Here is a 576,716-nt window from a genome sequence, read left to right on the forward strand (position 1 = left end):
AATGTGCCAGGAAGTTACAACGATGGCATATTCATTATTGCACAAAGCAAATTGCTACCTTCCCTTCCAACAGAAACACATCTCATCCCATAGCAGAGTCTTATGTTGCCTTCATACACCCAATTATTAGCGCATGATGTTTTGAATTGAATCTCAGTTTGACAGCTGTCACAAAACAAGTGCATATTACACACAATACCATCTCCATCACTGCTATCACATAAAGATTTATTGCCACTGTTACCACATGCACATACATTTCTAATAATAGAACACATAATTTCTAAATCTATGATCCTGAAATGACTATTCACATCATCTTTAGTGGACTGAAACTCTCCACCCGTTCTAAGTTCGTTCTCATCAGCTTAGCTTCACAATTATCTTCTACTGAATTATTCTTACTCACTTGAAGAAACTGTTTATCCACACATAAATCATGAGTTTTAGAAACTTTCTTAAACGCTTTACCACTACAGCTTGGCATTTCCAAGGCTAAATCAAAGAAAAAACCTTGAACACAGTCAACATTCTCACACTGACAAGGAACCGAAATTTTTATACTTCTGCTCCACAGATAATAACAGTTGACAAAGATAGCTAGCAGTAGGCAAAGATAACATGATGTAAATGGGTCCACAGCGTTCTTCACTCTTCCAATGCTTTTATGACTGTAGGAAGTAATAAAACAGCACAAACCAGAAGAGTGTCGCCTAGAAAAATGGGGTGATGCGGCGCTGTGATTGAAACAATAAAGCCTTTTTATTATTTGTATTTCGAATTAATCTGTGAAAGCTGGAGACAGTATTTCCTACGTTCTACAGATCTGTTGGGTGGCAGAAATGTTTGACCAATTTTGCCTACATCCCCTCTTAATATGACAAGAAAATTAACCTCATTAACCTAAGATAAAAATCTATCCTGATTAATTATCACACTAACAGGTGAACACAAGGGAAGAATTTATCTTTGTGATTGATATTTAAGTTATTTTCATTCACAATGCAAAATAGAGGATCATGAAAACTATATGGCTTTTATAGGGAAAAATATTGAATTTGAAAATTACAGTAATTCATTCAAGGCGCTTTCGGTAATGTTTGCAAATTTCCAATGTTTATTATAAGATATTAACATTTTCCAACCAAATCCTGAAAAAAATATAATGTTAATACCAAAAATATCTCCAATTTCATTCATTTATTATGTTAAATAGTCTGATGTTTGTCTAAACTACTGTTACAAATGCAGTTGAAGTTGAAAAAAAAATCGCTACAATGCTGAAACAAGAATTAAGAGAAACTGCTAGAATACATGAATGATATATTCCAATGATAATTATCTACGAAGATAAAGTAAATACTACAAATTCAAACTTGTCATATTTGTGAAAATGAAATTACATTTCGAGGGAAGAAAGTAAGTGATTAATCCAATGTAGCATGAAAATCAGGAAAATATCGATGAGTTGCATATCAAGATTGTTACTTTAACTATATACATCTTACTTCTATTCCACTTTATATTCATTATTTCACAAATATCAATGTCTGTTTGTGTATTGCAGAATTAGCGATAGATAATAAAGATATTGATGCAGTTCCAAATAATGAACAAACATATATTCCTTTTAATAAATATGTTGTGGTTGGACTAACAAAAGATTTTTAGATGAATTCATATTTATATTTTCACATATTAAGAAATTGCATCTAATCCTGCAAAGGAACATACAGTAAAACATGAAAATGTTTCAAGGGTGAACAATTAAAATTAGTCATTAAGAAAGGCGTTAATCCTTATGAAAATATAGACTCTGAAGAAACTTACAAGAAATTAAAGTAACCAACAACAATCTTTTTAGTCAAGACTTAATGAAGATAATTTTTCTGATTAAGATTAGAAAAGAACAAAAACAGTTAGGAAAAAAATCATTATTACAAATTTAGATAAATGTACAAAAATATATAATAAATCTTATACTTTAATTGTTGCAAATATTTTACAAAATTTTAGAGATAAATATTATAAATCTTATAAACTTAATATATCTTTGTATTTTACTGTATCAGAATTACCTTTGGATTCTGTCTTACAAATGACAAAAGTTCAATTATAATTATTACGTGATTGTGATATGATTCTATTTCTCGAGAGAGGATTACAAGGAGAATTTCTCAAAATATGAGAGGATATGCTTAATCAAATGAACCAATATATGAAAAATTCTGAGCCAACAAAACAGTCGAATTATATTGCATATTTAGATGGAAATTGTTTTTATTATTGAACACCACCTCAATTTTTAAGGCTGAAAATTTTCAAGTGGTGATGAACGATAAAGTTATAATTCCAAACAAATACTTATAATGTCAGATGATTATAAATATGGTTTCATTTCAGAAGTAGAATTAGAATAACCAGAGAAACTCCATCATTTACATAAAGATTTACGATTGGCACCAGAAGGAGGAAATAAATTATTAACAGCTTAAATCATCGAGAAAAACAAGTTTATCATTATAGAAATGTTAATCAATGCTTAGATCTGGGATTAAAAGTGAAGAAAACTCGTACAATCTTATGACTTCATCAATCATATTGGTTGAAGAAATATTTTGATATGAATATAGATATGAGATGGCAGGGAGCTAATGATTTTGAAAAAGGTTTTTACAAGTTGGTGAATAATTCAGGATTTGCATAAGATATGGAAAATATTAGAAATAGACGAAATATTGAAATCAAAACACACAATAAAGATACTAATTATGCTTCAAAACAACATCATGAGCACACTAGTGTATTTTCAGAAAATTTGTTTGCAGTGTATATGAAAGAAGTTAAAAAATTTTCAATAAATCAATTTATATTGAGTTTAGTATTTTAGATATTTTGAAAGGAATAAACTATAATTTTTAGTATAACACTTGAAATTAAAATAAATTGTAAATATAGATGTATCTTGTATGAATATTGAATATTTCATTTATGATGTAAAAAGTAAAGATATTTATAAAAATTTAAAATTTGGTAGAAGTTATAATACAAAAGTTAAGTAGATAATAACGTTTAATGAACAACGAAATATCAAAATGGTGGAAAAACGTTGTTATAACATGTTACTTCAAGATCAAAGTGTATATTTATTTTGTTGCTACTAAAAAAGAAAAAAATGTAAGGATTTATGTAACCTGTGTTGAAAAATGAAATACATTCGATGTTTACAAAAAATGTTAAATTTTGTAAATAAAGGAATGTAGAAAAGTGAATTTGATTACATTATTTACAAATGAACTGTATACAAGTGAATGTAAGAAAATTTTTGTAAGTTCAGATGATGATAACTGTGTTGTATTACAGAACGTAATTAATTTATTATGATATTGCCATTGTAAATTAAACCCAAAGATAATAAAAGATGATAAAATGAATTATTATGTGGCTTAAACAATGCACCAATAAGCAAATAAAAAAAATAACTATACTTTAGTTTTCTTTCATGATTGGGAGAAAAATTCATAAACATATTTCCCACAACGAAGTTTAACTTTTTTACTATCTCTTTCTTTTTTTATAAAGCGAAGCCATTTTCTCAACTTTTTGAATGATCACAGTTATGAATATTTTTAGAATTTTTTTATGTTTCCTTTCCAAATTTTTCACTAATATGTAATGAAAGTCTATAATATGTCCATGTATATGTATATGTCTGTAATAAATATTTTAGTATGCGATTATGAGGACTTTCTTTTTATTTCTTTCTATTAGATTCATTACAAACTCATTTTGAAGCAATATTCTGTCATATTATTCTTGTTTCCTTTCATCTTTCTGTGCCTTTTTTTTCTTGATTGCTCAAAGAGAAAACATTTTAATTTTTGCTTTCCATTCATAAGGAAAATAATTAATTGAAATTTAAGAATCAGATAAATAACCATAAAAAATTTATGTATGAATGTAGTCGTTTATGCTCCTGAAACAAACACATATTTTATAACAATTAAGTTTTAGAAAAGCATTTAACAAATAAATAACCTTCTGAGTCTAGTGATGCGTTCTAGCAATGCAGCCAGTGGCTACTGCCGTAAATCGATCCACATACTCTTTTCGCCGATACCAAGCACGAAAGGTAAGCAAGAAACAAACAAATTGCCACCAACAGTATGCTTATCGTACGTGAAAAATGTCACTGATGGAATAGGCAAAAAGCTTCACCAGGTTGGGGTGCAGCCTGTCTTCTATAGTGGTCGCAGGATCCAGGAAATTGTAGGCTCCACTATGGACAAGGAGGATGCATTACACACTGCTGCCATGTACAAGGTAGAATCCGAATGTAGAGAAGCATACATCTGTGATGGTGGCAGGCCAATGGCAAATCGCATTCGGGAACATCAGCGCTATATTCACCTCAGGCAACAACAAATCTGCTGGGGCAGAACGTTAGCAGGACTGCAGAAAAGAAATAAAATTCATCGAAACCTAAGCATTAGTCAAGCAACAGGTTATGATGAAACACAGAATCAGAGAGGCCGTTGAAATACTTTAACATCTTTATAACATGAATAGAGAGTATGGACTTATGTGTGCCCCATCTTGGCTGCCAGCAACCAGAGCCCAACAGACCACACTGTCAACATGAGCACGAGCACTTCTAGCAAGTAACTACCGCCATGTGGCCAACGTCCAGTGGGCCAACTTTTCATTTCTCAGTGACCACCAATCATGGCACATATCACAAGGACCAATACACAACAGAGGCTACGTTTTGCCTCCTCCACAACAACCTATTAAAATAAAGTTCCCTCTCTTTCTCCCCTAAGAGATCAATGAAACTGACTATCTGTTAAAATTATGATGTAATGGGATACACAGTGAACAGTAACAACAAAATATAAGGGGCGCTGCATGGCTAGAATGCATCAGTAGGACCAGAAGAAGGCCACTGCTACCATTGCTGAAATGTTGGTTTTTCTCCTCCAGCAGTAGTTTTGTATGTTATGACATGGTACCATACCCAGAAATCTTTCATGTCGACTGACTCTGGCTGTGGAAGCCTACGCAGTTATTCGGCTTACATTCTTTAACTATGATATCCAAAATGCCTTTTGCAAAAATTTTCAAGATTGCGTTTGTGAAGACGTTTTACCGTCTACTATAAAACATGATGAATATACGATGAAAGAGAAAATAAATGATAAAAAGTGTTGAAGGTTTCAGAGTAGGAATAAAAGCATTATAACCACATGTTATTCCCAAATTTAATGATCGAAAGCAAATACCAGCGTTTGTTAATTTATGGTTACCTGGTATTAATTATGAATATTATAACATTTGAACACAGTTGAACAATGTAAAAAATTGAGTAAATATTATCAGAAATTGACATCTAAGCAGTGAAACATTATCAATTATTAATTATGTACAAAAGACAGTAAATTTATAATAATAAATGAGAGCAAATGTAAGAGTTGTTAGCCACCAAAAGTGTCTTAATACTTTGAGTATTCACCAGAAGAAATGGATGAAGGTGTGCAGAACCTTGCAAACATTTCTAACAGTGTATAAGACTAAATTTCTAAGTACATTTTCGTAGTCAAATTTCAAATAACATTCATAATAATTTTTTGGTCATCAAATAAATGAAACTCACTAAATCCTACATTTAATACAATTCAACCAAACACAAAATCCTCAAGAGATTATATCATTATATCGGGTTTCTTAATCCTTATTTGAATATCAAAATGAACTTTATGTTCTTAGTGAAACAATAATCACAATTAAAATTATATTCAATCCCAAACATGCTTAAATTTACAATTGTTGTAGTTGTTGTGGTGTTCAGTCCTGCGACCGGTTTGATGCAGCTCTCCATGCTACTCTGTCCTGTGCAAGCTGCTTCATCTCCCAGTACCTACTGCAGTCTACATCCTTCTGAATCTGCATTGTGTATTCATCTCTTGGTTTCCCTTTACGATTTTTACCCTCCATGCTGCCCTCCAGTACTAAATTGGTGATCACTTGATGCCACAGAAAATGTCTTACCAACTGATCCCTTCTTCTAGTCAAGTTGTGCCACAAACTCATCTTCTCCAAAATTCTATTCAACACCTCCTCATTAGTTATGTGATCTACCCATCTAATCTTCAGCATTCTTCTGTACCACCACACTTCGAAAGCTTCTATTCTCTTCTTGTCCAAACTGTTAATCATCTGTGTTCCACTTACATACATGGCTACACTCCATACAAATACTTTCAGAAACGGCTTCCTGACACCTTAATCTATACTCGATGTAAACAAATTTCTCATCTTCAGAAACGCTTTCCTTGCCATTACCAGTCTATATGTTATATCGTCTCTACTTCGGCCATCATCAGTTATTTTGCTCCCCTAATGGCAAAAGTCCTTTATTAATTTAAGTCTCTCATTTCCTAGTCTAATTCCCTTAGCATCACCCGACTTAATTCGACAACATTACATTATTCACGTTTCGCTTTTGTTGATGTTCATCTTATACCCTCCTATCAAGACATTGTCGATACCGTTTAACTGCTTTTCGAAGTCCTTTGCTGTCTCTGACAGAATTACACTGTCATCGGCGAACCTCAAAGTTTTTATTTCTTCTCCATGGATTTTAATACCTACGCCGAATTTTTCCTTTGTTTCCTTTACTGCTTTCTCAAAATACAGATTGAATAACATTTGGGAGAAGCTACAACCCAGTCTGACTTCCTTCCCAACCACTGCTTCCCTTTCGTGTCCCTCTAACAACTGTCATCTGGTTTCTATACAAATTGTAAATACCCTTTCGCTCCCTGTATTTTACCCCTGCCACCTTCAGAATTTGAAAGAGGGTATTGCATTCGACATTGTCAAAAGCTTTCTCAAAATCTACAAATTCGATAAACATGGTTTCCCTTTTCTTAATTTAGCTTCTAAGATAAGTCGTAGGGTCACTATTGCCCCATGTGTTCCAATATTTCTACGAAATCCAAACTGATCTACCCCAAGTTTAGCTTCTACCAGTTTTCCCATTCGTCTGTAAAGAATTCGCGTCAGTATTTTGCAGCCATGACTTATTAAACTGATAGTTTGGTAATTTTCACATCTGTCAACACCTGGTTTCTTTGGGATTGGAAATATTATATCCTTCTAGAAGTCTGAGGGTATTTCTCCTGTCTCATACATTTTGACCACCAGATGGTAGAGTTTTGTCAGAACTGATTCTCCCAAGGATGTCAGTAGTTCTAATGGAATGTTGTCTACTCCTGGGGCTTTGTTTCGACTTAGGTCTTTCAGTGCTCTGTCAAACTCTTTGCGAAGTATCATATCTCCCATTTCATCTTCATCTGCATCCTCTTTCATTTCCATAACATTGCCCTGAAGTACATTGTCCATATATAGACACTCTATATACTACTTCCACCTTTCTGCTTTCCCTTCGTTGCTTAGAACTGGGTTTCCATCTGAGCTCTTGATATTCATGCAAGTGGTTCTCATTTCTGCAAAGGTCTCTTTAATTTTCCTGTCGGCTGTAACTGTCTTACCCCTAGTGAGAGAAGCCTCTACATCCCTCTAGCCACGCCTGCTGAATTATTTTGCACTTCCTGTCGAATTCATTTTTTGAGACATTTGTATTCGTTTTTGCCTGCTTCATTTCTACATCTACATGTACATCCATAGTTTGCAAGCCACCTGACGGTGTGTGGCGGAGGGTACTTTGAGTACCTCTATCTGTTCTACCTTCTATTCCAGTCTCGTATTGTTCATGTAAAGAAAGATTGTCAGTATGCCTCTATGTGGGTTCTAATCTCTCTGATTTGATCTTCATGGTCTCTTTGCGCGATATACATTGGAGGGAGCAGTATACTGCTTGACTCCTCGGTGAAGGTATGTTCTTATAATTCCAACAAAAGCCCGTACCAAGCTATTGAGCGTCTCTCCTGCAGAGTCTTCCACTGTAGTTTATCTATCATCTCTGTAACACTTTCACGATTACTAAATGATCCTGTAAAGAAGCGCACTGCTCTCTGTTGGATCTTCTCTGTCTCTTCTATCGACCCTGTGTGGTACAGATCCAACACTGGTGAGCAATATTCAAGCAGTGGGCTAACAAGTGTACGGCAACCTACTTCCTTTGTTTTTGGATTGCATTTCCTTATCAATTAAATTCAATATTTCTTCCATTACCCAAGGAATTCTACTAGCCCTCGTCTTTTTACCTACTTGGTCCTTTCCTGCCTTTACTACTTCAGCCCTCAAAGATACCCATTCTTCTTCTACTTTATTTCTTTCCCCCATTGCTGTCAAAATATCCCTTGTGCTCTTCCTGAAAGTCTGTAAGACCTCTGGTTCTGTCAGTTTATCCAGGTCCCATCTCCTTAAATTCCCACCTTTTTGCTTTCTTCAGTTTTAATCTACAGTTCATAACCAATAGATTGTGGTCAGAGTCCACATCTGGCCCTGGAAATGTCTTACAATTTAAAACCTGGTTCCTAAATCTCTGTCTTACCATTATATAATCTATCTGATACCTTCTAGTATCTCCAGCCCTTTACCATGTATACAACCTTCTTTCATGATTCTTGAACTGAGTGTTAGTTATGATTAAGTTATGCTCTGTGAAAAATTCTTCTAGGTGGCTTCCTCTTTCATTTCTTATCCCCAATCCATATTCACCTACTATGTTTCCTTCTCTCCCTTTTCCTACTAGCGAATTCCAGTCAACCATGACATTAAAATTTCGTCTCACTTCACTGTCTGAAAAATTTCACTTATCTTGTCATTCATTTCATCGATTTCTTTGTCATGTGCAGTGATAGTTGGCATATAAACTTGTACTACTGCAGTAAGTGTGTGCTTCATGCCTTCTTGGCCACAATGATGCATTCAATATGCTGTTTGCAATAACTCACCCACATTTTTTATTCATTATTAAACCTACTACTGAATTATCCCTATTTGATTTTGTATTTATAACCCTGTATTCATATAATTGACTCAATATATTACATATAAGTTTGTGTACTTTTTATGTAATTGAGAAACAACAGAAATTCCTGTTGCTCAATGTAGTTGGAAAAATTTAGAAAAAATTTATTAACTCTGAAAATCCAAATATTCATGTTAGGGAAGATAAATTATTAATTGAATTGTTGTAGAAAGTAAAAACTTTTTTCGACAAAGAAGATTGTGTTGAGAACATTTAAAGATTTAATAATCAAATTATTTAACCTAATAAAAAACTATTGGTAAGGGTGTTCCTAAATCATTTTTATTTGAATTAATTGATGTCAACTTGAATTTGGTTGATGGAATTTTAACTAAAAGATAATGATCATTTACATCAGGAAATTAATATTATTGCCTCATTTAACCCCAAATATTGAATTTCATTATTCAATAATTTATGAACCAAATCAGTCTATAAATATTCTAATATTTGATGCTATTTAAAATTTCGTTATAGATGTCATTGATGAAAATGATAATTTAACTGAATTTAATAGTGCTTATCTAGCAGCTGTTTTGGAATTGAATTAATAAATTTTTCTCTTAATATATCATGAACCAAACTGGAAGTTATCAATTTTACTCATTTTATGTTAAGGAGAAAACAAAAATAAGTAAAATCTTCCTAACCAGGGAAAAGAAATTATTAATAATATTGGTGACATTTGGATTCACCCTAATCTCTCACAACTTTGTATTTTCTCATGTTATTGACACAGATGGAACTGATTTTTTCTGCATATGATTGTAAATAAATATTAAACTAATTAATAATTTTGTCTTAAAATTGTTTACTGTTATTCCAATTGGAAAAGGAATTAATGTTTCATCACAAATGGAACGTCCTTTTATTTCTTCTTCAATTCATATTCCATTAACTTCTTCCCTATTGAATGAATGAAATATGGATGGGCATAATCCTAACAATGATAAATTTAAAACTAGACCATGTGAATTTTTTTATCCATTAGATTATTTGTTTGATTTTTTAAAGATTAGAAAGAAATTATTTGGGAAGGTGATTTAATTTTAATATTTTTTGGAGTTCGAGAAAAGATGAAGAAAATTGTATTCTTTTTTGGATTATTAAAAATGATAATCCTACACTTTCAAAAGCAGGTAAAATTGTTGTTAATGGTATGGAAATTCGTGTTACTGTTGTTAAATGTGAAGCAGAATATTTATTTGAATTACAAAACGAAAGACATAAAAATTCAAAAGCTCCAGTTTCTTTCTTTGAAGTCCAAACAATAATCTAATTTGTTGGTTTACAAGGAAAAAGAAATTTTAAAATCATTATTATTCTACTGCAATTGGTATTCCTTACTTTATACTCATTGTAGGCCAAACTAATCGAAAAAATAATCAATTACTCTGTCCTTTATTAAGTCATATTAAAGTACAAAATATTTATGTGAAAATGGAAGAATTGAAGTTTCTCTTCGAGAATAATGGAATGTTGATCGACCAAGTAACTTCTTAAAAGAATAATATGGTTAAATAATGATATAAACATGAGTCCATACAACTTTATCCAAAATTTATCCTATTTCTTTAATTAATATGCCCAGAAGAATAATTGTTGTTAATAGTCGAAAAACAACATTGAAATGATGTGCATACTGTAATGAAATTATTCCATTTGATACAATTTCATATGTTATTGTGTATAGTAAAATGAATCTCATTTATGATTCAGTTATATAAATGAATAAGAAAATCAGAAAAAATTTAATCATCACGTTTTCATTTCCTTTTGAAATATTATCAGAATAGCAAACAAGATAAAAACAAAAAACATTCGACTTTCAAAAATTAAAACTTCTCCAAATGTTTTCCAAACATTTCGAAGTTCAATCAATTTTTGATTTCTTAATTACTCTCTTTATAAATGAGAAGGAATATGAATGGTAGCATTGAAAATACCTTAACTGAACTCAACACCCATAGTAATGGTTGTTCACTAAAGTATCAGAACCTAGATAACATAAATCTTGTATCATTTCGAAAGCTACGATTTTACCAACTGAATTAGGTGAAAAAATTTCAGTTCTTTTATATGACTAGTATAAAATTACTCTTCTGTATAGTTATACTAAAATCTTTAGAAATGATGATGATAAATTATAGTTGCAGGATTACAAATTACTTATTGTGCTTAACATCAAATAAAGACTGACATATCCATGTTATTTGATTTGAATACACTTTAAAAAATTTTATGTTACACTCTTAATTTTGTTAATAATATGTTTTCTTTAATTGCTCAACTTCATTGTTCATTTTGTTTTGGTTGTATATTTACAGAATTCGTTTGGGAAATACTGCAAATTTAGATGCTTGGATTTTACTCCAAAACAGGCTTTGAGACAGAACTCTCATCAACACACTACTAGTGTTTCACAGAAGGTCTCTTATTGAGATGATGCTCCAAATGTTATATCGAAATGTACACACAAATAATAAATTATTTTGAAGATTGTCAAATGTTCGAATACTAAGACAGAGATGGCATTTAATGAGCTCTGGACTGTTGCATTACACAGCTGCACTTCCCATCTTCAGCTGTCACAAGAAGAGAGGAAAAGGTGTATGATGAACATCCTACATGTCACCAAATTCATAAATAGAAGTTTGTTTCCAGTGCCAGTTTTGTCCTTCATCTGAGTAATTATTGTGTACAAACTTTATAAAATGCACCTAAGATCTTTCTTAATTTATCTGCTAGTTCATTACTATAAAGACAAGTCACATTGTTTGTGTATCTTGTAATGAAGAAATCTTTCTAAAGCTCAGTTCACATCTCCAGAAAGCCACTACAGCTTATTTTTAACATCAGTAGGAATTTCTGGAAACAATGCTTCACAAAAGGCCTCTTATTCAGCTGATGCATTCGATATTGTAATGAGCTACCCGCATCATTAAAAAGTTAGTTTGAAACTTTTACATTTTCTATCGCTAAGAGAGATTTTAGTGTTAATGGGATACCTCATGTAATGATTGCAGTGGGGTTACATAGTGTGGTTTCAAGACACTTCAGTGCCAAACATAAAAGTGATATTAATATGAATCGCAGCCCCAGACTTTGCAGCACAGACTTAGTCTTCTAATATGTCTATCGGTCCTACAGTCATGACAGGTATGTCTTGAGGTGGTTTCTAGCAGATCCATTCCTTCAGTTCTGCGTAAATGGATGAACGAAGACTGAGTGCCTGGTTCCAATAGCAACCAGCAGATTCTGCAAGGTGTCACACATCGAGATGAAATTATTGATATTAACAATCATCAAATAAGTGGAGCCTACAGTAATGGAAAATGAAGTGAGAGATCGAGAACAATGGGCTACTGTCAGCAGTACAGATATATTCTGCTGTGACCTCTGACTTAGCTTTTTTTTGTTTTTTATAATGGATTCTTCTTTTACAGTTTCTTATAGTATGATGATATTTTCACCTTAGTGGTGTGGTTACATTGTTTGTTTTCTGCCATAGGCCTTAAACGCTTGATAATGAAATAAATATCGTCTAACAGGTATAAGAGCAGATATTTCTGTTGGTGACTTGGATGATGCACTGAAGAATATTACATAAGGATTTACTTCATTTGCAGAATAATAACCACAGCTATTAACTCCCCACATCTTTTTTTAAAGATGTTTAGCACTTCCTAGTACATGTGGCAAGAGCAATCCATTGACACTTATTTTCCCCTGGGCAATAGGTCAGGTACTGCATAGATCCTAAACAGTGTATATTGACAGGCTTAGTTCACTTGGTCGTGCACTTACGACTGTGCAGAAAATATCAGGTAGTAAATTAGGTGGCGTGTTTGTGGGAAGATTGTGGGACACAGAGAAGAAAGAACCCACACACTAAAACGGGTACATATTAAAGGACCAACGATCACAATATGTGCACCTATACCCTTAATAGCCTATATGAATAGGGTTTCCATGACTAATTTCAAAACGCTATAGAATGAGAATCACTCGTCACAATGACATCAAGTACAAACAGCATATTATTAATGCAGGTAGAAACGTCATGGAACAAAAAAAAATATACTTTAACGTAAATTTGATGGAGGCATCGCGCTATAAGTGCCAGGCTATGCACACCAACAGATGCACGACCCACGCCTGTTTCTCAGTTAGAGTCCGAAACGTTCAACATGACATGAAGGATATTGCACAGCTGGTAAAGTTCCTTTAAGGTATTGGTGTTTGGAGAAAATGATTACCAAACTCGAAAAGAGGTTCTTTTGGAGTGCGATGTGACAGAGGTATGAAAGCAGTCGATCCGATGTCTGTCGATGACGTGGCCATAGCATTTCGGGAGGTGTTGGAGGGTGGTGTGTAAGCATACAATTGATAGAGAATTGCCTGATACGTGGATATATGTGCGAGTGTAGTGCATAAAATCCTACGAAACATCCAGCATTGCTATCTACCAAATCACCCATGATCACGAGTTGCCTCCTGCCAACCTGTCAGCGAGGCAAACGTTTTTACTCGCATGAAAATGGACAACAAATGGCCATTAACCATTATGTGGACAGACAAATCAAATTTCTATCTCTAAGAACGTGTCAGTACACATGATTGCAGTATATGGGCAAAGAAATCTGCACACACATCAGCTGGTACCACTTCATTTGGCAAAGGTTACACTGTGATGCAGGTTGACAGCATCTTTTATTTGAGGAGATAAGTCCGATGGGTCCTGTTATCTCTACCGTCAGTAGAAAAAGTTGTGAGACTCCTTTGCTCACCGCAGCTATTCCAACACTTGCAACGGCGTGGATATGTGTGTAGGACCATTTTTAAGCAAGATGGCGCTCCTTCCAACATAGGACAACCACTGAACCGACTGCTGCAGAGGCATTTCGGAAACGGTAGGACTATCAGCTTTCATTCCCTTACAGCCTGATCTTAAAGTGTGTGACTTGTAGCTGTGCTGTGGGGTTATACAAAAAATGTACCCAGTGCTCCAATAACGAACGTAGATGAATTGAAAGCACACAATAGGCAATGCATTCTGATCGTGACCCCTGAGATCTGTTGTGGAGCACGCTGTTTCTCGATTTCAAATAGTGGCAGAAAACGGTGGACATAATACTGAATATGTCTTGCGCCAGTCTCACGTCAGTTAGGATACCGATTTCTTTTTGCTTTTATGCGGATTTTGGCCCCATCAATATTAAACATCGATGTCACTTTCATTTTTATGCGATTTTTGGCCCCAGGACAGTTAAAATTTGGTGTTGTCTTATTGTCTATGCGGTTTTTTGCGTCAGGATAATTAATAACAGTTTTTTTACCATCAGATGTGGTACAACCTTTCTGTGGATGGATGGGCTTACCCTAACCAACAGTGCCAGAACAGTTGACTGCCGAACTTGTGCAGTCATGGTGTAATGTGCAATGCAGAAAATCACAACTATCGGTTTGCGTTTCATCTGTCACCTGTAATCGACACTACTTACTTTAAGATTCTTATTGCTGCTTCTAGTGCCAAAATTTTCATTATTTCCTTACTTGTTGTTCCACGATGTTTCCCACTTCGTCAAAAATATACTGTTAAAATATGACGTCATCCAGAGCAATGTTTTCTTTCTACAGCGTTTTTAAAATGTAAATTCAATTATTTACAATCTATTGCTAATTTAAAAGAAAGAATCGGGTAGCTAGACACATCCTGAGGCATCTAAGAATTGTAAATTAGATAGTAGAAGGAAAAATAATAGAGTAGAAGTTATAGACACATACCAAGCTACAACTGAACGACAAAATGAAAGTGTCGCTGTCTTGAAACTGTCATTTTCTCCCATTGTGATGCAGAGGTTCAGCAACACTTTCAGTACCACTAGCTCTTATTTGTTTGGCACTTCAAAAATGTCTCTGTATAGAGAACCGACCGACCAAACCCCACCCACTGGATGGATTTGCAACCCTCTCGAAACAAATGCCTGCTGGCCGAGTGTGAAATCTAAGGGGCGTCGAAAGGGTTGCCTATCGTGATAGTGGGTTGGGGCTGGTGAATTTGGGTCTCAGTACAGGGACATTATTAAGTGCCAAACAAAGCTGTGTCAATGACATTCCGGCTATTGGTGTACGTGGGGGCTTAGAGGATACCTTTGCCGTTTTATTTAAGTACATGCCACTGTCACACCATCCAATTACACTTGAGAGGAAGGTATGAGAGGGAGAGACGAAAATTCACAAACACCTTCTTATGCTTAGGAATTCATTCAAGTTTTATCGAATGGCTTTTAACGGAGATTAGTGGTTACACCGAGTATCCACGTGTTAAAATCAGGATCACACAATACTTCAACAGGATGAGACAATATTCGATGGGTTTGCAGCCACATGATGTCCTTAGAGAAGGCCTGAATGATCCAGACGGTGTCAGCAGTGTAAAAAATTATAAAAAACATAGTGCTCTAGCACATTGCACTGAAAACTGACGATTTGAATCGCGGAACGTGACATAATTAACTCCCCAGGAGTAATGGTGGTTCAATTCTGGCCCCTTAGTGTGTCTTCTGAGGCGCTGCATGTCAGTTCCGAGCAGTGGTGTGTTCTAAAGGATTTCCTCGGCCAGCCACAAGAAAACTGCATGATTTCAACGGTGTTAATCGCAGTTTTGAGCTCCGTAACAGAGGCGTCAAAGGAAGGGTCAGATGAGAATAATGGATGTGTGACACTTCCACGTTGGCATTGAGCAGAATTGTTGCGAAATTTGGTGCCAATGTTACAGCATTAACCCAACTTGCATTCCACATGAACTTTTCTTTGCACGTGTCAACACCTTGTTGTTTCAATCGTCGCTGAACAAAATGATGATGTTGCAAGGTGTTACAAGTTTTGACCATTTGCACAGGAAGGTTGTAGGCACCTAGCAGACACATTTCGAATTTCTGAGTCGCTGTGGTAGAATGTGAGAGATTTAAAAAAACTGATCCTCAAATTTTGTTGCGCATTGTAGTAAACATGTTGGAATGGATGTGGGTTTCAAGAATGAGGAGATCGGACTGAAGATCATAGCTACCGGGACAACAGTTTCTGAGGGTCGTTTTGGAAGGAGAAGTATTTTTAATCTATCATCGTCACAGCGGGAGCTGTTATCGGCAGTATAATGTTGCTCAGCGACCCGACCCTGAGCGTTTTGAGGTGATGTCCCCATGTTGCTGCTCTTGCTAGTGTATGGTTCACCGCTTGTTATCCTTTTTTTTGTTTTTTTTTGTTTTTTGCTTCTTTTGCGGTTGGTCTTGTAACCTTTTTAAGACACTGTCCATTTCTGTCAATAAGTCTTCCAAGTTCTTTGCGTCGTTGAAATAATTACAATATCATTGTTTCTTCTACCTGAAAAGGAATTAGTTTTCCGCACTATCCACTCAGTGGTCGGACCTGTTTGCATACTTATTAAGGCGCAGTGTGCTAGGTTTAGAGAAATGTATGTTACTCTGATCCAGTAGTTTGAGTGCAGTTTTGGGTTGTTTCCGCTCATTTATAAAGAAATGCTTGTCCGGTCACCAATTTATGCGTCAAAAAAGTACGATACAAAAACAGTTAAAATACGATGGCACACAGAGGAAAATTTGGATATTTCTCAGACAAATTACTCACATGACCGTAATTAAGCTAACTGACGGCAACGGCGAGACGAGTGATATCCTTCTACAGAGTTAAAAGAAAATTACGAAACTATGAAAACAGCGAATCTCAGAGGACGTGATGAACCTTAGGAAAGAGCGACTGCCTTCTCAATGAACATATTGAAAAATATAACTTCACATATGTGGTGTTTCAAAGGAATTGCATCAGGCATCTAGGGGTGATAGATCATGTCGTGTTGAACAACTTTATTTAGAGACAAATCGTTTGCTAATGCTTTCCAGCAGCCTGTATGTACACTCAAGTTTACGAGTGATATTTTTTTATGATTGTCCGATCATTTGCTAAAGTAAAATCACAGAGAAAATTCGGTGTGGCTTTGTGCAAATGTGTGGCACAGAGTCTCTAGTAGGCCAGTCGATCGCATAACACTACGCTTTTCGTTTCTGAATGCACAGTGAGTACATAAAGATGCCTAACACAAAAGAGCCTCCCGTTAAAATGCGCGGTGTCTTTCAATTTGTTGATGCTGAGCGTTTCCATCAGTTTTCATGCATGCATAGGAGCCCCGTCCAATGAGTCCTGCAGCCATCACCAGAGATCTGGGGGATATGCATGGGGGAGGACGTAGTTACGCTCGATAGCATCAAGAAAACATCACTGACAATAACGCATGTATTAGGTTCAAATAAAGGCTGGTTCAAATGGCTCTGAGCACTATGGGACTTAAAATCTGTGGTCATCAGTCCCCTAGAACGTAGAACGACTTAAACCTAACTAACCTAAAGACATCACACACATCCATGCCCGAGGCAGGATTCGAACCTGCGACCATAGCAGTCGCGCGGTTCCGGACTGAGCGCCTAGAACCGCTAGACCACCGCGGCCGGCTATTAGGCAGTAGTACAGAATTGTCTTCCAAAGCACAGGAACTCAGCCAGGCCAGCTGAGTTGCGCCTCATCAGCAGTGGGATGCTGCTGTGCTCTTGACTCATGAGGCAGCCAGGACAGCAAGGTATTCGTTGGTGACTTCAGTGCCACATAGCGCCTGTCGAGCCAGCCTCCAGCAGCATCCATATCTATGTAGAATCTTCAAAGTGCTCTCGGTGACGTTAATGGTTTGAACTCAGGAGTTACATTCCAAGTTAACCTGAAATATTCACTACCTCAAAGGTGGTAGCTCTCATTCTCCACTTAGCAGACAGAAGCCGGAGAATACGTGTCTGCCACAGGAACGGGATGAGCAGTTGCTGTACCCCTCATCTAGAAGAGTGATGATGGACAACGTCCATGTCACCCTGGTCAAGCGTTCAGTTGGCCTGCAGCGTCATGGCAGCCTTCACATCCCATCATAGTTGCCTCGGAAGTTGACAGTACAGCTCGCAGCAGCAGTGTTCCCGCAGCTGGACTCATGGTTCCGTAGACGATCAAAGAAAGCTAGACTTTCGAGGGTCTATCTCCCTTCATCCGCCATTCACTGCTTAGCTACAGTTGACACGAAGACTGCACACTGAGCAGTTGGCAATCAAGTCTCAGCAATCACCAACGATTAATGAGCAATGAGAAAGAACTGTGGAGTATTTACGTTGGTACTTCCCGTGCGCTCTGTGGCGGTTGTGATGCTTATGATTATGTGTCCTGTTTTTTCTCTTTGTCAGCTCTCCTAGTGACTTCAGACTTCCGCTATTTCTCATTTCAGAGGCTCTTTTTGCTGCCTCAGCACCTGAATACTTCATGTTGTGTTGTACATACCTTTCGTTACGAAACTCTGCTTTGTCACTGGTATGACGGCGTCTCTCGGCCTCCATTATGTCATTACATTTTGCTTGCAGACTTGGGCACGCAGGCATTCACCCATGTTGCGTAGCTTACGTACTTGCCGCTACTCGCTCAGTAGTCAACACTAGCTGGCAATCTACAGATAACTGACACAGGCAGTTCGGTGCTGGGAGCCATCAAGGATGAACTTGGAAGAATTTTTAGTGTCAGGTGGGGATATTATCGTTGCATGTAACATCTTCCTCCGCTTCAGGAAATTCGTCTCTAATTTTTCTGCTTGGAGTACAAGTAAGCATCTCATCCTACATATCTTGCAGTAGCAGTTACTCATTATACAACTGAAGCTATTCTTGAGTTACCACACAGCCGATTTACATGATTTTCAGCGGTTAATACGTCGAAGCCATAAAGTATGCCACTGCAGATATCATTTCTTAAACAGTAATACTTTTATTCATATATATGCTCATCTATTAGTTTTCACGTAATTCCCTTGCAATGTCTAACCTTCATTTAACAATCAATCAAGGAGTATGTGATTCACAAAGCGATGTAATGGACTTAGATTAAAACAAATTACACAAATCCCAGTTAAACCACTATAGCGCTGTTGTATGTCACGCTTAAAGCGGCAATGCTATGATGCTTTCTATCGTGGCATTCATATATGTGCTGGATCATTTCTTCATCTGTAATTCTGGGTTTTTCCGTCGCTGCTAGTTCGTCTAGTGAGTGTAGTATGTCTGGATTCAGGATGATATGTGGAAAGGATAAGGTTTGAGGAGGCAGTACCACTAATGGCTTCCCAGGAAAATACAACACTGGTAGCTCCCACTGAAGTGTAATTGTACCAGTGATCACACATGGTATACGAAATGTGACACCTGCTAAGTCACAAGACGCTATCCTGCAATTCTACTCTACTAATAACTTCTGGTTTCCTGTGGGTGGACCCAGTGTGTGCCCACTCTCTGGAAATGTCGATATGGTGTTAAAATTTCCCTTTGACATTCACCTACTTGGATTTTTCCTAGGAATAACTGGAACTCGCATGCCTGTACTCCAGTCTGTGTCATCCTGCTTGGACAGATCGTAACACTTTCATTCTGGTATCTCTGTAATTCTTCCAACAACTGTAGAGTTTAGTCATCTCATTTCTCTGATATTGTTAATACTCTTTCGTCTGTACCTGTACCTATCTTGGTATATGACCTGAGAAACAGGAATCTTTATCCCTACCGCCCCCTCCCTTTAATGGCAAAATTATCCGAACAGAACTATATCCCTGTATACAAAAAGAAACACTTTATCGACCCCTCGATAATGAAAAATAAAAGAAGCACCTTAAAACATACTATAAACAAAATCAAATAAAATGGGATGACTTCCTAAGAGACTACATAACAAATGAAGTGTGATACAGGCAAACAGCAATCGCATATCTTGTCTATCAACGAGGCCTAAGGACATAAGGCATTTAGACAATCTCTGGTCATCAATCGTCAGTTTCTTCTTTGTTCCACAAGGCCTCACACTCTCCTCTGTGGATGCTACTGGTATCTGTGGCAATGCGTTGACAGCTCTCTTAATGTATTCCACAGAAGTAATCAAAGTCTTCATTGGCATTTGTATTTTAACTCTGTCAGGTGATGTCATTTCCGCTACTTGGTATGATCTATGGTATCAGGTCAGGAATTTCTGTATTTATGCCTTTTACTGTGCATGGGCCCTTTAATAATACCCATTGGACAATATGCGTTGTTGTATCTGATTTTGTCGTTCTAAGGTTGTTGTATTTGCGTGTTTTACTTGCTGCCGAATGCATCACAATTTCTTAACAAAGTTCTTTAGTGAGTCAACATTGCATCCAAGCTTCAGCTTCATCACTTCAAAACTTGAAGGCATTTCCCCCCATACATTACCTTGTATGGCGAAAGACCAGTAGCCTTATTGACTTTAGAATTGCACATGTCAGTTACAAAATTTAAATATTATGTCCCAATTTTCATGATTACTACTATTATAATAGCTTAACATCTTCTAAACCATGCAAAAAATTCTCTCTGTTCTCCCACTGGCTTGAGGGAGGAAGGGTCTTCTTCGCAGCTTCCAAATTGGCACCAATAAACACAATTGCTTCATAAAAATGGACATGAAATTGGTACCTTGGTTTGCAGTTGGCAAGAATACCAAATGTGAGCAATCAATTATTTACTGATGCTCGAACAGCTGTACTCGCATTTTAGCTAGGAATTGCAACCATTATTATATACCATAAGAAATTGTCAATTATAATCAGTATGAATTTATTTCAGGTTGGTGTTCTACTAAATGGGCCTAAAATGTCCATTCCAAGCATTACAGACAGTTGAATTCGTCTGTAGACATTGTAACCGAATCAGTGGCTAAGATCGGATTTTTTGCAGAAGCTACATAGTTCCTTGCGTATGTCTCGACATTTTGATATCTAGTTCTCCACCAAAATTTTTCAGCAATTCGTCTATCTGTTGCTCTTAACTCAGTGTCAAGAGCTTGAGCTTTTCGCCATTCCGCAACACTATTGCCCAGCTTTTATAGCTTCACGATTTTTCTTCTGAAACCATTAGCATGTGATGTGTCACTACCTGAAATTTCCCGCAATATAAATATCTGTTGAAGTACATAATGGCATAGATTACCACAAGCATCTTCTTCTCAGTCAGAAAATACTTTTTCTCTGCTTTGTTCAAATGTCAGGATGCTTATGCAGCAGGTTGCACTTTACCGCAGGCCGTGGTGGCCGAACGGTTCTATGAGCTTCAGTCCTGCTACGGTGGCAGGTTCGAATCCTGCTTCGGGCATGGATGTGTGTGATGTCCTTAGGTTAGTTAGGTTTAAGTAGTTCTAAGTTCTAGGGGACTGATGACCTCAGATGTTAAGTCCCATAGTGCTCAGAGCCATTTTTGCACTTTACTAACCAGAGCCGTATTACTTCCACCAAAAAAACATAATAAACTCTTTTTCAAAATAGGAGAATGTGAAAACTGGATGCGATGTTAGTGTTCGCTTTAGAGCATCCCAAGCAATCTGACGTGAGGTAGACCATTCAAATTTTGCTATTTTCTGTAACAACTTTCAGCGAAGTCTCTTACGAATTGAAGATAATATGTCGTCCTACATTGTTTTGGTTTCAATCCCCTAAGTACACCATCCAGTAATCTATGAAGGATAGACGGTGCATTCTAGATCCGAATAACATTCGACGAAATTGTAGATGGGTCCACAGGATAGAGAAATCTGTCTTTGGTCTAGCCTCTGGTGCAACTTCTATTTGGTGATATCCGCTCTTTAAATCCATTTTTGAGAAATAGTTAAATTGAAGAAAGTACACGAGAGTTTCTGTTATGTCTGGTATCGGATACGTGTCGGTTGTCGTTCATGCACTGAGTTATTGGTAGTCACAGCAAAATCTACATCTACATCTACATGGATACTCTGCAAATCACATTTAAGTGCCTCGCAGAGGGTTCATCGAACCACCTTCACAATTCCCTGCTATTCCAATCTCGTATATGGCGCGGAAATTATGAACACCTATATCTTTCCGTACGAGCTCTGATTTCCCTTATTTTATCGTGATGATCGTTCCTCCCTACGTAGGTCGGTGTCAACAAATTATTTTCGCGATCGAAGGAGAAAGTTGGTGACTGGAATTTCGTGAGAAGATTCCGTCGCAACGTAAAACGCCTTTCTTTTAATGATTTCCAGCCCAAATCGTGTATCATTTCGCGATAATACAAAACGTGCTGCCTTTCTTTGAACTTTTTCTATGTACTCCGTCAGTCCTATCTGGTAAGGATCCCACACCGCGCAGCAGTATTCTAAAAGAGGACGGACAAGCATAGTTTAGGCGGTCTCCTTAGTAGGTCTGTTACATTGTCTAAGTATCCTGCCAATAAAACGCAGTCTTTGGTTATCCGCCCCCACAACATTTTCTATGTGTTCCTTCCAATTTAAGTTGTTCGTAATTGTAATACCTAGGTATTTAGTTGAATTTACAGGTTTTAGAGTATACTGATTTATGGTGTAACCGAAGTTTAACGAGTTACTTTTAGCACTCATGTGGATGACCTCACACTTTTCGTTATCTGGGGCCCCCACTATTCAGATATTTTTTCTAAACCGTTTTGCAGTATTTTTTTTGTCTTCTGGTGACTTTATTAGTCGATAAAGAGTCATCTCCAAACAACCGAAGACGGCTGCTCAGATTGTCTCCCAAACCGCTTATATAAATAAGGAACAGCAAAGGGTCTGTAACACTACCTTGGGGAACGCGAGAAATCGCTTCTGTTCTTGTTGTAACTGCGACCAGGACGGTCGCGGGGTACTACTGGCGGAAGGAGGGGCGGGACCCGCGGAGAGGCCGTCAAACAACGCAACTGAAGAGGACGGACACGACCAACGTAGCAGAGAACGAATACGACAAGACCGAACAACAGAGTCACAAGGAAACAAACGCGTACATGAACCAGAAAGAAAGCAGTCTAGCGCAAGCGAGGTGTAAACCGACGTAAGCGAGATTAGAGTGATTGGATGAGAGAGTGGCCGGCGTTTAAGTACGCTATGGGGGCGCCGCTATTGGCCGCTGGAACCACGTGTTCCACTGGTGGCGCCCCCACACTAAAAGCAGGCCAGGAGGGGTGCGCCGCCACAGCTTACGGTGCAGAGACCTCTATAGGTCTTCGACGTCCATGATGTTTGGCACGGATTCAAATTCCGCGGCGCGCGGTACTAGAGTTTTACTCAATGACTTTCCGTCAGTTACTACGAACTGTGACCTCGCTCATAAGAAATCGCAAATCCAGTCACATAACTGAGACGATATTCCATAAGCACGCAATTTCACTACGAGCTGCTTAAGTGATACAGTGTCAGAAGCCTTCCTGAAATCCAGAAAAAAGGAATCGCCCTGAAATCCCTTGTCAATAGCACCAACACTTCATGCGAATAAAGAGCTAGTTGCGTTTCACATGAACGATGTTTTCTAAACCCATGTTGACTGTGTGTCAATAGACCGTTTTCTTCGAGGTAATTCATAATGTTCGAACACAATATATTTTCCAAAATCCTGCTGCATATCGACGTTAACGATAAGGGCCTGTTATTTAGTGGATTACTCCTCCTACCTTTGTTGATTATTCGTGTGACCTGTGCAACTTTCCAGTCTTTGGGTAGGGATCTTTGGTCGAGGGTAAGGTTGTATATGATTGTTAAGAATGGAGCTAATGCATCAGAATACTCCGAAAGGAACCTAATTGGTCTGAACCAGAAGACTTCCTTTTATTAAGTCATTTAAATTGCTTCCGAGGATATTGCTTCCACTTACTCATGTTGACACCTGTTCTCGATTCGTCTTCTTTGTGAAGGCATTTCGGAAGGCTGTGTTTAGTAACCCTGCTTTGGCAGCACTGTCTTCTATAGTATCAGCATTGCTATCGCGCAGGAAGGCATTGATTGTTTCTTGCCGCTAACATATTTCACATACGACCAGAATCTCTTTGGATGTTCTGCCAGGTTTCGAGACAAATTTTCGTTGTGGAAACTGTAAGCATCTCGCATTCAAGTCAGCGCTAAATTTCGAGCTTCTGTAAAAGATCGCCAATCTTGGGGATTTTGCGTCTGTTTAAATATGGCATGTTTGTTTTGTTGTTTCTGCAACGGTGTTCTAACCCGTTTTGTGTACCAAGGAGGATCAGCTCCTTCATATGTTAATTTATTTGGTATAAATCTGTCAATTGCTGCAGACATTATTTCGTTGAATTTAAGCCACATATGGTCTACACTTACGACGGCCTGTTTGTTGTTGTCAAAAGTAGTTTAAATTGTCGCGAAATTGAAGTAGATACTTCTTGTGAGTTAGTATGGGCAGAGGTCGTTGTTGGCCACCAGAATAAAGTAATCATTGGATCCTTTTACCGACCTTCCAATTCAGAAGATACCAGTTGCTGAAAAGTTCAAAGAAAACTTGAGTTTGATTTCCAACACATACCTGACTCATACGATAATAGTTGGTGGTGACTTTAATTTACCCTCAATATGTTGGCGAAAATACATGTTCAATTCCGGAGGTACGCATAAAATATCATCCGAAATTGTGCTAAACACATTCTCTGAAAATTGTTTCCAGCAGTTAGTTCATGTTCCCACGCGAATAGTAAACGGTTGTGAAAACACACTTGACGTCTTAGCAACAAATAGTAATAATGAACATCGAATAATAATAATGAGCATCGAAACCGATTCAGGGATTCGTGGACACTGGCTTGTCAGTCAGTAGTAGGCGACCGAGACAGACGCAGCAACAGGGAAGTACCGCTTTTGCGTCATTTACGAGCTCCTAACCAGGAGCGTATTTTATTATATCATCTGTGTGCTTTATTAGTTTAGTTTCTTGAGTTTCTACGCGTAAATTTAATATCTAATAGCCACAGTTCTCACGTTTTCGTTTGCGTCGGAAAGTAAATCGATATTGTGACATATTACAAGTTCCTAATCAGGGACTAATTATTTAGTTTCACCTTAGTGCTTCGGTAATTAGACTTTTGAATATCCGCGTATTATTAGAATAGTTCCTATGTTTTCATCTGGGTCTACAGTAGACTTGCGCAGCACGTGCCGATAGTCCATTTATCTGCATAGGTTAGTTTTCCAAGGTCTTAAGTATGGGCAAGGACAGCGATTTTTGTGTGCGAATGCGAGCCGAGCTGGTGACACTTCGCTCTCAGCTCCAGGCTGCGATGGCTTTGGTTATACAGCTTGAGGTGGCAGAGGATGGGCACCACTGTTGGGAGCCAGCCGTGGGTATCCAACGGACGTCCAGCACGTCCGAGTCCTCCGATCGGTCCTCACTGTAGGCCAACCCAGTTACTGCTCCGACTGAGGCTGACCCCTCACCTGTCATCGAGTGGGAGGTCGCCCCGGTACTAAGCAGGCTTCGAAGGACTTCCCAGGCGGCCGCACGCAAGGCCTCCCCGGTTTTTCTGACAAACAGGTTCCAGGTGCTGTCTGTGGCTGACATTGTCGCTGATCCAGACGCTAGCATCTGTCCTGTTTCAGAGGAAACGACTCAGCCTGCAAGATCCGGGAAATCACAGAGGGTGGGATTATTGGTGGGAACTCCAACGTTAGGCGAGTTATGGGGCCCCTTAGGAACTTGGCTGACAAGAAGAGTATGAAAACCAATGTGCACTCCGGGTGCATACCAGGTGGGGTCATTACAGATGTGGGAAAGGTCCCAGATGCCATGAAGAGCACAGGAAGCAGCCAACTGCAGGTGGTTGCTAACATCGGTACCAATGATGTGTGTCACTTTGACTCCGAAGAGATTCTCTCGTTTTGAGCGGCTAACAGAAGTGGTACAGGCTGCCAGTCTTGCTAAGATGAAAGCAGAGCTGACCATTTGCAGCATAATCGACAGGACTGATTACGGACGTCTGGTATAGAGCCGAGTGGAGGTCTGAATCAGAGGCGCAGACGGTTCTGCGACAGTGTGGGCTGCAGATTCCTCGACTTGTGCCAAATGGTGGCTGTTTAGTGCCATCTGGTGTCATTTTTTGGACCAAAATTACCTGTGCCCCCAGGGACTATTATTATATTCTATAATACCACCAGCCAGCGGCTGCTCGATAAATTTCTCCATTATCAGAAATGGACCACTCGGATTAAAGGGATACATTACTGCCGTAACAAAAGTTTCATTGTTTCTCTATCTTCCTAAATTAATGCATATGCATTGACGTTTTGCTTGCAACAGCGATCTTAACTTAACTCATCTATGTCATCTTCCTCCGAAACACACAAATTAGCAATTAGTAAACTCTGGTAGACTCACTTTGTCCCTGCAAAATTATTAAGACTGATCAGAACCACAAACTCTCCATCCCCATCACTGACACGTACTATACTTCTGCGTACAAAATAGTGTGACTTATCCATTCCTTCGTCAGTTTTTAACGGATCTTCAACATATAACAAATCCTGGGTCTCTACCTATGCTCATCCAGGTCAACGGCCCTGTACCCTGCAGTATCTTTAGTGCCTAGGTGCACAGTTTCTTGGATACCAACTTCATGATCAGTGAACTTTGCGATAGTGTAATACTTGTATCTGTTGCCCTTAGCGGAAACAATTTCTCACTAATCTCAACTGTACGCAGCAAAATGTCAATTTATGCATGATGTTTAGCTGGAAAGTCGAGTCCTAGTATCACACAATACCTTTCATTACCGCTAGGGAATATTTCTTCATGCTCTCGAAATCATTTATGTCCCACGTTAAAACTGAACAGCATTGTCCCCAGTGACAAATCCGTTTAACCTATACCATGGCGGCCACAGTTACTTTCCACCTAGGAGATCCAGACTAACGACTGAGAGGGAGCCCCTACGTCCACTAGCAATTTACGTTCCATAATATTTACTTTGACTAGTAAACAAACTCCGTCTGAGCGTACGTTTCTGCAGTCTCGTGTTGTATTGGGAATGCTGTCTGACGTATGAGGCACCCCTGGTCTCTTTTAACGGCCGATGACTAGGACGTTGCTTTTCCCGTGCTTTCTTCCTAAAGTCACATGTTTCATGACCAACCACATCGTTTCATGATGTGGACCGTTCGCCCACCTCTAATACACTTTACTTCAGAAGAAAAAACACATAATTCTTCCTCCGTGTAACGATGCCGATCTAATCAAACATGGTATCGAACTAATGGCCTCAGATGAGCCTCTTTGACATATTAGCAGAAACATCTCTTAGCCTCATACAGAATCTGTCTATCGACTTGCGCATTCTTAGTTCATACGTTTGTGAGTTCAACTTCCTAATCCTCTCAGAGAAGGATTCCACAGATCTCCTTTCTTCTGTAATAGTCCATTTCAATTTTTAACCAAAGAACTTCACACTGTTCTACTACCGCTAGGGGAGCGAAAAGCCTTGCAGCTTTTGTATCTCCAGTCCTCGTAGTCACTATCCCACTGGGCCAAGACTACAAAGCTGTGAGGGATCATGTGATTGTTGTTTTTACACGTTAAAAAATTCACGCACAGGCATCTTTTGGAGGACAATACCATCAGTCCATTAGAGGAATGTCCTGTGACGATCAACAGCTTGCGACGAGAGCAGGACTGTGTACTGTGGAAACTCTTACTGACAAACCGGCACGTATGCGGCAGGGGTGTGGTCGCCGTTCTAGTCGAGGAGGCCGTAGAGTAACTTGTGTGCTGAACTTGTGACTGAGCTGGCCTATTCAGGATCCAATCTGCTCACCCCACATTGGGAGGGGACCGCAAAAGGTGCCTTAAATAGTCATTCTAAGCAACCAACTACTTGATGAGATGGCTGCGTCCAGAGGGTACACCATATGCGGACGAAACAAGAAAAAGAAACAAAACTGAAATATTGCTACCTGGAGTGTTCCAAATCTCATTGACTCAGACAAAAGCAACTGACTTCAACGAAGAATAGCTATTGTGACACATAACATCGATGTTGCTGCTTCAGGGAAGCAAGACAATCGGGCGAGGGTCAAATAAAGGAACAAAGTGGACGCTACCCATTCTAGTGGATAGGGAAAGATGAAAATGAGCCTCATATCCATAGGGTAGGTTTTCCTGTGAGTAATCAACTTGTCGATGATCTAGAAGAACTACCCTCGGGAAGAAATGATAGACTTACGACCCTCCGTCAGCACTCAGAAATCAGAAATGAGCAATGAGTTATGAAGCTGCTGTTAAGAGGCATGGGGTATTTACGTTAGCATTTACTGTGTCCTTTGTGCCGGTGGGGACAGCTACGACGTCATGTGTCCTGGTATTTTTCTCTTTGTGAGCTCTCCTACAGACTTTAGCAACTTCACCTTCCAGAGTCTCTTTTCTCTTTTCTGCTGCCTCAGCACCTGAATACTAATGTTGTGTTGTACCTAGCCATCTTTACGAAAATCTGCTTTGTCACTAGTATGATGGTATCTCGGCTTCCATGATGTCATTCTACTTCGCCTGCAGACTTGGACGCTCGGGCTTTTTCCCATGCTGTGATAGCTTCCGTGTTTGCCTCAACTAGCTCAGCATTTCCACTAACTGCCTCATTGTCACAGGTGGTTCAGTTTCCAGGAGGCACCAAGGGAAAACTTAGATGAATTTGTAGTGTCCACCCAGGATGACTTTCACACGAGACACCAAAGTGCGGAATGAAGGAACTATGAAGCAGGGTGTACAGGCTCCTACAATATTTTCGATGCAAAGTGTTTGATCACCCACCACACAGCCCTGACTGGGCTACCTCTGATATTCACCTATCTCTCACTTGAATCGCTGACTATGAGGAAAACTCAAAATGGTTCAAATGGCTATGAGCACTATGGGACTTAACATCTGAGGTCATCTGTCCCCCCGACATAGAACTAATTAAACCTAGCTAACATATGGACATCACACACATCCATGCCTGAGGCCGGATTCAAACCTGCAACAGTAGCAGCAGCGCGGTTCCGGACTGAAGCGCCTAGGACCGCTCGGCCACATCGGCCGGCTATGAGGACAGCATTTCGCAAAGACAGTGAGCTGCACACTGGTATACAAAATTGACGATAAGTACAGGGGGCTATCTTGTATGACACTGTTATTGGAAAGTTGGTAACACGCTACGACACATGTCTAAGATGGAGCGACTTTTCTGCAGAGAATTAGTTGGAAAGTGTAGGTATAAGCAGTAAGTAAAACATTTTAGCTCTTCACTGTTCCTTTCACTTCGCATCCGACTGGATCTCGAAAAGCCGGCCGCGGTGGTCTAGCGGTTCTGGCGCTGCAGTCCGGAACCGCGGGACTGCTACGGTCGCAGGTTCGAATCCTGCCTCGGGCATGGGTGTGTGATGTCCTTAGGTTAGTTAGGTTTAAGTAGTTCTGGTTATTAATGGTGGCCGTCTGTGGTGAAAATGAGTACCGAGATGGAATCTGTTTCTTTCTAACGTGTTGTTTCTTATGTGAAGACTGAGTATGTCACAAAATCTTATGAGTGACAGTGTGTGCCGTGGAGCAACAGTTATGCACGAGCGTGACAGAATATGTGAGAAAAAGACGTAATGGGCATATAAGCATATGAGACAGAATATGCTGTAAACTTCCAGGATTCTAATGTTCTAGAGCAGGAAACTGTAGGTGCTACATTCCACAAGTTTCTATTGTCGATGGTATATAAGGGAAAGATCGGTGTGTGAGTCGGACAGGGAACTGAAAGGTTCATGAATTATATGGAAATGATCTGCTACTGTAAACTACAGGTACTGTGTTTCACAAGCTCCGTTACTCCATGTTACATAAGACAAAGTTCGGTGTAGAAGATTAACATTACTTTGCAGCAAAAACAAATGGGACGTTTTCACTAAAATAACTAAACGTAGGAGAGTTTTTACACAATCTCAAACAAAGACTCAAACAGATAAAGTAGCACGCAGAAAGGAAATAGAAGCGGGTACATAATGACGAATTATTTAGATAAACAGCGCAACGAATAAGAGAAGGTTGGAATTAAGAAGAACGTGAAGATATTAGAGAGGAATGGAGAATTAGAACACGTTTAACAGAAATAGAGAATCAGAGGATTAACAACAACTCCACCGGGAAAAACAGAGACTGAATGAACTCTCTTTGCGAAAACTGAGGCGTCGAAGAATGCAGGAAATGCAGTGGAAATCTTGCAGCGATCCATTACGATCGTGTGAAGGAATAAAGTCATCATCCAGGGCTCGCCACCGGAATAACGTCCGGGACATTTGGTTACAATCTCGAAAATAAATTCTAGGACCTGTCTCAAGGCGAATATAAGCGGTAAAAACTGGTTACTAACACTAAAATGCCACCCCCAGATCTGAAAGACACCACAGTTACAATGCTCTTTATAAAATTTATCACAACGAGTACTTCCAAACGACGCCATCTGGGGCTACATTTAACTCAAGGACGTCATTACCAGACTCGTTTCTAGGAGCCAACGACGAATATATTATCGCGTGGGTGGCCTACTACAACTACAAATAAAATATCGGAAAAGTGCAAGTGTCTGCCGGAAAACTCTTGCAGATTGCAGAAGGCACCGACCCAATAAAAAAAATTTTTTTTCATTGTATCGTGCTGAAGAGCACATTGTGTAGCATCGTTGAAACACCGCCGCAGTGGTAACATTGGTTCCTCTTAGATCACGGAAGGTAAGTGTTGTCATGCTTGGATAACACTTGGATGGCTGAGCGCCCATGTTGGCAAGAGGAATGCAGTCAGCCCTTGTGAGGCCAATTGAGGAGCTCCTTGACTGAGAAGTAGCGTCTCCTGTCACGAAAAATTAGAACGGCCGGCAGAGTGGTCTGATGACAACGTGCTCCTGCATATCTGGTGGCACTGACGCCTGTCATCTGAGGGTGACAGCGGCCTGCATCTACGAGGTGCATTCAAGTTCTAAGGCCTCCGATTTTTTTCTAATTAACTACTCACCCGAAATCGATGAAACTGGTGTTACTTCTCGCAGTGATCGCCCTGCAGACGTACACATTTTTCACAACGCTGACGCCATGATTCCATGGCAGCCGCGAAGGCTTCTTTAGGAGTCTGTTTTGACCACTGGAAAATCGCTGAGGCAATAGCAACACGGCTGGTGAATGTGCGGCCACGGAGAGTGTCTTTCATTGTTGGAAAAAGCCAAAAGACACTAGGAGCCAGGTCAGGTGAGCAGGGAGCATGACGAATCATTTCAAAGTTGTTATCACGAAGAAACTGTTGTTTAACATTAGCTCGATGTGCGGGTGCGTTGTCTTGGTGAAGCAGCACACGCGCAGCCCTTCCCGGACGTTTTTGTTGCAGTGCAGGAAGGAATTTGTTCTTCAAAACATTTTCGTAGGATGCACCTGTTAGCGTAGTGCCCTTTGGAACGCAATGGGTAAGGATTACGCCCTCGCTGTCCCAGAACATGGACACCATCATTTTTTCAGCACTGGCGGTTACCCGAAATTTTTTTGGTGGCGGTGAATCTGTGTGCTTCCATTGAGCTGACTGGCGCTTTGTTTCTGGATTGAAAAATGCCATCCACGTCTCAACCATTGTCACAACCGACGAAAAGAAAGTCCCATTCATGCTGTCGTTGCGCGTCAACATTGCTTGGCAACATGCTACACGGGCAGCCGTGTGGTCGTCTGTCAGCATTCGTGGCACCCACCTGGATGACACTTTTCGCATTTTCAGGGCGTCATGCAGGATTGTGTGCACAGAACCCACAGAAATGCCAACTGTGGAGGCGAGCGGTTCAACAGTCATTCGGCGATCCCCCAAAACAATTCTCTCCACTTTCTCGATCATGTCGTCAGACCGGCTTGTGTGAGCCCGAGGTTGTTTCGGTTTGTTGTCACACGATGTTCTGCCTTCATTAAACTGTCGCACCCACGAACGCACTTTCGACACATCCATAACTCCATCACCACATGTCTCCTTCAACTGTCGATGAATTTCAATTGGTTTCACACCACGCAAATTCAGAAAACGAATGATTGCACGCTGTTCAAGTAAGGAAAACGTCGCCATTTTTTAAATATTTAAAACAGTTCTCATTCTCGCCGCTGGCGGTAAAATTCCATCTGCCGTACGGTGCTGCCATCTCTGGGACGTATTGACAATGAACGCGGCCTCTTTTTAAAACAATGCGCATGTTTCTATCTCTTTCCAGTCTGGAGAAAAAAAATCGGAGGCCTTAGAACTTGAATGCAACTCGTACATCTGCGTCATTGTCAGCAAGCCAGGTAATGGTGTACAGCGGAGAGTACTTTTTATACCACTAACTGAGCTCTCCAACACTTTTCCCCTTGCGGATAACGGGTGGGAAGAATGATTAAAGGTAAGCCTCTGTATTGGCTCCAATTTCTCGAATTTTCTGTTCATGATCATTACTGCGAGACGTATGTAGAGGGAAGCAATACGTTATCCAACTCTTCCCGAAAAGTGCTGTCTCGAAATTTCTACAGTAAATCTCCCCCTGTTGCACAACGCCTCTCTTGTAACGTCTGCCAGTGGAGTTAATTGAATATCTCCGTAACGCTCTCGCGCCGACCAAACGATTCCGTGACGAAACGCGCCGCTCGTCATTGGATCTCTTCTATCTTCTCTATCAGTCCTATCTGGTAGGAATCCCAGACAGATGAACAAAAAAATTGGTCGAACAAGAGCCTTGTGAGTCACTTCCTTCGTGGGTGAGTTACATGTCCTTAAGATTATTCCTACGAATCTGAATCGGTCGATTGGTATCAATTTACCTTCAGAGGTCCTTTCGGACAGAGTTCAATTTTTAGTTTTAGTTGATACACTGAAAAACTCATTCACAATATTTGCCCAGAAGTCGACGATAATTACTCAGAATGGCAATGCTAAGGAGCCATTGTTGAGTCGAAATCATGAACAAGGGCGACCAAGACAGGGTTCCTGGGAAGGGGAAACTTACCTTTCGATCGACCTGAAAGACTAAAATGAAAGAATAAACTTCCCTACCGAACGTTTAGCAGTGCCTCAAACTGAGTAATGGCTCACCAGTCACTTGATGTGGGATGTGGGAGATTGAGGTTTTGCGCTCCTTTGACGATTGAGTCAGTAAGGGCAGAGCACAAGGCAGGGGTAAGGATGGATGGGGAAGGAAATCAGCCACGCTCTTTTAAAGAACCCACCCTGGAATTCGTCTCAAGGGGTTTAGAGGAATCACCCAACTTATGAATCTGGATGCAGTAAGTCATCCCGATAAAACAAAAAAGGGGAAGGGAGAGTTAAATTCGACTAAATATTTGACGTAGCGTTCTTCCGAACCGTAACTATTCAGAAGTCCGAATGGGTCGCAGGGGCCACAACAGGAATAAAATACGAAAATCGGACCTGAACTAAGTAATGACGATGAATTAAAATTTCTGCAGTGGGTGCTCTATTATGACTAATTGTGTTAACTATTGTGTTGATAATCAGGGACAGAATCATTTTCAAAATGATTCTGGCGACTGCAGACCTTGTTAGTATTAAACGTGATGCAACAAATAATTCTCCACAGCGATAGAATATCATAGATTAGACTTCATATGCTAATTTACTCTGCAAAGATTCTCATTTTCTGAGTGGTGCAAGTTTCCAGATAATGGTGTGTGTTTGGCGAGCAAATCGACGCGTAACCAAACTGATCTCTTTCCAGTGTCATTAACACTGATAAATGAAAGCATTTTATCATTATTGACAAGGGTTAATACTGGTGGCCTGAAAATGAGAATAATCATTACCATGTTGGGCTCATGTTATGCGTTGGTTTAAATCTTGGTTCCTATTCTGTGTTTCGGTTCCCACGGTTATTGCGATTATGCTGTTGTTCGCTCTCTCCATGAGAGGCATCAGCGGTATGTCCCCATATTAGCACCTTGTACTATGTTTGGTCTGGTGCTTATAGTTTCCGGCTGTGCTGTGTGAGAGGAGTCGGTCGGTTGGCGTGGAGCAGCGAGGAAATCTCCGTGGGGCGTAGTTTGGCCCGGGTCCACTGGTGGTCTCTACGCAGTGTTGGAGTCTGTGGGGCTGTTGCACAGTCCGGTGGAGTTTAACTGTATTTGGTTATTTGCAATTGAAGTGCACCAGCGAAATTACTGCCTTGTGGCCGTTAACATTCCGGTTATCTGCCTTGGCGGTTGACGTAAATTTAGGCAGTGTCCCTTCCTCTGCGTGTTGTCGCTGTCTAGCATGGTGTGTAGTTCGACAGCTTAATGTATGCTTGGTTGAGGGCGCCCATGTCCTTTACAATCGCATTGAACTCCCGGATATGTGCTGGTCGAGTGGAGTGCACGTTACCTTGTCGGTGAGTTCGTTGACTGTCTGTTGGTTGGGATGTCGTCGGATCGAGAATGGTTGAGCCGACTGCTTCTCTCACCTAAGTGAACGTTAGTATTTCAAGTGCTGGCCGACCCCCGAAACTTCGGAGCGTCATTAGCTGCACTGCCTTTTCTTATATTCTGTTGTGTGTATTTATATGGCTCACTGCCAATGATTTTGAATTAAAGCTGAATTGTTTTTAGTAGTGTTTTAGGTCATGGGCCTTAGTCGCTTTAAAATTAAAGTTCCTTGCTTTTCAAGTGTTAGATTGTTTGGGCCTTCAGCTTGATTAAAATATTGTGTAAAGATAAAGCCGTGGGCCTTCTGCCTACTAAATATTATTTTAGTTGTGTTTTAAGTCATGGTCTTTCAGCCGTTTTAAAATTAAAATTCCTAGTTTGTCAAGTGTTAGATTGTTTGGGCCTTCAGCCAAATTATAGAACTTACGTAACGTGAGGCCTTCTGCCTTCTAAATATTCTTTTCGGCGTCTGAATTTTGAGTTAATGGCTTTTAGCCGTTTTTTTAAAAAAAAATAAAGTGATTGTGCCCTTAAGGCATAAGATAGTGTGGCGTATTCAGCTGATAACTAAGTTCACGAATTTTTACTGTAATGTTTGTTCAAATATATAAAGTTATATGTGTTCGAGTGTAACTGACAGCCGCTCATTGTGGCCCCTGTGGCCCCTCCCCACAATTCCAGCTACCTGTTCTGTCCTGCGGGTTTAATTATAAATACAGATATTCTAAGCTGCTACGTTCACGAGGGCTTACGCAGAAGAAGTGGTGGCAAGAGGTATTAAGTGAATCCTGCCTGCCGGCCGGAGTGGCCGAGCGGTTCTTGGTGCTAGAGTCTGGAACCGCGCGACAGCTAAGGTCGCAGGTTCGAATCCTACCTCGGGCATGGATGTGTGTGATGTCCTTAGGTTAGTTAGCTTTAAGTAGTTCTAAGTTCTAGGGGACTGATGACCAAAGAAGTTAAGTCCCATAGTGCTCAGAGCCATTTGAACCATTTTTTGAATCCTGCCTCTATTAGTTACAAAAGAAAGTAGTAATTCACCTCAGCAATTGTTGTAGGAATATAATACCAATATCTGTGTTTCACATCGAAATATTTACTTACATTGGCCCCCTGAACAGCGATGAGACTATTGGCATCAATATCGAAGCACCAATTCAACAATACTGTTTCACATTTTATTTTTGCATAACATGGTACCTATGACTTTTAATAATTGTTACATAGTGACCTTTCATTCAGTGTGAAGGTAGGCTTTTATGTTTTTTGCGTTACTATGAAAAGTCATAGACAACTTGTGGAGAAAATACAATACTTTTGTTTGAATAATTATTTTCCAGACAGACATTATTACCTACAGTTTAGTGTTTCCACAAGTACCAGATGAATTGTCTAGTATTTGCTTCAACGACTAGAATTCAATACATTACGGATAGTTTAAACATGGAGTGTTCCAGAGCTATAGTTCTCGAAGTAAATTGTGATTTAAGTAAAGTTAATTGATTTTAATATTCCTCGTAAACGTTATTTGATAACTTCAGTGATTATAAAGGTTACATATACCTATGAGCCCAAACAGTATGTCCACCTGCTTAATAGCTTTTTCTTCGGTCCTTGGAATGAAATATACTACAGGAGGTATGTGACATTAGATGTCTATGCATAGAATTCGCGTGAATAGCGGGCTGCTGATTTGAGTACGCGGTGACAGCGCCCGACGCATATGGATTCCACAGGATTTATATCAGGCGAATTCGGTCGACGAGACATCAACGTGAGTTCACTATAATGCCCTCAAACCGCTGTAGCACGCTTCTGGCATCAAGACACGGACTGTTATACTGCTGAATGATGACATCGCCATCGGGGAAGATATGAAGCACGATGGGATGCAGGTAGTTCTCGGATGTCAGCTTGTCTTCTGCCACTATTTCAGGTCCCATAGCATAATACCGCTCTCACAACCATGCATCGGTGACGCATTGCGCATTTCGAGCTGCCGTTCATCACAAGCAATTTATGTACTGAACGACAACACTGAAAATGTACTCAGACTGAACAAAATATAAGCCACCGCCAAGAGACGTCGCTCTAATACCTTGTAACATCGAATTTAATCCTGATATCGGCCTTATTTCGGCGAAGAAGAGAGTCCACATGTTGCTTCACACATGCTGGACCCAGCTGAAGACCCATGGATCTCATTGCGCTACCAACTTGTGTTGATATTGACTACTCGATTTCACCCATGTTTCAAATTGTCCCAGCCGTTTCCTGTTGGATTAATACCGATGGTTTAGCAGGCTAGTCGATGTGCGTTAATGTGCCTGCGTTTCCCTTGAAAGCTATCTTAACACATAAAATAGATGTCAATGTCCGCCTGTTAGTTTTACTTCTGAAACGTCTCTTTTGTATATGCAGTCTCTTTGTGAATGTAAGCTGTTGCATATGAAAAACTTCTATCCAGAGGAAATCAATAAGTGCAGAAGGTGACTTCACCTTTACTGTTAAGAACTAATCTGTGTGAGTAAGAAGCAAATCTGGCTGCGTGAATGTAAACGAAATATGTCCTGTCTGAAACAATACTGCACGTCACAATAAAAATTAACTCTGAACTTTAATGAGAATAATTAATCCCAACAATATTAATCGACCCTGGGAAACTGAAAACTCGTCTCCTGTATTTGGGTTGAAACACGCCGTGCAACTGCTCTCTTAGAAGAAAAAGAAAGTGCGCGCGTCAGTTTCTGAGCTGCTACTTACTAACTGCACAAAATTGCGGTGGTGCAATGCGATCCCTTAAATACATGCAATGCAAACTTGGTTCTCATAAAATTTGTCTCTCACACAGAAAGGTTCATCAGGTAATCGAAGCTGGAGACTGATGCAGGATAAGGTGATATACTCTCTAGACAAAAGTTCTTCTCAAGAAACTGTTTTAAAGAAAATCATCTAAATAAATTGGTTGACATTTGAAAAATGTCACCATTGAAGGCTTTGCCAACAATAAGAAAATATGTCATTAGAAGTTACAGTTACATGAGCCGAACACTGGAGAAATATAAAAACGTAACTCAGCATGAAAGTTTATTCTAACAAAAAAGATATATTACTAATGATTAAATTCTTTCCATCTTTTGAAATTCATTAATATTGACTGTGACAACACTCTACAAAACTAAGAAGAAAGTCCTGATTTGGATGTCTGTGTTGAACCAAGAATGGCTAGCTAAATGCTGTCGCATTAAAATAGAAAACATTTGTTCGCTATGTTAAACCCCATCTTCTCAAAATAGTATCTGTCTCAGTAAATTCATCCCATTCAGGGCATAATGATAGTACTCCTTCTGCGATAATAATAATTCCCAGTAGAACCACATTCTGTATCTTTCTTGTACGAGCACACCGCCACGACACCACACTACAACTACCATTCATCTCTCCTCGCGATCAAAACTGAAGACCTACCTATTCTCCAGGCAGCGCATCGTCACCGACGAAGCTGCGCGCGAGTAACTAAACGATACAGATTTTACATGCGCGTCCTAAGACATCCAAAAATCAGAAAGTTATGTACGAGATTATATAGACACATCTTGGGGCACGGGAGAGTCGGTATGAATAAAGAGCTACAATTTGTTACCGAGTACGTTGAAGTAAACACTCTGCTTCATGTTCATTGTAATCGGAATGATTGAGCCTACGTCATGTTATGAAAAAAGAGGCAAAAATGCGACTCATCGGATGCCACTACGTCCACACAGCCAACTACTATCCCCCTTTTCTGCTCGAAATGATATTTGCATTTAGTTTTATTTGCAAAAGTTGATCGCAAATAGGCTTAGATGTATTGTACATGCAGTGACTGACAGCAGCATATCCTGTTGCGTTTGCGTTCGATTTTCACTGACAAGGCTTGACGCTCATCTCTGATTTCTGTCGACTAGAATCTCTGTACGATCACCATGGTTACACCGTGCTACATTTCTCCACTAGTATACTATTCATCAAAGACCGGCTGGGCAATTAGCTTTCATATACCAACTTCATTCGCGATGCACTCATTGCCGTACCCAAACACGATAGTAAGTTTCTGCCATTCTGTTACGTCTCAGCTGGACCTATGTTACTGCGCTGATGCTTTACAACGGACGGGCGCGTGGTGATCAGTCGACTTCACGACGCGCTTTAGTGGTAGAAAGCTACGTTACTGCCTGATACTGCTTCTGCATCATCTATGGCGTTGCAAATGGACCACTTGCTCTTTTACATGACTTACAAATATTTTTTCGGCCCCTTACATGTAGTACTAAATGGTATTTACAACCACGATGTCTTTTAACTCGACTTGGAGAAAAAAAGTAAACCTTACCTGCTGCACCAACTCAACAAGTTTTTGTCTGTAAGGCAATGAATACACATTTTGGTTTTCCATGTGACAAGAGCGACATATCAGAAGAAAAATGTTCTTTCTTTGTTCTTACATGGAAGTAGGGGGACAATAAGTGATTCTAGAAATGGAGCTTGCACTGAAACGCAGTCAGGTTCCCCCATTAAGAGAAGTTTCAGAATGTCATAACAAAATGGCACAGGAACTTCTTGGAAACAGGGAGTGTGGATTTGAAGCATCATATAGATAGGCCTAGGAGAAGTGAGGAGAACACGGAGAGAAACTAACAGGTTTTCCAGCGTTCAAAGTAGAACTCTGTTCGTAAGGCATCAAAAACCTTTGATTCCCGCATACTATAGCTGACCATATGCTGTAAAAGCATCTTCTTCTGTTTCTGTGTACACCACAACTGTTACAGGAAATCAAACGAGTTGGCATCTAAGCATGATTTCCCTGCTTTGAAGACAAGAATAACAGCAGCGATTGAGCTAGATGACACGTTAGAACGTGTCTGAAGCGACTTGGAACACCCACTAGGCACTTTTCAAGCCACGAGGGGATATCATGTAAAACTTGATTAAAGAATCAGAATTTTTTTTTTTTGGGTTGGTGCATGAGACAGAACATACGTTTTTCTCCAAGTTAATTATAATCAAGTTATATGACATTGGAGTGATGAAGTATCTTGCGGGACACTTGGCATACGCTGGTGTTGTAATGAAGAATGTAAAAAAGTTACTGTGATAAAATTAAAATTAAATTTTTTGTGCGAATTTGTACACAATTGTAAGGAGAGGAGGGCTACAAAGTGGTGCGTCGTGGGAAAGCTGGACAAGAGCAGAAATGCTTAGAGGACAAGTTAACACAGTAAACAGACCCTTTACATGAGTGTACAAAGACTCATTACAAATAATGCGGAAAGAAATGGATTCGAGCTCATAATGTTATAATTGTCGTCGTCAGTTGTTATGATGACATGTGGCCACTGCTAAACACAAACATATATTGCAGGTTTGCCAGTGAAGTTGGTAAGGAGCTGGCTGCATGGTCTGTATCTCCAACGATAGAAATAATTAGTAGTCATGGGTAAAAAATAATATATATTGTACTCAACTTGTGTTACAGGCTTCTTCATATGCTGCATATGTATAATTACAAATAGATATCTAGAGAGGCATTAGTTATGCCATACCTGACTAAGCGCCTTGTTAGAGGTTGCTTCCTATCGGCTGAAGGCTATCCTACATTGCTGACAAGAGTGGACGAGAGCTCGCTAGGTACTTGTCACAAGCCGTGGAGGGGCGCTGGCGGCGCTAGTCGCGACTCGCGGGTACAGCGATATCTATTACGGACCGCAGTCGATATCTGCTACCCCTAACGAGTGTGGTATCGAAGGTTGATACCACACATACAGAAGCAACAAGGACGAGGCTCTCTGAACTAAACCACCACTGATAGTGTGGCAGCAGCGCCTAGGCGGCGTCTGGGTAGCGTAACTTGGCTAAGAGTCTCCGAGTGCGGATGGCTGTGTGGCTGCCACCATCTGTCTTATACAACAGCGAAAGGGGGTACTCCTTGTACGGAGATGTTGGAGGAGTGGCACAGCAGGTGAGCTCTGCTGCGCTTGCCGGATCTCACATGACCGCTATTGGCATCTGATGGAAACTTGCAGTTCCGTTGCCAACTTCGCGACGCCATTGGGTTGGTATCGACGTGTGATACCACAAAAAATATACAAAAGTCTTTTATTTAATAATAATCAGACGACTCTTATTTTAAGAGTAGCCCTTAATTCCACCTAGGAGGAACCAGTTAATGTAGTTGCTTACGAATCTTTAATTTATACATAATGCGGATCGGATATTTCTTTGTACACGTATAACTGTTCAGCACATACTTACAATAAGCATCCCTGTTAACTTATGCTTGTTGTTGACATTATTCAAGATGGAACATCTCTTACGTCTATGAGATTGTCGATATGTTGAAAATGTAGACTGGAATATTTTAGTAAGCTCATTGAACAGTACTAGCATCTGCTGCTGATCTTTTTTGTTAGACAGAAGGTTGTACGATCAAACCATTAATCACATAAATTTTACTTTGTTTCATGTTGTTATTTGTGTTGAATTTATTGGTAGCCCACACATTACTTGAGATATAAATGGTGTCGTCAGTTTTGACCCAAAAGTTTTCATTTCATAGTGATTTCGCAAAGCTGTTTTTTAAAAAGCTCTGAAATTTTTCATCATGCATCCCAGAACATGCTCTTCTCATTAATGTCAGTACGGTTCTGTCTCTCTAGCAAAGAGAATGCCTACTGTTTCTCCCGTTTCTTGTCTTAAAATGTGCTGCCATCACTGTTTAATTAATTCTGTCATTTAAGAAACACGTTGTCCATAAGAAACGCGTTCAGCACAGTGATTCTGAAGACCATCATTTAGTTTAGAGCCTCAGTGGTATTCCTTTATGTAGTTCCTTCTACAGTTTACTTTTATTACTCCTCGAACGTCGGTGTTATAGAGAGAACTTCGTCGCTCCAGGCGCTCCTGGAAGTAGTAGATATCTTCTTCAGAAATAACTAAGTTACCTTTATTATTTCATTATGAAGTCAGCTCTGTGGAGCAAGCACTGCGAAATTGTCTTTTGTGTTGAAACTCGTCTCAGTGTCTTATATATTCAGATGAATGCGGTTCTTAGACCTGCAGGAGCAGATGATCGTAAAAACAAAGATTGCAATCGTATTCCGGTGGCATTGCTTCGTTATAGTGATAATTACGAGTGTTGTAGAAATTTCTTGTACGAAGTGGTATCAGCAACCACAGAAGTGTAAATATTCGTTTCTGTAGTTGGACAGCTGGCAACCTAGAAGTATGTGTAAAATAGTATCTACTACCTATGATGTGTATTAAGTACTACTAGAGGTGGGTAGAGCATCTAGCTCGAGTGTAGATTTCAGGCCATTTGTCATTTTCACTGAAGCAAAACGTTACTTTCTAGTAGGCTCAGGAGAACGCGACAGTAACCTTCGGTCTTCCCGTCGCAACTGCCACATCAATTATCTGCAGTCATTCGCTGTACGGTGGACAAGACTCCCTCCTCCTCCATCTCCCTCCTCTCTCCCACATCACATGAATGTATTTCAAACACACAGAAAATAAATTTGAGAAACTGTTGTTTTATTTTGGAATATTGTACACTTATATACTATTTGCTCTAGATACATACGAAATTCTTAAAAAATAATCTATTAATATCAGACAAGGTAAATTATCAATCGAACTTGAAACGATAAATTCTTGAGAATTTTTTCTGCACTTCTTCGACGTCGAGACGAGATCAGTATGATGGGTGCTTCATCCTCATTACTATCCTTTTTAGTTCTGGAAAATGTTATTATAACATGATGTAATGAATGTAATGCTATAGTTATTGGCAAACGTCTCAAAAACCCATACGAAGAACCTAACATTATTATTATAATGCAGTCCCTCCCAAGAACAGACAAGAAGCTACTAAATGAAATAATCTAAAGACACAGCATATGGAAGGAAAAAGATCAGGATATATCAACCTTTAACACAAGATCCTGAAAAATCTGCAAAGGCAAGAAGTTGAAATAATGTAGATGATATTATAGAACAGGCAGCAGTAAATCCCAAATTTACCACATATAAACTGCAAAATTAAAAAGAACACAAAATTCCACTTGGAACAAATAAAATGAAAACAATCCACCAGAAAACAGACTTACGACGTTACTAAATACTTGTTAATATTGTAGAATTTTTCACATTGGAAACTTTGATGTATGCTAATATAAAGTAAAAAATACTTTTAAAAACTGTCCAGCAAAATTCTAAAATCACATATCACAACGTAATTTGAATGAAGGTGAAATCATTGGAAATCATCAACTCGGAGAAAAAAATTACAGACACAATCAGGAAGTAGGTATTGCTATTTTTTGATTGTTTAAGTAACACCGACAATAAAAAGTCTATAAAAACATCTGATCGTAACTTTATCAAGGAAGAAGTGAAACAATAGTTTAAATGTAAATATCGGGTGACTAGGGCCTCCCGTCGAGTAGACCGTTCACCGGGTGCAAGTCTTTCGATTTAACGCCACTTCAGCGACTTGCGCATCGACGGGAATGAATTGATGGTGATTAGAACAACACAACACCCAGTCTCTGAACGGAGAAAATATCTGACCCAGCCGGGAATCGAACCCGGGCCCTTAGGATTTACATTCTGTCGCGCTGACCACTCAGCTACCGGGGGCGGACAACAATCGGTTAACAGAAGTCAGTAAAAACATAAATTAAAACCGACGATGAAATCTTTCACTCAAACAAAATTTCTAGTCTATATGGGCACTTACAGATTTACCTATTTACCACCTCTGGATGACTGCCGGATATCTGTAATTTACTGGTACGATATTTCGAGGCCAAGTCTTCTGGCCATCCTCAGATGAATAGTGACGAACAGTACACTGAACACCCCACTGTCATATATATTTATGACAGAATTGGAGGAGCTAGTAGTAACCTCAGCTATTTTAAAACCAACTGTATTCTGGCGTCGCATTGATGACACTTTCATAGTTTGGCCTCTGGATTTGGACAGTTTTTGAGAGTTTCTTCACTATCTGAACTACATATATCGAAAACATAAAATTCACTATGGAGTTGGAGAAATGTGGTTGCTTGAAAATCTTAGACGTCTACGTGTGACGTAAGAGCGATGGCAGAATTGGGTGGTGCGAAAGACCACTCATACTGACCTGTATTTACAATCTCTTAGTTACAATCATCTTGCACGAACGATTGGCGTTCTGAAGATCTTGACCCACCGATCCCATGCCATCTATGATGCCGATACCCTGCAAAAAAAACTGGTACACCTGAAGACTGTGTTCCTGAACAGTGGATATTCTTCTCAACAAGCACGGAGAGCGTTACAAGCGTAGAAACGACATAATAGGGAAGACGAGGCCTTCAGAACGACTGCTTCTCTACCACATATTGGAAGTGTTTCAGCTAAAGTAGACAGAATATTGAGAATAAAGTAATCTTTCGACCTCCTTCCGAAATATCTGCACATTTTGAATCTTTTATAAATACGACTTAGAGTTGCTTAAAGTCGGTGTTTACAGGATTCCGTGTCAATACGGCAGATCGTCTGCGCGGTGAACGTTAATAAAACCGACAACCTGCAGGGACGGATTCCTGACTAGAAAAGAGGGAAACATGTGTCTGTAAATGGACGATGTGCGTGCAGGAAAACAAATCGTCCCAGAACTGCATCGCATCCACGTCACAACAAATGCTCCAAGAGTCCTCCACAGGTTGCAATGCAAGCGTGCTCAAGTCGCATCACGGTTTGCCACACTCTTTCATACAGTCCGAGCTCTCTCCGAATGGTGCCACAGGCGTCATGAAGAAACAGTTGAAGTACAGGCACAACGGTAACTCGTTCAGCATACACAACGCATTCACCAGTAGCATGTCTGTGAAATCTACATTTGGAAATTTGTGGTAAGGTATTATGGGATCAAACTGCTGAGGTTACCGGTCCCTAAGCTTACACACTACTTAACCTAACTTAAAGTAACTTACGCTAAGGACGACACCCACACCCATGCCCGACGGAGGACTCTAAACTCCGACGGGGGGGGGGGGGGGAGCCACGCGGACCGTGACAAGACGGTCAAGACCACGCGGCTATCCCGCGCGGCTTGTATTCTACATGGATGAACGTATGCTGCATGTTGATACTCACAGGCGCAATGGACTTGCTCAGTTAAACAACACTCAAGCAAGACCTGTACACGGCCTCACGACTGCTAACTGATCCAACCCACGATTGCACACTGGGTACAATTGTAGCTGTTGCCTCGGTTTGAGGTCACACAGCTGCCATCTGTTGCAGGATGGATCAGTCATCTGTCCCAACATTATACTGTCAACCAGGTGCCTACACACCATTCCGGTAGATAATATTCACACTTCATATCTATTCATGGATCTGTGTAGTGGTCGGTCTGCTCCAGTTTCAAAACGATCGAAAATCTGACCCATGTTCATAAGACTTTTCCAGTATATTGTCACATGTAGGATCACCTCGCAAAGTTACATTCGTTCTGCATCACTATTTTTATGATTGACATCCTTGAGCTATGGGGGCGATCTAAATTAATATTACATTAGAAGTATAATATTCAAATACCAAGATCGTTATAGTACAGCATTTATTTTGATTATCAGTTTCACCAGACTGTTGCCGTCTTCAGATCTCACGCAGTACATTTCAATGAATTTCGACTATTTGCTGTTATACCATCTTACATCAAATAAAGACACTTCAAGAACATGAAAACCGTTGTACACTAAGGTCACAAAAGTCATGCGATAGTGATAAGTACATATTGGTATACGTAGTATCGCACACGCAAGGTATAAGAGCTGTCATCTGTACTCAGGTGATTCATGTGAAAAGATTTCCGACATGATTGTCACTGCACGACAGGAACTAACAGACTTTGAACGTGGGATAGTAGTTGGAGCTAGACGCTTGGGACATTCCATTTCGAAAATCGTTAAGGAATTCAATATTCCAAGATCCACAGTGTCGGGATTGTGCCGAGAATACCACAGTTCAGACATTACCTCTCACCTCAGACAACGTAGTGGTCGATGAACTTCACTTAACGACCCAGACGAGCGACGTTTGCAAAGAGTTCTCAGTGCAAAGAGGTAACCAACACTGTTTGAAATAATCACAGAAATCAATGTGGGACGAACGACGATGTATCCGTAAGGGCGGTGCGGCGAAATTTTGCGTTAGTGGGCTATGGTGGCAGACGACCGATACGATTGCCTTTGCTAACAGCACTACACCACTGGACTCGTGACCGTGTCAGTTGTGCCCAGACAACTGGAAAACCGTGGCTTGATCAGATGAGTCACGATCTCAGTTCGTAAGTGATAGCATAAAAGAAACGTTTGCAACAGTTGGTACCAGAAGTACCGCGGACGTCCGCTCGCAGCAGGAAGATCGCAGCAAGCAAACCAATCACTCTGCCCGCGAGAATCACGGCCCTGGAGCGGCGCTAAGTAACCGGCGCACGAGCAGAAGTTGTTAGTTGCAAGACGTAAGTCAGTCCGAGTCTTTGTTAGGGAATAACTGCAGAACGTTCGTCGTGTCTTCAAGTCTTCCAATCGTCGAGTGAGGTAGAAACTGCGCCCGATAGGAGGACAGTGGTTAGTCTTTAGTATAAACAGAACAGTGAAAAGAATTATAGTGTGTGGACAATGACCGTCTACCGAAAGGTTTAACTGAGTACTGTTAGCTTAGAATAGTATGTCAAGACAAAGATTTCTTTGGACTTCAATTCAAAGAACAATATTTAGTTGGTGATCATGGACTTGTAACCAACGCAGAACAGATAGGCTAAATCTACATCCTACAATTGTTGAAACCAGCATTACCTAAGCAATACATTTTACTATTCATGGTTCTGTGTTACTTTCATTGTGTGCGTGCTGTCCTAGAACCCACGCGTCTGTCCTACCAGGACACCTTTCTTAGTCTTTTTCAGTGGCAGCGAGATTTTTATCTCAGTGGATTCCTTCAGACCACATCAGTAAGAGCTGATGATGTGGTTCGTATGTGGCGCAGAGCCCACGAAGCTATGGACTCGAGTTTTCAACAAGGCGCTGCACTGTGCATTATGGTTGTGGCTCCGAAGTGGTATGGCCTGCGTTTATATGGAATGGATTGGCACCTGTGATCCAAATGAACCAGCTGAGACCTTTTGGAGCCATTCATGGACATCATGGTCCCAAGCAACGATGGAATTTTTATGGGTGGCAATGCGCCATTTCATCGGGCTACGATTGTTCGCGATTGGTTAGATGATCATTCTGGACAATCTGAGCGAATGATTTGGCCACTCAGATCACCCAACATGAATTCCATGGAACATTTGTGGGACGTAATCGAGGAGTTAGTTCGTGCACAAAATCCTGTCGCGTAAACGAACCAATTTTACTGTTGTTAAAGAATGTAAGAAATATCTTCGCTTCACACAACTGTAAATAATGCACTCATGTCGCATTTGCGTGGGACTATATTTTCTTAAGATTCCTCCAGTAATTCTTAACCTTGTCTCTGCTTTTCCAACAACTTTCCTACAACTAGTTTATTTGTATTCTCTTCATATTTAACAACTCTGATTAGTTACTGCTATTTATTTTACGTGTATAACTATTTACAGTGATTTATCGCATATAGTGTAACCGATCAGTACAGTGTCTCTTGTCTTTTTTAAGCACAGTAATTTACGTTTATTTATGTTCAGAAAGAGGTGCCATTCGCCGCACTAGTTAGCGATCCGCTGCAGGCTTTCCAGCATTTCGCTTCTGTCGTGTAACGTAACAACCTCCTGATACACAACAGCATTGTCCGTGAACAGCGTAATGGCACTATTCACGTAATCCACTATAGACGTAATCCACTATATCATTAATAATGGTCCTGTGTCCTTGGCAACAACAGCGCTGCAACACAACGTTTTTACAATTTTCGATTTCGGCCTGCTAGAGACGTCATGTTGAGTTCCAGGTGATAGGATGTTCTGAATATAGTCTTAGTGTGCTTTAAGCCACCTACACCGCTAATAATTTAAACAAATGAAGTCACATAAGAAATTTTACAAATGATTTAATGTGTTAAATGTATTTGTCGTTAAGAATTTGCCAACTGTAGGAATATGAAACCGTAATTTGGTGCAACAATTACACGTGTGTTGATTGACACTGATAAACAATATTTTATTCAAAATAATCTCCAATACTATTTATACATTTCTCCCACCTCTCCGGCAGGTTATGAATGCCACGTCAGAAAAACAGTTCTTCTTTAGAAGTGGACATGTTAGCGAGCCATTCTTGCACATTTTCATACAAATAGAAGCGTTGCTTAGCGCGAGCTTGTCCCAGTCTGGAGAATAAGCCACATGCGCTACTATTTCCCGACTGAACGCCTCGATCGTTTTCCTGACACGTTTTGCTGTATGTGACAGGGCGTTTCATGAAGCAATATGAGTCTGTGTCACCTTTTTCCATATTCCGGTCTTTTTCACGTAATGCTCGGTTTAAATCGATCATTTTCTGATGTCAGCGATCGGTGTTAACGGTTTCATCAGGTATTAGCAGCACATAATGGATGGCACACTTATGATCCCACCAAACACAAACCCCATTGTCTTCTTTCCAATGCAATTTGGTCTTGCAGTGGACGTCGATGGTTTGCCTATATACACTACTGGCCATTAAAATTGCTGCACCAAGAAGAAATGCAGATGATAAACGGGTATTCATTGGACAAATATATTATACTATAACTGACATGTGATTAATTTTCACGCAATTTGGGTGCATATATCCTGAGAAATCAGTACCCAGGACAATCACCTCTGGCCGTAATAACGGCCTTGATACGCCTGGGCACTGAGTCAAACAGAGTTTGGATGGCGTGTACAGGTACAGCTGCCCATGCAGTTTCAACACGATACCACAGTTCATCAAGAGTAGTGACTGCCGTATTGTGAGGAGCCAGTTGCTCGGCCAACATAGACCAGACGTTTTCAAATGGTGAGAGATCTGGAGAATGTGCTGGCCAGGGCAGCAGTCGACTATTTTCTGTATCCAGAAAGACCCGTACAGGACCTGCAACATGCGGTCGTGCATTATCCTGCTGAAATGTAGTGTTTCGCAGGGATTGAATGAAGGATATATCCACGGGTCGTAACACATCTGAAATGTAACGTCCACTGTTCAAAGTGCCGTCAATGTGAACAAGAGGTGACCGAGATGTGTAACCAATGGCACCCCATACCATCACGCCGCACGCCGGGTGATATGCCAGTATGGCGATGACGAATACACGCTTCCAATGTGCGTTCACCGCGATGTCACCAAACACGGATGCGACCATCATGATGCTGTAAACAGAACCTGGATTCATCCGAAAAAATGACGTTTTGCCATTCGTGCACCCAGGTTCGTCGTTGAGTACTCTATCGCAGGCACTCCTGTGTGTGATGCAGCGTCGGGGGTAGCCGCAGCCACGGCATCCGAGCTGATAGTCAATGCTGCAGCAAACGTCGTCCAACTGTTCGTGCAGATGGTTGTTGTCTTGCAAACGTCCCCATCTGTTGACTCAGAGATCTAGACGTGGCTGCACGATCAGTTATACAGCCATGCGTATAAGATGCCTGTCATCTCGGCTGCTAGTGATACGAGGCCGTTGGGATCCAGCACGGCGTTCCGTATTACCCTCCTGAACCCACCGATTCCATATTATGGTAACAGTCATTGGATCTGTACCAACGCGAGCAGCAATGGCGCGATACGATAAACTGTAATCGTGATAGGCTAAAATCCGACCTTTGTCAAAGTCGGAAACGTGATGGTATGCGTTTCTCTTCCTTACACGAGGCATGACAACATCGTTTCACCAGGCAACGCTGCTGAATTGCTGTTTGAGAAATCGGTTGGAAACAATCCTCATGTCAGCACGTTGTAGGTGTCGCCGCCGGCGCCAACCTTGTGTGAATGCTCTGAAAAGCTAATCATTTGCATATCACAGCATCTCCTTCCTGTCGGTTAAATTTAGCGTCTGTAGCACATCTTCGGGGTGTAGCAATTTTAATGGCCAGTAGTGTAATAACAGGACTTTTAGTAAGGTAAAAATGGTCCTATATTCCAGTGTACCGATACAAAGGACGCGGGTGGGGAAGACAAACATTCTACCAGCTTAAGTGCGGTGTACCGGAATGCAGAAGGATGGGAATGTGAAGGAGGATTATGTACTGTCATGTCGGGGACTGAGGGAAGAGACTGCGTCCCAAACTCTGTGGGAAGGGTAGCGCGAAGAGGCAACAGTCCCTAGGACGAAAGTAATAAATTTAATGTCCCAAAAATCATTATTTCAATGCTCCCAGAATTCCTCCAAAGAACTGGCGACCTGCGTTTTTACGACGGTCGTGTGTCCTGAGCTATGGATCAAGAGCAATTTAATTTTTGGGGTTTACTGAGAGGTAACCATCGATACTCGCTGCAAAATATGTTGCCATTAGAGTTAGCGCAAACAGACAATAAATTAAAACGACATGCCTGATACTGAAGTCTTACTTAATGAAAAGCGACAATGTAGCGAGCGATAAAATTTCTTCATTTCATTAATTTTTGTGTGGTGTCGGGGAGAAAAGCTTCGAAATTATATGTTAAGTTAGCTTGAAGTAGATAATTGATCTCATTCGCATATACTATATCAATATAATCTGCGTAATTCGTGTAGCGTGGACGAACATAACCTGTTGAGTTTCGCAAGATCGCTATTTACAGAAAATAATTTGATTTTTACTCAAGGAAGTTTATAACGTGTGATAGCAAAACGCAGTGCCAACCTACCGGTTTTATAACAGATTGACGCCTTTTGTTGGAAGTGGTAATGATCAACTATGATTTTCAGTTCTCCCACGTTGCTCCAGCGTCCCTATGACAACTTGCTGCAAGCCCCTCGGCAATGTTATAGATAAACCATCAGGTCAGACTTTCTGCACCTGCCACAAATTTAACAAGATTGTGGGTTTATCAAGTGTAAACATCAAGATAAGAAAATCGAGTCACTGAATGAGTGGCCCAGTCTTTCTGTATTCATACGCTACTCGGCAAAGTGGCGCCTCGAGGTGAAGCTTCTTGACACCTCTACGGATCGATTTATTCGCTTCACATGCTTGATTCGACTCAACGTGCCGTGAAAATCCTCCTGGCGGATGGCGCGGAGCGCTGTGTGGGGCGCAAGAGGCTGGATTTGCGTAGAGCGCTCTGCCACGATGTTGTCCGGTCTCATATTTACCTCAGCTGTATCAAACACCTCCCTGAAGACGGTTGTTCTCGTATGAACGAATCTGTCAATTAAGTGAGGGGTAGAGCGGCGACTGTGTTTGCACTCCTTCAACTAAGTGGGCATTCGAGTACGCATCGCGGTCATTTTCACGCTACACATCTAAGCATCATTCGTAAATATCTAGAAAATTAACGACACCCTACTTTATTAAATTTTTCAAATAATATTAATGGTGGCTCAAAGGCCCTGAGGTGAAGCCATTTCAAAACGAATGCTTTTCAATAAACTTTAATTTATCAGTAAGTATATTTTCTAGCAGACTGAAATTATGACTCTCAGGTTTTAAAAATTTTGGTATCGAATGATATACCTCAAACAGAAAGTAGATAAACTTATGGATTTCTACAAGCCTCAACTACTTGAGCAAAAGCCACTTTTAAGAAGTTAAGAAGTTCCGTATTATTTTCATCTTCCGCTGCTTACAACGAAAGGGAAAAAAGAGGGTGGTTGATTGTTAACTCCCGAATCCCTGAGTTTTCTTTTCTTATTATTTGTGTGTTTGACAGGCTAGCTATATTTTAACATTTCAACGTTCACCTGAGCATAGCTCGAATAACAGAATCACTACTGTGTAAAGTAAATGAACAATTAACAGTCAAATGCCGGAAATTTCTTTCAAAAAATTGTATATGACTGTCGCTCCCATGACGAAAAGGTCACTACTCTGTCCTATCTCTTTATTACACATTTGTGCATCGTTATTCGATTTCTAATATTAATATTCGACTAGTGTTAAATACAGATCTGCTTTAAGGTCACTCTCGGTCTGTAGCATGGTCATATTCACATCAAAAGATTTCTGCATCACCTCTGTTCCGACAGTTCCGGAACCTGTACAGAAAACTGGAATAGCTACGAACATAAACATCATTTCCGCCCTTTTTATTGCTCATGAAAACGACACATGTATGTTGTACCACGATAGAGTGAGACCTTAAGGGATGGTGGTCCAGATTGCTGTACACACCGGTACCTCTAATACCCAGTAGCACGTCCTTTTGCATTGATGCATGCTTGTATTCGTCATGGTATACTATCCACAAGTTCGTCAAGGCAATGGTGGTCCAGATTGTCCCATTACTCAACGGCAATTCGGCGTAGATCCCCCAGAGTGGTTGGTGCGTCACGTCGTCCATAAACAGCCCTTTTCAATCTGTCCCATGCATGTTCAATAGTGTTTATGTCTGGAGAACATGATGGCAACTCGATGTCAAGCTATGTCGTTATCCTGAAGGAAGTCATTCACAAGATGAGCACCATTGGGGCGTGAATTGTCGTCCATGAAGACGAATGCCTCGCCAATAGTCGTTTGCGGCCGATATGGTTGCACTATCGGTGGAAGGAACGCATTCATTTATCGTACAGCCGTTACAGCGCCTTCCGTGACCACCAGCGTCGTACGTCGGGAACACGTAATGCCACCCGAAAACAGCAGGGAACCTCCACCTTGCTGCACTCGTTGGACAGTATGTCAAAGTCGTTCAGTCTGACCGGGTAGCCCCCAAACACGTCTCTGACGATTGTCTGATTGGAGGCGTATGTGACACTTACCGGTGAAGACAGCGTGACGCCAATCCAGAGCGGTCCATTCGGCATGTTGTTGGGCCCATCTGTACCGCGCTGCATGGTGTCGTGGTTGCAAAGATGGACCTCGCCAAGGATGTCGGGAGTGACGTCGCGCATCATGCAACCAATTGGGCACAGTTTGAGTCGTATCACTACGTCCTGTGGCTGCACGAAAAGCATTATTGAACATGGTGGTGTTGCTGTCAGGGTTCCTTCAAGCCATAATCCGTAGATAGCGGTCATCCGCTGCAGTAGTAGCCCTTGGGCGTCTTGGGCGAGGTATGTCATCTAGAGTTTCTCTGTATCTCCTTCCTGTCCGAACAACATCGCTTTGGTTCACTCCGAGACTCCTGGACACTTCTCTTGTTGAGAGCCTTTCCTGGCACAAAGTAACAATGCGAACGCGATCGACCCGCGGTATTGACCGTCTAGGCATGGTTGAACTACAGACAACACTAGTCGTTTACCTCCTTCCTGATGCAATGGCTGGAACTGATGGGCTGTCGGCCTCCCTCCGTCTAATGGGCGCTGCTCATGCATGGTTGTTTACATCTCTGGGCGGGTTCAGTGACACCTCTGAACAGTCAAAGGGGCTGTGCTTCTGAAACAATATCCACTGTCTATGTCTATCTGCAGGATTTCTGGGAATGGGATTGATGCAAAACTTTTTTTGACGTTTGTACTATTTCACTGCCATATAATTTTGGAAGTTAATCTCCAGGAACACCGCATTTCTCCAACGTCGGCAATAACCGATATTAAGCACCTTGAATTTTGAAACTTTGTCTCAGTAGCAAGACACTAAAGCAATTCAGTCGTGTCAGCAGCATGGAAATATAATATCTAACTATTTAGAAATACGTTGCATGGCAAAAAGGGGAAGCGCGAAGAAGAGCATTCTCATTTGGTACGTTTAGAGTTCCCTTAATCATTATCAACCATGCGGATAAGTCATACCCGAAGGTTCCTCACACAAGCCGGCCGCGGTGGTCTGGCGGTTCTGGCGCTGCAGTCCGGAACCGCGGGACTGCTACAGTCGCAGGTTCGAATCCTGCCTCGGGCATGGGTGTGTGTGATGTCCTTAGGTTAGTTAGGTTTAAGTAGTTCTAAGTTCTAGGGGACTTATGACCTAAGATGTTGAGTCCCATAGTGCTCAGAGCCATTTGAACCATTTTTTTTTGTTCCTCACACAATCACGCCACGAGCAAGCCTGCTGTGCCTCAGCAAAGCATTGGAAGAGTGAGACTTCTAGCCGTATCGCCACCATACTGGCCGACAATAGTCATTGAGGGAAGTGCCAAAACTACTATTCTTCCCTCGACAAAGTGCAGCATCATTCATCAGCAATCAGTGCACCAGGTCACGCCTGCAATCCATATGCGGTAATTCAGCAGTCCCAATGTCGCTGGTCTCCGACGAATGATGGGAGATGCTACATGATTACGCAAGGACTCCATAACTTATTCTCGGATGGCAGGTACATACGTGAAGGTGTAACAATGCGCTTGCTACACAGTATTGCCCTCTTCCATTGTGCCGGACGGGGTGGCCGAGCGGTTCTAGGCGCTACAGTCTGGAACCACGCGACCGCTAGGGTCGCAGGTTCGAGTCCTGCCTCGGGCATGGATGTGTGTGATGTCCTTAGGTTGGTTAGGTTTAAGTAGTTCTATGTTCTGGGGACTGATGACCTCAGAAGTTAAGTCCCATGAGTGCTCAGAGCAATTTGAACCATTTTTCTCCCACTGTGGTCAGACGTGGTCGATCGGGATACTATCAACAAGAACGCATGTCCAACATCGGGCAACTATCAAAAGAGAACGACCTGCAATTCTTGATTCTACACGATTCGACAAGTGGCCAAATGTAACCTCTTCCAAACACCGTCATATTCTGATAACGTTTTCTCACACGCATAAGCGACATCTCTGTATCGTTCAAACTGGTCACTGAAGATCTGACGTTGTTCATGTTTATATAACTTACAAGTCCCGATAACAACAATAAACTCAGTTTGTAGAGATATGAAATGGGATGATAAGTTGCGACTAAACCAAATTGCAAACCGGTCCATTGGCAGAATACTGAGAAAACTGAAATTAGTTCAAAGTAGGTTGGTTACAGCAGCCTTGAGCAACTCGCATTGCTAAAATGTATGTTCCGATAAAAAATATATAGATTTTGTTTTATTGAACTTATACAGAGTAGGGTAGCACGAATGGTCACAGGTTTGTTCGACTCATGGGTAAACTGCAAGATACTGGAACACAGAGCTATGCCTTGAAAGCCTACTGCGAAAGTTTATTTAACAAACTAAGTGGTGACTTTAAGGACATGCTACAACTCCCGCCTTCGTATCGCTTCCGAAGGGCAAAACTCCTGGTTGTAGGGCCTTAGGGTAGACGACAGTCAGGTTAATACACTACTGGCCATTAAAATTGCTACACCAAGAAGAAATGCAGATGACGAACAGGTTTCATTGGACAAATACACTCCTGGAAATGGAAAAAAGAACACATTGACACCGGTGTGTCAGACCCACCATACTTGCTCCGGACACTGCGAGACGGCTGTACAAGCAATGATCACACGCACGGCACAGCGGACACACCAGGAACCGCGGTGTTGGCCGTCGAATGGCGCTAGCTGCGCAGCATTTGTGCACCGCTGCCGTCAGTGTCAGCCAGTTTGCCGTGGCATACGGAGCTCCATCGCAGTCTTTAACACTGGTAGCATGCCGCGACAGCGTGGACGTGAACCGTATGTGCAGTTGACGGACTTTGAGCGAGGGCGTATAGTGAGCATGCGGGAAGCCGGGTGGACGTACCGCCGAATTGCTCAACACGTGGGGCGTGAGGTCTCCACAGTACATCGATGTTGTCGCCAGTGGTCGGCGGAAGGTGCACGTGCCCGTCGACCTGGGACCGGACAGCAGCGACGCACGGATGCACGCCAAGATCGTAGGATCCTACGCAGTGCCGTAGGGGACCGCACCGCCACTTCCCAGCAAATTAGGGACACTGTTGCTCCTGGGGTATCGGCGAGGACCATTCGCAACCGTCTCCATGAAGCTGGGCTACGGTCCCGCACACCGTTAGGCCGTCTTCCGCTCACGCCCCAACATCGTGCAGCCCGCCTCCAGTGGTGTCGCGACAGGCGTGAATGGAGGGACGAATGGAGACGTGTCGTCTTCAGCGATGAGAGTCGCTTCTGCCTTGGTGCCAATGATGGTCGTATGCGTGTTTGGCGCCGTGCAGGTGAGGGCCACAATCAGGACTGCATACGACCGAGGCACACAGGGCCAACACCCGGCATCATGGTGTGGGGAGCGATCTCCTACACTGGGCGTACACCACTGGTGATCGTCGAGGGGACACTGAATAGTGCACGGTACATCCAAACCGTCATCGAACCCATCGTTCTACCATTCCTAGACCAGCAAGGGAACTTGCTGTTCCAACAGGACAATGCACGTCCGCATGTATCCCGTGCCACCCAACGTGCTCTAGAAGGTGTAAGTCAACTACCCTGGCCAGCAAGATCTCCGGATCTGTCCCCCATTGAGCATGTTTGGGACTGGATGAAGCGTCGTCTCACGCGGTCTGCACGTCCAGCACGAACGCTGGTCCAACTGAGGCGCCAGGTGGAAATGGCATGGCAAGCCGTTCCACAGGACTACATCCAGCATCTCTACAATCGTCTCCATGGGAGAATAGCAGCCTGCATTGTTGCGAAAGGTGGATATACACTGTACTAGTGCCGACATTGTGAATGCTCTGTTGCCTGTGTCTATGTGCCTGTGGTTCTGTCAGTGTGAACATGAGATGTATCTGACCCCAGGAATGTGTCAATAAAGTTTTCCCTTCCTGGGACAATGAATTCACGGTGTTCTTATTTCAATTTCCAGGAGTGTATATTATACATTTTCACGAAATTTGGGCGCATAGATCCTGAGAAATCAGTACCCAGAAAAACCACCTCTGGCCGTAATAACGGACTTTATAGGCTTGGGCATTGAGTCGAACAGAGCTTGGATGACATGTACAGGTACACCTGCCCGTGCAGCTTCGACACGATACCACAGTTCATCGAGAGTAGTTGTAAGTAGGCTGTTGAGGTTTTTATGTTGGTAACGCCATGTAGTTCTCTATATGAAAATCACTGACTGTGCTGTGTGCAGTCTGTGACTGGTTTGAATTGTTGGAATTTGCTATTGTAGTGTTGGGCAGTTGGCTGTTAACAGCGCGTAGCGCTGCGCAGTTGGAGGTGAACCGCCAGCAGTGGTGGCTGTGGGGAGACAAATAGCAGAATTTTGAGAGCGGACGATCTGGACGTGTGACCATCAGAAAGAGTAAATTTGTAATATTGGATATCATGAACTGATATATATATATATATATATGATGACTTTGGAACATGATTAAGGTAAATAGGTTGTTTGTTCTTTATAAAAAACTTTCATTTGCTGACTATGCCTATCAGTAGGTAGTTCCTTCAGTAGTTAGAATATTTTACTTAGCTTGCAGTATTGGGGCTCGCTGTATTGCAGTAGTTCGAGTAACGAAGATTTCTGTGTGGTGAGTGATTCATGAAAGGTATAGGTTATTGTTAGTCAGGGCCATTGTTTTTTAGGGATTTCTGAAAGATTGAGTTGCGCTAAAAATATTGTGTGTCAGTTTAGTGTTGATCAAAATAGGTAAAGAGCGAAATGTCTGAGTACGTTCAATTCTGCTCAGCTGTTTGAAAATCAAATAATGTAAGAGGTTTATCAGCACAGTCATTCATAATTTTTTCTAAGTAGACGTTTCATATCCGTAAGACTCTTCAGTGGTGATTGTGCACCCGCACAGTCACAACGGATGGCTGCAAGCCATCTATACAAGGACCAGAGTGGGTCTGCATCTTTGATGGCCTACCAATACCATTATTTCTACAAGGACTGCAGAGGGTCTGCACCTCTGGTGGCCCACCAATACCATAATCTCTACCAAGACTTCAGTGGGTCTGCTCTGTGATGACCTACCTACCAATATTCCTCAAAACGTCGACTGACTCTGCTGTGGGTTTGCTCTGTTGTGGTCCATAACCTGTCTGCTTGTCAAGAGTCAGCACTGTCTTTCCGTTGGAAGGACAACACTACTTCTTCAAGACTGCATGGAAATCCACTACTTCCGTGCGCATTTTCTTTTAGTAATGAGACTTTGTGAAAAAACTGTAGTTACTATTGTGATAAATGATCAGGACTGTCTTTATGAGAACAATTTTTGCTTTTGACCAACTGTGCATCAATAAGTATGTGCATTTTATATCTGTGTTATTGTAATTATGAAAATTTGTTTCCAATCTGTATTGGCCACTGCCCAAAACAATTTTTACAATTTTTTGTGGGGAGCACGGGGGCTATGTAAGTAGGCTGTTTAGGTTTTCATGTTAGTAACGCCATATAGTGCTCTATATGAAAATCACTGACTGTGTGCCTTCAGTAGTTAGAATCGTTTATTTAGCTTGTAGTATTGGCGCTCACTGTATTGCAGTAGTTCGAGTAACGAAGATTTCTGTGAGGTAAGTGATTCATGAAAGGTATAGGTTATTGTTAGTCAGGGCCATTCTTTTGTAGGGATTTCTGAAAGTCAGATTGCGTTGTGCTAAAAATATTGTGTGTCAGTTTAGTGTTGATCAGAATAGGTAAAGAGCGAAATGTCTGAGTACGTTCAGTTCTGCTCAGCTGTTTGAAAATCAAATAATGTAAGAGGTTTATCAGCACAGTCATTCATAAATATTTCTGTGGGGACGTTTCATAGTGACTGGCGTATTGTGACGAGCTGGTTGCTCGGCCATCATTGACCAGACGTTTTCAGTTGGTGAGAGATCTGGAGAATGTGCTGGCCAGGGCAGCAGTCGAACATTTTCCAGAAAGGCCCTGCAACATCCGGTCGTGCATTATCCTGCTGAAATGTAGGGTTCCGCAGGGATCGAATGAAGGGTAGAGCCACGAGTCACAACACATCTGAAATGTAACGTCCACTCTTCAAAGCGTCGTCAGTGCGAACAAGAGGTGACCGAGACGTGTAACCAGTGGCACCCTATACCATCACGCCGGGTGATACGCCAGTATGGCGATGACGGATACACGCTTCCAATGTGCGTTCACCGCGATGTCACCAAACGCGTATGCGACAATCATGATGCTGTAAACAGAAGCTGGATTCATTCGAAAAAAATGACGTATTGCCATTGGTGCACCCAGATTCGTCGTTGAGTACACCATCGCAGGCTCTCCTGTCTGTGATGCTGCGTCAATTGTAACCGCAGCCATGGTCTCCGAGCTGATAGTCCATACTGCTGTAAACGTCGTCGAACTGTTCGTGCAGATGGTTGTTGTCTTGCAAACGTCCCCATCTGTTGACGCAGGGATCGAGACGTGGCTACACGATCCGTTACAGCCATGCGTTCCGTATTACCCTCCTGAACCTACCGATTCCATATGTTGCTAACAGTCATTGGAGATCGATGTATATCAATGTCGCGATACGATAAACCGCAATCGCGATAGGCTACAATCCGACCTTTATCAAAGTCGGAAACGTGATGGTACGCATTTCTGCTCCCTACACGAGGCATCACAACAACGTTTCACCACGCAACGCCGGTCAACTGTGTATGAGAAATCGGTTGGAAACTCACGTCAGCACGTTTTAGGTGTCGCCACCGGCGCCAACCTTGTGTGAATGCTCTGGAAAGCTAATCGTTTGCATATCACAGCATCTGCTTCCCGTCGGTTTAATGTCGCGTCCGTTTGCATTTCACAGCATCTGCTTCCCGTCGGTTAAATGTCGCGTCTATAGCATGTCATTTTCGTGGTGCAGCAATTCTAATGGCCAGTAGTGTACTTCTCCGCCGTCCTGGGCGTCTCCAGACAGGTATTCGTTAGTGATCTGAGCTCAGTTCGAAGCAGGACTCATCACTATTCCAGTCAGTCACATTCCAGGCCGAATACGTGTCTGGAGACGACTCTGAAAGGGATGGGATACCAACCAGACTGCCGCCCAGAGTGGTGGTCCAGCGGGCCATTCCTTGTCACAGCTGAATCCCTTTGACTGTCATCCGCGGCTCTCTTACAGTGCAACGGTGCATCGGAGATATTCTACGCCCCGTTTTGTTGCCCTAATGGCGAGCCATTGTGGCTTACATTTCGGGAGCCAATGGCAGCTTGCGCCCGGCGAGAGTTTCTACTGCTTGGCTTCAAGCTTACCTAACCCTAGCTTAGACAGCAGTGTCACCGGACGTTCCCCCAGTTTCAGCAGTGTGGGCAGAGACCTTCAAACATCACCGGATGGTGACGATATAACGCTCAAACTAGACAGTATGAGGCACGATATCCCTCCGGAGGACATCTAACTACCCTATCAATCAATGCCAAGGCGAATAATCGCTTGCATAAGGATCAGAGATAGACCAACACGTGATCAGTTTGTGAAGGTCTTCCTCTCGAGTGAATCATCCAGTTTTTCTGAAACTGTAACCATTTATTTCTCTGTATCCTTACATTGCGTCTACAGATTTCAGTCCTGCTTGAATAATTCCTTCATGATGCATCGTTTTCTTTTTGCCTTAGACTCTAAATCTCTCAGACCTCTACATGTGTAGGTCGGTTCATCTACATCTACAATTGTACTCCGCAAGCCACGCAGCGGTCAGTGGCGGAGGGCGCTTTACGTGGCACTGTCATTACCTCCCGTTCATGTTCCAGTCGCGTATAGTTCGCGGGAAGGACGACTGCCGGAAAGCCTCCATGCGCGCTCGAATCTCTTTAATTTTACATTCGTGATCTCCTCTGGAGGTACAAGTAGGGGGAAGCAACATATTCGATACCTCATCCGGAAACGCACCCTCTCGAAACCTGGACAGCAAGCTACACCGCGATGCAGAGCGCCTCTCTTGCAGAGTCTGCCACTTGAGTTTGCTAAACATCTCCGTAACGATATCACGCTTACCAAATAACCCTGTGACGAAACGCGCCGCTCTTCTTTGGATCTTCTCTATCTCCTCTGTCAACCCGACCTGATACGGATCCCACACTGATGAGCAATACTCAAGTATAGGTCGAACGAGTGTTTTGTAAGCCACCGCCTTTGTTGATGGACTACATTTTCTAAGGACTCTCCCAATTAATCTCAACTTGGCACCCGTCTTACCAACAATTAATTTTATATGATCATTCCACTTCAGATGGTTCCGTACGTATACTCTCAGATATTTTGCAGAAGTAACTGCCACCAGTGTTTGTTCCGTTATCATATAATCATACAATAAAGGATCCTTCTTTCTATGTATTCGCAATACATTACATTTGTCTATGTTAAGGGTCAGTTGCCACTCCCTGCGCCAAGTGCCTATCCGCTGCAGATCTTCCTGCATTTCGCTGCAATTTTCTAATGCTGCAAATTCTCTGTATACTACAGCATCATCCGCGGAAAGCCGCATGGAACCTCCGGCACTATCTACTACGTCAGGTCTTCGGTAATGATCTGCGCTCATTTCGAAGCGGGACTTATCACTATTCCCGTCAGTTACATTCCAGGCCGAATAGGTGTCTGGAGACCCTCCGGACAGCGTTGGGATACATGCAGTGCACAACATATCATAGTGGCACAGACTACGTACATAAACTGACCACATTACCAGGTTGCTGTTATTCCTATTTTCGATAAGTGGTTAGATTGAGGCAGCCACTATTCCAGCTTTTTACAATCGCTCACGTTACCGGCAAGCAGAAATGACAGCTTTCCGCTGTTGCCGGCTCTGACTAGTGCAGATTACCAATTATTACTCCTCATTTTATAAAGTTTACTAATCTGAATAGAACAAAAGTTCACAGTACACTCTGTTTGCTTGTAGAAGATTGTTAGCTATACATGGATCAGAATAAAAAAATGATTGACAGCTAAAACCGGACGGCTACACCAGCAGCTTCTAATCATTGAATGAGCTTGGTGCAACGTTGACACACCGCTCCTCTACGTCAGGGGCCAGTCGTCACAGACAACTGCAGACGACGTTTGCCGCCTGTAACGTGACAACCGTAATTCGTAGTAGTTGTTTAAATTTGTTTCCTGTACTGCGTGTTTATGTGGAATGTCCTATATTCGAGACGGGGTAAGAGATCCCTGACAGCTCGTAGCGCTGTTGCAACTTTCAACCGCATAGCGCTAACGGCTGCAGGAGAAAACAGTAGCCGTCTACAGAGCTGTGACATCACTGAGGCTGTCACAACACTGAGGCGTTGCCATATAGCCCTTTAAATGTTCATTTTACCGTACTGGTAGAGATAGGCCCATGGGGGTGGCAGCCGCGCCTAGCGCACTGCGATTGTCAAGGATAAAACTGCACCGGGTTGTAGCTATGAACTGTTAGCCGAACAAAGAGGTAAGCCTATTACCACGCTGCTAAACAAATATAATACTGCAAAACGGGCCGCGTGTGAATTTATCCGGATGGGAAATACACAGATGTTACTCCCATAGCCCTATTGTGTGCGTGTATAGCTGTGAACCGACAACATCGCCCATCTCGTGCTTAACTGAAAATCACTTTGATCGTGGTACAAAGCTGCAGCAGTCCACGGCAGATACAGAGCGCTCAGGCATACCTAACTGGGATCATTATTAAAACAGATCACATATACGCATCGAAGCATGGTATATAACCATAAAGTACAGATACACTCTGACTGAGCTAAGAATTAGTGAAAAGAGCGTTAAACAGCATTGCTGAAACAGCAGTAACTGGACTAGGTTATCACCAACGTAGTTCAAACGATCATCCATCACATGTTTGGAGTATTCTGGCTGTCCTTCTGACTCATTAGGATATATACAATGTCTGGTGAAAGGGTATTTATAAAAAAATATATAGTCGGGGAAGCTTTGTTAACATTATTAAACAAGTAATGCAAGTTCATGACAATGCACAACATATCATAGCGGGACAGACTACGTACATAAAACTCTTTAGTCAACTCGTAGTACGTATATTGTGGTTTAAAAAACTCGAATTACACTGTATGCATTCTTCAGTAGATCGAAAATACGCAGAATTTTATATCGACTACTGTTATTTGCTGTGCTTAAAATTAGCGTTATCGTCAGTACGCAGTCATAAACATTGCGTTCAATTCAAAACGTTGAACTCTTCTCAGGAAAAAACAATATGATGCAAGTCCAGCTGAATACGTTACATGCGCTATATGTGTAAACAACATCAGGTTAAAGATACTTGGTTGTGTCTGGGACTGGGAATTCTGTTCTTGGAAACTGTAGAATACTGTACAATACCGCTAGAGCACTTAGCATCTTACATCAGCGATTCGAGTTCGAAACATGCGTCGTTATTTTCACTTGATATGAAGATCCTTGCTCCCTAATGACGTCTTCTTGATAAAGTGAATTACTTAAAACAGTTTTTACTGCCGTATTCGAGGTTCATTTTGACGATATTTGCATCGATTGCGCTGGATAGAACTTGTAAAACAATTATTTAGAAAAGTAATAGAAGGTGATGAAAAATCGGTACATCTCTTCAGCACTCGAGAATTTAACGTGATTAGCAGCCGTCTCTAGTGCGGAAACCACTATCCACGTGTCAATCATCATGACGCGTTTCATTTTTGCTACCAGTATCCTGATGGTTTAAATCAATAACTATAGTCAAAAAGTCTTACAGGTATTTATTAATTACAAGAATATCGTCACTAATAAAGAAAAGTAGAGAACAATTTTTTTTTATTCTCCTACGTTCTGCCATATTATAACTTACTGATGATTAATACAAACAAAGTTGTGTGTGGAGCAACAATAACTTTCTTTCTGAATGCACACAACTAATGTTCTTCTAATAATTTCCGGGTATGCAGCCGGATCCCGTCGACATTCTGCCACGATATTTCGGCCCAGAGACGTCCGGCCATCATCAGGTGAGTACACAACTACTGAAGAGCCCAGGTGCAGTCGCGGTATTTATGCCGAATACCGCGACTGCACCTGGGCTCTTCAGTAGTTGTGTACTCACCTGATGATGGCCGGACGTCTCTGGGCCGAAATATCGTGGCAGAATGTCGACGGGATCCGGCTGCATACCCGGAAATTATTAGAAGAAGAAATACGCCGGGAAAATTTCAGAAGTCACAACTAATGTTCTAACCGGGAACGATTTCCTCAGTAACAATCATAGCGCTGGTTACTTCCACTGTAATTTCCTTCGGTAAATCTGTTATTCTACGTAGTTTTTCTGACCAAAACAAGCGTATAACTCAAACGGCGTTGTGTATACTACACCCGAAAATTTTACAGTACTTTTAACCGTGTGTTTACAAATATCTGTAAGATGCGCCAAAGACAGGAAGCAGATAAAGTTGATGGTTACTCAAGGAAATGGCCAGCTAACATCAAATACTGACTTTAATATGCAGTACTGTTAGCAGGTTCTCAGACAAATGCGCCGGTTATCCTCCACATTTCAAGTGGAGAAGAACGGTGAGAGTATTAGGGGGAGGGGTAATTTACGTCCACCACAAAACGCTTGAAAAAAAAAAAAACTGCGTTCGTTAACCGTCCTTAACTTTTATCAACAACATACTTTTAAATAGTTACTGATGTGTAAGTGGGATTCAGAACCTGAAAACTTAATTTAGAACAATATTAGTAACATCTATGCATTTTCAATAACGAAAGGGCAATACTTCGTGATCACTACCAATAATTTAAAATAAATACAAATTTCGTTAATACTTGTTTACCTTTATTCACAAAATACTTTTTGAAGATATATTCATTTGTAAAAGTGTCCTGAGCGTGAAATTATGAATATTAAATTACTGAAGTTAAAATCATCTGGGATATTAGGGCGCGTCATGTTTCTTCTAAAATGTTCAATGTCTCGACCCCTCTACTGGTATCTTCCTCAGGATCTTTTGGTGTCCACTACTGCTAGAACACTGTCAGAGACGAGTGTCACGTCCACTTATAAAGGGGGTTCTTGGTGGAGAGACCGAGCGATGTGGCGCAGTGGTTAGCACACTGGACTCGCATTCGGGAGGACGACGGTTCAATCCCGTCTCCGGCCATCCTGATTTAGGTTTTCCGTGATTTCCCTAAATCGCTTCAGGAAAATGCCGGGATGGTTCCTTTGAAAGGGCACGGCCGATTTCCTACCCCATCCTTCCCTCACCCGAGCTTGCGCTCCGTCTCTAATGACCTCGTTGTCGATGGGACGTTAAACACTAATCTCCTCCTCCTCCTCTTGGTGGAGAAGTGATAGTATTCGTTAAAGTTCATATGGCTACTATTGGTGAGTCACAGTCATAGGCTAATATTCCTGCTCTGATGCGGAAGAAGGGGCGTTGGTAGCTCATCTCCTGTGGATACCATTGGCGGGCCATCGTCATTGGATAGAAAGGAATTATTTCACACTTATGCTGGAGAAGTGTTATTGGTTGAAATGCTTGCTACCGCTATTGGTTGATCATCATCAGTGGCTAGATTCGAAACGAACAGCGCAAGAGAGCGGGAAAGTTTGCCCAAAATATTATTGTCCGCCACTCACATACCGCGACCGCGTATTTACTTCTTTGATGGCGGGGAGCCACGATGCCGGAAGCGTATAGCCGTCATCTCTATTGAAATTTCAACCGCTTCTCGGACCTTTTTTCTAAAAATATTTGTTTCTTTAGCCAGTACACGTACGTTATTAAAATCGATGTCAGAGCCACAGTTCTTGCGATTTTCCACTACTGCCGATTTTGCACTTTGGTTTAGCCACATGTACCGTTCGTGTTCCTTAATGCGTTCTTTAACAATTCTTCCCGTTTCGTCTATATACACTTTGCGCAGCCACATGAACTTCATAGACGCCTGCATTGTGGAGGTAATCAGGTGCAACCCGTTTTCCGTCGGAGAAAGTTTTTTATTTTGTTTTGACTAAAGAAAGAAGTCTGAATACCATTTTTCTTTAAAATTCTGCTGATGCGGTCAGTGACCCCAGAATCGCAGGGAAACGGAGTGAGAAGGCGGTCCCTAGTCATTCTTATTATCGGTATAAATGTTCCGCCTAAAAGCCCTGTCGACTGAATAACAGTCATAGCCATTTTCCTTCAATGTCCTCTTTAAAAAATTCAACTCCGATTCCAAGTTGTCGTCATCGCTGATACGGACCGCACGTGAAGACAGAGTGCTGAGCGCTGCTTGCTTCTGGGCTGGGTGGTGGTGCGAAGTGGCATCTAAATACCTGTCTGTGTTAGTCGGCTTTCTGTACACTCTGTGACCTAGAGTGTTATCAGATTTTCTGTATACCAACACATATAGGAACGGGAGACCGACCTCACTCTCAGCCTCCAAGGTAAATTTGATTTTGGGTGCCGGCCGGAGTGGCCGTGTGGTTCTAGGCGCTACAGTCTGGAGCCGAGTGACCGCTACGGTCGCAGGTTCGAATCCCGCCTCGGGCATGGATGTGTGTGATGTCCTTAGGTTAGTTAGGTTAAATTAGTTCTAAGTTTCAGGCGACTGATGACCTCAGAAGTTAAGTCGCATAGTGCTCAGAGACATTTGAACCGTTTTGATTTTGGGTGAACTCCATTTAAGAAACTATGGAACGCATGAAGTTGTTCTTCGCCGTGTTGCCATATAACAAATGTATCGTCCACGTAGCGGAGCGAGCAAGAAGGCTTCAAAGGTGCACTACTTAATGCTTGTTGCTCAAAATGTTCCATCGAAACGTCAGGGGCAATTGCCGAAGTGGGTGAGCCCATAGCAAGGCCGTCAGCCTGTTCACAGAATTCACTATTGTATTTAAAATAGCCAGAACGAAGACATAATTCAACTAAGCCACAAATATCTGTAGCAAAATTCTCTCTTATGATCTCCATTGTATCTGATACTGGGACGTTAGTAAATAACGATGTCACATAGAGGCTAACAAGAATGTCACCTGCACATATCCTCAGTGTGCGTATAATTTCTAAAAAAATGTTATGTTGGCTCTGGCATTTTAATAACGTACGTGTACTGGCTAAAGAAACAAACATTTATAGAAGAAAGGTCCGAGCAGCGGTTGAAATTTCTAAGACTGCATCTAATTCGAATAGAGAGGACGGCTATAGGCTTCCGGCATCGTGGCTCCCGGCCATCAAGGAGGTAAATACGAGGCCGCATTGTGTGAGCGGCATAAACAACGCGCTGCAAGTCACCTCGGCGGACAATAATATTTTGGGCAAACATTCCCCCTCTCTTGCGCTGTTCGTTTCGAATCTAGCCACTGATGACGATCAACCAATAGCGGTAGCAGGCATTTCAACCAATAACCCTTCTCCAGCATAAGTGTGGAATAATTCCTTTCTATCCAATGACGATGACCCGCCAATGGTATCCACAGGAGATGAGCTACGAACGCCTCTTCTTCCGCATCAGAGCGGGAATATTAGCCTATGACTATGGCCCACCTATGGTAGCAAAATATGAACTTGAACCAATACTATCACTTCTCCACCAAGAACCCCCTTTGTAAGTGGACGTGACACTCGTCTCTGACAGTGATCTAGCAGTAGTGGACACCAAAAGATCCTGAGGGAGGTACCAGCAGACGGATCGAAACGTCGAACATTTTAGAAGAAACATGAGGCGGCCTGATAACCCAGAAGATTTTAACTTTAGTGACAACGGCCACTAAAACCTGAAGACTTACGTAATATAAATTAGTTCTGAAATGTCACTTCCATTCTTAAGACTTAAATTTTGGGTTAAGTTCTGCTGAAAAATTTAAAACTATCTTGAATGTGGTAGAAGATATCATTGAAACAATAATACTTCATTTCAGAATTTTAAATATCTGTCACATAACTAGATAACACTATTCTGAAACGATGGGAATAAGGACCCCCCTCCTCTGTAGTGTGAGGGTTAATATTGGTGTTAACGTCATTTTTTAGAAATATTTACTATGGTCTCATACACTTAATTGTTAATCGTATAGTCTTCGACGAATACCGGATGCTAGGAGACTATTTGTTTTATTCGTTTAACATTTACAGTAGCAGGCATTTCACAAAGGGCATGACGCAAGTCAATTTGCCATTTCTTGAATACAATTCACATTAAACACAAGAGCATGCTGAAGATTCGCAGATGAGTTTACACGAGTAATAAGGTATTTAGCATTATAGCGGAACTACGTACACAATTCTTTCACACCAAATAATGTGCGAGTAGTCAAATGCACTGTGTAACTAAAAAAGTGGAGCACCCAGAAGATATAGTCGTGTGTCAGTGCAACTTCGTACACTCACACGCCTTCATTGTGTGTGTATGTGTGTGTGTGTGTGTGTGTGTGTGTGTGTGTGTGTGTGTGTGTAGGTCATTATAATTCCAGTTCTCGATGACAGGTAGAGCAGCCACCAGAGTGCATTAGCGGTGTTCGTATTTAGTATTGTTACCAACCAAACGGGGTATGTAATGGGACTGAATAGCATTAGTCGCTGATTGATCACTATGAAGCGCGCGGAGATGATACGTAGTCGTGTGGGACAGCGTTACAGACACCCGACAGAGTTTGAAGTGGGCCTCATTGTGAGTCTCCTTTTGACCCTATGGTCGATTCATGCAGTATCCAGATTTGTGGAGCATTCACATTTCACAATGGACCAAGGCTGGACTGCATGGCAATGTGCATACAGGAATACTCGACGTTACGATTCTGATTGACCATGTGTGACCATCACAAAAGACGGTTTCCCTAACATAAGTAAGGCAAAAGTATGCAGCAACGTAAAGGACGACGGCGGAAATGGGAAGGTTAAACAGTGCACAAATTTGTATGACTATTCTTCAGTATTTATCTTCCGTCTAAATGCAACTGGTAACCAAGTTATTTCTTTGGTTTTCTTTTATTTGCAAGACACGATGTTGTGATTATTTACCAAAAGAAATAGGATAAAAACCAAGTCGGACGTGTGTGGACTGAAAGCTGTATAGAGTGAACACTCCACCAACTGGAGTTTCATGTGTTTATGCTAGAACATTCAAGTCAGTAAATTATGGATTTGAAAAATAAATCATACAGTTTAATTTAGAATATGGTGTATTTCCTCAGTTTCACTAGGAGACAAAACTTAATTTTACAGGGGATGGAAAAAATTGTCCAACCTAGAGCGATTTCAGTGGAGGATAATTTTAGCAGAAAATGTGATGGAGGGACGACCAGGTTCAAAAGAACAGTAGGGACAGGTCCAGTTTTTTCATCGTTTTGGAGAAACACAGCTCTTTTACGGTGCGGTAGTCACAGTCTGTGGCGATCAGAGACCACTGACGGCCCAAGACTGGTCTGCCCGTTTCCCCGACTGAAATCTCATAGAGCACGTGTGGGGCGCGTGTGGCGTGCAATTGCAAAATATATTCAGGCACTAGTGGCCATCCAGCAGCTTTGAACCTCGCTGTTTGAGGAATGGAACGCCCTACCAGAAGTACTCCTTACCAGCCTTTTTCCAGAGTCGGAGGACTTTTTCAGAGCATGAATAGCGGGCCGTTGCGATAACATAGCCTACTGAAAGCCATGTCCCAATTCATGTAAATTCCACGTGACCGTTATAAACTGCGATAACTTCACCATAATTATATTCTTCGGACAAAAATATCAGTTCTATTCATCTCGCCGCGTATTTCTTTCGGGTATCCTATGTAATATACTGTGGCAGTTCTTCCTACGCATAGTACAAGTCTTATCAATCAGCAAAAAAATGTTCAAATGTGTGTGAAATCTTATAGGACTTAACTGCTAAGGTCATCAGTCCCTAAGCTTACACACTACTTAACTTAAATTATCCTAAGGACAAACACGCACACCCATGCCCGAGGGAGGACTCGAACCTCCGCCGGGACCAGCCGCATCAATCAACAGTACTTGGCAGTGACATATGCAAAAGTTAAGTTTCGTCTTTATGTTCCGCAAGCCATTCTAATTCTTTTGCATGAAACAGTATGACCATTTCTTACCGAATCTGCATGTAGAATAACGCGGGACGATTAAAATTCTAAAACGTATCTGGAAACACCGTACATGAAACTAGTCCAACGCTGTATGCCTGAAAATATTATCATTGATCTTCTCAAGCTCAAGAAGCATGTTGAATGGCGCCTACTTCTTGTAAAGCCTATAAGCTTCATACAACGCAAACTTGGTAGAGCCAGATCTACTGTTTTTTTAAACATGGTTTTCCCTCCATCAAGTTTTCTGCTAAAAACATTCTCCGACTCCATTCCAATTGCTCTAAGCTGGACAATTTCTTCCATTCCCTGCAAAATTAATTTTTGTCTACTAGTGAAACTGAGAGAATACACCATATTCTGAATTAAACTATGATTTTTTTCGAATCCTTCATTTACTGACTTGAATGTTCTAGCATAAACACATAATACGCCTGTTCGTGGAGTGTTCACTCTATACAACTCTCAGACCACACATGTACGACTTGGTTTTTATCCTATTTCATTGGGTAAATGATCCCAACATCGAGTGTTGTAAATAAAAGAGAACCAAAGACATAACTTCGTTCTCAGTTGCATTTAGACGGAAGATAAATACTGAAGAATAGTCCCATAACATTGTGTTCTGTTTAGACCCTCCCATTTCAATCGTCTTCCATTCCGCTGCTGCATACTTTCGCCTTACTACGTGTATGTGAATGTTCCTTGTTGTCTCACCGCAGATAATTGACATGTACTTCTTTCAACTAATTTGGTCCTAACTCTTAGTTTCAAGTATTATCATTTATATAAGAAATTTTCTAGTTCACTAAATTGAGACATTCCCCTTTTTACGACAGTGTTTGAAATGTGAATAACGGTACGTCATTTATCTTATCTGCCTGTGGTAATACACTCATTTTTAGCAAAGTTGTCATGTTTATTGTAGTTTTCGCTTATATAACAGGATGCAGTCCATTTTTGATTCCTTAACATAAGATACACAATTCTCCATGATTGACACACTCGGGAACGTACGTTATAGAAGAATTTCTCTTCTGTAAAGCATTCATCATCTCTATATGTACAACTAGCCAGCTTGATAATGGTTCAAATGGCTCTGAGCACTATGCGACTTAACTGCTGAGGTCATCAGTCCCCTAGAACTTAGAACTACTTAAACCTAACTAACCTAAGGACACCACACACATCCATGACCGAGGCAGGATTCGAACCTGCGACCGTAGTGGGCACGCGGTTCCAGACTGTAGCGCCTAGAAACGCTCGGCCACTCACGCCGGCGCCTAATGCTTCGAAATTGCTAAATATGTACGTACCCCGAAATGGATATACATGCTAATCTCATCCCTCCTTTCTCTGCCGATCTCACCAACTCTATGTCCATTTCTCTCCCCACCCCGGCCCCTCCGTCCATATCCTCCTCCCCCTCTCTATGACCTGAACCCTTATTTTATTGCTATTGCTAATGAAACCTTGTTTGGGAAGTGAAGTCACTTAAAATGAAAGGGTAAATAGGTTTGGTTCATTGGTACAGGGGGTATGAGAATTCTTCCCTGCTGTTGGATGTGTGAGCCTAGTACCTTGAATGACACTATTATGTATAGTTTTAGTCCAAAAACGGGTATAAATACAAAGTTTTGGACGATTCAGATCCGGTAGTAGTTTTCTAATAGTAATTCGACAAGCCATAGGTACAACTTTTTTGTGGTATGTTAAAACTGACAGCGAGAAAGAAAAAGAAACAGCACATAGTCGTGTATAGCGTTAATGCTGAAAATTATGTGTAAGGAGGGAGGCACTATATGGAAGAAATCATTTGTCTAATGAATTTAGAGCCCTGCAATTGTAATTAAAATCTGCAGCTAGGAAGAAAACGAAATCGCCCATTTTCAGTTTTCATAACACAGCATAGTATCAAATTATCTTTCCCGCTGGCAGTTTTAACAGTAAACATGTACACTGTTGTTTTAAAAAATACACAGACTATGTGTTTTTGAATGTTCTTTAGAGTATCGTGACAAAAATAGTAGTACTTCGGTCAAGACTCACGAAATTTTCGAGATCTTTGCTAATACTTTTTCCGTATTGTGTGTTACATACATGTAATTCTATATTAAAAACTATGTAGCCTATAAGAATCCAACTGTTTATTAGAGTATCGTGTGAAAATTTGAAGTTTATCGATCAAGAACTTTGCGACATTTCTTCTGACACCGATTCCTTTTTATACAGTAATATATATTTTTATACTATATACATCTGAAAAATATGTAGTCCCGGTCTGCCCGAAAGTGTAAATTTTAAATAAATCGGTACAGAACTTTTCGAGATTTTTGTACCAACGTTAAACAACGATCTTCTTTATACAATAGCATACATTTCATATAAGTAAATTTATACATCATATATATTAAAAGTATGAAGTCTATATCCGTTCGAACTTCTATTAGAGTTCATGTTAAAATTTCTAGGTGATCAATCGGTCAAGAATTTTTGAGATTTTCGCTGTGTTTCCGTTTTATACAATAAAAACATACGCATATTAATTTCATGTATATTAAAAACATGTAGCCTTCAACCGTTAGACTGTTTATTAGAGTACCGTGTAAAAATCTGAAGTAAATCGATCCAGAATTTTTCAAGATATTTGGTAACAACGTTATAGAACGACCTGCCTTTATAACGCCGGACGACATGGATCGATGAAACACCTAAGACGTCTCTGGAAACACCGTACGTCAAATTCGCCAATGTAGTATGCCGCCCAGTAGTACCATAGATCCGTCTCTTCAGAAAATGTTATTTTATTCAGCTCTGTCATAGAGTGATGCCTATTGGCGCTTTTTCTGTATTCCAATTCAATAAGGGCTACTCGAAAACCGTTCCAGCAGCAGAACTTTTCACACACCCTGCGGGGGGCAATTTCCTCTCACTGCTCTCTCATACCAGAGTTCCCATCTTCCTCAGGTCGTCCATTCAGTGGCACTGCGGAGCTCCTGCGTTTCTTCGGCAAAAGTAAAATTTCGGTTCGTCAGTGACGGAGACTGCACTTTTACCAGAAATTTCAATTTGTCTACAAAGACAATTAAATGCACACAGTTCATGACCAAATGCTCAATTATCGTTGCAGGTAAAAAGTAATGACAACATTTTATCGGCCTCACAACAAACGCCTCAAGAGCGGAAGTTGTTTGTTGATGTATTTATAACACAGTGATTGGTCTTTTGCTGTCACCTACTGCATTACAGCTGTGAACATAGGCGTATTCAGAAATCATGTGGTAATCAAGGTGCTGCTATAATATGTCGAATACATCGTTCTTCAAATTTAGCCAACAGAGTTTCGTGATAACTACGTCGTCCTTAATTTCTTGTATTTTTCTGCTACCAGTCACTTTCATTTATTTTATGTTTAATTTAACACTTTGAAATGCGTTTTTCAATGTCCTTCCCTGGTAGCTGAATGGTCAGCGCGATAGAAAGTAAATCCTCGGGCCCTGGGTTCGATTCCCAGCTGGATCAGAGATTTGCTTCGCTCAGGGAATGGGTGTTGTGTTATCCTAATCATCATCATTTCATCCCCATCGACGCGCAAGTCGCCGAAGTGGCGTCAAGTCGAAAGACTTGCAACCGGTGAACGGTCTACTCGACGGGAGACCTACTCACACGACGTTTACGTTTCTTACAATGCGTTTCAAGCATGTTTTGCTCACCATCGGGCGTTTATACGTACAGACGTTCGTTAAGCAGAAAATATATCAGTCTAAATTAACCTACAACTGTTTTTTTTTTCATTGTTCTGCTGCATGAGCATTTTGTAGTCGAGAGGGGCAGTGGGTTCCCAGAAATCGATGTCCAATGTTGTCTCTGCTGGCGTGGGCGTGTGTGTCGTTGTGACGCATGCCTCTGGCAGTGCGTAATGCAGATGCTTTGCATCAGTAGTGTAATAATCGTGTGATACCCTTTCTATATGTCGGTTGTTCACTTACGATTCTGACGTCTCAAGGCGACATTTACATCGTTGGTCCACTGGCGGAGCTGATGTTCAACCTTACTGTTCTGCACAGCTGAATACAATACCGTTTTTGAAGTACTATAACGCTAAAGTAAAAATTTTGGTTTTAGATTTCTGTTATCTCATTAAGAACATTATCATAATTTTCTGTATTATAAACCAAGCTTCAGTTCCTACTATGATGTCTATTCTTGTACTTATTTCGATTTTTTGCAGAATCTCAAGGTTTCTTCTTTATTTGCAAAGAGGGGCGTGTGTCGTTAATGTGTATTGCCACAGCTGATATGTTACATTTCTCTAGTCCGTAGCTGTCTATATGTCCTTTCAGTTAAGTTCAGAAACTTTTGCATTTGCTGCAGGTAATTTTGTAAACGCCACATGCGTCAATATCTGTCTCTGGTGGCTCTACATTGTGAATAAGCCTCCTACTTAGGCTGTCGGTGGTGGAGAGGCTGAATTTTGCATCAGCGTTTTGGAATAAACTAATTAATTTATCTGAAGTTATAGCAAGATAAGACATTTCTACGTACCAATATTTCACTGCTTGGTTGCTGTTACAAGTGACTGTAGTTCCCTGCAGACTTATGTAATTTGTTGTTGTTTATTCAATCTGTTTTTATCTGCTGCGACATGCTATTAATCCGTGAGCCATCATATCCATTGTTTATTGCAGTACTTTTTATGGTTTTCCATCTTTTGCCTTGTGGTGACGCTGACTGTATCTTAAAAGTCGTTTTATCTGTTGACAACACTAGAGGACCTACTACACATCCTTGGAACACACCTGAAGCTAATTTTGTGTCTGTTGGTCACTTAGTGTCAGGCACAACGTACTTATGTTAATGTATCGGACTTAGCGATTTCCAGTGAAAACATTTTGTCAGTGCTTCATAACCTGATGCATCGGGGACCGCTGACGAAATTCTGCTAGGGGTATATAACGGTACAGTTGAGAGATTAATAACAGCACACAGAATTTACGGGAAAATATACTCTGCTTGACTAAACAGTGAATGAAAACCGCGTTAACTGGTGGTTTTGCAGTGAGAAGACTACTAATAACGACCTGATAATTGCGTCTTACGTCTGGAGAACAGTCGTTTCAATCTCAGCAAAATGCTTTCCGTCCATCATTACAGAGTCACCTTCTCTAAAAACCCTTTCGTAGCGGAAATCTGTTTTCGGAGTGATGGCCCTCACTAAATTAGAGAAATGAATAACATTTGCGGCATTGAAAGGCAGCTGATGACCTATTTACAGAAACAAGAATCCTGTTTGTCTTTGTTCCTGCACGCGCCCGCCACTAAACTACAGATATCGGCTTTTCCACTAGCCCTGTCTTATTTGTCGAAGATTCTAGATGGGGTGGTCAATCTGAACCTATATCTCTTAGATCACGCTATGTGATTACAACTTACCCTTGCGAATTAATAATTATATTTTGAATATTTATTCCCACGAAGAAAAAGAACTTCAGTCAAAAGTGATCATCTTCAGGTCATCTGCATTTGTATCGAAATATATAAGAAATATTGAATGAGATATCAGTATACAGGTGCAGATATTGTGCTCATTGGTACTTTAGTACTGTATGTGCTCAGTTCAATTGTCTTTGTTTTCTCTGCATCTAACAGTCTTCCCGCAAAAATGTCACATAATTTACTATCTGATGCTTTTTGCGCGTCCATAGTTGCACCACTAAGTGGACTGCCTGTCAGTATAGACTACCCGTGTTGCGTCAATGCGTCCTCACTTCAACACTTAATATGCTGCCCAGGCGAAAATAGGCAATAATTGCTTGCTCTTGCCACAAGTGCTTGGAGTTACTAACCAACCGCCGGCCGCGATGGCCGTGCTGTTCTAGGCGCTGCAGTCCGGAACCGCGGGACTGCTACGGTCACAGGTTCGAATCCTGCCTCGAGCATGGATGTGTGTGATGTCCTTTGGTTAGTTAGGTTTAAGTAGTTCTAAGTTCTAGGGGACTGCTGACTGAAGATGTTAAGTACCATAGCGCTCAGGGCCATTTGAACCAATTACTAACCAACCAAAAACATACTACTACTAACAGCTATCATTATTAGCCTGCACGTGAAGTAAATCCTCCCGTAATTTTGTTCTGTACACTGTCCTCAGCCACCAGTAAAACTACCTGCGATTTTACCTATAACACCCTGTATCTGACAGATATGTAGGAATTGGAGCCGAAACATATTTAAGCGACGTTCCTTGTCGTAAGATACACAATTATTTTGTGGTCACAGCACCTACAGGAAATAGTTGGACATAAAATATGTGTACAACCATTAATACGTATCGTTTGGAAATTTATACACGTTATGTACAGGTAGATTCAGCTAAGGCAAATCATCTGAAAGACATTCAAAACGAATAAATATTGGGTGTTGCAAAGTTTTTGCGACAAACATCTGGCGATGATAGATCATATCAAGGGGAATAACTTTTGTTGAAGACACAATAATCACTGACGCTTCTCTGCGACGCTAAGTGTCCTTTACTGTTCACTGGCCTTGCAATGGCGTGATTTCACCGAACTGTCAGGGTCTACTAACCACGTGTGCTGCATTCTATGTGCCCCCATAAACTGATGGAGTGAATTTCAAATTGATAACCATATGAATTGGTGTCTTAGGCGGAAGAAGCAAATCATAAACAATAATTTTGCCCGGCCTACCGCCTTTCACGTGTGGCAGATCACTGGATGATTGGCAATGCTTACACCATACCAACGCCGCGTAGTGCCTACGTCCTGCTGGCTCTCCGAAGGATAACCGTCATTAACGCCTGGCGTTGCCGGGGAACTTCAGCGACCATTTTTTCTCTAATGAAAGTTATTCCCCAGCACGTGATGAGACGTGTGTCACTGACACTTTGAAACGCTGTAAAGTGAGGCGCGGTTTCGCTGTATAAAAGAAGACAATGCGATGAATTTTCTGATGTATGTAAGCTGTTTTAAACGTTTACAGCGCCAAATTATAGCACCGACTTCGTTTGTTTCTGACTGGAATTACATGTATTTTACAATATGTATTTGTTTTGTTTGCTAGCTTGAGGAGACAGACGAATTTGATGATGGTCTAACTAATCGAAACCAGTCATCAAATAAAGACAAAAATTACGATCAAAAACTGTTTTGGATTTCACAAGTTCATAAAAAATGGATCGCTGTATTCTTCATTGTCAAAATGTCACGTTTCTTAAACGTCGAAATGACGGGAATAGTTGGCTCTGTTTACCTAAAAGGTATTATAGAAGGATACATGGTGTAACGTTTATATGCAAGTTACGCTCACGATGTAGTAGCGCTTCACATATTGTTACTGGGAACTAGGCCACAAATGATACGCTGGGCCATTTCAGAACAGCTAGCTCTTGTGGGAAAAGTAAACGTAACCAGAAAGAGATGAAAGTAGTACCAACATTCAGCAGGAATTCTGTGTCTTGCTTGTTAGTCGGCGTCATAATGCATGGGATTTGGTTTGGCAGAAATGATGAAAACGTTGTGATTCAAAAAACATACGAATGTCCTCGTGTAGCGCGTTAGGTGACGCAACTGATTTAAGAGCACTAAGGAAATAAGGAAACATGTTTCTCGAGTCGTGCATCAAATAATTAAAAACATCATTGTATAGGATATAACGAAACGTAAATAATATATAGATGGAATTCGATGAATCCATACTAACAAGTGACTGTTTTTAATACATCGAACGCCACGAATCCCTAATAACAGCTGTCGACGTCGTCCATTAATATTTTCTCTCGTTATAAAAGGCCACATGCTCTTGACTGTCTGACTCATCAACGCCCAGCCGAAACTACTAAGGATGGAAACTTGAAATTTGAAGAAGGTCTGGGTCTTATACTGTAGACTCTTACAGCAACTTTTGTCCGAAATTTCACCTCTAAGGGAGTGAAGCAGGCGATGTGAGGATTTCTCAAAATATATAGCTACAATGGCAGTATTGGAGATACGAGGACGAAAACTGGTATTTAATTTGTCGGTTAGAAACAAAAATATTCAACTTTCAGCATTTTGGAAATTTAACCATTATGGGGGTACAGCAGTGGGTCAAAGATATTTTTAAAAATAAATTGTTATTAAATTACTGATAAAGCACTAGTACAGCTACATCTATAAAATTAGTATTTGACCTCTCGGTTAGATATGGAATACATATTTCGGTGTTTTTGGAAATTCAACCACCCAAGCGGTGTGGTACGGAGGGGGGGGTGGGGTGGGGAGGGGGGAGAGCGATAATTTTTATGAAAATGTTTCGTTATCTTAAAACATTTTAAAGCTAAATCACTGCGTATTTCACTTCCAAAAATACATGTGTTAGGAGATGAAAAATTCTGTGAGTCTGTCATCATAAGAACTCAAAAGGCAGGGTGAACAAAGACCTCAGACTCTAGCTGCCAGAATGGTTTTTGTTCAGAGGTTCATTCGAAAAAGACCATGCTTCTGTGGCCTTAACTAGCATGCAAAGCTTAGAAGATGTTGCAGTTGGTGAAGAAGATAAAAACTTAATTACAGTAAAAGAAAGGAATCTGTGAAGACCACACACTCAACGCAAAGCAGGGAGGGCTAAGACAGAACGCTAAAAAAGATTTCCGATTGACATTACTGTGTGTTGAATTTATTTTGAATTTATTGCAGCTTAGTCACATGTTTCCTGCCCGCTTTCCCTACCTGCAGTACAATTGTTCTATACGGCGCCTCTTGAAACACCAAAAAATTCGTCTACCTTAGTCATGGAAGCATCCACCATATGAGCACCGACAACTTGAGCCTGTGTGAAGTGAATTACGTATGACATCACGCATTCGCAGCTACACAGAACAATGTTCCGACCACCACTGACAGTTACAACGGACTGAGGACACTGCACAGGTGCCTTTCGTGGTCAAATACAACAGCGCTACCTGCAGCCTTGGCTACCATCTACATTCCTCTTCGAACATGCATTTGTCGGTGTGTTTCCATATTTTTGTCCACCTGTGGATATTCAGTATTAAATTTCAAAAATATAGAGAGCTTCAAAGCAGCGAACCCACACGCATTTATATACAGGGTGTTTCAAAAATGACCGGTATATTTGAAACGGCAATAAGAACTAAACGAGCAGCGATAGAAATACACCGTTTGTTGCAATATGCTTGGGACAACAGTACATTTTCAGGCAGACAAACTTTCGAAATTACAGTAGTTACAATTTTCAACAACAGATGGCGCTGCAAGTGATGTGAAAGATATAGAAGACAACGCAGTCTGTGGGTGCGCCATTCTGTACGTCGTCTTTCTGCTGTAAGCGTGTGCTGTTCACAACGTGCAAGTGTGCTGTAGACAACATGGTTTATTCCTTAGAACAGAGGATTTTTCTGGTGTTGCAATTCCACCGCCTAGAACACAGTGTTGTTGCAACAAGACGAAGTTTTCAACGGAGGTTTAATGTAACCAAAGGACCGAAAAGCGATACAATAAAGGATCTGTTTGAAAAATTTCAACGGACTGGGAACGTGACGGATGAACGTGCTGGAAAGGTAGGGCGACTGCGTACGGCAACCACAGAGGGCAACGCGCAGCTAGTGCAGCAGGTGATCCGACAGCGGCATCGGGTTTCCGTTCGCCGTGTTGCAGCTGTGGTCCAAATGACGCCAACGTCCACGTACCGTCTCATGCGCCAGAGTTTACACCTCTGTCCATACAAAATTCAAACGCGGCAACCCCTCAGCGCCGCTACCATTGCTGCACGAGAGACATTCGCTAACGATATAGTGCACAGGATTGATGACGGCGATATGCATGTGGGCAGCATTTGGTTTACTAACGAAGCTTATTTTTACCTGGATGGCTTCGTCAATAAACAGAACTGGCGCATATGGGGAACCGAAAAGCCCCATGTTGCAGTCCCATCGTCCCTGCATCCTCAAAAAGTACTGGTCTGGGCCGCCATTTCTTCCAAAGGAATCATTGGCCCATTTTTCAGATCCGAAACGATTACTGCATCACGCTATCTGGACATTCTTCGTGAATTTGTGGCGGTACAAACTGCCTTAGACGACACTGCGAACACCTCGTGGTTTATGCATGATGGTGCCCGGCCACATTGCATGGCCGACGTCTTTAATTTCCTGAATGAATATTTCGATGATCGTGTGATTGCTTTGGGCTATCCGAAACATACAGGAGGCGGCGTGGATTGGCCTCCCTATTCGCCAGACATGAACCCCTGTGACTTCTTTCTGTGGGGACACGTGAAAGACCAGGTGTACCGCCAGAATCCAGAAACAATTGAACAGCTGAAGCAGTACATCTCATCTGCATGTGAAGCCATTCCGCCAGACACGTTGTCAAAGGTTTCGGGTAATTTCATTCAGAGACTACGCCATACTATTGCTACGCATGGTGGATATGTGGAAAATATCGTACTATAGAGTTTCCCAGACCGCAGCGCCATCTGTTGTTGAAAATTGTAACTACTGTAATTTCGAAAGTTTGTCTGCCTGAAAATGTACTGTTGTCCCAAGCATATTGCAACAAATGGTGTATTTCTATAGCTGCTCTTTTAGTTTTTATTGCCGTTTCAAATATACCGGTCATTTTTGAAACAGCCTGTGCTCATGGTATGCTATAGACAGAGTTCGCTGTGGAATATACAATGCCTGCAAGTCTGTGGAAATCGAGAATAGCATTTGTCCGAAGCGTCGGGTCGCTATCATGTACACTGACTTCTCGTCTGTCAGAAAGGTGACGTGCATGTCACTCACCCCTGTCGGCGCCAGGCCTGTCACCGCATCACCTGCCTCAGTAAAGTGTTCCAGCGTAAAGGCCACAGGGCGCTGTTTGTGCAGCTTGGGACCATGCTCTTCATTTACTCAACCCCTTTCTTTTATTATCTTAACTACCGTGAATGTAGCCATCACACAGGAACGGCTGCCGCACCATTCTGCGGTACGGTTCCCAGAGGAGACACACTGTTCACAAGTTGTCCACTTTCAGTCTGAGCTTTGTCATCTGCTACTGTGTCCGCTGCCGCGTTTTTGTGCCGTTATCTGCCTACTGAGGCAGCCCTCGGGTTCCTGGAATCTTAACAACTGCGCTGTCGCTGTACGAAGCCTACCATTCCAGGAACGTCCTTTGTCTCTGTTTCTCGTTTGGCGCTGCAGTGGATGAGAAAGGGAGGAGATGAGGACTTTTCACAGAGGCAGGGCATCACTGCTAGTGCTTCCCGCTCCTCGCAGCCCGCCACAAGAGTACCTTCACTGTCGTGAAAAACAAAATGCGCTTTGACGCTATGTCGACTCAGACCAGCTAAACGTTCTCCACTGTGCTATTAGAAGGTGTTTTCAACTTCTAGTGTGTTAATATTGTTGACATTAAGCAGAAATAAAATTTTACACACAGTTGCTAAGGTAATGCCGTATTTTATCATTAAAACAGATTGCAAAACAATGCGGATCGCTATTTATTAGTATTTTCAGAACGCATTCGTTTATATAACTATAGGCAACACAAAATTTAATAGTCATTGATGACTAGAATTCGAGTGTAGGAAAAGGGAGAGAAGGAAACGTAGTAGGTGAATATGGATTGGGGCTAAGAAATGAAAGAGGAAGCCACCTGGTAGAATTTTGCACAGAGCACAACTTAATCATAGCTAACACTTGCTTTAAGAATCATGATAGAAGGTTGTATACATGGTAGAACCCTGGAGACACTAAAAGGTATCAGATAGATTATATAATGGTAAGACAGAGATTTAGGAACCAGGTTTTAAATTGTAAGACATTTCCAGGGGCAGATGTGGACTCTGACCACAATCTATTGGTTATGACCTGTAGATTAGAACTGAAGAAACTGCAAAAAGGTGGGAACTTAAGGAGATGGGACCTGGATAAACTGAAAGAACCAGAGGTTGTACAGAGTTTCAGGGAGAGAATAAGGGAACAATTGGCAGGAATGGGGGAAAGAAATACAGTAGAAGAAGTATGGGTAGCTTTGAGGGATGAAGTAGTGAAGGCAGCAGAGGATCAAGTAGGTAAAAAGACGAGGGCTAGTATAAATCCTTGGGTAACAGAAGAAATATTGAATTTAATTGATGAAAGGAGAAAATATAAAAATGCAGTAAATGAAGCAGGCAAAAGGAATACAAACGTCTCAAAAATGAGATCGACAGGAAGTGCAAAATGGCTAAGCAGGGATGGCTAGTCGACAAATGTAAGGATGTAGAGGCGTATCTCACTAGGGGTAAGATAGATACTGCCTACAGGAAAATTAAAGAGACTTTTGGAGATAAGAGAACCACTTGTATGAACATCAAGAGCTCAGATGGAAACCCAGTTCTAAGCAAAGAAGGGAAAGCAGAAAGGTGGAAGGAGTATATAGAGGGTCTATACAAGGGCGACGCACTTGAGGACAATATTATGGAAATGGAAGAGGATGTAGATGAAGATGAAATGGGAGATACGATACTGCGTGAAGATTTTGACAGAGCACTGAAAGCATTGAGTCGAAACAAGGTCCCTGGAGTAGACAACATTCCATTGAAACTACTGACGGCCTTGGGAGAGCCAGTCCTGACAAAACTCTACCATCTGGTGAGCAAGATGTATGAAACAGGCGAAATACCCTCAGACTTCAAGAAGAATATAATAATTCCAATCCCAAAGAAAGCAGGTGTTGACAGATGTGAAAATTACCGAACAATCAGTTTAATAAGCCACAGCTGCAAAATACTAACGCGAATTCTTTACAGACGAATGGAAAAACTAGTAGAAACCGACCTCGAGGAAGATCAGTTTGGATTCCGTAGAAATACTGGAACACGTGAGGCAATACTGACCTTACGACTTATCTTAGAAGAAAGATTAAGGAAAGGCAAACCTACGTTTCTAGCAATTGTAGACTTACAGAAAGCTTTTGACAATGTTGACTGGAATACTCTCTTTCAAATTCTAAAGGTGGCAGGGGTAAAATACAGGGAGCGAAAGGCTATTTACAATTTGTACAGAAACCAGATGGCAGTTATAAGAGTCGAGGGACATGAAAGGGAAGCAGTGGTTGGGAAGGGAGTAAGACAGGGTTGTAGCCTCTCCCCGATGTTATTCAATCTGTATATTGAGCAAGCAGTAAAGGAAACAAAAGAAAAATTCGGGGTAGGTATTAAAGTCCATGGAGAAGAAATAAAAACTTTGAGGTTCGCCGATGACATTGTAATTCTGTCAGAGACAGCAAAGGACTTGGAAGAGCAGTTGAACGGAATGTATGGTGTCTTGAAGGGAGGATATAAGATGAACATCAACAAAAACAAAACGAGAATAATGGAATGTAGTCGAATTAAGTCGGGTGATGTTGAGGGTATTAGATTAGGAAATGAGACACTTAAAGTAGTAAAGGACTTTTGCTATTTGGGGAGCAAAATAACTGATGATGGTCGAAGTAGAAAGGATATAAAATGTAGACTGGCAATGGCAAGGAAAGCGTTTCTGAAGAAGAGAAATTTGTTAACATCGAGTATAGATTTAAGTGTCAGGAAGTCATTTCTGATAGTATTTGTATGGAGTGTAGCCATGTATGGAAGTGAAACATGGACGGTAAATAGTTTGGACAAGAAGAGAATAGAAGCTTTCGAAATGTGGTGCTACAGAAGAATGCTGAAGATTAGATGGGTAGATCACATAACTAATGAGGAATTATTGAATAGGATTGGGGAGAAGAGAAGTTTGTGGCACAACTTGACCAGAAGAAGGGATCGGTTGGTAGGACATGTTCTGAGGCATCAAGGGATCACCAATTTAGTATTGGAGGGCAGCGTGGAGGGTAAAAATCGTAGGGGGAGACCCAGAGATGAATACACAAAGCAGATTCAGAAGGATGTAGGTTGCAGTAGGTACTGGGAGATGAAGAAGCTTGCACAGGATTGAGTAGCATGGAGAGCTGCATCAAACCAGTCTTAGGACTGAAGACCACAACAATAACAAACACATTTTTTGTGAATAAACACAAAACGAAGCCATCAGCACAGGTTATTGCCCGTCCTATGCTTGCTGAGTCGCTCCTACTCCCATTGTCGGCGAAGTTAAGAGTTATACAGAGGTTATCTGTAATTCAAATTTACTCATGAACATTTACGAGTGTTTTTACAAGAAATTCTAAATTTTTCAAGAGCATGAAAACTACATTTTCTGTAATTAACTTGTTGTTTTGATTGTCTTGCTAATTGTTGAACGTAGTCGGTGCAACAACATTAAAAACGCTTTGTTCAGATTCACTTTGGGAACTGCATGTGGATCAGGTTTTCTAGAATGGAACAAATTTCACTCCTTACTTAACATTTATTGTGTTTATTCACTTTTCTATGTGTAAAACCTATTAGGCGACCTAACAATTTTTACAGTTGACACACCCATATCAGTGTACACGTCAGCCCCCATCGTTTAGCTGTCCTCCATGACTTTCAAATGAGTAATTACCGTGCTCGCTGCTTGTCAAACTCTGAATTTTTATTCTCCTAGCAATGTTTCAGCTAAATTCTACTTTAACACAACAACTTCCCCAAATTCGCTTGCCGTAATTTAATCGTTCGCATTCCTAGACAATCAGAAGCTACCATTTTACAACATCTCCAATCAAGAAATCTCGACTCCACGCCAAGGATTTAGTTAGAAATAAAATACGGTAAAAATTCTCATTTGAATTTGTGTTTGATAATACCTGTTACTTTTAAGATTTTAGCTTACTTGTTACAATAACTTGAAGGAACGAGAATTCACTATGTAATATAAAACAATTATTGTCAAACATTCTTAACCTGTGCTATAACTTGTAAAGTAAAAACAAATGTATAACTAGCCGTTTTTTTTTCATGCGACAGTATGATTTTATATGATTTTTACATCTGCAAATTATAAATTGAATTTATCGGTAGTGTTGTGGCTGTGCCTTCCTGTAATATTTTGTGGTACATAGCTGGATGAGGTGTGATGGGTGGGTGACCGTTTCCTCTGACTACAACACAAAATCGACACGTGGTTAAAATACACATTATTACAGGAACTAATTGAGTTCCTAACTTAATTGAAGTCCAATCTAAAGTCCTGAAATCAAATTTCATGTACTAATTCTTGAATATTGTCTATGTACATATCACAGTTACTGTATACAGGGTGGTACAAAAAGGTATGGCCAAACTTTCAGGAAACATTCTTCACACACAAAGAAAGAAAATATGTTGTGTGGACATGTGTCCGGAAACGCTTACTTTCCATGTTAGAGCTCATTTTATTAATTCTCTTCAAATCACATTAATTATGAAATGGAAACACACAGCAACAGAACGTACCAGCGTGACTTCAAATACTTTCTTACAGGAAATGTTCAAAATGTCCTCCGTTAGCGAGGATACATGCATCCACCCTCCGTCGCATGGAATCCCTGATGCGCTGATGCAGACCTGGAGAATGGCGTATTGTATCACACTCTTCCACAATACGAGCACGAAGGGTCTCTACATTTGGTACCGGGGTTGCGTAGATCGAGACCTTTCAAATGCCCCTGTAAATGAAAGTCAAGAGGGTTGAGGTCACGAGAGCGTGGGAGCCATGGAATTGGTCCGCCTCTAGCAATACATCGGTCACCGAATCTGTTGTTGAGAAGCGTACGAACACTTCGACTGAAATGTGCAGGAGCTCCATCGTGCATGAACCACATGTGTCGTACTTGTAACGGCACATGTTCTAGCAGCACAGGTAGAGTATCCCGTATGATATCATGATAACGTGCTCCATTGAGCGTAGGTGCACGAAACTAAAATGAGCTCTAACATGGTTAGCAGCTCGTGGTCGTGCGGTAGCGTTCTCGCTTCCCACGCCCGGGTTCCCGGGTCCGATTCCCGGCGGGGTCAGGGATTTTCTCTGCCTCGTGATGACTGGGTGTTGTGTGCTGTCCTTAGGTTAGTTAGGTTTAAGTAGTTCTAAGTTCTAGGGGACTGATGACCATAGATGTTAAGTCCCATAGTGCTCAGAACCATTTAGCTCTAACATGGAAATTAAGCGTTTCCGGACACACGTCCACCTAACATATTTTCTTTATTTGTGTGTAAGGAATGTTTCCTGAAAGTTTGGCCGTACCTCTTTGTAACACCCTGCATACAATGACTGACGTTCCCTCACAGCTAGATGAAGTTCGAGGCGACGACTATCACTGTTGAAGACTAGAGCATAGTGCGACGTATTGAGGTGCGATGCGATGTACTGAGGTACTGAGGCTGAGAGACTGACACAGCTCCGTCGGCAGCGGCGGCCTGTTTGTGCACTGCCCGGGGGGCGTTATCGGCGCGCGACGTGGGGACGTGCGTGGTCCTCTCGTGTCACAGGCGCGCCTAGTTCAGCGCCTGCTATACAATGTTTCCTTGTGCCGACCGGTGTGCTGGCGAAGGCGTACGCTAGCACAGATACAACGGCGCTAAATAAAATAAATAGACTGATATGCGTCGAAAGGAAATGCTGTACCTTACACACATCATACTGTGCAAGTATTTCTCTAGTTAGCTGCCGCATGACGGCCTGTTGCGTCTCCCTCTAGCTGAACAGAAACTAACAGGCAATTTGACTGAATTACCGGGCAGCCTGTCTTTTGTACAACAGGTGCTCAGCGTGACGTCTCTCTCCGACAAAAGCAGAACGACACTTTACGAAAACATCATCAAACATGTCCTTTCTTAGACCGTTGTCTAAGATGCATAAATTTCTTTACTAATCCATGTGAACACGTACACTGAAAACGGAAACTTTGCATGAAGGCAAGCCGACATTTCACTTACAACTCTGTTCATGCATAGTTCAGCACTTGCTGATCCTTTATGTATACCTTACTGAGGGGGAACTACACACAGACAGGTACCTGCCGAGTAAAACTGTGAGGGACGGGAAAAACCCACCGTGGTACAACAACAAAGTTAGGAAATTACTGCGAAAGCAAAGAGAGCTTCACTCCAAATTTAAACGCAGCCAAAACCTCTCAGACAAACAGAAGCTAAACGATGTCAAAGTTAGCGTAAGGAGGGCTATGCGTGAAGCGTTTAGTGAATTCGAAAGTAAAATACTAGGTACCGACTTGACAGAAAATCCTAGGAAGTTCTGGTCTTACGTTAAATCAGTAAGTGGCTCGAAACAGCATGTCCAGACACTCCGGGATGATGATGGCATTGAAACAGAGGATGACAAGCGTAAAGCAGAAATACTAAACACCTTTTTCCAAAGCTGTTTCACAGAGGAAGACCGCACTGCAGTTCCTTCTCTAAATCCTCGCACAAACGAAAAAATGGCTGACATCGAAATAAGTGTCCAAGGAATAGAAAAGCAACTGGAATCACTCAACAGAGGAAAGTCCACTGGACCTGACGGGATACCAATTCGATTCTACACAGAGTACGCGAAAGAACTTGCCCCCCTTCTAACAGCCGTGTACCGCAAGTCTCTAGAGGAACGGAAGGTTCCAAATGACTGGAAAAGAGCACAGGTAGTCCCAGTCTTCAAGAAGGGTCGTCGAGCAGATGCGCAAAACTATAGACCTATATCTCTGACGTCGATCTGATGTAGAATTTTAGAACATGTTTTTTGCTCGAGTATCATGTCGTTTTTGGAAACTCAGAATCTACTATGTAGGAATCAACATGGATTCCGGAAACAGCGATCGTGTGAGACCCAACTCGCTCTATTTGTTCTTGAGTTCCGGAAGGCGTTCGATACAGTTCCGCACTGTCGCCTGATAAACAAAGTAAGAGCCTACGGAATATCAGACCAGGTGTGTGGCTGGATTGAAGAGTTTTTAGCAAACAGAACACAGCATGTTGTTATCAACGGAGAGACGTCTACAGACGTTAAAGTAACCTCTGGCGTGCCACAGGGGAGTGTTATGGGACCATTGCTTTTCACAATATATATATATGACCTAGTAGATAGTGTCGGAAGTTCCATGCGGCTTTTCGCGGATGATGCTGTAGTATACAGAGAAGTTGCAGCATTAGAAAATTGTAGCGAAATGCAGGAAGACCTGCAGCGGATAGACACTTGGTGCAGGGAGTGGCAACTGACCCTTAACATAGACAAATGTAATGTATTGAGAATACATAGAAAGAAGGATCCTTTATTGTATGATTATATGATAGCGGAACAAACACTGGCAGCAGTTACTTCTGTAAAATATCTGGGAGTATGCGTGCGGAACGATTTGAAGTGGAATGATCATATAAAATTAATTGTTGGTAAGGCGGGTACCAGGTTGAGATTCATTGGGAGAGTCCTTAGAAAATGTAGTCCATCAACAAAGGAGGTGGCTTACAAAACACTCGTTCGACCTATACTTGAGTATTGCTCATCAGTGTGGGATCCGCACCAAATCGGGTTGACGGAGGAGATAGAGAAGATTCAAAGAAGAGCGGCGCGTTTCGTCACAGGGTTATTTGGTAACCGTGATAGCGTTACGGAGATGTTTAACAAACTCAAGTGGCAGACTCTGCAAGAGAGGCGCTCTGCATCTCGGTGTAGCTTGCTGTCCAGGTTTCGAGAGGGTGCGTTTCTGGATGAGGTATCGAATATATTGCTTCCCCCTACTTATACCTCCCGAGGAGATCACGAATGTAAAATTAGAGAGATTAGAGCGCGCACAGAGGCTTTCAGATAGTCGTTCTTCCCGCGAACCATACGCGACTGGAACAGGAAAGGGAGGAAATGACAGTGGCACGTAAAGTGACCTCCGCCACACACCGTTGGGTGGCTTGCGGAGTATAAATGTAAATGTAAATGTAAATAACAAAACGTCATGACACAAACACACACACACACACACACACACACACACACACACACACACACAGACCACAGACACACACACACACCAACCGATACCCCACATGCAACACAATCTGAACAGTGGGCGGAGGCTCAAGCAGTGACAGGAGCCTGCATATATTGGTACAAATTTATCATGCAATTAAGAATCAGTAGAAAAGCATTGCAGGCCTCACATAATTACTGTGAGGCAGCAACTATGACAAAACGATGTCTCCATCTTCTTCTTGGTGCTTTGTTACGCATCTATGTAGAATCAGCGTGCTTATGGACTGATTTGATATGCTTATTTTAAGGGATGGCAGGATGCAATTTGCATTACATGTAAATAGTGGAATGATGGGCTTCCTGGTGTTCTTTTAATGTCAAATTGATATCAAATTAATTATGGAAATGAAAGAAATTAATCAATTAATTACGCTCCAACCCCTGATGACGTCAGTCGTTACCCCAGCGGGCACATGGGTCTCTTTCCGCTGCCCTCCCCCTCTCCTCCAGTGATGTAATCCTAGATTGCGGAATGGGAAAAGAACGGTGGAAAATTCGCTCAGTCCGTGAGAAGCTGCTGCACTGGGCTACAATTGCCTTTCCGCTCCACCCTTCCCCTTGAAACAGGTGGAAACTGAAAGTTTGACGGGAAAGTCAAGAAAAAAGGCGAGAAATTAAAAAAAATGGAGGAAATTTGAAAAATGGCGAGAATTTCTTTGTCCCAAGGCTGTGCTGAACTTCTAGGCCCCCCACCCAGGGCTAAGGTATCGGTGGAAGATTCAAAACAGCGGGTGGCCTTTCAAAGACACGAAAGCTTGTCTTGGGCAGAAGGATGAAGTGCACCCCCTGTACGGGGAAACCGTCCAGCTGCAGGAGGGGAAGGTTAGGTTTATTTATTTTGAGTCGGAAACTGAGGTAAAATTCGGTCTTAATTACGTAATTAGTCACAGAGGTCGAACCTAATTACACATATACAACCACAGAGCGAACACAAGGAGCGCCTACAATCACAATGCAGCACAAAAATTGTCCATATCTACAACTGTTGTTATCATGCTGGGGAAAAAATTCACACCTTCACTCAAAGCTAGTGGCAGACGTACTGAAAATAAACTCGACGTAGAATGATCCCTTCACCTGCCAATCGAAATACGTCTCTCCGCTCAGTTGTGAACAGGCAGGAAAATGGTTGGAGTGGGAGGTACTAGCTTTATTTTTGGCGGGAAATGTGTCAAATTGACGAAATGTTGGTGTTAGGCGGAGAGAGATATAATAAGTGTATTACTTGTAAGCATACAGCTGAGGACTGTGTTTATCGCTGCTTAAAGTTAGAGTTCGCTACAGATGCCTCCGGATGCATTGGTCGACAAACACACTCCAACCATGGTGTTCAAAATTCCAATAAACGGTGCTATCGACAACTTCGTCCTATTCCATTGTCCTCCAAAGGTCACCTTGGTGTAGCTGGTGAGTAGCTTGTACACAGGTACATAGTAAGAGGGGACAGGGGAATCTACGATCACTGAAATGTAGGAAGTCCAATGCATGCCACCACAGCTGTTGGAAACTGCTTCACATTTCCAGTTACACATCCAAATTGTTCTGAAAAATAAACCAGCACTTGTAAGTAATAGGTCATAATACAGCCATGTACTAGAAATTGAGAAAAATCATTGTAATAACACAGCTACAGCAAAACCTGACGCTAAAAGATCGAACCAGGAGAGGGGGCGGCAGCTGCATATGTGTTCTCATCGATGTGCGGTCACATAATAACAAGCTTAGAACCAGTCTTACCTTACTTCCTACCACCTCTCATTCCTCCCTCTCCTCACTGTAGGTAGTTTTCAGTTTACCTCTTCATTTAGAGTGTCCAAAGATTCCCTGGTAGAGATTTCATACACTCCACAATCCCCAATAACAGATTTATATATGGGTCTGTATTCTTGTATACTATGGAAGAATAAGATATTCCGCTCGTTTCACAGAATGTCACCTCCATGAACCACCATTTAACTAAAATGAAAAGTTGACAATGCGCTAGGTACATCCGTTAGTGGTTCAAATCTGCTCCGGAAAGAATACATTCGCACAACAATTCACGGATGTTGATGTTGAATGAGCGGCATTCCTGCTATACCAGACATTGTATGCACAGAAGGTGGAGCAATTTTAGAAAACTCATCTCTCCTCGCGAAGTAACGTACTACGTGTCATCATCCTAAAGCATTGCCATTCCTTACCTGTCAACTACTGTAATGTCAGCTGATTCATTAAAAAAAAAAAACGGAAATGGATAGAACACGAGTTCTCATTTTCTGCATAAAGTATTACCATCGTGTATTCTCCAGGTGTCATTGTACTGACCGACCTCACCTGACGTTGTGTAGATGGTGTAGTCTTGCCTTTAAAAGGAATACTGGAAAGTCAGTAGTGCAAATAGCGGATATAGCACTAAAATCAATGAAATATCTGGCTAAATGTAAATTCACTCCCGTAGTATGAACTAATACTTGCTACAATGAATACTGAACCGAAAACATTGTATCTAGCATTAAATATACTACAAAATAAGCACATAGCATCATCTAACAGCATTTAAACTGACATTCAGCTAGCAAGTGCCACACACTATAGTTTGTAGAACACTTCTACTACAACGTAATGCTGGTCGGACCAAGCATAATATGATAACCAACATTTAGTGATCGTTCCGGGATGGATCGACATGTTTTTCTTGTGACTGGTGTTTCTCAGGAGAAGAGGGATGCAATCTTAAAAAAAAGACAATGAAACACGACCTCAACTTCTGTTTCTTGATGCGTCTGCACTCCAGCCTTGGTTCTACATGAAGATGGAAAAAAGCAAGAAAAAAAGTCAATTCGGGTATCGCTGTTTCGATTTTCATATTTAAACTACAAGTGGCTTTATAAATCATGGTTGCAAGCATAGTGTCGAGGAACAGCAGTGATTCTTATGATGCATTCCACTCTTCCACTACCAGGTATAAAAGCCAAAATGCACGTTGGTTATGATCACATTAATCATGTTACCAGAAAATTTGAAGTAATTTCTCACCTTTTGAATTCTTCATTTTAAATATCTATCACTTCCAACTTCCCTTGCTGTATGAAAACCATGTTTGCTTCAGACTATGCATGGAAGGAGAAACTAACGTGTTGGAGTGACAGACGCAGTTTCAAAGCAGGGAGAGAAATAGGTATGTGGAGACTCATAATCAAAATGTATCTGTTTTATTGGCCGATCATAGTATTAATACGCCTAAATCGAAAGTTTCTCTGTCTCTTACATTGCTAATATTAGTAACAACACTGATCAGGTGCTATTGCAAAAATGTAACGAAGTAACAACGGTTAATGTAATCACATCCTGGGGACATTGAGGTTTAAAAGTTGCATATAGTTCATTCGCAGCAACTCACACATACCAGGGAGCTACAGTTCCACAACTGCTACGTCGCTGATGCTGTCAGCAATGGAAAATGAAACACAGTCACGAAATCGCCAGGGCAGCAAACGCGCTGCTCATAAGCCTCATTTTTTCACTTACTTTCGTCTAAGGGCAAACAGAAGTAGTTTTGTGTTCGTTTGCCGCAGTCACCACAAAATTTGAAGTGTTCATAATTTTCAGTTATTTTGAATAGCTACGTCTTTCCTTGTTAAACCGAAACCATATTTTTTATGGCATTGCCTTGAAGGAGAACACTTAAGGTTCAGGCTTAGAGATGAAGAACTAAACATAAAGTAATAGGAATAATGTGAATGCTGATAGTAATAATTCTATTCTTGTATTGAAAGGTAAATTTTAACGAGCACCGCTCTTAATTCCAAATAATTTGACGGTTATTAATGCAGAATGATGAACTTATAGAGCATATTCTGTAATGCAGATAATTACGCATCTGAAGTTACTTTACACAATAAAATGACATTCACGCTGCTTGTTATAAGGGAAAGTTAATTTGTCGAGATCAGGTGCACTAAACCTGTCGGTCGAATTTCGACCACAGGCGATTCCAGTCGCTATTAATATGTGAAGCTCGGTGTTCTATCCACGAAATTTCTTTGGATCTTTCATCACGGTCTGCTGTAAATCGGATCAGTAGAGAGCTGACAGCAGCGGAGGGAACTGTGCATCCTGACAATGCCTTTCGACAGAGCATGGTAGGGAAATATTTTTTGCGTTTTCAACATTACTGCTTCGTTATGTTTTGATGAAGATCGTTCAACGCGTTAATCTACATTCATTCGCGCCAGGGTACTCGAGAATTAGAGCTGTCATAGAATATTCTGTAAGCAGTTTGCGAACTGGTCAAGAGCATTAGGACTGGAATCACTTCTCAGATGAGACAGAGTACTGATGGCGATAGTTGGAAGTATGCAGTGCATCATCAGTTGTCAGTTGCATTGGTGACGGAAAGGTGAGATTTTACACACGAATTTCGTACTAATTCTGTGGCTTGTCAGTGACGTGGACGATGATCAGTGTGTCTGAGTGTGTCTTGATAGGGATCGAAAGTACCCTGAGAACCACTGTTTACTTACTTTGACTGGAACTAGTACGCACATTTAATGTACCAATCTGACTATGCATTCAAGATGCATCTGTGACTCAAACGCCTCCCCTTATAAACACTGTAGAGCACTTACCATCCACTGACTCCACCTCCATGTCGTCCTCATCACTGTCAATCGCGTCCACTCAGAGCTTATCTGAGGATGACACCATTGGCGTTATTTATTTGTAATTATATATCAGCTGACTGAAGATGCCGCAAGTAGGTTACATACCTGCACTGAACCGCACAGTGTCAGCTGTGGAGATTGTTTTCCCTTCCTCTTCTCCAGCTAAGCCCATCCACGTATTGGTGTGGTGGATGAATGAACACGCAGAACTGATAATAACTAAGGAGACAGACTTACACCAAATCCTCAGAGATAAGATCAACTCAGCAATAACGTGGATCAATGACCGAAGCGTGGTGGCTGTTGAGAAGCCACACAGCCATGGGTAGCGGATTTCTGGCGGTAGAGTCGTAACTCAACTACATCCCAATTGGACGAGCTGTCCTGGAATTACCTGACTGACTGTGGGAGGGGGTGTCTGGTCTGCTGTAATTCGTTCTGAATGGCTACATTGTGTCCTGTAGTTGCACGGCAGACCTTATTCACCAAACCTGGCCTGATAAGCCTAAATATTTATGAGCGTTGATGCTATAATAGATTATATTCTGGGTTTAAACGCAGCAGTTGCAGAATGGATTCATATTTAGACGACCCAGACGCTGAATTCGACGAAAAGAGAAGTGCGCGATCGGGCTGCTAATATGCAGAACGGGAATCTGTTGTCAGGTGCTGCTGCTATCCTTTCTGCTTAACTCAGCGCCACAGCTACTTGTAGCTGAAGAGCGCTCCATAATCAATTAGTTCGCTCTATCAGAATTCCGATAATTTATAGAAGCAGTGAGTATAGAGTTGATCAACAGCGAAAACTGTATAATTCACCAGCGATGTGGTCTGCTTACTTCTGTACTTCTGCATACAGGAATCTCAGTTCAGTATTTCTGCGGCGAATTTTATTTAATTTTGAAGATATATATAAAAGCGGAGGGGCTGGAGTCGCTTACCAACCGCATACGTATCTTGTGTGTGTCGTGTGTGTGTGTGTGTGTGTGTGTGTGTGTGTGTGTGTGTGTGTGTGTGTGTGCACGTGCGGGGGGGGCAGGGGGGGTGGTGAAGGGTGGAGGAAAACAGTCCATTCTTAAGCACACACACACACACACACACACACACACACACACACACACACACACGCACGCACACACAGACATATACACACTGAGTCCCGCGAAATGCAGACCACCTGAGAAGTGTCATTTCTACAAGTGAAACATCGAGATCCTATTTCGAAAGCAAACTATTAGTGCACCCGCTGCACCCCTGCGTAGCTAGGGCCGACAAATAAGAACCAAAGAGCTCACAACTGCGCTAGTCCATCGACAATGAGACCACTGCCTCTCTAAAGGTAGAAGTTGTTTGTCTGGTGTCAGGTTATAGTAGGGCGGTCCGCCCGCGATCCTCTACAGCTGACCAGAACATGTAGTCGTCGTTTCGCCGCCAGTCAGCAGAGCGATGGGGATGTGTTCGCTTCACCAAGTGATCTGCATTTCAATCAGAGAATTTAACGGCATATTTACCGTCTCAAAAGTAACCAAACTTGGTATCTGAAAGTATAGCAATCCTCGGATCCCGTTTCGAAAGACTCTTTACGGGTATTGGTTCAAATGGTTCAAATGGCTCTGAGCACTATGGGACTTAACATCTGAGTCACCAGTCCCCTAGACTTAGAACTACTTAAACCTAACTAACGTAAAGACATCACACACATCCATGCCCGAGGCAGGATTTGAACCTGCGATCGTAGCGGTCGCTCGGCTCCAGACTGTAGCGCCTAGAACCGCAATACCACTCCGGCCGGCCGCATTCAGTTCATCTATGTCAGATAGTCACGTATTACACCATTGTTTCAGAGTGATATTGAGGGGGGGGGGGGCACGTATTTATGGAAAATGTGTTAGGCGGCTTGCAGGGAGCGTCCTGTTCTTGTGTCTTTTATTGTTCTTGTGTCTTTTATTGTTCTTGTGTCTTTTATTCCATCTGAGTCTTATTTCGCAGGCCGGATACAGTATATCACTGCCACCAGATGTATCTCTATGTGTACCATCAGCGACAGGATACAACATGCCTGTATCCCTACCTACACTGGCGTGAGTGAGGGCGAGAGGTGGTAGGAGGTGAGGTAAGACTGTTTCTAAGCTGGCGAGTCCGTGACGGTACATCGATGCCAACAACAATGCAGCTGCCGCCCCTCTCTCCTGGTGCAATATTTTGGGGTGGTTTTTGTGGTAGTTGGTTAATGAAATGATTTTTTTCAATTCCAAGTACACGTGTTGTATTATGAGTCGTTGTTTACGAGTTCCATTCTTTTTCACGACAATTTTGATGTCTAATTAGAACCGTGAATCATTTCCGAAGAGCTGTGGTAGTGTGTATTGATCTTTCTACACTTTAGTGATGGTCTGCTACCCTATCCCTTCATATGTGTATACTCGGTCCGGCACACAGTTTTAATCTTACCAGGAAGCTTCATATGAGCGTACACTCTGCTGCAGAGTGAAAATTTCATTCTGGAAGTTACTTAATAACTATACTACCGAGGCCGCGGAACAGGACGAAGTTGTTGAGAAATAAAAGAAGCATCGTTAATTTGAATGTCGAACACCACGGCTGCTGGGTTTTTGTCACACAATGCAGAGGGATGTGCCTGTAGCATACTCCAACGTTAAGCGGGGATAGACACATTATTCAGCTGTATGCTTACAGGTAATATCATTATTAAACATCTCTCTGTCCAACACCAACATTTCGCCAGTTGAACGCAATTCCCGCCACAAGTAAAGCCAGTATCTTCCACTCTAGTTCATAAGTGGAGCAGAGAGACTTATTTAGACTTGTAGCTAAAGGGATCTTCATATGTAGAATTTGAATACATACGCCACAAATTTCGAATGGTTCCGTGTATTCTTTTAGCAATAAGATAACAGCAGTTGTTTGACATGATCAAGTTTTGAACTGTATTGTGATTTTAGGTGCTCCTTGTGTAGCGCTATACGTATAAATGTGTAATTAGGGCGATCTCTGTGATTGATTATATAATTAGGACCTATTTGTACTTCAGTTCCCTGCCAAAAATAAATAATGAACACTATCCTTACGCTCCTCTCCTGCTGCTGGACGGTTTCCGTGTGTAGAGGAATACACTTGGACTTTCTGCCCAGAAGGACCGGTGCTCGATTCCCAGAAAGAGCACCTGACATTTTTAATCCCCATCAATTCCCAGATTGAGGAAGTGGGGTGGAAATGCAGCAAAGCCTTGAGGTAAGGTAATTCACACTATTTTTGAAATTCCCACAATTTTTTGCTTTTCCCGTCAAAATTCGAAACTCCTGCTAAAATTCGATATTCCCACCAATAGAGCAGATTGGGGAGGGAGAGTTGGAGGAGAGGGGACGCATGTCCCGGCTGGGGAGAAACCATGCCATCATTCAGGGATATACTTAATTGATAAATTAACTAAGCTGGTGTTAACTTGATGTCGAAATTTGGGTGGTTCTCTCTTTACCCCACTAATTATGAATACTTTATCTGTCTACGTATGATGTTACCTGTGTGAAAGTGTGCAAATGTGCGTCGTGTAACTTGAGTGGGACTTGGGCACCAGGCCGGTACTTACATAGTCGGGCGGGAAAGCGGCCCCTAAACCGCGCCCAGGCTGTTTTGCACGTCGTCCCTCATCGATAATACAGTGGAAGGATTTGATCCTGGGGAACGCACGTGCCTGAATGCCAGCAAGGGCACTTCAACAAGTGCGGCTATCTGAGCGTACTGACAAATCTAAGTCGACAATGGACAGAGAACATAATATTGCCTGGAAACAACGAAATGATTTACATTAGGTCGAGTTCCGCTCACCTTGCTTCATATGGAACGCAGATATACCACAGAGCATACTAGTCCACGTTACTGATAACGTTCGAAATTTGAAAAATCATTTAAAAGTTAATAAGAATTAACTGTAGAATGTTTAAAATTAGTATAGAAAAGCATCATATACCTTACCTGTTTTACAGCGTATTAAACAATGCGTGATATATTCTGGTGTCGGCAATGGCTACACGAAAAACATTATTCGTAACATAGGTAAAGCTAACTTCAGGAAACAGATTTCTGATCTGACTTCAATTGATGACAATGTCAGATATTCTTCCATTTAGGTCTCAGGTCAGTTCTGTAAACAAACCACTAGTGCTTTTAGTAAAGCTTAAGTGCAGATTGGCTTCCGAAAATGAAAGAAACTTAACTCAATTTTATGTCCTTCGGTAGACCGGAAGCTAGAAAGATTTTAGAAATCTGGCGTCTATAAATTTAGGTGCATATCGACCTGTATCGGTAATGGAAAGGTATACATTTAGATACATTTGAAGAGCTTGAAATCTACCAGCATTGTATAGATAATTCGCACAACGACCTAAATGAGCAAATCTGTTCGAATCGAAAATGGTTCTTTGACATATTTAGTGATCTATTGGATACATAGTTTAGTTTTTTCTCTCTTCCTTGTATCGATGTCCCTCTTCCGTTCTAGTGTCTTTCAAAGTGTTATCCTGTTAATCCTCACCCTCCCTTTTTACCTCTTCCCTCTTTTTATATTTTCTGCAATTTGCGTGTCTACTCAAATAGAAACTAATGGTTCCTTATATGGTGCTATCTTGTGACCTGATGTCATTTTTATCATCATTTTGTCTTTTACGAATAAAGTTCAAATCAAATGGCCCTGAGCACTATGGGACTTAACTTCTGAGGTCATCAGTCCCCTAGAACTCAGAACCACTTAAACCTAACTAACCTAAGGACATCACACACATCCATGCGCGAGGCAGCAATCGAACCTGCGACCGTAGCAGTCGCGTGGTTCCAGACTGTAGCGCCTAGAACCGCTCGGCCACTCCGGCCGGCACGAATAAAGTGTTACTTACTGACCACTGAAACTGTTGTGCCGGCTAGCATTCCGCACTTACTCCTTTTGTCTGTGAACGTTTTTATATAAACTGTTTGTAGCTAAATGATAAAGGATCTTTCCTTCTATGTATTCTCAGCACATTACACTTGTCTATATTGAGGTTCAATTGCCATTCCCTGCACCATGCGTCAATTCGTTGCAGATCCTCCTGCGTTTCAGTACAATTTTCCATTGTTACAACCTCTCGATATACCAGAGCATCATCAATAAAAAGCCTCAGTGAACTTCCGATGTTATCCACATGGTCATTTATATATTTTGTGAATAACAACGGTCCTACGACACTCCCCTGCGGCGCACCTGAAATCACTCTTACTTCGGAAGACTTCTCTCCATTGAGAATGACATGCTGCGTTCTGTTATCTAGAAACTCTTCAATCCGATCACACAATTGGTCTGATAGTCCATTTGCTCTTACTTTGTTAATTAAACGACTGTGGGGAACTGTATCAATTTCCTTGCGGAAGTCAAGAAACACGGCATACACGTGGCAACCGGTGTCTATGGCGCTCTGAGTCTCGTGGACGAATAGCGCGAGCTGGGTTTCACACGATCGTCTGTTTCGAAACACATGCTGATTCCTACAAAGTAGATTTCTAGTCTCGAGAAAAGTCATTGTACTCGAACATAATACGTGTTCCAAAATTCTACAACTGATCGACGCTAGAGATATAGGTCTATAGTTCTGCACATCTGTTCGACGTCCCTTCTTAAAAACGGGAATGACCTGTGCCCTTTTCCAATCATTTGGAATGCTACGCTCTTCTAGAGACCTACGGTACACCGCTGCAAGAAGGGGGGCAAGTTCCTTCGCGTACTCTGTGTAAAATCGAACTCGTATCCCATCAGGTCCAGCGGCCTTTCCTCTTTTGAGCGATTTTAATTGTTTCTCTATTCCTCTGTCGTCTATTTCGATATCTACCATTTTGTCATCTGTGCGACAATGTAGAGAGGGAACTACAGTGCAGTCTTCCTCTGTGAAACAGCTTTGGTAAAAGACATTTAGTATTTCGGCCTTTAGTGTGTCATCCTCTGTTTCAGTACCATTTTGGTCACAGAGTGTCTGGACATTTTGTTTTAATCCATCTATCGCTTTGACATAAGACCAAAATTTCTTAGGATTTTCTGCCAAGTCAGTACATAGAACTTTACTTTCGAATTCATTGAACGCCTTCGCATAGCCCTCGTCACATTACATTTCGCTTCGGGTAATTTTTGTTTGTCTGCAGGACTTTGGCTATGATTATGTTTGCTGTGAAGTTCCCTTTGCTTCCGCAGCAGTTTTCTAGCTCGGCTTTTATACCACGGGGGCTCTTTTCCACCTCTTACCATCATGCTTGCAACATACTCATCTAACGCATATTGTACGATGGTTTTGAACTTTGTCCACTGATCCTCAACACTATCTGTACTTGAGACAAAACTTTTGTGTTGAGCCGTCTAGTACTCTGAAACATGCTTTTTGTCACTTTTGCTAAACAGAAAAATCTTCCTGAAGTGACAAATGGCCGTGGCTTGGGGCCAGTGGAATACGTGGTCATCGCGACCGTACGTTTTCGTGATCACCTTTGCCATCGGTCATGTACAGTGAGTAATTTCCTGCCAAGTTTTTCTGCTGTAAGCACAAGGAACGTCCAGCTTCTCGTAGCCCTAATACACGGTCCCGTTCAAACTTAGTTGGGTTTTGGTAACGGCGGTTTCATCGCTTTAAAGACATTCTTGATTAACATCAAATCACACGCCATATCCCAAAGGAAACTAAAGCTCGTGTTCTCAAAGCAATCCCGATTAGTTTTCCAACAGTGGCGCTGCTAGCACCACTCCTGAGCGACTGGTACGAGTTTTGAGTAGACATCATCTTTCAGGTGTTTAAACACGTCTACCAGCTTTCCTTTATGCCGTACAACTAGTTCTTGGTATTGCGAATTATTTTACTGTCAGTGTATGTGAGGTGACACCTCAGGTGGCCGGTGACGCGGCCACCTTGCAGAGTGCCGACGGTTTCTCGTCATCGACGTAACGCAGGTGTCGTGGTGTTTGGTGTGCAGATGGCGGAGTCGCCGCCCCCGCCGCCCCCGCCGCCGCCGCCGCAGCAGCAGCAGCTGTTCCTGGAGAACGCGACGTGGGACTACGACGAGGTGTGGGCGCGCGCGCTGGCCAACGGCTCGGCGGCGGGTGCGTCGTCGCTGTTCGAAGTGCCCGCCGGCGTCATCGTGCTGCTGTCCGTGTGCTACGGCTCCATCTCGGTGGTGGCCGTGCTGGGCAACGCGCTCGTCATCTGGATCGTGGCCACGTCGCGCCGCATGCAGAACGTCACCAACTGCTTCATCGCCAACCTCGCCCTGGCCGACATCGTCATCGGTCTCTTCGCGATCCCCTTCCAGGTACCCAAGTGATTTACCGCCCAGTCTTTCCTGCATGCTGCACGGCAAATTAGGCAGCCATTTTGAAAGTCGCGAGCACTACCTTCTTCTCTCGTGTTTTCTACTGAAAATCTCGTGCTTGTACTCTTGTTAACTTTACTATTACAGAGATGGGCTAAACTTTATTTTTTTTATTGGTTCTGTGCGCAACTTACTTGGTCCTTCTGCTGCCACTGCTTGATCTGCTTCATTCCATTATTTAACAAGAACATAAAAAAACCTATTATTTATCCTGAGTGCAATGCATGTTCTGTATGGCGGCTCCTGCTGTTGCTGCGGCTGCTGCTGCTTACTACAACTACATATCATTCAAGAGAAAGGGTTTGGTCAAATATAAACTCGATAAATGATAACCCAAACAAGTAATTGCTTTTTTCAAAAACTATATTCTGAAAGCTATCCCTTCTCATTCGATTAACAAAACGCTAGAAGCTGTTTGAACAATCGCTTCGTATGTAAATCTGCCTCCGGTGGCATTAAAGCAATATTACACATTACTCAAACTCTTGAGACAGACTGAAATACTTCTCAATTAAATACATAGTGAAATAATTCCCTGACAATTACAAAAGAAATCAATGACAAAAATCAATACTTAACCTATTCGCCTAATAATGGTTTCCCTTAAGAATTCAACTCCTATCATTATAAAAATTACCGTCTGCTGCTACACACATACACAAACCCTTTTCTTTAAATTAATAAGCGCGCTGCAAATTATAAAATATGTCAACTAATTACCAAATCCTGTGTCGCTGCTGGCGGACACGGCAGTACGGCAGCTCGGCAACGACCTCTCGCCCAACACACGTGTGCACCACAGCAGGCTCCAAACTGCCACTAGTTAATCCGTGCGCTGCGAAGCGCGACAACAATATCTTAGATTCCAGAGCTTATGTATGCGCGCTGTAGCCAACCTTTAAATCCTAAGAGAGTATTGCCAACTCTCAATTTTCACTGTACTGCACCACAGCAGATGGATAAAGCCCATTTGCGGCGTCCAGTCGGTCTCGGTCAATGGCATACATTACTATCGCCAGTGTCGCCTGCATCTGGAAATTCCACCTTTCCATGCAAATCCTGGAGCTGGCTTGCGTTTTTCCCCATTGATGCGTTTCACCTCAACTCTTCTACAATTAATCTTCCATTAAAATTCTCTCTCCCCCTCCCTCGTACCTCACCCATACATACGTACACACAAACACACACACGCACTCTCTCTCTCTCTCGCTGTCTCTTTCTCTCTCTCTCACACACACACACACAGACACACACACACACACAAACACACACACACACACACACACACAGCCTTTACTTTTTTGTTATCGAGGGACCTAATGTCTACATCATTTTGTCCTTCTCCGGACAAAGCTGTCTTCTTCTGTATCTTAACAACTCGACCAAAAGTTTTCTTTTTTCTGGCGAGCCCAGCTAAAGACGCACCTGACTACCAGCAACTTCCAGAAGTATTCTAAGACTACTGCCACCCTTCATCCAACTCGCAAAAGAATTCAGACACCACCAGCCTCACCATTGTCACACTTAACTGGAACCGGGAACATACATTGTTGAAACCTAAGAAAGAACCTGACCTCTTCTCAATCTCCAAGCCGCGTGGGTGCTGTGTTGTCAGAAATACATTAATTATTAATGGATAACTGAGCGATAGCAGTTTGGAAGTCATCTACCCTCTCTTTGCAAGATTCCATTCCTTATTCCAACTTCTGGATAGCCAACCCGTGGTGTGCTACTTGTTCTACTAACTGCCTCAAATTTTCTACTGACAAAACCCCAGTTATTTTAATTAAGGTACATTCCTTGTGGTTTTCCTTATTTCCTTTCATAACTTGTAACTCTTCTAGTAACGACTGACTTTAATCTATAACCTTATCCCCTAGGTTATTTTTGTCGCCTTCTGTTACACTAAGTCGTTCACTGATTGTAATGAACTTCGTCTCATAATCGCCTTTGAAGTCCCGCATCGTCTGTATAGTGTGGGATCCAGAGTATAAATTTGAGTGCAAGCCCAAATCGCTGACTAAATAACATTGGAACACATCTAAAGTATGCTTGAATACCGCTCTTTCATTGATGAAGGCGTGACTGATGCACTGACAAGTGTCATTGTTAATAATTAACCTCTAAGCCAGCTGATGTTTCCTGTATTAGATTAATACTAAACAATTGCCTTCCCTGAATCTACACCTGGCTGTCACTTCTGCACTCTCATATGACAGTTCGCTTAATTCCGCTCACTTATACACGTCACACTTAACGTACGACAGGTACAAACATAAGATGACAACGTGGTCACTTCTCTGTGTTTACCATACAGTTGTGCATCAACGTAAGAAGATTGGATTTTCCTGCGTTACATTAATACCTTTTAAACTGTCAAGAGTTGTTAATTATATCGAGTAGTCTATAGGTAAAGGTGAACAGCAGAAACAAATGGTATTATCAAACGTCTATCGTAAGATCACTGCTACAACGAACGTAATCATGTATGTCAAGTCTTTGTTAATAAATCATGGCTTGTAATTATTTAAACCGACATATCTCTGCAAATTAGTGTCAGTTACAATGTTTGTCAAGGGAGATAAAGCCGCTAATGAAACCCATTTAACACTTTGCAGTGAAGCAAACATGTTTTTACTACTCGAGGTAAGCAGCGGAGCAAAACATTTGAATGCAAGTAGAATATAGATGGATATATAATTGTTGTCCTGTAATAAATCTCACTAATCTCAATGTTATTTAATTTTATCTATCTGTAAATGAAGTCTGCTGCGTATAATTTTTAGATCTGTTCTAGCTTTCATTGTTTTGTCCAAAATAAGTACCAATGTGATTCCGCTCCGCCACACCTGAGGTGGAACTGCAGCAGCAGATGACAGTTTGTATCCATATTGTGTCACGTGTTTCCAATGTAGTACGAAGACGTCAGGATACCGGCAAGCTATCTCTCAAATGAACTAATCAGTGCTATCAATTCCCACTGTTTCCCGTTAGCGCCGATTTGCTATGGAAACTTTATTAAATGTTACTGATGGAGCACGGAAATAAGATTTACTGGACAAGCTTATAGATTTTACATATACAAATTAACAACCACATAAAGATTTACACCGTCAGGTGGCTTGCGGAGTATGGATGTAGATGTAGATGTAGAATGTTGTACCTATTTATTAACATTTAACTCTAAACTTTAATGATTTCTTTGATCCTCACATTAAATGATTTGACAATAATTAATCTGCTTACAGTCCACGTCATCCAAAACGAAAACCAACAAATAGTCGCTTTTTACAACTAAGCCCCCACCGCTGCTGTAGTTCAGTCTCATTTTACCTGGCACACGATATTACACCGTTATCTTCTTCATAGACAGTCTTGCCTGATATATCGAGTGTTCACGTAGTTGTGGCGAAAACCAGCTGTGACTTTCTTCTTTCAGAAATCTTCCAAGTATTGCCCTCCAGCAGTTTTCTGTGCCTGTTCATTTGCTACATCTTCAGCCTTGAGTCTTGACTGTTTCTCTCTTCTTTCTATGTATCATCTTCATCGCCAATAGTTGAAATCGGTGTGTCTCATTAAATTTAGTGATTCTTTGCAAAAATGCCTTTATGACAACTTCTTCATTCCGCACGTTTCTGAACATTCAAATTATTTCGACTGCCTCGGTATTATAATTCTCTTCATCACGTTACATCTTCCGACTATAACTACAAAGAAAGTTGCCTACCTTCTGCAACCTAATACTCTTTTCCACTAAATTTCCTCCTGTCCATATTTACATTTCAACATCCCTGCATCAACTGCTCCTCTTCATTGATCATATTTAATGAAATTTACGAAGATTAAATTTCTGCACTCAGACCTAAGCACTCTACATTTTATAGAAATCACAGAAAACAAGACATACATATATTTATGTTACAGTTTCTTTACATTTCCGTCTATGCATGCATAATTATACAAAAAGAAAAGAATATTTCCATGTAATATATGTTTCATTAAAATATATTCTGTTAAATCTTTGGTGGAGAGAGTCTTTGTTACAGGCTCTTTTAGAACAACAGTGAATCTATTTTTCAACTTGTTAGTCTGTTCCTTTATTTAACAAACACAGACCTTCGGTTGCTCTATCAGATCTCCGAAAGGAATCTCCTGTTACTCATTCAGTTCCCCTGATCTTGTACTAAAATTCATCTCCTCCTAATTGTTTCTTCAGATCTCAAGACTTATTTTTAAGAGTAGTCTTCTGTTATTTATTTATGGATCTCTTTAGTCTATTCAAACTACTTTCCTTAAATATACACACAGTGGCCAGTATCACACCCTGTGCGTTTACTTGATCACAATTTCATTCAGTAGGGATAGAAATTAAAACTGAAAAGATTCCTCGATTACCACAGATCAACTAAAACTGTCAACTCTGAATGTTTTGCCTTAATATAAGTTCTACTGCAAATGTTCAAATGTGTGTGTGTGAATTATTAAGGGGCCCAACTGCTGAGGTCATCGGTCCATAGACTTACACACTACTTAAAGTAACTTACTCTAAGAACAACACACACACACATGCCCGAGGGAGAACTCGAACCTCCGGCGGGAGGGGCCGCACAGTCTGTGACATGGCGCCTCAAACCGCACTGCCACTCCGCGAGGCCTGCTGAAAATGACATCCTCTAACTTTGTCCCGTCATTACTTCAATTTGTACTTCCTACTAGACAAGCTTCCTCCCTATGTGAACTCTAAGCCTGATTCAAACAATCACCTCAGGTACAGACATAAATATCTCTAATGTTATTAAACTGGAGTTCATGTAGGTGGTTTTCTACACTTTCACCACCCTTACTAGCCCTCTTACTCCTAGCTTGTATTTGATGTGAGGTATCCATAGCCATCTTCACAAAAAATTTTCAACGACTATGTGTTACCTAGATCACAAAACAAGAAAATGAACAACAATGATTTACAGTATTAAATGTCCCAACAAAATTCAGGCCAACTTAACTGCATCGTTCAATCAGAACGGAGTTATTTACTCACAAGAGAAATATCTAATCACAGTCAGACAATGCACTACGTAATTAGCATTAAAATTAGAATTTTACCCTAAATTCATCAACAGAAAACGTAAACAGTATGTATTACACAACAGAAACAGGAAACAAATTGCGAAGGCCCAAGGATACTATCACAGGATCAATCACCACATTTTTCCAAAGTCAGCAGTCTGTGAAAAAATAATCAAAAAATAACTGAATAAAATTAATCCCAATGTCTTAAACCATTACAGAATATTCGATTTCGACTATATAATTCAACATATCGAAGAGTTATACCTGACCAGGTAGAGAAAGGCGAAGGGGGCATTTGTTCCTCAAAATTTTTCAAAGTGCACAACGAGTTCCATCTACCACTGCAGGCAGTACTATTGATAGTAATGAACCAGTTTTCCATCACACAGACGAAATGCAATCTGTGGAGAAGGCTCACAAAAATACAAGGAAATGATAATACACAAAATACTTCTAGCCTACTTATCAGTGATTTTGCTGCAGTACCACTAGGAACTGTAGCATGGCAGACATTGACATACAGAATTAACAGAAATATTTAGTTGAAATATTATACATATTACTGTTTGAGCAAACCTACAGAAAATTTTGTACAGATAAATGTCACTGCTGTATTCTTGAAACAAAGTAAACTATTACATTCTTTAGCCTCAGCTCTAAATAATTTTTATATAATAATTTCAGGAGATCGAACAGAAAACCCTACGCTACTGAAAGCTAATTTCCACATACGAAGTAAATGAAACACTGCTTGCGGACAAGCCACAAGAAATTAATACGAAGTGTCGTACACAGGCCTATTTCCGCTACTTGTCAAATTTAAGCCATGAAATTAGGTGTCTGAGAGCATTTATTATGCTCATAATAGGCGAAGATTGATTACTCATTGTTACTACACAAATGCAGATTGCAGAAAATCAGCCATCTTTCAAGAATCACTCTCCCTGCCTTCAAACTTACTCTCCCTGTCTGTGTTCTACAACATCAAACGCGTTACGCGTTGGAATTATTCATACCACAAGTGAAAGGAATAGATTTACTTAATAGCCACTTCAAAAAGTAATGAGAAATTTTCACACAGTAAATGACACCCACACAAATTGCATGCAGTTTTACAATATCACAGGAAACAATTTTCATTAGCACATATATGATGTGAAGGTGCCAGTACCTGAATTTCCGTGCAAAAAACGCTATGCCAAGTAACATATCTTTTCTTTTATATCATAGTTACCTCTACGACTTTCTCACACATTCCACTACAGTTTCCGATCAGTCTCTTCTTAAATATCACAGTTAGATAATATGTTCGAAGATCATCAAAGAGAACCAACGAAGATTGATAATATTTTTATAGATAATCGGAAAATTCATATGAAATTAATCCTATACTGAAAATCTATTTGGAAGCTAACTAATCAATATTTCAAGATTCACAGTCATTACAAGAAATTTGAAACTAAATACTGGCAACGTAAGCAAACTGAAAATTAAATCAAAAACTAATCTTTGCAGAATAAGCAAACTAAAAGGTTTCTATTATCTCCAGTATCTTAGCAATTCCACTAAAATTTGAACTATTTGCAAATTGCTCACAGTGGCTTTTGCGGCAAGCCTAGTAACAAACATATTTGACTATTGTTTAAGTGGTGGCAACAGTTAGCCATCGCTTTCACAATGGGAAACTCTCAATAGAGAAGAAAATAATTGTAATTGATTGTGGTGGCCTAGTTCTAAAAAGTGAGTGAACTGAGAGGAACACAGATTGCTTACCGTAACGGAGACCTCATTGGAAATACTCCTTGCCATGCACATGTTTGTGCAGTTTCTACAGTCCAGTTACAATTCAGAACATTTGTTAAGTACAACGAGTAAACTCTTATCACAAAACGCATTTTTATTCGATCATTTGCTATGCACTGATCAATTGGCAAGTGTCAAGTGTACGTTCCAGGATACCTTCAGAAGACTGCAGCAGTTTCAAACAATCTTACGTCACCCACGAAATGGAGTCGTTTGTGGCCCCGTCAATCACATTAGGCGCAGAATGTATAGAACGTGTCCTCTTCTGCGATTTCTGCTTCAAGTGCGTAACTACAGAGATCTATTGACAGTCAAAATCATAACGTGAGCTCGCATCTATAGTGGAGGTAGCCTAATTATGAATATGGAACCGAGCGTGCTGCACGGAGAAATAGCAGGGCGGAACGATTAACGGTTTACAGTCTGACGCAAACGATGGAGCTGCAATAGCACGTTTGGCGGGCTTAGCCCTTTATCGTCACACTCCCGATAAATCTCTCTTTCGCTCCTCCCTCTGGGAGTTACGAACAGAGAACGAGCGCCATGAAAATTGTTTCCAGTATACTGCACGACCTACGGACACAGTTTTTATTTACAGAACGATTCCAAATGAGTGTGTTACAAGTATTACGCATATAAGTGCTAATATTTTATTTCTTTTATTCTTGGTTCATGATATGTAACACATTCTGAAGCAGATGTAGCGTCGCTGACGTGTGTGCATTAGGACTGCGTATTTTGAGTTCAAGGAACGGTTCTGGAAAAAGAAACATATGTACAATATCTTTCACGTTGCCCAATAAAAGAGAATACGTTGGTGACATGTCCTGTGATGTGTGAGACCAAGAGGAAAGGACAGCATTGTCATGTCCAGTATGACCGAGCCAACAGTTTAGAAGATATTGATTTAAAAGTATGCAAACCTTCTAAGCCACAAGTAGGGATACTCTCCTTGCTATTAGGTATAATACGTTGAACTCACGTAAAGCTGTGGCATCAACCACTGCTCAAGCACGTATAGATAAATGATTTTTGAAACAGCTCAAGAAATAAATATGGATCAAACAGCTTATGTGCCGACGTGAGCAGGGCGTGAGTCACGTTGGTGTTAAATTACACATGAAGTCTTTCCTGTGCTCCAAATTAGAGTGTTGTGCATTGTAATCTTACCACTTATGTTGGAGAATGCCTAATCGTTAGAAATGGCACCAGTAAATATTTTTCGAGGCTTCCAGCACTGCTGCAGCTTACTATGTACGTTTGATATAGTTATCCTGTTCGATTTACTATAAAATTTGATTAGAATTTCAATATCTCCTTCGTTTCGAGAACATCTACAACTTGCTTTTGACATGTGTATCTTCCCTCTGCCTTCGTACTTCGACTTTCATGGACTACGTTCCAACAAACGGTGAAGTACATGATTTCATACTGATGAACGTCGGAGGGCGGTATTTTATCCTTTGCGGAAATATCTTTTTCTCTAAGCAGCAGATGCCATCAGGTAATGCTCCTGACATTTGGAGGTCCCTTATTCTACTTTCTGACGTAACCTTGTCTACACTGTGAAAACAGACCATTAATCGTTAAATTCCAAGATACAGAATGCTTTCTGTATGGGTTTCGCCATTTTCATTTTCTACACGGCATTTTTCAGCTATGCAGCATCACCTATTACCGGTGCACTGTGCTTGTGGAACGTTCGAAATTTCGAAGTTTCTCTGTAGCTCATATCGATCCATCGCTGGGCACTGAATACTTATAACCGTTTGTAAAAGTTATGAGATGCATTTAAAAAGAAACGATCTGTAGACAGTAAAATAAAAGTACTTGAGAGCATCGTAACTTAATTGCCTGCCGACGAAGATGTATCTGTAAGGGCGAGTAAACCACAAACTCGCCGCTGAAGAGAGACGGGCGAACATCCACGAGATGACACAGGTAGCGCGGGCGCGCTTTCGCCGTCGCTGCAGTCACTCATACTGAAGAAACTGAAATGGAGTCTTCAAAAGGAGAGCATACACTGAGGAGACAAAATCGTTTTATAGCGGCATGCATAGATGCAGATGGCGGCAGTATCGTGTACACAATGAACAAGCATAAAAAGACAATGCACTGACGGAGCTGCCATTTGTACTTACTTTGTTCATTTGAAAAAGTTCCCAACGTGATTATAGCTGAAAGACGGGAATTAACCAAATTAGAATGCAGAATGGTAGTTGGAGCTAGGCGCATAGGACATTCCATTTAGGAAATCGTAGCAAGTTCAGTATTCTGCGATCCACACATTTCAGGCAATACCTCTCAACACGGACAATGCACTGGCCGATGGCCTTCATTCAACGTCAAGAGTTACGGCGTTTCCATAGCGTTGTCAGTGGTAAAGAGAAGCAACACTAAGTGAAATAAACACACAAATCAATGTCGGATGTACGACTACCGTGACCTGTAGGACAGTGTGCCGAAATTTGGATCTTATGGGCTTTTTTAGCAGCTCCTCATTTGTGCTCATAATCATATCGGTTGAACCTTATACGTCTGGGAAACCGTGGCTTGATCTCGTGAGTCCCGATTTCGGGTGGTAAGAGCTGATGGTATGGTTCGAACGAGGCACTCAGAGCCATGGACTCAGGCTGTAAACAAATCATTGTGAAAACTGGTGGTGCTCCTTAACGGTGAGGGCTGTGTTTATAAGTACTGGACTCGGTCCTCCAGCTGAAGTGATCATGACTGGTAGTGGATATGTTCGACTACTTGGAGGCCATTTGCAACCATTCATTGACTTCATGTTCCCGTACAACGATTAAATTTTCAAGGATGACACTGCATCATTTCAGAACATTCTGGACAACTCGATGAATTTGGCCTCCCAAATCGCCTGACATGAGTCCCATCAAACATTTATGGAACATAATCCACTGGTCAGTTCGGCGCAAAATCCTACACGGCAACCCTTTCGCAATTGTTGACGGCTGTAGAAGGAGCATAGAGCAATATTTCTTCAGAGGGCTTCCAGCGACTTTTTGAGTTCATGCCACATCGAGTTGCTGCACTGCACCCAGCCAAACGAGGTCCAAAACGGTATTAGGAGATTTGCCACTTTTGTTCAAAAATGGGACTTAACATCTCAGGTCATCACTCCCCTAGACTTAAAACTACTTAAACCTAACCGATGACCTCGCTGTCTGGTCTCCTTCCCCAAAACAACCCAACCCAACTTAAACCTAACTAAGGACAGCACACAAATCCATGCCCGAGGTAGGATTCGAACCTGCGACCGTAGCAGCAGCGCGGTTCCGGACTGAAGCGCCTAGAACCGCTCGGCCACAACGGCCGGCCCACTTTTGTCATCTCACGGTAATCAGGTAGTGCGTTTGCTGATAGCCGAAGGGGTGAGGGAAAGGAAATTCATGGAATAATGTCACAAGTGTATGTATAGCAGGGCATGTCCATTGCAACGGTGGAGGTATGGCTCAAGAGATTCAGGGAAGGACCCTTGTCGTAGCCCTATGATGCGCGGACTTGAAGGTTACACCGAGTTGCCGATGCCATTGTCCAACAGATGGATGCTTTCATTATTGAAGAGTGGCGCTTTACGGCAGCAACTATTGCCAGAGACGCCGAACTGAGCATCGTAAGTGTTCACGCCATTAATTAGACCAGAGAGATATTAGCTAAAGTATACCCCCGGAGGGAGCCTCACATTGTACAAACACTATCTGCAGCATGTCGAATGGGACTATCTGAAATATCTGCGAGGCTTGCCAAGGAAGGGAATAATTTCCTGTAACTAATTGCCGCTGGAGGCGAGACATGGTGTCACCGCTTCGAATGCAAGTGCAAACGACAAAGTCTCCAGTGGAAGCGGCCACCCAAAAATCCAAGGCTGTCCGCACAACTGGGGGAATTACCTAAAGTGGTTGTCTTCTTATCGACTTGCAGCAGCAATGGACAACAGTGATTGCACAGCCATACTCACAAACACTAACCACGCTCCGCAAAGTGATCAGATCAAAACGACCGGGGAAGCCCATCCCCAATGGCAATCCGCTACGCGATAGCATAAGGGCCCATACAGAAAACGAAAGCAAGGAGCAGTTGCAGACATTCTAATGAGAGTTCGTCATTTACCAAGTCCGGATCTTATGCCGTGCGATTTTACCGAGCACAGTGTTTTGCACACTAGACTCACATTCGGGAGGACGATGGTTCAAACACGAGTGTGGTCATCCTTATTTGGGTTTTCCGTCATTTCCACAAATCGCTTCAGGCAAATACCTGGATGGTTCCTTAGAAAGGTACTTCCTTTCTCTCGTACCTTAATCCGATCGGACCAATGACCCCACTGTTTAGTCCACTCCCCCAAATCAATCATCCAACCAATAAATTTTTTGTGGGTCAAAAAGAAGCATACGATTTACCTCGGATGAGGACGTCAAGCAGTAATTTCCTAATTGATTCCCTATACCCACAAAATGTTATGAGTCAGCACTCTCTGCCCTGTGTTTCATTGTGACAAGTGTCCCGAAAGTTCTGAACAGCACTTTTAAAATAAAGGTACAAGTTTCTGTTTACAGGGCTCCACTTCGTTTTCATTATACCACATATACATTCGTTTTCAATTTTCGTTTGTTTAACGCAATAGATTGCTCTGCGACATAAACTCACATGATGTCCGTCACTATTATTTCTTCCCGTTTCAAGGGGAGAGTCGCATTCTTCTGATAAGTTGCAGGCTTCGCCATACCTCCGCTCATCCACGATGTAATAAAGAGGCATTTTGAAGACTGAGGATACCAGATGTTTGTCATATGTTCTCTTTATTTTCAGAGGAGAAGTAAGAGTATTCAAAGATTTCGAAAGGAAGTTCGACAATCACATACGCTTCAAGGATCAATAGCTAGGCTCAGTCAGGTTCACGTACAACGTCGAGCTTACTAAAAATTCAACTCTGTCCCATCATCTACATAGATTTACAGCGCAGTGAATATTAAGTGGTTTCCACTACCAAGGAGTTTTCATAAATCTCACTGAGTCAGATTAGACAAATTTATTTCATCTTTGTAGCGGCGAAAAAGGAATTGTAGCAAAAAGTTCTGTAAAATCATGAGGGAACGGATAACATGAACAGCTCTGATGCAGTCATGCGATACCACAAAACATCTGGGATACCGGGTGTTTCAGGAGGTAGATGTATTAAAAAAGAAACTTTTCATGTAACGTTTGCCATTTTTCTCACTGAGGAACAGCCGTGGAATTTAACAAAAAATATCCACAAAATATGGAAAGCAAAGGAAAACGTTTAGAGTTAATGGTTGATGTTGGTGAATTCTGCCCCAGACTTGAGTACACTCTTGAATTTTCTTGACTACGCCACACGTGTTTCATCAGACGTCGTGTTGGCCTTCTTTAAAGAGGGTATCACCATATATAACACAAACCATTGATTCGTACGTTCTCCGTATTTTTCTTTGTAGACTTTACCTTTGAAGGATCCTCACAGTTAAGTGCTAAAGAGGAAATATTCTGGTACCTTGCTGGCTAAGATACGTGACCATTTCTCCCGATCCACCTTCCGGGAAATAATATATTTAGATTGCGTAGGCAGAACCCCCTCGCGTATTTCAACCTCTATACAAATTTCTCAGTTCAGTCACTATTCCGTAGAAAGTTGTGTAGTTGTCCAATATACTAGTAAAGCCTTGTCCACAGAGAAAGTACAAGTTAAGATGGTCCTTTCTCTGATTACCTTAGTGAATTGGCGCGTAGGGTTTCCTCCTTCCTGTACTGTGTGAAGCTCTCCTATATGATGTCTCCAAAAGCAGATCTTGCAGCGCATTGCATCCTTCAGAAGATGACAGCAGGCAACCTGAAATTCTAATCAGTGGTGTGGGTAGCTAGTTTCTACGAAAGAGTTCCTGGGATGTCATTACGACGCATTTATTTGTAAGCACCAAAAAATATTAACAGTTTACAATTTTGAAAAGATTCCTTCCTCAAAGTTAGTATGTTCCGAGAGCAAGGTTAAGCCAAATATCATATCTGAACATTATCTGAACACATTCTGCCGGCCGGGGTGGCCGACCGGTTGTAGGTGCTACAGTCCGGAACCGCGCGACCGCTACGGTCGCAGGTTGGAATCCTGCCTCGGGCCTGGATGTGTGTGACGTCCTTAGGTTAGTTAGGTTTAAATAGTTCTAAGTTCCAGGGGACTGATGATCTCAGCAGTTAAGTCCCATAGTGCTCAGAGCCATTTGAACCATTTTTTGCACACATTCTGTCACCGACTCGAAGTATGCGCAAACTCAGAGTACGTCCTATTGGTGACTTGTGAGCTTCGAGCGCCGGCGTAATCTCGTGCTTTCATCATAACACCCCGCAGCATTACTTGAATATTCGGTAAGTTAACGGTATTCATTTGTTTGATGATTTTACTATTTTACTGCATAGAGAACTTATTGCAGTGAATCCCTGATGACCTTCCTCCTAGTACTAGTTGTGTCAAAAAAAGACTTTAATCATTACTGTTTAATAGTCCGCCCACGGTAGATGAGTGGTCAGCGTGACAGAATGTCAATCCTAAGGGCCCGGGTTCGACTCCCAGCTGTCAGAGATTTTCTTCGCTCAGCGACTTGGTGTTGTGTTGTACTATCAACCATCAATTCATCCCCATTGACGCGCAAGTCGCCGAAGTGGCGTCAAATCGAAAGACTTGCACCAGGCGAACGGTCTACCCGACGGGAGGCCCCAGTCATACGACATTTACTGTTTAATAACGTAGAATCAGCATTTTGCGCCAGAACGCTGTTGGCTCCCCTACCTCTTTACTGTCAGGTAGCATCCGCTCTCAAGGCTCTCGTTCCCCTGTCCACTCTCATGATGGTCCTGATGCCACCTCTGCCTCCGTGGGAAGGTGTTCCTGCAGGCTGCCGGCTTCCAATAAAGGTAGGTTTTGGGTAAATAAGCACCCCTGAAAACAAAGGACACCTCATACATCATGATCGGTGTTTTCTTTTCAAAATTCCGTTTTTTCAAACATAATTCCAAATTTGGAAACAATAAAGCGACGATGCTATAGGTCATAGGAGTATCCTGTAGATTGTGTGCTTTGCTCCTCCTTTCCCGTGCAGTAAACTTAATCTTTGTTTCCAGCTTTCATATCGGATGTAAGATGTATTCATAACCCATTCCAAACACAAGTATTTTGTCTTTTCCTTTAAATGATCTCGTTAGAGAAATACCAAAAATAACTGAACTCTGCGTAAGTATCAAAACGTTACTGAATCTCAGTTTATGAATTTCCATTTAATATTAGAATTTCGTTTCGAATGCTCTCGAAATGTCTATACCCATCATCTTTTTAAACATGGTTAAACAATTGATACATAGTAACGCAGGAAAGGACATATTTTAAATCTAGTTTACGAAGCAGGAAGTACAATATTCGAAAACTTTTTATTTAAATAGAGTTCTTTGGTGGTAATCATCAGTAACATAGTGTTAATGTACACGAAATCAAATTTTCTGCTCTCACTTTCTGCGGTTTGACTATCGTCCAGTCAGAACCCATGATAGCATCTTTCAAAATATTGTCACACTTTTAGCGAACCCTTACGACTCGATGGTACTTTTTTTATTGGACTAGACCGTGAGACGTTATTTGCTGTCTACATCCCCTTACACATGCAGGTGACCTTCTGTGGACTCCCTTAACATATATGACTTATTAATGGTCCAGAAACTTTTAACATTGTATTAGAGAATGGCGTAAAAGATATAACTGAAAATTACAAGAGGTAAATACAATACTTCACAGTCGAATGGCGGTCTATTCTTCTGAAAAGTGTTGCAAGACTTTCGCTTTACGCCATATTTTGCTCTTTCAATCACTGGCAGAAATAACGGTGTAGTCCACTTAAACAGTATTCTTACCTAATTACTCTGCCGCTCGTACGAAATCCAGCATTACCTTGAACTCGGAGCTAATTGCTGGAGGGCTACACGAAAGCAGTGGGTTGTCAGCACTTTTGTGAGAACTGAATCAGAGAGCACCCAGTCGTCAAATCAGGATGGACAGTTTGCTAGTACACTCAGATATCTGGGGAAGTTCTTCCAGAGTTTCCAGCATGTCGTTATGTGGTTCAGTTATTTTATTTTGAACGCGTCTAATGTCACCCTCACCAAGCCATCCTTTTTCGTCGCATACACAAAAGGGTTGCACTACTAACTCCTCGACTCCTCTATAGGGCGGTTTAAAACAGCCTCAAAAGGACTGAAAGGGTGTTGCAGAGGAGCTTGTGATGAGAAATGATTGTTACAAATAGATTCCATGCATCCAACCGATTCTGAGTTCTAGAATGAAATTTTCACTCTACAGCGGAGTGTGCGCTGATATGAAACTTCCTGTCAGATTAAAACTGTGTGCCGGACCGAGACTCAAATTCGGGACCTTTGCCTTTTGTGGGCAAGTGCTCTACCAACTGTGCTACCCAAGCACGACTCACGTCCCCTCCTCACAGCTTTACTTCTGCCAGTACCTCGTTACCCACATTCCAAACTTTACAGGAGCTCTCCTGCGAACCTTGCAGAACTAGCACTCTTGAAAGAAAGGATATTGCGGAGACATGGCTTAGCCAGAGTCTGGGGGATGTTTCTAGAATGCAATTTTCACTCTACAGCGGAGCTTAGCTGTGAGGAGGGGTGTGAGTCGTGCTTGGGTAGCTCAGTTGGTAGAGCACTTGCCCGCGAAAGGTAAAGGTCCCGAGTTCGTGTCTCGGTCCGGCACACAGTTTTAATCTGCCAGGAAGTTTCATATCAGTGCACACTCCGCTGTAGCGTAAAAATTTCATTCTAGAAACATCCCCCAGACTGTGGCTAAGCCATGTCTCCGCAATATCCTTTCTTTCAGGAGTGCTAGTGCTGCAAGTTTCGCAGGAGAGCTTCTGTAAAGTTTGGAAGGTAGGAGACGAGGTACTGGCAGAAGTAAAGCTGTGAGGAGGGGACGTGAGTCGTGCTTGGGTAGCTCAGTTGGTAGAGCACTTGCCCGCGAAAGGCAAATTTCCCGATTTCGAGTCTCGGTCCGGCACACAGTTTTAATTTGCCAGGAAGTTTCGATTCTGAGGTAATTAACACTAAAGTTAGCCCATCTAGTCGTCGCAGGTGCAAATTCAGGCAGCCTGCCAGAGACAGAATCACCAAACTTGTTCTCCGTTTGGATGTTCAAAACGAACAATCAGCTTTTGACTACATGTATCAAAATTTACACTTAGAAAAAATGCTTATTTTAACTGCTAATGAGCATTTGCACAGGTGTTAACTCCCTGACGCACATATATCAGTTAATTACAGCTTTTCTGCAAGTGGAGGTGCTTGAATCTGTTGGTGAAACGGCCCAATTAGCCAACTTAAATGCTGAATAACTCGGAAACGGCACAACGTATTGGCCAAACTCAATGCTAAATAACTCGGAAACGGCACTACGTATGGATTTTTTTTTCTTAGCTCTTACTTCTTAGCACAACGTCCCTTCAGCATCCTTATACTCTTTTCATACTGTTTCGGACCACCTTGTATAATATGTAATACTGCGTTCTTTAAATTTCTTTTTCTATACCATTCATGTATGGGAAAAATATCACGTCGCGTCTCAGCTTAATCGGCTGTTGCGGTTTAACTTTAAATTCTTATGACTGTCCTCTCATGAATTCCGGTTTGCTGGAAAACACTGTTTGATACTTTATAAGCAAATTTTCCATATCTTTTCTTATCTTTTTCCGCTGAGGTAATGTAACCTACTTTATTCTCTGCCTCATCATCGATCACTTCTACTTCAACGTGCTTCTTCTTACTCTTTCGCTCTTGTATACATTTCCCGTTGAAAACGACTAACACTATTGCCAAATCTACTTTTAGTACTGTTTACCGCAAGAGTTATATTGCTATTTTCGAAATCTACAAGAGCTGCATGGTATACCAACAGACTAGTTAGTATTATGACGCCAATATGAAGAACTGGTAACACCATAGCCCTAGCCTCCAACTTTATCATCTGAATTCTCACTTATAGTAACACTTGATTCTTTCCGCTTTACTCTCTTTGCCAACAATTGCTGTAATCATAACTCTAACTAACTAATTTCCGTTCACAATTCGTTTGTAAAGTCCCTCTGTAATGACACATACCTCATCACCCGTGTCAACGACCCCAACTGCCTCAGTTCCACTGATCTCAACACCTACGATTGGTTGACATTACTCATTAACTTTACACTCGTCTTCTTCTAAAAGGACTTGTCTCAAGTCTTCCCAGTCCTCTTTTATCAACCATTTTATTGCTACCGATCCATCTAGTGTTTGAGTTTCTTTTGGACGCAGCATGAACTCCTCTCTAGTTTTCCCTCTCAGTAACACCCCCCCCCTCCAAAAAAATCACTATCCATTCTGTTCTCATCATTTCCTTCGTCATGATCCTCATATCGTCTGCTACCACGGGAATTCGAACCTCATCTATTCCACCCTCCTCATATTCGTATGTGAAACCAATTGTTATGTCTCTCTCTCTCTCTCTCCCTGAATGCACTCTTATTCCTGTTAAGATTACCATTGTTTTTCTTTTCTCTATATCTCCAGTTCACACCTCATCAACCATATTGGCAAAGTCTTCTCTGGATATTGCATCTGATTGGCAAAAAGGTTGTAACATATCCTCTGTTTTCTCCTAAAGGATTCCTATCAGTTGTCATTTTACTCTTATGTATAGTTTAACCAGTACCACCGCAATGAGGCCTTCTTCACTTACTGGGCTATCGAAGTGTAAATTCTTTTCACAATATCATTTAAAATAATCTTTGTAACTATGGTACGCACTACGTGAAAAGCTCCTCCCCGACGAATACCTTTTAAATTAGATTCAGTTTTCGTTCCATAGACTAGAAAATGAGAAGATTCTCGTGGGTGTGGAACATGTCAGAAAGAATTGCATGAAAAACATAAAACATTTGAATACTATACCTACTACCCTGATCATTTGTCAGGAGATAGTCGAAATAGGTAATTTGGAACTGCTAATATTTACAGAATTAATACATTGTCAGTATATGTTATGCACTTTTAACAAATTTATCATACGCAAAATACCTAATTTCGACTATTGTGACCAAGTGCTCTCAAAACTGAAATCTAACAAACATCTTACTTAAGCTGTTCTAACAGTCATTGTTAAGATAGTCACCTAGAGAGTAGAAGGAGTTGCCAATTTAAAAAATCTTTGAAACTCTGTTTAAACCTTGCTTTATCTAAAACCAGGTTTTTTATCGTTGCTACCAGTTTACTGAAAACGTGTCTTCCTCTATATCGGATCCCTCTTTCGACCAAGATAGGTGATTTTAAGTCTTTATGGAAATTTTTCTTATTCCTAGTATTGAAACTATAAATTGAGCTAGAGATATTTCCTTGCAACAAATTTCATTAAGGAATAAATATACCGAGAAGCAGTGGTTAGAATATAGTGTTCCTTGGATGGGTTTCTACATGATGTTCTTGAATTTACACTACAAATGATTCTTATTACATGCTTTTGCGTGCTAAAAACTTCTGCTTAGTTTAATGAGTTACCCCAGAAAATGGTCCCTTATGACATAATAGAATGAAAGTAGGCAAAATATGCAAGTTTTATATTTATATCTCTTATATCTGACATCATTCGCTGTTAATACCAACTTTTGTAGATACTTTACTAATTCTGTGGTATTCTCTTCCCAACTGAATTTAGTATCACATCGTAATACTAGAAATTTAAGACTGACAACCTCTTCCATCTGCATATCTTCATATGTTATACACATGCAGTAAGGAAATTTCTTGCTTATAGTGGATCTTTTCAATGTTTAAAAAGGTGAAATTAGCATTAAACCATTTATTAATATCTGAGAAAATTTGATTTGCAGCTATTTCTAAATCTGTACTCATCTTACTACTTTCTACAGTGCTTGTATCATCTGCAAACAAAACAAACTTAGCATCTGGGAATGTAACAGACGAGAGTTCATTAATGTGCACAAGAAAATGCAACAGACCCAAGGTAGAATCTTGAGGAACACCACATGTCATTAATTTCCAATCAGATGAAAGCCGCCTGCATTCCGTTATTCTTACTTACAGTCATCAATTTTTTTTTATTTTTAGATCTAATTTCTTCTCCACTTTTTCTCTGCAAAGACGTCAGTGCCTGTGGCAGTATAATCACAGACCTTTTTCTGAATGCCGGCTACTTATCAGACAACTCATTTGTAAAATTAGTGGCAAAGCTTTGAACTGATTCAATTCTGTTAGATAATGAACACTCATTTTCACCTATTTTATCATTCAATTCCTAGACTGCTGCATTGTGCTTTTCCTTCTCTTTTCCAAAACTAGCATCAAGCGTTCAGACTGTGACAGAGAAATCCTAAATATATTTACTGTGTTATACGATTGTTGTCTCGTCAGCTATTATTCTATGTGAGAATTCTTTGGTCAGTTTCTTCCGTTCTTTCACAGGTCCTCGAAATCTTCATCTGCTTCTTCGGAATCTTTGTTAACATTCTTAATACAAGCATCCATTGCATCATTTGTTTCTGTGTTACTGTCATGAATGGTTTTCCTTATTTCATCAAATTTTTGATACTTTCCCCAAAGAATTTTTCAGTTGTGTTGTTGGTGCTGTTTGGTTTACTATTAGTCAACCTAACAGATTTGTCAGTGGCCTCATTCGTATTTTGGCTTCTAATAAATTCATAAATGTTTGGTTGTTTTCGGTAGAAGATTTGCTATCCTCTTCATTGATGTCCTTCATTTTAAGAAATCCATCGCTCATATATTTCATAAGGTCTTGCAATGATTTTCCTTGAAAATTATTCCCTGTTTCAACCTTATTAATGTCTTACACGTTACTAACAGCCCGAGTACATGCTTCTGCAATATTTCCTGTTGTACCCATAGTTTCATTTCTTTTAGCTACATCTCGTCAATAATCTCCTGAGTACTGGCCTCCAGTACTTTTTTCTGTCACAGCCCCTTGAGCCAATATCTGCGTCTCATTTACCGTTAAGTCACTCATTTTACACACGTGACCACCTTTACATTTAGCCAGTTCATGTAAGTAACCAACGTTTTCCTTTGAGTTTGTCGCTTCTTGAGCATTATTCATTTCCGCATTTTTTTTCTTAATTACTTATTCTCATTTCTTGGCTTGTTCTACCACTTCTAACTACCATATCGTTAACATCCTCATCCAACTGCGGTAAACTTTGACTTACTTTAGGCATGTTTCCGCTCTCTCCACTCGACCTAACTGCTTGAAGAACGTGATGACTCTGCACCTGGGCACTGAACTCCGGACCTCTGCTTGTGAGACTTCATTTCACCCCGTCGCTGTCACGGCGATAGGGTAGGTTTCGCGCCCTTCCTGCGTGCTGTGTTGGTTCCTCTCGGTACGTGGCTTCCACCGCCACGTCTCCTGCCACTGTCCTCTTTTTCTCTTTCTCGCGATGTCTTCTTCGTAACTGTTCATTTAGTTTCACCTGTGAAATCGAAATGTTCGAAAACCATGGACGCTGATTAACTTTTCTCTATTACGAACGTATTTGTTTTCGCGACACACTTTCCTCATTCCACGGCTCACACTTCTTTGATCCGATGTTTCTACCCACAAACTAAAAATTTCAGTCACTTCACTTGTTGCTTTTCATTACCATGAACTTGACTCCAAATTAAACCTTCTCTTCAGAACACACATTCTTAAATGAAATAGTCCATGTGTGGAATTCACTGTGCACCTGATCTATGTGGTCCGTAAGGTTTCCCTATTAGAATGATTTTCCCCACACATGTGTAAATTCTTTTCACAATATTTGAACCTCGCTCACGTAGAAAGGGTATGGGTGATATACGGTGTACTGGTGACGCCATCCCACTCAAGTGGGCGGTAGTTATAACGATACTTTCTTCATTACTTCAGGGAATCGGCGTGTGAGTTTCCTATTACCTATAATCTGTGAAGGTCTCGTAGATCCTCAAAAGTACATTTTTTAGAGCACTGGATTCTTCAGAAGATGCCAGCAGGCGATGTATGATTGTTATTGCTGGTAGCTGGCTTCAATTAAATGAGTCCTGGATTTCCATTACAATGCCGACCGGTGTGGTCGAGCGGTTCTAGGCGCTTCGTCTGGAACCGTGCGACGGCTACGGTCGCAGTTTCGAATCCTGCCTCGGGCACGGATGTGTGTGATGTCCTTAGGTTAGTTAGGTTTAAGTAGTTGTAAGTTCTAGAGGACTGATGACCTCAGATGGTAAGTGCCATAGTGCTCAGAGCCATTGGAAGCCATTTTTGAAGCAATTACAATGCCTTAATTTGTATACAGCATAAAATAGTAACAGTTTCGCGTTACGAAACGAATCCTGCCACGAATTTCATAAGTTGTGAGAGCTGAATATCTTATCTAAACAGTATCTGAGCACATTCTATCGCCGACTCTCACATTCGAACATGATCAGAGTACGTCCTTTAGCATACTGTGATCTTGGAACGCTGCCAACATGTCTGGCGTACTTCGTAACACTTTATAACCCTTCGTATATATTCTGAAAGTTTACAGTATCCATTGGCTTGTTGAATTTACTAATGTACTGCCTAGTGATGCTAATTTGGTGAAGCCATGATGACCCATAAGATTCTGCTAGTACCAGTTGTGCCAAAAGATGACTATCATTATTCATATTTAATATACGAGGGCAGTTCAATAAGTAATGCAACACATTTTTTTTCTGAAACAGGGGTTGTTTTATTCAGCATTGAAATACACCAGGTTATTCCCCAATCTTTTAGCTACACAACACTATTTTTCAACGTAATCTCCATTCAATGCTACGGCCTTACGCCACCTTGAAATGAGGGCCTGTATGCCTGCACGGTACCATTCCACTGGTCGATGTCGGAGCCAACGTCGTACTGCATCAATAACTTCTTCATAATCCGCGTAGCGCCTCCCACGGATTGCGTCCTTCATTGGGCCAAACATATGGAAATCCAACGGTGCGAGATCGGGGCTGTAGGGTGCATGAGGAAGAACAGTCCACTGAAGTTTTATGAGCTCCTCTCGGGTGCGAAGACTTGTGTGAGGTCTTGAATTGTCATGAAGAAGGAGAAGTTCGTTCAGATTTTTGTGCCTACGAACACGCTGAAGTCGTTTCTTCAATTTCTGAAGAGTAGCACAATACACTTCAGAGTTGATCGTTTGACCAAGGGGAAGGACATCGAACAGAATAACACCTTCAGCGTCCCAGAAGACTGTAACCATGACTTTACCGGCTGAGGGTATGGCTTTAAACTTTTTCTTGGTAGGGGACTGGGTGTGGCGCCACTCCATTGATTGCCGTTTTGTTTCAGGTTCGAAGTGATGAATCCATGTTTCATCGCCTGTAACAATCTTTGACAAGAAATTGTCACCCTCAGCCACATGACGAGCAAGCAATTCCGCACAGATGGTTCTCCTTTGCTCTTTATGGTGTTCGGTTAGACAACGAGGGACCCAGCGGGAACAAACCTTTGAATATCCCAACTGGTGAACAATTGTGACAGCACTACCAACAGAGATGTCAAGTTGAGCACTGAGTTGTTTGATGGTGATCCGTCACAGCTGTGCACGGCCGGCCCGCACGCGGGAGATCAGACAGTCTTGCTTGACCTTGCGGCGATGATGACACACGCTTTGCCCAACGACTCACCGTGCTTTTGTCCACTGCCAAATCACCGTAGACATTCTGCAAGCGCCTATGAATATCTGAGATGCCCTGGTTTTCCGCCAAAAGAAACTCGATCACTGCCCGTTGTTTGCAACGCACATCCGTTACAGACGCCATTTTAGCAGCTCCGTACAGCGCTGCCACCTGTCGGAAGTCAATGAAACTATACGAGACGAAGCGGGAACGTTTGAAAATATTCCACAAGAAATTTCCGGTTTTTTCAACCAAAATTGGCCGAGAGAAAAAATGTGTTGCATTACTTATTGAACTGCCTTCGTAGTATAGCAAGACTGGATCTTTACGCCAGAACAATAGTTGCTCCTTTGCATCCTTACTGGTCACTGAGATCCGTACTCGAGTCCCGCCTACCCCTATCCGCTCTCGTAATTCACCAGATCGCCATTTCCTTTTGAACCGGGTGCCTGCCTCTGCCTCCGCGGGCACCGGCTTCCTGCTCACTGCCGGCTTGTTCTGCGTCTCTGCTTAACACAGTGAATTGACTTCGACTGTCTGCCAGGTTTCAGTAAACGTAAAATTTGGAAAAATTAATAGCCCTCAAAATAAGGGACACCTCGCACACTTAATCTGAGGACTTAAATCGGCAGGGACCTAATTATGCCAGAAGAACACACCGATTATTGAAGCTCTTACAAAGTTGCTGAAGTTGGTGTTCAAGGAAGTCTGGGTAATGGACCCCTGAGAGACGATGCGCTAACGCAACAGGCCCTGATGTTTGATTGTTTAGTATACAATACAAGATATTTATAGGGAGACGTCTTCTTGAATATATCTCTGTACAAACACTATGTTGGTTTCTGTCGGACCATTGATGTGAGTTGCGACTATTACTGATGGCTTCGTAAGCGAAAGTTGCTTCAGCTGTAGACAGTATTAATGGGAATGCTCGGGGATTTAAAATTATCCAGTGACAGAACTCTAATCGTCTATCTCTGTTTCCCTCCGGAAGGTACAGAGTCCGCTGTAAATGATAAGAGTACAGGATGTGCATATTTAATGTCCGGTATAATCTTTTATGGAGAAGATAAATACGTGTAACACTACTGCATGTGATTGATGAAGGACTTCGTTCTATCACCTGAATCGTTCCTACCCCATCCGCACTGTGTTGATTTGCACGTTTAGCTGGGGAATACACCAGCCTCACGTAGTGTAATCAAGACACCGGCAAACTTGAATCCGGTACTCTGCTTTCACGAAACGGTCTACAGTTGTCTCAGGAAGCAGCAGCAGCGTTTCCATTACAAATCAATGCAAAAATACCATATCCGCATACTCAGCGTTTTATAATACGTGTTGGGTGCTTAAAGGATACAATGGAGTCGCCCAACAAATTGTAGTCATACATGAACAATACAATTGTGGAAAGTCAAACCCAGGTTCAGCTTCAAAAGAAAAATTACAATTTTTGGAAACATTGTCCACGGAAACAGCATCTGTTGATCTTCACGTTTTCACAGAGCGGCTGCGTCTCTGTGTCACCGTCAGTCCTGATGTAGTAACTGTTCTAAAGATAATCTCATACACATCGAAACCGGTCACATTGTATAATTAAAATAAACGTTTTATGCAGTGAAGGCTTATTTCCTTAAAATTTTTTAATTTGGTTTTGGAGAGGGTCCACCTAGAACAAAACTCAATTTTTAGCTTTTATTTCCCAGACATGTTTCGCCGAAGATTCAGCGTCATCAGTATACCTTTCATGAACTTTACATAGAACAGTAAAACTGCTCTCTACCACTTATAGATACACAGATTTGAGTCTTTAAGACTATATTTACAAATTTCAAAGCCGAGAGAGTTTTGTGTATATACTTTGTTACCACTTACCGTGGTTTTCATTGATTTTATATTTGTTATCGTAATTGCTTTCTTTCACAGTTTGTCACCAGCAACCAAGTAAAACTCAATGTAGAACAGTAATTTACTTCGATATCTTAAGACTGTGACTGTTATCGTTTTATCTAATATTAACAAATTCTGTGTGGAAGATGGTGTGCGCGTATCTGTCTTAAATATATTTCAGTGACTATTTCTGGTTTCCTCATTTCATTGTCACTGTTTGCAGAATACAGGAACAAGATGGCAAACATCTGAACAGTTCCCAGAATGAGACTTTCACTTTGCAGCGGAGTGTGCGCTGATATGAAACTTCCCGGCTGATTAAAATTGTGTGCCGCATAGAGACTCGAACTCGGGACGTTGCCTTTCGCGGGAAAGTGCTCTATCAACTGTGCTACCCAAGCACGACTCACGCCCCGTCCTCACAGCTTTACTTCTGACAGTACCTCGTTTCCCACCTTACAAACTTAACAGAAGCTCTCCTGCGAACCTTGCTGAACTAGCACTCCTACTGGCAGAAGTAAAGCTGTGAGGACGGGGCGTGAGTCGTGCTTGGGTAGCTCAGTTGGTAGAGCAGTTGGTAGGGTAAAGTCCCGAGTTCGAGTCTCTATGCGGCACACAGTTTTAATCAGCCAGGAAGTTTCATCTGAACAGTTGCATATTTCCTGGGTGGCAGTTCCGAAACTTTTTGAGGCGTATCTGCCATTTGTGTGTGTGTGTGTGTGTGAGTGTGTGTGTGTTTCTGGAGAGGGTGGGTTTGCCATGTTTATGGACTGATGTTGTTTTATAGTCCTTCGAGAGCAGAGTTCCGTTGCACAGAAGTGTGTATGCCTTTGTGTGTTCCCACTCTGGGATACGTTCTATTCTAGATGCACCTACTGCTCTCGGTAACTTCCAATTGCAGCCCATACTCTAGAAGGACATATATCTGTGCTGCTTGTTCTTACACTCCTCACCATACATGTAACAAGGAGTAGGCTTGAGCGAGAGGTGCTCCCCTTGGGGAAATGATCAATTCTCTACGGCCGTTAACGTATAGTGTACTATGGCTAGCGAGTTTTACAGATTTTGGGCACAGGATCAGAGACTGTGAACTACGAACTGAAAGATGCAGGTGTGCCAATGCCTTGTAACTAACAGAACTCACTGCGCCAGGTAATTAGGATTATGTCGTAAAAATCATTTGATTTTCAAACAGCTGAGCAGAACTGAACGTACTCATACATTTCGCTCTTTACCTATTCTGATCAACATTAAACTGACACACAATATTTCTAGCACAGCGCAATCTGTCTTTCAATAATCCCTACAAAAGAATGGCCCTGACTAAGATTAACCTGTACCTTTCACAAATCACTTACCTCACAAAAATCTTCGTTACTCGAACTACTGGAATACAGCGAGCGCCACTACTGCCAGCTAAATAAATGATTCAAACTACTGAAGGCACTAACTACTGATAGGTATAGCTAGCAAATGAAAGATTTTGATAGACAACAAACAATGTATTTACCTTAATAGCGTTCAAAAGTCATAATATATATAGCAGTTCATGACATCCAGTCTTACAAATTTACTGTCTCTGATGGGCACACGTTCAGATCATCCGCTCTCAAAACCCCGCCATTTCTCTCCCCACATCCACCACTGCTGGCGGCTCACCTCCAACTGCGCAACGCTACGCGCTGTTAACAGCCAACTGCCCAACACTACAACAGCATATACTCCAACAATGGAAGCCAAACACAGCCTTCACACAGCAGTCAGTGATTTTCATACAGAGCGCTACGTGGCGTTACCAACATAAAAACCTAAACAACCTACTTACAAAACTTAAATATCTTACCCAACGGAATATTCAGTACTGTACAAAGGTGATAATAATGTATGTAAATAGTTGATATTATCTGATGAACTTACTATACGACCATATCAGATTCATAAACTTAATTTAAAAGCGTACTATATCGCAAACGGAACGATTCGCAGAACAAATTATACACTTCTGAAAAGATTGTATCTTGTTATTATCTCTTGAGTATTTTAAGTGTGCAGTGATAAAAATTGAAAATTCAGAAACAGTAAATACTTACGACGGGAAATTTTGTAACGACGAATCCGAATTAAATCTGCGTATGACTGGCTGAAATTAGCTGAAGAGCTGCGAAGCAGCGTGTCTAGCGCAAATTACTATCGGATTTTTATTCCTGTAAGATAACACATTTCTGCAAGATAACATAGTAGTTTTTGAAGTAAACTCAGTGACACATTTTCCGTTCCATAGAAAAGGATTACCTTTCTTCTGACAACTATTTTCATAGCAATTTTCGAGTTTGTTTAATTTTATGTGTGGTTATCATTAAAGCTTTAAGTGCTTAATAAAGCAGTATACAATTTTGTTCAGGGTCAGGCACAATTCTGATTTGGTACATGCATTGTTTTGCACCTCCAGAGGTTTTTATATAGTTTAAGCCACTGTTAACGGATAAACTACTAAATGATAAACGTCTCTAGTAATCTGTTTTTTTTTTTATTACATGCAAAGGCAGCGCTCAAAATGCTAAGAATTTCTATGAAAACAGTTTCAACTAAAAATGTGCCATTTTTTACACGTAAAACATGAACGATGATTTTCGCAAAAACTTTTATAGTAACCATAATATTTGCGTGCACGTTATGTGCAACTTTAGAGGGGGATATTGTGGTAACGTGTAAAGCTTTTACAAAACAACAGGACGGCCATTAATTACATGTACTTTTTACCTTGTTACAAAAATTTGAACCAGTTCGCACAAGTCCGAAATATAGAATTGTCGCGCGTAAGAAACAAAGAAGTGTTTTTAACATGTACAATCCGAATGAAGCTAGAATCTAGAAAACGAGTTTCAGTTTCATCGTAAGAATGCATATTACATTTATGAGAAAACGAGTTTCCAGTTTTATCGTAAGAATGCATATTACATTTATGAGATTTATTTTGAACTGTTTCCGTGTATTCAAACCACGTGAGACCGAATTATACATGGTACTTTTAGCTCGATTTTAAACCATAGTACACCGACAAGTATAAAGTTTAGTGTCTAACAATATGTTTGGCTTTACACGTTTTTCTTCCTTTGTGCAAATTTGAACCGAAAACACAAGTTTTAAGTAAAGAAGGGGTGCATTCCAAAAACATCCCATAAAACGTATATTTTTCATTTAAAATACAGAGGATTAAAACTTGTCTTAAACTAATTGCCGATAAACTGGTAGACCAATTTTCAACAATCAATCCCTCTCGATCCCGGAGCTATTTAAGGGTTTTTGCACGTAAAACGAGAACGTGTTTTTTCACGAAAGATCCTACTGCTGCATATACAAATGGTGCTATTAGCCGAACATTAATTTCAGCCTAAGTAGAATAACGGAATCAATAATTTTGCAGAATTTACGTGGACGGCTTTTAAACCGTGCTTTATACACAGTAGCATAGCTACAGTAAGACTGCTCTTTGAATGGCTGAACCATGTTAAACAAAAAACTTTTAACCCAATGTTCCAGAGTCAAATAGGAACTGAGCACAGCAACCGCCTGCCACCCATCCTCCAAATTTCCTAGAAGGACATTACAAAAATAAACTGGTGGTATCTTTATTGTCTCTGCTTACGAAAACGTAAGATCACTCCTTTATACCTTTAGTCTATGAGGTGAGATGCAGAATAAATATATGTAATGAAAAGAAAATATCCTCAGAAACTAATGTGATCTGGGGAAAGCACTTTATGAGTATTTGTGGTCGGTTACCGTATTGATCTAGTCACAAAACCTGTAATATGCTCCCCCGACAGTTTCTCTTGAGTAGATTGCTAACGGTAAGTCTTCCATTTCCCTTGAATATGTGCCTCCTTCCAACACTACATTATACCAAATAAATTTCTGTGAAAATTTTTTCTTCTGTTCAGGGTTGTTTAGTGTTATCAAGAAACTACCTGCAGACATCAAGCTAGAGTTTGAAAACAACTGAAAATTGAAAAGAAAATTAAAAAAATGCATTTTCTCTGAAGAAAACTGTGAAGCTATCTGGATTCGGGACTTGACAAATTGCATTAGTCGCTCGATAGGTCACAACACGCGTTGAAAGTCAGCCTCTGTGATTATAATGCGTACTTTTGACATTTATCGTTGTAGTCACAGGATTATGCAGCAAGTACTAGAAGAGAAGATGTAACATTGCCCCTTTTCTAAGCCTGCTGATAGACTGTGCTATGCTGCGTCTCCATAATGGTTCTGTATTTTGGTCCATCGATTCAACATACACATAGCGCCACGTTTACTTAGTTCACACAAATGGGTACGCACAATAGAATATTGACGAGAAATGCAGAGATGGGAATGAATAGAATTTTGAAGTACTGGGGTTCACGCACAGAGAGACAACCTAGTCCGTACAAGATGTTTTCATGTTGTAAATAGAATCACCAATGTAATGTAATTTAACATGCAAGAAAATATTACACAAAGCCAGACTTTTATGGTCCTAAAGACTAGGAGAAATTTTGCAAGTAATACAGAGTACATGACAATGAATACCACCCAGGCTTAGGTGGGCAACTGCGACACAGAGGTGTTCTTCAATATTGCCACACTTCCTCGACTTTAGAAAGCCATTAGGCAGCTGCGTTGTAACAGGCAGCATTCGTGATGGCGACGGCGGCGCCTCTTCTCATGGACTCTACGAAAAGGCCAAGGCGTTGTGGCGACATCCCGATCTGTAGCCACCACTCGTATTATGTGATTCTACTGAATTATCGGCACTGTTTATCAGTCTAGGAGTGTTTACAAGCTCGTGATCATGTACATTTAATCGACTGCTTCAGAGGAAAACTCTTTTGTAAACTACGCGATAACGCAAAATATTATGTGATACGTGTTGGTTCCGATGTAACACAACAGACATACTCGAATAGTACATAAAGTTGTTTGAAAAATTATCTGACTCTTGCCATATGGATCTTTTTACCTATCTGAAAGGTAAATTGTCGTTTCTGAATCTTTTACAAATTATTCCCAAATACATTACAGTGGACTGAAACCAGGGCAACATCTCCTCCGCAACGATGTAGTGCTTTTTTTTTGGAGGATATTTTCCATGAATTAATCCCACCAAGACGAGAGAAACATTCATGTTAATTTTGTCACTTTTTTAGAAACACTTTTTGAAGACAGAGCGCTACCTCCGTCGAAGCACTTATGGCTTTTTTCTATAACTCGACTGGTATGTTGCTTCGAGCTGTTGATTACAGTAAGATTAGAATACATGCATCAATATTTACCATACATTTTTTTATGGTTTGCATGGCAGTGTATCAGGGAAATCCGTTTAGCACCACAGGAAGCAACACTCCTGTGAGACGAAGGCACCTTCTCATTTTCTGGCATCAACTTTCATCACCTCCACCCTCTGCCGTGACTGATGTATACCTTTAAGGTTGAGATGGTGAGCACACGTCTCACCCACAGGAACTAATTGGCGCAGAATATCAGTTAAGCTCGGGCAAACGTTTTAAACATTGTAGAAAAATGTTTAAATATAAGTGTCCTTCATCGAACGACTATGGGGTGTTTTAGCTGGCGACAAACTCCACAGCAAAGAGGATTACAATTCTTTTTAGGTAACACCCACAACATTACTTCAGAAGCGCCGTGTAAACTAGACGGTTCCTTTACATAAACTTGACAGAAGATCCCTTTCCTTCCCTTCACTTCCCTTCCCTTCCCTTCCCATCCCTCCCCTTCCCTTCCCTTGCCTCTTTCTGTACTAGGCGGCGCCCCCTGTGACCCCGCTGGTGTGTGCAGTTCCAGGCGGCGCTGCTGCAGCGGTGGAACCTGCCGCACTTCATGTGCGCCTTCTGCCCCTTCGTGCAGGTGCTCAGCGTCAACGTCAGCGTCTTCACGCTCACCGCCATCGCCGTCGACCGACACCGCGCCATCCTCAGCCCTCTCAGGTTAGTCTCGGTACACACGTAGTTCCCTTCACTGTCGTTACTACACGGCCTGCCATTAAAACTGCAACTCCAGGAAAGAAAGCCAATGTGTGTGTACAGTATGAAAGGTCACTAAAAAAATAAAAGAACTTTATATGTAATCCAACTTTTATTCTACGTCTTCACTGTTCACGAATGTCAAAGGAACATTTTTCCCTCATATATTCATCAGATGGATGTTGTATTTGATGCTTGTCTGAAGCAAAGTACTGTGATATACGAGGTGCATTCAAGTTCTAAGGCCTCCGATTTCTTTTCTGATTAACTACTCACCCGAAATCGATAAAACTGGCGTTACTTCTCGACGTAATCGCCCTGCAGACGTACACATTTTTCACAAGGCTGACGCCATGATTCCATGGCAGCGGCGAAGGCTTCTTTAGGAGTTTGTTTTGACCACAGGAAAATCGCTGAGGCAATAGCAGCACGGCTGGTGAATGTGCGGCCACGGAGAGTGTCTTTCATTGTTGGAAAAAGCCGAAAGTCACTAGGAGCCAGGTCAGGTGAGTAGGGAGCATGAGGAATCACTTCAAAGTTGTTATCACGAAGAAACTGTTGCGTAACGTTAGCTCGATGTGCGGGTGCGTTGTCTTGGTGAAACAGCACACGCGCAGCCCTTCCCGGACGTTTTTGTTGTAGTGCAGGAAGGAATTAGTTCTTCAAAACATTTTCGTAGGATGCACCTGTTACCGTAGTGCCCTTTGCAACGTAATGGGTAAGGATTTCGCCCTCGCTGTCCCAGAACATGGACACCATCATTTTTTCAGCACTGGCGGTTACCCGAAATTTTTTTGGTGGCGGTGAATCTGTGTGCATCCATTGAGCTGACTGGCGCTTTGTTTCTGGATTGAAAAATGGCATCCACGCCTCATCCATTGTCACAACCGACGAAAAGAAAGTCCCATTCATGCTGTCGTTGCGCGTCAACATTCCTTGGCAACATGCCACACGGGTAGCCGTGTGGTCGTCCGTCAGCATTCGTGGCACCCACCTGGATGACACTTTTCGCATTTTCAGGTCGTCATGCAGGATTGTGTGCACAGAACCCACAGAAATGCCAACTCTGGAGGCGATCTGTTCAACAGTCATTCGGCGATCCCCCAAAACAATTCTCTCCACTTTCTCGATCATGTCGTCAGACTGCCTTGTGCGAGCCCGTGGTTGTTTCGGTTTGTTGTCACACGATGTTCTGCCTTCATTAAACTGTCGCACCCACGAACGCACTTTCGACACATCCATAACTCCATCACCACATGTCTCCTTCAACTGTCGATGAATTTCAATTGGTTTCACACCACGCAAATTCAGAAAACGAATGATTGCACGCTGTTCAAGTAAGGAAAACGTCGCCATTTTAAGTATTTAAAACAGTTCTCATTCTCGCCGCTGGCGGTAAAATTCCATCTGCCGTACGGTGCTGCCATCTCTGGGACGCATGTTTCTATCTCTTTCCAGTCCGGAGAAAACAAATCGGAGGCCTTAGAACTTGAATGCACCTCGTAGATCAGAGTTGCATGAACGAGACAGTTTCACACAATCATAAGAGTTCAAAGAAGGTATATCGCAATGACACTGTTAATCGCTATAGAGTTACTCGTTGGGCAAGGGACTGAAGTAAATGAGTACACTAAGACTCGATACCTATTCTTGAGTATTGTTAATCAATCTGGGACTCATTCCAGGTATGAAAGGTAGAAGGGATAGAGAAGATCCAACGAAGAGCGGCGTGTTTCGTAAAGGGATCGTTTAAACGGTGCAGGAGCGTTACAGAGATCCTCAACAAACTCCAGCAGCAGACGATATAAGAAAAGCGATCTCTAAGACGGAGAGGAGGTTTATATTGAAATTTTGAGAGAGTGCTTTCCGGGACGAGTCGGACACTCTATAACTTCCTCCTAGATATATCCCACAAAATAACTACCACGAAAAAAATCGAGAAATTAGAGCTAATATAGACTGTCATTGTTCTTATGCACCCTTCACGAGTGGAACAGGGCAAGGGGAATCAGTTAGTGGCACCAAAAGTATACTCCGCCTTGCAGCGTCAGGTGGCTTGCAGAGTGCTGGTGTAGATGTTGAGTTAGACCTCCTGCGCAGTGGCAGATCAAGTACGATACAGACTCGTGGCAACGTGCAGCGTGTCCACAGTCAGATTTTGGCTCACAAACTTGTAACGTTGAACCAACTGTCAATCCGAGTGCAACAGATAGCAACAAGACAGATGAAGTTGGAAACGTTTGCGTTATGTTAGTTCCGTTTATGTTGAACGATGAAGATAGACAGAGACACAGGCATTAACACATCGGGAATGTAAGAACTGCTGTAAAAAATTCTGGTATATGAACGAGATGTGACGTGTTGTGCACCTAAGTGCATACCATGAAATTATGCCATGTTCTGCGTCCATATGACGATGTCGGACGTTTCACAAGCTGCGACATTTAGCATTTGACGATGCCACTACGGCTCCATTATATTAGGACATCTTTTTACACAACAGATCAGAAGATGGTCCTTTCTGACCGAAACCGGTGGTCTGGGAACTTACAAGTTTGTGACCATAGACGTGAAATAAAAGAAATGTATTCTTCATGACGAATGTAATTCGGCAACATTCGTTCTTCTTGCAACTCCTCCACACGGCATTATGATACTGTTCGTAAAAGGAGACTCATCTGAAAGGATGAAATTATGCCACTCTCGTGTACCGCGTCACTGGTGGGCACGTAGTCCTTACTCTGTTGTTCGCGTCAACAGAAGCCGAAACTGTGGTCGGCATGCTGACAGTCCTTGGTGATCCAGACATCATAGCAGTGTTCGAATCGATATTTGTTTTTCTGTAAGAAAGCTATGATCTAAGATACGACTGGGCTGGGTGAACAGTTTTTCTGTCCTCTTGGGTGCTAGTCATTTAGGTCCAGCAAGACGCTGACTATGGGCCTTGAATTTGATGCTCCAAATATCAAAGCAATGTTCGATGTGATACTTATTTTGCTAAGAAAAGCTCATTTCCCGACTCATACCTGATATGGACCTACGATACTGCTGGACTGAGCGAAAAATATATCTGTCCTTCTGGACGGTAGTCACGTGGGGTTGTTGAGATCCTGCAAGACGTTGAATATGCCCCTTCTCAGACCACTGTATCCAGATTCAAATGCCAGTTTTGAGATTCTGACCAACACCAGCAGCAATGTCATGGAACATTTGACAACAGCCTCAAAGGCGACGATGCTCTCGCAGTCAACAAACGGAACACGTTTCTCCTTTCTTACTCGGTGCCAATTTCCTAAACAACCAACATTCAAATGCTATTTTCAAATGAGTAACCTGCTACATAATCTGTTCTTTATAAAAAACGTTGACTGAATTACTTTTATGTACATTGGTCAACTGGGCGGCACTGCATTTCCAGTGGACGCATTCAGCATGCCGCCTTCTTGGTGTTGCAATATTATTATCCAATAGTGTATTTATAAGTCTAGTATTATGCTTCTGATCAAGTTATGCAGACTACTAATTCATAACTAGTGAGCTTGTGACATACAATGTGAAACTTTAAATCTCTAATTGTGTTAGTTTAGCTTTATTTGATATGTATATGTTGGTTTTTGTCTCTGGATAAGTGGGCGACGTGTGTGTACAGTTTTAAACAAAGCTGCTTCTCAGCAACCATACACGATTTTCAAACATTGGAATTATACAGCCATCTGGTTGCAAATAACTGTTTGGTATCGTTATTTTCGCCATGGCAGCGACAACAGAAACCGTTACGAAATTGTCTCAAACGAAAAACAGCCCACAGTTGTACTAAATTCTGTTTATTTTAAACCTTGACCATGGTTTCTGCTATAATAATAAAGCCTACTTCAGAAGTCATACACACTATTAAATGAAAAAGGTCTTAGCCCAGCGGCTGCCTCAAGACCAATAAAATGACTTGAACATACATGTTTCGAACATAAGTAAAATTACATATGGCAACGTATGTCCTCCGCAACTCCCTCTGGCCGCTGGGCTAGGACATTTTTCATTTATTATTGTGTATGACTTCTGCAGAAAGCTATATTATTATAGCAGAAACCATGGTCGAGGTTTAAAATAAAGTGAATTTACAGCAACTGTGGGATATTTTTCATTCGAGACTGCTTGGCATACTGACCTATGTTTCGACACCACTAAGGATATATTCATCAGAATGATATTTTGAGAAACCACAAAATTCCATTGGGAGAAAACAATGGTTAGAATTTAGAGCAGCTGATATCAGTTTAATGTTGTTGCAAAGCCTTGGACATGTTTTGGTTTTGACTTGAGAACAGCTGCTCGAAATTCTGATCACTGTTTCCTCGCAATGTAGGTTCACAGTTTCTCAAAATTTCTTTCCAATGAAGGCACCCTTAGAGGTGTCGAAGCCTAGGCCAATATACCAAAGAGTTAATTGCAGCTGGGTAGCTATATAATCTTATGTTTGGAGGACGTATGTGTCATAATTTTTTTGACATTTCTCCGGCAAGAATGTATGGGGCAATCAAATTTTGACATTGAAAGAGGCCTACTAACTGATAAATTGACTGCCTGATATAAACTGATTTAATTCAACATTACTTTTTTCAGACCCGCTGCACCTCAGTTTTGCAGCTTGGTATCACTCACATGAATGCTCTTCACCATCTCGTACGCCAGACGACACAATGCATGAAATATGATGACGACATTCCAAGAGTCATTACTGACGTGGAATTCATAACGATTCCAAAATTCAGTTGAATAATCGATGAGCATACAGGAAACAGGGAAAAATATGGTTGGGAACAGCGCAATCTGTAATTATGTGTATTGTATAATACTCACTATTCTCATACCTCAGGGTCATATTATTCTCCATTTCTGGGTGCTACCACAGTGACAGGGAAAGGAATGAGGAGATGAGATGATGGGTGTGGTTGTACAGTCATACTCAAAAGTATCCGAACGACCTTAATTGCATTTCGCCTGATTCGCATGCAACCGGCATAACGCAGCTGTCTAGCAGGTCCTCTAATCGGTCCTTGGTACAGTCGTTTGACTATTGAGAATGGTTCCAACAAGTCACCACTAGAAAACACTGCTCTGTATCGCAATAACTCAAGATGTTAAGTAATACCACGATGCTACAAATATCAGGGAACACCTTATCACAGATAAGACTGTCCTTAAGGCTTGTAAGCTCACATTTATTACTATAAATGACATACCTGAAATGTTACCACTCTCATTATTACGTCAGATAGGTAATATACGTAGTAAGTTTGTCGTATTCATGATTTCCTCTTCAAAGTAACATACAGTACTTATTATTTAACATAAAATGACATTAAAATTTAAGTTATCCACGAGCAGCTAGTTGAGAATATGTATGAACTTCAAATGACACGACGAACCGTCTCGTTCTGCATATGGATTCAAACCCATGTCAGGTAGACTTAGCAAAGATTCCGTGACTGACGCAAACTAACAGTCACGCCTGATTGGGCATAGAGAGAGTGATATGCCACGATTTTAAACAGTATCAGTTAGCAAATATCAACTTAAAATTTCATAACGCAAACATTTTTAACCGACGCAAATTCCTCCCCAGCATCTCTTGTCCTTGTTAACGAACTACGAGGGATGTCAAATATTGCTTCTTCACAAGTAACTTACTTGAAATGCCGCGAGGTAAAGCTTTGTGTTGGACAGTAATTCGAAACCTGAGCCTAATAGGATTGATATCGAAACCCAACCAACTGTGACATATCGTATTTCCTTGGCAGTAGCTAGATGTTTTAACTGAAATGACAAGACGAAACATTAATTTTTTCCTTCCCAGGACTCCAATCCGGCACCTATCACTGTTATATTCTAGAGAAGACGATCGTTAAATATGGGTTTGTTGCACCGGCAGCAACATGTGAGCATGCTTGAACTACAAACAATATGACGAAGAGTTCAATGCTCACTGGGAATAGAGCCCCACACATATCGTTGTTGCCTACACGCAAAGAACGTCAGCTACCGAATTTTTCTCCACCAGCAGCTCGGAATAACATCTTGAATTTACAGTGATCTCGCAAATAGTTCTGTGTCCCACTGGGAGTCAAAATCGTCAGATATCGTTAGTGTTGACAACGAATGAAAAAACATTACAAATAAAAATTATTATCCACCAGTAGATAGGTGTTCTCATGTTAGAGCTTGATAATACATAATGAAATCTTTAGTGCCGGGCCAGGATTCGAACCCAATCACGCGTAATATGTGGAGATGTTGAGGAATCTGCTGTTTTGAACAAACAAAAAATTGTAGCCGGGCTGTATTGTCACGAAGGGGCCAAATTCCGCGTTAAGGGCGGGCTGAGTTGCATTCTCAGTTCAGAACCAATTTTATCGACATACAGAAACTCAGATAAAAGATGGAATAAGTGTCCTGTGACCCTACATAGCGTTTGTTTCGTCACTGGAAATAAATAACTAGTATAAGAAAGGTTACTGGTGTTACAGTTTCTACATGTCGCCACCCCAGACTTTATCGTGGTTCTGCTTGGCAGAGATTGAATATCATCTTTAATGTGTATTTCAGACCACACTGACATTGTATCTTCTTCACTTGGTGTATGTTGTTTTTTGGGGAAGGAGACCAGACAGCGAGGTCATCGGTCTCATCGGATTAGGGAAGGAAGACGGCCGTGCCCTTTCACAGGAACCATCCCGGCATTTGCCTGGAGTGATTTAGGGAAATCACGGAAAACCTAAATCAGGATGGCCGGACGCGGGATTGAACCGTCGTCCTCCCGAATGCGAGTTCAGTGTCGAACCACTGCGCCACCTCGCTCGGTCACTTGGTGTAGTCAGAAGGAATGGAATCTTTCTCTCCCTATATAAAATCATTGACAGAAGTGGGAATCGAACCCAGACCATAGGCATAAGACCCTACCACCAGTCCAACAGACCACCCACCGATCTTTCTCGGTAACTTATTTTTCTATCGTAACGTCGTTGCGCCACACTGGATGAGAATTCTGACACACAAGCTCCCTGTAGTAAATTGCAGCATGTTCAGTAAATTCATTTACTTGGTTGACCGAATCACCATGAACTAGCTGCCTCGGCTACCCAGTGCATACATTCAACTCTATTTTGTAATCACAGAAATAAAATCACATAACTGCCACCTACATAGAACTTCCAACAGTGTAGGATGCAGAAATTTAAATAGGAAGTGTTCCTTTCTACTTGAGCTACTCTATTGCGCTATCTGTTTTAAAAAACGTCGTGCAGCGCAAAAGAAAAGCTGTAACTGTTTCTCTCAGAATTCTAGACCGGGCCAATTTGCATTATCTCGCTGCGCTGTGGTATGCAGAAGTTCTGGAGGAATTGTTGTTCAGCTCTGGAGCTGTTGCAGCCATGTGTCAGCTAGTAGCGTAATTGTAAGTGTCGTGCACCATAGATAAGATGTCGCGAGTTCGAATACATTTACTGCTAATTTTTGTTTTTAAACGAAATTCTCCTGTCTGCTGAAGTTACCAAAATAATGGAACTTTGAATATAATTCCCTTCACTTCTCAACCCAAAATAGTCGCATGTGGAAAAATGGATTAACTTCTGTTACATTTTGTTCTTTCCAGGTTTAATAGACAGCCTGGCAGCAGATGCATCTCGAAGCATTTGTATTATGTATGGGGAGATCGCATCGACCCCAAATACATCAGAAAAGTATTTTCTGGATTAGCTGTCGTGTGGTAGTGGCATTTTATTCTTCTTCATACGTTGTTTGACAGCTTTAACTCAGGACAAGTTTTTACATGCATGTAATCAATAAACTGCATGTGCATCGTCAGACTGTTATAGGTAACATCAGAGAATTGGCATATATCGTTGATGATTAATTTCACTCTCATGTTTACTATTGTTTCAACAACGCTAAGGAAAACCTTACGAAAATTGTGCACTGTATTATAAGAAATGAAATAAAACTACCCACGATAACCTTCCGAGGAAAGTCTGTCTTAATAAAACTGAGTATCTGTACACAAGCGTGCCGCTATCGACACGAATTAGTAAAATACTACTCAGATTTCGATTGGGTCTGTGTTTAATTGGTATGCTGTGTCATACTCAAGAGGTATGCAAATGTGGCATTTCGTAAATATAGTTATGTATTTCTATAAACCCAAAACTTGCTTTTCAGCAGCGGAAAGTGGCGTTACCTGTTGTGCAGAATTGTAAGTTTTTCACCATTTCACTATGAGCCGAAAGTGTTTTCTTGCGATTTCCTTATTGATGTTTGATCTGACTGCTTGTAGCTCTTTCACAGAAGGGGTAAAAACGTTGAAGTCACTGAAATTGGAACTGCGAACCACAACAGACGCTTTTTCACAGGTCACCACTTTACCACAGAGCTGGCTAACAGGTATGTCTCATAGCTTCCTCCTACGAGGCCAATAGTGACTAGAACACATAAACCGCTATTTAAAGGACGAGATTAGTTGCGATTTCCACCTGCAACGACTTTCCTGGGCTGAAAACCGTAAATTCACAATATTTTGTTACACCTCAAGCGATAATAACTGAGACTATTCAATGGAAATGACAGGTAAAATCAAGTGAACTTTGAAGCTTAATTCCGTGCACACAAGGAAGTAAGTCGTCGATCACAGAGTTTCCAAACATACGTTGCCTTGTTGCCAAATCTCAGTTACAGTACCAGCAGGAAGAAGACGAACCGATGTGATCATACAGCGGGCTGGGAAGTGACCATAGCTCGTGTCTCCAAGTCGCAGCTGCTACGGCCTGGAATACGTAATGCGACTTATTCGCATTTCTGTAACTAGTTTTAGGGACTGGACCGTAGGTACTAATAATACTCAGAATGATTGCAAACTAAGCATCATAAATCAATAACTCTCATAGTTATTTTTATATTTCTTTCGTAAGTGTACTCAATACTAAGAAACTCATTCACAGGCGTTTTTGTGCCTCGCCGACAGGCGAGCACAGCAAGCAAATAAAAAAAAAAGAATGTGTGTGTGTTTGTGTGTGTGTGTGAGAGAGAGAGAGAGAGAGGGAGGGGGGGAGAGAGAGAGAGAGAGAGAGAGAGAGAGAGAGAGAGAGAGAGAGAGAGAGGGAGGGGGGGGGGAGAGGGAGAGAGAGAGAGAGAGAGAGAGAGAGAGAGAGAGAGAGAGAGAGAAATAAAAAAGAATGAGAGCGAGTGTGTGTAAAAAATTGTTGCAAAGAAGTTGAATCATGGTATGTAGAGAAATCTTTAAATTAAAATAACACGTTAGACATCATTACGAAATGTCGTATTCATGATCTATGGAACAAGAATTAATCTAATCTAATCTAATCACATCATATTGATGACTGGCCATGAAGAGTCGTGAATTACCGAAATCCAGTGTGGCGCAACGACGCTACGATAGAAAAATGAGTCACCGGAAAAGAGGTGTGGGTGGTCTGTTGGACTAATGGTAGGTTCTTATTCCTATGGTCTGGGTTCGATTCCCACTTCCGTCATCGATATGGAGAGAGATTCCATTGTCTTCTGACTACATCAAGTGAAGAAGATATAATTTTTTTAGTGTGGTCTGAAATTCACATTAAAGACGATTTTCCTTTTCTGCCAAGTAGACGTTAGGTTGAACCACAATAAAGTCTGGAGTGGTGACATGTAGAAACTGTAACACCAGTAACCTTTCTTACACTAGTTATTTATTTCTAGTGACGAAACAAACGCTATGTAGGGTCACAGGACACTTATTCCATCTTTTATCTCAGCTTCTGTATGTAGTTAAAATTGGTTCTGAACTGAGAATGCAACTCAGCCCGCCCTTAACGCGGAATTTGGTCCTTTCGTGACAATACAGCCCGGCTACAATTTGTTGTTTGTTCAAAACAGCAGATTCCTCAACATCTCCACATATTACGCGTGAATGGGATCGAATCCTGGCCCGGCACTAAAGATTTCATTATGTATTATCAAGCTCTAGCATGAGAACACCTAATTTCTGGTGGATAATAATTTTGATTTTAATGTTTTTTCATTCGTTGTCAACACTAACGATATCTGACGATTTTGACTCCCAGTGGGACACAGAACTATTTGCGAGATCACTGTAAATTCAAGATGTTATTCCGAGCTGCTGGTGGAGAAAAATTCGGTAGCTGACGTTCTTTGCGTGTAGGCAACAACGATATGTGTGGGGCTCTATTCCCAGTGAGCATTGAACTCTTCGTCATATTGTTTGTAGTTCAAACATGCTCACATGTCGCTGCTGGTGCAACAAACCCATATTTAACGTTCGTTTTCTCTAGAATACAACAGCGATAGGTGCCGGATTGGAGTCCTGGGAAGCAAAAAATTTATGTTTCGTCTCGTCATTTCAGTTAAAACATCTAGCTACTGCCGAGAAAATCCGATATGTCACAGTTGTTTGAGCTTCGATATCATTCCGATTAGGTTCTGGGTCCGAATCCCTGTTCAACACAATACTTTGGCTCATGGCTTTTCATGTAAGTTACTTGTGAAGAAGCAGTATTTAACATCTCTCGTAGTTCGTTAACAGGGACAATAGATGCTGGGGAGGAATTCGCGTCGGTTAAAAATGTTTGCGTTATGTAATTTAAAGTTGTTATTTGCTAACTGATACTGCCTAAAATCGAGGTATATCACTCTCTGTATGCCTAATCAGGAATGACTGTTAGTTTGCGTCAGTCACGAAATATTTGCTTAGTCGGCCTGACCTGGCTTTGAATCCATATGCAGAACGAGACGGTTCGTCGTGTCATTTGAAGTTCATACATATTCTCAACTAACTGCTCGTGAATCACTTAAATTTTTAATGTCATTTTGTGTTAATTAGTAAGTACTGTATGTTACTTTGAAGAGGAGATCATGAATACGACGAACTTACTACGTGCCTTACCTATCTGACGTGATAATGAGAGTGGTAACATTTCAGGTATGTCATTTATAGTAATAAATGTGAGCTTACAAGCCTTAAGGACAGTCTTATCTGTGATAAGGTGTTCCCTGATATTCGTAGCATCGTGGTATTACTTTACATCTTGAGTTACTGCGATACAGAGCAGTGTTTTCTAGTGGTGACATGTTGGATCCATTTTCAATAGTCCTAAGACTGTACCAAGGAGCGATTAGAGGACGTGCTAGACAGCTGCGTTATGCCGGTTGCATGTGAATCAGGCGAAATGCAGTTCAGGTCGTTCGGATACTTTTGAGCACGACTGTACATATAGAAATCATCTGATGGCAAAGTTGATTCACTAACTGACAATTTCAAGCATAGCTCTTCTAGTGACATATAGTTCAATTTAATAAAATTCAAAAACAAGTGAATAAATCATACACAACAACAGCTCTCTTAAGTATCGAACCCTCTTATGGGACAGTGAAATTAGATGGGTGCAGCTCGTTTTATTAGGACCTGAGGAAGTAAATAGATACTGAAGGAGGTGTTCCTACGAATCATTCATAACTAATGCACGCAAGCACCCCTCTGTTCCCAGGTAAACCGCTGATCGCTTTGTAGGACCTAGAAAGGACTGGGTAGTACCTCGTAGGTTCGCCTAGGAGGGCTGTTGCAGATCTACCACCAACACATACAAGGACACAAAGATATACAATTTTTAAATTTCCGCAAATGCATGTAACCAATTCACTCAGCTACGAATAAGCTCAAGGGACTTGATGTCATTTCAGTAGCATACCTATGGAGAATACGTCACTCGCCAGTGACCAAAGAAATCACTGAGTTTTAGTAGATTTTGAAGATGTGAAATATTCTTCAATCACAAATGCATCTGGGTATTCGTTCAGTTGAACTCCAACCTGATGGACACTTGGTGGGCAAGCATACAGAAATAATTTGGCAGTCTGCATAATTTCGGATGTCGCAAAGCAATTCATAATACATGTGCATTCATGTTCTCATTAAACTGAGAGGAAAAAGATGTATTCATTTAAAATCACCATGACGAGGTATCTGTGTACTTACACGTTCATAGTGGGCATGAAACCATAAATCTAACCAACTCCAGAATTTCAGGTATGGCGACATAATTAAGGAAACAGGTGTGCTGTTATTCATAGAGCTCATTACTCAAACTGAATCAATTTACAAAAATTCAGGGACTCAATGAAATTCGCAAATAACATGGGAATTCTGGCATTAACAGAACTTAGGAGAAAAGATGTGTTCACTGCACATGAACGCAAAGAGATATCTTTGAACTAAGACAAAGATGGTGGGCTGATGACCGAAAATCAATTACTTTACGCAAAGGACAGTCCACTATAATTTCGAGAAAAGATGGAATATTGAGAATGCAATGCACGGATTACGAGAATTAGGGAACACTTTGCAAGTGATCAACTTCATCTTTACACTACAAAGCTTACCACAAGATGCCATATTTGAAATTCATTCTCAAAGTACAAAGCGCATTCCATAAACCCCTACAAAACGCGTAAATTTAACCTCAAATCATTTAGAATAATCAAGACTCGTGACCATTATGTATTATCACATCAAGGATCTGCACTAAGTTAACCGCAAAAACAGACTGGTATAATGTAACAGAATGCTTTTTCCCTTGAAATCATAGCAAATTGCGGGGGACCTTAAATAAGCAACATATCTCATTTTTTGGCTTTATTCATGATTCGAATACACTGTACTTTGGACTAGAAAGCTCTATTTTACAACATAATCTCCGTTCAATGGGACGGCCTTACGCCATTTTACTGGCAGGGCCTTTATGCTCGAACAGTACCAAGCTACTGGTTGACGTCTGAGGCAGAGACTTGCAGCATTTGCCACCTCCCCATAATCAACGTACTGTATGCGTCGTAAAACGTCCTTCATTGTACCAAACAGATCAGGATCCTTGCTATAGGGTGAATGAGGAAGAACAGACCTGTCAAGTTTTGTGAGCTCTTTCGGGTTCTGAGACTTGTTGGAGCCTTGCGTTGTCATGGAGGAGGAGAATTCTTGAGGCAACGAACATCCTGAAGTCTAACGTTGCAGGAATCATAGCTGTGCCGTCCAGCCGGCCGCAGGGGATCGGCCAGCAGTGCATGACCTAATTGCGATGAGGATATATATCTTGCACGACGACTCACTGTTCTTTTGTTCACTGACAGTTCACCGTAAGGAACCTGCAAGGGCCTGTAATTATGTACAATGCTCTGGTTTTCTGCCGAAACGCTGACAGCTTGGAACGCACCTGCGTTACAGCAGTATTTTTGAAGGCTACGTATAGCGCCACCACCTACCGGAACTTCGTGGTTTTATAGGAGCTAAAGCGGTATTATTCCACGATGTCCCACAACAAACGCCACATCTTATCAACTGAAATTCGCTAAGCAAAATTAGTGCTGCTTTACTTATTAAACGCCCCTAATACCAAAGCGAATCTCCAACTTACCAGCCAAATGAACTTTGACGAACCCTAAATACATAGCGCGTCTGTAGCTCGTACAGTTTTGGTGCCGGTGAGACAGGGGGAGGGCGGGGGCTATTGTCGAATTACGTATCTTTCTTTACCCGCACTCAGCGGATCAGCACATCATCCTTTGTAGCTTACCTCTGTCTCTGGTTACACCTGTAGTGATCGAAAGTTTAGACCAGTACTACAAGCCTACGAGTCTACGAAACCCTCTGCATACATTGTAGCGTACTTCAGATCACTCGTATCCTCCCAGCTACACAAACAGAATGGGAAGTGTCTAGAATGAAATTTTCACTCTACAGCGGAGTGTGCGCTGATATGAAACTTCCTGGCAGATTAAAACTGTTTGCCGTACCGAGCCTCGAACTCGGGACCTCTCCCTGTCACGGGCACGTGCTCTACCGACTGAGCTACCCAAACACGACTCACGCCCCGTCCTCACAGCCTTAATTCCGCCAGCACCTCTTCTCCTACCTTTATCACTCTACAGCGGATTGTGCGCTGATATGAAACTTCCTGACAGATTAAAACTGTGTGGTAGGTAGGAGACGAGGTACTGGCGGAATTAAGGCTGTGAGGACGGGGCGTGAGTCGTGCTTGGGTAGCTCAGTCGGTAGAACACTTGCCCGCGAAAGGCAAAGGTCTCGAGTTCGAGTCTCGGTCCGGCACACAGTTTTAATCTGCCAGGAAATTTCAGAATGGGAAGTGGATGGAACAAAGCAGACTGCATAAAAGGAAAGATAAAATGAATAAACATATGCACACTCTCCCTACGCAAAGGCTATGGAATGGCCTGTTCATCATAACGACAAAACTGGAGAAAAGAGGACATAAACCAGTCGCTGTCCACAAGTTAAGGCACGGGACCTTATCAGCTTCTTTGGAAATGGCTCTTATTGACCAACTACAATCCTTCTTTTCTGATCGGAACTGGCGTCAAATCCCGGCTGGAGTTTAAAGCTATGTATGCTGCGTGCCAACGTGTGATAATTTTTCCCGAATCATTGTCGCTGCGGTTCTCCTCCTGTTACCTGCAACGTTCGGTTGTTACAGCACGGGAATCATCAATATGTTTGCTGAGGCTTTCTACTTTCGCGTTAAAAGTATTGGCAAGTTTATGAATTTAAAATTAGTCCCTGAAGAAACAGGCGTGGTAGCCTTTCTCAACAATCAGAACATGTGTATCAGCATATTTTAGTACTTGGTCGTCGTGATGCAGCTCGTGTTCCTCTATGGTCGATTGCTTCACGTGTCCCAATCTGCAATACCGTTTATGTTAGATGATCCTGGTATTAACGGAACGTCTGACCATTCCAATGTAGAATTTTCCAGAAGTACATGTAGATGGTATGCGATATTCATCCCAAATTACGAGTGTGTCACTTTCGCCATTTATCGATCTGAGACACGCCCTGATCTACTTGGTCGGTGTGTAAATAGTCCTTAGAGGTTGTTTACGTTAAATGTTGCTGATCCTGCCCCTCATTCTCGGAATGTATGACAGAAAAGATGTACCCGACATTTCCAGCCAGGTGGTTTTAGAAAAATATCAGTTCCTACAACCAGGTACTAGTGCTTTCAGCATTCGTTAAATCTAGGTTTCAGAGCGGACTCAAGTCAGCTACAGTATTCGCGGATCTTACGGCAGCTTAAGATATAGCACGGAGAGAGTGCCTGAGGCTGATGTATTTTTATGTAACTCAGAGTCAGGAGCACGTTTACCCAGCAACATGCTCGACTTCTTCTCACAAGGGAACCTCCCCATCGCACCCCCCTCAGATGTTGGCACAATGGATAGATCTTGAAAAACTGAACACAGATCAATCGAGAAAACAGGAAGAATTTGTGTGGAACTATGAAAAAAATAAGCAAAATATACAAACTGAGTAATCCATGCGCACGATAGGCAACATCAAGGATAGCGTTAGCTTAGGAGCGCCGTGGTCCCGTGGTTAGCGTGAGCAGCTGCGGAGCGAGAGGTCCTCGGTTCTAGTCTTCCCTCGAGTGAAAAGTTATGATCTGTCCGTTCGTTCAATGACGTCTGTGTTCACTGTAATAAGTTTAGTGTCCGTGTTTTGCGACCGCACCGCAAAACAGTGCGATTAGTAGACGAAAGGACGTGCCTCTCCAATGGGAACCGAAAACATTTGATCGCAAGATCATAGGTCAACCGATTCCTCCACAGGAAAACACGTCTGATATATTCTATACGACATTGGTGACGGCATGTGCGTCATATGATAGGAATATGTTGTCGACCCACCTAACTTGTACACTTCGCGAATGGGTAAAAAGATTTTTCTACCTTGCCCAATTTGGGTTTTCTTGTGGATGTGATAATCACTCCCAAAAAAGTGATCGCATCGGACGGACAGATAATAATTGTCTGAAAATAAAAAATTAAAATTTTCACTCGAGGGAAAACTTGAACCAAGCACCTCTCGGTCTGCAACTGCTCACGTTAACCACAGTACCACGGCGCTCCTAAGCGCCCGCTGTCCTTGATGTTGTCTATGTTCACGTGGACTACTCGGTTTGTATATTTTGCTTATTTTTTTCATAGTTCCACACAACTTCTTCCTGTTTTCTCGATTGATCTGTGTTCAGTTTTTCAAGGCCTAGCCACTGTGCCAACTTATAACTAAATCTGAGGGGGGTGCGATGGGGAGGTTCCCTTGTCAGTGGAAAAGTTAGGAGAGGGAGAGCCCTGTAAAAGAATTCCCACGCAGTCAGTCCTTGATCCTATTCTCTTTAACTGTTACGTTTATGACATTCCATCTACATACAATACGCAGATGACTTGGCATTAACAAACAAGAACAAAGATATCAAGCACTATAAGAGTACTGATTGATTAAAAGGAGACCCCAACCATACCTTTGTAAAACGGAATTCACTGTGTTGCATCTGCACAATATAGAAGCACACAGAAAGATACGCTTGTTATTTCATAGGGTCCAAATTTCGCATGATTACTTCCTCAAATCTCAAGGTGTCACACTTAATTGGGCACTGGCCAGCACTACTGCACAAACTACAAAAGAAGCCTGACTCAACATTAAATTTACTCCACAAAATAGTTGGAAAAAACTGGGGAGCAAATCCAGATACAGTACACAGAGCTCAACTGGCACACCTGTGTGCATCTGGTGAATAGAATGCATTCATGAGATCACAACCCACATATAAAACAGAAATTTGTATGAATGAGCACATGAGGACCATTACTGGCGCTATCGAATCTAATCCCATTCAGTGGTGGTCCGCTCGGTATATTTTTACTTTCCGGATCTCAGAAGTAAGGCTTACTGGTTGCAAATTATTGCGTAAATGAAGTCCAATAAGAGCTCGATTCTAAATATCACTATCCAGAATCGACCATCCACACGCTTGAAGTCCTTGAAGCCATCTTGGATCAATAGTTGGATCACAGACATTTACGATTCCACAGCGAAGAACACTGGAATGTCAATCGAGCCCAGAATGCCCACGTAACTGAAAACCAACGACGGAGGTTTCAGGTTTCGATCTTCGCGGTCGAGAATGGTCGAGACTGAACTAAATCCGATCGGAATAAGGGAAATGTGGCCACATATGGAAGAAGTGGGGTTATTATGAAAATGATTCGAATGTCTGTGGTGTGCAGGAATAGACTACAGGACATAAGGTGGAGAAATGTCCATTCCACCATTTTAAAGGAGGTCTGGACGACTCATATGAAGTGAAAGAAGGCTGCAGTTTCGTTGTAAATTTTGCAATAATGTTAATGCCCTATATAATCTATTTTATCACTGTAGATGATAAGTGTAACTATGTTACAATCCAGTTTCTCGTATTTCTGGTACCATGAATCAAGTGGAGCTCAGCTCTGCCCGTAGTTACAATTATAAGGAAGTCTAATGCAAGTTACTGATCCTTGCGGGAAAAGCTGGCCTCATTTGCGATGAAGAACATACAGTTTAAGTCAATCCTATCGAGGTTATGATAATTGCTTTTTCATTTTAATGCACATTTGAAAGAGTTACAATTGTTATTCCTTTGAGTTTTTTCACTAAGAATAAACGAGCTAGTCGTTTACGAAACCCACAGGTCATATGAAATTGCAGGTAGTGACGCTTTATCCATAGAACTTCTTCATATGCCGATAAGCGTGTGAGTGGCTGTCTGATTTGAAGAAATTTTGTATTCGGATTCTCTTCTGCGAGCCCCGTAATAATAGCCCCTTCGGACCAGAATATGGGAATCAATATGAAGTGGAAATGTGCCAAAACAAGACTTGCTTTCAGTGAGAAACATCACTGGCAGAATAATATCACAACACCAAAAAATTAGTAATGCAGTGTTATGAAATTTCGGGAATACATTTTTCTAGGTGACACACGCAAGTGTTTAACATTGAAAGACCACAGGTGCGTCATAAGCCATTGCCAACGTGAAATGCTGGTACATTAATAACCGCTGTTAAGACCAAAATGTTGAATGTAAACATGTAAAAGTGCATGCGTTGTGTTGTACAGTTGCTGGACGTCAATTTGTGGGATGCAGTTCCATCCTTTCTACACTTGGTCAGTCATATAGGTGCGGTTGTTGCTGTTTGTGGATGACACATGAGATCACGTCTGAATACGTCTCATATGTGCACAATCAGAGACCTGTTGAGGGAGCAGGCCGAGGCAACATGTCGACAGTCTGTAGAGCATACTTAGTTATAACAGCGGTATGTGGACGACGGTCACCATGTTGGAAAACTGCCCCTGGAATGCTGTTCGTGTACGGCAGCACAACTGATCGAATCACCAGATTGACGCACAGATTCGCAGTCATCGTGCGCGAGATAACTACGAGAGTCCCATTGCACCCCAGCTCGTAATGCCAAGTGTAGATCCTGCGTGTCTAGCACGCGCTCATGTTGGTTACAGTCTTTCACTGGCCTCCTTCTAACCATCACATGGGCATTACTGACACCGAGACAGAAATAACCAGCTTTCACACAACGGACTTCGCCCTATCCTACAGTGAGCTCTCGCTTGGCGCCACTGAAGTCGCAAGTGACGGTGATTTGGGGTTGAGTGCACGCTACAGGTCGTCTGGCTCGGGATTGTCCTTGGAGCAACTGGTTTGTAACAGTTAGTTGCGGCACTGTGGTGCCAACCGTTACTCAGACTACTGCTGCAGATATAGTACGATGGTCTTCCCTCTCGACAGTGATCAAGCAGTCGTCTGAAGCCCGGTCTTCTTGCGACCGTACATTCTCGTGACCGCTGCTGCCAGCAGTCAGGTACAGTGGCTACATTCGCGCCAAGTGTTTCTGCAGTATCACATAAGGAACAATTACTTCCTCGTACCCCTATTCCACGACCTCGTTCAAACTCAGTGAGATGTTGATAATGGCGTCTTTGTCGCCTTAAAGGTATTCTTGACTAACATCATCTTATCACATTTACTCTCAAAAGTAACTAAGTTCATTATAGTTCCAGCGTGTCTTTAAAGAAAACCGGATTTGCATCCTTACAGTGGCGCTACCAGCGCCAGTCTTATGCTGCTGGAGCGAAATTTGAACATTCGTCATCCTTCTGATGCAGAAACACGTCTACCACCTTTCGCTTATGTGGTTCAACTTCTTCTTGGTGATGCTATTTCTTTCCTTCAATATATTTACCAGGACGGTACCCAGATTTGTGTACAAATTAACCGAACGTTAGGTTGAAATGCTTAAGATACCAAGGACCAAAATAATTTTTATACACAGAACCACCGTTAACAACAGGCGTCATGCACACTATAAAACCAATTTCTGATGTCTCTCTAAGTTTCTTAAGAAATCCTGTCATGTTAGTTCGTAAATCTAGAATTGGAGTGGGTACTATGCGATTATGACTACAAGTATGGTCGTCAGATTCATGAAGCTATTTTGTGTGTGTTGTCGGAGTTGTGTCTTGAGACGCAGCAGCATTACTTTCAGTGACATTTTCCGAATTATCATGAGAAACAGTGATTATTTTCTTACATTTATACCCTCGAGGAGGCATCCTACTTTTTAAAACTCGACTACCAAATGACACGGTGTTTTCAATGAACTAACATAACAGGTCACACACCTATCAGTGAGACATTTCTCCCACAACCTGAATGATGCTGGGAGAGTTTCACATTGGCTATTATAATTTTGCGAGCCTTTGTTGTGTTAATGCGCCCAGTTGTATTGACATACTACAAGCCTGCCTTGAAAGTCGAAAATGTTGGACAATGTTAGGTCTCAGAGCAACTATGAAAGAGCGATATAGATGAAGAACCTCAATTCGACATTGATCCATTTGCCAATATTTTCGTTGGTGACGTATTTAATCCATCTTCGTTTTACTTCTTTATCCTTTGTATGTATGAGTTGATTTGTTTTTGCTATTGTCTTTTTTCTATGATGATGTCCGAAAGACAATACACTGAGGCGACGGGATACCTCCTTTTTCCTGGAGTAGTGAAACAGCTCGACATGGCATGTTTTCAACAAGTCGATGGAAGTCCGCTGCATATACACTGGGCCCTTCAGCCTCTATACCCGTCCATAATCTTGAAACTGCTGCCGGTGTAGGATTTTGTGCACAGAGTGTCCTCTCAGTTATGTCCCATAAATATTCGATGGGATTCATGTCAGGAGATGATCTCGGTGGTCAAATATGTAGCTAGTTTTGTCCAGAAAGTTCTTCTAACCAATTTCGAACAATTTTTGCCTAGAGCAATGCCACATAGACATTCATAAAATATTCATCGTTGCTTGGGAACTTGAAATCCAGAAATAGCCGCAAATGGTAGACAAATACCCGAACATAACCAAAGGGATCTGTCTATTCTATGTAAATACAGCCCACATGATGAACGAACCACCGCCAGGTTGCACAGTGACTCGAAGACAACTTAGTTCCATGCCTTCGTGGGATGTGCACCACACTGGAATCGTACTATCAGTCCTTTCCAACTGACCTCTGAAGCAGTTTGACCAGGCCACTGCTTTCCGTTCGTCTGGTGTCAAATCGACATGGTTACGAGCACAGGAGAGGCACTGAAGGCGATGTAGTGTTATCAAAGCCCCTTGCATCGGTCCTGTGCTGCCATGGATTGGCATGGCCCGTTAACGTTAAACATCACCACTGCATCGCCCGTCTGAGAGGTAGAACACGAAATTTCACATTCTTGGAACACTCTTGCCACTGTGGATCTCGTAATATTGTATTTCCCCAACGATTTACGAAATGGAATGTCCCAAGCGTCTAGCTCCATCTACCATTCCGCGTTCGAAGTCTGTTAATCCCTGTCAGGAGGCCATAATCATGTGGGACACTGATCCACACGAATCACATGATTGCAAACGACAGCTCCGCCAACGAAGTACCGTTCTACACCTATTGCACATTATACTACTGCCAGCTATATATTCATATCGTTATCCTATGATTTTTCTCATCCAACTTTATATTAATCTGAACATAATTAACGGCTAGATTTATGACTATTTACATTTGTTTCACGCATTTGATGGAAAATTCGTGGATGGCACCCCACATGTGGCCAACGTCTGTTCGTTATGACTTATAACACTGGACTTCTGACACATTACATTTCTGCGTAAAGTGGAGATTCCCAGAAATAACAACGTTGTAAAATACACAGACTGTGATCCGTTGCTTAGAAGAGATCTGCCACACTCAAATCCGCAAAATGTTGCCTGAGAAGTCCTTTGTAAAATTCGTAACTGACTTTGACACGTTAACTTAAACAAGGGGTGGTCTCTCCAACGCATTCCTGGATGTGATTTAAGCCGGGACGATGGTCAGGTCAGTCCAGTAGACGAATATGCTCTCACTCAAAGAGCTTGTTCATGTGCGCTGTTCGACTCTGTCGAACATTATCATCCATAACAATCACGTCAGGTCCACAGAAACGCCTCAACTATGTTGTGGCCAGCATGAGAGCCTGTTGCAGGTCGTGCATTGCCGTCCATAGTGGTCACCCTTTTAAGAAAGAAGACACACCTTTGTACTATCGAGGTAAACAAAAAATGGCGGTGAATTCATTGTAATTAGCACGTACTGTCTTTGAATAAAAGCCTCATTACGGTTCGTCTCATTGCATATTTATTTCAGCTACTTTCAGTACTATACTGCAGCAGTTAATTCTATGTATGGTCCAAATTTCACCAAAGTTAGCAGTGACACATCATGCGAATGGTACTTTTGTCTGCAAATTTTGCACACCAGTGTATCAAACCGTTCAGCAATAACGTTATTTATTATTAGGCCGTTTAGGTTCGTATGACCAAAGCAGATCCAGGGTTTAGAAGACAAGGGCCGTTCAACAAGTAATGCAACATATTCTTTCCTCAAAGCGGGTTGGTTTTCCGTATCGTTACCCACATTTCTAGCTATAAAATCCTGTTTTTAAACGTAACGTCCATTCGATGTGACGTCTTACGCCACCATACTGGTAGGACCCGTATGCCGCATGTTACCATTTTACTTGTCGACGCCGGCCGGGGTGGCCGAGCGGTTCTAGCAGCTACAGTCTGGAAACGCGCGACCGCTACGGGCATGGATGTGTGTGATGTCCTTTGGTTAGTTACGCTTAAGTAGTTCTAAGTTCTAGGGGACTGATGACCTCAGATGCTAAGTGCCGTAGTGCTCGGAGCCATTACTCGTCGACGTCGGAGGCAGAGCCTTGCTAAAACTGTAACATTCTCATCATCCACACACCGCTAGCCAGATCAATGTCAATGGCCTTAAGTGCACGATACACTGGAACGCTGTGCCGCAGGCGACGTCGCCAAGCACGTCGCCGAGGCATTGCTGAGGCACGTTCTGTAAGCACGTTCTGTAAGCCAAACAGATGGAAGGCGCGAGATACTCGCTATAGAGTGGATGAGGAGATTTGTTCAGGCCTTACATTGTCATGGAGAAGGCGAAGTTCGTCTGCATTTTTGTGGCAACGAACATGCCGAAGTCCAACACTGCAGGAATCACAGCTGTGTGCCGCTGGCCGGCCCGCGGGAGATCGGACTGGTTGCGAGGCTTTGTTGCGATGACGACAGATGCTTCGGACGTTGACCCACCGTGCTCTTCTCCACTGACAGGTCTCCTTAGGCATTCTGCAAACGCCTATCTACGATGGCCTGGTTTCCCAGAAAAAGAAAATGAATGAGAGTTCTCTGCTTGGTACGCACCTCCATTACAGAAGCGTCATTGAAGGCTTCGTATAGCACCGCCCCCTATCGAAACTTTCTAATAGTATAAACACTGGAGCGAGATTACTCCACAATGTCCCACAACAGATTCCGCAATTTTCAACCGAGATGAGAATGTGTTGCGTTACTTACTGAACGCCCATCGTAGTTAATAGCGAAATCTGACGCGGCTATTAGTATCGAATCTTGGAAACGAAAACTTTATCATAAACGTAAGTTCACAATTCAGTAGCTTGTGAGATATTTACGTGCGTGTGGTTACGAGTCGCCACTGACCTCAGCATAAAGTAATTCTCTACAAATGCTTATTCGGCTCAAATTTCAGCCATGGCCCATAATTGTAGAATGTGGCACATGCATGGTCCTGTACCGGCACATTTTGCTGCAGGTGTAAGGTGACGCCTAACTTGCCAGCACGGTTTGTGTTGGACAGGTGGAACAGAGCATGTAGTTTGTCCTAAAACACATCCTCACTGCAATCCTGCAGTTTTTATAACTGGAGTCATTTCACAAGTGAAGTGTACAGCAGTCGTTGATTTGATCGAAGAATCGTAGGTCTAAATTATACAGTCTTATCGACGTACCTGAGATGATAAAAAAATGGCTCTGAGCACTATGGACTCAACTGCTGTGGTCATAAGTCCCCTAGAACTCAGAACTACTTAAACCTAACTAACCTAAGGACAGCACACAACCTGAGATGATAGGTATGTGTTTGAAAGAATCAGTAAATCACAGCAGAGACAAGTCCAGTACTGTTTCGATGTGCGAAGACGACACGTGGAAGACGTCCTTTTACAAGTAGAAGTGTACATTCAAAAAATTCAGTTTCCTGTTGATCTAGAATTGAAAAACGAGACGAAAGAAATAAATAAATGGATTTACTTCTGTATGTCTGATGATTCTATAAGTTCATCCACTTCTCCCCATGTTTTATCATATGGACATATACTGCAGTTAAAAATCTCTGTCGTTACCGTTCTCTTGCTGTAATGTCTCTTACAATGCACGCTAACTATACCTGAACATCTCTGAAGATTAAAACTTTTCGTGTTACTTATCCTGCTGCCATCAACTTCTTTACTCGATAATTTTTCTCTTATCCTTTCATCTCGTTCATTAAAGTTCCGCAGAAACTGATTAAAGGAACTGTGCCACAACGACCCACAATTTGTAAGCTTCCGTTGTTCATCATCATCATTTAAGACTGATTATGCCTTTCAGCGTTCAGTCTGGAGCATAGCCCCCCTTATAAAATTCTTCCATGATCCCCTATTCAGTGCTAACATTGGTGCCTCTTCTGATGTTAAACCTATTACTTCAAAATCATTCTTAACAGAATCCAGGTACCTTCTCCTCGGTCTGCCCCGACTCCTCCTACCCTCTACTGCTGAACCCATGAGTCTCTTGGGTAACCTTGCATCTCCCATGCGTGTAACATGACCCCACCATCTAAGCCTGTTCGCCCTGACTGCTACGTCTATAGAGTTCATTCCCAGTTTTTCTTTGATTTCCTCATTGCGGACACCCTCCTGCCATTGTTCCAATCTACTAGTACCTGCAATCATCATAGCTACTTTCATATCCGTGACCTCAACCTTGTTGATAAGGTAACCTGAATCCACCCAGCTCTCGCTCCCATACAACAAAGTTGGTCGAAAGATTGAACGGTGCACAGATAACTTAGTCTTGATACTGACTTCCTTCTTGCAGAAGAGAAAGATCGTAGCTGAGCGCTCACTGCATTAGCTTTGCCACACCTCACTTCCAGTTCTTTCACTATGTTGCCATCCTGTGAGAATATGCATCCTAAGTACTTGAAACCGTCCACCTGTTCTAACTTTGTTCCTCCTATTTGGCACTCAATCCGTTTATATTTCTTTCCCTCTCAAATTACTTTCGTTTTGGAGATGCTAATCTTCATACCATAGTCCTTAAATTTCTGATCTAGCTCTGATATATTACTTTGCAAACTTTCAATCGAATCTGCCATCACAACTAAGTCATCTGCATATGCAAGACTGCTTGTTTTGTGTTCACATATCTTAATCTCACCCAGCCAGTCTATTGTTTTCAACATATGATCCATAAATAATATGAACAGTGGAGAGAGGTTGCAGCCTTGTCTTACCCCTGAAACTACTCTGAACCATGAACTCAATTTACCGTCAACTCTAACTGCTGCCTCCTATTCCATAATCTCGTAGAACAGGAAATAACTTCCTCCTAGGAACCCGGTCATATGCTTCCGTTGTTTGAAAGATAAAATCTGCATCTCAAGGTTATCACAATATACGCGCAGCTGTGCTCAATTGTCGAAAATCTTATGCGCCAACCACACCCACACACACAGTCTGTGGAAAATCCCAAAGATGAAGTCTTTCTCATGTATAGCAGTACTTAATTTGGACACAGAAATCAGTGTTGTTGCTGAAACATCCTGAGAGCTCCGTATCCGCCCTACTACTACTGTAAAGTACCATGGTTAACATTCCAGTCGATATGATTTCTCTGTAGATTTCTAGATTCGTCTAGTATTCGATGCGACTGAAATGCAGCAGCAACTGCCGAACTGACCCGGTGACTATGCACGCAGCTCCCCTGTTTTGTTTGGCACAGTGTGGGTTCACCTTGGGCACAGACGACATTGGCCGGCTGCGTTGGCCGTACGCCTGCAGTGTGGGGCGTAATTTGCGGCTCGCTGCCTGTAAACAATTTTGCCGAAGCCGCAGCGGACGGGTAGCCCATTTCGATTATCGACTTCCGGCCTGTTACCGCCCGGCGCGGCGCCGCACATGTGACCTGGATAATTCGATTATTATCGAGCCGGAAACTCGTTTTTTTTTCTCCTGGTAGTGCATGCAGTTAACGCCAGAAAATCAGTGTGAAGCTGAGCCCCATTATCTCAACACGGAAGCTGTAGGTAATGATTTCACTCAGCACATTTGCATACACTGGCGAAAAAATCTCACAACACCAAAAAAAATAATTAATTTAGAGTAAGCAGATTTTGGGAATAGGTTTGAATAATTAACGTGTTTAACTGATTAAGTCTGCAAGTACGTAGGTTAATGTAAGCACAATATAGGCCATTGCAAATGTAAAACGCTGGTACATTTGTAACCGGTGCAACAGGCTGACTGTCGAAAGCAACCATACAGACGTGGATGCATTGTGTTGTGCAAGTGCTGGATGTCAGTTTGGTTGGTAAATACAGGCACGGTTAATGGTGGTTGTCGATGACGTCGAGGTAGTCGTCCGATGACGTTCCATATGTGCTAGATTGGAGACAGATCTCGATGTGCGGGATTGGAGACGGCTCTGGTGGCCGAGCAAGTCAAGGCAACATGTTGACACTGTAGAGCATGTTGGGTTATAACAGAGGTGTTCGGGCTACCGTTATCCTGTTGGAAAACACTCCCTCGGATGCTATTCATGAATAGCAGCACGACAGGTCGAATCACGAGACTGACCTATAATTTTGCAGTCAGGGTGTGTGGCATAGCCACGAGAGTGATCCCGCTATAATACGAATTCCCACCCCAGACCATAACTCCAGACGCTGGTCCAGTGTGTCTAGCAAGTAGACATGTTGGCAGCAGAGCCTTATTCTAACCAACACACGGCCATCACTGCCACCGAGACGAAACAAGATTTCATTCTAAAACACAATAGGTCTCCATCCTGCCTTGCAATAAGCTCTCGCATGTCACCACTGAAGTTACAAATGGCGGTGGTTTTGGATCGGTAGAATCCGCGAAAAACGACGTATGCCTGGGAGCTACCAATGAAGTAACCGATTTGTAACATTTCGTTGTGTCGATCTGGTGCCAATTTCTGCCCAAATCGCTGCTGAAGATGCCAAACGTTGCTTCACAGCTATACGCCAAACTCCATGGGTCTCCGGAGCGTGGTCTGTTGTGGCCGAACTTCACGCGACTACCGCTGCCAGCAATCACGTACAATGATTATATTGGCGCCAAGTCATGCTGTAACATCGCAGAAGTGACATCCTTTTCCTCGTGGCCCTATTACATGACCTCGCTCAAACTCAGTCATGTGTTGATAACAGTGTCATTGTCACCTTAAACGTATCTTTTACGAACATCAACCCACCGCGTGTAATCTCAAAGGTAACTCTCGCTCACGAACGTAAGAACATGTACTTAAAGAAAACCTTATTTGCGTCCTCATAGTGGTGCTATTACCGCCACTCGTGTGCGACTGACGAGAGTTTTGACTAGCCATCGTCCTCAGATGTAGAAATACACCAACCAAATTTCATTTACATCACATAACTCTTTCATGATCGTTCAGAGATATATATGTAGGAAAATCAATACTAGGTGTTTCATAAAGAAAGAACCAACATCAGTTCTGTATTACAGACGAATTAAAAGTATAGAATTACATTTTCCGTGTCATTGGATAGAGGAAGGTTCAAAGTGTGACAGATTTGCGCTCTTGTTTGTTTGCAGTAACATGGTTCAAATGGCTCTGAGCACTATGGGACTTAACATCTGAGGTCATCAGTCCCCTAGAACTTAGAATTACTTAAACCTAACTAACCTAAGGACACCACACACACACACCCCTGCCCGAGGCAGGATTCGAACCTGCGACCGTAGCGGTCGCGCGGTTCCACACTGAAGCGCCTAGAACCGCTCGGCCACACCGGCCGGCTGCAGTAACATGGTGACTACACCACAAGAGAAATTGTTTTATCTGTTGGAATTCGCATGAACTCTATCCACTGTTCATTCCACCGTCTATGCAGCAAGAAGCCGCCTCTTCACAAGCAGATTTATGATTGTCACACACAATTTTTGGAAATTGGTTTCATATGCAAAGGGTAGATCACTAGTTGGCCACGCAAGTATGATGGAAATGTCCAGCACAACCAAGTTGCGTCCACACGGAGTCCTCCGACCTTCACAGCACGGGCAGGCCGGCATTATCAACAACTGAAACGATGCCTGCATGTGAAGCCGTATAAATCGAAATTACTGTAGCAATTGCGTCCTGGCGACCATAAAAAAGGAACGGATTTTGCATTTCAGTTCTCCAACCTATGGCAGAGGACATTTTTCGCGAACGACTCATCTTGTAGGACGAATCGATGTTTCTTCTATCGAATAAATTACCCTAATAGAAGAATTTGGGGGTCACAGAATCATGACTTGGTCGTGGAACATGTAAGAGACTCACAGAAACTGAATATGTTTTGTGGCGTTTCGGTTTATATAGTTTATAGACCTTTCCTTCTTCGCGGAGGAAACTGTGACAAGGATGTCATACATGGGCCTGCTGCATAATTCGTCGTTTCCTCAACTTCACGGAGTAAATTTAATGCAAGACGCCTCACTTCCATCATGCTGTGCGGCGATATCTTAACAACCCCATTTTACAACGCTGGAATGGAAGAGGCAGCACAAGAAGATATTGTTTATCACTTTTGGTATTCCGGGTCACCAATTGCTACAGTAATTTTTTTCTGGTGACGAGGGGGGTGGGGCATGGCAATAAAAGATAGATTCTTTGTCCTAGCTATGGCAGTTTCTCTTCGTGAGACAAATCTGTCGAGTCAATAGACATGGATCTGTTGGTTCGTCTGTGGAATGAAATTGTTTAGTCTCGATATTTCTCGAGCAACGCATGGTGATAATGTTGAGTGTATGGTATAGAGTCTATGCTGATGTAAGACTTTGAAAATCCTCTATTCAGTGACACACACGATCTTTTGTCTGTAATTAACAACTGAAATTTGTTCTTTCTTCTTGAATCATCCTACACAGGGTGGTCCATTGATAGTGACCGGGCCAAATATCTCACGAAATAAGCATCAAACGAAAAAACTACAAAGAACGAAACTCGTCTAGCTTGAAGAGGGAAACCAGATGGCGCTATGGTTGGCCCGCTACATGGCGCTTGCATAGGTCAAACGGATATCAACTGTGTTTTTTTAAAATAGGAACCACCATTTTTATTAAATATTCGTGTAGTACGTAAAGATATATGAATGTTTTAGTTGGATCACTTTTTTCGCTTTGTGATAGATGGCGCTGCAATAGTCACAAACGTGTAAGTACCTGGTATCACGTAACATTAAGCCAGTGCGGACGGTATTTGCTTCGTGATACATTACCCGTGTTAAAATGTTGAAATGTGTGTGAAATCTTATGGGACTTAACTGCTAAGGTCATCAGTCCCTAAGCTTACCCACTACTTAACCTAAATTACCCTGGCGTGTATACACACAATAACATCATTCACAGTTAATCATTTGTTTCCGGAATACTATCCGGTTCAGTTCACTTAAAGTTCAATTCAGGTTTAATATCTCAGGCAGGCCGTCTTATTCTTACAGGGCAGTGTTAGAATTTTAGTGATTTAATGTTGGCATTTTATTTAATCAGACTGCGTACATTAACTTACAGGGTAATTTTCACGCAGGTATTTTGGACTTACATTCTTCCAAAATTTCGTTTTGTAATATTGTATATAACTTTTATTCTGTTAGTTTCGTGTGTCGGAACTGCAAGTTATGCACTGTGACGTCATTCATTGTGGCACTGTTCACTGCACTGCACGATACAGATTTCCACAGTACAGCTTGTTTAGTACACAGTTTACGTTGCCTAAAAGTTAATTATATACAGTAGTAGAGATTCCGATAGTTTTGGCGAGTCCTTTTAGTAGATAGTGTTTACCTAATCACTTTACTTCCATTGTTCAGGTTCCCATGTAACACACAGCATACACGAAGTTCTAAGAATAGGAAACCAATTCTGCTTTGTTTAACGCGAAAAAAATAAACACAAGTTACTGTGTATGCCAAATCAATCGAGGGTGTGAGACCAACGCATCTGCTCAGATGTGATTTCAGCCAGGTGTATTTGAAATGTTGGGTGAATCACTGCGAAGAAGGGTTGTACGTTATGTCAGGATGCGTGGTAACCACTTCTACTTCTACGTAACAGACAGATTGGCATGAGATGACAGGTTGGCTCACATCTCAACATGTAATGGTATCCGGATACATCAGTATAGGAAGGTTTTTCCTACCTTTGACCATTACAGCCTGTTGTACGAATATGTGACACTTTTTTGAACAGCCTATAGATGACTCAGATCCAATTATAACACTTCGCCAGAAGATAACAGGAGAAACACTCACCAAAATGTCGTCACCTTTACACGAATTCGTTTGCCGGAAGTCGGGAACGTTGTAACTGTGGATCAACCATAACTAAATTTTGTCTTCAGCTGTTAACCGTTCAGCCCTTTTCAGCTGGCTTCGAACACGGGTAAACGGTTGACAGCCAGAATACAGCAGAAGCTAAACCTGGTTACTTCTCACTTTCGGCAATTTTATGCCCAAGTAAGGAAAGAAAAAGGGAATTATCTACACTTATGCTCATAAATTAAGTATAACGCTGATACATGGTGAAACAATGCTCTGGTGGGCGGTTTGCGTGTTTAAATCACCTCGAGGTAGGACCGAGCTCTGCATTTGACCTGCGGTCGTCGCACAGTGGAACTGGCAGCTGTCCATATACGCAGAAATGTGCTGGTTCGTGTCAGAGCGCGGTGCAGCGAGTAAGTTTGCAGACGTTTCAGACGTGCTAATGGTGACGGTTTGTTGAAAATGGCTCAAAGAACACATATTGATTACGTTATGAGGGGTGGGATACTAGGGCGACTGGAGGCTGGTCAAACACAGCAGGTCGTAGCACGTGCCGCAAAGTGTGATCTCAAGATTATGGCAACGATTCCAGCAGACAGGAAGCGTGTCCAGGCGCTACATTACGGGACATCCACAGTGTACAACGCCACAAGAAGACCAATATCCACCATCAGTGACCGCAGACGGCCACGGAGTACTGCAGGTAGCCTTGCACGGGGCCTCATCGCAGCCGCCGGCCGGAGTGGCCGTGCGGTTCTGGGCGCTACAGTCTGGAACCGAGCGACCGCTACGGTCGCAGGTTCGAATCCTGCCTCGGGCATGGATGTGTGTGATGTCCTTAGGTTAGTTAGGTTTAAGTAGTTCTAAGTTCTAGGCGACTGATGACCTCAGAAGTTAAGTCGCATAGTGCTCAGAGTCATTTGAACCATTTGAGCCTCATCGCAGCCACTCGAACAGTTGTCTCCAGACATACAGTCTACAGAGAGACCTGCAAGGCGCATTCCACTGACCCCTGGTCACAGGAGAGCCCGTAAAGCCTGGTGTCAAGAACACAGTACATGGTCATTGGAACAGTGGTCTCAGGTTACATTCACGGACGAATCCAGGAATAGTCTGAACAGTGATTCCTACCGGGTGTTCATCTGGTGTGAACCAGAAACCAGATACCAACCCCTTAATGTCCTTGAAAGGGGCCTGGAAGGAGGTCGTGGTTTGATGGTGTGGGATGGGATTATGATTGGTGCACGTACACTCCAGCATGTCTTTGACAGAGGAACTGTAAGAGCTCAGGTGTATCGGGACGTCATTTTGCACCAGTATGTCCGCCTTCGCAGGGGTGCAGTGGGTCCCACCTTCTTGGACGATAACGCATGGCCCCTTCGAGCTGCCATCTTGGAGGAGTACATTGAAAAAGAAGGTATCAGGCGAATGGAGTGGCCTGCCTGTTATCCAGACCTAAACCACATCGAGCACGTCTTGGATCCTCTCGGTCGACGTATTTCTGCACGTCTTCTAACCCCTAGGACACTTCAGGAGCTCCGACAGGCACTGGTACAAGAATGGAGGCTATGCCCCAGCAGCTGCTCGACCACCTGATCCAGAGTATCCCAACTCGTCGTGCGGACTGTGTATGTGTGCGTGGTGATCATATCCCATATTGACGTTTAGGTACAGGTGAAGGAAACAGTGGAGTTTTGTAGCAGATGTGTTTCGGGAAGGTTTTCTCAACTTATCACCAATACCGTGGACTTACAGATCTGTGTCGTGTGTGTTCCCTACGTGCCTGTGCTATTAGCGCCACTGTAAGGCCACGTTGTGTGGCACCACATTCTGCAGTTATCCTTAATTTATGAGCATGAGCGAATGATATTATTGGTTGAGAGAACCCCGTCTTTGGTTGTTAGGCCAACTCTTGCAAGACTTCCTGTTTCACGCCATTTAGCTGACTTGCGTGTCGATGAGGATTGGAAGGAAGTAAATAAGTGGAGCAGAGGGATGTTGGAAATTCTTGTAGCTAAAATACAGACAACATACTGGGAAACCCGATGACTTTGAGATATGGAGTATTACAGTATCTGTTCGGAAAGTCAGGAATAATCGGTCGCGAAATGGAAACCACAGTGAAAATCGCAACTATTTTGTTTACAACTCTTAGCTGCATCTTCCAGCTACTTCTCTACATAGTCGCCGCTATGACTTAGCCGTCTGTCAGAGAGTTGTACCAGCTTTGCAATACCCTCGTCATAGAAAGAACCCTCCTGTGATTTCCTACAATTTTGTACGCTGTACTGTAGCTCGTTCTCTCTGCCAAAATATTGTTTTCACTGCCAGTGGTTCATCTGATCAGAGATGAAAATCAGAAGGAGCCAGTACTGGCTGTGTGTTGGGTGACCAATTACTTATAGTAGAAAATGCTGCAGGAGAGTCCCATTGCGCTTCCAGGCAGTGCGCGATCGAGAACTGTCATGGAGAAGGATTCAAAATGTTTCAAATGGCTCTGAGCACTATGGGACTTAACATCTGAGGTCATCAGTCCATTAGAACTTTGAACTACTTAAACCTAACTAACCTAAGGACATCACACACATCCAGACTGTAGCACCTAGAACCGCTCGGCCACCACCCCGGCCGGTCCTTGAAGAAGGAAACGCGAGACAGTTGCGTTTTGTAGGGTTACATGTGATCAGGCGACATCTCTTGGCAGACTCTCTAATTTGACGGGAAACAAGACGTCATACACACTGAGATGCGTGGAGACGAAACTGCAGGGCGAAATTCGCGAGAGGTAGAGATGAAATTTGTGTAAAAATATGCGTGAAATACTTGAAACATGTGTAAGATGTGTATAACATCTGCGTACATGGGCAAATCCATGGGTAAAGAGCTCCTGCCAAACGCATGGATCGATTTAAATCAGATTTGCCACACATATATCTTACCGGATAGAAATACTGTGTAGATAAGAGCCAACAATCTTCTGTTAGGGTGGGGGGGATGAAGTAGACTGAGAAGAGGGGGAGAGGAGATGGAAACACGTAGGTCGTGAGGAAGAGATGGACAGAAAGTGGGGGAAGGAATTGTAAAGAAATGGAACAGGAGGAGATGGACAGAGGGAGGTGAGTGGAGAGGATGTACAGAGAAAGGAAAGAGAAGAGGGTGGAGAGAGAGGATGGGGCAGGAAGAAATGGACAGCAAGAGTAGGAGGAGGAAATCAATAGGAAGAGGGGGGTAGGAGAGGAAATAGACAGATAAAACGAAAAGAAGGGGATGGACACAGAGAGAGGTAGGAGGAAATGGCCAAAGAGAAGAGTGCTGAGGAGGTGATCAGCGAGCGGGGGGGGGGGGGGGGGGGCGGATATGGTTGGAGAGAGTGGCGAGAAGAGAGAGATTGGGAGAAGCGGAGAAAGTAGACAGAGAAAGAGATGGGAGCAGGAGGCTGACAGAGGGGGAAGGAGGAGATGAACTAATAAAACTCGGCCAGTTTGTGATAACTTCTTTATAATTTTTAATTGCTGTATTTTATCCTTGCTGGCTTAGGGGATATTACACTTAATTTAATTTGTATTTCTTTGTGCCAAAAGTAGATTTTACACTAAAATCATGATGTTATGTCCTAAGGGATATTTTTTATTGGTACAAAAATTTTGTTCGTCACTGCAAATGTAGGGTTTGCCTTTAAAGAGTTACGAATGAATGCGTATGTTTATTTGTAATTTATTCGAGACATGCACCTTCGATATCACAACGACTGTGGTGAACGAGGTCCACGAAACACATCAGTAGCTAAGTGCAGAGCAGCGAAGGTATTTGAAATCGCCCGTGTTTCTCGGCGTCTAGACCGGTTCTGAGAGCGACTACTGCGGTGGAAAGAAGCAATCGAAGGGCAGGGCACACGATCACATTTCCGACGCCCTGTCTCATTTCCGGAGACGTCATCCCCGAGCCGCCATTATGTAAAGCCGCCCCGACAGCGTCGCCTCCCGTCGCATCGGCCTCTGCTCAGGGATGTCACGAAATGAAAACCCTCGCCGCTGCCTTCATCCGCGACAGGACTACGCCAGGTACCTCGCGTGCAGCTATCAGGGTAGAGATGGGACAAGCGCGACGGTATTCGAGGAAGCTCACGAAAGTACGGCTGGTTTGGATGGCGCAGGCGTCATAGTAAGTTAATGCCTTTGCATCTGATAATAGAGGAACGCACCCCGAGTTGGGCTCCACCCACCTAAAGCGAATCCCCTGATACCTTGGTTCTGGACTCTCCTGAACTCTGGTGGAACCAAGTGTGAATAGCGGTTTATGCTTCTACAACTCTGTAGCACAACTCACCCGCCTCACTTGATGCTTATCAGTGCACCATTACACGTTATGGCAACGAAAAATTTTTTTACATTGCGCTAAATTTCTTGTTATTTCTCCTAGATATTGGCAGGTAAGCTTTTAAGATACACATGCTCTTGATAGTACGGTTTAAGGTTAATGATTATCATTAAGCTATTCTATTTAGATATTTAATAAAAAAATTTTTGGGTTAAGAAAATGCAGGCGCTTAAACTGGGCTCCCTTCAGTTCCTTGAACTAACCGTTTACTTTTCCCGTTATAAGACTGCCTGAGTTAGTACACGATCTTATTCTCTTGGAATTCCTTTGCAGATTCCAAGGGCATGTGCCGTCTAAAACAGTTAAAGGTATTGGTGTAGTTACAGAAAAGATATTGGGTTTGAGGAAGGCCTGTAAACAGCTTAATGCTAGAAAAATAAAACTTCTAAGGTTGTCCAACATGAGGTACAGTACACCAGAGGAAGAAGCAAAAACAAATAGAGGCAAGCCTACAGTTTGTGGTAAAACTTCCCATTTAAAAAAAAATAAAAACGAAATGAGATATTTCTTTTGGATACTTTGTGCTATAAATTTTGAAATGATGTTTTGAAAATCTCGTAGCACCAGTGCTAAATAACAGAGAGATATTTCCCTACATATTGAACACCATTTCATGTAAATTTCTGGCAGTAAGAATTTGATGCAGCCTGAATATTTTATGTTCGTTAAAAGATGGGTAAACTAAAAATAGTCAGAACGACATTAAATATTGACACTGCTTGTCATTAAAACTGCAACAGCATCAGTAATAGCAAACAATGAGATTTTACTTACTGCACAGAAAAGAGTACACTCTTAAATCTCTAGGTGGTTTGGCGGCCGCAACAGCAGTGGGTCTAATCTGTGTAGGCCTTGAGTCGAACTGAGATTGGATGACAGATTCTGGTTCGTCACTCCACGCTGCTTCAACTCTCCACCCAAGTTCATCTGTCGTAGTGTTTGGCGTGTGGCGGCACGGCAGTCTATCGACAACCCGTGATGTCAGTTAGTGAGACACCTCGGGAAAGAGCTGGCCAACACTACACTGGAATAATCTGAACAATGCCGCCAATGTGCGGCCTTGCCTTATCTTGTTGAAAGGCAACATCACGGAGACCTTGAAGAAAGTGCACAGATACAGGCCTTAAGACATCATAAATGTAACGCTTTCTGTCCGCATTACCGAAAATGCGAAACACAGTCGATCACGTTGCACAGTCAAGGGAAACCCACACCATATAACGCTAGGCGCTGCGCCACACTGTCGATGATGAACGAAACCTGAGAACGTACACGCCCCTCAGCACATGTTCGCACGCCTACATCCGTATCCTGTATACAATACAGTGACTCACCTGAGAAATGATGCCCCCCTTATGTCCATCTTCGTCATGAGGGCCGACTGTCACCAACCTCTCTGCGTCCACGTCAGGGGAATCCACAACAGGAATCATCGTGCTGAAAGTTCGTTACGCTCCACATGCTGCGACACTTCCCTTCCTCGAAAAATCCCATTTCCTCAATCAAGAACGCCACGAGATTGTACTAACCTGCAAGCGCCGAGCTATTAATATGTCTGTCTTATCGGATGTTAGTCGCTTATGAGCTATGAATATATCCTTCTTGAACCAGTGGACTCAATATTTGCAGAGAAATGAAATTCCGACCAAAGAGGGCAGCAATATCTCAATATAATAAATGGCATTTTCAATAGTCACCATCCTGCCGACATTCATTTGCGACACGTGCTTGTAGACGTTTCTCTTTCGTAACTGAGGTGTAACACCATATTTTCTCAAAAAACAAACAGCTGAAGCGATATCTGAATGAACAACACACTGTGGAATCTCTCCTTACATAAAGAATATGGATAGGGTTACTTGTGGAGATGCGTTGAAATGTTACACCTAATGTCAGTATGACGTTTATTGCATGCCATTTAGATGCTGTTGCAATTTTGAAGGCCACCACTGGAAAGACGACAATGATTACGCATATTTGCCGTTTATCTCTCGGCTTTTTTTCAATGAAGTTTTTCTACAGCTGTGTACTTTCTGACGGCGTCTTGTTTCAGTGTCAGCGTGATGAAGTTTCCGTCATAGTGGTTCCGTCATCCATCATACGTGGAGTAAGCACAAAGTATATAGGTAAAGCGTGAAATGAATTCGATTGGAGATATTGTGTGATGTGCTACGTCCCCTTACCTAGACGACTCATGTCCTTATTCTGTATTCATATGGAACAATCGATCACGACTGACACGAGAACGAATTTATGTTTAGACACTACGTATTGATATCCTTAGCAATGACCTATTATTTGGGAATACCACCATAGTTAAAATTGTGATCGTAAATAATTCAACGCATTTCTCAACAGTTCACACAAAAAAGTTAGTATTTCTAAAGTACTGTAAGACACTTCACCCAAATAGACAGAATGTAATCATCTTTATTACCAGTCTGGGAACGAACCTGTGTGCAAGACACAACAGTACGGTATTTATAACATTCATCTTGCCCGCGGAAATGAGAAGCTGAGACAAGATCCCTTTATCGTAGGCCAATGTCCCACAACGCACAGTTTACAGCTCACGGCGCAGAGTACTTAGTTCCAACGCACCGAGTATTCTGGCGAAGTGGTAATACACTGCACTCGCATTACGAAATACGGCGGCTCTAATTCCCGTTCGCCCATACAGTTTAACGTTTCCGATGATTTTCTTAAATCGTTGAAAGCAAATATTCGAATGATTCCCTTAGAAGGGAACGGATTTTTTTCCTTTCCTAAACTTCTCCATTCAGGGCTTCTGTTCCTTCTGTAATAGCCTCGTCAGCAACAGAACTTAAAACACTGATCTTCTGGTACTGACAAAGAGCACGCTCTTTGAACATAATTAGCGTGTATTGTCATGAAAATCAATGACAAGTCGTGAAAAATGACGGAGAGAGGAATTCCTCTTATGTCCTATACATTTTGTACCCAAACAAATTTTATTAACCAATATGTAATGACACTGCAACTTATGTTACAACAGGACGTAATTTCAGTGCATTTCAATGTGACCACCTTGCATGTCTAGACACACGCCCCCAGCGCTCCGCTGTAGACCGAAACTCCTGCCTAAGCATATCTGATGTAATCTCAGCAGCTGCGCCTCGAATCCGCTGTGTTAAGTGTTCAGTGTTGCGGATCTTTACCTGGTATATCTTAGACTTGATAAACACGCATGAGAAAACATTGTAAGGGTGTCAAGTCAGGAGACGCACGAACAATCCATCTGCCGGGAAATGCTTGATTCAGATTATCCCGAACAACGAGGGCAAAATGGGGTGGTGCACCATCTTGTTGAAAAACAACAGTATCCATAATCCTATCAGATATCAACTTTGGCTCCGAAAACTGTTCCAACATATCTAGGTATGTGGTTCCATTAACGGTTTGTTCTGCGAAGAAGAAGAGCCCGTACACTGTTGACCTCGTTATCCCTATCCAGACATTCACTTTTGTTGTGTCCCGTTGCCACTCCTGCAGCACACTTGGTTGTTCACCTGCCCAAATCGTGCAGTTGTGTCTGTTCACCTGACCACAGGTATGAAATGTAGCTTCGTCACTGAACAAGACATTTTGCATCAAATTATCATTTTCCACAGCATGTAGCAGGTCATGACACATAGCCTGTTTAGCTGCGTAGTCCTTCGCTTCAAGCTTATGTACGACCTGGATATTGTACGCACATTTATGCAGCTTATAACGAAGAACTCTCCATACAGTGGTTTGAGTAATACCAAGCTCCCTACCAAGTCTCGTGTGATCGCATCCTGCACACTTCGCACGGCGTCTGGCGCTGTGGCCGGCCCCCCTGGATGTCCTTAATCTGCATCACTACCAGTACGCTGGAAGTTGTTGACTTGATAGCAAAGCCCTGTGGGGCCTGTTTTCCGGAATCGACGGGTAAAGTCTGTCCCCACCTGTTCATACGTCATTCCACGAAGACGTGCAGAAACAACAGCGATTCGTTCTTCTTTGGTTAGCATTCTGTCGTAGTATCTGATAGGAACAAATATTCCATTACTATATCTCTGAAATGTACAGTGACTTAATACATCACTGAAACATATATTGACTTACTACATCACTGAAATTTATAGTGAATTTAGAATCACCCTGTATTATTTAGAGGAGTGCCAAATATTGCGCTAAACTATTTTACAACAACACGTTTTTCTTTCTCCCCCCCCTCCCTCTCTCTCTCTCTCTCTGTCCCGATCTCTCTCCCTCTCTCTCTCTCTCTCTCTCTCTCTCTCTTACACACACACACACACACACACACACACACACACACACACACACACACAAAATCGTTTGGTAGGTTGGCAACACTCACAAAATTGAATAGACATAAACACTGTAGCAGTGATGACTGAAAAACAGTTAAAGAGGCCAATTATAAATAGTGCCCCGCAGGAAATAACGCTAAATACCAAAAACTGCAGATGTGAAATGAAGGCTGTCGACATTAACCACTGCTAGAAAAAGGGGAAGGTCCAGACGATGCAAAGAAACACAGTAACCAGCTTAAAGACCAACTTCATAAAGAAAACGCTGTTTTTAACCTAAAGGAATAAAAAAAATGTACAAACTCGTGTATCAAATTTACAGAATACCACAGAAGATGCTTTGTAAATAAAAGCGAAACGCGTCTGGTTTAATTCTTTTTAATTACATTGAAGTCAGCTGAAGACAAATAACTTGTAATAACAGACATTTCACAATAAATTTGACAGATTTTTATTCTAAATTTCTCGTTGTCTAAAGTGAAGGTGGCAACATTGATGTTGCGCGATGGTTAAGTACATCTGATTTGTTTCCTTTCTTAGTCCTGGTAGACAAATAAGCATTAGGAATGGTTTTTTGTTATTTATGAAGTTAAACATATACTTCGAAGCCGAATAAACACGAAGCCGTGGACCTGCAATCCTGCATTGCCAACAACGGGAATTGTGGATTTGGGATTCTACATTATTAATGGGGGCTCGTACCACTTCCAAGAAGCATGTCTTCCTCATCATACGAAAGCCCTTTGTCTGACTTTCAGTACTACGTTCTGTGCCGTTGGCAGCGAGTAAGGACTATGCAGAACACACACCGCGCTGCTTCTTTCTGCGTTACGTTGACCATGCTGGGCTTTCTTAGATCTGCGTGACCTTGAGCATGCTGCGTTTTCTTAGATCTTTCAGTAAAGTTTGTGCAGAACATACGCCGGGCTCCACGTAATGGTGCTTTCTGCTGCTTCTTTCTGCGTTACGTCAACCATGCCACGTTTTATGTTCTTGTTATGTTCTTTCATAACTATATCGAGCTGTATTTTGCTTGCACATCCGACGTATCTCAGACATTCAAATAACTGTCGCCATTTACATGGATAGACCGACAACGAACATTCATTTGCAAATAGAAGCACGGAAAAGACATCTGCATTCTTTAGTAAGCTGCCATCGGTGAAAGAGAACGTGTACGTGTAAACAGACATTTCGTTAGGAGCTGCCCCCCAGGAGATTTAAAGTGGGATTTTACTCAGTACCACGATCACCGACTTTCAACGAACTTTGACGATCTGTGCGCAGAGCATGAAAATCGTACACATATATGTCGTTCAAGAGTAACGCTGAAGATATCGAGAGAGTTACTGAAAAATTACCACAACGCTTTGTACAGAAAATAATTGGTTTGTAATGTCGTGAAAAGTTTGTCTTGACTCTCAAGGAGAAGGCCTCAGACACGACCACCGATTAGGTTCATATTGGCAGCTCGCCTGTGTAAAACCTAAAATAAGAGGTTGTAAGACATTTTAGATCAAGACCCCCTGATCGTCCCTATCCCCCGTTCTTGAGAACACTGCCCCTAAACTACATGATGCGTTATCGACACAGAATAGACAGGATGGGTAGATAACTGAAAATTATACATTTTTATCAGCATATGTGGAGTTCGCTAATGCGTATTTTTTTAGATATCGAAGAAGGAAAATGTACGACTACCACTCTCACCTATGCTCCAGTAACACAGACGCTATTCATCAAAAGCGCCGTTGGCGTAGCGATGAAGACAACTGCTTGGGTGTCTGAGAAACCTGTGTCCGATTCCCAAATACAACTCTGAGGCTTTTCTTATTATTTGGATTTTTTATGTGGAGAAACTGATGAGAATTGCAGAATTAATAATGTAATCATTAATGGATACTACCAAGGCAGGAAAATAAATTTTTTCTAACAATTTGTGTTAATAAAGAATTAACATTTACATTCTGGTTGCCTTACAAGAGCTTCTTCAGTTACTCTGTTACCTTTCTTCCCCTTCCTTCGAAGAATTACACGGATGGTACTTGTCATAGAAACACTTAAAGAAAACGTACTAGGCGTACAAAGAACACAGAATGCGTGCAATCCCCGTGCAGCTATATCGTTTCTACCGACGATCTGATGGAAAACAGGCTCTGTTTACTTTAAAAAATATTTCGTTTTCGTGGATTCAGTTGAATGCAGTCCACGCATCCGGAAACCTTGCCTGAGAAATCTATGCTGAAAGCTGACCGAGAATTGTGGTATGAATCGTTGTTATGTGCTTGTTCATTTCCCACTATGTTCCCAGCAGCACAATGCAATTTTTAAACCTCCGAATATAGTTCTGTGTCACGCCTAGTCGTGAACAATAATTGTGCCGTCAGCTGTCTGTAGTTCCTAGTGACAAATTAGCACGAGTGTCACTCGAAATTGTTTCCAAACAATAAGATTTAAAATTTTAAATCTTTACTAAAATAAGTCCTTTGAGAAAGTTGGACCGTCAGCGAGAGCGCACCGCTAGTTCCTGTTACTACTAAGGCGAGTACACCGTTTGCTTGTTACATATTTTCACGAGCTTCAAACAGGAGGAGTGCAGTAATGGCTAGGAACTGTGATTGTTGTGTACAGATGCGAGCTGAGCTGCGATCCTTCGCTCACAGCTTCAGGCCTCCGTCACACAGCTTGAGGCTGCTGCCAGGGGGCGTCGCTTTGGGGGATCGGACGCGGGGATGGGAGAGACGTCGAGCACGTCCCACGTGTCCTTCGATCGGTCCACTGCTGTGCCCTCCCCGGGTACTGCCTGCACTGAGGTTGACCCCTCACCCGTGGTCGAGTGGGAGATCATTCCTAAGTCTGGCAGGCAGCGAAAACTTTCCGAGGCGCCAATCGTAGGGCCTCCCCAGATCATTTGACGAACAGATTTCGGGCATCTGTGCCTTATGGTGTCTCTGAGGCAGATGCAATCGTCCATCCTGTTCCAGAGGAAGCCTCTCGGCCTGCAAGGTCTGGACGTTCACAGAGGGTGGGTTTGCTGCTAGTTGGGAGCTCCAAAGTTAGGCGCGTAATGAAGTCCCTTAGGAACATGGCCGCCAAGGAGGGGAAGGAAGCCAGTGTGCACTCCGTGTGCATTCCGGGGGGAGTCATTCCGGATGTGGAAAGGATGCTTCCGGATGCCATGAAGAGTACACGGTACAGTCAACTGCAGGTGGTGGCTCATGTTGGTGCCAATGACGTGTGTCGCTTTTGATCAGAGCAAATTCTGTCTGGTTTTGGGCGGATAGCGGAAATGGTAAAGACTGCCAGTCTTACTTCCGAGGTTAAGGCGGAGCTCATCACCTGCAGCATCGTCGATAGAACCTACTGTGGTCCTTTGGTGCAGAGCCGAGTGGAGGGTCTGAATCAGAGGCTCCGGCGGTTCTGTGACCGTGTAGGCTGCAGATTCCTTGACTTGCGCCATCAGATGATGGGTTTCCGGGTTCCGTTTAATACGTCAGGAGTCCACTACACACAGGAGGCGGCTACACGGGTAGCGGGGAGTGTGTGGAAGGGACTGGGCAGTTTATTAGGTTACAGGGTCTCAGGGAACCACAGAAGGGACGTCCGTCTAAAAGTGGGCAGGTAAAACACAGTAAGGTAGTTGCAGAAACGATTGGTTGAAAAATGGTTCAAATGGCTCTGAGCACTATGAGACTTAACTTCTGAGGTCATCAGTCGCCTAGAACTTAGTACTTAAACCGAACTAACCTAAGGACATTACACACATCCATGCCCGAGGCAGAATTCGAACCTGCGACCGTAGCGGTCGCTCGGTTCCAGACTGTAGCGCCTAGAACCGCACGGCCACTCTGGCAGAAACGATTGGTATTGAAGTTGTAAATTGTCGTAGCTGTGTTGGGAAAGAACCAGAGCTCCAAGCCCTAATAGAAAGCACTGAAGCTCAAATAGTTGTAGGTACAGAGAGCTGGCTAAAGCTGGAAATAAGTTCAGCCGAATATTTTTCAAACGATCTAACAGTGTTCAGAAAGGATAGATTAAATACAGTTGGTGGTGGAGTATTTATTGCTGTAAGAGGTAGTTTGCCTTGTAGCGAAATTAAAGTAGATAGTTCATGTGGAACAGTATGGGTAGAGGTTATACCTGACAATCGGACTAAACTATTAATTGGATCGTTTTACCAACCCCAGACTCAGAAGACATAGTTGCTGAACAGTTCAAAGAAACCTTGAGTCTCATTTCAAATAAGTAGCCCGCTCATACAATTACTGTCGGTGGTGACTTCAATCTACCCTCGATATGCTGGAAAAATTATACGTTTAAAGCCGGCGGAAGGCATAAAACATCTTCCGAAATAGTACTGAATGCTTTCGCAGAAAATTATTTTGACCAATTACTTCATTAGCGCACACGAAGCGTAAATGGTTGCGAAAGCGAACTTGACCTTTTAGCAACAAATAATCCTGGACAAAGAGTGAGTGTTGTGACGAATACAGGGATTAGCGACCACGAGGCAGTTGCTGCTAGGCTAAATACCGCAACACTTACAACCATCAAAAAGAAACGCAAAGTATATCTATTTAAAAAAGTTGATAAAAATGCTCTTAACGCATTTTCAAGAGACAGTCTCTACTCATTCCGATCTGATCATGTAAGTGTAGAAAAGTTGTGGAATGTTTTCAAAGAGACAGTATTAACAGCAATTGAGAGATATATGCCACATAAATTAATAAATGATGGTACTGATCCCCCATGCTATACAAAACGGGTCAGATCGTTGTTACAGTAGCAATAGCATGCAAAATTTAAAAGAACGCAAAATCCCCAAGATTGGCAAAGCTTTACAGAAGTTCGAAATATGGCGCGTGCTTCAATGCGAGATGCTTTTAATAATTTCCACAACGAAATTCTGTATCGATATCTGGCAGAAAACCCAAAGAGATTCTGATCATACATAAAGCACACCAGTGGCAAGAGACAATCAATACCTTCACTGCGCGATAAAAACGGTGAAGCAACTGATGACAGTGCCACTAAAGCAGAGTTATTAAACGCGGTTTTCCGAAACTCCTTCACCAAAGAAGACGAAGTAAATATACCTGAATTCCAATTAAGAAGAACTGCCAAGATGAGAAACATAGAAGTAAATATCCTCGGTGTAACAAAGCAGCTTAAATCACTTGTATAACAGTCAGCTTCCTCTCAGAGTATGCTGATAAAATAGCTCCATATTCAGCAATTACATACAACCACTCGCTCACAGAAAGACACGTACCTAAAGACTAGAAAATTGCCCAAGTCTCACCAATACCCAAAAAGGGAAGTAGGAGTAATCCGCTGAATTACAGGCCTATATCACTAACGTCGATTTGCACTTGGGTCTTAGAACATATACTGTATTCGAACATTATGAAGTACCTCAAAGAAAACGATTTATTGATATATAGTCAGCACGAATTCAGAAAAAATCTTTGTAATCATGAAGTATTAAGTGCTATCGACAGGGGATGTCAAATTGATTCCATGTTTTCATATTTCCAGAAGGCTTTCGACACCGTTCCTCACATGCGTCTTCTAATCAAACTGCGTGCCTACGGAGTATCGCATCAGTTATACGACTGGATACGTGATTTCCTGTCAGAAAGGGTCACAGGTCGTAGTAACAGACGGAAAGTCATCGAGTCAAACAGAAGTAAAATCCGGAGTTGCCGAATGAAGTTTCATTGGCCCTTTATTGTTCCTGATCTATATTAACGACTTAGGAGACAATCTGAGTAGCCGTCTTAGATTGTTTGCACATGAAGCTGTCATTTACCGTCTTGTAAAGTCATCATATGATCAAAACGCCTTGCAAAGTGATTTAGATAAGACATATGTATGGTGCGAAAAGTGGCAATTGACCCTGAATAAAGAATAAGTAGTAAAAGAAATCAGCTAAATTTCGATTACGTGATAAGTCACACAAATCTGAGGGCTGTAAATTCAACTAAATACTTAAGAATTACAATTACAAATAATCTAAATTGGAACGATCACATAGATAATATTGTGGGTAGAGCAAACCACAGACTGCGATTCATTGGCAGATCACTTAGAACGTGCAACAGGTCTACCGAAGAGACTGCTTACACTACGTTTTTCCGCCCTATTCTGGAATACTGCTGTGCGGTGTGGGATCCGCACCATATGGGAGTGACGGATGACATCGGAAGACTACAAAGAAGGGTAGCTTGTTTTGTATTATCGCGAAACAGGGGAGATAGTGTCACAGACATGATACGTAAATTGGAGTGGCTAACATTAAAACAAATGCGTTTTTCGTTGCGACGGGATCTTCTCATGAAATTTTAATCACCAGTTTTCTCCTCCGATTGCGAAAACATTCTGTTGGCACCCACCTACATAGGGAGAAATGATCATCACGATAAAATAAGAGTAATCAGGGCCCGCACGGAAAAATTTAAGTGCTCGTTTTTCCCGCGTACCGCTCGAGAGTCGAACGGTAGAAAGACAGCATGAAGGTGTTTCATTGAACGCTCTGCCAGGCACTTTATTGTGAATAGCAGATTAATCACGTAGACGTAGATGTAGATCTTGTTAGTATTCTTTGTATATTACCCTCTAGTTCCGATACGAACAAATACAAATAAAAAAAGGCATAATGCATCTGCGAGTAGAACGCAGGTTTCTGCTTCGTAGCAAGGTGTCTTTCTCACTCCGCCAGCGGTGATTTCGTTGAATAGCTTTTATCTTGTCGGTATGCAAGCGGCAGTTGCAGTAGTTTCTTTACTCAATTTCAAGGAAAGTATTCGTTTTCTTGGATCATGTACGATGAAGAAAGGTGCTCAGTTTTCTGTCGTCCCGTCATTCTGTGTCGACTGCGTGTGATTTTCTCAAAAACGGGGTGTGGGGGATGGTTCGGGAGACGGGCGGGGTTGGGGGTGTTGAACCAAAGTACCTTAGAGTCTTTTATTCAAGGCTGTATGCAGATATGAGTCAAATCGGCTCGTCGTGTCTGGGGCCTTCCTTTTGTCAGTGACACAAATGAGGCCATCATTTGAACATAAAAGGAAAGCGACAATCTACCCGACTAACGAAGAAGCGAAAACATTGAGAACACGAATTACTATCAAACTACACTCCTGGAAATGGAAAAAAGAACACATTGACACCGGTGTGTCAGACCCACCATACTTGCTCCGGACACTGCGAGAGGGCTGTACAAGCAATGATCACACGCACGGCACAGCGGACACACCAGGAACCGCGGTGTTGGCCGTCGAATGGCGCTAGCTGCGCAGCATTTGTGCACCGCCGCCGTCAGTGTCAGCCAGTTTGCCGTGGCATACGGAGCTCCATCGCATTCTTTAACACTGGTAGCATGCCGCGACAGCGTGGACGTGAACCGTATGTGCAGTTGACGGACTTTGAGCGAGGGCGTATAGTGGGCATGCGGGAGGCCGGGTGGACCTACCGCCGAATTGCTCAACACGTGGGCGTGAGGTCTCCACAGTACATCGATGTTGTCGCCAGTGGTCGGCGGAAGGTGCACGTGCCCGTCGACCTGGGACCGGACCGCAGCGACGCACGGATGCACGCCAAGACCGTAGGATCCTACGCAGTGCCGTAGGGGACCACACCGCCACTTCCCAGCAAATTAGGGACACTGTTGCTCCTGGGGTATCGGCGAGGACCATTCGCAACCGTCTCCATGAGGCTGGGCTACGGTCCCGCACACCGTTAGGCCGTCTTCCGCTCACGCCCCAACATCGTGCAGCCCGCCTCCAGTGGTGTCGCGACAGGCGTGAATGGATGGACGAATGGAGACGTGTCGTCTTCAGCGATGAGAGTCGCTTCTGCCTTGGTGCCAATGATGGTCGTATGCGTGTTTGGCGCCGTGCAGGTGAGCGCCACAATCAGGACTGCATACGACTGAGGCACACAGGGCCAACACCCGGCATCATGGTGTGGGGAGCGATCTCCTACACTGGCCGTACACCACTGGTGATCGTCGAGGGGACACTGAATAGTGCACGGTACATCCAAACCGTCATCGAACCCATCGTTCTAGCATTCCTAGACCGGCAAGGGAACTTGCTGTTCCAACAAGACAATGCACGTCCGCATGTATCCCGTGCCACCCAACGTGCTCTAGAAGGTGTAAGTCAACTACCCTGACCAGCAAGATCTCCGGATCTGTCCCCCATTGAGCATGTTTGGGACTGGATGAAGCGTCGTCTCACGCGGTCTGCACGTCCAGCACGAACGCTGGTCCAACTGAGGCGCCAGGTGGAAATGGCATGGCAAGCTGTTCCACAGGACTACATCCAGTATCTCTACGATCGTCTCCATGGGAGAATAGCAGCCTGCATTGCTGCGAAAGGTGGATATACACTGTACTAGTGCCGACATTGTGCATGCTCTGTTGCCTGTGTCTATGTGCCTCTGGTTCTGTCAGTGTGATCATGTGATGTATCTGACCCCAGGAATGTTTCCCCTTCCTGGGACAATGAATTCACGGTGTTCTTATTTCAATTTCCAGGAGTGTAACACGAATTACTATCAGATGATTCCAATGATCAAACGAAAATTTAACTCTAGAGGTGAGGTCACTGAAGCTTTGTTACAGCGGGTCACAAAATGGTGAGCGTGGGCTGGATCATTACTCTGCACAATACTTGCAAAGCTCTGGGAAAAAAGAGGCAAACTAAGTTCACCGTTTGCGTGCTAATCGTAAGTGAGCGGTACGTAACGCAGAAGAAGACAAGGAGAAACAAAATATTTATTTACTAAAAAAGCTACCGAAGAAGACGACTTTAACAAAAAGAGGGTTACTTCAGCCCTAATGTTCACATATATGAATCTTACACACTAATCAGCTATAAACGTAGTACGATTTGTCAAACTGACCTTTGACTTTCAAGATATCATTGGTGTTCGACTTGGTATTCCTGTATCCAGTCAAGAAAATGTTCATCAGTCACTCTCGTTAGATGCGCTGACTAAACAGATCACTTTCGAAAACGTTTGTTCATAGACATAATTTGTTCTAAACACTGACGCCCTACCACAGGTAAAGATCTTCAGTTTCGGAAACTCAGCTCCAGGAGAGAAGCAATGAAATTCAGTAGGTTTCCCTTTTGTGTGTTTCTCTTTCAACAAGTCATTACTTGCAAACCAGTGCAGTCCTTCCAGTGTCCTACTGGCACATGAAGGTTTCCATAAAACGGATTCTGGAACAGAAGAATGTCACTCTCAGTTCTGTCAAGATCTGAAAATCTTTCCAAAAATTCCTTCTTCCTGTCGCGAATAATTTTTTTCGCCAAATCAGCTTTGACATCTTCGGGGATTGTAGGGCAAAACAGAAATAGTGAAAATGAGAAAATCTTTCAGTAATGCTTCAAATATTGATGGCTTTCTCCGAAATCATGTGATGATTCTGTACAGATTATATACGAGATTATCTTTTCCCTAAAGTCTCAAGTCGAGTTCATCCATGAGGAACGTGATGTCAACCAAAACTAACGACTTTGGCAACCAAGCATGATCACACAGCTGTGGATCAGCCCTATCTTTTTCAGAGACAAAAGCATATATTTCCATTCTGAGCTTTTAAAAGCGAAACAGGACTTTAATAGGATTGAATCACCTCTCTTCTGTGTGATAAGTGACGTCACTGAGTGAAGAACCAATTTCTTCAAGAAAAGCCTGGAACTTACAGTGACTTAATCGACATTGGTTGGTTGGTTGATTTGGGGACTGGACCAAACAGCGAGGTCGTAGGTTCATCGGATGAGAGAATGATGGGGTAGGACGTAGGATGTGCCCTTTCAAGGGAACCATCCAGGCATTTGCCATAAGTGATTTAGGGAAATCACGGAAAACCTAAATCAGGATGGCCGGACGAGATTTGACCGTGGTGCTCCCGAATGCGAGTCCAATGTGATAACACTGCGTTACCTCGCTCGGTTGAGTGAACTTCCCGAGTAAAGATCATAGCTGAAAAAACCAGTTGAAGTACGCATGAAATATTGAAGTCCACCCCACAGACTTGTTGACATATGATGATGCAGTGTATGAACAGACCGGCCGGAATTAGCAAATCTTCCAACTGATTCCAGATTATTCAAAATAATAAATTTAAAACACATAACAGCGAGGAAATTCCTACACGTGCGGACACCGCTTTGTCTTTTAAACATTATACTTTAATTTAAACTGTATCAGAAAGCTTCGTGTTCCACAACTTTTATCAAGAAAATTCAAATATCGTCGGCGGACCGGCCACAGGCCTAGTTCGGAGACCCCTGATCTCATAGTAATGATTCTATGGATTCTCCTTTTTGTGGGTTGGCAGGAGAGCCAACACCGTGTTATTAGAGGAAGCCGAAAGGCACGCGTTTTAGCTCACACAGGCTAGCGTGAGGTCTGGAACAGGACAAGGAAATTAGATTTTAGAAAAAACGGACGTAGCTGGTGGAATACTTAACTTTAATCCATAAATGGTGAACATCGCTCTTGACTGTACATTATTCACAATATCAATAGTAACTGAACATGGCGCCTAGCTAGGTCGTAGCAAATGACGTAGCTGAAGGCTATGCTAACTATCGTCTCGACAAATGAGAGCGTATTTTGTCAGTGAACCATCGCTAGCAAAGTCGGTTGTACAACTGGGGCGAGTGCTAGGAAGTCTCTCTAGACCCGCCGTGTGGCGGCGCTCGGTCTGCAATCAGTGATAGCGGCGACACGCGGGTCCGACGTATACTAACGGACCGCGGCCGATCTAAGGCTACCACCCAGCAAGTGTGGTGTCTGGCGGTGACACCAGACTCCTTTTCTTGTTGGCCTGTTACTAACATAAATGTGCAAATGTGAAGCCTTCGTAGAAGGAATATATCTGGAGCTAAAGAGGTGCTAGCAAATCTAATTTAATGACTCGCTTCGTTCGTAATCCAGAAGTCAATCACTTTGTGTGAAGAGTATTTCTAACAAGGACTATTTCCTGGTATTTGCAAACAGTAACATCTCGCTTTACTTAAAGTGAGATAGGATGAACATCCTATGTTGCCACATCATAAAGACCGATATGCCTTTTAGAGCCGGCCGAAGTGGCCGCGCGGTTCTGGCGCTGCAGTCTGGAACCGCGGGACCGCTACGGTCGCAGGTTCGAATCCTGCCTCGGGCATGGATGTGTGTGATGTCCGTAGGTTAGTTAGGTTTAACTAGTTCTAAGTTCTAGGGGACTAATGACCTCAGCAGTTGAGTCCCATAGTGCTCAGAGCCATTTGCACCATTTTTTTTGCCTTTTAGACGTTACAAGAAAGATGCCAGAAACCGATGAGAAACGGCGTCTAGTGTGAAAGGATTTCTGCTAAGCCTAGCAGTCAAAAGATGAAATTACCTGAAAATTACTACTCTTTCTACGTAAATAGGTAATAACAGAAAATAACGAAAAATCAACAGATCGAGATTGCAGCAGAGAATGTGCTGTTCAGGTGAAGGTTTCAGATTCTAGTATTTGCGTGGTGTTATTAAGTAAATCTATTCTAGGCATGGGAAGATACGTTCGAGCTATTTTCACTTCTCACCATAAGCCCAACGCTCCACCGAGTCAGTTTACCTTTCACGCTATTACAGCTCTAACTGGTGTACTCAGTGCGGCTGGGAAATATCAAAATACCTCCCTTGGCTGTTCCAAGGGTTTGTATAAGTGGATCAGACCTAAGTTGACCGAACGTACTGCATCGTGGGCTACATACTGGTACGAGAGGAAATGCGCTACATCACCAGGCGGTTACTACACCAGCCGGAGTGGAAATATAAACAACGCAGTAGAAAGGCGGAGCCGTAGCAGTGTTGAAGGCCCAGTCACTTCACATCAAACTACAGATTTGGGTGGCTAATGCAACTAGAACCGATGCAGTAGCACAAAGCCAGTATAAACAACTCTCACGTTGAATCAAAGATTTGCTAGCCACTAATCTCACAGAGGGTTCTATAAAAGTCCATGAGTCTACGAATCTACTAATCTAGCACGGCTCATCCAATTCCCACTTCGACGCCGCTGCTGTTGGTGCCGTCCGATGCGGTGGACGTAGCGCTCTCCAATCTGCGGTCACCAAGAGGATCCACTTCAGCCTTCCACCCTGGAGGCCTGTTGTTCTCATCCGTGGACGTGCAGCCCGTCGTCCCCATCGCCTGTATGGGTAACCGGATTCTTGCGTGCCTCTGCACTAGGCAGAAGCTGCTGTTGGGAACTGCCACTTGTGCGTGGGGTCAGTAGCTTGATTATCCCCGTCCGGGCTGTCCACACCCGGCGCCTCTAACTGAGGAGGATGATGCAAAATTCCTGTCCTACTTTCAGCTGCCTAGGCGTACCATAGGTGACTCCACACCGTCATGTGCTGACTGCAGTGCTTTCATCGTCTAGTGTTGCTCTGTTTACGTCCCATGAGTGTTGGCACCCTGAGAAAAGTCACTGATGTCTCATTAGTCGTCTAACAATCTCCCACTCACTATCCACTCTAACCCATGCCTTGGGTGGCCGTACCGCAACACCCTGACCTCGATCGACCAGTTTCCACCACTCACTATATCTGACGATCAAGCAGGTCGTTATAGCGCGATTCTAGCGTATATTTGAACGCAACAGATACTGCTGTAGAAATATTTTCGAGAAATGGCAATTCAGAGTTTCATGAGACTGCTCAATACCACAGGAGACCGTCAATAGTCGAGCAGTATCGTTAGCGCGAATCAAAATGGCTCTGAGCACTATGGGACTTAACATCTATGGTCATCAGTCCCCTAGAACTTAGAACTACTTAAACCTAACTAACCTAAGGACATCACACAACACCCAGTCATCACGAGGCAGAGAAAATCCCTGACCCCGCCGGGAATCGAACCCGGGAACCCGGGCGTGGCAAGCGAGAACGCTACCGCACGACCACGAGCTGCGGACTAGCGCGAATCAGCTAAGGCGGCAGGTAGGAATTCTGTCTCTACTGCTTTAAATGCTAGTATGTTTTTGTAATCAAATAACTGTATTGTTACGGCTGACAATTGGCAATTTTTCACAACACAACTTTTATTCATGTAAATTTACAAGGTTGATGACTGAACGTTCAAACGAAAGGTAACAATAACGAAAAATGTCTCCCATTTGAGGCAAACAAAAGTTCTTATTTTCCACAAAGGTTCGTGGTAACACACTCACGCACTCGTAACAGTCCAATTCCGAGACGAAGACGTAATCTTCGACGGTTGGAGTACACGAGGTTGGAATTCGGCGTGAACTGAACTTCGGGTCTGGTTCCAGCCCTTGAATACCTGTCTCCAGCCAATCAGATTTCGGCGTAGTGATACTTCCTGCAGGCCGTGGCTCGGGCTCCCACTGCAGGAAGTAGCGCTCGGAATGTCTGTTTCAAATATCTTCTGTGTAAATAGCCGGTGTTTACCATGGTGCTTGTGTGTAGACAACCTCGTCCTCTGTGGTGTCATATGGGTTGCCGGCCCTCAGGGGCTACCTTGGCTCCGGTATAACATGTATCACTGAAACGGATCAAATTTCGACAGTAATACAAGAGGCTTTCAATAAGTAATGCAGTTTCTTCCAAAAACAGGCTGGTTTTACTCAGAATTCTAATTGACGGTATTATTTCCCACTGTTTTGGTAGCAAAAACTTATTTATTTAACATAATCTCCGTTCACTGAGACAGCCTTATGCCACCTTACTGGGAGGGCCTGTATGCCCACTTGGTACTAGTCTACTGGTCGTTGTCGGAGCAAAAATCTTGCAGCATCAATAACCTCACAATCAGCCTTGTAGCGGGCAGCAATTTCGCACACGTGGTCCTTCATTGCTGTTTATAGTCTTCTGTTCGGCTACGATTAACCCAGCTGGCACACCCCTTTCAATACACAAATCAATGGACAAGTGGTCACCACTACTAACAGAGACTTCCAGTTGTGGAGAAAAGTGTCTATGATTCACTAATGACCTCGAATGAGGGTGTCCACGAGTTCCAACACTGCAGGAGTCACAGCTGTATGGCGCTTGCCGGATACAGAAGATCGGACATGTATGCGCGACCTTGTCAGGATGATGACAGACGCCTCGTCCAACGACTCACCGTGCTTTCGTTCACTGCCAGGTCTCCGTAGATGTATCGCAAGAGCCTATAAATATCACCAAGGCTCTGGTTTTCCGACAAAAGAAACTCAGCAACAGCAATCTGCATGCAGTACACCTCCGACCAGACATCATTTTCACGCCTACGTATAGCCCCGATATCTGTGGGAAATTTATGAATGTACGAGGGCTGAAATGGGAATTCCACGATGTCTCACAATCATTTAAACTTTTTCCTCCGCCGAAAATTACCGATAAAAATTGTGTTCCATCGTAACACTCAAAGTCGTGGGTACCAGGCGAGGTATGATCGAGTATACTGAAGATACACTATGTGATCGTAAGTGTCCGGACAACCCCAAAACCATACGTGATTCATATTAGGTGCATTGTGCTGCCACCTACTGCTAGGTCCTGCATATCAGCGACCTCAGTAGTCATTAGACATCGTGAGAAAGCAGAATGGGGCTCTCCGCAGAACTCACGTATTAGGAACGTGGTCAGGTGATAGGGGGTCACTTATGTCATAAGTCTGTACGAAAGGTTTCCACGCTCCTAAACATGCCCAGGTACACTGTTTACGAAGTGATAGTGAAGTGGAAACATTAAGGGGCACGTACAGCGCAAAAGCGTACCGGCCGACAGAGACCGCCAAGAGTTGAAGAGGGTCGTAATGTGTAATAGGCAGACACCTATCCAGACCCACACACAGGAATTACAAACTGCATCAGGATCCACTGCAAGTGCTATGACAGTTAGGCGGGAGGAGATAAAACTTAGATTTCATGCTCGAGTGGCTACTCATAAGCCACACATCACGCTGGTGAATGCCAAACGACGCCTCTCTTGGTATAACGAGCGTAAACATTGGACAATTGAACAGTGGAGTGACGAATCACAGTACACAATGAGGAGACCTGATGGTACGCTGTGAGTATGGCGAATGCCCGGTGAACGTCATCTGACAGAGTGTGTAGTGTCAGCAGTAAAATTCGGAGGCGGTGGTGTTACGGTGTGGCCGTATTTTTCACGGAGGGGGATTGTTGTTTTGCGTAGTACTATCACAGCACACGCCTACATTCATGTTTTAAGCACCTTCTTGCTTCCCACTGCTGAAGAGCAATTCGGGATCGCGATTGCATCTTTCAACACGATCCAGCAACTCTTCATACTGCACGGCCTATGGCGGAGTGGTTACACGACAATAACATCCCTGTAATGGATTAACCTGCACAGAGCTGAAACATATAGGACAGCTTTGGGATATTATGGTACGTCGACTTCGTGCTAGGTCTCACTGACCGACATCGATACATCTCGTCAGTGCAGCACTCCGTGAAGGATGGGCTACCATTCCCCAAGAAACCTTCCAGCACCTGACTGAAAGTGTGCCTGCGAGAGCGGAAGCCATCCTCCAAGCTAACGATTGGCCAAGACCATATGGAATTCCAGCATTACAAATGAAGAGTGCCACGAACTTGTAACTTATTTTCAGCCAGGTGTCCGGATACTTTTGATATGTATCGAGTTAACAGTGTGTTGCGCATGGTAGACAATGCTAGTAGTATAATTCAATTTTGAATTCTGTGATCATGTAGAATTTCTCTCGATAATGGTCGCCTGTTGAAGAATTTTGTAATTTTTTAGAATAAAGAGTACAATTAAGCATGATAGACACGAGTGATTGATATTTAAAATTAACTCTTCCCGTTTATCATAAAACTGAGCTTTACTCTCATAATTACCAATGCCTTTTGATGTACAATCCCTATTTTTAAATTACCCTTGAATATAATGGATGTCCTGATCGAAACATTCTCCAGATTAAGCTTATCGATTCTCTCGTAATACTTCATTCGAATAGGCATTTGCATAGATTCCCAGTGTTAGATGGCTGAGTGGAACAGCTTTCAAAGCCCCGAAATATTCAGTTACAGATGATGGTATTCTATGCAGTGACACACGTTTTTAGTCACGCAAAAAGCAGTGCTGTATTATTATAGAACAATAGACGTACCTGAATCATGAGTATTCATCGAAAAAGGTAAGCGCGGTGCCTTATCTCTCTCACTAATATGGTAACAGGTGCATGATATTGTAATAGACTAACGATGAATGCAAAGCTTCTTCGGTTTAATATTTTCGTCAAATGACTCAATAAAAATGTTGCCAGCTCAGTAACCATAACACTCACTAAAACCAATTTATAATAAGGAATCATCCTGTCACCACATAAAGTAGAATTTTATTCATGACTTACAGTGAGCCGTAATCTATCTCTTCCTCAAAGGGGGAAGGGAAGATTTTGATTTGGCTATTAGCGGTACCGCAAGTTCAATGGACTTAACGAACCTGCCTAAACCAACTTTACGCTAAAATGAAAAGACGAAAAATCCGCTCGAACTTATGGACATCGCTTATGTAATGCATTTATAGATTCATTACCTTCCTAATCAGAATAATTTTGTTGGTGATTTGCTAATTGGTGATTTGCTAACTATTCTCATGTGGATGCGGGGGGGGCGCGGGGTTGGGACCTCTGGCGAATGATAAAACCGGTAAATTGACATTAACATTACGCCCTTATTAACAAAAGATGACAAACTGAACCTTTTACCAGTACAAGAAGTGAACCTCGTTGTTCTTACCTGCTCTGATAGCGTTAAAGGTGACCTTTCAGGGAATGACGCGGGGGAAAAAAAAAAAACGATCGCGGGCAAGGAAACAAGGAACCTGATCGTCGCGACTATAAGTTATGGTACATCCTAATAAGCGAATGAAAGTATTAGGATGCGAGTACCGCTACTGTGGCCGGCGGGAGTGGCCGTGCGGTTCTAGGTGCTCCAGTCTGGAACCGAGCGACCGCTCTGGTCGCAGGTTCGAATCCTGCCTCGGGCATGGATGTGTGTGATGTCCTTAGGTTAGTTAGGTTTAATTAGTTCTAAGTTTTAGGCGACTAATGACCTCAGAAGTTAAGTCGCATAGTGTTCAGAGCCATTTGAATCAGCCAACCGCTACTGTAAACTAAACAGAAAAAGTGCTGAGTACTAGGATAACAAGACCCCGAAGTGGCGTCTCACCCGGGAGTCGAGCAACACTCATCAATGTCCATGACAATAACTGTCGGCTGAGCAAGTAGGATCAACTTTCCACGGATATGAATCCTTGCTCTGCAATCATCGTGATGTGTGGCCAGCCGCTCACCACGTGGTCACATGGTCTAGCACAAAGGACCAAGCCCATTTCACATCAATTGCAATTTAAAGAATCTTAGTATCACGAAAAAAACGGAGAAAGAAAGCACGTGGCGCAACTATAACCTCGAGAGTGAGAATCGTTACGGTAATATGATCTAGAACCACAACAGACTTCCCTCACCTAACGGGCAGAGGTCGGATACGAAATCCAGCATGGTAGAGAAGTTCTTAGATTTACCGGATAAACGAAACCTACGAAAGCGCTCTAAATGAAGAATTTCCTCTCACTTAGAGACAACTCTCATGCTTACCGCTACGGGACCTGGACATCGAGCCCCCGGCCACGAACAGGAACAGACTAGTTCTAGTTGAAGATTACTTATATCCAGAAGCGATCTGGGGGGCGTCAGGTAGCGTATACTGGTGCGCTCCTTCATCAGTCAATCACCGGGCACAGAGTTCCCTGCGAGGCTATTTTTTGGAATTAAAAGAGAGCGAGAAGTGAAATTTCAAAGTTGGTATGACAGCTTGAAAAATCAAAAAGAGGAACAACGTTGGCCACCACCTAGCACTGACACTGGTCCCACGTGCTCTTCCTAGGGGCCTAGAACAACGATCTAGGCGGGAAGCTGGAGCCACCATTGCTTCAGTTAAGCTGTTGAATTGACTGCACCAATCCCCTCTCACTAATCAACGTGGTATTGGCATAAAAACTTATCTAGCCACACAGACATTCAACTGCAATTAGAAGAGACTGAAGGAATATACAGTGTTATTACAAATGATTGAAGCGATTTCACAGCTCTACAATAACTTTATTATTTGAGATATTTTCACAATGATTTGCACACACATACAAAAACTCAAAAAGTTTTTTTAGGCATTCACAAATGTTCGATATGTGCCCCTTTAGTGATTCGGCAGACATCAAGCCGATAATCAACTTAATCCCACACTCGGCGCAGCATGTCCCCATCAATGAGTTCGAAAGCATCGTTGATGCGAGCTCGCAGTTCTGGCACGTTTCTTGGTAGAGGAGGTTTAACCACTGAATCTTTCACATAACCCCACAGAAAGAAATCGCGTGAGGTTAAGCCGGGAGAGCGTGGAAGCCATGACATGAATTGCTGATCATGATCTCCACCACGACCGATCCATCGGTTTTCCAATCTCCTGTTTAAGAAATGCCGAACATCATGATGGAAGTGCGATGGAGCACTATCCTGTTGAAAGGTGAAGTCGGCGCTGTCGGTCTCCAGTTGTGGCATGAGTCAATTTTCCGCGGGCTACGCGTGAAACTTGCCCGCACGCGTTCAACCGTTTCTTCGCTCACTGCAGGCCGACCCGTTGATTTCCCCTTACAGACGCATCCAGAAGCTTTAAACTGCGCATACCATCGCCCAATGGAGTTAGCAGTTGGTTGATCTTTGTTGAACTTCGTCCTGAAGTGTCGTTGCACTGTTATGACTGACTGATGTGAGTGCATTTCAAGCACGACATACACTTTCTCGGCTCCTGTCGCCATTTTGTCTCACTGCGCTCTCGAGCGCTCTGACGGCAGAAACCTGAAGTGCGGCTCCAGCCGAATAAAACTTTATGAGTTTTTCTACGTATCTGTAGTGTGTCGTGACCATATGTCAATGAATGGAGCTACAGTGAATTTATGAAATCGCTTCAATCATTTGTAATAGCCCTGTACTTTAGTTACAATAAGAATAAAATACACTCCTGGAAATTGAAATAAGAACATCGTGAATTCATTGTCCCAGGAAGGGGAAACTTTATTGACACATTCCTGGGGTCAGATACATCACATGATCACACTGACAGAACCACAGGCACATAGACACAGGCAACAGAGCATGCACAATGTCGGCACTAGTACAGTGTATATCCACCTTTCGCAGCAATGCAGGCTGCTATTCTCCCATGGAGACGATCGTAGAGATGCTGGATGTAGTCCTGTGGAACGGCTTGCCATGCCATTTCCACCTGGCGCCTCAGTTGGACCAGCGTTCGTGCTGGACGTGCAGACCGCGTGAGACGACGCTTCATCCAGTCCCAAACATGCTCGATGGAGGACAGATCCGGAGATCTTGCTGGCCAGGGTAGTTGACTTACACCTTCTAGAGCACGTTGGGTGGTACGGGATACATGCGGACGTGCATTGTCCTGTTGGAACAGCAAGTTCCCTTGCCGGTCTAGGAATGGTTGAACGATGGGTTCGATGACGGTTTGGATGTACCGTGCACTATTCAGTGTCCCCTCGACGATCACCAGTGGTGTACGACCAGTGTAGGAGATCGCTCCCCACACCATGATGCCGGGTGTTGGCCCTGTGTGCCTCGGTCGTATGCAGTCCTGATTGTGGCGCTCACCTGCACGGCGCCAAACACGCATACGACCATCATTGGCACCAAGGCAGAAGCGACTCTCATCGCCATTCGTCCCTCCATTCACGCCTGTCGCGACACCACTGGAGGCGGGCTGCACGATGTTGGGGCGTGAGCGGAAGACGGCCTAACGGTGTGCGGGACCGTAGCCCAGCTTCATGGAGACGGCTGCGAATGGTCCTCGCCGATACCCCAGGAGCAACAGTGTCCCTAATTTGTTGGGAAGTGGCGGTGCGGTCCCCTACGGCACTGCGTAGGATCCTACGGTCTTGGCGTGCATCAGTGCGTCGCTGCGGTCCGGTCCCAGGTCGACGGGCACGTGCACCTTCAGCCGACCACTGGCGACAACATCGATGTACTGTGGAGACCTCACGCCCCACGTGTTGAGCAATTCGGCGGTACGTCCACCCGGCCTCCCGCATGCCCACTATACGCCCTCGCTCAAAGTCCGTCAACTGCACATACGGTTCACGTCCACGCTGTCGCGGCATGCTACCAGTGTTAAAGACTGCGATGGAGCTCCGTATGCCACGGCAAACTGGCTGACACTGACGGCGGCGGTGCACAAATGCTGCGCAGCTAGCGCCATTCGACGGCCTACACCGCGGTTCCTGGTGTGTCCGCTGTGCCGTGCGTGTGATCATTGCTTGTACAGCCCTCTCGCAGTGTCCAGAGCAAGTATGGTGGGTCTGACACACCGGTGTCAATGTGTTCTTTTTTCCATTTCCAGGAGTGTATGAAAGGCGTGCATAGTGAAAGAGAATGAAATACACGTCGTTCAAAGAGTTCCTGGCATTAATCTATGAGAAGGAATTAAAATAGCTTACATAATATTGAGCACTAAATGGTATTTCATAATCGAACAGAAAGTTGTTGGAGAAAGAATGTGTCGGCAGGTAGCGATTTATCAATTTCTTGGAAATTTACTATTTTCTTTTCCCGAACCACAGATAATGCATCATCGGCAGTTTTAGGAGGCTCTAACCTGTGGTAAGTGTTCAGATTAGGTAGTGGATACACGTAGTAGATGAATAAGAAAACACGGTAGTACTTCTGCGTGTTGTTGCGTTTCCCGTCATGGAGCCGTAGGAAACACTGCTTATAAGTTAAAGCTTATTAGTTACGAGAACATGGAGGGGAGTTGCTGTGCAGCGTATGAGGGAAGAGAGAAAGAGACGGAGAGAGAGACAGAGAGAGAGAGAGAGAGAGAGAGAGAGACGAAGTAGCTTCGGTAATGGAAGAAATATGGAGCAGAAAAACATGGGATGAGTTTCACGTACGATAAAACAAGAAACTAGTTTCAGAGGTCACAAAGATGAGATAAGTTAGAATTTATGCGCTGTCGAAAGGGCGCCATAAAAATATTATCCACGCCAGAGCAACGGTAACATTTCCAGAAGAGAGCTGTAGTTACGGAAAAGTCAGTACGTTTTAATATACCTCGCGAGTGATTAAGTTTTATTACATGCTGATAAGTGGCGTACTTGCGTAGTACTACTGTCGTAATCTCTAGCGTGATGTAATTTTATCTCCGTTTCGAAGACTATGTTCAGAGGATGTTTTCACAATAAGCGGCCAGATCCCGACTGACAGTAGACGACCGTTACATGAGTATCAAATGAGACAATACCTCTGGTGACACACATGTGTTTTCAGGCCATGTTTTCTTTTGACAGTAACCGTTCATTTATACATTATTCGCCGTTTTCGGCTATGTTGTTAAACTTATTCATGTGTGTGGAATACGATAATGAACTAACCTTACACAAAGAATCACCGACACGTGTAATTGCTAACATTGTCCGGTCAAACGTATCCAGATACTGCCATTCAGTGCGTAGGTGACCGCTAGGTATCACAAGAAGCTGACCCACCAGTGTAAAAGAAGACGGAGAGTATCGTGTAGTTAGGAGAGGGGCTATAACAGCAGAACTGATTCGTCAGAAGAGCGCATTGACTTCGATGGTGGAGTAGTCAATGGATTTCAGCTGAGTTCCAGATCCCTCAGGAATATTTCATCCATTCTAATGCTATGCAAGTCGACTGTTGGTGATAGGACTCTGAAGTGAAAACTCGAAAGAACAACCGTAGTGTATGCACTGGCAGGCTGGCCTTCCTGTACTGTCGAACAAGTACAGTCGTGTTTTGCGGAGGATGATGGTAAAAAATCGTCTAAAAGCATTTTCTTAGTCAGTGCTAAGCGGCGCTTGAGGTAATGTAAAGAGAAACGCCACTGAACAGTGGATGACAGGAAACGAGTCATTAGGAGTGATGATTCACACTACGCCCTGTGGCAGTTCAGTGGGAGGGTTTGGGTTTAATGAAGGCATGGAGGGAACGTTTCTTACCTTCATGTGTGGTGCTAACATTGAAGCGGAGAGGAGACGGTTTTTCTGTATCGTGGTGGCATTCGTGGCTAGAATGTGGTCGCCCTATTGCTCAAAAAGCAAAATTCAAGCCTACATAAAACCGAAGATGACACAGAACCCACAGTAACGCAACTTTTCCTAACTGGAGTCTGGGTATCTCTGATCAGATAGTGTATAAGCGTTATCCTAAATAGCAGCGAAAATATCTATGGGTGGAAGTGTACGCTAATAATAATTTTTGAACATATAATTAAGACATCAGCAGTCTTGTATCGCAATGTAACAGAAAACCGCTATGCCAGATCGTTGCTTTTGGTTACTTTTATGCCATGATTATCAGTCTTAGTCGCTCATAGACCATCTTCAGACTGGTAACGTCTCCATTGGTGAGGCATGAAGTCAATGTGCGGAGCGATTCTAGGTGCCAGAGGCATCTGTTGTCAACTACAAGTTACAATCAAAATATATTCCATCAACACCGATCTAAATCATTATATTACTGTACTTCATTCGACATTGTTAACTCGTCACGAGCAACAACGTAAGTTTATTATGCCCCAAAGGTGTAGTAGCCATTCCACACAAGTCCGACCCCTTCCAACATTCAGCACGTTCTCTCTGCACAGCAGCTCGTCACCCACGCTGCTAAATTTTCTGGTCTACAGTGACGTCATGCGTCCATTTTAGAAATGTTAATACTTCTCATAATATAATGGCCTAACTCAATTACTCCGGTGGAGGCGAGTGCTACGTAAAGTAAACTTCATTACTTTCTAACTCCCAAAATACGTAATTTCATTTTCGACTATTTCTGCTTTTTGTGTTCCCCATCTTGGAGTGTCCACTCAGTTGCAGATGAGTGGGTGTCAGCTCCTGAAAACTACGTCGTATTACTATTCTTTGCACTGCTGGTGTTCTTTTACACCAGCCGTCCAGATTTCTCGACACTCCAACGCCAACTCCCACCATTTTCACTCGCGTGTTTCATGCTTGCCTTCAAATGGTTCAAATGGCTCTGAGCACTATGGGACTTAACATCTGTGGTCCTCAGTCCCCTAGAACTTAGAACTACTTAAACCTAACTAACCTAAGGGCATCACACACATCCATGACCGAGGCAGGATTCGAACCTGAGACCGTAGCAGTCGCGCGGTTCCGGACTGAGCGCCTAGAGCCGCTACACCACCGCGGCCGGCTATGCTTGCCTTCTGTCTACTGTGTGCAGTTGCTTTTGTGGTCCTGTCAGCTTCAGCTACTTTGGTTATTACACTCGTCCAAAATTCGAATGCCTCGTAGTTCCAAGCTCGGCTTACGTTGCGTTTTTCACAAATGTCACCATTGTAAAACTTCACATGCATCTACATCAATGTCCACCAGTTTCCCTATCTTTAACGTTATTGTATTCCACAAAACTTAGTAAATCTGAAATGAGTGTGCACAGTGAGATGAAACGCCAGTGCCATCTCTCAGTGTCCCCTCAGTACTCTTAATTTTTCTGTCTCGAGCCACCCCAGAAGTTAATCGAACAGCACTCCTTCATTGCAATTAAAACTTACTTGTAAATAATTTAGTTATTTGTCATTTTCTGCATTCAGTAATAATATCAATGATATATTTTGGGATGTATGTAGCGATCTCCGGAATAGACATACAAACAAACCCAGGAAGCTACGTACAAGAAAGGAATCTGGTTCCTCTAAAGCTAAGGTTCACGTCTTTGCAGACAGAGCGGCTAACGTGCCTGATGCCTAGTCCACGAATGTTGAAACGACAGAACTCGAAAACGGCCCTCAGCTTTCTTCATATTTTTCTTCATCTGATGCCGATATCGCTCATATTATTGCGGACGTTAAGTCTGTATGTACGTATTGGAAACATAATTTAGCTACAGATAAGAGTTAAGACGCATTAAGTCTTAGCTTGTAGGGTGTTATAAATGGAATTAATAATAAATTACGGAGAGCGAAGGCTTTGACCATAAAACGTAATAAAGGGAACACGTTTGCTGTAATCAATGAGGCAGACTATGGAAGCGAAGTTGTACAATTCCTGACTGAAAGTAATATGATGAGTGTAGTCAAAGGTCCCACAAAATTTTACAAAATGACATTAAAATAGAAAATAGACAATCTGCTATTCTTGTTGGAACCTCATGAAGAGCGGAGGCTAGTGAAGATGAACTCAAAGTTACTTATTTTGAGTGCTCCAGTAAAGAGAGTTAAGGCATGTGGGTGCTTATTAACGGGAGGCATATGCCGTGAGCTAATCTAAATGGATGGCTGCTTAATAAACATAAGGGAGCTTATAGATCTGCAAAAAACTTTAGTGTGACCAATAGTGAAGTGTTTCCTACTGAATGTAGGGGAATTGTTTTAACAGTTGCTATGGGGATGGCTTCCTTTATCATATTAATTTATGTACGAATATCACAGTCGAAGAGATATTGCAGAGCATAGAGAAAAACTTGATACGTAACATGAATACAATGGAGCTGAATGAATTTCTTGATTCACTTAGATTCAGTCTTCGTTGTAATTACTTGGGATTTAATTGTAAATTTTACCAGCAATTTAATGGCCTCTCTTTGGGGAACTGTCTCTCTGGCTTGCCAACCGACATTTACATAAATAACTTAGAAAATGTAGTATTCGCTGGTGATCCAGAAAAAATGGATAAATGTAAATATTTTCAATAAGCAGCAAAGTAACAGTAAATAAATTCTTCAAACAGGAAATGATAAAATGTTATGCTACCTTGATGTGCTCATAATGAGGTGTGATGATCGTTTTAGTTTACCTGTTTGTCTTACCACCCAGCTGAACATAAAGCGGCATTTTTTTCGTTCAGTGGTTAGATGGTTTATGAGGTAGCCTCTTAGTAACGATGATGTTAATAAAGATATAGGGATACCGTAACAAACAGCTGTTGCAAATGTGTACAAATCTTCGCTTGCCACTCGGATGTAGTATATCAAATTTATACGTGGTCAGACATCAAAACTGATCCGAGATAATAAACAGTGTTTAATGAGTGTCGAGGTCTTATTTTCTCTACATTGACTTCTGCCGTCTCCAACATAATCATTGTGGATTTATGAACAAGAAACATACATGGTGAGACGTAGGTTTGAAAATACGTTTACTGGACCAAGAGATAGTAAATACAATTCTTTCGGACTGTGTACATTTAAATGTGGCTCATGTGATGCTTTTTGTGTGGGCCACACGAGGGGAAAGTTCCTTAATTGTTTCAAAGAGCACGCAACCCTTGGGAATAAAACGGCCTTCGTGTAACATTTGAGTGATGCTGGTCATGTGGTAGGGGATATGAAGGAGTCAATGGAGATTGTACATCACATATCAAAAGGGTTGGTACTTGAAGTATTGGAACAATGTGTCGTAAAAACTGAAGAGGCCTGATAAAATATTAAAAGAGCGGGTAGAACTTCGATTTGATAGCTTTTTCTGTTGTTCAGAGATGCGTGAGGTGCATCTGTTTGTGTAGGGGATGTTGCTTATTGGCTGTGTAAGTGAATAGAGTTACATTTGTTGCTTTCTGTGCTTCTTTGCACGAATTTGTTGGTTACTATGCCTGCCTGCATAAATATTAATACCTTCTTATCTTTGGCTTTAAATTGGGGTCCTTTCTTCTACACCAGATCTATACCCAGTCTTATTTCCCCTCACCGTTCCTTCCTTTGCCTTCCACCCCCCCTCCTCTTCTTTAGAGATGAGTTAATGATTCTGGGTACTGTGAAAATTTTCACAGACTGGGCTCATGCTGCATTTTATCCGATTAAATGAATATAATTATCTGTGCTGTACACTGCGCTTCTGTGAGCCAGAAGTTCCTTTCGATTATTCACTTATCCATCAGTACATTCATAATATCGGCTTTGAATTCGGGCCTCCTGCCACACCCCCTATCTTTCTTCCCCGACCTCCATTCTGTCACTCCCCTCCTTACTCTCCCCTCCTCCCACCCTTCAGCACATTCCATTATCTCGTATATTACGACAATTCAGATTTTTGTTACACTTTCTAGTAATCAGTGGGTTCCTTATTATGATACGGATCTGTTCTCGTGGTCCATTAATTGGTTGGTTGTCTTTAAATTACCTGCCTATTATTGGGCTTCCCATAGGAGGTAATATCCCGCTTTCTGTGAAACCAGTTAAATAAATGTGAGAGTCGTGTATTTTTTATTCATGGTCGATATCATATAGAATTTTGGATTTACAACATTTGACATACTGAGTTTTTATATCCAAACTCCATTTTTCAACACTTCTTTATTTCTGATTTTTCTTCAATTGTTGTACGCCCGACAGTGTGGTTTTAGTCATACTGTGCTTTCATATCTTGCCAGATCATTGTCTTTAATTTTCTCTGTAAGTCAGTTTGTCGGTCTTCTGATTTTTTATCACTACTTTCGTCTAGGCGCTCAAAATTTGATTCATTGATTTGCCGAGTACGACGTCGCCGTGATGACGTCTTTATGCTTCTGCTACAAACTAGACCTTAAGTGCCTTTTTGTAAGGAACTTTTGCTTGTGTTTGAAACAGGTAATTTGTATCCTTCTTTCCGCAAGTTTGGCCAACCACTTGAGAAAAAACTGAAACGGGAATTGAAATATATGTAAAATATAGCTGCTCTTAGTGCAATTCCGATAAGCACCCCATGTCCTAGTCTCTCTACTATATTCCACTAATTGGTTATTCAGTTAGGTGAAGAAAGTTCTGCCATATACTGCATTATACTAAGGATGTGTTTCACTATGATGAATATTTATGTGGCTATTGTAATGTATGCTATTTAGAGCTTATTGGTATGTACAAATTGTCATCAGTTATCTTTGCACACAGTTTTGTAGTATAAAAAGTGCTTACTATTTGGTGTTTTTCAGGATGATGTGATAATGATAATGAGCTTAGGCTCTAAACTAGTTATTAAGTAATAAAGAAAATTAATATTACAACTTTCACGGTTTTCTGCTCTTTATTGTATAATTTAGGAACCATGTAATTTGAGGGCCTATATTTTACTGAAACTGCTTATATGTGGAGTTCGAAGAGGTGAACAGTATGGAAAGATATTTAATTGGTATTTTTATTGGTGACTGAGAATAGTGTACTGAACGTCAGTATTTACCTCAGTTGCGGACTAACATTTGTAACCATTATGGGTAGTATGTTTTTAGGTTGGTTAGTACCTCCAAGTACATGTGGCAAGAGCAAGCCGTTAATGCTTATTTTCCCCTGGGCAGCAGATATAGTCTTGGAGTGTGGACGAGCGGACGCAAACTGGAAATCCATAGCGACCGGCATAACTCAGTAAGCGATTCATTTACGATCGTGCAGATAATATTACATAGTAAGTTATGTAATGCGTTTGCGGGAAGACTGTTAGATGCAAGGAAAAACAAAAATTGTACCTTCCGTAGAAGTGCACAGTGCTACTCCGTCAGGCATGCGGGACAAATTCCTTGAAATTGGGAAGACAGGAGTCGAAATAGTAGCGGAAGTGAAGCTGTTTGCTCGTGAGTCGTGCTTGGACCGCTCAATGGGTAGGGCAATTGCCTGCGAAAGTAGGAAACCCGAGATTTGATTCCCGGTTCGGTATCTAGCATTAATCTACTGGGAAAGGTATTCGTAAACGTTTGTGGCCACGATCGATGCAGTAGCCCGTGAGCACGCTCTGTCCATATACTGGCTACTGCGGGCTAAGAAAACAATGAAATCCAGAAACTATCATCGCAGCTCATACTGTTGGTACCGAGCAAGGTGACTCAGTGGTTAGCACACTGGACTCGCATTTGGGCCATCAAATCCGCGACCAGCCATCGTGATTTCCCTACATCCCTTGAGGCAAATTCTGGGATGATTCCTGTGAAATGGCACTGCCGACTCCCTCCCCATCTTTCCCTAGACCGATGGTACCGATGACCTCGCTGTTCGCTCCCTCGCCCCCTCCCCCGGAATGACCATGCCCTCCTACCTACCATGTTGGTGGTCAGTTGGTCTATTTTACCTACCTTACCTCCCTTTGTACGTAAGTGAGTGCCTCGGTACATGCGAACTATTTAGAACTGTCCGAGTTTACAACATTCATTTTGGTATCCTAACACCGCGGATTTACGATGATGTCTAAGACTTAGATAACTGTCGTGTTCTTTATGACGCGCTTGGACGTGTTGCCCTGTATCTCTGGTTCACACAGGACCTGATTAACTCACAGTATATGGAGCATACTGATGAGATTTTTTTATTAACATCACAATGTCTGTAATTTTGTTGTTGCTGCAATAAATAGTTATAATGCCCACTTGACAAATAATTTTGCCACAAAAAGAGGGAGTCTAAGAGCGAGTGGATAAAAGCAACACTGAGCTAAAATTTTTTTAGCATTTCCTTCAATGCATGAGTTAAATACCACTAATTTAGAACCGGAAAAAACGAATATTATAAATAAACGGATTCTATGATAGTCAACCGGCATAAGTGTCTTACTTTAACGGATTAAGAGAAAGCACTATATTTCAGTTGGTTATGCCAACACTAAAGGTCCATTTCATTTTCTTAACGGCGGTTACGTTCTACGAGTTCTAAATTGACGGAAGAATACTTGGCAGTTGGTTGGAAGTGAAGGGAATAATGTGGCGTCTATATGAGGTGTTTGACTTTTGTCATACAGATTTCAAACTAAGCTTGAAGAAGTTTATGAATAGCCTTCAGTCAGTTGGATCATGATTAAGATACAAATATTTCATCACGTTATTAAGGTCACAGGAAGGAATAAAATGCTTTCCTTCTCAGAAAACCCATATTATGACGTCTGTACTGTGAGACCCTGACATCACGCTGCGAGACTGGACTGGAGTCATCTTGATACTAAATGTTCTGCCTTCCCCTTCGACCAATGAAAGGCGTCACTCAGTTCCGTTTGCTCTGTTTCTGAGGATCATCAACTTTCCCGTCAGAATCAAACTTATGGGTGTGAAAGTCTTCCCAGGTTCTTCTTCCGCCACGTTTTCTTCATCTTACACTTGAAGCTCACAATGTTGGGAAGAACCAGGTACTGACAAACCATCTAAATATGGAACGAGTTAAATAGCAGATGAAAGATTAGGGTAGTGAAACGTTCGTGTCTTCACTTCTTGAATCATATCGCTGCCTCTGTATGTGGAACCAAATGGAAATACACTATCGGCCCTTAAAATTGCTACACCACGAGAATGACGTGCTACAGACGCGAAATTTAAACGACAGGAAGAAGATGCTGTGATATGCAAATGATTAGCTTTTCAGAGCATTCACACAAGGCTGGCGCCGGTGGCGACACCTACAACGTGCAGACATGAGGAAAGTTTCCAACTGATTTCTCATACACAATCAGTAGTTGACCGGCGTTCCCTGGTGAAACGTTGTTGTGATGTCTCATTTAAGGAGAAAAACTGCGTACCATCACGTTTCCAACTTTGATAAAGGTCGGATTGTAGCCAATAGCGATTGCGGTTTATCCAATCGCGACAATGCTGCTAGCGTTCGTCGAGATCCAATGACTGTTAGCAGAATATGGAATCCGTGGGTTCAGGAGGGTATTATGGAACGCCGTGCTGGATCCCAACGGCCTCGTATCACTAGCAGTCGAGATGACAGGCATCTCATCCGCATGGCTGTAACGGATCGTGCAGCCACTTCTCGATCCCTGAGTCAACAGATGGGGACGTTTGCATGGCAACAACCATCTGCACGAACAGTTCGACGTGTTTGCAGCAGCGTGGACTATCAGCTCCGAGACCACGGCTGCGGTTACCCTTGACGCTGCATCACAGACAAGAGCGCCTGCAATGGTGTACTCGACGAGGAACCTGTGTGCACGAATGGCAAAACATCATTTTCTCGGATAAATCCAGGTTCCGTTTACAGCATCATGATGGTCGCATCCGTGTTCTTTAACGCACATTGGAAGCGTGTATTCGTCATAGCCATACTGGTGTATCGCCCGGCGTGATGGAAAGGGGTGCCATTGGTTACACGTCTCGGTCACCTCTTGTTCGCATTGACGGCATTTGAACAGTGGACGTTACATTTCAGATGTGTCACGCCCCTTGGTTCTACCCTTCATTCAATCCCTGCGAAACCCTTCATTTCAGCAGGATAATGCACGAACGCGTGTTTCAGGTCCTGTACGGGCCTTTCTGGATACAGAAAATGTTCGACTGCTGCCCTAACCAGCACATACGCCAGATCTCTCACCAACTGAAAACGCCCAGTCAATGGTGGCCGAGCAACTGGCTCGTCACAATACGACAGTCACTACTCTTGAACTGTGGTATCGTGTTGATGCTGCATGGGCAGCTGTTCCTGTAGGCGCCATCCAAGCTCTGTTTGACTCAATGCCCAAGCGTATCAAGGCCGTTATTACGGCCAGAGGTGGTTGTTCTGAGTACTGATTTCTCAGGATCTATGCACCCAAGTTGCGTGAAAATGTTATCACATGTCAGTTCTAGTATAATATATTTATTCAATGAATACCCTTTTATCATCTGCATTTCTTCTTGGTGTAGCAATTTTAATGGCCAGTAGTGTAGTAGTTATCTGCTCGGGTTGTAGGCTCACACCAAGTCATGAGCACAGCAATAGCCATAGATCGTTTCATTTTTAATTTCCAGACATTGTCGTGCAGTTGCAACTTATATGTGGCGCCTGTGACTTGCCTTGGCCTCTCGTCTTCACACCGATTTAATACTCTTAGGCATCATTCACTAGTGGCATCCGATTGTCGGTCTCTAACCAAAACGTTATTTCAATAGAAAGGGGACAAATATTTTAACTAGATTTACAGATTTTCATGGCGTTTCACTCCAATAACTTTAACACTTTAAAAGCACTCGAAAATCGAAAATTCTATACTAGTTACAAAACAAACAATGAGAAACTGACAATCACGGTACCATCTACGATGTTCATAATTTGCGAACAGATGAAGTCATTGCGTATTGTCATTTAACTGGTCTGACCACTTTAAAAACATTATTACCCAAAACTGGGGGAATAAAGTCATCATATCTACAAAGTAAGAGCTATTTGGTCATTGTTATGGTGATTTTTAATTCAACAGGTGGAAATACAAAACAAAAAGCTACTTTATTAGCCACAAACGTTTTCACTGTAGAGAAGTGTTACTTATAATGGCTGCCGTTAGCAGTGGAAACTCAGAGTTGCTGCAGGCCTCTAGCAGGAAATCTGACGCTGCTGACCACATCAGGCCACTATCTGCGAGTCACGTAATGGCGAGACTTTCTCAGATACAATTTGGCCCTTTTCACGCTGTGGTCTAGTATCCCACCTACAGTGGGTACCAATAGCGAAGGAAACTCAAGAGAGGCTGCAAGTCTCAAGGTGAAAAGTAACCGCGGCTGGCCGGAGGACGCAGGGCCAGCGAATCACGCGGGCGGCGTCGTTGAAGCGGATACAAGTCGGCCTACGGACTACGTGGCCACCTGTTAGAAAACGTGCTGTACCAAGTATTTCTAATATGAGATATCGCTGCGCATACAGTAAAATTGCTTTGCCTCTGGACCGCCTGTATTTCGCTATTGATGTACAGGGTGTTTCAAAAATGACCGGTATATTTGAAACGGCAATAAAAACTAAACGAGCAGCGATAGAAATACACCGTTTGTTGCAATATGCTTGGGACAACAGTACATTTTCAGGCAGACAAACTTTCGAAATTACAGTAGTTACAATTTTCAACAACAGATGGCGCTGCGGTCTGGGAAACTCTATAGTACGATATTTTCCACATATCCACCATGCGTAGCAATAATATGGCGTAGTCTCTGAATGAAATTACCCGAAACCTTTGACAACGTGTCTGGCGGAATGGCTTCACATGCAGATGAGATGTACTGCTTCAGCTGTTCAATTGTTTCTGGATTCTGACGGTACACCTGGTCTTTCAAGTGTCCCCACAGAAAGAAGTCACAGGGGTTCATGTCTGGCGAATAGGGAGGCCAATCCACGCCGCCTCCTTTATGTTTCGGATAGCCCAAAGCAATCACACGATCATCGAAATATTCATTCAGGAAATGAAAAACGTCGGCCGTGCGATGTGGCCGGGCACCATCTTGCATAAACCACGAGGTGTTCGCAATGTCGTCTAAGGCAGTTTGTACCGTCACAAATTCACGAAGAATGTCCAGATAGCGTGATGCAGTAATCGTTTCAGATCTGAAAAATGGGCCAATGATTCCTTTGGAAGAAATGGCGGCCCAGATCAGTACTTTTTGAGGATGCAGGGACGATGGGACTGCAGCATGGGGCTTTTCGGTTCCCCATATGCACCAGTTCTGTTTATTGACGAAGCCGTCCAGGTAAAAATAAGCTTCGTCAGTAAACCAAATGCTGCCCACATGCATATCGCCGTCATCAATCCTGTGCACTTTATCTTTACCGAATGTCTCTCGTGCAGCAATGGTAGCGGCGCTGAGGGGTTGCCGCGTTTGAATTTTGTATGGATAGAGGTGTAAACTCTGGCGCATGAGACGATACGTGGACGTTGGCGTCATTTGGACCGCAGCTGCAACACGGCGAACGGAAACCCGAGGCCGCTGTCGGATCACCTGCTGCACTAGCTGCGCGTTGCCCTCTGTGGTTTCCGTACGCAGTCGCCCTACCTTTCCAGCACGTTCATCCGTCACGTTCCCAGTCCGTTGAAATTTTTCAAACAGATCCTTTATTGTATCGCTTTTCGGTCCTTTAGTTACATTAAACCTCCGTTGAAAACTTCGTCTTGTTGCAACAACACTGTGTTCTAGGCGGTGGAATTCCAACACCAGAAAAATCCTCTGTTCTAAGGAATAAACCATGTTGTCTACAGCACACTTGCACGTTGTGAACAGCAGAAAGACGACGTACAGAATGGCGCACCCACAGACTGCGTTGTCTTCTATATCTTTCACATCACTTGCAGCGACATCTGCTGTTGAAAATTGTAACTACTGTAATTTCGAAAGTTTGTCCGCCTATAAATGTACTGTTGTCCCAAGCATATTGCAACAAACGGTGTATTTATATCGCTGCTCGTTTAGTTTTTATTGCCGTTTCAAATATACCGGTCATTTTTGTAACACCCTGTATGTTCAGTGCACAATTAACGACGATTGTTGCTCTCTTTTCGGCTTGCGCTTTCGTACAGGGTGTGGACAGCAAAATAGGGGCCACAATACGGATAGTAAGATCTGGGATTCGATCTATGGTATTATTATGTATCTGTCACTTATATTTCAGCCTGGGAAATATTTGTGAAAGTGAAATATGGCAAGCTGCACTGTAGTTCAGAATCCACATTACACTGTAGGATGCCTAATGAGCAGCTGCTTAAGTCAGTTCACGGGTGAGCGCGAGGTAAGGGCAGTGGAACAAGGCCCGGTAAAGAATTACGGTGGCCAAACCTTCGTTCTGGGTGAAGGCATACGTAATTTTCTCGAGGCCAATAGTGAAGACAATAAAGAAATTTATATAATACAGTAGTTTTTCGCATCCTGACAATGCCATTTGCTGTAGTGTTGGAAATGTATCTAAATTTTACAACGTGATGCTGTCTACGACCCAAAATAATTTTACAGTAGTGAAATTACGAGAGGAAAGACTTAAAGTATTTGGGAAGGATTGATTCAAAGTCCTTGGTTGACTCTGGGTTTAGGCTAAAGTGATAAAAGTCTCTGACAGTTTTGTTGGGGTAGAGGAATATTTCTACTGCACACAAGGGGAAGTTCAAATGTTTAATATTACATCGAAAAATATCAAGATGCGAATATGAAACTTAATATAACTACTTTACGTTTTCACTCTTCAATGCGACATGTTTTCTTAGTAAGGCTTGATAGACACCTGCATTTAAGAAGGAAATATGAGGCAGCGTAACAAGCCAGAAGATTTTAACTTTAGTGATAATGGCCACGGAACGCTGCAGACTTACATAAGATACACAGACTCCGCGTGCTAAAACTATACATGCTGGGCACGCAGCCTATAAGTTTAGCAGCTAACACAATACAGATTGGTGGTAGGGAATTTCGAAGAACGCTAGCTTTGGTTAACCTTATTTTCCTAAGACCCTCAAAATCTGTACGTGTAGGGAAAGTATTACATTTGACAGATGTACATAAAAGAGCTGATGGGAGACTAAAAAGTCAAAGATGCGCAAAATATAAGTCCATTATAACGCCTATATTGGATGCTTAATACAACATTGTTGATGGTTTTGATATTCAGCGTACAAGAGTGACAATCGATTGCCACAGTATATATACTATCATGGCCGCAATGACCTATATACATCGGACATAACTGCTCATGGCATCAGCTGCCACTGGTAATACAGTTCATTTCAACGAGGTTCTTCCTATAATTTCTGAGATTAGACAGACAGGTGTCATAAAATATGCATGGAGACAGTAATTCGAAAACTACACAAACCAGCATGCAAGACATACCCTTGTAGATAAGTTATAATTAAAGGTTTGGATCAATTATGGCAAGCAGATCTTGTAGATATGAGGGAATATTCACATGCGAGTAATGGTTACAAAAATATTTTAATGGTTGTTAATATGTACTCAAAACTTGCATAGGAATTATTGGAAATAACAGGGGAGAAATGCTGTACACGTGTTTGAGCGATTGCTACCAACGCGATCAATGACCTGACAACATTTAAACTGTTCACAGTGAAGAGTTTTGCAATAGATATTTTATGACTGCGTTGGAGCGGAATGGAATACACCATTACCTGACATTCACCCACGTAAAGACAAGTATTGTGGAATGTCTGAACAGAACAGTGAGAGCTTAAATGTGGAAGAGCTTAAAACTTCATGGCTCATACAAATGTGTAGATGTCTTTCCACAAATAATTGTACAGTGTAATCGAACCAAACATCACACAGTAAAAATCAGACCAGCCTATGTTTGGGATAATAGACTTGTGCATACAATATACTGTTGTTGTTGTTGTTGTGGTCTTCAGTCCTGAGACTGGTTTGATGCACCTCTCCATGCTACCCTATCCTGTGCAAGCGTCTTCATCTCCCAGTACCTACTGCAACCGACATCCTTCTGAATCTGCTTAGTGTATTCATCTCTTGGTCTCTACGATTTTTAACCTCCACGCCGCTTTCCAATGCTAAATTTGTGATCCCTTAATGCCTCAGAACATGTCCTACTAACCGGTCCCTTCTTTTCGTCAAGTTGCGCCAGAAGTTCCTCTTCTCCCCAATTCTATTCAATACCTCCTCATTAGTTATGTGATCTACCCATCTAATCTTCAGCATTCTTCTGTAGCACCACATTTTTAAATCTTCTATTCTCTTCTTGTCCAAACTATTTATCGTCCATGTTTCACTTTCATACGTGGCTTCACTCCATACAAATACTTGCAGGAACGACTTCCTGACACTTATATCTATACTCGATGTTAACAAATTTCTCTTTTTCAAGAACGCTTTCCTTGCCATTACCAGTCAACATTTTATATCCTCTCTACTTCGACCATCATCAGTTACTTTGCTCCCCAATTAGCAAAACTCCTTTGCTACTTTAAGTGTCTCATTTCCTAATCTAATTCCCTCAGCATCACCTGACTTAATTCGACTACATTCCATTATCCTCGTTTTGCTGATGTTCATCTTATATCCTTCTTTCAAGACACTGTCCATTCTGTTCAACTGTTCTTCCAAGTCCTTTGCTGTCTCTGACAAAATTACAATGTCATCGGTGAACCTTAAAGTTTTTATACTTTCTCCATGGATTTTAATACCTACTCTGAATTTTTATGTTGTTTCCTTTACTGCTTGCTCAATATACAGATTGAATAACATAGGGGAGAGGCTACAACCCTATCTCACTGCCTTCCCAACCACTGCTTTCCTTTCAGGCCCCTCGACTCTCATAACTGCCATCTGGTTTCTTTACAAATTGCAAATAGCCTTTCGCTCCCTGTATTTTACCCCTGCCACCTTTAGAATTTGAAAGAGAGTACTCCAGTCAACATTGTCAAAAGCTTTCTCTAAGTCTACAAATGCTAAAAACGTAGGTTAGCCTTTCCTTAATCTTTCTTCTAAGATAAGTCGTAAGGTCAGTATTGCCTCACGTGTTCCAACATTTCTACGGAATCCAAACTGATCTTCCCCGATGTCGGCTTCTACCAGTTTTTCCACTCGTCTGTAAGGAATTCGTGTTGGTATTTTGCAACTGTGACTTATTAAACTGATGGTTCGGTAATTTTCACATATGTCAACACCTGCTTTCTTTGGGATTGGAATTATTATATTCTTCTTGAAGTCTGAGGGTATTTCGCCTGTTTCATACATCTTGCTCACCAGGGTTGGTAGAGTTTTGTCAGGAGTGGCTCTCCCAAGGCTGTCAGTAGTTCTAATGGTATGTTGTCTACTCCCAGGGCCTTGTTTCGACTCAGGTCTTTCAGTGCTGTGTCAAACTCTTCACGCAGTATCGTATCTCCCATTTCATTTTCATCTACATCCTCTTCCATATTCATACAAGAGGTTGTCTTTTCTCCGAAGGTCTCTTTAATTTTCCTGTAGACAGTTTCTATCTTATTCCCTAGTGAGATAAGCCTCTACATCCTTACATTTCTCCTCTAGCCATCTATGCTTAGCCATTTTGCATTTCCTGTCGATCTCATTTTTCAGACGTTTGTATTCCTTTTTGCCTGCTTCATTTACTGAATTTTTATATTTTCTCCTTTCATCAATTAAATTCAATATTTCCTCTGTCATCCAAGGATTTCTACTAGCCCTCGTCATTTTACCTACTTGATCCTCTGCTGCCTTAATTACTTCATCCCTCAAAGATACCCATTCTTCTTCTACTGTATTTCTTTCCCCCATTCCTGTCAATTGTTCCCTTATGCTCTCCCTGAAACTTTGTACAACCTCTGGTTTTGTCAGTTTATCCAGGTCCCATCTCCTTAAATTCCCGCCTTCTTGCAGTTTCTTCAGTTTTAATCTACAGTTCATAACAATAGATTGTGGTCAGAGTCCACATATGCCCCTGGAAATGTCTTACAATTTAAAACCTGGTTCCTAAATCTCTGTCTTACCATTATATAATCTATCTGATACCTTCTAGTATCTCCAGGATTCTTCCATGTATACAACCTTCTTTCATGATTCTTGAACCAAGTGTTAGCTATGATTAAGTTATGCTCTGTGCAAAACTCTACCAGGTGGCTTCCTCTTTCATTTCTTAGCCTCAGTCCATATTCACCTACTGTTTTTCTCCTCTCCCTTTTCCTTTTCTCGAATTCCAGTCACCCATGACTATTAAATTTTCGTCTCCCTTTACTATCTGAATGATTTCTTTTATCTCAGCATACATTTCATCAATTTCTTCATCATCTGCAGAGTTGGTTGGCAAATGAACTTGTACTACTGTAGTAGGCATGGTCTTCATGTCTATCTTGGCCACAATAATGTGTTCACTATGCTGATTGTAGTAGCTTACCGCACTCCTATTTTTTTTATTCATTATTAAACCTACTCCTGCATTACCCCCATTTGATTTTGTATTTATAACCCTGTATTCACCTGACCAAAAGTCTTCTTTCTCCGGCCATCGAACTTCACTAATTCCCACCATATCTAACTTCAACCTATCCATTTCCGTTTTTAAATTTTCTAACATACCTGCCCGATTAAGGGATCTGACATTCCACGCTGCGATCCGTAGAACGCCAGTTTTCTTTTTCCTGATAATGATGTCCTCTTGAGTAGTCCCCGCCCGAAGATCCGAATGGGGGATTATTTTACCTCCGGAATATTTTACCCAAGAGGACGCCATCATCATTTAACCATACAGTAAAGCTGCATGCCCTCGGGAAAAATTACTGCTGTAGTTTCCCCTTGCTTTCAGCTGTTTGCAGTACCAGCACAGCAAGGCCGTTTTGGTTAGTGTTACAAGGCCAGATCAGTCAATCATCCAGACTGTTGCCCCTGCAACTACTGAAACGCTGCTGCCCCTCTTCAGGAACCACACGTTTCTCTGGCCTCTCAACAGATACCCCTCCGTTGTGGTTGCACCTACGGTACGTCCATCTGTATCGCTGAGGCACGCAAGCCTCCCCACCAACGGCAAGGTCCATGGTTCATGGGGGGGATACAATATACAATCGTACTAAAATGGTGCATCTCTGCCAATAGAAATTTAATATTTGTAACTTTGTACATATTTCAAAACAAATGACAGCATTTGAGAAATCATACCTACCAGACTGGTCGAATGAGATATTTACAGTTTCCAAAGTGCAGAGAACAAATCCCAGAACACATATCTTAAAGGACAGTGATGGTACTGAAATTGTAGAATGTCTTTACATGCAAGAACTATATGTGTTTCTTATAGAGAGGGTCATAAACCATAGAGGGCAGAGAGCAGTAGTTAAATGGCTTGGATTTCCTGCAAAACAAAACCTATGGATAGACGCCAACGGGTTGTTAAACAATGAGGTGCGTAGACCACAACCACCACAGAGGTATAACATGCATGATAGGAGATGCGTTAGAGGAGGTGGTGCTATACTCGACCAACTAGTGGTCAAACTGTGCATTTCCAGATATAACTACTGTGAATTTGGAACAAAGCTTCAAAACAGGTTGGTACATTCGCTTGATGAGGCATTTATCGGACATGACATTACATACACGGCAAAAAAGCCTCCCAGGACGGCATGCTGCACATCGAATATTAGATAATAAAGCTAATAGGATATTTGTGTAGGTCAACAAAATGCAGGAATTGCAGTTTCTTGGTAAAATTAACATTGGTTTGGGGTAAGTTTCAGCAAAGTTATGAACGCTACGTAGAATTCACTATGAAGAAGAAGAAGAAGAAGAAGAAGAAGATGGGGAAAGCGTGTTTAAAAGACCTTATCGCAGCAGCTACAAATGTTCAAATGTGTGAGAAATCTTATGGAACTTAACTGCTAAGGTCATCAGTCCCCAGGCTTACACACTACCTAAGCTAAATTATGTTAAGGACAAACACACACACCCATGCCCGAGGGAGGACTCGAACCTCCGCCGGGACAACCGCACAGTGTAGCACCTACGTAAGCAACTAAAAAAGCTGTGAAGAAAAAAGGATGTCACATATTGTTCACATACTTCAGGACCACTGAAATACAGAACAAAGATGATTGAAAGTCTCTTCGGGTTTGCTGCCGGATCCTAAAATCAACTTGACTCGATATTTCGGCGATCCAACTGTTCGCCATCTTCAGGAAATGCTGCTTCTGCTGATGAGTCCCGCTGAGAACTGACGCAAAATTGCAATTCGACGTCCTATATACGCCACCGTTCAGTACCCGGCGCATGCGCCGCCCATAACGGTTTCTGGCTTCCAAAACAGGGAGGTGGCGCCGCCCTTAATGAAACACTGCTGGCAACGATATATCGCAATCAAGGCCGCATCGAAGAACGTTCAGTTTTGATGCGAGATAATACAGGATTCCACGTTTTGCTAAGAGGAAACCCATTGTCCCTGTTGATTAAATTATCAGCCAACCTAATTTCAATCGCCTCTTTATACACACTATTCCAAAAACCGGAAATGTTGGCAATTACAACAGTTTCCTCAAATTTCATTCTGTGTCCCTCATTTAGGCAGTGTTCTGATACGGCCGATTTTTCCGGATGTTGTAGCCTCGTGTGACGGCGATGTTCCACACACCTGTCATTCACTGTGCGAACAGAACGGCCAACGTAAGCTTTCCCAGATTGACACGGGATTTTGTACACCCCGGGTTTCCTAAGTCCAAAATCATCCTTCACAGAGCCGAGTAGAGCCCTAATCTTGGAGGGTGGACGGAACACACTCTTGATGTTAAAACTCCTTAAAATTCGTCCAATCTTAAATGATAAGCCTCCAGCATAAGGAAGAAAGGCCACAGATCTATGTTCCTCTTCGAACACCTCCGGAGACGGTCCAAATTCCATAGCCCGACGAATCTGTTCCTCGGTGTATCCATTTTCCTTGAAACAGTCATCAAATGCTCAAGTTCTTGGGTTAAGCTGTCTGCGTCGGAAATGGCATATGCTCTCCGTACCAAAGTCCTAAGGACGCCACTACGTTGGTGTGGTGGATGACAACTCTGAGGGTGCAGGTACAAATCTGTGTGTGTCGGCTTTCGGTGAACACTGCGTCCCAAAGTTCCATCTGGTTTTTTATAAACCATTACGTCTAAAAATGGAAGCATCGCATCATTTTCAACCTCCATGGTATATTTGATACGGGGATGAAGACAGTTGAAGTGGTCCAAAAACCTGTTAAGAGCATCACGTCCATGCGGCCATACGAAGAAGGTGTCGTCCACGTATCTCCAGAAGCACGTTGGTTGCAAAGCTGAAGTACTCAGTGCCATAGCCTCGAAGTCCTCCATAAATAAATTGGTGACTATGGGTGACAAAGGATTACCCATAGCCACTCCGTCATTCTGTTCAAAAATGTTAACTGTTAAATAAAAAATACGTGGAGGTCAGCACATGACGACAGAGCTTCACCAGCTCTTCATCCAGTTTTTCACTGATCAAACTAAGGGACTCTTCCAGAGGAACTCGTGTAAATAGGGATACCACATCGAAACACACTAACAGATCTGAAGGACTCAACTTCAAAGATCCCAATCGTCGAATAAAATCCACCGAACTGGATATATGGTGTTCACGTTTGCCAACAAATGGACTGAGAGCAGATGATAAATACTTTGCCAGGTTATAGGTCGGTGCACCGTTAGAATGTGTTAGAAGCAGTCGCTCGTGTGTGTGTGTGTGTGTGTGTGTGTGTGTGTGTGTGTGTGTGTGTGTGTGTGTGTGTGCGTGTGTACACGTTCGGAGACACGAAACGCACCATTCTTGTTCCGGTGTCTCTGGTGATCGGCGACATTTAAGTTACCCAGCTGTTCGTCAGTCCTTACTTTCCACCCACTACAGGTTTCTACAAACCAGAGACCATCACTCGTTCCTTTCTGAGAAATACGTTTGCAGAACTTTCTGAGAGCGACTGGAAGTAGCACATATGTGTGCAGAGGCGACAGAGCTGACAGTCAACAACAAAGCAAGCCGCAGCCAGAGCAGGTTTCTAGAGGATTACAGCGGCCCTTGGGCAGAGCGGAAAGCCCGGACCGCTAGAAACAATAGACATGAAATTTGCATCTACCGTCTATCCTGCAAGCACGGTAGTTCTCTGCCCCCTGCCAGGTAAAGGGAGCGCGCGGTCTCGGTCGCCAAGCTTAGGCCGAGTTAGTTCATCGGCCTGCTGCGCCAGTAGTACTAGGCGGAGAGCCAACCGCCGACTGCCACAGGAAGTGGATGTATGGGAATACGCGTTGCCAGCGCTCAGTGCTGCAGCTCTCGCGTTTCCGAAGTTGTCAGCGTAATCGGCGCTTGGCGCCCTGCACTGAGTTTTTGTAGCATCATGCATCTGCTTGGAGCTGTTACCTGATGGTGCAAGTGTTATTATAGACTTCTTTTGCGGTGCATGTTAGCTGTGTTGATATACTGTCTTCATGATCTTAATAGGTGGTGCTTAGGAGATGCTTTTGCTATCCTTTTTCACAATACTGTTTAGATGTTTATAGCCGATGTTTTTGGTACCTTTTCCGCAAGACATTCAGATCTTTATAGGCCAAGATTTTGTTCCTTTTTGCAATATGTTGTTGGATCTGTAGCTATGATCACGATTTTTTGTATACTGATGGTCTATAGCAGTATAAACACGTTTATTAGTACATGTTGCTGGACAGGGTAATACTTGCAGCTTCTTGACCTTTTTCCGCCCGTTGCAGGTGGTATTAGAAAATTCCCCCAGCAGGATAACATCTGCACATCGTAAGAAATTTATGAAAGCAAGAGATCCTTCCCCACAACAGCGCAGCAAAGACTGAACGTTTTCTACCAGTTTCCAGATGGGGAAGAGTACAGGGATGTAGGGGTGAGGTTGAGATGGGGAGCTGGGATGGGTGGACGAATGGTTGGCGGAGGGGAGAGGAGGACACCCGAAATATCATCTAGTGAATTCATCTGTGCGACATATCCACATCTACTAACGCCATCTTGAGTAAATTAGGCAACAATGCAGATTGTGCTCACACTCATCTGCCTCCACTGTTCACATGCAGAAACAGAGGATGATAAAAAAACTCACAACACAGGTGGAAAAGTGTGTTGATTGATCGTGACTGAGCTTTTACTAAAAGTAAGAAGAGAACACCAGAAAAATTCTCTGCTGAACTGAATCTGACTCTCACAAACCCAGTCAGCACCAAAACAACACAAAACCAGCTCCAGAAGCTGGGAATTGCTGGGTAACTTCTAATTAAAAACCCACTCGTCCGTGGTGCGAATGTCCATAACAGAAAAACTGGAGCCATTAAACCTGCAGTATGGAGCAAAGGAAGTTTCTGATTTGATAGCTTAGGCAGTCATATCATGGTATTCCATGACTATCATGGGTTATTTACATTGTCACATTGATATGTGACCATTTTGCCTGATCAGGCACATGCTATGGTACTATATTTTTTACGAAATTGTGATTCTCTGTAGCAACATGTCAGGGCCTCTGCTTATACAGCTTGCATCATCCCATACTAGTTTTTTGGGGAAGAAGGTGAATTGCTGAAGCACCTCTGGCCATTACAGTCAGTAGACCTCAATATTACAAGGCCTTTATGGTGTACCTTGGACAGATGTATGTGATTGCTGTGCACCTTCATTATGGGTACTTGGTCTTGCCTCAGTTTTGCAAGAAGACTGGTTGGTACATGGTCCAGTCACATTAATCTGATCACCGCATATGTTCAATGCCAATGTGCAATAACAACTCAGATTCCAGGTGGCAGTACTAGCAGTGGTGGGTATATAAAGCGTATCAGGAGGATGTGCCAAGCAGACCAGTTGTCATAATGCAGAGACAGTGCCATTTATATGGCTTTCAAATGAGCACTATTATTGGATTCTACACCATGGATGAAAGCATTTAAGGAGCGGCTGCGTTTGTAAACTGTTTTCATGCCACTGTGCCTAAAATACACTACTGGCCATTAAAATTGCTACACCAAGAAGAAATGCAGATGATAAACGAGCATTCATTGGACAAATATATTATACTAGAACCAACATGTGATTACATTTTCACGCAATTTGGGTGCATACATCCTGAGAAATCAGTACCCAGAACAACCACCTCTGGCCACAATAAAGGCCTTGATACGCCTGGGCATTGAGTCATAGAGAGCGTGGATAGCGTGTACAGGTACAGTTACCCATGCAGCTTCAACACGATAGCACAGTTCATCAAGAGTAGTTCAAAATGGTTCAAATGGTTCTGAGCACTATGGGACTCAACTTCGGAGGTCATTAGTCCCCTAGAACCCAGAACTAGGTAAACCTAACTAACCTAAGGACATCACAAACATCCATGCCCGAGGCAGGATTCGAACCTGCGACCGTAGTGGTCTTGCGGTTCCAGACTTCAGCGCCTTTAACCGCACGGCCACTTCGGCCGGCATCAAGAGTAGTGACTTGCGTATTGTGACTAGGCAGTTGCTCGGCCACCATTGACCAGACGTTTTCAGTTGGTGAGAGATCTGGAGAATGTGCTGGCCAAGGCAGCAGTCGAACATTTTCTGTATCCTGAAAGGCCCGTACAGGACCTGCAACATGCGGTCGTGCATTATCTTGCTGAAATGTAGGGTTTCGCAGGGATCGAATGAAGGGTGAGCCACGGTTTGTAACACATCTGTAATGTAACGTCCACTGTTCAAAGCGACGTCAATAGGAACAAGAAGTGACCGAGACGTGCAACCAATGGCACCCCATACCATCACGCCGGGTGATACACCAGTATGGCGATGACGAATACACGCTTCCAATGTGCGTTCACCGCGATGTCGCCAAACACGGATGCGACCATCACGATGCTGTAAACAGAACCTGGATTCATCCGAAAAAATGACGTTTTGCCATTCGTGCATCCAGGTTCGTCGTTGAGTACACCATCGCAGGCTCTCCTGTCTGTGATGCAGCGTCAAGGGTAGCCGCAGCCACGGTCTCTTAGTTGATAGTCCATGCTGCTGCGAACGTCGTCGAACTGTTCGTGCAGATGGTTGTTGTCTTGCAAGCGTCCCCATCTGTTGACTCAGGGGCCGAGAAATAATACTGACAATATGAATGTTGTTAAGAACTGTAAGTTTTCTTCATTCCATTAAGGATATAAACAACCATTTTATAAAGGCACCTGAGGGAGATAGTATTCCATGCTCATCTATGTCTTCATAACATATAGTTTTTCACAAGACGCAAGAAAAAGATTTAGTTTAGATCAACTTCTAACATAGAATCACACTGATATGGAGGACAAATCTAAATTTTTATTCCATGTACATGTACAGGAAAACAGGTGTGGTTAACGTGGAGTTCAGTGATAGCAGAAATCGTTGATCGAAAAAAAATGTCGTCATAAACCACAGTCTTGTAAGAATTTGAAGTTGTATGACAGCATCGTGGAAAATGATGCCTTCGAATTTTTATGTCAAAATCGTTAAGTTTCTTTTAGTAAAACAAACACTACTAACACTCTACACCTTTATTCTTCATGTCTACATATTTATTTCTGAACTTAGTCACCCTGTCGATGAACACATTTCACACAATGACAGACCAATTTGTTGATACCGTTACTGTGAAATGTCTAACTTTCTTGACGAAGTCCCAACTTATCCTCTGCTTGACCTCCTTCATCGCTATGGAAGTGAAGTCCTTGAATGTGTTCTTTAAATTCTTAAAACGGATGAAAATCTGATGAGACCGATTCGGAACTGTATGAAGGATGACCGGTGACGGTGAACACCCGGGGCCAGATTGTAGCAGATGTCACAGCATTCGTGTGCACTCTGGAACTGACATGCTGAAGGAGATGGTGTTGCGTGTGCGGACGAATTTTTCTAATTCAAAATCGATTGCAGCACGCTGTCTCTCACACACCGACATAGTTATGTTACACACTACCATGTTACATGCTATAATTTCGAGCTCTCTAGCGGAAGAGGACTGAAAATATGTAGACGTGAAGAATAGCGATGTCGAGCGTTAATAAAGTTCCTTTTATTTAGAAAGCTTCAAGAATTACCACAAAATTCTTAGGCATAACTTTTGAGCACGCCCTCGCAATACATGGTTACCTCCACCTTTCGTTTGTTGTTACATACTCCACATGTCTTGCCACTAATGTTTTCTTTGGCTGTTGACCTCACGTAAATAGTCTGTATGTGGCAATTTCAAATCGAGGAAAATTGCTAAAGATCCAGGTTGATTTGCTAATATGGCCATTTCCTCACAACAGATGGATTTCCTGCCCTTTCTGTGTACTGCGAACATATTTCACTAGGATATCCTGTATAGAACTGTTTGTTTTCTCTTCTTAACATCGGTGTTCAACATTTTTAATGACATTCCGTGCGTGGCTAACGAGCAAAATCTTCAAGACTTGACACTTTCTGCACTGTACAAACTAAAAGCCTTTTTGCGTTGTTTGAAGGCCTTACTGACATGGATCATAGTTAAGAGAAACGCATAACCAGTATACTCTCCTCGATGAATTTTTGACCCATCTATATGGTCATGGTGATTCAGCTAGCCTTTCCATTGGGTTATATACAGATATATACAGTTCACAACTCCTTCCGACACCATGTGCAAGATTTTCATATTCTCTCATTCATTATGTGCTATTAAATCCACAGAAATAATGAACAGGAAGTTTTGTAGTAAATTTAATGTAGTTACATTTTGACATAGCACTGAGAGACCTAAATCGAAACAAGGCCCCGGGAGTAGACAACATTCCATTAGAACTACTGATAGCCTTGGGAGAGCCAGCCCTAACAAAACTCTACCATCTAGTGAAATACCCTCAAACGTCAAGAAGAATATAATAATTCCAATCCCAAAGAAAACAGGTGTTGATAGATGTGAAAATTACCGAACTATCAGGTTAATAAGCCATGGCTGCAAAATACTAACACGAATGAAAAAACTGTTAGAAGCCGACCTCGGGGAAGATCAGTTTGGATTCCGTAGAAATGTTGGAACACGTGAGGCAATACTGAACTTACGACTTATCTTAAAAAATAGATTAAGAAAAGGCAAACCTACGTTTCTAACATTTGTAGACTTAGAGCAAGCTTTTGACAATGTTGACTGGAATACTCTCTCTCAAATTCTGAAGGTGGTGGTGGTAAAATACAGGGAGCGAAAGGCTATTTACAATTTGTACAGAAACCAGATGTTAGTTATGAGTCGAGAGCATGAAAGGGAAGCAGTGGTTGGGAAGGGAGTGAGACAGGGTTGTAGCCTGCAAGCAGTAAGGGAAACAAAAGAAAAATTCAGAGTAGGTATTCAAATCCATGGAGACGGAATAAAAATTTTGAGGTTCGCCGATGACACTGTAATTCTGTCAAAGACAGCAAAGGACTTGGAAGAGCAGTTGAACGGAATGGACGGAGTCTTGAAAGGATGATATCAGATGTACATCAACAAAAGCAGAACGAGGACAATGGAATATAGTCGAATTAAGTCGGGTGATGCTGCGGGAATTAGATTAGGAAATGATACACTTAAGGTAGTAAATGAGTTCTGCTATTTGGGGAGCAAAGTAACTGATGATGGTCGAACTAGAGAGGATATAAAATGTAGACTGGCAATGAGAAGAAAAGCATTTCTGAAGAAGAGGAATTTGTTAACATCGAGTGTAGTTTTAAGTGTCAGAAAGTCGTTTCTGAAAGTATTTGTTTGGAGTGTAGCCATGTATGGAACTGAAACGTAGACAGTACACAGTTTGGACAAGAAGAGAATAGAAGCTTTCGAAATGTGGTGCTACATAAGAATGCTGAAGGTCAGATGGGCAGATCACATAACTAATGAGGAGGTATTGAATAAAATTGGGGAGAAGAGGAGTTTGTGGCACAACTTGATAAGAAGAAGGAACCGGTTGGTAGGACATGTTCTCAGGCATCAGGGGATCACAAATTTAGTATTGGAGGGCAGCGTAGAGGGAAAAAATCGTAGAGGGAGACCAAGAGATGAATACACTAAGGATGTAGGCTGCGGTAGGTACTGGGAGATGAAGAAGCTTGCACAGGATAGAGTAGCATGGAGAGCCGCATCAAACCAGCCTCTGGACTGAAGACCACAACAACAACAAATTTTTTACTTCGATACTATTCCGCTGTTGGCGACAGACCTTGAGTTATTCAATAAAACACACAATTGAAGTTAATTTTGTACGTTTTCCTTCACTAAGTCTAAAACTACAGCCTATAGGGAAAATGTGTCCTGTACAAAACTTAATTTCCTACTGAAATGTCCTGTTCATTTTTATAGGACTATATTTCTGTACATAATGACCGAGAGAACGTGAAAAATCTCGGAGGGCACTGTGGGTTACATAAAACAGAGCGGTAGGGGCAGCTGAATCACCCTGTATAAGCAGGCCACATCAAAGTGGCGAATCCACACGTGTACCTGTAAACAAAAGGCAGTTATGTAAATCTGTATTTTACTCGAGATCAAAAGTACAAGTATATTTGCCTACCCAGTGCATGGATCCCAGATTCTGGACCACAGCAAGTGTGGACATTGCGGTACCTAAAGCAGCAGCGGCTGTGTTGCAGCGGCAGGCCGTCCAAGGTGCTGGCGCGGCTGGTGGTGGGCGCCATCTGGGCGGCGGGCGCGCTGCTGGCGGCGCCCATGGCGGCGGCGCTGGGCGTCTCGCTGCTGCGGGTGCAGGGCGCCGCGGCGCCGGTGCCCTTCTGCCACAACGTGCGCCTGTCCGAGCGCGCCATGCTCGCCTACCGGCTGCTGCTGGTGGCGCTGCAGTACGCGACGCCGCTGTGCGTCATCACCGCCGTGTACGCGCGCATGGCGCTCCGGCTGTGGGGGCAGCGCGCGCCCGGCAACGCGCAGGACACCAGGGACGCCGCGCTCGTCAGGAACAAGAAGAAGGCACGTACCTGCTGCTGCTGCTGCTGCTGCTGCTGCGTCTGTCTGGACCAAGGGCGGGCACATGCGATACTACCACGAGGGTCACTCCAAAACAAATGCACACCATTTTTGTAAAAATACAGTTTACATTTTGCATGTGTGAAAGTTTTAAGTGTGTAGATACATCCTCCCCGCTTGTTTTCAAACTTAGTTCAACCTGCTCCCGTGAGTCACAGCATGTCTTCAAGATTACTGCTACACTTTACGTTAGTCAGAAGCAACGTTCTGTCCTAGAATTCCTGTGCTGTGAAAACGAGACATTGGGAAAAATCCACAAGAGATTGAAATAGGTGTACGGAGATCCTGCTGTCGATCGCAGCACATTTAGTCGGTGGGCAAGCAGGTTACGTGATGAAAGCGATCACGGCAATATTGAGGATTGTCCTCGCAGCGGCAGGCCTCGTACTGCACACACTCCCGGACAATGAGCAGAGAATAAGATTTTCACTTTGCAGCGGAGTGTGCGCTGATATGAAACTCCCTGGCAGATTAAAATTGTGTGCCGGACCGAGACTCGAACTCCGGACCTTTGCCTTTCGCAGGCATGTGCTCTACCAACTGAACTCCCCAAGCACGACTCACGCCCCGTCCTCACAGCTTTACTTCTGCCAGTACCTCGTCTCCTACCTTTCAGACTTAACAGAAACTCTCCTGCGAACCTTGCAGAACTAGCCCTCCTGAAAGAAAGGTTATTCCGGAGACATGGCTTACCCACAGCCTAGTGGATGTTTCCAGAATGAGATTTTCACTCCGCAGCGGATTGTGCGCTGATATGAAACTGTGAGGACGGGGCGTGAGTCGTGCTTGGGTAGCTCGGTTGGTAGAGCACTTGCCCGCGAAAGGCAAAGGTTCCGAGTTCGAGTCTCGGTACGGCACACAGTTTTAGTCTGCCAGGAAGTTTCATGTGCGGAGAGTTAACGAATTGGCTACTGCTGACAGATGCATCACGGTGAAAGAATTGTCACTCTACGTTGGGATAGGGGAAGGAAGTGTTTGCAGAATACTAAATGTGTTGGCGTTAAAAAAGGTTTGTGCCAGGTGGGTTCCCAGGATGGTGGCTCACAAAGAAACAAGAAAAACGGTATGCAGCGAACTTTTGGAACAGTACGCGAGTGGTGGACATGAATTTCTTGGAAGAATTGTAACAGGTGATCAAACATGGCTCCATCATTTTTCAGCAGAGACGAAGAGGCAAATAATGAAGTGGCATCATACAAATTCCCCCAAGAAAAAAAAAAATTCAAAACCACATCTTCTGTTGGAAAATTATGGCTACGGTGTTTTTCGATTCCGAAGGATTCTTGCTTCTGGACATCATGCCAAGTGGAACCACCATAAATTCTGATGCATATGTGACGACACTGAAGAAACTTCAAGCTCGACTGAGTCGTGTTCGACCACATCGGCAAAAGCAGGATGTTTTGCTGTTGCACGACAATGCATGGCCACATGCCAGTGAAAAAACCATGGAAGCGATCACAAAACTCGGATGGACAACACTGAAACGCCCGCCTTACAGTCCTGACCTGGCTCGATGTGACTATCATCTCTTTGCGAAACTGAAAGACTCTCATCGAGGACGAGGTTTGAAGATGGTGACTCCCTTGTGCACGCTGCCAAACAGTGGCTCCAACAGGTTGGTACAGAATTTTACCGTGCGGGTTTACAGGCGCTGGTTCCAAGACGGGGTAAGGCAGTTGAGAGGGATGGAAATTATGTGGAGAAATGAAAATACTGAACCTAAAGGATGTATCTACACACTGTAAAACGTTCAAACATGTAGAATAAAAAATGGATTTTAAAAAAATAGTGTGCATTTCTTTTGGAATGACCCTCGTAGTTCACGTTGGTTGGTGCACAACATCTACACCAGGCCTTTCTAGCTCTCGTACCTGCAGGGGGCAGACACGCACAAAGGTGGTTGAGGATGGGTAGACTTGCAACTGGGCCACAGTGTACTTGATCGTCCTGCATTGAACCAGCGCCCGTGGTCAGTTGTGCCCAAGCATCTCAAACATGTGCAGGTTGAGTGCAATACGGCCATGTCATGAGTGGTCAGCAGTTCCTGCATTTGGCAATCTTCGCGATAACGTGTGGGTCCGAAAATCCATTCCAAACAGATGTCGCTACATGAACTATGTCGACCGCCTCAGCCCACCCCGTGGCGTTGGCGTATGAAATCCAAAACAGCAGTAGTGGTTACCTATCACAAGGTGTCTACATCGGTTAGCTTCGCTTAATTTAATACAGATGAACAGCCGCTGATAGTTACCAAATACGCGCATAACCTCTGCCACAAAGGAAACATCGTGCTTAGCTACATCACAACTTGGCGATAATCATCATCATCATCATCATCATTTAAGACTGATTATGCCTTTAAGCGTTCAGTCTGGAGCATAGTCCCCCTAATAAAATTCCTCCATGATCCTCTATTCAGTGTTAACATTGGTGCCTCTTCTGAGGTTAAGCCTATTACTTCAAAATCATTCTTAACCGAATACAGGTATTTTCTCCTTGGTCTACCCCGACTCCTCCTACCCTCTACTGCTGAACCCATGAGTCTCTTGGGTAACCTTGCTTCTCCCATGCGTGTAACATGACCCCACCATCTAAGCCTGTTCGCCCTGACTGCTACATTTATAGAGTTCATTCCCAGTTTTTCTTTGATTTCCTCATTGCGGACACGCTCCTGCCATTGTTCCCATCTACTAGCACCTGCAATCACCCTAGCTACTTTCATATCCGTAACCTCAACCTTATTGATAAGGTAACCTGAATCCACCCAGCTTTCGCTCCCATACAACAAAGTTGGTCGAAAGATTGAACGGTGTACGGATAACTTAGTCTTGGTACTGACTTCCTTCTTGCAGAAGAGAGTAGATCGTAGCTGAGCGCTCACTGCATTAGCTTTGCTACACCTCGCTTCCAGTTCTTTCACTATGTTGCCATCCTGTGAGAAGATGCATTCTAAGTACTTGAAACCCTCCACCTGTTCTAACGTTGTTCCTCCTATTTGGCACTCAGTCCGTTTATATCTCTTTCCCACTGACATCACTTTCGTTTTGGAGATGCTAATCTTCATACCATAGTCCTTACATTTCTGATGTAGCTATGAAATATTACTTTGCAAACTTTCAATCGAATCTGGCATCACAACTAAGTCATCCGCATATGCGAGAGTGCCTATTTTGTGTTCACATATCTTAATCTCACCCAGTCAGTCTATTGTTTTCAACATATGATCCATAAATAATATGAACAACAGTGGAGATAGGTTGCAGCCTGAAACTACTCTGAACCATGAACTCAATTTACTGTAAACTCTAACTGCTGCCTGACTATCTATGTGAAGACCCTTTTTTGCTTGCAAAAGTTTGCCTCCTGCTCCACGAGATTATGGAACAGGAGGCAAACAGACAATAACTTCCTCCTAAGAACCCGGTCATATGCCTTTTCTAGATCTATAAAGCATAGATACAATTCCCTGTTCCACTGGTAACACTTCTCCATTATTTGCGGTAAGCTAAAGATCTGGTCCTGACAATCTCTAAGAGGCCTAAACCCACACTGACTTTCATCCAATTTGTCCTCAACTAATACTCGCACTATCCTTTCAACAATACCTGAGAAGATTTTACCCACAACGCTGATTAAAGAGATACCTGTGTAGTTGTTACAATCTTTTCTGTTTCCATGTTTAAAGATTGGTGTGATTACTCCTTTCGTCCAGTCTGATGGAACTTATCCCGACTCCCACGCCATTTCAGTTATCCTGTGTAGCCATTTAAGACCTGACATTCCACTGTATTTGATGAGTTCCGACTTGATTTCATCCACCCCAGCCGCTTTATTGCACTGCAATCTATTGACCATTTTCTCCACTTCCTCAAATGTGATCCTATTTCCATCATCATTACTATCCCATTGTACATCGAAATCTGAAACATTACTGATCGTATTTTCACCTACATTGAGCAACTCTTCAAAATATTCCCTCCATCTGCCCAAGGCATCAACAGGATTCACCAGAAGTTTTCCTGACCTGTCCAAAATACTTGTCATTTCTTTCTTACCTCCCTTTCGAAGACTGCTAATTACACTCCAGAATGGTTTTCCAGCAGCTAGCCCCATAGTCTCCAACCTGTTTCCAAAGTTTTCCCAAGATTTCTTCTTGGATGCTGCAATTATCTGTTTGTCTTTGTTTCTTTCTTCAATATAACTTTCTCTTTCTATCTGAGTTCTAGTATGTAGTCATTTTTAATAAGCCTTCTTTTTCCTTTTACAGGCTGCCTTGATTGTGTCGTTCCACCAAGCTGTTTGCTTCATCCTACCTTTAGACACTACTGTTCCAAGATAATCTTTAGCCACTTCTAGTGTGTCAATTAGAAGTGGCACTCCGTTACCTCCAAAGGGCCGAGGCATTTTTCTCTGATTGTTGCCAGCATCATATTTAAAGTACCAGGGAAGCAGGCTGCTAGCCTTACTTGCCCCGGGTCCCGTTGAGTTTTACCCCTAATGGTTGAGGGACTAACCGGTGGATTTGGTAGTCTTTGCCGTCTGAGCACAAAGGTGACCACGACTCAGAGTATGTCCGAGATGTCCAACCTTATTCCAAAGTAACTGGTATCCCGACTGTCAGGATCACTTACTTGGCCACTCATACGTTGCCCGTGGTTCATGAACTAGGATATGACAACAACTTGGCGATAACTGTAGATTAAAATAAGGGATCCTGTGTGCACTGTTAAACATCTCTGCATCCATGCGAGTTTCATATGGACATACAAGCCATGGAGGCCAATGTGTTATAAGGCTAGGTAGTGTCGGTCACCTTTGGCAACTTGTGCTGAACTGGGTGAAGTTTATTTTTCTTCTCGCTTCGATCTGTCACTTGCACTCTGTATCCAAGCGAAGACTACTTAGGCCGGCCGAAGTGGCCGTGCGGTTAAAGGCGCTGCAGTCTGGAACCGCAAGACCGCTACGGTCGCAGGTTCGTATCCTGCCTCGGGCATGGATGTTTGTGATGTCCTTAGGTTAGTTAGGTTTAACTAGTTCTAAGTTATAGGGGACTAATGACCTTAGCAGTTGAGTCCCATAGTGCTCAGAGCCATTGGAACCATTTTTTGAAGACTACTTAAGTGAGACACATGCCTCTAGTGCTCTGTTGTAGCCGAGATCACTAAAGCACGCCTGCGTATTGCCGCTGTACTCCACACTACTACATGGCTGGTAAGAGGAGAATGTGGCGATACAGTCTGGTTTGTAGTGTCTGTGGTGCGTTTGAAACTGACGTGAACTCATAAAGGAATAGCACGAACCTGGAGTTTTTTGCCTTTAAAAGAGGAAAACTGAGTAAAATTAGTGTTGCAAAAAGTTAAAAGGATTTGTAGGAACGAATTAAATCATTCTTTAAGGCGTCTAGACGCAAGAAAGTGTAGCGGAACACTCATATATTTTTTGGTGTAGATTCTTTTCCGGAAACCCCCTACAGTGTTCCACAGAAATAAACATATTCACATACAGTTGCTATGTATAACAGAACAGTGCCTATGAAAACGCAAACCCATTGCAACTACCATGTTCTGACGTCACGTGATATAATGTGGGAGCTACTGGAACTGTAATAAATGTCCTGCATTGTTCATATGAAAATCAGAGACCGCTTTCTAATTCTGAAATCGTACAGACAATGCACATTCTGTCAAAAAAATTAAAAAGATTTTGTGACTCATTTCTCTATCTTTTAGCGTGGTCTTTCTAGTAAGAGTCAGGAGGAAAATCGTTATCACATCTGAATTATTACAAAATTTGCCACAACAGCCTGATCCTCAAATTAAAAGATCATTAACTCTCCTTCGCAAGAGACGCAAAATCTAAATATTATTTTCCAAATGGAGAAATACTGTATCACAAAGCAGAGAGAACACATACAAGGAAAATCAACACTCGTAACATATCTCAAGTGTCACCTGCGGCTGTTCGATCACACTACCTGACTTACACATAGCGCTGTAACTGTGCGAGATACGATCGTCAACTGACGCGAGGGTCTGGTGGCAGCGTGACGAGCTATGTTTTTCTAACGGTTCAAAAGAGTTAAAAACTAATAAACGAGAACCCGGTAATATCAGCCCGTGACCATAATATTGATGTTGAGTATGCATTAGAACTCTTACTCACCCCAACTACACTCCTGGAAATTGAAATAAGAACACCGTGAATTCATTGTCCCAGGAAGGCGAAACTTTATTGACACATTCCTGGGGTCAGATACATCACATGATCACACTGACAGAATCACAGGCACATAGACACAGGCAACAGAGCATGCACAATGTCGGCACTAGTACAGTGTATATCCACCTTTCGCAGCAATGCAGGCTGCTATTCTCCCATGGAGACGATCGTAGAGATGCTGGATGTAGTCCTGTGGAACGGCTTGCCATGCCATTTCCACCTGGCGCCTCAGTTGGACCAGCGTTCGTGCTGGACGTGCAGACCGCGTGAGACGACGCTTCATCCAGTCCCAAACATGCTCAATGGGGGACAGATCCGGAGATCTTGCTGGCCAGGGTAGTTGACTTACACCTTCTAGAGCACGTTGGGTGGCACGGGATACATGCGGACGTGCATTGTCCTGTTGGAACAGCAAGTTCCCTTGCCGGTCTAGGAATGGTAGAACGATGGGTTCGATGACGGTTTGGTTGTACCGTGCACTATTCAGTGTCCCCTCGACGATCACCAGTGGTGTACGGCCAGTGTAGGAGATCGCTCCCCACACCATGATGCCGGGTGTTGGCCCTGTGTGCCTCGGTCGTATGCAGTCCTGATTGTGGCGCTCACCTGCACGGCGCCAAACACGCATACGACCATCATTGGCACCAAGGCAGAAGCGACTCTCATCGCTGAAGACGACACGTCTCCATTCGTCCCTCCATTCACGCCTGTCGCGACACCACTGGAGGCGGGCTGCACGATGTTGGGGCGTGAGCGGAAGACGGCCTAACGGTGTGCGGGACCGTAGCCCAGCTTCATGGAGACGGTTGCGAATGGTCCTCGCCTATACCCCAGGAGCAACAGTGTCCCTAATTTGCTGGGAAGTGGCGGTGCAGTCCCCTACGGCACTGCGTAGGATCCTACGGTCTTGGCGTGCATCCGTGCGTCGCTGCGGTCCGGTCCCAGGTCGACGGGCACGTGCACCTTCCGCCGACCACTGGCGACAACATCGATGTACTGTGGAGACCTCACGCCCCACGTGTTGAGCAATTCGGCGGTACGTCCACCCGGCCTCCCGCATGCCCACTATACGCCCTCGCTCAAAGTCCGTCAACTGCACATACGGTTCACATCCACGCTGTCGCGACATGCTACCAGTGTTAAAGACTGCGATGGAGCTCCGTATGCCACGGCAAACTGGCTGACACTGACGGCGGCGGTGCACAAATGCTGCGCAGCTAGCGCCATTCGACGGCCAACACCGCGGTTCCTGGTGTGTCCGCTGTGCCGTGCGTGTGATCATTGCTTGTACAGCCCTCTCGCAGTGTCCGGAGCAAGTATGGTGGGTCTGACACACCGGTGTCAATGTGTTCTTTTTTCCATTTCCAGGAGTGTCTTCCTATTAACTGGCCTGCTTTCCATCCCAAACTCTCCTGTACCTTACCCATCTTCTATCTATCGCGTTACCTTATTAACAACATATATGTCACTTATGCACTGATAACTATTTCGCTAGGGGAGTCAGTGGTAAAGTGCCAGAGTATAAATAAAGAAGTCTCCGATCCCTGTTCACATACGATTATTATCCTTATTTTGAAAACAGTCTGATACTCGGTTTAAAAGATCGTTAACTGCCTGTTCGTCATGAGAGTGATAAAAGCTACAGGTGAATTTCCAAATGGAGAACTACTGTGTCAGAAAACATAGAGGACACACAAAGGGAAGCACTCGTAATATTTCTCGAGTGGCGTCTGCGACTATTGTAGGTTTTATTTATTAGTTTGGTTATGTCAGCCAGTAGCAGTTGAAACACAGTCTAAGATCAGTGTGAATCCTTGTACACTGCATACTTTCCTGTGCCTTTTGGCACCACATTGTACGAATAATTACGGTTAATAGCATGGTGTATGGTATGGAAATGTGTGTGTCAACCCGAAACTTGTAACCACTATTGCTGAATTTTATATAAATGCCACTGAGGAGGACGAAATAAAAAAAAAATATTTAATTTCCTCAAGAGTCAACAGTTGCGGACCTACCATCCCGTGGCAGCATGCCTCGAAAAAACAAATTTTGAAAAATGCCGAGTCCCATCGTGGATTGTCTCCCACGTCTCACTGTAGCCGTCTCTATAGGTGACTGCGTTAGTCAGCTCAAAGGTAGATGGAATCTCACCGGATAAAAAATTATATCGGTAGAGAAATCATTCCAAGCGTCATTTAATACCATATTTTTCCACCCTTGGACTTGGTAACAGCCAGGGTTGGGTTGGGAAGTGAGTCCATAAGGGTGTACAGGTACGTCGCATCCAGGTTAAGCCACTCGCTGTGGCTTTGGTCGTGCGATTATACTAAATTGCGGGGATGCTGGCTAGCTATTTCAGTACATCCCACAGATTTTATCTGGGACACAAGTCAGACGATTTTGCAGCCAGTCGAGATGAGACAGGATGGTGATTGTTCAGAAACCTCTCATATATTTTTATGAAGCCTGCCGTTGTCTTGAAAAGCAGTGGTAGCAAACTCATCATGCAGATGTTGTCTGAAAGGCAATACCTGATTGTTCAACCTGTTTGAATTACCACGCTGGTAGATGTTAGTATAACCTTTACTAAGGGACTCAAAATACCATAGTAAAAGCACCCCCACTACATCACAGAGCCAACTCTAGCCCTCACCTGACCTTCCAGACATTTAGAATGAATTGTGTTATTAGGCTCTGGTGCCCTGGACCATATGCATCATCTAAATATAGGCAAAAATTGATTACTCGCCCAACATAACTTTCCGACAGTGAGCTACTGTAGACGTTCGATGACACTCAGCTCACTGAAGATCAGCAGTTTTATGTGCCTGTGTGAGCAATGGCCTCTTACAAGTATATGGGTCACCGAAAAAATCCCAGAAAATACGAAGTATGAATTAATGCACCCATTACATAAAAAATGGGACCAACATGATGTGAATAATTACACAGGAATTTCTCTACTCCCTGTTACAACTTGTATTCTCGAACAACCACAACAACTCATAGGACCAAACATCTCAAATTTCCAAGCTTGTTTCAGGAAAAACAAATCGCGCCGAGAAAAAATTTTTAAATCTAAAATTAATCTCAAGAATAAGAAAGATGCGAGTCAAGCTTATAGTATATGTCTTTGTCGACTTCAAAAAAGCCTGTGCCGCAATCCACAGATCCACACTATTTAGTTTTTTGAAGAAAACTGATTGGGTCGGAAAATACAGAAAGTCATTCAGCAGACATTACGAAATACAACCTCCAAAGTGAAATTTATGGGAAAACTTTCAAAACCATTCGAGATAAAACCTGGGGTTAGACAAGATGATCTGTTGTCGCCTTTGTTATTCAATGTAGTGCTAGATAGAGTCATGGAAGAATGGCAAAAGAAACTTGAATACAAAAATTATTAGAAACCAATTTAATTAGGAATCAAAAAACAACCTTCAAATCCCCTACTTAGCCTTTGCGGACGATCTCACAATAATGGCGGACTCTTGTCAGATGGCTATGAAACAGATAGAAACTCTACAAGAAAGCGTAGAGAAAGTCGGCCTACAGATATCATTTGAAAAGACAGTGTTTACAACAATAAATTTAGAAATTTTCAAATTACAAACCAAATACCGGGAAATTAACAGAGTATCACACTTTAAATATCTAGAAGAAAATATCTCTGAAAAGTATGAACGAGAAGAATGAATACAAAAGCTAATAAAGGTTTAGGATTATTGCAAAACTTCTATAATAAAAAATGAGTATCTTTAAGTGCCAAAATTAGATATTGCAAAACAGTAATTAAACCTTCAATGTTATATGCCAGCAAAAGCTTGGCACTAAACAAGAAAAGTGATATAACAAATCTAAAGAAAGAAGAAAGAAAAGTAATTACGAAAATTTTGGGACCAAGGTGGACCGAGAATGGGTATAGACTAGAGAAAACGCCCAAAGTTGAATAATATTCTAACATAGAAGCAACTATGAAGGAAAAGACTCGTCAAATTCTTTGGCCACACAGGCTAACAAAAATAATAGTGAAATACGTAGATTCCCTCGCTAATGGAGGAGAATAGATCCAAAATGTTAAAAAAGACTTGGAATTAGCCAAAATCACCAAAGAAGATATAGACATAAGGAAAAGAGAAATAATAGGTTAAGCCAGAGACACTTCAAAAAACCGGAACAAAATGGAGTGAAGAAGACCTAAATTTTCACAAACAATGAAAACTGGTGGCAAAATAAAAATAACCAGAAGAACAAGAAGAACGGAAAATGAACCATCTTTACTCCGTGAACTTTGCGACTAATGCGACTAATAATGATAATAACAAAGAGGGTAGAAAGTCTTAAAGCATTGTGTGAGCGCCGGCCGGTGTGGCCGAGCGGTTCTAAGCGCTACAGTCTGGAACCGCGCGACCGCTACGGTTGCAGGTTCGAATCCTGCCTCGGCCAAGGATGTGTGTGATGTCCTTAGGTTAGTTAGGTTTAAGTAGTTCTAAGTTGTAGGGGACTGATGACCTCAGAAGTTAAGTCCCATAGTGCTCAGAGCCATTTGAACGATTGTGTGAGCATGTTGATGGAAACTTAAACTGGACAATCCGTGTAGTATGTCTTGTAAAACTTTTAGGTTCAAGTAGTTCTCCCATAGGAATAATTATCGGCTTTGGTCGTACAGAAGTAGATGGGTTAGCACATTTTGCATATTTTCAGTCACTGTTGGACAGGAAAATGGTCTTGGATAACTCTTCGCTAAGGCAAAAAGTGTTCATTGTGCAGAAGAGAGTAATTAGAATTATGAGCGGAGTTGACATGTGTACGGAGACACATGCCTCCATTAGGTAGCTAAGGACAGTAAACTGATATGTGAAAGTGCCGCCATGTTGAACGCCGACAAACACGCCACGATGTAACTGGCACAGAAAATTAACGACTTTCTGGGAGCGGCCACCCTCCCCCAGAAGACTCCACAGCTCAGCCCTCGGCGGACGGTCGACTGTTTTCCGTTAATTAGGAAAGAACATGAAGACAACGCGGTGCTGAGGGCCTTCTTGCCGAAAATTGCTAAAATTAGTATCGAATTTGTCCATTTGGTCGAATGGACGTTGACGTTCTGGAAGTATTTGTTCCGCAAGAGAAATAAGCCTTGTATTGATGTGGATGACACAACGTTTTGTCCCATATGTGGCATAGGTATTGTTCTCTAAGTCTCAGGAGTGCGTATAACGTCTTTCTTTCGTGCAGTTCGCATATTGCGTCGTGCTTAGAGCAGCAATTCCATGTCCCAGATACGATGATTGATGTCTTTTAGCCGGCCGGAGTGGCCGTGCGGTTCTGGGCGCTACAGTCTCGAACCGAGCGACCGCTACGGTCGCAGGTTCGAGTCCTGACTCGGGCATGGATGTGTGTGAAGTCCTTAGGTTAGTTAGGTTTAATTAGTTCTAAGTTCTAGGCGACTGATGTCCTCAGATGTTAAGTCGCATAGTGCTCAGAGCCATTTGAACCATTTTGATCCGGCCGTAACAGATGTGTTCTACGGGCAAACTGCTCTAAATAGGTATTCTGGCATTATTCAGCAGCGGAACCACACGGTGAAATTCCTCAAACTAATGATATGGAAGTGCTGTCTTATGAACGTACGTCTTACCGTATACAAATTTAGCAATTTTCTTTTGATGGCCAATTTCCATAGCAGCTACACAATTTATATTAACGCTTGGAACGGACATCCGCCTGACAGGCGGATATGGTATACTTTTTTCAACAACAGGATCTAAGAATCGCCGGCTACGAGATTATCAGTTGATATTTAGTCATAATGTAGTTAAGGCAAATGTTTCGTCTTTCCGATTTACCCAGGAAAACTTGTATCCGTTCCAGACCCACACCGTCCCACAGGCGGATGTTTCTGAAGTAGCAGTATTGAGCCTCACAGGTGGATAATCAAACTTCTTGTTTAAGTTCTTTTACATGGCATTTTTGGTTACCTGATTACACTACAGCTTATTTTATTGTGTTTGCTGAGAGGAATCTGAAGGGGATAGCGGTTTCCACAAAATCACAGCTAGCAAATACCTTACTTTTAAGCGCAGTTTCAGTTTGTTTTAGTGTGGTTCACTTTCCGCATAAGTTACAACTTTATTCGCTCGAAATGTTTTCTGTACATAGCTATGTACTTTACACAGTATCAGTTTTGATTTGATATGTTAGGCTTATTCATTTTATCATTGTTTCTAGATTGTTTGCTAGTTTCTTTCTCATTAATTACATTCAACTAGCAAGTCCCAGGATATATTACTTCCTAACGTAGCTTGTTTATTTTGAGTCCAACGGCTGGAAAATATCTGTAGACGTTTCTAACAGAAGTAGGAGAATTATTCCGGTGGTGGAGGAGACTTCTTTTACTCAATAGCCTCTAGCTGTAAAGTCGAGACCAGTGATTCGTATGTTCCTAACAAAAACGATCTTTCATCTGTAGATCACGACACAGGCTCAGACGTATCCGAAAATGAGCTGGATGAGAATACTTTCTATGAAGATAATGCAACTATTAATACTTAAAACTGAGAGACTCAATTCTGATGACAATGTGCCATGTACGATAATCACGGAACGTGACCACCCAGATTCACGACGTGTTCCAAGTTTCTCTGTTCGTTATCTCGGGGCTGCCGAAGTGATTATTAGTTTTCAGTATATCTAAGCTATTGTACAAAATGGCTCTGGCACTATGGGACTTAACTTCTGAGGTCAATATTGTACAAGAGTGATAAAACATGTTTGAGACAAATGGATGTGGTTCCAGAAATGGAACAAGACATTGAAAGTTCCGAATTTCAAATTTTCAGATAAATCTCAGTATTTAACACTGGCCTAATATACGCCAGAAAAAACGATATTCGCCACACAGACGAATATAAAATATTCCTATGCGCCTCCTAGGCGAATGTTCCCCAGAACGCACTTTAAAACGATGTTCCTATCCAAATGCTAATGAAAACGCCTGTTTCATGCGGCAACTACATGTACACTCCTGGAAATGGAAAAAAGAACACATTGACACCGGTGTGTCAGACCCACCATACTTGCTCCGGACACTGCGAGAGGGCTGTACAAGCAATGATCACACGCACGGCACAGCGGACACACCAGGAACCGCGGTGTTGGCCGTTGAATGGCGCTAGCTGCGCAGCATTTGTGCACCGCCGCCGTCAGTGTCAGCCAGTTTGCCGTGGCATACGGAGCTCCATCGCAGTCTTTAACACTGGTAGCATGCCGCGACAGCGTGGACGTGAACCGTATGTGCAGTTGACGGACTTTGAGCGAGGGCGTATAGTGGGCATGCGGGAGGCCGGGTGGACGTACCGCCGAATTGGTCAACGCGTGGGGCGTGAGGTCTCCACAGTACATCGATGTTGTCGCCAGTGGTCGGCGGAAGGTGCACGTGCCCGTCGACCTGGGACCGGACCGCAGCGACGCACGGATGCACGCCAAGACCGTAGGAAGCTACGCAGTGCCGTAGGGGACCGCACCGCCACTTCCCAGCAAATTAGGGACACTGTTGCTCCTGGGGTATCGGCGAGGACCATTCGCAACCGTCTCCATGAAGCTGGGCTACGGTCCCGCACACCGTTAGGCCGTCTTCCGCTCACGCCCCAACATCGTGCAGCCCGCCTCCAGTGGTGTCGCGACAGGCGTGAATGGAGGGACGAATGGAGACGTGTCGTCTTCAGCGATGAGAGTCGCTTCTGCCTTGGTGCCAATGATGGTCGTATGCGTGTTTGGCGCCGTGCAGGTGAGCGCCACAATCAGGACTGCATACGACCGAGGCACACAGGGCCAACACCCGGCATCATGGTGTGGGGAGCGATCTCCTACACTGGCCGTACACCACTGGTGATCGTCGAGGGGACACTGAATAGTGCACGGTACATCCAAACCGTCATCGAACCCATCGTTCTACCATTCCTAGACCGGCAAGGGAACTTGCTGTTCCAACAGGACAATGCACGTCCGCATGTATCCCGTGCCACCCAACGTGCTCTAGAAGGTGTAAGTCAACTACCCTGGCCAGCAAGATCTCGGGATCTGTCCCCCATTGAGCATGTTTGGGACTGGATGAAGCGTCGTCTCACGCGGTCTGCACGTCCAGCACGAACGCTGGTCCAACTGAGGCGCCAGGTGGAAATGGCATGGCAAGCCGTTCCACAGGAATACATCCAGCATCTCTACGATCGTCTCCATGGGAGAATAGCAGCCTGCATTGCTGCGAAAGGTGAATATACACTGTACTAGTGCCGACATTGTGCATGCTCTGTTGCCTGTGTCTATGTGCCTGTGGTTCTGTCAGTGTGATCATGTGATGTATCTGACCCCAGGAATGTGTCAATAAAGTTTCCCCTTCCTGGGACAATGAATTCACGGTGTTCTTATTTCAATTTCCAGGAGTGTATTTAATCTCACTGACGCTTTTCCCTTTTCTTAACATGGTATCATCGGTAGATTTGTTAGACCTTTGCAATTAAGTTGCTTCACAGGTACTGATTTTAGATTTGAAATGTTCATAACCAAATTTTAAGGTAAGATGCTAACGTACTCGTAGTTAAAAATGTATGTCAATTCCTGACGACTGCACTGCTATCAAGTCGAAATTTCTGCACTTTACTGAATTATTTATGTATGCTATGACAGACGCAATATACACTGAAGTGAAAAATTCATGGCTTAACGACATGCACATATACAGATGGCGGTAGTATCGCGTACACAGGATATCAAAGGGCAGTGCGTATGCTGAGGTGTGATTTGTACTCACGTGATTAATGTGAAAAAATTCCCGACGTTATTATGGATCCACGACGCGAATTGACAGATTTTGAACGCAGAAGGGTAGTTGGAGCTAGACGCATGGAACTTTGCATTTCGGAAATTGCTGGGAAATTCAATAGTCAGAGTGTCAAGAGCGGGACGACAATACCAACTTTCAGGCATTACTTCTCACCACGGACAACATAGTAACCGACGGTCTTCACTTCTTCATTTAACGAACGAGAACAGTAGTGTTTGTGAAGGGCTGTCAGTGCTAACAGGCAAGCAACACTGCGTGAAGTAACGGAGAAATCAACGTGGAACGTGCGACGGCAGTATCCGTCACGACAGTGCAGCGACATTTGGTGTTAATGGGATATGGCAGCAGACGACCGACGCGAGTGCCCTTGGTAAAAGTAAGACATCGCCTGTAGCATCGCTCCTGGAATCGTGATCATGTCGGTTGGACCGTAGACTACAGGCAAACAGTGGTCTGGTCGGATAAGTACCAATTCCAGTTGGAAAGAGCTGAAAGTAGGGTTCGAGTGTGGCGCAGACCCCACGAAGCCGTGGCCTCTACTTGTCAACAAGGCACTGTGCAGGCTGGTTGTTGTTCCTGGTGATGGTGGCCGCTGTTTCAGCATGGAATGAACTCGGTTCTTTGGTCGAACTGAACAGACCATTTGCTGGTAATGTTAGTGTTCGGCTATTTGGAGACCACTTCTATCCGTTCATGAACTTCATGTTCCCAAACAACGATGGAATGATGGTGGATGACAAGGTGCTGTGTCACTGGACTACAATTGTTCAATATTGGTTTGAAGAATATTGTGGGCACAATTCAAGTGCCTGAAGTCAATGCCTTTGAACATTTAAGAGACATAATCGAGAGGTCAGTTGGTGCATAATATCGGGCATTGGCAACACTTTCGTCATTATGCTAGGCTATAGGAGCAGCATAACAATATATCTGCTTTGGACTGGCAACAACCTGTTGAATCCATACCACCTCGAGTTGCTGCACTATGCCGGGATAAAGGAGTCCCAACACGATACTGAGTGGTAGCCCATGTAACCTCAGTGCATTAGCCATAAATTTCGTTACTTTAATACTAAACACAGCATCTTGCTATAATCTCGGTACTGTGTCCAGTCTAAGCGCCTGCAACTCTCGCTTCCCGCGAAGCAGACAGGTATAGCGGGCCCCGGACTGAGTAGGGGTCAGCCTGGCCGGTCGTCCCGGAAACACAGACGCTTCCCAGAGACCATCAGGAGGCGTCCACGGCGCCGCAAGAGGTCACTACAGCCGCGGACCTCTTTCCTTACCCTGGACACGTGAAAGGGGTCTCTTCTGCAAGCGCCAAGCAGTATTTAGGCTGGCGCAAGAGCCTGGAGTGGTTCACCATCTATGGCCGTCCTATCGCCCTCACTCCCACCCATAAGTACCTTGGCGTCACCCTCGACCGTCGCCTCTCCTGGACTCCCCACCTCCGGACAATCCAAGCCAAGGCACGCTCCCGACTCAGTCTCCTCAAGCTCCTCTCCGGCCGTACGTGGGGTCTGGACCCCTCCACCATCCTCCACACCTATAAATCCCTCATCCGCCCTATCCTTTGTTATGCCCACCCGGCTTGGATCTCCGCCTCCCCTACCTTTTATAAATCCCTCCAAATCCCTGAACGCCCTGCTCTCCGCCTCGCCTATCGCATCCGTCTCCCCTCCCCTACGCGGATCCTGTATGATCTCATCCCCTTCCCCCACCTCCTCCTTTTCCTTGAAAGGATACGGATCCTGTACACCTCCCATAAACTCGATCCTCCTCACCCGCTCGTCTCCCCGAACCTCTCCCACCCCCGCCCATTGCCGCGCCTGTCTTCCCACGTCCCACCCGGTCTCCATCTCTCCACCCTCCTTACCCTCTCCCAAGGTGGCTTCCGCCAGCTCCCCCTCCCTGATGATGCCCTCCTCCCCTCCATCTACCCCTCCAATCAACTTTGACCCTGCCCCACCCCCGACTTCCGGTGTCCTTTCCTTTAGGCACCCTCCCTCCCTTCTCATCCCTTCCCTTCTCTTTCCTTTTCCCACGTCCCCTCCCTCCACCCCTCTTCCCCCGAGCTTCCCCTCCCCCTTCCTCCCTCCCCCCTTTCTCTCCTGCCCGTGGCATCTCTGCTCTCCCCCCTCGCTCTCCCACTCCCCTTCCTCCTCCTCCTCTCTTGGCAGGTCCCCGGACTCGCACACGCATAGTGAACATTCGCGCGCCGGAGATCATCACCATCAGTATCTCGTGTGTGTGCTTCGTTCTGTGTTTCGTGCTGTTACGACTCCACTGTTCATATGTGCCATCGCTGTTCTCCGTGTTTTGTGCGCCGTGTCCACAAGTGTTAGTGTTTTTATCGTCCACCGTGAACGGCTTCATGTTTACTGTTTTTTTTGTACCTCCATTTTTTTGCCCGCCGTTTTTTGTATTGTCTGTATCACCTCTGTCATGTTCTTGTTCCACTTAAGGCTGAAGAGCAGCGTAATGTGCTGCTGCCAGCCCGCCTGTATAGGTGATTCAAATTACAATAAAGGAAAAAAAAAAAGAAACCTGGAGTGGCAGTTCACGCCGAGCGAGCCCACTGGTGTCATCGTAGCCGCCGCGTCATCATCCACCGCCGCCAGCGTACCGGAGCCATCCTCGCAGGGCCTCTACTCGTCCTCGGACTCAGGTGACGGCAACGTGGACCCCGCGCCGCTCTTCACGAGACGCACGGGGCTTGGTTTCGTGAAGTTGTATGGTTACTACAGACAGTTTATGTTTGGAAGAATATCTGATTTAGTTATTCGTAGGCTTGGAGGATCAGTCCTACCTCACGAATATTGTTTTGTAATTTTTGAAGAAAGACTTTAGTTTAAATAAAAACGCTATAACTCTCACTCTGAGATCTTCCTATCCGCGGACGGGGGATATATTACTCGGTGTGTCATTTCTTTGTGGCAATTTTGGAGGTTTTAAAGGGTGACAATTATTGAACTGTATGAAATAAAATCGTCTGACTTCTGAACAGTCTGCATCAGGACGTTAAAACTGCGCAGCTGGTCACGGGGCATGGTGGGAATTAGTATGTGCTGAACGGTTTGGTTCAGCGACGAAGCCCACTTTCATTTGGATAGATTCGTCAGTAAGCAATTGAAAACTGATTCGTAGGTAGTCAGAGAGCGCACAGGATAAGGTTAAGGTTGTGAATGGGGGCGTAAGCAGTTATGTGAGTTGCACAAGCAAACACACAACTTTATCTTTTTAAGAACCATATTGGTTAAAAACAGTCTTGGTTGCAATTTTAGTTTTTTTTTATTTTTCAACTACGCGTTTCACCTTATTTAGGTATCTTCAGGTTATCTTCAATTTGGTATTTCTTAGAAGGATCCATTAGTAAGTTTAGCCAAAGGGCATCGTCGAATATACCAGGCTAACTTCGCCTTCGTTAAACTCAGTAAACTCATCTAGAAAAGTTTTTACTGAGTTTAACGAAGGCGATGTTGGCCTGATATAGTCGACGATGCCCTTTGGCTACACTGACTAAAGGATCCTTCTAAGAAATACCAAATTTAAGATAACCTGAAGATGCCTAAATAAGGCGAAATGCGTAGTTGAAAAATAAAAAACTAAAATTGCAACCAAGACTGTTGTTAACCAATACTGTTAAGCACTGGTTTGCTGTGTGCCAAATATGGATTGGAAGAATTTTTAAGAACCACTTATTTACACTTTGACTTAAAAAATCACAATTAAACACTACGCCTGAAGACCTGGATTATAAATTAAAAGCAATTAAAAAATAGATGGTAAAAATTAAAAAAAAACATGCAATAAAAACATTTAACGGCTGAAGGCCTACACTACACGTCTGAAGGACAATTTCAATTAAGGCACATTTTTAAGCAAGGAAATTTCTTTTAAACCAACAACACAACTGTCGAAGTCTGATTAACGTATTGCACGGCCGTACAACAAGTCGGATAAATAATTTAGAATAAACACCCTGCTTCTCATAAAAAATTATCCTTTAGAGAATACACATAGCCGAAGGCCTGATAAGGGGTTCACGCAAATCCTCGGCTTCAGGTCACACATAACACGTGTAACATCTAACGACTTAGGACCTGGGTTACAAACAGTTTCAGATAAAACAATTTCTAAGAATGAAAAAAAAAAATTTCAAAGACAATGCTCAAAATTTTAACACTGCTGAAGGCCTGAATTAATACACGTCTAAAGACCTCGCACAATACTTCAACTAAAATGAAAATTACAATTTAAAACAAACAGAACAAGTGGTGCTCAGAAGTGTTTCAAGGGTCGGCCTAGGACGGTAGCTCAAACATAAGGTGGGTTGAGACAGGCAGCCAGGACTTGAAGTTATGTAATCGGATATCAATCCAAACTAGGGACGGCCCAATGACCGACCAACAATTAACCAATTTCCTTCCTTCCGACCAGCGGCACAACTATGGAGAATATCGGTCGAGGACGAGAACACGAATAGCACTACGTCTCCAGAAACTGGCGTCTAAAAACAGCCAGGGGAACAATAACCACTTTAAGCAAATATGAACCAAACAACTTAAAAGACTACACGCCATGCTGGACAGCAACTACACGACGAGGAAAAGGACCACTGCCTACAAACTACGCTAACGACCAGGGCAGGTAACTGGAGCGTTAACGGCCACAGGGCAGAAAATACCGGTGGTGCACTTTATTGATAAGTAACATTCAATTTACTAATCACTCACAACGTAGCAAGACAGCTGCAAGATTTCACCAAGTCCAACACATCATACGTTGTTGCTAGCCCGAACGGCCAAGGGGGGAACAACCCGCAAATGAACAACCTCACAATAGGTGAGGTTTCATAACAGATTAACTGATCACTGAACTTCAGCGTCCACGTTCGGTGGGCAACGAACTTGTCGCCTTCGCAGCTAGCGCCTCACGATCCGACAGCGTGTGCACACCGCCAGCGCCCCCGGCATGGCCTCGCGCCCCAGACACTTGTTTGCTGCTCCGTCCCAATCAACTGACTACACACACACACACCGGCACCCGGAAATACTAGCGGTCACACCAAAGATAGTATGACAGTACTAGTATCGATAAGCGCTGTTGCTGCCACTCGAGGGGGCAAGCCAGCAACTTGGCTACGCCAGTAAATAAGAAAGAAACAAACCGCCATTCGACGTAAAAATGCCAAAGAAACAATGGCATGAAAGCGAGTCGTACCAAGTTCAGCTATATTGGCACATTTGGGGGACTGAGATTCAGCATTTCACGATCGAGAAGTCTCTTCATCCTCAACAGGTGGCTGTGTGGCGTGAAATATCCTGTCCAGGAATAATCAGTGGATATCCCTTGATGGCACGGTGACTACCCAACGGTACGTGAACGTTTTGGAACATGATTTCATCCCCATTATCAAAAGTTACCCTGCTTTCGACAAGATGTGGTTCATGTACGACGATGCTCGACCCCATCGAAGCAGGAGAGTGTTTCATGTTTCAAGAAGCACTTTGGGGACCACATGTTAGCTCTGGGGTACGTAAAGGTCACTGGCCGCGGCTTCGATTCCCACCATATTCTCCATATCTGAACGCATACGACTCCTTTTTATGAGGCTGTATTTAAGGCAAGGTATACAGCAATAAACCTAAAACCATTTGTGAGCTAAAAACAGCCTTTCCGGTGGTCAATCCAGAGCATCGATGTTCCGACACGACAGCAGGTCATGCATAATTTCTGCGCCAGATCATCGGCAATGATGGCAGACATATTGAACATGTCATAACCTAAACAACCGTCAAGTTACGGACGCTGGCAGGGGGGCAGTATTATGCTATGGGACTGATTTACTGGGATTCCCTGGGACCTATGGTAGTAGTCGAAGGCAGCATGATACTTCTGGTGAGCGTGAACCTTCTTGCGTAACACCTGTATACCGTCAAGCTTGATATCCTCCCCAACGCCGATGATATCATCCTTCAGGCTAATTCTTCATGCCTCAGTGTTGTAATAGTACTACGGTGGTTGAGAGAGCGTGATAGTGAACACACGTTGATGTACTGGCCACCAAATTCGTTTCATTTGCACCCCATTAAACACATCTGAGACGCTGTCGGGCACCAGTTCCTCGCCTTAATTTACGGGGATTACATGACGTGTTGAAAGACATACGAAGCCATATACCTCCAGGAACCTAATAAGGTCTAGATGAATACATGTCACTTAGAATCACCGCACTATTGAGCTCCAAAGGTCGGCAACGCTATTAAGCAAGTGCTCCATAACGTTTTGGCTCATCAGTGTATAGTGAATGTATAGTGACCTTGAAAATTTGTACGAAATCAGGACTGGGAAGTTTATTTATGAACTTTGACTTCCATTTCTGCTGATGATATTATACCTTTTAAGTCGTGGTATCGTCAGTGATTCCATCCCCATCTTGCCATTAATTTCATTTCTGTTCATTTAAAGTATTTAACAGTAAAAGACATTGAACGGTAATGTTTGTATGCCACGTGTGGTATCAGACCGAACGCAGAGCCATTTTTTACATAATGTGTGACATAAATACGCAGAAATCTTGATGTTAGCACGGATAAAATACAGCACCCGAAAATTTAACTACTGAAAGCATATTGCAGTTTTGAAAGTCGAGAGACATGATAGGGTAATAGGGAGGCGTTAGTTGAGTAGGGAGTGCGATAGGATTATACTCTTTCCTCTAATTACAAAGTAGTAAAGAGAGAAGGAGAGATAAGAAATAACACACAAGGACTCTACTTTTCACAGACGTCATTGTATTTTCATGAGAGGCGGCAAAGAATTTGGATGATAAATTGAACGGGATTGATAGTGTCTTGAAAAGGAATTGTATGATGGAAAGGAACATAAAAAAGGTAGACTTACTGGAGTTATTTGACGTAAGTTAAATCGTACTGAGTGTATCTGACTAGGAAATGGAAAATCGGAACAGACATTTTTTTTTTCCATTTGAGCACGATCTACTGACCACGGCAATGTGAAAGACGATATAAAATGCGGATTAGTAGAAGAAACAATCCTGAAAGCGAAAGTTCCTACTAATGAAATGCCCAGTCTTTGGAAGCGGTAACATCCGTCAAGTATCTGGCTGTGACTATTCGAAATGATCTCAAATGGAACGATCAGATACCACAAGTAACGGGTAAGGCGAACTCTAAATTGCGGTTTATTGGCAGAATCCGGAAGTGATGCAGGACTTCAGCAAAGTAAATTTCTTATAATACTGTAGTTCGTCCAGTTTTAGAGTATTGATCCTCTGTGTGGGACGCTTACCAGTTGGGTCTGATCAAAAGATTGAGAAATTCCAAAGAAGAGCGGTAAGTTTCGTGACTGGTACACTTAGCCATCGCGAGAGCGTTAAAAGTCTCACAGAAAGTTTATAAGGTGGGACACGCTTGCAGATAGGCGACGCGCTAAACGGATGGGGCTGCTCACTAAATTCCGAAATCCGATCTTCATCGAGGATGTAAAGCACATATTATTACCACCGGCTTTCATATCGCGCAATGATGACCATTCAAAGATAAGGGAAATTAGATCTCGTACTGAGGCGTTCCGATACTCGTTTTTCCCTCGCGTGATCCGCGAGTTTAACAGAGGGAGGGGGGGGGGGGGGGGGGCCGATTAGTGCCTTCCCCATCACACCGCTTGGTGGCTAGCGAAGTATATATGTAGATGTAGATATGTAGCTGTAGATGTAGAAATGTTCGAATATAGAATTAGTAGTGCGCTGTTTGACACAGTCACGGAGAATAAATATCTAGGCCATTACGCTGCAAAGCAATATGAAACAGAAAGTGCAAGTAATGACGATAGAAGGAAAAATGGTCGACTTCGGTTTGTTCGAAGATTTTTAGACAACTGTGGTTCAACCGTAGAGGAGACCTCGTATAGAACACTAATGCGAGAAGATCTTGAATACCGCTCGAGCGTTCGAGATCCCCACAAGACCAAGTTAAAGGATGATAATTTATCAGTTCAGAGGCGGGCTGCTAGATTTTTACCAGTAGGCCCGGCCAACGCCTGAGAATTACGGAGATAGTTCGTGAACACAAACAGGAATCCCTCGAGAGAAGACGACGTTCTTCTCGCACAACACTATTGAGAAAATTTATACAACTGACATTTGAAGCCAACTGCAGAACGATTCAACAGTAGACAATGTAAATTTTGCGTAAGCACCACAAAGTTAAGATATGAGAAATTAGGGCATGTGCAGAGGCATACAGACAGTCGTTTATCCTTCGCTCTATCTGCGGATTGAACTGGAAAAGTAACGAGTAATAGTTCTTGCGGATTATCTGTGTAGATGTAGATGCAGGTAAAATAGATTGGCATTAGCAAGTAAAGCTTTCCTGATACGGCTAATATAGAGTAAATTTTACTTGGCCAGTTTTTTTTTTTTTAATTTAGCTTATATCACAGTGCAATAGGGACGATAAACGCTACAGACAAGAAGAAAACAAAAACATTTGATATATGGTGCTACAGAAGATTATTGCAGATTAAATTGAGTACATCGAATAACTGAAGCGAAGGTATGGAGTATAGTTGGGGTAAAATAAAATTTGTAACACATTTTGAGTAGAAGAAGAGGTAAATTTGATAATACACGCTCAACGTATTCAGGAATAGTAATTTGATAGTACAGTGGAAGTGAAGGTCAGGATTCTAGTGGGAGATCAATCAATTACTGCCAACAGTAAACGGATTCATATGCATGTAATTAGCAGTAAATATGGAGAAATGAACGTACTGGCACAGTCTCTCATTATATTTATTGATAAGCAGTCTAAAACTCCTTAAATCTGGGAATCAAATCAGTTGCCGGACAGAATATCGGAACAAGATCATTCCGACAATTTCTCAACTTTTTTAATCTGTGTAGTAATATTTCTACGAAATCTTCTCGAGTACAATGTATTACAGATTTTAGGTGAGTAATCATACCCAACCACATACACGTACAGAAAAAAATAACTATCGTTTGGCATGCAGGGACTACCATATTGATACTGTTAGAACTGTTATTAACTTTTTTGTAGATTATCTTGATGTGCAGCCCTGTGAATTCGTGTGGTTCCCGTTGACAATGCTCGCTGAAACATCTGTATAATTATCTTATGGCTGCTAATTAATGTCAATGACGGTCTTCTAATTCCACTTGGTATCAGTGGGATATTGTTTATCTCGGGAGCCTCTGGTAATGGCTCTTCCCTGTTGGGTCTGGTGCTTATTCTTATTCGTGAGACATCGCAGTGACGTCCGAATGGAGGCCGTGACCTGCATACGAGAGTAGAAGGCTTTTCAGTGAGGAACCTTCAGCTCTCCGCCCCCGCTTTCAAACTCTCAGGTCACAGCGGGCTGACGGGGCGTGAAAGACGGCAGGCAACACTGTCTGCCGGCCACCTCAGCCAAGTATTTCACAACAACCAACGAACTTCCGTTGGCATTATTTCTTCCAGCCGTTTTCATATTACGCGTAGTCTCACAAATAACACAGAAAGAAATTTTAATTTTGTATGGGTGCACAATTAGGAGAGCAGCAGAAGTTCTGATGAGTCCGACACGTACAGTCTTCGGTGAGAGGGGCTGCCGCAACTGTTTGGGACGAAACGTTTTGTAATGTTGTATTTTTTGTCGCGTGGGTTGGTGAGAGAAGGGAGTAGAAGGACAGTAGTGGAATGTGGAGAGATGTGGTGTGAGGGAGAAATGGAGACGGACTACAGTAAGCATTCAGCTGTTTATGACGTTCTTGCTGTCGTACACCTAAGTGACATGTCACATTAAACGAATATGGCAGCAGAATCAAACTTACATCGGCAGCAGCATACATTCTCGTTATTGACGACGTTACTAGAACTGATTGTAAGCAGTGACGTGGCTACGATATCATATTACGTCCTCATCGGAGGTCCTGTCTGAACAGCGGGTACATCTAACTGCCGTAGCTGGCAGTGCACTCTATCAGAACAGTTATGACACAAAATCAGTAGCAGACAATAATATTATTTAGTAAATAATGAAGAGTTGAAAATAGCATGACACGTTATCTTCATTTCAGCAACACTTGAGATAAATGAAGCCAGATGACATACACGGACTGGACAGAAACATGGAGGCACTTCGAGAAATGGAGATGCTAGACGGGCCTGCAGGTTGCGCTGTTATATTTGATCACGTATGGCACCTGCTCCATGTCATCAATACTACTCAATTGTCACTCGTGATCATAACAGTGTTCCGTATAGTTTTCAGAGCATTATGTGAAAGCTAGTAGTTGGCGCTTGTACAGTGGCTACTTCCGTAACCAGGGTAGACGAAGTGTTCGATATTTCAAGCGTATGTGAGATGTATACTTCACGCAGGGAATGAGGAAACCATCAATCATCAGGTCACAGCGCCGACAAAAGCGAGTGTTGTATGATCGTAACGGATAGTCGCTGAAGAGGATTGTAACGAAAAAAGAATGACAGTTACAAAAATCACTGCTGAACAGAACGTGACCTCTGTCAGCACCAAAAAAATACGAAAAGAACTCCATAATATTGGAATTTCAGTGCGAGCTGGAATTCCGGGATATTCGTCGAGTGATGCTGCAGCGTTATATAGGAGTAAGATTCTTGACACTGCATTAGCTTGTTGATAATTCATAGCTGATCTCCCTTGCCTCTTTTTCCGTATTACCTGCAAGCTACATTTGCGTAACGTCGTACTCGTGCTATGTCCGAAGTAGTTGTGTATATTAGAAGATTCTGATGTGTCTGCGCATATCTGAATGTGGGAAATGAGTTGGAAATATTCTTCGTTCACCGTTGATTCCTATTGCTGTGCAACCAGTAGCGCTCTCTTTTCCACGAACTTTTAATGTGTTACTGATCGACGTTTTACTGAAATAACAAATCCTTTTAAACAGCCTAGTTTGTTCATTGCTTAACTGACATTAAATGATTCGTGTACATTACATCTTCTCGAAAACTAATTCTCTTATTCACAGGCGTAGTTTCACTTCACCGTAGGCGATATAGCCTGAGCCTTTGTTGACAACTGTTGTCTCTGAGAAGCAATATTATTCATTCCGCAAAGTTTAGAAAATAATTAAAGTAACCTTTCCCGTTATACACTCACTGTAACCAATGATCGAATGGCATATTTAAATTTTTTTGCTCATGTCGATTACTGCACAAAAGGTAGCACATCTTTTTGCATCATTTAAACACTACACAAGAAGATAGGTAAGCTCTATTGCCCCGTTCCACCCGACCGCTTTGATGATGATGATGTCGTGTGACGACGGCCTCCCGTCGGGTAGACCGTTCGCCTGGTGCAAGTCTTTCGTTTTGAGGCCACTTTGGCGACTTGCGTGTCGATGGGGATGAAATTATGTTGATTACCCAGTTCCTGAGCGGAGAAAATCTCCGACCCAGCCGGGAATCGGACCCGGGCCCTTAGGATTGACATTCCGCCGCGCTGACCACTCCGTTACCGGGGGCGGACACCCGACCGCTTTGACCTATAGCTTTGACCAGTGAATTCATACTTCAGTCAAAGTCGCTAGAAAGAGATCATAGAAGTGAGAAAAGAAAGTTGTTGTCGTTACGTGAGAAACTTGAAGCCGACATTTGCCATTTTAAGTATCCCAAATCATTAGGCTCACCCCATTTATGCATCGATGATTCACCGCGGTGATACTTCCAAATAACTTCACTCTCTAGTGCCCGTGCTTAGTTTCGACAGCTGGGGATATTTATCAACTTTTTTTTCGTATCCCAAATATCATCTGGTGTTTTGATTATGTGGAGTAGTAGTTGTTTTGTGTCTTTTACGTGTGTACTAATCGATGGGATCGAAACGTCCCGTCAAGAACTAATCATTGTTCATATTTCGTCCTTCTTTAAAAACCGAGCGAGGTGGCGCAGTGGTTAGACACTGGACTCGCATTCGGGAGGACGACGGTTCAATCCCGCGTCCGGCCATCCTGATTTAGGTTTTCCGTGATTTCCCTAAATCATTTCAGGCAAATGCCGGGATGGTTCCTCTGAAAGGGCACGGCCGACTTCCTTCCCTAATCCGATGAGGCCGATGACCACGCTGTCTGGTCTCCTTCCCCAACCACCCAACCCCCCAACCCCCAACCTTCTTTAAAAAAGATTCTGGCTAGAACAGCCGAAGTGTGTGACTTTATGTACTTTAAAGAATGAATGTCCGTGCGTTCTTTGCTTCTTTTCTGAAGAAGGATTTTGCCGAAATCGTATGTGAACACTATTTTGATAATGCCTACCTACTGCTAGCCGCGTGAGTAGCAATCTGTTCGCTTCTCAATATATTTACTTCCACGTGAAGTTTGTTGTAAATAATCCACTGCACTTCAAAAGAAACGATGATCTACGTAATTATTATGCCAGAAGAAAAAGTGTCATTCATGACGCCACATTAAAGTTGTTTGCAGCACAAACAAGGGCTCATATTTCTGCAACCAAAACGCATGATAGGGAGCAGAGAAATATTTGAAACTAAATTGAAAACGTTTTTCTTTTACCACCCATCCTGTTCCGCGAAACACCGTTATTGTAATGTTAATGGTGATGCGTAGGAATTACTGATTACCTTTGCCTTTAATTGAAAAACAAAATATATAATAAACGATCAGCATGGAGGCATATTTCTCGTTTTACATCATTACAATTTGTCATGAAAATAATACATGGAAAATGAAACTAGGTAACTACTGGTACACCACAGTGCGGGTGGGGTCTGCTGCAATGTTAAATAACATTAGTAGACTACTTTTTCAGTTGCTTCCTGTTTATTATTTCTGTCGTGTTCACGTAACAGCTGCTTTAAACACTAAAATTTACATTGCTTAAAAGAATAACATAGTGTAAGAAAAGCAATTTCGAATGTTTTTCTGTTCTCGATGGCTTATTTGCTCTAGCAGTGCAACACATTTGGCCTCGTTAACGTAACCTAGAAGACGAGGATGTGATGTGAAAACAATGCTTTCGTAACGAATTTAATTCTACCTTCACTGTATTTGTATCGACAGCAAATGACGATGGAACTCCGAAACCAGTGCTTGTTTGCTTACTCGTATCCCTTCCTGTTCGCCACATCTCCAGTTCTCAACACGTATGAATAACACTTTTAATATTCATCTTTGCAAAGGTGTATTTTGTTAGACCATAAAAGTGTGCAATGAGGAAAGTAGGAAGACATGATATCGTATCTTGTGCATGTGAACCAACTAACGGATATTGGAATGTAAAGGAAACTCAACTGTGTAGCGACATACTTCCATGCGGAACAGAATTCTTGATTTTATTAGATTGTCAGTGCATCAGTCTCACCGTAGTTTAAACATGTTCGTACCTATGATGCATCATTCAGTGTGTGGCCAGTAATAGCAATTTATAGGGTACAAAACCGACATAATTTTTAAATATGTTCCCGCATTGCGCAATGCTATAAATGTCATTAAGGGAATAGTCTCAAACGCTTAAGACCCCATAAAATGGACGGTTTGCAGTAATATGTAATTTTTTAGTAATGATAGCCTAACCTGTTTAAGATACCAGTATAGATCTGCCTCTCATTCTCTAGCCTATTTGCCTCTTTTCTCGGCATATTTCTCGCCAATAACTCAATTATTCAGGGATAACTGAACATATCAGCGTTGGAACGTGTGTCTTCTTTGATAATCTGCTTGATTCAATCAAAATTCATGAGGTTTTCTAAATATACATGCCTAGGCCTATACAATGCTTTGTGTTATACCAACAGTTAGATTCATGTCGCATGTACCATTTGTACGATAAATTGTAATGATGTGCAACGATTCATTTTATATTAACATCAGCTCATCAGCTTTTTTTATTTTCCGTAAAAATTCCCCACTCTGATCACTGCTTTTTTTTAAATTTAATTACAGACAGACGGATGCTAGTAATCCTACGAATCACCATTTGCACATTCCTATAATAGACAGTCTTCTGCGGAACAGAAGGAGTTGTCGACGAGAAACGTTTCCAGTAAATTTAATGTAATGTAGTGTAAGAAATGTAATTCAGTTTTTACTTTGATAATTGTCAGGTATTTTATTTCAACGGTTAAGTGATCAAGACTTTTGGTTCTAGTATTGGGACCCTTGTCTGTGCTACTGACAACGTTAATGTGGCGAAGTAAATATCATTTATTTCTTCTGGTATTCTAATTATGTACATCATTGTTCCTCTTTAAGAACAGTGGATTGTTTACAACAAACTTCTTGAGAGAATAACAGTGCTGCGAACGAACAGATTGCTTATCACGCGCTGAGAAGCAGGCAGAGTGTTCACATAAACTTTTCAGCGAAAGCCTTCTTCACACAGGAAGCAAAGCACACACACATACAAGCACACTCACATCACACACCCACCCACACACCCACACACCCACACCCACACACACACCCACACACCCACACACCCACACACCCACACACCCACCCACACACCCACCCACACACCCACACACACACACACACACACACACACACACGTTCATACAATCCAGACAGAACCTTTTTTAAAGGGGAACGAAATGTGAACAATGAGTAATTATCGATGGGAGGAGTTTAGGGAATGAGGTCCTGCAACAACATCGGCGTGGTTACGTAGCCTTGAGTTGTGCGGGGACTGGAGAGTTGAAGCAGTGTGTCTCGGATGTCTGAGCGTTTACGATTTCGGTGGCAATGAAAAACGCATCAAAGAACAGTAGGAACACACATTGATTAATGTAAAAGAAATCTAAAGTCAAATGACAGAAATAAAAGAAAACTGAAGATGTGTTAGATGATGACCAATTTGGCTATAGGAAAGGTAAAGTCACCAGTGAGGCAATTATGAAGTTGCCGTTGATAACAGAAGCAATACTAAAGAAAAATCAAGACATGTTCATAGGGTTTGTCGGTCTGGAAAAAGCATTATCCAATGTAAAATAGTTAAAGATGATCGAAATTCTGAGAAATGTAGGGGTAAGCTATCGGAAGAGACGGGTAGTATATATTATATACGAGAGACAACATGGAATAATAAGAGTGGACGACTAAGAACGAAGTGCTCGGATTGAAGATTAAAAAGGGTGTAAGACGGGGACGTGGTTTTTCTCCCTTAATGTTCAATCTGTACATCGAAGAAGCAATGATGGAAAAGAAAGAAAGGTTCAGGAGTGGAATTAAAATTCAGGGTGAAAGGATATCAATGACACGATTCGCTGGTGACATTGCCATTCTGAGTGAAAGTGAAGAAGGTTACCTGCTGGGTACAGAATATGAGAGTAAATCGCAGAAAGACGAAGGTAGTGAGATGAAGCAGAAATGAGAACAGCGAGAAGTTTAACATCAGGATTGATGGTCACGAAGTAGACAAAGTTAAGGAACTCTACTTCCTATGCAGTAAGATAACCAAAGACGTACGAAGCAAGGAGGAAGTCAAAAGGAAGCACCGGTAAAAAGTTCATTCCTGGCCAAGATAAGTGTACTCGTATAAAACATAGGCCTTAATTCGAGGAAGAAATTTCTGAGAATGTACGTATGGAGCACAACATTCTATGGTAGTGAAACATGGACTTTGTGAAAATGTACTGTTGAGGGTAAAACTGTAGAGGAAGACAGAGATTGGAATAAATCTATCAAATAACTTAGGACGTAGGTTACAAGTGCTACTCTGAGATGAAGGGTTGTCAGAGGAAAAGAATTCGCGGCGGACTACATCAAACCAGTCACAAGACTATTGACAAAAAATAAAAAAATTAAAAAAATACTGCAATGAATCGTGCAACCTTAGTTCATGTGTACAAAAGAAAATATTACTTAAACAGCTCCAGTACCGACTGCAATGTGATTTCCTTACACTTTTGATTTCGATCAGATCATTTAGTGCACCCGTAAATGTCCCAAGCTAGCATTTTTGATGACAGAACTAGGTCTCTACACAATCAAGGCACCCAACACGGTCGCAATGGCTCGGATACTTCACAGTAATGTCATGGAGAAGTACCAACACAGTGAACCATGGGGGTATAAATCCGGTGAATCTAACGTTTTGGGGTATGCTGGAGGACGTCAGCTTCAAGTTTGTGACGTAATGACGACTCCCTTCTTTTCTTACAGCCATGCATGTATACGATAAAATACAAGCGTAGTTCACGATATTCATTACATAGCCATGAATTATATCGCAAAGAAATTTAGGTAATGGGAAATTAACAGTAGACAACATCAGACTTGCATAGGTGAAATAAATTACTATCGTAGTTTACGCTAGTAAGTGAAGAAGCCATAGATGAATCTAACACAACAACCGTAAAATAAAATGAACGGTGACATACCGAAACGTAAGAAGGACATAAGCGGGAAATAATGAGAAAGAAACACATAACACATAACTCCTACACATGTTACCAAAATTCATGAGAATGTAGCAAATCTTGGGATCTGTAACTAGAATTGAGCTACATACGTCAATTCTAGTTGCTGAATCCAAAGGAATTCTGTGTTGCTTTCACCTCCTTTCCTGCTTATGTCCTTCTTTCGTTTCCTATATGTTACCAATTAGTTCATTTATCGGTTGTTGTGTTAGGTTTTAGTTTGTCCCCTTCCGAAACCTCCAATTTCTCGCTGTAGCCCCTTATATTCAGTACTTATTATCAAGAATTCCCACTATTCCATAACATTACCAATCTACTATGTTTGATACTGAGGTCAATTCTAGTTACAGATTCCCAGGATTGTTATTTAGAGCAGCAGCAGAGGAAGCGATAGCATACAGTTAAATCTTGTGGAATTAACAACGCACACCTGACGAAGATACATGACAAATGAACGTGGAATCGACAATTAGATCGTTACCACATACGAAAATTTTATAAGGATGTACAGGAAGTGTGTTAAGTGGTTTGTTGAAGGATTTATGTTTTTGCTCTTTGCACTACTTTAAGAAATAAAAAATATTTTCAGCGCTTTTGCAGTATGTGTGTGCAATTCTTGAGTATACGACTCCTTTTTCTGTGCCGCTCTTCATTACTTTTCACATTTTGGCAACAGTATGTGGATTTCTGTTTCTGCTGTTACTTTCTGCACTACGCAGTAGTTGCTTGCTATGCATTATTTGAGAATCATCATGTGTAATTGTTGATTCCACGTTCCGTTATTTTTCTTGATTTTTGATGGTTGTGAATTCGCTAAAGATATATATTTTCGGTATCGCTCTTTATGCTACTAAGAAAACGCGAAAACTAACAAACATTGGAATTAACAACCAGACACGACCTATAAGGCTCAGGTAGAGAGACAAGAGCCAACAAAATAAATCCTAAAACTAATAAGAATACACACTTTAATTCAAAGACACATAACTATAACTGATCTATATAACTGTCCTATTAAGCCGCTGCCCAACTATACCCTAGCAAATAGTGTCACATTCCGACAAAACCAACTAAATATTGGTGATAACCTCAATTATAAACACGATTGCAAATCGTTTCACTCGCAGCATTGTAGGCTGCGGTTTTAGGTTCCTGCCAAACTCCACCTTCTGAGAACATTCCGTATTAGGAAATAGGTAGACAATTTAAGCTGTCCTCTCAGAATCCTGCCTAACCACAGTCACGCAGATCGCGTCATACATTTAATAAATAGCATAGTTTACGTTACTTACTAAGATTGTATATATAACAGGCCCCTTGTATCTATCGTATCGTAAACTCATGACATTACACAGAACGTCACTGGTCAACGCTGATGGGTGGATTCGGGCACTAGAATTGACCCAAAAAAATTCAGGGCACCAGAGATAGTCACCACTTTTTGCAACAACTTCGGTGACAATTATTAAGCCTTGTGTTCAGAGTTGCTGTGGTAATCAAATCTGTTGTATCGTGAATTTCAAGCCAGTGAATAATTTCTCATTCAATAAAATTGTTTCCTCCACAACATTGCCTGTTCATGTTAATACAACACGTACCTTAAGGCCAACGCAGAGCGATCATGTTTAGCGTGAATCCGACAACTTCAGAGGCGTTAAACTCCATTATCTCTGACCTATATAAAGAAAATATCAGTTTAGGAAAAAGCCAAGATGAAGTCTACTTGCCAGGAAACTGGTGACATTTATTGCTCGTCACTGTGTCCTTTTCGTCTTTAAGTTGGCAGCCACAAACTTGTTTGGTTTTCCGGCAAAATAACTGATTAATATTTGGTCTTTAGATTGTGGGATATTCTATCGTCAAAGATCATCTTGCATATTTTACATCAATCAAATTTAAACTTGAATTATATTTCCATTTGGCGAGAAACTCCTGCGATATGATCTGTTAAAAATTATTTATAAATCACATTACTGTGTCCTCGGTCTTTCCTGACGGCATACATGAATAAAACGTTCTCGATTTTCCAGCCGCATCAATTAGAACAACATCCTCGAGCTTTCGATAGCCATGTCCGCTATCGTCGTCAGGAGTTCACTGAATGCCGGGCTGTTTTTTTTTCCTTTATTGATTTTCAATTCCCCCCGAAGGGGGCGGGCCGGCAGCAGCTTACTACGCTGCTCTACAGCCTACAGACTTGTTTTTAAATAAAGGAAGAAGAAAGAAACAAGGAAAAACAGGCGATAAAATGGCGATTTAAAGTGAAAAGTGGCGTAAAATTGCGGAAAGTTAAAACAGAAAGCAAAGGGGGTTGGCAATGTAGATAAAAGACACAGGAATCAGACAAGTAACACAGTAGACACACAATTAAAAAACATGGCGACAGTCTGGTTTCTGTTCGCAAGTAATAAAAAGCACACCCAGCGACAGTATGATGGCTGTTCGCTACACGTCTCAAAAGACACAACACGGAGCGCGCACTGGAAAAACACACTGTAAAACACTGCACGAAAGGCGGCACAAAGATGGCACTCCCGACCCAAGGCAGATAGGGGGGGGGGGGACCTGGAGTAGGGGAAAAACAAGGAGGGAGGAGAGGAAAAAACGAAAAGGGGGGGAAACCAAGGAGGGAGAGGACTAATAAAGGGGGAGAAGGGCAGACGCGAGAGGGAATGAGAGGAGGCAGAGGAGGGAAAAGTAAAAGGACGCGGGGGAGAGAACTGGGCAAAGAGAGGGGAGGTGGGGAAGAATGAGGATGGAAGGGGGGGAGAGGGATCCCGGGAAAAGGACAGAGGAAAGGAGGGGGAGTGAGGATCAGAGTTGATAGGAGGGATAAATGGAGGGAGAGAGGGCATCGTCCGGGAGGGGGAGTTGATGGAAGCCACCTTGGGAAAGGAGATGTAGGGTGTAGAGATGGAGGGTAGGGGGCACACAACGGTGAAGACGTGGCAGGGGGCGGGGATGGGAGAGGAGAGGAGCAACCAGGGGGTGAGGGGGCTCAAGACGGCGGGAGGTGTAGAGGATGCAGATATGTTCGAGGAATAGGAGCAGATGGGGGAAAGGAATGAGATCATAGAGGATCCGCGTGGGGGACGGGACGCCTATACGGAAGGCGAGGCGGAGTGCATGACGCTCAAGGATTTGGAGGGACTTATGGAATTCGGGGGGGGGGGGGGGGGGCAGATATCCAGGCAGGACTGGCATAACAGAGGATGGGACGGATTAAGGATTTGTAGGTGTGGAAGATGATAGAGGGGTGCAACCCCCACGTCCGGCCAGAGAGGAGTCGGAGGCGGTTGTGGGCTTTGGATTGGATGGAGCAGAGATGAGGGATCCAGGTGAGGTGACGGTCAATGGTGAGGCCAAGGTAGGTGAGGGTGAGGGTGAGGCGGACAGGACGTGCGCAGACAGTGAGGGAGAAATCCAGGAGCCGGAAGGAGCGAGTGGTACGACCTACGATGATTGCCTGGGTCTTGGAAGGATTGAGTTTCAGGAGCCACTGGTTACACCATGCAGCAAAAAGGTCAAGGTGATTCTGGAGAAGGCGTTGGGACCGTTGGAGGGTAGGAGCGAGGGCAAGGAATGCGGCGTCATCAGCATATTGCAAGAGGTGTACTGGAGGTGGGGGTTGGGGCATATCTGCCGTGTACAGGAGGTAGAGGAGAGGGGAGGACAGAGCCCTGGGGCACACCCGCAGAGGGGTAGAAGGTGTGGGAATTGGCATTATGGATGGTAACATAGGAGGGGCGGTGGGAGAGGAAGGAGGCCATCAGACGGATGTAGTTGATAGGAAGGGCGTAGGTTTGGATTTTAAACAGGAGACCGGGATGCCAGACACGGTCGTAGGCCTTTTCGAGGTCAAGTGAGACAAAAATGGCGGAGCGACAGGAGTTAAGCTGGAGGGAGAGGAGATGAGTGAGGTGGAGGAATTGGTCATCAGCAGAGAAGGAAGGTCGAAAGCCACATTGGGTGTTTGGGAGGAGGTGGTTTTGGTGGAGGTGGAGATGGATGCGCCGGGAAAGGATAGATTCCAAGAGCTTGCTGAACACCGATGTGAGACAGATAGGACGATAGGAAGAGGCATCAGATGGAGGTTTATTGGGTTTGGAGAACATCAGGATACGGGAGGTTTTCCACAGGTCGGGATAGAAGCCAGTGGCAAGGATGACATTGTAGAGGGTGGCAAGGAGGGAAAGGAAGGAGGGAGGGCAGTGTTTGAGGTGGCGGTAGGTAACGCAGTCATGGCCGGGAGCAGTGTTGCTTTTAGTGCGGAGTGTGAGGCTGATGTCCTGTGTAGTGATGGGAGTGTTAAGTGCGGATGGTGGGGTGTGGCCCAAGTACTGGAAGCTAGGAGCAAGGGGAGGAACAGAGGTATTCGTACGGTCCATGACATCAGGGAAGAGGGAATAATCAAAGTGGGGATCATCTGGGATGGAAAAAACATCGGAGAGGTGGGAGGCAAAGTGGTTGGCCTTACTGTGGTTGGCAGGAAAGGGACGGTCATGAAGGAGGAGAGGGTACTGGGGGGTGGGGCGGTTCCCAGTAAGGCGGTGGAAAGCAGACCAATACTTGGAAGAGTTAAGGGGGAGCGTGGTGTTGAGTTGTGTACATGTCTGGCGCCAGGCACGGCGTTTCTTCGCAACAAGCAGGTTGCCGATGTGTCGTTGTAATTGCCGGTGGCGGGTAAGTGTATCCCGGTCACGAGTGCGGAGAAAAGAGCGGTAGAGGCGGCGGGACTCTCGAAGGAGAGGGACGGCCTGTGGAAGCAGGGCGGGGCAGTGAGGGTGGATGGCTTTGGTGGGGACATGGGTGGCGACTGCGTCAGACAAGGTCTGGTGCAGGAAGGCAGCAGTGCGAGAGATGTCATCAGGAGAATGGAGGGTAAGGTCGTGGCCGTCAACCTGGGTGTGAATGGAGTCCCGGTAGGCATCCCAGTTGGCACGGGAGTAATCATGGACAAGTTTAGGAGGGACGTCAGGGCGAAGAGCGTTGCGGGGATGGCGACCATTAGAGATAGTGAGGAGAACAGGAGCATGGTCACTGCCAATGAGGTCAAGGACATCTGCAGTGATGCGCCCAAGGAGGTTGGGAGAGGCAAGGACCACATCAGGAGTGGTGTTGGATTCGGGTCGGATGTGCTGAGGCAGGGTCTCCCTGGAGAGTGGTGAGAAACTGATGCCACCGCTGGAGGTCGGCAGGATCACGGTTGAAGGAAGGTTTCATTTAGGACGAAGGCATCCACGCGGTGCTGACGTAGGGTGTGGAGGAGCCGGGCTGCTACGGTTTGTCGCTTATATAGGCATGATGACATCCTCAGCAGCCACTCAGATCGACCCAATGTGGCGCGCGCGCCTAAGTTGACCCGGGCGGATAGCGGAGCTGTTGCCCGTGGCAGTACCGGTGACGTCAGGTGGCGCCAGGGGCAGGCGCCATGTTTGAAGCTGCTGCTCCCGCGTCGCGCATCCGTCTTTACTTTCTTTCGATGTCCAACGACCGCCCCCCTGCCCTGCTGAGTGTGTATCCCTGGTCTCTGTTGAAATTGTTGTTTAAACGGATCTCGGCCGCTTCCTTTGTAAAGGAGTCCCAATATGTAGATGCATGACGCAACACATTTGTATTTTCGAACTGTATTTTATGTCCGTTTTATAGGCAATGCTCCGCTATGGCTGGCTTGTCAAGCTTCCTTTGTTTTATATGGCGCTTTTGCTCAGTACAACACTCCGCAATCGTGCGAATTGTTTGTCCGATATACGTGCTGCCACATTCACAGGATACACCATACACACCAAAAACTCGAAGAGCAATGTCGTCTTTAACAGGGCGCAACATATCTCGTATCTTGGGGGCAGGCCGGAACACAGCCCATGTTTCTGCCGCAGACGCCTTAACTTACTGCTGGTTGCTCCACAGTATGGCAAGAATACAGTCCGTTTGGCTTCAGTAGAAACTGATTCAACACGTGTCTTCCGTCGGCGGCCCTTGAAAGCGTTTGCAATGTCTCTTTTACTGTATCCATTTTCCCCGAAAACATCTGCAATTCTACTGTAGGTGGTCGTCGTCAGAGATAATCTTGGCTATATGAACCAACGTGCTCAGGACAGCTTTCTCGTGTACAGGGTGGTGGAAACTATTGGCGTTCAAGTACCAAGCTGGCCTCATGCCTGCCGCTCAACCAAAACGTCCAAGAATGGTAGCTTGCTTTGCTTCTCCATCTCCACAGTATATTTAATGTTGGGATGGGCACTATTCTTACGATCGACGAACTGCTGTAGTGTATTTTCACCCTAAGGCCATATCAGGAAGTAGTCATCAATGTATCATAGAAAGCATGATGGCCGTAATGTTGCAGTTTGCAGAGCCTGCTCCTCAAAGTGGTACATGAAGAAATTTGCGACTGCTGCGTATATACACAATCGAAATTTTCTAAATTACAAATCATAAAACTGTTATTTTTATTGTTAAAGTATAAAGGCCACGAACTCGGTGCTACAGGTATCTTCTTTCAACGGATAGTCGCCAACTGGGAGACGGAACTATTCGATTGATTTTTGTTTTGAGTTTTTGAAGGACCAAAGAAGCACTTCGTTGCGTAGTTGTTACCGTTTTGCTCATGACACAAAAACAGCATGTCCTGTAGACACAATTTTGAATACCTTACATATTATTTGTAATATAAATTCTTATTAACACACTATTCCTTGGTATCATTGCGGCTGGTTATTCTGGATCACTACAGTTTAAGCACGGCTGCGCCCCTGCATATGCGGCCACCATACTCACGGAAATGCTTCAAGGAGCAGATACGGCTCCTACGTACCTCACCTTAGAGGTTGTTATATGAATATGAAGCTGGTATCTGTACAGATACAACTGGTGATCTTGCAGCTCTCGAAGAATGAAATTACAATGAAATCAGACCTTTAGCTACTTACAGGCGTTGACAAATATCAACGGGAACATTTGAAAAATGTGTGCTAGTGGACCGGGAGTTGAGCCCAGGACCTCCTGATTACATGGCAGACGCTCTATCCGACTGAGCCACCGAGGGCACAGGGAATAGTGCAACTGCAGGGATTTATCTCTGACACGCTCCCAGTGAGACCCACTCTATCCTGTTTTCTGTCCATTCACTACATTTGTAGTGCCCCTGCCCGCCATACTCATTACTATCTAATTAGATTGACTGCCGCGAGTAATGAGTATGGTGGGCAGGGGCACTACAAATGCAGTGTGTGGACAGAAAGTTGGAAAGTTTGGGTCTCACGTGGAGCGTCCCAGAGATAAATTCCTGCAGTCTCAATGTCCTATGTGCCCTCGGTGGCTCAGTCTGATACAGCGTCTGCCATTTAAGCATTTTTCAACTGTCCCCGCTGATATTTGTCAATGCCTGTAAGAAGCTAAATGTCTGATTTCATTGTGATTTTATTCTTCGAGGTTGTTTGTCAATAGAAGAGTCACTGAGCTGTTTGCCACAAAGCCTCCAGTAATCGCCACTGCGTCTGGTGGCGCTAGCCACGCCGAGACGTGGTGCGTAGATCGCGGTACACTGGACAGGCACGTATTAGCGTCCACGTGACACCGTGCATGTAATCTTCCGCGGACGTGTGCTTAAATCGCCGCTTTGTTCCTTGGGAGCAAGTTACGCTCCGGTCCCAGACCGAATATCGGCCGCTGCGAGTTTCCATAACGGACTCAACGCTTGTCACTGCCGTTGCAGCCCGTCACAATGTTCGTCACGCCCTCACTCTGTACGACGCTGGACTTCCGTCAGCTACTCCCGGGGTACCGCTTCGCAGGACCTGCAAGTGAATGCCCACAAGGAGACCACCTCGTGGGAATGTGTCGTTGTGGCACCTTTCTTCTAATTAGTTAACTGCCTGCCAGCTCCAACCTCCGTGAAACCACACCGTTGTTTATCCTCGCTGTTCCATCACACTTTTAGGTTTACGGACTTGACCTTACTAAGCACCTGTTAGACATTGTCAAGGATCGACATTTCAGTTGTTATCAAATAGTGTGGATAGCGTCCACAAAAGCTCTACTTAGTATAGTTCATGTTAGTAAAGAAACAGTTGTTATAGCAAAGTATGTATTTCAGCACAGTTATTTACCCCATGGACTAGAAGGATCCGTCACATGCAAATGGCCGAAGAGGGAAACGTAGAGCCCAAGCCATCAAACGTAGACAATGGATCAATGGAAGAAAGTCGTTTCATCAGATGAGTCTTGTTGTACACTGTGTCCAGCTTGTGTCCGATATTACATCCCAAGAGTGAAACAAGATAGGAATTCAGGGATGATTTCAGCAGGCATGACGAGGTCAACTGTAGGCGCCGTGGTTCCCTGTAAAGTAGGAAGGCTTATATGGCTATTTTGGCAGATCAGATCCATCCCATGGAACAACGTTTGTTCCACACCAATGATACCATGTCTCAAGACAACTTTCTTGTTCACAAAGCTTGCATCGTCTAGGACTGATTTCGTGAGTACGAGGATGATTTTTCACTTCTCCCTTGTTTACTATGGTACCAGATTTCAGTGTTATTGAGTCTTTGTGGTCTACTTTGGAGAGCAAGGTGCTTGATCGCAATCCACTTTAATCATAGTTACGGTAACTTACAACTATTTTGAAGGAATAATGGTATAAGATTCCCTCTAAATCCCTACAGGATCTGTATTTCTCCATTCCGAGACGACATGAGAATTTTTCGAATGCCAACATGTTTCCTACACCGTATTAGGCGTAATAATGTGTCGTGTTTGTAGTGTTTCCACATTTTTGTTCATCCCCTGAACAATCCTTGACATACCATTAGCTGACCTGTAGATTTAGTTATCAAAGCTGGGTGCTAAATGAATGACAGCTTCTGTGAAGGTCGTGCGTCTTCAGTCATCCACACGAACATTGTAATTCAGTGCTTGTGTTATTAATATTTATTATGCAATACCGATAACAAGACAGAGATCTCCCTGTACTGCAATTTTTTTCAACCGTGTTTCAAGGAACTCTTAGTCCTTAGGGAGGAAAACGAAGGAAACATATACGAGACTGCTGTCAACGAATGAGACGTGTGACCAATATCTCGTATTATGATGTTTGTAAACAAGAGAGCAAGAACTTGCAAAGACCAAAGTATTATGATGACGAAATAATGTGTTCATTAAATCTGAATTTGTCATGGGTGCAATTGTGAATAATTCACTATCACACTTCACCTATTTCCCTCCATCTACCTGCATGACGTAGTCGCCTCGTTCGTTAGCATCTCGGCTCAGTCCACGAATTACTCTCTGCCCCACTTCCGAGGAGTTGCCAGGCTCACGAGTATCAAAGAGTTTGAAGCACGTGCCGACTGCCTCTACTGCTAACATTCTTTGCTGCACTGACTAAAGCTATAATTCTAGTGTGAGCATTTTGCAGTAAAAAAACAAGTGGAACAAAACAGAAGTCGCTTATATCAGGACGTGTCACTAGAGGCTAAATGGTTGAAGTCCCTCACGAACAATCACTTATGTGGGTGGTATGTGGAAAGAATATTGCACAAAATATATGATGGTCCTTTCCGTATCTTAATTGAGACGATTCACAATGTGGGTTCTTGGATTTCTGTCAGATTAGGCCTCCTACAGTGCACAGTACCGTTTTTGTTTGGCCTTCCGTTACAATTTGTTGATCATCTCTGTGACTCCCTCATATTGACTGAACATAGCCGCGACGAATCGCACAGCTCTAGTTTAACCTTTCCTACACGGCCCAGTAACACTAATGTGTCCATTCCTTGTTTTCATCGTCAACGTGCAATAATCACTCACAGACATCAGGTGGCAACACTAGCGGTGGTGGGTGTATAATTTGTGTAGGAGAGAGTCGAGAAATCTGTGGAGTTGTTGCCGTTATGCGTAAATGGAGCGATGCATCTCAATTTAAAGAGGGAATGGCTTTCGGGTCAGGAAGGGAAGCATTTTCTAAAGAGCTGACATTTAAACTGTTCATTTGCCACTGTGTCTACATACCTTGGATGTCAAAATGAAGCTAACCAAAACAGGCGCTGTGGCAGCTATGGAGCACCACGAGCCATAGATGACAGGGTAAACGACGGCTGTGGGCATGTGTACAGGTGAAAATATATGCAACTGTTGAGCAACTGACCGTTCATATGAACCAACAATGTTGTCAATGACTATTCAGCGAATGATGCTGCATATGGACTTCTGCAGCAGGTGCCTCGTACACGCACCCACGCTAACTACTGTTCGTAGGTGACGAAGGCTGGAATTTTGTACGCCGGTACTGCAACTGAGTGCCGAGTGAGCGGCAGCAGGTGGCCTTTTCAGATTAATCGCGTTTTATGGTCCAGCTGATATATGGGCGTTGCCGTGCACGGCGTACAACGTCTGAAAGCTAACACCTTAGTCATCGGAAAGATCCAGGCCAGAGGAGGTTGCCTGGAGCATCTCGTCATTCTGAAAGGCTCACTGGATCAATACAAGTATGCATCTATCCTTGGGGAACCAGGTCCTCTCCCAAATGCGGTTTGTTTTTTCTTGGCACGATAGCATCTATGAGCAGGAGAATACAACGTCGCAAGCAGGTCGCAATGTATGCACGTAGTTCGAGTCTCATCAGGATGAGTTTCCGGTACACTCGAGGCCGGCGAACTCCCCGAATTTAAACCCAATAGAGGACCTGTGGGGTCATTTCGATCGGGCTGTGCGCGCTACGGATCCGGAACCGAGGAACTACGTGCAACTGGCCGCGACACTGGAGTCGATATGGCTTTACAACCCAGTCGATACCTTTCAGAGCCTCACTGACTTCCATCCTGTACATCCCACAACGATCCTCGCTGCATAATGTGGTTGTTCCAGCTTTTGCCAGATAGTCACACTGATGTGACTCGGCAGTGTACCTCTACCATTAATATAATCTGAAATGGATCACAGGATGACCAACAATGTTCTAGAAATGGGAAAATGATGGTTTTCTAAACAACCTATTTCGTGCGCCAATTACGCTTACATAGGATTCTTCAAATAACATTGTCTTCCATTTGCCTATTGAAAGTGATATTTCATATAAAACTACTCCAGTTTGATCCCTTGGATAGAACACAGATCTCGTAGTCATACAATGTGAAATCATCCAGTATTTGTACGCATATTACATTACACTTATTAGCTGCTAATTTTGAATCAGTCGACAGTCACCTGTATGTCCTTCGCTACACGTAACAAGAACGACATACTGCGTATGTTCCGGTAGCCGTGAACTCTACAGTGAGAAGTGCTTATATGTTCATATTTTGAAGTTAATCTAAAACTCATAAGTCCTGTTCAGGATGTCCATTTGTACATAAAATATTTGTTCAATCTTTTCTAAATTTTCTTTCTAAACTCTTCAAAATACATTACACATCCTACTCTGCAAAAAAATTGTTTTTTTTTTGCTCCGATTTTTCACTGTCGCTAGTTTTAAATGTCTCAAAATAATTCTATGCATTCTGTGATACAAGAATTTACGTGTGTCTGTACTACGTCGAGTCTTCTGCATTCGTAATTTCCGGAGTCAAGCTTGTGTGCTCTGTCTTTGCCCAATTATTGGTATTTTCGGATAGAGTTAGGTTTTATAGTGTCTTCTGTGTTTTTAGAACTGACATCCATAAGTTCACCGGAACCACTCCTCTAATATTTAAGTACCACGCTCTTGATCTGTTATTGAAGCGGAGAAACTAATGTTGATCTCTGTTCAGCATCTATTCGCAAACACCGAACCATTAACGCAGCTCCCAGTCTTTGTTTGTTTTGTTTTTTTGGGAAGGAGACCAGACAGCGAGGTCATCGGTCTCATCGGATTAGGGAAGGACGGGGAAGGAAGTCGACCGTGCCCTTGGAAAGGAACCATCCCGGCATTTGCCTGGAGCGATTTAGGGAAATCACGGAAAACCTAAATCAGAATGGCCGGACGCGGGATTGAACCGTCGTCCTCCCGAATACGAGTCCAGTGTCCAACCACTGCGCCACCCCCCTCCGTCTCCCAGTCTTTGTTTCATGGAACTGCGTCAAGTTAATAATGAACTTCACTAGGACATTTTACGGAAACAACACTTAATTTAATAACTCTTGAAACCTAGTTGAGCAGATTATCACTCACTACTTCACACGAATACGATGGAACGAAATTAACTCAAATGTATTACATGAAACTATTGTAGAAATCCGTTTCCCAATAAAACAGCTGTTCAATGTATAACATAGACTCCTTTTTTACATTGATCTTTATTTATAGGATAACGTCCTAACAGGTGCTACAGATCTGATGATGCCACAGAACGTTTCCAAATGTTTGGACGATTCCTACAGATGGCATAGAAATAGTGAACCATTAAAATGACGTCTACGAAGTTAAATTGTTAGAAGCAACAAACAGTAACTGAATACATGGTTACAGAAAAAGAAACCATATTGAATATCTTTAAATTTTTGAGTTAAGTGTACTGCAATGATACAGCTGACTGTAGTACTATAAGTGCACAAATTGTGCTCCTTTATCGGCGACGTTCGGGACGTCCTGTCACAGCCGCTGTTCCTGAAATGCCGTTATTTATGAACACTACTGCATCACAACTCGATTGTTAAAATACTGTGTTGCCAGTGAGCATTGAAAACGTCTACACAGTGACTGAGACTCTCGCATATTCAAAGGCGTGCTCAAGATGGTTCCACGAATACATACAACAGACCACCAAATTCAAACAAAAGCCATTTCATCTGAGCTGTTGGAGAAGTTTGAGCCAAATGAAGAGGCCTTCCTGTCAGGGATAGTTACAGGTGACGCAACCTGGATGCATCACTTTGAGGCGGAAACAAACAGGCGGTCAGCGGATTGGCACCACAAACAATCGCCAAAACATAAGAAATCCATATCAGAGATTTCTTCTGGCAATGTTGTGCTGGCAGCCTTCCGGGATAGCAGTGGTGTCATTCTCATAGATATGTTGTCAAAAGGGTCATCCAGTAACTCAGAGGCGAAAGTGAGTGTTCGAGCAGTGGCCACAGTGGCAAAATGAGCCCGTGGACCTCCTTATTTAAACAAATCGGCCATTTAGCCTAGTTTCCGTATGTAAGCAACCCTGTGTAATTTATGACCCTAATGTACTGCTCACTTGTGCTTTTCATAACGTTTACAAAAGTCTAATTTGTGATCAAATCCTTCTAGCCTAATCGTAATGACTATAACTTATGAACCACTACAATAACAAGATGTTTTAGCATTATCTTAATTACTATAATTTATGACCAGATAGTGGCTGCCTCCCCTCCCCCCACCCCTCTTAATGTCAGTTTCGGCTGAATTACCTTAATTATCTTAATGTAAAACCCAAATTTGACGTCAGACGCTCTGAAACTGCAGTTAAGAAATGAGACTCAGGTGATATCTATTATTTCGTTTTTGCAGCTAGTAGCAGAGTATTGTGTTCAATGGCATTTTCTGGAAACGCTCAAATATACAAACACACTTCATTACTGTTTACAGTTATGGGCAAAAACTGATTCTTAGAGAACCATTAACAAATCTGAATTTAACCAAAAAACTTATTTGAGAAGTTGCCTTCACCTTAGCGATTTGCAGAATACATTCTGAATAAACTATCTAGTCGGAAGTATTTGGACACATAATAATAACACTACAACTCTTGTAGCAATCTGACACACAAGCTCCCCATTACAGTGACATACTCGGCAGCGAGAACTGCACAGTCGCCATTTTCATGTTGACCATACTATATTTAAACGAGTAAAAATGGTTATGGCAGTTTCATTGTGGGACCACACTGCACGCAACCAGGAATGCTCTGGCTTCAAACACTGTCACGTCTAATTCTTCTTCTGTCAACACACTTCTTGTGGAATACAAATTACACGAATACATATCACAGAACACTAACCACAAAAATTTTAGAACTGCAGCGCAATTCTACCTCTTTGTCTTAAAACAGCGCACTACATAGCAACTGAATAAAACGTATTGGCTAATCCAGAGATACATAATACACTACACATTATAAAAGCTGAAACATAAGCCTCCAGCATTATTTATCACAAACTGATCACAAATCTGTGATTGTGGTACTGACAAAAAATAGATCATAAAGAAACAACACATTATTTTTTACCGTGGTCGCACACCATTCTGATATTGTCCTGGCACATATGTTTTGTTTACTTACCTCACTATGCCTTTGTTCTTCTGTCCTCTGAAACAGGACACAATGAAAATCTTATCTTCTGGTAACCCACATGATGATGCCGTAGCTACTGGTTTGGTGTTTGACAGATAGTAATGAACTTCTCCATCTACAGATATATGAATCTCTGTAGAAAAGGGTTAGCAGATCTTACGAACTTAATCAGTTCCAAGCGGCTCCAACTGTGCAAAAACCCTTCGTGATGTGTGGTTTATGGTGTGGTGTGAATATAAAGGCCTTTAAAGTGCATACTGTATGTTGAGCCGACGTTTAATTTGTCTTTTGCATGTATAATCCTGCACTAGCTGACCCATAACATACTCACCAACGTTCATTTGGTTATCAAATTTCACACTCTCAGACCTCTGCTTCGGATTTGTTTCACCTATAGCGTTGTCATGGCGCCTGGCATTAGGGATGACTGCACCACTCTCAGTTCCTTTGTAAATACAAATAGACTTGGTTTTAAAATTTTAGATATCATTACTTTCCTGCACTGCCATATTAATATTTTCCATATGTGGGAAATAGCTGCAAATTTATCAATTTGTAACCTAGTCTCTCTTGTCCTTTTGTCGTCAAATCTGATGAAACTTCTTATTACCTCAAACCAACTCATAAACATTGTATCTCTGTAGAATGGATCAGAAAACTTTCCCAGAAAGAGTTCAGTGATTAGAACATCCCAGCCATTATCTGCTGTAATAGGAATCTAAATATCTCAGAGGGTGAACATTTCATTTCTATTTATGTCATGCCAATTTATTTTTCTTGGTACACAAATTCTTCTTCTTCTGTGTTTGTCCGTCTCACAGTTTTCTCCACAATGGCTAGGGGAATAGACAGATCCAAAGCATTTTGGGATGTAATTGATTAAGCCAATTACCAACCATTGCATAAATTTCATCAAATTCTGTGCAGGTGTTTCATTTAGCACAGGGATACTGCATGCATAACACATGGAGGCATTTACACGTTAGCAGTCTCACTGCTTATTTGTCCTGGGCATTATTACCTACATTAGCACCACCAGCACTTTGTTCTTCATCGAAAGAGTTGAATGCCACTGCCTCTAAGAACGGGTTATTTGTTTTCATCCAAAGCAGCAATTACATACCAAAGGAAATCATCTTCAGCTATCCATTAAATAACAATTGATTCAAAATTACCACTTGAAAAAGGTAGCTATGTGCTTTCCGCGCGTTTTCTTAGATGTAGATTCTGAAATTCTATATAAAATAGAATAATATGAAGCAATAGACTCAGCACTCATTTCTTCCATGGGCTGTTGGAATATAATTGTTGTTCGTGTTATTGTTTAATATTACAAATTTCCATTACTTTTCTTCCGAGTAAGTACCTATTATCAAAGACAACAGCACTGTACAGCAAACACCTACAACATTTATACAAAGCATCACACTTTCATAAACATCTACTGCAATATTTTGCTCTGTTACTTGAAACAGGAGCACTCTATCTGGCATCTGCACAGTTTTCCAAAGGGTATCAATGTATTTTTTGCTTTCATGACAATGTGTCTGTGAACTAATAAGGTATTCTCTGAATTCAATAAAATGTAATTGACTACTAATGAAACCAATTTAATAAGACTACAACGTAAACCACAGTATCCCCTAGACCCAAGTTATGTAAATGTGTGGTATAAATAAGAAAATGTGTGTCACTTGAAACTAATGGCATACATTTCTTATAATATCTTTAGAAATGTACTGCATATTGTCAGAGAGCATTGCTTTCATACAGCAATTAAAAGTTAAGACTTTCTCAGTGTCCTTTGGACCCAGGGTACGCATATTAGGTTAATAGCGAATACATGCTATTACGTCAATCTTAACGGTACGGCACGTATCTTACAACTGGTCACAAACATAAGTAAATGGATTTTTGTTCAATCTTTCTGTGTCTATTATTGCTGTAAACGGTGTCGACATTAGAGTGTTTCGTGGTGCCCTTGGAGGAATACCACACTGGTATTTTGGTCATTGTAACTATATACATATTTATAAGCTTAGTTATCAGTTTCTTTTGAAAGTGTCTTGAGAATTATGGCAGCAACAGTGTTCAGTGTTTTTTTATGGCATTTTGTCCCTTTCTGGTCGTGTCCAGGTCATCAAGATGCTGGTGATAGTGGTGGCCCTCTTCGCACTCTGCTGGCTGCCCTTACAGACCTACAACCTGCTGCAGGACATCTATCCACAGATCAATGGGTGAGCTATGATGGTTTCTCTAATATATCTTCTTACGACATCACATACAACATTTGACCCTTGATTCTACTACACTCCTGGAAATGGAAAAAAGAACACATTGACACCGGTGTGTCAGACCCACCATACTTGCTCCGGACACTGCGAGAGGGCTGTACAAGCAATGACCACACGCACGGCACAGCGGACACACCAGGAACCGCGGTGTGCACTGCCGCCGTCAGTGTCAGCCAGTTTGCCGTGGCATACGGAGCTCCATCGCAGTCTTTAACACGGGTAGCATGCCGCGACAGTGTGGACGTGAACCGTATGTGCAGTTGACGGACTTTGAGCGAGGGCGTATAGTGGGCATGCGGGAGGCCGGGTGGACGTACCGCCGAATTGCTCAACACGTGGGGCGTGAGGTCTCCACAGTACATCGATGTTGTCGCCAGTGGTCGGTGGAAGGTGTACGTGCCCGTCGACCTGGGACCGGACCGCAGCGACGCACGGATGCACGCCAAGACCGTAGGATCCTACGCAGTGCCGTAGGGGACCGCACCGCCACTTCCCAGCAAATTAGGGACACTGTTGCTCCTGGGGTATCGGCGAGGACCATTCGCAACCGTCCCCATGAAGCTGGGCTACGGTCCCGCACACCGTTAGGCCGTCTTCCGCTCACGCCCCAACATCGTGCAGCCCGCCTCCAGTGCTGTCGCGACAGGCGTGAATGGAGGGACGAATGGAGGCGTGTCGTCTTCAGCGATGAGAGTCGCTTCTGCCTTGGTGCCAATGATGGTCGTATGCGTGTTTGGCGCCGTGCAGGTGAGCGCCACAATCAGGGCTGCATACGACCGAGGCACACAGGGCCAACAGCCGGCATCATGGTGTGGGGAGCGATCTCCTACACTGGCCGTACACCACTGGTGATCGTCGAGGGGACACTGAATAGTGCACGGTACATCCAAACCGTCATCGAACCCATCGTTCTACCATTCCTAGACCGGCAAGGGAACTTGCTGTTCCAACAGGACAATGCACGTCCGCATGTACCCCGTGCCACCCAACGTGCTCTAGAAGGTGTAAGTGAACTACCCTGGCCAGCAAGATCTCCGGATCTGTCCCCCATTGAGCATGTTTGGGACTGGATGAAGCGTCGTCTCACGCGGTCTGCACGTCCAGCACGAACGCTGGTCCAACCGAGGCGCCAGGTGGAAATGGCATGGCAAGCCGTTCCACAGGACTACATCCAGCATCTCTACGATCGTCTCCATGGGAGAATAGCAGCCTGCATTGCTGCGAAAGGTGGATATACACTGTACTAGTGCCGACATTGTGCATGCTCTGTTGCCTGTGTCTATGTGCCTGTGGTTCTGTCAGTGTGATGATGTGATGTATCTGACCCCAGGAATGTGTCAATAAAGTTTCCCCTTCCTGGGACAATGAATTCACGGTGTTCTTATTTCAATTTCCAGGAGTGTAATTTGTAAATTAACTGGACCATGTTTGTGCTGTTAAACTGAATCACTGGTATCAACGAGTGGTTATGTATTCCATCCAATGTTACACTTTATCTCTTCCGTCTAACTGCTTTCAGATTCAAGTGTTTAAAGTGTATGCATCTTAGCAACACGAGCTTCATTCACGTTTCGTGATTTTGTGTAAGCTGTGAGAACGCGTGAAAGAGAGAACTTAGTAACGGTCTACTGACAGCCATCCAGAATGGGAGATTAGCAGCACAGCAGGGGTCGACTAATTTGGACTGAACACCTGCGGCCAAGCCCTGCATCAGTAGGTACTGGGATGATGCTGTCGGTGGGGTATCCCGACTGTACAAGGAAGTAGTGCCTACGAGTCAGAGCTCTTTCAAGAAACGTGAAGGTGAACATTAGACAATTAAGTTGTGCTAAATTGATTAGCATTTTCGTTGCGTACCAAGTGTCATAAGCAGTTGGGTTCATGGAAGCTGGCTGTTTCACACGGGTCCAGGGAGGTGACGCTTTTTGTCGAACTTTGTGTCACCGTTCATACGGTACTTAGCGCTGTTAATTAACCATTTAGCCACTGTGATAGAAAATTTTAACCTGAAGCATGGAAAAGTATCGCTACTAGTTCGGGAAAGGATTGCTTTCCAGTTGCACACTATTTCTGTTTAGCTTTTCTGGTATTCGCATCATTTGTTTTAACAGGTAGATGAAGAACTTCTCCAGTTTATAAAGGGATCGACATTACCATTTTTGTGATATTTTTTCATATATTTTGCACACAGTATGCCCTATAACCAGCAAATAATTCTGGAATTTAGTCTTCACAGTTACCATGTAGCTGCACCACAATATAATTTATCAACAACTACATGTGTTCGTTGTAAAACCATTAAAAACAGAGTCTGAAACTTAGACGTATATATAGAGTGTACAACAATAATTCATCATATAAAACTGAAAACAGGGTCTGCATGTCGTCATGGGTTATCTTTTTCCACAAACATATGGTAATCTACTGTTGTAATTTTGTTACACATCAGAGAAAGGGGGTGTCCTTAAGGGAACTGCACATGGCTGGCTGGGATATATACTGCTGCACCGCTCAATTGATATTTGTGGTAAGTTCCTATGGGATGAAACTGCTGAGGTCATCGGTCCCTAGGCTTACACAATGCTCAATCTAACTTAAACTAACTTACACTATGGACAACACACACACACACACACAGACACACAGACACACACACACACACACACACACACACACACACACACACACACATTCCGAAAGGAGGACTCGAACCTCTGACAAGGGGGAGTCGCGCGAACCGTGGCAAGGCTTCTGAGACCGCGTGGCATCACAGTTCGGGACTGCGTTTGTGTTGGGAATTGGCGACTGAATCCTTGGGACAGGGTGTTGGACCAGCTACTTTTTGCTCTGTAACGGAGTACGGATTTGAGACATTATTTCGTCATACTTCGTTAGGGTCATGATCATCTTGGCTGTAGATCAGCTCCAGAGCTGCTGCAGCACCAAGGGATTAACATCATTTTCTCTGAACAGAGCGAAATGAAGAACACCCAAAATACGTTCTTGTCACTGCTGGCAATGATACATCAGCATTTTAGTTGAGTTGCAGGCAAACTATTAATAGAAATACGTGAGAATTTTACAGTGAAAAAAGAGCCAGTCTGCAGATTCCAGGAGGACACAAGTGTAGTCGTGCGTTGTTGATCCGTTACATACAGGGTGTAAATTTTAAGTTGACAAACCAGAATAACTCGATAAATAAGCTTCACACGAAGAAATGTGTAGAATCCAAAGTTGATTATTTTCGAGGGGGACATTTGCTGGTGCTAAAGTTAGCCTACCATCCTAGCCCCCTGCGGGGGGTGGGGGGGGGGAGAGGCTGGGGGGGGGGGAGGTGGCGTGAGGCAATTCAAGAAAATCCATGTTCGCATTTTTGCGTGGAAAATGGTTACCGATTAATAAAAGATACTTACTTACTTCATAAATGTTGATTCGCTAAAACTAAAACTCTCCCTCTCTCCCCATAGGGTGGGGTTTGAGAGAGAGGAATTAGAGTCTTACAAATGTTTACCCAAATATTAATTTTTTCCGCAGATTCGGATAAGATTTGTTTGTTTCGTGGTCATGAGGCCACACAACTTTTAATTATCAAGCAAATCATCTGACTAGCTAACTAACTAACCAAATATCCTACTTACCAAAAACTTACGGGCTTCGTGACCCCGGGTTCCTGAGCTGGGGACTGGTAAGCGCCACCAGTCCTCTGTCACCCTAAGCTCTGGTTACACTTCAACGACCACCGTGCGGTGCAGCGGTGGAATGTTTTGTGTTTCAGAGAACGGGGTCTGGACTGCGAGGAAGGTACCCACCTATATTAAAAAAGCCCTCAACCTCAACGTGTGCTGAGGAGGTGAATGGCTGTTGATGTGAAACAGTCTTTAGTGAGCGACCTCTGGGGTACCTGCCGCACCCCAGTTGAATTAGGCTTCCTCGGGGATGCAGGGTTCTGCCTGGATCGATGGTTATTTCCCTAGCGTCTCGTGGGATCCTTATGGAACTCTATCGTGCAACTACTACTCCTGACAGGATGGGTGTACCGTCAGGCAACACCGACACACATTCCTCAAAGAGAGCTCGGTTGGTCAGTCCTCCCGAAAAGAAGTCTCCGAGTAATAGTAACAGGGCATTAATGTGCCATAACACTTTCATTGTAATAAAGCGAAACGGGCTAAGCTTTGAGAAGATGTCCCCTTTCTATATTAACAAGGCATTGGAAGGTATTGCTGGGTCTCTGAAAAGTGTAAAACGACTACGTAATGAAACGGTTTTCGTTGAAACTGCTAATTCCTCACAAACATCTAAGCTTCTGGGTTGTAAGACCTTAGGTGACTTCCCAATCGAGGCTGAATTGCATAACACCCTTAACTGTAGTAATGGCGTGGTTACCTGCTCAGATGTAATGGAAATGGACCCTTCGGAGTGGAAGCACGTGGGCATCACGGAGGTGCAGAATTATATGAGGAGAGTCAATGGAAAATTGAAAAAATCGGCAACGTTTATTCTAACGTTTAGTACTCCCGAATTACCGGAAAATATCCTTGCCGGCTATATCCGCCTTAAGGTTCGCCCGTTTGTTCCGAACCCCATGCGATGCTATAAATGTCAAAGATTTGGCCATACCACTATGGGATGTAGCGGGAAGGCTACGTGAGGCAATTGTGGAGACTCCGGTCACGAGTCAGGGATTTCTTGTGCACTTCCTCCGAATTGTGTTAACTGCTCTTGGGATCACCCAGTGTGGAGCAGAAAGTGAGGGGTTTACAACGAGGAAAAGAATATTCAAGAGTTGGAAGTACAGAGACGCATACCCTATGGTGAAGCTAAAAGGCTTACAAAGCCGTGCAACCACCGGTTTTTGCAACTTCTTTTGCATCAGCCCTTAAAACACCAATTGCTAAGTGCGATGCCTTTACACAAACTGAGACCACATTTTCAAGTACGAGCACATGCACTTGTCGCTGTACCTGTGGGGGAAACGCTCCACTTGCAACTGATGTCGCTCGGAAGCCGTTAGCAGTAGAATTAACACCTAAGTCACATACCACTTCCCAACTTCAGAAGTCACCTAAGCCATCCCAGCAACCCTGACAGCCTCCTATCAGTAAAGAAAAACGTCCTTCTAAAAGTAGTTCTACGTCCAAGAAAGCGGTAGGTAAGCCTTCGGATCGACGAGCGCTCTCCCTTTGTCATGGCGAATATGCTCTTGAAGATATGACCTCCCCAGTAAATCAGCGCCTCCGAGGGAGAAAGAAAAGAACCACCACCGCTAACCACTGGCTTCCATAGGGACTTCTGTGTTGCAGTGGAATTTGAAATGATATCGCTCACATTTGGAAGAATTGCAGCTGCTGGTCCAGGATAAATCTTTCTGCATCTGCTTACAAGAAACGCATCTTAAAGTCGCAGACATACCTACATTATGGGGCTACCACGTATACAGGAAAGACGATACTACTGTAGGCAGGGCTATAGGTTGAGTGGCGACTTTTCTTGATGACGGATACCACTCCTGTCCCTCTTACCACGACCATCCAAACAATTGTTGTGAAAGTTCTCTCACCGTTTACTATCACAGTGTGTTCTTTGTACCTGCCCCCCCCCCCCCTCACCCATGACGCTTTGGTTGCGGACGCACCGGCAGACCTCTTCCAGGTACTGCCGCACCCATTCCTTCTTGTGGGGGACTTCAATGCCCAAATGTGCTGTGGGGCTCGGTTACTACTTGCTCCAGGGGTCGGATAATCGAGCGACTCGTCCATTCTGAGGATATCTGCCCTCTGAAAGAGGGTCAGATGACTCAGCTACAGTTTTTTTCAGCTATTGATCTTTGATTCTGTTTCTCAGCTATTGCAGATTCAATTCAGTGGGAAGTGGCTCCAGATTTACATTCTAGTGACCACTTCCCAATGTGGATTCTTCTGCCGTCTAGAACAGTGACCAGCAGTAGACCACGCGGGTGGATGATACAAAGGTCAAATTGGTTACAGTACAGTCGACAGGCTATTTTTGAACGAAAAGGTTGTGCACAAGAGGTAGTGGCCCATATCACTCATGAGATCCAAAGTACTGCCACAGAGTCCATCCCAAGCTCTAGTAACCACCTCGGACGACGGTCTGAACCTTGGTGGAATGACGACTGTTCATTGGCAATCAGGGCCAGATGCATAGCTCTTCGGAACTTCAAACGGTGTCCAACTACAGACAATATTCATGTCTTCAGGTCTGCGAGAGCATGGCGAGTGATCAAAGAACGGAAGAGGGCTTCCTGGAGGGAATTCACAACTTCCATTAATCGGTCCACTTGGGAATCCTTTGGTATCTTCTGTCCTCTTCTTCATTCTAAACAATATTTTTGTATTTCATTTTCAAAATTTAAACTTCATGTAAATTTATGTTAAACGGTTTGGGAAAGATGCCATAAAGAAAAGAAAAGAGAGATAAATAGCGAACAAAGGTAACCAAGTAAAAGAAAACAAAATTAAAGAGACAAAAACAAAACACCCGACCCGACTCCACGTGGCGGGACACGGCCAACGGGCAACGGTGCGATTGGATGCGGGAACTGGTGTGGAGGTTCAGCCATGTCAGCGCCCATATACCGATCGCAACGGCTAAGTGGTCAATAAAGACTCACCTTAAGCAATTAGGTCGTGGGTCGTAAAATCAGGGTGGCAAGTGAAATAAATTAGACGGATTTCAGGCAAGGGTAGTTCATATCCCCTTACGGCCTTGTCCAACAATGGGGTCTTGGTGGACACGCCAGAAGAGATTGCTCACGTTTTAGCTGAACGCTTCTTTACTGTGACTAAGTCATCCAGACAAGCTCCTGCTGTTCAGGTATTCCGCCGGACTGCAGATATGGGGAAGCTCATTTTTTTCTCGTGTAATGAAGAAGTCTACAACCTTCCATTCTCTATGTGGGAACTGGAATCAGTTTATCTGCAACCAGAGACACTGCTCCAGAACCTGATGAGATCCATTATACCATGCTTCATCTGTGCCCTAAAGCGAAAGGTCAGCTCCTCTCTTGTTTGAATCAGATTTGGTTTGATGGACAGTACCCAGCGACTTGGAGGCAATCTTAATTCCATTCTGGAAACCAGATAAGGACCGTAGCTCCTCTAACAGTGTCGCCCTTACTGGTTTTATGGGTAAGATGGTCAACGCATGGTCAACCGCCGCATCGTCTGGCTGCTCGAGTCGCGAGGTTACATGAGCCGCTCCCAGTGTGGTTTCAGGCGCTACCGTTCCACTCTTGACAACTTAATTCTACTGGAGACGCCGATACCATTTAGCTTGTGTGTTTTTTGACCTCGAAAAAGCATATGACACTACTTGGAGGTACAACATCCTTCGCCAACTTCATGAATGGGAACTACGTGGACGCCTGCCGCTTCTCATCCAATCCTTTCTCGAGGACAGGCCATTTCGTTATCGCATTGGCGATGCCATGTCTGATTGCTATGTTCAGAAGACTGGTGTGCCCCAGGGCAGTGTCCTCAGTGTCACATTGTTTGCCATCGGTATAAATGGCATTTCCTCTGCAGTCAGGAGTCCTATCAAATGCTCTTTGTTTGTGTGTTTTGCAAACTTCTGCTCTTCCTCTGATCTTATGACGACGAGGAGGCAGCTACAACTGAGCATTAGGAGGCTGGAAACCTGGGCCCAGACAACTGGTTTTCAGCTCTCACCTGAGAAGACTGTATGTGTCAATTTAATCATGTTCGTCGAAGGTTTAACCAACCAGAGCTTACAATGGGGGACCGTATTTTACTTACAGTGCGCTTTTGGGTTTATTATTCTACTCGAAATTAACATGGTTCCCACACATGAAAGACCTACGAACAAAGAGCTTCCGGTTGTTGAACATTTTGAAATGCCTTGGCTGCAAAATTTGGAGAGCTGACAGGTCCCACCTCCTACACTCCTACAGGGCATTTGTTCGATCACGCTTAGATTAAGGCAGCGTGGTCTATGAATCGGTCCGTCATTGCTACCTCCGGATGTTAGATGCTATCCACCATACGGGCAATCGGATATCGACTGGAGCCTTTCGGACCACAGTCTGTGTGCAGAGGCTGGTGGACCACCACTCTGGATTCGACAACGTATCCTTTTGACTCGACAGGCGCTGAAAATCTCAGCGTCACCCCACTCATTGGCATTTAGTTCAGTGATCGGCCCCAAGCGACCCAGCCATTTGGTATAAGTGCTACGGACTGCCTCAAGGATCTGTATCTCTCGGACATGAAAATACACACCCAGGGATGGAACGCACTGCCGCCTTGGTGTCTTCGGAGGCCCAAAGTGATTTTAAGCTTGGCGCAGTACCCGAAAAATTGTACTCCAAATATGGTTTTTACAACTTTTTTTCGTCTATTTTAAGTATGTACCATAGTTTTATCGTTATTTATGCTGATTGATCCCAGAGGGGAATGCTCTCGTTTTCTCTGTGGTTTTCCCTGATAGGGTTTTTAAAGTGCGTCTTCTAGAACAATTTAAAAATTATGATACGGAGCTATATGGGATTCTAATGGCACTGGAGTAGGTTCACAGACTTCATGGTATGAGTTTTCTTGTCCCGACTCTCTTAGTGTACTGCAAGCGCTTCACCAAATGTATCTGGTAGACCCGCTGATTCAGCTCATCCATAGCTGCTTACAGCGGCTCCAACGCCGTAGTTTGCTGGGTACCGACCACGTTGGGATACAGAGTAACGAGAAGGGTAATAAAGCTGCCAAGGAAGCATGTTGTGATGTGCTGCCCATCATTGTCCCATCCCATTGCACACCATTATCTCGTTTTCTGACAGATGCATCATCAGTGGGGAACAGAATTATTTCAGGTGTCGGACAACACATTGCGGTCGCTCAAACCGACCACAAAAGCTTGGCCGACTACGTGTCAGCCTCGCTTCTTGAAGGTGGTTTTGCTTACCAGACTGCGACTTTCACACATGGCTTCCTCCTCCGGTGGGAGGATCCACTTTTCTGTGAAGTTCGCGGCGTGCCACTTTCAGTTCAGCATATTGTGGCTATGTGTGTCCAGTATACTGATATTGGGACAGCCCTTGGTCGCGCAGGAGATCTGCCCACCGTCCTCGCAGATAGCGATACCAGTGTTAACAGAGTGGTGAAATTTTGTGAACTATCAGTGCTCTTCCCTAAACTGATGGGGAAGGGCAGCAGACTTTAATACGTTATAAAATGCTCTGCATGTGAGGACAACCTTCGTCCCCACCCACGAGATTTCAAGTTGAGTTTTCGTCAGGGTGCTGATGACCGTGAAGTCGAGCGCACCCTCAACGCAACTCATCATCAGCACCCAGCGAATAGGCAGCCTGGCATAACAGGGATGATATTTGGGAACAGTATCAGTCTGCTTTGCAGGGCGCACTACTTAGAAGGGACAAGGATTTGCTGGGCCTTGATGTGTAAGCGGCCCTACATAACAGACGAATTATGTGAGAAGTATCAGTCTGCTTTATTGAGCTGCATTGCGTGACAGCCTGTAGAACAGGAGCAAATAAATAATGTTGAGGCCCATGATTTACAGGCTTCCCTGCACAGATGTGTTGTGGGAGCTTTCTTTGCTGAACTGTACTGCAGGGACTACATGCGCCATTTAGCAAGGCACGGGACAGTTTGAAATGGATAGAGTGGGGGCGTGGATGAAGCGATGTGGCGGAGGAAATAGAGACAAAGAGGGGACGAGTGGGACATGTGTGAGGCAGGTGGAAGGTGTCCAGGTGTAGAGGGTAGGTGGAAAGGGAAGAGAGGGTGAAGGAAAGAGAGAGGGGTATAGTCAGAGGGAGAGGGGAGGTAGATATGGTCAGAGAAAGGGCATGGAGGAAATGGACAAACAGAAGGGGAGGAGGCGGTATGATCAATATACACTCCTGGAAATGGAAAAAAGAACACATTGACACCGGAGTGTCAGACCCACCATACTTGCTCCGGACACTGCGAGAGGGCTGTACAAGCAATGATCACACGCACGGCACAGCGGACACACCAGGAACCGCGGTGTTGGCCGTCGAATGGTGCTAGCTGCGCAGCATTTGTGCACCGCCGCCGTCAGTGTCAGCCAGTTTGCCGTGGCATACGGAGCTCCATCGCAGTCTTTAACACTGGTAGTATGCCGCGACAGCGTGGACGTGAACCGTATGTGCAGTTGACGGACTTTGAGCGAGGGCGTATAGTGGGCATGCGGGAGGCCGGGTGGACGTACCGCCGAATTGCTCAACACGTGGAGCGTGAGGTCTCCACAGTGCATCGATGTTGTCGCCAGTGGTCGGTGGAAGGTGCACGTGCCCGTCGACCTGGGACCGGACCGCAGCGACGCACGGATGCACGCCAAGACCGTAGGATCCTACGCAGTGCCGTAGGGGACCGCACCGCCACTTCCCAGCAAATTAGGGACACTGTTGCTCCTGGGGTATCGGTGAGGACCATTCGCAACCGTCTCCATGAAGCTGGGCTACGGTCCCGCACACGCCCCAACATCGTGCAGCCCGCCTCCAGTGGTGTCGCGACAGGCGTGAATGGAGGGACGAATGGAGACGTGTCGTCTTCAGCGATGAGTATCGCTTCTGCCTTGGTGCCAATGATGGTCGTATGCGTGTTTGGCGCCGTGCAGGTGAGCGCCATAATCAGGACTGCATACGACCGAGGAACACCGGGCCAACACCCGGCATCATGGTGTGGAGAGCGATCTCCTACACTGGCCGTACACCACTGGTGATCGTCGAGGGGACACTGAATAGTGCACGGTACATCCAAACCGTCATCGAACCCATCGTTCTACCATTCCTAGACCGGCAAGGGAACTTGCTGTTCCAACAGGACAATGCACGTCCGCATGTATCCCGTGCCACCCAATGTGCTCTAGAAGGTGTAAGTCAACTACCCTGGCCAGCAAGATCTCCGGATCTGTCCCCCATTGAGCATGTTTGGGACTGGATGAAGCGTCGTCTCACGCAGTCTGCACGTCCAGCACGAACGCTGGTCCAACTGAGGCGCCAGGTGGAAATGGCATGGCAAGCCGTTCCACAGGACTACATCCAGCATGGGGAGAATAGCAGCCTGCATTGCTGCGAAAGGTGGATATACACTGTACCAGTGCCGACATTGTGCATGCTGCCTGTGTCTATGTGCCTGTGGTTCTGTCAGTGTGATCATGTGATGTATCTGACCCCAGGAATGTGTCAATAAAGTTCCCCCTTCCTGGGACAATGAATTCACGGTGTTCTTATTTCAATTTCCAGGAGTGTACATGTTGAATGCACATATAGGCGAGGCTGTGGAGAAAAGTGTAGTTACACAAAAGAATTCTCTCGTCTAGATTCACAGGAAATTAATGAATTTCTACATTTGCTCATAATTACTTTGGACCGTAATCAGTCTGTCTTAAAAGACACCATATGTGGACAAACTGATGGATTAGCCATGGGATCCCCCATTGCGAGTATAGTATCTAACATTTACATTAATCACATTGAACATCAGTTTCTTTGAAGCTACCCACAACACCTTCAAGGAGGAGTGTGTTACCAAAGACACGTAAATAACATCTTACTTTTGTATAACGGGACCGACGCCCAGCAGCAACTTTTTCAACATGCCTTTGACAAAATGCACCCCAAGAATCAGTGTACAGTAGAACACCACTTTAGCTTTAAACTCCCATTCTTGGATTTGTAACTCTCATTACAGGACAGTAAAGTTCACTTTAATATACTTAGGAAACCAACCACGACTAGTTATGTTATTCATTGCTCCTCAGGTCATCCAAGGCAGCAAAAAATCGCAGCTCTTCGTGCAATGCTTTACCGCGTAGCTAGAGTCCCTCTCTCAAAACGAAACTACCGGTGTCACCATTGTCTCTGATGAACCCTCGCTGGTTTCTGTTGCTGATGAGATCTTGTATCCACTCATGTCTAGGAACCTATTCCATTTGCTCGTCCCTTCGTTGAAGTCTGCAGTGAGACACTGTGTCAAATGATTTTGGGAAATCTAGAAATACGTGATTAGCCCGTTGGCATTCATCGATAGCTCACAGTATATTATGTGAGGAAGAGCAAACTGAGTTACGCAGGAGCGATGCTTTCTAAAACAGTGCTGATTCATGCCAGAAGCTTTCTGTGTCAGAGAAATCTGTCATAGTCGAACTCAGAATAATTTCACGAATTCTACAGCAAACTCATGTTAAAGATAGTAGTTTTGCGGGTCTGTTCTTCAATCCTTCTTATATACAGGAGTCACTGGCACTTTTATCCATTCGCTAGGGACTTCGCGCTGAGCAACAGATTCCCGATAAACGAAACGCAAGTAAAGGCCACTGCCGTAGAATACTTCTGTAAAACCGAATTGGCAACATATTTTATTTTCCACTCCTTTAGCTGTTTGTCTACAGTAGGGTTGCTTATTTGTATATCGTCGATACGGGAGTGTGATGATCAAACGACGGTGTGTTTGTACGTATCTCCTGAGTAAACTATATCTGTATGTCAGCTATATATTTCTACATATTTGGAGATATGAAAGAACGCTTAAACTTCTGACGAAAGTGATTTATAATCTACATTGACATTTAGTTCTGTTCGTTTCAATGAAGTGAAGTCGAACAGGAATTAGCTGCTTTGAGTAAAGAAAACGTTTCCTTCAATTATGTTCATGATGTACATTTTCCTACTTCCTATTATTTACGATTCCTGATATAGGAACTGTTACCAAGATATATTCTGACTCCCACAGAACATACCTTAATCCTGTGGACAGAAACAGACAATACTTAGAAGAAAAAATAAATTTATGACTGTCTATAGAGGGCATGTGGTAGCGTTATTAGAAATCGATGTTAAACCAATGATGACAAGAAGGCAGCGCAACGGTTACAATGCAACCATGCGTGACCACCATGTACAAGGAAGTCATGTTTTTCAGGACAGCCACCAGTTGCACTCATTATCATTATACTTAGTTGGAGTGTACTGCGTGCAGCTAGTGGCTATCCTGAAAAATCTGATATTAACAGTCGCAGTTTCCCTTGCAGACAAAGTCTCCTCTCGCTACAAGGGAACTGTACTTTGGATTCATTGCACCAACTGCATTCTGGTTTTAATTCTAAGAAAAACAAAATGTAATGAATCACTGATTTCTCGACAAGTAACGTCCAGCTTTCTGCAGGTACCACTACATCAACATCATCTGGTTCTGCTGTGACTGGTTGGCGATGAGCAACAGCTGCTACAATCCGTTCGTCTACGGAATCTACAACGTGAGTACCTTTTTAAATATCTTTAAGGGCCTCACTTTGTTTTTACTTTTACAAACCGCTGTTGTGAAAGAGCTACACTCATAGAAACAATACGTCAACGTAAATATTTTGATGGTTAACATCTTAGCGAAGATTTACAGATAAAACTATTGTAATGAAAGAAAAGGAGAAAAACACTTACAAGGTTAACACAGGCGTTACGTGTTAACATCGCAAAGGAAACTGATATGGGAGCGGACGAAAGTGGGTTATGCGTGAAGGTTATTTTCAATTTAGAGTGTAGTTTAGAATTTTTCTGATTTCTGGCCACGTATGACTCTTAAAACTCTGCAACTGCTAATTGTAACTGATCTCACCGATCCTGGTCGCTTAGTAATTAACAGCTGGGTTTAGTTAAATTACACAACTAGCCAGCAGAACAAAAATCTGATAACTCTGTAGCCGTAGATGGCCTCCCTGAACATAAATTATTAAAAGAACTCAAAAAGCTTTCGACAACGTCTCAGGATCTCACTTGGTTGAGCATTTCCATCATGTAATTTCTGTTTAAATTCTGAACAAGACTTTTTCGGATTAGTAAGAATTCGACACTTTTCCGAACGTTTAGTATTCTTGTAGCGTACGTAAACGCTCTGTTTTCGACTACTGCAATGAGTAACGAGATGCATTATACTTTCTTGAAATTACTCGTATCGTTCATATTTACGTCACCTTGGGCATCAACTATTTAGTTGATGTCTTGCGCACCATAATGTACGAGAGGCTATAGTACAAACGCTAGACAAGCGGAAGTTGTGCGGTGAGGTTTACACCAGCATACATCAGCTGCGCGACGGGCAGGAGAAAGAGCTGATATGAAGCACTGTACCAAGAAGTCATATTGCAAGTATACCTTATGAAAGTCATCAGTCACTGTAATTCACTATTTCTTTTCTAACATAAGAACACTTCAGATGCACTGATCCGTAATGTATTGACAAGTTGAAGGGGAAACGAAATTAATTCTTCTTTTGAAATGATAATTAAATGGACACCCTAGCTGCAAACAGGCGTTGATGTACTTCATTGGGTCCCCGAACGGGACCCGAACCCGGGATCTCCTGCTTACATGGCAGACGCTCTATCCATCTGAGCAACCGGGGGCACAGAGGACAGTGTGCTTGCAGGGACTTACCCCTTGCACGCTCCCCGTGAGACCCACATTCCCAACATGTCCACACCACTACATTCGTAGTGCGCCTAATAGATGTTTGCCAATCATACTGATTACTCTTGGCAGATTAATCTACCAAGTCCCGTACAAGTTCGCGCACAGCGTGTGCGTTCGCACAAGAAGAACAATGGCCGGGAAGGCATATTTTAACTATATATGACGGTAGTATCTGTTCCCGAAAGAACAGTTACCGTAGATTACCATGCGGCTTTACTAGAAATGAAATGATAATTAAATGGATACCCTAGCTGTCTAGCTGCAGCTAGGGTGTCCATTTAATTGTCATTTCATTTCTAGCAATGATGCATGGTAATCTACGGTAACTGATCTTTCGGGAACATATACTACCGTCATATATAATTCTTCTTTTACTCAAGACAACCTCCGTGAACAATATAACATTTCTTGCTTCAATACTAGTCGTATTCCTCGTATGCGACTCTGGCATTACGTGTGTTACATTTTCCTTTCTGTAGTGATTCATTTTCATGTACCATTTCCACTTCTGTACATGTTCCCATATCCAAGAAAATTATAATTTCAAGACAGAAAAGCAGTGGACAGACGTTCTGCATCCTTGATGCTCTTGATTCTCCACATAAGGCAGATAGAGAGGCACGAATCTTTAAAGAGTAAGTACAGGTCAGTACAATTGGGAGCTTACTGTTCAGAGAACCCTTCACGTGGCATAGTGTGGGCGGCTTTGAACGTGCTGTTCTCGATGAACTTTTAAAGAGCTATTACATTTCTCATGTAACATCACTTCTTACTAGTAGACTGTTTTAATTGGTAGGCATTAGCATGAGATCTACCAAGAACCCTGAAAGGTCAGTAGTAGATGTGCATGTACTTCTTACTTTTCTCTGTGAGTTTATCATTTATCTTTAATTTTTGCTTAATAAAAGTCCAGTTTTGAAACATCCATGCCGTGTCAGTTGTATACCTTACGTTGACATGCGGAAGTGTTTTTTATTTTTGTCCTACGTTAAAATTTTAAAAATTGTTAATTTCTCCATTGAAAACAAATTGTGTTCCAGCTGTCAAACCAAAAGCTCCATCGGTGCGCAACCACTTGCTCCATCTCTGATATCAATGATTACTTGTTCAAAGTAGCAACATTAATGACCCCGCGCAATACGCTTGCCCGAGCTGTGAGTGCCACTTCTGCTCTCAGCTTTGTCTTTCGTTCACAGTCCCTTGTGGAAAATAAATGAAAATGTTACCTTCCCGAGTATTGACCTTCCTAAGGCATTCCAGGAATTTTTACATCTCAAACTGTGGCCTGTTGTCAAATAGAATTCTGTGTGGATTTCCCACTTTGGAAAAAAATAATGCTTGTCGTGAGTTTCATCCAGGCTCTTCAGAATGGCACTCTTTACTGAGTACAACTTCACAAATTTCACGAACTAATCTGCAGGAACGGACACGGTAATGCATCCACGTCTCCAGACGTACATCACATCCGGAAATGACACCTCGAACGGTTATTCAGTTTCCAGGAGTTCCATTGGCAAGCGCGTTTTCCCATATAATGTCACTGGTACCTCTCACTTTTTGACATAAAGCACGTGCAGCTTGCAACTTCACTACCTTTCTCCGGAAATTATGAAACCTTACATTCTAGGTGAAGTCTGCTGAGTATTTCTTGGCATCACAGTGTCCAGTGTATTAAACGTCCAAAAGTTTAGAGAAAAGCTGAATCTTGACTGTGTCCATTTTCCTTCTGTTAAAAATCACGGTCCAGTCACATCAACGTGACCACCACCTACTTTCGAGGTCGACGTGCAATAATTACTCACAGGCAAGAAATGACAGACACATTGCACCACAAGTAGCGGATGGTAATAAGGCGCGTCGGTTTGAGGGGGATCGGAAAACACTGTAGTCGCAATCTTCATGTAGAAACGAAGTGATATGTCAGCCGTAAAATGGGTATAATGATTCGTTTTCGCTCTTAGGGTGGAAGTAATTCCGAAACGGCTCAATCTGAAAACTATTCGACCGCTGACGTTAACGGGAGGTCTGCTATCTTTGACCCGAAAAAAGCATGTTTTTTGAGAATCTTTTTCTCGGTATGTGTTATAGATATCAATGTCAAATTTGGTCAAAATGTTTATTGATATTTCCTATACAAACTGGGATTTTGTCGACCGGAAATGTCAAAGAGCAAAGGCGGAAGTGCCGTCGGAACGAAACAAATTTTCGGTATAGGCCTTCACGAGCGGTATGTCACAGATTAGCCGGCTCGTCCGAAATCAAAACTGAGTTGACGTTAGAGAAGTATATAAGATTCTTTAGCAGTTGCACCTAGCTTAAGTTATTTGGACCATAGAAAACAGAATGGCGGCCATTTGAAAACAAATATGGTGTTATTCATCGATTTTTCGACTTCATCGGCCAAGTACAAATATTTATATTGATAGATGGGAGTAAAAGTGGTACAATGCCAAGACAATTTAGTTAGCTTCCTCGGAAACAAAGAATAATGCTAATCGGTTCAGTAGATTTAAAGTTGCCATACCGCTCGATAAAAAAAAAAAAAAAAAAAACATTTTGAGAAAAATGCTTTTGAAGTTTTGACTACATATAAATGCAATATTAAGCAACTTACATTCAATCTGCTATTACAGGTCCATAAACTAGTCTTCTTCCTCACAGAGGGCGTTCTGCTCGATCTGGGCCATCCTGCGTTGCTCCAGAGCCGCTCGTACGGCCGGTGACAGGCGGTTTTCGGCCGTTTGAATCCGGTGGTCGTCCGAATGCTTGGTGAACTGTATCGAATAGAGTCCCAGGGTGACGTCCGTCGTTGTCATGGTCTTCAGAATTGCTGAATACCCTTCGCTGAAGCTGCTCACTGCAAGGAAAGCAGCAATCTCCACAGTCCTCCCACCAGAATGCAAATGCTTTGGGGCTAACTTCCAAACACACACGTTCAAACTTTCATTTGAATTTTGTGTGTTTCCCTACAAGCACCGGTACAATAACTCGTCCTCCGAAAGGAAAAAAACTGGTGCGTGAAAAAGGCAGGTGCGTTTTTTTATTTGTTCAACCACGAATAACAAACATTTCCGTTCCGTATTCCGAAAAACCGATTCAGGGGTGGATTCTAAACACTTTTATGGATCCAAAAAGGCAATTTTTTAAAAAATCGACTTTTTGAACCAAAACATAGTAAACCTTCCCTTAAAGTAATGCATGCGCGGTAAAATGGCGCCTCTGCAGGCTGGAATTGGCACGACAGTACTGCTACTGGACGTCCATTTCGTGGCAGCAGGTCGCCCTTTTTGAGATGAATCACATCTTATCCCGCATCAACGTGAAACGTCTGAAAGCAAATAGTCCGCAACAACCGTATAAATGGTTCAGACCGGGGGAGGGAGCTTTGCGGTCTGCGGAATTCCCTGTGTGACCTCGTCATTCTGGAAGACACACTGAATCAACAAAAGTTTTTATGTACCCTTGGGAACGTCTACATGCTTCTTGTCTTTTCGTCGCAACGATGGCATCTACCAGACGGATAGTGCAACGTGTACGTGCATGGTTCGGGGAGCAGCAGGATGAGTTTACGGTACTCCCCTGGCGACTAAATTCCACCGATTTAATCCCAAATCGTGATGTTCACGGCATGGATACTCAACAGGCAACGGCGCTAAAGTCGGCATGGCGCCACATCCCTGTCGGTAGCTTCCAGAACCTCACTGGCTCTATAGGTGCACGCAATGCAAAACATTGTTATTCAGGCCATTGACGTGTGGTCATATTAATCTGACTGGGCAGTGACGTACTTCGGTACTACCAGTGATGCTGAGAGACATTGAGGTACAGAGGATTTCCTGAGTAGCATTTTATTATACACTACTGGCCATTAAAATTGCTACACCAAGATGAAATGCAGATGATAAACGGGTATTCATTTTTTTAGCACTCCATCTTCAGGCCACAAGTGGCCCATCGGGACCGTCCGACCGCCGTGTCATCCTCAGGTGAGGATGCGGATAAGAGGGGCGTGTGGTCAGCACACCGCTCTCCCGGTCGTTACGATGGCTGTCGTTCACCGGAGCCGCTACTATTCGGTCGAGTAGCTCCTCAATTGGCATCACGAGGCTGAGTGCACCCCAAAAAATGGCAACAGCACATGGCGGCTGGATGGTCACCCATCCAAGGGCCGGCCACGCCCGACAGCGCTTAACTTCGGTGATCTCACGGGAACCGGTGTATCCACTGCGGCAAGGCCGTTGCCAACGGGTATTCATTGGACAAATATATTATACTAGAACTGACATGTGATTACATTTTCACGCAATTTGGGTGCATAGATCCTAAGAAATCAGTACCCACAACAACCACCTCTGGCCGTAATAACGGCCTTGATACGCCTGGGCATTGAGTCAAACAGAGCATTATCCTGCTGAAATGTAGGGTTTCGCAGGGATCGAATGAAGGTTAGAGCCACGTGTCGCAAAACATCTGAAATGTAACGTCCACTGTTCAAAGTGATGTCAATGCGAACAAGAGGTGACCGAGACGTGTAACCAATCCCCATACCATCACGCCGGGTGATACGCCAGTATGTGCGTTCACCGCGTTCACCGCGATGTCGCCAAACACGGATGCGACCATTATGATGCTGTAAACATAACCTGGATTCATCCGAAAATATGTCGTTTTGTCATTCGTGCACCGAGGTTCGTCGTTGAGTACACCATCGCAGGCGCTCCTGTCTGTGATGCAGCGTCAAGGATAGCCGCAGCCATGGTCTCAGAGCTGATAGTCCATGCTGCTGCAAACTTCGTCGAACTGTTCGTGCAGATGGTTGTTGTCTTGCAAACGTCCCCATCTGTTGACTCAGGGATCTAGACGTGGCTGCACAATCCGTTACAGCCATGCGGATAAGATGCCTGTCATCTCGCCTGCTAGTGATACGAGGCCGTTGGGATCCAGCACGGCGTTCCGTATTACCCTCCTGGACCCACCGATTCTATATTGTGCTAACAGTTATTGGATCTCGACCAACGCGAGCAGCAATGTCGCGATACGATAAACCACAATCGCAATAGGCTACAATCCGACCTTATCAGAAACATGATGGTATGCATTTCTGATCCTTACACGAGACATCACAACAACGTTTCACCAGGCAACGCCGGTCAACTGCTGTTTGTGTATGAGAAATCGGTTGGAAACTTTCCTCATGTCAGCACGTTGTAGGTGTCGCCACCGGCGCCAACCTTGTCTGAACGCTCTGAGAAGCTAATCATTTGCATATCAGAGCATCTTCTTCCTGTCGGTTAAATTTCGAGTCTGTAGCACGTCGTCTTCGTGGTGTAGCAATTTTAATGACCAGTAGTGTATTGAGATTTATTGTCTTAAATAGAACTGAACATCAATAAGTGGTAGACAAACAGTAGCAAAACTTTTAACCTGCGAGTGAATTTCCTCATAAAACATTCATCGCTTTTTTCTCTTTGTTTCTACAACAGAGGATTATGAAATAAGCACGGATATTAAGGATGACACGCTACTACTATACAATAATGTAAACAGGGTCCTACAGAACCCAGAAATGTAGAAAATAAGACGCTGACAGTGTCAAAAAGGTGCTGCGACATGTTTACACATTAATCAAGAACAGTTATTTTCGTAACAGGCGGTCCTGAATTCCTATAACGTAGTCTACTAACAAAGCTACTGCTACTTCTTCAATACCAAGGTGGTCATGACTTAGATTCTTGTGCAGATTTCGGCGCGTTTACTAATGATCTCTTCGTCTTTAATCTGTCGTACCTTGTCTGATATCACAGAGCTGCTCAGGTTGCATCATTACAAGTTGGATTCTGGTTTTACGCTGCTCTAGACCATTATAATTTTTGCTTCGTATTTTTTCTAGTCGCACTCACTTGACCAAAATATATCTCAGCTGCCGACTCATTTTCACTTGTCACAGGATGCGATCCTGCTGTTCCATCATGGAGGACTGTTACGAAGGATCATCAGACTTTATGGAATCTTGGTGAAGCCGTACGCAAAGAAGAGGTCCTGGGTCGATCATGTATATGATGCGCTGGTTTGTACTGTATGAGGTAGGGTGACTGGGCTACGGGTACTGTCAAACTTATCGCTAGTTGGGTGGCGTATTTGCTTTGGATTCACAGGTGCCGGAGAGCGGTTCCGCTGTTCCGCCACGGCGTGGTCGCGTGTTGGCGCTCTCGCTGGCCCGCCCGGTGTTGCCTCAGTAATGTAATTGAGTTCCGCACTCCACAGCGAGAGTGCTCTTCGATGCATGCAGAACGCGTCGAATGTCCTGTTTCGTTTTAGCCTCTCAGACTAAAATAAACCTCTTCGGCTAAGAGTATCTAACCGGAAATGGTACAGAATGGAATAGGAATTACACGAACCATGGTGTCGGATTTAGGAGATGTTAAACTTGAAACTTTTGACGTGATCACAATGCGTAAATTTTACTACTCCTTGAGGAAAAGCAACTTCTTTGTTCACAGTAGAGCTCTCTGCTCACGGTGCTGCTTAAGAGAAACGTCACTAGTCATAGTAGATGGTCTAAGTCGGTAGCTGGCCACTGGTATACCAAACAGAATTGTGTTTCTCCACGCCGGACTTATGGGCCATCTGGGAGGCTATTTACTATGGCACACAGACTTTCCCACTAGTATTGATCCTCGCCGGCTCCCAAAGATTCTACAACAGCCAGCGTTTGATAAACAGACTAACAGCCATGTCGTGAATGTCTTGGAGGTCATAACAGACGCGTCGACATTAGGCATTATCGTCCGCGTACTTTGGATACAAGGGCATCAAACCATTCTCCAAAATGAAACTATGGATGGCCTCACTAAGAGGGGCATTACGGAAGAACAGTTATGTCCAACAGCGATCCCTCGTACGAATTTTTCCGCAGCTCGTGGTCTAGTAGCTAGCGTTGCTGCCTCAGGATGGCAGGGTCCCAGGTTAGATTCGCTGCCGGATCAGGGATTTTCTCCACCCAGGAACTGGATTTTGAACTGTCTTCATTATTTTGACGCCAGTTCGTAAGTTGCGGGACTGGACTGAGTAAAGACTGGGAATGTGTACGGAAACTGACAACTGCGCCCACAAACCAAAAATCATCGTCATCATCATCATTGTACGGATTACAACGGAACGGTCAATGAATCTGCTTATCACGACTGGAGTTGTGAATGGGACATCTCCCAGCACTATAAGGGCCACTATGGCGTGGCCATGGAACCCAACGTCTCTTCTCAGCCACAGAACACCTCGATGACGCTTACTCGACGTCATGTGACGTCTCTCAAGGGCATGAAGCTAGGACAGCAGTGTTACCCTACCCATCTATATCGGCAGAAAATCAATGTGAAAATCATTGATTCTGGACACGGTGGTCATGATACGACGGCAGTGGCGGATCTGAGCCACTTCTTACTGGCGTTTGCCAAATACTCGGCCGCAAAGGCGGCCTTGAACAAAAAAGGGAAAATGTTGCGGTTACTGGTTCAAATAAATTAAGTTACAAATTACATTATTCTTTTGTGTTACAGCAAGTTGCGATGTTGATGGGTTGTATACTACATGTACGTGTGTTGGAAGATACAGTGAGTAATGCATGCATTCCTTAACATTTGACTCCTTTTGCTTTCAGTGACAATGAGATTGAGAGGTCTTTACGGTATTACAAGTTAAAGCAATATTAAGATGATCGCCGCCCACGTTCGACGTCAACATGCAATGACGACCCACAGATGGCAGGTGGCCCCACTAGAAGTGTAGCTGCTGAGTATTTCTTGGCATCACAGTGTCCAGTGTATTAAACGTCCAAAAGTTTAGAGAAAAGCTGAATCTTGACTGTGTCCATTTTCCTTCTGTTAAAAATCACGGTCCAGTCACATCAACGTGACCACCACCTACTTTCGAGGTCGACGTGCAATAATTACTCACAGGCAAGAAATGACAGACACATTGCACCACAAGTAGCGGATGGTAATAAGGCGCGTCGGTTTGAGGGGGATCGGAAAACACTGTAGTCGCAATCTTCATGTAGAAACGAAGTGATATGTCAGCCGTAAAATGGGTATAATGATTCGTTTTCGCTCTTAGGGTGGAAGTAATTCCGAAACGGCTCAATCTGAAAACTATTCGACCGCTGACGTTAACGGGAGGTCTGCTATCTTTGACCCGAAAAAAGCATGTTTTTTGAGAATCTTTTTCTCGGTATGTGTTATAGATATCAATGTCAAATTTGGTCAAAATGTTTATTGATATTTCCTATACAAACTGGGATTTTGTCGACCGGAAATGTCAAAGAGCAAAGGCGGAAGTGCCGTCGGAACGAAACAAATTTTCGGTATAGGCCTTCACGAGCGGTATGTCACAGATTAGCCGGCTCGTCCGAAATCAAAACTGAGTTGACGTTAGAGAAGTATATAAGATTCTTTAGCAGTTGCACCTAGCTTAAGTTATTTGGACCATAGAAAACAGAATGGCGGCCATTTGAAAACAAATATGGTGTTATTCATCGATTTTTCGACTTCATCGGCCAAGTACAAATATTTATATTGATAGATGGGAGTAAAAGTGGTACAATGCCAAGACAATTTAGTTAGCTTCCTCGGAAACAAAGAATAATGCTAATCGGTTCAGTAGATTTAAAGTTGCCATACCGCTCGATAAAAAAAAAAAAAAAAAAAACATTTTGAGAAAAATGCTTTTGAAGTTTTGACTACATATAAATGCAATATTAAGCAACTTACATTCAATCTGCTATTACAGGTCCATAAACTAGTCTTCTTCCTCACAGAGGGCGTTCTGCTCGATCTGGGCCATCCTGCGTTGCTCCAGAGCCGCTCGTACGGCCGGTGACAGGCGGTTTTCGGCCGTTTGAATCCGGTGGTCGTCCGAATGCTTGGTGAACTGCATCGAATAGAGTCCCAGGGTGACGTCCGTCGTTGTCATGGTCTTCAGAATTGCTGAATACCCTTCGCTGAAGCTGCTCACTGCAAGGAAAGCAGCAATCTCCACAGTCCTCCCACCAGAATGCAAATGCTTTGGGGCTAACTTCCAAACACACACGTTCAAACTTTCATTTGAATTTTGTGTGTTTCCCTACAAGCACCGGTACAATAACTCGTCCTCCGAAAGGAAAAAAACTGGTGCGTGAAAAAGGCAGGTGCGTTTTTTTATTTGTTCAACCACGAATAACAAACATTTCCGTTCCGTATTCCGAAAAACCGATTCAGGGGTGGATTCTAAACACTTTTATGGATCCAAAAAGGCAATTTTTTAAAAAATCGACTTTTTGAACCAAAACATAGTAAACCTTCCCTTAAAGTAATGCATGCGCGGTAAAATGGCGCCTCTGCAGGCTGGAATTGGCACGACAGTACTGCTACTGGACGTCCATTTCGTGGCAGCAGGTCGCCCTTTTTGAGATGAATCACATCTTATCCCGCATCAACGTGAAACGTCTGAAAGCAAATAGTCCGCAACAACCGTATAAATGGTTCAGACCGGGGGAGGGAGCTTTGCGGTCTGCGGAATTCCCTGTGTGACCTCGTCATTCTGGAAGACACACTGAATCAACAAAAGTTTTTATGTACCCTTGGGAACGTCTACATGCTTCTTGTCTTTTCGTCGCAACGATGGCATCTACCAGACGGATAGTGCAACGTGTACGTGCATGGTTCGGGGAGCAGCAGGATGAGTTTACGGTACTCCCCTGGCGACTAAATTCCACCGATTTAATCCCAAATCGTGATGTTCACGGCATGGATACTCAACAGGCAACGGCGCTAAAGTCGGCATGGCGCCACATCCCTGTCGGTAGCTTCCAGAACCTCACTGGCTCTATAGGTGCACGCAATGCAAAACATTGTTATTCAGGCCATTGACGTGTGGTCATATTAATCTGACTGGGCAGTGACGTACTTCGGTACTACCAGTGATGCTGAGAGACATTGAGGTACAGAGGATTTCCTGAGTAGCATTTTATTATACACTACTGGCCATTAAAATTGCTACACCAAGATGAAATGCAGATGATAAACGGGTATTCATTTTTTTAGCACTCCATCTTCAGGCCACAAGTGGCCCATCGGGACCGTCCGACCGCCGTGTCATCCTCAGGTGAGGATGCGGATAAGAGGGGCGTGTGGTCAGCACACCGCTCTCCCGGTCGTTACGATGGCTGTCGTTCACCGGAGCCGCTACTATTCGGTCGAGTAGCTCCTCAATTGGCATCACGAGGCTGAGTGCACCCCAAAAAATGGCAACAGCACATGGCGGCTGGATGGTCACCCATCCAAGGGCCGGCCACGCCCGACAGCGCTTAACTTCGGTGATCTCACGGGAACCGGTGTATCCACTGCGGCAAGGCCGTTGCCAACGGGTATTCATTGGACAAATATATTATACTAGAACTGACATGTGATTACATTTTCACGCAATTTGGGTGCATAGATCCTAAGAAATCAGTACCCACAACAACCACCTCTGGCCGTAATAACGGCCTTGATACGCCTGGGCATTGAGTCAAACAGAGCATTATCCTGCTGAAATGTAGGGTTTCGCAGGGATCGAATGAAGGTTAGAGCCACGTGTCGCAAAACATCTGAAATGTAACGTCCACTGTTCAAAGTGATGTCAATGCGAACAAGAGGTGACCGAGACGTGTAACCAATCCCCATACCATCACGCCGGGTGATACGCCAGTATGTGCGTTCACCGCGTTCACCGCGATGTCGCCAAACACGGATGCGACCATTATGATGCTGTAAACATAACCTGGATTCATCCGAAAATATGTCGTTTTGTCATTCGTGCACCGAGGTTCGTCGTTGAGTACACCATCGCAGGCGCTCCTGTCTGTGATGCAGCGTCAAGGATAGCCGCAGCCATGGTCTCAGAGCTGATAGTCCATGCTGCTGCAAACTTCGTCGAACTGTTCGTGCAGATGGTTGTTGTCTTGCAAACGTCCCCATCTGTTGACTCAGGGATCTAGACGTGGCTGCACAATCCGTTACAGCCATGCGGATAAGATGCCTGTCATCTCGCCTGCTAGTGATACGAGGCCGTTGGGATCCAGCACGGCGTTCCGTATTACCCTCCTGGACCCACCGATTCTATATTGTGCTAACAGTTATTGGATCTCGACCAACGCGAGCAGCAATGTCGCGATACGATAAACCACAATCGCAATAGGCTACAATCCGACCTTATCAGAAACATGATGGTATGCATTTCTGATCCTTACACGAGACATCACAACAACGTTTCACCAGGCAACGCCGGTCAACTGCTGTTTGTGTATGAGAAATCGGTTGGAAACTTTCCTCATGTCAGCACGTTGTAGGTGTCGCCACCGGCGCCAACCTTGTCTGAACGCTCTGAGAAGCTAATCATTTGCATATCAGAGCATCTTCTTCCTGTCGGTTAAATTTCGAGTCTGTAGCACGTCGTCTTCGTGGTGTAGCAATTTTAATGACCAGTAGTGTATTGAGATTTATTGTCTTAAATAGAACTGAACATCAATAAGTGGTAGACAAACAGTAGCAAAACTTTTAACCTGCGAGTGAATTTCCTCATAAAACATTCATCGCTTTTTTCTCTTTGTTTCTACAACAGAGGATTATGAAATAAGCACGGATATTAAGGATGACACGCTACTACTATACAATAATGTAAACAGGGTCCTACAGAACCCAGAAATGTAGAAAATAAGACGCTGACAGTGTCAAAAAGGTGCTGCGACATGTTTACACATTAATCAAGAACAGTTATTTTCGTAACAGGCGGTCCTGAATTCCTATAACGTAGTCTACTAACAAAGCTACTGCTACTTCTTCAATACCAAGGTGGTCATGACTTAGATTCTTGTGCAGATTTCGGCGCGTTTACTAATGATCTCTTCGTCTTTAATCTGTCGTACCTTGTCTGATATCACAGAGCTGCTCAGGTTGCATCATTACAAGTTGGATTCTGGTTTTACGCTGCTCTAGACCATTATAATTTTTGCTTCGTATTTTTTCTAGTCGCACTCACTTGACCAAAATATATCTCAGCTGCCGACTCATTTTCACTTGTCACAGGATGCGATCCTGCTGTTCCATCATGGAGGACTGTTACGAAGGATCATCAGACTTTATGGAATCTTGGTGAAGCCGTACGCAAAGAAGAGGTCCTGGGTCGATCATGTATATGATGCGCTGGTTTGTACTGTATGAGGTAGGGTGACTGGGCTACGGGTACTGTCAAACTTATCGCTAGTTGGGTGGCGTATTTGCTTTGGATTCACAGGTGCCGGAGAGCGGTTCCGCTGTTCCGCCACGGCGTGGTCGCGTGTTGGCGCTCTCGCTGGCCCGCCCGGTGTTGCCTCAGTAATGTAATTGAGTTCCGCACTCCACAGCGAGAGTGCTCTTCGATGCATGCAGAACGCGTCGAATGTCCTGTTTCGTTTTAGCCTCTCAGACTAAAATAAACCTCTTCGGCTAAGAGTATCTAACCGGAAATGGTACAGAATGGAATAGGAATTACACGAACCATGGTGTCGGATTTAGGAGATGTTAAACTTGAAACTTTTGACGTGATCACAATGCGTAAATTTTACTACTCCTTGAGGAAAAGCAACTTCTTTGTTCACAGTAGAGCTCTCTGCTCACGGTGCTGCTTAAGAGAAACGTCACTAGTCATAGTAGATGGTCTAAGTCGGTAGCTGGCCACTGGTATACCAAACAGAATTGTGTTTCTCCACGCCGGACTTATGGGCCATCTGGGAGGCTATTTACTATGGCACACAGACTTTCCCACTAGTATTGATCCTCGCCGGCTCCCAAAGATTCTACAACAGCCAGCGTTTGATAAACAGACTAACAGCCATGTCGTGAATGTCTTGGAGGTCATAACAGACGCGTCGACATTAGGCATTATCGTCCGCGTACTTTGGATACAAGGGCATCAAACCATTCTCCAAAATGAAACTATGGATGGCCTCACTAAGAGGGGCATTACGGAAGAACAGTTATGTCCAACAGCGATCCCTCGTACGAATTTTTCCGCAGCTCGTGGTCTAGTAGCTAGCGTTGCTGCCTCAGGATGGCAGGGTCCCAGGTTAGATTCGCTGCCGGATCAGGGATTTTCTCCACCCAGGAACTGGATTTTGAACTGTCTTCATTATTTTGACGCCAGTTCGTAAGTTGCGGGACTGGACTGAGTAAAGACTGGGAATGTGTACGGAAACTGACAACTGCGCCCACAAACCAAAAATCATCGTCATCATCATCATTGTACGGATTACAACGGAACGGTCAATGAATCTGCTTATCACGACTGGAGTTGTGAATGGGACATCTCCCAGCACTATAAGGGCCACTATGGCGTGGCCATGGAACCCAACGTCTCTTCTCAGCCACAGAACACCTCGATGACGCTTACTCGACGTCATGTGACGTCTCTCAAGGGCATGAAGCTAGGACAGCAGTGTTACCCTACCCATCTATATCGGCAGAAAATCAATGTGAAAATCATTGATTCTGGACACGGTGGTCATGATACGACGGCAGTGGCGGATCTGAGCCACTTCTTACTGGCGTTTGCCAAATACTCGGCCGCAAAGGCGGCCTTGAACAAAAAAGGGAAAATGTTGCGGTTACTGGTTCAAATAAATTAAGTTACAAATTACATTATTCTTTTGTGTTACAGCAAGTTGCGATGTTGATGGGTTGTATACTACATGTACGTGTGTTGGAAGATACATGGCACTACATCAAACAGTGAGTAATGCATGCATTCCTTAACATTTGACTCCTTTTGCTTTCAGTGACAATGAGATTGAGAGGTCTTTACGGTATTACAAGTTAAAGCAATATTAAGATGATCGCCGCCCACGTTCGACGTCAACATGCAATGACGACCCACAGATGGCAGGTGGCCCCACTAGAAGTGTAGCTTGCATAAAGCGTGTCACAGTGTGGGACGCGGAAAACAGTGTAGTCGTTGTGAGACCTGAGTTTCTCTTGGCGTATACAACTTCCAAATACCTTACGGGAATTCAGACAGGTAACACTTTCAGTGGCCGCCGATATTTCGGCGTGAGAACACCCCGCCATTTTCAAGGCAAACTGCAACGGACAGGCGGCGTACATGCAAATTTAAAACCTCGGTTTTCGGACTGAAGCAGGAAAGATAACACACACACTGAACACCAGTGCCAGCAAAGATGACCAAAGTCAGAGCTATTGATAGAGAGACTATCAATTCGCAGGTGAGGTAGCATTGACTCTGTCCCTCTGTTTTTTGACAAGGGACAGAGCCGGATTCCAAACAGAGTTTAAACAGAAACCTCCATCACTGTTAACGAGGTTGCTCGCTAATTTAATCTCAACTGCCTCCCTAATAACACTGTCCCAATAGCTGGATGTGCGTGCCAATATCTCGGTATTATTATATAACATGGGGTGACCTGTATCCAAGCAATGTTCGGCAATAGCAGATCTACTTGGCTGCTGTAATCGTGTGTGCCGTTTATGCTCAGTACATCGGTCCTCCACGGTCCTGATACTTTGACCAATTTTCTCGGTAGTTTAGTTACCAACGGTCTTTAGTATGGACAGGGACTGCGATTGTTGTGTGTCGGTGTGATCCAAGTTGGTGACACTTCGCTCCCAACTCCAGGCTGTCGTGGCTTCGGTTACACAGCTTGAAGTTGCAGTGGGTGGGCACCACTGTTGCGGGCCGGCTGTGGGGATCCAACGGACATCCAGCACGTCCGAATCCTCCGATCCGTTCCCACCGGTGGCCAGCCCAGTTACTGCTCGCACTGAAGCTGACCCCTCACCTGTGGTCGAGTGGGAGGTGGCTCCGAGGCGTAGCAGGCGGCGAAACACTTCCCAGGGAGCCGCACGTAAGGCCTCCCTGGTTAGTCTGTCAAACAGGTTAGAGGTGCTGTCTGTGGCTGACACTAACAGACCGATGCAGTCGCCTGTCCTGTTCCAGAGGAAACCTCTCAGCCTACAAGATCCGGACAATTACAGTGACAGTTGGAATCTCCAACGTTAGGCGCGATATGCTGCCCCTTAAGGACATGGCTGCCAACAAGGAAAAGAAAGCCAAAGTTCACTCCGTGTACATACCGGGTGGAGTCATTCTAGACGTGGAACGGGTCCTTCCGGATACCATTAAGAGCACAGGGAGCAGCCAACTGCAGATGTGGCTCACGTCGGTACTAACGATGTGTGTCACTTTGGATCGGAAGAGATTCTCTCTGGTTTCGAGCGGCTAACAGAAGTGGTAAAGGCTACCATTCTTGCTTGCGAGATGAAAGCAGAGCTGACCACTTGAAATATTGTCGACAGGACCGATTGAGGACCTCTGGTACATAGCCTAGTGGAGGATCTGAATCAGAGGCTCAGACGTTTCTGCGACCGTGTAGACTGCAGATTCTTCGAATTACGCCATGGGGTGATTGGGTATCGGGTTGGGGTTCCACTGAATAGGTCAGGAGTCCACTACACACAGGAGGCGGCTACACGGGAAGCAGGGGCTGTGTGGCGTGGACTGGGCGAATTTGTAGGTTAGAGGAAAAACATAAAAAGGCTTCAGTCACAAAGGGTGCAGGTTGAACAGAGGAAGAACGTACGTAGATAAAGGAACCTTCGGTATAACAGTTGTAAATTGTCGTAGCAGTTTTGGGAAAATACCAGAGCTTCAAACGCTAATAGAAAGCCGTGATGCCCAAATCGATATAGCAACTGAGAGTTGGCTAAAGCCTGAGATAAGTTCAACAGCAATTTCTGTGAAGAACCTACCGGTGTACCGACAGGATAGCCTAAACAAAGTTCGCCGTGGCGTGTTTGTTGCTGTTAGAAGTAGTTTAGATTATCGCGAAAGTTAAGTAGATAGTTCCTGTAAGTTACTACGGCCTGAGGTCATTCTTGGCAACAGGAATAAAATAATAATTGGATCCTCTTACCGACCTCCCAATTCAGACGATAAGCCTGCTAAAAGATTCAAAGAAAATATGAGATTGATTTCAAACACGTATCCTACTGACACAATTATAGTTGGTGATGACTAATTTACCCTCGATATGTTGACGAAAACACATGTTTAATTCCGGAGGTACGCACAAAACGTCATCCGAAATTGTCCTAAACGCATTCTCTGAAAATTATTTCGAGCAGTTAATAAAGGTTTGTGAAAACACACTTGACCTCTTAGCAACAAATAATCCTGAGTTAATGACGAGCATCAAAATGGATACAGGGATTAGTGAACACAGGGTTGTCGTAGCGAGACTGAATATTGTAACCACCAAATCCTCCAAAAATAAACGGAAATTGTACCAGTTCAAAAAAGCAGATGAAAATTTACTTGACGCATTCCTGAGAGACAACCTCCACTCCTTCCAAATTAATAATTTACGACGGAGGTGATCCCCAGTGGTAAACAAAAGGGGTTAGAACACTGTCGCAGAAACAACGAAATAAACGTGCCAAATTTAAGCAGGCGCAAAATCTCTAAAACTGGCAATCTCTTAGAGAGGCTAGAATATAGCTCGGACTTCAATGCGAGATGCTTATAACAGTTTCCACAATGAATCTTAGTATCGAAAACTGGCAGAAAATCAAAAGAGTTTCTGGTCATATGTGAATTATGCCAGCGGAAAAACGCAATCACTGCGCAATAGCGATGGAGATTCTATCCAAGACAGTGCTGCCTAAGCAAAGTTAGGAAACACAGTCTTCCGAAATTCCTTCACCAAAGAAAACGAAGTAAATATTCCAGAGTTCGAATCAAGAACAGCTGCCATCATGAGTAGCATAGATGTAGATAACCTCGGATTAATAAAGCAACTTAAATCACTTAATAAAAGCAAGTCCTCCAGTTCAGACTGTATACCAATTAACTAAATTAGAGACCCATTTCATAATGTCGATATGCAGCACATTTTGGAACATATATTGAGTTCGAACATTGTGAATTACCTCGAAGCAAACGGGCTATTGACACACAGCTAACACAGATCTACAAAACATCGTTCTTGTGGAACGCAACTAGCTCTTTACTCGCACGAAGTGCTGAGTGCTATTGTCAAGGAATTTCAAATGGATTCCATATTTCTGGATATCTGGAAGGCGTTTGACACAGTAGTACACAAGCGCCTTGTAGTGAAATTGCGTGCTTATAGAATATCGTCTCAGATGTATGACTGGATTCGTGAATTCTTGTCATCGAGTCAAACGGAAGTATTTTCTGGCATTTCTCAAGGCAGTGTTGTAGGCCGTTTGCTGTTCCTTACCTATATAAAATTAGGAGTCAATCCGAGTAGCCGTCTTAGGTTGTTTGCATATGACGCTGTCATCAGAAGATCAAAACAGACCGGTGAATGATTTAGAAAAGATATCTGTATAGTGCGAAAATTGGCAGTTTACCGTAAATAACGAAAAGTGTGAGGTCATCCACATGAGAGCTAAAAGGAATCCATTAAACTTCTGTTACGCGATAAATCAGTCAAATCTGAAGGCCGCAAATTCGACTAAATACATAGGAGTTACAATTGCGAACAATTTAAATTGGAAGGAACATACAGAAAATGTTGTGGGGAAGGCAAACCAAGGAGTGCTATTTATTGGCAGCGCACATAGAAATTGTAACAGATCTACTAAAGAGACTGCCTACACTACGCTTGTCCGTCGTCTTTTTCAATACTGCTGCAGGGTGTAGGATCCTTACCAGATAGAACTGACGGAGTACATCGAAAAAGTTCAGAGAAGGGCAGCACGTTTTGTATAATGGCGATAAGTGGGAGAGAGTGTCACTGAAATGATATAGGATTGGGCTGGACGTCATTAAAACAAAGGCGTTTTTCGCTGCGACGGGATCTTCTCACGAAATTCCAATCTCCAGCTTTCTCCTCCGATTGCGAAAATATTTTTTTGACGCCCACTTACATAGGCAGAAACGACCACATCGATAAAATAAGGGGAATCAGAGCTCGCACGGAAAGATATAAGTGTTCGTTCTTTCCGCGCCGGGTTCCCGGGTTCGATTCCCGGCGGGGTCAGGGATTTTCTCTGCCTCGTGATGGCTGTGTGTTGTGTGATGTCCTTAGGTTAGTTAGGTTTAAGTAGTTCTAAGTTCTAGGGGACTGATGACCATAGATGTTAAGTAGTCCCATAGTGCTCAGAGCCATTTGAACCATTTCTTTCCGCGCGCTATACGAGATTCCGAAAAGAGTTCGATGAACCCTCTGCCAGGAACTTAAATATGATTTCCAGAATATCCATGTATATGTAAATATAGATGTTGATGAAGAGCCAACCCTTCTTCCGAGCAACCACAGTGCATATTTAGAACCTGGAATTCCACGATTAACAGGTCAGTAAATTCGTTTTCTGTTCGAGCTGATTAGCGATCTCGCTGTATCTCATCGCGCTGATGTTCTTAAAGCGAACAGTGAACCACGGCACACGGCTTCTGGATAGACTGACGGCTGGCACGCAGCCTGAGGCACGTGTACCCCAGAGAACGACCCGTGGAACCTGTGGACTACGCCACTGTTGTTGATTATGAGCTTTGAGCAAAGCTGCAACCAATGTGTTTAACGATCGTGATGTGTTTAATGAGAATTGTATTTTTAAACTTATAACTTCCGTTCTGTCTTGCGACTTGCAGTTATCAGGGAAGATTATTGCTACGTCTCAGCTGTCTACCCCGGAGGAGTCTGTCGCGGTTCATCGTTCACTCTAGAAATACCCGTTTTATGAGGTGCAGCAAGATCGCTCATCAGTTCGAATTTAAAGCGAAATTTCTAATCTATTAGTCACGGAATTCTTGTTTCTAAATACATACTACTATTGCTCGGAGGAAAGGTTTATCTCGCAATATTAATGCCTAGAAAATAATACACTCCTGGAAATTGAAATAAGAACACCGTGAATACATTGTCCCAGGAAGGGGAAACTTTATTGACACATTCCTGGGGTCAGATACATCACATGATCACACTGACAGAACCACAGGCACATAGACACAGGCAACAGAGCATGCACAATGTCGGCACTAGTACAGTGTATATCCACCTTTCGCAGCAATGCAGGCTGCTATTCTCCCATGGAGACGATCGTAGAGATGCTGGATGTAGTCCTGTGGAACGGCTTGCCATGCCATTTCCACCTGGCGCCTCAGTTGGACCAGCGTTCGTGCTGGACGTGCAGACCGCGTGAGACGACGCTTCATCCAGTCCCAAACATGCTCAATGGGGGACAGATCCGGAGATCTTGCTGGCCAGGGTAATTGACTTACACCTTCTAGAGCACGTTGGGTGGCACGGGATACATGCGGACGTGCATTGTCCTGTTGGAACAGCAAGTTCCCTTGCCAGTCTAGGAATGGTAGAACGATGGGTTCGATGACGGTTTGGATGTACCGTGCACTATTCAGTGTCCCCTCGACGATCACCAGTGGTGTACGGCCAGTGTAGGAGATCGCTCCCCACAGCATGATGCCGGGTGTTGGCCCTGTATGCCTCGGACGTATACAGTCCTGATTATGGCGCTCACCTGCACGGCGCCAAACACGCATACGACCATCATTGGCAACAAGGCAGAAGCGACTCTCATCGCTGAAGACGACACGTCTCCATTCGTCCCTCCATTCACGCCTGTCGCGACACCACTGGAGGCGGGCTGCACGATGTTGGGGCGTGAGCGGAAGACGGCCTAACGGTGTGCGGGACCGTAGCCCAGCTTCATGGAGACGGTTGCGAATGGTCCTCGCCGATACCCCAGGAGCAACTGTGTCCCTAATTTGCTGGGAAGTGGCGGTGCAGTACCCTACGGCACTGCGTAGGATCCTACGGTCTTGGCGTGCATCCGTGCGTCGCTGCGGTCCGGTCCCAGGTCGACGGGCACGTGCACCTTCCGCCGACCACTGGCGACAACATCGATGTACTGTGGAGACCTCACACCCCACGTGTTGAGCAATTCGACGGTACGTCCACCCGGCCTCCCGCATGCCCACTATACGCCCTCGCTCAAAGTCCGTCAACTGCACATACGGTTCACGTCCACGCTGTCGCGGCATGCTACCAGTGTTAAAGACTGCGATGGAGCTCCGTATGCCACGGCAAACTGGCTGACACTGACGGCGGCGGTGCACAAATGCTGCGCAGCTAGCGCCATTCGACGGCCATCACCGCGGTTCCTGGTGTGTCCGCTGTGCCGTGCGTGTGATCATTGCTTGTACAGCCCTCTCGCAGTGTCTGGAGCAAGTATGGTGGGTCTGACACACCGGTGTCAATGTGTTCTTTTTTCCATTTCCAGGAGTGTATATTAGGCTATGTTATTTCAGTCAAATAGATTCCTAAGTTGTAGTTGATAGTTACTGATAAATATTCCCTTCACTGTGTTTCCCAGTGCAAATAAAGAACCATTGAAGAAATATACAACTTCATTTCCTTCTCCTCTATTATTACCGTTTATCATATTAAATTAAAAATTTCTCTGTTTTCTTCTATAACAAACGACAATTTATACAAGCTTTACATTACACGTGTTTAGCACAGAGACATGAAAAAAGTGACCCATACCATTATAATGCTACAACCACAAGCACAGAAAGGACTTCCCATTTTCAATTTCAATATCGTAACTGGAACCCTGGATATATGTTATTAACTCACCTCACCGAGAGACCTTTATATTTGTCTACACGCCGTGCTTCCATACATTTTGGACAACGTGTTTGAGTAATTTTGAGCAACTTATTATTAAAATGGTTCAAATGGCTCTAAGCACTATGGGACTTAACATCTCAGGTCATCAGTCCCCTAGACTTAGAACTACTTAAACCTAACTAACCTAAGGACATCACACACATCCATGCCCGAGGCAGGATTCGAACCTGTGACCGCAGCAGCCGCGTGGTACCAGACTGAAGCGCCTAGAACCGCTCGGCCACCGCTGCCGGCCACTTATTATTATGTTCTGTTCTCTGTTACATTTCGAAGTAAACGTATCATTAAGAAAGTAGGTCTAGAACTGATTTTCAAATCAATATTTACATGTAACGACTTTTTCATTTCTTATCAATTTATTCACTCATATTTAACGGGAGAGTGTGGGCTAGTGGCATCAAGTAAATGGCTACATGTTGATGATATTGGTGACAAAAGTGGTGAAGCACTTCACTGTACTAAAACGGTAAGGGCCTACATTTCGAGCTGATACCTCTAGCCTGGAATGTCTGAGTGGATCTGGTTGTGTAAAGCGTGGGGTATCAATGGAGCAGGACGGTTGGTATAGGGGAGCAGGAGTAACTGAAGGAAATTGAATGGTAGGGAGACATGGGACATACTATAGGTTTAACTGGAGTGGTGGTCACACCATGGTTATGGGGACGAAAGGATGGGAAAAGGAAAGGGAATCTTCTTGTGGGGGACGATAGCGGATCTGTTAGATATCCAAGACGTGGCAATTGTCAAGACGTTTCTTTCTTTCTTTTTCCCTGGAGGATGTAGTCTGTTAACGTATAGATTCGGAAGCATACAAGGACTAGAAATTAGAGGGCAAATAATGGAATTGTTTGAGTCAAATTCATGGGGTGTATAGGATAGCTGGAAATTTGTGTGAAGAGTGAGACGGTAGTGAGTATTTGGTAATGTATTCGTCTAGAGAAGCGAAAATGAATAGAACTTTGGTAAAGCGATTACTTAAGTTACTGTCACACAGCAAGTGCATAGGACGGAAGAAGTCTTTATTGGTGCTGAGGACTGTTGCAGAATGCACACATGTTCTGCCGGGTGGTATGATCTAGATCCACATACATATTCCGCAAGCCACCGTATGGCACTCTCATAATCATTTCCTCTTCTGTTCCAATCGCAAATATAGCGATGGAGAAACTACTGTCTGTTTTTGAATAATTGATATAATTATTCAAAAACAGTCTTAATGGCATTTATTATTATTATTATAGCGCCAACTATCAACTTCCTGCCGTTATGTAGACAAGAGTGACACCACCAGCAGTCGACCAATGGTGTAAACGCCCAGAAGTTGACCCCTACGCCGGGTTGAAACCGTTTGGCAGTATAACAATAATAAATGCGATGAAGACTGTTTTTGAATAATTGATTAATCATACTAATGGCTGCTTCATCTCCGCAACCTTGTTGTCCAAAAATCTACTGTCTATAGGCCTCCGCACGAGGCCTAATTTCTCTTGTCTTCTTGGTCCTTATGCGAAATATCCGTTGACGGTAGTAAGAATCGGTCTCCAGTGAACATCAAATGACCTCAAAATTTCGCATTAGTGTTTCCTCTCTTAAATCTAATGTAGACCTTCTGCTAGTTTTAAATCAAAGGTTATTCCTCAGTGTTTTAGTTTTTTAGTTACTGGAATGAACAGATATAAATGTTTATAAAAGAGTCACGGAGAGAGGAACTGATCGTAGCTGGTGCTATGAATATTGACTGAGGTTTGTACCGAAGAGCCACACGTTGCGGCAGGAGGTGAAATTTAGAGAAGGTGCTGAAAGAACCGTTCTGTCAAAATTCTATAGTTTCAGTAAAAGAAAAAGAAAAACAACAAGGCCACGCCATTCCTATGGTGGAAATGCAGTCATATGTGGCGGATGTTATTTATCCTGGCAGTGAAAGGTAGCAGGCTACTCGGTGCTCGGTTTCGTTGAGGTACATTTTAATACAAACGACGGTACATCGAGAGACAGAGATAATAGACAATTGGAAGTTTGTTTGCGATGTAACTGCGTCTGGGAGGTAGTCACGCCCAGTTAGCGCCGTCAGGTGTGTTAGGGCAACAGAGATTACGCACCTGTGTTAACTCAGTATACTGTGGTGTCGACCCGAATTACCCAAGCCCGTCTGCGACCTCGCTTTATGGGATCTACATCAACGGTGTGTTTCGTGTCACTCTAGGAACCTCTGCTATTATCACCTTTCACCTTTTAGAACTGTCGTGAGCTAACTGGCGTTGTGTGATAAGGGAGTGGAATATCACCAATGACAAACAGCGAGTTTTACCTGACGAGAAACACGTGGCCGCCGTGGAGCAACTAATTTCTCAGTTTGCTGAAACAGCCCGAATTAAATAAAAAAATACAGCACCAAATTCGGAATCAGAGATTGTTTGAGGAAGAGGAATAATACCTATGGGCCTAGGATCGCACATTAACCGCAAGTTTTGAAGCAACATTTCTTTTTGTTACTCCAGACATTAACTACGTTTCTTTCGAAACAACATTATTGAGCGCGCTAAGTGCTCCAGAGGTTCGGCGGATTGTTTCTATTTTTTTCAAACGAAAGGTAGTTACGTTTAGGAGGCCTTAGCGACTCCTTTTTTTTGTGTACGAAATTAAATTATTAAACATTTGACCTTAGAAAAACATGGCTAGGAAATGACATGATTTTCCAATAGCTAACAGTTTTTAGGTGTCTTAAAAAAACTCATCGTGGTGGCCCCACAGATTCATTATAATTTAAGAACTTTCTATTTTGTGGATTTCATAAATAGCTACGGGTCCGTAGAACGCTTCGGCAGACCGAGACTCACCGCGAAGCACGTACTTTTAGAAGGGCCGCCGCTGCCATGTTTAATTTGCTGTGCGATCTTTTTTCGTATACTAATGTACGTGTAATAAAATGGTAAAACGTCTATCGTAATGAAAAAAATCTTTCCATGAGAAAAATTCAGAACTTCACCCATTTCCCGTACCTCTCGATCACAAACTCCCCTTAAACACAGCCGTACTCCAGTTGAGGTGATGTTGGAAAAAGTGAAAAACAGTCGCGGATCGGGTTTCAACACCTTGTACGATGGTTTTAGCGGCACGAAGTTCGCCGTCCGCTGGGTTCCGCGAATTTTGACACACTTTCGCAAAATACAGTGGACTCTGGCAGTAATGGAAATGTCGCCTCTGTCTCTGTTCAATCAATATTACTTCCTTAGGGCACTAGACACCACCAACAAGTGGTGGGTGTGTCGCTATGTCCCCGAGACAAAAGGGCAAAGAAAGCAGAGTAAACATGGTAATTCTCCATCGCCCAGAATGACGAAGACCCATGTATCATCGTGCAAGTTGATGATGGCTCTTTCTTGGGACTTATACATATACTCTGCAAGCCACCTAACGGTATTTGGCGGAGGGTGCTTCCGGTACCATCAACTGTTCCCCCCCTTTGCTGTTCCGCTGTCGAGTGTGGGCGGATGTCGAGACGAAGCATCCAGGGAACCGGTCGAGGATGGAAGGGAGATTTTGCTCATGAGAACGCCCCAGTTCATTCTCCACAGCACACACATTCACTCATACTGCTTCTCTGGGCTTCGAAATTACCTCAGTGTTTTCCTGATATGGTACCCATCCACTACTTTCTCTTTCCTCCAATGAAGAAACCGTGAAGAGGGAGGCATTACCTGAATGCTGATGAAGTGATTTTAAAGGTGTGAGGATTATGCAAGAGCCCAAATGCAGACTTTTATAACCCTGTGCTCATGAAGTCGTGTTTAGTTTGGAAATGGCAACATATCGGCGGGTGATCATGTGGAGAAGAATTAATACCAAATTCAGTTGTCGCAGCTCGATTTCTTCCAAATGAATAACCTAATACTACAAGACGTGATTTTACTTCACGATAGTTGAATGCTTCACTCTATCAGTATAATAAAATTTTTGTGATGGATTTCTACCGTTGCAATATGTATCTGTTGCGTTGAAATTACCAACTGCGTGGTCCCTGAAAGGAGTATTGCATGCAGTTAACGTGAACCTATAGTATAGCTTGCACCTCGATTGGACGGATGCCGGGACAAAGCCGGTGATTTTCTGTAAGCTCTCTCGAGATCTGATTACTATGTTACTCAATAGCTTTAATGTTCTGCTCAAAATAATATATGTAGTGTCTTATTTGAACGTCCCACCCGAGGATCGTATGGTGGGCGCTGCATTATGGTCCTAAACGTCGGTGCAAACTAACTGCTCTCGCTTTATCGTGTGGTCAACGCCTCTGTTTCCCCCTCGTATTTCTCAATTCATCTTCCTATTGAAATTTATGGGATGACGCGGAGTGCCAGTCGATGGTTAATATTCATTACCGAAATAAATTTATTACAATTGGAGAGGTAGCTGACGGCAAGAACTGATGAGACTCACATAATGAAAGCGAGCTCCTGTGTCTCTCTCGCCGCCTTTATGAATGCACATGTATCGGGACATACTGACTCGCTACAACCACCTCTCTTTCATTTTTTAAATTACATTAATATTAATACATTAAACAGCCTTCGTGAATTAGGAAAAGCTTTCTCCGTGATGAGACTGTGAATTCATTCTTCTCGAAATTAATATCTGTAATTTATGGCTTATTAATTTTTTTCGTGATGCATGTGGAGTAGATTCTAATACATTTCTCCTGAAATCGATGCCCCCTTCAAAAAACCATATGAGAGTGACAACGTGCTATTCCTAGTCTGTCCCAGATGGGCAGCTATCTAGAAGTAATAAAACTAAGGGTTACATACAAATATAGTTGAGAATGATCAAATAGAGTGAGCGGAATATTGACAGGTTCTAAGCTAGATGTTTCATCTTACTGAAATTATGTTTCCTTTCCTTTCATTTAGCTTCTGGAAAACATCAAGACCTCTTGTAGAGAGAAAACTTTGATTAATTTTCCGGGTGATTTTAAGTAATGTAAGGGTCTAGAGTTTCCAGATAAATGAGTCTGCCCTCGAAACTCGATTGCTTGACATTTAAGTGTTCGCATGGAAGTGGATTTCTCCCAACGACATTATCAATACATTACATCGATAGGACACTGACACAGAAATAAGTTAGTCTCCGAAAAAATTGGTATCACTATTCAAGAGACGAAGCTTATGTAAGTGGTTTATTAATGTGATCTCGTACTGCAATTCGATTTCAGCTACAAATTACTAGCAAGGCAAATACTCAAGCATGAACAGTTGAGCTTGGTGGTTATCGAATCCAACATGGAGACCACAAATATTTGTAATTTTTATATTTAAGGTACGTGAAGTGCAGAACTGAAATATCAGTCAACGAAAGCAGATGCTTTCAAGCCTGAAAACATACCACAAAAACTGATTTTTAAGTTTTACGAGCACCTTCAATACCCTAACTTAAAGCAATTTTTCAACTACCAGCGTAACTTTGTGGCAGAATGCTCACTTGCGTCGTGTCTAACCTGGGATAGACTCCTGGCCAACACATATTTTTAAATAAATAATTTTAAATCAATGTTCTATAAGAATTTTCGTGAATGCATGAAGCGCAAAAATATGTGGCTGAAATTTTTTATTGAAACAACCTTTATTAACAATCTTTTATAAAAAATTTGTCATTAAGATCGTATTTGCAATGGAAACGATTTTTGTGTACAATATGTAACTGGAAATGAGATGACGAGCGTATTCACACAGTGGCAGTTATGTGTTAACTACTGTACATTCGAGGAATTTTACATTTAAATGATGCAAGTATTCGAAATGCATGGAAAAAAACGAAAAAATATCAGCCCAAACTAGACTCGAACGAGAAGTCAACAGTCTAGAGGGTTAAATATTCTTTTTTCATCTCTATGTATTTTATGCTTCACGAAAATACATGCTCTTTTTAAATAAAATTGCATCAGCCAATATTCGAACATGGATCACCCACCTGGCAGAAATGCACTCTACACAGCGCTACGTTATTATGTGAAAAATCGGTCTCACTTTACGGTATTGATGTCCTCGGAATACTTTCAAGTCATTTTTTGCGAGAAATTTTTTGAGTTGCATCGAACTGCATTTGTCTACTGACATCTTATTTCAGAACTAGGCGTACTATAAACATAAAAAATTACAAAAATCCGATCCTTGGTCTTTTTTTAGTAACTACAGAAATATAAGTCGATAAAGAAACAGCTCCATGTAGCCGCACTACCTACCTAAAAAGTGAGGCACCCAGAAAACATGGTAGGATATCAGTGTAACTTTATGCACGTACACACCATCAGCGAGTATGTAAATGATTGTGGTTGCAACGCTTTGAGATGGGTAGAACGGACACCAAATTGTGCAAGTGTTGTTCGTGTTTAGTATTGTTTATCACACATGGTAGGGTTCTTAACCCCAGACAACTCAAGTGGTTGACATGCTACAGTGCGATTAAAATATCGGAACCCCAAATTTTATTCAATTGAAGTCATAATTTATAGGTTATGCATTAGATAATTAGAAATATTATATCTCCAGTCTTATGTTACATACCAAATCAAGTGCAAAATGCCCTCTACTGCGATCGCAAATTTTACAAGGTTTTAGTAATTAGAGTTACGAGGCGTTAAACAGCATTAGGTGTTGAGAGGTAACCGTGAAGGACATGGCGATGCCGCGTACACGTGTGAGACAGCGTTATCAGAACAACACAAAGTTTGAAAGTGGCCTCATCGAGAGTCCCCACTTTGCCGTCTGGTACAGGTGTGCAATATCAAGGTATGCTGGGCATTCTGTTGTGACGGTGCTGTGCACCAGTCGCATCGTAAACCCTTCACACATTTCATCATCCCGCACTATTGATCGGAGCACTAACAGCGGCCGGAATGAGGAATTACTCTCTCATGTGTAGACTGCCTTTAACACAACGTAACAAACATCTGTTTTTGGAATTCTGCCGTTACCTGAAAGCACGGATTACAAATCAATGGCGTAGCATTGTGCTCAACGATGAATCACAGTTCTATACAATATCGTCTATGTCTATAGCAGGGATCTGGGAAGAGGTCCCATTCTTCCAATGTTTTGGAAAAGCAAAGCGGAGCTATTCGTGGCATCATGATGTGGGTAGCCGTCGGGTGTATCTCAAAGTAACCTCTGGCAGCAAATAAAGGAACTCGGAGAGCACGACGGTATATCATTGATATCCTGCGTCATTTGTGTTCTCTCTTGCCGCAGTACAGTGCTGCAGTTTTTAACGGGACAGTGCCCGTCCGCATACGGTACGAGGTTTTATGAACTGTCCACGAGATGCTGATGTACATCCGTGACCAGCAAAATGCCCAGCCATGGCCGCGCGGGGTAGTCGCGCGGTTAGGGGCGCCTTGCCACGGTTCACGTGGCTCGCCGCCTCGGAGGTTCGAGTCCTCCCTCGGGCATGGGTATGTGTGTTGTCTTAGCGTTAATTTAGTCTAAGTTAGATTAAGTTGTATGTAAGCCTAGGGATCGAGGACCTCAGCAGTTTGTTCAAAAAGATACCCAGCCATGTCCTGGATACAATACGTCTGGAAACAGCTCGGACGTCAACAGCATCTTAGAGTCAGTAACCAGGATATTGAGGACCAGTTACAACAGTTGTACACTAGCTTGCCTCAGAAGAGGGTACAACAGCTTTATGACGCCCTTCCCAACGGAATCAGTGCGTGCAGGGGGGTCTTACTGATAAGTGGGCTCATATTGGCAAGGTGTTTGCAAATTTGACTCAATTACGTAATCACTGAGATTTCATGTCGTTACCCGCTTCCATTCTGGGTGCTTCCATTATTTTCTCAGACTGTGCATACTGGAATTGTACCATATAACTAGTGACGAGGACATGAGAATATGCTGTTTAATTTCCAGTCGATCCACTGCAGTAGTCCAATATGAAATACCACAGTAATAAAATGACCCAGACCTATTCCGCTGATTTTTAATCACTTAACGACTTCCCTGATAACCCACGTTTGCATTTCTACGACAAATAAAGTAAGAACGTGGGATACATTACAGTTTGTACTGTGGAAAATGTAACTCTGCGCGTGTTAATATACAATGTAACACAAAAATGTTTAGCTTATGTATGACTTTTGTGAATCTGGTGATAGTATTCGTCAGTTATGTGGTATTATTTCCTCAATGACTTTGTATTTCTACAACTTTCAATTAGTTTATCTTCAAACATTAATAGTGCACGAAAGTAGAGTTTCTCAGAAGATATAAATTCATATGTAGAGTTTTAAAATTATGAGTATTTCCATACACTTTTCACTGTTCGAGCTGCGGTACTCCCCCTGTAAGAGAATGGGATATTTCCTCCATTATAACACTCTTCTCGTGGGCGGCACATTATCGGAAGACGCTAAACAGTAATCTGTTTTATGTATATCCATTCCTCCAGCTGTAGTATCACGAATTTTTGGTGTTGCTTTAACCGCCCTCTGTTTTCTGTTGTAATTCCCCGCATCGAAAATAGCTGTGTGCTCTTGTTGACGTTGGGTACCGGAGAGCAGGGCGGAAGTCCATAGCAGTTACGAGAGACCGAGGCTACTAATCAGATAAATAGATCTGTTTGTTCAGTTTCACGAAACGGTACTGTGGAACGTGATCAGCCATCGTTTTAGAGTTCTGCCACGGTACGTATGCGAAGCAAAAGTAGGTTGCGAATCTGTTACATAGGTACTCGGATCGTTGCGAGTCAGCAAAACAGGCCATAGTAGCGAAACGCAACGTGTTCTGTTGAGTTTTCTCGTAAGCGCAACTGCAAAATCTCAGCGGTAACTGGCTGGCTGGTATTGTGGCCGTTGCTTGTGTCATAGAATTAGAAGTTTAACTAAGTTAGGTGTTTCTTTGTATCATTCTCGTCGTGTATTGGAAACTGCTATATCTTGCGCAAAGGACATGCTTGATTGTAAGATTCCATTTCGAAAACTATGATTCTAAAATGTTTATTCTACAGAACAGGCTGTTGTTTTCATGTAAGAAGCTTTAAAGTACTTGCTGGCGACGGATATTAGGTTAAATAATACGCAAACGCGACTGCAGGAGAATCTGTTAACTCGAAGTCATTTAAACTATAAATTCAATTCCTGTGGCGACAACGGAGTATAATAAAGGTGTGGTTGATGTCAGTCACAACTTCAATGGTTACTACCGCTGATTTCAAAAATTAAAGCAAGGTTCCGTTTATTTTGCCACAAAACAGTATCAACAGCTGATAGTACGAGGTGCATTCAAGTTCTAAGGCCTCCGACTTTTTTTCTAATTAACTACTCACCCGAAATCGATGAAACTGGCGTTACTTCTCGACGTAATCGCCCTGCAGACGTACACATTTTTCACAACGCTGACGCCGTGATTCCATGGCAGCGGCGAAGGCTTCTTTAGGAGTCTGTTTTGACCACTGGAAAATCGCTGAGGCAATAGCAGCACGGGTGGTGAATGTGCTGCCACGGAGAGTGTCTTTCATTGTAGGAAAAAGCCAAAAGTCACTAGGAGCCAGGTCAGGTGAGTAGGGAGCAGGAGGAATCACTTCAAAGTTGTTATCACGAAGAAACTGTTGCGTAACGTTAGCACGATGTGCGGGTTCGTTGTCTTGGTGAAACAGCACACGCGCAGCCCTTCCCGGACGTTTTTGTTGCAGTGCAGGAAGGAATTTGTTCTTCAAAACATTTTCGTAGGATGCACCTGTTACCGTACTGCCCTTTGGAACACAATGGGTAAGGATTACGCCCTCGCTGTACCAGAACATGGACACCATCATTTTTTCAGAACTGGCGGTTACCTGACATTTTTTTGGTGGCGGTGAATCTGTGTGCTTCCATTGAGCTGACTGGCGCTTTGTTTCTGGATTGAAAAATGGCATCCACGTCTCATCCATTGTCACAACCGACGAAAAGAAAGTCGCATTCATGCTGTCGTTGGGCGTCAATATTGCTTGGCAACATGCCACACGGGCAGCCATGTGGTCGTCCGTCAGCATTCGTGGCACCCACCTGGATGACACTTTTCGCATTTTCAGGTCGTCATGCAGGATTTTGTGTACAGAACCCACAGAAAAGCCAACTCTGGAGGCGATCTGTTCAACAGCCATTCGGCGATCCCCCAAAACAATTCTCTCCACTTTCTCGATCATGTCGTCAGACAGGCTTGTGCGAGCCCGAGGTTGTTTCAGTTTGTTGTCACACGATGTTCTGCCTTCATTAAACTGTCGCACCCACGAACGCACTATCGACACATCCATAACTCCATCACCACATGTCTCCTTCAACTGTCGATTAATTTCAATTGGTTTCACACCACGCAAATTCAGAAAACGAATGATTGCACACTGTTCCTGACGGGATACCAATTCGATTCTACACAGAGTACGCGAAAGAACTTGCCCCCCTTCTAACAGCCGTGTACCGCAAGTCTCTAGAGGAACGGAAGGTTCCAAATGATTGGAAAAGAGCACAGGTAGTCCCAGTCTTCAAGAAGGGTCGTCGAGCAGATGCGCAAAACTATAGACCTATCTCTCTGACGTCGATCTGTTGTAGAATTTTAGAACATGTCTTTTGCTCGAGTATCATGTCGTTTTTGGAAACTCAGAATCTACTATGTAGGAATCAACATGGATTCCGGAAACAGCGATCGTGTGAAACCCAACTCGCTTTATTTGTTCATGAGACCCAGAAAATATTAGATACAGGCTCCCAGGTAGATGCCATTTTCCTTGACTTCCGGAAGGCGTTCGATACAGTTCCGCACTGTCGCCTGATAAACAAAGTAAGAGCCTACGGAATATCAGACCAGCTGTGTGGCTGGATTGAAGAGTTTTTAGCAAACAGAACACAGCATGTTGTTCTCAATGGAGAGACATCTACAGACGTTAAAGTAACCTCTGGCGTGCCACAGGGGAGTGTTATGGGACCATTGCTTTTCACAATATATATAAATGACCTAGTAGATAGTGTCGGAAGTTCCATGCGGCTTTTCGCGGATGATGCTGTAGTATACAGAGAAGTTGCAGCATTAGAAAATTGTAGCGAAATGCAGGAAGATCTGCAGCGGATAGGCACTTGGTGCAGGGAGTGGCAACTGACCCTTAACATAGACAAATGTAATGTATTGCGAATACATAGAAAGAAGGATCCTTTATTGTATGATTATATGATAGCGGAACAAACACTGGTAGCAGTTACTTCTGTAAAATATCTGGGAGTATGCGTGCGGAACGATTTGAAGTGGAATGATCATATAAAATTAATTGTTGGTAAGGCGGGTACCAGGTTGAGACTCATTGGGAGAGTCCTTAGAAAATGTAGTCCATCAACAAAGGAGGTGGCTTACAAAACACTCGTTCGACCTATACTTGAGTATTGCTCATCAGTGTGGGATCCGTACCAGATCGGGTTGACGGAGGAGATAGAGAAGATCCAAAGAAGAGCGGCGCGTTTCGTCACAGGGTTATTTGGTAACCGTGATAGCGTAACGGAGATGTTTAACAAACTCAAGTGGCAGACTCTGCAAGAGAGGCGCTCTGCATCGCGGTGTAGCTTGCTCGCCAGGTTTCGAGAGGGTGCGTTTCTGGATGAGGTATCGAATATATTGCTTCCCCCTACTTATACCTCCCGAGGAGATCACGAATGTAAAATTAGAGAGATTAGAGCGCGCACAGAGGCTTTCAGACAGTCGTTCTTCCCGCGAACCATACGCGACTGGAACAGGAAAGGGAGATAATGACAGTGGCACGTAAAGTGCCCTCCGCCACACACCGTTGGGTGGCTTGCGGAGTATAAATGTAGATGTAGATGTAGATGTTCAAGTAAGGAAAACGTCGCCATTTTAAGTAAACTTCCATCTGCCGTACGGTGCTGCCATCTCTGGGACGTATTTACAATGAACGCGGCCTCATTTTAAAACAATGCGCATGTTTCTATCTCTTTCCAGTCCGGAGAAAAAAAATCGGAGGCCTTAGAACTTGAATGCACCTCGTAAAGTGAAAACAATGTAAAGAATATGGAACGTAAACAAATGCAATGTGCCTAGCAGTAGACAGTCATTTTCTTCGCTGTTTCCAACTTGTCGGATCTGCACACACATTCTGACAACTGGTTAATGGGCTCAACATGAGGAGCAAAACTGACAGCAATAGAAGCCTGACAACGATGGGGCAAACTGTACATGATGCCATCAGTCCCATCTTGAGACAGTAACACCCGATCTTCTTGCAGAGCTGCTAGCAAGTCTTGGAGGATGATTAGTGGGTGCCGATGTAATGCAACGCGTCTCCCTAGTGCATCCCAGACTTTCGCTATGAGTTTCAAATCGGGAGAGAAAGCAGGCCACGTTGTGCATGCAATATCCTCTGTTAACCACCTGTGCTGAATAACATCTAGCGTTATTATCCATAAGTACGAATTCTGGACCCACAGCTCCTCCCAACAACCGTGCATGAGGTTCCAAAATTTCGTCACAATATCTGACAGCTGTTAAGCCTTACTGATTCACCCATATAATTCGATGCAGATGTGTTCGACTCGTCAACATAATCCCTGCCCTCAACATTATGGATCCTCCTCTATATCGGTCTGTTACCACAAGTTTTGGATCGCGAAATGGTTGTTCCACCTTCAGATGCGAATCCGTCGAGAATCGCCCTCCACATCAAATCGGAACTCACCTATGTTAAGATCATTGGCCCACAATCTGTGAAGACGCGTCAGACGTACACATGCAGCGGGTCTCCGACAATAAAGGCCACTCTGTGCTGCTCTTTGGGATACAGTTGCGGTCTTTATAAACCTTCGCCACATCTGAGAAACAACAGAATTATTCACATTAAGTCACTGGGCCACATCAGTTTGAGACTGTCCTGCTTCCATTCTTCCTCTGGCCGTCCACCACAGAGGGTCTGGTAGGCGTCTTCTCTGTGCCACACTACACCGTTTGTGACTGTTTACGCGGTTATTGTGGATGTGGGACTACCCGGCAAACACTACCCCGTTTGAGAGGTGCCCTGACGCCATCGTTGGCACGGTTCTCCGTTGACCGGAATGCCATCTTCCTTGCAGAACACAATCGTACGGACATCTGTTGACAGTTTTTATGATTACATCGTGAATGAAACACCAGTATACGTACGTAAGTGACAATAAGTTACATTATGACCTTTCTGGTAAACTATGGCGTAATTCAGACAAAGAAAATTAAGGTGGTAAATTTAGTCCTCTGAAGTTGCAAATACGTCTGAGCAGTTTGCTAACTAAAATCATAAACTCTGCTTTGCAAACAAGGCATCATTTTGCGTCCTGTATCTCTCTTTATTTTTGTTTCGAAGACATGATTAGCTATCACATCTACTAGGCTGGCAAATTATTCATTAATTAATTTACTAGTCGAAGTAACGATACCTATAATGTTTGTATCGTGTGGTGATCATTATGTCACTAAAATTACATTTTTCATTAACGTTTGCTTTCTTTCTTGTCTCATACCATGTGTTCTAATATCATTATGAGACAGTGTGCATATCTTACGCATTTCACCTTTCTTCTTGCTATTTCTTTTACTAGGCTTCAGTTATTCTTTACTTGTAACTTCTGATTAATCGTTTATACGTAGATGAAGGGCAACGGTTCTCTAACGTCCAAAGATACACTACTGGCCACTAAGACTGCTACACCAAGAAGAAATGCAGATGATAAACGGGTATTCATTGGACAAATATATTATGCCACAACTGACCTGTGATTACATTTTCACGCAATTTGGGTGTATAGATACTGAGAAATCAGTACCCAGAACAACCACCTCTGGCCGTAATAGCGGCCTCGATAAGCCTGGGCATTGAGTCAAACAGAGCTTTGATGGCGTGTACAGGTACAGCTGCCCATGCAGCTTCAACACGATACTACAGTTTATAAAGAGTAGTGACTGGCGTATTGTGACGAGGCAGTTGCTCGGCCACCATTGACCAAACGTTTTCAATTGGTGAGAGTCTGGAGAATGTACTGCCCAAGGCAGCAGTCGAACATTTTCTGCATACAGAAAGGTCCGTACAGGACCTGCAACATGTGGTCGTGCATTAATGTGCTGAAATGTAGGATTTCGCAAGGATCGAATGAAGGGTAGAGCCACCGGTCGTAACACATCTTAAATGTAACGTCCGCTGTTCGAAGTGCCGTCAATGCGAACAAGAGGTGACCGAGACGTGTAACCAATGGCACCCCATACCATCACGCCGTGTGATACGCCAGTATGGCGATGACGAATACGCGTTCACCGTGATGTCGCCAAACACGGTTGAGACCATCATGATGCTGTAAACAGAACCTGGATTCATGCGAAAACATGATGTTTTGCCATTCGTGCACGCAGGTTCGTCGTTGAGTACGCCATCGCAGGCGCTCCTGTCTGTGATGCAGCGTCAAGGGTAACTTCAGCCATGGTCTCCGAGCTCATAGTCCATGCTGCTGCAAACGTCGTCGACCTGTTCGTCCAGATGGTTGTTATCTTGCAAACGTCCCCATCTGTTGACTCAGGGATCGAGACGTGGCTGCACGATGCGTTACAGGCATGTGGATAAGATGCCTGTCATTTCGACTGCTAGTGATTCGAGGCCGTTGGGATCCAACACGGCGTTCCGTATCACCCTCCTGAACACACCGATTCCATATTATGCTAAGAGTCATTGGATCTCGACCAACGCGAGTACCATTGTTGCGATACGATAAACCGCAATCGCGATTTGCTACAATCCGACCTTTATCAAAGTCGGAAACGTGATGGTACGCATTTCTCCTCCTTACACGAGGCATCACAACAACGTTTCACCAGGCAACGCCGGTCAACTGCTTTTTGTGTATGAGAAATCAGTTGGAAACTTTCTTCATGTCAGCACGTTGTACGTGTCGCCACTGGCGGCACCCTTGTGTGAATGCTCTGATAAGCTAATCATTTGCTTATCACAGCATCTTCTTCCTGTCCTTTAAATTTTGCGTCTGTAACACGTCATCTTCGTTGTGTAGCAATTTTAATAGCCAGTAGTGTACTTTTACGTCTCAAGATATCTCTTTGTTCAGAATGATTATCTGTATTCTTGTTGACAAGAACCTCTTCAGCCCAATCACAGAGCTTATTTGATACTCCGTTCACTAGCTATTTGTTGATCAGTCGCCGTTGCGGAGCTATATCTTATAACTGCCGTCTGCTTCACGTCCGCTGTGCAGCTAGCTACCTTAATTTAAGTATTAACTGCATTTTTCTTACTTGTCACTTCTTCTTCCGTGTATTTTTGCTTTTAGGAAGCTTTGTCGAGTGCTAGTATAGTGTTCCATAGATTTCGTGTTTGTTTTGAATACAGTCAGAGAGAGTCCCTTTAGTCAACCGTAGTGCCAGTAGTGCTAGTGTTTGTTTTCAATACAGTCCAGAGACAGGTAGTGCTATTTTCATTGTTTTCTACAAGAAGTGGCTAGCAATCACAGTTTAGTCAACAATCAGCCGCCTTTAGTGAATTAGCAGTCTAGTTAAAAGTTGATTAACTCTCTTCAGTAAATTGATTCCTTAGGATGGATAGGATGTGTGACTACTGTGTACGGACACAGGAGGAGCTGGCCACTGTTCGCGAACAGCTGAGCGTGTTGATGGCCGCGGTCAGCCGTCTTCAGGCTGCTGCCTCGGAGTGTAGCGGCAGTGGGGAGTCTGGTGCGTCTCATGGTACACCCCACGTGTAATGCTTCACCCACTGTCCCTGCTGTCGAGACATCTTCGCGGGTACCGGGCGCGGTTGGGCCACCCTCTCCCCAAGGGGAGTGGCGGTTTCAGCGGCGTTCGCGGCGCACGAGGCGGAGGGTCAATGTGGAAGCTGGCCGTGTGGCATCGCCCGCTCTGCCTGTGAGTGGACATGTGGCTGCTCCTTCAGCAAGGCCCGAGCAGGCACACGGGGGCAGGGATTTATTAGTTATTGGGAGCTCCAACGTTAAGCGGGTGATGGAGCCCCTTAGGGAAATAGCGGAAAGGTCGGGGAAGAAGGCCAGTGTTCACTCCGTCTGCTTGCTGGGGGGTCTCATCCGAGATGTGGAGGAGGCCCTGCCGGCGGTGATAGAGAGCACTTGGTGCACCCGACTGCAAATTGTTGCTCATGTCGGCACCAATGACTCCTGCCGTCTGGGTTCAGAGGTCATCCTCAGTTCGTACAGGCGGTTGGCGGAATTGGTGAAGGCGGAAAGCCTCGCTCGCGGGGTGGAATCAGAGCTAACTATTTGTAGTATCTTCCCAGAACCGACCGCGGTCCTCTGGTTTGGAGCCGAGTAGAAGGCTTAAACCAAAGGCTCAGACGATTCTGCGGAGCTCTGGGGTGCAAATTTCTCGACCTCCGCTATCGGGTGGAGAAATGTAGGGTCCCCATGAATAGGTCAGGCGTGCACTACACGCCGGAAGCAGCTACAAGGGTAGCGGAGTACGAGTGGCGTGCACATGGGGGTTTTTTAGGTTAGAGAATTCCCTCCCTAGGCCCGACAAGACGCCTCCTGCGACGCGGCAAGGTAAGAGTAGGCAAAATACAACAGGGAATAACAAAATTAATGACTAATAGTAAACTGCAGGAGCGTCTATAGAAAGGTCACAGAACTGCTCTCATTAATAAACGGTCACAACCTCCATATGGTACTAGGGACAGAAAGGTGGCTGAAACCAGACGTAAACAGTAATGAAATCCTAAACTCAGATTGAAATGTATGCCGCAGATACAGGCTGGACAGTGAAGGGGGAGGCATGTTTATAGCGATAAGAAGTGCAATAGTATCGAAGGAAGTTGACGGAGATCCGAAATGTGAAATGATTTGGGTGAAGGTCACGGTTAAAGCAGGCTCAGACATGGTAATTTGATGTCTCTATAGGCCCCCTGGCTCAGCAGCTGTTGTGGCTGAGCACCTGAAGGATAATTTGGAAAATACTTCGAGTAGATTTCCCCACCATGTTATAGTTCTGGGTGGAGATTTTAATTTGCCGGATATAGACCGGGAGACTCAAACGTTCACAACGGGTGGCAGGGACAAAGAATTCAGTAAAATTTTTTAAAGTGCTTTATCTGAAAACTACCTTGAGCAGTTAAACAGAGAACCGACTCTTGGCGATAATATACACTCTTGGAAATTGAAATAAGAACACCGTGAATTCATTGTCCCAGGAAGGGGAAACTTTATTGACACATTCCTGGGGTCAGATACATCACATGATCACACTGACAGAACCACAGGCACATAGACACAGGCAACAGAACACAATGTCGGCACTAGTACAGTGTATATCCACCTTTCGCAGCAATGCAGGCTGCTATTCTCCCATGGAGACGATCGTAGAGATGCTGGATGTAGTCCTGTGGAACGGCTTGCCATGCCATTTCCTCCTGGCGCCTCAGTTGGACCAGCGTTCGTGCTGGACGTGCAGACCGCGTGAGAGGACGCTTCATCCAGTCCCAAACATGCTCAATGGGGGACAGATCCGGAGATCTTGCTGGCCAGGGTAGTTGACTTACACCTTCTAGAGCACGTTGGGTGGCACGGGATACATGCGGACGTGCATTGTCCTGTTGGAACAGCAAGTTCCCTTGCCGGTCTAGGAATGGTAGAACGATGGGTTCGATGACGGTTTGGATGTACCGTGCACTATTCAGTGTCCCCTCGACGATCACCAGTGGTGTACGGCCAGTGTAGGAGATCGCTCCCCACACCATGATGCCGGGTGTTGGCCCTGTGTGCCTCGGTCGTATGCAGTCCTGATTGTGGCGCTCACCTGCACGGCGCCAAACACGCATACGACCATCATTGGCACCAAGGCAAAAGCGACTCTCATTGCTGAAGACGACACGTCTCCATTCGTCCCTCCATTCACGCCTGTCGCGACACCACTGGAGGCGGGCTGCACGATGTTGGGGCGTGAGCGGAAGACGGCCTAACGGTGTGCGGGACCGTAGCCCAGCTTTATGGAGACGGTTGCGAATGGTCCTCGCCGATACCCCAGGAGCAACAGTCTCCCTAATTTGATGGGAAGTGGCGGTGCGGTCCCCTACGGCACTGCGTAGGATCCTACGGTCTTGGCGTGCATCCGTGCGTCGCTGCGGTCCGGTCCCAGGTCGACGGGCACGTGCACCTTCCGCCGACCACTGGCGACAACATCGATGTACTGTGGAGACCTCACGCCCCACGTGTTGAGCAATTCGGCGGTACGTCCACCCGGCCTCCCGCATGCCCACTATACGCCCTCGCTCAAAGTCCGTCAACTGCACATACGGTTCACGTCCACGCTGTCGCGGCATGCTACCAGTGTTAAAGACTGCGATGGAGCACCGTATGCCACGGCAAACTGGCTGACACTGACGGCGGCGGTGCACAAATGTTGCGCAGCTAGCGCCATTCGACGGCCAACACCGCGGGTCCTGGTGTGTCCGCTGTGCCGTGCGTGTGATCATTGCTTGTACAGCCCTCTCGCAGTGTCCGGAGCAAGTATGGTGGGTCTGACACACTGGTGTCAATGTGTTCTTTTTTCCATTTCCAGGAGTGTATTAGACCTTCTGGTGACAAACAGACCCGAACTATTTGAAACAGTTAACGCAGAACAGGGAATCAGCGATCATAAAGCGTTTACGGCATCTATGATTTCAGCCGTAAATAGAAATATTAAAAAAGGTAGGAAAATTTTTATGTTTAGCAAAAGTGACAAAAAGCAGATGACATAGTACCTGACGGCTCAACACATAAGTTTTGTCTCAAGTACAGAGAGTGTTGAGGGTCAGTGGACAAAGTTAAAAACCATCGTACAATTTTCGTTAGATGAGTATGTGCCAAGCAAGATCGTAAGAGATGGAAAAGAGCCACCGTGGTACAACAACCGAGTTAGAAAACTGCTGCGGAAGCAAAGGGAACTTCACAGCAAACATAAACATAGCCAAAGCCTTGCAGACAAACAAAATTTACGCGATGTGAAATGTAGTGTGAGGAGGGCTATGCGAGAGGCGTTCAATGAATTCGAAAGTAAAGTTCTATGTGCTGACTTGGAAGAAAGTCCTAAGAAATTTTGGTCTTATGTCAAAGCGGTAGGTGGATCAAAACAAAATGTCCAGACACTCTGTGACCAAAATGGTACTGAAACAGAGGTTGACAGACTAAAGGCCGAAATACTAATTGTCTTTTACCAAAACTGTTTCACAGTGGAAGACTGCACTGTAGTTCCTCCTCTAGATTGTCGTACAGATGACAAAATGGTAGATATCGAAATAGACGACAGAGGGATAGAGAAACAATTAAAATCGCTCAAAAGAGAAAAGGCCGCTGGACCTGATGGGATACCAGTTCGATTTTACACAGAGTACGCGAAGGAACTTGCCCCCCTTCTTGCAGCGGTGTACCGTAGGTGTCTAGAAGAGCGTAGCGATTGGAAAAGGGCGCAGGTCATTCAAGTTTTCAAGAAGGGACGTCGAACAGATGTGCAGAACTATAGACCTATATCTCTAACGTCGACCAGTTGCAGAATTTTGGAACACGTATTATGTTCGAGTATAATGACTTTTCTGGAGACTAGAAATCTAATCTGTAGGAATCAGCATGGGTTTCGCAAAAGGTCGTGTGAGACCCATCTCGCGCTATTCGTCCTTGAGACTCAGAGGGCCATAGACACGGGTTCACAGGTAGATGCCGTGTTTCTTGACTTCCGCAAGGCGTTCGATACAGTTCCCCACAGTCGTTTAATGAACAAAGTAAGAGCATATGGACTATCAGACCAATTGTGTGATTGGATTGATGAGTTCCTAGATAACAGAACGCAGCATGTCATTCTCAATGGAGAGAAGTCTTCCGAAGAAAGAGTGATTTCAGGTGTGCGGCAGTGTCATAGGACCGTTGCTATTCACAATATGCATAAATGACCTTGTGGATGACATAGAAAGTTCACTGAGGCTTTTTGCAGATGAGGCTGTGGCATATCGAGAGGTTGTAACAATGGAAAATTGTACTGAAATGCAGGAGGATCTGCAGCGAATTGACGCATGGTGCAGGGAATGGCAACTGAATCTCAATGTAGACAAGTGTAATGTGCTGCGAATACACAGAAAGATAGATCCCTTATCATTTAGCTACAAAATAGCAGGTCAGCAACTGGAAGCAGTTAATACCATAAATTATCTGGGAGTATGCATTAGGAGTGATTTAAAATGGAATGATCATATAATGTTGATTGTCGGTAAAGCAGATGCCAGACTGAGATTCATTGGAAGAATCCTAAGGAAATGCAATCCGAAAACAAAGGAAGTAGGTTACAGTACGCTTGTTCGCCCACTGCTTGAATACTGCTCAGCAGTGTGGGGTCCGTACCAGATAGGGTTGATAGAAGAGATAGAGAAGATCCAACGGAGAGCAGCGCGCTTCGTTACAGGATCATTTAGTAATCGCGAAAGCGTTACGGAGATGATAGATAAACTCCAGTGGAAGACTGTGCAGGAGAGACGCACAGTATCTCGGTACGGGCTTTTGTTAAAGTTTCGAGAACATACCTTCACCGAAGAGTCAAGCAGTATATTGCTCCCTCCTACGTATATCTCGCGAAGAGGCCATGTGGATAAAATCAGAGAGATCAGAGCCCAAACAGAAGCATACCGACAATCCTTCTTTCCACGAACAATACGAGACCGGAATAGAAGGGAGAACCGATAGAGGTTCTCAGGGTACCCTCCGCCACACACCGTCAGGTGGCTTGCGGAGTATGGATGTAGATGTAGAAATGTATAAGACTTTCTTGCAACCCGGTCACTGGACCTGACAATGTGTAGCTTTTATCGACACAGAACAAAAACAACGTATAGTTACAAGCGAGTTGAAAAGTGCGGCAGACTGCTAACCGAAGGGGCCTGTGTTCGATTCTCAGACTATCGGTGATTTTCTCCCCTCGGGAACTGGGTGTCGTTGTTGACCTGAAAGTCGCTTCAACTACATGGTCGCATCGTCTTTCTCTCTACTGAGGTGGCTGAATGGGTACGAACCGAAATCCTAATTTTTTTTTAAGGAAGTGTGAAGTCAGCTGTGCAGTCTTGTCGGAGCAAACAGGCATCGACGTGTTTCTACTCACGTCCGGAATCACAGGTCAGCTTCGTCCACATAATGTAGGTAAACAGTCAGATCCAGAAACCACAGTCATACACTGTCACAACACTTCAAGTTCCTAGAAGCGCTTGTGACCTAACTGCGAACTGCCGATACCGTTGTTTTCTTCCTTGTTCCTATTCACTTCCCCACCAAAGAGCATTCTGACAACGGGTGAGACCGTTCTTCAGTCAAAGGATGTACATATATAATAGAAATTTCAAAATAAATGAAAAACAGATTAAAATGAAACAATTTGGCTTTAAAACACATTGTTGAACCATTTTAATGATTTTTGAAACCTTTCAGATGATATTATGTTTCAGTAAAAACTGTTAATGTGAATGCCGGCCGGTGTGGCCGTGCGGTTCTAGGCGCTTCAGTCTGGAACCGCGTGACCGCTACGGTCGCAGGTTCGAATACTGCCTCAGGTATGGATGTGTGTGATGTCCTTAGGTTAGTTGGGTTTAAGTACTAAGTTCTAGGGGACTGATGACCTGAGATGTTAAGTCCAGCAGTGCTCAGAGCCATTTTGTAACTTCGCTCTTGTTTAGTTTTGGATGACTCAGTGCATTCACAACTGCGAGATAAACCAAATATATCTGCCTGCGAGAATATAACATGAATTTTAACGTTTTATAATGCCTTAAAAATGTGCACACTGTTTAAATCCTAAATTTAGAATTAATTAAACAAAGTGGTCCCTGTGCGTTAATGACGTGTCTTCATGAAATGGACACTGTGCGTTGATAATTTTCGCACCAAGCTGATCCTGAAACGGAAATATCTCATCTCTTAATGTAAATGCATGGAAACGCGACGCTTGCTGCCTTCCGTGCGCCAGCTGCGAATTTCTAACTACCGTTGCTGAGAGCGTAGTGCAGTGCTCCAGATAGCGATTAATTGACACACATCATTAAGTGTGACACTCTGTAAATAAAAATGGCTTGAATCGAGAAGGTGGACAGTGTCCTCACGTAAAATATTTCTTCAACAAAGTTTTTTAAATTATGTAATACGAGGGCTATCCACAAAGTACATTACGTTCTGGAATTAAAAATAAATAAAGCATTGGAAATTTTTTTTATTATATACAGATGAAAGCCACACTTAATTACTACTTTTCTACATAGTTGCAATTTAAATTAAGGCACTTATCGTAGCGATGGACGAGCTTGGAAATTCCTTCGTCGTAAAATTCGGCCGCCTGCGCCTTCAACCACGTGGCGACTGTCTTTTGGGACAGAAAAGGTGTGATTTTTGTGGATTTCCTGGAAAGAGGCACTACAACAAACTCTCAAAGGTATTGCCAAACTCTGCACAACCTCAGAAGAGGAATACAAAACAAGCGCAGGGGAAAGTTGGGCTCAAAGACCTTGCTGATTCACGACAACGCCCGGGCCCACACGGCAAATGCCACTCATGAAGTTCTCGAATCTTTTAAGTGGGAGTTGTTTCCTCATCCGCTGTACAGTCCCGACCTGGCACCGAGCGACTTCCACTTATACCCAGCAATGAAGAAGTGGTTGGCTATGCAGCGTTTTGATGACGACGCATAGCTTCAAGAAGAGGTAACCACGTGGTTGAAGGCGCAGGCGGCCGAATTTTACGACAAAGGAATTTCCTAGCTCGTCCATCACTACGGTAATTTCCTTAATTTAAATGGCAACTATGTAGAAAAGTAGTATTTAAGTGTGGCTTTCATCTATATAAAATTAAAAAAATTCCAGTACTTTATTTATTTTTAATTCCAAAACGTAATGTACTTTGTGGATAGCCCTCGTATGTTACTTGCGTGAAATTCATGTTACAAGATGAATGAACATTGACAGAGGGCAATATTGATATCAAACTCTTCCTCTTACTATGTTAGACAAATAATAAACATAAAAAATACGTTACAGTGAAAATTATTCATTGTTTAATGAGAAATCTGAAGTCTCTGATACTGATGCCTCATTGAACGACGGTTCCAAGCTATGAGCAACTGCAATGCAACTAAATAAAAAAATATTACCTTTATTTCTCTTCATATACGTTTCAAATGTCATTACATCTCACGTCATTCCTGATCACATTCCAGAAATGTAAATAACAAACTACCAATAGACCTATTTCACATGGGATATGTAGTATTTAGGGAAGGCGGCGCCTCCTATACTGGAGTACCACGGTACCAGCTCACGTGATTTGAGTGCCATCTATCTGGTGGTGGCATTGTGGACTAATTTACCCGCAGTATCGGTAAGGCCATTGGCACATGAATGGAGGCAGCTAAGGCTGACATACAAGGAGCTGAGATATACGGCGTCACGAAACACAGCACCATCGGCACATGGCGCGAGCTGGTTAACGTGGTTTTGGGCTCTCAGCGCTGTCCAGCGGCAGTTGTCGGCTTTATTTGACTCGCAAACCATGCAGTTAGCCCACTACAACAGAGGCGGGTACAATACCCACGTTAGTTCACGTTTCCTTTCTTGATCATATGCTAGTTACTTTATTCCGTCTCTGATATACATAAATCAAAGCTTCAATGTTCGTGAACGTATAGTAAGGAAAAAATGAAAGCTACAGGTCCACTCAGTAATGAATTCATAATAGTTCAACAAATCGAACATACTCCTGACATATCAAGAATAAAGAAACTACTTATATTAATTTCATAGAAAGAACTGACAATCTTTTAGAAAACGCGGATGGAAGTGAACCTTGTACCTTTCCATCTTCGGTCACATACAGTGACAGCTCGTCCAACCACGCTATATAGTACCTCTGCTATTAGCAATTTTTGTAGAGGCTTTAATCGTTGAAGTGTTATTAATTCACATTCAATTATAATAAATCCAAACAATAAGGCCACGTTTTCATGAATCTTTAGTGGATGGTCACCTTAAAACGGGTTATTGCCATAACACACGAGTAATTACTCGAAAACAAACGAAAATGAAAATTCTTTAACCACCAATGTCACATTTTCCGTCACTTTGTTACATTAAATCGTTCCAATAACGAATCTTTCTCATGACATTCAATGTGCATATATTCATAACGTATAACATAAAACCCACAGAATAAGGAATTCTACTGAACACGCTATTCTTTTACTGCCAGCCTCTGTTTCGGGACTTCGTGACACAAATCCAGTGAACTTTTCTCATTTTGCTGTCGGAGTCTGAGCCGTTCTGTTCTTCGACTTTCGCGAGTCAGGTGACAGGGGCGCCTGTATCTCGTGGACGAGCTGGATCCCACACAATCTTTGTTTACGAAAACATGTTGATACCTACAGAGGAGATTCTGTCCAAATCATCAACACGACGCAAACTTGACGCAGCCCATGGAAAGGAGGGGGGGTGAGATGGGGGGAGGCAACCAGCCCCAGCACAGCGAGGTACAATACACACACTCTCCATAATGAGCCACGGTGTTTGCTCAACTTACATAGTGCGAGGTAACTGCGTTATTATCGATAAAATTTAATTATCTACCCAATGCTATCATTTCAGTTTTCTATCCTGCCTATATTGGTGTTCTGTTATGTACACACAGGGTTTGAAGAAGCTCGCTTTGTAGTTTTAATTGCGTGCCACCACGTTGCAACCATATACGAACATCAGACTTTCATGAAACGCTCCTAGAATTCGTATTAGTAGGTACATATTAGTTTGTCGTTCTTTTGTTTGCGGAATAATTTTAAAATGACAAGTGTCTGCAGTACCAAATCACTGTGGCCCGTTTTCGAGCTCAATGTTCTGATTTTGACGTATTTACGCAAAACCTTAACTTGTTTGACTTACGCATCCATTATTGCGCTCTGTGTATACGCCTGGTATACTGTTTTTTCTTAACTTTTGCTGATTACTGTCCCACAGTTGCGAGAGAAGTTATTGTCAATGTTAAGACCTATTTCCGTTGAAACTGGTAGACTAGACTATAACCTCAGAAAAATGATGCATCCATCCTCGACATATCTGTTGTACTAGTTCAGAATTATGTCCACATGTCTGTATAAGACACCGGTAGTTAGTGAATACCGAGCAGATACGTGCTGCTGGCTTAGTACCAGTACTGCGAATGAAAATTCTGTAAACCGTAGTACTAGTCCATAAAATATAAATTGAAAATAAACAAAGAAACAGAACACAGGCACAGATGCTTACGTGTTATCGTACCGTGTGGTTTTAATTAATGTGCAGCTACTATGAAGGTCCAGTGTTGGCTGTAATATCGTGTGGCAGCGAAACTTGGAAGATATTCTAATTCGTTAAAGCGGAACCGATTTACGTCCAGTTTTGGCTTACAGATGCAAATCTGGCGCTGCGAATGAAACAAAGATGTATAGAAATGTTTCCGTATGTAATGGATTAGAAACGGGACGTGGACAGAAAAGTTCAAACAAGTGAAAAAGGAATAATGCTGATTTTATTATTAGCCGCGGCACATATGGGCAACGCAGATGTCTACTAGGTGATGCATCCGTAAAACGATGTGATCAACAGTTGTCGCAGAAGTTCTGGTAGAATCTGAGCAACGTCTTGCTGTGTACTGGCGTTCAGATCAAGTAGAGACCTAACTTGTCCCTGGTAAGCGCATTTTTTTAGGTAAACCCACAGCCAAAAGTCACATGGATTCGGATGAGGTTATCTAGCAGTCGATTCATCTTGAAAACCTCCGGAGGTAGTAACGTAGTGGAAGGTTGTATTATGTGAATCTTTGACCGGGCGATTGACGTGGGGTGTTGCCACATCTTGTGCTCTTCCAAAGCAGGAGTCACCTGCTCTGCAAGGACGTCTAGACAAATTGTATTGTCTTCAAAGAAGAACAGACAGAGAATAAAGTTGTTTGTGAATCCACACCACACAGTCACATACGGAGAGCGATATGGCTCTTCGTGCACAATACGCGGTTTAACAGTATCCCAAATTCGGTAGTTCTGTGTATTCAATGCACCTTATAGGGCAAAATGTGCCTCATCACTCCGTAGAATATTTCCCGCTCAAAGGTCATCAACTTCGATGGGTGCCACAAACACAGAGCAAATTCAGAGCGCTCCTGGGGATCATGAGGTTTCAGTTGCTGCATCGTCTGGTCCTTCCACGGAAAACAGTGTAAAATAGACCGCAAAAATTTCGGTACCGTTGACCATAGGACGGACAATTCTCGTGACACTGAACAAACACTAGCGACATGCTTCGTCCCACGCTTCGGTGTGGGTAGGCACATATTTTTACAAGCTTGTTACCTGTGTTTTACGTTCTATCTTACTGTTCTGAGTATTTTCTTGACACCTGTCTCAATCTGTTACTGAGCAGGCACTGACGACCTTGCCGTCGTGAGCCCATACAACCCTCTCCATTCATCCATCCAGTATCCGAGGCATGTGCTGCTAGTTATAGCAACAGCAAAGTCGTCAATAATTTCCAGCAGAATAGGATACCTTCCTCTTTCAGGGGCCACATCAAGCTCACCCCTGTTTTCGAATTTCACAATCGTCTTCCTTAAAACATTTCATGACATCGCGCCCCTTTACAGACCTTTCTGTCTGCGATACTCTTTCAATGCAGCATTGTAATTGCGGCCGTGCACATGAAACAGAATAAATAACATCCCACGGTGTCTATTCTCGATAGGCATACTGTTCGCTCACGTTCTGGTTTGTCAACGGAATGCGTGGATGTCACACCGTCATACAGTGTACAGCACCGTATGTGCAGTTGGTGGCCACAGTTTGTGTTAACTTGCTTTCCAGCGTAAATCGGTTCAGCATTAACGCGGTAGCACACCTATCAAGTTTCGCTGCCATGCTGTAAACGTAGCCCACACTTGAACTCCGTGAATACCTGTACTTTAATTGCAGTGAGCCGGTATAATATCAAAGGTTATTTATACAACATGCTTAAATTCGTATGACTTTTAGACAAACCGAATCTAGTCTTGAATACAAAGTGAAATATTAGTAATTCATCGAAGCGTTCTCCTTCTAAAACATCATACGAAACAATTTTAAAATAAATATCGGCTAAATCTTTTTCTCTTAGGAACATTATTCGTAAAATGTTGTAGTGTTGTTTGCAAACAGTACCTAAGCTTTCTGTCAACTGGTTCCTTAACCTGACACATAGTCAGCACGGATTCAGAAAATATCGTTCTTGCGAAACACAACTAGCATTTTATACTCGTAATGACCGCTATCGACAGGGGATGTCAAATTGTTTCCATATTTTTAGATTTCCAGAAGGCTTTCGACACCGTTCCTCACAAGCGTATTCTTACCAAACTGTGTGCCTATGGAATATTGTCTCAGTTGTGCGATTCGATACGTGACTTCCTTCAGAAAGGTCAAAGTTCGTAGTAATAGACAAAAAGTCATCCAGTAAAACAGAAGTAATATCCGGCGTTCCCCAAGGAAGTGTTAAAGGCCCTCTGTTATTCCTGATCTATATTAACAACATAGGAGAAGATCTCAGAAGCCGTCTTAGTTTTTCTGCAGATGATGCTGTCATTTACCGTCTTGTAAGGTCATCAGATGACCAAAAAGAATTGCAAAATGATTTAGATAAAATATCTGTATGGTGCGTAAAGTGACAATTGACCCTCAATAAAGCAAAGTGTGAAGTTATTCACATGACTACTAAAGGAAATCCGCTAAAGTTCGATTACGCGATAAGTCACACAAATCTGAAACCTATAAATTCACCTAAATACTTAGGGATTACGATTAACAATACCCTAAATTGGAACGATCACATAGATAATGTTGTGGGTAGAGAAAACCAAAGACTGCGATTCATTGGCAGAACACTTCGAACATGCAACGGGTCTACTAAAGAGACTGCTTACACCACGCCTGTCAGCCCTATTCTGGAGTATTGCTGTGCAGTGTGGGATCCGCATCAGACGGGACTGATGGATGACATCGAAAAGGTACAAAGAAGGGGAGCTCGTTTTGTATTATAAGTAGGGGATGTAGTGCCACAGACACGATACGTGAATTGGAGTGGCAATCATTAAACAAAAGCGTTTTTCACTGGGACAGGATCTTCTCATGAAATTTCAATCACCAGTTTTCTCCTCCGATTGCGAAAATATTCTGTTAGCACCCATCTACATTGGGAAAAAGGATCATAACGATTAAATAAGAGAAATCAGGGCTTGCACAGAAAAATTTAAGTGCTCGTTTTTCCCCCGCGCCTTTCGAGAGTGGAAAGGTAGAGAGACAGATTGAAGGTGGTTCATTGAACCCTCTGCCAGGCACTTTATTTTGAATAACAGACTAATTACGTAGATGTATATGTTCATGTTGGAAACTGGAACAAAAGGAATAAACTTGAGCTTCGTGTCCATACGTTGACGTTTCACTGCGTTTTCATCTGTCAGCATTACAGACATTTCATTAAACTCATTAAACATTCCCTTTGGTCGTTTTCATTACGCTCCATATCGCGTTCGTATTGCTTCGATTCCGACATACGTCACTTAGTTTGGTCTATCGGTGTACGAGTATCTCGGGAGTTTTCAGCGTCGTTCACTTTGTCGCTACTACTGGATCACAACCACTGCGTTTCCTAGCATGCGCCCACTTCCCCATCTTCAGCCGATAGTAGCCATGACCTTGTTACCAGAAGCAAGCAAAATGAGTTTCCGAAATGTGACGATGCAAAGGAACCATTTACAGAACAGTATCGCATTGTTAGATGTCCAAAATTGGCAATTAAGGACACCATTACGCTATGCAATAAGCTTTTAAATGTCCTGTGACAAAAAAGAACTCATAATGTATGTCATTGCTGAAAGCTTCTATCCGAGGCACAAACAGTAGTATCGGCTACGACGCGAGTAGTTCCTAAGTAAGCGGGGAAATTCACATTTTGTTGACTGGAATACACGACAGATAAACGGACAGGCTAAGAAAGAAACGGAACATTCCTCAAATTAAAAGGATGAGCAATATATGTATGGAATATGGCGTCAAGACTCTGTTGCACCTGAACCAATTCGGGCCTTAAATCACCACTAATGTAGTACGCAGATAGAACGCAGAGTATCTTGTATCACTCATGATATCCCATTTGACTTGTGAAATATCTTGATGCTGAACGATTTCTTTAGACAATCGCGTGTAAACCGTTGTACTATTATCCGAACTGTGTGATGTTACTGTTAATGTTCGTGTAGCACTAGACATAATTAAGATGACTTATCCTCAAATGGCTCTGAGCACTATGGGACTTAACATCTGAGGTCATCAGTCCCCTAGAACTTAGAACTACTTAAACCTAACTAACCTAAGGACATTACACACATCCATGTTCGAGGATCCTCAGTATCAATGGTAAATGCAGTTGTAAAAGCAGAATACTCAGTCCTACTAACACGTAATGATGTTCTCTGATATGAAAGGTTGCAAATTAGAATGACAATAATCAAGTGAAGTTTGTTTATTGACCACCAAACGTTACACATAATAAACATCATTCGGAATGTCTTGGAAAGCATCAGCTAAATATCCATCTGGACGAGCCAACGGTTCAGGTTTACAATGTTGTTGCCCAGATTATTTACTGGTTTAGCACGTGTTCATTTTATGTTTTGTCATTTATTCATGGTGTGTAGGACATCAGTCCAAGTGCAACCAGCTACCAGTCACTAATCCAACGGCCGCGCTCGCAAAACATTGTTTCAAACTCTTACAAGTTCCCAAGATGGGATTCTATGTAACTTTGGAATAGTATCACGTAATCCAGATTGGTAACAAGTTCCCCGCTGTGGCGCATGCCATATTTATTCACCCAAGGTGCACTTATTCACACTTACATTCAAGATATATTTACGAAGATCATAAAATAGTAATTGCAAAAAAAAATCTCTTTAACAGAAATTGCAAAATTTAAGGAAATAAATTGACCTTCAAATGATCTTAGGTCTTTTTTCATTAACTATATTTACCAGAAAAAGCTTCTGAGTCCTGATGACTTTCTTTTTTTTATTATAAGTGAACTCTAACTCGATGAAATTATTTCTTCCAGGAACAATGGTTTGACTTTGCAATATGATATATGCTAGTATGTATATCTGTATCTGATGCTATCACTTGCGTACATTTTCACATACACACAGTAATTGTAAAAACACAAATGAGATACACAGTAATTGCAAAAAACACAAATGAAACACATTACAATCCTATACACACCAATGAAATTTTCATTATTAATTACTCTGGCCAATTCTTCCGTGGACTTCATAAACCTTTATTACTCTTGCCATTATTGTTGTTGGAGGCACTATTCGTTTCACCTACTGCTTGTCTAGCGTCTTCCTGAATTAAATCCATGGAATCAATCACTGGCGCGAATGCTTCAGGGTCAGTATCCGGTACATTGATTATTTTTTCCCAGATAGCAATAGGCAACTTTGCCTTTAAGATTCGCAAGACGTCTCGTGTAGAAATCGGTTCTGTCCAGTACCTTTGTCATACTAAGATAAAACTGTGGATTGTACACTTGTTTTCTTAGTCTTTCTTGAGTACTCTAGGTCCAGAATTTATTAAGAAATTGCTTCTCGAATTCCTCAAAGGTATCGCGCATTTCTGCAGCCTCCATAGCCCAGAGAGCCGCATCTCCTGTAATGTACGATACTACTAATTGTATCTTTTGTCTTTCCGACCAGTAGCTCGACATTACTTTTCTTAAGTTTTTTGTCAACACGAAAGGAGGTGTCGTTTTCTTGTCTTCATTGAAGGTTGGGAACTGTCGGTGTTTTAACATCGACTCACCTAGTTCCATGCGCGCAAGCGTAGGTGCAATCTCGCCCACCGCTGCTGCATTATCATCTCCTCCGTTTGTTTCACAAACATTGCTATTTTGCTGCGGGGTACGATTATCGTCGCCCTGGATGTTAACGATCGGTGCATTACCGTATCGCGTCTTGTTTTGAGGCTGCTCGCTGCAGCAACAGTTCTCGCAGCTGCACCTCGTTTCAACTCGTGATAACTTCTCGACATTCGTGGTACGCAATGGGCGCAATTCCATTAGGCCGTGGTCTGCAATGCGCCTCCGGCCGCCAAGCAATCAGTACGACAGAATGCCAATCCTAAAGGCCAAGGCCCGACCCCCGGCTGGGCTGGAGATCCCCCCGCTTAGGGACTGGGCGCTGCGTTGCCATGATCAACATCACTTCATCCACATCGACGCGCAAGTCGCCGAAGTGGCGTGAAATCGAAAGACCTGCACCCGGCGAACGGTCTACCCGACGGGACGCCCCAGTCACACGACATTCACATTTTGACTGGCCTGCACATTTTCGAGCTGCTTTTCATCATTCCATTCTGGCGAGCGCCACAGAATCAACCCTTCGTCCCGCCGAGACCCACGCGCAGCGCCCCCCCCCCCCCCCACCCCCACCCACCGGCCACCCGAGAAACTCAAGAAACTCACACATCAGGCTTTCCACGGAACCCGTCTATGCTTGAGGATTACTAACAGTTCCGGTTTCCGGCGAATTTGCTTTTCCGGCTTTCACAACTATATTCTCGGTATGCCCATCAGCTTCCCTAGAAGAGACTTGCGCATCGAGTTCCCTACTTGCGGATTGGATATCTGATTCCTTATTGATAGTCTGAGCATCTGCTCTGGCAGATGTTCCACATTGTGCTCCGTATCCTCTCCATTTTCACCTTCTAACATTACTACCTTCCTCGGTCGACCAATAGTAAATGTTAAACTAGATGACTTCTCTTACATGCAATGAAAACACAGATATCGTCACATGGTATATATTCACTTTCCCCCTCAGTATTTTAACCACTGGGTTCCCTTCCAAAAGGTTACACACAGTTAAAAAGTCATTTAATGTGCCACTAAAACTGCTGTGAAGCATACGCAAAGCAATGCACACTAATGCAATTTACATATAAATGTTACTTAACATAAGTTACAGTTAATCCTAATTTTCATAAAGTGCATGCACCACAGGAAGATACTAGTCACTATATCAGCAAGCTGGTGCACTGATAAAAATGTTCTCACCCTGTAAATGTTTCTGCCACTGGTCAACTTACGCTCCAAGCTCAGTTTCTTTTTGTCCAAATCAAACGTCTCTGTTGTCCTTGAGTTCACTCATAAAATAGAGTTCATTCTCGTTCAGTTCATGGGAAAGAATCATGTACAGTATTAAATACACGTCATACATATACACATACATATACAAGTTATACAGTTAAATCACTATGTATTCTTAAGTCACTTAAGTTTTCTATATTCGTTAAATGTTATTGGCACTCTGTAACAAGAATTTGGCCTTACGGTGTGGGTGCCAATTGTACTACCATACGAACTGTTTGATGTTATTGTCAATGTTCGTGTAGCGCAAAAATTAATTAAGATTAATTATTCTCAGTGTCAATGGTAAATGCAGTTGTAAATGCAGAATACTCGATTCTACTAACACGTAGTGATGCTCTCTGATATGAAACGATACAAATTAGAAAGTGCAATGGGAGCTTTGCTATTTTCAATAAAAATAAATTACTTTCCTTGGGTTGCTCGACCCTAAGTACTTTACATTTCTGAGGGCCTGTCGTTACTAGACTATTATGTTTCACGTACATTTCGTTAATTTGCAGACGCGAAGTGCCCGTCTGCAGCACAAAGCCGAAATGCTGTGTTAAAGTGCACCAAAATCTTGACGGTTGCGTGAAAGATTTTGATTGTTGTGTGAATAATGTTAATTTCTTTTCAACTGCGAGTATAAGCAGTCTAAAATGTTTGTGTTTAACGTATTAGACATGAAATGTAGCAGAACTAAATGCCCGCACATTAAAATCCGACCAGCTTCTCTGCTCTGTTAATGAGAAGAGACTCTGGGCTTTCTGTGAGGTTCGCATTGAAATCTTGTCATAGAACTGATTAAAATTCTTTGAAAGCTATTTTCTATTGACATCTGAATTACAATTATTTTTTATGTAATGAATCATGTGAGACCTGATCCGTGCTGACTGGTCAAGGCTAACACAAAAACTGTTTCTGCAAGGAAATATTAATTCACTTTCAAGTGAAACACTTAAGCAGATAATTCTCAGCGAGTTAGTTACTATTTTTAAGCTGTGTGGCGTAATGAAAAACTTAAAATTATGTTCTTGCCTGTAGTGGCGTCTTCGAAACAATATCAGCTCAGTATATGAAAACTGCAAATTATTAAGTAGTAATTATGGGATGCCTTTCCCTACACTGTTGAAAGGAAAACACAAGTTTACACATTTATAGTATTAATTATAACAATGCTTTTTCTTACAGTACTAATAACAAACACATACCATTTTCATCACGAATCGTCAATGACGACATTGTACAATCAAGAACAAAACGATGAGTGGTTAGTTTTTTTCTCTCTCTTTCTTCCTCGTTAGAGGACTGTCTATTCATTTTTATCTTTGTTCACAGATTATCCTTGAAATAGATAGGTTTCGTATTAGTAGTAATTTTCATTGTGCTTTTTCTATATCATTTTACAATATTTCACTGCTATAATCGCAACAAATCGTATTTATGGCTTTTATCAATAGTGTGACCAAGCGGTTCTAGGCACTTCAGTCTGGAACCTCACATCCGCTACGGTCGCAGGTTCGAATCCTGCCTCGGGCATGGATGTTTGTGATGTCCTTAGGTTAAGTAGTTCTAAGTTCTAGGGGACTGATGACGTCACATGTTAAGTCCCATAGTGCTCAGAGCCATTTGAACAAACCAAACTAGAGAGCTGCTCGTCATAAGAAGATTATTTGTGGCCGATCAGCATTTCAACGTCTTTGCCGGTGGACTACCGTAGTCCTTGACAATCTGCCCCTATCACAAGGACTGATTTGCACAGACGGGTACGCACACGAAGTCTGCGGAACAGCACGTTCTGCAACACACTGCAGTAGTGCGGCGCTACTGCAGTGAGTCAACACTCCAGTCGAGTTTCTGCTGCCTGTCAGCGCTGCTGACGTCACACTACTTGATTCAGCGCTGCTGCTACGTACGTTAGTTCGCGTTGGCTTGTGACTGGCATCGTACTGTAATAGTGATTATTTCACCATCTATTTACTGGATTTTGCTGTGCATGTCATTCACCGAACAACGATTACAGGGATGGTACATCTGACGATTGAGACAATAATTAGCTGGGCATGCAGGGCAGATAGAGGCTGCTAAGAGATGTTATAGTGAATCGCAAAATATAAAGTTCTTGTATACTGCTAAGGAGGAAAGTTACGGAGAATATACAGGGTGGTCCATTGATAGTAACAGGGCCAAATATCTCGCGAAATAAGCATCAAACGAAAAAACTACAAATTACGAAACTCGTCTAGCTTGAAGGGGGAAACCAGATGGCGCTATGGTTGGCAGATAGATGGCGCTGCCATAGGTCAAACGGATATTAACTGCGTTTTTTTTAATAGGAACCCCCATTTTAATTACATATTCGTGCAGTACGTAAATAAACATGAATGTTTTAGTTGGACCACTTTTTACGCTTTGTGATAGATGGCGCTGTAATAGTCACAAATGTATAAGTACGTGGTATCACGTAACATCCCGCCAGTGCGGACGGTATTTGCTTCATGATACATTACCCGTGTTAAAATGGCCGTTTACCAATTGCGGAAAAGGTCGATATCGTGTTGATGTATGGCTATTGTGATCAAAATGCCAAACGGGCGTGTACTATGTATGCTGCTCGGTATCATGGACGACATCAACCAAGTGTCCGGACCGTTAGCCGGATACTTACGTTATTTAAGGAAACAGGAAGTGTTCAGCCATATGTGAAACGTCAACCAAGACCTGCAACAAATGATGATACCCAAGTAAATGTTTTAGCTGCTGTCGCGGCTAATCCGCACATTAGTAGCAGACAAATTGCGCGAGAATCGGGAATCTCAAAAACGTCGGTGTTGAGAATGCTACATCAACATCGATTGCACCCGTACCATATTTCTATGTACCAAGAATTGCATGGGGATGACGTTGAACATCGTGTACAGTTCTGCCACTGGGCACAAGAGAAATTACGGGACGATGACAGAGTTTTTGCACGCGTTCTATTCAGCGACGAAGCGTCATTCACCAACAGCGGTAACGTAAACCGGCATAATATGTACTACTGGGCAACAAAAATCCACGATGGCTGCGGCAAGTGGAACATTAGCGGCCTTGGCGGGTTAATGAATGGTGCGGCATTATGGGAGGAAGGATAATTAACCCCCATTTTATCGATGGCAATCTAAATTGTGTAATGTTTGCTGATTTCCTACGTAATTTTCTACCGATGTTACTACAAGATGTTACACTGCATGACAGAATGGAGTTTGTACTTCCAACATGATGGATATCCGGCACATAGCTCGCGTGCGGTTGAAGCGGTATTGAATAGCATATTTCATGACAGTTGGATTGGTCGTCGAATCACCGTACCATGGCCCTCACGTTCACCGGATCTGACGTCCCCGGATTTCTTTCTGTGGCGAAAGTTGAAGGATATTTGCTACCGTGAACCACCGACAACGCCTGACAACGTGCGTTAGCGCATTGTCAATGCGTTAGCGAACATTACCGAAGGCGAACTGCTCGCTGTTGAGAGGAATGTCGTTACACGTATTGCCAAATGCATTGAGGTTGACGGACATCATTATTAGCATTTATTGCGTCAACGTGGTATTTACAGGTAATCACGCTGTAACATCGTGCTTTCTCAGAAATGATTATTTCACAAAGGTACATGTATCACATTGGAAAAAACCAAAATAAAATGTTAAGTGCACCTACCTTCTGTATTTTAATTTAAAAAACTTACCTCTTACCAAATGTTCGTCTAAAATTGTGAGCCATGTGTTTGTGACTATTACAGCGCCATCAATCGCAAAGCGAAAAAAGTGGTCCAACTAACCCATTCATATATCCTTACGTACTACACGAATATCCGTGTGACCTATGGCAGCGCCGTCTAGCGAGCCAACCATAGGGCCATCTGGTTTCCCCCTTCAAGCTAGACAAATTTCGATCTTTGTAGTTTTCTCGTTCGATACTTATTTCGTGAGATATTTGGCGCTGTCAGATCAATGGACCACCCTGTATATGTAATCGTTGTATGAAGGAGCGGTTCTGTGTCGTTATCTAGTAACTGCCCACTGTCCAGTCACACTGATAACGCCATCCTTTCACAAGCCTGAATAACCACGTTTTGCAGTGCAGATCGCTGCTGCGAGACATGTAGGAACAGTCTCCCCGAAATTGTAGAAGGTTTGGAGTCGAATGTGAAGCTACGCCGACTCCATACCTTGGCCAGCTGCGCTAGGTTTCTCGGATGAAGATCCTAGACGCGAACAGCCCGATCAAGTTGGTACCACAGATTCTCGTTTGGGTTTAAATCCCGGGGGTACGGGAGGGTATTGGCGGATTGTTGACCAGGGAAGTACGATAAACTCATCATGGTGCTCTTCAATCCATGCAAGTACACAGCAAGCTGTGTGATACGCTGCATTGTCCTGCTGATACTTGCCACCATGCCGAAGGAAAACAAACTGCTTATAGTAGTGGACGTGGTCCCCAAGCACAGACGCATAGCTCTGTTGATCCATTGTGCCTTGTAAAATGCCGATATCACCCAGTGAATGCCACAAAAACGTTCCTGGACCAAAACGTTCCCTACTCTGGGCTGGACCAAATGGTCCAAATGGCTCTATGGAACTTAACTTCTGAGGTCATCAGTCCCCTAGAACTTAGAACTACTTAAACCTAACTAACCTAAGGACATCACACACATCCATGCCCGAGGCAGGATTCGAACCTGCGATCGTAGCGGTCGCGCGGTACCAGACTGAAGCGCTTAGAACCGCTCGGCCACTCCGGCCGACTGGGCTGGACCCTTCCAACGATTACTACAGGGTGCTTGCTTTCAGACGGCCATCTACCATCTGAAAAGGCCACCTGCGGCCACTAGGTTGACGCCATTGACGTGGAACCTCCAACCTCCGTCGCCAACGAACAGCAGTCAGCATGGGTTTAAAAACCAGGCACCTACAGCATAGGCCATTAGACATCAACGTTCGCTAAACGGTCGTTGAGGGGACACTGTTGGTAGCCCGTTGGTATATCTCGATAGTTGCATAATCTGATGGCCCTTAAGTAACACACCCTTCGTGCACCGTGCTTGCCTTAAAGCCGGTTAGGGATAGCGTCATAGAGGCATGTCAGAAACATATCCGTTGCAGAAATACTTCCACCCTTCGCCCGAAAGCCTGTAATCATGCCCTTTCGGACGTCACAAAAATCTTTCTGTTTCCGCGTTAGGTCAACGACTGCACCGTTTTCCGTTTGCTAGTGCTGTCTGTAAGCAGTTGACATGGAACAAAGTAGTAGTCACATTAATGTGGCAGGATCGTGTATGATGACATTCATAAAGTGAACATTAACCAATACGTAAATGTAGCATTATCGCTTCATAATCCACGACATTTGATACAAAGGTTTATATAGGATGTTTCACAGCTTCTACTGAAAGTTTTTAGTAGTTGTCAACAACTTTTAAAAAGGGGACCAGTCCTGAAGCGTACCGTTCAAATTATCCCAAAAGTAAGATGACCCATTTTTAAAATAAAATATAAAGAAACTTTATTTACAATACTTTGTTCTATCGCGCAAACTAAGTTTACACTCGGCGCAATGGATGATGGGAACGCTCATAAAGGTATTTCCCATTTCCAGTCGCTTCCTTTAGCTCCCGTGTCAAGTGTCAACTTCTTTCACGCGAATAATACATAATTTGAAGCTGGAACACTTTTCTATTTTTCCACATAATCACTATTTAGATCCATCCATTTTTGTAAGCTCTGTAGCAGTTTTTCTACGCCTATGTCATACCAGCCCGCCGCCGTGCTATTGAGGAAGCATCGTCGTCCCCGAAGAGCCTTCCAGCCAAGTGTTCCATTAACTTGGGAACAAAGTGGAAGTCTCTGGGCGCATTGTCCAGACTATAGGGTGTATGGGTGATGATGTCCTACTAAAGCTGTTGCAGAAGATTCACGGTTTGATGACCGATGTGGGAGCGAGCATTAGCCTGGAGGAATCTTACGCCCTCTCTCAACATTCATCTTCTTCGGTTCTGAATCTCCTATCTAAGTTTTTTTTAATGTCTGACAATACCTGGCGGCATTTATTGTTGTCCCGTGAACTACGAAGTCAACCAACAGTATCCCCTTCCGATCATAGAACACTGTGCACCAGAATTTTACCGTCAACCTGTTCTTTTGAATTTTTGCAGCCAAGCTGCAAAACGTAACTGTTGTTTGGTCTTAGGTGTGAAATGGAAAGCCCAGGTTTCATCACCGGTGACATCTGATTCCAATAGATTATCCTATTTTTATGGACGACGTGACCCACCAATCACTCTGAGGGATTTACGCCGAAACGCCATTGAGGAGTGGGACAATCTGGACCAACAGTGCTCTGATGAACTTGTGGATAGTATACCACGACGAACACAGGTATGCATCAATGTAAGTGGACGTGCTACTGGCTATTAGAGGTACCGGCGGGTACAGCAGTCTGGACCACCACCTCTGAAGGTCTCAGTGTATGGTGGTAGAATATGCGATGACTGGTTTTCATGAGCAATAAAAATGGAATGATATTTATATTGATCTCTATTCAAATTTTCTGTACAGGTTCCTGAACCGAGGGGATACAAAACATTTTTTTTAATATGTGTATTTTAGGTCAACATCCCTCCGGTTTTGAGAAACAACACGGGCATTAGGTAACTGAAAATTGAGCATTTTTGACCACATATATTGAACATTCATTTCGTAGTAAATACGAGTGCTGCTTATGTATCTATCACGTAAACTCTGCTGAATGAAAGACCGCTGGCCGTACGACTAGGAAACACCACTCAATCCCTCCTCTTCCCGGATGAGGTGTATTTTGCAAGATCAAAACCGAATTCTACAACGTGGATACGCGGACACGCAGTGCACAACTTGTTTAGCGACGATTAGAAAGCAGTCCGCCATTTTTGATTTACTTTCACTAACGACACTTTGAGATCGAACGGAACCGCAAGTACCAGCAATGTTCCTGTAATTTTCTATGGATCGCGTTTCATGACCATCTCGCAGCTAGACTGTATGTGACAGGAAAAGAAGAACCATGAATCCAACTTTTTAGGACTGAACCACCAAAGTCGGCCACACGAAGGCCAGGTTCTCATTCAAAATGGTTGAAAATTCGGTTATTATTGCAATTTTTGGGAGGTATATGTGACTAGAATGTTGGAACGAAAATGTTTTTTAATCTGTGCGCTACAGAAATTTCTACAGCCCATTGCTGGAAGCAGTGTCACGGCCGCCGCTGGACGGTCTCGGTGGGAGACGATCTGCTCATGTGGAAAACATGTCGTTCTGTGACGGGCGTTCACAAAATGATTTCTACTGCAGTATACCTGCATACATATTCATCGGAAAAGCTGACGAACAAGGTGTGCAGGCTGCGGAACGCAGCATGTCCAGCTCAGCCATATTGGCTTTTCTCGCCAAGAAGACCGAGGGAGCTGCTCTCCGAGAAGATTTCGAGTTAGGTCAAAACATAATTTTTGGTCCACCATATTGGATTAGCCATTTAGAATTTTTAAAATCTAGCTTCAGATTTGTGTTCAGCGATATCATAAATGGATAACAAAATGTAGTTTTTATGCAAATTGAACTTATAATACTTATAAAAGTTTTCCCTACACTTTAAACTAGTTTTTCTCCAGAAAGGGTTTTTCAGAACTTACTAGATTACATCTATACTATATGTCCCCCCCCCCCCCCCCCCCGATAGCTGAGTGGTCAGCGTGACGGATTACCGTCCGACGGCCCGAGTTCGATTCCAGGCTGCGTCGGGGATTTTTCCCGCTCAGGGACTGGATGTTGTGCTGTTTTCATCATCATTTCATCCCCATCCGGCGTGCAGGTCGCCCAGTTTGGAGTCGACTGTAATAAGACCTGCACCAAGGTGGCCGGAGCTGCACGGCAAGGGACCTCCCGGCCAATGACGCCAAACCCTAATTTCCGTTTCATTTGCATCTATAATATATGAAGTTTATTTATATTAAGAATTTTTTGTTAAGCTGTAAAGAGTGAAACTAGCCCCCAAAAATAGAACTCGAAGTTGGAATTGGCACCATATCTTTTAATTTAGGGTTTCTCATTGTGGTTGGGTGTAAGATTTCTTAAACTTAATGTTGTACTGACTGATGTTATGATGTTATCCATTTCAGACAATCCAGAGAGGCTACACTGCTCGCAATCCGCGTACTTCACACTCGCAGGCCCTTGATCAAGCCCTACTAACGGCCGCCATACCTTTTTGGGTTGAAAACCTAAAATAAAGTTCTAAGTATGATCATTCATAATCACTAAAAAGATCCTTTGTATGTCTTTTCATCATCTCAAAAACATTTCCAAGCTTTGCGTATTTTTTGCTCATTTGAATGGGAACCAGTCCGTAATACCCGTAATACGAGGAGACATGCATCGCTATTCCGCAGCGGTGGGAGGGAGAGGGGGGGGGGATACGTCCTCCTTCCTGTTTGGTAGGCGGCGATGACCTCTTTTCATTCACTAAGCCCTTGGTACTAAGGGGACATGCCATAGCACGAGCTTTGGCGACACATTGATGATTGTAAAACAAACAAATAAATAAATTCTGTTTTCTTGTTTTCCTATCCCCTCCAACGTTTTTAGTCCTTAGGAGAAGTGGTCACCATAGTCAGATCTCGGGTTGTGTCCCCCGCTCACTTTGTCCCCTACGCTCTCGTCCCTCCCCCTCAAAACGGAGATAAAGGCATCCGACTTGAGAGCAGAGAACATGTGTTCGATTTTCAAAAGCATTCTACAGTTATTTTTTATTAGAATGTTCTTTCGCATTGAAATTGGTAGGAATAGAAAGATTAATGAGGTAATCAGTAAGGAATGAAAAGAATGTAGCCAAATAAATTTCTCAAAATACTTGTATTAGTAAGGGTTAAAATTTTAAACTCGCTGTATGAACATAAATCCAACTAATACTGTTATGAATTTTTCACGGGAAGCGACCGCGTGGTGCCTGTTTACAGCGAGTCATGGAACAGATCTTTAGTTGAAGGTTTTAGAATTCCAATGTGCTTCCGTAAACCTGTCAGGAACTGCATAATCACGCGGGTGTGACAATTATTAATAGCACAACTCGATCGCCTTTCAGCACCAGCTTTCAGGCGATGTTATCTTATGCGTGTTGAGCATTAAAATTAATTCCCAAAAACAAGTATTTTTAAATGTAAGCCATGACTATTTTTCGGTAAATCTTCGGAGAAAATAATTTAGTTTCGTGAAGACTGCATGCATTACGTGTTCTCCACCGCTCGTCTGCGTATCATTCATGCAAAGGCGCTGATGACCTCCATGTTTGTATCACAAGTACAGTCTCTGTAGATGTTCGAAGTAAAGTAAGGACATGTCTCAGAGTGACTAAGGGAGTCCTTGTAATGCAATCAGGATTACAATTTGAATTCTTTGCTAATCGGAGTCTCAAATTTAACAAATTTATTTACCTACCATGTTATTATTCCTTAATGATTACCTTATCAACCTTCCTATTTTTACCAAGTTTCACATTAAAGGAATATAAATTAAAAAAGAACCTGGAGATAGCGGTTGGGAATCGAACACAGGTTCTCTTCCCGCCATTACGGGTTGTACCACTAAAGGCCCCTGAACCGCCGTATTTCTTCCATGGAGTACATGCCCTCGCTCTCTGTTGAATGAAATCGATAATAAACACATACAGGCGATGGGTTTCCTCCGTGGTGAGGACGTCCAGCAACTGATACTGGAAGTAACTTACAAGCGCCGGTATCCGAAAAAAATTCACTAAAATTCTGTACCACTGTAGTCCAACCGTGCTGGTGATGTGACCGAAGTGGAAGCCTGGATGAAAAGTCAGAACTATATCAAGACCATGTAGACAACATTTACTGACGGAGACGGACTGTTGACTATTGCGGAGGATGGTTATCAAAACTCGCATGACATCAGTAGAAAGACTCAGTTTCGAGTTTCAAAGTGCTACTACCAGCAGTCCAACTAGCGCAATGGCTGTGTGTGTGGAGGCAAAAGGAATGCGGTTAAATGGTCGAGCAGCTTATCGTAAGTAACAAATTTTTGTAGCAAATGATAACCGACACTTGAGGTGGTGTAAAAAGCGACGCCACTACACAATGGATGAGTGGAAACGAGAGGTTTGGAGCGATGGATCGCGCTACGTCGTGTCGAAATCCGATGGAAGCATTTGTGTTTGGAGAATGCTTGGAGAAATATAACTGTCGTCACGTGTAATGTCAACAGTCAAGTACGGAGAAGATTGTATTAGGTCTGAGTGTATTTTTCATGATGAATGGTCATCTTATTGCGCTTAACCTGAAGCACACGCAGGTGGCCTGTGAGGCCAAGAACATTATTTTCATATTAGTACAGTGTCTGACTATCGATCCCAAGGAGCTACCTTCATAGTTCCTTCCAGTGAACATAAAAGGAGTCGTTTTGTATGACACCTGGTATTTTGACAATAGCACTACTGGTTAACTTATGACAAACTGTTCTAGCGTATCACGGACCTGCCGCGTACACTGGCGTCAGTTTATTGTTATATCTGATTCGGTCGTTCCTGTGCAGCGTCGGCTTTCCGTATTGTTAGAACATACTTATTCTTGTTTTGTACCTTGTATTTATGTAGCTATAAATACGAGAAAATGGCGATTGGTTTTATTTTAGATCATCATGAACGCCGCTACGACAAATGCTGCTGTTATTTGCAACATAGATAACCAAGATCAATTGAGAAGAAGGGAATTCTTTTGCACCTCTACAAAACAACATTTGAGCAAACTGTAATGTCGAAAACTCTGCCAAAAAAAGGTAACTGACCGAGTTGGATACCTTTCTGGTTCAAAAATTCTTAAGTGGAATTAATGTGATCTCGCAAGGATTGTGCTAGAACTGCAGAAACAAAAACAGATGAACGAGATAATCCATACTAACATTATAAATGCTAAAGTCACTGTGTCTGATTCGCTTTCACGACTAAACCTCTGCGCCGATTTTGATGAAATTAAGTATGAAGATGGCTTGAATGCTGAAGTAGTATGTAGTACATCTTATTTATTTATTTGAAAGATATAACACGAAATACGAATAGTAATGATTTTTTGATAAAGCTATTTATTCTTTGACTTTTGAACTTTATATTTGTGAAAATGCTTCACTGTTCTTCTATATACCATAGTGAACACAGTGATTATACAATCCTCTACGTCTTTAGTCCATACTTTCGTACCAATATCAATCACAAACTTGTCCCATTGTAGCCGCTTAGCGACATGAGCTGTTATAACTCTAAGCTGTGGAGTAGCTCGATAGAGCAGTTCGTAGTCTCCCACTTTACGCTGTAGACAGTCAACTATGGGATCTAGGTTCGATTCCCAGTCAGATAGAACTCTCTTTCCCCTCGCGTTTGGGTGTATCTCCCGTCTTCACATACATTTTAGTATGACTGATTTACAAATAGTAGAAATGGTGTCAAATACACACTTGAAACAAGGCCCCGAACATCCCGACCGGGACCTCCCGCCTAATAATAGCATATGCAAATTTCATTTGATTTTATTTTACTGATATGCGAGCACAGTCTCGGGTAAAAGCTAGAACACAATTATGCAATGCTCCACGTGTTTACTCCGTAGAAATCCATGCCTCCATGCTAATATCATAAATGTGAAAGCAACTCCGTTACGTTTTCACGATTAACTTGGTGAACCGATTTCGATGTGATTTTTGATATCAGATAGCTTAAACCCTGAGGATGAACATAGGTTACTTCAAAAAATGTGAAGTACAAGATATTTATTGACTTGAAGAATATCACGTTAATTATGGGAAAATATTTATTCTTTGCCACCGCCTTCGGCCTTACATCCCATACTGGTCTGATCACACCAACATCTGGCTTTTCATCGTCTTTAGCCTGCTGTGGCTTAAGGTTGTGTGACCCGCCCTGGAATATTGCTCAAAATTTTCGCTGGTACTGAACGTTTACAAAAAAGGGTACCACGAATTGTCACTGCTTTGTTTTTCCTGGGAGGCGTCCTCCGAGTAGATCTCACCGTGAGGCGTTATACAGATCGTGCATTATGCTAACACGGAATTCTACAAAGAATCCACCTGATGTGACTCTCATACACCTTATTTGACTTTTTTAATCCCTTGCTCTGTTGAAGAATCATTCCAGGAGAGGACCCACACCAAACTATAATAAGAATCAATTAGAGAAAACTACAAAAGTAATCCCCCCTCCCCCCCCCCCCAAAAAATAATGACAGTGTTGAGGGCACTGGTGGGTAATTTTTAACTGAAAAGCCAGAAATACTTTACAGAATGAAATAAATTTTTCATTACTAGAATGTTTTTACATGGTGACAGTTATTGAACTATATGAAAAAAACTAGAACTTAGAACTACTTAAATCTAATTAACCTAAGGACATTACACACATCCATACTGAGGCAGGATTCGATCCTGCGACCCTAGCGGTCGCGCGGTTCCAGACTGAAGCGCCTAGAAGCGCTCAGCCACTGCGGCCGGCCCGTAAATTAGTTACAAACTTCGGCATGCACACACTTTATTCAACATGTAGACATCACTACAGATATTCGGATTTAGATTATGACATGTTCGATATGCCTGCCATCATTGGCGATGATGTGGCGCAGACGAATAGCAAAATTCTGCATGATCCCCTTAAATGTCGGAACAACGATGCTGTCGATGACCTCCTGAATAACTGTTTTCAGCTCAGTAATGGCTTTGGGGTTTTTGCTATATGCCTTGTCTTTAATTTAGCCCCACAAAAAGTAGTTACATTTGTTCAGATCCAGAGAATATGGTGGCCAATCCAGGTCCATGCCAGTGTCTTCTGGGTACCCCAGTGCCAGAATGCGTTCCCCAAAGTGCTGCTCCAGGACACCAAACACTCTCCTGCTTCGAAGGGGTCGAGCATGAACCACATATTGTCGAAATCACGGTCAATTTGGATACTGGGGAAATGGAGTTGAAACCATCTTTCAAAATCTTCAAACACGATTCGGTAGTCATTCTGCCGTCAAGGAATTTCGCACCGATTATTCTGTGACCTGACATTGCGCACCACACTGCCACCAAAAAAATGGTTGAAATGGCTCTGAGCACTATGGGACTTAACAGCTGTGGTCATCAGTCCCCTAGAACTTAGAGCTACTTAAACCTAACTAACCTAAGGACATCACACATATCCATGCCCGAGGCAGGATTCGAACCTGCGACCGTAGCAGTCGCGCGGTTCCAGACCGAAGCGCCTAGAACCGAACGGCCACACCGGCCGGCACACTGCCACCCGTTGAGGGTGAAGAGACTTCTCGAACGCGAAATGCAGATTATGAGCCACCCCCTCCCAAATTCGCCAGTTTTGCATATTGACGAATACAACCAAATTAAAGTGGGCATCTTCGCTAAACTAAACCATATTCACATACTAATTCGTATCATGCCCCGCGGCCAACCGTTCAGTTTGAACGTCCTAAAGCGAACCGTTCAGAAGTTATAACGAGTTTATTCCATATAGTTCAATAACTGTCAACCTGTACATTTCAATACTCACGACAAGGTGATGCGTCCTTATTAAATTGAGCACAGTGTGCGTAGAAAAATAACAACTAACGCGTAGATATTAATTTCTTTCAGTTTTCAATACGGATTTTCACCTCTCCTTTCACTGACAGAGCGCACTAGATTCTACTTAATTTAGGAATCAACATGAAGGTTCTCGACATACGGAAGAAAATTACACTTTAAGCAACTAACTAACTGTACCTATCTTGGAAAGAGCGGTCTGAATATGGCCGGCCGTGTGGATGCTTGCCCTGTGATGTTCTCTGCAACGTGGAAACCACTGCAGGCAGCCCCTTCGTGGTGTCGAGATATGGATCGCCGTCTTGTTGCAGTTGCGACTGCTCCATGCGATCGCGTATGTGCAAAACTAATGTCCAGGCTGCAGGATGAAATACAGAACTCCGTCGCACGGACCGGAGCAAAAGCGACGGCTTCCCTTCGAAGCCAAAACGCTAGTCCGCAATTTCTGTCGCTATAAGACGGAGCTGACGCTCCGTGTCGTGGCCTGTCCAATAGTGACAACTTTCTTGTGAACTGCCCAGTGATCGTCACTCCAGCTCGTTGTCTGGATGCCCGGCGGCTGTCCAATGAGCGTTGCTTCTAGGAGGCGCCCGTTGTCTGAGCTCACTGGCCCGAGCACCACACCGGCGCCGTTTTCAGAATTCGCGGAAGGTCCCGCTGCTACATGGCGACGACGCCGCCACTGTGCGGTACGGGCGTCCTGTCTGCGGTAAGATGAAAGGGACGCCTCCACACACGACGACGACGACTTGAGCGGCCGTCTCTGTGGCTGTTATAAAACATTCCCCCGACTGCTCAGCACCGAGCCCAACTGCACTGGTTTCCGGCAGAGAACTCTGCCACGCAAAAGTTCTTCATAATACTGCAAGGTAGCTTGTGCTCACTATGCGATTTAATAGACCTCTGATACTTTTCATTAGGATCACTTAACTTGATCTACGCACTTTGCTGGTTGCCACGGAAACCCTCAATTCAGTAATAACCCTTAACCCGAAACATCTCTGAAATGTGCGTAGCAAGAAACATACGGTCTCTCAGACCACCTAATATTTTATATCACAGAACTCCACATAAGTTGACAGAAATCAAGTAAATAGTCAGTTAATTCATGTTAAAAATAAATTTAATACTTTTCAGCCCATATAAACACTTTGTTGTTTAAATTATATAAAATAAACACGAAGTATCACAAGTACGTCATTCAGTGTCAGATTTCATATGACTTTCACCACTGTTATATTAGACAACACATTCCTAAATATAAATAAAATATTGCAGAAAATGTAAAGAAAGATAATAATCAACTGAACTGAAATTTTAAATCACATATCTTTTGCACACATATTTCTTCTGCATTCCAGTCAATCTAGGTGACCACATTTGATGCACCTATACACCGTTTTACTCTTCTTGGACGCAGGGCACTTCATACGTCTTCCCTTCGTCCATTCTAAAACACTCCTGGAAATTGAAATAAGAACACCGTGAATTCATTGTCCCAGGAAGGGGAAACTTTATTGACACATTCCTGGGGTCAGATACATCACATGATCACACTGACAGAACCACAGGCACATAGACACAGGCAACAGAGCATGCACAATGTCGGCACTAGTACAGTGTATATCCACCTTTCGCAGCAATGCAGGCTGCTATTCTCCCATGGAGACGATCGTAGAGATGCTGGATGTAGTCCTGTGGAACGGCTTGCCATGCCATTTCCACCTGGCGCCCCAGTTGGACCAGCGTTCGTGCTGGACGTGCAGACAGTGTGAGACGACGCTTCATCCAGTCTCAAACATGCTCAATGGGGGACAGATCCGGAGATCTTGCTGGCCAGGGTAGTTGACTTACACCTTCTAGAGCACGTTGGGTGGCACGGGATACATGCGGACGTGCATTGTCCTGTTGGAACAGCAAGTTCCCTTGCCGGTCTAGGAATGGTAGAACGATGGGTTCGATGACGGTTTGGATGTACCGTGCACTATTCAGTGTCCCCTCGACGATCACCAGTGGTGTACGGCCAGTGTAGGAGATCGCTCCCCACACCATGATGCCGGGTGTTGGCCCTGTGTGCCTCGGTCGTATGCAGTCCTAATTGTGGCGCTCACCTGCACGGCGCCAAACACGCATACGACCATCATTGGCACCAAGGCAGAAGCGACTCTCATCGCTGAAGACGACATGTCTCCATTCGTCCCTCCATTCACGCCTGTCGCGACACCACTGGAGGCGGGCTGCACGATGTTGGGGCGTGAGCGGAAGACGGCCTAACGGTGTGCGGGACCATAGCCCAGCTTCATGGAGACGGTTGCGAATGGTCCTCGCCGATACCCCAGGAGCAACAGTGTCCCTAATTTGCTGGGAAGTGGCGGTGCGGTCCCCTACGGCACTGCGTAGGATCCTACGGTCTTGGGGTGCATCCGTGCGTCGCTGCGGTCCGGTCCCAGGTCGACGGACACGTGCACCTTCCGCCGACCACTGGCGACAACATCGATGTACTGTGGAGACCTCACGCCCCACGTGTTGAGCAATTCGGCGGTACGTCCACCCGGCCTCCCGCCTGCCCACTATATGCCCTCGCTCAAAATCCGTCAACTGCACATACGGTTCACGTCCACGCTGTCGCGGCATGCTACCAGTGTTAAAGACTGCGATGGAGCTCCGTATGCCACGGCAAACTGGCTGACACTGACGGCGGCGGTGCACAAATGCTGCGCAGCTAGCGCCATTCGACGGCCAACACCGCGGTTCCTGGTGTGTCCGCTGTGCCGTGCGTGTGATCATTGCTTGTACAGCCCTCTCGCAGTGTCCGGAGCAAGTATGGAGGGTCTGACACACCGGTGTCAATGTGTTCTTTTTTCCATTTCCAGGAGTGTACTTGGAATGCCTTCGATTGATTGATTAGTGTCTCCCAGAACTTTGTGGATCATTTCCATGGTATTTATAGGTAAATTTTGAATTTCCCGTCATCTGCTTAGATGTGGCTCTAGCAGCTCCATGGCCAGAATTTTGGTGAATTTAGACGAGTTAGGATGGGGTTTTCTCCGTAGCACAAATACAGAACGAAACTGCACACGCAGCTGATGTTTACAATTGTGTAAAAGACTGACATTGGCCACCGCCTTGTACGTCTGTTCGGCGAATAATTGGCAGATTTCATGTTGAACAAATCTACTCCAGATTTCTTTGCACTGTAGTAACAAATAATTTCTGGCATATTTTTTATGGTATCATTTTCATTGGAATGATGCATTGAAGACACAAGAATTACTGCCTTGTTTCTCTTAGGAACAAACGAAAACAGTGTTGTATTCTCAGAGAATCCATATAATACTTACCCAACTGGCCTCCTTTTATCAACGAAAAACTCTTGGGGTATTTCGCGTTTGTTCTTTCTGACCGTTCCTACATATGTTAGTCCTCTATTTCTCAGCTCAAGAATGAGTTCTATACAAGTAAACCAGTTGTCAGCGATAGTGTTTCTGCTACATCCTTCTATTGGTTTACACAGACGTAAAACTGCCTGTGTTGGTTTGGCAAGCTTTTTGTCTTCTCCTGTCAGTCCACATCCATCACTATCTTTCCCTGAATATATGTAGGCATTGAAGAGGTAAGCGCTTCCAGAGTCTGCCAGGCACGTAATTTTTATGCCGTATTTGGCTGGTTTGCTAGGCATATAAACGCGGAAAGGACATTTTCCCCTGAATAGTACTTACATTTCATTCCCTGTAACGTTGCCTTTTATACAGTATAATTGCTGAGGATTGAAAATGAATTTCTCAAAAACGTTTGATTTGCAGCTGCGCGATCTGATTTCTTTCTTTCGCCTCTGGTAGTCGCATCGTCAAGTCTCAGGCTGCTTAGAAGTATTTCAAAGCGCTTTGCCGACATTATCACCACAAATACAGGACGACCGGTCAGATCCTTTTCGAAAAGAGACAACATCAGATGATTTGAATATTGATGTCATCATTTGAAGGTCTGTGAAAGCTTTGATCTAAACGATGTCAGTATCTCTGTAATTCGACGTATTAGTTGTTACCTGCAACTTTGCCCTTATTGTATTCAGTTTCACGTTTGTATGTAAAACTACTTCATCTATCATGTCATCATCATATAAATTCTCCCACATTTGAGATTTAGTACGACTTTGTCCCAAACGACGACTTTTGGCTGTTAGGTAGGCATTCCTTCTTTCAGAATGTCGTGCTCTGGTTTTCTTCTCGCTCTAACCGGCTCAGAACGTTTCCATTGGAAATTGTTTTTACCATGAAAGTACTGTGTTTGCTGTGAGGTATTATCTGTAGCATAGACCGCTCCATGCTCTTCTTCCAATAAAACATTTTCTTCACTAGTATCACTTTCTGTTTCATGGTGACTATCACCTATTCACAGAGCACTGAAAGACCTGAGTCGAAACAAGACCCCGGGAGTACACAGCATTCCATTATACCTACTGACAGCCTTGGGAGAGCCAGTCCTGACAAAATTCTACCGTCTGGTGAGCAAAATGTATGAAACAGGCGAAATACCCACAGACTTCAAGAAGAATATAATAATTCCAATCCCAAAGAAAGCAGGCGTTGACAGATGTGAAAATTACCGAACTATCAGTTTAATAAGTCGCGGCTGCAAAATACTAACGCGAATTCTTAACAGACGAATGGAAAAACTGGTAGAAGCCGACCTTGGGGAAGATCAGTTTGGATTCCGTAGAAATATGGGGACATGTGAGGCAATACTGACCCTACGACTTATTTTAGAAGCTAGATTAAGAAAAGGCAAACCTACGTTTCTAGCATTTGTAGACTTAGAGAAAGCTTTTGACAATGTTGACTGGAATGCCCTCTTTCAAATTCTGAAGGTGGCAGGTGTAAAACACAGGAAGTGAAAGGCTATTTGCAATTTGTACAGAAACCAGATGGCAGTTATAAGAGTCGAGGGACATGAAAGGGAAGCAGTGGTTGGGAAGGTAGTTAGACAGGCCTGTAGCCTCTCCCCGATGTTATTCAATGTGTATATTGAACGAGCAGTAAAGGAAACAAAAGAAAAATTCGGAGTAGGTATTAAAATCCATGGAGAAGAAATAAAAACTTTGAGGTTCGCCGATGACATTGTAATTCTGTCAGAGACAGCAAAGGACTTAGAAGAGCAGTTGAACGGAATGGACAGTGTCTTAAAAGGAGGATATAAGAAGAACATCAACAACAGCAAAACGAGGATAATGGAATGTAGTCGAATTAAGTCGGGTGATGCTGAGGGAATTAGATTAGGAAATGAGACACTTAAAGCAGTGAAGGAGTTTTGCTATTTGGAGAGCAAAATAACTGATGATGGTCGAAGTAGAGAGGATATAAAATGTAGACTGGCAATGGCAAGGAAAGCGTTTCTGAAGAAGAGAAATTTGTTAACATCGGAAATAGATTTAAGTATCAGGATGTCGTTTCTGAAAGTATATGTATGGAGTGTAGCCATGTGTGGAAGTGAAACATGGACGATAACTAGTTTGGACAAGAAGAGAATAGAAGCTTTCGAAATGTGGTGCTGCAGAAGAATACTGAAGATTAAATGTGTAGATCACATAACTAATGAGGAGGTACTGAATAGGATTGGGGAGAAGAAGAGTTTGTGGCACATCTTGACTAGAAGAAGGGATCGGTTGGTAGGACATGTTCTGAGGCATCAAGGGATCACAAATTTAATATTGGAGGGCAGCGTGGAGGGTAAAAATCATAGAGGGAGACCAAGAGATGAATACACTAAGCAGATTCAGAAGGATGTAGGTTGCAGTAGGTACTATGAGGTGAAGAAGCTTGCACAGGATAGAGTAGCGTGGAGAGTTGCATCAAACCAGTCTCAGGACTGAAGACCACAACAACAACAATCACCTATTCCCAAATCTGGATCGTCAGCAGAATCGTCAAATGTGTCGTCATCGATCCCATTTTCCGCTTCATCTAAATCCCGAAACTGCGCTTGCACCCAAGCTAAAAATCTGGATTAGCAGCAGATACGATACTTTTATTAGAAAGTCGATCCATGTTGTACCTGAAATATGACAAATTCACGCCTAGAAGAAGACGCTATAAAATAACAGCCAGTGAAAGCAGAATATGTCAATTAGGAACAGGCTGTCTATTGTTGACTGCTGCTTTACACGCGTCAAGTGTTGCGTCGAAGGTACTGGGAAAGTTAAGCCGCTCATTTTTGCAGTGCTGCCACACTCGACATTTAAAATAAACGAGGGGTCTGAGAGACCGATGTTTCGAGTTAAGGGATAAAAACGCAAATTGGCAGACAACGTGTGCTTTGCGCTTGCTGTGCATGGTCCAGATAGTTCTCAATCTCGCTGACCCCCGGAGAGTGTACCAGTAATACTGAAGAAACTGAACTGGTTCACTCTTGGAGAAAGTCGTAAACTATCCCGAGAACGTCTTCTAAGAAACATGGAGATCGGACTTTAAATGATGAGTCTAGGAGTATACTAGAACCCACTACATATCCCTCACACAGGGATCTTGAGGATAAGGTTACATTAATCATAGGACAGAAAGAGATATTTAAACTATGATTTTTTCCCGGGCTGCATTGGTGAATGGAACGGAAAAAGCGCTAATAACGTATAAATTGGGAAGTACCCTCTGAAACGCCCGCTATATCACGCAGGGCTAACAGGTAATTAGGATTGTGGAAAGGACCAAGGTAGTTGCGGTCGGTTTCATTTCACAATTGTAATTTATTATCATTATTTCACAAATACACTTTTAAAAGAATTAAATTTACTTCGCGGCTGAAGGCCTCCAAACAGATGATTTGGAATAAGTTCCATTTTGAAAAGACATGATACACAGTCAATTTTACGAATAAGATAAATCGTATACATGTATGAGATCAGCAAGCGGAGCGGCTGAAGGCTGGTGGATTAAATCTTCAAAATTCTAAATATACTATGATGATTACGGAAGGCAGAAGGCCACAATGTTTTAAGGTGCTAACATTGCTGATGGCCCACAAGGTGCACAGAGAGAGATAAACAAACGCAATAAGATGGCTGAAGGCCACAAAGTTAAATTCTGCATATTAAGGAAATATATATTGCAACAACGGTAAAACAATACATTAAGTTTAAAAATTTCCTTTTTCCAAACCAACGCCGGAAGACCCACAATAACTTGTAATATCTTTCAGAGGAAATTACAATAACCTTTCAAGAGCAGAAGGCGATAATGTTTGGACTTGAAGAAAACTCTGAGAACATGTTTCCAGGGCTGAAGGTCCACAAATAACCTTGCGGAATTAAAAATATAAAATAAGTTAAATTACAACAACATTAACACTGCCAAAAGGATAATTAAGAGAACGGCACTCAGGAGTCTCCAGTGGATCGGCCTGCCCTCGTTCACTTAGGCGAGACAGGCGGTGAGTCCAACTACACTTAATTCGTGCGAACCCAACCAAGGGATAGTGACGGACCGACCGACCATCCGCTTGCTTGCCATGACGGAGTACACGAGAATTCAAGGCCCCCATAAAATTACAAGTATCACTATCCCCAAGCAAACGCGTATGTGAACTGAGCTGCCAACACTACACACCATGTTGGGCAGCAACAAGAGGTGAGGAACATACACAGCCTAAAAACTATGCTAGCGGCCAGGGCAGGTAACCAGAACACTAACGGCCACAAGGCAGGAAATTCACATAACTACGAAGCAACATAATTCAGTTAACTTCACCCAAAATGAACACTGCCTGAATGTACGTTAGCGGTCAGGGCTGATAACCAGGACACTAATGGCCATAAGTCAGAAAATTCCGCTAGTGCACTTGACTATGGGTAGATTAATTTGATCAATTCCACCTGACGGCAGCTATCTCGAACACTTCACTCGTTGTTGCTCACAGGAAAACCTTCACAACAGCGTCGGAACCAACAACGTAATGCTCAAAACTACTTAACTTTCACGTCCTGGGTCGCCGATGGACGATGCTCATACCGATCGGACAGCTCCAGACAGATTCAGACACTGCGCAGACACCGCCAGAGGGCCCAGTCGAGTACGCCACACAGAGATGTCCTCGGCCCAACCGACCGACCAACAATCCAGCAAAACACAGGCCAGCCTAAGTGATGCGTGGCGGCAGTGGTCGGGCGGGCGATGTCCACCCAAGGCTCACAGCTGCTGCCAGCCGGCGACCGGCTGGCCGGGGCTGTTCTCCAGACGCGTTGCAAACTGACTGCCAGGGCCCAACTCACGACCCGAACTGCCATCGTGAACTCTCTTCCCCTCACCTTCCGACTGACTCCACGACAGATGACAACCGGGAAGTATTAGCAGCCGAGCATAGATCCTATCAGAGGGGATATACCGATACGCGCTAATAGCGCCGATGACGGTCAGGCAAAACAGCAACTCAGTAACGCCGGTAATTTAAATCTACGTGGTGAGATGGAAATACGTTAAAACAGGGTGTAAAATACCAAATGGTGGGACGGCGAGCCATGCACAGCTCACCCTCTGTCTTGCATTTCACAGTGCTTCAGAGGGTATGGACGTAGATGTACATGTTGAAATTTTGATGAACGTGTTGTTTGCTACAAAGTGCAAAATATAAAACAGATAGTTCTGCCTATAATTCAGAACAGTTATAAGATAATTTGGTGATAGTTACATAAGAGAACAACAGTTAATTAACAAATAATAGTAACAAAAATAAAAACACTCATAATTAATAAGAACCTTAAGACCCAGAAATTTTTAATTTGAATGGATAGCTTTACAAGAAATCAAATATTCCCCTTAGATATTCGAGTGTCATTGCCGTCTAATGTGCATGCACGTATTTGCGCCATTCTGCTCCGCGCGCATCGTGTAATCGGACGACGTGAACCAGTCTGCAGTTCCAAACACGTCCTGTAAATTTAGGGCACTGCGGCTCAGATGTACATCCTCACGTAATAGGAGCTTTGGTGTTTTTTTTTTCTTGTGTCAATGTGAACCAGTGTTATTGTGCTCGCGGTTTGTACTATTGAGTTGCTGCACCACCTAGCATAGCTGGAGAGTTTTTGTGGAGACATGACAATAAAATCGAACGTTAAGCCTGAGAACATCGGAGTAATCTCAGATCCGCGGGACCTTAGATGCAGAAAGTCATGCGGCCTTAGCATCTACAGAGACAGTGGAACAGACAGAAGCCCGTCGCTTTTTAGACGCTGAGCGTCATGCGTCTCTTACAGCTCCTGCGACGCTTGGACATTCACAACGGCGGCGTCATTTAAAGGCGGAACGACAAACAGACAGGCGTCGTACCTTTACATGTAGAACGAGGGAGGCTTTTAGTGAGCCTGAATATCATTAGGATCCATTAAGCGACTATATTAACGATCCGTCAGTCGTCTTATGGATTATGACGTTTTGCCATTCGTGCACCTAGGTTCGTCGTTGAGTACACCATCACTGGTGCTCCTGTCTGTGATGCAGCGTCAAGGGTAACCGTAACCATGGTCTCCGAGCTGATAGTCCATGCTGCTGCAAACGTCGTCGAACTGTTCGTGCATATGGTTGTCGTCTTGCAATCGTCCCTATCTGTTGACTCAGGGATCGAGACGTGGCTGCACGATTCGTTACAGCCATGTGGATAAGATGCCTGTAATCTCGACTGCTAGTGATACGAGGCCGTTCCGTATTACCCTCCTGGACCCACCGATTCCATATTCTGCTAACAGTAATTGGATCTCGACCAACGCGAGCAGCAATGTCGCGATCCGATAAATCGCAATCGCGATAGGCTACATTCCGGCCTTTATCAAAGTCGGAAACGTGATGGTACGCATTTCTCCTTCTTACACGAGGCATGACAACAACGTTTCACCAGGCAACGCCGGTCAACTGCTGTTTGTGTATGAGAAATCGGTTGGAAACTTTGCTCATGTAAGTACGTTGTAGGTGTCGCCACCGGCGTAAACCTTGTGTGAACGCTCTGAAAAGCTAATCATTTGCATATCACAACATCTTCTTCCTGTCGGTTAAATTTCGCGTCTGTAGCACGTCATCTTCGCGGTGTAGCAATTTTAATGGCCAATAGTGTATGATTCACGGCCCCGTCTGGCATTAACTGTCATCAGTTTCCTTGCATGAAAGATGGGCAATGCACGAAAAAGTTTCCACATAGACTTTAAAACGGGGCTTGGCAAATACCGTTTCGCGAGCGCAGGTGCTCGCAGATGCCAACAAAGCCTGCCCGCGGCTCTCTCCAACTCTGCCAGTTAGCAGTAGCCCCACTATCTACTAGCCTAGCCACCCACGCACGTTACTGCACCGCTCGGAGCAACTCGGTCCGTTTACTTCCAATCGCTTCTACTGTCTGTGTAGACATTGCGTTCGGTGTTTGTGAAACAGGATCAAAGATTTCCTTTTCATTAACATTGGACGAATGCAGTGAAGTAAGTAATGTTGCTCAGCTTGCAGTCTTTTAGCGAGGAGTTGGTGCTCAGTTTAATGCGATTGAGTAGCTACTCGATTTAGTGCCAATGCATTACACAGCAAAGGCTGACGATGTGTTTTCCTGCGTAGAACATATAGTAGACAAATGCGAGCTATGTTGGGCAAAACTTTCGTCAACTGCAACAGATGGGGCTCCTGCAACGATTGGTCGGAAGTCTGGTGTCGTTGCTTTGATAGGAAAGAAGTTGAAAGCCGTCGGTGTCCAGCAATACCGTGTTAATCTGCTAGCAAAATGTGCCATACTAGTTGGCGTCATGGATGTGGTTAGAAAAACGGTTAACATTCTCAGATCGCACGGTTTGGGACACAGACAATTCAAATCTTTCCTAGCAGATCCCAAGTGTGAATACGGCGATGTTCCGTATTTTTGTGAAGTACGCTGGTTGAGTCGAGGTGTTATTTTTGAACGATTTTTTAAATTTATGTAAAGATATAGCGCTATTCATGGATTCGAAAGGAAAACCGGTGAAAGAATTGGACGACCCACAGTGGATTTTACACCTTGAGGTTTTAACTGACATAACCAAACATCTGAATGCCTTGAATGTAGCTTTGCAAGCTAGAAATAAGGTAATTAGCGAAGTGTTTGACACTATTTTGGTATTCAAGAGAAAACTGCTTTTTTGGGCAAAGCAACTGTCAGAAATGTCGTGTGTACACTTCCCGAGCGTTGGAATAGTTGTCATTGAAAACAATGTGGAGCAGGAGAAGATCAAAGAACATTTTGATGGGTTTGTAACGGTGCTACTGCCTCTGGAAGGAATTTTTGATAGTTGATTTGAGGACTTAAATCGACTGGAATGCCATGTCAATCCTGCGACTCATTCAACGCAGTCGTGTGCTGGAGGAGAAATTTCGCACTGCAGGAACCTTGGAAAGCTTCTACAAATATTTCCCAAGTAAACAGTTTCCATTGTTATTTAAAATAGCTGCTCGTCTGTGTAGTTTTTTTGGAACGATATACTTGTGCGAAAGTGTTATTCTCCGTAATGAAACTGACAAAATCTATGTTGTCTTACTGCTGTTCACCTGACAGGTGCAATGCGCCTATTCACCAGTAATATCACACCAAATATCGAGATTATAGCTCAAAAGCATTGTAAAAACATCCAGAATGATGTAAATTAGTGTCTATGTCCTTTTCGTATGTAGTACCCCTCTTCTGAATTACACACATCTGTATAACTATAACGTAACATATATAATACAAATGTGTTCGTTTCTTAATCCTTTACATCTGTATCCTATTTGTGGCCATGAAAATAGAACAGTTCGAAACTGTGTTTCATACGTACACGGCCAACCGTTGCATGGCGCAGGATACACAGACTTCGGGTAATATCGTTTTACACACGCATGTTGTGCCACATATGATTTGACTCCGATAACCGTGTACCGGTGCCGAGTTCGCAGACGCCACGTATACGTGAAACGACCTCTGTCGTATCTGTATTCCACCTGCACTACGTATGTTAGCTTGACCATACTCAGCTGCGTGCGCGAAGCGCTCTCACAGTGGCACGGCTGCCCTCGTGCAGTATGCATACCCAAGCGGCCAGCCACACCACACAACTATGCTACCCGCATTACGTGCCCTAACAGGTGCTCAGCGTTGCCTTCGCGGCTCACGGTACCCTTGGGTAACCATGCGGGCAACTCTCGTACCCACCCTTGCTTTAAAAGGAGACGACACACACATTGAAAACGGATATTTTATGTACCAACGAACAGTACAAGAAGAAAGGGGTCGGAAGGCAATGATAAGGCTTCAGAACGACAGTCACGTTAATGTCAATAATAGTTGAGTGGTCCCCTGTACGCCAATTTTGTCAGTATTGTTTAATGTAAATACGACTCTGGAGGCTTGCAGTTCTATGTGTGCTATTAAATATATATGTCAAAAAATTAACAAAGGCAGTGATAAAACTTTTTTAAACTTCAGAAACAAAGACCTTACAAATCCCATAAATGAAGTCCACACATCAATCCAGTCGTTATGTCAGCAGCAACGAAGTTGTGTGGCGTCTTTTAGGTTTCCAGCTGCATGGAAGACGTCCCATCGTAACATACCTCAGTATTTACATAGATAATGGTGAAACAGTGCATTTTAAAGAAAATAATTTGTGTGAGCAATGATTAATCCCCCAAAAATACTTCTGGGTGAATATTTTGATCTTTGTGTAAGAGACGATTTCGCAAAAGTTCTTCTATACGTTGAGGCGCCTAGATATTGTACTTAGATTACATAAAAAAGAATGGAAAAGCTGATTTCAGGGAATTCCTTTTCACGATTGTCCTGGCGTTATATCCAGAATTGATTTATTTAGACTCTATAAGTAGCATGTCAGCCACATGGAATGCTTTTGCTGGAAGATAATGCTGCACAGGCCCAACCTGTTTTAAACACCCTAAAAACACAATGGTCAGGATTTACTAACATTCAGATGGGGATGTGAGGCCAAAGGCTTATTAGAAAATTTGAATCACTAGAATCTAACACTGGAGGATAACATACTGTGCAGATCAGAGGCAAAGATGAGACAGCTTCTTGCAATATTAATAGAAACCTAAGGGCTTTCAGATCCACAACAATCGTGGGACAAATACGTAAATTACATGGCAGATGATATACTCCACGGATTTTAATCCCTTACTGCTACATACAATGACTTAATATGCAACGAAGCTCTCATGATGGCGGAAGACCGGGTAATAATGATAAATGGAATAGATTAATTTTACTTTGGATTTAGTAGACCCATTAGAAATGAAGGAATAAGTAGTGATATACTAAGAAAAATGAGTTATACCACTGTGTCTTTGCAACAGCAACTCAATGCATATGCTGTGCATCTCCATCCAGAACAGACAACAGTTTTCAACAATTTATGAAAAAAATTGAGAGTGAGAAAGGTTTTTTTAAGATGGTCTGGGAGGAACTGGTAATTTTTTCTTTTAAAGTTCTTTTGGCCCGAGTTCGCAAAAATAAATGAGCAGCTGTTGCTGTCGCCTACTCTGGAATAGCTGCCACACTACTGGACAGTGGCCGAACGGCGTCCCCAGTACTTAAACTGCCATTGGATTTAGCACTCTAAAAACCACCTGTTTGTAACATCAATAAAAAAGCAATCGTACACGGAATTTGCAGCAGTGTAAGGTATTGCTTTGGAACGATTGTACATTGTCCCACATAAGAGCAATTGAAGAAATAGCAATGCAAGACACTGAAAGCAACCAACTATAGCGGGAGGAAAGGTCGTACTGTGGGCTGGCGATTTTAGACAGAACCTGTCCGCAGCAACTAAAGACACACCGGCATATGAAGTGAACACGTGTTTAAAGGCGTGAGTCTTACGGCAACATGATAAAAAATTTAGTTTAGAAACAAATATGCCCGTAAAGCTGTACAATGGCATAGAATATGGACAATATGCGAATGCTTCTCTGAAATTCGGCGAAGATCGTTTTGATAAAGGTACCAACGACACGATTACATTACATCGCGAAGACCGTGATATTTTTTACGGTGCAGTAGAGTTGATGACCGAAATTTATCCTGAACTGCAAATAAATACGGGAAATAAAGACTGGTTGTGTGAGAGTGCAAGTTTGGCGACGAGTAATGAATTTGTTGGACTGGTAAAGCCCGCATCTCGTGGTCGTGCGGTAGCGTTCTCGCTTCCCACGCCCGGGTTCCCGGGTTCGATTCCCGGCGGGGTCAGGGATTTTCTCTGCCTCGTGATGGCTGGGTGTTGTGTGCTGTCCTTAGGTTAGTTAGGTTTACGTAGTTCTAAGTTCTAGGGGGGGACTGGTAAATTAAAGAATTTTATCACAAGTAGAAGGAGATATTGTAGAATATCTGTCTGTGGATGATATTATAGACGCTAAACAGGCCACCTCTTACCCAGCAGAGTTTCTTAACCGTCAAGATTGCTTCCTCATAAACTGATGTTCCAGGCCTCTTAATGTGAATCTTGAGAAACTGGCGGTGCGTACAGACGTTGGGGTTCAATGCTCGTGTTCCTCTGCGTTAAGGAAACGATAAATGCGGAAGATTATGAACTTATTTTACTGCATTTTCCCTGCGAACAGTAGAAGATCAGTTCTGAAATAACTGTTTGCATCCGCATGACGAAGCAGCCCATCAAAAGTAGCATCTATCAGGTAATGGTTTGTGGACAGTTATAATCTTGAAATGGAGTGGCTTGTCCATAGTCCCGACCTCAAACTAATGGATCACTTATAGGATGAGAATGTCGACTTCGCTCCAGTCCCCATCTCCCAAAATCAATGCAGTTTCTGGTTTTAACTTTTGGGGAATAAGGGGCTGCCACTCCTCCACAGGCATTGAGGCACCCCATTGACACAGTCCCCAGCAGAGACGAGGCCTTGATAAAGGCGAAGAGTGGAGACACCCAATATTACTGCTCGCTATGGGTGTCTGGACATTTTTAAGCAGATAGCGTAAAACTAGCTGTAAGGAAATCCTATGCCAATTTGACATACGCAAAAACATTATGACCACCTGCTTAATTGTGTGTTTTTCCACATTTCTAATACAAACAGAAATTCAGCTTGGCTCGGGTTTTACAATCTTTTACTGGATTCCAGAAGTATGTGGCACTAGATGTCTAACAACAGGTGAAGCAATTCCCGCAAATTACGGGATAGTGTTTTACTGTCACGCAGCTGGTGCCCGATATGTGCTCCAGTGCCTACAGATCAGGCACATTTGCTGGCCAAGACAGCAACGTGAGTTCGCCATAATGCCTCTCAAACCACTGTAGGGCGATTCTTTGTATCACGGTCAGCAATCCTGTGGAAGATGTCATCACCACGAGGGAAGACTTGAAGCATGAAGCGATGAAGGTGGTCCGCAATAACGTTCAGGTAGTTTACTGCTGTCATTAGTCTTCGATTACTACCACAGATTCCGTGGAAGCCCAACTCAGTGTACCCCATAGCATAATTGTGCTCCCACCAGCCTGAACATGTGGCACGGTGAAATACGGCGGGTAAGGGGGCAACCATCAACTTGGTGTAGCAAGAAATGAGATTCATTCGACAGGAGACATGCTTCGACCGAACCAAGGTGAAAACTCGCTGATGCTCCGCCCACTATAGTCATAACTGACGATGTCAGCACAGGAACACGAAGGGGTCGTGTGATGTGTAGCCTTTGAGCGGTGTGCTCCAAAACACTTGTGCCAGCACCATCATTGTACTCTGTTGTCAGATCTGCCACAGATCGCTGCCTGTCGTGGAAGACGCACGGGGGCATCCTCCTGCCTTTATATTTTGTGATGAAACGTTGTAGTCCAATACCTCACGGTCTTCTCGTTATTTCAGCATCCTTCAACCATAGGTGCTCACGAAAGGCGACTAGCTTCGCCGTTTTAAAGATTCTCCTTTCTAGCCGCAGCACCACAATAATTTGTCCTTTGACTAAACCGCTCATATCAGATGATTTCCGCATTTGCCGCCCGTATCTTCACTATAACGACTACCCATTTGTCTGTGTTCTACTTGCATTTCTACCTTCTGCGTCACGTGCCCGCAGCACCACAAGGAGGTATTCGGTCTGGCGATGGGCGGTGATCTTAATGTTTGACTCTTCGGTGTACGCCGGCCGTGGTGGCCGAGCGGTTCTAGGCGCTTCAGTCCGGAACCGCGTGACTGCTACGGTCGCAGGTTCGAATCCTGCTTTGGGCATGGATGTGTGTGATGTCCTTTGGTTATTTAGGTATAAGTAGTTCTAAGTTCTAGGGGACTGATGACTTCAGATGCTAAGTCAAATAGTGCTCAGAGCCATTTGAACCATTAACCATCTTCGGTGTACGCTTGATAGCACTGGACAACTTTCCCACTAAAGTTGCTGGAATGCCCTGGACAGTGATGCCTGCGTGCGTGTTTCGTGTTGCAGGAGAAGTTCCAGCGCGAGTTCCGGCTGCGTCTGCGCGGCTGCTGCCGTCAGCTGCGGCCCAGCGCCGAGGTGAGCGAGGCTGGGGGCCGCTCCAGCCGTCGAGGCCGCGAGCTGACTGACCTGGAGGCGCTGGGCACGCTCGCCTCCAAAGGGGCGGGCTGCCCCCAGGCCACCTCCCCGCCCCCCGACTCCGCATGGCAGTCCTGCCGCGGACCGCCCCCGCACTCAGCCACCGCCACCACGCTGCTGCTAGCCAGGTCTGCGTCCACCTCCAGCCACTTCGACGCCGTCGCCCAGCACCGCTACTGAGGGGCACGTGCTAGGTCCATCGATTCATCAGCGTCGAGGATGATAACTACTGCGTAGAGGTTTCTCTAAAAACAGTGACAGTTTTCTAGCTTTGACAGTTTGCTGGGTGGAACACTTTGAGGCATTCGGTGTCCCTCCTTTCCGAAGGCCTGATATCCCTCTGTACTTGCTCTGGTGGTACAGGTCCACTACAAGCTATTTATGGTGTCTACCTCAGAATGGGCCACTTGTATACCATACCAGCGCCATCTACCTCTTGTTGTTAGGTCCACTTACGTCAGCAATTGCTTTTGGAATACCTCCCAGCACCACTGCTTAAGGACATATGGCAAATACGGGAAAGCTGTGGCCTTCTACCACCAATTAGCCAGGAAGGTGAGGTAATCTGGTTTGTGTACCTTCCCGAGTTCACCGAGGAGACCACTGCAGTACATTTGCCATCACTGTTTTAGAAAGGACCACTGTCCCCCTCTATCTCTTCAGGTGTAAATGCTCAACTACAAGAGGACTGAGATCACTGTTCAGAACGGAACGCTTCCACAGCTCACATGCTGCTGTTTCTGAGCCATGGTCTACCTGCAGCTACTTCTGGCCTGCGAACAAGCAGCACTATCAGGGAATGGCCAGTGTGATGTGCTGTTGTGAATGTGGAAATTCTGTGAATGCTTGTCAGTGCTGAGAAGTGACATTCGGACTGTAGTGATGACACTATATCGAGTCCTCATCTGTGTGTGGACTACCGAAAGACGTTTCGCGCCACTAATTTAGGAAAGGTTGACTTTCCATAATACCTTCTTCAGTTTATAATGGTTCAGTAAGACGTGACTTCTGTAACCGAAGGTCGTAGCACTATCATACTACTCCCATTTATGTGTCTATATGGTGTTTATAAATATATCTACAGTCCAGTGTGTCGTTGCTGACAACTTATTATAGAACCTATCGTCATTCAGATTCAGCCTAGGAATGAGTCACTTTTTGTTAGTCTCTACTCACCTCTACATGGTCCACTTAAAATATCTGGCGCCGTAACATAGAACGGACGAATTTGCCTTTATACCCAAAATGCTAGATTCTACATTGGAGGTGCTCGTTTTGACGAAAGTTCGGATGAGCACACCGGTCAGCTTGCTCTGTTAGTGAGAAGTCTGTTCTTAAACATGTTCGTCCCACACAAAGGAGAGCTAGTGTGCTACAACCGGGAAAATTTAGCACGTTTGCTGTTGATTCATGAATTGTTCTGTCAACTGGATGATTTTTGTAAGGAAGATGTGAACTAGAGATGAGGAGCAGAACAATTATGGCGTGGACAATTATAAATCGCCTCTATTCAAAAGAATCTCATGATTAATGCTACCCATTAAAATTCAAGACTAACTACGTGCGATAACATATACTTGTATGTTGTGATGACAATCACGAAAGGAACTGTTTTGCCGACTACAGTTACAAGAACGTATAAATTAAATTCTTCGTGGTCTAGTTCTGCATTATCCAGATATCTAGAAGGACCAATGAAGGAATTTGCCTGGAAGTGATACCACCTGATGTGCAGTACAAAGTTCACAACTAGATCGTAATAGATACATTTTTTCGCTCGTCCCAGAAAAGACGAATAATAGGACTCATTCAGATGAAATTTTTAGTGAGAACATATTTCAGTACAAACTCTTGCCAGCAGTGTTTACTACAGCAGTGTTTACAATGGTTTGAGGGACATTCATATAGCATTACCGTCACACGCCGAACAAAATATATCTCAGTACAGAACACAGCGAACAACCATCGTGGTAGAAGTTTCTATAATCAGGGTAAGAAGTCTTTACAAAGTTTCAGCATCTTCTCTACCTTCATCGACATTTTAAGCTCGAGCTAATTTCACTGTTGGGTTCCTTACAACACTACATGTTATAATTATTCTCATGATTTTCTTTTTTACTGTCTCGTTTCTATAGGACATATCCTGACATCCCATGTCTTACTACAGGTGGTTGCAGAACCTATCTTCTCTTTTCGGGTCATTTCAATAGAATTTAGAGTGTTCAGTCACGTTGTCAATCTGTGTATCACATTAATATATCGCGTACGTTTGAAATCTGACACCTGCTTCAAGAGTCTTTTTGTATTAGACATATCTGTGGTTTGGAAAGCTTTTGCTTTTGATTCAGTTTCTAATGTTGGCTATCTATGGTATTGGAGTGTTTGATTCAGTTTGTGTATGTCTTCTTGTGAAACATTTTTCAATATTTATAAGTGACAGTCTTATTTTCAGCATATTATTCTATAATGGACTGAAAATATTACCGCCTGGTAATGTGCTCAGGAGGCCGCTTATAGAAATATTATAGTATATAAGGGAAAACAGAACATGTCGTATACTCTGGAATTAGTTAATAATTTTTCTAGTTTCCGTCAACATGTGGTACTATTGATGTGTAATGACAACGTAGTAAGTTAGACTCAATATTTTCTCATTTAAAATACTTGTAATGTATGCCTTCACGCATGGACAAATCTTATGGTAGGCGTAGAAAAAACACATGGATATCGATACTGATAGTTGATATTCCTGTTGATTTCTTTGTGCTTAACACTCAATAGTTTTACTGTAGGGGCTGCATCTATGCAAATGTGAGGTACGAATCCACACTCAGATGTAAGAATTGTAGCTGTGTGTCAATAATACGTTTTCCAGTATCTTTCGCGGTCTATTCTAATATACGACACAGCTTATGCAGTGATATTGAACGGTTTCATTTATATTTTTGGCCTTATTTGTTGCGGTGTAGACAGCTAGATAATACTTTGGCAGTTTACATTGAGAAACCGTCCCAGTGCACCATTGTTCAGGGGTGACTTCATTATTATTAGGCTACCTCGCCAGGTACAGTTATTTAATGACGTACAATTAAGGGTTTATCAGCCGTATGTGTCAGGTATTGGTGGGTTTTCCGCTTTATACGATCGTGGGCCATGGTTTTCTATTTCTGGCGAAACGTTAGGAACGACAAGCGTCATCTATCGCGCCCATAGAGTCTCTAAAAACTCACCAGAATTTCTTGACGTAAGTTTTATGACTTAAGTCTCTGCGTGTAATCTGGTGTCTCTAAAAGGCCGGGTGTAATAAACAATTGTACTACTCTACAAAGTTATCTTTACCCTGGCCGAAGTGTTTCTGATTCCCTATGGCTATAGCAGCGCTGTTGCTGAATGAGGATAAAGACTCAGTTATCAGCTTGAAAAAAGTAGAGTTGCGTAATTGTATTTAATATGTTTTTGTGCTCTTGGCACGCATTGAAATCCCCGCGCCTTAGTACCGTAGCATGCCGCTAAAGGGCCTAAAACAACAAAAGGCGCATTATGGTTACAGTGTTGCGGTAATCCGTTTTCCTCGTTTGAAGGGGAACAACGCTACTACAGTTCATGCTGAACTTGTGGAAGTGAACGCCACAATTCCTCAAAACATGAGCCAGTGGTTAGGAAGTGCTGATGTTTCAAATTGGGCTAAACAAGTCTGAATGATGGAAAACGGAGTGACAGGTCATCTCTCTATGAAGAACATAGAGTCACAGGAGACGTAGAATCCGTGATGATCGAACAATGGCCTTACACAAGCGAGGCAGCTGTAGGGAAAGAGGAAATCAGTCAGTAATCTGGTTTCAGCATCATCAACGACATTTGTAACATGACAAAAGTCGCCACTTAAGTTAGTAACACCTGCAGTAAGCGACCCCTGTATCACACAGCAATCCTTCCAGATCCAAATGGAGGTACTCCTCCGTCTTCTTCGTGGCCGTGGTGGTCCAGCGGGCCTCTTTTGCAGCTTATGTCATCTGCTTCTCTGCTCGCTCGATAAGCTTTTCATCCACTTCTCTGCTAAAGACAAAACAGGCTACTCAGATCTCAAGTTGGAGCACTTTCGTAACGTCCATAATGCGTGTTAACCATTTTGCGGGCCATGAGGGATATTCTTCCCAATAAATGTATTTATTTACAGCGTTTAAGGGAATACGTGTTGCAACTTCTGTACGCTCTTGGAATCTAGTACCACTCCGCTGCACTAGCTGTGGTTTATGCTCGTTGTGAAATATAGCATTGACCACTCTGGGAAGTATATATGCCACCAAACAAGAATGTTTTAACGGTTCCTGGGAAGTATGGTTATCAACAAAGTAGTTTCTTAGAAGGGGGTTGGCTAGTATACTTACCACAAAATTAATATGTCACGTATGGTCCTTGGGAAGCATAGTTACTACCAACTTAGGGGTATCCCAAAACTTTTGGGGATACGTCTTACCACCGCTGTCCATGCCTGACATCTTGTGGTAGTACAGTCCACAAGATGTATGACAACTGCTACAACAATCAGTTTCTGTTTGTCGTGGGATCAACTGTTGTTGATCATATTGCTTCGCTTCTGCAATTTACATTATTGTGACCTGTATCAGCTCATACCTTACTTGCGTGATAGTTTCTAGAATTGTTTTCAAACTGTGGTAAGTAAACTTTAATATCGATAACAAATATGTTTTAAATAAAGTAAAAGAAAATATGAAATAAAAACAGAAAAAACTGTTTTTACGTGTAATGGCAACACACAGCAGTCCACAATACGAAAGTCGGAAATCCATCTACCATTTTAGTTTTAATTCCTCACGGAGGGCGCCGTGGTGATATACGTACCACCATAGTTTTTAATCCAACCTCACAAAAATAAAATAATAAAAAAGTAAATTATCATTTGATCACAGTTCTCATAGGATAGCAAATAAATTATCTTCCCCTAGTTGCTACAAAAAATGTCCTACGAAAGGCCACATTGGCCGCCATGTCAACTATTGTTTCCCGCTGGGAAATAGACATTTTTTCACAAACAGCCTTGTAAATCGATAATCGAGTTTCTGGGGATCTTGGGATGATCACTACAACTCACATCTCGGACAACATTTTAAACAAAAAGAACTTAAATTTTAAAAGAGCAGTACGCCCTTGAATGTCAAGGACGGGTCATGAACGGGCAACGCGATGCCTAGGGTTTTTTGAGACTTACATAGTGTAGTGCTGACTGATTATGCCCATAAAGGGCAGGCCCTCACAGTATCAAAGAATAGAAATCTCCTGACGAGTTTATGTGATGCTCTCATGAGGAGGTATCATGGGAAGCTATCAAAACGCAGTAAATCATTCTGTAGATGACTCAGTCTCCAAAGTTGCTTCTTTGCACTATCAACTTTAGCCTCACCTTCCAGATTCTCCAGACATGAGACCAAGTGCATTTTCCCTTTTTTCTCATGAGAATGCAAATTACGGGGCAAACATTTCCAGATTAGTGACGAGATCATTTTCGAGGGGCTATGTTTACTGGAGAGCCAGAATGCATAGTTCAACAACCTGGGTTTCCACCACGTCATCCATCGTATGTGTGGCACTGTATGGCGAATGTGTAGACGAGGAATAACACGATTGCCCTGTTTCATGGTCACAAATTGAGTTTTGACTAGGCGATAACACAAATTCTTGTTGGTTTGTCTCACGGGGTTGAAGGGACCAGACTACAAAGTCCATCGGACGCTTACTTAAACTTTATGACTTCCTCTGTCAAAATTAAACCACTTGCAAAACACGTTTTAGCTTCCGTAAGGGACATATGAAAGTGCTTTATCAGTTGTACATTTTAATTGTCACGTTCTACTTAATTAGCGTTGAAGTTACTTCTTGGATAGGTAAGTTACAAAGATTATTCTACAGTGCTACATGTTCGAAACATTATTTTCCACTGACATATACATATGCACAAAATACGAAATGAGCTTAATAAAATCGTTTAATAAGAATTAAATGCATCGTTCTGGAATGTGTGTGGCTTCTCTGTTCCAATCAGTATCTCGTTCTCACATTTTCTTGACAGTTTCCAAGTAGACAAAGTATTACCATTTCTCGTAACTGTACATCACTATTAGTACCGTACAAGATATACAAATTGTTTACTGCAGTCATTAAATTTGAATGGTCATTGATTCCTACTAACAGAATAGGCCCCCCTGGATGTCTGCTATTATAACATGTTAACATTATGTCCGATACTGTTCTTGCGAGTTCTAGTATAAAAATTCCTCGACACAGAACGATTCAAAATTTCTTCGTTGGTGTTTGAATCTCGGTGTTTTATTGTATTCTTTTTTCACTAATACCCATGCCTTTTCTTCCCCTTTTCGGCTAGGTAACAGTACCATCTGTGCAGATAGTGTAGTGAAATCACTATGAATGTTTATTACTATAAAATTTTTGTAGTGACTCTTAAACGGTGTGGTTTCGAAATAACGATGCTATTCTGTTCAAACACAAGGAATCCAGTATCAAGTTATTTACAAACACTAGACCTAAGTAATAATGCGCACTTTTTTATTTGGTTAATTTAAATGGTGGTGCAGGGAGTGAATGAAGGGGAGGAGTAGTGCAAAGGAACCATGTTAAACAATACCAGTTGCTTTACTGCCTCATTAGCTTGTGTTTTAACAAAACAGCTACAAGATCCAATATCTCTTCACTTTCGTCTTTTTAAAAATGATAATTTTCGAAGAAAATACTTTTTCACTGTAAAGTTAGCCGTTCGAAAGGGGGTAGGGGGCATAGTTAAGTATCTAATATCTGATTACACTCAAGGGAATCGTCTGAGAATGATTATCAATCACTGCACTGGACTAGAAACACACAGCAGCGAAATCCTACAGGGGCTGTAGACAGCATTCAGCAATTGGCCACCCGCCATACGTTCCCATTAACGATTTGTCGCGGTCTGCAATCACAGGAATTTGCTCTAACGAGAGCTTCCATAGTATTTCATCTCGATAGTGCCGATTACAGAGTTTTAATAAGGCTTATGCAATCTTATCAACAGTGCTCACTTGATATTTCAGTTTGCAAGATATCTAAGGCTACGATAATGAATTAAATGCCGTTATACCGACAAGGTTAAAATGCAATACACGAATTCAAAGTTTTATAAAAATTTTTACAAAATAAAGCATTAATGAAAACCACATGATGTTTAACAAGCCTTTTACTATAAAACAGATGAGTACAGGGAATACTACATGCATTTATGAAACTTTAAAAAGAGTTCTAAAATAAAAAAGAATCTCAGGTTTAGCTGTTCCCCAACCCACCTATCATTTTGCTAATAATCGAAGAGGCCAAAAAAAAAAAAGATTCATTAATTTTCCACTCCATGCCTCCATGCCTCTCTCTCTCTCTCTCTCTCTCTCTCTCTCTCTCTCTGTGTGTGTGTGTGTGTGTGTATGTGTGTGTGTGTGTGTGTGTGTGTGTGTGTCTCTCTCCCTACCACCCATCCCTTCTACCCGTTTTGATATATTTTCTTCCGCGCCCCTTCTTAACCTGACATTGCAGGAATTGCATTTATATCCTGCATATGTGTGGCCTTTTAGTCAAGAAAATTACATTGCCTGTCCCTTCTGCACTTCCCTTATATACTTCATACTATCTTCATTTTCAATTATGTCTGAAAATGCGTGTGCTACCCAGTAATTTTAAATATTTCATTGCTTTATACATATTCTTAATACATTAGCACCATAAGTCAGTCAAAATACTTCTCCGCCTACATGATACTTCTCTCCCTCCTTCTTCACCTTCAGTAGATCTTGATTGCATAATGTTGGATCCGACAATTCGGTATGTTTGAATTATGATTGTGACTGCCCCAGTGTACTCCTTCTACCTCATACCCCCTGTCCACCATTTGATCTCCTCCATTAGCCCTCAAATGAATTACGTAAATTATTGATGTATTGTGTAATAAACTTTCGAGTATTGTTTTCGATTTTCCTTAAGCTCTTTGCTGCTATTATGTTTACATTCTCTCCGATGAAATTTTTGTTATTAAAATCTGTTGGTCTACCATCAATGTACGCTTTTAACGCCACCACAACCTTAAAATTCTGCCCCGTGTTAGCGTATATTGCTAGTTACTTTGCCATACGGCAACCTGTCATTAGTTGTGTACAGATATCTAAAATGTAAATATGTGTCACATTACTACACTATGTATTAAAGTTTTACATTGTATGTCAATTTAATAATAAAATTTTTTACTTTCATTCCAATTATTTCACATTTTACTGGTTGTGATGACCGGCTGCACATAGAAAGCACTAGCAAATTTAATTTTTAACCATAGTACGACAAAATAAAGCGGTGCTATTGGACGTCCTTTGAGTTTACAGAACGGTCGCAATCCTATTGCACCACTTTACATTGCAACTTAAATTGTTCGAACACTGTATCTGCAGTGTATCACGAATCTTGTTTCAGTATTGTGTTTCTCAACCATCATCATTTTTTTCAGTTAACCGCTAACAGTTATTAATTATGAATATTTCTTAGGACACATCAATACCGACAAATATCTCCATCAACAGCGCTTTCTTTACTTTTGTCTGCACCGTATATAATGTTGGAGCAACATTTTCGTTGTTGCTCAACTCACAAAGCGTAATGTGCAGGATGTATTCAGCGATGATATTGTGTTCATCAATAAGAAGATAGCCCTTTCGTAATGAACATACTTGTGGTGGAGGGGTTGAAAATGCCGTAGCCTTAATGGGATGAACTCGAGTGGTGATTTATCACGTGCTGAGGGCAGCTAATCGCGTGCCAGAGAAGGAAGGTCCCCTCCTACAGTAGGGGCCACAATACATCTCCCCGCCAACATTAGAGCACTCTTGCACAGGGCGTCTCCAGCACATTATGGAAACTTTCCCCGTCCTGGTAGCAATACCAGGAGCAACTCGACATATAACAGATATTGGTAAACTCAAGACAAACTGAAGCCATTGCAGTGCCCGTATAGTCTGGGGAATGAGAGACAGTACATTAACGAAGCTAGCAAATTTTCCGTGAATTTCATCAGCACCAAACACTTAATCGTCACTGTAATTAAACTGGCATTCAACGTAGGTATATAGATAATAAAATTTAATAATGAATTCTTGTGCTCCAATGGCCGATCACAAGTCTTTCAAATGGACGCCACCTTAGCCCACATGTCCTACACGGAAACCGTACCAGCAGTTCAGCGTGGAATCCGAACCACGTGTAGTACCTACCGACTCGTATCTTTCAAAGGGGAAGGTTAGAGTGAAGGCAGACTGAAAGTTTCCGTGATCCGGGATGGACTCAACCCCGCGACTTCAAGAAGTCTAGGTCAACGCTACTGCCTCTAGACCACCAGGTCCGACAGTGCAATGACAATCCCCGACAATATGCTGACGGAAATGGTACATGATTCAACACGAAGCACCACTGATATATTTATCAAACTTTGTGAGTATATACCTCTTCCATTTCTAGGGGTGGGTGCTAACCTGCTCGGGAACCAAAGGAATTAGCAAAACTGTTCTCTCCATCTCTTCTTTGGCCACCCCATATCCTGTCTTCCAATTTAGAACAAATGTAATGCTTGCAATGGCAGGCAATCAAGTGGTACCTTTTTGATCAGTCCTACTTCTTTTTGTGCCTAATCTCTTCTGTCACTGTTGTTTTGACGTGTAGCTGCTGTCTTGTGTCTTGATTTCACACTTTGTCTCTTAGCGACCTCAGAAAACTCATCTCAGTCCCTCTGATTTTTTGTTCCTCTCCTATTTTTAGAATTCACTTTTCACTAACGTACACCACGCTGTGCAGTCTTAGTGATATCTTTTTCCTTATATTTCTGTCTTAGATGCTTCGTTGTACAATTATTTATAACACTACATTTCTATATATTTTGAGGCATCTGAATAAGTTTTATGTATTAATACATTTGTTCAGAGATATTAAAACGAATTTAGCTATACTATTATTATATTACTTTCCATTATTTTTGCTCTGCATTTGTGTTGAGCTTCCAATGCTTTTATTTTTGTTTCATTACAGGTGAAGCCATGCGATAAGTTTTCAAAACATTATTCAGTTTAATCTCACTTTCTTAGAAAGTGTTCTCACTGCTAGGAGAACGTAGTCCGTCCGCAAATAAAAATGTTTAATAAATTTGTTCCTTCAAGGGTGGTATTTAGAATTCCAATGTTCTCATTTTTTTTGTTTTTTTTGTTTTTGGAAATTTGTGGTAAGTTTCTATGGGACCAAACTGCCGAGTTCATCGGTCGCTAGACTTACAGACTACTCAACCCAATTTAAACTAACCTACGCTAAGGACAACACACACACACACACACACACACACGCCTATGCCCGAGGGAGGACTCGAACCTCCGACGGTGGGAGCCGCTCGGACTGTGACAAGGTGCCTCAGACTGAGCGGCTACACCGCGCGGCTGGTTCTGATACTTCGTTGGTATGTAAGGTAAGTGATCACGCTCTTCTTTTAGTCCCTGGTTTGCATCAATAACACTTCTTTTATACATACTTCACAGTTATCGTGCATTGATTTAGTAGCATCCACCAAATTTAGAAGTAAATGGTAGTCATTAAGTATTTCCCATAACTTCACACTGCCAACCTTATCACAGACTATCTCATAGTCCAGGAAGGACAGACACAGTGACCTGTTAAACTCTTACCCCTTTTGTGTCAGTTGTTTTAAAACAAATGCTGTGTCAGCAGAGGACCTGCCATTACGAAAACTCATTGCTCCTCTCATAAAAATGTTTCTGCTATTGGGTGGAGTTTCCTTCAAGTGTATAAATTTTACACGCAGTATTTAAAATGGATATACGCCTATAATCGGATCAGTCTTTTTTGTATCTTTTCTTGTACATACAGTTCCAGGTGCCTCAAATTGCTCTGGAATATTCACCAAGCACCAAATGTCATTTAGCAATTGCAAAAAAATCTTTTTCCATTTAATACTGTCATATTTTACAAATTGCAGGTTTATCCCATCTAGTCCTGTAGCCTTCCTGTTCCTGGACTCCTTTCAGATACTTCTGATAGCTGTTTTTCGGACTCGATTACATTCTCCAACACCATAGTATTTGTAGAGTAGGGCTCATCGACCTTCTCGAATAGCTACTTGTAATACCACAACCATTCCTCTCCTGGTATTATAGCAGTTTCTGCAATGCCTCTGAATACACTATACACGTTTTTAATTACTTTGAAAATAAACTTTTGAGCTGCAGTTAAAACGTATTCTAGTCTTTTATTAGTTGTTTCCCAACTATCTCTGTTAGCTCACCCACTTGGTTTGCGAAATACAGCTCTTTGTTTTTTATACTGTACCAGATATTCCTCTTTCTTCCCATTAATCAAAGTCGATTGCTCTTTCTTTCTATATTACGAGTTGCTTGAGTTCATCATTCAGCAATTTTGATCAATTTGGTTTTTATCGTAGTTGCATCCCAAATGTTTCCTTAGCAGCTGTAATTAAGATTTCCTTTAGCTTATTCCAGTCGTGTTCTACCATTTTCTCCATTTTCATCTGAAACAGATATTCCAGATTGTTCTAATATCTGCCCTTTAAAAATGGCTCTGTTATTTTTATAACTTGGTCGTTTCTTCCTCAGAAAGGTCCTAGGATGCTTCATCTTAGTTCCCAATAAAAAATGTTCAGCGTGAGATACGGCTCTTCAACATACTCTTGTATTCCTGAAATATTGCTTAACTCTCTCATTTGATATTGTATTATCTATAATAGACCTATTTTTCCGTTGTGAACACGTGTACATGTGGATATATTTAGATGCTTAATAACTATTAGTATTTCTTCAAAACATTTATTGCAGGTGCAGAAATCAATACGCTGGCGTCTGCCCGGATTCACAGTTCGCTTTCTATGTGATCCGATGATAAGAGGTACAGCTGTGTTATCACATAGTCATCTATCTCTACATCCTTCAATTTACCCAGCAACTAGTCGTAAAACAGTCCTGTATCTTCTTTTATTCATTCTGTAGATATTAAAACGCTAAAGTTGTTTCTAATCGTTCTTTCGGTTTTAAATTTCTAAGATATTATTCTGGCACTGATCCTACATTATTATAAGATCGATGGCTTTTAATCTGTTATGTAATATTATACCTACTCCAGACGCAGCTCTCTTATATTTCCCTGCCTAAGATTATAGGAAGTCTACCATCTCTTGTAAACATTTTGATTTTTTGTTCGTTTCGGAGACCACCAATATGTCAAAGCTCACTTGTTCCATTTCATTTACGAAACCTGGTTGTGTATAGTTGATGCCCCGGACGTTCCAGGTGGCAATTTTCATTGTTTGTAGTATGCTTGTCTGCTGTCCACTGCCCAAGCTGTCAGCAGATACATCAGTCCAGCTTTGTCATTTGGTTTTCGGAGCGACTTGCCTTTTGCCTAGCCTCTTGCTGGTTTAATCAGGTTAGGCTTTAAAATTTCCTGACCCATCTAACTTTTCTATCAGGATTTCCTACCGTAGTCGAAAGGTCTCTGTTAAGACGCTGGGAACCAGCCTTTCATCTCTCCCGTCTACCGCAATAGTGGTGAAAGAGCGCAACGCCCAGTGGTGACGCGGTTTTCACTTTCGTGAACGTGGGGGGGGGAGGGGGGGGGGAAGGCTTTACCGTGGCAGAGGCTTGCTTTACCCGAAGTTTTAGTACCACGATCTATTCGATATTATCTGTGACTCTACGGACCATACAATCTTTTAACCTACAGAATAGATTCTTCTTTTTCTGATTTGCACCTTTACGTCAGCACATGCCATTTTTACAGTCTATTGCTTCCGTGGATTTAGGTTTCTTAACTATAGATGTGCTTTTGTAGTGTTCTATTGTACTTTAGGTTCTCCTCATTGTCTTTGGCCTTCGACGGTGGGATGTTAGTCCGGACTGAAGTAAATGATGCCCGTATTATGCGTCCACGCTACAGAAATATTCATGCTCGCATCTCTCTAGTTAATTTTCGGATCTTTGTGTTGTTGATGTGGTCGAACAGAGTAATGCCTCATAGTCTTCTCAGTATCCACTTTCCCACTGAATGTAGTGAGTGCCCAGCATTTTCAGGTATGGGTCAACACTCGGTAGCATGTAATGCAACTGGCCTCACCAGTGTTTGGTATAACTTTGGTTTTAGTTGGATAGGCATCTTATCATCTCAAATAATTCCAGCGACGTCTGTAAACAGCATCCATGCTGCTCTGATTCTTCTTCGCATGTCCTCATTCACATAGCCATCACTCTGTAAGCGAAAACCTATGTCTCGGAATGTGTCCACCTTGATAAGAGTACCTCCATTAACTGGTGTAGGTTCATCAAATTGCGTCCTTTTGAGGTACTCAGTCTTGTGAACGTTTAAATATTTCCCCCCCCCCCTCTCCCCCCCCTCAATATACACTCCTGGAAACTGAAATAAGAACACCGTGAATTCATTGTCCCAGGAAGGGGAAACTTTATTGACACATTCCTGGGGTCAGATACATCACATGATCACACTGACAGAACCACAGGCATATAGACACAGGCAACAGAGCATGCACAATGTCGGCACTAGTACAGTGTATATCCACCTTTCGCAGCAATGCAGGCTGCTATTTTCCCATGGAGACGATCGTAGAGATGCTGGATGTAGTCCTGTGGAACGGCTTGCCGTGCCATTTCCACCTGGCGCCTCAGTTGGACCAGCGTTCGTGCTGGACGTGCAAACCGCGTGAGACGACGCTTCATCCAGTCCCAAACATGCTCAATGGGGGACAGATCCGGAGATCTTGCTGGCCAGGGTAGCTGACTTACACCTTCTAGAGCACGTTGGGTGGCACAGGATACATGCGGACGTGCATTGTCCTGTTGGAACAGCAAGTTCCCTTGCCGGTCTAGGAATGGTAGAACGATGGGTTCGATGACGGTTTGGATGTACCGTGCACTATTCAGTGTCCCCTCGACGATCACCAGTGGTGTACGGCCAGTGTAGGAGATCGCTCCCCACACCATGATGCCGGGTGTTGGCCCTGTGTGCCTCGGTCGTATGCATTCCTGATTGTGGCGCTCACCTGCACGGCGCCAAACACGCATACGACCATCATTGGCACCAAGGCAGAAGCGACTCTCATCGCTGAAGACGTCACGTCTCCATTCGTCCCTCCATTCACGCCTGTCGCGACACCACTGGAGGCGGGCTGCACGATGTTGGGGCGTGAGCGGAAGACGGCCTAACGGTGTGCGGGACCGTAGCCCAGCTTCATGGAGACGGTTGCGAATGGTCCTCGCCGATACCCCAGGAGCAACAGTGTCCCTAATTTGCTGGGAAGTGGCGGTGCGGTCCCCTACGGCACTGCGTAGGATCCTACGGTCTTGGCGTGCATCCGTGCGTCGCTGCGGTCCGGTCCCAGGTCGACGGGTACGTGCACCTTCCGCCGACCACTGGCGACAACATCGATGTACTGTGGAGACCTCACGCCCCACGTGTTGAGCAATTCGGCGGTACGTCCACCCGGCCTCCCGCATGCCCACTATACGCCCTCGCTCAAAGTCCGTCAACTGCACATACGGTTCACGTCCACGCTGTCGCGGCATGCTACCAGTGTTAAAGACTGCGATGGAGCTCCGTATGCCACGGCAAACTGGCTGACACTGACGGCGGCGGTGCACAAATGCTGCGCAGCTAGCGCCATTCGACGGCCAACACCGCGGTTCCTGGTGTGTCCGCTGTGCCGTGCGTGTGATCATTGCTTGTACAGCCCTCTCGCAGTGTCCGGAGCAAGTATGGTGGGTCTGACACACCGGTGTCAATGTGTTCTTTTTTCCGTTTCCAGGAGTGTATAATCAGAGCATACTGAGTATTACATTATTAAACTTTCATTGTGTTCAGAACTGGTCCTTATCCACACTGGACGGAAGCAAAAAGCCTCCGAATGTCATCTTGAGTAAATTGTTGCCGTACCTGGAACACACGCTGTGTCAGTTCATGAGCAGGCTAAAATGAACGTATGCGTCTTCCCATTGCATCTCCGACGTACGGTACTCTATGGCGAACAAATCAGGGCAGGTCAGATAAGGATCCCTAAGTTCCACAAGGCGTCCGTGGCGTGAACTGTGGTGTGGTGGTACCCTGCTCCTGAAGGGCACGACAGCAGGGTTTACCATTGTTACCATGTACCGATTAGCATTTAGCCTTCCTTCGGCAGTTACCAAACGGGTTCTATAGTCGTATTATTCGCTCTCCACTTCGAGATTCCAGCAGTTGGAGGGGCAAGGGTCTCGAGTGCAGCCCTGTGAACTTTCATCAGACCGTCTGCGCGGTCAATGGAGTTTGTCAGACAACCATAAACAAAAGCCAGACTAGCGGCTGAACGCTGTAGAATGCCACACAAACTCGCCGCTGAATATGGCTCTACACGACGCAAGTCTCTGTTGACTGTGGAATGTAGTTAGCTCTTTAGAACGTATGCAAACGCTTGGTCTCAACTCAGAATCCAGTTACCTGTTCCAGAGGCTTAGTGCTGGTATCCCGCCTGTAGCAGGTACTTCAGCCGTTCTGTCCCACCCATTCGTCAAAACCAGTCGTACAATCTTGCACTTCTTGTCACATCGTTTTTCTGAGTCTGTATTGTAACCACTCATTCTCCTGTCATTTGCGGTAGTACCGAGCGAGGTGGCGCATTGGTTACCACACTGGACTAGTATTCGGGAGGACGATGGTTCAAACCCGCGTCCTGCCGTCCTGATTTAGGTTTTCCGCCATTTCCCTATATCGCTTCAGGCAAAGGTAGGGATGGTTTCTTTAAAAGGGCACAGTCCCTTCGTCATCCTTTCCTGATACGAGGGGACCAATGTTCTCGCTGTTTGGTCCTCTCCACCAAATCAACCAACCAACCAACCGTTGCAGTTCTGCCGGCTGTCTGTGCTGTTTCTTGGTATGATGCTCCGATGTCTGTCATGTCAATAGTTTGGCCTTTCTCAAAGTCCGGACAATGGTGAAGAGGTCCATGTCCATTTCCGCTGGACATTCAGGGTTGCAATCTGCCCCTGAAAGTTTCCAGCAACGTTAGTCATATCCAACAGCCAGAAACTGATCTCATCAATGTTCATCAGTAGGAAGGACTCCCTTCTATAACGAAAATTAGCTCGCGTAAGGACGAAATTTTAATCAACATACAGAGTGTATCAAAATGAATCATCCGATTTGGCATGTCTGTGTTTCTGAAACTAATAAACATATACAACGAATTTATTTTTTTGGTGAACGGGAAATTCATCTTTTTCTTAACTTTTCATAGATGTTCAAAATGCCGTTGAGATCCACGGCATATGTCAATGCGGTACTCAAGTTCCTCCCACATTGCAGCGAGCATGTCTTGAACTACAGCTTCCACAACTGCTGTTATGCGCCGTCTCATTCATACATTGTTGTTGGTGACGGAGTCTCATGAACAGATTCTTTTGTAAGCCCCCACAAGAAATAATGACGCATCGTCAGGTCTGGTGACCTTGGAGGCCAGTAATATAAAACTGAATCACTTGGTACAGTGTGACCGATCGATCAGTATTCTTTTGATTTAAAACTCCCGCACTTCCAGATTCCAGTGTGACGGTGCCTCTAAATTTGGTGAATACTACTAAATATTGTTGGCAAATGAAGTCGTTATAATCATGCTACAACTGTGGGAAAAGGAAGTTCTCAAGCATATCAAAATATGTGCTTCCTGTAACAGTCATCTGGAGAAAGAAAAATGTACATCTTAGCCCATGAAACTGACAAAACACATTAAATTTTGGAAAGTCCCTCTCATATTGTACAACTTTGTGTGGTTGTTCCCTGCCCCATATGCGCACACTATGATGATTCACCTTTCCATTTAAACGGAATGTTACCTCGTCTCTAAACACTAAGCGCGGAAGAAAACTGTCATCCTCCATATTGCCCAATAACGAAATTGCAGAACTCCACGCAAAGTTGTTGCTTGTCACTTTCACCAAGAGCTTGCAGTAGCTGAATTTTGTATGGTTCCATATGTAAACGTCGACGCAATACTCGCCAGACGGGTATCGGGGGCACGTTGAGCTATCGAACTGCACCGCGAATGGATTTCTGCGAACTCCTTGTGAAACTATGGCGGGTGTGTTCGACGTCGGGGACGGCCCGGCAATTTGCCTTTACAAAAACCTGTTTCTCGGAATTGTTCATGCCATCGTCTAATGCTCTGTTCTGTAAGAGGATCTATACCATACCTAGTACGAAAATCACTCTGAGTATTTATTACTGACCAATACTGCCCAAATCGTTGAACACAAAACGCTTTCGATTGTCCCGACACTATTCTTACTAGAACTGAAATGGGTGCACACTGCTGCTACGTAGCGGGAACCATGTGAACCATGAAAGTTTCTTCTTTCCAACAGTGCGTTGTTCACGCACTATCTCATATAACATAATAGTTATGACTTTTTTCAGCTGGATGATTCTGATAACCCCGTATACTGCAGTCATGAAGATACTGGAATACCTGAATGGTAGAGTTCGGTCAACGTCTTCAAGGTGGAAGTTCCCTAGATGGGCGAATCGAACTGGACCTACCACCATGTAATGCTGCGCCACTGGCGTCATTGAATGCGGTACGGAGGGCCATGTGGTCAGCACGCTCCTCTCCATAGTGTTGATGGGTGTCCGACTTCTACTGATTGCTCAAGTAGCTCTTCACGAGGTTGAGTGTGACTCTATACGAGCCACACCTCCAACGTAATCGAACCCGCGTCGAGCGCATAGCAGTCAGCCATTCTTATCATGTAACTGCGGAGGCAGATTATTCATCGTGTAAGACTTTCCGTTTCCATGGTTACGCGATAACTGTGTGTGGGTCTAGTACATTAATAAGCTATATGTATTAATGTACAAGTGATATTTTCAGCATTGAAGAGTGCTCCCATAACTTTCTCGGCATCATATTTAGTTCGCTGGTTTGTGCTACAGCGCTATGAATGTAGATTGCTTATATGCTGTGTGCTCACAACAATAGGTTGGAGTATAGCGTTTTATAACGTATATTGTTGTACGGAATGATATAACGCAAACACTTCTGGTTTCTTTCAGTATTCTAAAATCATGCGAATTGTTCAGTGTTCTAAAACGAGTCCATATAGTATGATCCGGTTAATACTACCTGCTGAGAAACGGAAGCCTTAATGTGTTTTAAAGAACTATTTGTTAAGAGAATTCAAGAACCTTACGACAACGGGGAATAAATGGCTCGTTTTATCACAAAGCATATTTAGCTCTACTGCCAGTATATAATTTCATACTCAGATATTATCGATCACTTTTTGAAACTAAAGAAAGAGAGAAATACTGACCATGACCTACAACTTTCTTCATTTTCCAGGGGTTCTCGAAAACCGTCAAATACAAAGCATCATTCAGTTGAGCCGTTCAACTCAAATATTTCTTGAAGTGTGATTTGGCAGGTAGCATAGAGCAGGGAGTGGTAAGGTACTGAACTCAGCCAAACCAGAGAAAAGAAGGACTTTTTACAAAATTTATTCATCTCAGTGGTAGTAGAGCGATACTGATTATAATGAACAACTGAATTCCTGAGATGGATAAAATTTCAGTTCATATAGATCTTTCCTTGTTACAAAATAGTTATTAATGAATCACTCAGTCAAAATGACACTTCAAGTTATAATTTTAAACATCTAAGGAAAATCCTAAGAGTTCCACATGTAAGTTTCAAGTCCCATACATAGTGAGATAGTCAATATTAATAAGATTTAGAAGTTTCACAATTTTTCGTTATTCGATAAATGAGATGATGAACTGTCCAATTCATTTGTAAACAGTGAAACCATTAAAAGTATTAAATCACAATTCAAAGAGATGACAATTAATACATTTGGGTAATGATCAAGCATTGACATAAAGTGATTAGTTTCAGCTTAGTGCAGTCATCTCTCGGTCCTCTCATTCACCTCAGATCATCTACTCTAAGACACACACAGGATAAAAATTAAAATCATATAGTCATGAGGTGGCAGAAATGAATTACAAATTCCATACCGAAAAACTTAATCATCACTTTCAGGCCTTAACTCTGAACAATATTAATTTTTATGTTTCGTTCCAGTCGTCCTGGTTTCAAAGAAATAGTTGTGGTAGTTTAACAGAAGAGTGTTTAAAAGGGAAGAAAGAATTCAAAAGATTAATCTTTCGTGGCAGTTTTAATACATGAGATTTTAAAACAGAAATATAGAAATTCAAATGATTAACTCTTTTTTATATCCGGCTGTTATTGTACGATATGGTAAAATAGCTTCAATTTGGCGATCTATTGATTCTTACAAGTGGGATTAGAATTAATCAGGCATGACAGAGCAACACAAAATGCTGAATAAATAAAACAGCCAGCAATCAAAGCTAGGCAGTGTTACAATTGAGAACACAAACTGGGTTTCCATAACTAGACCTCGCTCAACGAACAGGGGTTTAGTGCTTTAGTCACACATAACTAAAGGTTCTCACAATCGCCTTTCTATGTCCGTCCTTGACTGTGTAGAAAATACTGCTTTCTAGGCATTCATGAACACAAGCAGTTGAAATGGGAAACTTGGCCACTCTCAAAACGCGAACTTATGACCATGAAGGCAGCGGGAAGCAGTGATTCTTAGAATATAGTAGACACATTTTCACAGTTATGATCATTATCCATTATGTGACGAACAGGACCACCGTCCTCAGTGAATAATCCTAGTTACCATGTGGAACGGGAGAGCAAAATTCCCCCAGCAGAAGGAGAGCATGCGGTTAAATTCGCTAAGCGATTGATTAGGTTGTCTCAAATGGGATGCCGGCAAACTCGCTGCTATGTTACGAAGTGTAGAGAATTACTGTCATTTGTGTGATGTCTGTACTTTCTGACGAACAAACACTACTCATTCATGATTCCGTGAGCATACATACATATTATGAATGAAAAATACTAAAGTCAGGCGCATGAGGGCGTTGAAATAATTCATTGGTGACTAGTGGTGGAGTGGGAGTCGAACTCAGAGTTCCTGCTTTATGGGAACGATCACCTTAACTGCTTCGGCTATCTGAGCACGCTTTATGGCCATCCCATATTCTCAACTTGTCGTTCACAATTTCGGAGCGACCTCCCTGTTCACCATCTTCACTACTCGCAGCATTTAGGATGATTCGTGAAAGAGGTCGGGCCTGGGATGTTAAAGATAAACCATGATGTCCCGTGAACGCGTATAGCTATTATTATTATACGTGTGATGTTGGAACGAACCTTTTGTGTTCTCCTGTCAAGAAGAAATTATCTAATTGCTCTTCGTTAGTAAAATATTTTGTGTTCTTAAAAGTAACCGACACTCAATACACATGAAGTATTCGACGTGACTATTTCCGTTATTTACAGGTGATAACACGAGTTCCCATATAAGACAGCAATCAACTGGGTTAATGAAGAAGATATGTCTTAATTTCAAATATTGTACAATCTTCAAAATTACATATATCTTTTTAATAGAATGACACGTGCTTTTTCACATGAAGCCTAGGAGCAACAGGTATAGCTATGTTTGGATTTGAAAAAAGTAAAGCTAATGCCTATATTTCTGTAAGTAATATGGAAATAGCAGTAAACTAACAGTCATATAATGAGTAGTTTTTAAAACTAGTCTATTTGAAAAACTTACTATGTCTTCAGCGTTTATAGAAATATTAGAAGTGAACAGCTTAGCTTAATCAGAACTGTAAACAGCACACTGTTCCATATACATGGAACTGTAGTAGAGCCAATATACCACCGTATAAAACAGTTATTAGTGATAATCGTAAAGTGAACCCTTTTTCTAATGCATAGTGCCACTTTTCGAAACTCTTGTTGCTACATCGTCCATGGTTTTGAAAATATTCAAGTGCAAATACTTAGGTGACGTTTTTGAGGTAATTCAAATATACTCATTATTATCATTACAAGCGCTGTAGTACTTAATTTTCTTCATAGTTGTACTATGGTTTCACTGATTCATTTGTAGTACTGTGTTAAAATTTTTCTTTAGTTTTTCCATTATGTAAACCAAGTCCTTTGTTGATGTTCCCTAATCAATAATTCTCTCTCTCCGTTCTAGTTATGCGACTACAACTTCTTTGAGCAATTTCGTACAACAATCACTGTATGATAGAGGAGAAATATGTACAGAAATTGTATGTGGTGAATTGTTATCAAGCACTGAATTCTTCAGAATAATGAAGAAAAGATTTATTGTTTGCATGGTTGTGTAAATAAATACATTTATGAGTTTCTCACTTGCATTGTTTTAACTGCACGCTTCCTTTGCATTTACGTAATATTTCCAGCAATCGACGACCGTCACTAATTGCTGGGGCGGAAAGTCAGGAAGCAATAGGTATCCCTCTGGTCACCGCATAGTTGACGTAAATTAAAACATACTTCAATGAAATTTTATCAGTTCAGGAAAGATAAAAAATTGTTGCGGACCATATGATTGTACTGTTCCCTTAAACCCGTAAATGGTACCTGCTCTAAATTTCGATTTGCAGAATACAAACAGTTGCAAGCAAAAGATTAACAAAATGCTCAAACCGCAGTGTCCCACGACTTTTCAAAAAATTTTTCCCCCTTAGAGTCAGTTGTCATGTTTTGATATATTTAGCTTTATACCAAAGAGAACACAGTGCACTGCTATGTTCCACAAATATTTATTTTACACAATATAACATTCAAGTTATCAAATCCATTTTATGGGGTTACTGTTTCATTTATGTCTTTCATGATTTTTGGGCTACTATAAGAAAAATACTCTTCAACGACCCCACAGATTCTGTAATTCAGAATAAATAAATACCTGAAAATGTACAACAAATATTAATTGATGGTATCAGACACCTCGAACGATCATTTGGAAAGAGAGTTAAGCAACGAACTAACATTTTATAGCAGCTCTAAAAACCTTTCAGAGCTGACAGTGCATAAATACGGACTAGAAACTGTTATTAGTCGATCAATTTAGTTGCAATCCCTTATAACACTAGGAGCTGATCTGTCACTCTCAGACAGAAAGTAGTTGGAAATTTGGACTAACACTGTCCTTTATTTTAGAACTCTTGTTACATTCTCTGCTACTGAGAGGGTACTTCTGGTCACAGAACTTAGACAATCCCCCTTTTCGTTGTCTGTGGAGAAGTCAGAAATGTGCAATGTTAAAATATGTGTGCTGAGAGAACTGTTATTCTTTTGAGGCGTAAATTACAACCTGGCGATGTCATTTTCTTTTTATAACACCAAAATCTCGTTCGATTGGTAGGATAGGCTGAACTCTGGTTGGAAAGTAATTATATAGTTTCTCTAATTCTTCAAACTCAGTCAGTGCCAACAATAAATATATCTCTTTTATTTACAATGCTTTTTTATTCCAGTCTATGATCACAGATGAATCCTTTAGACGACCGGTTTCAGTCTGTAATGACCAACCTCAGATCTTTTTTACACCATGTCTTTTACTTACGTTTATGTTTGCAATGACATCTCAAAAGACAAGAATATCGCTGAAATTCGTTGTATCAATCGTTTTCAAAATCTGACTCATCAATGAACAAATTTACATTGGACCTTTTCGCCGAATGCCTTTATAATACAAGCACCAGTCGATTCTATTGAGAGAATAAATTTTCTTAAATCTTTTACCACGACTTTTCGATTCTGTAGAAAAGTTAGAATTGTTCGCTGGGGAAAAAAAATATTATATTTTGTGGCTCACAGTTTTTTAACATATTGATTCATAAAAAACGCGATTCATTTCGATTTCTTTGCTCAGTTTTTCATGAAGGAGAAAATTTGCATTTTGGTTTTGGGAACATGAAATCTAACAACAAAATCCCATTGTTTCCTGTAACAGAAAAACCCTTATGCATAGGAATGTAAAAAAAGGAACATATTTTAGAAAATCTTCTTAAATACCCTCTGTATTCCCTTCATTCTGACGTATGTCTCTCTTCAATTAAGTTTATTACAAAAACATGACATGTGTACACATGATTCGTACATTTACGTCAGCATTCAACTTGATGCTGTCGTAACCACAGACTGTTAAAAGAAAAGTATCAAGAAAATTAAAAATCAATAATGGAATGTAGTCGAATTAAATCAGGTGATGCTGGCTGAATTTTGTTAGCAATGGGTAACTAAAAATAGCCAGTACGTTTTGTTATTTTGGCAGAATAATAATTGACGATGGTAGGTGTAGAAATGATATAAAATGCAAACTGTAAATAGCAAGGAAAAATTTCCGAACTGGAGAAATTTGCTAACGTCGAATATAAATTTAAGTGTTAGGGAGTATTTTCTAAAGGAAAGTTTATGGAGCATAGTCTTGTATAGAAGTTGGAACGTCGACCACAAGAAGAAAACAGAAGCAGAAATGTGCTGCTTCACAATACTGCTGAAGAACAGATGAATAGATCGAATAACTTAGTTTAACCATATTACGAGGAAAGGTACGATATCAAGAGAATGGAAATGAAGTATGAGAACTTCAGTGTATGAAAACGGTTATAAACAAATATTAGATAATTACCAGGGTGTTACTCAATTTGACAGGATCTTAAAACTGTTAGCATGGGTAGTCAGAGTCCGAATACAGTATGATATAGAAACAGCAGAAGAATAGCGAACATCCACAGAAAAGAGGAGCACATTAGATGATTTTCGCTCTAAGACAGATTGTGGAAAAATCCGTATAGGTTGTTAATAACCTAGCCTACCTCATTTGGTGACTGGACAAAAGTCTTTGATAGAATTTGAAGAAAGGCGATAATATAAATCATCATCATGAAGACGGTGTGTATCGATATAAGAAAAATTATAGACGATATATATGCAGTTAATGAAACGAGACCTTAGAAGACACGAAGGATTGACAGATGAAACTGTAATTATTACAATTAAGCTCACTCATGTTGAAGTAACTAATAGACCATATCACTGATGCCATAAGAGTGAGACTAGTATGTAAAATGGGAAATGATGTGGTAAGTTATATATGATCTGCTGATACGCTGTACTGGAAATGAGCGTTTGGTGTCATCGGCCGAGAGGCAGGTCCAGCCGCCTTAGTGCAGGTCTGATTACATTCGACGCCACATTGGGCGACCTGAGGTCCGGATGAAGATGAAATCATGAAGACAACATAATACCCAGTCACTGAGCGGAGAAAATCCCCGACCCAGCCCGGAATCGAACCTGGGCTCCTTTGGACAGCAGTCCGTCACGCTGACCATTCAGCCATCGGGGCGGACATACCCGTTTTACTGATAACAAATAACGAAGGTAATTTACGAGAATCATTTCACTAATTCAATAAAACAGCTAAGCAATATAACGTATAAATACCATTTTCACCATCTTCCTTGATGCTATAAATTACTGACCATATTCTGTATGTCGACCCTTCTGTCTTCTGTGCTTGTGTCTTTCCCTTCGCATTGGTTGACTGAAACAGTGCAAACAAACATCATGAGCGTTTTCATTTCCAAAACTGAAAATTTTAGTGACCGTTTTTGTATACTCATCCCCATAAAATATTTCGAAGCATCTAAGGCAGCATCTACGTTGACAAGTTGAGCGTCTTATGCTTTATCCGTACAGGAGATGTATCATTCGCTTTAAAATTTAGCCCTTTTAATTAAAAGCACTGTGTACAACTCTTCTTTTTATAATCGTAGTTTTCGCTTCTTAGACAAACCCATAAATAATTCTGAAGACACAGTATCACTAGGTGGAACTGAAGTAGTTATTGCCATACGATGTATTTTTGCGCCCAGTTGGAATCAACGTTGTTAATAATATCCTCAAAATAGCGGTAACCATGCGGTGGAAATTATTGCCTATCTCTGTCCTGGGGGCAGATATTTGCGTATAATTCGAAGGGATACAAATGAGTGACCTCGATCTGTTTTGAAATGTGGAAGGTACTTTAGTGAGTGACAAAATGAGTGCAGACGGACTGTACATTCGTTGCGTGCGTCAAAAAAATTGTATACTTAGACGTACCAGTATGTACCTTTAAATCCTTTAATTTTGTTCAGTCAATGACTTAGCTCCCTATCAAGATAACTGATTTATTACGACGCAATCTCTATTTATAAAAGACATTGTTTTCACTCACTCACTGACTCTTCATCGCCCAGCCCAATCTGCTAAGGACAGAAACTTGGCAAATCCCCATTGTAAGGGGGTGAAATAGGGGATAAATTTCGTTTTTTGAAATAAAGAAAGAAAAAGTTGCTGTTAAGGCAATTTGCTATTGGGCTTCTCAGCCAGAAATAAAGAAATGGGTATTTCAGCATTTTTCGAAATTTAACCCTCTGTGGCTGAAATATTGAAAATGTATTATTATTAAAGGGCTAACAAAGCATTATTAAATCTAAATCTATGAATACTGGTATTTGACTTCTCGGTTGCCTATAGGAAAGTTTATATTTTTGAAATCTGAATCCCAGGGAGGTGAAATATTACATGAGACTTTTTTATGAAAATAATTTATTATTAAAGCATTTTGAAGCCAAACATATGAAAATTTAAACTCAGCTTAGAAGTATAAAGAACATTTCGCATTGTTTTTGGAAACTGAATGCCTATGAGGGATAAAAGTTACTATGGAAATACTTTACTATACAGACATTTTGGATAGTAAAGTTATCAAAATTAATGTGCATTTGACTTCTATGTTAGAAATGAAATATACGCACGTCACTGATTTTGGAAATTAAATCCCTAGGGGGATGAAATAGGGGTGAGACATTTTATGAAAATATTTCATTGCGATAGCATTTTTTAAACTAAATCTTTGAAAAGTGGTGTCTGGCTTCTCGGTTGGAGACGAAGAAATACGTGTTTCACTGTTTTCCGAAATTCAACCCCTAAGTGGGTGAAATAGGGTCAGGATGATTCATTAACTCATCATGGCCCAACCTAAATTGCTCAGGATAGAAACTTCAAGTTTTGAGAGGGTGTGGACGTTATCCTGTAGGCATCAATTTAAGACGGGAGTGTCAGAAATTCCACCCCTAATGGTGTTAAATAGTGAATTACAGGCTTTTTGAAACTATGTCGCAATTAAGGGACCATTGAAGCTGGAACTACAAAACTGGGATTTGGCTCGTCACTCAGAAAATAAAAAGTACTTGTTTCAACATTTTTGGAATTTCAACCACTATGTGGGTATAATAGTAAGTGAAAGTCTTTTTGGAAATAAATAATTACTGAAGTATTCATAAAGCTACATCTAAGACGATTGATATTTGACTTTTCGGTTGGAACTAAAATATATCTGTTCAGTGTTTCTAGAAATTCCTCCCCTAAGTGAGTGCAACGGGCAACAAAACAAAATACTTACCGCTCGATAGTGGTTCTGCGTGGCTGGTAGCTATCCTTGTAGGTTTTTTTGTGTTTTTAATTTCGAGTATTTCTAGCTATGAGGGCATGTCTTCTGTCTGTTCTTAGTGCAGTACTAAGAAACCCATGAAACAGCTGAACTGTTTTAAAAGGTGAGCGCTGTTCTGTTATTTTCTTTTTTAAGCCTGTTTTGATGTTGTTTTTTAACTTTTATCATATTCGTCTCTTTCGTACTGTGAAGGACATACATACTATTGGCGTAGCTGGAACGAGTGGACCTAGCTGTGGCGAGCTGCTACCGCTACATGGCTTCCAGAGCCCTTGTTCGCAAAATTGATGTTGCACATTTTCACTGTTTGCTCAGCTGTGTTTGCAGAGCTGACGTTGTTCAGGGCTCGATAAACACTTAAGCTCGCACATAAACAGTCCGTGCTCGGGAGGCACTGAGATTGTGGAAGCTGTGTCAACCGGGACGGTTACAAAGCTAACTGCCAGTTCCGTCGTATCTTCTGCATCTTGTAGAACGCAGAAGTGAGTTACATGTGCCTTGCGGCTACAAGTCGCATCCATATTTTAAGTTTCTAGTTACCATTCAGATATTTAGAACCAAAAACGATCAGCACGCGAATCAGACTTTGTACCCTTCCAATAATTAAAAGTCATCAATTTTTCCAAAGGAGGCCATGTTTCTCCATACTTGCTCATATGGATTTTTGGGTGATCGTACGTTCCAGATAATCGTGCACATGAAGTAGTTGAAGTGTATTACAGACACTCATATTGCGAGAGGTGCGAACTTTTAATGAATCCACGAAGGCAGTAACATGATCGTTTCGGTGCTGAAGATACTACGGTGTGGAGAGACATAATATTGCGTGCGTGTTTTGAGCTCCACATCATTGAACAGCGAGGAACGCTATTGTGACGCTGTAATCCTCTCGTGTATGTCTCTTCAGAGCTGCATTCGGACTCCGTTTTCATGGATAACAATGCGCGATCGCGTCGAACATCGCATTTAGAGGAGGTATTGGAAGGAGAGGGTATTCGGCGAATGGAAGGATATGTCCAATCTCCTAAATAAAATCCCAAGGAGTAAGTACTGTAGCACGACCATCTAGCAGTAGCCAGTCGCTCTGGTGGAGGAATGGGAATCACTACCTCAAGAAATTTTCACAAACCTTGTGGCCGGTGTGGGCGCACGTCGCTGAGGGAGCATTTCTGTCCGTGGTGATCACACGCCCTCTGAAGCAACATGTCCTGCTATTTCTAAGGTCCATCGTATCATCCAAGTCTCAGTGATTTCGGTGTAATTACTGTGTTTGAATGAAATTGTAATTTCTGTTCGTCTCATTTCTTTCAACTGCCTAGTGTACTACACTGTATCAGTCCTGCCTGTATATGGTCCAAATTTCATCCAGCTAAGTACTTCACAGCGTTACATCCTGGGAAAATTAAGTTACGCACACCAGTGTACTTATTTAATAGAAGATATGGTATGGATGGTAATGAAATACAAGTCTGAGTTCATTATAATCGCTCCATACTCGTATATTAAGAGACGTGTTTTGTTTTGTTCCACATTTCAGGTGTCAAGAAATCGCACACGAATAGTCGACAAAAAATTTTACGCCACAGGAAAACCGTGAGAGGTTCTGGATGAAATCATAAATGATAGGAAGGAATGAGGGAAGCTCAGAGAACCTTTAACATTACGGAATCTGCTCTGTAATGAAACAGTTTCAGCAGACTCTACCTGTTTCACCTCGTCTTGTTTGTGAACCTTATTCAGAACGGATCTAGGGACAGAGTAAAGCACCTATATATTTATAATAGCATGTTTATTTTTATTTTGGTGTAACGCCATCTAAAGTAAGATACTTGGCGTTTCAATACACCGAAGAAAATAAAATCCCGTTTCTAACCAAGTGCAGAACTCGCAATACACTGTGAATATTTGGTCTATGACATGGGAAGCCATACACAAACACTTCTTTTTGATATATGCAGTTAAACTTTATAGCTCTACGTTTTAAATCTAAATTGATTTACTGAACTAGACAGAAAAATACTGCTGATTTTTTAGGTTACGTATTGCGAATGTGTCAAAGTATTACATCTTTATAAGTGTGCAATACTTCTCCACATTCAATTAGGTGTTATCCTAACTTTAACATTAATCGTGTAAAGTTGGAAATTTATGTAGTGCACGATAAATTCTGGAAAACAGTAACATACTCTCTATCTGTCGGTAATGGAACAGTAATTTCTTGCAGTATCCGAAAACATTCATTAGAATTTGTGTCAGAGGTATGTCATTTTTTTAACCTGTACATATGACTGTGTTGAAAAATTTGAGGTAACCAAAATCAGAGGCCGTTCCCCACTAATATAAGCTCAAGGAGTACTTGTAATGCATACAACTAAGGATGACTCTAGTGGCTTTCGAACCATCTGCTGCTTGCTGGTGTATGTTTTGCGTGGCTATGTGAAACACTTATTTAATGCAAACCACCGGTCACCATCTAGATACTCACAGTGTCTCTAGTATATTGCACTTGAGAAATATCACCGCACCTACACCAATTCGCTATTTACAGAAAGAAACTGAAAATGCTGCTGTAAAAACCCTATACACAAATATTTTTATATTTAATGCTAAAACCCATCAACGTATTGAAAGATAAAATTAATTATGCCATAGCAAAATATTTTATATTGTACATAATAAACATAGATATACAAAGCACATGTCCAACTTGTATGCTTTATGTTTGCATAACATGTTGAGGCGTAATTAACCTAGTTTTCCAGCTGAAATTCTTAAGGAAGATTTGTCGTCCGGTACAAGTTAATTTCGCTGTGGAATGAAGGATTCGGCATAATTGTGAACTGAGTTAGAGCTACAGAAGCCAGTATTTTAAGTGTGATGACTATCAGACAGCCTATATGAGCAGATCATGTCACTCAGATGGACAAACATCGACCTTCTTTGAAATCCACGAATTTATTCCCCACGGCAGAAGACCACAAGGTACACCAAAGAGAAGGTAGAGAGACTGAATCAAATACAGCTTGGAGCAGACCTGCGCAGTGGTGATTGGCAGCAGAAAGCAGGAAGCAGAATCCAGTGGAAGTGTGCAGTCGTCTTCATTGGTCGCGCAAACTGACATAAAATACGAGTGAGTACAAGAAAATAGTACCAAAACCTTCCTGATAAATTCTGCACCATCACGGGTTAGTTAGCACTCTAACACTTAAAAAAAATGGCTCTGAGCACTATGCAACTTCTCAGGTCATCAGTCGCCTAGAACAAATAGAGCTAATTAAACCTAACTGACCTAAGGACATCACACACATCCATACCCGAGGCAGGATTCGAACCTGCGACCGTAGCGGTCGTTCGGTTCCAGACTGTGGCGCCTAGAACCGCACGGCCACACTAACACATAATCTTTAGTTTTAATGCCCAGCATGATAATTTTCAAGCTTTGGTTCAGGTTTAATCTTTAAACACATACACTTCTTACTGAAAACACAGGTTTATAATCACACACTTATCGTACACTTATCATCCTTATTAGATGGATCAGCATTAACACTAGCAGTTGTTCTCAAACTGTAAGACAAGTTATTACGACGCTTCGTCATCTCCAACACAGGATGAATTTTTTGACACTGTCTGCTAAATCGTACTGCCGGAACGTTAGCAAAGTCAGTAGACAAAGGTAGGCCGAAGACCCCGAGCAGAAAGTCAGCAGAAAATTATTCAATAAGTGACCACAAAAGGCTCTATAATTTTTGCTGTGTTGGGGTTCCTATTAACAATACAGTTTGGTATACTCAAAACTGCAGTAAAATTTTCGTTGGATGTAGCAATTTTGACAGGATAGTCTATTTGAATAGCCCATCAAATGAGTCTTTTATAATCCTGCCATATAATAAGTCGTCTACTATAAGAACAAGACTCTTTCCAGTAGACAAGTCGATGTGTATGATTATACAGGCCCACAGAAATACTCAGGCGAAGTTTCCCTACAACAAATTTTACTGTTGAAAGAGTGATATCTGCTAAGCTCTGTCACCAATGGAAAACATAAATAGCTTTGGCGCTAGTATATGCGCCTCGACAGAGTCACACAGCCAAGCAGCGAACGGAGAACTTCAAGCTTTTGCTGATAGGGATATCTTTCCAAGAAATGATAACTATATAGAAGAAATAGTATATTTCATGTATCTAAAGTGAGAGAAAATATATTAGAGCTAACTGTGTGCTTATAGAGAAGTGATGTAGTTGTGGTGTCACCGCCAGACACCACACTTGCTAGGTGGTAGCTTAAATCGGCCGCGGTCCATTAGTACATGTCGGACCCGCGTGTCGCCACTGTCAGTACTTGCAGACCTAGCGCCACCACATGGCAGGTCTAGAAAGACGGACTAGCACTCGCCCCAGTTGTACGGACGACATTGCTAGCGACTAGACGTACGAAGCCTTCCTCTTATTTGCCGAGAGACAGTTAGAATAGCCTTCAGCTAAGTCCATAGCTACGACCTAGCAAGGTGCAGTTAACCATATCTGGAGAGAGTCTTACTTGTATTCACCATAGAGATGTACCACACAAGAGAATAAAGTTAAGTATATGAGACGCTCCGTTCTTTTCTTTATAGCATTTATGAAGTATCCTGTTTCAGACTTAACGCCAGTCGGCGTGTGTGTAAGCGTGCCTTTCGGCTACCTCAGAGTGGCGTGGCTGTTTTGCTACGCTACAACAGTAGTTATTCACGAATCTCAGAATAATAGCGTTGATTTAAGGAAAAGGAACATATCAATGATACCAGTGTGCGAGAGTTGCTCAATGCCCTTCGCTCTCTCAGTGGCTTCGTGCCTATGGGTATATTGGACTCATCATATGCTGGATGGAATATAAATAGTTGGGGAAAAATTATGTCTAGCTTTATTTTGGCGATCAGGTACTAGCACTGGAAGTGTAACAGACCCTCAGCTCCAGTGGTGTACAGGATGATTTTGTCATGAGACCAGAAACGTCCGGCTGCCGGAATTACAGGGAACCTACAGAGGCCAGTTCCTTCTCCTTTTCCTTTGACCAACAGACTTGCCAATAGCTAACTTCAAGAGTACTGCTCATAGAAACAGCAATCTATAACCGCCTGTAATCAGAACAGACACATGTCGGAACTAGAAGTTACATCAAGACTTTATTTACGGCAGACCTCCAGGAAAAATACGAAGGGCAATAATAACATTAATAATAATATCAGCAATAATAATAATAATAATAATAATAATTATTATTATTATTATTATTATTATTATTACCTAGTTATGGTAATGATAGTGAAATTCACCGAAGCATTTCTTAACACTCATTCATGAAGGTATTGACACTGCTGTCATTGAGTTTGTAATTGTTGTCATTAGCAATAAATTGCCAACCTGATTGAAACTTATATTTATACACACTATCATTTGTCGTACAAACTTTATTGGGATGTGGTATCAGTTCTGGTCTACATAGACCATATCTTTGTATGTGATAATTATAAACAACATAGACCACGGCATCAGTATCTTATTATAAAGTATTCAAAAATTTATAAAAATTCTTGTAATGTATTGTATAATGCCAATATGGGCCTACTAGCCATAGGGTCGTTTTATCACGCTGTTTTCTGATGCCTTAAACATAGCTGCCTTAATATTGACCTCTAATGGCAAAAATATGCCACTAAAATATTTTCGGTTATTAGGTACTATAACGCTACCGCTGAATGTATCATGCCAATTATGACCTTAAAATGCAGCAAGCGTTACCCCCTGGAAGAAATTTTGCTGGCAGACCATGCTTTCACCTAACGGACAGTGGGAATGGAACCTAAATTTCGTAAGGGTGGCAATTAGCAGAAAGCAAAAATACTATAATTTATAAAATAATGAAAGTAATGAAAGTTTACGTAAATGAAACAAAAAACGGTCGCCAGCCTAGTTAGACATAATAATGTGCAAACATTATTCTCAGTGGATTTGTGTATACTCTTTCAAAAGTAACTTTCATAAATTCTTTCTTAGTGAAGTGCAATGAACACCTATAACGACCACACGAACCACTCAGTGGGTAGCAGTAGTTATCAACAGCATGGGTCAGCAATCACAGAAATGTAAAAGAAACTTTTCGCCTGTTAACCACAATCACCACTTCAAATTTTGACTAATAGAGCACAAAAAATTGCTCCCAAAGACAACACGAGACTAAGTAGTACCTGACAAGAGTTCAAGTTTAACTAACATACATATATACATCAGAAATGCAATAATGACACTGAAGTAACACATTTCATATTCACACCACAGTCGCAATGTTTTATACTGATGTGCAAAACCCAATTTCAAACAGACTTTCCCCGGCTAGTAAAGATTGGGGGCCCTTAAAATGTCTCTTTCTTTATAAGTAACTATGCACAAATTTCAGAAACACTTTGCCTCATATAAATGCTGGACTACAATTCCACTTAAGATTAATTAGCCATCAATTGTTTAAAACAATTTACGCTAGCAATATTCTTATTAAGCTTTGGAAATAAATTCAAGTTAAGTTTCAAATGGGATCAAATTAAAGTGCCTAACAACACCATTTGTGAAACAAGTGATTCCAACTAACCACATTTATGTTTATTATTACTGAACTTTGTCACTTTCAAATTAAAGCAGTTCATAGCAAATTAAAACTTTTCTTCAGTTAAATATTATGTTCCTTTCCCTTTATCTGTGAAGCAAATGATTTAACTAGCAACTTTTATATGCTTTATAACTGAACTTAGGCACGTTTAAATGGGAACAAATTAGTCTTTCTTCATAATAAGGACACTCGGTTTTTAGCATGATTGGGATAGGACCTTACTTGGTATCCTGAAGAGGGCAGTTAAAAGTTTAAAGACGTATTTTGCAACACTGATTATTACTGCAAGAGCACACACAAGCACACTGGTTCATACTGACATACATATCTGTTTTCCACAGTTGTTGAAGCAGGTACGCAATATTGGTGGCAAGCAAGTGGTGGCTATCAAGTCTCCATCTAGCGGTTTTAAGCTCTATTTTATTCTTCTTGGTGGCATATTCATCATCTTTAGAGCTTTTCCAAATACGAGAGCACCCTTTTTACAACCGGAACCACATCCGAGGCCATTCCATTATATGTTTGGTTACAGAACGCCTCACTTGGCACCTGCGGTGTTGGCGACTGCTGACCACTGACTGTCTAACGTGCTCTCTCTCTTGCCGCGCAGACAGACCGCCACTTCCACCTTTTCTGGCGCGCCAAGCCCCTTCCGTAATGGAGGGGGTTCCCTACGCCTTTTAAGTTACATCATATAATTTCCCTAAGTATGAACCAGTTTGTTACATACAATTTTGTGTTTACAAACATACGTATCTCATAAAATTCCAACAATTCAAACTCCTACAGAATAAACACTCCATAGTTATATACACTAGATGACACATACTAACTACTCATAATAGATAATGGTGTTGCAGTGCATCTCCACAGCATGGGAGAGCCCTGTGAAGTTAATACTACACGATAAGCATAATCTGAGGCATTAGAGGTGCTCGTATGTGTCAACCACAACATTTTGCATTCATCAAAAAATACCAAAGTTTTTAACGCCCCATGGTTGGCGTTCACAGTCACGTAATACTTTTCAAAGACGTCACAGTCGTCATTGACAGCAGAAATTATTAATTTCCAATACTGAAATTTTGGATTGAAGGCCTCTATCATGTAGTATACTGCATTAGTACACATTATAATTTAAAAATCATCTGACAGGTAGACACGTCATAATGACCATCACATCTTCAGTATTGGAAACTTCCTGTTTAATGTGAAGATTTAACATTTTGTGTTTTACTTGGTTTTATGTTTGTTCCTGCCATTACGTGTAGCCAGTTCAGGGCCTCTGGTAACTAAGTAGCAGGTTTTACAGATGTCATCGTCATATCTGAGAAATTTAACAGCGTAACCACATATAACATACATTACAAGAAACTACTGTTCTTGTACATTGTTTACATGAAAGTGGCCTTAGAAGAGACCACGGTGTAAACGACAGCCCGTCACTGCTAAGGTAATGTCCTTTTCCTCCAGATGCTTTATCATATAAGTTCTAGTACACTAGTATTTCCTTATATACAAAAACATCACAATTCCTATTTTCCCTATTGAGGAAGAATAACTCAGAGGCACTTGCATAGATATCAAAAATATTATCGTACATATTACAAAAATCACTGAATTATAGTGAATTTATCTATATAGGATCTAATTATTCTTACTCATTTCAGTAACTGATATCTTCAAAAATTGGTACGTATTTGAGCTTACTACTGTATGTACAAGTATTCTGAATAAAATTACTCTGCCTTTTCTGAGACATGGTATAATAATCACCATGTTATAGCCCCTATTAGTGTATTTATATGGCGTCTATTAAAAGCCTGTTAAAAATCATAAATCTTCAGTCTGTCACAGAACATTTCTGAAGGATGGAGAACTAGCCATTCGCTCTCAACTTGCCTACATTATTCCAAACATATTAGTGAAAACTAAATGATGAGCGTAAACAAGATATGTTGAAGATCATGTACTACGAGGGATATAAGTACACTCACTGTTACTTTATCAAGGTTCTGGAGATGACATTAACTATTAGTGAGATGAATAAATCAATTTATAACAATACTTTTACAGTCAGTTGCCAACGAAATGTGACATGGAACATCTTGAATCTTTCTATTACAGTACCAATCATAATCATTATTTTGGTATCTACTGCAAACAAATTACCACTTTTTTTTAAAAGGTGTAGTAACGTGTGTCACTCAGTTCACCGTTAAATACAACATCTCTGTTTGAACATCTTCCTAAAAAAAAAAAAATTCTTTCTCCCAATGTTACGGTATGTTCCTGACACTGATAGTGAATATTACCACTAAAGTCACCAACAAAGTTGTTTGATTATAAAAATATGAGTTTACACGTATCATAAATCAATCTAAAGGAGAAACAGATACGAAATTCCATTAATTTTGTGTGGAATATTAAATAAGGAAAAGATGCACAGGATACAGAAAAACTTGAAGGCAAAATGCATATCATTTCATTAAATTGTTGCGCAATGTCATTATTATGGACCATTATCCTATCGTTTCTTTAAAAAGGAAAAGAAGCGGTGCTTTTTTCAATAGTCTATAAGAAATCGAAATCTGTAATTGTACTGAACAAAACAAGCAGAGGTGCCAATGAACAGAGAAGTGGTGGTAGCGGCCAAACATTTCTCCTTCGTCGCAGCGCTCTACTACATTCTTGGCAATGTGCACAGAGTCACATTCAACTTGATGACAGTTTTGAAACAAGTTGGTATAATGAAATATAATATAGCACACAGAAATTAACGACCGAGCCACATGACAAGTGAAAAGAAGGGTGAAACGTCAGTTTAATGTAACAGAACAAAGAAAAGCCAAATTTTTAAAGTACAAGAATTACGGAAAAATTTCCTTCACATCGCGCTAAATAATACTTTTTAATATTTCTCAGGTTTACATAAAAATTTAACACTACGTCAGGTTTCCATGATGCCGATGAATTTCAAAGACTTGCATGTTCTGCATCGTTTCGATATGCACGCAGAAATGTCTAAATGGTTCCTTAAAAACACGAGCCACAGATCTGACACTAGGAGTTTCAAAGACTTGTTAGGTAAGTTTCAAAGATTGGAAATACGAAACAAAATCTTCCATACGAATTTTTCCCTACAGACACGAGTAAACAACGTAAATCATTTGTAATTGTCGTTCATTCAATAGATATACTTATAATTTCATTCCCAAATTTTATATCCGAGGAAAAAGAAAAGCAATCATGTGGCATTATAGGCCGACAGACCCTTTTTGGGTTGTTTGTTGGCCTGCTGCAAGTCTTTCTAGTTGGTGCCACTTCACCAACTTGCATGGTCGATAAAGGTAAGATGAAACGATTATTGCAACACAAAGATCTAGTCTCGAACGTAGAAAATCTCGGACCCGGTCGGTAATCGAACCCATGGAAATAGATATTAATTAAATCATTGAAGAAAGTCAACAAAAGATGTGCTAGCATCTGCATTTTCTTCTCATTAACAGTTGTTTAAACCTGATGCATGAAAACATGTACTGCAGTAAAAACTAGGACTGTATTTTAGCTTGAATTCCTCAAAACATTATAAACGGAACACATTAACTAATCATTACAATACTGTTTCTGTCAGCTGATTATGACAAGCACAGTTCGTGCATTCACTGCGACTGAGCTATATCATATTATGAATTAAGATATATCATACAACATATCTGCTCATCCTTAACAGTGTGACGTTAATGTTTCTGGTAACTATTAATTTTCAGTTGTTTGATTTTACTAATAATGTATCAGTGTGTCGACTCCTAAGATTATGATAATCGCTATAAAGTTATATAAAATATGATAAACAGAAACGCCATAATATAGAAACAGCTATTAAAAAAATGAGAGCCTACATTCAGAGTAGTTGGTAATGTTAAAGATCCTGCATACCTCTTCTCTAGGTTACAATCACATAATAACATGACAAACATCTCAAAAAGTATTACATCGTTACTATTCCATGAGTAAAACTCTCGCAAATCCTACGATATTTTATGCGTAAATATGATGCTTTCTTCTACTGTATGCATCAAATGCCATGATAATAGTATTAGCAAAATTTTCTGCCGTTAATTTTGACGTAATATGAATCACCACGAATAGAGTACATGTAGAATTTCACGTTAAAAACAAGAATAGCTTGTATTCTTTATAAACTATGTTTTAAAGATCAAATGGAACTATAGGCCAAGAACGTAATGCGAGCATATTAAATTGTTCGAAGCAGGCTCGTTTCGCCCCAGAGTCATACATGAGTAATGGTAAGTACATTAATTACTAAAATATTGGGGAGTGCAGTTTCACTTCAAACACTATGTGTCCTTTATTGTAAACAATTCAGATTTAAAGTAAGAATCTTTGCCATACTCTTAGCTTCATCATAATGTACAAAAAATATTACAACGTTTCATTTAAATATAAAAATTTGAAAAATGTATTGAAGAAGTTTTATAATATAGTAAATAATACACGAGAAACCTTCTACAGATTAAAAAGTGTGTGCAACTTAGAACTTTCCAATAGTTACTAAATTTATGAGAAACAGTTGAAATTAAATCAGTACAGACAATTTCATTCACTTAGATCAGATATTTACCATTGTTATTGCATGTGCTTACGCACTTTATGACAGAGAAAAAGTGTGACTAATTTCTTAATCACAAGTCAGAACTGAGAATATACCAGTGACCATTGTCAGATGACTACGTGCGTAAACATGCCGTTAGAAACAGTATACAACCCTGCCGAAGTTACAGAAGTGGCGTTGTACGACCTGCCCCTTGCACCCACCTTAAATTGAAAACAAAATGTTAACTTCACTTAAGAACTCTGTTCGTAATGGGATGAAAGTTATGGAAAATATCACTGCCATGGTCGTCAAATAAACAGCAAGTGTTTTTGATGACAGTACTTTTTTCAAGAAAAATCAATAATATGACTATTTGGAAAGCAATATCTCTTACAATGTATCACATTGCAGAGTCTGTATACAGCGTAGTGCTATTACTAGGTGTGTTTTTTAAGTAAGTGCCGTTTTGAAATGAAAAAAAAGACGTGCTAAGATATCGCAAGTGGTGCCACTAAGTGGTGGTTTAACAGTAATAATTTTCTTTCACTGTGCGCACGTCCTGCGGGTTAGAGAGAATTAGGCCTTAAACGTCTTGGAAAAGTTTTTTGTGTAGCCTTTTCAATCTTATTTCAGACTACTAGTTCCTATGTGTTACGTACAGTAAAAAGTTTTTTTTTCTCTCATAATCACATAACATGTGAAGTGGCTGACACACAAAGCCTTTCATGTCTGGCGATAAGGGAAATCCAACAGTCGCGTCTCAGGTTATTCATGATGATAACTGTATGCATCCCAGTTCAGTTCAGAACAGCTGTATTTTCCACCTCCAATCTTGCATTTGTTTCTTGCATAGGAAGAGGAGCCACAGGCTGTGACTTGGCACCTAGTTTTGTAGTTCTATCAGCATCATAACGATTCCTTTTGAAAACTGCCGTTATCATTTATAAGGTTTCGTAGGCTATGTAACCGACCTGCAGAAAATACACTGAGCAACAAATTTGAAGCGTAACTTATTTTAAACCCTCTCATTATCTCCCATTTAACTCAAAGGTGCCTACAACCCTCCTCTGTAATGATGGAAAACAGGGACCCTCTGCGACGTCACTCGGGCTCGGAGATGCTTTCAACAGTAAGGCGTGGACGGTGTGAAAAGAAGTCTACTGCTCGAAAGTCCATGTGAGCTGTAGGGTGGGTTAATGACGTCACATTGGCACCAAATTTCACAACTCTGCCCAGCACCACCATGGACGTGTCACACAGCCCCTCTTATCCACATCTATCCCTTCTTTTCACGTTTCTGTGTTTGCGGTCAGAAGAGCATTGATATCACAGTATTCTCTTATGGATGACCAAGGAAAATATTTCAGGCACACTGACTTTGTTTAGTACGTTACAGGTGTACCTATGAGAAACTGAAACCAATTGAATCTGGCGGTTTCCCCAGCACCTGAAGATAGGCTAAATGCAGCCAGGGTATGTGGAATGCGGTGAGCAAATCTGAGGCGCTACAGTAGCAGGCAGGTTAATTTGCCGTCGAGATTTCTGAAGGTACATTTCCAGCGTGCTCAGCAGTGGAGCGTGGGTGGCACAGAGGGTGTAACCGAACTAAGAGGTCTTAAAGGCACCCTTTGCCGTTTTATTCATGCACATCTTAATGTTGAACGCCTGCGTGATCACGCTTCAGGAAACTGCGAAAAAGGAGGGTTGAATTAGCATAAGTAACCTTTGTTCCTTAGGATCATGTACAACTTTCGTCCAACAATTTTCAACGATCTCTTGCGGTTTCAGGAGAGCAAAAATGGCAGTCGCGCTGCTTTCCAACGGACAGCAATCGCATTCAATGCGGATGCAGGCCAACAGTGTCCTACCGGTAGGGTTGATACGTTCGAGGGTGTCAACAGAGCCAGATGTTGTCATCTCGACTGCAAAACGTCATTTTCAACTGGTAAATGTATGGGGATTAACGCTTCGGTGACAGGGATGTTTTAACCGACGATCTTTACGCCACATTACGCCTTTTCGTGTTGATTCTGAGCATTCGTATATCTGATACGTTTTACTTAGCCACCCATAAGGAAACTGTGTAATGTCAACTCTCAATGTCACAGTTCAGATTTCCATTGAAGAGACGTCAGAATACGGTATGAAATGTGGGTCAAAGGGGCTATGACGACCATCTAATCTGACACGTCCAAGGTGACGTTGGACAGAATTATGGTGAAATCTGGTGCCACCGTAACATCCTCTTACGACTCACATGAACTTCCGAGTCGTTGCCTTTTCTTCGCATATGTCGACAGCTTGCTGTCTGAAGTGTATCCGAGCCCTAGAAAGACGTCAGACCGCGCCACGCTTTTGCAGAGGAAGGCTGTAGACGGTTTTGAGACAAATTTTAAACTTATGTGCCACACTGAGAGACAATGACGGCATTTAGAGGATTTGATCACTTAATTCCGTTGCAGAATGTAGATGCCAATAAACGAAAGCGATGCTATTAACATTAAGTTTAAAAATGTCCTATGGAAGATAGTGTTTCCACTAGTAACTGCAACTTATCCTACACTGTGATAGGATGTGTTAGAGCTACAATCCTACGGCCTAAACTTAAACATGAGTATTAGATATTCTTGTTACGTATCTGTGAAATGGATATGATCTCTGAATGAACTACAGTTTCGTGAATCCTGAAAATTGGCTGCCAAGTCAATATACGCTAGTAGAAAGGAACGCGATTTGGTTAATGGTGACTACGTGTAGTGATACAATTTAGAAACTGGTTGACTAAAAATTTCACCGGTGTCACAAAATATAGCACAGTATTATATTCTGTCCGTGCACTTACGGATTAAAGACTCTGTCCCATTAAGTTTAAAACGTAAACGCTGCGGAATATGTATATTTTACATTTGTTTCATGTAGTAGCAGCAGACTTCACAGCAGTAGAGGGATCTTCCGTCGCTGTTTTCCTGCCGAGGAGATGTCGAAACACTTTGTAACCGAACCGGCAGAAACGCACCGCGAGGAGATTTATCCAACTATGTCATGACGACATTGTTAACTATGACAGAAAAATTGAAGTTGTGTTACTGCTGTTAAAGAGACGTATCAGTTCTTCATTGGACTTGTACCAGTCATGTCCCGAGTTAGACACGATTACGTTTACTGACATCCTGCTTTACTGAAAATTTTATTACGTGACACTGGAACGTATTTTATTCCATGCAACAAATCTGTTTCTTATGTTGAAGGTAGAAAACGAGTTTGTGTGGTCATTTACCTTGAATAACACTTAAACGAAGTTATTCAGAAATTGAGTTATAGAAGAATGCTTCAAATAATTGCTACTCTTGAATTCTACATCTACATTCATACTCCGCAAGTCACCCAACGCTGTGTGGCGGAGGGCACTTTACGTTCCACTGTCATTACCTCCCTTTTCTGTTCCAGTCGCGTATGGTTCCCGGGAAGAACGACTGTCTGAAAGCCTCCGTGCGCGCTCGAATCTCTCTAATTTTACATTCGTGATCTCCTCGGGAGGTACAAGTAGGGGGAAGCAATATATTCGATACCTCATCCAGAAACGCACCCTCTCGAAACCTGGCGAGCAAGCTACACCGCGATGCAGAGCTCCTCTCTTGCAGAGTCTGCCACTTGAGTTTGCTAAACATCTCCGTAACGCTATCACGGTTACCAAATAACCCTGTGACGAAACGCGCCGCTCTTCTTTGGATCTTCTCTATCTCTTCCGTCAACCCGATCTGGTACGGATCCCACACTGATGAGCAATACTCAAGTATAGGTCGAACGAGTGTTTTGTAAGCCACCTCCTTTGTTGATGGACTACATTTTCTAAGGACTCTCCCAATGAATCTCAACCTGGTACCCGCCTTACCAACAATTAATTTTATATGATCATTTCACTTCAAATCGTTCCGCTCGCATACTCCCAGATATTTTACAGAAGTAACTGCTACCAGTGTTTGTTCCGCTATCATGTAATCATACAATAAAGGATCCTTCTTTTTATGTATTCGCAATACATTACATTTGTCTATGTTAAGGGTCAGTTGCCACTCCCTGCACCAAGTGCCTATCCGCTGCAGATCTTCCTGCATTTCGCTACAATTTTCTAATGCTGCAACTTCTCTGTATACTACAGCATCATCCGCGAAAAGCCGCATGGAACTTCCGACACTATCTACTAAGTCATTTATATATATTGTGAAAAGTAATGGTCCCATAACACTCCCCTGTGGCACGCCAGAGGTCACCTTAACGTCTGTAGACGTCTCTCCATTGATAACAACATGCTGTGTTCTGTTTGCTAAAAATTCTTCAATCCAGCCACACTGGTCTGATATTCCGTAGGCTATTACTTTGTTTATCAGGCAACAGTGCGGAACTGTATCGAGGGCCTTCCGGAAGTCAAGGAAAATAGCATCTACCTGGGAGCCTGTATCTAATATTTTCTGGGTCTCATGAACAAATAAAGCGAGTTGGGTCTCACACGATCGCTGTTTCCGGAATCCATGTTGATTCCTACAGAGTAGATTCTGGGTTTCCAAAAACGACATGATACTCGAGCAAAAAACATGTTCTAAAATTCTACAACAGATCGATGTCAGAGATATAGGTCTATAGTTTTGCGCATCTGCTCGACGACCCTTCTTGAAGACTGGGACTACCTGTGCTCTTTTCCAATCATTTGGAACCTTCCGTTCCTCTAGAGACTTGCGGTACACGGCTGTTAGAAGGGGGGCAAGTTCTCTCGCGTACTCTGTGTAGAATCGAATTGGTATCCCGTCAGGTCCAGTGGACTTTCCTCTGTTGAGTGATTCCAGTTGCTTTTCTATTCCTTGGACACTTATTTCGATGTCAGCCATTTTTTCGTCTGTGCGAGGATTTAGAGAAGGAACTGCAGCGCGGTCTTCCGCTGTGAAAAAGGTGTTTAGTATTTCAGCTTTACGCGTGTCATCCTCTGTTTCAATGCCATCATCATCCCGGAGTGTCTGGATATGCTGTTTCGAGCCACTTACTGATTTAACGTAAGACCAGAACTTCCTACGATTTTCTGTCAAGTCGTAACATAGAATTTTACTTTAGAATTCACTGAACGCTTAATGCATAGCCCTTCTTACGCTAACTTTGACATTGTTTAGCTTCTGTTGGTCTGAGAGGTTTTGTCTGCGTTTAAACTTGCAGTGAAGCTCTCTTTGCTTTCGCAGTAGTTTCCTAACTTTGTTGTTGAACCACGGTGGGTTTTTCCCGTCCCTCACAGTTTTACTCGGCACATACCTGTCTAAAACGCATTTTACGATTGCCTTGAACTTTTTCCATAAACACTCAACATTGTCAGTGTCGGAACAGAAATTTTCGTTTTGATCTGTTAGGTAGTCTGAAATCTGCCTTCTATTACTCTTGCTAAACAGATAAACCTTCCTCCCTTTTTTTATAATCCTATTAACTTCCATATTCGGAGATGCTGCAACGGCCTTATGGTCACTGATTCCCTGTTCTGCACTTACAGAGTCGAAAAGTTCGGGTATGTTTGTTATCAGTAGGTCGAAGATGTTATCTCCACGAGTCTTGAGACTAAAATGAAAAAAAAAAGAAAGAAAGAAAGACGCGATGCACAAATTGAGTAGTTTGTGGTGCCATCACCAATTTACTTCGGTACGGTAACAGAGCGAATCCTTCGCCAGCTATACAAAAGAATCTTCCCATATTTGCCACAGTTCGCATGGTTACACTTATTGATTACAGCTGTTTACTCTCGATTCTGTTTCTATCTTAACAGAGTACAATAAATGGTGTTAAACCAGTGAGCCACTATTTACGTGGACAAAAGGCAAGATATGTGTTCCCACAGAGGTGACCCTAAAAAGGATCACATGGATTGAAAGTGTGAACGTAACGTCGGTAATAATGAATTCGTCGATACAAACTCCAGGAACTCAAATGAAGACCATCAATACTTACCGCTCGACCCAGACGATAGATAAAAAAGGACGAAATGGAAGTACATACTCATGACACGGAAATGTTAAACTTGCTGCGCTTTGGCCGATGCGACCTCAGCCCTGGTTCTCGCAGAATGAATACATATTTCAACAGCTTCTGTCGTCCAATAATTCCGCCCATCAGTACCCTAAGCCCTGCAATCACGTGAACTTCAGTAGCGGGCTTTAAAGCACGCTAACGCCAGTGATTAATAGCACAGGCGCCCGGGCCAGACTATGTTACGAATGAGCAAACGTCACTTTAACTTCAATCAACCAATCACATCGATTTTTCATTCAGGACAGTCATCACATGAAGATTTTCTTATTGACATGGGTTTATAAGTCCGTATCTATACAAAAAGTAGTGGAGACACACAGGCGCCAACGTCGCAGCATGTACTTTCTGCGAACAACTGCAGAATCCTATAGTGAAAAGCTGTTAGTGTTACATCTGGATTCAAACTTCCACACCACATGGACTTCAGTGGTTACAGACGTGCCTGGTCCCGTAATTGTAGAGCACTTTTGTAATAACTATCGACTTATACAGGACCTGGTTAACTGCCATTTGGTGCCTGTGCCCACAAAAATGATGCTGCTTACCACACATTCTGCACTGGTTCAAGTGCAGTGTGATGTGCCCGTGGTTTTCCACATGAAGACTTCCGCTACCTCTACCGCGTCATCTGCGCCAGAGTAAACAACAACGGGGAGCGCGCACACGTGTGTCACGCGAAAGAAGACCATGTCCCATTACGATTTGTGTACTGTAGGAAACATCATAGCATTATTCAAATGGTTCAAATGGCTCTGAGCACTATGGGACTCAACATCTTAGGTCATAAGTCCCCTAGAACTTAGAACTACTTAAACCTAACTAACCTAAGGACATCACACACACCCATGCCCGAGGCAGGATTCGAACCTGCGACCGTAGCAGTCCCGTGGTTCCGGACTGCAGCGCCAGAACCGCACGGCCACCGCGGCCGGCTTCATAGCATTATCTGAGGAGCAACTTCGTTATCTGCTTCAAGACTTTCCAGCGCTAACTAAACCTGCATGAACCACCAGGAAATGCTCACAAAAATGTCAACACCACACCCGCATAACACAAAGTCAACCCGTCGCATTTCGCGAGCAGTGCCTGCCTTCAGAGAAGCTGCTTGCAGCGCAAATAGTATTCTATCGACTTCTGAAAGCAGTTATTGCCACCAGGTTTGATAGTTCGTGATCCTCCCCAGTCCACATGGTTCGTAAGAGAAGTAATTTATGCAGAGTATTTGCGGAGACTATGGAGTGGTCGATGCCAAACAATTCCATCCTGCAATCGATTTATAAGTACCATTAACTAAATAACTCCAACTAACCGAACAGGCTTCGGAATTGATCCTTAGCGTCATCCTTAGGGGACTGGCGTAACTGGAAGCGGATATGGAAGAGCATGTGGTCAGCACATCGCTCTCCCGGTCGTTGTCAGTTTCCGTGAGCGGAGCTTCTACTTCTCAATCAAGGAGCTCCTCAATTGGCCTCACAAGGGCTGAGTGCATTCCGCTTCCCAACGGCAGAGTCGGAAGGTGATCCATCCAAGTGGTAGCCAAGCCCCACATGCCTAACTTCGGTGATCTGACGGAAACCGGCGTTACCACTGCGGCAACCCGTTGGCATTGGTACCGTTAGCAGTGCCAAAATATTCAGTGCGATAAACTGCACTAAGGTGGTGTCCCAGATTCGCATGACTTCATCTGATCGAAAAAAAAAAAAACACATTCGGCTTGTTCAAGTGCAGTCGCCAAGTTTCGGTTGCCTCCCAAACTTGCCATCTGTTCATGGATGAGGTGCTTGGAGAATTACCGTTCGTCTTTCGCTATATGGACGACATACTAGTTCTCTCTGTATGTAGCACATCTGTGGTGGCCCTACAGCTACCTTCAAGAGTACGGCGAAGTTATTATTCACACAAAGCCTACAGTGGGATAACGTGAGGTTAAATTCCTGGGATACTCGGTCTCTGCGGCAGTCCTGACAGCGTGTCGAAGCAGCATAACAGATGTCTTTCCCCACAACTTCCAAGGGGCTACCAGTATGTTATGTAAACTGAACTATTATCAACATCACTTAAAATTAAGTACCTGCCATTTAAGAGTCACTTACAGCGTTTCTCGCTGGCAAAAGTACTTTAGAAAATCGCTAAACGTCGTAAACTCAAGATGTCAAAACATCTTTCCATCTAGCACAGGCGACGCTGCTAGGAAACTCAAGACTGAGCGCCCCTTTGCCACTTATTGCAGGTTTGAGCCAAACAGCAGTGGGAGCAGTGCTGCAACAAAATATTGATAGTAAATAGCAGCAACTGGCGTGTTCCTCTAAGAACAGCAGCAAAAAATGGAATGTTATTGATAGTGAGTTGCTTGTTATTTACTTAGCTATCAACCAAAGTCGCGTGGGCCAGAGTGCACAAAAATCGTGACGTATGGGCACGTGCCTGCCTGACATGCCGGTTTAAAATGATCGGCAGGTGTGTCTTTGCGCCTACTGCTCAGTTGCCGAAGTAATCGGCGAAGTTTTCGCACATACATGTAGACATTACAGGACAGCTATCACCCTCTGCGGAAAAGATTATTTGCTCACGATAACCGATCACTTTACCAGCCGTCGTAATACAAGCTATTTCTGCTGAGTCAGTGGTGAGACCACTAGCGTATCATGCACAGTTCTCTGTTTGGCGTTCTACCGATCGAGGGAGGCAATCTGAAATCCTACTTTTCAATGATCTTTTACTACTGTATCACTGCAACCATCTTAGTACCACAAGCTACCATCCTGCCAGCAACGGAATGGCAGAGTGGCTTCACCCTCCTGCTCAAAACCACTCTCACACCACAGCTCTCCATCTTTGTCCTAAGCATTGATGTGGTCTGTCTGCTGCAAACTTCACAGTACTTTAGACCCTACAGTACAATCGCAAGAGGATGTCGCAATTTCAATACTGGAAAGGACGGCAGACGTGACAGATTCCTAGTAGAGCAGCTCAAACCCAATTAGGATACACTGCTTACTCATCCCAGAAAGTTGCACTCCTACGTAGACGCCGATGATAGTTTCTCCGGACCCTCGGATCCAGGTGCGGATGACGAAGCAACAACGGCAGAACAGCAGCTACCCTTGCTGCACCAGCCGTTTTCAAGAAACCACGAGCAAGTTCTCACCTTTACGACGGCCACCACGTGAAAAAAAGGTGGTAGGGGAGGGGGATTGGGCTGCTGATGTGGTGGCATCATTACTCGGCTTCGCCGCAATAAGTGAGCGAAACCATCGCTTAAGATATCAAAGTATTTTTGCCGCAGTTGCCACCGTTACAGTTATTGTTGACATTTGCTTACTCTAGTTTCTGTTTCTCTCTTATGAGTGTACGATAAATGTCAGCTGTTGGATTATTTTATTTGCATAAAATATATTACAGGTGTTCCATTAAATTCATAAATCTGACAGCGAAATATTACGACTAAGTGAATTTACAACTACATCCTCGACAATTTTAGGAAGGAAAGTACCTTGAAGTTATCTGACAGTAAAAGGCTCGTGAAGTAATCATCCAGAAAGTGACGATAGTGAGCATGAAAGCCAAATGATAATATGAATTTAACTTACAATACCTGTTTCGTATATCAGAGGTTACTGCACGTTGTGGCGCGGAAATTAAGTATTACCTCTCGCTGATATACCAAAGAAATCAATAGGACTGCTAATACGCAGCACTCTAAATGATAATTCTGAACATCATTAACACAGAAGCAAGAAACATTTTATGCCCATAAATCAGTCGCAAGTATGATAAGGAATCTGCGTAGATACGAGGTGCATTCTAGTTCTAAGGCCTCCGATTTTTTTTCTCTGGACTGGAAAGAGATAGTAACATGCGCATTGTTTTAAAATGAGGCCGCGTTCATTGTCAATACGTCCCAGAGATGGCAGCACCGTATGGCAGATGGAATTTTACCGCCAGCGGCGAGAATGAGAACTGTTTTAAATATTTAAAATGGCGACGTTTTCCTTACTTGAACAGCGTGCAATCATTCGTTTTCTGAATTTGCGTGGTGTGAAACCAATTGAAATTCATCGACAGTTGAAGGAGACATGTGGTGATGGAGTTATGGATGTGTCGAAAGTGCGTTCGTGGGTGCGACAGTTTAATGAAGGCAGAACGTCATGTGACAACAAACCAAAACAACCTCGGACTCACACAAGCCGGTCTGACGACATGATCGAGAAAGTGGAGAGAATTGTTTTGGGGGATCACCGAATGACTGTTGAACAGAACGCCTCCAGGGTTGCCATTTCTGTGGGATCTGTGCACACAATCCTGCATGACGGCCTGAAAATGCGAAAAGAGTCATCCAGGTGGGTGCCATGAATGCTGACGGACAACCACATGGCTGCCTGTGTGGCACTTTGCCAAGCAATGTTGATGCACAACGACAGCATGAATGGGACTTTCTTTTCGTTGGTTGTGACAATGGATGAGTCGTGGATGCCATTTTTCAATCCAGAAACAAAGCGCCAGTCAGCTCAATGGAAGCACACAGATTCACCGCCACCAAAAAAATTTCGGGTAACCGCCAGTGCTGAAAAAATGATGGTGTCCATGTTCTGGGACAGCGAGGACGTAATCCTTACCCATTGCGTTCCAAAGGCCACTACGGTAACAGGTGCATCCTACGAAAATGTTTTGACGAACAAATTCCTTCCTGCACTGCAACAAAAACGTCCGGGAAGGGCTGCGCGTGTGCTGTTTCACCAAGAAAATGCACCCGCACATCGATCTAACGTTACGCAACAGTTTCTTCATGATAACAACTTTGAAGTGATTCCTCATGCTCCCTACTCACCTGACCTGGCTCCTAGTGACTTTTGGCTTTATCCAACAATGAAAGACACTCTCCGTTGCCACACATTCACCAGTCGTGCTGCTATTGGTATTATAGCATGGCTGTGTTGGTAGGCCTGTGTATTGCCGCGCAAGGTGGGTGACCTTGAGTAGGACTTAGCCGATTCACGAGGCGCCTGGGAGGATCGCGCTAGAGTCTTAACTAAGCGCGATCCGCAGAATTGCTCCGTTTCCAGTGCCGCCATTGCTCTAGAGAGCGGCGCGACTTCCTGTCATGCCCTGATACGCTTATCGCTCTTACGTCAGGGGCTTGTATATCTTGCTTGTGAGGCAACAGCATGCTCATTCGACTCGAGGCAGCTGCACGCAGCACACAGCCATGCCGTACAGGAGGAGAAGATACAGTCGTAGATCGAGGCTTCCAATTTCCAAGAGTGTCAGGCTGTGTGCGCCGCTATCTTGGTGGTTGACCTTGAACGAGTTTCGCTCGGCCGCCGCTAGGCCGCGGAGGATCGCGCTAGAGTTTTAACTAAGCGCGATCCGCAGAATTGCTCCATTTCTGGTGCCGCCATTGCTCTAGAGAGCGGCGCGATTTCCTGTCACGGCCTGATATGCTTATTGCTCTGACGTCAGGGGCCTGTATATCTTGCTAGTGAGGCAACAGCATGCTCATTCGACTTGAGGCAGCCGCACACAGCACACAGCCATGCCGTAGAGGAGGAGAAGATACAGTCTTACAAGAGTGTTAGCAGCTTCGATTTTACACCTGACGAGTTTGCTCAACAAGAACTCTTAACCGGTCCCCTTACTTTTGTAGGTTGTAAGATTAATTTTTCTTGCACTACAAATGAGGTGGTCACTGGTAATTCATGGATGACCTTGGCTATAGTGAGAGGTAATGAAAAACCGCTTGCTGGCCTTGAGTCATACTACGATAGAGACATTGCTATTGGAGTTGTTGGTGACAGGAATTATGGAACATGTGTTGTTACAAGAGACAACCCGTTTTCATTGTACACGAGGAACAGAAGAAGAATTAATGCAAATGAGAGGCTCAATATTTGGGTGAAGATAGAAGGTGTATTGATGAAATATATTGTTGTTCAAGGAGATGTATTGCCTACACCCAAACAGGTTTCTGGATGCTACTGTACCTCAATACCTAGTTGGCAATAATCACTATGTGGACGATGTCGCCTATTCTACACCATATTTTAAATCTATGTGACGATGCTATGCTGATTATATTTATATGTTTTGACGATGTCATTATGGCCATATCACTTTAGGACATGATGTAAAAAAGGTAAGTTATACCATACTTTATCTTTACATTTCCCTGGTGTATGACAGTATATTGTGATACATATATGTTTGCTGACAGATGTATATATTTACATATTTTAGATCTGAAGATGGTCATTACAGACTGAAATCGGTCATCGTCTAAAGAATTTATTTGTGATCACAGACTGGAATAATAAAGCATTTTACAGTATTGGATCACTGTTAGCACACGCGATTATGTCGCAGTTGGTGAAGTAAGAACAGTGCCATGAGAGACGTGGAACACGCTATTAACAGATCGTACTTGATAATTCTGTTGACATCTGAAACTAGATCAGCGTGTCTGACCATGTTCTGTTTGTGATTAAGCAAACACTTCTACTTCGGTGAACAGTTGCCTCGGCCTGTGGACTCGACCGTTGCTAGAAATGAACGAGGAACTGAACTGCAGGCCTTTCTGTCTGTAGCGTGGCACTTTGCTCTCTTTAACATAAAGCATCAGTAACGGTAAGGGACTTGCACAAAAGCCGTGCACCTCTGACTGAAGGTGGATCTTAGCCGGATAATATGTAGAGGCAAACAAATAGTTCATTTGAAAGGGTTGTTATTCATTACAAGTTCTTTTGTCTATATTAATTGTAAACTCGAAGAAATTCCGTTGCTTTCGAGTCTCAACTTAGACAGATCGGAAGAAGACAGAGACAAAGAACCTCCAATGAGGTCTTCCAAGGAAGACAACGTAGGTGACCCCAAATATTTGTCAAGCTCAGTAGCATTCGGTGAAACAGAGCTGCTGGAAAGTACAGGATTTTGTGTATTATCTGTCTAGCGCTATATGAAGTTGCTCCGACGAATTTATGACGTTCTAGATGGCACACTGCGAAGCGAGAACTTTAATGACTGTTTACGTAGAAAAGATAGTTTGCTTTTAGCTGCGAAAACTTGTGCCGGAACGACTTCGTGGCACGAGTGCTGATTGTGTTAGCATCCGTCTCTTCGTTCCTTCATAAATGTCGCTATAAAGTGCGACTGCTGTGCCGCTGGAAATGTGGTGCCACGTAACACCAGACGCGATCGACAGTAGCATATTCAGTGTTCTTAACGAACGTTTCTTTACTACATTATAGGGCCAGAAAGGTCATTCTAACTTGCAATACTCGAGATTTAGCTATATTTATTTGAAATAGCATTAATACGAGCCTCTAATGACAACGTAGAATCACAAACCATTAACACACGTAGATATACTAACCTTGTGACCTTGGTCGTCCAGGATATGAGGTCAACGGGTCCATATTTTGTCTGGGACATTTTTCAACTTTGTATGTAACAAACAAATACTCTGCGTGATGTTAGTTTATTTGGTTCCCATGCTTATAAAATAACACAGTTAAGACGCACTTAAAATATCTCATTGCGTCAGCCTCTCCAGCTACACACTAGATGCCATCGCCGCGCGGCGTGGCAGCGTGGTTTGAGGCGACCTGTCGAGGACTGCGTGGCCCCTCCCACCGGAGGTTCGAGTCCTCCCTCGCGCATGGGTGTGTGTGTTGTTCTTAGCATAAGTTACTTTAAGCAGTGTGTAAGACTAGGGACCGATGCCTTAGCAGTTTGGTCCCTTCGGAATTCACACACAGACGCCATCTTCAAAAACACGCTCATCTACAGCTGGCAGAGCGCCTACTTGCTGCACAAGTCGGTACAGTGCCCACACACACGCCACAACTGCCCACCTTCAGCGGTGGCTGCTTCTTTTATTCCTACAGCTAGTGACGCCATCCTCATGAAGTCAAACAGGCCCTACCGTCGGAATTACGACCTGCCTTATGAATCAAATAACAACTCATATTATTATAATTAATAAGGGCGTCTAAGGAGTAATTATCAGTATTCAGATGTAAGAAAGGAACTCTCTTTTGAAGCAAAAAACTTGCCACGTTGCGAATTGTTTCGCTTACACAAGGCGGTCAGAAACAGCCTGAAAATCTTGTAAGGGAGTTGCAGAGTATCTTATGCTGAGAAGTAATTTTTAAGAAAACAGTTCGAAAGATTGCACCGTTTCCGAGTTAATTACCACTGATGTTAGCCAATGAGATCGAAGCGCGCCAAAATTCGAGCGGTCCGCCTAATACAAGAGCTATCTGTTTTTCTCAGACAGTATATGATGGCTCACGGGACTGCTCAGCCTTTGACCCAGGTTAGATATTTACTACCTTCCGATGGTCCGATGTCCAATGTATGCTCGCCCTCTTTCTCGGTTTGAGGAAGCCAAACGAATACCATTTATAGCAACACCGTCTCCGGCAGTTCGCATGAATTTGCGCGCGCTATGGCCTGAGTGGGTAACTTCAATGCTAATTAAATCGGAAACGGAGTAACTTACCGAATTTCTTTCTGAATAGTTATTTCTCAGCGCCACCTACCCCGCAAATCCTTATAAGCTTTCCAGATTGTTTCTGATCACCCTATGTAACTTATTTAATGTAACACCTTGCTTATACTTAAAAAAAACTTAGCTCCAAATAGCTTACTTCCTGATGTTTCATAAGAAGCTTGTTTTGGCATGTGTACCATTTTCACGTGTTTGTCTAGATCGAGTGACGTCCATAAAACGTCTTGGAACGTAAGTTCTTTGATTTACTACTGTACTCTTAATACACAGATTAGCCAGAACAACACAGATGTGACTGAACGTGTGCATTATATGCGGAAAAACTTGCAGCCCTTTCATACACATTGTGTTCGAAATTTTCCCTTTTGCGACGGTATCACACTCGTCGAAATGACAATAGTCATTTGGTTCTGTTAATATTATTCAGTGATAAACTCACTTTTATACGCAATGGAATAATCACCACACGTACAAATAGGTATGAAATCCAAATTCAGATAATCGATCAATATTGTGAGCGCGTTGTGAACATAACTTCTCGGCAGGTACAGTCATTTTACGAGTGATTGAGAGTTAAGAATTACTAGATATCTTGAAAAAATTATTGAACCCCTTGAGATGTTCCTTTCGCCACAGGTAGTGTGATGTACTTCCAAAATGACGGAACCCCTCCCCTTTGTAACATATGTATGAGGGAACACCTCAACCGCACTTCTTGTAATCGCTGGATTGATTTTGGTAGAGTAGTTAACGACCAACAAGATTGCGAGACCTTACACCATTAGATTTTTTGGTTACGGTGTTGGATGAAGTCTGAGGAGTAGAAAGGTAACTAAGCGAAATGAACTGCTTGGTCGCACCATTAAGGCACTGAGGCAAGTAACACAACCTTGTCTCCCAAGGCACACAAATTCACTGAAGTTGAAGGTAGACTGCCTGAATATTTATTGTGAAATTTGCAACTGGTGAAATGTGACATGTACGATAATGCTTGGACGTGAATGTATTGAAAATATATAATTTTCAGTTGCTACATTTTAAAACGCATGCTATAATAGTTATTATCTGTTGTACATATGTAAACTTGACAATGTACTGAACAATACTGAAAATATGTAACAATGTACATTAAATGTGTTCTACTCAGAACACCCTTCAGAACATGGCATACATGCAAATTAAATTTTTTGAATCAAATAATTGTCGTTGTCAAATTCCCGAGTTTTGACCGTTCCTCCTGAGAATCTCTATATAACTTTAAGCATCTAAATGAGGTTCCGAGACCCACAAAAATAGTCACTGTTGTTCACATGCAAATCGTATATATAATATTTAGATTTAACAGTTTTAAAGTGGCTGCAACGGGTAAAAACATACAAAAACAAAAATCACAAAAAACTGGAAAATAAAAACGAAACAAAACGTTATTGTGATGTACACCAAACGATGCAGAGGTTTACGAAACGCAAACCAGATTTAACTTGCCAAAGAAATACAAAATTTATCAGTGCATCTATATCAAAGTTTAAATTAATTAATATCACTTGCAGCATCGTATTTTAGTGAAATTAGTTATCAAACTAGATATAATTTGACTTTGTGGTTCGGTTGATGTAGTACAACTGCTTCTAAAGGCTTTTCTGAAAAAACGTCGTAACTAAAATGAACAGTGTTCTCATACAAATGTATGCACGGTCAGTTCACGCAAGCCAGCCTCCGCAAACTTTTTATGTCTCGACGAATACGAAGTCGGAATCACCTCAAACACATGTTAGTAAAGCTGCGAATAATTTCTGAAACATAAAATAATAGGTAAATTGCTTCTCATCTTGAAACCTGGTAAGAAAATACAAATAAATAGCAGAATTAAATTATAAAATCACCTAAATCGCAAAGGCACGTTCATTTGAAGTTGACCAGGCTGGAATGGCCGGGCGGTTCTAGGCGCTACTGTCTGGAACCGCACGACCGCTACGGTTGCAGGTTCGAATCCTGCCTCGGGCATGGATGTGTGTGATGTCCTTAAGTTAGTTAGGTTTAAGTAGTTCTAAGTTCTAGGGGACTGATGACCTCAGCAGTTAAGTCCCATAGTGCTCAGAGCCATTTCAACAATTTTTTTGACCAGGTTCTGTCATCACATGATTATCCTGCAAGCACGTTGATCGACATGGCTGTGCATGGCTAGGTAGAAAACTAGGAGATTATATGCTGCATATTTATCAGTCTGTAAACTTATTAGTATAATTACAGTATCATCTCTGCAGTAAAACTAGTTTACATATTATATGTGTGTGTATAATTACATAGTAATCATTGAGTTTCTCGAGCAATGCTTTAAAAAAAGTAAATAGATTGATATGAAAATAGACGTATAATTACATGAAATGTTGTGTATCGGCCAAAATTGTGCTCGATGATGGAATAGAACCAGCTATTACAGTATTACGGAAAGTGTTAGATTGTAGTTAACAAAGGAATTTTATTTGAAGCAATTGATTACGAATAGACTTAGTGGTTGTAATCTATCTCAGATTTATGAAAAGAGCGAAGAGTTCAGTAGAATAATATGGCGCTCTTAAAGGAACAGGAATATCCTGTTATTAATTCTAGTCCCGATACCAGAACTTGTAGAAAGGCGATTTGGGCGCTGTGTAAAAGCGGTAACTACGATTCCATCTAGATACCACTAGCCACAGACAATAAAATGATAATTAATAGTCATAAATTATTTGTAACATTTAAATTTCGTCAACTACTTTATGTGATTCTTTTAGACGCCCTTACAATAGCAGACGACATATCAGTTTCCAATACTGACTCATGCAAACATGTAAAATGTAGCTGAAATCAAAACTGTCATTCAGTTGGAGGAGAGGTTGTTACGAGTAAGAAGCTGCTGTACTTCCCAATTCCTTTCTTAAAAGGATACAACACTAGAGGAATGGTTCATAGGGCTCTGAGCACTATGGGACTTAACATCTGAAGTCATCAGTCCCCTAGAACTTAGAACTACTTAAACCTAACTAACCTAAGGACTTCACACACATCCATGCCCGAGGCAGGATTCGACCGTAGTGGTCGCGCGTCTCCAGACTGAAGCATCTAGAACCGCTCGGTCACACCGGCCGGCACTAGATGAATGGAAATAACGTGGTCTCAATTGATTGAGGGATGAAAATTACGAGCCTGTATAATAAGATCAACAGAATGTTGTGTATGAGAAACAGTTACAACTGCGAGATTTAAAGCGTATGGACATCAGTTTTGTACCTCTTAGCAATCGTGCTTGTCGGAAGTGGAGTGTGGCATTTCTCAGAACGCAGAGAGCCGAATCAGAGTAGCCACTGACACAGAACACTACCAAATAATGTGCAGGGACACTAACGACTGCTACTGTTTTATTTTTCAGCGTATGGTCTGCAATGAAAGAATTTTCCCCTTATAATATGGTGAACCAAAATGAAAGTGTTAATTTACTGCACAAGGTACTGCAAAACGCTGAGAACAATAGAACTAAGTCATTTTTCTGAATTACCTGGTAAGTATAAATACCCAGAGAATGTTATTCTACTTCATATAAATTTTATAGCGGGAACATTATAAAACATTATAAATATTTCCCTGAGAATAATCGAATCCATCATTAAGTATTTTTTTAATAAAAATCTTATTCGGGCTTTGCAGATTCCCCCACGCATTATAAACAGCTAGGATATAATATATGATCGCAGATCATAGTCAATTTCTTGTTCAGCTGTTGAGGTAATATGTTCTTTCGTAGTAAGGAAGTATGAATGGATATAACAAGCGGTGAACAGCAGTAGAAATCGAGAATGTTGAGTTCATTCAATGGTAGAAAAACTTTTTTCGAAGTCCTGAAGTCATCCTCATCTCGCCGCTCGACTAAGGTTTTCTGTTTTCCTTGCGAACTGCGTCACGGATTCCTCATCTTCCATATTTTTATAGTACTCAAGTTAACACAATTAATTCGTTCATCTATGCATAGAAATCCCATGCAAGTTTCCTGGACTTTTACTTTCTTCCTCATATGTTGAAGATTTCTCGATTGACTTAGGGATTTATAGACTGTTTCAAGCTCTGATGATCATTCTTCAGCACCATGTTCCGGGTACATCAGGTCTGTCGAAGCTCACGGTCTTTCTTCAAGAACATCTTTACTTCTCAGGAAGCCGAGAAGATGAAGAAGCTGGTAAGTAGTCCTTCTAAGGTACACTTCCTTTTTCAATTTTCATACGATTTATTTTCCGAACTGTTACATAGTTTTGAAGTCACTGTAGGCGCAACATGAGATGGCGATGTTATGGAAACATTATCTGGACCGTGAGCAGGTAGACGCTAAGGACGTGTTGCTGGTGGAAATAATACAAATTTATTTACATGCAACGAAACGATTATGGAACGAAATTATCATCAGATTTTTGGATGCTTACACTGCACTGCCTCATGGCGCCCATGAAAAATTCATACTGATAATGTAGATTTGCAGGTACATATGCACACAGTCTTTAGCAACACTTTGTTTCACACTCATTCAGGCACTGAACGTTCTGTATTTTACCCACAAAAGTAGTCAGTTTAAATCACATTTAAAATTCGCCATCCTCATTGTATATATTGAATTCATTGTTCAATAAATCGCAGTAAGGAGGTGTTGAATGTTACATATTATACCCACATAACTCGCCGATTTAAATCACATTTACAGTTTTTAATTCTCATTTGATGATGATAATGAGGTTCCATACTCCGAGGAGCGTAGGGGACGATGTGGGAAACCAGCACCGCCGTACTAGGCAGGGTCCTAGTGGAGGTGGTTTAGCCATTTCCTTCCTCCGACGATAAGGGGGATGAACGATGATGATGAAGACGACACAAGAACAACCAGTCATTTCGAGGCAGGGAAAATGCCTGACCTCGCCGGGAATCGAACCCGGGACCCCGTGCACGTGAAGAGAAAACGTTACCGCAAGACTCATTTAATGTCATGAATTAATTGTTCAATAGTTCCTCAATGTTTTTAGTAACACAGGAGTGATAAAAAAGTTACGTCCAAAGCCTGAAAACACATTCCTCCAACATAAAAGAGGAAAACTGAAAGCCCTACGTAGTACATTAATTACGAGAAATTCTGGAAACAAACACTAACAGCAGAACAAATGAAACTTTGTATTACATGAAAGCACTGACATACCTTCTGTTAGCATTCGTACGTGCATTAACTAGGTGTCAAAATTCTCTGGTGAGCACTAATCTATCCTCAATGTACTGACCATGACTCTGCAGCCCTCCACAAGACGCCCAAGAGACTCTCAGTAATTTGTACTGGTTCTTGTAGTTTCGCCCAAAATGAAAGGCTCGTCAGTTTGGGCTCAGAGAACGTGTAGGCCAAGAAACTGACCTGCTTCCTCCCAATGTCAAACAGATTCCGTCGTTTAGAAACCGACTTAACTGCTAAATGAGGAGAAATTATATCGTGCCTATTCAGTTTCTTTCAGTACTACCGACAAATGAAATCGATAGTGATTCAGAAGTCACAACGAGAGTCGCCGTCTCCGCCTGCAGGAGGGGGAACAGGCGTGTAGCGTGGGATGTGCCTCCCGCACGGATGTAGGCAGGCAGGGTGGTCATTTATCACTTGTTCTGTGCCGCATGACTTTCTCAGTATCTCTTCGTATGACTATACACACAGTGACCCTGAACTGTTCCTGCAGCACCTGGCTTTCGCTGTTGGTACATGTTCAGTGCGCAATGTATGTTGACTCTTGTCCAGTTTATGGTTTATGCTTCTGTAACGGGAGTAGACAGAAAAACGTGTTGATACGTATGCTACCAGATCAGGTAGGGTACTATCTAAGAAAGCGCTGGAACTTCGAAATTGAAACTGGTTGGAAGAAAGCGGGGCCTGTTCAGATGTCACCAACTATGCGGTACAAGAGTGGAGATCTTCACTGATGCAGAGTTTAAAGTGCTGCATGAGGCTTCACAGAAGCCTATAGATATTGACTGTGAAAATGTACACTCGGATAACGATGAAACCATGCCTCATACGTAAATAGGAGAGATCGACAAACACAAGGTTTGACACACTGCTGAATAAACCATACACAGAATCTTACACTTGCCGGAAAATCATTCGTTCATAATATCTGCAATCACTGTAAAGGAATAGACACAGCAAGGTAGTACGAAAGTCGCCAGTCATCTTGCGAACATAACTGCACGTAGCTTCTTGCCTTACGCTGATACCAGGTTCGCCGACAATTGCGTGAAAAATTGGTTCTTCCAGTTGCTATGTTGTCATCATAATCGGCACATCATGGTCGTGAGTAGTATGGCTAAATGTCCCATCCTCTGTTGCTTTAAACGTCCTATTGTCTAGGATCCTTCTGAAGTATTAGAGTTGCTGATATTGAAAGTGAACACAAGAATAACAGTAGTCAAGCAGACTGGAAAAAATAATTAACCTATTCTCGATACAATTGCAAGAAGAGTTTACATTAGCAGCTACTGCACAGGAAGAGATAACACTCTCGAGTAACTTATGATGTATCACGCAATACGAGAGAAAGCAGCGTGACTTTTCATGACGGTGCTAGAGGGGGAGACAAAGATTTTCTTTATACTCTGTGTTGGTTAGCTCTCATATAATTATTCTTAGTGTAGGAAGTCTTTGTTCTTGTTCAGAAGTAATTCATCAGACACAAAAGTCAATAAAAGATTGTACATTTCACGAAGGTGCGTGTCTATTCCACAATTGACATATACTTCAGTTATGATCTATTAATGAATACCAGCTCGAGAACATTTCCGACAGGAACATTCAGTTCTAATGAATTAGCTTTATGCTTTCTTTGGAAAAACGGTAATGTCAGGATCATTTAAATTGACCATTGTTGTACATTTCTAAGAACTGAAAGCAAATCTGATTGCTATGCAACAGAGCCCAAACGAATATTTTTCCGCAACTTTGAGTAACACTTTCAGCTTCAGTACAGCGTCTGCAGCAGCTGGAACAGATCGCGACAAAAGAAGCATGTAGTGTGAAAGCAGTTTCACTCATTGGCCTGTATCAAACCAACGGTGTGGGTATTCAACGCAACAGAGCACAAACAGTCACTCATACATATGAAGACAAACACAAGGTGGTGTGGGAAACATATAGAGAGAGACACTCTCTCAATATAAGTGCTCATCAGAGATACTTTATTAATGGCGACCATGACAGGACTCTGATCCTGCTGCAACAACACTTTAATAACACTTTAGTGGTGCAAGACACAACACTAACAGTCAAACATATTTGTTATTACAGATATGTGTAACATATTTTGTGACAGACATACACTCCTGGAAATGGAAAAAAGAACACATTGACACCGGTGTGTCAGACCCACCATACTTGCTCCGGACACTGCGAGAGGGCTGCACAAGCAATGATCACACGCACGGCACAGCGGAAACACCAGGAACCGCGGTGTTGGCCGTCGAATGGCGCTAGCTGCGCAGCATTTGTGCACCGCCGCCGTCAGTGTCAGCCAGTTTGCCGTGGCATACGGAGCTCCATCACAGTCTTTAACACTGGTAGCATGCCACGACAGCGTGGACGTGAACCGTATGTGCAGTTGACGGACTTTGAGCGAGGGCGTATAGTGGGCATGCGGGAGGCCGGGTGGACGTACCGCCGAATTGCTCAACACGTGGGGCGTGAGGTCTCCACAGTACATCGATGTTTTCGCCAGTGGTCGGCGGAAGGTGCACGTGCCCGTCGACCTGGAACCGGACCGCAGCGACGCACGGATGCACGCCAAGACCGTAGGATCCTACGCAGTGCCGTAGGGGACCGCACCGCCACTTCCCAGCAAATTAGGGACACTGTTGCTCCTGGGGTATCGGCGAGGACCATTCGCAACCGTCTCCATGAAGCTGGGCTACGGTCCCGCACACCGTTAGGCCGTCTTCCGCTCACGCCCGAACATCGTGCAGCCCGCCTCCAGTGGTGTCGCGACAGGCGTGAATAGGCACACAGGGCCAACACCCGGCATCATGGTGTGGGGAGCGATCTCCTACACTGGTCGTACACCACTGGTGATCGTCGAGGGGACACTGAATAGTGCACGGTACATCCAAACCGTCATCGAACCCATCGTTCTACCATTCCTAGACCGGCAAGGGAACTTGCTGTTCCAACAGGACAATGCACGTCCGCATGTATCCCGTGCCACCCAACGTGCTCTAGAAGGTGTAAGTCAACTACCCTGGCCAGCAAGATCTCCGGATCTGTCCCCCATTGAGCATGTTTGGGAATGGATGAAGCGTCGTCTCACGCGGTCTGCACGTCCAGCACGAACGCTGGTCCAACTGAGGCGCCAGGTGGAAATGGCATGGCAAGCCGTTCCACAGGACTACATCCAGCATCTCTACGATCGTCTCCATGGGAGAACAGCAGCCTGCATTGCTGCGAAAGGTGGATATACACTGTACTAGTGCCGACATTGTGCATGCTCTGTTGCCTGTGTCTATGTGCCTGTGGTTCTGTCAGTGCGATCATGTGATGTATGTGACCCCAGGAATGTGTCAATAAAGTTTCACCTTCCTGGGACAATGAATTCACGGTGTTCTTATTTCAATTTCCAGGAGTGTAGTTCTAATTTTTATGTGAAATTACTTATATTATTAATTATGTAATTAATGTTTCATTTTTGTGCATGTATATACAGTTAGAAGGTGTAACTAGATTATGGTTCCTTGTATGTTTCATGCTAACTGAACGTGCGAGAGTATATTGTGAGGAGAACATGTACGCCGTCCTAGCAGCCAGGCTGGAACTTCAAAAAGGCTAGACATTTTAATTTCTAGCTGTATTGAGCGTTTATGAATTGTAATGACCTTTCACTTGTTGATTTTAATGCATAACTGTATTACTTTTGCTGGAATTTCATTATTTCAGTATACATTTTAGGACAGTATTTTATGTGTTATCTATATACTCTGTTCCTGTTACATTGTAAACACCGTCTTAACAGCATTAGGAGATCAACATTTTTTGTGTGTGTAGAAATTAATATTAACTCTTGTGGGAAGCATTTAGTAGAGTAACTGTCTGTTGCTTATTTTCATGGTGATAACTAGGTCTATTTTCAAAGCCAATAAGCAATCACACAACATCACGATGGCACAAAATCAATTGAGTAATGTAAATATATCGTCAACTAGTACCACGAAATTGCATACAGGCATAGTTAGTGAAATGTCGATTACGGCAGAGCAACCAGCAGTTATTACTGTGCTTACCCTGTCGACACAAATTGTTGCAATTTCCGACATTCATATGTCGAGTGAAATCAAAAGAGAAACGCAGCAACCAACAAATAATATGAATATGACCTCTGATACAGACGTACTCGCTAGGGAATACTGCCTGCAACTACGTGCGAGAACGAAATTACTGTGCTGAAAACTATGTCGGTACAATCTTAAATAAACCCAGTGCGAACGTAAATTTTGAGAATACTGATTCGTTATCCCAGATGATGTCAAATTTGACCGTCATATCACATGTGATTAACATAGTAACGAATAAGGTTCAAGCATTGGAGACTGCACAATCAAATTTTGCAACGGCACAATCCACTTTTGCTCAGGAGCAATCCAATAAACTCAAAGCAATAAATGATAATATTACTAAAAAATTCCAAAGTTTGGAATTAAAACAGAGTCATTTGATTGCTAGTCAAGCGCAATTCATCGTTGTGCACGAACAGCAATACAAAGAATTAATAAGCAAATGCTATGATATATCGTCAAGATAAGCTAAATAGTCAACTGCAAGGAGTCGTCCATGTACAGAACATTATTGCATAGTATGTGAATACAATTAAGCACGACAATGAGCAAGCAATCCTTGATCTTACTCGAAGGATAGACAATCTTAATCTCGAAAGTGAGAAACATAGAAACTTTTAAACGAACATAAGATCTCATTTTCTAAAGACATAGACGACTGGGCGATAGAGCAAACCGAGACGGTGCGAAATTATGTTGATCAGTCCTTGACAGAAACGGTTCCTAACGTGCAAGTTAACTACGAAACTGCACAAGGACAACTTAAATCAGAAATTCAAGAAATTAAGGAGAGTATAGGAGAAGAATTTCCTGCTTGGGAGACAAACATTAATAATACTCTCTAATTATGCCAGTAAGGTTTAGTTAATACCAGAGGGGCACCTGTTACCTACTGTTTATCAAAAGCAGACATTATTCCTGCGAAACCAGTGAAAACGAATCCATGCAACAATATCCATGTATTGGTGCGTATTCACGTAATCAACAGGAACCAAATTATAAGGAATATCATCCACCACTAAATAGTCACCACAATACACCTGTGACCATGAATGATGAGAAAATGCTTAAATATCATCAATTTCAGACAGTTAACCCTGAATGGGCGTCGACCAATCCCGTGATCTTTATCAATCAATTCAGATGGATACTGCCACGAATGTGGACTTAGCAACAAAAAATTATGTACGTTGCAGGATTTACACACGGGGATGGATCGATGTGAGCGTCGGAAGCATCCGAATGGTGTCAAAAATTTGAGGAATTTGATAGCGCTTTCTTGCACAAATTCTGGAATAAGGGAGTGCAAGAAAGACTACGCAAGCAAATTGTCACCGACAACCATTTTCTTTCAAAAATGGATACTTAAGGAAGTATTTCGAGAAGTACATAAATAGAAGGAAATGCTGGAATGAACCAATCTCGACACAGGATACAATTCGAATACTAGAGGCCAAACTTCCACTTGAAGTAAAGAAAATCTTCTACATGTGCCTGAACAACATGTGGAAGATTTTTTAGCCACATTGGATTCAATGGACAGCCCGTTCGAAGAATCACGTGTTCGCTATACCCAACCAAGTTACCAACCTAAAAAATATAATAGTAACAACAAACCGTATGATAAAAAAAACCAAAGAGAACAGAGGGTATAGAAAGAAACCTTCTGCACAAAATTCAACTAACCCACAGGTGAAACCTCTAATGAAAATCCAGAACAGAGTAATCATGACCAACAAGGTGAACAAACATATAAACGCAAATGGAGGAAAAATAATAAGGAAATAATATTATCAAGAGGGGAATTATCAGCCAAAACGCCGATATCAGCAACAAACTTCGAGAGCCAAACGTCAATGCAAATAAACGGCGAAACAAACGACCAGTAATAGCTAACGTAACGGAACAAACATCTACCAATAATGGACAACCGTCAAACTAGACTCGACTGTCAGAAGCCCCGACGGCGCAGCCGAGGAAGTTTTGAGGTGCGAAAAATCAAGCGTCCATTTTTTCCGGTATAACTATGACAGATTACTAATAGAAGAACTTAAGAAGGATATGATGCCTTGTCAAGAGGAACATACCGCTGAACCTGTTGCAAAAATTCAGGTGGAAATTGAAGGCATTACTGTGTAAGTTACTTTAGACTCTGGAGCTCCAGTAAATGTTGTTTCTGAGGAGTTATTTCAAAGAGTACGTAAGAAAGTAAATCCACCGATTATCCCTGTTCAGTGTTGTAGGATTGTAGGCCTTACTGGTCATAGGTCTTCTCAAGTTAAAGTGCAGACTCAACTACAGTTAGGTGTAGGAAATGTAGCTATAAATTGCACATTCCTTGTAATAGAATAATTGGTTGAGAACTGTATCTTGGAAATTGATGAATTTTGGGAGAGGAATTGGCATATCGATTTTTCTCTGAGCCGTGCCAGTTTTATAATAATGGATCAAAGACATCAGGTGGATCTTCTCAGGAAAATACTGTATGCATGGAAAGTACTGTCATAAACGAAAACTACAAATCCAGTGGATACATTGCGAACCTACTCGGGAATACCAAATTAATATTTTACAACCTGTCTTAAAAACTTAAAATGTGTCATATGAAAAAGTTATGGAACCTGAATATTTGCAGCACCATCAGATAAAGCAATTATACAATCTTCTACAGGAAAATCATGAAGTCTTTGAAGAAAAGCCTGGTGTAATCAAGGGCAATAGATGTCATTTGGATGTGATTCCACACCAAGTTTTCTACCGTACTTTTTATCCAGTATCGTGGCATCAACGAAAGGCGGTTGATGCAGAAATCCAACAGATGCTTGAATGGGAGTTGATCGAACCTTCAACCAGACCATACTGCAGTCCTCTTCATGTTGTCCTGAAAAAGGGAGGAAACGTTCGTCTCGTGCTAGACGCAAGACAAATAAATAAGCTTACAGTGCCCGTGCAAACTCATCCGGAAAATATCGATGAGTTAATTCCAAAGTTCGAAGAGATACAATACTTATCGTATAGTGATCTCAGGAGTTCACTTTGGCAGGTGGAGCTAGATGAACAATCAAGAAGGTACACCGCGTTTGTACACATATGTAGAAGCTATCAAATTTAAGGTTCTCTCTTTTGGGCTAAACGTGAGCTCGGGAGTTTTTATAAATGCTCTATATTATGCATTGGGACCTGCACTTCGATGCACTTTAACTTTCTTTGTGGACGACATGCTCATCGCTCGATCAAATGGAAGGAGCAGGTCGATTTAAGAGAGTGTTGGAACGTTTCAGGTAAGCAGGCATAACTGCAGATGTGCAGAAGTCCCATTTTGCTTGGGATAAAATTAAATTTCTGAGTCATAAATGAAAAGGGAATCTTACCAAACTCTGAGAAATTAAAGGCAATCAAAAATTTTGCAGTTCCAAGAACTAAAAAGCAATTAAAGGGATTCCTCGGAGTTGCCTCTTTTTTCAGGCGTTTCATTTACAATCACTCTATTAACGCAGAGCCGTTGTACAGCTTGTTGCGCAAAAATACTCCGTGAGTGTGGACGCAACAATGTCAGAATGCCTTTGAAGCAATAAAATATGCCTTAGTTAACTCACAAATATTATATCATCTAGATGTGAGCCAAGAATTCGGTTTAATGGCAGATGCTCCGGAAACTGGAATCGGTTCCTACCTCTTCCAAGTAAAATCGATAAATGAAAAACAAACTTTCTGCCCAATAGAGTTGGCTAGCCGACTCTTAACTGCTTGTCAAAGAACGTATAAGACTACTGAAAAGGAAGCATTGGCCGTAGTCTGGTCATTTAAAAAAATTTCACTATTACCTATTCGGAGCAAAGACAACAGTATACTATGACTACAAAGCATTAACGTTTCTGCAAACGTGAAAATTATCACATCTCAAACTAGCCATATGTACGCTCTCACTCCAAGAGCTTCAGTTTGAATTTAAATACATAAACGGACAGGATAATTTCATCGCCGATCCACTGTCAAGAGTGCCAGACAGTGATTTATCGACAAACAACATCATAGACAATCCGTCTGAATTCAATGTTCTGTTAATTACTGATAAAATATATAGGAAACATTTTCTTAAAATGTGTAAGAACATGGGAAAACTACAAAATGAAGATCCTCGTTGGCTTTCAGTAAAAGAAGCTTTAGGAAAACCTGGAAACGTAGATCTGAAGTGATTGTACGAACCTGAGGACGACGTCTTATTTTTCTAAGGGCATCTTGATTCAGATAATTGGAAGGTGTGTATTCCCGAGAAGAATTATAATGCCTTAATGTTGTACACACACATCAATTGGGGACATGTTGGAGTATTAAAATGTGCTCAGAAGATTCAAGCATATTGCTACTTCCCAAATATTCGCAGGAAACTGCACTGACAGTTAAGGAAATGTAAAATTTGTAAGCTAGCCAAACCAGGAAATTTTTCTGTGATGGATTTACAACATCGTATTATAGCTACTAAGTTGCTGTCTATCATTTCGGTCAATGTCTGTGGTCCACTATCGTCATCAAGAGGGGAATACAAATATATTGTAGCTTTTCTCGATATAATCACGAAATATGTCAAACTTTATCCGTTAAAATTAGTACTGGTGCATCTATAGCCATGAAACTGGTCAAAGATTATATAGTCTATGTAGGCAAACCAGAAGCTATTCTTTCTGACAAGGGGCAACGTTCACTAGATTTCGTTGGTGGCAAACACTAAGCAGCTCTGGCATAAAATAAATTCTAACATCAGTCTATCATCCTTCTGCAAATCTTGTGGACAAATCTTTCGTGATTTAAACTGGTTCATGAGAACATATTGCCACAACCAGCCAACCAAATGGATCTATTATATTGACAATTTTCAAGAAATTGACAACCATATGACACACACACTACAACAGAGTGCACTCCGTATGAACTGATGTTTGGAAAACAGAAACAGAATGGCAGAATTAGACCAATCCCTAAAGTAGCAACTGACAAAATTTTTCTACAAAATAAAGTACACCAAGCCTCACTTAATATAATGGAGAAGGGAAAAAAAAGAAAAAAAATTATTTTGACAATCGACTAGGAAGAATAAAAACATATAAAGTGAAAGACCAAGTTTAAGTAATAACTCATCCTATGGCTTCACTTATACAGAGGAGGAACAAAAAATGACGATTATTGTATCAAGGATCATTTCTGATTGCAAAAATACCTCATCCAGGAGCCTATATTCTGAAGGATGTAAAGAATGAAAAGGTTAGAGTAACGTATTCTCATCACTTGTTGAAGGAATTTCACAATGACTGAAAATTCTGAAGACTGAAGATACTATTCATATCAAGTAACATTGATTAGACAGTTTTACATTGAAACAATGAACAATATTTAGGATATACTGTTTCTTTTTGCAATTTAGTGGTTATTTTTTCTTTTCAGCCATAATGTTCGAGATGTATGCAGACATTATGTATTTGTTTTTCAATGTAGAGTAAGTTTTCTTTCCAAAATACCAGAATTTAACTATAGTATGACTGATTTTACGACTGAATTCTTTTAATTTTTAATTAATTAATTAATAATAACTTCAGTCAGGTCTCACAATGCATAATGACCATGGGTTAGTGATTCAAATAAATCTGGTCTATGGGAAGAAATTTTTTGCTTATGTCAAATTTGACAATGTCAGTCTTTGTTTGTATCTTTTTTAACTCTCTGAGCTGAAGTCATGCTGTTCGGAATGGGTAACCTGTTCTCAGCTAAAAACCCGCTTATACTTTGTTTCAATCTTTTGTAATGAACATTATCTTTTTAACTGTATTATTCTTGTAACATATGTACATAAATTTTATTATGTCAGTTGTTATGAAGTTACCAATTAAGCGAATGCTGAGCAGTTACAAGCACATAAACAAGTGTTAAGGTGCATCTGAAAGATGATGAGCATAAGTTGAGGACGTCATCATCAGTTGGTTTAGTTTATTGTGCATCCTACAGTTATTGATAAGAATCAAGATCATCTTACAACCTCTGAATATTTAGAATTCAGGACGGATAATTACAAAGGACTTTAGATTATATTCTATTTCAGTTCAGCACAGATCAAACACCCTTTTCATGGAACTTACACTGACTCTTGTTTTCATGTAAACCCTATGCCGAAGAAATAATGCCCACAAGGATATGCTGAAATGGGAATACAATTCAAATCGGTTCCCCAGAGATGACAAATAGAAGGGAATCGTGGATGGACGTAACCCAACGCATCGACTGTTCACCTCAAGACACATAAGGTTAGCAGTGTTGCGTTTCGTTTGTGAAAAGTGTTTAAATTCATTTAAAAAAATATGCATATTGAAAATATTCTATTATCCATTGTTATTTTTTTTTTTTTTTTTTTTGCAAATGAGAAACACGAGGATGGTGAATCTTCTCCGAGGTTTTCCTTCGTTTCCCTTTGTGGGCCTTGGCTGAATGGATAGAGTGCAAGTTTGACACATCCCAAGGTACGTAACAAAATCTTTGAGTGATGATGAAAAAAAGATTCTGATTACATCTCGTACCATCCTCGGCAAAAGAATTAAAGCAAGCTAAATGAGCTATGCATATTAGCTGCATTTCAGTAATTTTTAAGCAGCACAGAACATTTCAGTAATTTTTAAGCAGCACAGAACTGTTAGCACTGGATTGTACTTCGTTGTAGTATATGCACCCCAGTGTATAATTTGGGTCCAATTTTCAATTGACAGTACATTGACTAAGAAGAAGATATTACTACAGATATTTCTATATAGTGGACATTAACAGTATTCAGCGTCATGAACAGTCATTGACATAGTGTTGTGTGAACGCTCGTGTATCTTTTTCCCAAAAATCTTCATCCACAAGAAGGGCATATATGATGTATCATGCAATACGAGAGAAAGCAATGTGAATTGACGTGACGGTGATAGGGAGAGAGACAAAGTTAATCTTTATTACTCTGTGGCGGTTAGCGCTTAGATAATAATTCTTAGTGTAGAAAGTCTTTATTCTTGTTAAGAAGTAATTCATTAAGAGTTTTAATTCTTGTGAAGCTGAAATCGACGCCATTGCGAGATTTTGAAAGAAATTGTATTTTACATCTGTATGTAAGTCAGTGAACATATCATTCATGTTACGAAAGCAATTTCAATGACACAAAAGTCAATAAAAGATTGTTGTCTCTGTACGAATCTGCCACTACTATAAGTACTGTTTACAGTTTGATAGCCCCTTCGAAACGCTGATTTGCTTATAATTTCCGTCCCCAAAGAGGCCGCGTGGATATTAAATGAGCAGCATTGAGGTGACTGTTCAGGAGTTGGACTTCCAGCGTACAGCTGCTGCCTTCGCTGGAGGATGTCGCCGCGTATACTGTCCACGATTTTCTTCACCCTGGTGCAGAAAGGGCATCAGCTGTTGATCAGAATTCGCAAGACAATATTTTTGGCTCTAGAAGGCAAAAGGACGATGCAAATTATTTTTGTCGGGCAGGGATTTCGCTGTTGTCTTATGGCTATGAATATACATGAAATATTTGTAGTTTCTTCACCAACAGCGAGCTGTGCATAGGTAACGCAACGAATAGTTCTGTGCTGCCTGGGATTCCAAACCCGCGCGTATCGTCGTTGTTATCTCCACACGGTGAGGTGTCAATTATCGGATTCCCCTTCTCTTGTAGTTAGGATCGCGCCATTCGTAGAGACCTGGAGGAGTTTGGCATTGTGAGGAAACAGCGAAATTATGGGACAGTATCATCTCGAAGGTTTCAGAGAAAAATTGGAATTGGGGCTCGAATTCCAGTTCAATACCAATGTTCTCAAAATCTCAGTGTCACTTACAATAAGGAGCGATGGTCCTGTGACCTTACATAACGATTGGTTCGTCAACTAAAATAACATTACTAGCGTAAGACAGTTTACTAGAGATAGAGTTTTGCAAGGAGCATCTTGCATGTTGAATGTTTATTTGGAACTACATCAATGTCCTGCATTCCTTCCTTGTCGTTACTGGAGGTGAATGCGGAATGTATGTGGTTGTTAAAAACTGATACCGCCAGCGGGAATCGATCCCACCTCTTAGTCATGACAAGCTAGCCTCAGTCCAGTCAACCAACTAATTTCGCATTAGAAAACCGATTCCTTTCTTTTTTTCAAGCCGTATTGCGCCTGTCTAACCTATATGCCTATATACCTATTCGTGGTCTAGTAGTCAACGTCATGCAGTGCAAACGCAGATATGTGATATCAAACCCTTTTTTAAGCCGTATTCCGTGTGTCTGCTAAGAGTATCAGCCTGACAGAAGGTCAGAAGCAGTTTAGTTCATTTTATAATCAGCCACTAATAGAAAAATGTTGCAGAAACTACTTTGTGAAAGGACTCGTGGGTGTCTTCCATGGTAGAAGCAAATTCAGTGCCATCAGCCAGCGGCCAATGGATACGGACCGGCGTCCGACCAGTTGATAGCGCCGCTCCAATTTGACAGCGCCGCTTCCGCCATAAGGTCAAGGATCTTCAGTGGATTGTTCTGCGCTCGATTTAGCAAATATAACATTATGTAACACTGCGTATGCTTTACTGCTATATTTCAGCATACTCTTTGGCGATGTTGAATGGCATGTTGCTATACGCGTTCTAGCTTCACCATTACCGTTCACTGTGCATGTAATCTATAAGGATCAAAACCTCATTACGACAGCGACAGAGAGACAGAAACAGAGAGAGAGAGAGAGTATTTCCGACTCGTGATAAATATTCTGTGGATATAATGTGGAACATTACGTGTTCAATGAACTTACTTACTTCCGACTTAGTTGTTGCGGAGAGGATTCAGAGAGTATGATAGCACCGCAACTGTACTTAGTGGTATTTTTGGAAGCTACCTTATGAATACAAAATGTAATTTGATTAATTATGACAACATTTCATCTCGTAGAAAAATACAATGTAGCCTGAAATGTAATTATGAACATCATTTATGGAAAAATAAAATTTCATGAATGGAAAAGATATGTTAAATGCTTTGTTTGTTTGAACTTCTCCCTTGTCTGTGGGTAGAAACATTATGTGGTGGGTCGTAGCAGGTAGGGAACTTTGTAACCCGAGAAATCAGTAAAGCCTCCTCTATTTTGAGAGATTAATTTCTCGACTTTTATCGAAATTAATACCAAATTCGACATTGATTCCCATGCTGCAGAGTGAGTACGTCATAGTGCCCGAGACGGCTTCCCCACTATACTTCTGCATATTTTAAGAATTTTCTGAGCCCATGATCCCCGGAATTCTGCAGAGCCACAGACATTTTATTCCAGGTGCTGACTTCGACAGAGTATGATGAATTAGAAGTGTCACCGCCCTTTTGACATCTTTCATCATTTTTGTTTATACACTTGAGAATTCAAACAGGAATTAAATTAATACCTGAGCTTGTGGGAAATATTAGTGTTACAAATGTTGGGAAGACAACTTCTCTCGCTCAAAATTTGCTGTTGGCTGATTACAACAAGAAAGTTTATCAACTTCTGGAGGCCTCCACGATCCAATGGACAGAGTGCCTTCTTGAAGTTCGTCAAACAGCTATGATCTGGCGCAGCAGTTCTACCCAGGCTGTATTGATTGCCAAAAGACACAAAGAGGGTTTGCCACTATGCCTAATTGTCAGCAGTAATGGTGCATCAATGTACCCAGCAGCTAAGTACTTGAAGAAACTGCTGAGCCCATATTCACAACTCAAAAGACTTCATACAGCAACTACATGTCACAGTAGCTTATATAGTGGTAGTTTTGATGTTGTCTGGCTATTAACTAATGTACCACTAAGGCTCACTGAACCTAACTGGAGAGAAATTTGATGATGCTTTGATGGGCCTGTTCCGCTCTATGCTGACCTCAACTTAATTTCTGTAGGGGGACAGACAGTAGTGGCTACGAGCAGCCTCCTGTCTCCAGTGGTTGTCAATCTGTTCATGGAGAAATCTGAGCAGCCAGCATTAGAGTCACTTGTTACAAACCAACAGGTATGTGGATGATACCTTTATGACTGGCCGAATGCTAGGAAGAGGTTCACTGTGTTTCCGGCAGAGCTTCTGTTAAGTTTGGAAGGTAGGAGACGAGGTACTGGCAGAAGTAAAGCTGTGAGGACGGGGCGTGAGTCGTGCTTGGGTGGCACAGTTGGTAGAGCAATTGCCCGCGAAAGGCAAAGGTCCCGAGTTCGAGTCTCGGTCCGGCACACAGTTTTAATCTGCCAGGAAGTATCATATCAGTGCACACTCCGCTGTAGAGTGAAAATTTCATTCTATATTAAGTGAATCCTGCAAGATAATTCTCTGTTATTCCAGCAAGTAACAAAGCTATCACAGCATCACCAGACATGTTCTACTACGTTGTCATGACTCTGACATAGTCGAAGCATAACGATTATGTATCTACAGGCAATATCTTTCTTGGGTGGGGTAACTTCTCTTGTATTCTATTGTGGTACCCTTGTGTACAGTCAAACGACTGTTCCGCAAAGAGTTTGGAGAACCTGCGAAACAGCTATGCTATGTTGGTTGCCTAAAGTCAGGTGCAATCTACACATTAAAATTCAGGGATGACCCGCTTTCACTTTTGCCGCGTTACATTATGGTAAATTGTTCGTTTTCCATGACAACGCGTATTAGTGAAATATCAAACCACGCTGGCTGTGTCGCAGCATTGTATCTGAGGTTATAAAATCATTAATACTAATGTCTCTATCAGTGTGCTTGATATCCAAAGGTCTGCTTCATAACTGCAAACTTTCCATAAAATTTTCTGCTTTGTGTGATTACACATATTAGTGGAGCAGTAAATCTCTCTGGTTGTCTCACAGGCGTCTGTGGAAAGCTATAAGTTTTCTTACACTGATTTCCTCATCTGTGCGGTTGATATTTGATGACTCAAAAATCTGCTTCACAAAGTTGTACCATATATCAAATTTTCTGCTTTAGGTGATTGTAAAATGTATATACATCAGATCCCCGCTGACTCCTTTACAGCTGTGAGTTCCTAAAATATTTTTCTAGTAATTCTATTAAGTCACAGGCTATTTTGTCTGTTTTACAGACATTTTTGTTATTTCTGCCAATAGCTTTGCCGTAGTGGTAGCACCAGTTCCCATCAAAACACCAAAGTTAACCACTGTAGGGCTTGGCTGGCACATGGATGGGTCACTGTCTAAGTGTGCTGTTGGTAAGTGGGGTGCACACAGCCCCTGTGAACCCGATTGAGGAATTACTTGATTAATAATTAGCAGACTCGACTACAATGACAACAGCCGTGAAAGTGATGTGTTGATCACATGCCCCTCAGGGCTGAGGACGACACGGCGGCCGATCGGGACCATTGCTCCTTCCAGGCCTGTTTGGACGTTTTTGTTTGTTTATATGTTATTTCCATTGTTAGATAACTTTTGATGTGTAACAAGTACTACTAACAATCGTAAGATTAAAAAAAGTCATGTGTGGCATTTTTTCACACATTACTTTGCTTCCGCTCAGCACGTTACCACCCACCGTTCCTAGCTTCCTACCAGTTTACTTCCGTTTCCTTCTTTTCACCAAACTGTTTAAAATGTTTTATACTCACTTGATTCTGTTTTATTTAGTTTACATCAAGTTTGGGACTTTTTTGTTGCAAGCATTACACTGTGTCTTCGAATGAAATCAGCAAACCTACTTTTTCTGTTGTATCTCTTAAGACTTAAACTTTTACTTGAGTCTTCTGATGTCACGAGTAAATAATGTGATATAGCCTGAGAAAGCTAGGTCTCATAATGGTCTTGTAAGAAGGAAACCTGTTAATTCAAGAAATTAATCTGTATAACGCAAACAATATAGTGCATTTCATGTTTCATCTTCAATTATTTCGCTGAGTGTAGTACATCCTGGGATTTCAGATAAATAGTCTTCCGTGTTATGTGGTACTGATCCTAGGCATCATTGATGACGGGAATGACGTCATTTTTAACACTGTACCGATGTTATTATTACTACCATAAACATTAATGTCTTTCAGGATAACCCCTACAGGCAGAGGCAACTGTAAATAAATTTAATTCAGTGGATCTGATTTAGTAATCATAAGACAACTAACGATTCCACCAGGCGTGGTGGAATTACGATGCCCCAGGACAGGGGCAACGACGGTTTTCGAATGGGTGTTGAACGTCTGCTCTAGACGCACGTCCCAGACCATACTGAGGGGCTAGATTGGTCAGTTGGTTTCAGAAGACGTTTGGTACATTCCATTGACAGCTTTCCTCTCCTCTTTGTGAGGCTTCACATAAATGTCAATAAATTCTGTCCTACTTCTTCTGCCTGACCATTTGGAAGAAAACAACATATCAGAGGAGGAAAGGAAAGGTCTCTGTTAACTCATCGTGGAATCTAAGTCGGAAAAAACAAGTGCCACTGTAGTTCTGGACACAGTGGAATACATGACGACGGAACATCTATTAGCGGAGCTGATGTGCAGAAATCTCGGAGGTGATTGCACAAACGAGACCAACAAAATACTGAAAAACTCTATCAGACTCGAGAACGGATAGCTCTGCTACGAAGTGTGTGATACCGTGCTCACCTGTTTCACCGAGAGTCAACTCTCTACCGAACCCATACAAAGAGTCTTCTGAGACGAAAAATTTATGGGACTAATTCCCTAATGCACCATTTAGTTACACGTTTAACAGGGAACCTGAACCATCTTGTGGGAAAATCGAAAACCCTTTGGTGAAGGATGCAAGGGGTCTTTTTTGAATATCACCCACTATTGACATTCTGGTGCGCATTGATGACAGATCCTTGCTTCTACATCTACATACATACTCCGCTAGCCACCAAGCGGTGTGTGGCGGAGAGCACAATTTGCGTCAAAGTCATATTTCTCCCCCTCTGTTCGACTCGCGTATCGCGCGAGGGAAAAGCGACTGTCTGAACGCCACAGTACGAGCTCTAATTTCCCTTATCTTTCAGTGGTTATCATTGCGCAGTTTGAAAGTTGGTGGTAATGATGTATGTTCTACATCCTCGGAGAAGATCTGATTTCGGAATTCACCTTCCGTTTAGCGTGCCGTCCATCTGCAAGTGTGTCCCACTTGAAACTTTCTATGAGATTTGTAACGCTCTCGCGATGGCTAAATGTACCAGTCACGAATCTTGGCACTCTTCTTTGGACCTCCTCAATCTCTTGAATCAGATCCAACTGGTAAGGGTCCCATACAGACGAGCAATAAAATGGTAAAAATGGCTCTAAGCACTATGGGAAGTCATCAGTCCTCTAGACTTAGAACTATTTAAATCTAACTAACCTAAGGACATCACACACATCCATGTCCGAGGCGGAATTCGAACCTGCGACCGTAGCAACAGCTCGGTTCCGGACTGAAGCGCCTAGAACCGCACGGCCACCGCGGCCGGTGACAAACAATACTCCAAGAGTGGACGAACTAACGTATTGCAAGCTATTTCCTTTGTTGAAGGACTGCATCGGTTCAGGATTCTACCAATAAGCTGCAATCTAGAATTCGCCTTACCCATTACATGTGTAAGCTGATCATTCCATTTGAGATAATTTCGAATAGTCACACCAAGATACTTGACGGATGTGAGCGCTTACAAAGACTGGGCATTTATTTTGTTCTCGTACATTAATGGGGATTTTCGTCTTGTTATACGTAGTAGGTTACACTTACTAATATTGAGAGATAATTGCTAGTCATTACTTACTGATATTCTTGTAGCAGATACTATTTAGATCACTGGTACACTTCCATCCGTTAGTCACTATTCTATCCTCTTCTACAGGAACGAGATTCGCTGAAGTGAGATATACACGTCGCTTTTTCTTTTCTTTGTTGAGTTTCGATTCGCGCCAAAGGGGGCGGGCTGGCAGCATCTTAGTATGCCGCTCTTCAGCCAACAGCAATTGTTTTAAAAAGATGAAGATAATAAACAGTAAAAGCAGGCGATAAAATCGGTTACTTAAATGGTAAAATGGCGGAAAATCGTGGAGTTTAAAACATAAAACAAAGGGTTGATAGTGCTAATAAAATACATATGAAGCAGACAGGTAAAATAATAAACAGACAATTAAAAAAACACGGCGACGGTCTGTTTCTGTTCACAAGAGATATAAAATTCACACCCAGAGACAGCATGGATTCTGCTCGCAGCACTTTGGAAAGATGACCAACACCGAACATTCATTTGAACAATGCACTAAAAAATTGGAGCAAATATGACATACCACACCCGAGGGCAGACGGGGGGAACTTGGACAGATGATAGGAAAGGAAAGGGGGGAAGGACAGGAAAAAACGAAGTGGGGGGGAGGGGGGGAAAGGAGCCGATGGATGATGAGGACCCATAAGAGTGGGGGGGAGGGTGCTGGGCAGACGTGACAGGGAGTGGAGAAAGGCAGCAAAGGGGTACACAAAAGGACTCGGGGGGGGGGGGGGTGAGAGGGGAGGCAGAGAGAGGTTAGGTGGGGAGGAAACAGGATGGAAGGGGGGGAAGAGGGAGCCTGGGGACGGACAGAGGAAAGGAGGAGGGTGAGGACAGAGTTGATAGGAAGGATAAATGGAGGGAGAGAGGGCATCATCCAGGAGGTGGAATTGACTACACTTCGCGGTAACAACTGTTTCATACAAGACCTAAGCTAAATACAACCTTTGAGAATAATGTGTACGAAAGTTGAGAACAGCAATGTATAGAAGAGCAGCAAAGGTTAACAACAACACAGTCCCAAGAAACCACTAACATTTAGCCTTCTGATGAGCAGCTGGTGTTGAAGTGGCACGGTCCTAAGAGACTTAGCCCGCATCTCGTGGTCGTGCGGTAGCGTTCTCGCTTCCCACGCCCGGGTTCCCGGGTTCGATTCCCGGCGGGGTCAGGGATTTTCTCTGCCTCGTGATGGCTGGGTGTTGTGTACTGTCCTTCGGTTAGTTAGGTTTAAGTAGATCTAAGTTCTAGGGGACTGATGACCATAAATGTTAAATCTCCTTGTGCTAAGAGCCATTTTGAACCTAAGAGACTTAGAGCTCGTAGGTAGGCTACTGGTAACAACACGGTCAACAAGGCGATGAGCACGTGGGCAGGCACAACAAATACTGCGAAGTAATGCCCTCTGAGCGCCTGCTGGAGGCGCAGCGTCGGACGTGGCACAGGACGAGGGCAACACGGCACCTTGGCAGGTGGTGAAGTCGTAGCAGCAGGCCGTGTCCTGTTTGTGCTTGTGTGTATGAGTGTGTGTGTGTGTGTGTGTGTGTGTGTGTGTGTGTGTGTGTGTGTTTGGTAGTACTGATATCCTACCCCTGTCAGTGGTCACTGCTCCAACGGTAGGTATTAGATGAAAATTTTCTCTTTATTTTATACTTTCAGAGGGGGAATGGGCACTCAGGCGGGACGTTTCCACCTCTGGAATCGTAATTGCTGAAGGGCTCAAAAGTGAACTGTATTGAGGTTGAACGTAGCAAACATCTCGGTAGACATAGGGCAGGGCAAATTCTTGAGTTAACGGTCCATCAGTTATCGGGAGACTGTATGTACGCCACGGACGTGGTTCGATGGTGCTGCGAGTTCTATTTGCCGGACAACATCGTAAGTCGTCTATCCATTAGGGATTGGTAGATACCCGGTCACGCATCTTTTCGCTAAGGTACTTTTCTTGAAGAGCCCCGTGAGTCGCTCGTGTACTTGCCCACCACGGAAAACCTGTACACCACTTACGGCTTTTGTTCTGGAGAGTCTGAAATACTTTAATATTAGAGCTGCAGTGAGTCTTACACGGTATACTGTCGTCGTCGATCATCGAGCCCACGTTCAATATAAGCCGTTTCTTCGCAATTAAGACTGCTGCAGTTTTGGCTCTGTTAATGGTTGTTTGTTGTAGGAAGCCTCTGTTTCAAGTTGATACAATTGTCGCTGCATGCTTGCATACAGCTGCGGTATAGTACGGCCCACAATTAAAAAAGCCGTATCGTCGTCATAAAGAATCTTGGGCACGTTACGTTCCAAGGGCACGTCTTCAATACAAATATAGAATATTAAAGGCGACGCCCTGAGGAACGCCAGCGACGGGATGCCTCATGTCAGACAGATTTACTACAAGCTGAGCGAAGAGTTGTTGGAGTAGAGAAAGCTATCCAAAATCTTCAAATAACGCTCCTGAAAATGCTATAGGGAGTGGCAACTGACCCTCAACATAGACAAATGTAATGTATTGCGAATACATAGAAAGAAGGATCCTTTATTGTATGATTATGTGATAGCGGAACAAACACTGGTAGCAGTTACTTCTCTAAAATACACTCCTCGAAATGGAAAAAAGAACACATTGACACCGGTGTGTCAGACCCACCATACTTGCTCCGGACACTGCGAGAGGGCTGTACAAGCAATGATCACACGCACGGCACAGCGGACACACCAGGAACCGCGGTGTTGGCCGTCGAATGGCGCCAGCTGCGCAGCATTTGTGCACCGCCGCCGTCAGTGCCAGCCAGTTTGCCGTGGCATACGGAGCTCCATCGCAGTCTTTAACACTGGTAGCATGCCGCGACAGCGTGGACGTGAACCGTATGTGCAGTTGACGGACTTTGAGCGAGGGCGTATAGTGGGCATGCGGGAGGCCGGGTGGACGTACCGCCGAATTGCTCAACACGTGGGGCGTGAGGTCTCCACAGTACATCGATGTTGTCGCCAGTGGTCGGCGGAAGGTGCACGTGCCCGTCGACCTGGGACCGGACCGCAGCGACGCACGGATGCACGCCAAGACCGTAGGATCCTACGCAGTGCCGTAGGGGACCGCACCGCCACTTCCCAGCAAATTAGGGACACTGTTGCTCCTGGGGTATCGGCGAGGACCATTCGCAACCGTCTCCATGAAGCTGGGCTACGGTCCCGCACACCGTTAGGCCGTCTTCCGCTCACGCCCCAACATCGTGCAGCCCGCCTCCAGTGGTGTCGCGACAGGCGTGAATGGAGGGACGAATGGAGACGTGTCGTCTTCAGCGATGAGAGTCGCTTCTGCCTTGGTGCCAATGATGGTCGTATGCGTGTTTGGCGCCGTGCAGGTGAGCGCCACAATCAGGACTGCATACGACCGAGGCACACAGGGCCAACACCCGGCATCATGGTGTGGGGAGCGATCTCCTACACTGACCGTACACCACTGGTGATCGTCGAGGGGACACTGAATAGTGCACGGTACATCCAAACCGTCATCGAACCCATCGTTCTACCATTCCTCGACCGGCAAGGGAACTTGCTGTTCCAACAGGACAATGCACGTCCGCATGTATCCCATGCCATCCAACGTGCTCTAGAAGGTGTAAGTCAACTACCCTGGCCAGCAAGATCTCCGGATCTGTCCCCCATTGAGCATGTTTGGGACTGGATGAAGCGTCGTCTCACGCGGTCTGCACGTCCAGCACGAACGCTGGTCCAACTGAGGCGCCAGGTGGAAATGGCATGGCAAGCCGTTCCACAGGACTACATCCAGCATCTCTACGATCGTCTCCATGGGAGAATAGCAGCCTGCATTGCTGCGAAAGGTGGATATACACTGTACTAGTGCCGACATTGTGCATGCTCTGTTGCCTGTGTCTATGTGCCTGTGGTTCTGTCAGTGTGATCATGTGATGTATCTGACCCCAGGAATGTGTCAATAAAGTTTCCCCTTCCTGGGACAATGAATTCACGGTGTTCTTATTTCAATTTCCAGGAGTGTATCTGGGATTATGCGTGCGGAACGATTTGAAGTGGAATGATCATATAAAATTAATTGTTGGTAAGGCGGGGACCAGGTTGAGATTCATTGGGAGAGTCCTTAGAAAATGTAGTCCATCAACAAAGGAAGTGGCTTACAAAACACTCGTTCGACCTATACTTGAGTATTGCTCATCAGTGTTGGATCCGTACCAGATCGGGTTGACGGAGGAGATAGAGAAGATCCAAAGAAGTGCGGCGCGTTTCGTCACAGGGTTATTTGGTAACCGTGATAGCGTTACGGAGATGTTTAACAAACTCAAGTGGCAGACTCTGCAAGAGAGGCGCTCTGCATCGCGGTGTAGCTTGCTCGCCAGGTTTCGAGAGGGTGCGTTTCTGGATGAGGTATCGAATATATTGCTTCCCCCTACTTATACCTCCCGAGGAGAACACGAATGTAAAATTAGAGAGATTAGAGCGCGCACAGAGGCTTTCAGACAGTCGTTCTTCCCGCGAACCATACGCGACTGGAACAGGAAAGGGAGATAATGACAGTGGCACGTAAAGTGCCCTCCGCCACACACCGTTGGGTGGCTTGAGGAGTATAAATGTAGAAATGTAGATGTAGAACCTTCTACAGCAGCTCAAGGCGCCATACCTTATCGTACGCTCTCCCTATGCCTATCTGAAGACGCCGAGGATACAGTTGGGCCTGTTAAAATTACATTGTATAAATTCAGTGATCCGGATGAGCTGAAGTTCTGCAGACAACTTTGTCTGGAAACCAAAAGCATATGATGATGTGTTTGTTCCCATTGACCGGTGATTATATTAATGAGACTTCGTTCTAACACATCTCCCATAGTAGACTATGAGCTTATCGGGCGATAGTTGGGGGTTTGGGAATGATCTTTCCGGGGACTGGATAAGGTGAGCTATCTTCCATTTGTTCGGGAAGTACTCCCGTAAAATACAGATATTAATAATTCTCGTATGTAGTACGAGCAGCTTTCGTGGGAGATGATTGAGTTCAGCATTACCGATGCTTGCCAGGTGAAAGGTTCTTAATTTTTCGGATAACTTTCTTGAACTCCTGCGGCGCCATCATTGGAGGGTGTCAGTCGCCTTCGGAAACCAGTGACTAACGGCAGCAGTCTGTTCCTTACTTGTTGAAGCTGTTGGCGACCCTTCCTGGTGGCTTTGGAGTTGACATCTGTCGATCATAAACAGTCGCATGAGACTCAGTCTTCGCTAGTGCATCATACAGGAGGCCCCCGGGACCTTGAATAGCACGTTTGGCATGTGTGGGCTGTCGGAGTCGTCAGGCGAGTTAGCATTCATCATTGGTATTGAGGAAGAATTGCCGGCCGTTGTGGCCGAGCGTTTCTAGGCGCTTCAGTCTGGAACCGCGCAACCGCTACGGTCACAGGTTCGAATCCTGTCTCGGGCATGGATGTGTGTGATGTCCTTAGGTTAGTTAGGTTTAAGTAGTTGTAAGTTCTAGAGGACTGATGACTCTAGATGTTAAGTCCTATAGTGCTCGGTCCGCAGCTCGTGGTCGTGCGGTAGCGTTCTCGCATCCCACGCCCGGGTTCCCGGGTTCGATTCCCGACGGGGTCAGGGATTTTCTCTGCCTCGTGATGACTGGGTATTGTGTGATGTCCTTAGATTAGTTAGGTTTAAGTAGTTCTAAGTTCTGGGGGACTGATGACCATAGATGTTAAGTCCTATAGTGCTCAGAGCCATTTGAACCATTTGAACCTATAGTGCTGAGAGCTATTTGAACCATTTGAGGAAGAATTGCGTTATTTTTCCCTCCCAACATCCCTTTCTCCATTCCAACGGTCATTGGCGGAGTTCATATGAAAGGCGGTTCATTTCGTGCCTGTCATCCGGATTTCTATATCGCTCCCTGCGTCTTCTGCTCCAGCTCTTTTGCCTCTTTAGTTCTTGCAATAGTGGCTGAAACGGGTCGACATTTGGTTCCGGCTGGACTACCACTGTGGACGTCCGTCTGTTATTCGTTCGAAATATTTCTTTAAAGTCAGTACCGCCGTTACACTGTTTTTTATTTGCAGTGTTACATTTACACGATAATGATTTCGGTTTTACATTGTCATTATCAAGTGTTTTAATGTTATACAGTGCCTTAGGTGGCATACTGTCGTATTTAAAATACACTACTAGACACATACGACATATACGACACATACGTCGTATGTGTCTAATAGTGTATTTTAAATACGACAGTATGCCAGCTTAGGCACTGTAAAACATTAAAACACTTGATAATGGCATTGTAAACACGAATTCATGATCGTGTAAATGTAATACTGCAAATAAAAAACAGTGTAATGGCGGTACTGACTTTAAAGGAGTATATTATGACTGTGGCCCCATATTATGAAAAAATTGTTAAACGTCCGAAATATGTTGGTTAACATTTGCATAGTGCCGTCAATGCATTATCTGGTGTCCAAGTAAATACTGAAAAGGTCGCAGTTAAGCGTTCTCTTTATGCGATGTCGGGAAGGAATTCCTCCTCGCTCACTGACGTCTCCGATCGTCAGATGGTCTGGGGAAAGCTCATTTATAGTCTGCAGCTGTAGGTTTCGAAGAGCAGCATATTGGCTATTTCGTGCTGAAAATGGGGTATCCTGGTCGGCTGTGGTTTATCATAGACAGCTGCAACCAATTCGAGTTCCAGATCGTACAGGATGCGATTCTTAAGGATGATGGTTGGCGAATGCTAGGCCGTATTCGTGGCGTTCAGACCGCCGCCTAATAGCACCTTGTACGTGTGGAATATTTGCCGGAAGTCATCCGGTATAAGATCTTTGCCTGGATGGAGATACGCTGCGGCGAGAGTCACTTTCGCTATAGCCGATATGACTGTGACGTCTGTCGCTTCCAAAGACATCATTGGCAGTATAGCTTTCGCAGCCTGACTAAATGTATTCTTGACTAAACCTGCAGCGCCCCCTTCCCTGCGGCTTACTCTGTCCATCCGGTAGCAGAGCATGTCACGAAGTTTCAACTGCGTTGTTGACTTTAAATGCATATCTGGGATAAGAATAACGTCTAAATGCTGAGGGGTGATGAAATCTACAAGTGCCACCATACGGGTCTTTACGTCATTAACATTTCATATGCTAAGACGGAGGTGATTAGTAGGTCGTCTGTGGGCCATTCTGGGATGTCGGCCTGATGATTGTTGTGCGCCGAGGAGGTAGTGGTCATGTAGCGGCAGGTCGCCGTTGTTAGGCCTGGAGCAATTCTTGGTACTTCGGGCAGCCCTTATTGAGGCAGGATACTCCTGATCACAGTTGCGGCACTTAGCTTCTTCCGTCCTTGGTTATGTGCACTCCAGAGAGTGATGGTGATCTACACATCGTTGGGAGATTACAGTAATTCGCTCCGTGCTCCAAGAGGTGGAAGCGCTTACATTGATGTGGTCCCTCCGGTTTAGAGTGTTCAACCCACACTCTTGCATCAAAGACATACTGAAGGTTGCAGATATGGTCACTGACCTTGTCTAACGACTGAATGATGACGTAGAAGAGGTTGGAGGCTCTCGGCCAAGTCCTGTTTATATATATATATATATATATATATATATATATATATAGATAGTGGCTACAGCGAAAGCTTTTCCACCGATTATCTTCGTCAGTTCGTCCTCCGGGAGTTGGGTTGAAAGGCCCTGAAGTTAACTTTCAACCGCTCTCCGTCAAGAGGTTGATGTATGATAAAGTCAGTTTGATGTTGATGGAAGAAAGCGATGGATTTCTGTTGGTCACAGTAGGTTCTAAGTGGTACTTCTCCCTGTGTTTTCAGCACTACGTTTAATTCAAGATACTTTTTCATGTAATAAATTCTGACATATGACATTTTATTCAATGCTGCTGGGACATTGGCCGCCGCGGGTTGCTGTTACGACTGTCTGGCGCCCTGTTGACCTTCTTCTATGGCGTCACCTTGACCCCTCGGTGGCTTATGGGACTGGAAGCGATTGATTGTTTCTAGTGTCTCCACTCGTCCTTTTGCAGGATTTGAATGCGGTAGCAGAGAACCATTTTTATAATGAAACCTTTCCCGTCGGAAATTTCCTGCGCCGGCCCATCATTCGTGAAATCGAAGTCTTCATGTTCCATATGTTCAATCAGCCTACGTTCATTATCGTCATCAGGGACGTCTTCGACTAAGAAGAGGCGTTTCTCTTCCTGGTGATGGCCTGCGACATTTTGTGTAGTATGTTGAGTTGTTTGTCTGTGCTGGACAACGTTTTCAGTTCTCGGTCCGTTGCCTCAGGTCGAACGCGGTGTCAGTACCGTCTCGATCAGTGTCTTGTGGGCTGAACTGTCCAGCAGACTGCGAAGCAGTGAGTCTTATATTCTGTTTCTCTCGTGAGCCCAGAGACTTGGCATCTTTGAACAGTGAATAGTGTGGAGCCTTAAACGGCTTAACAACTGTCATCCTGGACACACTACCTGGCTTTGCGATGATAGACTGGCCTGTCTTGGGGACTGTTGGCTGACCACCCTCAGTTGCGGTCCAGGCTGCCCCTTACAGCCTGCCTAGCCCAAACTGTCTAGCCTATACCAATGTCGGTGTTGACGCGGAAACAAGATGGTAAATTATGGACAACCGGCAAGTGGTGGTGTCCGTAGCAGAGACTTGAAACCGCTGTTGGCTGCTCAGAGCTCGGGACGTAGATCGATCTCCCTGGACAGAGCACCAACGTAAGTACATGGCTGCGGAAGGATACAGGCGTGGTATAACGTGACCAGCTGACTGTGCATACGGAAATTACTGCCCGTGACTGCAGCTCCGATTGCTGCGACTTGAAGGCACATAGTGGAGAGACTGGCTCTGCCGGATTCTGCGGCGACTGCTGGCAGCTTGACTGTACGCAGTACCTCCCCTTTTCTGCTTACAAGTGACCTCATGGTGGAAGCAGGGGCCGTACCTGACCTGAAAAACATACAGGTAGTAATCGACCACATAGGCAGATTCCTTCTTCTTCAAAGTTGGTTACCGAGTAGCAGACAAAGTTATGGAATTCGGCTACCCTGGAAGCAAAACAACACATGACGTAAGAAGGAAGGAGGACACAGAAAGCAGATTAGCAGATAAGGTGTTCCTGGCTAAGAGAATCCTGCTAATATCAAACATTGGCTTTATTCGGAGGAATAAATTACTGAAAATGTATGTTTGTACCATATAAGTGTAAGGTAATGAATCACGGTCTGTGAGGAAATCAGAAAAGAGGAGAATCGAATCGTTCAAGGTGTGTTGCTACAGTGAGATGTGAATATTGCCTAGACTCATAAGATGAGGAATGGTGGGGCTTTCTACAGAATCGACTCAGAAAGGAAAGCATGGAAAGCACGGACAACAAGGACAGGATGACAGAACATGCATTGAAAAAAACAGGGAATAACTTCCACGGTAATTCGAGAGAGCTGTAGATTGTAAAAACTGTAAGGGAAGAAGACACAGATTGAAATGTGTGTTGTACGTTGCTTCTGTGACGGAGAGGTAGGAACAGGAGATGAATTGGTAGCGAGCCTCATGCACAAATAAAAAAAAAATAACGGAGGGAAATAGCCTTTTATGAATGTATCGAACAACGTTGTCAGCCATCCAGAGATACCAGTGGAATCCTGAACGAGATCTCCACAAAGTGATCGAAACGTCGAGCACGCAAGAAGTTTGATTCGGAACATGACACGGTCCAACCAGTCTGAAGAATTCAACCATCGACTACGTCAGATGCAAAGTACCTAGAGAAGTAAGTTGCTTCGAGCAAGGTGTACGATGGTTAAGCGACTGATTACGCGCACACACACGCACGCACACGCGCACACACACACACACACACACACACACACACACACAGTGTCTAACATGGAAGCTAAGCGAATATCTCCCTCATAGACACGCCATGTTGCCAGGTGTTTATTAAGTCTACATCTACACCTATACGATTTTTCTGCAATTCGCATGTGCCTGACAGATGGTTCATCGAACCACCTTTAATCTACTTCGCTACCATTTCACTCTCTAACAGCGCACGGGAAAATCCAACACTTAAATCTTTCCGTACGAGATCTGATTCGTCTTATTTTATTACGATGATCATCTCTCCCTATGTAGGTGGGCGCCAACAAAAAATTTTCACACCCTTAGGTGAAAGTCGGTGATTAAGATAGTTTGTGACTGAAATTTCATGAGAAAGTCCTGCCGCAGAGAAAAACATCTTTGTTTTAATGACTGCCACCTTAATTCTTGTGTCACATCCATGCCACTCTCTCCCTTATTTCGCGATAGTACAAAACGAGCTACCCTTCTCTGTTTGGATGTCATCTGCCAGTGTTGTCCATAGCGGATCCAACACTGCACAACTCTACTCCAGAAGAGGGTGGACAAGTTAAGTGCAAGCAATCTCTTTAATAGACTTGTTACATTTCCTAAATGTTCTGTGAATGAACTGAATTTTTTGGTTTGCTTTTCTAACGTCATTACCTTTATGATCGTTCCAATTTAAATTGTTCGTAATTGTAATCCCTAAGCATTTATCTGAGTTTACAGCCTTTAGAGTTGTGTGACTTATTCTGTGGCTGAAACTTGGTAAAATCCTTCTAATACTCATGTACATGAATTTACATTTTTCGTTTTGTAGAGTCAATTACCGCTTTTCGCACCGTTCAAATATTTAGTCTATATCATTTTTCAGTACCTTTCTGATCGCCTGATGACTTCACAAAACGACACATGACAGCATTGTCTGCAAACAATCTAAGAGTGCCACTCAGTTTGTCTTCTAAACCGTTTATGTATATCAGGAAGAATAGATGGCCTATAACACTTCCAAGGGGAGCCTCAGATATACTTTTGTTTTACTATATGACTTTCCGTCAGTTATTGCGAACTGTGACCTTTCTGACAGGGAATTAGAATCCAATCACACAACTGAGACGAAACTTCACAGGCACACAATTTAATTAGAAGTCGTTTGTGAGGAACAGGGTCGAAGGATTTCTGAAAATCTAAATGTATGTAATCAGTTTGACGTCCTCTGTCGACAGAACTCATTACTTCGTGAGAATAAAAAGCGAGCCAGTGTTACATAATAACTTTATTTTCCGATATACTGCAGGCTATTTCTCAATAAATCATTTTCTTCCAGGCGATTCATAATGTTTGAGCACATGTTCCAAAATCCTTCATTAAATCGACGTCAGTGATACATTAGTGCAACCCGTGAAACTTTCCAGTCTTTGGATACGTATCTTCCTTCGAGCGAGCGTCTTTATATGGTTGCTAAATACGGAGCTATTTTATCAGCATACCCTGAAAGGAATCTGGCTAGTATATATTCTGGACTGGAAACTTTGCCATTTTTATGTGTTTTAAGCTACTTCGCTACACCGAGGATATCTACTTCTTAGTTACTCATGTTGGCAGGTGTTCTTGATTCGAATTTTGGAAAATTTGTTTCGATTTCCTTTGTGAACGAATTTCGAAAAATTATGTTTGATAACTCTGCTTTAAAGGCACGGTCATCAGTAAGATCACCATTGTTATCATGCAGTGGAAGTACTGTTGGCATCTTGCCTTTGTTGACAGATTTCAGGGCAGTGTTTCGGCGTGGAAACCATTAAAAGCATCTCGCATAGAACCTCGCACTTAATTTCGAGCTTCTGTAAAACTTCTCCAATTACGTGGATTTTTCGTTGTTTCATATTTGACAAGCACCATTCTGAAATCACAAGTCACAGACTGGTATAACACATACGAGATACAGAGACACTGAAAAATGCTACGGGAATAAAAAGATTTTTAACAAGTTTTGCATAAACTGCAATTTTTTAATAAAAACAATCGCATGTGTGTCAAAGAACCGATAGGCAACTAAGGTTTCCCTAAAGGCCAGTCTTCTTGGGCAACTGGAGCTCGTGAACTCATGGTGAGTCGTCTAACGCGTTTGCTGTGTGTGGACCCGTCACTTGTGTCACGGCGGACGCGTCCAGTTCTCTTCCTTCGCGCAAATCGACGCCGTTCCGTGTCTCAAAGCTCGACTCCAAAGCGCCGAAGTACCCGACGGCTGACACGTAGTCGCTGGGTGGACCATCGTCTAGTGCGATATCGTAGTCTCCGGAACTGTCACTGGCATCAGACCCACCGTGCGACTGGTGGCCGTTGGTAGGTGAGCCACCCTCCTCATCCTCCAGCGATGAGTCTTGTCCAGTGGCGGCGTACCGCCCTTCGTCCCTGCCTGTTTCTTGATCATTGTTCTGTTGGTCTTCAGGTATCCCAGATATCTCACTGGAGGCCTCTCTGGGATCCAATGGCAATGAGTCTTCAGAACTGGGACCCTGCCGCCTGTCTGTGCCCTCCTTCTTCTCATTTCCATTTCCTTCGAAGTTGCTTCCTGGTGATTTATCGACATCTTTCACCCTAAGGAAGACGTCCATTGTCTTGTTGCAGAATACGACCGGGGATGATGCAAACATCTCTGCGGTGTTGCCTCCAGCTACATCTGTAAAATCAAACATTAGGCATCTTGTTAATACAGCGATTATCAGAGAGTATTTTTGCATGAAACACTTAACGCTATAGTAATATGTTGTAAGCAAATATGAAGAAACGGAAGAAATATTAAACAACTCACTGAAACAAAGACGTTAAAAGCCTCTTCCACAGGACTAACTGAAAAAGTTAAGTCTTTAGGATTTAACGGTACACACGCGACAGCATGCACTGCTAATGTGCACAAAAATGCCGTGCATAAAAACAGGTATTTCCGGGAATCTTACCTCAATTTTTACTCCAGTTTTAATGGTATATTCTCTAGGAATTTATCTGGAAGCACTATGTTCCCATTTTCAAAAATACTTCTCCGTTATCGAGAAACATCCCAAAAACATGGTTTTTCGGTATCAAAACCAAGCAGCAGATTCCAAGGGGGTTATGCAAACAAAATTGCTGTTTGTAAATAACACGCTTTAAAACTTTGTGTTTTTCCTTTAGTCGTTACTATCATATGTGAAAGTTACGTACACTACATTCTTAGCAACAACAGTCTCGGTACTGTGAGAGCTATTAGAACGATTTTGGTCTATAGCTCTAAACTTGATCGTTTACGAACCAAAGACCCTGACCTCAAATTGACACAAATACCCTTCTTCATCGTCCCTGAAAAGATGTGGCATAATCATGTAACCACCCTGTAGAACAGAGAAATATTTCTTAAACCATACCATCGTAACAAGTACTATATAGCTTCAAATAAACTTTGTTTATCGAGTTCCACACACGTTTCGGCAAAGATCTAATGCTAGACGTGAAAATGTGCAGATTTAACTGTGTGTAATTAGAGCTACACGGTACAGGTAAATAACTGTGGTACACTGAGAAACAAATCAATTTGCCCGGTATTTAACAGATTGAGTACGTTCAGTAATTAGTGCTCTAGGAGGAGAAAAATAAGATGGGATGAACTCATATTGTACGTGAGATCAATTTGTTCGGAAGTCTACTGCTAGACTTCTTGTCCGCATATCCCCCATATCACGTCCAATGCAGCCAGTCCCAAAATCATTATCTCCTCCCAGTTCACATGAAGTCGCCGTAAATGTCTCTTATATCCTCATTACTAGATATATACGTTTGATAGCAGGGGACATGTACAACTTTTTGTCTTGAGTCACTATCATGATATGTTCATAGCCAGTGTTGAGATGTCTCCATTTTCTTACGTATTTGAGGTTAGGATATTAATGAATAGGCGTGTAAAAATACAAGTGTTTTATATCCTCGCATAGTAATTGTATAGGTTCCGTATCTGTACAGAAACCCTTTACAGGTTTTGGAACTGCCTTCTAGCACTCTAGAAGATTAATGTGGGCGGCTCATAGGCGAAGAGTCCAATGCAGGAAGGTGTGTAATAACGCTGCCGAGGCAACTCCCGAGATAGAATAACATACAAGGTGAGGCAGCATGAATAAACATAACGAGGTTATGGTTGACAAAATGACGAATTTCGCAAGTGACTTATCGGTTATAGTCGTCGAATTACAGCACGGACTTGGTTTTATACTAATGAAAATATTTACTTTTATCTATGTCATTTGAAAAACGCTTCTAGGAGAACTTGAGCGAAGTAACACGTGTAGCACTTGATCAAACAGAATCGAGGCAGCAGCGTTGCAAACCACTCTTCCTCCGTCAGGCGAGGAGATTACACAAACATCTGCCCTGTTATACCGAAGGTAACCAAACACGTAACTTAGGTACAGTTCGTGTTTTAATTAATTTCTCATAGTAAATGCTCAAAATGTTGCTACAGCTATGAGGTGATTCTGCGGAAACAATAGTGCACGATGAATTTCATCGCCGGCCGGAGTGGCCGAGCGGTTCTAGGCGCTACAGTCTGGAACCGCGCGACCGCTACGGTCGCAGGTTCGAATCCTGCCTCGGGCATGGATGTGTGTGATGTCCTTAGGTTAGTTAGGTTTAAGTAGTTCTAAGTTCTAGAGTGCTGATGACTCAGAAGTTAAGTGCCATAGTGCTCAGAGCCATTTGAATCATTTTTTTTTTAATTTCATCTGGAGTTAACGCCAGCACACACGCAGAGCTTCGTGACTTCTGGAGCCTTCATTGTTTCCTAATAGACCTCTTGTTTAAAAGTTTGGTCGTATATGAAAGTATAGATTTGTTAACTTGGTGAGTGAGCAGACCATTTTAGCGTTTTCTGAACGACCTTTGCAATGCTCTTCAGATGTTGTCTTAAGATAGTCTTTCATTAGATGTGCAGAATGGGAGCGACATCCGTCACGTTGTTACCATACGAATTTCCTTATGTCCAGTGAGATGCCTTGCAATAACTACGGCACCGGCGTATCTAACGAACTGGGGATACTTGACTGTGTTTAGTTCTCATTAATATAAAACACGGACAAATAATGCTGGTAAACGAAGCTTTTTCCTTAAATTCTGAATAAATATGTCACATCACTTTGCACTTTTCGTAGCAAAAATTCGGAAAACTGCAACCAATTTAGGAAGTCATTGCCATGAAGCCGCAGATGCAGAGAAATATATAGAGATATAGAGATTCAGTGTTCGGAGAATACTCATTTGGTTAATTCTCTCGTATTTACCAAGTGCATCTTAGTGATATTCACACTTTATGGTACTGCTGTTAGATTGTTAGTTTCATTTTTGCAATCAGTTAATATTTTGTTTACTTCTCGTATTTATGTTCCACGCTTCCAGCTTCTATAACAATTTTTATAATGTTCGCAAAGACAGATCGTGAGAGCTTGGCACGACCTGGATACTCTTAAGCAAACAGCCACACTACTGGTCTAAAGTCTGGCGTCATTCGCCATAAACTATACTCACTTTTTCGACGGCCCTATAGATTGTGAATGTCTGCGCAGCTTTACGAACGCATTACCTGATTCCTGCAGCAGCAGAACACGGACTAGTGGGCTGCAAGTGCACAGATAAACAAACGAACCATGCATGACTTACGTGTTTGCTTACATTTGATATAATAGGACAGACGTTTGTGGAAACTCTATTCATGACCGCGGAACAGAGGGGTTTGGGCGCTGTTATCTCGATACAAAATGATCAAGTCCTATACTTGTGAACATGAGAGAATTCACCGTATTATCTACTATAACTTGGCGAAAAACGCATCTCGATACGTATGTTCACCGACCGGAGTGGCCAAGCACCTCTAGGCGCTTCAGTCTGCAACCACGCGACCTCTACGATCGCGGGTTCGAATCCTGCTTCGGGCATGGATGTGTGTGATGTCCTTAGGTTATTTAGGCTTAAGTAGTTCTAAGTCTAGGGGACTGATGACTTCAGATGTTAAGTCCCATAGTGTACTGAGCCATTTGCACCACGTATGATCTTGTTGGGTGTGTTTGGGATGGTCTGTGTTAGCTGCCTCAGCCTATACAATTGCCAAGCAAATCAACACTAGGACGAAGTACACTGATTGGAATTTAAATTGTTATATTGTGAACGACTTTACGAACTCTACCGAGCTCATACACCAGTATCACCATGCTTTTGGAAATGTTTGTTAAGATACTATCCTAATTGGAGCTTTTTTTCAGTACGGAAAAAAATTGCTATGTATAAAGAAATATGTCAGCACATGATGGGTATTGGATTAATGGGCGTGTGTAACGTTCCTCAACTTCACAGCTGGATGTCGCAACGCATGTTACCCAGAGGACAAGAAATACGCGCATTTTATCGCTATGTTTCGGACTTCGGAAACATCGTATCACTGGCAAAAAGGATACGCGAGCATCATTCCGACAGACTGCGTAGAACGATGGTAAAATGCTATGACAGAGAACCGAATGATGAGGGGCTGGACGCGGTGTGACAAGAAGAGCTACACGTCCATTTTATCTTGAGGCGACGAAAGTAATGGAATAGCGACATGCACATATACACTACTGGACATTAAAATTGCTACACCACGAAGATGACGTGCTACAGACGTGAAATTTAACCGACAGGAAGAAGATGCTTTGATATGCAAATGATTAGCTTATCAGAGCATTCACACAAGGTTGGTGCCGGTGGTGACACCTACTACGTGCTGACATGAGGAAAGTTTCCAACCGATTTCTCTCACACTAACAGCAGTTGGCCGGCGTTGCCTCGTGTAAGGAGGAGAAAAGCGTACCATCACGTTTACGACTTTGATAAAGGTCGGATTGTAGCCTATCGCGATTGCGGTTGATTGTATCGTGACATTGCAGCTCGCGCAGGTCGAGATCCAATGACTGTCAGCAGAACATGGAATCGGTGGGTACAGGAGGGTAATACGGAACGCCGTGCTGGATACCAATGGCCCCGTAACACTAGCAGTCGAGATGACAGGCATCTTATCCGCATGGCAGTAACGGATCGTGCAGCCACGTCTCGATCCCTGAGTCAACAAATGGGGACGTTTGCAAGACAACAACCATCTGCACGAACAGTTCGACGACGTTTGCAGCAGCATGGACTATCTGCTCGGAGACCATGGCTGCGGTTACCCTTGATGCTGCATCACAGACAGGAGCGCCTGCGATGGTGTACTCAACGACGAACCTGGCTGCACGAATGGCAAAACGTCGTTTTGGCGAATGAATCCAGGTTCTGTTTACAGCATCATGATGGTCGCATACGTGTTTGGCGACATCGCGGTGAACGCAGATTGGAAGCGTGTATTCGTCATCGCCATCTCTCACCAATTGAAAACGTCTGGTCAATGGTGGCCGAGCAACTGGCTCGTCACAATACGCCAGTCATACTCTTGATGAACTGTGGTATGGTGTAGAAGCTGCATGGGCAGCATTACCTGTACACTCCATCCAAGCTCTGTTTGCCTCAATGCCCAGGAGTTTCAAGGCCGTTATTACGACCGGAGGTGGTTGTTCTGGGTACTGATTTCTCAGGATCTATGCACCCGAATTGCGTGAAAATGTAATTACATGTCAGTTCTCGTATAATGTATTTCTCCAATGAATACCCGTTTATCATCTGCATTTCGTCTTGGCGTAGCAATTTTCATGGCCAGTAGTGTAGTATATGGCGGTAGTACTTCGTACAGAAGATGTAAAGCGGCAGTGCAATGCCAGAGCCGTCGCTTTTACTCAGATAATTCAGGTAAAAAGCCTCCCGTCGTCGTTATGGCTACACGACGGGCATTAACAGACTCTGAACGTCGGCTGGTAGTTGAAGTTAGACACAAGGGTCTTATCATTTCGGAATTCGTTAAGAATTCAATATACTGAGATCCACAGCGTCAAGAGCGGGCCGAGGATACGAAACTTCAGGCATTACCTTTCACCACGGACCTCGCAGCTGCCAACGGCCTTCACCTGACGACCGAGAGCAGCAGCACTTGTGTAGAGTTACCACTGCGAACGTACAAACAACACTACGAGAAATAACCTCAAAAATCAATGTGCGACGTACGCCGTATTCATTACGGCAGTGCGCCAAAATTTGAAGTTAATGGGTTGTGACTGCAGAAGACCGACGTGTATGCCTTTGCTAACAGCACGACATCGCCTGCAGCCTCGACACAGTATTCGTTGGACACTCGAGTCCTAGTCAGATGTGTCCCGATTTCAGTTGGTAGGAGTTAATGATAAGGTTCGAATGTGGCGCAGACCTCACGAAGCGATTGACTCAAGTTGTCAACAAGGCATTGTGCAAGATGTTGGTGGCTCCATAATGATGTGGGCTGTGTTTACATGGAATAGGCTGGATTCTCTGGTCCAACTCACTGGAAATGATTATGTTCGGCTACCTGAAGTCAACATCACCCGACGGGTGATGTTGAGGGTATTAGATTAGGAAATGAGACACTTAAAATAGTAAAGGAGTTTTGCTATTTGGGGAGCAAAATAACTGATGATGGTCGAAGTAGAGAGGATATAAAATGTAGACTGGCAATGGCAAGGAAAGCGTTTCTGAAGAAGAGAAATTTGTTAACATCGAGTATAGATTTAAGTGTCAGGAAGTCATTTCTGAAAGTATTTGTATGGAGTGTAGCCATGTATGGAAGTGAAACATGGACGATAAATAGTTTAGACAAGAAGAGAATACAAGCTTTCGAAATGTGGTGCTACAGAAGAATGCTGAAGATTAGATGGGTAGATCACATAACTAATGAGGAAGTATTGAATAGGATTGGGGAGAAGAGGAGTTTGTGGCACAACTTGACCAGAAGAAGGGATCGGTTGGTAGGACATGTTCTGAGGCATCAAGGGATCACCAATTTAGTATTGGAGGGCAGCGTGGAGGGTAAAAATCGTAGGGGAAGACCAAGAGATGAATGCACTAAGCAGATTCAGAAGGATGTAGGTTGCAGTAGGTACTGGGAGATGAAGAAGCTTGCACAGGATAGAGTAGCATGGAGAGCTGCATCAAACCAGTCTCAGGACTGAAGACCATAACAACAACAACCTGAAGTCCGTTTGCAGCCATTCGCGGGCTTCATTTCCCAAACAACAATGAAGTTTTTATGGATGGGAATGTGCCTTGACAACGGGCTGTAATTGTTCGTGATTAGTTGGAAGAACATTCTGGACAATTGGAGTGAATGATGAGGCACTCAGGTTGCCCGGTATGAATCTCAGCGAACGTTTATGGAACATAATCGATATGTCAGTTCCGGCACAATAACCTGCACCGGTAAAACATTAGCAAATGTTGGCGGCTACAGACAGCATAGCTCAATATTTCTGCAAGGGACTTCCAACGACTTGTTGAGTCCATGTATCGTCGATTTGCGGCACTACGTCAGGCAAAGCGAGGTACTACGCGATATTAGGACGTACGCACGAATTTTGTCACATCACTGTAAACCAAACTGGTATGGGTTGTTCGCCGCTGAACCTTACCCCTGAGACTTGCACGGTGTACAGCCAGGTTCAGCTTGGATATCGAGCGGCTTTCTCTGGTGTTCAGTGCTGAGTCTACATTCTGTCTGAAACAGTCAGATAACGGCACATGTTACCGTAGGTGAAGTGCTGAAAGCATAAACAAAGCAACGATTCCCGAGAACAGTATTAGATACGATAACAGGGATGATTTCATATTACGAGCAGAGTCCAAATACACTCCTGGAAATTGAAATAAGAACACCGTGAATTCATTGTCCCAGGAAGGGGAAACTTTATTGACACATTCCTGGGGTCAGATACATCACATGATCACACTGACAGAACCACAGGCACATAGACACAAGCAACAGAGCATGCACAATGTCGGCACTAGTACAGTGTATATCCACCTTTCGCAGCAATGCAGGCTGCTATTCTCCCATGGAGACGATCGTAGAGATGCTGGATGTAGTCCTGTGGAACGGCTTGCCATGCCATTTCCACCTGGCGCCTCAGTTGGACCAGCGTTCGTGCTGGACGTGCAGACCGCGTGAGACGACGCTTCATCCAGTCCCAAACACGCTCAGTGGGGGACAGATCCGGAGATCTTGCTGACCAGGGTAGTTGACTTACACCTTCTAGAGCACGTTGGGTGGCACGGGATACATGCGGACGTGCATTGTCCTGTTGGAACAGCAAGTTCCCTTGCCGGTCTAGGAATGGTAGAACGATGGGTTCGATGACGGTTTGGATGTACCGTGCACTATTCAGTGTCCCCTCGACGATCACCAGTGGTGTACGGCCAGTGTAGGAGATCGCTCCCCACACCATGATGCCGGGTGTTGGCCCTGTGTACCTCGGTCGTATGCAGTCCTGATTGTGGCGCTCACCTGCACGGCGCCAAACACGCATACGACCATCATTGGCACCAAGGCAGAAGCGACTCTCATCGCTGAAGACGACACGTCTCCATTCGTCCCTCCATTCACGCCTGTCGCGACACCACTGGAGGCGGGCTGCACGATGTTGGGGCGTGAGCGGAAGACGGCCTAACGGTGTGCGGGACCTTAGCCCAGCTTCATGGAGACGGTTGCGAATGGTCCTCGCCGATACCCCAGGAGCAACAGTGTCCCTAATTTGCTGGGAAGTGGCGGTGCGGTCCCCTACGGCACTGCGTAGGATCCTACGGTCTTGGCGTGCATCCGTGCGTCGCTGCGGTCCGGTCCCAGGTCGACGGGCACGTGCACCTTCCGCCGACCACTGGCGACAACATCGATGTACTGTGGAGACCTCACGCCCCACGTGTTGAGCAATTCGGCGGTACTTCCACCCGGCCTCCCGCACGTCCACTATACGCCCTCGCTCAAAGTCCGTCAACTGCACATACGGTTCACGTCCACGCTGTCGCGGCATGCTACCAGTGTTAAAGACTGCGATGGAGCTCCGTATGCCACGGCAAACTGGCTGACACTGACGGCGGCGGTGCACAAATGCTGCGCAGCTAGCGCCATTCGACGGCCAACACCGCGGTTCCTGGTGTGTCCGCTGTGCCGTGCGTGTGATCATTGCTTGTACAGCCCTCTCGCAGTGTCCGGAGCAAGTATGGTGGGTCTGACACACCGGTGTCAATGTGTTCTTTTTTCCATTTCCAGGAGTGTAACATATTCCAGTACTTCACACCACAAACATCTTGAAGTACGTGACAATGTTTGGATGTACGCCTGGCCTGCCCGATCTCCTGGTTTGTCCTCCATAGAACAATTCTAGGCTGCAACCTACGTCTTCATCTACAATTGTACTTCGCAAGCCATCTTGCGGTATGTGACGGAGGGTACTTTTTTGTACCACTGTCATTGCCCCCCATTTCCTGTTCCGCACGTGAATAGTTTGCGGGAAGAACGATTGCTGATATGCCCCATGTGGTATTTAAGCAGTCCACTTTTATCTTCATGAAGTTTTCGCGTGCTATACATTGGAGGAAGAAATATACTTGTGCGCTCTTCTAGGAAAGCTCGCTCTCGATACTTTGGCAATAAACCTCACTGCGATTCAGAAGGCCTGTTTCACTGCGTCTACCATTGGAGTTCGTTGATTATGTCTGTGCCGTGTTCGTGCTTACTACATCAACCTGTAACGAAATGCGCTGCTCTTCTTGGGATCTGCTCTATTTTCCCCTCCACTTCGATCTGGTACGGTTCCCATACTGATGAGCGTTATTCAAGTATATGTCGAACGAGTGTTTTGCACGCTACTTCTTTTATTGATGGGCTAAATTTCCTTAAGATTGTATGAATGAATCTCAATCTGGCATCTGCATTACTCACGATAAAATTTGTTTGATCGTTCCATTTCAAATCGCTCGTATCTATACTACTATATATTTTATCGACGTAACTACTTCCTGAGATTGTTCTACAATAGTGTAATCATAGAATAATGGGTCTTTCTGTCTAGGAACGCCGCAGAACTTAACATTGGTCTATGTTGCGAGTCAATACCTGCTCCCTGCAACAAGAGTCGGTCCTCTGCAGGACTTCCTGCATTTTCCTCGTCGTATTCATCTGTGTAACATAACTATATTTAAATCTATAGTTTCAAGAAGTCTTCAGTACAGTAATTTGAATGAGCCGTTTTCCTACTTACTGATATTTCCTCAAGATGTTTATGTTTTACCCAGTAATACGCCGTTAAGTGTTGCTACTTGTGGCGCCTAGGAGAACAATAAACTAAACCGAGCAAATCGCAGTTTCAATTTAAATCTACAAGCAATTTCCTGAGAACCACATTGTGCGTCGGCTTGGACGTCAATCAACAGGGAATTTAATCACAATTGATAAACAGAGGAAATGGGAAACAGGAAGTAATTAGCGCTTGTCTCATTATCGGAAAACGAGGTCCGACAAACGACGCACGCAACCAGCAATTTCGTCTCGGAGGAAAGTTTAACTGCCAGACTTCCACTGTAACGGCTTAACAGAATACAGACCGACTGCAGGCAGTAGGAAGCCCGTAATTCACAACAAGACGCGTCTCATCTGCGAAATGTAGACCGAGTGTTTCGAGGGCCATTTGTTTCTTCTCAAGCAACTATTCATAATTTTTCTTCCTACTGGTGCTGCTCAGTAAGTTCTTCATGGAATCGCTGTATTATTTATCTTATTTGTTAGTCTCTGTTAGTTTGAGTTCTGAGTGCTTCCTACAGAGCCGTACGGCTGAGGAAACTACTTTCTAGGCAGCGCGTATATCTGCTAGTATATTTCAGGCTTCATGCTAAGAAAATCGAGTAGGTAATGATCAACCAAATGCTCAATGGCGTTATAGGTAGCTAGTTCATTCGCACTAACTCGCTATCTGGGTCTACAGAGTGTTCGGAAATTCCCGTTACAAAGTTTTAGGACTTGTATAAGGCAGGGAGCACATAATATTTTGAACAGCATCCCATGCCCGGAAACAGTTTCAATTTAGTTGTGTAATGTGTCCACTTCTTCTGAGAGAAAGAGAAAAGTCTTAGAGTTTTTTGTACTGGTATGCAATAGGGTAGACACGATGACGTGTACTACATCAGACGGTCACCTGGTGTCACTTAACGTCTACTTCGCTACGAGACTCTTGTAGAGACAGAGACAGATCTGCTGACGCGAGTTCTGGCCGCCGCACTAGAAACTGAAGAGATACTATATCACAAAATGGTTCGTAGGGTCAATTTCTGTACCAACGTTAGTGTTTTGCACGGGCAGTATGTAGGGTCCTTTTTTGTTTTGGAATAACAACTACGTGATGTTTAAGAGTTAATGTTTAAGTCGGATCAGTACAGGGTAATATCGACAGTAACAGAGAATGGAATAACGGGAGTAGGATACGTTATCAATAGAAAGTTAGGGCAGAGAGTGTGTTACTGTGAACAGTTCAGAGATAGGTTTGTTCTCATCAGAACTGACAGCAAACCAACACCGACAACGATAATTCAGTTATACATACCGGCGTCATAATCCGAAGATGAAGAGGTGCAGAAAGTATATGAATACAGTGAACGGGTGATTCAAGACGGAATCATTGGAGATTGGAGTGTGGTTGTAGGGGAGAAAGGGTTACGGGAGAAAATGTATTCGGTAATATGAATAAAAGGCGAGATAAACTAACTGAGTTCTAAAATAAATTTCAACTATTAATAGCGAATATTCTGTTCAAGAATCACAAGAGGATGTGGTATACGCGCAAAAGTCCGGGAAACACGGGATGATTTCAGTTAGATTACTTCATGGTCAGGAAAAGATTCCGAAATAAGATACTGAATTTTAAGGCGTATCCAAGAGCAGATAAAGACTCTTATAACAATTTAGTAGTGATAAAAAGTAAGAAGAAAAAAGTAATGCCCAAAGGAGTGGGACACGGAAGCACTAAGCAATGAGGAGATACGGATCAACCTCTCTGCTGCTCTAGGTACTGCAATAAGAAATAGTTCAGTAGGCAACACAGTTGAAGAAAAATGGACATCTCTAAAAAGTGCAATCACGGAAGTTAGTAAGGAAAACATAGGTACAAGGAAGCCAACTGCGAAGAAATCTTGGGTAAAAGATTAAATAATTTTGCTTTATCGTTAAAAGAAGGGAGTAAAATGTTATGAGAAATTCGGCAGAACAGAAATATAAGTAACTTAGGAATGAAATAAAAAGGTAGTGCAGGAAAGCAAAGCGTAATGGCTGCATATAAAACGTTAAGTAACGGAAAAGGAAATGTGTGTCGGAAGGACTCTCTCAGCACAGAAATATCAAAAGAACTTTCGGTGAAATTAAAATCAATGGCGGTAACATTAAGAGTGCATTGGGAATACCACTGTTAAATGCAGAGGGGAGAGCGGATAGGTGGGAAAAGTATATTGAAGACCTTTAAGCGGGAAGACTTGTCTGATGGGGTAGAAGCAGAAACAGGAGTCGGTATAGACGAAATAGCTAATCCAGTGTTAGAACGAGAATTTAAAAGAGTTTTGGCAGTAGACAACATTCCGTGCGAATTATTGATAGCCTTGGGAGAGCCAGCCATGACAAATCTCTTCTATCTGATGAGCAAGATGTATGAGACAGGCGGATCCAGTGTTATAATCATATATTGAAACAGCATTGGCAGACTTAAGATCCAATATGGCAGAAGGAATAGATGAGATTTCATCACAGTTTATAAAATAATTTGTATATGTGGGAACAAAACATCTATCGGTATTCACTTTGGTGTGCAGAAGGTACGACTCTGGCGATGTATCATTTGGATTTCGGAAAAATATCATCCACACAATTATGAAGATTGTAAGAACCGACAAGTGTGAAAATTATGGCACAGTCAGCTTAGCAGCTTATACATGCAAGTTGCTGTCAAGAATAATATATAGAGGAAAGGGAAAGAAAATTGTGTATGTGTTAGATATCAAGTGATGCAGGGCGCTTGGAAGTGTGTGAAAAATAGGGATACACTATTGGAGAATACGGATAATATACATACAATATCTGTAGAGCCAAGAGGGAACTAAAAGCCTGGAAGACCAAGAACGAAGAGCTCGAATTAAAAAGAGTGTAAGGCCGGAATGTAATTTTTCGCTTCTACTGTGCAATCTATACATTGAAGAAGCAATGGAACGAGGAGTCAAATGAGTGCAGAATATGAATTGAGAGTAAATCGAAGAAAGACAAAGTAATGAGAAATAGCAGAAATGAGAACAGAAACTTAACATCAGGATAGGTGATCACAAAATAGATGACGTTAAGGAATTCCGCTACCTCCTCAGCAAAATAACCCATAACTGACGGAGCAAGGAGGACATAAAAATCAGAATGGCACAGCAAAAATTGGCATTCGTGGCCAGATGTATACTAGTATCAAAGACAGATCTTCATTAGAGGAAGAGCAGCTGCTCCATACATGCATCGCGTCATAGACGCAGCCCAGTGCAGCAGTTTTATCCTATGGGGCACGTTCACCTACGCTTCCGTGGAACTATGGTAGTATTCGAAGACCTCCGAGAACATGAACGCTATAGCGGTCAACCTGCATCCACTAATTCTTGAGTTCTTCATCGACGATGATGCTATCTTAGAGGAGGTTTATTGTCTGCATTGCAGGGCCAGAATCGTACTGTATTGATGTGATAGGATGGTTGTGAACACATGGTGATGTCTTTGTCATCAGATTGCCCTGATATCAAGCCACTGAAAACATCTGACGTAATTACAGGAGCCAGTTCAACACTTATAAGTCACTGGCAGATAATTTATAAGAATTGCGTTACCTGTTTGTAAACATCTGGTCCCATATACTTCCGGAAATATATCAACGACATGTTGAATCCATGAAACGTAGCATCACTGTTGTGTGTTGATTCAACGATGTACGAAGATATTAAGCAAATGGTCATAATGTTTCGGCTCATAAATGTACATTTTTCATTTAAATAATTTTAAAACTATGTCTCTGTATTTTATAAATCCTCTCGGCTGAAAAGTGGGAATTTTAATCGGTGCCAGCCAACCTCACCATCCCTTGTGAGAAAATGAAGTAACAAAAAGGGGGTAAACAAGCCAACTTAAACTACATCCATATTGATGAAACATAAGCGGATCGGCCCTGCACGTCTGCGTTCAGGCCTGACTTGACCGTTGCACTTTCTCTTACATTGTGGGAAACTTTTATCCTAGAGGTAAAAAGCTAAAAACCTCTTGGGAATGTAAGATTAAAAGTGCGTAACCGCTGTATAACAACGGCCACGTTTGCCACATTTGTTTAGAAAAGGAGGACACCCGGTTCTGAAAAATCAAGCACCGAAGCGGATTCCATTACCCATAATGTCTCAGTCTTGCTCTTAGACTCCCTTACGACGACCTTTAGAATGCAAAAATTTCATTTGGTGCCGGTGTTGCGTTGTAAATTTTTCAGGTGCTTTGAAATAAGTCCAACATATGCTGCAGTTTTCAGAATGTCATTTAAGAACTTTGTCCATGGGTCCGAAGCACAGAAAATGATGGCAGCAACCAAATGCTGATTCAGTCTATCCACTCCACAACAGAAAAGGAATTGAGAATATGCTACTGACCAATAAAATTATAACAGCAGGAACTGTAGCAAATAGCGAAATTGTAGTGACTATACAGTTTAGCATGAAAAAGACGTGAGTAATTTTGTATGTGGACTTAGAACACATATTGCGCGAGATTTAGCACATAAAATGCCACCGATGGCAGTAATTAAGTCTCCAGTCCGACTAGGAACTGAGTTTTGATGACGAATTATGGACGTCATTGTATGTTGCTTAAAATCTAAGCCATAGTCCATCATTCGTAATGGCTGACAGTTGGTGGCACGATACTACTGCTATCTAATTCACACTTTTCGTTATAATATTTTTACACAATTAACATCCAATTGCTTTTCCTGAGTTAGAAATCTGCAGCATAACCATACCTTATGTAGAGTATTTTGATGGATTTACTCACCCCTACTTTGTGTACTTGCGCCGAAATATCAGTCATTCACATATCCAGGCATATCGTAGTATGGTTCATGCTAATTTAATGTGTCACGGTGTTGGGGTTTTAATGCTCTTATCTGTAATTACGTGAGTTGATTTTCTTAACAGTCTCAGTAAACGGGCGGGAGACACTGCACGTGCTCCAACACGCAGGACGGCTCGTAGGCTGTGTTTCCAGCTGCTACGATTATTATTATTACCTTGGTACAAACACACATAGATGTGTCGGCTTTCGGACCCAATATTTTCCTGGGTAGCGTTTAGGAGGGATATTGTCTGTTGATTGGCATAGGTCGACCGGAACATATTTTAATTGCTAAAGTGATGACAGTTCGTGATTTTAACAAATACTGACCACTGATGATAGTTTTTTGCAACTGAGAATCCTAGCCAAGCCAACTGTTACTCTGTGGCATTCTGTAACAACGCCCTGTAATATGACGAAGCATTTATGCGCACCGGAAGATGAAACTTAAAAGTTACGAAACGGGTTGTGTGGTTCTCTAATGGACTTGAAGAAATGGGCGTTCAGTAGGTCGCCGTCACGGTCTCTAGTAATCTTTACCTTACAGGGGCGTGGTTCGGGCGGAGATCGGAGGTGCGAGGGCAGTGACAGAGAGACCGGGAAGCTGAAACAGTTCGCTCGGAGTATGGCTGACGAGTTGGAACCTGGTGGCAAGACGAGTAATTTACCGGCAGTTGATGACGGGGACGTTAGGCAATTAACAGTCAGCGGCTCTGAGCGTAGCAGCGATTCCAGGAAGAGACACTCAGGTGGGCTTTTGGATTGCGAGCCATTATTACCTTGTGGCCGACTGCAAACCTTTGGACGTACGGGGCGCGTACCGAGGGAATTTGCGTGTTGTGTGCTTCAGCGACCGACCGCAACTGCAGTCAGGGGCCGAACCGCTGCTGTGTTGAAGTTGCGTGTCGGCTCCACGCTGTTGGATATGTGTGGTGAGCTTCCAGTTTGGTTTATCGGATGCAGTGAACCGAGCATAGGCAGTAATCATAGCTATAATTGCCAGTTTCTGCACCAGAGCAGTGACTGCTCAGATCGCTATTTTTCTGGTTGTTTGTTCGAGGTTCATGTCCAGTTACATACCAGTCTTATGGTTTTTGATCCCTCTTCTGTCTCTAGGCAACAAAGTTGCGTGTGCACTCGTATAAAACTACTGAATGTGTTTGTTTATTTAATGCTCGAATCTTGGTGATATTTGCGAAGTTCGAACTTCCTAGTTGGCTGCTGTAAGGCGTCGGATTTCTGGCGGTGAGCATGTATGTTCAGAAATGGCTCTGAGCACTATGGTACTTAACATATGAGGTCATCAGTCCCCTAGAACTTAGAACTACTTAAACCTAACTAACCTAAGAACATCACACACATCCATGCCCTAGGCAGGATTCGAACCTGCGACCGTAGTGGTCGCGCGGCTCCAGACGGAAGCACCTAGAACCGCTCGGTCACAGAGGCCGGCGTGCATGTATGTACTATGTGGGTTCATTTCATGAGCGGTGCCCTGCATGGAGTACACAGTTTCATTTATTGTCTTATTGGGTATTTATACTGCCAAGTTTGACTGTGTTTTCTTTATTATTTGTACGGCTGGGGCTCTTTATCTTAAATATTAAGCCTCTTTCAGTGAGTATTTTGTGTTTTTAATACTATCTTATATCTGACTGTAATGTTATTCAAACGGTTATGTTCTGTCTGCTGTCAGTCAGTAGTTCGTCAGACAATCGAACACGTTTGTCTGGAGTTTAATGCTCTGCCTCTCACCCACATTGCTCTAGTTTGGTATATTTTTTTGGTTAGCAGTCGAACTTCCTGCTTGGTAACTGTATTTGGGACTGTGTTTAGATTTTCGCCGCCTTACAAGTTTCATTATTTGACTCCGTTAACTCACTGAAGAGTTGTTGTTCGTGTATTTTTAGTGTCGTGCGGCGGCGTTTGGTCTGTAGTAGACGCCTGTTAATTATTCTACCATTCTTGTCCCTTTTGGTGGGGCTTGAGTGAAATCTGACTGGTTGATAGAGCAGGCGCAGCGTAGCCAGGTCCACGTTCGACCGAACTGCCAGCAGGGTGCATGTGGTTCTGCACCACTTGATTTTTCGGACCCCAATACGCCTTGTCAAGACAGGGTTGCATAGCATATCGATGTATTTATTTGTGTCTTAATCACTGTGCGTCCACTGGAGTTCTCCTTTTAATTTCTTTTATTTCTAGCGGCTGTAATTTGTTGATGTGTTTACTGGCTATTTGACAATAGAATAACCACTAGAATTATTTACTTAATTGTGTTTATGCAAATGTGGCATGGCCAACTGAATGCACTGTATGCTGCTTTGTATGCACTGTTAATTTTTGAACTGTCCAAACTCTAGGAGACTTAAGATATTTTAAATTCATGAAGGTTCACAGCGACTGTTGGTACTATTCAGGGCGTAATATTTAATACCAATTCTGTATACTTCTGTATACTTCTATTCTGGACTGTAAATCTTGAAGTTACTTCAGAGAAAGAATTTTTACCTCTTTTGTTGTATTGTTTCAGTTTTTATTATTATATTCAATCTGCTTTCTATTTATTAATCTGATACTGTTCTATGATTATTGATTATTCTGTTTATTGCTAGTCAATAGCGCTGCAGCTGTTTTTCCAATAGAATGAAATAAACGTTAAGTTAGTCTGTTCTACAAAATTGTTAAGGCTTTCGTGGCCACTTGTTGACAAACTGCCTATTGGCTTCTGTCTCGGGTTCTTCGGCCGACGTTCATCTAACAATTTTTCTGACGGGGGTACTCCGCAAATTACATTAGAAGTGTAACAGAGCCAAACACTCGGCGAAGTAAGGAACCAGAAAAAGAAATGTTGGGTACGGCCTTTCTGCCATACATTCCCAGAGTGACGGACGGAATCGGCCGTATATTGCGCAAACATGGCGTAAAGACGATTTTCAAACCGACAAGGAAGATCAAAGTGTGTCTTAGATCGGCGAAGGAGAAAAGAGACCCACTTGCAATGTCGGGAATATACCGTATACCATGCACATGCGGAAAAGTTTATGTCGGAATGGCTGGACGATCAATTAACACCAGGATCAAAGAGCATAAGCGACATTGCAGGTTGGGGCAGGTGGAGAAATCGGCCGTGGCAGAGCACGCACTGAATGAGACCGACCACGTAATAAAATTCGCCGACACGGAAGTTCTGGCTGTAGAGAAGCACTATCACACGCGCTTGTTCAGAGAAGCTGTAGAAATACAAAAACACGTGAACAGTTTCAACAAGAAAGAGGAAAGCCTTAAGGTAAACGGATCCTGGCTTCCCGTACTGCAGCGAACGACCGTCGCAGGTAGCAAGAGGAGAACCGCACCGGAAATGACCGCGGAGAAGCCCTCGGACGTTGGCGCGCCAGGTACATATAGTCTGCTCCCGCGAGCTCGGCTCCAGTTCGCCACCGGCAATGGAGGGTGAAGCTTTGACAAAGCCAGCCACTCGTGCTGGCGAAACGTCAGAAAAATCGTTAGATGAACGTCGGCCGAAGAACCCGAGACAGAAGCCAATAGGCAGTTTGTTAGTCTGTTCTGTTAAAATACAAAAAAAGATCACAACATGAATGATGTTCTGTGTCGCTTTGGTCCTCTCCTTCCTTCCAGAGACAGCCTGACGCGGGTATTGCGTATGAAATAGTTTTAACACCTGTATTTAAATACTTGCACTATATGAATTGTCAGTCAGTTATGTATAACTCTTTTACCCGTAACTGCCCTGTTGAAAATTATGTTTTCATTACACGAAGAACTCGATATGTGCAAGAAGAGTTCTTACAGGGCTGGAGATGAGCATTCCCAGAAAATGAGCCGTGTAATGTTGTCTCAGTGAGTGTCACGTTCACAGATACAGGGTCAGGACGATCCTCTTGACTTCGGAGTCAGAGGATAGTGTCGTTAAGTGAACTGAGGAACAGGATCGTCGTAAGTTACTCTCATTTCAGTTTGTGTACTGATTTGTGTCGCACGTTCACTTTTAGAAGAGAGTAACTACAGAAACATTGAGGTTTGAAATGATGCCTGTGGTGGGGGATGCAAGGACAGAGTACTGACGAGACTCCAGTTCATGATTCAACATTGGTAAGACTCTCCTAACTGTCATGTGAATAATGAATCGATGGTGTCAGAAGCGCATGCTCAACACCACGACTGTCACGTCAACGGTCAAAACTTTTGTTCGCTCGCCCGTGCTCAGCCACATCACCTCCTTGAGTCAAAATACAGGCGTGTTTGCTGCAATACAGGTATCCACGCGGAGAAAGTGGCGACATCTGTTGCTTCAAGGACTGTCACCGTGGTGACTGCTGATGCAGCTTCCCCTAATTCAGCAGCAGAGGGAAGTTCAGCGACACTGCTGCACCTTAAGTTAACACTGAACAAAAGAGTGGCATCAAATCGTTTTCCCACACGAGTCTTGATTTTTGGTGCAGTATTTCTTTGGACGTACCTGTGTCAAGAGAGTAAAGCAAGGAACTTTACCAGAACACATACTACATCGTCATTTGGGGCTACTACCTGGCTTAATACTTGGAGTTGAAAGGCCAGTAGAAGGGAAAACTGTGTAATTCATAGAGATTATATCACAGTGAAGGAAAATAGCGCAACACTAAGGTGTTGTGCGACATAAATGAAGGTTGGTAGGCGTGTTTCTCCATCTATGAGATGACGTCCATTCAGATTTCGCACCAGTCTGCTGCTACTACTGGGATACCAATTATGTTTGCTTTAAATACAAAAATGGCTCTGAGGTCTATGGAACTTAACTTCTGAGGTCATCTGTCCCCTAGAACTTAGAACTACTTAAACCTAACTAACCTAAGGACATCACACACATCCATGCCCGAGGCAGGATTCGATCCTGTGACCGTAGCGTTAGCGCGGTTCCACACTGAAGCGCCCAGAACCGCTCGGCCACTCCGGCCGGCCTTTAAATACAAGCTGTAACGGTTGTGAGCGTTAGTTACCTTTGAGACTGCACTTTGTGGGTTGATGTAAGTCAAGAATTACGTTAAGGGAACAAAGGCGTTGTTGGTACCGTGACTGGAACTGTCACGGGGTTGCCGAGAACGAAAGCGCGGCGGGACCAGTCGGGAGCGGCAAGCGATCAATCAAAACAAACGGGGAAGTACGCACACGAACAACAACGGATGACCGAGCAAGACCTAACGAATAGTAAGACGCAAATAGCAACGGGGACACAAGCGGAAGGTCACGAATCCACAACGTCCACTCGTACACGGAAACCAAGTAAACACGCTGTCTGTAGGCGAGATGTCGATAGACTAATGCGAATATCAGACTGCCTGCTGAGCTTTTTTTGTTCTTTTTTCTTTATTGAATTTCAATTCCCCCCGAAGGGGGCGGGCTGGCAGCAGCTTAGTATGCCGCTCTTCAGCTTACAGATTTTGTGATAAAGATCAGGAGAACAAATAATAATAAAAAACAGGCGATAAAATCGGAGACGTAGAGAGTAACAAGGCGAAAAGAAATCGTGAAACTTAAAACAAACAACAGAGGGATGATGATGCTAATAAAAATATATACGAAGCAGACAGGGAAAACAATAGACAATTAAAAAACACGGCGACAGTCTGGATTCTGTTCGCAAAAGACATAAAATTCACACCTAGCGACAGCATGGTTTCTGTTCGCAACATGAGAAAGACAAACAACACTGAATAGTCACTGGAACACTGCACTAAAAAGTTGGCAAATGTGACACCACAGTCGAGAGCAGGTGGGGGGAAACTGGACAGAAGATGGGAAAACAAAAAAAGGGGGAAAGGAGAGTAAAAGCGAAGGGGGGGAACTGGGAAAGGAGCTGATCGATGATGAGGACCCATAAGAGGGGTAGGGGGCAGACGCGACAGGGAGTGGGGCAGGCAGAGGAGGGGAATACAAAAGAACTGGGGGGGGGAGAAGGGAGGTAGGGAGAGGTTGAGTGGGGAGAAAACAGGACGGAAGGGGGGGGGGAGAGGGAGCCCAGGGAAAGGACAGAGGAAAAGAGGGGGAGGGAGGATCAGAGTTGATAGGAAGGATAAATGGAGGGAGAGAGGGCATCATCCGGGAGGGGGAGTTGACGGAAGCGACCTTGGGAAAGGAGATGGAGGGTGTAGAGATGGAGGGTAGGGGGGACACAACGGTGAAGACGTGGAAGGGGGCGGGGATGGGAGAGGAGAGGAGCAACCAGGGGGTGAGGGGGTTCAAGACGGCGGGAGGTGTAGAGGATGCGGATATGTTCGAGGAATAGGAGCAGATGGGGGAAAGGAATGAGATCATAGAGGATCCGCATGGGGGACGGGAGGTGGACCTGCTGAGCCAGAGGCAGGCTCTTAAATACCTGATAGAGTACGTTGCTATTGGCAGCTGGGACCACGTGCTCCACCGTGGCGCCCTCACATTACCCGCAGGCAAGGAGCGCGCGCGCGGCCACCGCAGACGGCGCGACGGCTGGAGTGTCAATCGAGGTCCATGCCGTCTGGCGCGTATTCGAAACCCGAGGCGCTCGGTACCAGAGGCGTCATTGTTAGTACCTCACTGAGTCTGAACGAAGTTGTGTAATAGTGCTACGAGAATATGAATGTTACTTCTGCTGAAAGACTTGGCAGGAATGTAGCCACAGCACGTAATTGCTGGCAGCGGTGGTCGCGAGAATGTGCAGTCAGAAGGAGACCGGAGTCTGGACGGTCACGTGGCCCTGGCGAGAAGGAAGACCTTAGTGTCAATCGTATGGCTCTGACGCATCGTACTGCATCTGCATCAGCAATGTGAGCAGCAGTTGCCACCGCAGTGACAACGAATTACTTCAAGGAAAACTCCGAGCCACACTTCCTCTAGCGTGCTTTCCGCTGACACTAACCCACCGCTACTAGCGACTCCGTGGGCAACAAATGGTTCAAATGGCTCTGATCACTATCGGACTTAACATCTTAGGTCATCAGTCCCCTAGAACTTAGAACTACTTAAACCTAACTAACCTAAGGACATCGCACACATCCATGCCCGAGGCAGGATTCGAACCTGCGACTGTAGCAGTCCCGAGGTTCCGGACTGCAGCGCCTAGAACCGCACGGCCACCACGGCCGGCAGGGGCATCAAGCGTGAGCTCATTGCTTGACAGAGCGGAGGTCTGTTGCGTTTTCTGATGAAAGGTACTACAGCCTCGGCGTCGGTGATAGCTTTGTATTGGTTAGAAGGAGGCCTGTTGTGAGCCTGCTACCAATCTGTCTGCGTGCTAGTCGCACCGACCTAGACACGTAGTTATCGTCAGCAGTTTTTTTTTTTAGGGCCAAAAACAAGTAGGATCATGCGCTCCTATGTCAAAACTACAGAACGCGAAAACAGAGAGGAGTCAAAAAGGACTACACGTCAATCGCAATTGACGTAAGAAAGACATATAAAAAGAGGGACGTAGAGAACAGTCTATAAAATACACCATAGAGAAACGGAGGTCCAGAACTAAAATTTAAATGGCCTTCGCCAAATTGCTACCAGGGATGAAAAGTTAAACGCGGTCGACAGCCCGCACGTCGTTGGCTAAAACGGTGCGATTTCGTATGACAGCGGGAGCACTCTTGTGATTATCCCACACACATTGACAGCAAATTTGTATGTGTGTGGTAATTCTCCTTCTTGTTCTGCCATTCATTAACAGCATTTCAGGCAGCGTTTTCCAACTGAATAACACAGCATGCTCTAAGGAGCGTCAATGTGTTCCCATGGTCTGCTCCACCATTAGATTTTCCTCCAACCGAACACGTAAGAGACATCATCGGACGACAACTCCAGCGTCATCCATAGTAACCGTTCCTGTATTGACCGACCGAGTGCTACAAACATGGAGCTTTGTCCAAGGAACTGTCATCCGCCATCTGTGTAGCACTATGGCGGTTTCACCGGCTATTAATGTATCACTATTTTGCATTTTCAATGGATTACTTAGCTTTTACATTAAAATATCATCGTGCATTGTTAATCACTTAAATATATTACCTAGACAAATGGATTCCCAAACTTTCATTACTCTACATTAATTATTTTTATGTGTCGCGATTGTTTCTGTCAGTTTGTATGCAACAGATTATAGAGGAAATTGTGTGTAGTATGAACTCCCAATAGAGCGAACGTTATCAGATTACATGTCCCACGGACTGATGATATGAAGTGGGCCGGCCGCGGTGGCCGAGCGGTTCTAGGCGCTTCAGTCCGGAACCGTGCGACTGCTACGGTCGCAGGTTTGAATCCTGCCTCCGGCATGGAAGTGTGTGATGTCCTTAGGTTGGTTAGGTTTAAGTAATTCTAAGTTCTAGGGGACTGATAACCTCCGATGTTTAAGTCCCATAGTGCTCAGAGCGATTTGAACCATTTGATATCCAGTGGCAGTTAGTAAACAACACGATCATGATGGGATCGTATAGCTAGTAATTTGTACAGGACGTGTTATGGACGGTGGATCTGCACTGCCTATTTTCCTGTTCTCCTTGCAATTACCTTTCAACAATATAAGGCAAGACTGACAGTTACCCATGCTATCCTGATCGACTTTGATAAATAAGGTGTTTTGACCATATCAACACACTGTCCAGACCCCTCAACCATTGAAAACTTGCAGCCATGTGTTGCTGGCAGTAGCAAGCCACATTTCGTCAGTCATTATGACATTTGTGAAGTGTTGCACAGAGGTTAAACAGCATGGACTGATTCACCCACATTTGAACTCAAGCTCAGTTCGACTCATGATGCAGCCATTTCTGTGCCAGAGGTAGCAGTTTGTGTACTGAAGCTCTCGTCCTGTTAAGCCCCAAGTTATTTACAAATTTTTCTACTTACTATATTCTACAGACACAATACGTTAAATATCGTAATTTGCTATTCTTCCTGGAGTTGCAGTTTTAATAGGGAGTAATGTACTTTCATGCCTTGCCGGAGTAGTAACACTGGTTGCTGTTAGATCACCGAAATTAAGCGCTGTCGGGCTTGTTTAGCACTTGGCTGGGGCACCGCGCAAATCTGCAAGCGCTGTTAGAAAGCGGGGTGCACTCAGCCCCTTTGATGCCAATTGAGGAATTACTTAATGGGGAAGTAGCGGATCAAGTCACTATGACAACAGCCGGGAGAGCGGCGTGCTGACCACGTGATCCTCCATATCCGCATCCAGTGACGTCTATCGACTGAGGACGACACGGCGGCCGGTCGGTACAGTTCTGCATTCCGAGATCTGTTCGGACGGAGTTAGTTATGTAGTTTCACACATTAAGACTGGCTGGTAGGATAAATGATGCGCTCCCAGAAATACTTGGAAGGGGCAATAGGAAAACTGCAATGGTAGATAAAGCTTGTATTTATGCAACAGATTATAAGAGCAAGTTCTCCGTAGCGTTTGCAGTGCTTAACATAACGCTCACACGAAGTGAAAACACAGAGGCAGATAGAGCTTCAACGTACAACTGTGTACTTTAACTTAGTACCTTTCACCCCTTGACGAATAGACTACTGACGTGGATAACACGAGTTATTGCACTCTGGAAACATTCCACAACCACGTGCTCCCCTTCTTCGAACAGCATTCTCCTTCCCCTGCAGTGAGTGATGGCTTGCGTGTACAGCGCTTAGCCTTTAGGAAGAAACAAATGGAAGTCCTCAGCGGGCCCACGGCCTAAGCGCCGCTCATAAATCCAGGGATTCCTGACGTGGCTGCGCCCTGGACAAGTCATTCCCTCCCGTAGCCCCAGTCGGAACTAGGGAAACAGCAGCCGACCGCTATAGATACGAGTACGGTATTACTGCAACATGCCTGTACAATGGTTCAGCATCTGATCTGCCGCATCTACGTTTCCGTAGAGAAGCACTGCTCTTCACGTTTCACGATGCAGGACCGTAATACCAAATTTGTACACAGTCTACTGTAGACCAAAGCCAATCGAAACAGTGTCGTTTCGATTCTTTTCTATCCAGTTTCTTTCACTGTCTGTGTGTATCTGGTGTTAGTAACGTGCGTGCCGGCCGCGGTGGTCTAGGGGTTCTGGCGCTGCAGTCCGGAACCGCGGGACTGCTACGGTCGCAGGTTCGAATCCTGCCTCGGGCATGGGTGTGTGTGATGTCCTTAGGTTAGGTTTAAGTAGTTCTAAGTTCTAGGGGACTTATGACCTAAGATGTTGAGTCCCATAGTGCTCAGAGCCATTTGAGCCAAGTAACGTGCGTGTTGGCCTATTGGTAAGCACACTGCGCTCGCATTGTGGAGGACGAGGGGTGAAATCCTCATACGGCGATCCTGATCTAGGTTTCCCGTGATTATCATAAATCGCTCCAGAAAAATACCAGGATGGTTCCTCTGGCGATGTCTTTTCTATCCATTCGCAATCTAAGCCTGTGCTCCGCGTCCAATGACGGTGCTGTCAATGGCACGTTAAACATGAATCACCTTTCCTTTCAGAAGGTGGTCTCCAAAGTACGTCAGAAATTATTTCATCCACACCCAGCCTGATTTGGCAGAAATGGAGGCTTTCACGGACGGTGTTGTCTTCGGTTGAAACTTCCGGGCCGAGAGGCCGTGGTCGATGTATAAAATTTCAACTTGACGTTTTGTCTCCATCTGCGGGTAACATCTTCTGCGGTCCTCCGGCTACTGCCACTGAGGCTCCAGGTACTCTCGCATTTATAGAGCGCATAGAGGGCACCACCATTCGTCACGTGATGCCGAAGTTGGAGTTTAACCACGATGGTAGAATCCTATACAGTGAGAAAGCACAGGGAGATCGTTCGCTGCACTTAGGTAAGGTCGTCGTCGAAATGAGGAGTTTAATAACCAGTCTTTCATGGTGTGTGCCCCCGTCAAAGGTTAGAGTCCTCCATGGGACATGGGTGTGTGTGCTCTCGTTGGTATAAGATAGTTTAAGTAGTGTGTAAGCCTTAGCAGTTTGGTCCCATAGGAACGTACCACAAATTTTCAAAATTTTCATGTTGTGTCTTCATGACAGTCAAGCGTGGATCATCATAGACAGCTGAAGACATCGGACGACAGCAAGTATGGATCATAGTCTACAGTACATTAATAAACTGTAAAAGACTTCTTTCACATTGGTCCCTTGTCAAAAGGGAAGGACGAACAGGATAACATGGTCATTACTCGGCGCACCCTGAGAGCTAAACCACTGTGAACACCTGAATAATGCCACATTGGTCCATCTTTGAAAAAATACTACAGCAGCGATGATACATGACAAGGGTAAGACAAGTCCTTCGCCGGTTTCCAGAAGTATGAGATACCAGATATCTCCTTATAAGCCACACAGTTCTTGTAAATTATGAGACTGTGAGCCGGCCGCGGTGGTCTAGCGGTTCTGGCGCTGCAGTCCGGAACCGCGGGACTGCTACGGTCGCAGGTTCGAATCCTGCCTCGGGCATGGGTGTGTGTGATGTCCTTAGGTTAGTTAGGTTTAAGTAGTTCTAAGTTCTAGGGGACTTATGACCTAAGATGTTGAGTCCCATAGTGCTCAGAGCCATTTGAACCATTTGAGACTGTGATTTGGGGGCGCAAGTAGGTTCAGACAGACAAATCTGCTGTGTAAAATATAAACGTGCGTTCACTATAATGCGTCTGAAACAACTGCAGAGCGATCGTGAAGTTGCAACAAAAATAGTTATTCTGCTGGAGGATGCCATCAACGATGGCACGCTGGAGGCAGATGGCCTGCAGTATCGTTCACTTTTTTCACAGCTGTCAGCTTGCGTTCGACTATTACAACAGGTGATATGTTTATATTGAATCACCGTCGATTCTACTTCAACCAATTTACCAAGAAAAATGGCGCAGCGGTCAGCACACTGGACTCGCGTTCGGGAGGACGACGGTTCCATCCAGCCATCCTGATTTAGGTTTGCCGTGATTTCACTAAATCGCTTCAGCCATATGCCGGAATGGTTCCTTTGAGAGGTCTGGACGTAGCGTCTTTGTTTCATAATTAAAACTTCTTCGGTCCGGGGTTCTAATCCCGCCGCTGCTTAAATTTTGATTCATAATCAGCGCTGGCGGCCGAGGACTTCCAGCATAAGAAGTCACCCTCATTCTGTATGTGTTTTGGGATCTAATGGGCGCCAAACAGCGAGGTTATAAGCGCCCTGACATTTATTAAAACAAACAAATGCGGATAAAAACTAAAGTTGTCGTAAACGCATGCACTCAAAATGACCACACAATCTCCCTATCGCACAGGCACCCTTACATGCAATAAAAAAGGGTAGATAGCTAACCAAGACAGTAAAACAGATGTAAATCAAGACACAGAAGAGCTAAAAGAACAACATAGCCAAATGCGACTAGCTGACCACTTACAAAAACTTGGGTGAGCCAGCCATCCTGTTGATACATTAAAAACATATCAACAAAATCTTGTTAAAAACGTAGGACAATTCACAAAACATTAAAACACGACTCACATTCGTTTGATAATTACATAAAGTAGACTGATCCACCGGCAAATCCGCTGCAGTCCACTAGTCAGCAAATAAAATGCAGTCCAATATAATATAGCGCACCGTGATCTGCACGCCACAAGCACCATGTATCGGAGAGTCCTCTCGACGGAGTACAAATCCATGGGTCATAGGGCTGTGGCCGATGCGAGAGAGGTTCAAACGGTTCAAATGGCTCTGAGCACTATGGGACTTAACTTCTGTGGTCATCAGTCCCCTAGAACTTAGCACTACTTAAACCTAACTAACCTAAGGACATCACACACATCCATGCCCGAAGCAGGATTCGAACCTGCGACCATAGCGGTCGTGCGGTTCCAGACTGTAGCGCCTTTAACCGCTCGGCCACTCCGGCCGGCGATGCGAGAGAGGCTGGGAGGAAGTACGCCACGGCCGAGTTGTGGGCTTGACGACACGGAGCTTGTTGTCGATCACTACTAGCCACTGTCTTCCCATCGACACAGAACTTTATACCTCAACAGCGAGGTTAAAGCATGCAGGGGGATAGCACACCGAGAGACCTGACGGTCACAACATTCCTCTTTGGTTGCTCGATCTGCCCTTTCACTCCCCAGAATTCCCACATGCCCTGGTACCCAGCAGAAAAACACCTGCTTTCCCAGTCGCTGTAGTTGGAGGAAGGTGGGTATGAATAGTCTGGGTTACTTTACGTGCTGGGTAAAAACGTTGGCTAGCGTGAAGGGCGTTCAGAGAATCTGAACAGACAAGAAATCTAACACTGGGAGAATGTCTCAAATGCTCCATTTCCCACAAGATCGCATATAATTCTGCGTCGAAGATGGTAAATTCGCGAGGCAGTCTGACCTTGAGGACACGATCCAGGAAAACGACAGAGCAACCAACGGAGTCACCCTGTTTAGATCCATCCAGAGGATTAGCAGACAGAGGTTCAGGACACTCTCTTGTTCTAGGGGTGGGAAACTGCCCCTGAAGGCGGAAAAATCAACAAAGATCAACGGCATGGGGATGCAGAAGGCAATGGAAACAGCTGTATTAAAGACACGTGATGTGTATCCACACGACATGTAGCCTGTTATTGAAGAAGTGTCATTGTCCTTTAGCAAAGGATTCCGGAATAGTCCCCCATTCGGATCTCCGGGAGGGGACTGCCAAGGGAGAGGTTACCAATCCACGAAATAATAACATTCTACTAGTAGGGGCGAGGAATGTCAGATGCTTGAAGATGGTAGGGAAATTAGAAAATCTGAAAAGGGAAATGCAAAGGCTCAATCTAGATACAGTATGAGTCAGTGAAGTGAAGCGAGAAGGAGACAAGGATTTATGGTCACATGAGTATAGAGTAACATCAACAGCAGCAGAATATGGTATAACGTGAGTAGGATTCGTTATAAATACGAAGGTAGGGTAGAGAATGTGTTATTGTGAACAGTTCAGTGATAGGGTTATTCTTATCAGAATCGACAGCAAACCAAACCGATAACGATAGTTCAGGTATACATGCCGACGTCGCAAGCTGAAGATGAAGAAATAGAGAAAGTGTATCAGGATATTGAAACGGTAATACAGTATGTAAAATGAGATCAAAACCTAATAGTCATGGGGGATTGGACTGCAGTTGATGGGGAAGAAGTAGTACAAAAGGTTACAGGAGAACATGGGCTTGGGACAATGAATGAGAAATTAATAGCGTCCTGTAATAAACTTCAGCCAGTAATAGCGAATACTCTGTTGAAGAATCACAAGAGGAGGAGGTATACTTGTAAAAAAGCCCGATGATAAGTTAATATTTCAGCTAAATTACATCATGGTCAGACAGAGATTCCGAAATCAGATACTGGATTGTAAGGTGTACCCAGGACCAGGTATAGACTCAGATCGCTACATATTAGTGATGGAGAGTAGACTGAAATTAAGACATTAGTCAGGAAGAATCAATACTCGAAGAAGCGGGATACGGAAGTACTAAGGTATGACGAGATACGCTTGAAGTTCTCTAAGGCTAGATACAGTAATAAGGAATAGCGCAGTAGGCAGTATAGTTGAAGAGGAATGAACATCCATAAAAAGGGCGATAGTAGAAGTTGGGAAGGAAAACATTGGTACAAAGAAGGTAACTGTGAAGAAACCATGGGTAACAGAAGAAATACTTCAGTTGATCGAAGAAAGAAGGAAGTACAAAATTGAAACTTCCTGGCAGATTAAAGCTGTGTGCCCGACCGAGACTCGAACTCGGGACCTTTGCCTTTCGCAGGCAAGTGCTCTACCATCTGAGCTACCGAAGCACGACTCACGCCCGGTACTCACAGCTTTACTTCTGCCAGTATCTCGTCTCACACCTTCCAAACTTTACAGAAGCTCTCCTGCGAACCTTGCAGAACTAGCACTCCTGAAAGAAAGGATATTGTGGAGACATAGCTTAGCCACAGCCTGGGGGATGTTTCCAGAATGAGATTTCCACTCTGCAGCGGAGTGTGAGCTGATATGAAACTTCCTGGCATATTAAAACTGTGTGCCCGACCGAGACTCGAACTCGAGACCTTTGCCTTTCGCGGGCAAGTGCTCTACCATCTGAGCTACCGAAGCACGACTCACGCCCGGTACTCACAGCCTTACTTCTGCCAGTATCTCGTCTCCTACCTTCCAAACTTTACAGAAGCTCTCCCGCGAACCTTGCAGAACTACCACTCCCGAAAGAAAGGATATTGTGGAGACATGGCTTAGCCACAGCCTGGGGGATGTTTGTACTTCATTCTGGAAGTACAAAATTGTTCCGCGAGACTCAAGAATACAGAAATACAAATCGCTGAGGAATGAAATAAATAGGAAGTGCAGGAAAACTAAGACGAAATGACTACAGGAAAAATGTGAACATATTGAAAAACAAATGGTTGTCGGTAGGATCGACTCAGCATACAGGAAAGTCAAAACAGCCATCGGTGACATTAGAAGCAAGGGTGATAACATTAAGAGTGCAATGGGAATTCCACTATTAAATGGAGACGAGAGAGCGGATATGTGGAAAGAATACATTGAAAACCTCTATGAGGGGGAATTGTCTGATGTGATAGAAGAAGAAACAGGAGTCGATTTAGAAGAGATAGGGGACCCAGTATAAGAATCAGAATTCAGAAGAGCTTTGGAGGACTTAAGATCAAATTAGGCAGAAGGAATCGATAACATTCCATCAGAATTTCTAAAATCGTTCCGGAAGTGGCAACAAAACGACTATTCACGTTGGTGTGTAGAATGTATGACTCTGGCGACATACCGTCTGACTATCGAAAAAACATCATCTACACGCTGCCGACGACGGCAAGGGCTGACAAGTGCGAGAATTACTGCACAATCAGCTTAAAAGTTTATGCATCAAAGTTGCTGACAAGAATAATATACAGATGACTGGAAAAGAAAAGTGAGGATGCGCTAGATGACGACCAGTTTGGCTTTAGGAAAGTTAAAGACACGAGAGAGGCAATTCTGACGTTGCGGTTAATAATGGAAGCAGGACTGAAGAAAAATCAAGACTGTTCATAGGATTTGTTGGCCTGAAAAAAGCGTTCGACAATGTAAAATGGTGCAAGATGTTCGAGATTCTGATAAAAATTGGGGTAAGCTATAGGGAGAGACGGGTCATATACAATATATACAATAGCCAAGAGGGAATAATAAGAGTGGAAGACCAAGAACGAAGTGCTCGTATTAAAAAGGGTGTCAGACAAGGATGAAGTCTTTAACCCCTACTGTTCAATCTGTACATGTAGGAAGCAATGATCGAAATAATAGAAATGTTTACGAGAGGAATTAAAATTCAACGTGAAAGGATATCAATGATACGAGTCGCTGATGTCATTGCTATCCTGAGTGGAAGTGAAGAAGAATTACATGATCTGCTAAATGGAATCAACAGTGCAATGAGTACAGACTACGGATTCAGAATAAATCGAAGAAAGACGAAGGTAATGAGAAGTAGCAGAAATAAGAACAGTGAGACACTTAATATCAGGATCTACGGTCTCGAAGTAGATGAAGTTAAGGTATTCTGCTACCTAGGCAGTGAAATAACGAGTGACGGATGGAGCAAGGAGGACATCAAAAGCAGACTATAAATGTCAAAAAGGGGATTCCAGGCCAAGAGTAAATTTCAAATATCAGGCTTAATTTGAGGAAGAAATTTCTGGAGTATAGCCTTGTATGGTTGAGGAACATGGACTGTGGGAAAACCGAAAAAGAATAGAATCGAAGCATTTGAGGTGTGGTGCTGCAGACGAATGTTGAAAATTAGATGGATTGATAGGGTAAGGAATGAGGAGGTTCTGTGCAGAATCGGAGACGAAAGGAATATGTGGAAAACACTGATAAGGAGGAGGGACAGGCTGATAGGACATCTGTTGAGACACGACGGAATGATTTCCATGATACCAGAGGGTGTTGTAGAAGGCAAAAACTGTAGAGGAAGACAGAGATTGGAATACGTCAAGCAAATAATTGGGGACGTAGGTTCCAAGTGATACTCTGAGATGAAGAGGTTAGCACAGGAGAGGAATTCGTGGCGGGGTGCATCAAACCAGTCAGAAGACAGATGTCACCAAAAAAAAGTCGCTATCCTTACCTAATTCTATGTGACCGATGACCTCGCTATTTGGCCCCATCCCCCGAATTAACCAACCAACCATGAAATCACTATCCATAGATGGTCACAACACTATCAACCAAACAGCTGACCAGTTCCGTAGATTCCGAGATGCTCGTTCCCTGGCGCTGGATCATAGCAGCCTGTCATAGCTCAAATACACTCACGTTAGTGGATTTCCTCGTTTGTGGACCGTATCGTCACTCGAAGCAGTTCTCATTCGTCTCTCCTCTATTTATACAAGCTATCTGATCAAAATTATCCAAGTAACGAACCTAAAGGCGGTACGTTGAGTTCAAGTTGGATTTCATCGATTGTTCACAGATGGTGCTTCATGAGAGGGTACACTGTCATGTTGACAGATTCATCTACAGACTGTTCCTCTACTGTAAGCACACAATTCTGTAAAATGTGTTCATATCTTTCAGCATTTAGCTCTTCAGCACAATAAGAGGACCACACCATATTCACAGAAAAAAGAAACACATAACATAGCATCATATTTCACTAGTTCACTGTTGGCACTACGCATCTGAATACTGAGTACAACTCAGTTACACTTAATAGAACACACACAAACACACACATTCACAGGCGCATGTAATTTAATGGAGACTGGGGCATTGTCACGCATGGGATACGTTTAAACAGAGCACGTCCCTTGGGAACCAATCGTGCGAGGTCATCGGTCACATAGGATTAGGTGAGGATAGCGACTTTTTTTTTGTTACCGACAATCAAAATTTAGTACTGGCATCTGCTAAGGGCTTTAACAAACTTCACAGCACCAGCTGAGTGAACGTCTTAGCACGAAAAACATATTCTATTTGTGTTTTCCTGTAAGGTGAGTAGATTTTTTACTGAAAAGTCGAAGATCTTAGGGAGCACACCATTAAGAATTGAGAAGAGATAAATATATGTTCGTTTAAAGGAGATTATTCTACTTTAAAGGGTACATGTACAGCCTGAATATTGCTACGGTGTTTTTGGAAACGGCGATGGTGCAAGTCTTTATAGTTCTGTCGAAACATAGTTTGCATTATTTTGCGTTGCCATCGTAACTGAGACCTGACTCAAGGAAAAATTAAGACAACTGGAAACATAATCTAAAAAAATGAAGGAACGGAAGAGTAAAATGTAGAAATAGCTAAAAATACTATTTGAAACTAATGAATCTCAAGCGGAAAAAATTAATTATGTGAGAAGGGGGACTGATACGGGTAAGAAATTATTAAAATCAGGAACAAAGAAAATGTAGATAAGCCTACATCTGACGCCACCATTAGTGTTCAGTCAGGTTTTCACATGGAAAAACCTCGATGCTGTCCAGTCTTCTGCCATACTATTCAGATTAGCATAATGATCGCTTCCCCTTATGTCATCTTGTCTCTCCTCCTTCCTCTCAATCTCTTCTCACGAACTAATTCTTTCAAAGCATCTGTAAGCAAAAACTCCCCTCTCAACGAATCTCCCGTTCAGTTTGTCTTCCATTCTTTCATAGCCTGCAGCAAACTGATGAAGAGAGTGGAAACGGTACAACCATAAAAAGAAACAGAGAATGGCCCCAGTACCTTAGATGTACGAGCTAAGCTCATGAGAACTTTACGACAGTTATTTTTTATAATTTTTTGAATAAATTTCATCTCAGACAAGGATGACGAATAGACCTTCAATTAACATTATAACTTCTATGGAGGCCATATTATTGACAACTACTAGTAATTTTTTTAATATTTTACCATGTTAACTGGTGTAAGTACGCCTGTAATTTTCCTTGCCACCAGTAAAAGATATTTTCAAGACTTTAGGACTATTGTTCGCTTGTTTTGCCGTTGTATGATATGCGGAAACATGGCGCATTTTTACGCACTCGTCGTGAACCTATTTAAAATTATTTTGGTCTTTAAACGTAATGTATAATTATAAGTTTAGATACCAAGCTATTCTTTAATAACCCTTTTATGAGACTAAGCAAATTGAAACACTACAAATCTAAAAATAAAAATAAAAAATCCGAAAATAAGTCCTCCTGAATATGCCCCGGTCTCCCCTATATTGGTATGGTCTTCTTAACATGCCCTTTTTGTGAGCACAACTGGCGTTACAGTTGATTATGATAATAATGATATAAAAGTTACAGAGTGAAACTGGGGCTGGCACATAGCTTACTTCTCTCCCGCAATGTCACTGCGGCTACTGCATCTCATGTCCCCTTCTGAGAGACTGATTACCACCCACAGTGACAGAAACACATATTGCATGAGACGCTGTGGACAGGATTGCAATTTATTCCGAAATCTGGTGATCAGGAAACTTACATCCGTCCATGATGGCCAAATTCTTGCAATGAAAACTTTTTATGGCAGCATAATTCGAACTGGCTGGCTCCGAGCCGAGAGCTCGAAACCCAGGCGTCTGATAGCGGCATCCGTTGCAGCGCGAGATGGCTGTGACAGTGACCACTTGGGACGACTAACATTTTTGTTAGAGGTCAAAGAAGGCGATGTCTTTAGAATGCTGGATTGGGGGAACGCACCGTTTTCCTAATGGGCAGTAGTCATATCTTTTTCATGCACCCTACGTCGTTACACGTCTCGTCAACAGATGTTTTTAGAACCGTCATACTTGCCAACCATACCTACGGGGAGCTACCAACCGTAGTTTCCTTGAAACTGAGTGAAATCTCAACACTATACATAATTTGCTGCTTACTTTGTTTCCATGAATCAGCACCCTCTTGTGGCGGTTCAGCTTCGGCAAAGTCGAATTCGTCACTCCTGCAATAAAAAAGAAATAGTATTGTGTATATGCACACAGATAGGTATCTGACAATGCATCACTTGCAAGGTTTATTTAGACAGAAAGCAAAAGTTCCGAAATATGTAACAGCACTGTGTAGCATTCACAGTAAATCACTCTGTCTTCAGGTCACGAGTGGCCTACAGAGACCATCCGACCGCCGTGTTATCCTTAGAGGAGGATGCGGATAGGAGGGGCGTGGAGTCAGCACACCGCTCTCCCTGTCGTTATGATGGTATTTTTTGACCGAAGCCGCTACTATTCAGTCGAATAGCTCCTCAATTGGCATCACGAGGCTGAGTGCCCCCCGAAAAATGGCCATAGCGCATGACTGCTGGATGGCCACCCATACAAGTGCCGGCCACGCCAAACAACGCTTAACTTCGGTGATCTCACGGGAACCGGTGTATCCACTCCAGTATTGTTGTTGTTGTTCTGGCCACAAAGAAACTGGTATAGGCATGCGTATTCAAATACAGAGATATGTGTTGTTATTGTGATATTCAGTCCTGAGACTGGTTTGATGCAGCTCTCCATGCTACTCTATCCTGTGCAAGCTTCTTCATCTCCCAGTACCTACTGCAACCTACATCCTTCTGAATCTGCTTAGTGTATTCATCTCTTCGTCTGCCCTTACGATTTTTACCCTCAACGCAGCCCTCCAATGCTAAATTTGTGATCCCTTGATGCCTCAGAACATGTCCTACTAACCGGTCCCTTCTTTTTGTCAAGTTATGCCACATACTCCTCCCCAATTCTATTCTTCCTCATTAGTTATGTGATCTACCCATCTAATCTTCAGCATTCTTCTGTAGCATCACATTTCCAAAGCTTCTATTCTCCTCTTGCCCAACTATTTATCGTCCATGTTTCACTTCCATACATGGCTACACTCCATACAAATACTTTCAGAAAGACTTCCTGACACTTAAATTTATACTCGATGTTAACAAATTTCTGTTCTTCAGAAACGCTTTCCTTGCCATTGCCAGTCTACATTTTATATCTTCTCTACTTCGACCAAATAGCAAAAATCCTTCTCTACTTTACGTGCCTCATTTTCTAATCTAATTGCCTCAGCATCACCCGACTTAATTCGACTACATTCCATTATCCTCGTTTCGCTTTTGTTGATGTACATCTTATATCCTCCTTTCAAGACATGTCCATTCAGTTCAACTGCTCTTCCAAGTCCTTTGCTGTCTCTGATAGAATTACAATGTCATTGGCGAACCTCAAAGTTTTTAATGCCTACTCCGAATTTTTCTTTTGTTTCCTTTACTGCTTGCTCAATATACAGATTGAATAACATCGGGGAGAGGCTACAACCCTGTCTCACTCCCTTCCCAACTACTGCTTCCCTTTCATGCCCCTCGACTCTGTACAAATTGTAAATAGCCTTTCGCTCCCTGTATTTTACCCCTGCCACCTTGAGAATTTGAAATAGAGTATTCCAGTCAACATAGTCAAAAGCTTTACCTAAGTCTCAAATGCTAGAAACGTAGGTTTGCCTTTCATTAATCTTTCTTCCAAGATAAGTAGTAAGGTCAGTATTGCCTCACAGGTCAGTATTGTCTCACGTGATCCAATATTTCTACGTAATCCAAGCTGATCTTCCCCGAGGTCGGCTTCTACTAGTTTTTCCATTCGTCTGTAAAGAATTCGCGTTAGTATTTTGCAGCTGTGACTTATTAAACTGATAGTTCGGTAATTTTCACATCTGTCAACACCTGCTTTCATTGGGATTGGAATTATTATATTCTTCTTGAAGTCTGAGGGTATTTTGCCTGTCTCATACATCTTGCTAACCAGATGATAGAGTTTAGTCAGGACTGGCTCTCCCAAGGCCATCAGTAGTTCTAATGGAATGTTGTCTACTCCCGGGGTCTTCGGTAATTTTCACATCTGTCAACACCTGCTTTCATTGGGATTGGAATTATTATATTCTTCTTGAAGTCTGAGGGTATTTTGCCTGTCTCATACATCTTGCTCACCAGATGATAGAGTTTAGTCAGGACTGGCTCTCCCAAGGCCATCAGTAGTTCTAATGGAATGTTGTCTACTCCCGGGGTCTTGTTTCGACTCAGGTCTTTCAGTGCTCTGTCAAACTCTTCACGCAGTATCGTATCTCCCATTTCATCTTCATCTACATCCTCTTCCATTTCCATAATATTGTCCTCAAGTACATCGCCCTTGTATAGACCCACTATATACCCCTTCCACCTTTCTGCTTTCCCTTCTTTGCTTAGAACTGGGTTTCCATCTGAGCTCTTGATATTCATACAAGTGGTTCTCTTTTTTCCAAAGGTCTCTCTAATTTTCCTGTAGCCAATATGTATCTTACCCCTAGTGAGATAAGTCTCTACATCCTTACATTTGTCCTCTAGCCATCCCTGCTTAGCCATTTTGCACTTCCTGTCGATCTCATTTTTGAGACGTCTGTATTCCTTTTTGCCTGCTTCGTTTACTGCATTTTTATATTTTCTCCTTTCGTCAATTAAGTTCAATATTTCTTCTGTTACCCAAGGAGTTCTACTAGCCCTCGTTTTTTTATCTACTTGATCCTCTGCTGCCTTCACTACTTCATGCCTCAGAGCTACCCATTCTTCTTCTATTATACTTCTTTCCTCCATTCCTGTCAATTGTTCCCTTATGCTCTCCCTGAAACTCTGTACAACCTCTGGTTCTTTCAGTTTATCCAGGTCCCATCACCTTAAATTCCCACCTTTTTGCAGTTTCTTCAGTTTTAATCTACAGTTCATAACCGATAGATTGTGGTCAGAGTCCACATCTGCCCCTGGAAATGTCTTACAATTTGCAACCTGGTTCCTAAATCTCTGTCTTACCATTATATAATCTATCTGAAACCTTCTAGTATCTCCAGGATTCTTCCATGTATACAACCTTCTTTCATGATTCTTGAACCAAGTGTTAGCTATGATTAACTTATACTCTGTGCAAAACTCTACCAGACGGCTTCCTCTTTCATTTCTTAGCCCCAATCCATTTTCACCTACTACGTTTCCTTCTCTCCCTTTTCCTACTCTCGAATTCCAGTCACCCATGACTATTAAATTTTCGTCTCCCTTCACTACCTGAATAATTTCTTTTATCTCATCATACATTTCTTAAATTTCTTCATCATATGCAGAGCTAGTTGGCATATAAACTTGTACTACTGTAGTAGGCGTGGGCTTCGTGTTTATCTTGGCCACAATAATGCGTTCACTACGCTGTATGTAGTAGCTTACCCGCATTCCTATTTTCCTATTCATTATTAAACCTACTCCTGCATTTCCCCTTTTTGATTTTGTATTTATAACCCTGTACTCATCTCACCGCAAGTCTCGTTCCTCCTGCCACCGAACTTCACTAATTGCCACTATATGTAACTTTAACCTATCAATTTCCCTTTTTTAATTTTCTAACCTACCTGCCCGATTTCTCCTGATAACAACGTCCTCTTGAGTAGTCACCGTCCGGAGATCCGAATGGGGGACTATTTTACCTCCGGAGTATTTTACCCAAGAGGACGCCATCATCATTTAACCATACAGTAAAACTGCATGCCCTCGGGAAAAATTACGGCCGTAGTTTCCCCTTGCTTTCAGCCGTTCGCAGTACCAGCGCATCAAGGCCGTTTTGGTTAATGTTGCAAGGCCAGGTCAGTCACTCATCCGGACTGTTGCCCCTGCAACTACTGAAAAGGCTGCTGCCCCTCTTCAGGAACCACACGTTTGTCTGGCCTCTCAACAGATACCCCTCCGTTGTGGTTACACCTACGGTACGGCCATCTGTATCGCTGTGGCACGCAAGCCCCCCCTCCCCCCATAAAAAAACGGCAAGGTCCATGGTTCCTGGAGAAGGCCACTACAGTAACTCCACAGTATATGACGCATCACAATTCTATTAGTCGATGGACAATGTATGAGTGGTGGTGACAAGCTTTTAATTGTGTCCTCTAACAATGAAGCTGCAAGCATGAAAGTAGAAAATGGTACACATTCTTCTCTGCTCATTCACCCTCCTTACGACACGTTTTTCACAACAGTGGTTGAGTTGCGGACGCCTTTGTTGTAGGCTTTGGCTCTTCGGAAAGGATAAACCTCGAAAATAACTTCGATATCATTCTGAAAATGCTCTGCCATTGAACTGTTTCTTAATGTGATAAAAGAGGGAGAAATCGTTGGGTGCCATATCAGGAGAATACCGTTGGGGGTGGACAAACTCTGCTAACCCAAAGAAGCACCATGTCCGTCAGTGTCTTCTGTAGAACGAACTGAGATGTTCTCGTGGAGCCAAAATAACCCCTTGGATTTTCGCGCTGCTTCGTCTCGACAGTCTCCCATAACCTCATTAGGATGTTTCTGTAATAATCTTCTGTGCCCATTACGATAACAGCCTGTAAGCACAACAATATGGCAGTCATAACAACATTTACATAATCCGACAACACGATTGTTATTTTCCTGGCATGGAACCCTCTTATTCCCTCTAAAGAAGAAACCGTTGCAGGCATTCCAAAAATAACGAGAAGTCGATTTTCGAGGTTGGAATATTTCCCAAACAGCCTAAAGGCAGATGTCTACGAACAAGGTCTACCCCAAGTTATTCAATGTCGGGGAGAAGATATCGCACTGAGGGATGATTATGCAGTAAAGACCAAATAAAGACACATTTTCATTTACGCAGCTTAATTTCAAAATGCACTACCCTGTATATTGGCTTCGCTTTCTAAAGTTAGAGACAATGGATGGGAAGGGCAGCGGCATGAACGCACGTCCTTCTAATACGGCGGTTGAATGGCAACTCGCCGAAGACGATGAAGCAGTAGCTAGTCAGCGGATCGGTGGTCTTCGCGTCAGGCTTTACTTCTTGCTGTAGTACAGTGAGGACAAAATACTACTGGTCAAGATAATAAAAGGGGCGATAGAAAAAGTTCCAGTTCGAAGGTCGTACAGTCTAGAATCTGTATGCTAATTAGGCAAACTAGCCGTGAGCATTGAGGCAATTATCCTACCAACGCACCATGTCGAAGATACCCGTTGGGTAGAACACCGTGTCTTGCTGCGTGGAGAAGTGCGCAACTGCCAGCTGCATACCCTCATCCGACAGGAATAGACCTTTCAAGGCCTCTTTCTTAGGGACTGAAGGAGTGATAATCCAATGGGGAAAGTGTGTTTCGCATTTGAGTTGGCGTAACATCTGCGTTACGATATTTGCAATATAGGGACGTGCGTTATCGTGAAGTAGCAGCACGCAGAACTTGTTGCACCATTCCACAACGGTGCCTTTTGACAAGCATTCTGCTCCATACACATTCTTTCACTGATGGATGTCTACCAGCATTTCTTCCTCGGTTGCCATGAAAAGAATAACAGCACGTTGATTTCTGTTTCAACGCATTTGGTAATAATGTCGCAATAGTTCACATTTCCCCATTTACCGCACACATTTCAAAAAGACACAGATTCCACTTTAAACCCTTGCCTACATGTCGGTGCTTATATACCAGCATAGGAGACCCACTACATGATTTTTATTTATTTTACTTATTTATTTATATAACCTATTGTGATTAAGCCTGTCTGACTCTCTCTAAAATCGGACCGGGGTTTCACATGTGCAGTACCTTCTTTACATCATAGTTACCTAAAAAAAACAATTTTAATATGGCAAATAGCATAAAACGATTTGAGTATCTATAATGACAGTGCAAGTGTGTAATACTGACTGGCAACAAAATTAATGCTGTGAGTACTTGTACTATTGCTACTGCTGCCAGTATTAGTGGTAATAGTAATAATAACAATAACAATAATAACAATAACAATAATGACAATAATAATGACAGTAGTAGCAATATCGAAAATGGGAGCAGCGCCCTCAATCAGAAACTCTTTAACCGCCCCTCACATTTAATGCACCTTAAAATATGCTACCTGACCTACATCGCCTGCCATAGGGCAGTTGGTTTGGCTAACTTAAGATATACGAAATATACAGGGTGTTTCAAAAATGACCGGTATATTTGAAACGGCAAAAACTAAACGAGCAGCGATAGAAATACACCGTTTGTTGCAATATGCTTGGGACAACAGTACATTTTCAGGCGGACAAACTTTCGAAATTACAGTAGTTACAATTTTCAACAACAGATGGCGCTGCAAGTGATGTGAAAGATATAGAAGACAACGCAGTCTGTGGGTGCGCCATTCTGTACGTCGTCTTTCTGCTGTAAGCGTGTGCTGTTCACAACGTGCAAGTGTGCTGTGGACAACATGGTTTATTCCTTAGAACAGAGGATTTTTCTGGTGTTGGAATTCCACCGCCTAGAACAGAGTGTTGTTGCAACAAGACGAAGTTTTGAACGGAGGTTTAATGTAACCAAAGGACCGAAAAGCGATACAATAAAGGATCTGTTTGAAAAATTTCAACGGACTGGGAACGTGACGGATGAACGTGCTGGAAAGGTAGGGCGACCGCGTACGGCAACCACAGAGGGCAACGCGCAGCTAGTGCAGCAGGTGATCCAACAGCGGCCTTGGGTTTCCGTTCGCCGTGTTGCAGCTGCGGTCCAAATGACGCCAACGTCCACGTATCGTCTCATGCGCCAGAGTTTACACCTCTATCCATACAAAATTCAAATGCGGCAACCCCTCAGCGCCGCTACCATTGCTGCACGAGAGACATTCGCTAACGATTTAGTGCACAGGATTGATGACGGCGATATGCATGTGGGCAGCATTTGGTTTACTGACGAAGCTTATTTTTACCTGGACGGCTTCGTCAATAAACAGAACTGGCGCATATGGGGAACCGAAAAGCCCCATGTTGCAGTTCCATCGTCCCTGCATCCTCAAAAAGTACTGGTCTGGGCCGCCATTTCTTCCAAAGGAATCATTGGCCCATTTTTCAGATCCGAAACGATTACTGCATCTCGCTATCTGGACATTCTTCGTGAATTTGTGGCGGTACAAACTTCCTTAGACGACACTGCGAACACCTCATGGTTTATGCAAGATGGTGCCCGGCCACATCGCACGGCCGACGTCTTTAATTTCCTGAATGAATATTTCGATGATCGTGTGATTGCTTTGGGCTATCCGAAACATACAGGAGGCGGCGTGGATTGGCCTCCCTATTCGCCAGACATGAACCCCTGTGACTTCTTTCTGTGGGGACACTTGAAAGACCAGGTGTACCGCCAGAATCCAGAAACAATTGAACAGCTGAAACAGTAGGTCTCATCTGCATGTGAAGCCATTCCGCCAGACACGTTGTCAAAGGTTTCGGGTAATTTCATTCGGAGACTACGCCATATTACTGCTACGTGTGGTGGATATGTGGAAAATATCGTACTATAGAGTTTCCCAGACCGCAGCGCCATCTGTTGTTGACAATTGTAACTACTGTAATTTCGAAAGTTTGTCCGCCTGAAAATGTACTGTTGTCCCAAGCATATTGCAACAAACGGTGTATATCTATCGCTGCTCGTTTAGTTTGTATTGCCGTTTCAAATATACCGGTCATTTTTGAAACACCCTGCATATCTAGCTACTGTGTTCACCCTGTGTAAACGAGTGCTATAGTTCAGTATACAGTGTGAATTGTCAGCCGATATGCTGACCACGAAAGGGATCAGCAACTCTCAGGCCACTAGACAATCTTTGAAACATACTTGCTGCAGAGAGCCAGCGTACCACTCACCTGTCGTGTGGGTCGTGATGTCCGCCAGCAGCGTTGTTCCTGGGGTAGAGGTTGAGGTGCACAACCATGTGGGAAGACGCCCCGGCTGGCCGTGGTCGAGGCGGTGGCGGTCGGTACTGCGTCTGCATAACACAGAGTACGCTGGTACACTCGTGAGGTGCTGGTGACTGTACGCCATAACGCGAAGAGATAGCCTGTGGTGGTAATATGTATACATTGGTCTTCCAAAGTGATCTAAGGCCTTGCCCGTGCAACGGAAATGCAACGAGATAAACTCATAAAAGTAATCAATCCAAGTACTGTGCCGCTGGTGAAGAAATACGTTACCGATGCAGAAACACAGTGGTGATGTGACGTTGTTTTTACCTCTTCCTTAAGGCACATTGAAGATAATAGTAGCATCTTAGGAATGGATTGTAATGTGGGCGGGGAACAGATTTCACATTAGCATTTCACTTATTGTTGTAGCCCTATGATCCAAATGTAGTTGAGAATCGTTACAGTTACAAGCCAAGATCTCTGGTCGGTCCTTCAGAATGGCATATATTGGGAAATTTTCCTTAAAACCGAGAGAAGGTGTGAATACTTGGCACAGTCCTGTTCCAAGTGGTTTGGCCATCTCTCCCTCCAATCGTTGAACTAATGTACCCAGTCAATTCTAGGTGGACCTGTCATTTCATGTCGACTCCAAACCAGGAAAACTGAAGTTACAGAAAAGAAAACGCAGTAAAATACTTCTGAATTTCTACGACATTTGCCCCTCACACAAACTGCACCACTAACTACCTGAGCTCTACGACGTTGCCTGGCACCGCCCCTCAGAGGTCTAACTATCTGAATAAACTGTATAATGCTAAGAAAACAACGATAGTTACGATGCCACATTGAAATCTAATATTACATGATATGTTTCTTGCGTAAGGCATATGAATGGCCTCGTCTAAACCCGATAATCCCAGGCGTTCAGCGTAATGTAGCGAGAGAGGATATACGTTATATAACAAATATTCAGAATCGCTCCCCAGTAACTGGAAACCCTCAAAATTATTTGTAACTTTCTTACAAGGGAGGAGTAAGCAGACGGCGATGGAAATCCCGAAGGAAGCTATCTGATGTGCACGCATTTGCAGCAACCTAGATCGTATTGTTCAAAGTGTAGCTGTGCGATTCGTACGGTTTTGTTTAGGCCGACAAGGGTATCAGAGGCATTGCCAACATTTTTAACTGAATTCTGAAACGTAAACCATGCTGTGCCGTAAAAAAAGGCGCACTTATAAGGCGAAAAATATACCATCTTAATGAAATCAGTGCTTTACGCTTCCTCAGTCTTGCATCCAGACATACATACAACAGAAAATTCTGCTGTTAGTTCAGTTTGGACGTGACGTGGCATGTCTTTGAACATTTAGTAATTTCAAACTTACTGGTGAATTAAAATCCTGTGTCACACCGGGACACCTATCTGGGACCTTTGTTTTGCATGGATAATGCTCTATCAGCTCATGTATCCAGTTATTACTAACGACCCATCGTCATAGTTTCACGCTTACTATCAATTATTTCATACATTCCCTACTTCATAGAGGCTTCCCTCCGTATCTTAGCACTTCAGGCAATAACTAAATCGTGAAGAAACACCTTAGCCACGTCGTATGCGTTGTATTCAGATGAGTGTTTCCCTATTCTGCGGTATTCCTTCTCCCAAGAGTTATAATCTATGCAGTGGAGCTCTGTGAAGTTTGGAAGATAGGAGAGAGGGAATAACAGAACTGATGCCGTAAGAATGGGTCGTACGTCATAACTAGATAGTATCGCTCACTAAGGAGAACTATTTGATTTGAGGTATTTGACAATACTGTTGGCAGGAATAATACCACATTTGTCAGTCTCCTACTATGAAGAATCAACAATGAGCTAGATTGTTTTTAATATGTAATATTAAGCTGATAACCTGCGCAGTTACTGATCTCTATACCCAGCCCCTCACGAGTGTACCAACACTCCTTACGTGATGCTATTTCGTCATGTAGACTATTCTTGGAAGACTGCTAAAGTTCATGGAACGGAGCTGTAACTGCTAGAAGCGAAAATATTATGTGCGCATTATGAGGCCCCCTAATATTCGCTATAAAATACATTCTATAACATTAAGTCTTCCGCAGATTTGCTCAACTTTTTTAAATTCATGAAAGTTGCAACTAACGATAGCACAGCCTGTGCACATCTGACGAAAAACAGCTATATGAATTTAGAAGAAAGAGGAAAGAGCTTAATGTCAGTTAACTGTAATTTCCATCAAGAAGTCTTTATTTGCCGTAGGAACGCAAAACGTTTGCTTCCATCTGTTACTAGCGCTGATGAACTTTATAAAAACGTCCTAATTTCAATAGCACTGTTGTTTCTACCACAAAATATTTAAAAAACTTTTAAATAATTATAATCACTATTTTCCCCAATCTTAAACTAAATTTCTACAATTTCTTAATAGTGTTGGTATAGTGATGTCACATTTACCATAAAGTAATTTTACCAGAATCATTAAAAAATAATTTCTAGCCAAGAAGGATTTCTAGAGATTGTCATCATATAGAAATGGAAATAATTTTGGTAATCTGAACTGCCTTCAGATAACTGCTCTCTTTGAATGTTTCCATCAATGTTAACAATTAGAAACTTAACTGTTAAATTAAAAGATTGTGATGGGGTTAACTCAGATTTTTTAGGAAACATTGTTGACCAAATTTTTTAACACCTACAATGCTCTGCTACTGATGTGGCCAGAGAACGGAAGACGTTAGTAATCACAATGTAGAAAGCTGCAGATAATAATGATACTTCCCTGTGGCCGAACGCCCCGATGCAGGTCTTTTAATTAGATGACACTTCTGCAACTTCTGTGCCCCAATTCACCCATTAGTCCTTCCATAGGCAATCTATAGCTACATGATTACTCTGGAATTCGGAATTCCCTGGCAGATGATTTATCGAACCGTCTTAGAGCTTCGTCTGGTCCTTTTCGATCACGAACAGCTCTCAATAAAAACGAACACTTAAATCTCTCCGTTTGAAATCTGATTTCGCTTCTTTTCTTACGATAATCATTCTTCCCTATGTTGATGAGTGCCAACATAATACTTTCACACTCAAAGTTTTAAAGTGAAATTCATGAGAAGTTCCTGCCACAACGATAAACGTCTCTGTTTTAGTGACTGCCACCCCAGTTCGCGTATCATATCCGTAGCACTCTCTCCCATGTTTTGCTATTTATTCGCTGTCCTCCGTCAGTCTTATCATATGCGAATGCCACATCGCACAGCAGTACTCCAGAAGAGGGCGGACAAACGTAGTATAAGCCATCTCTTTGGTAGACCTGTTTCATTTTCTAAGTGCTCTACGAATCAATCGCAATCTCTGGTTTGCTTTCCCCACAAAATTACTAATGTGATCGTTCCAGTTTATTCATAACTATAATAGATAGGTGCGTAGTAGAATTTACAAACTTTAGATTTGTGTTTTTTATTTTGTGACCAAAATTTTGCAGATTTTTTTTTAGTACTCATGTAGAATGCTTAACATTTTTCATTATTTAGAGACCTGTAGTTTAATGTAGAATGCGAACCATGTGTCATTCTTAGCAAATCTGTACATCGCTGAATGGTGAAGCATGGTTCAAAGACATACTGAAACATCGTGTTCTGACCGGTATCCGACCCTGGAATCTTTCAGTATCTAGTCGCGCAGCTGAGGTCTATTAGACACTAAACCTGAAGATATAAGGTGTGAAAGTTTCTTTAAAAATGTGTTATTTTTGCTGATAGTTTCTATTTATTCATATTGCAGTGGCCATTCCTTTGCTTGGTTTTTCTGAAAGATTGCTTGGGGAGCTGTGTTTGTTGGTAACAATGAATCGAAACAGAAGTTAATCTGACTGCGTGAATTGCAAGGAAGTGTACTGATATCGCCTAAAAAGAAAACCAGATTCTCCCTATGCTCTCTTTTATACTTCTTTACTGGTCTGACATGAAATTTGATAAAACCTTAACTGATTTCTGGTCGTATGAAAGAAAGTCCCATAAAATCTGAAATCTAATTTTTTCTTTTCCTCTTTTGGCTCCCCTGTTGCATTGCATAACGTTATGCCAACTGCTCTCCGAAAACTGCTGCTGCTGCTATAGAAAGCTACTAAAAAGGCGCGTCTCATTTACTGGGAGCACCAAGGGAGCTCTATGGACAACGAGTGCATGTAATGTGTCTGCATTTTAAACTGCAACTGTGAAACCTTATCTAACAAATGACGATGATTTTGAAATGGATGGTGATGTGGTAAATTATGTTAATGTTTAGGTTAAAACCTCTATTGGAAATTTAGAAAAGTCACTTTACAAAAGAATTCTTCATTGTGATCGAGAGTCGCAAGGAAATGACATACTCTAAAAACAGGTCAAAGTTGTTTGTACAACGATGTCATATTCAAGGAATTGTTTCAAAATATATATTATCATCGTAGATTAAAAAAAATGCATTAATTGTGTCAATCTTTCCTGAATTGTCGTTAATGTTACCTAATTAAGAAGAGTGGAAAAGTTTCGTGTGAATAGTAAATTATTATAATGATGCGCAGGTAGTAGCTCGCGAACAGTTAAGACAAAGAAAATGAATTCTTCATCAAAGTAATAAAAAAATCTTTCTCTTTCGCAGTAAAGTTATCAGAACCATAATACAAAATCATTTCCCTTACAAAGATAAATTTTCATCATTTTTCCCGTCACACTTTCTCGGGCGTGGCTCGTTTCGCTACTATATGAAGCGGACTGAGTATCTCTGCGGTTAGCACCCCTGAGGGAGCGACCGACGAAGAGATGATATTGCGGACGCGCAATGTCTCAGATTTCATTGCGCGCTATCCGAGAAACAAAGAAGGCGTGACTGCCGTCTGTGTATCCAGGTTATAAGGGAACCTCATAGTAAAGAAACATCAACACCTCCTCCAGCTGGATGTTCAAATTTGAATGACGAAGTTCCTGACACGAGATGGAGGTTTTTCAGAAGAAGACAAAGGAATCATGATATTAGAGAAGCGGATATTATCTGTGATGATGAAATTTTTTAGAGTATAGAAGGAAATGGAACGAACACCTAGAAAGAATGGAGAGTGATGGACGACCCTAGAAGGCTATAAGCGCCAAGGAGGATGAGATATGGGTACCGCAGTACGTATTTTCGCCTAATACATGAATAGAAGAAGAAGAATAAGAACAAGAAGGATTTAGTACGAGTAGTTATAGCCTTACTGTCTTCGATACGTTTCTTTATGAGTTTCAACTTTGTTGTGCTACGAGCAGGTGATCGCCGGCTGCACAGTACCTGCCCCTCCGCTGTGAGAGGGTAGACGTCCAGCATGACGCTGAAGGGCCGCGTGGCGCCCCTGACGTTGTGCAGCTGCTGGGTGTGTGGAGCAGGTTTCTGTCCCAACGGATGGTAGACGACCTCGGTGTACAGCTGCGTCTGAGTGGGCTGACGGCCTGGCGAGGGTGGCGGGGGCGTCGGGAACTGGAACTGGCTGATCTTGTCCAGCGAGCGTGCCGGCAGCGCGAACCGCAGGCCGCTGTTGGCCAGCAGGTTGATCTGCAGTCAGAAGGATGATCTGGTTCCAGCAGCTCACTCTCCTCTTTCCGGTCATCTAATCTAATGTCTACAGATAATGAGTAAGCGAGAGTGGAAGGCTACGTTCTAGGAGTGTTTCCAGTTACAAGTAGCCTTGGATTGCAGCAATGGATTACAGCTTTTTATTGCGTAATCGATTTCCGGAATGTCAACTCCAATGCACATCTAATCGATTTTAGGTATTACTTTTCTGGATGCAGCTGGCTCTCAGCACTGGTCAGCAGTAGGTCCACAAAACGACAAACAAAATAAGTCTACTACCAGCTGGAGAGGTGTCTTTTGTCTTTTATGTGTGGTGTTGTGAGTGCTGATCTATTACTAATACATCACGAGTTGTTTCTAAAGATGTGGCTGTTAGCCCCAAAATTGATTATGCAATAATAAAAATCCATCCTTGCAGACAGGAGCTAATTTGTTCATAACTATAAATCATCATATGACTGCATTTCTAACATGAATTTAGTGAAAAAAAAAGAAAAAAGAAACTATGGGAATCGTCTGAGTGATTCTGTAACAGTGAGTGTAAAGTGAGTTCGCATCCACATGTTTTCCTCTCACAGATACGGCTCTCCTGTTAGAACATACTGCTAATTTGCAGATGATTTATTATTCTCCGTTTTTCTTACATTTATCGCTTCTGGCACAAGGTTCTAGTCTTCAGGATTTGGCAGCCCTTACGTATTTTGAATTTGGCCTCCGAATGCTCTCCCTGACACCACGATTATCAAGGTACGCTAATGCAGAGAAGTCGTAGCCACCATCTCTGTGTGAACGGTGTACCCTGAGTTCCGAGCGTTATCGCGTTATAAATATTTTTGCATCATTTCCTGTGAATCGGAATTCGGCTACCATTTGACCATTTGAGGATTTGAATAAAACCATCTATAAACCAAACTAGTCAGCGGACCAGCCCTCGATCGTTAATCCTCCGTGCAGATTCGATTCATATCTGGAACTCCCGGCTGACTCGGAATCTAGCGCCCTACGTGTTAAACTACACCAGCAAGGTCTTCCATAAATTCCACAATTTTCTGAACACCTTTTTTTGAAAATCAGCTTTAACATGGATTTGGCGAGTGATGGCCTCCCGCTTTTTCATATTCTCTGCTACAGAAGACCTGAAAGCATTCTAGGATACAGAGTTTATAAGAAATATGCAAAAAAAAAAAAAAAGAAAAGAAAAAAAACAGGGATCCAGATGGCGCTTCGCAACACAACCTAGCCCAGAACCAAGTATCTTTGAACACTCTGTCTTCTCTTGCACTCCGTATCGCTGACAGTAAGAGCCTGCGATCATACATTACCATAGGGAAACATTTATGACCAATGACTTCGATGACCTTTCCACAGGCAGGCCATTCTAACGATGTGGTAAGAATGACATGAAATGTCATGTGGCTAGGACCTCGCGTCGGGTAGACTGGTCGCCTAGTGAAGTCTTTTTTCTTGACTCCACTGCGGCGACTGTCATATGGATGACCAAGAAATGAGGGCAACACTACATCCAGCCCCCGAGCGGAGAAAATCTCCGACCCAGCCGGGAATCGAAATCGGGCCTCTTGCTGGCATTCTGTTTTGCTGACCGCTTTCGAGGCGGACAGCAACAAAAATAACAGTAATACAAACAAGAAGACCAAGGAACCTCCTGTATAATGTGCATAGGCGTTCGGGAGAATGGCTTAAATATTACGCTTTTCACACAACGCAAGATACAAGACTTCCTCAGTTTTACAACGCGGGGGGATACAAAGTGACATATGGATGTGGAAGAGCTTCAAACAAAACGGCTGTCAATGGAGTTGTGCCACAGCACTTCTCCTCCGAAGAGAAAAGTTCAAAGCCGCAACCTCAGGTGGTAAAGTCATGGCGGCGGTCTTCTGGAACTCGGTAGGGCTTATTCTGTCTGTCCTCCTTCGTGGTGGAACGATCAATGCTGAAGTGTATTGTGGTATTCTCAGGGAATTGAAGAAACGAGTTCAGTGAGTTCGGCCACAAAAAGACGAACGTCCTTCTATATGCCAACGCATGGCCTCACATAATTCAGCGTACCCTACAGGGATCTCGTACCTTCCGACATCCATATTTTTCGCCCAAAGAAAGATGCACTCCGCAGGAAGAAGCAGAATGGAACCAATAGGTTGATACCGTACGGACATAAATGCCCTCCCCCTACGTGCACCGCACTTAGCAAAGGTTATGTTGAAAAATTTGGTTGCGTAGCGAAGGGAGCGGAGGAATAATATGGTGTATTCTAATCCTGAATAAAACCAACCTGCTTTGCATTATTTATTGAACACGCCTCGCATGTATCGGCAAAACTGGAAGAACAGGAAAACATTGCGTTATGGAATACGAACGGCGTACTCATTAAGAAAAATCGCAATATCAGCGGTAGCGCGGGGCAAAAAAGAATGTGTCACGTAATGCTAGCCAGGGAAAATAGTATTTATCAATGTAAAGTCGGTGAATCAGTGAAAATATCGAAGTATTTGTATACTTTCAACATGATGACAGTTTACGGTCTCCGTATCTGCCCCCCATCACAAACGTAGACACCCGTCCAAAATGAGCAATAAACATAAACAGCAGCATGTAAACGAACGAGGTCGGATAATATCATAAATATTTTGGATTTCACCCTCTGTCAGTATATACTATCGGTACTTGGCCAGTGCGACTGTCCACCAATATCAGCCGGAAGATGTTTAAAAAAAACTGCAGTTCTCCGAAAAAGGGCAGAAAAATATCCGTTTGTGAGTGAACGCGACAGTTATTTTCGACTGTGTTCAGGCATACTCGACGGCATGGGAAACTTGACTTCATTAACTATTAATATACCACCTTAGCGTATCAGCACGCAGCGAATTGTAATGTTTTGGTAGTGTAAGACGTGTCACCTGTGAGGGATCCTCTGGTCTGAAGTTGACAAAGGGGTCCGCCACGTAGGCGTGTCCGTTGAGCGGCGGCGGTGGCAGAGTGACGGTGAGCCGGCCGTTGCTGCTGCCGGTCTCCGGTTCGTTTCCAGGGAAGGTCATCTCGTAGCGTTCCCCGCCGGGTCGTGGCATGCTGTACACGCCGGAGAATCTGACCGTTTTGGGGCGCGTGGAGTCGCCAGCTGGGAACCTCACGTGCTGCCGGTGATGGCCGCGATTCTGCTGCTGAAAAAGATTCAACCATTACTATGTCCAGCGGTAGCTTTCATTATACCTTTATCCAGAGACACTGGCCGGAGTAATGTACGAGGCGCGTAAGTAACATAATAAGCCTGAGTAAACTGTGAGATATCTGGCGAGGTGCTTTGTTCTACTACTGTAGACCGATGCGTACACACCTTCCAGGTGTTCATCCCAAGTTTCACCCCCTTACAGTCATCACGTGATTTCTGAGAGCGCCAGCAGTGAAGTACTGTTTTTGTTGGATGTTATAAAAAGGTACAGCGTAAATAAGGACAACGTTATGCCTTCAAGCTTTGTATTGGGGTATCTGCGAGTGTGACCGTTGAAAAACTGAGACAGGCCTAAGACAATCCAATAATACTAGCTTTCCCTCTGGCACAAATCGTTTTTAAGGCTGAGAAGAAGTTGAAAATGATTCTCGCTAAGGGAGACCTCCAACTTCAAAAGCCGACAAAAACGTGGAGAGTGTGGTTGTTCTTGTGATAGAAGGCCGTCGTTAAAAACGCCAACCAAGGGTCTTACAAAGATGTCCTTGAAAGGCTTAAGAAAACGGTAAATCGAGTGAGACCGTACATTTCAGGCAAGTTGATGCTGCATCGTGACAACTCCCCATGTCAAACGGTCACTTTCGTGATGGAATTTATAAAGGAACTTCATAAATTTTTTCTTATTGATAAATGTATAGATAATTATTCGGCTTTCATACCATAGATTAATGTGAAAAGTATTTAACACTGATGGACTAAAGAAGCTTTACGCTCTCCTTTTATTAGTTTTAGTATTAGTTACCTTTCGTTGTTCTCATGTCCTGGTGACAAGACGTGTTGTGTAACTTTAAAGTGAAATGGTGTTATACAGTGAAAGCTATTTATGAAACAGAACGACTTTCTCACTTACGATGTCATGGATCCCAGCTCCTGTAACTCTGGAATATTATTATCATTTTAATTTTATACGGAGAATTTAGATGGAGGTGACGATCTTCACGGGGGCGCTGCTCAACAATAGAGGTACATGAATGTGTTCATCTCTTTCCCTTCGTGGCCGCCAATGTCAATTTCAACATATTTGCTACGACATTTAGAAACTGCAATATTTCTTTTCATTTAATTACGAAGTCCAATTATTTTCTTTTTTAAACGAATAAATATGTTTTAACCACAATCTTTTTACCCATGTGTCGGTGAATGATAATATTTAGAGCGTACATACCTCCACCCCGATAGTACATTGACATGTATTTGAGTGTGTACCAACGTATGTATACTTATGACCCATTTCCTTCAAGGTATTAATTTTTATTTTGAACCACTCACTCGCAACTGCACATGCCCTCATAGCTGGCGGTGGTGACCGAGCGGTTCTAGGCGCTACAGTTTGGAACCGCGCGACCGATACGGTCGCAAGTTCGAATCCTGCCTCGGGCATGGATGTATGTGATGTCCTTAGGTTAGTTAGGTTTAAGTAGTTCTAAGTTCTAGGGGACTGATGGCCTCAGACGTTAAGTCCCATAGTGCTCAGAGCCATTTGAACAATTTTCCCTCATATTTTTTGTTGTCAGTCGGGTGTATTCTTTAATAACGTTGCTCATAATATTCAGTAACTTAGTTTTTACAACTGACTTTTGCCATAAGGCAGGAATGCCTTATGACGTAAAAAATTCCTGTTGTACCACAGCCACCATATCCACCAGATCTGAGACCTCGACGTTTTCTTTTCCCGAAATTAAAAAATATCTCACAAGAGCGTCATTTTGGGCCTATGGTTAACATGCAAAAGAATGTGGCCGACGTGTTAGAAACCCTTAGAAACCCTACCAGTTGAAGACTTTCAGCTCTGCTACCAAGACTGGGAACGACGACTCCACCGGTGTATAGCTGCCGAAGGGGAGTGTTTGAAGTCAACAATATTTTCGTGTGACAAAAATAAAAACTTTGTTAGATAAAAGATCAGTCTCATTACTTTTCTCATTCGTCGAGTAACTTTCTGAGCCGTTATGTGAAAATCACTCCAGTGTCTTATCGTCGTTAATTGGCTAGGTATCGGTTTGTTGCATGCTCCACGTATCACAACCGCTGTTTCTGTCTGTAGTGTAGTACTTGTCAGTTGCGTCTAATCGTAACTTACTTCCCAAGTGGAAATATGCCAGCGTGCTCACCATTTGTATGATTATCTTTCTCATTAGTCTTACTGTGACTTTTACATAAAATAGATAAAGCTTTCGGCAGTCCTATGGTTTATTAGAAAGCAATAGTGCTTTTATAGGCATGGTCATATTACCCACTCAGTTAAAGGGGAAAAAACAGTGTAATGTAGTTTGCAAATCACGGTACAACTTGGTGTTTTTCACTTTAAGAAACATAGCCAGAGGTGAAAGAGGGGAAATGTGAAAGATACAAACCCTAGTAGTTACCGGAATTAAACCTGACACTTTTAAATACATTTTATGGACTTTATCTCTGACCCAAAAAATAACATTTTTTTTAAGTGTATAACCTTGCTTGTAACCTCTCTCTTCTCTTTTTCTCTCTCTCTCTCTCTCCCCCACTCTCCCTTTTCTCTCTCTCTCTCTCTCTCTCTCTCTCTCTCTCTTCTCTGTCTCTCTCTCTCTCTCTCACACACACACACAGTTTTAGAACTGTGAATTGATGCTAATAAAGAGTCGATAAGATACTGAAGACTGAATTTGTGAGCAGATAACTTTTCGACGATTTTCTCTCTATAGTCAGTTGTTATCAGGCCCCTAGTCACAGAGAACAAACTGCAGATCTTAAACGTGTGCGAAGAGCTATCGATATGACTTTCAGTTCAGATCATGTTTCTATCAACAAAAACGCAGAACAATTTAGAACGTTTTCTTTCATCTATTGAATTTACCTCATATTAGGCTTTCTTCACCGTGGGTAGGCCTTGTCCTTTACACAATTCTGTTTATTGCCTTTCTCCACCGCATCCTTTGTTCCTGGCGTTCATGTCCTGATAGTCCACAGAAAGTGAAGTTTGGAAAGTAGCAAATGAGGTACTGACAGAAAAAAGCTGTGGGGAGGATCCATAAGTCGTGCTTTGGTAGCTCAGTCCGTTGTGGACCTTAGTACAATCCCGTTTCGCATGCCGGGCGAGATGGCTCTGTCTGTTCCCGCCTCTATGATAGCGCTGCGAGAGCTTCCTTGTTTTCTTTCTCAGTGTCGTGTAAGTCATTGTGTGCATCACATCGTTGTTTGTCGTTCAGAGTCTCGTGTCGGTGATTCAATTTTGACGCGAAGTTGTCTTGCGCTGTGATGTCGTCCATGGCTCCCAGGACCGTTCCACGCGTAGGCCCCGTGCGTTTTCGTTTTAACAAGTGCACGCGGCATGCGCAGCCAAGTTTGTTGGAAATTCATGGTTGTCTTGTAGATGCAATGAAGGTCATTTTAGAGCCGGTTCACACAGCTTACTTCGATTCTGAATCTTATGTGTTTTATGCCACATTTCTTGACCCGTTTCAAGTTGACAGTTTCCTTTTGCAGCACGGAGATGTCACTCATCGCGATGGCGGTAATAGCATGGTTGCTCTGACAAACGAGGCGGTAGGATTTACGAATGTTGAGGTGTTTAACCTTGCTCCCGAAGTTGATGACAGTTTCCTGAAGACCGCCCTGATTCCGTTGGGGACATATAGAGGGAACGCTGATCCGCTCAATATCGCTTACAGAGGAGGTCGATCTGTAGACATCTTGGTCAAATGGAGTACCCCCCCCCCCCCTCTCATTTGCAGGTGTGTGGACATCGGGTCCACATATTTTGCACAGGAGAAGAAGCGACCTGTTTTATATGTAATGAAGGTGGACCCGTGCGTACAAATTGCCCATCTCGTGTCACGACCTTCAAATCCACTTATGGACAACGTAAAAGGCTAACTTAAGCGTACCTGACTCCCGAAGTGACAGCCATTGTGCCTAACCATTTTTCTGAAGGGAAAGGCGAGCCATTGCGTGATGGACCTAGCGCATTCCCGCCGTTACCATGGCTTAGAGACTTCACCAATATAGCTTCTGTGCCACCACCACATCCACTTCAAAACAAGCGTAGACGGACACAAGACGGTGAGGAGTCAGACCTCTTCCCTTCTCAGCGCTAATGAAAAGATTTCTTTGGAGGAGGCCTCTTCCTCCACGAGTGCAGACCGGATGATAACTTTTCCGTTGCTGTTCAAGATTCGAAAGCGTCCAGCTCTCCCTCCGAAGTGATTCCGAGACGGACACCACCTCTTCGGAATCACATGAGGACAGACGTATTCCGGAGCTCCGTACTATGTCTACGGACTTACCATACATCCCTGCGTCCGTAATGTATTCCCACTCTTCTTCTGCGCTCACAGATGAGAAGGCATGCCACAGGCCGCTTCTGATGAGAAACGTGTGGTGACGGTAAAAGACGTAACGTCACATTTTGCTTACGTTGATTATCGGGGGCCGCACCATCCACTTGTGGAAGAGTGGGATATATCCTGTACCATTTGCTGAATTTTTGCAGGACCCCCCCCCTCCCCCAATCACTTTGCCGCATGCAATGGCCACCTTCCCGCACAGCCGTTTTCAACCTGAGTGCGCAGCATCGTGAAAATAGAGAAAACAGAAAGAGGGTTGCAGAGACGGATCCGCCTCTTTACATTCATATTCATTCATTGACTCTGCCATGAACGCTTAAAGATCATTGGCAATAATCATCTCTATAGTTTTGTAATAAATAGTTGCAGTTCTATACTTTTCTTACCCTGAGTGCGAACAGAATTAGTTACGATCTTAGACTTGCGGCGCTGCGTCAGTTTATTCACTACTCAAGTGCAGACGTGATATTTTTGCAAGAAATGTTATTTGACCATTTTTCTATTTCCAGCTTTTCTAATTTCTGTAATGTGGCTCCTGAACTAGCTAGTGGCACTGTGTTATTTTACAGAGAGGGTATACCACTGACTGATTTCGAAGTTCTTAATAACGGTCGAGGAATAGGCTGCACTTCATGTGATCTTACTTTGATTCTTCTTCATTTCCCTTCAATATCTGATCGTTTCACTGACCGTGCGCGTTTTATAAAGAGGATATCGTTTATTTATTCAGCAAAAGTCCCCAGAAACCTACATTAGACGGAGACTTTAATTGTGGTTTGCGTCCAGCGTTTCAGACCCCTAATTTTGATTTTAATAAGGGACTAGACGATTAGGTGCGTTCTTCATAATATGCGATGTGTGGATTTGGCACTATCCCATTCTCGTCAGGTACACGCATTTTGCAGCTACTTCCAGAAGCAGACTCGCTCGCTTTTGTCTATCTGATTCTTTATGTGGACGGCTGTTAGAAATAGACGTGGTTCTCACTTGTTTCATTGATCATTGTTCCTTAGCTGTAACTATACATCTTCTACCGCAACCAGTAAAGCTGTACCCTGTATCGTCTCCCCTGGATGTTAAGCCTCCCTCTTAAAGGATCATTTCTGCGAAAGGATTGTTATAGAGGTTTCGGCCGGTAGCTTTTTTCTACAGGACTATTATCCTTCTCTTATGGACTGGTGGTGAGGGCATGCCAAACATTTGCTCCGGAAAGCGTTAATCTATTACGGCGAGGGTGAGGGATCTTCTTTGGATCCAGAAACTATATTCTGTCACGCGACAACTTTATGACGGTGCCGGGCAAGCTTCTTCAGCTCAAAAGGGAACCAATAGAAGGACTCAGTGTGCGATCAAAATCCCGCTCATTTCTACAGGATTAGCTGACGTGTTTGATCACTTTTTCCTTTTGCGGACGCCTCGAAAACGAGCATGTATCACGTCCCTTACTCACACCGATGGTCACTAACTGACGTCCCATCGTGACATTCCGAAAGCGATCTATAATTACTTAATCGACCTTCATGATGTCCCTGCTACTGATATGATTGTACCTGTTGCATTTACTTCTCTCTTGGTTTGCGTGGCTACTTCCGCATTGAATGATGAATTTCTACTTGACTTTACTCACTGTAATATATCTCGCCGTATTGTTGATTCACCATCGCAAAAGTCACCACCACACGACGGTATTCTTAAGGAATTTTACTTCCTTTTTTGGCCTCTTATAGGTGATAACATTACGTGACTGGCAAATGAGGTGATCCAGGGGTTTGATTCCTGGCCCCTTCACAAGTCGTTCTAATTCCGAAGATAACCGGACGTCATGAGATTGATAAATTCCGCCAGATCACATTACTTAATTTGTGTTACAAATTACTAGCCGTGTGTTCATACTGCTAGAAACAATTCTTGTTGTTCCACAAAGCTGTGTGCCTGTGCTCAAATGGTTCAAATGGCTCTGAGCATTATACCAGTTAACATCTGTGGTCATCAGTCCCCTAGAACGTAGAACTACCTAAACCTAACTAACCTAAGGACATTACACACATCCATGCCCGAGGCAGGATTCAAACCTGCGACCGTAGCGGTCACGCGGTTCCAGACTGAAGCGCGTAAAACAAGACGGCCACACCAGCCAGCCTGTGCTCAAGATTCGGACTTTTATGGTCGAATGCTGAGACGTTGTCTCTGTGGCTGCTGCAGCTGCTGTCTATGGAGCCTTGAGTTTTATTAATTTTGATATGGCACTTGACCGGTTCAATTACGGTCTCTTCACTCAGATGCTCAAGGTGACCGGTTCCGATCATACTGCGTCTCAGGTATTACCTAATATTCTTACTGGCATCTGTCGTTGTTAACGGACAAATTATTCCTCAGATCACCATACGACGTGTCTTAACACAGGGAGCCCCCTCTCATTGTCGCTTTTCGTCTTGTCCTTAGAAACTCAGCCTCACCATGTTGCTGATCAATTAAGTAGCTGGTAGATATTAGGTACTGGTACATCATATCGATATATCCATGGTCAAGGATACATTGAATTCCTTTTGTTCTTTCTCTGGCACCAGCATTAATGAACGGAAATGTGTCCTATTACCATTGCAGGGTTTCAACACGCTGCCATCCGATGGACAACGATAGTTGTTCGACACAAATCGCTGCCACATGAAAATGGCTGCATTCAGTTGGCGGGAGGTGACGAATCGGATTCAGGGGCCGATTCCCTCAGTCTTCTTCACAAACGTCTGATCTCCCCGTGATGATGGCACGCCACACGTCCGGTCGTTTCCTTTGGCAAATTCATATGAAGTGGTTGCGAGGCCCCGTCCCGTTCTAGGATTGAGACTTCCCAATATCAAATTGGAGGCTTCAGTACTGTTGTTAAGTCGAACCGTGTTAACATGTACTCGAGCTATTCATTCCATCACATATTGCTTATCCACGTGTCCTCGACACGCCAGTCTGACTTTACCTGCCAATGTCGGGCGTATCCACTCTACGCCACGTATGCGAATTATTATAATAAATTTTTTGAGAGCTGAAATTTTATCAGTGACATATCTTACCTCCAGATCTTTGCTTTCTCGTTGGGGATTACAATCATCCCTCTCCCCAGCTGAAGTGGCCGTGCCATTGTTATCCTGGAAAACAGTCTTCCTCTCCTCCCGATGGAAGTCGCCTCATCGTGGTATAGGGTCCTTCACAATCTGATCCCGACCAAGGAACGCCTCCATCGTATTGCTCTTAGTCCGACTGGCATTTACGACACGTGATATCAACCTGATACATTACTACACAGACTAGTCTCTCGCAGACGAGAACACGGGCACTGGATTCGCCAAAAATAGGCTTTCTTTACCCGAGCAGCTGAAGCTGCTTTCTCGGTTCAACGTCTTTTGTGCCCGGCCTTTTCTGTTTTTGCCCGGACAAAGATTAATTCGATCGTATGGCTCCTAGGACACTATACTCACTATGTATTCGGATGTGATAAGGATCCCGATGCTTTGTTTTTCGCCAGTATATCGGGAACACTCATTGTAAATGGCAGAGGCTTCCACGTTATCGTGCTTTATTTGCCAATACGTTGTACCATGCCTACAATCGTCAAAATTCGGTACCTATGATTGTTTGCTTGTTTTTCTCCTTGTTCTCGAGTCTTCTGTCGTTGTGTTCTTCCAAGAGAAAAAATTCGTTTTGAGTTCCAGAATTGGGGAACTAATCTCATAAGTTTTATTTTCAAAAATAATAACAAAAAAGCAAAGGAAAATTTTTAAAAACATAAAAACTGATAAAAACAATAAAAAATATGAAATAAAAATATCAACCTAATACCACGCCCATGTGAGGGACCAGCGCAGTGACAAGTGTGGTGGAGGCCTCTTGGCCAGGTTTCGGATTTAGACCCCTGCCACCTTGTCTCCACCTGGCCTGAATGTGACTGCGTCCGCTCATTCGTGAAAAAAAAGAAAAAAAAAGAATCGCAAGGGTTCTTGGCCACAAAACGCCAAAAGGCAAAGCAAAAGAAAACTGCCTAGTATGAAGCAGGTCGCGGACTCGTGGACCGGTTTACAATGAAAAAAAAGAAGAAAATATCGGTAGAGCACTTGTTTGCGAAAAGAAAAGGTCGCGAGTTCGAGTCTCAGTTCTGCGCACACTTTTAATCTGGACAGAAGTTTAAAATCGGTGCTCACTCCGTTGCAGTGTGACAATTTCTTTCTGGGCATTAATAAGATATCTTTAAATGACGCAAAAAGTAAAATTAATAGCAGATGAGATAATGTAAGACATTAACGTTTGTAGAATGGTTGAAAATGGCTGTTGTGTTTCATTAGTTACGTGGTGTTGTTGAAAACTGATTACAACAGAAACGATGTGTAATCATAGGAGGAAGAATAATGAAATGTATAAGACTTGCTGATGACATGGTATTTCTAAGTGAAAATGGAATCGCTGTTAATAGTATGTTAAAAGAAGAGGATACTAGCTCTGAGAAATACGGAACGAAATAAGTGTGATGAATACTGTGGGAATGCTTTTTATCAGGCGATCAAGGAAGATAAAAGCGAAAATTTCTTAAGTGCTAGGGGAACAAGTTGATAACGGCAGGTAGCTACGAGCCAAAAAAACCTGACATGTAATGAATAGTAAAACCGAGGATGGCAATTTCAAAAGATATGTTTCATTCAAGAAGTATTTTCTGTGGTTCGTTGAATAAATTGTAACTTAAGGAAATGTTTAATGGGATGTTTTCTATGCTTCCGGAAAATGGGCACTGCCGCAGACAGAGAAAAATCACTTAGTTGCCTTTAAAACGCAAATCTGGAAAAAATGGGAAGAGTGATTTGGACACATAAAATAAGGAATCATGTGTTACTCAGAATGAATGAGGAAGGACAAGTAACGGAAAGAATTAGAAAGTAGAAATTAAATTGGCTTAGACACAGGATGGGAATAGATAACTTCATAAAGAATGCATTAGAAGAAATGTTAACAGGCAAAAGGGCTAATGGAAGATGAAGATACAAGACGACTGAAGGCATCAAAATAAGGATTTCATATCTAATTAGGAAAATAATGACGGGGAACTGGGAGGACTAAAGAATGCGGAACTTGCAGCGATAGATGTGCTTTTTGTGGAGACATCACTAATTATCAATTGATTAATGAACACAAAAAGACTAAATGTGACACAACCATGAATATGCTAGGTTCATATGGGAGTAGAACCAACACTGATTCTAGAAAAGAGGTATACAGGATAAATTACATACAGTTTTCGCCGCACATATTGCAGAAATGTGCGGTTTTCACATACTGAATTGGTAGTCAGAGGCTTGTATTGTTAACTAATGAACAGACTGTAATAATACTTACAAAGCGAGCTTCTTGTGCAAAACATACACCTTTTAAATAGAACAATGCTTATTGACATTAAAAACTAAAAGTAAGGTAAATTACAACGTCAGTGGTGTTTGTTGCAGAGTTCTAGTACCACTCGTTTACGAGATATCGTATTCTGAAAAGTTGATTGTATAATGTAACCTGCGTAGTCATTAGGTTTGCTTACAGTGTTTTTGTGCATTCCTTGAATACATTGCGACCTGCTAGTCAGGTAGTGTGTGACAGTCCAAGGAGCAGGTCGTGGATGGACGATGGAATTTACCCATGCAGGAAAAGGCGACATGCACATTGTGTATGGAGCATGTAGGAAGCACGCCATTCGTTTCTTATAAGGTATATGCTGCAAAGTACCCCAATAAACGTCAACCATTTCGACAATTATCTATCAATCTCTTCAGTTACGTGAAAGTGCTCGTGTAACACCTAGATAACGTAACAAAAGGACATAAATGACGACAGAAGAGGGAGAAATTAATATTCTTGCTGATCCGCACTTTATCTATCACACAATCGCACGAGGAAGTGGCATGAGTCGGGCACGTGTCCTGTGATTTGTAGTGTCGCCGAATAGTAAAGAGTCGGAAATATGAAATATTGGCAAAGTTTCGTTGCTTATGCCGAGAGCCAGAGGCAGTTGGTTGGCCAAGAAAAAAAATGGTTCAAATGGCTCTGAGCACTATGGGACTTAACAGCTATGGTCATCAGTTCCCTAGAACTTAGAACTACTTAAACCTAACTAACCTAAGGACAGCACACAACACCCAGCCATCACGAGGCAGAGAAAATCCCTGACCCCGCCGGGAATCGAACCCGGGAACCCGGGCGTGGGAAGCCAGAACGCTACCGCACGACCACGAGATGCGGGCAGTTGGCCAAGAGGTAAGAGGATTGCACATATATCGGAATGCGTCGTCACACAGGGGCAATGGCCTGATTACACACAATAGGCGAGAGAGAATTGCTTATCACACGGGTTTGTGTTGGACGGAGACTTTTGTAGAGTGTAAGACGGAGGTATAGCTACAGCTGTACTGCATTTCACAACTTCGCGTAAGTCTGCCATAACAACACATAACTCTGTCGCAAGAACACCTAAGGGGCGAGTACGACAGATAAATCAGCAGTATAAGTGGAACGAATGCTTTCATTACAAACGAGCATGACGTCAGGACGTCGCTCGTGCTTCCTTCAAATACGCCAGCTTTGATAGCGACAAAGCACTCGCAGTTAGTTTGCAGTTAGATGTGTACTGGGTCGCTGCGTAGCGCTCAGCTCGGTGATCGACATATTAATCTTTATTAAGGAGATGTTGCAGTAAGGGTGGCCCATCCAGCAGCAGACGTGAGGGGACAGTACCAGCTCTGGTCCTCTCTGCTGCCACTGTCAATCATCAACCCAGGATTAGCAGACATCGCGGCAGACTCTCTCGCCGCCAATGCTGACCACATCAGTGAGCCGTCGTCGAGATCGTGCGGGGCCTAGGCCCTGTGCATCCGCTGTCACAACCGGGTGAGCCGACGACACTGGGGGATATCAGCCCGGTCCGCCCGTCCACCGCGTACGAGCCACCAGGAGGAGCAGGGAAGAAGACAGAGTGAGATAGAGTACACTCTGCACTACGAGAACGCCTCTCGTGCCGACAGCACTGGAGCCTCCTGCAGTCCGCCACCGAGCCGGCCGGCCAGCTGGGCGCCACCAGCCTCACGCGGCCGAGGTATGAAGTAAGGACATTCCTCCGCTACGTCACAGCACGTGGCGCTGCGCTAGCAACACTGGTGCGGCCTCGAGCTGGTGTCATTGCTACGAGTCAGCCTGTGTTACGCGGTCCACATTGTACCCGGCAGGAATAAAGTTGTCATCAATTGATAATGTTTCTTTGGCGTTTCTGACGCGTCCACAGTCATTACCTAGCATCCTGACAACTGGAGAAGTCACCGCTTGGTCTCCAGTAGCCGGCCGGAGTAGGTTGCATTCTTTCTCAGAGGGAACATCCAGTAGCTTATACTTCCGGGCAACTGAAAAAGGCAGAGAAGTGTTATTCAACTACAGAGAAAGAAATGTTAGCAGTTATTTACGGTATCTCGTATTTTCGCTGTTACTTATATGGGCGTAAAATCAAGGTGATTCCAGATCACGCAGCATTGAAGTAGTTGTTGGGGTTGAAAGATCCTTCGAGTCGTTTAACGAGATGGGCACTGAAACTAGGTGAATTTGACTACGAGGTAATCCACAAACCAGGGGTAAAGTATACGAATGCAGATGCGCTTAGTAGAAAAATAGCAGCTGTACCAGTTGTGGGCATAAGTGAGAAGGAGAGGATAAAGGCGCAAGCCACTGACAGAGAGTGTCATTTGTTCCGATCGCAACCACAGTTTGAAATGCAGTATGGGTTGCTTTGCAGGAAGACGAAGTGCTGACTATGCGTCGTAGTACCGGAGTCGCTGAGGGAAGAAGTGTTGAAACAAGTGCACGACCATGTGTTGTCGGGTCATGGTAGTAAAAGAACGACTGATATACGGGTAGCTGAAAGGTTTTGATGGAAGACACGTCGCAATGATGTAGAGCAGTATGTGCAAAATTATATACCGTGTGCGCAGACAGCAGATTTAAGTCATCAGAAAATTCAGTTACAGAGACTACCTGAAGCGGATCGTCCGTTCGCATTCATCGGATTAGACGTAATCGGAGCATTTAACAAGACCCAAGCGAGTAATCGATACGTATTAACAATATCAGATCATTTTTCCCGATACCTGGTAATGGTAGCTATTCCAGATCAGAAGGCAAGCACTGTTGCACAAGCCTTAGTAAATAACTGGTTGCTGAAGTATGGTGTGCCTGATACTATAGTTACAGATCAGGGTAGTAACTTTATGTCGGAGCTGATGAAGCAGTTATGCCGTTTATTGAAAGTTAAGAAATTGCGGACAAGCCGATTTCATCCACAGTCGAATGGACGAACCGAACAGGTTCATAGGACGTTAGTTAAGATGATTAGTCATTATGTAAATTCAGAATACTCGGATTGGGACGTGTGTTTAAATCTGTTGACAAGCGCATATAACGCGAAAGTTAATACAAGAACGGGGCTCTCTCCGTATGAGGTAATTTATGGTCGGAAAATGCCATCACCATTTGAAGTGCTCAAACCTCAGGTAGGTTCACAGGATGAGTCAGTGAAGAATTTCGCCAAGAAAGTGAGAGAGATTTGGCAAAGGGTTCGGCGTGCTAATACTAAAGCTTTGGAGAAACAAGACAGTATTGGGCAAAGAACAGGTAAACTGCCGCCATACAGAATTTGTCAATGGGTATTGTTGGCTAATCCTTATGTTCCGAAGGGTAAAACGAAGAAGTTCTTGACGAAATATTCTGGACCATATTAGGTAAATGAAATAGTGTCTCCAGTGAACGTAAAGTTGCAGTTACCAACCAAGTCGTCAGTAGTTCATGTGAGTAGGATTAAGTCGTTTAAGGGCGCAGTGGATCCGTTATCGCGGATTCCTCCAGCAGTAACGAAGAGTGTGAGGGTACCGAAGCTAAAAGAACAGCAGAAGAACGTTCCTTACATACTTAGCTCTAGGGATAAGTAGATTAAGCGTCATCGGGGAGGAACATGTCACATTTATTGTTATTAGGTAATAGCGTATGTGTAGTTTTTACTTGTCATTTGTTTTAGACGTTGTAAGGAAGGGGAGCGATTGACATCGCTTCCTTTTCCTCCACGTGCCGTGCCAGGATGTGGCCCGGGAAACTTTTCGTCAGTCTGGTACTGCTACACTGTTGCAGAGGAGAGGTGGTGCAGGTGCAACCACTAGATAAGGGAATTTTGTTTGCAAGACAATTAGATGTGGTATTGTCAAGCCGCAGATGGACAATTGTGTTCAGGTATGGGGGAGTGAGGAATGATGTACGGACGCTACAGGATAGGTTTACGGCGCTACATGTGGCCACGGAGAAGGATGGGTTGTTTCAAGACATACGAAACGAGTATCAGGAATCGAGGCTCTCATACGAAAAGCTGAGAAGGCAGCTGCAACAAGTAACGGAAGTCGTCCCGCAAACGCTCGATCGCAGGAAACGAGAGTGGTTGGATGCAGGAGGAAAATTGCTGCAAACAGTGTTTGGAACCGGGGACTAGGAATAATATAAGGAGCTTAAATAGTATGGTGGGGGAGGTGCAGGAGATGGCAGAGGAGACAAAGTCGAAAGTGGATTGGCACACGACACGTATAGGTAACATGGAGCAGGGGATATTGGATGTCACTAGAACACTGCGGGAGCTGACATCAGACCTGGAACGGTATGCAGCAAATACCAGGAAAGTGTTGAATGGGAATATAGAGGTTATACTGGCGAGATTGAGCCGAATGGACGGGAAAATACAAGTAGCAGCTTAGGGTGTTATCAGACAGGGTGGATGATGCGCGCGTCGAATTGGAAGCGTCATATGAAGCTATGCATCACTCAGTGCATGGGCAATTGAGTGTCACTTTGTTAGGTCCAGATCAGATGCTGAAGGCGTTGCTGAAAGCGCAGAAAGAATTCTCGGAAGGAGTGCATCATGTCGTGCCTCCAGCGAAGTGGAGTTATTCTATCGCATGTATAAAGTGAGAGTAGTTACGGATCAGGCGAGTATATGTGTAGAAGTGCAAATACCAGTGATGGGTATCAATTCGTGGTACCAGTGTTATACAGTACACCCGTATCCAATTAGATGGGGTGAACTAGTGAAGTGGGTGCAAGTGCAAACTCGGGAAGTGTTGTTAGTGTCAAGATGGAGGAGTGCTCATGTGGTAATGTCTACGGAAGATTTGACAGACTGTTTCAGGGGAAGTGTTTTTATTTGTCCAGCAAAGGAGGTGGCAACCCACAATCATTCGTGTGAGATACAGTTGTTCTTGGGGAATATGGGAGCCTTAGACTGAGAAAAGAAGGTGTTACTTCTGGGACCGAAATTTCAGAAATTGGGGGAACATTGGATTTACTCTGTGTTCGAACTAGAGACCATAGTTGCCACTTCTTACAGAAATGGTAGATTGACAGATATATCAAAGCTTGAACTGCAGGGCAGTGGGTTATTGATTAATGGCACTGGATGTGAAATAGTGGGAAAGCATTTTCACCTACCAGCTACTTTCACGGGTACAACAATGATTAACGTGACACAGCCTATCTTGTATTATCCAGAGGAACCACCACACATATTGCCTCGCCAGAACCTAACGTTTATTAACGAGTCCTTGGATCCCACATTGCTACAATCTTTAGATAGCCTGATTATCTCAGAAAAAGAGCAGATCTCAGTTAATCAACTACTGCAGCAAGTGCAGCAATATCGGGAGAAACGTAAGCAAAACACAATTATATTTGGTGTGTCAACGACTAACATAGTCTTAGTTCTAGTGCTTATTTGTGCAACTTACTTTTGTATACGGAAAAAGATGCCTCATTCTGAAATAACAACTGTACATCAAATACCTATGGGATGGATCAGGAATAGTGGAACGTTATATAAATAGATAACCAATGATAAGATTGGAATCAATATTAAGTGTAAATATATTATTAGCGGATAAGAAAAGTTTGACAGTGTTGAAGGAGTAGTTGTAAGATACCTGTAGAGTATAAGGAAGTATGGCGTGCACAACCAGTAAGTACAGAATTCTAAATTCGGGACGAATTTTCTCAAAGGAGGGGGATGTGTAGTGTGGCTGAATAGTAAAGAGTCGGAAACGTGGAATACTGTCAAAGTTTCGTTGCTTATGCCGAGAGCCAAAGGTAGTAGGTTAGCCAAGAAGTAAGAGGATTGCACATACAGTATATCGGAATGTGTCGTCACGCAGGGGCAATGGCCTGGTTACACACAACAGGCGAGAGAGAATTGCTTAGCACGCGGGTTTGTGCTAGACGGAGACTTTCTTAGAGTGTAAGACAGAGTAGCGTCAGCTGTACTGCATTTCACAACGTCACGTAAGTCTGCCGTATCAACACATAACTCTGTCGCAAGAACACCTAAGGGGCGAGTACGACAGATAAATCAGCAGTATGAGTGGAACGAATGCTTTCATTACAAACGAGCATGACGTCAGGACGTCGCTCGTGCTTCCTTCAAATACGCCAGCTTTGATAGCAACAGGGCACTCGCAGTTAGTTTGCAGTTATATGTGTACTGGGTCGCTGCGTAGCGCTCATCTTGGTGATCGACATGTTAATCTTTATTAAGGAGATGTTGCAGTAAGGGCGGCCCATCCAGCAGCAGACGTGAGGGGACAGTACCAGCTCTGGTCCTCTCTGCTGCCACCGTCAATCATCAACCCAGGATTAGCAGACATCGCGGCAGACTCGCTCACCGCCAATACTGACCACATCAGTGAGCCATCGTTGAGATCGTGCGGGGCCTAGGCCCTGTGCATCCGCCGTCACAACCGCGTCAGCCGATGACGCTGGGGGACTGCAGCCCGTTCCGCCCGTCCACAGCGGACGAGCCACCAGGAGGAGCAGGGAAGAAGACGGAGTGAGATAGAGTACACTCTGCACTACGAGAACGCCTCTCGTGCTGACAGCGCTGGTCTCCAACCCGGAGTCTCCTGCAGTCCGCAAACGAGCCGGCCGGCCAGCTGGGCGCCACCAGCCTCACGCGGCCGAGGTATGAAGTAAGGACATTCCTCCGCTACGTCACATCACGTGACGCTGCGCTAGCAAGACTGGTGCGGCCTGGAGCTGGTGTCACCGCCACGAGTCAGCCTGTGTTACGCGGTCCACATTATATCCGGCAGGAATAAACTTGTCATCGAGTAATAATGTTTCTTTGGCGTTTCTGACGCGTCCACAGTCGTTTCCTAGCATCCTGACAGCTGGAGAGGTCACCACTCGGCCTCCAGTCCACGGTAGGCGACCGGAACCACTGGGCCGCCTACACATGTCTTCATTGACATAGGTTCCAGCCGTATCACATCTCCCTCCATCAGGGAGTACATGGGCAGCAAGACAGGATACTCCAGGCGTATCATGTATCTTGTTTAACGATTAGGCCGCATTTACCAATCATGGCCATGTAAGCCGCCGGAACATGTACTATTGACCTGTTGAGAGTCACCGTTGGCTTCATCAGTTGCAATGTGTGCGTCCGTGGTGTATAAACAGGTGGTGTAGGATAATGAACTATCAACTCAGGCCCGATTTTCCTAGATGTAAGAATGAATGCGCACAAGTGTCTCACTCACCTAACAGACCATCTTCCACGAATGACAGAAGACGTTCCTTTGCAGACTAGGAGGATCCTGTGGTACCCATATGATCGGTGTCGGTGCACGAAGTACTACATCATTTCTTCACGAACTGTTTCCAAATCTTTGAAAAGGACAAAGAGGATCTGTACTTTGGTCAGACGGTTCAGCGGATTTGTCGCCTTAAAAATTTTTTCTTCTGTAGAGAATGCTGAAAGACGCTGTCTACAACACATACCAACTGCACCCGATGATATGCTACGACTTGTTACTGCGGCCTGCTTGGACGTCTTCGCTAAAATGCTAGCAGTCGTTCCCTACCAGACTCGAAGCATGTATTACCCCTGTAGGTGGTAATTTTGAACACAACCTATGATGCTCAGTTGTCTCGTTAGTGGTCAGAATCTGTAAAAGTAGTCTATGCACTCGTGTCGTTCTTTAGTATGCGCTACACGGGTAGTGTACAAGTGTCGGTGTGGGACTTTTCAAAATGCGATATCTTGTAAACGATTCGCACTAGAATCCTGCAACTGACTCCACTGAATCTCTAAGTTATCCTACTTTTAATTTGTTAATGTCACTTCCACTTATCTTTCCACTTATAAAGTGTATGTTTGCACAAAAATTACACTTTCTAAGTATTATTACAATCTGTTGACTGGTTAGCAATACGAGCCCTAGCGACTACCAACCCATTCTGTGAAAAGTGCACGTCAGTAGCACTTTACATTGCCACAGTATTTTCGGTGCATGTTTTACGCGATTCACCCTGTATACATTACTAAGCCGACTGGAACTCCAGTTATACAACTCGAAGAATTGGAGCACCTCACTCACTAGGAGGTGAAGGTAGAGATTCACGCAAATGAAAAGCTACGCAGTACACAAAATAATAGCAAAGCGAGACTTGTAGACTAGAGAAAGACGTTAGCAAGTAATATTTATGGTAGATGTATAAACATAACTTTAAATTTTAGATTGTGGAGTTTTTGGAAGTCACACATGACTAAATCAGAGCATCCTTTGGGACTTCTTAAAATACTGGAAAAAAGACGATTTGACTCTGACCTGGGAATTGTTTTTAGTTGTAACCTATGTGGATATGTGCAGCTAAAGCCAAGATATCCAGGCGAAGAGGAGTGAAGTAAGTGTAACGAAGGATCGACTTTTATTTAGGACTATAAAACGCAGAAGCTAATGAGCAACAGTAATACTGCAGTGTGTTGAATTGATTCTGGGGCTGGAATGCGTATGTGACATGGTACCAATGTGAGCGCCAAATTCCAATAAAAATTGAGTGACGAATTCAAATGCGAATGAAGTCACCCCACACTGGACGTCAAAAATATTATTAAATAATTTAAGAATGACGAACACACAGAAACATTTACTTTTGTTATTATTATCATTCACAAATCAACAATAGAAATACATACTCAAGGCCGACGTATCTGGGCGTAGACACCAGTTTGTGATTTGGTATTGTGTGGCTTTACCTCCGTGCGTCATGGCTCCGAGACTAGGCTCGCTGCAGCTTAGCTCCGTCCTTCATAACTGCTACCAGCCTAATGCCTTTCCAAGTAGCCTCTGCCAAGTAACCCATGCGGTGTTATTGTCTGCGTCCACGGCGTACATTCTCTGCTGTAATTAGCTTACAGGGGTGACGTCAACTTAATATCTGGGTGCCGGCCGAAGTGGCTGTGCGGTTCCTGGCGCTGCAGTCTGGAACCGCGAGACTGCTACGGTCGCAGGTTCGAATCCTGCCTCGGGCATGGATGTGTGTGATGTCCTTAGGTTAGTTAGATTTAAGTAGTTCTAAGTTCTAGGGGACTGATGACCTCAGATGTTAAGTCCCATAGTACTCAGAGCCATTTGAACCATTTAATATTTGGAAGCTGAGGTCAGTTGTAACGTCGCGAGTCAATTCGCAAAAGCATTTATTGTACTATTTGCAGTACGGCTCGTAGCTTTGGACGTTGGCGGTGATAGAAACAGCCGCTTGTATCTTTGCCTGATTCATTCACACCTGTCTCTAGCCTAGCCGTGGGAAGCGGTACCTGTGTTAATTCGAGCGACAGAATATTCAAGCTCCTAAGAATCTAAATAAACCATATTTCATATTATTCCATTTAGGTAAAAGTCAATATGCTGCCCTTTGTTATTCAAAAGAAGATTGTGTACAAATCTCAGCTTTCTAGCTGGCACACATAGTACTTTCAGAGTTAGGGAAAATTACCTAAAACACCCCTAACCGACACTTGTAAGATATAAGTCCGTTAGGTTTCATAACAGTTTGTCTTTTAGTATCATTGGAAGCATTATTGAAGTTCACAAAGTGTTAGGTCAATTTGTTTGAATATTCATAATTAAGAACGTTAACTGTTATTCATTTTCGTAATATAAAATTTAGAAAAGATCAGTATTTATTTAATGTGTTGTTGTGTGAGTAAATGAGAATGAGTGAGATTGTGTATGTGGAACATACGAAAAAGTTCAACATTACGTAACTGTACCATGGGAAAGAGTTAAGCAAGCAAGTTCCAATGAAAAATGTAATTTCCCCACCTTGCTAATGACGTATGTCTAAGGGTACTTGCTTTTGTAAGAAGGCAGCCAGAATAATCATTTGCAGCGTAATAGTTTTCTAAAGTTATTTTAAGATTATTTTTCTTTTCGTTTGGCTTTGTTAAACATTTTATTAATATTTGCATGATGAAGTGACGTAAATGCATCTGTGAATAATGATTCACGTAAGACAGTTTCAGCGCGAAAATTATCTCGAAGGATTGTTTTGACTGGCTGGTCATTTTGTACAACCAATCAGAGGTAAGCATTTCCAGCGCAGTGGAAGTAGTTGTAGGCTCTGGAAGGAACGACATCAATGAGTCGCTAGTCAGCTCTCGGACGTGCAGGTCATGTTGAACGCTTCCGTCTTTATTACGTGTAAAATGAAGAAATAATTGGCTTCTCGCGTCCAGACTGTGTGGCCGTAATAGCAGTGCCCTTTACGGACAGTTTTGTGAAGTTTGAAAGTTTTTTGATTGTTTTGTTGGAAAGAGAACAGCGTGTGAACTTTCGGGCTTTGTGAAATTCCGCGTGGCGTATTTCAATTTCGTCTATGGAATTTTTGGCGAGCAGTTTCTTTATTAGAAACCCACTGACAAGAACCGAATGTGAAACTCATATATTGTGGCAGAGTAATGATTGTAAATCATTTAATAATTCTGGTCGGACTTAAGTGCATTTCTGGTGGCTTGCGTGTGTACTAGGTTGTCTGGACTGTGAGCTAAGGACAGTGATATTATTCGTCGACTGAATACGTGCTGATGGCAAGTGTTTATTTTGAACCTAAAGAAATAAAAGAACTCGTTGCCGAATTTTGACATTTTTCTAAAGAGATGAAGCAATCGTACTCCACCCGAAAATTTTTATAAGATATTATAGGATAACTTGTTACCAGAGTTTACGCGGACTTTGCAAACGTAAGTATTGACGGTGTTTTCCTTCAACGCTGCTTGTAACACCACCTGAACAGTGTACAGAGTAATGGGCTGGTGATCAGACGCCGTACTGAGGTAGGTGGAACTTTTCTAGTGCACAGTACGCCGAAGATAAGTGATCAAACAATTACGCCACAATTCCAGCTCGCTCCGCCGCAAAGTGCAATGTAATGCATAAAGTATCGGGTCACCATGAAAACCATCGACTCAAAGTCTGAAAACTAAATCGAAAATAAGCTCAAATGCCTCCAAAATGTAAAATCAGAACACTTTACCTGAAACAGTATGCAAATCACTTACTAAAATGCTTAATTGATTCGTCTGACGAAAAAGATGCCACTCAGCAATCACTGTTCTATAACTGATTGTTCTCTCTGATAATTCCCTGATTATTCCTCGTTCCTCACTAACTGATCCCTCAGCTGCCCGTGCTTGGCAGTTTTGTTAGTACTTCCCAACTCTAACCTTCAGGTCACAAATTTCCTCGTATCGTCTTTGTCGCTAGGTGGCGCATTTTGCAGTCTCACCCAGTGAACGATCGGCACTGGGTAACCATAACTACACGGTGTCGTACAGGTATCACAAATTTTCATTCTTGCGCCACCTTGCGTTTAACCTGGGAACTACCTCATCATTTACACGCTTCAGCACTACCCTCTACTGCTGCTGCTACCTTAGCGACTTACATGTTGGATTTATTATGAAAACTGCCAATACGTCCTCCAGGTACATTACTGAGTCGTCAAGACGGATCCAGGCTAACAACCAACGCTCCTGTTTGTAACGGCAATGCGTTTAAGCTTTTGATTACTTGAATCGGGCTTTTGGAGCAATCCAGCACCTGCCTCCTGACCATCAGTCTTTAAACAGGACAATCGTTTCAGAGCAAAGGTAACAGTTTAGTTACACATTACCTGTCCTTATTCTGTGGTTTTCGCGAAAGTGTCGACATGTCTAGCTGTGGATAAAGCGGAGCTCTTTTGTCCTGAATGTCTGGAAGTGAAGTGCTAGAATACCGATGTCAATAAATATAAATAAGTCCCATAACAGTACTCAAATAAACAAACTGGTGACACGAACTGCAGGCCGTAAGTGATAAGCCCCATAAACTTATTGGAAACAAATGAACGCAGTCTGATAGCTAATCACAGCAAGTGTGCCATCGCTAGTGAGACAGTTATTGATCCTCTGTCACAGAATAAGACATTTGATAACAGATGTGTGCACCTATGAGCTTACCATCACAGACCAAAACTTTGAAGCAGACGTGACATTTCTTCCCGTGTATTGTTTAGTGTGATGGAAGCGGAATAGAAATACTACTTTTGTAGCAGCCAACAAAACAATATAATGTAGAAAGCTAAAATGTTCCGAATGTGATGAGCTTGTACAACAACACGTGGCAGGGAGATTACAAAATTCGTTTGGCTCTTGCGAAGCAACAGCAACCTAACATATAGAGATACTAAAAGAATGTACAGAAAAAGTTGGTCTGGAAATATCTTTCCAGAAATCTCAATTGTTCTGCTCAAAATTGAACATACAAAAATGAGACGTAAAATACGGCAAGATAATCAGAGTCACACATTTCAAATAGTTAGGTGAAATCCCAGAACCTACAGGAAGAGTAAAGATCGCGCAGAAGAGTCGACCTCAAAAAATGAAGGGAGCTTATGGAAAAGCACAAGACATACATAACACGAAACGAATGTCCATTCAAACAACGATCAGACACTACAACACACTAATCAGGCCTGAAATACTGTATGCCAGTGAGACACTAACAGTCCATACGAAAAGCGACATGGAAAACGTACTGAAGGCAGAAGGCAACATCATGAGAAAAATTATGGGCTCATATCTGACAGAAGAGAGATTACCCTCTAGGAAACCATAGAGAAGATGACAAACGCAGCAGCTGATGTCAAAAAAAGGCGTTTAAAGTTCCGCAGGGGCATCAACAGGCTACCACCAACAAGGGTGATCAACAAAATTCTGACATACACATACATGCATGGGATCAAGTCAACAATACCATGAATCACACAAGTCGTATTTAACCTAGAAAATGCATAAATCGTTCCAATAGAAACTGAAGACAGAAACATATACAGAGACAAGACACACAAGGGCAATGTTAAATCAGAGGACGACGTCCCAAAGGAACCAGAGACAACGTAATGTTAGAAAGAGACTCCACGATGAGAAAGTTGGCCGCATACGTGTAGGACACGACACTGAGGGTTCCTCACGGACTTAATCATGTGTATAGACAGTTCATCCTTTCGGAAAACCGAGAATCTAGACGAGTATTGCTTATTATGGAAACTGATACTCGCAAGATACCGATCCCATGGATTCCAAGACTTTCGAGAATGTTTTAATTTCAGGTTTGAAGTCGGTTACCAAGTGATCAAAGTAAAACTTTCAGTGTTATATAATTACAACTGACAATTTTATGATTTTTTCCTTTGGTTTTACTGTGAAAACTCATCTTGCCAACTTTCTTGGTCCTAGACCAAAATAAAATGTCTTATAGGTGCCGGTGAGTGAGTTTGTGACTGTCAACATATGAAAATAAAATACTTCATCTTTTGAATACGCTGACTTAGAAGCTAACATTTATTACAGCATCAAGGGACTGTCGAGCTTACTAAATGAAATAAATTTCAGCATGATACATCTATCCGTTCCTGAGAAAAGGGGGCCTTAACAGCCGGAGAGACACGCAGACAGATATACAACAAAGTGATCGTATAAGGCTTTCATTTTTACTGACTGAGGTACGGAACCCTAAAAATGAGAGAATCGTAAAAGATCAGAAAGAATGTTGAAATGAGGGAGAATACTTGATGTGTTCTTACAGGGCCTCGATAATAATAACAATAGTAATAATAATATATTGAGTGTGGATACTGCAGCGAAACATCTGCGACCGTTATTTTGCCAACAGAGAAGTGTACGTATTACTAAGCCGATGTGAGAGTGTTATGTTCTGCTTATTATGTCTACTTCATTTGCAAGTGGTAGCCATTTGTTGCTCTGCATATTCAACATTAAATTTTTCGAAATTGTTCACACATTTTGTCAAATTTATCGTCTTTAAAATTGTGCTTTGTAACTTCGATGTGTTGAGTGGATTATACATTGTTATGGAGTAGGTAGGTTAGATATAACATCGTCAGTGGGAGAACCATAAAAATCAAAATGGAAGCCTGCCGCTGTCGCCGAGCGGTTCTAGGCGCTTCAGTCCGAAACCGCACTACTGCTACGGTTGCAGGTTCGAATCCTGCCTCGGGCATGGATGTATGTGATGCCCTTAGGTTAGTTACGTTTAAGTGGTTCTAAGTTCTAGGGGACTGATTACCTCAGATGTTAAGTCAGTCAGTAAGTTCTCAGAGCCATTTAACCATTTCAAAATGGAATCAAAAACGAGTCCTTGACACCAATGAAACTCACGCACACTCAAACCCCTGTCCCCCATCTAAATCTCAGTCAAATTAAGACAAGGCAGATAAGAGAAAAGCAGGTACACCGTTTATTATTTCAAAAGTAATCGCTGTAACTCTTATAAGATTATGCAACTGCCAGATACGACGGTCAATGCCTTAACGTAAAAATGTTTGCAGTTCTCTATGGAACAGTGACTGTATCCAAAAGTACACTTCTCCTGCCTATGCACATCGACAGCCACGAATGTATTGCTCCAGGGTATATGGAAATCGCATCTATACTGAAGCCAAAAAGAAACTGGTATAGGCATGCGTATTCAAATACAGAGATATGTGTTGTTGTTGTGGTATTCAGTCCTGAGACTGGTTTGATGCAGCTCTCCATGCTACTCTATCCTCTGCAAGCTTCTTCAACTCCCAGTACCTACTGCAACCTACATCCTTCTGAATCTGCATAGTGTATTCCTTCTCTTGGTCTGCCCCTACGATTTTTACCCTCCACGCTGCCCTCCAATACTAAATTGGAGTTCCCTTGATTTCTCAGAACATGCCCTACCAACCGATCCCTTCTTCTGGTCAAGTTGTGCCACAAACTTCTCTTCTCCCCAATCCTATTCAATACTTCCTCATTAGTTATGTGATCTACCTATCTAATCTTCAGCATTCTTCTGTAGCACCACATTTCGAAAGCTTCTATTCTCTTCTTGTCCAAACTATTTACCGTCCATGTTTCACTTACATACATGGCTACACTCCATACAAATACTTTCAGAAATGACTTCCTGACACTTAAATCTATACTCGATGTTAACAAATTTCTCTTCTTCAGAAACGCTTTCCTTGCCGTTGCCAGTCTACATTTTATATCCTCTCTACTTCGACCATCAACAGTTATTTTGCTCCCCAAATAGCAAAACTCCTTTACTACTTTGAGTGTCTCATTTCCTAATCTAATACCCTCAACATCACCCGACTTAATTCGATTACATTCCATTACCCTCGTTTTTCTTTTGTTGATGTTCATCTTATATCCTCCCTTCAAGACACCATCCATTCCGTTCAGCTGCTCTTCCAAGTCCTTTGCTGTCTCTGACAGAATTACAATGTCATCGGCGAACCTCAAAGCTTTTATTTCTTCTCCAAGGAATTTAATACCTACTCCGAATTTTTCTTTTGTTTCCTTTACTGCTTGCTGTCTTACTCCCTTCCCAACCACTGCTTCCCTTTCATGTCCCACGACTCTTATAACTGCCATCTGGTTTCTGTACAAATTGTAAATAGCCTTTCGCTCCCTGTATTTTACCCCTGCCACCTTTAGAATTTGAAAGAGAGTATTCCAATCAACATTGTCAAAAGCTTTCTCTAAGTCTACAAATGCTAGAAACGTAGGTTTGCCTTTCCTTAATCTTTCTTCTAAGATAAGTCGTAAGGTCAGTATTGCCTCACGTGTTCCAGTATTTCTACGGAATCCAAACTGATCTTCCCCGAGGTCGGCTTCTACTAGTTTTTCCATTCGTCTGTAAAGAATTCGTGTTAGTATTTTGCATCTGTGGCTTATTAAACTGATTTTTCGGTAATTTTCACATCTGTCAACACCAGCTTCCTTTGCGATTGGAATTATTCTTCTTGAAGTCTGAGGGTATTTCGCCTGTCTAGTACATCTTGCTCACCAGATGGTAGAGTTTTGTCAGGACTGGCTCTCCCAAGGCCATCAGTAGTTCCAATGGAATGTTGTCTACTCCGGGGGCCTTGTTTCGACTCAGGTCTTTCAGTGCTCTGTCAAACTCGTCACGCAGTATCGTATCTCCCATTTCATCTTCAAATCAAAAGGCTCTGAGCACTATGCGACTTAACTTTCTGAGGTCATCAGTCGCCTAGAACTTAGAACTAATTAAACCTAACTAACCTAAGGACATCACACACATCCATGCCCGAGGCAGGATTCGAACCTGTGACCGTAGCGGTCACGCGGTTCCAGACTGAAGCGTGTTCAACCGCACGGCCACACCGGCCAGCCATTTTCATCTTCATCTACATCCTCTTCCATTTCCATAATATTGTCCTCAAGTACATCGCCCTTGTATAGAACCTCTATATACTCCTTCCACCTTTCTGCTTTCTCTTCTTTGCTTAGAACTGGGTTTCCATCTGAACTCTTGATGTTCATACAAGTGGTTCTCTTATCTCCAAAGGTCTCTTTAATTTTCCTGTAGGCAGTATCTATCTTACCCCTAGTGAGATAAGCCTCTACATCCTTACATTTGTCCTCTAGACATCCCTGCTTAGCCATTTTGCAGTTCCTGTCGATCTCATTTTTTAGACGTTTGTATTCCTTTTTGCCTGCTTCATTTACTGCATTTTTATATTTTCTCCTTTCATCAATTAAATTCAATATTGCTTCTGTTACCCAAGGATTTCTACTAGCCCTCGTCTCTTTACCTACTTCATCCTCTGCTGCCTTCACTACTTCATCCCTCAAAGCTACCCATTCTTCTTCTACTGTATTTCTTTCCCCCGTTCCTGTCAATTGTTCCCTTATGCTCTCCCTGAAACTCTGTACAACCTCTGGTTCTTTCAGTTTATCCAGGTCCCATCTCCTTGAATTCCCACCTTTTTGCAGTTCCTTCAGTTTTAATCTACAGGTCATCACCAATAGATTGTGGTCAGAGTCCACATCTGCCCCTGGAAATGTCTTACAATTTAAAACCTGGTTCCTAAATCTCTGTCTTACCATTATATAATCTATCTGATACCTTTTAGTATCTCCAGGGTTCTTCCATGTATACAACCTTCTATCATGATTCTTAAACCAAGTGTTAGCTATGATTAAGTTGTGCTCTGTGCAAAATTCTACCAGCCGGCTTCTTCATTTCTTAGCCCCAATCCATATTCACCTACTACGTTTCCTTCTCTCCCTTTTCCTACACTCGAATTCCAGTCACCCGTGACTATTAAATTTTCGTCTCCCTTCACTATCTGAATAATTTCTTTTATTTCATCATACATTTCTTCAATTTCTTCGTCATCTGCAGAGCTAGTTGGCATATAAACTTGTACTATTGTAGTAGGTGTGGGTTTCGTATCTATCTTCGCCACAATAATGCGTTCACTATGCTGTTTGTAGTAGCTTACCCGCATTCCTATTTTCCTATTCATTATTAAACCTACTCCTGCATTACCCCTATTTGACTTTGTGTTTATAACCCTGTAGTCACCTGACCAGAAGTCTTGTTCCTCCTGCCACCGAACTTCACTAATTCCCACTATATGTAACTTTAACCTATCCATTTCCCTTTTTAAATTTTCTAACCTACCTGCCCGATTAACGGATCTGACATTCCACGCTCCGATCCATAGAACGCCAGTTTTCTTTCTCCTGATAACGACATCCTCTTGTGTAGTCCCCGCCCGGAGATCCGAATGGGGGACTATTTTACCTCCGGAATATTTTACCCAAGAGGACGCCATCATCATTTAATCATACAGTAAAGCTGCATGCCCTCGGGAAAAATTACTGCCGTAGTTTCCCCTTGCTTTCGGCCGTTCGCAGTACCAGCACAGCAAGGCCGTTTTGGTTATTGTTACAAGGCCAGATCAGTCAATCATCCAGACTGTTGCCCTTGCAACTACTGAAAAGGCTGCTGCCCCTCTTCAGGAACCACATGTTTGTCTGGCCTCTCAACAGATACCCCTCCGTTGTGGTTGTACCTACGGTACGGCTATCTGTATCGGTGAGGCACGCAAGCCTCCCCACCAACGGCAAGGTCCATGGTTCATGGGGGGACAGAGATATGTAAACAGACAGAATACGGCGCTGAGGTCGGCAGCGCCTATATAAGACGCCAAGTATCTGCCGAATTTGTTAGATCCGTTACTGCTGTTGCAATGGCAAGTTATCAAGATATAAGTGAGTTTGAACGTGATGTTATAGTCAACGCGCGAACGATGGAAAACAGCATCTTCGAGGTAGCGGTGAAGTGGGGATTTTATCGTACGACCATTTCACGACTATAACGTGGATGTCAGAAATATGGTAAAACATCAAATCTCCGACATAGCAGCGGCCAGAAAAAGATCCTTTAAGAACGGGACCAACAATGACGGAAGAGATTCCTTAACGTGACAGAAGTGCAACCCTTCGGCAAATTGCTGCAGATTTATATAAGAATATACAGCCTACAGTTGCATTCTTCAGAACCTGCAAAAAGTTATTATAATGTGCTAGTAAATTATATTAGATATGGTCATCCAACGGGATGCAACGTGTGGTACTTACATAAAATATTATTTAAATGTTTGCCTAAAACAAGCTATGTCCTAAGTCACTTTATAAAACTCGATGAATAACCATAAGGTTATGTCACTTCTATCAAAACACGCTGTAGCAAATTCACTTTAACCCCGTTGTATGGGCCTCGTCGTGTGACTATAGATTGCGGACCGATATGATACATGCAAGTGGACTCCCCATAGCTAAGCCACATGGCTGTGAATATAATTTTTTATTGAACGAAAAATAATTGTATTAATGTCTGAAATTTTTATAAATTCTCTGGAAGTGGTTTTTTCCGAAATTACCCGGAATTAGTGAACAACATCATCTTTTATGCGAGATACGTGGATGACATTCTTCTACTGGTTTATAACTCTCCAGAAGGAATTAAGCAAATTTACGCGCCGTTTAACAGTCTACATGAAAAAATAAAATTCACACAAGAATTGGAATCAGCTGATAGATCACTAAATTATCTTGATTTAACGCTGACTATTAAAGATGCTAAAATAGAGTTCAACATATTCTGGAAGGCAACTTATTCAGACAACATCATCCCGGCCAATTCAACCCACCCCCAAGCGCATAAAATGGCGTTTTTCTATTCTAGTATCCATCGGGCGATTTCTATCCCGTTATCAGATGTCAACATCGAAAAAGAATTACAAATTCTCGAGAGTACTGCACAGCATAATGGCTATGATCCAAAGATAGTGAGGCAATTATATTATAAGAAAACGCGAAAAAGGACAACGACTTTAGTAAACACAAATATTCAAACCCAAGATCAGACCAAGAATTGGTTGTCGTTTCCTTATATAGATAATGTCTACTACAAGATAGGGCGCCTGTTGAAATTTTCTTGAGAACGTCGCCTTCCCTCCAGGGATTCTTTTTTAAGTTCCCGAACCATCTTCGTAACACTTACGTTTTGTTCGACCATACTGGTAACAAATGTAGCAGCCTTTGTCTGAATTGCTTCGATGTCTTCCTCCAATCTGACATGGTACGGATCCCAAACACTCAAGCAGGACGAAGAATTGGTCCACCAGCGTCCAATATGCGATCTCTTTGAGAGATGAACCACTCTTTCCTAAAATTCTCGCAATAAACCGAAGTTGACTATTTGCCTTTCTTACTAGTTTTCAAATGCTCGTTCCACCTCTTATCACATTGCAACGTTACGCACAGATATTTAAAAGGCTTCACTATGTCAAGACGGGCACTAGTAATACTGCACCCGAACATTACTGGTTTCTTCTTCCTACTCATCCGCTTTAACTTCCATTTTTCCACATTTAGGACAAACTGCCATTCATCACACCAATTCGAAGTTTTGTCTAAGTTGTCATGTATCTTCATACAGTCACTCAACCTCGACACCTTACCGTCAATCGCCGGCCGTTGTGGCCGAGCGGTTCTAGGCACTTCAGTCCGGAACCGCGCTGCTGCTGCGGTCGCAGGTTCGAATCCTGCCTCGAGCATGGATGTGTGTGATGTCCTTAGATTAGTTATGTTTAAGTAGTTCTAAGTCTAGGGGACTGATGACCTCAGCTGTTAAGTCCCATAGTGCTCAGAGCCATTCTTACCGTCAACCACTCCATCATAATAAACAACAGCAGACTGCTGCCTACCCTGTCTGACAGATTATTTATGTATATAGGGAACAACAGCGGTCCCATTACACTTCCCTGGGGCATTCCTGACGATGCCCTTATCTCTTATGAACGCTCGCCGTCGAGGACAAGAAGTCTTCGAGCCACTCACATATCTGTGAACTTATTCCATATGCTCGTACCTTCGTTGGACGGTGAGATATCGATACAGTATGAAGGATGCTTAAGAGCTTCCCAGTGAAACTTTTACAGTGCTGTTGAAACAACCTTGGTAACAAGTGAATGATCCACCCTGGACAGGAAACAAGTGAGTCGAAAGGTACAAGCGAAAACTGTTCTAGTAAGTTTGACAGTGGACCTCTTCTACGGCAAACACTTCAGTTTTCTTTTTTAAAGGTGATAATATAGACCAAAACTAGAAAAATTTTTTTTGGTAAACTTGGGCTCTAAAATTTATACCGCAAGAGCTATGAATACTGGTTCAGTACAAGGGAAGTGTTTCACAGTAGCAGAGATGAAACCTAATACAGGGTTGGCCTGCGTGACAGAGACTATAGTGGAATTATACAGGAATTTTGCGAAAGATGATCCTATAGTAACTGTGAGTAGAGTTGGTATAAGTGACACAGCTCGTATTAGTCTTGATAGGTACGGAGATTTTGACATATGTGGTGACTTGGAAAAGATAGCTACTCAAACTTGTAGCACAAATATGTTAGCCTGTATTTAGCACAGGTCCCCAAACGATTAAAGTACTCTGTAGTGAAACTGCTTTGCAAAAAACAGGGTGCGGGGCAATGGATAATGCAGACAATTTTAGACCTATTTGTGCGCCGTTATTTCAGCGTCATGATCAGTCTCTTCTTAATAGATCTCTGAACATATTATCATGGATCTTGAGAGAGCGCTGATAACGTAGGGTATGTCTGACATTGCATATGAATCAGGTTTCACTAGGGATGGTCTGCACATCAGTAGGTATGGGATGTTGGCTTTTGCAAAGCCTATATGTGACAGCGTAGTGGATGGTGGTTGGATTACTCGTCCCTATATTGTTACTGGTGTTATAGCTGCACCATTTTTAGATTATAATCAGGTGATAGCTACGGATTTCTCTATAACACAGGAACAACCTTCAAAGAAAGGGCAGGTATCAAATAAATTAAATAACCAGCATACTTCACCACAATATGAGAGATATCAGAGATAAAATTATTGAACTGCTTGTAGTTATTGTCTCTCACAATATCGGTATACCTCATATCATAACCCAAACAATGTAACATTTAGGACGCTTGCTGGCTATTTTTCAAGACCCCTTTCCAAAGCAAGGGGAGGGGGAGTGGCCATAAACATTCACTGAACAGGTTATTGAACGCTGTGTAGGAGCAGCTTAATCAAGTGAATTTACACTTTTAATTGTAGTTAACTATAGTTCCCTTAACAGCGAATTTAGGACACTTTTGTTCAAGCTAGATTAAGTTCCTGTTCATTTAATAGAAAGTACCTGAAGTGAGTTGTATGTTGTGATTTTAATGTTAAATTTATAAAAAAACTATACGAGGAAAAGATTGTTAGAAAATTCCAACACCCATATCATCCGATGCAGTCTGAATTCCTTGCACTCAGTGAGTAGAGATGTAGTAGCATACCTATAGACAGCATTCTTGTTCATTCTTCATTACTAGAGGGGCATTCCGTTAATAAATGGGTAAATGGCGTTTCAGACTATGATACACAAATTTTCACGCTAACGGGAATTTGTGCACACGCACACACACACACACACACACACAGATAATAAATGTAATTACAAACAATTTAGAAATGTTGATCAAGAGCATGAGAGACATTTTAACCTCATTAATAAGCAATGGTAGTAGAATATTTATGCTGTTGATAACGGATAACATATGCAATAAACATAATACTTTTCACAACACATCTACCATGCTCTTTGAAAGTTTCTTTTCATTAGAACGTGTAAAAAATGTACTAACATTAACAGACCACCTGGGTGGCTGTGTGATGGGCTGAGAGTATTGTGTAGAACAAAATGGTGATTATAAAATATTTAGAAATAATCAAATGGACCTGCAGTAAACTATTAATAACGGTACTATAAAGGGCTTAAAGCTGCCATTAGGAAGGTAAAAAGAACACAATGTATAAATGGAAATGCCATTAGACAAGTGAAAAACTCTGTTAGAATATGCCTGTCCATAACTGCTATCTCAAATACGCCTCTGTGATACTGACAAGTACAAGACTGAGTCAATAATTAAATAGCTGCTGATTAAAGATTCTCATTGATATTATGGCGTACCTCAGCAGGATATTAAAGCACTACGCTCTTCTAGTTTCTCTGCCAGGCACTCGGCGGATTAAACAAAAACTTGCAAACACTAGGCATCTTATTTGATTAAACTAAGATGTTTGTGTTAAGAATTGCATTATGCAATACACAGCCGTAACTGTATATTTTATTAGAAACAATCGATTGCGGTCTAGGATCAAAACACCGCCGGGTCCAAAAACCATCTGAGCTATGCATTTCCGTGATTGAAATAATAATTATCAGATGAACATTGTTCCATCATTGATAGTAGCTGCATATGCGTAACATTAGGTATATTTTACCTCGTTGATGTTTGTGTGTGATATACTCCTGAACTCATGAGTCTATGAGGTAAGATGGACATAACGTTAAGTACATACAGCTGCTATAGATCATGGAACGCTCTATATTTGATGACAATTATTCCAAATACGCACGTGCATAGCTGAGATGGTTTTTGGACCCGGCGATGGTGTGATCCTAAGCCGAAATAGACCGCCTTTAATAAAAATACAGTGACAGCTGTGTATTGCATAATGCAGTTCTTAATATTCATTAAGGCTGTACAACACCATTTCCATAAAATATTTCTATGGTGTTTGTACTGATCACAAAATATTACTACAGAAGTTGGAACATAGTACAAAAAGAGAAGTAGCTCAGAACTGGTTTCTCTCGTACAGACAGCAAAGGGTCAAACTCCAAAATAATCAGACAGCTGCTAGTTGGTGTCTATGGACACAGTGAAATGGATCGTACCTATGGGGTCAGTGCTGAGACCATAAACAGAAATATATCTGTTTTCTGATGAAACTATCTTGTTACTGAAGGACATTGAGTGCAACATAAGCTATGTACCAAGTAATGCAGTCTAAGACATAAGTTCATGAGTCGTGGAAAATACACTGACGCTAAATCAGACTAAGACTCAGTTTTTATAGTTTATAACACAGAGTTCAACTAAACCCGAGATTTTGACTACACAGACTAGATATATGATTAACGAGTCTGAACAATCAAAAATCCTGTGTGTTCAGTAAGATGGTAATCTACAGTATAATGGAAATCGCATTTCAGGATCTGAATGTATCTGCAATAAGAGACACCCCAGTACTAAAACCGTTGTAGTTTGCTCATTTTCATTATGACATACAGTACTATATTATAAGGGAAATTTTTGACTCAGGAGCGGGCAGTTCTAGTGTATGTGATGTAAGTTCACGAATCTCTGATCGACTCATGCTAAGGAGTCGGGGGATTCTGACATTGATCTCTCAATACAGAGGGTTCCCTAAAAACACACCGGCCATCTTTAGGGACGGGTTCCTTACAAGGAAACGAGAAGAAAATATCTGGTAAACATGATCTCCAAGGCGCATACCTTAAGAGATATGTGCACTTCTTCATCTTCGATACTATGAAACCCATCTCTTCTACTGCAAGCTCTTTGCTTTTCATCTTTTGTGACGAGGTAGTATGTAACAAAACAAGAAAAAATGCACGGTAAAGATGGAATCTAACACGCGTACCTTAAAAGCTAAGAGCACTTGTTCAGTTGACGAGATACGTTTTAAGCTAGCGAAGATGAACAAATACTGATGGCTCTTAAAATACGTTTTAGAGCTCATGTCTACTAGACATTATTTTCGTGTTTCAGTCAGTACTTCGTCCTCCCAAAATATGGAAACAAAAGGTCGACAATTTTTCAATTATTTCTGTAGAAGGAACGTGTTTGTAAAGTTTGTCGTTGTTTGTTTTGGAACACACTGTGTATATCCTTCAATGCCATTTGTTGTTAACAATATGAACTTGCTCCCAGGAACTAGTTTCCAATCAGTCTGCACTGAGCTGGCACCTTCTTTACTCTTATGCGGCAAGACATGCAGTATTCTGATGCATTCATTTTCAGTTATCTACGATAAAAATTAAAAATGTTTTTGCAGTAATCCTCATACCTTCTAGTCTAATTTGAATAACTTCTTTATGACTCACTTGGCGGGATCAGGGATTTTCTCTGCCTCGTGATGACTGGGTGTTGTGTGATGTCCTTAGGTTAGTTAGGTTTAAGTAGTTCTAAGTTATAGGGGACTGATGACCATAGATGTTAGGTCCCATAGTGCTCAGAGCCGTTTGAACCATTTTTTATGACTCACTTCTTGTGTACACAAATAAATAAATAAATGGACCGCAAAAGCGGACGCGTGCCGTATGATGTTCTCCATCACTATATTGACAAGTAGTTAGCAGTACGTGTGATTCACTAGTTAGAGAAAAACAGATTTTGTTCCCTGTTATTGAACACCAAGCTGCCACTCGTAAAAGACGCAAGATTCCTATCACAACGTTTCCCTAGACGTAATAGACCACAATTTCCCGCTTATTTATTGAGGTATCAAGTAATAGTATTGATAATAATAACGAAAATAATAATAGTAAACTGGAAGCTGAAAGACAGAGTTTGGTAACTGCCCTTGAAGGGAATTGCAAGCCCAACAGGTAATGTGACATCCTTTTATTTCGAATCATGTGTATTCTGACTGTTTCGCTGCACCCACCACGAATACCTGTCTTCTGTCAACCTCTTCATCTCAGAGTAGCAGTTGAACACTACATCCTCAGTTATTCGTTGGCTGTATTCCGCTATAATTTTTACTCTCTACAGCTCCCTCTAGTACCATGGGAGTTATTCCTGATGAGTTAACACAGGTGCTATCATTGCGCCCATTCTTTTGTAATGTTTTCCATATTCTCCTCTCTTCGGCGATACGACAGGGAATCTACTCATCAGTCCTCTTAAGGAAATGTAATGGGAATGAGAGTGGTAAGTATGATAGCTGGTCCCATTAGAACCTATGGCAAGGGTAGCTAAGTTCGAATATAGTTGACAAAGTAGTGCGAAACAGTTGACTTAGGCGCAGTTAGTTATGTGATTTTCATGATTATAGGAAAACTAGCTAGTACACATAAAATGCCGAGAAGGACAGAGGTGCTGAAGGCTTCATTCTATTTCAGGTAAGGGTATATAACACAAAGGAAACGGAACTATTGCTGGAAACGTCTCTTGGAGGGATACAGCGCATGGAAGTGAACAAAGTAAAAGTGTTATATAAATAGATAATACATCTTTAAAAGTGGAATAAAAAAAATTTACTGTATCCTTATTTTGCTGTTAGTATTAAATATTCTGTGTTAGTATTAAATAATCGTATGTGTTTTGTGTGAGATCTGCTTTAATTGCTGTATGATGATTACGAGACTAGAAACCATATTATCCAATACAGAATTAGAGAATTGAAAAAAAAATTACATCCAGACATGGGATTGAGCTCTCGAGCTCAGATTTATAACGCTAAACGCTATCCACTGCACTAACTCGGCCGAAATGCCAGAGAACATTGAATGAGAATATTTGACGTACTTTTGACTGCAGTGTTGGCGAATTTCTTTTCTTTGACTTCCGTTTTCTATCGAATATGTTCACTGGACGAAATTTTGTTGTAGACTTATTTGTACCGACAACATGCGAGGAGTCCCGTTGTGGTGTCTGAGAGTGTGAATTTAATATATGTCGCACATGCATGTTGACGGAACGCGAAGTATCCAGGCACAGGATGAAACTGAAAATACGAAAGTGCTAAATGGGTTGTGCTTAAGTCCTTTACTGTTGTGATCAGCATTACAATGAATGTTCAAAATAAGCTCCATGCACTTCAGCGCAGAGCCACAGCACGGGCCCAGTGTTTCATGAAACACGTGTACTGTCTTCTGTTTGTGTGTAGCCTCATCAAGAATTCTTGTAACTAATTCCTCCTCTGACTCCATAGGGTTGAATGCACGTCGTTAAAATACAAATAAATCTAATGGGACCGCATGGATTGCACCCCTCCATGTAGCATACTCTGACCGTCATGCGGACTCTACAGCGCTTCGTACACTTGACTGGCTCAAAGTGAACGTCAAGACGGCACTACACAATGTACACTCTAAGACAAGTAAGCGATGCGAGCCACGAAGGAAGTATCCGAATGGAACGAAGAGCAGTTGATGTGATTTACACGCACAGGCAAACAAATGAGTATAGTTTAAGAGAAATTGGATGAATTATGCAAAAGAAAGAGTTTCACAAATTGAGCAAGATATCCATACGAGTAAGTCCACCTCTGGCACTTGTGCAAGCAGTTATTCGGCTTGGCAGAGTTGTTGGATTCTGTCATATCGTGCAAAATTGTGTCCAACTGGCGCGTTAGATCGTCAAAACCTCGATCTTTTAGAACGCCCTGCTCATAATGATCTGAACATTCCCAGTTGTGGAGAGATTCGGTGGACTAGCTGATCACATGAAAATAAGCAGGATAGGATCTCGCCGTGTGCTGGCTGGAATTAAGTTGCTGAAATGTAAGCCCCGGATGGCTTGCCATAAAAGGCAACAGAATAGGGTGTAAAATATTTTTAACGTATAGCTACGCAGTAAGAGTGCTGCGGATGATAACCGACGTGGTCCTACCATGAGAAGCAATGGCACCTCACATCTTCACTCGCGGTTGTCGCAAGGCGGGTGACAGTGAAGTTGGTATCCCACTACTGTCTGGGCCGTCTACAGACACATCTTCGCTGGGCATTGAATTCTAAGCGGAACTCATCACTGCCAACAATTCTACTCCACTCAGTGAGATTCCAGTCCAGGCCGAAGACACATCTGGAGACGCCATGGACAGATGTGGCGTGCCAACCGACTGTCTCCTGCCAACGGCCCGTCAGCTAGGAGTGATGGTCTTGGGTGCCCTCCTGTTCATAGCAGGATCCCTTTGGTTGTCACCCACGGCACCGTTGCAGCACAGTGGTACGTCGACGATATTCTTTGCCCCATTCTATTGCCCTTCTGGGCTTCCATCTCTGAAAGACAATTCCCGCCCGTCCTTAGAGACAGTTTCTATCGCTTGTCTTCGTTCTTTCCGAACCATACATTGTCCAGCAAGATCACCGGATCTCTCAGTCAATGTTTGGACCATTATGGGTAGAGACAACTCGGGATTTTGACAATCTAAGGTTATCACGTTATCCCTCAGGGGGACATACAGCTATCAGTCAGTGCCGAGCTGAATTACTGCTTGCGAAAAGACCAGAGATAGACCTAAGCGTTATTCACTTGCTCAATTTGTGAATCTCTTTCTCTTGAGTAAATCATCTAATTTTTCTGAAATCGTGATCATTGGTTTGCCTAATACGTCGCATTTGTCGATCTCCGCCTCCTTCTGATAATTCGTCCGTGGTGCGCATCTCAGATCAGTTTTGGTGTAACTACGTTTGAAGAAGGTACTTTTGGTTTATCGTCTTGCTCGCTAATTATGGGGTTCCGACTGCCTCTTGCTCAACAAATTGTGTCTGTTGTGGCTTCATCGTAATGTAACTAAATACTGCATATAAAGCATGTTCGTCCTAACGGGCGTTAGACGGAGTTTCTATGGTGCTACAGCACTGTGTAGCAGAAGTCAGACCAAACAAAAACTGATCGTCTTCCGTACAGCGCCCATTGTCGGAGGAAAGTGTCGGTTTATATTCCGTTACAAACAAAATTACTTTTGAAGCGAAATTTTAAGTTTCATTCGATAGAGCAGTCCAAATTTATTTTAATTCGATGTTTTTTTTTATCTATATATATTAACAGGGGAAATGGAACACGAAGAATAGCCAATACTCCAGCAACAACATCTCCGCTTGGTCCGCGTTGACAAATAATGACACGCAGCAGCGCTGCTCATTCGCTGTTGGAGTACTGCTTATTGTTCGAGTTTTTATATTGCATAGGTCTTGCCTTCTTCCAGCGGTGTATGTATCAAAATATCAAACTACATTAATTTGGGGCCACTCTATCGAATGGGCACGTAAAATTCCGTTGTGGGAATCAATTTATTTTTAAAGGAATGTAAGGCGACGCTTTCAATCAACACTGAGCGTCAGATGAAACATGTGATGTACAGTATTTTTGTGTGGGCTGACGGCGGCTACACACTGCGGAAACGAAATTGAATTGAAAATATCTGGTGAAACATCAGATAAAATACACTCCTGGAAATGGAAAAAACAACACATTGACACCGGTGTGTCAGACCCACCATACTTGCTCCGGACACTGCGAGAGGGCTGTACAAGCAATGATCACACGCACGGCACAGCGGACACACCAGGAACCGCGGTGTTGGCCGTCGAATGGCGCTAGCTGCGCAGCATTTGTGCACCGCCGCCGTCAGTGTCAGCCAGTTTGCCGTGGCATACGGAGCTCCATCGCAGTCTTTAACACTGGTAGCATGCCGCGACAGCGTGGACGTGAACCGTATGTGCAGTTGACGGACTTTGAGCGAGGGCGTATAGTGGGCATGCGGGAGGCCGGGTGGACGTACCGCCGAATTGCTCAACACGTGGGGCGTGAGGTCTCCACAGTACATCGATGTTGTCGCCAGTGGTCGGCGGAAGGTGCACGTGCCCGTCGACCTGGGACCGGACCGCAGCGACGCACGGACGCACGCCAAGACCGTAGGATCCTACGCAGTGCCGTAGGGGACCGCACCGCCACTTCCCAGCAAATTAGGGACACTGTTGCTCCTGGGGTATCGGCGAGGACCATTCGCAACCGTCTCCATGAAGCTGGGCTACGGTCCCGCACACCGTTAGGCCGTCTTCTGCTCACGCCCCAACATCGTGCAGCCCGCCTCCAGTGGTGTCGCGACAGGCGTGAATGGAGGGACGAATGGAGACGTGTCGTCTTCAGCGATGAGAGTCGCTTCTGCCTTGGTGCCAATGATGGTCGTATGCGTGTTTGGCGCCGTGCAGGTGAGCGCCACAATCAGGACTGCATACGACCGAGGCACATAGGGCCAACACCCGGCATCATGGTGTGGGGAGCGATCTCCTACACTGGCCGTACACCACTGGTGATCGTCGAGGGGACACTGAATAGTGCACGGTACATCCAAACCGTCATCGAACCCATCGTTCTACCATTCCTAGACCGGCAGGGAACTTGCTGTTCCAACAGGACAATGCACGTCCGCATGTATCCCGTGCCACCCAACGTGCTCTAGAAGGTGTAAGTCAACTACCCTGGCCAGCAAGATCTCCGGATCTGTCCCCCATTGAGCATGTTTGGGACTGGATGAAGCGTCGTCTCACGCGGTCTGCACGTCCAGCACGAACGCTGGTCCAACTGAGGCGCCAGGAGGAAATGGCATGGCAAGCCGTTCCACAGGACTACATCCAGCATCTCTACGATCGTCTCCATGGGAGAATAGCAGCCTGCATTGCTGCGAAAGGTGGATATACACTGTACTAGTGCCGACATTGTGCATGCTCTGTTGCCTGTGACTATGTGCCTGTGGTTCTGTCAGTGTGATCATGTGATGTATCTGACCCCAGGAATGTGTCAATAAAGTTTCCCCTTCCTGGGACAATGAATTCACGGTGTTCTTATTTCAATTTCCAGGAGTGTACGTCTGACGGTTCTTAGCAACGCGAGCACAAAAACTTGACTTGCATAGTAACATACATCAACTATGAATTCTAGAGTACAGCAATGATTGTTACTTAAAAGTTTCGTGATTTAGCTACGTGTTCTTCGCTATTTCAAACTAACTGCTTTTGAACACTAGCCGCATATGTAATGGAAAAGCGACCCGAGAAAATAACTTGGCTGACGAATATCAACCTGTAAGCTTCCACCCATCCCTGCGTCGAATATATCTCCGCTCGGCAGTGCTGTGCCACGGTCTGTGCTGTTGTTACGCTACAGGGAGAGCGAGCACGGGCGCGCAGAATATGTTGCCACGGTTGTGTTATTTCAGGCGAGACGGCCAATGCCTCTCTGTACCAGAGTACAAGATTAGCGATTTCGTGTAACGTTAACAACGTAAACAGTGAAATGTGATCCCGTTATTCCGCACGAGAAATGGCGAACATGTTACGATTTAGCCAAGGGCGTAAATCGACAACAGCGTGCCATGTAAGCTGACCGACGGCCGTAATAACACATTATATCTACGTTCAATCAACTAAATTACGAATACAGCTAATATTTCAAAAAACTGTTGTCACTTTCTTTGAAGTATTACAAAACGGCTGTTTATATTCAAGTGACAGGCTGCAACTTCTTTCATTTCATTAGTTGTTTTGTAAAGGCAATGTTTACGCACATCTCTAAAGGAAGAGCTCCTGTCACAACAGCGTACTACCTGTCAAGGCACTCTGTAGAGAGTTCGTCCACTTCACCTGTAGCCAACAAATATCTTCTACTATTGACTATATATTTACATAAACTGTAGAAGAAGAGGCTAATAAGGTACGTTTTTAATTTTCTTCTGAATTTTCGTTCTGTATGCTAAATGACAGTCTTTTGACCAGATTTAGGCCAAAATACATTACTCCACTCTGAATCCTAGAGAAGGACACAGAGCCTGTATGAAAATAACTTTTGTGCTGAATTTTTATCATTCAAGAAACTTGCTTTTAATGAGCAACAAAACCGTACTGAGAACTGAGTGTATCAGTTACAATACACTTGATGACACTTTCTGCACTTTTTTGAATATCTCTAATGAGAAAGAAACTACAATTTATCTAATGAAGCAAAAGGTTGAATACGTAATTTGGTGATATCAGCAGCAGTTTTCTTTCAATATTAAACGTTATGGCAGCCTAACAAAGCAATGCATCAATGTAGATTATAGGTATCCGTGAAGTTAATAGAAACCTCCTTTTTCACCAGCGAGAGTTTCAATATTCACCTACACTCCTTTGTAAACGATTGACCTTTAAGAAGACACAGGAATCCATCATGGTTCATGCCACACGGTTCAATCAGTAGTCCTGAATATTACCGTGAATCAAAATGTAGCTATGATCTTATTCCTTTTCCTCTTTAAATTATGCAAGATTACCAGTCCACTGTCAGTTTTTTACGAATGAATTCTCGGTTAGTTGGAAACAAGACAGACCACCCTGTCGATTTGAATTTTGATTGAAAATTGAGGAAACAACCCAAAGCAACAACACTCGCTATGATTATGTCGTAATGGGTTTGCATTAAGCATTTTATCCACATACCTAAATATGGACACTAACTGTGCTGCAAATATGGATGCTCTTTTTTTGCCTGTCTTCGAATGTTTGCAATGTTCTGTTCCGAAAGTGTGAAGTATAAAGCTGCGACTTGCTTTCATTCTGCAACAACATCTACACACGTACTCGGCAAGCCACGGTACGGTGGGGATGTTTAGTACTCTGTACAAATACTAGTCATTCCCTTTCCTGTTCTACTCCCAAACTGAGCGAAGAAGAAACAACTATCGATAGGCCTCCATATGACCCTTAATTCCACTTATCTTATTTTCGTGTCCTTACGCGAAATGTATGTTGACAGCAGGAATCAGTTCTGCAGTCACCCATAGATATCGGTTCCCAAATTTTTCCGGTAACGTTCCTCGAAAAGAACGTCGTCTTCCCTCCGGCGATTCTCATTTGAGTTCCCGAAGTATCTTCACAATGTTCGAACATATAGGTTAGAAATGTAGCATCTCGCCCCTCTGTTGCTTCGATGTCTTCCTTTATCGGACCTGGAGCGGATCCCAAACACTCAAAAGGTATTTGAGAAGACGTCGCACTAACGTCCTATATGCGGTCTTCTTTACAGATTTAACCACACTTTCCTTAAATTCTACCAATGCACTGAAGTCGACCCTTCGCCTTCGCTACCACAATCCTCAAATGTCCGTTCCATTTCACGCCGCTAGGCAACGCTACTCCCAGATATTTAAATGACGTGAATGTATCAAGCTGCACACTTCTAATACTGTTCTTCGTATTCATCAGCATTAACTTACATTTTCCTACATTTAGAGCTAGCAGAAATCCGTCGCACCAACAAAATATTTTGTCATCTTGTATCTTCCTACAGTCACTCAACGATGAGAGCTGCCCGTACAACACAGCACCATCAGCAAATAACTGCGGATTGCTGTCCACCCTTACCACCAGATCATTTATGTATACTGAAAATAACAGCGATCGTATCACACTTTCCAGGTGCTCCTGCCGATACCCTTGTCTCTGACGATCACTCGCCGTCGAGGACAACGTACTAGGTTCGTCTACTTAAGAAGTCTTCGAGCCACTCACATATCAGGGAACCTACTCCATGTGCTTGTTCCTTCATTAACAGTCGCTGTGGAGCACCATGTCAAATGCTTTTTCAAAATTTTAGAAATATGGAAGCTGCCAATTGTCTTTCATCCATAGTTCGCACAATATTGTATAAGAACAGGAAAAACTGAGTTTCGAACCCGTGATGCTTTCTAAAACCGCACCGATACGTAGGCAGAAGCCTTTGTGTATCGAATAAATTTATTATATTTGACTCCACAATAAGTTCAACATCTCTGCAGAAAATTCTGTCAGCATTAAGACAAGAATCCTTGACAAAAAAAAGACAATGAAGAGCTTGTGTGACTGAAAATTCATTTGAGAAATAACGATTACAGAGTTATAATCTTTTTACTCTCTAAAAGTCAATTATAATATATGATTTTCAGTTTTGACACACCGTCGAAAGAGATACCTTGCTTTGTAGGTGAACAGATAGATTAATAACGGAGATCTTGAAAGCGGCGAATTGGCTGCAGTGTGGTGGTATTACAATGTTGCTCTCTGCCTCGTGAAACATATGGTCACAGCACAGTCGCTATACAAATTGCAGTACAAGGTTCAACAGACTAAAGTGATATCGATCCCTAAACATTGTTCGAAGACTGCAAACCTTTGCCGTTTTCACGCACCTTTCCAATACACACTTAAATTGTACGAGGGGACTTCAGAAATACGTTACACGTCGACCCACGTCAAGACGTTTGCACAACATTGTGGCGTACTGACAGAAGACGGTTCTGCTGCGGCACGCATAACAAAAATGGTTCAAACGGCTCTGACCACTATGGGACTTAACATCTATGGTCATCAGTCCCGTAGAACTTAGAACTACTTAAACCTAACTAATCTAAGGACAGCACACAACACCCAGCCATCACGAGGCAGAGATAATCTCTGACCCCGCCGGGAATCGAACCCGGGAACCCGGGCGTGAGAAGCGAGAACGCTACCGCACGACCACGAGATGCGGGCGGCACGCATAACAGCTACATCACGGAGTGTGAATGAAATGAGGAAGCAACTGGAAATGCATTGCGGAAATGAAGTACGCAGGACAGTACGACTTTTAGGGAATACGTCTAAATTGCACAGAGATTCACCGTGAAACTGTTGTGGTATATGGACAAAATGCAACGTCGCATTGATCTGTAGTGAATTGATGTCAACAATTTGACCAAGGCAGCACAAACGTGGTTGGTGCTGACAGACGAGGTAGGCCATTGACCTAGGCCACAGGCGACAATGTCCAAGCAATACGGGAAATGATTTGCAACAATCACAGACTTTCCGACGAAGAGCACCCTCACTTAGCGGTTCTCGAATGGCTCCATGACCAAAGAGCGGATTTCTGTCGTCGAAGAATTGAAAAGTTGGTAGAATGCCCCGGCTATTACTAACAAATACTTGGGGACCATGTTGAAAAACATTGGCATTTATCTCTATCGCTCTGAGATAAAGTGCCGCATTCAGTTAATATTACTTGTCCTGACATAAGAATGTTTAGCTCAGTTTCTGAAATGGTTTCTGGTGGGAATGCAGGAGGACTATGTAGGTTTCGTTCACTCTGAAAGATACCCAAAATTCAATAATAAAATGATTTTTTTAAGACACTACTCGCCATAAGCCATAAAAATTGCTACGCCAAGAAGAAATGCAGATGATAAACGGGTATTCATTGGACAAATATATTTTACTAGAACTGACGTGTGATCACATTTTGATGCGATTTGGCTGCATAGAACCTGAGAAATCAGTACCCAGAACAACCACCTCTGGCCGTAATAACGACCTTCATACGCCTGGGCATTGAGTGGAACAGAGTTTGGATGGCGTGTACAGGTACAGCTGACCATGCAGCGCTCGGCCGTGATTGACCAGACGTTTTAAGTTGCTGAGAGATCTGGAGAATGTGCTGGCCAGGGCAGCAGTTGAACATTTTCTGAATCCAGAAAGGCCAGTACAGGACCTGCAACATGCGGTCATCCATTATCCTGCTGAAATGTAGGGTTTCGCAGGGATCGAATGAAGGGTAGAGCCACGGGTCGTAACACATCTGAAATGTAACGTCCACTGCTCAAACTGCCGCCAATGCGAACAAGAGGTGACCGAGACGTGTAACCAATAGCATCCCATATCATCACGCTCGGTGATACGCCAGTATGGCGATGACGAATACACGCTTCAACTGTACGTTCGCCGCTATGTCGCCAAACACGGATGTGACCATCATGATGCTGTAAAGAGAACCTGGATTCATCCGAAAAAATGACGTTGTGCCATTCTTGCACCCAGGTTCGTCGTAGAGTACACCATCGCAGGCGCTCCTGTCTGTGATGCAGCGTCAAGGGTAACCGCAGCCATGGTCTCCGAGCTCATAGTCCATGGTGCTGCAAACGTAGTCGAACTGTTCGTGCAGATGGTTGTTGTTTTGCAAACGCCCGCATTTGTTGACTCAGGGATCGAGACGTGGCTGCACGATCCGTTACAGCCATGCGGATAAGATGCCTGTCATCTCTACTGCAAGTGATACGATGCAGTTGGGATCCAACACGGCGTTCCGTATTACCTTCCTGAACCCACCGATTTCATATTCTGCTAACAGTCATTGGATCTCGACAAACGCGAGCAGCAATGTCGCGATACGATAAACCGCAATCAAGATAGGCTACAATACGACCTTTATCAAAGTCGGAAACGTGATGGTACGCATTTCTTCTCCTTACACGAGGCACCACAACAAAGTTTCACCAGGCAACGCTGGTCAACTGCTGTTTGTGTATGATAAATCGGTTGGAAACTTTTCTTACGTGAGCGGTGCAGGTGTTGCCACCGGCGCCAACCTTGTGTAAATGCTCTGAAAAGCTAATCATTTGCTTAGCATCTCCTTCCTGCCGGTTAAATTTCGCGTCCGTAGCACGTCATCTTCGTGGTGTAGCAATTTTAATGGCCAGTAGTGTATGAAGAAGTACTAAACTTTAATGAAGTTTCTTCTTGTGAAATGTCCAGCACAATTAGACGTTTCAAATTATTACACTTCCTCTAAAATATTAAAGTCCTCTCACTGTGTCTCTGAGTGACGTCTACGTAGAATCCAGAGCTGACCTACGATGCCTACAGAGGCTTAATCTCGGAGTCGACGGACGAACACTGCAGCTCGTAGACTCGGCAGTTACTGGAGACTGTACACGACTCAGCGCACAGAAGAGAATTGTCCGTCGTAGCTCAGTGCGACGGAATTTAACGAGGTATCGACCAGTCGCTATCCACACCTGTAAAGCCCATTGGGTGGCAGCTGCGGCCGCTGGCGGCTTATTGATTGTGGTTCGGTACTCTCTGAAGTCGTGACTACCTTCACCACAGTTTCGTATATCAGCAAAGCTCCTAATCTGATGCGATGCGAGTAAACTGAGTGAGTCTGAATAATGACTAAGGAACACTCCATTTCAACTTCACTGTGCTGTACTCCAGAAATGAGGATACATACATCCTAAGAACGACGTGCCACGAAGATCATATGAGAATGGAACGAAACTTTGTTTATCTGATGTACATGTACAAACAAACAAACGATTAAAATTTCTGAAAAACTGGAAGATTTAATCAAGAAAAGAGCTTCACAAACTGAGTAAGTCAATGATGCGTTGGTTCATCCTTGGCCCTTATGTAAGCAGTGATTCCGCTTGGCACTGATTGAGAGAGAGTCGTTGGGCGTCTTTCTAACGAATATCGTGTTAAACACTGTGCAACTGTTGCGTTAGATCGTTAGAAGCAGAGGATAGTTGGAGGGCCGTGCCCATAATGTTTCAAACGTTCCTAGTTGTGGAGAAATCCGGCGACCTTGTTGGTCAAGCAGGGTTCGGCAGGCCCGAAGACAAGCAGTAAAAGCTGTCGACGCTTGCGGCCGGCAGTTATCTTGCTGAAATGTAAGCTGTGGATGGTTTCAAGAAGACCACGTTTTTGTGCCGGACGTATTAACGTGGTGTTCTGTAAATTGTTGCCCATCGTGCTGAAGTCGTATCAAACGCTGAAAATCTGCCATTAGATCTAAGCCATCTCAGAAAAGTCGTCCGGGAGAAGGGCTTCAATCAGCACTAGGTATCGCAGGTTATTTCTGGTGAGACAAGCTGGAGAAACATCACCATAGAAGACAATAATAAACTTCCGATTTTGCCTTTCAGTGAGACAATGTCGGGAAAAATCAACCATCTCCTGAAAAAGCACAACAGCTCGTCACTGTTGATGCCCCCAGAAAAAATATTACAGCTCATGAGGCGTATGAAATACCATCCAAGGTTTAGAGCTCCTGAATTGCCCAAAATACCATACCAGTGTGGTTGTTATTATGTCAGCCGACCAGAGCGCACGTTGCAGCAACACCGGACGGAACACTACAGGTGCTTACGCCTACTCTATCCTGAAAAATCGGCCGTGGCAGAACACGCTTTATAAACTCTATACCGAATTCTACACTACGAAACATTTATTATTATGAGCACACAGGAATTTTGGGATAGCATCCGCAAAAAGGTGTGGTAATTAAAATATCTGTATATGTCCTGAGTACCTGGCTACCGGCTTTCATGACATATTTTCTAGTATCCGATAATACTGATGTTGAAGTTTAATGCGTCACTCATATACATGTAAAGTACATTTTCAAACCAAGCGAGTGTTGTGTAATGGCGAACGTTCGTGGCTACCACGTTGACGACACAGGTTCACTTACTGCCTGTGCACTGTTTTTCGCAGTTTCATCGTACAGAATATCGTTAAATAGCATATATCATGCAAAATTATTAAAAATAGTCGTTTTCACTGTAGTTTTCTCATTAATATATGCAAGCCGGCAGTTTACAGGACCTGGGAATTCCGTACAGCCGGCCGGAGTGGCCGTGCGATTCTAGGCGCTACTGTCTGGAACCGAGCGACCGCTCCGGTCGCAGGTTCGAATCCTGCCTCGGGCATGGATGTGTGTGATGTCCTTAGGTTAGTGAGGTTTAATTAGTTCTAAGTTCTAGGCGACTGATGACCTCAGAAGTTAAGTCACATATTGCTCAGAGCCATTTGAATTCCGTACAAGTCGGTTAGGGAGAGGAGACAACAAGACGCGCGGACACGTCTAGGGAACCCACGACGCGAATTTTGTCAAAATATTTTTAATTTAAACTGAGAACCACAAAGGGAACATACCTTTAAAAAAAAGTTTCCAGTTATCATTGAATTATTAACGGAATTACTACGACGAAAATTACTATTTTGAATAATTTTTCATGACATATACTATTTATTGACATGCATTGACGAAACAGAAAAAAATGAAGTACACGGGCATAACTTGAACTCTTACTACTAGCGCCATAGCCGCGAATGTTGGCCGCTGCGCTGCATTCGCTTTATTGAAATGTGACTGATTTTAGAAGGAACGCGTACAATTCAACATCTATCTACTCCTGAACTGGGGGCCACTAGCCAGGTACACAGGACATATAAATCACTAAGGCTCATGAAAATCCATATTAACAGGTATCATGGCCCCCGCCTAAGTCCAGCCCGCATGTCCCCAGGCTCCACGCAATACAGATGCGTGATGTGGGTTGCCTGCGCAGAAGGCGTTAATTGGCGAGGCGATGTGCAGCTAAGCTCTAATTCTGGTCTGGCCTACAGAAGGCGACACCTTTACCGCCGTACTTCGCACCGCCTGTTACACGAGCGGAAACATTGAGTTCTCCTTATATTTCGCCTGCCAGTTGTTTATGTGGGCTCCACAGCCCAACAAGAGGAAACGGCTGGAGAGTCAATCAGCGTGTCCTCTTCCGTATTTGGACTTTGGGCCGAAGTGATACTTGTCAAACATTGCACCGTATGTAGTTTCTCTTCCAAACGAGAGCTAGGCAATGTATGTACTTGATTCTAAAATTAGTAGTGCGAAATTTGACTGTGAACAATCACGCAATAACTATTGCGAGTCAGAGTCACCTCTATAGAACTGATACAGCCAGTTTTATGTGTGTTAAGAGCTACAATATGCTGTATAGCAAAACCTCGTGTGTGAAACGTGCTCTACAACAGAACATAATACTGCAGTCTACTATGATTTTGCCTTCGTCAGCAGACCAACCACGAATTAAACGTTTCTTGTCGTTAGCTTACAACTGCAAACTAAGTTGTTTCCAAACACCTGATTTCCTCATGCCATTCCCGAAAGTTGGAATAATCTTCACAGAAGCCCCCTAAAAAACAAAATCCCAGTAAAAATTCCACGTTGTTAATAAAACCTGCCGCACTGGCTATTAAAAACACTTTCATTAAAAGATCACTACCAGTTTCACACCAGTAGAGATGCATTTTCATACAGTCTGTACAAGAAACTGAAACACTACAGATTTACAATGGTTTTAAATGTATGCATGCTACCATAAATTGCCATATATCAATGAGAACTGAGTACTCACATGTGCTATAAATAGTCTTCACGCGACAGAGTGTTGGCTTATAGCCAAGTCCCTTCATTCGTAGTCAAGATAAAATAAAAGCCGATGGCATGGTACAAGCAGTTGTCTACGTTTAAACTAACCGGGCAGCACGTCACGTACAACCTATGTAAATTTTTGAAATCCGTTTAATTATAGAACTAAATAAAACTATCACATTAACATGTATTAACTCTGACAGATATGCTAAATAGGCCTTTGAATGTCGTATTATGTCGTAGGCAGTATTGAAGTTTGCACGGCACTGACACGTTAGTATTAAGAGCTACGTGTACGAAGTGGCGGTAAACGAGTCACGGCCGAGCTGATGCTGTCTCTGACAAGAAAATTGGGGACTATCTTTACAGTGCGGTTAATTTACGTTCTATTACGTGTTTATCGTCGTTAGGAATTTCTTTTTTAAAAAGTTCATAGTTAAAAATAACTAAAACTTTAAAATACAACGTAGTACAACTCCGGAAAAGTCAAATTAATTTGATGACTTTTTTTAAAGCTACATTACGCTGTTTTCTCAAAACCAGCAACAGTATAGCATATCCGTAGTAGTTCAGGAGTACATATGGAAGTATTTTTTTCCTAAGAAATGTCAAATTACGTCAGTTGACAATAAAACTAAATAAGAAGAACCACTACAAAGGATAACAATGTCCTGCAGGGAAACATTAGTTAGGTGTGTTGGTCTACTAACTATTAGCTATGTATCAAACAAAACTAGACGCAGACTTTTGTGGCACAACTCGTTCCGGATAATAAGAGTAATTTTGGGAAACTTAGTAAGTGACAAATAAAACACTGGGTGTAATACCCTTACTTTCATAGTTAAGCAACTGCAAATCTGTGTCTAGATTACATATTTAATGTTTTAACTTACTGTACAGATCACCTGAAAATGCATTTTTACTGATGCGAAACTGGTAGTGACTTTTTAATAAAAGTATCTTAACAGGCTGTGCGGAAGATCATATTCATAATTCTTAAACGTAGTCTTTTTGCAAGATATCGAGAATAGTGTATAGTAGTGTCATTAATTGCTTGTTTCTAAATGTAACCACTGTCCCTTAAGAAAATTACCAGGTACTGTATACTTCTCTGTTGTGTTACTACCTGTTAGAAGCAAAGAGTGTAAGGAGCAGTTGGAAACAAAATTTGTATGCTGATGAAGAAACTGCCTGCAACTTGAGAGTGACTTCGCTCAAACAGTGATAGGTGCCACTGTTAAAACGGTAGAGCACTAACATGAACATCACAGGCTGCGTATAGAGCTCCAGATTGAAGCAGATATCGACCAGCAGTAGACTGTACTAAGGATTTCATAGCAGTCAGATTGCAGCACGTCCTTTACGATGGGGCGAGGGTGTCAGATGTGAAAATAAATTTGTATTGTAGCCCCATCACAGTTCGGTAACCTAATCTCTTGCGATGTCACCGTGCAACGCTAGCACGATTATCGAAAAGCATGAATTCTTGAATGTGAAAACCACAACATGTTCCAGAAACACAACATATTGATTTTGGATGGACATTTATTTTATCCATGTAGTATATGCGCCTTAGAAGCATTATTGCAATACGTGCTGTAAGAAATATACATGCTGAAAACATGCATTTAAGAATGTATTGTTGCACAGTGGAGTACTGTACCTGGTACAACCTGAACAACTCCATCGTTCTTCCCCGGTAACACCAGAAGCAGAGCAGCGCAGGAATATAGCCAGTGGAGCGCGAGCTGGAAAGGACCATTGAAAGAGCAGCAGGGAATATGGAAGCTATTGCAACACCCCATATGAGCTAAGCACTCATTTCAGCGACATAGGAAAATAGCGTCATGGTGACACAGGAATGTCGTCATAGTAGTGACTTTGCAAAATGTCACAAGAAGGGTTTAGTGAGACGCAGGAATAACTATTCAGTTCCTGACATACAGGAAGAGTGTCTGAACGGTGAAGTTGTGAAATACCAAAGAGACCAGGAGAGCTGGCCAAATGCAAAACCAAGGGCCCTAATGTCATTTCCATCTAACTGAAAAACAGCACAGGAGCTCCTCTTGTAATTCGTACTTCTCCTGATATGTCTCAGTTCTCTTCAGTCTACAGCCACAATGTCGAGAGAGGAGCCAATGTCAATTGACCTTCTCCTCGCCTAATCACCTTTTCTATGGAACAGCAAGTCTTGTCAGGAGGCACTTGGTCACTGTGAGCTACAGCGCCGACTGCTAAGTCAAAACTGATGGGGAACTGTGGTCTTCAGTATCTGGTAGGCCTTTTGCTAGCCTAACCAGCAGATCCTGGGAGCAGTCATGTGGGTGAGTCACTGCAGCTGCCCATCTTTTTCCCTGTGGTGGATGGTGCCAGTCTCTCTCTCCTAACAAGAGGCCATGGCGCTCCGCATACCCTGAACACAGCTGCCAGACGCCTTCCCTATGTGCAGTCTCTGACATAATCAAGGTGCCCTAGCAATCAACTCTTAGGAGCTGCGCGCAGACTCGCTTGGCATGTACTCAGCTGAGTGCTGACACAGGAAGACTGACTTTCCTGATGAAGTCACTGCTGCTGAGGCTGAGGCCTACGACAAAGACAGGCCACGGCGCGTACGTCACATAGGTAGGTCTGCGCTTGCTCGCTCGCCAACAGCAGACACCTGTTAACTCGTAACTAGGTGTGTACGTAAAAATGAGAATTGCGTCTTCTACTGGAATCCGCGATTATTTAGTCTTACTGTTATTAGTTCTACAATTATCGGAAGTCCATAGACCTATTTGTAATATGGTACTGCTACACTGGGATACAATAAAATTAAAATCATGCCAAAATGATTATCAGTTGCATAAGGCACCATTTATTGCATGAAATGAGGACTGTTAATCAGAAGAGAATAAATGCTATAAACAGGCCAGTATACCATTTATACCTATTATTGATCTTAAATTCAATTTTATTGTAGTACTGTTAATCAGTAAGATTTCATAATAGCAGATTCCAATACAAGATGCAATTCTCGTTAGTACGTACACGCCCAGCTGCGAGTTAACAAGTTTAGAAAAGCATTCCGTCTGCTGAGTTGAGTGAGCGAGCGAGATAAGGCCTACCATGGTGACGTACGCACCGCGGCATGTTTTTATCGTCGGCCTCGTGCTGAGCCAACATGCCAGCAATTGCAGCGGCACAATACATGGCAGTACATTGCCATCTTCCCGCACGCAATGACAACTAGAACATCGAAATGGCAACTGTTGTATTTTGAGGATAACAAATGTTTAACATTGTAATAATCTTTTAATAACGCGTTCAGGTGTCAGACACATAGCTACACTCTGTGTCAGTGTAGCCAGATATCTTTGGTGGTCAACCATCTGATTTGTCCAGAGCTCGACCTGATCTCGATACACCCACAGTAGTGTCCTATCCCTGGGAAGCTACACATTGCAGGACTCTGGGCCTTACAAGTGACAGGGCATGACAATCGAAATTCCTGACAGAACACAGCTGTTATAATTAAACTTTGGCTGCTTGAGTCACTGTACATGAGAAAACTGTTTACTGTTTGGGTACCAAGCTTTATAGAAATCATGTTCAGACTGTTCACTGTATGATTTACGTTGACAGTAGTGTTAGTGTCATGACATGCCGTTGGGCGCCGGTTCTGGTACAGTGATGTAGAGTTGAGATGCAACACTTTGCACTGCAGACAGTCAATATGTACCTAGCCAAGCTGTGTTATCAAACCCGCAGAAATAGTCGTGCTGCTCTTCTCTCTTCGCAAGTATCGATGCACTAAATGAATACCGAAAGGTCCTCTTTCCGCACTGAGACTGAAGAGCACGATTGGAAAGTTCGAATTAACTGGCGATTTGGGAATTGCTCGTGGGAGAGACCGGTAGCTAGTTGCGTCACAAATTGTTGAACAAGTTACTGATGCTCAATGTGTTACATTCAGGACGTGTACAAACTGTGTCACATCATTTGAACATTCCAATGTCCACTGCTCGATAAGTGCTGCGAACAGTGAAATTGTATATGCAATGCGGTTTCAGGCTGTCTTACATACAGGTGTTCGTCACATTAAGCAGCCTTTGTAAGCTGTGTCTTGACGCAATTAACAAATGTTACCTTCCCATGTGGTAAATAAAATGTATTTCTTTCAATGATTTATTCGTTATTTCTATTCCGTGTGTCTATAGAAATGTTTCCACAAAATTTTATTGTCATGCGATTACTCATTTTTCATTGGGACCCCCTCGACTGGTAATAATTTAATTATAGCTATCCTGTACGTAAAGAGCCCAGTAAACTATGTTCATTTACTAACGAAAGCCACTGGCAGTTAGTTACAAAAGATTTAACACAATGTTTTGTAAATATCAGGGCCATATAACAATACAGCTGTGGATTGAGTTACTATAATTAACTTATTTTATTTATTTATTTATTTATTTATTGTTCCGTGGGACCAAATTAAGGAGAAGTCTCCATGGTCATGGAACGAGTCAATACATGAAATTATAACACGATATTAGAAACAGATAAAATGAAATATAAAAAAAAGCATATTCAGGTGACAAGTCGTAAGTTTAAATGAAGAAAATCAACAATGTAACACTGGAATTTGCTTAATTTTTTAGCTCTTCCAGGAGCTCCTCGACAGAATAGAAGGAGTTTAGACTCAAAAGAGTTTGGGCTACTGCTAAGATTTTTGAGTTCTTGTGGTAGCTTATTGAAAATGGATGCAGCAGAATACTGCACTCCCTTCTGCATTCTACATGCAGATTTGATTTCTGCCTAGTATTAACTGAGTGAAAGCTGCTAACTCTTGGGACTAGGCTAATATTGCTAACAACAAACGACATTAAAGAAAATATATACTGTGAGGGCAATGTCAGAATTCCCAGATTTTTGAATAGGGGTCGACAAGAGGTTCTTGAACTTACACCACATATAGCTCGAACAGCCCGTTTTTGAGCCAAAAATACCCTTTTTGAATCAGAAGAATTACCCCAAAAAATAATACCATACGACATAAGCGTATGAAAATATGCGAAGTATACTACTTTTCGTGTTGAAGTGTCACTTATTTCAGATACTGTTCTAATGGTAAATAAAGCAGCATTTAGCTTCTGAACAAGATCCTGGACATGGGGTTTCCACAACAGCTTACTATCTATCCGAACGCCTAGGAATTTGAACTGTTCCGTCTCGCTTATAATATGCCCATTCTGTCTGATCAAAATATCGGTTCTTGTTGAATTGTGAGTTAGAAATTGTAAAAACTGAGTCTTACTCTGATTTAGCATCAAATTATTTTCCACAAGCCACGAACTTATTTCATGAACTACATTATTTGTTACTGTTTCAATATTACACACAAGATCCTTCACAATCAAGCTGGTGTCATCAGCAAACAGAAATATTTTTGAATCACCTGTAATACTAGAAGGCATATCATTTATATAAATAAGAAACAGCAGTGGCCCCAGCACCGACCTTTGGGGAACGCCCCACTTAACAGTGCCCCATTGGGACTGAACATCACTACCACTCTCAATATTGCGGAGAATTACCCTCTGCTTTCTGTTCTTAAAGTAAGAGGCGAACCAATTGTAAGCTACTCCCCTTACTCCATAATGGTCCAACTTCTGCAGTAATATTTTGTGGTCAACACAGTCAAAAGCCTTCGTTAAATCAAAGAAAACACCTAGCGTTCGCAATCTTTTATTTAATCCGTCCAAAACCTCACAGAGAAAAGAGAATATAGCATTCAGTTGTTAAACCATTTCTAAAACCAAACTGAACATTTGACAGCAAATTACGTGAATTTAAATGCTCCAGTAACCTTGTATATACAACCTTCTCGATAACTTTAGCAAACACCGATGGCATAGAAATAGGTCTAAAATTGTCAACATTATCAATGTCTCCCTTTTTATAAAGTGGCTTCACTACCGAGTACTTTAATCGGTCAGGAAACCGACCACTCCTAAAGGAAAAGTTACAGATATGGCTGAGAACTGGGCTAACATACATAGAACAATACTTCAGTATTCTGCTAGATACCCCGTCATATCCATGAGAGTTCTTGGTCTTTAGTGATTTAATTATTAACTCAATCTCCCTCTTGTCAGTATCATGGAGGAGCATTTCAGGTAACAGTCTCGGAACACTTTTTTCTACAAGCGCTATATGATTCCCTGTTGGGACTAGGTTTCTATTTAGTTCACCTGCAATATTCAGAAAGTGATTATTAAATACTGTACATATATGTGACTTATCAGTAATACGGACATTCCCACTACGCACTGATTCTATATCCTCGACCTGTCTCTGCAGACCAGCCACTTCCTTTACGACTGACCATATGGTTTTAATTTTATCCTGAGACTTAGCTATTCTATCTGCATACCACATACTTTTTCCTTCCTAATAACATTTTTAAGCACCTTACAATACTGTTTGTAATGGGCTGCTGCATTTAGATTTTGACTGTTTCTAACGTTTTGATATAATTGCCACTTTGTTCTACAAGATATTCTTATCCCTCTAGTCAGCCACCCAGGCTGCCTGTTTGTTCTAGTACCCTGTTTTAAACGTTCTAACGGAAAGCAACTTTCAAAGAGCATGAAAAAAGTCTTGAGAAAATTACTGTATCAGCGCTATAAACATCTTGCCACTCTTGTTCCTTTATAAGGTTTACAAAGGTCTCTACAGCAACTGGATCAGCTTTCCTGAACAGCTGATGACTATATTTAACACGTGTTGCAGCATAAAAATCTTTTAAAGTTAAAATTTGCGCATCATGAACTGAAAGGCCATTCACCTTTTTGCTAGCAGAATGCCCCTCTAGTAATGAGGAATGAACAAAAATGTTGTCTATGGTTGTTCTACTGTTCCCTTGCACTCTCGTTGGAAAGAATACGGTTTGCATAAGATTATATGAATTAAAGAGGTGTACCAGCATCCTCTTCCTTGCACAATCACTTATACAATTAATATTGAAGTCACCACATATAACTAACTTTTTGTATTTCCTATAAAGTGAACCAAGAACCTCCTCTAGCAAAAATGTTGTGAAATCGGAGTCTTGGGATCTATAACTAACAACAGTTACAAGTTTAGCTCCGTTAAATTTAACCACACCTGCACAACATTCAAACACCTTATCAGTGTAGTACTTTGAAACATCAATAGACTTAAATGCGATGCCGTTTTTCACATACATGGCTACTCCCCCACCCCGCAAAGAGCTCCTCGAAAAGCAGCCAGCCAACCTGTATCCTGGTAAAGGAAGCCTCTGAATTATCTCCTTATTTAAGAAGTGTTCAGATATACCAATAATTTCAGAGTCAACATCTATAAGCAGTTCACTAACTTTATCTCTAATACCTTGTATATTTTGATGAAATATACTAATTCCCTCATTACTCGGATACCTAAGCTTTGTCAAAAGTGATTCCCTTAATAGAGAGACTTCCCTTAAGCAGGAATACCTAATGATGCACATTAAGAGTTCATCATAGTGACTCAGTAAGCTACCCATGTTTTCATGTACATACACTACTGGTCATTTAAATTGCTACACCACGAAGATGACGTGCTACGGACGCGAAATTTAACCGACAGAAAGAAGATGCTAAGCAAATGATTAGCTTTCAGAGCATTCACACACGGATGGCGACGGCGGCGACATCTACAACGTGCTGACATGAGGAACGTTTCCAACCAATTTCTCATACACAAACAGCAGTTGACCAGCGTTGCCTGGTGAAACGTTGTTGTGGTGCCTCGTGCAAGGTGAAGAAATGCGTACCATCACGTTTCCGACTTTGATAAAGGTCGGATTGTAGCCTATCGCGATTGCGATTTATCGTATCGCGACATTGCTGCTCGCGTTGGTCGAGATCCAATGACTGTTAGCAGAATACGGAATCGGTGGGTTCAGGAGGGTAACCCGGAACGCCGTGTTGGATTCCGACGGCCTCGTATCACTTGCAGTCGAGATGACAGGCATCTTATCCGCATGGCTGTAACGGATCGCGCAGCCACGTCTCGATCCATGAGACAACAGATGGGGGCGTTTGCAAGACAACAACCAGCTGTACGAACAGTTCGACGACGTTTGCAGCAGCATGGACTATCAGCTCGGAGACCATGGTTGCGGTTACCCTTGACACTGCATCACAGACAGGAGCGCCTGCGATGGTGTACTCAACGACGAACCTGGGTGCAAGAATGGCAAAACGTCATTTTTTCGGATGAATTCAGATTCTGTTTGCAGCATCATGATGGTCGCATCCGTGTTTGGCGACATAGCGGTGAACGCACATTGAAAGCGTGTATTCGTCATCGCCACACTGGTGATTCACCCAGCGTGATCGTATAGAGTGCCATTGGTTACACGTCTCGGTCACCTCTTGTTCGCATTGACGGCAGTTTGAGCAGTGGACGTTACATTTCAGATGTGCTACGCCCCGTGGCTTTACCCTTCATTCGATCCCTGCGAAACCCTACATTTCAGCAGGATAATGCACGACCGCAAGTTGCAGGTCCTGTACAAGCCTTTCTCGGTACAGAAAATGTTCAACTGCTGCCATGGCCAGCACATTCTCCAGATATCTCACCAATTGAAAACGTCTGGTCAATGGCGTCCGAGCAACTGGCTCGTCACAATACGCCAGTCACTACTCTTGATGAACTGTAGTATCGAGTTGTAGCTGCATGGTCGGCTGTACCGGTACACACCATCCAAGCTCTGTTTAACTCAATGCCCAGGCGTATCAAGGTCGTTATTACGACCAGAGGTGGTTGTTCTGGGTACTGATTTCTCAAGTTCTATGCAGCCAAATTGCGTGAAAGTGTAATCACACGTCAGTTGTAGTATAATATATCTGTTCACTGAATACCCGTTTATCATCTGCATTTCTTCTTGGTGTAGCAATTTTAATGGCCAGAAGTCTATATATGTGTGTGTGTGTGTATTCGCCTACTTATGAAAATCAACTGGCAATTTCTTATAAAATAACTCCCTGGTTCGTAAGGATCAGTATCAAACAACACTGGAGCTATCAATTCAGTTACTATAATTAACTGATGATACAATCAAGAGTTAGTCGTAGTGGCTCAGTCAGTTACCCATGTGTCAGTACACATCATAATATGATAACAAATCACAAATGCTGCAAGTTATTGTAATACAAAATGGTTCAAATGGCTCTCAGCACTATGAGACTTAACATCTTAGGTCATCAGTCCCCTAGAACTTAGAACTACTTAAACCCAACTAACCTAAGGACATCACACAACACCCAGCCATCACGAGGCAGAGAAAATCCCTGACCCCGCTGGGAATCGAACCCGGGAACCCGGGCGTGGGAAGCGAGAACGCTACCGCGCGACCACGAGATGCGGGCTATTGTAATACAGAAAAACATTATTTATTGCTATAACATAAGCATACGGATGTGGGAAGGTCTTCGAGTTGGCAGCTATATCGTTGGTTGGTGCTGATGAATACTATATAGTGTGTTAGGATCATTGGTAGGTGACTGTCAGTGAAATTTAGTTACTCTGTGAATGGAGCTTAGAGGAATCGTTATGTTCCACCACTAATTCCGATAGTTTTACCATATTACGTATGACAAAGTGATATAATGTGCAAAACAAATTACGTAAAATTGTTAAAGGCAAAGAGGATGTCACGTTGAGATTAGTTGGAAGAACTCGAAGAAGTGGATGCACTTGTGAAAGACGAGGCTTACAAAACACTCGTCCTATTCATTCTTGAGTGTTGCTGGTCACTCTCAGACAGTTACCAGTAAGATTTCGTAGCTGGGGTAGCCAGGATCAACAGAAGAATGTCACTTTTCGTAATGGGTTTGATTAGCGAAGGCGAGAGCGTTACAACAAAGATACTCATCGAACTCCAGAGAAAGAGGCAAAAAAGAAAATAAAATAGTTGTTTTTAGCAAATGCAGTTGTAAAACATATGAATGAGGTATGACGAGAATCCTCTACTAATGAAAGTAACTGTTGTAACTGAGCTGGCTTTCTTACACGCAAAAACTATCCGCCTTTGTAACTGGACCAAATAGGGCTTGAAGCTTCTACAGCGAAAATAGATGGCAACAAAGATTAGCAACACTTTACAATTATTTGTTCAGATGTGTTTAACAATATTGAACTGGAGTGTGCAATTGTGTTTCGGCAATGTACATCAGTAATCACTGGTATTGATCTGTCTTTAAAAGCTGATATGGTCCTAGATCCATCGATTTATGTTTAGTGTAATTTACACATGGTGATTTTTTCCGCCGTGTACAACCTCTAGGAATTGATCGAGAGGATACAGAACAAAAAGGTCTAATGAACTTATTTCCGGAAATGCATGGTTTCCATGCAGGGGATCATTTATTCAATCATACTATATTGCAGATATTGCGGTCTGATACACACTGTACCATGCAGCCAGTGTTGCAATACGCATCGTTTTCCGCCAGAGGATGGTTCTGTTCCTCACACATCATACCCTAGTGCCGTCCCTGCCATAGTAATTGGTAACGTTGCGGCTGATTCACTTCTCTTGTGACTTATGTTGTAGTGAATGTGATACAGCGTTGTACACAATGGTTCTATATTCGAATCGAGAGCTTGCCGACATGGTATGTACTCACGGAAAGGCAAATGACAACATGAAAACGGGAGACGGGGAGCAAGATTGTATGAGGAGACCTATCCCCGCCGACAACAACCACAGTATTCAATGTTTCCGACAGTGTTTCGCCGTTTGTCTGAGACAGGGTCGTTTCAGGAAGCAGGATACCGTGAAAGACGTACCCGAAGTGTTCGGACATCAGACTTGAAGGAAAATGTGACCATTGCTATGGGAGGCGGTCGCCATATCGGTACCAGGCAGTTAAACAGACGGACGTGTGGAGCATTCTCCATGACAGTTGTTATCACTTACAGCGTGTGCAGGATGTACTAGCGACAGCCTCTCCACATTGGGAGCAGTTTGTCACTAGTTTCTTCATCAGGCAACCACAATACCGTGATTTTTGTCATCCATCATATTCACAGATGACGCCACCCTTACGTGGAATGTTATTTTCAGCTTTCATAGAAGTCACCTGTGGGATAGTATGCAGAACCCACACGGTATGGTGACAGCGAATCATCAGCATCGGTGAAGCCAGAATATGTGAGATGGGATACTGGCGACTATATTTTGGGTCTAGTTTTCCTTCCACGTCACCTAACAGGCCGTAACTATCGGCGTTTCTTTCGGGTGACTTTGCCTCCCCTGCTGAAATATGTTTATGATTCGGTGATGTGGCTGCTACAAGACGGTGCTCCAGCCCACTTCGCCGTTACCGTCCGGACGCAACTCAATCGTGTCTTCTCTGGTCGATGGATCGGACGAGAGGGTCCAGTTGCGTGGCTTTTTCGTTCACGGGGTCTCTAACCGTGAGATTTGCAGTTACGGGGCTACCATAAAAGTATAGTTTATGCAGAGCTCATTCCAGATGTGGAGACACTGGAGTAGCGTATTCATGCTGTCTTTGACACAGTTTGGATGCAGCTTGGGCGCTGCGAATGGTGCGTACACACATGCATTGGGGCACAAGGAAACTACACTCCTGGAAATGGAAAAAAGAACACATTGACACCGGTGTGTCAGACCCACCATACTTGCTCCGGACACTGCGAGAGGGCTGTACAAGCAATGATCACACGCACGGCACAGCGGACACACCAGGAACCGCGGTGTTGGCCGTCGAATGGCGCTAGCTGCGCAGCATTTGTGCACCGCCGCCGTCAGTGTCAGCCAGTTTGCCGTGGCATACGGAGCTCCATCGCAGTCTTTAACACTGGTAGCATGCCGCGACATCGTGGACGTGAACCGTATGTGCAGTTGACGGACTTTGAGCGAGGGCGTATAGTGGGCATGCGGGAGGCCGGGTGGACGTACCGCCGAATTGCTCAACACGTGGGGCGTGAGGTCTCCACAGTACATCGATGTTGTCGCCAGTGGTCGGCGGAAGGTGCACGTGCCCGTCGACCTGGGACCGGACCGCAGCGACGCACGGATGCACGCCAAGACCGTAGGATCCTACGCAGTGCCGTAGGGGACCGCACCGCCACTTCCCAGCAAATTAGGGACACTGTTGCTCCTGGGGTATCCGCTCACGCCCCAACATCGTGCAGCCCGCCTCCAGTGGTGTCGCGACAGGCGTGAATGGAGGGACGAATGGAGGCGTGTCGTCTTCAGCGATGAGAGTCGCTTCTGCCTTGGTGCCAATGATGGTCGTATGCGTGTTTGGCGCCGTGCAGGTGAGCACCACAATCAGGACTGCATACGACCGAGGCACACAGGGCCAACACCCGGCATCATGGTGTGGGGAGGGATCTCCTTCACTGGCCGTACACCACTGGTGATCGTCGAGGGGACACTGAATAGTGCACGGTACATCCAAACCGTCATCGAACCCATCGTTCTACCATTCCTAGACCGGCAAGGGAACTTGCTGTTCCAACAGGGCAATGCACGTCCGCATGTATCCCGTGCCACCCAACGTGCTCTAGAAGGTGTAAGTCAACTACCTTGGCCAGCAAGATCTCCGGATCTGTCCCCCATTGAGCATGTTTGGGACTGGATGAAGCGTCGTCTCACGCGGTCTGCACGTCCAGCACGAACGCTGGTCCAACTGAGGCGCCAGGTGGAAATGGCATGGCAAGCCGTTCCACAGGACTACATCCAGCATCTCTACGATCGTCTCCATGGGAGAATAGCAGCCTGCATTGCTGCGAAAGGTGGATATACACTGTACTAGTGCCGACATTGTGCATGCTCTGTTGCCTGTGTCTATGTGTCTGTGGTTCTGTCAGTGTGATCATGTGATGTATCTGACCCCAGGAATGTGTCAATAAAGTTTCCCTTTCCTGGGACAATGAATTCACGGTGTTCTTATTTCAATTTCCAGGAGTGTATTTTCACCACATACTGTAACTGTGGTTTCATGGTACAGCGCGTATTAGACCACAGTCTCTGTAACAATGTATGAATAAATGGTCTCTAGCATGGAAACCATGGGTCTCTGGACATAAGTTCTTTAGGCCTTTTTTGTTCCGTATCCTCTCATCGACGAATCCCTAGCATACTGAATTCTGTCCAGTTTGGCTCTTCTCTCTTACAGTGGCGACTGTAGATTGTCCTGTATTGAAGAAGTTTGTTGACGTTATGTTTTATCCAACTACATGAAATCGTGTGCGTGCTTATATCCACTTCTGCACATGAATGCTGACTTGGGAACTACCAGTATGACGTAAAGGGAATGTAGAACATAGCAATTGTCTAGTGGTCCTCTTAGGAGCTTAACCTGAAGTTGCGCCTAACGTGTAGGGGAATGAGCGTATTTTTGTGTCGGCTGCGACCCGTATCTTTTGAAGGACTCGGACTGCAGTGAAGGCTAATAGACAGTTGTTCTTCCTACAAACCATACGCAAGGAAAATATCCGCCCCTCCTCCATAAACCACAAGTTGGTTTATGGATGATAGGTTTTGATGATGATACTGCAAGTTCTGTAAAGCACTCTATATTCAAGAGTATGTCGATCAGCAGAAACCAAAACAAACATGGGCCAGATCGAAGTGTGGTACCAGTGAGAATCAGAGGGGCTGCAGGTAGCACAGTGCACGAGATACCTTTGGGTGGTGCGGACGAGTGTCAGGCGGGTCCTCCGTTAGGTAGCGGATGACGTCCTGGATGCTGTTTGGCCCTCCGGAAAACTTGTAGCCCGCTAGCTGTGCGTACTGAAGAGCATCTCCACCACTGGCGCTCTCGGGAAACCTGCGCAAGGGTGACGAATCAAATATCAAAAACTTTTACAGTTAGTAATAGACAAACACGGTGCTCCAGTAAGCGCGTGCAAAAATGTAACAGAACGTAGAGAATGCTCCACTGAACAATTTGAGGTAGGGAACCCACACTCGGAGAAGCGAGCTCTAGAAGAAATTGATAACATGTGTACAAGGTTACACGAACTGTGCTCTTTATTTACATGTACAAGCCGGCCGATGTGGCCGAGCGGTTCTAGGCGCTTCAGTCAGGAACCGCGCGACAGCTACGGTCGCAGGTACGAATCCTGCCTCGGGCATGGTTGTGTGCGATGTCCTTAGGTTAGTTAGGTTTAAGTAGTTCTAAGTTCTAGGGAGCTGATGACCTCAGCTGTTAAGTCCCATAGTGTTCAGAGCCATTTGAACCATTTACATGTACATTCTTATTTCCTGGAAGGAAACAAAGAGGACGAGCCTGATACCAGGAAGTCTTGATGCAGGTATTGTTTACTTGTCAATGAGGTCGTTTTATTGTATCCTATTTACATTGTCACATGACAGAACGTACTATGAATGAACGACAAGCTCATTCATTACACAGTGCTATTCAGAGACGTACAGTATAGTACGATGGAGCAGTACCCTTACTGTACTGCCGGCCGGGGTGGCCAAACGGTTAAAGGCGCTACAGTCTGGAACCGCGCGACCGCTGCAGTCGCAGGTTCGAATCCTGCCTCGGGCATGGATGTGTGTGATGTCCTTAGGTTAGTTAGGTTTAAGTAGTTCTAGGGGACTGATGACCATAGAAGTTAAGTCCCATAGTGCTCAGAGCCATTTGAACCTTACTGTACTTCCTGGTCGCTGGATTGGGAGGTGCTATTTCACTGCCGGCGAGGTCACCTGACGTGAATCCTCTTGGTTGTTTCCTACGAAGAAATCTAAAGTCATTTGTGTATGAGACCCCAGTGGATACGGACATAACAGATATACTTGGCGTGGTGCGTCAGAATCTTGTCCGCTGTTGTCATACTTGCAATCAGGTCTATCGCTGTCAGTTTCAGCATATTTTGTAAGACACACAACAAATGGTACGTTCATTGCGTAAATGATGGTATTTACAGTAGCTAATGAAAAAAATACTACACAGTAATGTGATTTTTTTTCCTGTTATCTCCTTAAGCTGCCGCCTCCGACCCCAGTTTCCCTAGCTCAAATTGTTCAGTGGAGCATGAGCTATGCCCTGTTAAATTTTTGAACGCTCTTAAGGAAACATCCTGTGGTTGTATTCATCCGTAGGTCAGTTTTACAATGATACTGGACGTGTCATACTACTGCAGTTTCAGAAAAGGAAAAGAAATAATTTCTATAGTTACAGTTATTTACATTCTTACAGTTGTAATTTGACATAAATTGGACAGGCAGTAATTAGTAGGCCGTGGTCTTAAAATAAGGACCATTCCGGCATTTGTCTGAAGTAATTACCGGAAACAACCAAAACTGTACATCAAGATTATGGATGGAGATTGGACCTTGAATCCTTCAGAATAAAAGACGAGTCTGTTCAATTCTCAGTCACGTTATCCCCAGCGTACAACATCGTTTTGGAATGTACATGTTTACTAATGTAAATAACTAATACCACACTATTCATTCATTTGTCACTATCAGTCACCATACCCGCTACGTACACAACAGGCAATTTAATTAATATTATAACGCTATACCTACTATCATCTAATATCACCATCCTGTAACAACATTAACGTCAGTGAACAATATGACGACAGTAAATAATAGAGCGTGTGATAATCAAATTTTTATACACTTACGGATGAGCGTTAATTACTCTTTCCATTTCTTCCCTGTTCTTAGTCACAGCAGGCTCGTTCTGCAGCCAGTTTAACATGCTGGTTATCTAAATTTTCTTAATAATGCTCCGTCAACAGAACGGTTTTTTTCTCTCCAAACTCTTGAGCTCGCGGAAAATCTTCTGAATACTCTCTCGCTGATGGAAAGTACCAGTAAGAAATCAAGCAAGCCGAATCTCAATTGTTTCAGTGTCTCCCATTAATACGACCTGTAGGGAATCACAAGCACGCTAACAGTGCTGAAGATTGGGTCGCACCAGTGTTCTTCTCCTTCTGCTTCCCTAAAATTCTCCCAATAAACCGAACCGACCATTCGACTTCTCTACCACACTCTGCACTTGCTCGTTCCATTTCATATCGCTTTGCATTGCTACGCCTAGATATTTAATGGACGAGAATATGTCAGGCTGAACAATACTAATGCTGTATTCGAACATTGTCGGTTGCTTTTTTTTTATTACTTATTTGCATTAACCTACATTTTTTTACATTTAGAGCAAGCTGTCATTCTTTATAGTGAATATAAATTTCGTCTAAGTCATCTTGTATCCTCCTACAGTTATTCAACGACGGCACCTAACCTACATCACAGTATCATCTGCAAACAGCCATATATGGCGGCTCGACCTATCCGGGACATCATAAATGTATATAGAGAATAAAAGTGGTCCTATCACACACCCCTATGGCACTCCAGGTGAGACCCTCGTCTCTGTTGAACACTCGCCGTTGAGGACAATGTGATGGGTTCTATTACTTAAGAAACGTTCGAGTCATTCACGTACCTGGGAACCTTTTCTGAATGCTCGTATCTATGTTAACTGTCTGCAGTGTGGCACCGGATCAAATGTATTTCCGGAAATTTAGGAGTATGGAATCTCCCCCTTGCTCCTCATCGATGGTCCACATGATATTGTGCGACAAAAGGGAAAGATGAGTGTAGTACGAGCGATGCTTTCTATATCTGTGCTGGTTTGTAGACGTAAGCTTTTCTGTCTCAAGAAAATTTTTTTTTTTTTTACTGGAACAGAGAATATTTTCAAGAATTTCGCAGCAAACCACTGTTATAGATATTTTCTGTAATTTTTCGGGTCGTTCCTTTACCATCTTGTAGACAGTTGTCACCTCATCCTTTTTTTACCGGTCCTTGGGGCTTTGTCCTGGACATGAGACAGATGATAAGCACAAACGAAGTCTGGGGCAATCCCGTAGTGTACTCTCTGTAAAGCCGAAATGGGATTTCATCCCGTCCTGGCGACTAACTTGTTTTCGACTCTTCCAATTGGTTCTCTACGCCAGTGATGCCTATAACAACGTCCTCTATACGGAAGTCTGTATGACAGTCAAACAATGGTACGTTTGCAGCATCCTCCTGTGTCAACGATATTTTAAACGCGGCGTTGAAGACTTTAGCTTTCCTTTTACTGTATTTTATTACCACACGAGTAACTGGACATAAACCTTCGGCTCGCTTATCGATTTGAAGTAGGACCAGAATCCTCCCACGTGCTACAGTCTCTGCTTTCTCGACGGTTTCTGAAGATTGATGTTTAACCACGGTGGAACTTTGCCGTCCTTAATCCCTTTACTCAGCACGCACTGGCCTGTTTAAACTTTGCCCAAATTCCTCTACTTTCATCGTATTGGAATTAAATTGTAGGTGAGATGCTAACAACTGCTTATCTGATCATTAGCGTCGCTATGATGATCTCGTGATGACTAAACTGCACTGATCTGCCAAATATATTTATGAATCGCAAGAAAGTGTAGTGTTTAGGTCAAACAGGTGTCCAAAACGTTACTGCCAATTGTAAAGTTGTAACGCAAAGTTATTTTCACGTCTAAAAGCATGTAACCCGCTAAATAGGCAGATAAAAGTCAGATGGAATATCAGAATGGGTAAAAAAGATACTCCCTATAAACAGTTAAAAATTGAAGTTTGCTTATAAAACGTAATTAATGAATTAATAACATGTTGAAGACCGGTTTTACTTTAAATGCTATTGCTCAGGACTTCAAGAACGTGAAATAAATCCGAGCCGTTGTAAAAATTGCTGTTTTGAAGAGCGCGCCGCAGCGCGTAGTGTGAAGCAGTCGCCCTCGCTTTCTGGCGGTCGCGGCGCTGTGGCAATCGCAGCTTTGGTGTCTCCCTCTGGTGGGAAAAGGGAAAGGTTGCCCGTTCACGTGCATTTAATGGGCGCTATGAGCTCGCCAGTCGGTCAGTCTGGGTCAGTCTCTCGTCCCCACCTTGCTAGTCTCTCTCTCTCGTCCGCATTTGTTAGGCAGTTAGTGTCTGTCTGTCGTTCGGAGAGCTAGTATGTCTGTCGTTCGGATCAACCTTTAAAGCCGGCAAAATGAGAGTCTTTCCACTCCGCCAGTAAGAGAACTCAGCGAGTGGTCGCCCCGTCGGACTTAGTTCCTGCATCTGAGTCTGCGCGTTAGGCTGCCAGTCTGATCGAGTTGCTCCGGCAATGGTCATTGGCGGTTGGATCGATCGGTTGGTCGGTCGCGCACTGAGACACTAGATGACTTGTCCGTCTTGAGCGTCGGCGCCAGTGAGGTCGCCAAGTGAGTCCAGTGGGACTCGGCGTATTGCGAGGGGTAGTGACTTCGCGGTCGACACGAGCGCAACAGGAGTCAAACCCACGACATCAGTCTGGCCGGTGCGAGCTTCGACGCCGTGAGACGGGAGATCGGCGCGCCTTCCTGCGTCCGTTGAAGCGGCTGGCAGCGGACGGTTCGGGAGAGCGATTTGCGGGTGCTGCGCCAGGTCTTCTCGAGAAATCGCAGTTTAATAGAAGTTAAGTGATTGGTGATATCTTGTTTGATTTACTCTTGTTAAATTCTACTTGTTTTCTTAGTGAGGTCACCAGCCGTTTTGCTTTGGGGTCGGCCCACCATTCTTTTCCGTCTGCCCACTCGCGGGAAGGTGGTTGTTTATAAATTGGGTGGTCCGTTTTTCCCTTGTGGAGTAGGGGCGGGTTAGAACAACCTGCGGTTCGGGTTGTTCGGTAATCTCCGTATCAATCTACCGTACGTTAGTAGCTGCCTCTGTCATTTTCGTTGGATTTAGTGTGTTAACGAATTTATTGAATGGAGTGTAAAGGCCTAGTACCTGAAATATGTTTTGATCTTTGGAAACTTTGATATTATTGCCTATGATCTTGAGAGTGGGTATCAGATTACTGTAGAGCATCTTAACTATTGTTTGGCCAACCTTGTAGAATTTTATATAAGATTGAATTTCATGGGCTTTTATTTAAATGATCATTTTAGTATATAAAGTTGCCACCCTTCCACCGTAAGACTTTTCTTAGAAGTTCGGTGGCAAGGTTTATATTTTAATTGCTAGTGTTTTGTACTATTTCCATCCGTCCTACAGGAGGTGTATAGTTTGTGTGCTTGTGTAAATTGTTAAAACGCTTAGTTTAAAGTTATCTGGTGTGTTGCAGATTTGTACGTCTTTCAGAGGCTGTTGTGAGCGGTCGTAACTACGACCGTGTCAAAAGGGAACGGCAAGGTTCTCTGCCCGAAAGCTAATACACTCAAAACTTGTTTCTTTCTGCCTCTGAATAAATTGTAACGTTGATATTTAGAGGGTGCTTTTTGATTATAATTTTAAATGTGTTTCTTTAAAAGAAATGCTTTTAGGCAGTATTAAAGTGAATAAAATTCCGATTTGTTAAAAGGAAGTCCCTGGCAACTACTCCCATGCTTACTTAATGTGATGTGTTAATGTTCTTGATGAATCGCTAGTAAATAAAATAAATTCTAAAGAAAATTCTTTGAAAATAAATCACGGTTCAAAATCAATTGCTGCTTTAAGCTTGTCATCACCAACAGGTGGCGGCATTCATATTTCTATATACGAATCACGCTTAATTTAAAATAGAACAGAATCTCAAATTCATCATTTTCTACATCTATGATGCTTCTCAGTTGTCACCATTTTCTTTGCAAATGTAAAACGCCTGAAGAAATACGTCAGCAACACCAAAGTGTAAAATGTTTATGTGAAGCATCTCGACGTTGTTTTTGACACACACATCCGTCAAGTTGGAGCAAAAAGATGAATGTGAACCCCAAAGTAGATACCGAAGTGCTATTTACAAGCCTAATTAGTTTCAATTAACATGTTAAACTAAGAGTTGACATTACATGTTATTTCTAGAAGATCGATGTCATAACAATTACCACACCTGTCTTTTAACTGCAGAAAACATTAGCTAAAATAAACGCTTACAGGCAAGCATGCAAACAAACAAGCAATCTTAATTTCTCAAAGAGAAAAACTAATTGGCGCTACTAGTGGTGTAACTTACAGTGCAATCTTAAATACAACGTTTCCACATCTCAATTTTTCTCAAGCGCCGTTTTATGAGGGACGAAGGTACTGCATTCCTATGCAAGGCATTAATTTAAAGGAGGAAGACACGAAGCCTAGAGTGTAATGTCTCGTCACATACAAGTAAGCAGACAAAGCGGACGATCGGCTGGATGGAGGCTTGCAATGTCACTAGCTGTATATTTTCCGAACAGACTATCTTGGCTTCAGGCTCAAGTAATTTACCATGTAAAAGGCAAAGCAGGAGGGCCAGCTGTATATTTAAACCACTTCCTTTCTTAATACGATTCCAGGAATCTAACAAATCCGTCACCTTCATTTTATTTTGAAAATCTGCTCAGACTGTGTGGCTCTTTGGAGTACCATTAAGAACGCTGTAAAGTAGCAGAGCAGTGAGGATTATCGAATTGAAGGATGAAGCACTATTTGGCCACCGACCAGTCGACACAGTGACACTGACCGCAAGTTAGGAAATTTCAACACACTAAGATTCAGTGCCAGTTTTTCTGTAGTATCAGGCTTACACACGCTAGCTGTCTGTCAAGAGGTCATTTTAATTCCTGCGCATTATTGCCGTATTTACGTCAGATCGATTGCAATGTATTGTAGTATACCTTAATCTCTTTTCGCTCTCTAGCAATTGACGCATCGCTGAATACACGTCCATGACTCATAAATTTTATTTCACGACTGGAAGTTTAAATGTTGAAGTATGACTTTTCTGTAGACTCATGAAAACTAACCTAACCAGTACAGTCTTAAGCATTAATTACGGTGTTGAAGGTCTCAAAAAATTAACTGCTGTACATGAATATTTCTCTTTCAGGCATTTCCTTCTTTCCTGACCGTGTGATTTTAAATTCACATTCGTAACCATTTTACAGTTTGATATTTAATTTTTGCTTTGTCTTCTTCCTAGTAATCAAGATGGCACTTGTTCTATTATACTCATTTTGAAAAGACGGTCATACGACATGAAATTATTAATTTCCAGTGAAAAGCAGCAGGCTGACAACAGACAAATTATATCAGTGCCGTATGACATAGTATGGACTCACCTCTACATAGAATGAACGCGATGAACCCAGAGACAATACACTTACATGACCAATAGGTATGAAGGGGAGTTTCGTTTCAGAATGCTGTGGACAGCTGGAGTACACGAAACACAGGACTAAATGAGGTAGCTAAGTTACGTTACTGTATCGATCGGACTTGTGGATGCAACAATACAGGTGCACAGAACGAAGTCCACATATGAACGTACCATATCGTCAGACTAGCGACAGATAGGGGAAAAAGATGAAGCAGATACATGTTCTTCATTTGACGTCTGTCAGGCATAGGTGAAAGCTTCACTAGGTAACAAAATTCCTACACACGCCTTTACAGACGCTTGATGGGGTAATATAGAGTTTTTAAAATGGTGCCGCTGAGACTAATCATAGTGTCGGCGCAGCGTTTCTATGCAATGAACACAGGGTTCAGAAGGTCTGAAGGTAATGTGCTAATCTCGATACAGTCGCGTGCATTGTGTCCCATTATAGGACGTCGAGAATCAATTTTCCATCAGAAAATGTGGCTCGCGTTAAGTGGGATCGTTATTTCTGTGAGGTGCTAGCCGAGGGCAGCCTCTCGAGTTCCTAAATGATGTTGATGTACTTAGAATTTAGAGGATCCATTTTCCAGAAGTACAGAGAGTGATTCAGAAATACGTTTGCAACCTTTGGAGGCAGAGTGGGACTTCGTTTTCTAACGTAATAATTCTTGATAGTCGCCTCCGGTTTATCGCTGGATAGTAAACTCAACATGATTCGATATTTCGGCGATCTGTCTATTCGCCATCTGTTGTTGCTGCTGAGTCCCACTGAAAGCTGACGTCCTGGCTCCAAATCATCGTCTTATAAAGGCCTCCATACCGTAAACGTACATAATAACGTAATGGCAGAGTATATGTCAGTTCCGACGCGGACAGTTTAACCCCGAGAATTTTGCACATTTGATGGGTTTGTTTAATTGAAATCGATACTCTGAAAGGCAGATTCTTCGGGCTACGGCGTTTTGACCACCGGAGGTGCATGAAGAGGAGCGTAGATCTGGCCTTTATTCCTTATGTGGAGGCATATCTTTTAAGACTGGAAGAATTTTAAAAATTCTGAACATTAGGAGTGTTTGCCGTCAACATTCCAAGATTAGAGCATTACTCAGTGTTGCGAAAAATTATCTGGGACTTTGTAAATCTGGCATAATTCCGCGTCAGTGTGAGTATTCTCACATCAACTGTTCTATTCGTACATTTCAGGACAGATGCGAGGAACATCGCCGTCACACGTGGTTACAACAGCCTAAAATATCGGCCGTAGCAGAACATTGCTTAAACGAAGTACACGGGATGACATTTGACGAGACCGAGACAGTTACCAGCGCTTCAAGTTTTTGCAACACTGTAAATAAAAAGGTAGCTGAAATGGGGTTGTCAGACAATTTGTTTAATAAAGACAATGGTTTTCCTCTTAGCAAGACGAGGAATCCTGCACTATCTCGCATCAAAACACAGCACAGCCCAAGGGCCTGAAAATAAAAATATTATTAGTCAGTGTTATTAAACATTAGGTGAATGCATTGATTCAGATAAGGTATAAAGGCATATATCATTCGGTTTTCCTGTCGTAAGAGCCGATTTTAATGACCGCAGGTCGGTCACATGTGAAGACAGCTTGCGGCGCGTGTAACTTACCTCACGTCTTGGCGGTGGAAGCCTGTGCGGTGTTTGCTCTTGTAATTTGTGTTGTACTCCTGAAACTGCCTTGTCTCGCCGCAGTCCCCAGAACAAGGAAATTCGTTACTGCGACCATCACGGAACCTGCAGAATAAGGCTGTCATCTACATGTAAATCATGATAGTCAATGATCATTTGTACAATACAGTGCCATCGAAACGACGCATACATGAAAATACATGTACCTCTCAGTAGGAGTTTCTTCAATCAGCCAACGCAAGATAGCTCCGCAGATATTAACTACAACAAACGAAGACACCTGTGTAATTGGTATAGGTCACGTGGCGTTGGTAGCACTGGGCTGTTCATTGCTTAGTAAATATGTCGTACTTAGCCAGTGGTTCGTATACACATTTTGTACACGCATTTGCTAGGAAATATACAGATACTGCACTGCTCAACAACTGAACAACAATGAAATAAATTGTCTGTTTCATGGAATACGTATTGCTTTGCAGAAAAGAAGAGAAGCGGGAGACTGGCCATTTTGACAGACGTGAAACTGTCTTTGGTGAGGAATTTGAATCTGTGTTCCCCATGGGAAAGTTTTATGTAAGTATGTGTCCAACTTCAGAGTTCTTGTGGTAGATCCCATAAATTCTTGTGAAAGGTAAAATTTCATGCATATCATGTTCGTAGTATGCGGAAATTGAAGGCACGGAACACAGAAAATGATTTCGTATGCTGCAAATGGATTCAGTAAATTATTAACATTGATGGAGTGGGCCACGTTTTGATCACTGGTGAGACGTGGCTTACGTCAGTGGATAGTTCAGTAGACAAAACATCAGAATTTGATCAATAGCAAAGTCAAACGTCTTTCATGAAAGCATTATGCACTGTGAGACAACTGGATTGTGTACTGCTCTATCGTGTAGTATTAACGTAGACCGTATTTTCTTTGAAACTGCGGTGAACAGTTTCGTGCAGGAAGCAATAAAAGGTGATATAAAAAAAATGGTTCAAATGGCTCTGAGCACTATGGGACTAAACATCTTAGGTCATCAGTCCCCTAGAACTTAGAACTACTTAAACCTAACTAACCTAAGGACATCACACAACACCCAGCCATCACGAGGCAGAGAAAATCCCTGACCCCGCCGGGAATCGAACCCGGGAACCCGGGCGTGGGAAGCGAGAACGCTACCGCACGACCACGCGATGCGGGCTAAAAGATGATATCATTAATACGAATATAGATGTCAAGTTTTTCACTTAACGATCTACAATTACATATTCAATAAACTGCCGTTAAATGCAGGGTATCCAATTAATTAGGAAATTTTGAATTGATAAGAAGATTAAAAACCATAAACAGAATAAAAATGGAATCGCTTGAAGAAATCCCACTGGGTGACAGTAAAAGCAAGCAGAAAAAAACGCCTCTGATTAATACTACTCAAACTGGAGAAGCAGTAAATCGCTAATTCCTTCTATAATATTTTTTTATAAAAGTTGTCATGTGTATTTAATTACTTTCATGAGTTTTCAGTTTAAATATTTTCTGCCATAGTAAATTCTGCAAGAAAACGTGTTTAGGAAGCTACGTTTCTGTATAATTAACATAATACGTAATCCAGTGGAGATTAATGTAAAAAAACGAGTAAAACAACACTGGTATTGGTTGGTAAAACCGCTAATCTATTTCTGGTAGTTGCTCTTTGTTACACCTTATTGCAAGAAAGTCCACACTTCTGGAGTTGGCATCGTCCGAACCTTGATATTTCATAATTTTCTGTTGTCTTCCGGCACAGAACAGGCATTTCTTCACCCCCCCCCCCAATCACTCCCCCGCACACACACACACACACACACACACACACACACACACACAAACACACACACACTTCATGTTGGTCCTCTAGGCATTACAAACGGAGGGAAACGGTTCCTTACTAGAGTGCTCATCATCATGGACGACAATGCATGCTCCGAAATATGCCCCTTTGCTAGCCATCAGGTTCGTAAAGACTACTTTGCGAGACAACAGCTGAGCTTTCGACAAACCGCTGTCGATGTCAGGATGATCCACATCCGTTGGACTGACCGGTAGATCATGATCAGTTAGAAATAACTGTCGTGGCACTAGCAAACATGGGAGATAGGTGTTGCGCCTCACAAAATACAACAGCGTAATCATCTCACTATGAAATGAAACGACGGTCGACATTAACTTTCTTATAGTTCCCTGTTGAAATGCACGAATAAGGAATTATTACTGAATCCACGCCGTCACAAAAATCCAAATAATTATAAAATTACTCGTTATTAACCTGGGACAGAACCAATCTAACACTTGAATGTTCTGATAAGGGCTCGATACTTCAGCTGAAGTGAATAAATCTCTAACGTACAAGTGAATTATGGAAAGATAAATATGTGGTAGAAACGTGGTCATTATCTGAATCCACCAGGAGAGTGGAAAACTATACGTGCAAACCCCTTTACTGATAGTCATCAATGGTTTCAGTCATTCGGGAAAAACATACGATTCGCAGAATATATTTGATCCTACCGACACCCCTAAAAACGCACAGTAATTCTTATAATCTACTCGCCCATTCTGCAATTTCTCGTCATATTTTACATTCACCTACGTGGAAAGAAACAAGCACCATGATCTGCTACAGACTTAACACATTAGCTCTCCAGATATAGAGCATCACGCAACGCCTCGAAACAAGTCTTCGCACCCTTGTCTGCAGACTTTCTGCTTCT

General features: G+C 42.9%; 1 protein-coding gene and 2 pseudogenes across 1 annotated transcript; 1 reads left to right on the forward strand and 2 right to left on the reverse strand.

Moving 5' to 3' along the window:
• Window positions 1-99,873: 99,873 nt before the first annotated feature.
• Window positions 99,874-363,586, forward strand: LOC126101444 (tachykinin-like peptides receptor 99D). The gene is made up of 6 exons (XM_049912099.1): window positions 99,874-100,209; window positions 130,621-130,769; window positions 217,261-217,591; window positions 265,535-265,635; window positions 278,880-278,970; window positions 363,278-363,586. Exons 1-6 carry the CDS (start codon window positions 99,874-99,876, stop codon window positions 363,584-363,586), a joined length of 1,317 nt encoding a protein of 438 aa, XP_049768056.1.
• On the reverse strand, window positions 284,307-284,423 carry LOC126102555 (5S ribosomal RNA; annotated as a pseudogene).
• On the reverse strand, window positions 290,458-290,574 carry LOC126102557 (5S ribosomal RNA; annotated as a pseudogene).
• Window positions 363,587-576,716: the final 213,130 nt, after the last annotated feature.

This window comes from Schistocerca cancellata, chromosome 9 (assembly GCF_023864275.1).
Source record: "Schistocerca cancellata isolate TAMUIC-IGC-003103 chromosome 9, iqSchCanc2.1, whole genome shotgun sequence".
NCBI lineage: Eukaryota > Metazoa > Arthropoda > Insecta > Orthoptera > Acrididae > Schistocerca > Schistocerca cancellata.

Excerpts from the sequence above, each read along its gene's own strand:
- LOC126101444 (XM_049912099.1), top strand. The coding sequence starts at position 99,874 with ATGGCGGAGTCGCCGCCCCCGCCGCCCCCGCCGCCGCCGCCGCAGCAG. Across the intron at positions 100,210-130,620 it reads TCTTCGCGATCCCCTTCCAG|TTCCAGGCGGCGCTGCTGCA; the intron begins GTACCCAAGTGA and ends TGGTGTGTGCAG. Across the intron at positions 278,971-363,277 it reads TCGTCTACGGAATCTACAAC|GAGAAGTTCCAGCGCGAGTT; the intron begins GTGAGTACCTTT and ends TTCGTGTTGCAG.